Genomic DNA, 465,437 nt, shown 5'->3' on the forward strand with positions numbered 1-465,437 from the left:
AGGGAGGGAGGGAGAAGGAAAGGAAAGGAGGACAAGGAAGGGAAGAAAGAAGGGAGGGAGAAGAAAGAGGAAAGAAGTAAAGAAAGGAAGGAGGGAAGGAAAGAAGCATTTATTAGAAGCCTATCATGTATTACTGTTCCAAGAGTTTTAAGATTTCATCTCATTTAATCCTCATAACAACTCTGAGAAGCAGGTGATATTATTAGCCTGATTTTACATTTGAAGCATATATGTGGCCACATAGCATCCGAAGTTGGATTTGAACTCTTTCCGACTTCGGGTCCAGAGCTCCATCCGCGCTGCCATCTAGCAGTTTATGGGCTAATTACAGCACTAGGCAATCCCCTGATCAGCAATTCACTGTCTGCTTCATTGGTAAGAGGCAGCCTGCTTATTAGGTAGAACAGAATGGTGGTTCCTCAGTCTTGGGTTCAAATCCAGTCTCTGACATTTATGACCTTCTGTACAAACCATTTACCTTCTCAGAGGTTGTTCTTTCAGAGTATAAAGTTACTGAACTATTGATGATCTGCACTGATAGATGTAGTTTTCTTATAGAATTTCCTTCCCCCATGCAAACAGGCATAGACAGCAATAACTATAAGAAAAGGTGGATTGGGGGTGCTTTTCTCACAGAATTATAGAATGATAGCTGGAAGGAACCTTAGAGAGGAAACAGAGACCCAAAAGGGATTGGAAGTTTTACAAGTATGAAGTAGCAGAGTCATATTTCAAATTTAGGCCCTCTGACTCAAATGCAAGTATCTATAGGACCATGACTTCACCACTTCCTGACCTCTGAGGTTACTTAGTTGGCTCAGCTATCTAATATCAGAGGGAGTGATTTTTAACATACTTGAATGAAACTGAAATAACATCACCAAAGACCAAGTTTCATGTACATCATGCTGAGATTGATATAATTCCCCTATGAATACCATGGCATTTATTACAAATATTCATTATGGTTTCCAATTTTACAGCACTCTCTCTTTTTTTTTTTTCCAGCCCAATTTCTCAAAAAAAAAAAAAAAAAAAAAAGTCCTCTAAAGGAGATACTTCAATTTCCTTTTTTCTTAACCCCCTGAAAATTGGCTTCTAACTGAAACTAGGTTCACCAAATGCTTCTTCTAATTGCCATATCTAACAGGCCCTTCTCTCTCCTTATCCTAGACCTCTCTGTTGCATTTGACACTGTACTGCTTATTTCTCCTGGATACTTTTAGAACACTTTTATTTTTTGTTTTTCCTACAACGTGTCTAGTTGTTTTTTCTCAAACTCTTGCTGAATTAGCATCCATGTTATGCCTACTAAGTAAAAGTGTCTCCTAAAGATGTATCCTGGCTTTTTTTCTCTCTATAGGTTCTCTTGGTGACCTGATAGGCTCTCATAGATTCAATTATCATCTGTCTCTATGAATATTCCTGGATCTGTATGTCCTTCCCTAATCTCCCTCCTGAGCTCCAGGTCTGAATCGCCAACTGCCTATTTCACATTTCAGATAGGAGGTTTCATGGGCATCTCAAACTCAACATATCCAAAATCCAACTCATCTTTTTTTTTCCTTGCTTTTTATTTTCCCAATTACGTGCAAGATAGTTTTCAACATTCACCTTTGCAAAACCTTGTATTCCAAATTTTCTCCCTCCTTCTCCCCCTTCCCATAAACAGCAAGCAATCCAATATTGGTTAAATATGTGCAATTCTTCTAAACATGTTTCCATACCAGCATGCTATACAAGAAAGATCAGATCAAAAGGTGAACTAAACAAATGGGAAAAAAAACAAGGAAACAACCAAAAAAGATCTATGCTCTGATCCTCATTTATTCTTCATAGTTCTCTCTGGATGAGGTTGGCTCTTTCTTTTATAAGTCTATTGAAATTGCTTTGAATCACCTCAGTGCTGAAAAGAACCAAGTCCCTCATACTTAATTCATCTTGCTAGCAAAATTTACCTTTCCTTTAAATTTACCTATTCCTGTTAAGGGTACTACCTATCCTAGTAACTCAGGTATGCAATCTCAGTATCACTCTTGGCTTCTCACTCTCCTTTATTCTACATATACAAGCAATTTCTAATATTGCTTCCAGTTCTGCATCATTTCTCAAATATATCCTCTCCTCATTACTCATCTAGCAATCACTCTTATTCAGGACTCCGTGTCTAATTCTTTGCCTTCACAAAAAGAGATACCATAAACATTTTTGTATATAGAGATCCATTTTCTTTTTCTTTGATCATTTCAGGGTGTAGACTTAGTAGAGCTATTTCTGGGTCCAAGGATATATCCAAATTTTTTGATATAGTTCCAAATTTTTCTCCAGAATGTTCACAGTTCCACCAACAATACATTACTGTACCTATTTTCTCACATCGCCAGCATTTGCCATTTTCTTTTTCTGTCCCCTTAGCTAATCTATAAGGTAGTAATTCAGAACTGTTTTAATTTGCATTTCTCTAAATATTACTGATTTAGAGAATTTTTTGATGTGGTTATTGATAGCTTTATTTCTTCTGAAAACTGCCTGTTCATATCCTTTGTTCACTTATCAGTTGGGGGATGGATCTAATTTTTTATAAATTTGACTCAATTCCCTGTCTATTTGAGAAATGACATTTTTTATACAAAAACTTGTTGAAAGTTAGCAAGAAAGCAGTGTAAAGGCAGCAACCCAGCTAAACCCTCCCAACATTCCTCTCTAAAGAACTTTACAATAATACATCAACAATTCTACAACAAATCAAATTCTTTAGCAGCATATTCAACAAAATGGTGGGTATGTGATTGATGGAATACTATTGTGATATAATAAATGATAAGCAGGATAGTTTCAGAAAAACCTAGGAAGATCTATATAAATTGATATATAGTGAAGTAAGCAGAACCAGATCATTATACACATGAATAGCAATATTGTAAGGATAATTAACTATGATTGGTAATAATAGTTCCAATACAATATTTTATAATGTGTGATAGCGATCAGTTTAGCTCCATGGTCCCGCTCTTTGGGGAGGTGGTCCAGTGTGAAATCCAAGTTATGTCAAACTCCTAAGACCCATCCTCTGTAGAAGTCTCCAGCAGCTTCACACTTGCCATGCTCTGTTAGGAATCCCAGCCATGTTCCTGAAGTTAAATTTTCACTATAAAACCTACTTATGGGCCATTCCATGGCTGCTGCCTTCCTTGGGTCAGCTGTCATGGCACGCTGCCTCATGCTCTCTCTCTCTTTACCCCTCTCCCATGCCAAGTGGTATGTCTCCTAACTCCTAACATGCTTCCCAACCCCATTTCTTCTCCTTTTAGCTAACTAACCCCTTTCGGGATTTAGTCTGCCATCTAAGGGCATGCCCCAACCTCATGAGGTACTCCCTTTCTCCTGGGTAATCATGAGTTCCCCTGAGGAATTTTTCTCTCATATGCTCTCCTACTCTATTTCATATTTATCATTCCTGGTGTCTACGGTATTCCTTCATTATATCAGTAACCTATTCTTCTAAATAAATCTACCTTTTTTTGCCAAAAAGAACAATGGACATTCTTGTTTTACCCCTGATCTTTTAAGAAGAGATTCTATTTTTTCTCCATTATAGAGCAAAGAGATTGTTCTAAAATACTTGTATGACTTTCATTTTAGTACTCAATAAACTTCAATGGCCCCTTTAAATAAAATATAAATGACTTTGGCATTTAAAATCCTTTAGGATTTAATTCCATTAGTCAACAAACATTTAAAAAATATCTGCTATGTGTCAGGCTCTGTGCTAAGCACTGGGGACACAAAAAAACAAAAAAAGACAGTTCCAGCCTTCAAGAAGCTTACAATTTTATTGAAAGACCAAAGAAAGCTGAAAGGAAAAGTATCTCAAGTGTGTGTGTGGGGGATGGTGGAAAAGTCAAAGAAGTCTAAAATATACCACAGCTATGGATGTCAAAGAAGATCAAAATTAATTAATTAGGTGGGAAACGAGATATATGTCCTGTGCCCTCTCCTTAAATGGAGGTAGACAAATTCATGGTTCTATCCTTCAATCAGAGGAGCAGAGAGTACCTTCAGCATGATAAGATTTCCCATTTATGAGGTACCTGAATAGATGATGTAGAAGTCAAGTCCAAAATGAGGGCAGCAGAATGGCTCATATTAAACATTCAGAACTCCCTTTTACATATACTGTTAACCCAAAGTAGGCTTTTTATTGTTGCCCACATAAAACATTCCTTTCTTTAATCTCTATGGCTTTCTATTGTCTTTTCCTGTAAAAGACTCTTTCCTGACAAAACTCTCATAATCCCTAGATTCCTCAACAGTTCTAGTTCAATGCTTCTTCTTCTTCTTTTTTTTTTTTTTTGCTGAGGCAATGGGTGACTTGCTGAAGGTCAACACAGTTAGGAAGTGCTGAATGTGGGTCACATTTGAACTCAGGTCAGCCTGACTTCAGGGCTTATCCACTTCACCATCTAGTTGCCCCTCAATACTTCTTTCTAAACAAAGCTCTTCCTGATTCCTGCTTTCACTTCAAATCAACAAATCTATTTTGTATTTACCTGTATAAGTACATATCTCCTCTTGATTTGTCTGGGTTTATTTTGTGTCCTATACTGATGATGTCACGTAAGGATTCTTTCTTTTGTTTTTGTATCCCCTCTCAGTCATCACTTAATAATCACTTGTGGATAGATTGAGTGAACTAAAACTATTGTACTACGCACATTATTCTATGTGCAGAATGTCATGCCTAAAGAGATAGATTAAGTGAAATAGACCCTGTTCATGAAAGGCAATGTGACACAATAGAAAGAATGCTGGGTTTGAGGTCAAAGCACCTTGGTAGGAATTTTGGTTTAGCCACATACTATGTAGGACCAAGGAATATGATTCTTATCCTTTCTGGATTTTCCAGTTTAAAATGAGAGGGTGGACTATTTGATTTCTTCTTCAATGTTAATTCTTGTGGAAGCAATTCATTGCTTTCAGGAGGGAAAGAAAAAATTACATCTGATGAACGTAATGGCAATGGTTAAACTAAGATTGGACAATAATTTGAAGAGGAGAACACTATCACTTTATTAATACAACTCTAAGGTTGTAAGAATTAAACATTAAAAAAATGTATTGTCAGGTGTCATTGAGCAAGAGCACACATAACCCTATAAATTGGTTTTTGCGGTTTAGGCCAGGATAATTTAATATTATTCTACATAAAACGGCATCTTTTTCGAGAAATTAAAATATTCCATCTCTATCATTTACAAACATTTCTATTTCCTTATCAAAGGCCAGGTAAAAAACTGCCTTTCTTATTTAGGCACTCAGTTGTAATCTGTTTTTCCCACGCATTAGTCAACATAGTCCCGACCAATCATCTTTCTCTATCTTGACTTCCTATTGGCTGTTACTCCACCAATCCGAATTGACCCCGCCCTGTACAATCCGAGCAAAAGGCATCACAACATTACTTCATTCTCGGACCCACCCATCTTCCTGCCCCGGGTCCTTCTAGGCCGGCGCGCGCGCCAGTTCTTGGCCAATGAGCTTTGAGCTTGTCGGGCGCCCCGTTGGAATCGGAGGAAAGCTGGTGGCGTGCTCGTGCCCGAGCGCCTTCCCCCGGCCTTCTGCGCGCGCCCCTCGCTCCGCGCGCGGTCGCGTTGCGGCTCCTTTTGCTACTGCCGCTGCTGGAGCCGGAACTGTAGAGCGCCGCGGTGTAGTGCCGCGGCCGCGAGAGAGGCTCCCTGGAATCAGGGGGCGTCCGGGGGGCGGCGGATCGTAGCACCGGCCGGGGCTTCCGACAATCGCCATCCCTTCCCCCGGAGAGGCGGAGGGCCGTTCTCGGATCCGCGCGCGGGGTCGCGCCGCGCCTCGCTGCGGGGCCCGGGGCTCAGAGCGGACCTGCCCCTGCTCAGCCCTTGGCCCACAGTGTCTCTTTCCCTTTCGTTCTCCCTATCCGGAGGACACTCCCCTGGACCCTTCCCCCAGCGGCCGGTGGCCGCCCTGATCTGCCTCGGGGTTGGGGGGGAACGGAGCAGCGACTGAGGCGGCCGGGATCAGGCCGGCCGAGCCTGAGGCCCGGCCCTGGGCTACCGGGACCACAGCCTGCAAAGGAGGGCTCCCGGGGCCCGGGCCGGGGGAGGGTGTTGTGAGCCTGGAGCAGTCCCTGGAGAAGCGGGAAGCACGCCGCTGGACTGTGAGCAGCCGGCCGGAGAGCCCGCGGTGCCAGGCTGCAGCTGCGCTTTGATGCCTAAGGTAAAGGGCTGGTGTGCACCTGGGGCGCCGGGTCGATTACTTTAAGTGGAAGGGGTCGCGAAGGATGAGCATTCGGCGAGTCCGTGGTCGTTTTTCTCACCCTTGGTCGCTGCTGGGTTGCACCCTTGGTCGCTGCTGGGTTGGAAGGATTGTCTTCAGGATCGGGGACGCCCACATGAGCCACCTTAATTCAGAGCAGTCATTCTGTCGTGTAGATGAGAGATTTTCCTGTAGTTAGCAAAATCGGGAGACGGGCTAATCGTAAAAAAGTAAAATAATTAATGTTGGCTAGAGGGCAGATTGGAGGAACGTAAAGATGAGAAGCAAGGTATCCTGTTTCGGGAAGCGTCTTCGGTCCTGGAAGGACGATCAGCCTGGGGAGTTGAGCTATGTTTCGGATGAATTGTGTCCTAGTTGAAGTGGTCTGAGAATCTAAGACTTAACACACAGCATGGGTAGTTGTCTTATTAGTGGTCTTGTAAAATGTAGAAAAGTAGTTTAGGGCTCCCTGCCGGTCCCCCTCCCCCGCAATGTGACAGGTGTTTGACTACTGCTGGTGTTTTTCTTTTTGCTGAAAAAGTGAATTGCACCTGTGTGCACCTTCAGGTATAATGTTGGGTTATCATCTCCCTAGAATGATTCCAATTCTTTTGGAATAGCTTTAAAAATTTTAGACCTGCAGTTTTCTGTACGACTGTATCTTCTGCATACATATTAGCTAGCTTATTCGGTGTTCTGAAAAAGTAGGTGTTCTTGGTTCTGCTCGGTATCTGCATTTACTATGTCTGGGAAATATGTTTTAAGGCTATTTTATTAAGCTTAATGTTTGTGCTGCTGGTCTAACACTTGAGATAAAGCAACCAAGGTCTTTGCCCCCACACTACAAATTTTATACCAAATAAAGCTCTTCCTAAGTTCTATATTTTATTAAAAGGATATTGAATAAGGAAGGAATTGTAATATTGCTCCTTGCTTTTGAATCAATTCTTGTAAAGTATATTTTAGATGTTACTTTTTATATCTGTATTCTTATGTCAAGTTTTTAGCAGTTTTATTTTTGATCCTTCATGTCACTTAACTTTTACCAATTATTTGAGTTAGTGATTTACATCACAGATCAAATATGTGAAAAGTCATTTTTTAATCTACATTTTTTGTATTACACACAATATAGAATATTGGCCCTGTATTGATGCTATGCTCATTTTAGTTTTGTTACTTAAAAAAAAAAACTTTTCCTTTTTTTAATACATTTTTTATCATTTAGATATTCAATAACATTAGTTAGCTCAATTCCAAATAATAGATTGTTATTTTTTCTCCAGTGATTGTGTTCTAGGGCATAGTTCCTGAAGACTTTAAACTTCTACTGATTAGTTTTATTTCATAATACATGGATTAATGTTTTTGTCCATAGATATTTATACAAATTGTTTTTGAGGGAAACTGATTTTTGACCGCAGCCAATTTTTGAGGTGCAAATTTACATTATGGAATTTTTACGTGCAATGGATAAGAAATTATGGCAATGATAATAAAAAAATATTTTTAAAGGAAGAATTTCTGAAATCTGAAAAAACTACCGAACTCATATATAAACGCAGCTACATGGTGCAACAGGCTCTTTTGTTGAAAAAGAAAAAAAAGAAAAACCCTCTAAAAGACCTTTTTTTCTCTTTATTCTGAAATTATCTGGGGATCTTATCTTTGAAGTAACTTCTTTTCTGATTCCAGAAGACAATAATTTACTGGGATTTGGGGGCTTAAATTGTTGTTTGTTTTATTTTTTTTTAATGCAAAAAGGTGACAGCAGCTTTCAGCCTTGGTGTTCTCTTTGCAAAGTAGCCAGCTTGAGGTTGGCTCCTCCTGCACTTGATCTTGGGCCCTCTGCCCCTTTCCTGGGGTGAACTTGTAGCTAGTGGCAGGAGTAGGTGTGCAAAATGTGGTAGTCCTTTCCCTTTTTTTTGGGGGGGGCAGCGTGGGGGGAGGGGGAAGGAGTTGGGAATCTTTGCAGCCTTGGCCAGCCCCAGCCCCAGCCCCAGAGTCAGAGTAGGAGCGAGCTCCACACGCACAGAGAAGCTGCTGCTGCATCTAGGACGATGAACCATTTCCCCCCTGGGTAGGTCGGATCACCTCGGCTCCATGGTGAGGAGAAAGAAGACAGCCCCCGGCCCCGAGGACCCGCAGCATGGGTAGGACAGAGAGGGGGCCCTGCAGCGGCTTCGGGGGCCCCGCAGCTCCCCGGGGTCTCCGCCGTCTGGGGCTGCTGCTGCTCTGGTTTTCTCTCTCTTCGCGAGCGCTTCAGACGCCTGACTTTGGCTGGGCCGTTTCCTTGGCAAATCCGCCGTCCAGTCTCCTTGGAAGGGTCCGGAGCCCTCCGGGTCGATTCTGGGGAGGGCTAGGTGGACTGGGGATCCGTCTCCGGCCCCCTGGCAGACTGGGCCCGGGCTGTTGGGCCGGGACAGGCAAAGGAGCCGAGAGGGGATTTGTAACAAACAACGGCGGCCATGTTGAGAGGGAATTTCTGCAGCTAAACTTCTCCCCTCTCTGGGCCAGGGATTTTCTCTCCTTTGCGGGTCTCATGAGGTTTTTCCTTTTTTCTTTCCTCTTCCCCCTTCCCCTAGGATGACAGTGAAGTTGGGAGACGGCAGCAGCGGGGAGGAAGGGCTCAAAAAGCTGGGCAAGAGATCAGCAGATGAGGAGTCCCTGGAAGGAGAAGGGGCTGGAGGAGGAGAAGCAGCTGAAGAGACCAGCCACAGCACAAAGAAAGAGGAGAAGATTATCAATAATAATAACAATAATAACCCTTCCTCCTCCAGTTTGCAGCAAGCCCAGTCCCCTCTTCAGGCTTCTTCCCAGGACCAGCATCATTTCTTAAGGTCCAGTGTGAGACCTCAGAGCAAGAGATTCAGGAAAGATTCAGCCTGTGCAGTTGGCAGCAACAGCAGCACCAGTGCCAAGGGAAAAGGTATGCTCAGCTCTCCCTAACCCCCCCCTCCCCCCAAATTACATCCACATACACTATGACCCTTCCCCAAATTTTCAGGATCTGCCACTTTATTCTTTTCACTGGAGGGTCCTAGTGGCTAGGGCCTTCTTCTCTTTCCCCTCCCCCAACCTTTACACCTCCATACTAGTTAAATTGCTGTAATGGCCCACTCTTCAGTTTACATTTGCAAAATAGTCACTTTGGAAACTTACTTAGGAGTGTGGGAAAGACACCTATTTTGAAATAACCTGTTGTCTTAAATTTTATCTATTTTGAAACTTCAGCAAATTTATTTTATTTTGACTAGTAAATTGGATTTTAGTAATATGTTTTTTGAGTGATTCTTACTACGCCTCTGTTTTAGACTATAGTTTTGACTATAATAAAATATTTTAGAATTGAGCAGTATCATGAAAATTAAGAAAAGGAAAATATTTAATGTTTCCCCTTTCTAGAAAGGTAGTAATTCCAACAAAGGAACTGGTTTAGTTTGGAGAAAAGAATTACAAATGGCTGCTTCTAACTTGATTTGGTCATAATTTGTATAGCAGGCTTTACCATAAGTCTTCATTAGTGCAAAACTATCAGAGTAATGTTTCTCTTAAATTTTTCAGTTATTTTACTTTAGTGTCTTGGATAAGATCTTACTTCCTTAAGAGTGGTGACTAGTGAAGAGGATGTTCTAATGACCTAATGCTATTATATAGGAACAATAGTTAAGACTTAAAACTTGTCATTTTATTTTGATTTTTTTTAATAGGCATTAGTGATTAATTAAGTATACTCCTCCTATTTAATTTCCCTCAACAAAATGGGGAAAGAGTGCCAGATAAACTACATTTTTGTTAACTTTTTTCTATTGATCAATCAGGATCCTGCCATTGTTTAACTATATAAAGGAATTAGACATTATCTTGTTTATATTCAGATGCTCACATTTTGCAAATTTAGAAATGATTCAGGAAATATTACATCTATATTAGAATTATATGTAAATTAACCCTCTTGAATTTTGTGAGATGATGATTAAAGTTATTTAATAAATAATCGCAGACAGATTTGAAAAGGTGATGAGCAAATCCGTTTTCAGAATTTAATGGTCTTTTCAAATCCTCAACTTAAAATTGGTCAATGGACTCTGGAATTATTGGCACTACTAACATTTAATAAATGCTAATAAATATTAGCTTTAATAAAGCTTTTTGAGGTGGGGCAAAAGTACAAGAGTTAAGTGAGTTTAAGAGTGAGCTCAGATTAAGGTTCAGATCTGACCTATCACTGGGGACACCAGCTGTGTGACTTTAGGCAAGTCACATAACCCCCATTGCTTAGAGAGGGGTATGGGTGGAGTAGGGGTGGAGAAGATATTCAAATGTTAAAATGCTTGGGGCAGGTATTTTCTTTGAAGTATAAAGTTTTGTTCTGATGGGAAGGGGGGAGGGGAGGAATGCAACCTATTTATCAATCTCATTTGTGTAATTACAATTAACTTTTTCTTATGTCTTTGTAACTATATTGTATACAAGTGCCTTGAATGACTTTTGGTTGCAAAAGTTAATGAAAAATGACTTGACAATAAATTCATCATACTTACTTTGTATTAAATATTAGCAATGCCTACAGAATTGGGTTTACTTTTTAGAATTGGGTAGGTTCCAAATAGGATGTGAAGAATGGCCACATGGCATAGTGAAGTGATAGGTTTGAAATGAGAAGACCTGAGTTGACATATTGAATTGTCATCTATCCTATCAGAGTCTCAGTTTCCTTATTTGTAAAATTGGAATAATTTCATTTTTGTAGGAACTGTACATTGCAAACTTTAAAGTCCTGTAGAATTATGAATTATTAAGATCTTTTTCTAGCAGTAGCCATTAGCTTACCACTAAATTATTTCTCTATTAAGTAAAATATGAATTTAGGAGGGACTTGTATTTAAGAAAAAAAATGTGCCCTTTGTGTTTTCCCTGACCTGCCTTGTCTATCTCTTTGTCTCTCTACCTCTCTGCTTCTGTCCCTCCCATTTAGTAGCTTAAAGTAGTGGTAGCTTTTAGTACGATTGAAGAAATAGGTGTGCTTTTTTTATTCTGTAGCTTGCCCATCAGCATCTGGCATTTTAATTCCTAATTTGACGTCTTCTTTGTAATAGTATGATGGTGTGGTGATCAGCCTCAGTCCTTCAGATAGGCTTTTAATGTTTCTGAGAAATTTTTTACTCTGTTTGGAATATAAAAACTATTACATCAACATTGTTAGCCTCAAACAAGAAAAACAGTTGTGCCTTGACAGTTTTTTCAACTTATGAAGTTTTGACTTGGGACTGAACAGTGTAAATGTCAATGAACAAATGAACCACCAGATCATTAAATATAACACTTAGGAAAAAATTTATATTATTTACGTATATATGAAATTAATTTTTTGCCAATTTAGATGTTAAAGTAAAAGAATTTTACTTTGTTATCTTTGTTATAGAATAACATTGATTAATATAAGTAAAGAAACTTAGTGAAGAGACCCAGGAATGTTTCCTTGACTTAATCCTATGTTGTCCTCCACAAGAATATAAGTTGAAGACAATGTGAAAAAAAAATCCATTAGAAAGCTTTGGAATGATAAAAACACTTGGTTGAAGGAAGATGCTGGCAGTTGTCTTAAAAGCGTACCTTAAGACTAAAACCATTTGATTCTCTCCTTTTGTTGATACATATTTTTATTTTATGTACTTTTTACGAGCAGCATTTTAGGAAGCAGTGTGACGATAGTAGAAAATATGGAGGATTGGGAGTCAGATGAGTTATTCTGCATCTGTCACTGATTTATTAGGTTACTGGGAACAAATTGGTTTATGCTTTTTCTGAGTTTTCTCATAAGCTGAAGAGTTTCATCTAAATCAGAGTTCTTAGAAACATATGGTCATGAACATGTAAGAAATACTTTCTTAATGATAATTGTTCTCAATTTAATTGTTTTTTGACATTACTATTTTCAGAACATTTTGAGAAGAAATCTGGCTTTCTCAAAATTTACCATGGACTACAGGTCAAAGACAAAAAGATAATTAAGTACTTCTGTTTTAGATAGTCTCAATAATCCATTTCAATTCTAAAAATCTATAATAACTTGTGATTAATTGAACTTAAAGTAGATCTTATCCTGAGGTCAGATGCTCAGGAGTATGTTACACGTGTGATATGGTAAAATAATAATAATAATCATAATTCTTTTTGAACAGGCCTCCAAAAACTGGATTTTATTTTTAGTGTGATCTTCAGCAAATCACTTTATTTCAATTTCCTCATCTGTGAAATAGAGATAGGTAATTCTTTTACTCTTTATCATGGTATTGTTGTGAAGCACAAGTGAGATATAATTGAAAGTGTCCCAAGAACTATAAAACCCTATGTGAAGGTAGGCTATGATTATTATGAGAATAATAGATTTATTCTCCATTGATGTCTTAGTTGTGTGTCATTCTGCCATGGATTTTTGCAGGTACAAGATCTGATTAGTACTGTCAAGCTGGAAAGGTTTTGAGTGGACCTGATGATAGACTTATTTCAACATATATCTGTGTCTGAGGAATAAGCCTAGCTTCATAATGATACAATTCTTCAGCCATGTAACTCTTCTTTTCAGTTAAGAGTCTGAAAACCTATCCTGCTTCTTCTGGAAACTAATGGAGTTACTAGGAGCAAGATGATTGACTGCACTAGATCTCATTTGTCTACTAAGTTATGAAGTCACACATTGTTGGAAATCATACATCTCAGAAGTGTAACAGTTTTGTTGGACCTTAAAGATCATTTAGACCCTAATATCTATAGTTAACATTTTTCTGATTGGTGGATCACCTGGAAAACAGATATTTGTTGTGGAGCTATTGGTAATTCTGAGCTCCTTCAGACCTTCTCACTGAAGCAAGAGAACAGAAAGATGACAAACTTCTATTCCAAGTAGTTGTCAATGTAGTTATATTCAGATTCTGCCCCTTTTTCCTTAGATAAAAAGCCAGGCTCAGGTGGCATCAAGAGGATGTGGCATTCTGGTTACCAGTGGAGACTCCTTGTAGACAGAAGTCAATTGGATCAGGCATTGTGCCAAGCTTTAGTGAGGCAAAGAAAGGTAAACGCAATCTGTGTCTTCAAGGAGCTCACATTCTTAATGGGGAAGAAAACCATGGAAATAACTAGGCACATACAACATATATGCAGAGTAGTTGGAAGATATTTTCATTGGGGAATGCACTATCAGCTGTGGGACCAGATATGACCACTTGTAGAAGTTAGAATTTGAGTTGAGTTCATGAAGAAAAGCCAGGAAACTTAAGAAAAGGAGGTGAAGAAGGAGAGCATTACAGGCATTGGGAGACATTCAATGCAAAGGTCTGGAGACTAGAGATAGTGTGTCATGTTTGAGCATTAGCAGTTAGACCAGTATGGCCAGATGAATCAAAGCCTTCATGTAGGGGAGAAAAATATTAAGGTGACTGGAAAGCTAGGAAGAAACTATATTGACAAGACCTTTAAATGCCAAAGAGGAGGACTAATAATAGACCCTAATATCTATAGTTAACTATAAAACTGTCTATAGAATAGATATCTATTCTATAAAATAAAATATAAAAAATAATATAAAACTTTCTATCTATAGTTATTTGATCTTGGAGAATATAGGGAGTCACTAGAGATTACTTGCACAGGAACAAGACCTGATCAGATCTGTATTTGAGGAAAATCACATTGGCATCTGAGTAGAGGTTAAAATAAATAGAGAGAGGGCAAAAGTAGAGAGAACAATTAGAAAGCATTTCTTGCCTGGAAAATTAGCACGACAACCCTGAAAGAGGATGTGAGCGGGGAGAAGAGGACATATGTGGGACATTTTGTGAAGGCAGAAAGGAAAATATTTGGCAGGGAATTGGATGTGAAGCGAATGAGGGTGAGGTTGAAGATAAGGATGAGTCTGTTTTGTTAACCTGGGTAACTGGGAATATGGTGATAATGTCAACATTTATGTAAGTTGGGAAGAGGGAGATTTAGAGGGTGTGGTGAATAATCAATTATCTTCTGGACATTTTGAGATTTAGGTGCTATGGGCCATTGACTTTAAGGTGTCCAAAAGGCAATTGTATTATACTTTAAGAGAAAGGAAATTAAGGATGAGTATTTATTTTCTGCATAGAGATAATAATTGAACCCTAGGGAACTCATGAGATCACTAAATGAGATTAAAGAGAACTCAGAAGAGGACTTGGGCCAGAGCCTGGGGATATCCACAATGGGAATGATGAGCATGAAGATCAGTAAAGGAGTTTGAGAAAGAGGTAGAGAAGAAACACAAGAGAGGAAAGGAGTTAGTCTATCCATAATTTCAGAGGCTGCAGGGTGCCAGTGCCAAGTGGGAATGAAGATTGAGTGAATCCATTAGGTTTGACTCTTAAGAGCACCTTGATACCTTTGGAGAGGACGGTTTCAGTTGGATGATGTTAGTTGTTACCATTGGTTTTTTTGTCTTCTCTCATCATCATCACTAAAACTACTCCTATTTTGGGTTCTTCTGTCTGAAGTGCTTCAGAGGCAGAATGAAGATTACATGTAGTATGGAAATAGGACTGGAATGTTTGAAGTTCCCAGAACTTAGAAAAGAGGGAATAGCTGGAAACCACACTAATAGAAACACATGGATCACTCCCTACTTTTTTCAGAGGGAGAGGGTTGGAAATAAAATAAGTTTTAATTCCTGGAAAATGGATGAACAAATTGATATTTGACTATAGTGGAATATTATTGTGCTATAAGGGATCTTGCATGTATAACATTCAGACATGAGAATGAATGAACAAAAAAAATTAAGCACTTACTACTTACTATAGATACTATATCAGATACTCTAAATACTAATAGAAAGAATGAAATTGTTCCTATTCTAAAGGAGCTCACACTGTAATTTGAGATGAAGGGGTGTATGGAAAGATCCAAAAACCATAAGTTTTCAATGATTGGTCAGTGGCAGGATCCAGGACTCCTTAGATTAAATTAGATCAATTAATAGTGCTAGAGTTATGCAGAATGTAGAAGCAGAATAAATAATAAGGTCAGGACAGACATTAGGATGCAGGGCAGGGAAAATGGTTAGGCCTGGAATCCCTCATCTCATTGAAAGGAATAGATTTATTGGCTCTCATTTCATTTGAGTAGTTGAGCAACTAGAATGGGTTCTGGGTGGCTCTGGGCTGCAGAAGAAGATAGAGGGGTAAGATATGGGTAAGGAAAGAATTAAAAGGTTACTATATGTGATGGTTACAATAGTGTTAACAAAAGCAATACTAAAAGGCAACAAAATTCAGCAAGTACAGCAGTGTTGGTACCAAATTATCAAAGTTAAAGTACAAAGCCTTCCTTTTTGTTAACAGATGGTAACTATTAAAGTGGAAAGTGACAAGGTACTAGGAGGTTTTGCTTAACTATTCCCTGAGAATGAGCTCAGTAAAGTTTATTTGGATACTTATTGAGAAGTATCTCTAGTGTCAAAACAAAATGTATCAATAAAACTTTTTAAAAAGTAGTAGTGAGGTCTGGGCAGAGAGGCAGGAAAATTGAATTCTCTGTTTTGTCTCTCCAGAAAAGACATTTAAGTTACATTTCTTCCATCTCAGCAGAGGACTTCATCTCAAACTTCCCTGAAAAAATTCAGTTCATCTTTTGTGAACTACCTCTCTTCAATTTCACATTTCAAATCACCTCACTATTATTACTCTATTTTTTTCCTTTTGCTCCATTTTAAGAAGTGTTCTTATCAATGCCAACCTATCTTCTTGTGTTTTTGCTTCCATTGCCACCTCTCATTTAAAGTTTATTGGCCTTCATTGTTTCTCTTTTCCCAATTTTTAGTTTCTCTGTATACTTTCTCCTTCTTTGCTGCTTATTGACATACCCAGAGACCATCCGCCATTCAAGAGCAAACAAAAAAACTCAAATCTTTAATCTGTTGTCCTCTTCTCTCTTTCATAGCTTAAATCCTAGAAAAATCTGTTTGCATACTTTATGTCTTTGGTTGGTAACTTCTATTATCTCTCAGCCTCTTATTATCTGGCTTCTCTCCCCATTATTTTAATTGAAATTTCTTTGTCTTTAGTATTAGATCCAGTTTCTGAGTTTGACATTTGTTTACCGTTCTTCCTTACTTGTGTTTTCCCAGCACTGCTTTGTTGTGGTTCCTTAGCCATAGCTTTTCCTCCACAGGGTTCTATCCTGTGTCTTCTCTCCTTAGTCTCTTTTTGTAGTCTTACCAGCTTTCATACATTTAACTGTCACTTCTTTGGATAGCTCTTAAAACTACCTAATAAGCCTGAACTCTAATAATGTATCTCAGACTCAATATTTCAAAAACTCATCATCTTTGCTTCAAAACTTACCTTTTCTTCTAAATTCCTGATTTTTGTTGAGGCTATTATTATCCTTCCAATCTCCCAGGTTTATAATCTTGGAGTCATTCTTGACTATTCAGTCCATACCTCTTCTCTTCCTCCTATCCCCTCCTCCCATTCAGTCAGTTCCTAAATCTTGTTAATTCTACTTCATTATCTCATATATATTCCCTTTTCTCTGTTTATGACACATTTTACTTCAGGGTTTCATCACCTTTTGTCCAACTCCTGCAGTACTTTTCCAGTTGGTTTCCTTGAATGCTATCTTTCCTCTGCATAAAGATGTTAATTAAATGCGTGAAAAGGACTTCAGAGAGAATCTTGGGGGATACCCCCTGGTTATGAAAGGCCTGGCATGAAGATCCAGCAAAGGAGAGTGGGAAGAAGTAAGCAGACAACATAAGAAGAAAATGAAGAGAGCATTATCAGAACTCTAAAGAGAAAAGAATGTGAAGAAGAGACTGCAGAGAACTAAAAAAAAACAAAAAATGAGGATTGAGAAAAACAAAACAAAACATTAGATTTGATAATTAAGGAATTACTAGTAAATTTGGAGAGAACAATTTCATTTGAATGATGAGGTTGGAATCTAGATTGCAGTTAAGATGGTGGTAAAAGGGAAAGAAATAGAATCAGCCTTTGCAAGGAGCTTAACCAAGAAAGGAAAAAGAGATATTAAATGAGACTTTTTTGAAGATAGGGGAGACATGGCTATGTTTTGTAGACAGTAGGGAAGCCGCTAGTATATGGAAATTGAAGATAAAAAAAGACTGGGGGATAAGGGGACAATGTGTTGGAAATGAAATGGAATAGAATCATTTGTGCATACATTAGGGTTTGTTTCTTAAATAGCCACTTCTTTACCAGAGGCATAAGTGAAGGAGATCGTTGCAGAAGGCAGAAGTGATGTGAGAAGAGGGAGAGGAAAGAAGGTTTAGAATCCCTAGCTTCCATTAAAGCATAACCTAAGGTCAATCTTCCAGAAACTTTTCCTCATTTACTCAGGTCTTCTGTCAATTATTATTTTTTTATTTACTTGACTGTGAATATGTTCTATACCTCATTAGAATGTATGCTTCTTGATGGCAAGAATTGTGTGTTTTGTATTTGTATCTCCAATGTTTAGCAAAATGCTTGGTACGTTTTAGGTGCTTGTTGAATATTTGTTAATTGACTTAATTTTTTTTTTAAACTCAGACATGGCCAGGGCAGAGATGGAGATAGAAGCAATTAAATAGATATCTGAGAGCACTTGAAAATTTCCAAACTACATGACTAAAGATAATTTATTGCTTTGTAAATTTAACAAACTCAGAATTTTGGTTATTTTGTTTTATTATCAACGAAAGGATTGCATTATTATTCTTAAGATGGGGAGGGGGAAACTTTAGTAACAAATTTAAAACTCATGGTAGTTTTTCCAATTTGTTTTTCTAAAGCGAATTGTGGTTGTATATATAGCAGTTGTCAATATTATAATTTATATTTTTGAATTTTAGTTTTCATGGTACATTTGTATGATATGAAAATAAAGCAGTGATGATATGGGATAACATAGCTATTTAGCACATCTAAACATTAGCAATGTAGGTCATGGTATTTACATATGAATGTTTATGATCTTATTTCTTATTACATGCTCTCTATATTGGAGATAGAATAGATGATATGTTTTCTGACCCTGAGGGGAGTATATGTATAATTGGACTGGGCACTAAAAAACATATGCAACAGCATCAAATAATTAGATGACAGAAAAATTCACTTACTGATGCTTAATATGTACAAAACATTGTGCTGGAGCTATAATGACCTAAAGAATAAGTTTGCTTCATCTTCAAGGAGCTTATGCTATATAGGAATTATAAGTAAGGGAAAGATCATTATGTGCCTATGTGCCTAGAATTGGTCTTAGAAGACTTTGTAGAAAAACAGTGGGAATTGTGTTGGAAATGGATCAACTTGAGATAAATAGAGAAATAAGCAGCATTCTAGATCAAGACATGGGGACAAGGATAAAATATTGTCTTTGGATGATGGTACAGAGCCTCATAGCATGACAGTAGTTGATGAGAGAAACAGTGGTAAACATAAGATGACCTATGGGTCATTTCATTGAGCATACATTGAATAAGTGCATGCTTTGTACAAAATAATGTGCTAGACTCTGGAGGTGACTCAAGGTTTATCTAACACAGGGGCCTTCTCACCCTCCATCCTTTCTGGTAGGAAGATAAGAGACAAATCACTATGCTATGTAGTTTTAAATGTTAAATTTAGGCACTAAAAAGACTTGAGACTGGCAAAAACTTCATGGGATAGATGGCTTTGGAGTTGGACTTTGGTGGAAATTGGCATGAGAAATTGGAGTGAAGAAAGTCAGAAAAGCCAGAGAATTTGTGCCTAGAGAGGAGCTGGAACTATTAATGAACTCAGTCTCATTTTGATTCCATAGTTTAGCAGCAGCATGCCCTATTGGTCTGCATTAAAAGAAGTTCAAGTCATAATAATAATAATAATATTTTGGTCTCATTCAACTCTAGAATAATTGTAAGCTGTACATTCTGCATGTAGCATATTTTACTGGAATTTAGAATAAAAGGGAAACCTGGATAGTGAGAGGATCTCTGGACATGCAAGCTTTAGTTGAAGGATCTGGGGGATAACTTGGATAGTTTTAGCTTATTTAAATATTTGAAGGACAGTCATGTGAAAGAAGGATTAGGCTTGTTCTGATTGGCTGCCTGCTGCAGCTATGGGAGCTATTAGTGAATATGAGCGGCAAATTGAGGCTTGAGGTACATATACTGAAAATTTTTCTTAAAGTAAATTATCTAAAAGTGGAAAGGCTCTCAGAGCAGAGGCCATATAGCCACCTGTTGGTCAAGATGTGGGAGAGATTCTTGGTCAGATATGGTTGAACTAGGTGACTTTACAGATTTTGAGATGCCTTGACTTCTGCTATTTATGGTGGTGGCAGAGCAGCAAATAATCTGTTTTAGCCAGAAGGGAAAGTCTAGAGAGATGAATAATATAAAGCTGGAAAAGTAGAGTGGTGTCAAATTGGGGGTGGCCTTAAATGTCAGGAAAGGGAATTTGTACTTAATTTAATAAACAGTGATTGGAATGTTTTAAATACTAGACTAATAAATTTGGACTTGTTTATTGGGAATGGCATGAAAAAAATCACTGTTTTACAAAGATTAATTGGGCAGCAGAATAAATTGGATGACAGAGGGGCCAGTTAAGTGGCATCTGGTTTTATCTGGACATGAAGTGACAACATTTGCTTTAATAAGCTTTGACTTCTTTCAAGTATTTCCCAGTAAAAGTGATTGATAGGGATGGTGTTCTCAACATTTTTGAATGTCTTAAAACAAACTTATCTGTACCATCTGACACATCATATGTCTCATTAGATGTGAAAGAAACCCTAAATTAAAACCATTTTAAAATAACTTGCTGCTTGTATGAATTATTTCTTGTGAAAGTGACTGTATTGGTACTTGGTTTGCCCTAGAAGGTCACCTATCATTTTGTATTGAAGGCAGTAGGCCATGAATAGTGTTTTCCATTTTGGGGAATTTCATTCAGGCCTGCAAAAGCACTTCTATTTCAGCCTCAACCAACAGACAGTAATATGCTTAGTCACATTTAGGAGTACAGGGAAAAGGTGTAAGGAAGAACTTTTCAAAATTGTTTATAATTTGAGACTTTGACCTCAGAGCTACTTTTCACTACTTTTCTTTGAAGATGAATGGCATTAAGTTAAGTCAGCCTGAAAGGAAAAGACTTTGTCATTGAAATTTTATTTAAAATCTTTAAAAAAAAATTGACTACAATTTCTCAATTGAACCTTGACATCCAAAAGCATTTTTTGGAATATTTAATGCATAATAAAAATAAAGAAAATAAAGCTAACTGTAGAGATGTATGGTGTGACAGTAAAAAATAGAAATCAAGAGGAACCTGAGTTTGAATTTTACCTCTGATACTGTTTTGTAATGATACGGTCAAGTCTCATTTTCTTTATCCAGACTATGCATAAAAATATCTGAAGTTCCTTCTCTCACATTGTAATGCAGATTTAACAAAATAAAATAAAATGTATAGGGCTTTTACCAAGCTTGACAATAAATATCAGCTGTTAATGTAACTACTGTTCAGTAGCTACATCCTACCCTCTTTGCCTCAGGTTTTGATGTTTCAGTATCTTCTCTTTTTTCCCCTTTTCATAATTAAGTAAATTTTGCCAATGCTTCCAGAAAGAGTGTGCCAGTATCTTTCCTGTGGCTTCTTTTCTCAACTCTGAAACCTTCCGAATTAAAATAATCACCAAATTATTCTTATTTTTGTTCTCTCCTTTTAGTAGGACAGTTTTCCAAGAGTTTAGCGTTGCATTTGCTATTTAAGGTTTAGAAATAGCTTTCTTAATTCATTCAGGCCTTCTTTTCTACCTGATAATATCACATTCTTTTCCTAGATCTGGGATTCATAAATTCTTTTTATGTTAAATTTTGTGTTTAATTAAGTATATAGTATTACAAATTTATGTGACACAGCTTCAATAGGGCACTTAGAATACTTGGCAGTTCTTCTATACCTCTCTTATGAATGCACTATTCTACTCACTAGTGGCTCTTCCAAACTTTTCCATTTTTCCTCAAAACTTTCATGGTTTTCTACTCTTCTCAAGCTGAGAATCTTGCCTTATATTTTACTGAAAAAATTGAAATAATTTTCCTATTGGTCATCTCATATCACTCAAATGCCTTCTGTCAATGTCTCAAAGTGAACCTACTCTTTCCCAAGACAAACTCTTATCTGCATTAAGGATCCTATTTCCTGTCATTCCATTTTTTTACTTATTCCAATCTATTCCATTCTAATGGCTCCTTTCTTACTGCTTACAAATATGCCCAGGTTATCCCTCTCCCTCAGAAAATTTTCACTAATGGATCCTTCCATCTTCACTATCGGTCTATATCCCTTCTTCTTTATGTTTAAAGAATTGTAATTCTTTAAGAAGACTGTTCTAAAATAAATGTCTCCATTTCTTCCCATTTTTCTTCTTAATCCCTATAATTCAGCTTCTGACTACAGAACTGCCCTCTCCAAAGTTGTCAGTAATCTCATAATTACAAAACCCAGGAGGCTTTTTGGAAGTCTATTTGACTTCTCTTGTGGGCTTTTACATTTTTGATCCCTCTTTTCTCCTTAATACTTCTTTCTAAGTTTTTGGGACAATATTCTTATCTAGTTCTCCCATTTATCTGAATATTCCTTCTCTGTTTCCTTTGGTGAATCGTCTTCCAGATCATTACATGGCTGTGCCACAGGTCTCCTGAGTCCTCTTCTGTACAGTTTCATTTGGTAATCTCATCATCTCCCATAGATTTGATTATTATCTCTATGCTGGTTATTCTTTTTTTAAGTATATGGTATTTTTTTTTTCAATTGCATGTAGAGATAATTTTCAACATTCATTTTTTATAAAATTTTGAGTTCCAAATTCTTCTTGCAACCAATCTAATATAGGTTATACTTGTGCAGTTATGTTGTGAAAGAAGAAACAGAACAAGAGGGAAAAATCACACACAAAAGAAAAGAAAGTATGCTTCGATCAGACTCTCCCTGGGTCTTTCTCTGGATGTGGATAGCATTTTCCAACATGAGTCTTTTGGAATTATCTTGGATTGTTGCATTGCTGAGAAGAGCTAAGTCAATCATAGTTGATCATTGCACAATGTGTGTATGTACAACATTTCCTAGTTTTGTTCACTTAGCATCAGTTCATGTAAGTCTTTCTGGGTTTTCTTTTTTTTTTTTAAAAATACATCTGTTCATCATTTCTTGTAGAACAGTAATATTCTATTACATTCAGATACCATTGTTTGGCCATTCTCCAACTGATGGACATTCCCTCAGTTTCCAGATTCTTTGCCACCACAAAGAGTATGCTGATAATTGTTAACATGTCTGTGAAACTGATCTCATTATCCTCCAAATACTTCTTTCCAAACTTCCCTTTAATTTTGAGAGTACTACTAGCCTATCAATCCCCCATGATCATAAAGTAGGTGTCATCTTCAGCTTCTTAGTATAATATCCTACCCTCCCAAATCCAATTTATTGCCAAGACTTCTTCATTTCACCTTTGAAACTCAAATACTCCCTCTTTCCTCCTGATCCTGTTAACACCCTAGTGCAGGACCTCATTTCCTCATGACTGATTGATTGCAATAATGTGCTGGTTAGTCTCTCTGCTGCTCGTCCATTCTCTGTTCAGCCTCTAAAGTGATTTCTAAAAGTATAAGTCTGACCATGTTCACCCTACTTAAGTCCAATGACTTCTATCATTTCCAGGATAAAATAATTTGTTTGGTGTTTAAAGTCCTTTATAATCTAGACCTTCCTTCTACCTTTCTGATTTTCTTCAGTTCAGTGACACCAGCCTCCTTGCTGTTCCATAAGCAAGATACTCTTATCTTTTGGCTCTGGACATTTTCTCTGGATGTCTTCTATACCTGAAATGCTCTTCTTCCTCATCTCTTGACTTCTGGCTTCCCTGGTATCCTCTTAATTAGAGTATCCTCTCTCTCTTATTTACTTATTTATGGGTTTTTATATACTTATATACGGTTGTTTTTTTTTCTGTGCAGAGTTTGTACCTATTTTTGCTTGTTATCTGTTTTTAGACTGTGAGCTTCTTGAGGTTGCTTGCACTTTTTCCTTTGGCCTTTCTTGGTATGTCAAGTACTTCGCATCGTACCTGACACATCATTGGAACTTAATAAATGCTTGCTGACTGCTGTAAGAAACTAATTGTGTTGAAATAGTTATTATAAAAGAAGTTCTTTTTTCTAGGTTAAAAACTCCTAACTTAAGCTTCAATTGTTATTGCATGTGGAGCTTTATTAGTAACTCTCATGAACTTTTCATAAATTAGTTAGTTGTGTTTGTTTCATTACAATCTTCATGAGAAGAGTAATTCTCCTAGGTGAACTTTGTATTTTGACTAATAGATAATAAATGTATGAGTTAATATATGGTTAGTTGAAATATCAAGGAGCATGAAATATGGTTAATAAGCAAGACTAACCAAAAGACCTAATACAGGAAAGCAAATTTGACCTCTTGGAGTGATTGAAATTTGATGGTATGAGACTTGTGACTAGAACATGACTCTGAAATGGTAATGCCTTATTCAGAAAAACCTGCAAAGTTAAGAGAGCACTATATATTGAGAAAATAGATTTGTGTGAGAACATCCAGAAATCAGAAGGGTATGAAGGAAACGTGATAGAAAATATTTTTAATTTTTCCTTTGCTTCCACAAATAGTGGAAGTAGAAACAGAAGAAATGTAGTAATCCAAGGGTTATCCAGAACACCTGGACAGAGGGAAAGAAGTTAATAAGGAATGTGGAAACAGGTTACAAAACCTGGCACAGAGAAATATATATTACTGATGTGGGAGCTCAGTTTCTTGAATATCTGCTGAAACATTTTCTTTACCAAAAGCCAAGCAGATAATTATTTCTTGGCATCCTTTGAGAAGGAAAGAAACTTAAAAAAGAAGTATTTTTCTGGTTCTGATATTCACTTAATAGGGAAAATTAGTTGCTAGGGTAGAGGTTAGAATGGCTATATCATCTTAGAATTTGTTATAGATAAGGAAAATAAAATTTGATATCCATGCTAATATTTTGGAAGAGGAGATTCAGATGGTTCTGAAAGTTAGGTGAGTTTCATGGATTGAAATGAATAAGGTAAAATTATACTAGGAGAGAAGGGAAATTGTGAAGAATGAGTTCTTCTATCCTTAAAATGACACATTAATTTTCAATTTCAACATCAAAAAATAAGAGTATTTTCACACACATAACACAAAAATAATATGAAACTTATTAATCTCCATATTGCTTTTGTGTATATTTAAAAAAAAATTAGGCTAAAAGGGTTATTATTTGCCTCATTTGTCAGATTATCACATATATACTCTCCTCAGGGTCAGATTATCCAAAAAAAAAAAAAATTTCTAGTGCATCTAGGGCCAACTTTAGTAGTCCCAATCTATGTCTGGCTACTGGACTAGATAGTTTTGAAGGCGAAAATGAGACAGGTGACCTTGTACAACTCTCTCTCATTTACATACAGTTTGCTTGCATGGCGAGGCTTCATCTTTCTGATATCATGTGTGTATAAAAAGATTCCAAACATTATTTTTAAATGACCCTACTTGTCTGATTGAAAAACAATAAGCAGTTATGTTCCCAGAGCAGAGGGAAACCAAAAACTGGAACCAAAGGTAGTTCAGAGGAGGAGGGAGCTCCAAAATCAAATGGAAACTAGGTAAAACTGGGCAAAACTAGTTAAGTAGTTTTTTAAAAAAGCCTGAAAATAGGACAAAGGTCATATCTTAACTAGATTACATATGTTTAATTGCTTCATAAATATTAACTTTTCCCCAGTAGGATCTAAGGCTCATTATATAATGGTCATGTAATGAATATAGTGGGAGCTGGGACATCCCATGGAGTGGGGTGAATGTTATGGATGGATTGGGAAAGAATGTTAACCTCATCTCCCCAGCCATTGGAGAGATGGGGGAGATTTGCAGTCCGGATCAGGGATATGTTCTTGTTTATGTTCTTGCTTCTGAAAATCGTGTGACCTCATCTCAAGTTTTTGAACCAGCTTTTTGCAGGAATGTAATAAAAATTGATACTATTTTACTTATCCTGAGTTTGTTCATTTACTAAACCCTTATTTTGGATTCAGAATTTTTAACATGTTCTTTCTCCTGAATTTAATAATTTTCTGTTCATTTTAAAAAATTCTTACAAATTTTTTTTTAACTTAACAATTACTTCCCTTCTTTCTTCACCTCTTCCCCACATTAAAAAGAACTGAAAGATAGATAGAAAAATTTTTGTAAGCATGGAAACAAAAATGTATGCATCTTGAATCTATTACTTCTCTCTGTCAAGAGATGGGTAACATGCTTCATCAATAGGTTGTCTGAAGAGTCTTTAGATTGGTCAGTGTTTCCTTGAATCTTTCAAAAGTTGCCTTTCTTTATGTTGTTTTTTTGGTACAAGATCGCAGCTAAGTGGCACAGTGACTAGAGAGCAGTGGTTTTGGAATCAGGAAGACTTTATCTTCATGAGTTTAAATCTGGCCTCAGATACTTATTAGTTGTGTGACCCTGAATGAGTCATTTACTTCTGTTTGCTTCAATGTAAAATGATCTAGAAAAGAAAATGGTAAACCACTTCGGTTATCCTTGCCAGGAAAATCCTAAATGGGGTCAAGAAAAGTTAAGTGTAACTGGAAAAAGACTGAACGACTTAGTCTAAGTCATCCTCTTAGTTCTGTTTACTTCCCTCTGAATCTGTTCATAGTGCATAGAAATTTCCAGAATTGTCTTTGTCTTCATTTCTTTTTTTCTTTTTTTTTTTTTTTTTAATTTTATTTAATAATTACTTTATATTGACAGAATCCATGCCAGGGTAATTTTTTTACAACATTTTCCCTTGCACTCGTTTCTATTCCGATTTTTCCCCTCCCTCCCTCCACCCCCTCCCCTAGATGGCAAGCAGTTTTATATATGTTAGATATGTTGCAGTATATCCTAGATACAAGATATGTTTGCAGAACCGAACAGTTCTCTTGTTGCACAGGGAGAATTGGATTCAGAAGGTAAAAATAACCCGGAAGAAAAACAAAAATGCAGATAGTTCACATTCGTTTCCCAGTGTTCTTTCTTTGGGTGTAGCTGTTTCTGTCCGTCATTTATCAATTGAAACTCAGTTAGGTTTCTTTGTCAAAGAAATCCACTTCCATCAAAACATGTCCTCATACAATATCGTTGTCGAAATATATAATGATCTCCTGGTTCTGCTCATTTCACTTAGCATCAGTTCATGTAAGTCTCGCCAGTCCTCTCTGTATTCATCCTGCTGGTCATTTCTTACAGAACAATAATATTCCATAACATTCATATACCACAGTTTACCCAGCCATTCTCCAATTGATGGGCATCCATTCATTTTCCAATTTCTAGCCACTACAAGGGATACATTTGTATAGCAAAGGATAATGCTGTAAAAAATTACCCTGGCATGCGTTCTATCAATAAAAAGTTATTATAGTACATTAATATTTCATTACATTCTAAAACACAGTTTGCTTAGTCATTTACTAGTTGATGGGCATGTGATAAGATCCTAGTTCTTTACTTTCTTTCCCCCCATTTTATCTTACTTTTAGGGTTAGGAAATTTGTTTTGCTTGCATGTTCTTATCAAAGTACCTATTCTCCCTCATAATCCTTCATCTTTGCTTTTCCCTGTCAAATTTTATATATTTTACACCAAATAAGTTTGTATGCAATCTCCATGTCTAATCCAAATAAGTGTGTTGTTCATCTGATAACTGAATTTTCACTCCCTTCTTCCATAACTCTAAGCTCTTCTCGTGTACCCCAACTAAAAGAAATAACAAAGTCCACTCTCTTTTACATTTGTGTTTTTTTTTCCTTTCACTTTCTTCTCTTAAAACTCTTAGAACAGAACCACTACCTCAGTTTTTAAAATTTAACTCTTAGTATTCTTTAAAAATTCAATTTTATTTTCAGGTCCATATATTTACTTTCAATATACACTGGTGTGTGTGAGTGTGTATTTGATAACATTTTATTTTCAGTATTTATAGTCCTTTATCTGGATGCAGATGGTTCTCTACATCACAAGTGTATTGGAATTGGCCTAAATCACCTCTTTGTTGAAAAGAGCCATGTCCATTACAGTTGATCATTACATAATCTTGTTGTTATGTACAGTGTTCTCTTGGTTCTGCTCATTCACTTAGCATCAGTTCATGTAAGTCTCTCTAAGCCTTTCTGAAATCATCCTGATCATTTTTTACAATTTTTTAAATTTTACTATGATATTTTACTATATATTTGCTATATGTAAAATATTTTACTATATTATTACAGTTTATTTAGCCATTCCCCAAATGTTGGACATCTGCTCAGTTCAGCTCCTTTCCACTACAAAAAAGCCTGCTACAAACATTTTTGCACATGTGGGTTCTTTTATGATCTCTTTGGGATAGGCCCAGCAGAGATATTGCTGAAGCAAAGGGTATTCACAATTTGATAACTCTTTGGGCATAGTTCCAAATTGTTCTCCAGAATGTTTGGAGCAGTTCATACCTCCACCAACAATGTACTAGTCTCAGTTTTCCCATATTTATCATTATCTTTTCCTGTTATCTTAGCCAATCTGAGAAGATACCTCATAGTTGTTTTAATTTGCATTTCTCTAATTTAGAGCAAAAAATTACATTTTTTTCAGTGAATAAAAATCCACTTGCTCCCCTTCTTCCATTTTGAGAATGAAGGAAAAACAAAACCCTTGTTACATACTAAGTTGAGGATTTTGACATATTCAAAAAAAGATTGAATCTCCTCTCTCAGGAGATGAGTGACATGTTTCACCATTGGCTTTATAGAATCATCTTGTACACTTTGTATATTCTAATGTACTCTGAAAAATAAAGGTTTTAAAGGAACACTTTTTTCTTTTCCCTCTATTGAATATCTAACCCTTTATAAATGTTCAGATGAACCGTTCTAGTTTCTCTTAACTCTGGTGTTTGCATTTCAAAATTCCTATTCAACTCTGGTCTTTTCATTAGAAATGCTTGGAAGTCCTATATTCCATTAAAGGCCCTTTTTTTTTTTTTTTTTGCTCCTTTTAGGATAATATTCAGCTCAGCAGTATAAGTGATTTTTAAAAGGATATGTATGTAGTATTTTTTTTGTAATTATATATAAAGACAGTTTTCAACATCCATTTTTTTTATAAGATTTTGAGTTCCAATTTTTTCTTCCCCTTTGTCTCTCCTTTTTAAGATGTTAGGCAGTCTAAAATAGGTTACAATATAAATGATTTGTTCCATAACTATATCTTTTACCTTCTTGAATGTTACATTCCAACATCTCCAGTTTATAGTAGAAGCTTCCAAGTTTTGTATGATCCTGACTATAGATCATTCATATTTGAACTGTTAATTTCTGGATTATCTCTTTGATGCAGGAGTTCTCAGCATTTTGGTTTTGACATTCTTGGAACTTTTCCTTTTGCTCAGAAGATGATCAATGAATTTCTTATTTTTGCCTTCTAGTTCTGTTTTTGTTTTTGTTTTTTCCACCCCCCCCACCCCCCCGAGGCAATTGGGATTAAGTGACTTGCCCATCACCTAGCTGCTGCCCCTTGCCTTCTAGTTCTAAAAGCTCTTGAGCAGTTTTTTTAAAAAATGTATTTAATAATTTTCATGTTGATCAATAATTTTTTTTTTTTTGGCTGAGGCAATTGGGGTTAAGTGACTTGCCCGGGGTCACATAGCTAGGAAGTAAGTGTCTGAGACTAGATTTGAACTCAGGTCCTCCTGACTTGAGGGCTGGTGCTCTATCTACTGTGCCACCTAGCTGCTCTTTGACCAGTAATTTTTACATAAACTTTCCTTGGCCTGTTTTCCAGGTCATTTAAAAAAATTTGCACTTTCTTCTACTTTTACAGTCTTGATTTTATTCTAATATTTCTTGCAATCTCATTGAGTCATTCATTTCTGTTTGGTCCAATCCAGTTTTCAGGAAGTTCATTTTTTGACCACTTTTCTCTTCTAAATTGCTCTTCTAATTCTTAGACCTTTTATTTCATTCTTATTTCTTCCTTCATTTCTTTTAGGTATGTGTTCATGGCTTTATGGAAAGTCTATTTTGTCCTTTGAGTCACTGTTGGTAATTTTTACATAATCACTCATCCTTTTAATGTTTGAGCACATCTCTCTCTAGATGTGGAATAACTTTTGGTAGTATTCATTGTTTTCTGTCTTAACTCCACCATCTTGATTCCATCTCCTCTCTTCTGCTCAATTTACTGAATTAGGGTTTTGTGCTGGTGCCAGGCTTTGCCTTACACTGAATTTTTGTGCGAGATGGCAGATTCTCTTTGGTCTCCTCAGATTCCTGTGCATTTGGAGGGAGGGAAATAGGCCCTCTGAATCCTGTATCTTAAGGGCTTTGTGTCCTCTTTGGTGTTTTGAGGCAGTATGCCAACGCATCTTTGGAACCCTTGGTGGTGTCTCAGGATCACATCTGGGCTACCTGCTCTGCCTGCACTGGATTGCCCAAGATCCCTGCTTTGAGTTTGCAAGCACCCTGCAGTTTTCTTTCAGAGGATTTCTCTCTTGGTGCCTTCAAACACAGAACCTTGAAGGTTATATGTATTTTTGGCATTTTTCTGGTCAGGTTCTAGGCTTTGGGTTTATTTATTTGCTCATACTCAGACTCACTTTGCTAGTGATTGCCTTTCCTATTGCTCATTGGCTTCTGACTAATTTTTGAGTAGTTCTGACTGTGCATACCCTTTGATCCAGCAGTGCTACTACTGCGCTTATACCCCAAAGAGGTACTAAAGAAGGGAAAGGGACCTGTATGTGCCAAAATGTTTGTGGCAGCCCTGTTTGTAGTGGCTAGAAGCTGGAAAATGAAAGGATGCCCATCAATTGGAGAATGGTTGAGTAAATTGTGGTATATGAATGTTATGGAATATTATTCTTCTATAAGGAATGACCAGCAGGATGAATACAGAGAGGACTGGCAAGACTTACATGATGAACTGATGCTAAGTGAAACGAGCAGAACCAGGAGATCATTATATACCTCAACAACGATACTGTTTGAGGATGTATTCTGATGGAAGTGCATCTCTTTGATAAAGAGAGCTTTAATTGATCAAAGATGGACAGAAGCAGCTACACCCAAAGAAAGAACACTGAGAAATGAATATAAACTGCTTGCATTTTTGTTTTTCTTCCTGGGTTATTTATACCTTCTGAATCCAATTCTCCCTATGCAACAAGAAAACTGTTCGGTTCTGCACACATATATTGTATCTAGGATATACTGTAACCTATTCAACATGTAAAGGACTGCTTGCCATCTGGGGGAGGGGGTGGAAGGGAGGGAGGGGAAAAATCGGAACAGAAGTGAATGCAAGGGATAATGCTGTAAAAAATTACCCTGGCATGGGTTCTATCAATAAAAAGTTACTTAAAAAAATTTTTTTGAGTAGTTCTGGATTGAAAAAAGTCATTTACTATAGTTTCTAATTGGACTTTTTAATTTTTTCTGCCTACATTTTAAAATGTACGTTGTTTAACATCATACATACATCCTAAATACATGAACATGTTCTGAATTTAAAATGACACCTATGTATTTAAATATTTCTTAATGTTTATATCTTAAAATAGATCTTTTCTAGTACTTATGCATTTGAATATAAAACCGATTAGGATGATCTAAAATCAGTTTTATTATTAAATTGAATAATTCTAAAAGTGTCAGTTGCTTGGCTTCACAATGCTCAATTATAGCTCTTTTCCCTCTGATTAAGATTAAAATGTTTTAGTACAAATGAATTTGTGCCATTCAAAATAATAATGGAATCAAGAACTTCAAAATATATTACAAATCTAATAAAAAAAAATTTCAGAATAGTTTTGAAAGAAAAATATAAAAAATAAAATTGGTATGTAAAGAAAGTCTTCATTTTATATTATGTCTTCATGATCAATTCTGAATTGCATACTACTAACTTATGACAAATTTGGAACAGGAAAAAATAAAGACAATAAGATTTTTAATATCTCATTACTGAGATCAAAGATAACAAAAAATTTTAATCAAGAATTACCTTGGGTGCAAAATAAATCTAATTTTAGTCTTCACAAGGAGTAGATATTATTAGAACTATTAGGTTTAGACATTTTGAAGGAGAATCCAAAATCAAATTGCAAGCAATATGAAACATTGAAAAGTTTTAAATCAAAAATTTAGTAGCAGGAAAATGGAAAAAAAAAAGTTAAGCTTCAGTCTCACAAATACTAAGTAGAGATCAAAACTTTCTAAACAATCTATATCACAAGCCTCTTTTTTTTTTTTTTTTTTTGCTGAGGCAATTGGGGTTAAGTGACTTGCCCATGGTCACATAGCTAGGAAGTGTTAAGTGTCTGAGGCCAGATGTTTTGAGTGTCTGAGACTAGATTTGAACTCAGGTCCTCCTGATGTCAGGGCTAGTGCTCTACTGCGCCACCTACCTGCCCTTCCCCCCTCAAGCCTTATTACTTATCACATATTTTATTGTCTTCAATAATTCTCATAAACAAAGTAAGTGCAGGAACAGATTTACTGATATCTAAATAGAGGTTTCTAGAAGTCAACATATACTCTTTAGGGGACAATTTATGTATCAGTAGATTATTATCAAAAGGGAGGAATCCACTAAACGTAGAGCTCTTATTACAGAAGCGATTACTTCCACTAATTTATTATTATAGAAGAATCTCAAGAATTCTGACAAGAACAAAATAAACAAGAAGGTCAAAAGTCCTCCTCTAGATTTTCTGAAATCATTTATATGTAGAGTCAAACTAAGAAATACTGTAGTCAGCATAAAAGTATATGTATGTACAACATGCATATCATGGAATAGCAGTTTCAGCAATAGTCAAAAGATTTTAAATGTATAAATTCAAAAGGTGGGTAAAAATTAATAAGAGATCTATGCATGTTTAACTTAATGTCCAGAGCTAAATGTAAAGGTCCAAGAAGGGATACCAGAGTTAGTGCAGAGTCATGTGGGTGTGGATGCTGGCCAAAAAACCACACTGATGCTATAGTTGAAGTCATCCTCAAGGGATGAGAAAAGGTAGCCAGGTTTTGGCACTGATAATAGAGAGAGCTCAACCCTTCTCATTATTTTGTTTTGTTTTGTTTTGTTTTTATTTTAATAGCCTTTTATTTACAGGTTATATGTATGGGTAACTTTACAGCATTGACAATTGCCAAACCTCTTGTTCCAATTTTTCCCCTCCTTTCCCCCACCCCCTTCCCCAGATGGCAGGATGACCAGTAGATGTTAAATATATTAAAATATAAATTAGATATACAATAAGTATATATGACCAAACCGTTATTTTGCTGTACAAAAACAATCGGACTCTGAAATATTGTATGATTAGCCTGTGAAGGAACTCAAAAATGCAAGTGTGCAAAAATATAGGGATTGGGAATTCAATGTAATGGTTCTTAGTCTTCTCCCAGAATTCTTTCCCTGGATGTAGCTGGTTCAGTTCCTTACTGCTCCATTGGAACTGATTTGGTTCATCTCATTGCTGAGGATGGCCAGGTCCATCAGTGGTCATCATATAGTATTGTTGTTGAAGTATATAATGATCTCCTGTCCCTGCTCTTTTTTTTTTTTAATTTTATTTTATAATAACTTTTTATTGACAGAATCCATGCCAGGGTAATTTTTTTACAACATTATCCCTTGTACTCGCTTCTGTTCCGATTTTTCCCTTCCATCCCTCCACCTCCTCCCCTAAATGGCAAGCAGTCCTATATATGTTAAATATGTTCCTGCTCGTTTTTTTGTTTTGTTTTTAATTTTTATTTCATGTGGCACAAATTTTAGGCTTTTGTGTGGTCACCAGTCTGTTGCTATGAGTTAGTGTTTGGTGTTTTTGGTTTTGTTGGGGTTTTTTTTTGTTTTGGGTTTTTTTTTTTTTTTTGTCATTTTATTCATGTTTGTATATTTTTGTATATTTTTCTCGTCAAATTGTTTTTTGTATAAACATTCCATTTTCTACCTCTCTAATTTGAATGGGTGATCCTTGTTTGAAATTCATTCTTGCCTCCCCTTCCACTTCTTAAAATCATTCACTTCACAGTTCATTTGCCACTTCCTTTCTTACCTGTGTCTATGTACTTGTTGTAATCCTTCAGTAGAACATAAGCTCTTTGAGAGCAGGGACTGTTATGCCCAACACAGTGGGCATTTTTCAAAACTAGAAAGGAAATGGAGTCTGCAAACATTAGACTAGTGTTCTTTACTTTAATTCCCTCAAAAATTCTGAATTATAAAGGGATGATTGAAGAGTATCTACAAAAATAGGTAGAGATTGAAAAGAATTAGCACCATTTTATTCTTCAAAGAATAGCTTTATTTCCCTTTTTGATTAGGGAATTGATTACACAGATAGTTTCGTTAGGGAAATGCTGGGGATTTACTTTATCTGGATTTTAGCAAAGTGTTTGATACTTTTATGCTGTTCATGGGAAAAGATGGAAAGAAGTAGACTAGATGACATTGCAATTAGTTGGATTCACAATTGGTTGCCTAATCATTAATGTAGTTCAGTGGTGTGCCCCAAAAATCTGTGCTTAGTTCTGTGCTGTTCACAGTCAGTTTTTAAAAACATCTTGACATAGTAGAATATTGGGCTGAATAGTGATGGTAATGATTATAACCATTAACTTACTGCATCATGATTTGAGGTTTGCAGAATTAAGCAAGGTGCAAAAGGTAGTGCAATGGACACAGAACTGGACCTGAAGGTGGGAAGACCCAAGTTCATATTGAATCTAAGGCATTTATTAGCTGAGTAATGCTGGGACAAATCACTTAGCCTCTGTCTATTTCACTTTACTTATCTGTAAAATGGAAAAATACTTCCCAAGCTTATAGCGAGGATAAAATGAAAATATTTGTAAATTATATTGTAAGCATTAGAACACCATGTAACTTAATATTTACTATTTCACTTGTATAGTAGATTTTTTTTGAACCTAAATTCAAGATGGGGGACATTCAACTAAACAGCAGTGCATTTTAATAGGCTCTAAACTTAATATAATTTAGAAGAATGTGTTATCCAAGAAAGTAATTGGCCAAGGAAGCCAATGAGTTCTTATGCTACCCCTAGGTGTCCCACATGCCTTGTGGTACCATGTTGGATAAATGATAGCAATATTATAAGATAGTTAAAATTTTTAAGGGAAACATTAATAATAATAATTAAGGGAAACATTGGACCTCTCAAATATGCGCATTGTATGTTTCATGTTATGTTCATTTCGATAATGTTCTCAGTGCAATTTTAATTTTTTTTTAACTGGTGCTTTTGGCTGCACAGATAACTTAATGAACTTCCTTGTTTGTGATGTCATGTCTTTGTCGAGCTGAGTTTTCATTGATTACTCTGGTAACCCCCACCACCAATGTGGTAAAAAGCAAGTAATATGTGAAGATCAATGTGGAATAGGAAGTGAAGGTGATGGTGTCTTAATATGATTCCAGAGTTTGAAAAGATATACAGTGCCTGGCAGGCACGCACACATTTCATTAATAAGTAATTGTAATTATTTAAGAAATGAACTAAAAATGTTATTTTTTTCCTTTCGGTTTATGTGTATTTTTTTCAAGTGCACATTTTTCAAATTTTTTCATTCCAAGTTGTTAGGACATAAATATTTAATAAGTTCTTTGGACCTAACTTATTAATAAATGGAACCATTAAGTATTTCTTCTGGTCGAGGGACATTGAGATATAAAATGTACCATGAATTGAGAAAATTTGGAAAATTCAGTACTGCACAAAGAAAGGCATAGCTTTCAGAAATATGGGGGTGCTACATCTTAATGTACTCTGTTCTAGGTGAGGTCACATCTCAAGTATTGTATTCACTTTTGGGCCCCACATTTTAAGGAGAACATTGATAAACCTGCAAAGCATTTAGAGGAGGGCTGCTATATGATGGAAGGCATTCATGTGAGGCAGTGGTTCTCAAACTTTCATTCTCAGTATCTTTAATCAATTAAAAACGACTGAGGATCTGTCCAAAGAGGTTTTGTTTTTGTGGGTTATATTTACAAATCTTTGCCATATTAGAGAGAACATCTCATTTTGAATTTGTAGACCTTCTGAAAGGCTTTCAGAGTTGCACAGGATGCTCTGGACCACAGATTCAGTTCAAATATACCATGTGAGAATCATTTCAGAGAATTTGAGATGTATAACCTGGAGGAGGATGGAAGACATTATAGTTTTTCAGATATCCACTGTCACCTGGCAGAGCAGCAGACACATGATCTTTTTGACAAAAGAACAGTGAATGGAAGTGGCAAAGAGATTCATTTAGGCCTGATAGCAAGAAAAGTTGTTTTGGGTTTTTTTAAACAGTAAGTACTGTCCAGTAGTCTCGGAGATTGGCTTTCCGGTTGCTGAGAGTCTTCAAGCAAAAGATCTTTGAACAGAAAGATGTGGAAAGAGGTGGCCAGTAAGGTTCCTTCTAACTCATTAAGTTTTAGTTATTCCTGACAAGTATATATTTTTTTAAATGCCAGTGCCTTTAGATAATTAATGTTTGAATTGAGTCAGTAGTATAAAACATATATGTGGTTAAGCTTGGTGGTTTGTTGTTGTTGTTTTTAGCATTGACGTTTGAATGTTTTTCTTCCTTACTTATTACTACTGTCTGATCCCTTTGACGGGAGTGTTAAACCAATTATAGCATGAACTAGATTTGCTTTTAATAGGTTCACTATAGTGTTATCTTTTGAGGAAATTTTGTCTTTCACCCTAAAAGTGTGAGTTGATTTGATGACCCTGGCTTGTTAAAGCTAATTCTCTATATTGGCTTATGAAGTGCACAGAAAGAGAAAACTCTTTAATGAATCTGACGTTAAACATATGTGTAGCTTCCCTGTAGAGAGAATGTTTTAGCAGTTGACAAAGAACAAGGCCAGAGATCAAGATACCATTTGTAAAAATTAGGTAGAATACAGAAGAGAGGTCACAGAAGACAAAATACACAATTTGATTAGATCGAAGTAAATATTTGCATCATCAAAATGAATTAAGATAGAACAGTAACAGAAACTATGAGGTATATCTGATATACAGGTTATCTAGGGAATAGATATACACATAATACCAAGGCTCACTCCTTAAGAGGTAAGTGGACAGAGCAAATGAACAAAGTTTTCAAAGGAAAAATTACTCAACTACCTATATGAAAATATCAACCAAGTCTTTAATAGTAGGAGAAATAAAGATTAAAACAACTTTTGAGTTTCACTTTATACTCTGTAAATTGGCAAAGATAACTAAAAATAATAGGTATAGTAAATGGGAGAGGTTATGGTAAATTTATAAATCATTGGTAGAGTTGCAAATTGTTCTGACCTTTATGGGTGTCATGTTTGAACTTTGTGAAGAAAATGACAAAATTTTTCATAACCTATGTCTCCAGAACACTGTTACTCCTAAATCTCATTCTATGTTAAGAACAAGCCCAGAATTAAGTGCTGTCATCTATTTTGTAGATGAAGACTCTCTATCCAAAAGGGGTGAGATTTATAAATGTCTGAGTCAGATTTCAGAAGGAGATTTCTCTGGCTCCACATTCCAGTATTTCTGTAACCACCTGAAGTGGTTTCAGGGGAAAGAAAAGACCCTAATAGTGGGAAGAACAGGAAGCAATGTGGATGCCCACTGATCAGGCAGTAGCTAGAAAAGGTTAGGGTGACAGGAGATATTAACTTCTATGAAGAAATGATGAATATAAGGAATTCAGAAAAACATGAAGATTTGTATAAAGTGATACAGAATGAAATAAGGTGGAACCAAGAAAACCACAAACATGTACAATTATCTATCTAGAGCCAAATACATACATTTCTGAAATCGTTGGCAAGTACCATTTTAAAATAAGATGAAACCTTTTTTTATCATGTTGAAATTTAGGGATTGTGCTATTGGAGAGAATGGGGAAAATTCTGGATTTAGACTACCTAGTTTCAAATCTTGGCTGATACTTATTACCTAATATATGATCTTGGTCAAGTCAAAGTCCATTTTCAGAAGGTGAGATTTGAACCTAGTCGAAGAAAGCTGTGGATATGAAGAGATAGAACATTCCAGATTTGAGGAACAGCACTTTGAGGAATGTAAAGGCAAGGATATGGGATATGGGATGACAGGTTCAGGAAAAAACAAATAAACTTATGTTTCTGGATCAAAGAAAGTTTGGAAAGAAATTAGGCAGGAAAAAGGTAGGAAGGGGAGCAGATCATGAAGGGCTTTCAATATCGTAGGGAAGATTTTCTATTTGATATTGAAGATAGGACGTCACTAGACTTTTCTATTTCTACGTGGTAAGGGGAAGAGGTTATAGTCAGACCTGTCTTTTAGGAAAATGTTTTGTCCTTTGAATGGAGGATAGATTAGAGGCAATAAAACCAATTAGAAGACTATTGGTAGTGGTCCAGGCAAGAAATGAAGAGTGACTGAACTAAGGATGATAGCATTGTTAACTAAAGTGAGAAGTCAAGTATGATACTGAGATTATAAGCCCATGATGATATCCTTAATAATAGGAAAATTATGAAGGGAAGGTTTAGAGAGAAAGATAGTTCTATTGATAGTTCATGTTGAATTTGACATTGAGTTCAAGAGGTGTAAAGAGTAGTAAGTGTTTAATAGATAGTTTTCATTTATTCTTAATATCTTTCTAATATCACTTTAAAAAACTTGAGGATTGAAAAGGTTCTGAATTTGAAAAGTTACATTTCTCTTCCTCAGATGCTGAAATGGAATATTTTGCTTTGAAGGTGAAAAATAGGATCCAGACTATCAGGACTTTGTTTAAGAATAAAATTATTTATTTGTGAATTGTTAATAGAATTTATATAACTTTTCAAACACATTTACTATTTCATTACAAATATGAATTTAAGAATTTGGAAAGATGTTTTAAAACTTAGCAGAGACATGGGAATTCATAGTTTTCATTTTTGATTTCCATAGATATTGGTATTTTAAAAAATCCACTTAGCATTCACAAACTTAAAAAATTTAATGAATTGACACAAATTTATTTTTAAGAATCAGTACACAGTGAACCATTGTTCTTTATATATACCACTTTAGTTTTCATGGTTACGTCCCTTCATTTCCCAGTTGACTCATGTCCAATATGTTTATATCCTGGAACTATGTCCTGGTACTTTTCAAAGTTAAGTAAAAAATATTATATTGGGCTGCTAGCCTCCTCAATGTAGATATCATTCATCATTAAACATCAAACTGTTAGGTTGAGAGTAGAAGCATCAACGTAGATATAGTTCTTTATTTGGATTTTTATTGTTGAAAACGAGGTAAAGATCTATGAATCTAGCTGTTATTGGAATGAAATTCCATTGCTAAGCAAAATCACTAATTTTTTGAATTGTATTATGCTTTCAATAATGATAAAATATTACTAAATGAAGATATGTGAAAAAGGTTAGTAAGTTGGGGTAATGTGAAAATAAATGGGTGATTTAGGGATTAGGGATCAGAGAGGCATAAAAGAATTGACTTTTATATAGGGAAGAAAAAAGCTAGCAATTGGAGACTGGTTTAAAATCGGACAGATTAAAATCTGTACAACTTTTGACTCTCTGGTTAAATTTTGCCTTTTAAGTATGGTGCATGAAAAACTATCATGGGGGGAATCACTCTAAAAATATATGTTCTGTTATTATTTCTATCTTACTGCTACTTGAGTTACTTTACTTAAATATATTTATATCTTCAACCCATCACTGAGAAATATTTTGAAAACAAAATAAATTAATACCATAATTACTACAAATGCTTGGTAGATACTTTTTGTTAGATTATGATCTCATGAGTTCTGTTGAATCCTCCAATGTTTGTTATTACACAGCATAATTTCATTTGTTCAGATTCATGAATTACCATGATGATAGCCTAACCACACTTTCTTTCTTTCCCTTAGGGACAGACAATGGAGGCCCATCTTCTGGTAGTGTATCAGGAATCACTCCCAGTGCACCTTCTGGAACCTCCAAGTCATCTACCCGGAGTCTGGGCTCTTCAAGTGGAGAGAAAGAAGAAGGTAAAAAGGTCCGGCGCCAGTGGGAGTCATGGAGCACTGAGGACAAGAACACTTTCTTCGAGGGACTGTATGAGGTGGGCAGTGAACTGATGATAGAAAATTCAGTGTTAACTTTCCCTCAAATCAATTCTGAAAGTCTGTGTGTCCTCACTTTTTTTTTTCTGTAGCTTATGACACTTTCGCCATGTGCCTATTCTAATGAACAAACTTTTTTACTTAAAATTTTTAAAATAGTATTTTATTTTTCTAAATACATGCAAAAATAGTTTTCAACATTTATCTTTTTTTTCTTTTTTTTCTGCTGAGACAATTGGGGTTAAGTGACTTGTCTAGGGTCATACAGCTAGTCAACATTCATCTTTGCAAAACTTTGTATTTTTCTTCTTGGTGAAAATGGTATGCTTTGATCCACATTCAATTTACATAGTTCTCTTTCTGGATGCAGATGGCACCTCAATCTCTCCTATAATGTACAAAATACCAAACAGCTGTTTCTAAACTTTGTTTTCTTATTTTGCACTGTGTGAGAAGGTGGGCTTTCTCTCTTCTATAATATGCTTTTTTATATATATGGTTATGTTTAATCTAGTAATCATTTGATATTAACTATTATTGATAAAGTATGCCCAAAATATCTCTTTTATTTGTTATATCTTATATTGTTAAATTTCATCTATCCTGGCAGTAATTGAAGCCTAATGGTGACTAGGATGCAGGTTGTGGTCTATCTGGAACTGACCAGTTGCAGTCTTTATAATTCTGAAATTATCTTTCTGTGGTAATAATAAAAAACAAAAGATGTCTTCAGATTTTTTTCTTTTTTTGCTTTTTTAGAAATAACATCTATGTAATATTTTCACTTTTAAAAATAACAATTAAAGTTCTTTTCCCTTTGCTGTAATCTCTGCCTATTTTTGCCTGTGTCTTCTTACCTATTCCTTCTTGTTTACCCTCTGTTTTTTCACTTTCATCAGTGATTTGTCATTTTACGGTTTTCCTTTAACTGTTCAGTATTTTTCCGTTGCTATTCAATTCTTGACTCTTTATTTTCAGATTTCATTGTTGTGTAATATATTTAATTATATTCATCAATCTGTGTTATTACTTTTCTTTCCCCATCTCCCATTCAACCTGAATGTTATCTTTTACTATTTACTTCTCACTTTCTAACATTCAACTGGTAAACACCATACTTCTCCCTCCATTCATCACATTGCTAAGAAGCTCATCTTCACCTCCCTTTGTTTTCCTCCTGTCAAATTTTCTTTTGTGTTTTGTTTGAAATATATTAGCAGCTTGTTTTTGTTCCTAAAATTGTTTAGCAGCTGGTACTTCTCATACAATGTTGGTGAATATGTTGTTTTTTTTTTTTTCTAAAAATGTTTTTAAAAACTTATAGTTATCAGAAGAATTAAAGAAAATAAGGGCACAGATATTAGAAAGGGAATTAAATGTAGAATTGTTCCATTAAGGATTCTCCTAGATTACATATAATTGTTTTACAAAAACACTATTTAATCCCTAATGTTATGATTAAAGCAAAGATGTAGGACACACAATACATACTGCATCTCATTTTTAGAAGGTAGGGTGTTTTTTCTTGGGGATATGAAATACTTATACAGATCTGTTTTTCTGTTAAGATAACAAATATGCATTCCTTTGAGCTTCCTTTTGGGATATCTGACTTTGTGTTCTTAATGGCACTTTTAAACTAGGAAACCATGATAAAAATTTCTATTTCTCTTCCAAAGTTTACTCCTTTGTGCTCATCATTTAGTATATAGTAATTGTCTTTTAATCCTTTTTCACTTTTATTGAAAAGAAAATAAGTATGTGAGCATAATTATAAAGAATAGTTTACATTACTTTAATGTCCTTTGTCCCCCTTTTTCCTGTAAGATAAGTAAGAACTAGAAAAAGTCTGTTTGAGACAGGAAGTAGCATTGTTTTTATGTCTCGCATTTTTAACTTGGCCTTTATCTTTCAGCATGGGAAAGATTTTGAAGCAATTCAGAACAATATTGCGCTGAAGTATAAGAAGAAAGGCAAACCTGCAAGCATGGTGAAAAACAAAGAACAGGTCCGGCATTTTTATTACCGCACTTGGCACAAGATCACCAAATACATCGATTTTGATAATGGTAAGTTTGTGGCCCAGCCAATTTCTGAGGACTTGGGTTAGCAAGGAATCAAGTGAATTTTTGTTTTGGTCCCATATTTGGTAAGGAAATTTTGTCTCTGTCATTGAATGATTCTATTTTCTGTTAAATAGAGAAAATGACTCTAAATCTTTAACTGGAGCTACTCCTTAACTTGAAAAAAGCAAAACAAAATATTGTGTGCATACAGATCGTAAATTGTTTGAATTTTAGAATTTAAAAAACTACAAAATATCTAGTTTTTCTACTGTGTTGTGAGCATATTGAGTCCTACAAGGGGAATTGATTCATTTGGGATCACAAAAATGAGTCAGAAGTATTGTTGTGACTTCTTGTTGTGAACAAACACAGACATAGAGAGAAAGTTCAGGACAGTCTCTGACCATGTGTGCTATGGTGTCTCCTAAGACAAGAACATAAAATCTGAACTGAGAAAGTCCAGGTAGACCTTCTGGGTCATTGACTTAATAGCTTTATAACCTGGAAAAAGTGGTTACATCTCTCTGAAAAGTATTGGACCAGATGATGTTCTTAAGTCCTGAGGTCATAGAATAACAGGATTTCAGAATTGAACAGATCTTAAGAAGGCATTACCAAGTCCAGTATTCACTTGAACCAAAAACTCCTACAGTATAATAGAAAAATGGGCTTCTGGCCTTTTATTATTTTCTTTCATAAGAAAGAGCTTGTCTTCTTGCGTAGTCTGGTTCATTTTTAGATAGCTCTTGTTAGGAAATTTTTCATCATATCAATCCCAATCTGGTTATTTGCAACTCCTAACTACTGCTCCTTGTAATGCCCTTGGATCACAGAGCGAAAAAAGGAGCCCTTTTGTTTTTGTAGTCCTTTGTGGACATTTATATTGTAATTGAATCAGAGAAAGAAAACCAAAAATTGGTTCTTGCCCTCAAGAAGCCCGTTGTCTTAAAACCTAGGTAGAAGAGAATATATAGAAAGAGATGGTAGTTTAACATTGTTAAATACTACTAAGTGAAGAAGAATGAGGATTGAGAAAAAGTCATTCAATTTAGCTATTAAGAGAATTTGTTAATTTTAGACAGGGCAGTTTCTTTTGAATGTTGAGGTTGGAAGCTGTATTATAAAATTACAAGAGAAGAAAGCAGAGGTAATCTTGTGTAGACATCTCCCTCAAGAAAAAGAGGAGAGATAGTAGGTAGTCACCTATATACAGGTACATACAGGTCACCTACATTCAGTTTGAATAAGGGATTTTTTTTTTTAAGGCTGAGGGAAAATGAAAAAGTTTGTAGTGATGGAGTAGGAGTAAGAAGAGAAGAGATTTTAGATTAATGAGGTAGAGTTTGGATGATAATGGCAGTAATTAGCTAGAGAATTTGGACAAGAATAGGATCAGGAGTATATGTAAAAGGGCAGACCTTCAGAAGGAAAAGAGCTACCTCTTCATCCAAGTGGATGAGTGGAGGAGGAGATAATGGGGAAAGATGTTTGAGTGATATGAGAATGAAGCAAAGGGGAAGAGAGAGAGCTCTTGTTGAATTTGCTCAATGTTTTCAGCAAATATTAAAAAAGGTCTTCAGGTAAGAGCCTGAGGGGAATGTGGGCCACGTGAGGTTTGAAGTCAGAAGAAAAGGCTTGAAATAGTCTTTGTGGCAAAGGGTATAGGGAATCATTTAGGGAGGAGTAAAGGAATTTTCTTGTTGCAGTAAAGTCCTGATTGAGATAAAATAGCATAGTTGTAGTGATTTCATGATTTCTTCCAGTTTAATTATATATTTTGGATTGCATGAGGTAACATAGAAAGAGCTTTGCAAAGCATAAAGTGACATATAAATACTAATTATTATTATAATATCTGTCCTTCACCAGAAATATTTAAAAAAGGTTTTTCCCAATTGACCTCTTCCTTTCTTAAAACTTAGCTGTATTAATTTTGTTTATCTGGATTTTTTAAGTTTCATGTAATTGAAATTACCTGTTTTATCTTTTATGATCTCAGTTTTTTGGTTAATAATTCATCTCCTAGTAATAGCTTTAAAATAGCCATAACATATTTATGGTTCATATGATCATTAATCAATACTTATTATTTTTACAAATTTTTAAAAATGCTATTAATTTTATTAAAACATTTGTTTATTTCACTTTTTATGTGTTTACTAGTTTGTTTAATTTTTGTCCAAAAAAATAATCTGTGGATGGGACCCAACTAATAAGCTCATTGAGCCAAAATGTGTTTAATGTTTAACAATGACGAGACACTTTGCTGAATACTTTCCTTCCATAAGTTGCTGAACTTGTTAAAGGGAAAGATTGTTGGGGTTTTCAAATATATTGCATATATATTTTATGTATACCTGTATTTTATATATATATGAATATATATATACATATATTCACATACATATGCACTCTATCATCCGTATGTGTAATAATTTCTTGACCATTTTGATTGCCTTTGATTTTTTTTCCTTTTTCCTTCCTTCCCTTTTTAAAAATTTTTTAATTCTTATTTTTTTCTTCCTTCCCTTTTTTGATAAGCCTAATATGTATACCAAAGTTCCACTCAGTGCTTTATTATGGTGTGGACATAATTCTGGGTTGTCTATGGCCATGACAGTAGATTTTTTAGTAGGTTTTGAGCATGATACCAACAAGAAGTATCTGCTTTATGAGGACCAGCAACATCAAATATAGAGAGGCTTGTCACTAATAGACTGCTTAGTTTTTGGTGAACTCTTTGGTGTTGGCAACTCTCAAAATGTGAAAAATTTAAAAATATTCTGTGGCCTTATACATCCCTCTTTTGCATTGATAGTGGCAGAATATAATGAAAAGAGGTAAGGGTGCTTAGAAAGTAGTAGCTATAGACTTTTAACTTACTGTTGACAATTCAGTGACATGCAATGATGGATGATCTGAATTGTGTCATTCTTGTTATAAATCTATCCAGGAAAAAAGACAGAAATTGGAAATACCCAGAAGTGTATGGCTCATGTTTGGAGGGGCAAATAAAGGAATTGCTTTTATCAGTATACCAAGTGACAGGAAATATGTATTGAAATGTTTTATCATCTCTCATCTTTTGTTGCTATGATAAATCTTTGAAAGAAAACCACTGTGAAAATAGTTGCAGCTTATGCACCAATGTTTGTTGAAGAGAATGAAGTTGTAGAGAATGAAATTATAGCACCTGTAAGTTAAGCCCCACATATATTTTTATATTTAGTGACTTTAGTAACAAAATTAGTACTCGGTAAGTACTAATATGAGGAAATATGGTTTAGTAATAAGGAATGAGAGAGGTCAGTGATTTATAGAGTCCATAGCAGCCTCATGCTTATGTACCACAGACACTTTTAAGAATCAGAAAGTGTTGGATATGGCACCCTCCAAATATTATCACAAAAAGGGAAATTGATTTTTTATTAACAGACAGAAAAATGACTTATTTGCTGATGTAGCAATTATTTCTGAACCAACTTGTATAATAAACACCATTAAATCAACTTTTAGAGCAAAGAATAAAATTGGTACCAATCTAGAAGAAAGCATATTAAGAAAAAAGGTGTGCTAAACAATTAAAATAATAGTTATACTCCATTCAAAGTAATTGATCATTTTAAAAAATGGATTATGGATGGAAGAAATGACAAGCATTTCAGTAATTTAATGTAGAAATTTAGTCCAAAAAAGCTTAAAGCAAACAAGGACATCTAAGGACAACAACAATTTAGAGTATGAACTCTTTTTAGTAAAATCTTAAACAGAAGAATAATGGAAGATTATGAATACTATTATTTTACAAAGTATAGTGAAGTAATAGATTAGAAATTGGTTAAAAAAAGTCATTTTTACCAAGTCATTTTGAGGGCACTTAAGGATCAAAGTAAAAAGAAGACAAAAGAAAAGAAAAATGGAAAACGTATGTAAATATTTTTATAGCAATAATAACTGCTAGTGTTTTTTATTTCATTTCAATGAGTTGATGCGCCTCGTGGTGTAGGACTTTTTGATCCAGAGACACTCTTGATATCCTAGTTGAACCATGAGTTACTATTACTCTGGAACCTCCTCAAAGGTGTCTTTGAGTCTGTGGTCATTCCAAGGATTTAGTTTTATTTTCAGACAGATCCAAAGATTTGTTTCTGAGATTATAATGATCATTTCCTGGAGGGAGCCCAAAATTCTGAGATATGAGAAATCAGTATGGCTGTGGGGGAGACTTTTAGGCAGGGATTAACTGTTGGATAATCCTTCCTGATATGGGAAAGACTAGGTAAGTCCTCTCCCTTCATACTTGCCTTTGTTTCCTCTATTGCTTTGTTCTTCTGTCACAAACCTTTTGCCATCCATCCAGGGGAGGGTAAATTGCATTCCCAGTCTTTAGCAAGATTTCCTTGAACACTCCAGTATGTGACACAGTAAAGTAGGTAGCATGATTGCTACCATCAGTTGCTATTTAGTTTTCTGTTCTGGTGACAAAAGCATTGATTTTACATTAACTATGAAATGATCTAGTGTTAGTTGACATCATGATCTGGTATATTAATACTGTTGTTCCCAGACTTGGTGACAGGAAACTGATTATGGTGACTTTTTTAAGGGTTCTGTCATTCTCTGGCATACCCTTTCTTGTGCCTGCAACAATAGCACTTCAGTTTATCTGAGTGTTGATAGGGGGGAAAGGCACAGAATTCTGAATTAGAAGGAGTATATTTTGAAAAAGAAGGCTTTTCTTCTTCCTTTTTTTTTTTTTTTTAAATAGCCCACTTCAAATTTTCCAGTGTTTTTTAACTTTCATATTATTTTCCTTACTTTTTTCCAATGGAAGCTTTCAGATATTCCCAATATGTTTCCTAGTCTGTTGTCTCATGTTTTCCCAATATTCTCCTGTCTTTCATTTCTTTGCTACTCTTCCTTCATTGTTCTCAGATATAGCAGTACAATGCAAGATTGAATGATTCCTTTGGAGAAAATGGAAAGAAAATAGTTAATGTAAGTGTATTAAAGAGTTAAGGAAGGCAATGTAACACATTTATCTTTCTTGGTGTATAGTGTCATAAAGTAAAGGATTGTCCTGGTTCTTTTTTTCATCTTCCTGCCTTGACTGTAGCTGGATTACTTAGAGGTTCATGTTACATTTGGTAAGAAAACAAGTAAAATAAAGGCCTAAGTTCTTATGGCTAGGACTGTTGCCTGCAATTCCGACAGTATTATTCAAATGCTTCCTAATGAGATCAGGGTTTTTTTTGTTTGTTTTGTTTTGTTTTGTTTTTAATAGGGAATGGAAAGAAAAACTTTATGATAACTGAGATTAATTTTAAATATGCCTTCTGAAGATTCATGCTCAGGAATGGATTTTTTTCTTCAACATCTGTAGTGACATACATGCTAGTTAACCATTTGCTATCTCTACTGAAATTTTTCTTGCTAACCTTCCCCCTCACATGACCTTTTTAACAATTTTCTATTTCATCTTAGCAAAGTTTTATTCTGTTTTTGTTTTTCAGTGTTTTCTCGAGGATTGAAAAAATCATCCCAGGAACTTTATGGATTAATTTGCTATGGAGAGTTGAGGAAGAAAATTGGGGGCTGTGAGTATATTATGTATAACATGAAATTATATGATATTTTAAAAATAATGTGACCTTATGTAAGTGTTAAGTCATTTTTTCTGGTTTTTAAACTTATTTAATATTTTTCCCCAGTTACATTCACAACAATTTTTTTACATTTGATTTTAAGATTTTTGAGTTCTAGGTTTTCTTCCTTATCCCTACCTACAATTGAGAAACTATATGTGAAGTTTTTCTAAACATTTCCATAAAAGTCAAGCTGTGAAAGAAAACATAGATCTTCCACACTAATGAAAATAAAGATGCTCAAGAAAAATTAAAAATAGAGAGATAGAATAATAGAGAATGTTTCGATCCATATTCAGACTTGATCAGTTCCTTCTCTAGGTATGAATAGGATTTTTCATCATAAATTCTTTAGAGTAGTTGTGGATGATTATACTATTGAGAATAAGAAAGTCATTTATAGCTGGTCATCCCAGAACATTGCTTTTACTTTGTATCCAGTATATTTCACTTTGTTCATGAAGGACTTTACATATGGTAGTTTGTTGTTGTTTTTTTTTGTTTCCCCTCCTGAGATCATATTGTTCTTCATTTTCCAAAGAACAATAATATTCCATCAGAGAAATTTGCTTTGAAATTTTTTTTACAATTATTATTGCTAATTGTATTTCTCATCCCCATCCCATTCCCCTCCTCTTTTCCTGCATGGTAAGATAGATTTCTTTATCCCTATTGAGTATATGTTATTTCCTATTTCAGCCAGTTCTGTTGAGAGTAAGGTTCACTCACTCACCTTCTCCATCCTCTCTTCCCCTTTATTGTAAAAGTTTTTTCATGGCTTTTTTTTTTTTAATGGCAGATAATTTGCATCATTGCACTTCTCCCTTTCCCTTTCTCCCAGTACGTTTCTCTCTGACCCTTAATTTCATCATTTTTTAAAAAGATATTATCCCTTCATATTCAGCTTATACTGTTTCCTGTGTTTATTATATATATTCCTTTTAACTGCCATAATAATGAAAATATTCTAATGAGTTGCAAGTATTCTCTCGGAGGGAATATAATCAGATAAACCTTATTTATCTTAATAGATAAATAAAAGATAAAACCTCATTTTATATTAAGTCCCTCATGATAGCACTTTTCTGATTAATTCCTTATGCTTTTCCAGAGCTCTGTATTTAAAAATCAGATTTTCCATTCAGCTCTGGTCTTTTCATTGTGAATGCTTGAAAATCCTGTTTCATTGAATGAACACCTTTTCCTCTGAAGGATTATACTCAGTTTTGCTGGATAGGTGATTTTTGGTAGTAATCCTAGCTCTATGTTCTCTGGAATATTTTATTCCAAGTTTTCCAGTCCTTTAATGTAGAAGCTGCTAAATCTTGTGTACTAAATCTTCTGACTGTGGCTACACTATACTTGAATTGTTTCTTTTTGGATGCTTTCAGAGCAAGTTCTGGAATTTGACTATAATATTCCTGGGAGTTTTTATTTTGAATCTCTTTTAGAATGTGATCAGTGGATTCTTTCGATTTCTATTTTACCCTCTGGTTCTAGAATATCAGGACAGTTTTCCTTGATAATTTTTTGAAAGATGATGTCCAGGCTTTTTTTGATCATTCCTTTCAGGTAGATGAGATATTTTACTTTTTTTTTTTTTTAAGTTTTTATTATCTCTTGATTTCTCATTTCTCATTTGCTTAATTCTGTTTTGTTTTTTTTAAAGGAATTTTCCTCAGTGAGCCTTTGTATCTCCTTTCACATTGACCAATTTTTCTTTTTAAGGCAATTTTTTCATTAGCTTTTTGCATTCCTCTTCTGTGGCCTGAGCCCAATTCTTATTTTTCTTGGAGGCTTTGGATGTAGGAGCTATGAGTTTGTTATCATCTTCTGAGTATATGTTTTGATTTTCTTTGTCATCATAATAACTTTCAGTGATGAGAAACTTTTTTTGTATTCTCATTTTCTTAGCCTATTACTTGACTTTTAACTGTTAAAGTTGGGCTCTCTTTCTAGGGTGTAGGGTACAATATCCCAGGCTTCAGGGTTTTTCTGCAACTGTTTTCAGAGCTCCTTATAGGAACCTAATCACAAGCACGCTTCTTCACTGTAGTTGTTGGGGGGTACTTTCCCCACTGGAGGCATAAGATTTAGTGTGATGGATAGAGCTGCACTGGGACTACATACTGGAATCCCACTCTGTTGCCATAGATTCTCTCCATGACTTTCTGAGGTCTCCCTGGTGTCCCCAATCTGAAAGGTCCAGAAGCCTCCAGCACTGCTGCTGATTCAGTGGTCTAGGACTGTGCCAGTGGGTCTTGCTCTAGGACTCCCATTCTGGTCCCACAGACCTTTTCTATTGAGCTTCTAAATTGCCTTCCACTTCCAAATGTTCTACTCTACCTTTTTGGGTGTTCTGATACTCTAAAATTTGTTTAGAGACATGCTGTAAGGGAATTTGGAGCAGTTTGAGGAAAGGTTGGGCAAGTTCCTGCCTTTACTCTGCCATTTTGGCTCTGCCTCTTCTTTTTTTCTTAATAATAATTTATTATTTTCAAAATATTTCCAAAGATATTTTTCATTATCCATCCTTGCAAAACCTTGTGTTCCAAATTTTTCTCCTTCCCTTTCCTCCATCCCCTTTCCCTAGATAGCAAGTAATCCAATATAGGTTAAACATTTCCTCAAATATCATGCTACTCAAGAGCAGTCACATCAAAAAGGAAAAACAATGAGAAAAAAGAAAAAACAATCAAATAACAAAAAAGGTGAAAATAACGATATTATCCACACTTAGTTCTCACAGTCCTCTCTTTGGGGATAGATGGCTCTCTTAATCACAAGATCATTGGAACTGGTCTAAGTCATCTCAGTGTTGAAAAGAGCCCTGTCCATCACAATTGAGCATCATATAAAATAGTTGTTTCTGTGTTCAATGATTTCTTGGTTGTTCATTTCACTTAGCATCAGTTCATATAAGTCTCTTTAGGCCTCTCTGAAATCATCCTGCTGATTATTGCTTATAGAACAATAATATTCTACCACATTCATATACCATAACTTATTCAGCCATTCTCCAACTGAAGGATAATCACTCAGTTTCCAGTTTCTTGCTACTACAAAAAGGACTGCTACAAACATTCTTGCACATGTGGATCCCTTTCCCTCCTTTAAGATCTCTTTGGAATACAGGCCCAGTAGAAACTGTTGGGTCAAAGGGTATGCACAATTTGATAGCCCTTTGAGCATAGTTCCACATTGCACTCCAGAATGGTTAGATCAATTCACAACTCCCATTATTATGTCTCATGGATTAGTGTATTATTATACTATTATGTATTAGTGTCTCAGTTTTTCCACATCCTCTCTATATTTATCATTATCTTTTCCTGTCATCTTAGCCAATCATCTTAATTTGCATTTCTTTAATCAAGTTGGAGGATTTTTTGTTATGAGTAGGAATGGCTTTAATTTCTTCATCTGAAAATCGTTCAGGTCCTTTGATCATTTATCAATTGGAGAATGGCTTGTAATCTTATAAATTTGCGTCGATTCTCTTTATATTTTAGAATTGAAGCCTTTAGCAGAGCCCTTGGATGTAAATATTTTTTCTCAGTTTTCTGCTTACCTTCTAATCTTGGCTGCATTTGTTTGTTTGCATAAAACTTTTTAATTTGATATAATTAAAATTATCCATTTTGCATTTCATATTATTCTCTATTTCTTTGGCCATAAATTCTTTTCTTCTCCACAGATCTGAGAGGTAGAGTTCCTTGTTCTAATTTGCTTATAGTATCACTATGTCTAAATCATGAATCTATTTTGACCTCATTTAAAAAATAATAATACTTTTTTGTTTTCAAAATACATTCAAAGATAGTTTTCAACATTCACATTCACCTTTGCAAAACCCTGTATTCCAACTTTTTCTCCCTCCCTTCCCAGTCCCCTCCCTTAGACAGCAATTATATATAGATTAAACACATGCAATTCTTCTATACATATTTCCACATTTATCGTGCTGTTCAAGAAACATCAGATCAAAAAAGGAAAAAAATGAGAAAGAAAAATCAAATAAGCAAAAAACAACAACAAAGGTGAAAATATTGTGTGCTGCTATTCACATTTAGTCTCCACAGTCCTCTGTCTGGGTGCAAATAGCTCTTTCCATCACAAGTCTTTTGATATTGGCCTGAATTATTTCATTGTTGAAAAGAGCCATTCAATCTTATCTTGGTATAGGATGTTAGGTGTTGTTCATTGTCTAGTTTCTGTTATATTGTTTTCCAACTTTACCAGCAATTTAGTTTTTGTGTTTATCATCTTTGCACCAAATGGTTTTGATGACCACTGCTTTATGATATAATTTTCTTTTTTTTCTTTTTTTTTTTTTTTTAAATAACTTTTTATTGATAGGACTCATGCCAGGGTAATTTTTTACAACATTATCCCTTGCATTCACTTCTGTTCCGATTTTTCCCCTCCCTCCTTACACCCCCCTCCCCCAGATGGCAAGCAATCCTTTACATGTTGAATAGGTTACAGTATATCCTGGATACAATATACGTGTGCAGAATCGAACAGTTTTCTTGTTGCACAGGGAGAATTGAATTCAGAAGGTATAAATAATCCGGGAAGAAAAACAAAAATGCAAGCAGTTTATATTCATCTCCCAGTGTTCTTTCTTTGGGTGTAGCTGCTTCTGCCCATCTTTGATCAATTGAAACTGAATTAGCTCTCTTTCTCGAAGAGATCCACTTCCATATGATATAATTTTAGGAATGTTACAGCTAGACCACCTTCATTTGTATTTTTTCATTAATTCCCTTGAAATTCTTAGCCTTTTTTTTGTTCTTCCATAAGAATTTTGTTACTATCTTTTCTAGCTCTATAAAGTAATTTATTGGCAGTTTGATTGGCTCGGCACTGAATAAATAGATTAATTTAGGTAGAATTCACATTTTTATTATGTTAGCCTACTTATGAGCACTTGATATTTTTCCAATTGTTTAGATCAAACTTTATTTATGTTTAAAATATTTGTAGTTGTGTTTATATACTTCCTGGCTTTGTCTTGGCAGGTAGACTCCCAAATATTTTATATTTACTATAGTTAATTTAAATGAAATTTCTCTTTCTATCCCTTGCTACTGGACTTTGTTGGTAGCACATAGAAATGCTGTTGATTTATGTGGATTTATTTTGTATCCTGCAACTTTGCTAAAGTTGTTAAAGTGGTCTTAGTTAGATGCTGGTAATCATTTTTAGGAAAACTCCATTTATTTCTGTGTTCTCCACTGTTTTTTATAGGAATAGGTGTTATATTTTGTCAAATGCTTATTCTGTGTATTGATATAAGCATATGATTTGTTAATTTAGTTGTTGATGTAGTCAGTTATGCTAGTAGTTTTCCTAATATTAAACCATCCCTGCATTCTTGATATAAATCCTACTTGGTCATACTATACTATTCTGGTAATTATTTTTTAATAATTTAATTATTTAAGATTTTTGCATCAATATTCATTAGGGAATTGGCTTATAATTTTTTTTTCCACTGTATTGACCCTGCTCAGTCCAGGTATCTGTACCATATCTGTGTCACAAAAGGAATTTGATAGGACTTTTTCTTCTCCTATTTTTCCAAATAGTTTGCTTAGTGTTGGAATAAATTGTTTTTTAAATGTTTGGTAGAATTAACTTGTAAATCCATCTGGCTTTAGAGATTTAATTTATTTCCTCTATTAATCTGGGTAATCTGTATTTTATATGTATTCATCCATTTCATTTATAATATCAGATTTATTGGCATACAGTTGAGCAGAACAGCTCCTACTTATTGCTTTAATTTCTTCATTGGTGGCAAATTTACTCTTTTCATTTTTGATACAGGCAATTTGATTTTCCTTTCCTTTTTCTTATCAAATTAACTAAAGGTTTATCTGCTTTGTTGGTTTTTTCATAAAACCAACCCTTAGTTTTGCTTATTAGTTCAATAGTTTTCTTGCTTTCAAATTTATTAATCTCCCATTTTTGGAATTTCGGATTTGCTATTTTTAATTGAGAGTTTTAAATTTGTTCTTCTAGCTTTTTTTATTCAATTACTATATTTATTTATTTATTTATTTTTCTAATAATAGGTCATATTTCTTGTCTTCAACCAGTCTTGCAGAATATCTTATATCCAGGGTTCTTAATTTAGAATCTATATTTTGAGATCTACTTCATTGTGATTGGTTTCCTTGGCAATCTTGTATATTTTGTTTTGTGTATTTAAAATCATGATTCTAAGAAGGGATTCTTAGGTTTCACTAGAGATGCTAAAATACACAAACAAGTTGAAGAACCTTTCCTTATACTCCAAAAGAATATACTAGCAAGTGGGGATTTAAAAATTTTGAATATGCAAAAATTTGCAATAATTAGAATTTGTAGAAAGGCAGTATAGCATTATGGATGAGAAATATATAGCATTGAGGTCAGGAACCACTTGTCATTCACATTCTATCTCTCATTCATCCTGGCTTTATGATCATAAAGGTTAGCATACCAGGCAGTTCTCTTAGGTTATAAAATGCAAAACAATTGCAAGACTGCAATTTTTGAATTGAGATTCTTTAGTGAAAGTACTTATGCTAATAAAATCACAGGTCCAGACTAAATTGAAGAAGATTATATGAATTTTAGAGAATTGTTTAATTTGTTCATATTAATGACTGTGAACAGCAAGTGTCTCTTATTTTTACCAAGACATAGTACCACTTTTAAGGAAAATATATTTCTAAAATTGAAAATAATAACAAAAAGAGAATAAAAGCCAATTCTCTTTTCCTCATTTTTCTTTCTGAAGGAATAGGGGAATGTGGATTTGTATTTTCACTCTTCCTCCCAGAGTTATTTTTACTACTTTCTGGTTCCATCCTGATAGGCTCCAAGTTATTATTCAAGAGTGGCCCGAAGGCTGTGTACTATGATTTACCTATTTTTGAGATACTGCTTTCAGGTTTGCAAAATGCTATATATGTGTTATCTCATTTGATAATTTATCCTAGAGGGACTTAGAAAGCTTTTCAAATTGTGATAGGAATAAGTTTTACCAGCATTTTATTTTATTTTTTTTCGTTATATACTTCTTTTTTTTTTTAATATTTTATTTTATTTTATAATAACTTTATATTGACAGAATCCATGCCAGGGTAATTTTTTTTACAACATTATCCCTTGCACTCGCTTCTGTTCCGATTTTTCCCCTCCCTCCCTCCACCCCCTCCCCTAGATGGCAAGCAGTCCTATATATGTTAGATATGTTTGCAGAACCGAGCAGTTCTCTTGTTGCACAGGGAGAATTGGATTCAGAAGGTAAAAACAAACATTTTCCTGGTATAAATCCTACTTGGTCAGAGTGTATTATCCTGGGGATGATTTTCTGTAATCTTTTTGCTAATATTTTATTTAAGATTTTAGCATCAATATTCATTAGGGAGATTGGTCTATAATTTTCTTTCTCTGTTTTCAACCTACCTGGTTTAGGTATCATTACCATGTCTGTGTCATAAAAGGAGTTTGGTAGGACTCCTTCAATCCCTATTTTTTCAAATAGTTTATTTAGCATTGGAGTTAATTGTTCTTTAAATGTTTGGTAGAATTCACATGTAAATCCATCTGGTCCTGGGGATTTTTTCTTAGGGAGTTGGTTGATAGTTTGTTCTATTTCTTTTTCTGTGATGGGACTGTTTAGGATATTTACTTCTTCCTCTGTTAGTTTGGGCAAGCTATATTTTTGGAGGTGTTCTTCTATTTCATTTAAGTTGTCAAATGTATTGGCATAAAGTTGGGCAAAGTAACTCCTAATTATTGCTCTAATTTCCTCTTCATTAGTGGCAAGTTCTCCCTTTTCATTTTTAAGACTAACAATTTGATTTTCCTCTTTCCTTTTTTTAATCAGATTTACTAAGGGTTTGTCTATTTTGTTGGTTTTTTCATAGAACCAACTCTTAGTTTTATTAATTAATTCAATAGTTTTTTTACTTTCAATTTTATTGATCTCTCCTTTTATTTTTAGAATTTCAAGTTTAGTATTTGACTGGGGGTTTTAATTTGTTCCTTTTCTAGCATTTTTAGTTGCAAGCCCAATTCATTGACCTTCTCTTTCTCTATTTTATGCAAATAGGCCTCTAGAGATATGAAATTTCCCCTTATTACCTCTTTGGCTGCATCCCATACATTTTGGTATGATGTCTCATTATTATCGTTTTCTTGGGTGAAGTTATTAATTATGTCTATGATTTGCTATTTCACCCAATCATTCTTTAGTATGAGATTATTTAGTTTCCAATTATTTTTTGGTCTACTTCCCCCTGGCTTTTTGTTGAATGTAATTTTCATTGCATCGTGGTCTGAAAAGGATGCATTTACTATTTCTGCCTTACTGCATTTGAATTTGAGGTTTTTATGTCCTAATATATGGTCAGTTTTTGTATAGTTTCCATGAACTGCTGAAAAGAAAGTGTACTCCTTTCTGTCTCCATTACATTTTCTCCAGAGATCTATCATATCTAACTTTTCTAGTATTCTATTTACCTCTTTGACTTCTTTCTTATTTATTTTGTGGTTTGATTTATCTAATTCTGAGAGTGCAAGGTTGAGATCTCCCACTATTATAGTTTTGCTGTCTATTTCTTCTTGCAGCTCTCTTAATTTTTCTTTTAAGAAATTAGATGCTACATCACTTGGCGCATATATGTTTAACAGTGATATTGCTTCATTATCCATGCTACTCTTTATCAAGATATAGTGCCCTTCCTTATCTCTTTTAATTAGATCAATTTTTGCTTTAGCTTGATCTGAGATCAGGATGGCTACCCCTGCTTTTTTGACTTCACCTGAAGCATAGTAGATTTTGCTCCAACCTTTTACCTTTAACCTGCATGTATCTCCCTGCTTCAGGTGTGTTTCCTGTAAACAACATATTGTAGGATTCTGGCTTTTAATCCATTTTGCTAACCGCTTCCTCTTTATGGGGGAGTTTACCCCGTTCACATTTATGGTTAAAATGACCAATTCTGTATTACTTGCCATCTTGTTAACCCCTGTTTATGCTTTTCTCCCTTTTTTCCCCCTTACCCCCCTTCCCAGTATTAAGCTTGTGAGCACCACTTGCTTCTCACACCCCTCCCTTTTTAGTATCTCCCCCCTCCTCCCTCTTAGATTTCCTCCCCCTATCTTACCCCTTTCCCTCCCCGTTTCCGTATTCCCTTCCGCTTAGCTTATTCCTTCCCTTTTCACTTTTCCCTTCTCACTTTTCAATGAGGTAGGAGAAGTTTCACCATAAATTGAATATGTCTAAAATTTTTCTCTTAAAGCCAATTCTGAAGGCAGTAAGATACCCACTATATTCATCCTCCTCCATTCTTTCTCTCAGATATAATAGGTTTCCTTTGCTTCTTCATGAGATGTAGTACCCCCACTTTACCCTTTTTCTGGTACAATGTCCTTTCCACATCTACTTTCTAGAACAATGTATACATGTATTCTTTATACATCTTTATATCAGAAATATAGTTCTCAAGATTAATCTTTACCTTTTTAGATTTCTCTTGAGTTCTATATTTGTAGATCAAACTTTTTGTTAAGTTCTGGATTTTTCATCAAAAATAGGTGAAATTCACTTACTTCGTTGAATGTCCATCTTCTTCCCTGGAAAAAGCTGCTCATTCTAGCTGGGTAAGTTACTTTTGGTTGCATACCAAGTTCTTTAGCCTTCGGAATATCATATTCCAGGCCCTTCGATCCTTTAATGTGGATGCTGCCAGATCCTGGGTGATCCTTATTGTGGCTCCATGATACTTGAATTGGGTTTTTCCAGCTGCTTGCAATATTTTTTCCTTCGTCTGAGGGTTCTGGCATTTGGCCACTATATTCCTTGGTGTTTTGATTTTAGGATCCCTTTCAGTGGGTGATCGATGAATTCTTTCAATGTCTATTTTATCCTCTGTTCCTATGACTTCTGGGCAGTTCTCTTTGATAATTTCCTGGAAAATAGTGTCCAGGCTCTTTTTTCAATCATACTTTTCTGGGAGTCCAATGATTCTCAGATTGTCCCTCCTGGATCTGTTTTCCAGGTCTGTTGTCTTCCCCAGAAGATATTTCATATTCTTTTCCATTGTTTGATTTTTTTGGATTTGCTTGACTGATTCTTCTTGTCTCCTCGAGTCATTCAATTCCAATTGTTCGATTCTGATTTTTAATGAAGTGTTTTCTTCACTCACTCTTTTAAAATTCTAATTTTCTAATTTTCCCATTGAGTTCTTTTGTTCTGTGGAATTATTTTCCATTTTGCCAATTTTGTTTTTTAGAGAGCTATTTTCTGTTTCCAGTTCACTAATCCTGTTTTTCAAGGATTTTATTTCTTTATCCAGTCTCTCTTTAAATGAGTGGGATGACTTCTCCAGACTCTTTTGCCAAGCCTCCCTCTCCTTTTCCCATTTTTCTCCTAGCTCCCTTGTGAGAGCCTTTTTAATTACTTCTATGAGGTTCATCTGTGTTGAGGAACAGATGATCTCCTCCATTGGGGATTCACCTGGAGACTGTCTGTTTTTAGTCTCCTCAGGATTTGGAGTCTGCTCTCTTTCTGTATAAAAGCTGTCAAAGATTAAAGTCCTCTTCAATTTTTTGCTCATTATATCAAAGAATCAAAGACAAACTAGCAAAAAGAAAAAAAGAAATTGGAGTCTGCTTTTTTGGGGGAGGGGCTGGGTGGCGTTACCGAGCTTCCTCTACAGACTGCGAGGGCAGCAGTGAGGCACTAGCCCTACTGTGCTGCGCCTGCGCTGTGAGATCCGAGAGCTTGCTGAGACACTGTGGGGGGGGGGGGGGGAGGATTGGGGAGGGTGGCCAGGTCCCGAGAGACTCTAGCTGTTTGGGGTTGTATTCTTCGTCCCTGGTGTTTTTAGCTTTTCTGCTGGGCTGCTGGCTTGCTGCCAGGGCAAAGTATCCAATCCTGTAGCAAAGCTCTCTCCGCAGAGACCACTGTGATCACACCCCACCCCCTTCTCCAGTCTGCTCGGCTGTGAGCTGCCTGCCTGCAGCCTGCGCCCGATCCAAAACAGTCCCAGCTCTCGCGCAAAAACAGACCTTTCTTGGCGAATCTCAAGGATGGCTTCTCTTGGTAACTATTGCTTGTAATGAAATGGATAGTGAGCTTGCACAGCTGTGTGCCTCCTCGCCGCCATCTTGGCTGGAAGTCCCTTACCAGCATTTTAAAGGGTCTTGGGAAAATGAGTTATTTTATAAATGTTTTTATTTCTGTTGACAATTCTCATTGGTATATGACTTCCCTTCCTACTACCTTCATATTGCAGTGCAAAAGAGCAGAGTGGTAAGGATAGTCAACTAGGAAATTCCATTATGACTCTTGGGGCAAGGATGGGAAAAGCAAACAGAAGTTGGTGACTGAAGTGCCAGGCAGAAAGCATTTATGAAGCAAAAACTAAAGTCTGTAGCAGGGGCTAACCATGAAACCAAATGGATAATAGTGATGTCAGAACAGAAGGTAGCTTAAATTAAGAGCACATTCTAATCTAGGTAGACTAGGAGAAGGGTAAAGTATGGCTTTTAGTGATATTGAGTTAAATGAGGACTAGAGCAGAATGGAAAAGCATTTATCAAATGATTACTTTATGGCAGGCACTGTGCTAAGGCCTAGGAATACAAATAGAGACACAAGATAGTCCCCTTTAATTCAAGGATACAGCATATACATCTGTAGAACTGCAGAATAGATGCAAGGTGTTTATGGTACATACATTGTTGGGAAGAATTTTAATTTGTTGTAATTGAAATTCTTGAAGTCCTCTAAGTTAGAGCAGAGCTTTCACTACTGCTGCCCTTATCCTCGGTAACAACTCTTGTTTCTACATAATGGTTAGGCATTTATTTATAAGAGAAAACTTTTAAATTACATGAAAGTTGTCCTATACTATGAAATTATCCATAAATGAATGCTTCCTGTCACCTCAGTGTATCTAAAACTTAAGTCTTGATTGTTCAAATGTTATCAAAAAGAAAAATTAAAACCTTTTGTCAATGATTTTTATATATAGTTTAAAAACTTAAAGTAATCTAAATGTCTTGTAATTGGGGAGTCATCGAGAAACAGTAGTGAATGTAATGTAAGAATAAGTACAGAGAAATCTGGAAATAATTTGATGAAATTCTTGTTGAAAAAGTTGATAAAGCAGAACTGGAAGGATAATCCTGCTCCTTAGCTACAATCCTCTATTTCTTATCTCTGTGCCCTCGCACTGGATATCCCTCATGCTTGGAATTCTTTCCCTTCTCCTCTCTGTCTCTTTAATTTCCCTGGTTTTCTTTAAGACTCAGCCCAAAAGCAACAAACTGGGAAAACATCTTCATAGTTAAAGGTTCTGATAAAGGCCTCATTTCTAAAATATATAGAGAACTGACTCAAATTTATAAGAAATCAAGCCATTCTCCAATTGATAAATGGTCAAAGGATATGAGCAGATAATTTTCAGAGGATGAAATTGAAACTATTACCACTTATATGAAAGAGTGTTCCAAATCATTATTGATCAGAGAAATTCAAATTAAGACAACTCTGAGATACCACTACACACCTGTCAGATTGGCTAAGATGACAGGAAAAAATAATGATGAATGTTGGAGGGGATGCGGGAAAACTGGGACACTAATGCATTGTTGGTGGAGTTGTGAACGAATCCAACCGTTCTGGAGAGCAATCTGGAATTATGCCCAAAAAATTATCAAATTGTGCATACCCTTTGATCCAGCAGTGTTTCTATTGGGCTTATATCCCAAAGAAATACTAAAGAAGGGAAAGGGACCTGTATGTGCCAAAATGTTTGTAGCAGCCCTATTTGTAGTGGCTAGAAACTGGAAAATGAATGGATGCCCATCAATTGGAGAATGGCTGGGTAAATTGTGGTATATGAATGTTATGGAATATTATTGTTCTGTAAGAAATGACCAGCAGGATGAATACAGAGAGGACTGGCGAGACTTACATGAACTGATGCTAAGTGAAATGAGCAGAACCAGGAGATCATTATACACTTCGACAACGATATTGTATGAGGACATATTTTGATGGAAGTGGATTTCTTTGACAAAGAGACCTAACTAAGTTTCAATTGATAAATGACGGACAAAAGTAGCTACACCCAAAGAACGAACACTGGGAAACGAATGTGAACTATCTGCATTTTTGTCTTTCTTCCCGGGTTATTTATACCTTCTGAATCCAATTCTCCCTATGCAACAAGAGAACTGTTCGGTTCTGCAAACATATATTGTATCTAGGATATACTGCAACATATCCAACATATAAAGGACTGCTTGCCATCTAGGGGAGGGGGTGGAGGGAAGGAGGGGAAAAAAATATCGGAAAAGAAACGAGTGCAAGGGATAATGTTGTCAATATAAAGTAATCATTAAATAAAAATTAAAAAAAAAAAAAAAGACTCAGCCCAAGAGACGAAGTCAAGATGCTGGAGTAAGTAAGGCCACTGTAGCAGACTCATGTCCAAAAACTTTTCCAGACAGACCTAAGAAATGTGCCAGACCAAATCCTAATGGGAAAATCCAAAAGAAAAGTCACAGGGCCATTTGTTTAGCCAAGCTCAGGATGTGGAGATCAATGGGTAAAGTCTGTGAATACTGAAGACAGGTAGGGCCAAGAGCAGCACTGAAAGAAACGCTGTGCACCAGGGCAAGAGGGGGACTTCCTCCTCATATCAGGTTACTCTTAGACTCAGACCAAGTGGAACACACGCCAAACAGTGGTTTTTGTCTCTCACTACCCAGCTCATTGGCAAAATGAGAAGACTTGCAGAAGAAAGTGGTGGACCTTGGCAGGGAGGCTTTGGACAATGTATGGAGAAAGGAGGAAGTTCAGAAGCAAGCTGCAGCAGTAGTTTGGTTCAGATATCAAACTCAGCAGGGTGCCTCAGAATTCTGCAGAGAGTTCAAACTAGGGGGTTAGCAAGATAACTTTGTCCTGCTTCAGAACACTTTAGGAGCACCAAAAGTCCCCAACGTGTTCCTGTAATGCTGGAGTAACAATGTTAAACCTCTCCTCAGAAAAAGGACCAGTTCAGTCCTTCCCTTCATAAGTGTGGCAGAGCCCACCCCAAGGATCAAGTCAGAAGCCAAGAATGAGGTTAGAAAAATGGATAAACAAAAAAGAGTCCTATGAGTTACTATGGTAGTAGAGATGCTCAAGAAATAAAAACAGAACAGGGCAATGATTCTAAAACATTCTATCAATGGCAGAGAAAAACCATATCAAAATTGGCTAGAATTCATGGAAAAAATAAAAAGTTTAAAAATGTTTTTATAAATGGAATGATAGTGCTTGAGGAAAAAATGGAAAATGGATACTAGCCATAGAAGAAAGAATTTGAAGGGGAATTAACTAACACTTTGACATGAGCTCTATTGTCTGAGCAACAAACTCTAAAAATTTGAACAGACCATGTAGAAGCCAGTAACTTCATGAGGTAACAACTAATATTAAAAGTCAGAAAGTTGAAAAAATGGAAGAAAATGTAGAAAATCTCATAGCCAAAAACATGTGATCTGGAAAACATCACAGGAAAAAATTTAGACTCTTGGGTCCTCTAAATATCCTCCCCAAAACAAGAGTCTAGATAATCATATTTCAGGAAGTCTTAAAAGAAAATTGTCCAAATCTTTTAGAACCAGAAGGTAAAAAGTGGAAATGGAAAAAATCTTGAAGAAACCCTCAAATGAAAATCCTCAGGAACACCATAATCACAATTTAGAGTCCATAGAGGAAATCCAATTAGACAAGACTTGGGAATTTGTTTCTGTTATATTTCAATTTTTAGTAAAAGAATGGAATGAGGAGAATGAAAGTTTAAGGGAAATTATCTCACATAATCAGTGTATACAAGTTGACATCTGTACAAATAAGGAGGGAACAGAGCAGCTGACATTTGAACCTCACTCTCTTCTGAATTGATCAAAAGAAGGAAGAATAATACAGACAAAGGTGAGTACAGAGTTAATTTTACTCAACAGATAGATGAGGAAAAGAGAAAAAAGAAGAGGAGAAGTAGACAGTAGATTAAAGGATGGATTAATCCTAAGCAGAGCAAACTCCTAAGGATGTACAAAAATATTTCTAACTCTGTTTGAGGTGTCAAAGAATGATAATCTGAGGGGGTGCTCATAAATTGGGGCATGAATGAACAAGTTATGGTGTATATATAAATGTGTTGGAATACTCTTATGTTCAGCTGTTACCAGCATTGCCCAATAGGGCATTCCAGAGGAGTAAAGGGCAAATAAGAGGAAACCTCCTGATGCAGAAGTGATAGACTTAATATTGTAGAATAAGAAATATCTCTATTTATCTATCTTTGAAACATGGCCAACGTGGAAGTTTGCTTTGATTGAATATGCATATTTATATTAGATTTTATTTTTCTTGGCTTCTTAATTGACACTGGGGGTTGGAGTGGTTGTATGAGAAAGCAGATTGTAAATGATGAAAACAAATTTTTAAAAATTTAAAGGTAGGAACTCAACTCAAATCCTGATTTTTAAAGGAGGCTTTTTTTGATCCCCCATAAATGCTACCTTTATCTTGTATGTTTGTTTGTTGTCTCCCCATTATATGTGAGCTCTTTGAAATCTTGGGATAGTAGTGGGTTTTTTTTGTTTTGTTTTGTTTTGTTTTGTTTTTGTATCCCTGGCATTAATAAGTATTAAATAAATGCTTTTTTACTGGTTCCCCTCAAAGCCTTTATACTCTTCTTCCCTTTTTTGCTTTATGAGATCAATGTTATTCCAGTCTTGAAAGCTCCAAATTAGCTTTGATTCTTTCCCTTCTTTCACCCTTCATATCCAGTCAGCAAGCAAGTCTGATTAATTTTTCCTTTGCATTGATTTCATCTAATTCTTCCTTTCCATTCCCACTGCTACTACAGTGACTTAACTCCATCATTTCAGTCTCATGCTTGCATTTTTGTAAGTCTTTAAATTAGTTGATCTCTGCTTTCCGATCGATCCATCATACACACAATTGCCAGATGAGTCTTCCCGAAATATTAACTTTGTTAATGTCTCCTTTGCTTGTTGCAAACCCTTTTCTGAATTCCAGTAAGAGAATAAAGTTTAAATACCTTAGACATTTGAAATTTTACATAGTATGGGTGCAACCTATTTTTCCAGCTTTATCTCCCTACTGCCATGGAAAAAAACTTTTGCTCTTTCCAGATTGGAAACTTCATTGTCACTTAAACATTTGTCTGTGCTTTTGCTTACACACACTCACCCCTTTTTTCCATTTAGTTAAATACTTCTCATCTATAGAAGTCTGACTTAATTCTGTATTCTCCTATGAAACCACCTTTGTCATTTAATTTATTATGTTAAACATTTCCTTGTCACATTTCAATCTGGTTTGACCTCACTTGGGATTTTTGCATCCTCAAGTGTGCCACCTCTGCTCTAAATCATTCTTCATGACTCAAACTATTTTTGAGTCATTTTTTTTTTTACTTATTCTTAATTAATCTTGTATTACTTTCTGTCATCTCTTATGTTTGCTGTTTTCAATATTACTTGTAAATCATTTAAATTTCTGTGTCTTCTCTGTTAGGCAATGAAGAATCCATATCCTTTATTTCTTTTTGTCTTCTACAATGCTTATCAAATTAGGTGGCTCATAGGCTGCACTTAGTAAGTATTTAATTAGTTAATATATTCAAGAGGTATACTAGAGACAACCTGAGGAGCTGCACTTTTATCAATAGGCAGATCTAGTTGGGGATTGCTAATCAACTCACAAATGTTTATTAAATGCTTATTGTGTTTCAGGCATTGTGCTATCTTTATTCAGGCAGAGTTGGAAACGTGTGATAGTCTCTAGCTGTGTGGTCATAGTTCACTGTAATTCCTGCTTTAATGACATACTTGTTGCCTTCTATAACTATTTCCATAGTGACTATATTTAAGTTACTATGTGTGTACATGTGTTCAAACTTCAATTAAGAAAATAGTTTTTTTTTTTTTACACATCAAGTGTTTTTCCTAATGTAGCCTGCTCCTTTCCCCTTCTCAGAGAACCATAATAAAGAATTTTTTAAAGGAAAATTGGGTTTAGTAAAACTAATCAACATATCAAAAAAGTCTGACATTTTTTGCAATGTTCCACACCCATAGTACCCAACTTCCACAAATAATTAAGGTCAAGGTACTTTCTCATATCTCTTCTTTGGGTCTAAGCTTAGTCTTTATAATTTCGTAACATTCAGTTTTATTACTATTTTATGGTTGTTTCCATGTACATTTTGTAATCATTGCATATATAGATTTTTATGGTTTTGAAATAGTTATTTTTACAGATGGTATTTTTAATGTAAATTGTATATATATTTTTTCAATTATATGTAATGATAGTTTTCAATATCCTAAGTTTTTTTTAAATTCCTAATTTTTCTCTCTCCCTCCCCTGTCTCCTGCCCAAGACAGCAAGCAGTCAGATATAAGTTATACATGTGCAACCCATGTTAAATATATTTCCACATTATTCATGTTGTAGAAGAAGAAACCAAAAAAAGAAGAAAAAGAAGAAGAATGGAAAACCCACAAAAATCAAAACAAAGCAAATAGTGTGAAAATAGTAGCTTTGATCTTCATTCAGTCTCCATCAATTTTTTCTTTGGACATCGATAGCATTTTCTTTATAGATGGTATTGTTATGAAATAATTCTTCCATCAGTTTATTTCATTTTTAGTCTTAGAGCTGGATAGAGGTGTAAGTTCATAAAATGAAATTGCTTGAGTGTATTATTATTAATTTTTTTTTTAATTGCAAGTCTTCCTTTTTTTCAAGAGGTCCTTAGGTTGTTATTCATTTTAATAGTAAAGTTAAATGAGAGATTGTAATTAACCTGGGAACTATGCTGGCATTTTGACTTTTTATCTCTAGTGTTTAGCATGATCATTGCATAGAATACTTAATAATTTTGAACTGACTTTCCATTCTTTCCTTTAAAATAGACCTCTATTGTATTATTCAAATGCCTAATTTCCTGTGCTTGTTATTTAAAAGTGTATTTATCAGTTTATATACAGACTTAAATGATTACATTATATCCTTACAAGTTTTGTGGAAGTCTTCAACAAGACTTGAGCACTTGAATTAAGTCTTGAAGAAAGATGAGGACTGAGATGACCTGGGTGTGAGAGTCATGTCTCCTTTCATATCAGAGCTATCATAGTATAAACTCATGAAAGTGGAATGTTAAATTCAGCAAACAGCTCCTACCACTTGGTTGGGATGTCAGTAGAGTTCTTGAAAGGGAATAATATTGAACTAAGTTTGAAAAGGGCAGGTTGGAGTCAGATCGTGAAGCACCCCATTTCCAGTCTTAAAAGTTTATACTGTCTTAAAGTTAATAGAAAGACATCGGCAACTATAAGAACATGAGAGTGACATAGTCAGACGTGAGAGAAGTCTTTTTGTAGCTATATGGAAAATAGATAGAGGACTAGAGTAGGAATAGAAAAGGTGTGAGTAAGGGTCATGGTTTTGTGAATGTACAGAAAGGGACAGTTTTGAGAGATGTTGAGAGAAAGAGAAGCAACAAGACTTGGCAACTATTCAAGAGGATAATGTCTGTAACGCTGACTCATTAGAGTTTTTTAAAAATCAGATGAAATAAGATATGCAGTTTTGTAAAGAGTACTATATAAACAAGAACTGCTATTTTCCCTTCAGCTTTTATTCAAGTGGACTTTTTAAGTGAAGAATATTGTGGCTTTCTATAGAATTGAAATAATTTATGATTTGGCAATCATCTCATTTCCTTGGTTAAAATAAGTTTCCAATGAAACTTATTATAGGGTTATTGGAACCCTGATAACTTGATAAATTCCTCAAAGATTGATTTTCTAGTACCACTGTGAATAGATTCATTCACTATTTATTATGTATCCATAAGGAATCTAGAGTTATGATAATTGTTTAAGTGTGTAGTATATAATATCTGTGGCCAAAATAGATTTACAGTTTTTATTTTCCTTTATATGATATCCAAAATTAGAAGAATTGTATATTTCTGTATTATTTTGTTATCTTGACAATATATAGTAAAAATCCAAGAAAATAGTGATTTGCTTTGTTTTGGTTTTCTGAGCTCGGGATTTATGTTAAAAACTGTTGTCACTTTCACAGCAACTTCTGAAGGCAGGGGGCTTTGTGATGGGCTTTCTTTTCACTCATTTCGTAATTGAGCTTAAATTCTTATAAAAAGAGTTAAGTTAATGTCCTTTTACACATGCAGACTAAAGACCTATCCAACACTTGGTTTTATAGTTAACTTTGTCCCCTTTTTGTCAAATTGTTATATTGAAAAAACTTCTTTCTTCCTATTTCACTTTAGATTATGTCATTAAGATGAGTTATGCATTATGGCAAGTTACGTCATTAAACGTTTTATCGAGTATTTATGATATACAGGTGTGCAAGGTACTATTCTGGCTCTATGGGGAAACATAAAAGATGTATAAATTGAAAATAATTGTCAGGTAAATGGTAGAGACAAGTGAAATAGGAGATGTTGAGGAGAGGAAAAATTAGTGTAGAAAGAAACCAAGAAAATCTTCACAGGGAATATGGGAATTTGAGGTGAATCTTGAAAAAGAGATAAGTTTGGATGGCTAAAAGAAGGGAGAGTATTTCAGATAAATGGAATTGTGTAAATAGAGGAACAAAAGGTTTGTAGTCCTGTCTTATTGTGAGGATTGTGGATAAAATAGTTTGGTGATAAAAAAGGTTGATAGCAAAATAAGTCAGAAATGAGATTTAAAAAATAAAGTTGGATAGTGGAGTGTTTTAAATGCCAGGCCAAGGAACATAGATTTGATCCTTAGAACAATAATGATTAGAACTTGAACTTTGTGATTTATTTGCATCATATTCTTATTTGAGTATTTTCTTTTTCATTTGAAGGTATGGATGATAAGAATGCCACAAAACTGAATGAACTTATTCAAGTTGGGTAAGTCAGTATTTTATTTTCCATTGTTAATGAACCCTGTTGATTGGATGGAATATGCTGATTCTTTTGGAAGAGTTTCACAGATTGACATAATACTATTATATTATTCTATGTACCTTTTTATTTTCTTTACCCAGTGAAAACAGTTAAATATTGATTTCAAAATAGATCTTATAATATTTGTTAAAGAAAATCATATGTGTTGTTTTCCCCTTCCTCCCCTCCTTAAAAATTCACTCTTAATGAAAGTATAAAAGGCAGTTAATATTACTTAGGAGTATCTGAGCATATCATAAGACTTGATCCAAAGCTTTCTTACATTGTTTTTACTGTACACAGTCCTAACTGTAGTTTCAGTGTTGACTCATTCATTGTACACATATATTTTCATCCCTTTGCCAATATATCTCATGCTGTTATAAAAAAAAAATTGTATTAATCTCAAGTTTTCCTCTTGGATTTAAAGACTGTGAGCTGATGTTAAAGATGCAGAAGAAAATTGTACTTTATGGGTAATGAGTGTGGACCACAACATAGCATTTTCACTTTTTCTGTTGTTTGCTTGCAATTTTGTTTTCCTTCTTAGGTTTTTTCTTTCTTTCTAGAGCCAGTTTTTCTTGTGCAGCAAGATACTGTGATAACTGTATAAATTTGTACACATATATTAGATTTAACATATATTTTAATATATTTAACATTTATTGGACTACCTGCTATCCAGGAGAGGGAGTGTGGGGAAGATGGGAAAAATTTGGAACAGAAGGTTTTGCAAGGGTCAATGTTGAAAAATTTCCCATGTGTGTTTTGTAAATAAAAAGCGAAAATAATTTTTAAAAAAGAAAGAAAATTGTACTTTATAGACTAGTTTCACAATTGTATGATTAGTCATCAGATTTAATATTCTGATAGCCACAGCCAATATAACACATTGTGACTATTGATTAAGTCTTTTTTCTATATAAAGTACTGACATTTATTCTTCCCTTTTCTCCTTTTCCTTTACTCCCTTCTCCCTTTTCTTTCCTTTTTCCCTTTTTGTTTCCTTTCTCTTTTCCTTCTTCCCCTCCCCATCCTTCTTTCCCTACAAAAACGCAGTGCCTTGTCAAATGAATAAATAAACTTACAGTTATTAGCTAGAGATGATAATTATCTCTGTCAGTGGTTTCTAATAAGGATAAATTTACAGCTGGAACTAACAGGTTTGTTATTTGACTTCATAATTTCTACCTTAAATTAATCCTAATTAATTGGCTAAAAGATATTATGGCTGTATATGCATAAGTAGATGGATAGATATTAGTTTAACATCATTTAACAAATTTAATAATTCCATGAATATTAATAGTAAATCAGCTAAATAACTGGTTAACAATATATCCAATACTTATTTGCTCATGATTCTGCTAATTGTTGGATAAGTTACTTATTTCTCATTTTGGGGTTTATTGTTCACATTAATTTGGGCTTCTCTTTTATTACTCTCAGCTAATATACTCACCTCACAATTCACTAAGAAGCTCAAGTGCAGGCTTCACTATCTGTTTCACTTGTTCTTTCAGTGAAATTCTGCATTCATCCTCTCATTCCCTTTAAGTTCAGAAGAAGAAATTTATCTTCTTACTCAGGAAAATCCTCATGTTCTCTGGGTAGTAGGCACTCAGTAACTATTTAGTGAGCAATATAATGTTTTTATACTTCTGCCTTCCAATTCTTTATCCTCAAATTCAGTTTCTCTTAATCTAATATCTTTAGTTTTCCTTCTCTGTTGACTGCACACTTGTTCAACAACTCTTTTATCTTAGAAAAAGCCTTCATTTAAACCTTTTCTCTTTCCTTTTAAAAATAAATTTCAAATTATTGATTTATATTTGTACCTTTTTCTCCTCCTTTAACTGCTTGTAATTTAACAATCCTTCCTAGCCAAATTCAGTGGTATCAATCCTTCTTGTCTTCAATCTTTATACCATATTTAATATTTTTTGTTACTCTTTCCTCATACTCCATCCTTTTTTTATAAAAATAAATCTCTTTTGTTTCCTACTGTTTGATTTTTTTGGGCTTTTCTTCATTTTCCTTTTCCATTTTTTCACCCAGGCTCCCCTTACTTTTCATTTTCAAAACACCATGCTAATCAGTTTCTTAATTTATAAAGTATGACTAAGAACCCTAGTTCATGGGGATCTTCAAGTAAACTATATGGAACTATTTTGAAAATTATAAAGAACTAAATATTAGTTGAAGCTCATATCCTATCTCATATGGGTTTGCTATAAGTAGGTTAACTTTGGATTCCTGTTGTCTCTTCCCTTATCCTTTCCACAGAATGCTAACAAGTTGATGTATTCATAGTAATCCTTTTATCATATCCTTTCTTTGTGTGCTACTCTTCAGTGAAATACTTATTATTTATTGAATCAAATCACATGATCATGGTGTAAGTTAAAAATCTTAGAGGCCATCTAGTCTAGCAACACCAAACCCTGACCCTGTCCCCCCATTTTACAAATGAGAAAATCCAGATCAAAGTATAAACAGCAGATCCAGTGTTCAACTTGATTCTAAATCCAGTATTTTTTCCACTGAATTGTGCTGTCTCCAAATTCCTTAATTTTAAAGTCAGAACCTTTTAAACAATTGATCCCTGCATCTATACAATTTTAACATTTCCTTGTCTCCAAAATACTCATTCTTTTCAGGCTATTTCCTTTCTCATTCTTGCATATACTACTGACTTTGTCTTTCTGCTTTTTCTTTTAATAGTCTCTTTCCTTATTAAGTGCCATAAGTCAGATTTCTCTATTTTTCCCCATCTTCATCTGTGAACTCATTTTTATATGCATCCTTTCTTTAAAAATCTTACTCACATACTTCTCTTTCTCTCAATTCCTCAATTTTCTGTAACATGCTACTATATAATCATATGCTGCCAGAGATTTGTTTTTCAGATTCACTTTTATGTCTAGTCTGCTCAGCCAGAGCTTAAAGTCCTTTAGGACAGGAGCTATTTTGTTTTTGTAGACTTCATACTGTTTATAACAATGCTTTGTGTAGAAGAAGTGTATAGTACGTAATTGTCCAATGATCTACATCATATTTCTGAGCATGGACAGCACAAGCAAGAAATGTCTTGCAAGGACCTTTTAAAACATTTAAAGTAATATAGTTAAGAATAATGATTCAGAAGGGATCTGCAATTCTTAATATTCTTTTTGATTACATAGAAATATATAGTTCTTTGTACAGATGATACTTTTCATTCTTCTTGATTATTGGGTTTAGAGAGTCTATTGAAATTTTTTTGCCTTAAGCAATTGGTGAACATGTTGAAAGCAAGAGAAAGTGCAGGTGAATTGGAAAGTTTTAAAAGTGGGACCAGAACTCTGATTTCTGATCTCAGGCTACCGGGAGTGAGAGAGAGAATGGAACTTAAATCATTAAGCAAGGATCTTTTTATAGGAAGACAGGAGGGTTTTGATGTTTGGAAAGACAAAGTAGTTTCAGGCATTTGCCTGCCCTCACATTTTTCTCTCCTGTGCTTTGTTTTCATTACAATTCCTAAAGTTGAATAATGGTTATCTAGTACTATCTAGAAATAGAGATTAATTCAACATTTATTAAGTGTCTACTATGTTTTGGGGATTGTACTGGTCAGTTGAGATATTGAAACAAAAACAAAGCAGCTTTTGCTCTAAGAGTTGATATTCAACTGGAGAATACTTCTAAAATACAGATAAAGTTTAAAATGAAAAGGAAGAGGAAAGAAGACTATTTAATAATTTATAATCAACTAGAATAGTTTAGTGATACCTACCAAATATAGATATTAGAAATTTTATTCAACGTGTAATAATATAGATTGTTTTTCCTTCCTGGACAAATCAGCTTACATTGCTTTAGGCTTCAAGTGTGCTTTTGTACCTCTGAAATGAAATATTTATTGTGTTTGAATTGGGCAGGGGGGAGACGGGGAAAGGGCAATAGTTATCTCTTCCCAATAAGTACTGATCTCTTGTAATTCCCATTAAAAAGTTAAATGAAACTTATTATAGTCATTGTGATTGTCAAGATGTGAATTTCCACTCTTAGAGTTTAACCTGAGTACAAAGGAAGAGTGATTTGATATCACTCATCTAAAATTGACATAGGCTCTTATATTTAACTTAAATTCTTTTATCTTTTCGTGTTTCCTTATTTATATTATTATAATCATCGTTTGTTATTTTGGTTCTGCTGTTTTTCTTTTAGTCAAGATTTCCCTGAATTTCTCTGAATTCTTCACAATTATCATTCCTTATAGCAAAGTAATGTTGTTACATTTCAATTGCATAATTTGTTGCCCCTATCAATAGGCAAATTATTTCTTTTAAGTTTCTTGTTAAAAGCACTCAATAAATCTGTGAGTATTTTGGCACATATAGAAGCTTTTTTTGTTTATTTTTGTCTTAAGGCTATACCAACAGTAATAGGGTCACTACCACAGGTATATAGGATTTAATAACTTTTTAAAAATAAATCCAAATTGTTTTCTAGAACTTATGACTTCAACAACAGTATGCTTGTTTTCCCATAGCCCCTTAAATTTTGATTTTTCATCTTTTTTACTATTTTTGCTTTTTAAAAAATTATTTTTGCTTTGTTAAGCATTTGGAACTTTTAAAAATGTGATTGTTGTTTTCAGTGACCAATTTATCAAGTAGGAACTAACTCCTATATTACAACTTATTCTCTATAGCTTTTGATGGCGTCTTTTAAACATCTCATATGCAAAATATCTCCATCTGTAATTTTTTATTTGTTTTGCTGAGGCAGTTGGGGTTAAATGACATGCCCACGGTCACATAGCCAGGAAGTATTACGTGTCTGAGGTCAGATTTGAACTCAGATCTTCCTGACTTCAGGGCTGGTGCTCTATCCACTGCATCACCTAGCTGCCCCCATCTATAACTTTTGCTAATTTTTTTTATTCTTTAGTTGCATTGATCTCTTTAATCAAAATTGTTTTGCCTTTTATGGCATCTCTCTCCCTTGTAATTTTTATTAATGATAGTTGTTAAAGATTTGTCCTTGTATCATTGTGTAATTTTTTAAAAATGTGACCTTCTATACTAAGATTTTCATTTATAATTTATAATGATGTGTGGTATATAAAATATTTTTCTAAGCTAATTTCCTTCCAGAGAAATTCTTTATGAATTTTTAAGCATTTCTCACCGAGTAATCAACATTTTTATATTATTAGGTTTATTGAACATTAAGTGGATATACACATTTCTTTCTGCATCTTTCCCCTGCAAGTTTTCTATTTCTAATGCCTCTAGTGAATTCCTCATAGGAGATTCTTAATAAGTGTTATTGATTGATTATACTCATGTAATTTTATATTTTTAACTAATACTAAGTATTGCTTTATAATGTTATTTGGTATTTAGTGGTTAAGGACCCTTTTCATTTGTACCTTTTCCTTTTGTTGTTCCATATTTTTATTAGCTTTATAGGTTACATATTTCATAATTTAATTGGTGTAATGCTAATTCTGTTGTTTGGCTTTAGATCATTTGATCAGTTTTACTTTGGCACAGCACAGCTAGAAACATTTGATTTAACCCTAAAATTTTTAGGTCTTTTTTTAAAATATAAACTTCGTTGTTGTTGAATTTATAGAAATATTTCTGCCTTAATTAACTCTTTATTGTGCTCCCCACAGAGGCTGTTTGAAATTTTGTTTCTTTATGTCTTACACAACTCCTTCCCCTTCCCCTTTCACCAGAGGGTCTAGTTCATTCAACAAAAAAACAGGCCATTGACCAAGATTTCCCCCCTCTGCTCTACCCTGCCCCTTATTGTTCTTTGACATAATCTCTTAACATTCTCCTCATTTTCATTAGTTTATGATGAACTGACTCCTTTCCCCCAATCAAGGCCCCTTATATTCTAGATCCCATTTCTCCTTTGGTATTTCATCAGTTTGTTCCCATAGTCGCTCTCTTTTGTCATTATCTCTTCTTCTCCCTTTCTTCCTTGTTCCACTTTTTCTATCCTTTTTTCTCCCTTCCCCCTTTTTTTTCCTTCTCCCTCTTCCTTTGTCCTAGACCAAGGAGAGAGAAGCCCTTGAAGAATAATTTTTTTTTTTTAAAAGCATACAATTTTATACCAAGGCTGTTTGTCTTTAGTTTTTGAAAAACTGTTTAATTAAAATTTAAGTTCCTTTCTAGTTTAAAAGTCTTTAATTTTCTTGATTATCCTATAGTAAGACTTAAAACATTTGGTGGGGGGATGGAGGGTGGAGAACAAAAGACAGGTTTATTTAGGGGAAGAGATTACAGCAAAAATATTAGGGAAAAAAATAGGCACCAGGAGTGGCAAATATGAAATAAAGTTGGGAGAGCATTTGAAAGGCAAGTTCCCCAGGGAAACTCTTAAGTTTTGTTTCAAATGCTTTGAATTAAGAAATGTAAGCTTTTTAGAAAACATCCTGGAAACTTTGATACCTGGTAGATGAGCAATAGCTCATTCAATAGAATGAAAGGGGGTTACTTTGCATAATTTTCAGATAATGCTTGATTATTGCTTTCAAACAAAACTATTAACTAAAAGAAGAATTTCATTATAATGTGCAGAGGGCTCTTTTGCAAATTGGAAGCAAGTTAACCAATAAAGAAATGCAAGGAAATCAATGTGATAACTTCTCAGACATTCAAAGAACCTTACTTGGGAAGATCAACAGGGTTTTGAGATAAACAAACCTCCAAGAATTTGGAGCCCAGACTTGAAAATTGAGACCAAATGAGAGAAGATGTTTTTTAACATGAAAGTTTATTCAGCACTTGCTATGTTCCAGGAGCTGTGCTAGGCACTGAGGCTACAGCTAAAGAGAACAGAATGATCCCTGTAGGGGAGAAACGTGTGTGTGTGTCTGTGTCTGTGTCTGTGTGTCTTATCTCCAGCCTCTAGCCCTCATAGTATTAATTTCCTGATGATCATTTTTACCTATCATGTGAGTATCTTTTAACTAAATATATCCAAGACAGAATTCATTATATCTATCTCTTACCCATCCATTCCCAAAATTTCTGTGTTTTGTTGGTGATGTCACTCAGCATCACACCCTTGGAGTTATCCTTGACTTTTAAATTCACTGTCATTAACACTTGATACTTTGGTAGCATTTTTTGCATTCATCTCTATTTCACTTTCACAAACTTCAATCTAGTTTAGGCATCATCACTTTTTACTTAGTATATTTCAGTAATCTCCTGCTTGGTCACCCCTTTTCCAGTTTCTTCCCTGATCAATCCAAATTCTATATAGCTTGCAAATTAATGTTCCTAAAGCATAATTTGCCACATCCGTTCCCAAAGATTGCCTAAAATCCGGAATCTTTAAAGGTTCCTAATTGCCATTAAGATAAAACACAAACTCCTTAATAGGGTGTTTCATATCATAAGTATGAAGTTGACATGAAAAAATTTGTTAATTAGAAAGATATTTTTTCTTTTAAAATTAATAATCATTAATAGAGACATAACCAACTAGAACTAGAACAGATCTTTTTCATTCCTTTATTCTGTTGGTGAAAAAATTTAGGTCTAGAGGGAGTTAAGTTATTTGTCCAAGGTCATACAGCTCATAAGCACTGGAGGCAGGATTTGAATATAGTTACACAGTCAGTTAATAAATATTAGTTACACAGTCAATTAATAAATATTGAACCCGGTGAATTACTGGGTGGTGTTCCTAAGTACTGGGGACATAAAAAAGGAGGCAAAAGATAGCTCTCTACTCTAAAGGAGATCATAATCTAAATTGAGGAGACAGCATGCAAACCCAGTATTTCAAGCTTTATATAGGGAAAACAAATAATTAAAGGAGGGAAGTGCTCACTATAAGAAAGCTTCCAGTAAAAGATGGGATTTTTGTTGGGACTCAAGCCAGTGTGGGTTAGTAAATAGGTAGAGATGAAGGGAAGGACAGTGTTCCAGACATGGAGTGATCACAGCCAAGAGATAGAGTGTCTTGTTCATAGAACAGTCAAGAGGTCAGAGTCACTGGCTTGCAAACTGTATTGGAGTTTAAAGGAAGGTCCCTGGAGCCAATGCTTCCTCCACTATATCACTCCAATGAAATGCTGTGTAAATTTATTATATCACCATACATTAAATTCTTAATAATGAATGGCAAAGTTTTAGCAAAAGAAAGGCAAAAAAAAAATCCAGTCCCTGTTGTCATTGTGCTTGCAAGTGTGTACACATATGAGTGTACATGTGTGTATACACACACATACACACTTATTCACTCCACGTATCCCCATGGGTTGGAGATAATCTCAGAGCAAAAGCACACTAAGATTAAGAAAGATTGAAAACAAAGGATGAACAATAACAGCTGTTCCTCATTTGATGGCCCCCTTCTCTTCCCTGCGTGCCCCATCAATTTCCAGTTCTTTGCCACCACATAAAGGGTTGCTATATTTTTATATGTACCAGTCCTTTTTTTTTTTTTTTTAAATCTCTTTGGGGGATAGTTTTAGTAGTTGTATTAAAGCAGCAAAGTTTAGTAAGTTTGGTACATAGTTTTAAATTGTTTTATTTACAGTTCCAACAGTAATGTATTACTGTGCCTATTTTCCCACCATCTTAAAGATGGTCAGTTTCTAAAACTTTGCCATTATAATGATTGAGGTGGATTCTCAGCATTGCTTTAATTTGCATTTTTTAAATTATGATTTATTTTTCAAAAAGAACATAAATCTGAATAATGTCTTAGGAATAAGACTTTTTATCAGATATTTCCTGCAAAGATTTTCATTAACTATTTCCCTTTTAATTATAGCTACATTGGATTTATGTAAAACTTTTTAATTGTATGTAAGTTTCTGTGATTCTTTGTCTTTTGTCATGAACTCTTCCCTATGGATAAATTTAGAAGACAATTTTTTCCTTGCTTATTACAATGTTATTATGTCTCTTCGTATTTAAGCCATATTTTATAGATCTCTTTTATATTTTGGTAAGTTGAGATATTAGTTTAAACTTGATCTCTACCAAGCTTCTTTCCAGTTTTCTAATCTGTTTCACTGATTAATCATTTTGTTTGTTAATCAATACCAACATATTTTAATGAGTACTACTCTATGGAATAGTGTAATATCTAGTACTTCTGGGCCTTCTTTTCTTTTCATTATTTCCCTTATGATTCTTGACTTTTTGTTTGCATGTGGGGGTGGCTGTAGCAAAATCAGTTCTCAACTTTATAGATAATAGAAAGGTAAGCTAAGTTTTCTACGATTATTTGAGACATAGCCTCATATTGGCTGTCATCACTCCAGCCCTTCTTTTCTTAGAAGTAATTGTATAGTAGTGTTGGTCTTCTCTTTTGCTCCTTGGTGTATCTATCATGTTGTGTTCTGGTTCAGCCATAGAAACATCTCTAATTTGGAACCAACTATTTTATACTGTTTCAGCAGATTATCATGCTATAGTGTTGTTGACAGAAAAGGGGAAAAAAAGCTGGTTTTTTTCCTTCACTGAATTACTAAATGTGTTGAGCATTCCTGTGATAACTGCTACTTCCCCCTGCCTTGGAAGGAAATCAGCTAGAGAGGAAACCATTGTGAAAATACATGGCACTAGCAAGATAACTGTATAAATATGTCTACATGTATTGGACTACCTGCCATCTAGGGGAGGGATTGGAGGGAATGAGGGCATAATTTGGAAGGCTTTGTAAGAGTCATTGTTGAGAAATTACCCTTGCATATGTTTTGTAAATAAAAAGCTATAAGAAAATAAAAAGGAAATACATGACACTTGGAACCCAGGCTTCCAGTAAAATATAGAAGGGCAATTGGGGATGATATATCTGTTACTCTTCACTTTTCTGGTGGGATAAGGGGGATGCTTGTGGGGGTAGAGAGTGAGAGAGACGACCCCTTAAAATCTGCAGTTTGGATAGAAGTACAATTTTTTTTTTCAGGACTCAGAGACTTTAATGTTTTTTGCCCCTGATTAGCCCATCACTTCCCTGGGTACAAATTCAGCACAAGTTACTGGTGGTAAGAGATATCTGATTCTCACATATGACAATAATTTCAGAAGTATTCTGAAAAGTCTCAGTCTTAGGAAATTTGCTACTGTCTGGATTCTTGCTTAGTTCCTCTTCCTCAGTTTCTCAGGATCAAGGAGGCCTCCATCTCATCCTCGGAGACTGCACCTTCTGGACTACTGACTTGGCCTCTATAGCAGCTGTATGCCCTCTGCTGAAATTCAGCTCTGACATCAGACTGAAATCCATCAGCCTGTTCTGTCAGCTTGCTCGGACTGTCAGGGATGCCTATCCATATGATGTGATAAGCTAGGAGGTGTTGACTTTTGCCACCTTTTTGGAATATATTTACAATAGAGGACAATGTCTACCCTTCATAGTCTGTTCCTAGTGGGTGTAGGGAAGCATTAAGATGAGACAGTTCAGAGCTCACTATCTAAAGTTAGGAATTTGTGTGTGAAAGAGGTCTTGTGGAATTGCCCCTAAAAGTGCAATGGAGTATTAGATGGGAGATTAGATGGGTGATTATTAGAACCAGGGCATCCTAAATTGAATTCTGTGAGGATAGTGTCTTGCCGCACTATCTATATTTAAGAGAAAATAGCTTTTTTTTAGCCTTGCATTGTGAATAATGGCTATTGGATGCCAGAGGACACAGATTTTATACACAATATGGGGGTCTGGATCTTGGAGTCACTATATAATGTCCTTGTAGTTTAAGTTGTGTCTAACCCCTTTTGCATCTCTCAGTGTTTGTCATGCTTTTTTTCTAAAAGAAAGTGATCAGAAGAATACTCTATTTTAAACTGTCCTATTCCAGAAAGTAGGTGAACTTCAGGCACCTGAAAAGGTTATTTCAGAAAGCTTACCCTCATGGTAGATGAAGATGTCTGAAAAAAGTAATCTTGTTTCAGTGTGGTTGGGCCTAGTGGTGGAAGGATATCAAAGAAAGTTTCAAAATAGCAGTTTATGTTTGGACATGTATACATATATTGTATTTAACTTATACTTTAACATATTTAACATGTATTGGTCAATTGCCATCTGGGGGAAGGGGTGGGGGGAAAGAGGGAAAAAGTTGGAACAAAAGGATTTGCAACTGTCAGTGCTGAAAAATTACCAATGCATATATCTTGTAAATAAAAAGCTATAATAAATAAAACAAAACAAAACAAAAAAAATAGCAGTTTAACAGAAAATGTGATTATCTCAAACACAGGTGTTACAGTAATACAATGATCGTATCTTGTTTTGCCTACTGTTATTTTTGGCATATAAAAATATTGAACCAAAATATTAATTTATTTCTTGTGCATATTACTGTAAGAGGTTATTTGAAAGTAACTCCTTTCAGAATTCCTGCTCTTGCTCAATTTTATTTCTCATTTCTCTTTGGATCTTTTATCATATAGTTTAGTATCAGTAGCAAAGCTACAGTAGCACAGCAAAGATTGCAATAATATCTATGTTTTATGAAGGTGGACCAAGATTAAAATCAAATGCTGGAAATTTCTTAGTAAAAAGTGATACTAATCTCTGTTGTTACTTGAGGGCAGTATGGTATGCAAGAGACCTCAGTTGTTACATCTGATTTTTAGCTGTGACATCATGGGCAAATCATCTGTAAAATGAGGATAATGGTATATATGTTACCAGATTCACAGATTGTTAGGAGGATCATAGGAGATGGATAGGGAATCTAGCTATCTCTCTGTCTATATGTCGTCTTGATGACATAGATTTCTTCTCTTTGAAATCAACCCTATTAAGGAAAAAAAGACAGCCACCACCAATTTTTTTTGACACATGACTATGATATTTTTCTGATTGGTAAGCCTTCCCTTTTAAAAAAAAATCTCTGTTACCTAATATCATTCATGTCAGCTTGTTCTTATTCTTTGTACAAAGTAGGTGGCGCTCATTAATATATGTTGATTGGCAATCCAACTACTAATTGAGTAGTAGTTCTAATATAAAATGGTACTACTAATGGTAGTTTTTATTTCAAGTGATAATTAAATCATATTCATTCAACTTGTTTTTGTTAATACTGTCCCATCCCCGTTTATTTTTTGCCCTACTTATTAACATTCATTGACTGCCCTTAACTTCTGAACTGTCTGACCAGGGCTTGAAACTTCTGGATGAAGGATGAGATGGGAAAGGATATGGAATGATATGAACATAAGTGTCCTCTTATTTCACTCTGGGTCTTTTCTTTGTGAATAACAAAATTGCCACTTTGCACCTGTCCCCATTTTAGTACTCTGATATGTATTTTGGACCCCTTCTTACTCAGGTTCATAGTATCACCCAAGAAGCAGATAGGCTCTGCCTTCTGAGAATTCTGCATCAGGCCTCATCCCCATTGTCTGCAAATTTAGCTATTTCTCTCTGTCAGCCCATATAACTCAGTGTGCCTTTTTTTTTTTTAATTTCCCCATTCAATTTGGTTTGATAAATTCCTGTATTGCTTCTCCATCTTAGCTTCATCATATATTCACTGTGGTTTTATTTTCACATCTCCTAAAATCATAGATACAGCTTTTTGGTAGTTATTTCTTCTTGGTCCATAATCCACTTAATTTTCTTCTTCCCTCTTCCCATTTGAAAGTTTCTCTCAGGCCTATTATTTTTCTCTTCCATAAATCACAATCAGTTATTAAGTCTTTTGTCATGTTTTCTACATTTAACCTGCTCCCTCCTCGCCCCTCCCCCTCCCCCACTCCTGTTACTAGCTGTTTTTTCTTGTAATTTCATCTTATGTCAGGACCATTGTAATAAACTTCTACCTATCTTCAGCCTCTTTTTTTTCATCCCTTATTACCAATAGGAGCACCATCAATTCTAGTCCTTTTAGAAAAGCTTTTCTGAAATGTCACTTTTGTTATTGTTTGCCCTACTAAATATTCAGTACCTCTCCTTAAATTGTTAACTCAAGAATCTAATAGGTTTAGCCTTTTAAACTCTCTCACTACCTGGCTCCATTCTACTTTTATAGCCTGCTCTCCTTTACATGCAACTTGGACCTGTCAAACAAGCTTGCTTTCTGCTATACACATTTCATCTCTGTCTTTATTGTGTCTTTTCCTAATACTTGATATATATTTACTCTTTACCTCTTTCTCAAAATCTTTATCTTTTTCAAAACACAACTGAAGTGCCACCTACTATATAAAACAACCCTTGATAACTCCTAGCACCCTCCTAGCACCTTTCTTCAAATTGACCACCTTGTATCTGTTTCCTGTATACCTGTCTGTTGAGCTCTGTAAAGGAACAACTTCACTTTTCTTTGTTTCTCAGAGTTTAGCACAACTCCTGGGACATAATTAGTACTTAATGAGTACTTGTTGATTTATAAGTGATGCTAAAAATGAATGGTAATGTGGTGAATGGACTGCTGGGCCTAGAATAAGGAAGAGTCCTTTGCTTGAGGTTAAATTTATTCTCACTTAATAGCAGTGTGATCCTGACTAAATCACTTAACCTGAACCTGGTTTGCTTCAGTTTCCTTATCTATAAAATGAGCTAGAGAAGGAAATGACAAACAACTTTGGTATTTTTGGTGAAAGGGGGGGGTGGGGGTGGGGGTGGGGGTACAACTAAAATGATTGAACAACAAAATCTGACTTTTTTTTTCCTTTTAGTTTTTTATTTACAAGACATATAAATAGGTAATTTTTCAGCAATGACCCTTGCAAAACCTTCTGTTTCAACTTTTCCCATCCTTGCCTTCATCCCCTCCCCTTAGATGGCAGGTAAATCAATACCTGTTATATATATTAAATATATTTAGCTGTGAGATCATGGGCAAATCATCTGTAAAATGAGGATAATGGTATATGTGTTACTAGATTCACAGATTGTTAAATGTTAAATATATTAAAGTATATGTTAAATACAATATATGTATATATATTTATACAGTGTTCTTGCTGTACAAGAAAAATTGGATTTAGAAATAAGGTAAAAATAATCTTAGAAGGAAAACAAAAATGCAAGTGAACAATAACAGAGGGACTCTTTTCCCATGGTTCTTTCACTGGGTATAGCTGGTTCTCTTTATAACTGAAAATCTGACTTTTTTTGAAATTGCATTTCTCTCCCTCTCTCTTCAACTTCACTTTAACTTCTTTAAGGACAGAGACTATATGTAGTACTTGATTATATTTAATATCACAATATTTAGATCTGTGCTTTTCATATACATGTTTGGTAATGATCTGTTGGTTAATTTAAATGCTCATTGATTGCTTTGGATTGTGGCTACTATATTTTCCTTCTCAAAACCTCAAAGATTGTTTTTCTGAGCTATATTCCCTACTATGTGCAAGTTATAATGGGAGGTTTCTAGGGGCTTTGCTTCCTGATTTACATTGCAGATGAAGATTTTAGTAATACTCAAATCCTTTCCCTGTCATGAGGGCTTGAACCTTTAGACAAAAACTGGATTAGAATCATGGGCTAGAATTTAAGAGAAGTTCCTCAGCTTTGGGGGAATATAATAATACTACTGCCTTTATGTTTTATATGAATGATATGATATATATCCTTCTGCTTATTTTAGTCCTCCCATTGGGTATTTTAAACCTTAGACTTAATAATAAATGATGAAATAGGGCCTTCATCATAAACTAGCATTTCATTTTGGAAAAAAAGTTCCCTTTTTGAGTACAGAATTTGGGGTAGGAAGGGAGACAGACACTTCCTCTCTTTGGAGGGGCTACTCATGAGCCTGATCCTACTACTAATGGACACAGAAACTTTGATATGCTTTCTTTCCAAACTGAATTAGTTTGCTCCTCCTTGAGCACCTTCTCCCCCATACCCAACTTACTCTGAACATTCAAGAAGCCTAGCCCATTGCAGCTCAGAACTCAAAAAGTTCAAGACCTCTCAGCCTCAGCCCCTTGAGTACTAGGGATTACAAGCTAGTATCACCATGTCATGCTGACTACAAGTTTTGGATAGAATTAGTTTATTATCGGTGAACAGCCATTATCTATATTAAATTGTTCAGAATCTAAGGTTTTGTTCACAGTACAGTGTAGTATGATACACATTTGTTAAGCATATGTTGTGTGCCTTACATTGTGCTTATCTTTGGGGATAAAGAAAAAGAGACAGTTCCTACTCTCAAAGGGTTTTTAACCACCTTGTGGGAGAAGGCAGCACACAAAAGGAAACTGAAAGAGGGAAGATGACTATGATGATAGAGTAGAGCTTAAGGAGTGTGGCTGTGGATAGTGAAGAAATGAGTGGGCTTTGAATCCTCTCTAATAGGGGCTTTGGGAGGAGTTGGTTGCTTCTCTCTCCTCCCCTCTTTCCTCTTCCCCCCAAGCTGGTTACAGGGGCTGAGGAAATGTGAAATGATTAGCATCTCTTCTGCTTGCTCAGTCCCACTTTGAATCTTTTCTTACAAATCATAGTGTGTAAATTGGAAGGAACGTTACAGGTTTCTTATTTTACACATGCACAACAGGTCCAGAAGGATTAAGAGACTGCCCCAAGACCCTTGAGTAGCATATGTCAGAGCCCAGATTATTGTCTAGACCGAACCTTCTTGCCTCCAAAATCTTTAGGCTCTTCTGTTGTAATCAAGGTGACTACCCTGTCTAGTTTATCGAGCGTAACAAGGAATTTATCTCAAACTGTAACTGTTCTTCTTAAAATTTAATTTTCATTTCCAAATATATTCCTTTCCATTCATTCCTCTATCCAAAGACAATGCTTTGTAACAAAGAAAAAAAATTTTTTTTTTCTTCAGAAAGGCTAGCCAATATAGTATCTCCCTCTGAATATATCTGGTGTTCTGTATTGCCTGATCTCTTAAGGAAAGGAGGTTGACATTTTCTTTAGCTCTTCTTTAGCAAACTTTGTTTTTGTTGCTATTTTGATTTACTTTGTTGTAATTGTTAGCTATATTATTTTCCTGATTCTACCTTCTTTATTACACTGTTGTAATTCATAGGAATCCTTCTGTATTGTTCTGTTAGTCATCATTTCTTGCAGTTTGGTAATATTCAATAATGTAAATTATGCCCATGTGCCATAATTCATTATTTGCTACCATAATTGCCATTCTGCAGTCATTGGGCATTTGCTTTATTTTTATTTTTTCATGCAGTTTATTTATCTTGAAATGTTGCTTTTAAAATTTATATACACAGGGCCACAACTGTTCGTTACAAAGGGCGAAATCTTCGAATTAAAGCTCCAATGTGCAGAGCCTTGAAGAAACTCTGTGATCCAGATGGTATGTAAAAGTCTAGGCCAGTCTCTCTTAGTTACTGTATGTACTGTTGTTCACTTCTGCCTCTCATAGGCACAGTTCTATAGTAATTGTATATTCAAAGAGAATTGTGCTTTTGTCATTCTATCATGAGGCTAGTGTGAAAAGTCAGTGGAGAGACCATATTGTGGCTTACCTAGAGATATATGTGTGTGTGTTTGTGTATTTCTCTTGCAGGACTAATGAAATTGCTTTAAATTTGCCCCTATTTTAAATTCTGATCTTGTGACTTAGGAGTTCTTTTTGGCCTTAAAAATCCATCCATTCTTGTTCAGCCTTGCCCAAGAAGGCAGCCAAATTCAATCTCTCGTAATACTGTGATCTAGTCAGTCACCTTCAGTGAAAAGATTCTGACACTAATCCTTTCTGTAAAGTACCCCTAAACTAACCTGTCTTCTTTCCCTATCTCTGACGCTTAAGTCATAATCTCCCTCTGGGGAGTAATATGGCTGTGCCCTTGAGAATATCTGAGCAGCCAAATGAAAGTCAACCCAGATCCTGTTGAGGTACCTTTATTCTTCCTTCCTACCACCTGCATAGTTATGTTGGAGAATTCTTGTCTTTGACCTCATTCACCATTGTATGGTTTGTGTATCAAGGTTTATTTCATTCCAGGATTTTCATGGTCGGTCTTTTCATGTTACATAGGTCTCAGTGATGAGGAAGATCAGAAGCCAGTGCGGCTTCCTCTAAAAGTTCCTGTGGAACTGCAACCTCGAAACAACCATGCTTGGGCCCGGGTTCAAAGTCTTGCCCAGAATCCACGCCTCAGGTAGTTTACATTGATTAAATAGCTCTTCTTTCCAAGAGGTAGGGGACAAGATCATTTCTTTTCCTTTTTGCATTTATCATTATGTGATGCCTCTTAGTTAGAAGATGTGGTCAAAATTATCTTGAAGTAATAATGAGAGAAAAAAGTGGGTGCTGTTTACTGCTACCTACCCTTTTCTGAAAATTGGTACTCTTCTACTCTCTGATCTCACTGAAAGATGATAGTGAACTACTACCAAAAAAATCAACCAGTATTTATTAACCATCTACTAAGATGCAAAAGGTAAGTTAAGGGTGTTTTTTTTTTTTTTTTTTGGTAGGTCTTATTTCAGAGTACTGCTTTTGCATTCACTTGTATAGGGGCAGTGAGAATGTTGGAAGTCCGTAAAGGGACAATCAGCTAGTGAAGTAGGTAGTGAAGTGAAGTATTTAGGAGCTGGATAAGAAATTGAAAGACTTGGTCAACTTGTTTTCACTTTTTAAAAGAATGTTCTTTTTTTCTTTTAATTGTCAGTCATCAAGAAATATATAGCAGAGGATACTATATGAAACTGTACTGTTATCTAGTTTGTTTTTTGAAAACAATATATTAAAATAAATAATAAAATAGTTAATAGAATTTTTTCTATTATTTATTTTCTTAATATTTTATTTTCTTATGAATTTGTTTCTTCTGTGGGTTTTTTTAAAAATGTTTTTATTGATTCCTTTTTCTGTTTTTATCTCTATTCACCCATATACAATCCCTCCCCATAACAAAGTCATTGTTGTTGCTTTTTTCTCCCTTGCACCACAAAATCCCTGGTGTTGTTTTCCAAGGTTTGATGAACCTTGGTTTTGTTTTGTTTTTTTTTTTAACTGTACGTATTACATAATTATACTCTTGTAGATCTCTCTGAGTGACTTAAGTGTTCATTCTCTAGACTTTTAAATGTATAACTTTTTCATTTGTTCCCTTCTAAAACTTAATAATTTATTTATATGTTGCCTTCTGATATGTCTTCTGTCTATACCTTCATAACATTATCTTACTGTAATAGTTATAATCAGTGTGTATTGTGATTCTATTTTGCTTAACTTTTCCATCACTTTTTCTAATTAATCCTTATCTATGTTTCTTTGTTTTCTTAATTGGTTTCTAACATCTGTCCCAATAAGAGATCTTAGCATTTCCACTCTCCTTGGTCACAACAGATAAGAGGATGGTGGATATCCCTTCTGCTGCAGCTCAGGAGTCACTCTCTCCTACCCATGAACTTTTCTTTGTGCTCTTGACCTTTTGCTGTTTAATTTTTCTATAGGATGATTGTAGAATTACATCGAAAAGTTTCTAGCCTCATTGAATTCCTGAAGCAGAAATGGGCATTACACGAAGTGCGAATTGTATCCTTTTTCGGACTAGAAAAGGACCCCCCAGATTTAATGGCACATGCCACTGTGGACAGGTGTTCTGTTTCCTTTTTTTGTGTTCTAAATGCATCCTCATGTTTCATAGCATTGCATGTTTTACAGTTGGGTGAATTTTTTGACTGAGGGAAAGAAAAACTTGGAGCTCATTCAGTGCTACTTTTCATTTCATCATATTTCATCACTCCATTAGACCTTGGAACTTTTGTCAAAAATCTATCTTTTGGGAATTTGTTATATAGTATAGGCAGTATTGCCAAAGTATTCATGTCAGTTTCTTCACTTAAAGAAAGATAATAGGAATCTGACTTTTTAAATTTATGTGAATTGTCTGATCCCAGAACTACTTAAGGTGGTTTGAGTTTGCTGAAAAAGGACAGCGCATTATTGTTTTAAGGTTAGCATCTGTACATTCAGGAAGACTGTGTCCAACAGTAACAAAACATACATTGTAAAGTACAAATAAATCTAAATTCAGTAGATGATGGTAATACAACTAAAAATGACTGTCAGTATTAAAAAATGTCATTTGTATTTGAAAGATAGTATTATTCCTGAGAAGTAGAAAATTTTAGAATTAATCCTGTCTATGCACTGTGGTTGAGAATCATATAGTTTTAGAGATGGAAAAGATCTTTTAGGTCATCCCAGCCTTTGTATTTTAGGGATGAGGACTGCTTTGGGAGACTGGAAAGGCAGTAAGCTATGCACTTCATGCTGAATTCCTTGACATGGTGTCTGTTTAGCGCCAAACACTGGATGCACGGCAGCTCCAGGACTCTAGAGATGGAGAGGCGAGGGCCCAGCTTTCCAGGGAGAAAGCTACCTTGCATCTCTTTCCTGGGGAAAACTGTACACTCACACCCCTACCTGGGGTAGCCCGGGTGGTTCACTCAAAAGCTTTCTGCACAGTGCACTGGCAGGAAAGTGGTAAATGCAAACAGAACACAAAGGACTCTCATTTACTGCCTCCTGCCCAAATCCTAGGCATTCAGAGTGGTCAGGGTACAGCCCGGGGCCAAGTGAAATATCCTCGGGGAGCAACTGACACCAAGACCTATGGAAGGAGTGAGAATATGGCAGAATTGACAAGAATGCCCCATCCTCCTACCGATGCTTCTCAGAGTTCTGGAGAGAGCTCCCCAGAAAGTGGCCCCGGTGAGGGGACAGCCCTGAGCCTTAGCAGCCCAGATGCTCCTGACAAGATGCCTTCTGGACTTCATGATTCAGGAGGAAATCTGGAGAAGATTAATGTGGCAGCTTCTACAGAGGGCAGAGATGCCCCAGTCAGTGACCAAGCTTCTATACCCACGCCTGGAAGTGTTTCATGTGCCTGCAGCCAGATCCCTGACCTGGAAGAGGAGCTCTCTCTCCTAGATCCATTCCCTCGGTACATGAAGTCCTGCCAGGACCTTATCATCCCAGAGAAATGTTTTTGTTCAGACAGATTGTCTAGGCAAGAGCCTGCTCCCCCCAGTGAGTCCACCTCTCCAGAGGCTCTTCCAGCTAGTAATGTAGAAACTGCTGACCTAGCAACAGGTCAAGGACCATCACTCGTCAGCATGCAGTCTAGAGCTGAAACTCAGATTAGCCAAAATCTGGGGTTACAACCAGATGTTTGCACTAAGGAGTTAGCTGATATACCTGCTGAGGACTTCCAGGAGAAGCTGAGCTCCTCCTTTACATCTCCATCTCAGGGACAGCCTGCCACAAAATCTCTGAAGGAGAGCCCAAGCCGGCTTGCCCAGCAGGTCAGAGAGGAGGGGTGGAACCTACAGACCTCCGAAAGCCTTACACTGGCTGAAGTCTACCTCATGATGGGCAAGCCAAACAAGCTGCAGCTGGAATATGACTGGTTGGCTGTCCTGGGGCCAGAGACAGAAACCCCAAACTCAAGGGATCCAGGGCAGGACCCTAGCTCTGGCTCCACATCCGCAGCCTTTCATAAGCAGCGCCTGCTTAGCTGTCTCTTAAAACTAATTTCGACTGAAGTCAACCCTAAACTGGTGAGTGTATATGTTTGTACATAGCTGTCTGCTTCTATAATGTCATTTTCTTAAGATACAACAAGAGTGTGTAAATGATTTCTGTTCCCGTTCAGAACCCTTTCTTTTCCCTGTTTAACTTCTCACATAATTTAGTCTTTATAACTAATGACATTGCCCCTGGTGGGCAGCACTAGACTTCAGTGTTCCATGTGTACTCCATATGAAAGGAGAGCAAGCTGAGACAAGAGGATAAGGATCAGGTATTCAGTAATATATCAGTTTGTCATGGCTGCACCATTATCTTAGTTGTACCTTGGATTTATTAGACACTTTTAAACTTAATCTGCTGTATCCTATGCCCTTTGAAGTAAAAAGCTGAGGGCATTACCAGAGTTAACATGATTTGATGTCCAAAGCTCAAACCAGGGTATGTGGCTCTGCTACTGATTTGCTAGGAGACCTCTCTGAGCCTCAGTTTCCTCTTGCACAGTTGGTAATTTTCCAGTTCAAAATTCACTTTTATACACCTAGAAAAACTGAAAATAGTATCTGTCTTTTGACCAGTTAGTAATGATGCTGTTTGGTCTAGAACTATTGAATCCTGCTCCAGAGTCACTGTTCAACACGTATGCATATTAGTTGGTTTGAAACTATACTTGTTGACAGCTGTTTGTTTTTTTTTGAAATTAGTGAGGATACTGATTTTTATTCTGGGACTGAGCCTCTCAGATTTCTGTCACTATCATTTTAATGTAAATTCAAGCTAGTGAAATTCAAGCTAGTGACAGTAATGACAGTGTTCTTCAGGTAGTCTTGAATGCAAGACTTATGTTTCAGAAAAGTATCTACTATCTTGTATTTAACGTGCTACATAACTGTCATTTAATATGTTAACATTTTTCTTATCCCATTCCTCAATGAAGTGTGCTTCCTTCCCTTTAAAAAGATACTTTCTTCCTTCATTTTAATATTAAGATTCCTATGAATGAAAAGCTATATCTTGTATTTTAGCCAAAATCTGTCACAGAAAATTTAATAATATAGTGTATTAATTAATAAACATTCATAGAAAATGGAAAGAGACTCAGAATTCTCTTTGGTAAGCCAAACGTACTTGTTTACAGTAATTTACAATTTAGGGTTATGGTATTCATAAAAGAAAATTTCTTGGTAAAGTAAAACAAAAATAAATAGTTGATGTTTAGAGTTTTTTAAAATTTAAACAGAACAATAATTAATATTTCTGAAGGTGTACTCTTTGAGCAGATTTTCTTCCAGAAACTCAAGTACCCCTTAATTATTGATTTTAAGGCAGGGATTCCTTACCTTTTGTGTGTTCTTGGCCTCTTTGGCAGACTTGGAGAAACTATGACATCTTTCTCAGAAAAAGTTTTTTTAAATGCATAAAATAAATTGCATAGGATTATATTGGAAATCGATTATATTGAAATATATTTATTAAAAGTGTTCCAAAAGTTCATGGACCCCATATTGAGAATTTCTTACTCCAAGGATTTAATGTTTTCTAAGATGAATAGAGAGCCTTCTCTTAATTTTTCAGGAGACATTTACACTCTTAATTTGGTACTATAAGCAAGGGAACTGCCTCATTTCAGGGAATCAAGATCCTTTTCTGAATTTGTCTTCCATTTAAGGAAGAGTAATTATATCTTTGCTTCAAGTATGACCAAGGACTTTATTTTTTAATACTTTCACATCGCATAGATCCTACTGATATTAGTCACTTACAGTTCTTTCAGTCAAGTTTCCATTCAGGCATTTCTTTCTATTTGCCTTTTGCATATTGAAGAGTAACTCAAGCAACTATAATCTATCACATATAGATAAGGACAGTGATAATATATCTATGTGATAGTCCAGAGAAAATGTTTGTTCATTTTTTCATAAAGGTTACCCTCAGGAAAAAAGTGAAGAGCAGAAAGTCGTTAAGAGTAATTTGCCTTCCTTTACTTGAATACTAAATTTCTAAGATTGGGAATGATCTTGATTTATAAAACAATTCTTTCTCAAATGTCTTTGAAATTGATCCTTATTATTGCTAGAATTTTATGGTACCTCTTCTCAAAATGCCATGTGGCATATATTTATTTTTTTAAGGGTAAATACAAATTAATTTTGTTTTGAGTTTTGGGAAAATTTTGTGACATGATTTGAGATGTTGAAAAAATAATAATCATAAGTGACTTCTTGTCTGCAGAGATATCTTGAATGTTAGAAATTTCTGCTTTAAATAATGTCAGTTCATTCTTACAGCATTTATCAACCTAAAGTGAAGCTGATGACTTTGTACAGCACTCACTTATATATCATGGCATTACCTTCCTGATGCCATGATGGTTTTCAAGAAGGAAGGAGAGACAACAATTGCTTTATTTTCTACTTCTTTCTTTTTCCCTGGTTTTAGACTTTCTAGAGAGCATTAAGAGTACATTCAAGGGATAATAAAAAATAGAGAAAATTTTGAAGTCATAAAAGAAACTTGAGTTTTTAGGGGAAAATTTTAAGAATGTGTACTTAATTTAGAAATGTAAAGATATATATATATATATATATATATATATATATATATATATATATATATATATATATATAGCATTCAACTTGTGTAGTCAAGTAATGATGATGTTTTACAGATAAAAAGGCCTAGAAAAAAAATTTAATATAAAGAAGTTTTTTTTCTCTTATCAATTATTTTTAAACCAGCAAAGGTCCTGAGAAAAAGTAATTTTTTCTTCTCCATCTCCTATTTTTGGTGGGGATTTCTAGACATGAGACTGATATTCTGGAATATATCTACTCAGGCTTCAAAAGTTTACCTTTTAAGGTTGAAGTTATTTATGTGTAATTCTGGAATCATTTCACATTTTCTGACTCCAGGTTTTCCAATGGCTTTGTTAGTGTAAGAAAAAGTTATAATTGTTCTTCAAAATTGGACTTTTGGTTAACATTTAATGTTCCTTTCTTTGGTTTGACGTCTTAAGATAACACATTGCCCTAGATTCATTCTTTGTCACATTTCTTTGTTTAGTAAGCTAAATTGTTATGCTCTATCTAATATGCTATAAAATATGTTAAGCCATGAAATTATATTTGTATGTTCTTTTGTGGGGAGGAAGGCCTCTTATTTTCTTAGCAGTATAGCATACTTACAAGCTTTCTTGTTCGGAGCATCTATGGCACAATGGACAAAGACCCTGAATTTGTAATACTTGAATTCAAATTCCAACTTTGTAACTTAAGCTCATAAACTTAGAATTGAAAGAGTTATAAAGGTTATCTATTTCAGTCTCCTCATTTAAGATTAGGAAATTGAGGCCAGAGATGTTAAGCAGTGTTCCTGAGGTCACATTGTTAAGTGACAGATAAGCAGGATCTGCAGCCACATTTCCTCTTCTTCCAGAGTCAGTGTTCCATCTTCTGTGCCATGTTGCCTATTTACAAAATGTGGTACTAAGGACAAGTCACTTTTATCTCATTGTTTCAATTTCCTTTTCTGGAAAGCTGAGATGCTCCTCTAACTACTTATCTCACAAAATTTTTTTTTTTTTTTTTAAAGACTTTTTTTTTAACCTTAGAGTGCTGTAGAAATATGAATTTTTATTTCTTTTGGCTGTGGTTTGGGATCTTGTAGTCCTGTACTAACCAATCATACTGAAAAAGCATGATCTGGTGATTAAGAATTGAACATCTAATATGAGAATAACTCTTGAACCCTTTGAGTTTAATGTTTTTTTCCTCATTAACCCCAACATTTTTTGTTAAAGGCAGTCTTTGTAATGCCCTTGACTTTGAAGGAATTAAGTTTTCCTGATGTTTGGAGCAAGACTATTTACTTCAAACTAGGTTTAATTGTATTGTGCTGAGTGCATTGAATCATTCAATCTTCCTCCTAGACTCCTGAATCTAATGCTGTCTCGGTGGCTTCAGTGAAGCCCACTCAAGAGGAACAGTTACTAACACCCCCAGGAAAGGTGATAACCATCAGTACTCGGAGTCCCCGATGTGCCCGAAATCAGTCCACCCTTCGAAACAATAAGAACTTCTCTCCTAATTCTTCATCCAGCTCCTCAGGTGAGATGTTAAAGAAACTGGGGAGCCAAGTCAGAGCATTCATTCATCTAATCTCTTAGCCTACCTTTGCCTTACTCTGGTACTTCAGAAGTATCTTAGAAGAGCCATGCCAAAAAGGCATTTCATATTTCATCCAATTTAATAAATTATTAAGTTCCTGCTGCCTTTCAGGGACTATGCCTGACAAAGACTGGGAATACAAACAAAAAATTTACAATCTTAATAGGCGAAAACAACATAAAAAAGGAAGCTTTAAAAAGGAGGTAGTAGGAACAAACACATCAGAGGGTATTAGTCTTATCCCGTGGGGTGAAAAATCAAACAGAGCTTCAAATTCAAAGTATAACTCAGAAGATGTGGCTACCACCAAAGTATTAGAGTTGAGGGATGCTGACATTATAGTGGCAACTATAGTTGTCTCACTGCTTAACTAAGTCTTCTAGAAAAGGAGAAAATAAGTTTCTAGTCTAAGAAATATTTCTCTAAGATAGCTTAGTGATACTCAGAACTTAAAGCATAGATTTAGAACTCTTGAGTACCACCACGCTACCGTAAAGAAATACTTAACACAGATGAACTATGGAAATAAATTGGGTAGATTTTTAAGATATTTTGTTGAACTTGGTATGAAAAAGCATTGTGGTTTTTTTTGCCATCTTTTTCTTAGATGGTAAATTCTACTTGAAGTATTTTTCTTTGCAGGATACTTAGGATAATACTACATGCAAACAGGTTATGAAACAAATGATTTAATGTTAGTCCAGTGTTATTCTTGGATATTGTGTATGTATATTATGTAATCTCCCACCCATCCCCAAAAAATCAGTCTGTTTTTGTTATATTGAAGCATAAAACTAAGCAAGAATAATACTGCAATTAAATTGCGAGAAATATGGTAACTTTTGACTGGATAGATTAAGGGAATAATTCCCCTTGTTTTTGTTGTTTGAAGTTACTTTCCAGTTTTTCCCAGATTATTCAAGCAGCATAAATAAATCATTCACTGCACATTTCCAGTTATTTTTTTCTTCTTTCCAGTTATATGATAAAACTAAAATATATTTTCCTTTATTTACTTTTTTTTTTCCAAGTTCTCAGTTATCCTGAGAGCAAACCATTTACAGAATAGTCTGTGTATTTCAGAGGCTCATTATAATATTTTTCTTTTTTTCACTCACACTTTTTTTTCTCCTTTTCTAAGATGACAGTTATGCAAATATCAAGCATTCTGGTCACTTTTTAATATGTCGTTTCTGTTAACACTATTCATAGAGCTAGTATTTGATAAAATTTACAAATTTGTACTCTTATTCTGTTTCTAATAATCTTCTGAACCATATTTTTAAATTGATGCCACTTCATTTTATGTTCTATTCTGAAAGTGAACCTAAAACAGCTCGATATACCTATCGATAGGTATATATGCCTATGATATACCAGGCATTATGCTAAGCATTTAACAAATATTATCTTGTTTTATAATTCACAGCAATTCTGGGAGGTGGTTATTATGCCCATTGTAAGTATGCCCATTGAAGAAACTGGGGCTTAACAGGTTAAATGATTTACCCAAGTTCACATGGCTAGTGAGTATCTTAAGCTGGATTTGAACTTGAGCCTTTCATATTCTAGATCCAATGTTCTATCTACTATACCGCCTAGCTGTCTCCAGTAGTGTCTTTTTTTTTTTTTTTTTTTTTTTCCCAGTAGTGTCTTAATTCAGGACAGAAACTGAGGGGTGTGTGATCCTGCATAAATCAGTTGACCTCTTTTGCCTTAGTTTCCTAAACTGTAAGGAGGGTATGATAACTACTTTGTAGAGTTGTGATTAGGATCAAATGAGGTGGTATTTATAAAATGTTTAACATAGTAATTGGTATGTAATAGATACTATATAAATGGTTGCTTCCTTACTTCCCTCCCCCCACCTATTAATAAGGATTAACTAGAAATGCATGATTTATGTGTATCAAAATAGAGAAATTCCATGCAAAATGATTCATCCTCATAGTTTGTTATATAATTTTTCCCAAAATTTAATTCTTTATCAGGGAAGACAGTATATAAGAAACAGTAGACTAGGTTAAATGTCAAAGGAGCTGTGATAAGATGCCAACTCTTTCCTTTCCAACCTGTCTGACCTCTGGCATTTCACCTCACTATGATTAGCTTCAGACCAGCTAACCTGAGCTCCCCTCCCCTTATAAATGGATAGTGCTATAATCGAGGTCATTCAATTTTTCTTTCTTTAAAGGTTTGAGAAACCCTCCAAGACCTCTTCTGGTAGCCGCTCCATCCAGTTCAGGAAACAGTGATTCTGATGGGGGGCTTTTTGCAGTCCCAACAACCTTGCCACCCAATAGCCGACATGGAAAGCTGTTTTCACCTAGCAAGGATGCAGAGTTGACTTTTCGACAGCATCTTGACACAATCGGTGTAAGTGCAGAAAGATCTGTCTCCACAGGAGATAAGCTCACACATTACTCCAGAGATACTATAAAAAGATTGTTTCTTATCTAGCTTGATCTCTGAAATCAAGATTCACTTCTATACAGAAAAGGAATAGGTATTTGGTGGATGTTTCTCATTGAGATTAAAGACCTTATCCTTCTTGTCTGATGGTTTCCTTTGCAGATGCAGTCGGATTTCTTCTTGCCAAAGCCAAGGAAGTTACGAAATAGACACTTGCGGAAGCCATTGGTGGTACAGGTCAGAAGAGCTAATTATTGTACCTATTTCTGGTCATTAAAAATTAGTTCTATGATATAGAACAGGTTTTTTTCTTGGCTTTATCAATACTTGAACTAGTATAAAAAAGATCTTCCTATTCTGCTTCAGTTATCCTATGTTTAAAATAGTATTAATATCTGCCCCCTTCTCAACCACCATGTATTACTCCATATATAAAATATACTTATTTCTTAGGAAATATAACTTTTAAAATCCAAGATCCTTCCACAAATAGGAGGGCAACAAGGGGCTGGGCTGGGCGTCTTCCATCTCCCCAAAAGGACTTGACCCTGCAGCAGCACATGTTCTACTGAATGAAGGGGTAAAAAATGTCACATTGTTATCTTTTTCTGAGTTTCTGTCTTGATTTTCCCTGACTTTAGTAGCTTTTAGTGGTCATATGCTTTTTTTGTTGTTTGCTCCTTTTCCTAGCTTATTTCAAGTTGGATTTTGCTCACCTGAGATTGGGGAGTAACTGTGCCAAGCTTCAGCATTTTGAATGCTGTTTTCAATTAGTTCTGGAAATCTGCAAGTTTTTGGTGCTTCCAAGGTGATGTGATGCTGGGAAAAGTGTGATCATTGCTTTTCTTTGTGCTCTGCTATTGACCCAGGAATGGCTCCTTTTTCCCAGCAGCCATAAGCACTAGAGAACTATGATTAGGGCACTTGCTCCTTGTGACCAGCTTTCACTAACTCTTCTCCTCATCCTGGAACTGTGAGCTGAAACTAACTGCATTTGGGCAGTAGAGTTACCAAGCAGTGCCAACTGTACCCAGTGCCTTCAAAGGGTCCACTGTAAAATCTTCCTAACCAGTTATTTTACCCCTTTATTGTTTTTTGAACTGAGAATCCTAAAGCTATTGCTGTGGCAAACATTGCTGTGGTACATGTGGCCTCCAGATAGGCCTTCATCTTGTTGCTGCAGACTTCTTCTGCTGACCTTCTGTTCCCTCACAGTTCTGTTGGTTCTCTCCCTCCAAAATTTGATTTGCAGTCATATTTTTAAAATGTTTGGAGGGGAATATTGAGGAAGTGTAACTGGGTGGCTGCTTCTAATCCATTGTCTTGGTTCAGCCACTTATATTCTTTTTTTTTCTAATGATATTTCTTTTATTTTACTTTTTGAAATATGTTTTTATAGTTTTTTATTTTTACATTGTCTAGATTTTCCCCTGTGTCTCCTCTTTCCCCTTCCAGGGATCAATTTCTTGTGATAAAGAAGAAAAGGATGGATTGGGGGTGGGGGGGGTTTGCAGAGAAAGTTCAACACAATCTGTCTGCCTTATTATATTCCATGCCCTATGCCCATGGATCCCTGGCTCCCTCTGGGGAAGAAGGGGTGGCATTTTATTTTTTTATTTTTATTTTTATTTTTTTTATTTAATGATTACTTTATATTGACAACATTATCCCTTGCACTCGTTTCTTTTCCGATTTTTTTTTTCCCCTCACTCCCTCCACCCCCTCCCCTAGATGGCAAGCAGTCCTTTATATGTTGGATATGTTGCAGTATATCCTAGATACAATATATGTTTGCAGAACCGAACAGTTCTCTTGTTGCATAGGGAGAATTGGATTCAGAAGGTATAAATAACCCGGGAAGAAAGACAAAAATGCAGATAGTTCACATTCGTTTCCCAGTGTTCGTTCTTTGGGTGTAGCTACTTTTGTCCGTCATTTATCAATTGAAACTTAGTTAGGTCTCTTTGTCAAAGAAATCCACTTCCATCAAAATATGTCCTCATACAATATCGTTGTCGAAGTGTATAATGATCTCCTGGTTCTGCTCATTTCACTTAGCATCAGTTCATGTAAGTCTCACCAAACCAAGCCTCTCTGTATTCATCCTGCTGGTCATTTCTTACAGAACAATAATATTCCATAACATTCATATACCACAATTTACCCATCCATTCATTTTCCAGTTTCTAGCCACTACAAATAGGGCTGCTACAAACATTTTGGCACATACAGGTCCCTTTCCCTTCTTTAGTATTTCTTTGGGATATAAGCCCAATAGAAACACTGCTGGATCAAAGGGTATGCACAATTTGATAATTTTTTGGACATAATTCCAGATTGCTCTCCAGAATGGTTGGATTCGTTCACAACTCCACCAACAATGCATTAGTGTCCCAGTTTTCCCGCATCAAGGGGTGGCATTTTATGTGACTGGTTGTGGATCAAGTTTGTTTAAAATTTCTCAACATTCAACTTTGACTGTCTAGTACTTATTGTTCTTTCCATTTCCATTGTTGTAATGTGCACTTTGCAAATTGTTCTCTTTTAATGGGTAAGAAAGCTGAGGCTCAGAGAAATGCAGTAGCTTGGCTATGGTCATGAAGCCTCTAAGTGACAGGTGACAGGAAAAAGATTGGGGATCTTTGAATATCACATTCAGCATCTTCTCCATGCTTATCCCCCTGCTGAGACTACTGTGGCACCTAACTTTGGTTCATCTTTCTGATAGAAGAGCCATTGGGCTCCATGATTACATCTTTGAAAGCAATTTCAGAGTCTTCTCATTCCTTTGTGACTCTTGTTCCTTTCCCTGTATCTTATCAGATATTAGATCCTGCTCTATCAACTTTGCCTTGAAAATCTTTTCTCATTTCCACTCTCTCTCACCGAGAAATTGCTCTCATTACCTTTATTTTATTTATTTATTTATTTTTAACTTTTTATTGACAACCCATGCCTGGGTAATTTTTTACAACATTATCCCTTGCATGCACTTCTGTTCCAACTTTTCCCCTCCCTCCCTCCCTCCACCCCCTCCCTCAGATGGCAAGCAATCCTATACATGTTAAATATGTCACAGTATATCCCAGATACGATATATATGTACAGAACCGAACAGTTCTCTTGTTGCACAGGAAGAATTGGATTCAGAAGGTAAAAGTAACCTGGGAAGAAAAACAAAAATGCATACAGTTTACATTTATTTTCCAGTGTTCTTTCTTTGTGTGTAGCTGCTTCTGTCCATTATTGATCAATTGAAACTGAGTTAGATCTTCTCTTTGTCGAAGAAATCCACTTCCATCAGAATACATCCTCATACAATATCGTTGTTGAAGTATACAATGATCTCCTGGTTCTACTCATTTCACTTAGCATCAGTTCATGTAAGTCTCTCCAAGCCTCTTTGTATTCATCCTGCTGGTCATTTCTTACAGAACAATGATATTCCATAACATATACCACAATTTACCCAACCATTCTCAATTGATGGGCATCCATTCATTTTTCATTTTCTAGTCACTACAAACAGGGCTGCCACAAACATTTTGGCACATACAGGTCCCTTTCCCTTCTTTAATATCTCGTTAGGGTTTGATAATTTTTTGAGTATAGTTCCAAATTGCTCTCCAGAAGGACTGGATGTATTCACAATTCCACCAACAATTATTAGTGTCCCTGTTTTCCCACATCCCCTCTAACATTCATTCTAGCCAATCTGACAGGTGTGTAGGAGTATCTCAGAATTGTCTTAATTTGCATTTTTCTCATCAGTAGTGATTTGGAACACTCATGTGAGTGGAAGTAGTTTCAGTTTCGTCATCTGAAAATTGTCTGTTCATATCCTTTGACCATTTATCAATTGGAGAATGGCTTGATTTCTTATAAATTAAGAGTCAATTCTCTATATATTTTGGAAATGAGGCCTTTATCAGAACCTTTAACTGTGAAAATGTTTTCCCAGTTTGTTACTTCCCTTCTAATCTTGTTTGCATTAGTTTTGTTTGTACAAAAGCTTTTTAACTTGATATAATCAAAATTTTCTATTTTGTGATCAATAATGATCTCTAGTTTGTCTTTGGTCACAAATTTCTTCCTCCTCCACAAGTCTGAGAGGTAAACTATCCTATGTTCTTCTAATTTTTAATTTATAATCTCATTCTTTATGCCTAAATCATGGACCCATTTTGATCCTATCTTGGTATACAGTGTTAAGTGTGGGTCCATGCCTAAGTTCTGCCACACTAATTTCCAGTTTTCCCAGCAGTTTTTGTCAAATAATGAATTCTTATCCCAAAAGTTAGGTTCTTTGGGTTTGTCAAACACTAGATTGCAATGGTTGACTATTTGTCTTGTGAACCTAACCTATTCCACTGATCAACTAATCTATCTTAGTCAATACCAAATAGTTTTGGTGACTGCTGCTTTATAAATATAGTTTTAGATCATGTACAGCTAGGCCGTCTTCATTTGATTTTTTTTTTCATTAATTCCCTTGAGATTCTCAATCTTTTGTTCTTCCATATGAATTCTAGATCATTAAAATATTTTCTTGGGAGTCTGATTGGTATAGCACTAAATAAATAGATTAGTTTAGGGAATACTGTCATCTTTATTATATTCGCTCGCCCTATCCAAGAGCACTTAATATTTTTCCAATTATTTAAATCTGACTTTATTTGTGTGGAAAGTTTTTTGTAATTTTGCTCATATACTTCCTGACTTTCCTTTGTAGATAGATTCCCAAATATTTTATGCTATCGGCAGTTATTTTGAATGGAATTTCTCTTTGTATCTCTTGCTATTGGATTTTGTTGGTGATGTATAAAAGTGCTGAGGATTTATGTGGATTTATTTTGTATCCTGCAACTTTGCTAAAGTTATGAATTATTTCTAATAGCTTTTTAGTAGAATCTCTGGGGTTCTCTAAATATACCGTCATATCATCTGCAAAGAGTGATAGTTTGGTTTCCTCATTACCTACCCTAATTCCTTTAATCTCTTTCTCGACTCTTATTGCTGAGGCTAGCATTTCTAATACAATATTGAATAATAATGATGATAGTGGGCAACCTTGCTTTATTCCTGATCTTACTGGGAAAGGTTCCAGGTTTTCCCCATTGCATATGATGCTTACTGACAGTTTTAAATATATGCTCCTGACTATTTTAAGGAAAAGTCCATTTATTCCTATCCTCTCAAGTGTTTTTATTAGGAATGGATGTTGGATTTTAATCAAATGCTTTTTCTACATCTATTGAGGTGATCATATGGTTTTTGTTAATTTGGTTATTGATATAGTCAGTTATGCTAATAGTTTTCCTAATATTGAACCAGCCCTGCATTCCTGGTATAAATCCTACTTGGTCAGAGTGTATTATCCTGAGGGTGATTTTCTGTAATCTTTTTGCTAATATTTTATTTAAGATTTTAGCATCAATATTCATTAGGGAGATTGGTCTTGTAATTTTCTTTCTCTGTTTTCAACCTACTTGGTTTAGGTATAAAAGGAATTTGGTAGGACTCCTTTATTCCCTATTTTTTCAAATAGCTTATATAGCATTGGGACTAATTGTTTCTCATTACCTTTAGGCTTAACTTCATCTTTTTTTCATTTCTATTGCCAGATTAATTTTTGTAACTCATACTTCTAATCAGGTCTTTCTGATCATAATATGACTTCAGTGGTCTCCTGTTGCATACCTTTTAATAAGATCTATACATAACTCTTAGCCTACCCAACTACTTTATTATATTACTCCATCATTCCTTATCTATTCTTTTCTCATACTTATGCCCTTCTTGTTCCCTATATTATAAAATATTCACTATTTCCTGGATTCATCCTCCAATTTCTAGCCTTTTCCATCTTCTTGGAATTCTACTAATCTTTCCTCTTCCAAAAATTTCTAGGTATTGAAATCTACTTATTGTCAAATTCTAATGTTACCTCCTCTCAAGTAAATCTTCCTCAATTTCCCATCCCTCTTCAGTGCTCTTGTCACTTTCTATACTTGTTTATGTCTATATGTGTACACATAAGCTTGTGTGTCTTAGTGTGTGTGTGTGTGTGTGTGTGTGTGTGTGTGCGCGTGTGCGTGTGTTTATAAACAAAATATTTCTTCAACTAATTTGTAGGTTCTTGAGCGTAGGAATCTGTTATTTATCTTTGTCTAAACATCAGACCTTATACGCTTAGGCCCAGAATAAATGTTTGTTAAATAAATGAATATAGGAACACCCGAGAGACCTTTTAACATTACTCATTTTTCCCATCGCGTATGTAATTGGTGTTTTATCATTTGCTCTTCCTACTACTTCAGTAATTAATAAAACAATCCAGACCCATTTGAAAGAAACTAAATGAGTTGATTCCAACTTAAATATATAATGTTATGGTGCTTATTGTTCATAGTTAGAAACTTTAAGATAAAAGGATCTGAAGCTTTCTTATTCATAGAATTCTTACATAAGGATATCTCATATTTCATAAGTCAACCATGCTTTATTTAGAATGCTTATTTTGAACATGTCTCCTAAGTCTTTTTTAAATGAATTTGACTCCTTATATTTTTGTTCTTTTCTTTCCCCTTAGAGAACGCTGCTTCCTAGACCATCAGGAAATCCATCCCATAATGTGTGTTCTTTCTCCATTATGTCAAATTCCTCTATAACAGGTAAGTTCTTCTGTAGTTCCACTTAAATTTACCTGTGATTTTCCTTAATTTGGGTCATAGGTGTAGTTGGCATGAATGAATTGATATGTTCTTCTGTCATGCATTAAATAACATCCATGTTTGAAATACATTTGGAATACTAACGGAACATTATCATTGGAGAAGGACTTGCAATCTCTTCTGTTGTATATTGCTTCTTGTAGATGATTGCTGTAGTTTACTTCTTTAGTTTCCTTTTGTAAATAATTTATTCTGCTATAATGCCACATGAATTCCCAAAAATCTTTGAAGTATATAAAATTGATCAACAAAAACCAGGGGGCTTAATTTGAAAATAGGATTGAGACACAAAGACAAAATTAATCAATGAATGGCACATTAAAAAAAAAAAAGTAAGATAACAAAAATGTAGCAGTGTTTCATACATGTTAAATAGGTACAAAGTGCATAAATGCTAAAAATAAATAATGGCAATGAGGTTTTGGACTTTGGTTGGCCTGCATCGTAGTTCCTGGTGAGAAGGCAGGGGACCTTGGCCACAGCGGAAAATAGAGAAGGTCAGAGCTCTCCTCTGCCCTTAACTTCTACTGTGCCAAAAGATATACATTAAATTTGAACCTTTGCCTTATTTGAAATTTCCTTGTGGAAGTGGGTATTGAAAGGGGTGCAGTTTCTGAGTTATTGTAAAGTGATCCAGTTTTCTTTGTTCTCTCGTTGCTTCCCCTGGACAAACTAGAGCATAAAAGTAAACACCAAATTCATGTTATGCTCAAATCATTCTCTAATTGTCATTCATATTGAAGTGCATTCTATAAATTGACTTTTGTTCCCATCTTAGGAAGAGGATCATTTAGGCCAATCCAGTCCTCTCTGACCAAAGCTGCTTTGTCTCGACCTATTGTGCCCAAGGTTCTTCCAGCCCAGGCTGCTAATCACCTATCTAGTGAGTATCCATGGCTAAGCATGAAGTGAATTTGCAGCCAGCCCCATGCTTCTGAGTGATACTTTTCTTTTTCCTTCTCAAATACATATCTCCTAAGCCCTTGGAAGGAAAATCTTGTAAGCTATTTACTTCTCACTTAAAAATGAGTTCTTTGAGGTAGATAGGATATTTTTATGATCTCAGCATGGGAATGTTAGTACTCATTTTGGAGAATCATTATAATCCTGTCCTTTTTCCTGTAGGTGCCATTGATTTGGCAGCTAAAAGTGCTGGTATTATCCCTGGGAGCCCACTTCCTGTTCTGGACCCTGAGGGTTTGCCTGGGATAACACAGTTGCCTTCAGAGGAAGTGACAGCCACAGTGACAGGACAAAACTTGGCTAGCTCACATCAGAATGGGGATGCCATATCAGCTATGGGGGTTTGTATCAGGAATATGTATCTTTGTAATTGAATTATGGAAATTATTATTGCTGTTTTTCTATCTTTTACTCTATTTTGCCTTTTTTTTGGGGGGGGGCCACTTAAGAACTAAATTTTATTGCTTAAGAAATTTCTAACACACAAAGCTAGGAGGGATAGCAAATATATTGAGAAGCCATATAGATCTAGTTGGAATTGTCAGCCAAGCATATAGATATTACTTATAAGGAATTATTATCTGTACTTATGTGGGAGGCATATTTTAGACACTTGATTGAAAACTAAATGCTGTACTGTGTTGTGAATGTCAAAAGCCAAAGTGATCTTAGATCCATTAACACAAATGTAATGTCCAAATCAGTGCCGTGAACCAGTGAGGATATTTCAAATATGTGTTAAGTTTGGTTACTCTGGTTTTTTTTAATATAATTTTGATTCATCACAATAAGCTTTTATATCACATTCATTTCTGAATGTTTAGTTTCTTTTTTTTTAATCTGATATATATATATATATATATATATATATTCATTTTATTATTTATTTATTTTTGCTGGGGCAATTGGGGTTAAGTGACTTGCCTAGGGTCACACAGCAAGGAAGTGTTAAGTAAGTCTGAGGTCAGATTTGAACTCAGGTCCTTCTGACTTCAGGGCTGTTACTCTATCCACTGTGCCATCTAGCTGCCCCTGCTGAATGTTTAATTTCTACCTCTTATAACCAGCAAGCCACCTAGTCTAACAAAAACAAAGTTTTAAGGGTTTTTTCCCCCAGCAAAGGGGTAAGCAAAGTATGTGGCCCTCAAGAAATTTTATTTAAAAATGTAAGAACCTTTTTTAAATCAAGGGGCTGACTAGATTTGACTCTCAAGCTGCAGTTTACTCATCCTTTTTTTTTTTTTACGTGATTGCATATGGAATATTATTGTACATTATCATTGTGATGAAAGAGAGGAAAGCATACTTTTCCCGCTCTTCTCCATACCTAATCTTATCCCATAAAAGGAACTATGTCTTAAAACCAAGGACTCATACAAAGTGGTTATGAAAATAAGTTGTAGTTTTTTGTTTTTTAAGCTGTAGTTCCTGTATACATGAGCTGCTATTAAAAATAATTGAATTCCCAGGACCAGATGGATTTACATGTGAATTCTACCAAACATTTAAAGAACAATGAACTCCAATACTATATAAACTATTTGAAAAAATAGGGAACGAAAGATTCCTTTTATGACGCAGACTTGGTACTGATACCTAAACCAGGTAGGATGAAAACAGAGAAAGAAAATTATAAACCAATCCCCCTAATGAATATTGATGCAAAAATCTTAAAAGAGTTTACAGAAAAACATCCCCAGAATAAAACACCACAACTGAGTAGGATTTAAATCAGGAATATAGAGCTGGTTTAATGTTAGGAAAATTACTAGCATAATTGACTATATCAATTAACAATTAACAAAAAATGATTACCTCAATAGATGCAGAAAAAGCATTTGATAAAATCTATCATCAATTCTTATTAAAAACACTAGAGAGCATAGGAATAAATGGATTTTTCCTTTAAAAAGCATCTATTTAAAACCATCCGCAAGCCTCATATGTAATGGTGATAACCTGGAACCATTTTCAACAAGATCAGGGGTGAAACAAAGTTGCCCAGTATCACCAATACTATTCAGTATTGTATTAGAAATGCTAGTTTCAGCAATAAGAGGAGGAAAAGAGATTAAAGGAATTAGAGTAGGCAATGAGGAAACCAAATGCTTACCCTTTGCAAATGATATGGCGGTATTCCTAGAGAACTCTAGAGAATTAACTAAAAAATCATTAGAAATAACTGCAACTTTTGCAAAGTATGCAGGATCCATATAAATCAGCATTTTTATACATCCCTAACAAAGCCCTACAGCAAGAGATACAAAGAGAAATTCCTTTTTTTTTAAATAACTTTTTATTGATAGAACCCATGCCAGGGTAATTTTTTACAGCATTATCCCTTGCATTCACTTCTGTTCCAATCTTTCCTCTCCCTCCCTTTATCCCCTCCCCCAGATAGCAAGCAGTCCTGTACATGTTGAATAGGTTGCAGTATATCCTAGGAGAAATTCCTTTTAAAATAATTGTTGATAGTATAAAATATTTGAGAATCTACCTGCCAAGGGTAAGTTAGGAACTATATGAGAAAAATTATATAACACTTTTCACACAAAGTCAGATCTAAACAATTGGAAAAATATCAAGTGCTCTTGGATAGTTAAAGCAAATATAATAAAGTTGACAATACTGTCTAAACTAATCTATTTATTTAGTGCCATACCAATCAAACTCCCAAGAAATCACTTTACTGACCTAGAAAACAATAACAAAATTCATCTGGAAGAACAAAAGGTCAAGAATTTCAAGGGAATTAATGAAAAGAAAAGCAAATGAAGATGGCCTAGCTGTACTAGATCTAAAACTATATTATAAAGAAGCGGTCATCAAAACCATATGGTACTGGCTAAGAAATAGCCTAGTTGATCAGTGGAATAGGTTAGGTTCAACAGGACAAAATAGTCAATAACTATAGCAATCTAGTGTTTGACAAACCCAATGATCCCAGCTCTTGGGATAAGAATTCACTATTTGACAAAAACTGCTGGGAAAATTGGAAACTAGTATGGCAGAAACTAGGTATTGACCTATACCTAATACCATATACCAAGATAAGGTCGAAATGGATTCATGATCTAGACATAAAGAATGATATTATTAAAAACAAAAAATAGAAGAACATAGTTTACTTCTCAGATCTGTGGAGGAGGAATTTGTGACCAAAAAAAAAGTAGAGATCATTATTGATCACTAAATAGATAATTTTGATTATATTAAGTTAAAAAGGTTTTGTACAAACAAAACTAATGTAGATAATGTCCAATGTGTTGGTGGAACTGTGAATGGATCCAACCATTCTTGAGAGCAATTTGCAACTATGCCCCAAAAGTTAACAAACTGTGCATACTTTTTGACTCAGCAATGTTACTACTGGGCTTATATCCCAAAGAGATCTTAAAGGAGGGAAAGGGACCCACATGAACAAAAATGGTTGTGGCAGCCCTCTGTGTAATGGTAAGAAACTGGAAACTGAAGGGATGCCCATCAATTGGAGAATGGCTGAACAAATTGTGGTATATGGATGTTATGGAACATTATTATTCTGTAAGAAATGATCAGCAGGATGATTTCAGAGAAGCCTGGAGAGACTTACAGGAATTGATGCTAAATGAAATGAGCAGAACCAGGAGATCATTATACATGGCAACAAGATGATCAGTTCTGATGGGACATGGCTCTCTTCAACAGTGAGATGATTCAAACTACTTCCAGTTGTTCAGTGATGAAGAGAGTCATCTACACCCAGAGAGAGAACCGTGGGAACTGAGTGTGGATCACAACATAGCATTTTCACTCTTTCTGTTGATGTTTGCTTGCATTTTATTTTCTTTCTTGGATTTTTTTTTTCCTTCTTGATCCAATTTTGTGTGTGTGTGTGTTTGTGTGTGTGTGTGTGTGTGTGTAGGCAGCAAGATAATTGTATAAATATGTATACATATATTGGATTGTAACATATTTGATATGTATTGGACTACCTGCCATCTTGGGGAGGGGGTGGGGAGGAGAGAAAAAGTTGGACAAAGTTTTACAAGGGTCAGTGTTAAAAAATTATACATGCATATGTTCTATCAATAAAAACCTTTAATAAAAATTAAAAACAATAATAATTGGCAAACTTCTATTATACCTTTTCTATTTCTAGGGCACAAGCGATGGATGCCGTGTTCCTTTCATCAGTATTCCCACAAGGCCTGAACAGGAATCTGTAGCTCAGAGTTTCCAGGTAAGTCCAAGCACTGTGAAGGTTCTAAACAGTGCCATGAACCCAGAATTCATCTCAAGTATATAAGCCCTGCATTCCTTTCTCATCTTCCACATGGTTCCATGACCTTTGTCCTACTTTTATTGTTTCCTGGAGAGCTCTAGAAAGGAGTTCATATAGCCTCTTAGTGTTTGTCTCATTTGAAATTGTCTTCATTGGCCTATCTTTTCTTCTTTAGGCTATTTCCTTCTCTTCTCCAAGTAAAGTTGTAGATTCTACATCTCACCACCATATTAGAACCATCTTTTGCCAATGAAGTTACCTTAACCTTTCTTGTGGATTCTGGTGTAGAAAGCCTAGGATTTGTTGACACTGGAATGCTGGTTTCTGAGACCTTTTTTATTAGCACAGCTTTTTGGGAGCTGAAGTGTTTCAGCTTTACCTTTTGACTTCTTTGCTTTCACTGGTAGCTTCAGCCAAAGCACACACTTTCAGCAGCATTGTGATGCTGTGGAAAGAGCCCTAAGCCCTGAGTTCACACTGCCATTATGAATGTAGGCAAGTCAACCCAGCTTCTCTGAGCCTCAGTTTCTTTGGACAAAATAGATCTTTTACTTCTAATATGGCTCTGAGTTCATTTTAGTGGAGAAAAGCAAGTGAGTCTAGGTTAATTTTACTTTCTGTATTGGTATTCCAATTAATAAATGATCACAACATAGGCTAGAAGTTTTTTCAGGATATTTGATGCACTGTTAGTCTTACCTCAAAATTATGATTTTTTTCTCCATATGTTACAAATTCTGACTTGTTTTTGTGATAATTTTTCTGTTTTTCTTCCCTCAGGGTTCATCTGTTCTATCCTTGTCTGAACTGTCCAAAGCCCCTCTCCAAAATGGTCTCTCTACTCCCCTTCCTACATCTGAGGGATCTAGTACCCGGCTTTCTCCACCCAATGTCTCTGCTCTACTCGACATTTCTCTTCCTGGACCCCCTGAGGATGTATTATCACAGGGAGAACCTTCGACTCAGATTAGTGATTCCATCATTGAGATTGCCATCAGTTCTGGCCAATATAGTAAGTAACAGTTCTGTTCCTTGGAATCAGAAAAACTCTTGTGTTCCATTAAAAAGAAATATATTACTGTTTAATAAAAGTCTCTACCATCTTCCCTGGGTCTTTAGCAAATTTATTGATGAATAGAGCACCAGCCCTGAAGTCAGGAGGACCTGAGTTCAAATCTGGCCTCAGACACTTAACACCTCCTGGCTGGTGATCCTGGGCAAGTCACTTAACCTCAATTGCCTCAGCCAAAAAAGATATTTGTCCTTGAGAAGCTAGTAGTTTAAATGAGAAATAAAAAGTCCTGTTTGATTCCCTTAAGGAAGCATGGTTTCTAGAAAGTAAGATGGCCATAAAGGATTATCAAACTATGCATACCTGTTGATCCAGCAGTCTCTCTACTGGGCTTATATCCCAAAGTGATCATAAAAGAGGGAAAAGGACCCACATGTAGAAAAATATTTGTGGCAGCCCTTTTTGTAGTGGCAAGAAACTGGAAACTGAGTGAATGCCCATAATGACTGGATAAGTTACAGTATATGAATCTTATGGAATATTATTGTATAAGAAATGATCAGAAGGATGATTTCAGAGAGTCCTAAAGAGACTTACTAAACTGATGCTAAATGAAATGAACAGAACCAGGAGAACACTGATATTTTTTTCTTTTGATTGAAATTTTAATGATAAAATATTCTTTTATAGGTGAAGGAGTCTCTCTTTCTCCAGCAAAATTGAATGGTAGTGATAGCTCCAAAAGTCTTCCATCTCCATCCAGCAGCCCTCAACAAAATTGGATTGCATCTCCCACTCATGATCCCCAGTGGTACCCCAATGATTCTACAGATTCTTCTCTTAGCAGCCTGTTTTGTGAGTTTCTCTAATAGAATACAATAAACTTAGATTCTTGATTCCCAGGGGAAAATTCTTCCCCAGGAACAAGCACTTGAGACAGGAACTTACTTCCCTTGTCTTGCATGGGTCATTTAGTTGATTAATGATCATTTGACATTGAAATTGTGAACTGATCGGGATATTTTATATTCTGACCTTTGCTCTAGTCTGTATTTTAAGGCCCCTTCCCCAGAATCTCGTGAACTACTTAGTACTTAATGCTTTATGCTCTTACTCCTTTAAGAACTTGTAAAGCAGTTCCCCAAAGTTCCTTTCCTTTCCAAAGACTTTCCCTTGTAGCCCTAATGATGGCAGTTTTTACGTATAGAGCATGGCTGTTGTCTCCATTTTGTACTCCTTTTTTTTTTCTAAATGATTTGTATATAGTGATTTTTTAAAATGCGTCTTCTAGTTTGTAAGTTCATTTTACTTATATATAGTCTTCTGCATAGCTGGTAATGTTATTTGTCAGCTCTACACAGTTTAGTCATGTTTTAAATATTCTGTAAATCAATAGATCTTGCTCCCCCTATCATAGTCTAACTCGAAGATAGGATGCACACTATTCAAATATACAAGACTAAGAGCAAAAATGAAATTTCCCTGTTCTTCTGCTATGCTTTACTTTGAGTATAAAATAGGACTTAAGTATACAAAATGTGATTATGATGCATAGAAGTCTATAATCAACCCAAGTTCTCAATTCACATCCTGAAATAACCCTAAATTGGTCTCTTGAAGCAGTTAGGTGACACAGTGGAAATAGCACTAGACCTGGAATCTGGAAGACCAAATGACTTATGTTTGTATAACTCTGGCCAAGTCTCTTAACATTTATGTTTGACTCAGTTTCCCGATTCTAAAATGGGACTATTAATTGCCTCTATTTCATAGGTTTATTGTGACACTTAAATGAAAAAATATTTGCAAAACTTTTAGCACAATACTTGGCACATAGTAGGCCCTTAAAAAATGCTTCTTTGTTGATAACTTCCCTACCTTCCCCAGATTAATGATAATTAGCATCATGTGCCTAACAATTCTTAAAAGAAATTTCAAAAATTCTGAATGATGAGTAGGATTTGCAAATATTTGAGATTAATTTGGGATTACACCTACCTTTCTTTTTCTACTGACTATACTAACTCTATTGACCTCTGAAGGTAGGAATGGTTCTGAGTAAGTCATATGCAGACATCAATTAAGTCAGGAATCAATTATACCTATATATTGTTACATCAATACACTCAGCATTGCTTTAGAAAAAAATTAAAAGTTTAGTAATTTTTACTTCTTCTGTCTACTACATAGCAAGTTTCATCTCACCAGAGAAGGGTCGGAAGATGCTTCCAACTCCTGTTGGGACTGCCAGTGGTACTTCCCTTCTAGGCCCTAGCTTGCTGGATGGAAATTCTCGGGACTCATTCGTCTCCCGGTCACTGGCTGATGTTGCAGAGGTATATTTTTTCATGTTGATTTTTTTATTGAGTAGCTTTGCTCTGATCTTGAATACTTTTTTTTTTAAACTTGTTTCACTCCCCTACTCCCCAAATTTGAGTATTTTTAGGTAAAGGGGTATATAATTATCTACCATTTCAAATCCTTTAGTCTCCAAATAGGGACTGATCCCAGGTGTGACTGGAGAGTGGAAGCTAGTTTACTTCCTACCCTCTAGCAACCACACCTACACTTGTCACCCTCCTATCCTACTTGTATCTAATGCTCCTTTTACTCTGCAAGCCCCATCCCTCCTCATTTCTGAAATCATTTGGGAGTAGTAATAACTTTGACAAGCACCTGGACTGGACTATTTGGACTGGGAAAATTCCTTACTCTTGTTTTCTATCATGTATTCTTCTTCCCCCTTCAGTTCTCCTCTTAGCTTCATAGCAAGCTAGTGCCCATTGAGTAAGAGCTTGTCTGTCCCCTTTTTGTTTTGCAAATAACCTAAGGGGTTGCTTAGGATGAAACCCAACCCTTTTCCAAACTTTCTTTTTGTGAAAGTTTTTTTTTTTTTTCATTTATGTGAGTTCTCAAACTTGGTATCATTTCTGATACTTCACTTTCTTCCTCCAGTATAAACTTAGCAAATTTTACTTTCTACTTCCCCATCTCTTGCTTCTTTATTCTCTTCTCTACTTACAGAGTCACACCATAGTTCAAAAATTCACCATCTTTTATGTGGACGATTGCAGTAGTCCCCTTATTAGTTTCCATGATTCAAGTTTTCTCTTTGGACTGTCTTCAAAATGGTGCAGGTCTTAACCACCACTTTCTGACTGGAGTCAGGCTCCAGTGACTCCCTACTGACTATAGTAACAAGTACTATTCCATATGTTTTTGGCATAATTTTTATAGTGTAATTATTAGTAGAACAACAAATGTGTTTAGTGTCATTAAATACACATATTAAGAGTGCACATTCAAGAATTTTTTTGCTGATAGAGTATGTGTTCAAAACATTTTGGAGACATTGCTTTAACACATTTTTTTTTTTCAGTTTGTAGTAAGTTTTATCTATTCTTGAAACTTTTGATGTCTTCCTTTATTGGACAAATCCCATAGTCCAGCAATATGAAGGTTCTTACAAATGAAGCAGGATTGTTAAGAGCCAAAAGAGTCTAGGCTTTAAGAAAAAGCATTGTTTATGCACCTTTGGAATGATTGAGCAGCATTATGGCATAGTGGGGAAAGTCTCTGATATAATATCTGAAGACCTGGATTCACTTACTGGTTTTGCTACTTAAAACGTATGTGAGCGCTTATAAATCAGTTAATCTGGATTTTAGTCTCCTATCTATATAAAATGAAAGAAATGTCTAGATAACTGTCAAGATTTCTTCCAGCTCTAGATGACAATGAGTTCATCTTTTTAAAAAATGCTTCGGTTTTTGCAGAGGTGATATTTTATATTGTCAGGCTATTGTTCTTTACCAGAAAGTTAAATGGGGTTGAAGCAGCTATAAGGATATATAAATGCTGCACAGATGCCCACTTAGTTCTTGCTCTAAGTTCACATTACTAAAATGATTCTAAGTTGGTCTGTTAGAACTCTGGAAGCTTAATGCTCAGTTTTCCAACAAATACTTGTTTGCACTTGTGCTAGGAGTTAGAGCCTTTACAGTAAGATAAAGTCCATTCTCTTCCCCTCAAAAGATTACAACTCAGTTTAAGAAGTAAGACATACACAATAATAACTATAGTCTCCAATGGCAATCCTTTGTAATATAAACAAGAGTGATGACTTCCATTTAGGGTTTTTTTCGTTCTCTATTCTTTCATAGTCTGGGACTATATTCATATCACTTCATATGCCAGTTGCCACATCACTTTCCAGCTAGTACATCCTAAGATTATAAGAAACTGTGTTTGAAGTTTAAAATATTTGCAGTGCCTGGCTGGTACATAATAGGCATCTGTTTGGTAGAACTTTGAGAGAAAGCAAAATATCACTCAAGTCTTTTGACTCCATATATCGGTAACAACCTGGGACTGAGTTCAATTGGGATGCTTAGGACACAATCCTATTTTTCATGTAAGTCATGGAAATATTCGTGTTATTTTCTCCCACCTCCCTAGGCAACAATGTGGCCTATGACTAAATTTGCAAGGAAACCTATGAAAGAAATTTGTATATTCAACAATGCTCTCACTTTCCTATCAAGTCTCCCAGAATTCAAGAAAGCATTCTTTGCTTAGAATTAGAATTACACATTATTTGCTAATCTAACATGCAGTATTTCCCTTCTTTTCTCTATCCTCTAGGTTGTGGATTCCCAACTGGTATGCATGATGAATGAAAACAGCATTGATTACATTTCTCGTTTCAATGACCTTGCCCAGGAATTGTCCATCACTGAGTCAAGTCGTCGAGAGGTCCTTTTTGATGGAGGTGGAGGTGGCCCTCCAGTGGGTGACCTCTCACAGTGATCATGCTTAGTGTGATGAACACAGTAGTGTTCCACAGTTAGGATGGACTGACATTATAAATTGACGTAGTATGGTTGTTCCTCTGATTATGGGGAGGGGGAGGGAATCCCAGTGTCCCACTCTCAATAAAGGCAGCATCTTCTAATATTTGAACAGCTGTGCATCCTAGAATCTATAGTATACCAGGAACTGATCACTGAACAGTATTAAAATTGAATTCCCATTAGAGGAGCTAGAGCTACTGATGTGATTGGAAAGAATCAGAACTAGTTCTCTGGAATGGCATGAGTTAAGACTGTTGGTAAGAGAACCCCCTTCTGAGGCACTTTGTGCCCATTTGTAATATTTTTAGTTCCATGTCAAGATTGGGGTACAGATGAAGATTAGTCTTATGTTAAAGCCTAAATTGGTTGTATTGAACATTCCAGTTATGTTTTTCTTTTTTAAAGGGGATAAGTTGAGAGTGCCTTGGAATAGCCATTAAATCCTGGAGAATTTTACGCCACACTCACTGGTGGGAGAGCCCAAGTCACTGTTGCCTTCCTCCAGTTAATTCTTTAACATTCTATTGCTATGTCTGTAAAGTGATGGGAATTTTATAATCCATAATGCATTCCTTCTTCCCTGGGGAAGACAGCACAGCAGCTCTTGGGCTCTCTGATTGTAATTGCATTCCAGGCAGATGATAGTGTGATAAAGGCCTTACAGTATCTGGGGTAGCAGGTCTTAATAGATGTCAATTTGTTGCAAAGATTTTTCCTATCACCAATTCTACTAAAATATCAATCTTTCCACAGTCCCCGAATTGGAGGTTTTGGTTGACTTGGTTTACAGGACAGGTAAAGAATCATGTCTTATGCAGATAATATTGATTTTTTTAAATTTTTGAGAGAGAAAAAGATCTTATATTTTGTGAATTAGGAACCATTAAAAAGAAAACCCAATTAAGTTATTTCCTTTCCTCTTCCACTTGCCTAGTTTCTTTAAGGGTGGTTGAAGGCATCTATTTGCTTATTTATGGATGAAGACCCTCTGTCTATAAATGCTTACACATTTGATGGAATTTTATTTGACATCTGAAAAGAAATCAAGTGATCCTTAATAATTGGGTAGCTTAGATGAAGTGATTTTTTTCTCTGCTTTTGGTTGGTCTCAGCATATGTTCTTCCCTTATTGTATACATGCTTAGTCCTCGCTTAATCTGTTACCAATGAGCACCTCTCTTCTTGCCCAGCATCTCTTTGTCCTATTCAAGAGAATTCAAGAACAGGGGATTTTGTTTATATAGGGTAGCCCTAGCCCGTTAGTACACAAAAGCCATGTCCTTTGTAGAGACAGGTCTTATAAAGTCCTACAGCTAATTCTTTATGTATCAGGTGAACCCATTTAATCTTATCCACACCTATGTCTTAATAGCCAGCAATAGTTGGCTCTGCTTTCACAATCCATTCAGGCATCCATGTGATGAAGTTCAACCTTGGCTGCAGTGTCATATGTGACTTCATCTCTCTGACATATTTAACTTTAGGTCATTACCCACTTAGCCTCTTGTACAGTGTTTCTATCTATTTTGCCATTAACAGCCACCTTTGTTGAAATTAAGAGCAGCCTTTCTTCCTCTTAGTAATATTTTTAAGTAAGGCTAGTAGTCTTTAAGGCTATTGTTAGTTACTTGTTAGCTTCTCTCCCCAACTATCAGTGACCCAGTCTTTGGATATACACAATTCATATAGTTTGGACTAGACAAGTGCCCAACTTAAGGCACTTAAGAGAACTCAAGGCTTTTTCAGGAGAAATAAAATATATATGCTCTATTCCAAATAGAGAATTGTGGAATCCCACAAATTAAGATTATTTCAGATATTCTAATCCCTAAAACAAGGGAGACATTGAGGGTTATGAAAGGAGAACATCTGGTTTCACGTTGTGGTTTTCGTCCCTTGTCTCTGAAACACTTTCCTGGAGCTCTTATGTGATACCTAAGGTATTAGTACCTTAGGAGTATAGCTTTTCCTAAATCTTAAGTAGCAGCACGTAATTAAAAATAAAGGAATATGGCACAGTTAGATCAATTGATTTGAACAACTGTAGTTGTATAGTCTTTAAACCAACCTCACCATTTTCTGGGTTGATACATAAGTTCTTCAAATTCAAGAGAGTTGAGGAATATTTCTTGTCCTTGATATCTGACTTAGTCATGGGTTAAAACTCTGCCTGCTGAGTTTGTATTGCTATTAGTCTTCATGAACTCTATACTCCAATGCTAAAGCAAAGGAGTTTTCTAGGAATATCGCCAAAATTAATGACCAATTGTGTCATGACCGTGCCAGTTGATGATACTTCTGACCTAGTTATCTAGTAGGAGCTCTGAGATGTTAAGACAAACAAGTGGAAACCAATTAGGCAAAGAGGAAGAAAAATATTATTATAAGCTTATTCAAAGACTTTAAAAATCATAAATTCCCGTGTTTTGAGTATTGGGCAGCTAGAACAGGATGGAAGGAGAAAGTGTCAACTACCTTGTAAGTTTCCTTACCAGTGATAAACATGAATTATTATAAAAGACCTTTGTTTTTCCCTTTGGCAACAAGTCACTTGGATGTTTTTACTTGCCATGATTAAGGGAAATTTCATAGTTTGTGGTGAAAAATGAATCTCCTTGCCTTATAAATATATGTATAAAAATAGAACTTTTTCAGAGAATCAAAAGTAGACCACATATGTCAGAAAGTAGAATTATTTTGTTCCATTCAAATGGACATTTCTTAGCCTTTCCATGTGAACTAAAGGCTTACTTTGTGCATTTGAGCTGAAAGCAGACAATTCCTTAAAAATTTTATAATTAAGATAATATATTTGGAATCTGTTGCAAGTTCTCAATTTCTGAAACTCCTGTTCAAATTCAGGACTGAGTAAGAGCCTCTGGGTCTTTCAAGGTTGATATACTTGGCCCCTCATTCTTTTGTGGAGTATACATGTGATGAGCATCTTGTATATTTCAAAGAATGCAGAAGCAAATAAATGCTTGTGTTTACAATGAGATATGCTAAATGTAGAATTTACTGTTCAAGAAGAGTTAATTGAAAACAATTAGCTTACCTGTATTTGTTCTGTACTCCTACATCTCCAGATCCTCTAAATATAGGAATTACTATTGTTTATGAGGCTACCCTAAGATACAAGTAGATGGATGGCCTTTTAAAAGCTAAATCTTAAAACCAAATCGCATCACTGAGCTCAAACTTGTTTTGCAAAGCAATAGATGTCTTGTATGCTGATGCTGGAAACCCCCCAGGAAGAAATTTAAATACTCGGATGCATTTCTAAGGGAATACTGCACTTTGGTGGTTTTTCTTTTTTGTTGTTTTTTTTTTTAAACAGCATCCCAAACCTTTGTAGCTCTCTTAATTTCACAGTAAGTTAAGTAAATTAAACCTTGGAAGCACTACAGCAACCTGTTATCATGTATTACTGAAACAGGATAACTGGCTTTAGAGCTTATGGTTTGGCAGCAGAACTTATTGCTGTTTCTTTGAAAAATAGTTAAGCCATATCATCTTAAGGTTTTTGGCTTGTTTGAGATGTGAATTTGTTTTATAGATTATAAATATACATATGCAGTGTATGTATAAAGCAGATTGCCTGTCCTTCCTGATTATTTTTTGTACCATATTGTAAATTATATTATTTATTCTTTACCAATTTTGAAAACAAAAAGGTGTTTTGGCTATTTAATATAATAAACAAAAGCTGTTAAACTTCCTATGTTTAAATTTCCAGTTCAACTTGTAAATCTGTTTTTATTATTGTGCATAAATACATACTAATACTTGATCTAATAAGTGTCATTTTCTGTTTGTTTTCCTATTTTGATTTGTGTTTTCTACCTGCATTTGGGAGGGGGAGGGTATAAATAATCTCTACTAGAATTTAGATTTCTGAAATAGCTACCCAGCTGCTAAAGAAAAATTACACCCAAACTTTTCTTAGGGAGATTATGAGGATCAAGTGAAATAATATTTGTAAAGTGCTTGCAAGGCACAGCACCTGACACATAAGCATTTAATAAACCTTCCTTTCATTGTAATGCCGGAGAAACTGAGGCAAGATAGAGATTAGAGAGTATTTAATATTTTATTTGAAAGAGATTTACTGGGACCAAATGAATCCATGGTTTGGTCCCAGGGCTGAATGAGACTATTGTCTCCGAGAATCCAGCAAACAATGTGAGTTCTCCACATGTATACACGTGGCTCAAATACAGGGAGTAGACTGAGGCAGCGGGGGAGTCAGAGTGCTAAGAGCAGTAAAGGGACTCTAACAGGGTGGAGGGGAGGCACCCTGGAGATGGGAGAGGCATCTGATAAAACAGTATTTGATATTCTGATAGATTAGGATGGGGAAAGAGGCATTCTAAAATATAAGATCGTTTATCCTTATCAAATATTCTGATGATTAAGAGGGAGGGGTGGTTTTGTAGGATTGAGCAGAACAATTGAGGCAAGAAAATTTAGGGAAACAGGGAGTTAGGACAATAAAAGAGAACTGTAGCACAACACCATGTATATCCTTATGACATTGCAGTAGTCCTGACTATGTCTTTCCACTAGATTCCAAACTGAAGGAGTATAGCTTCCAGGGTGGCCAGCACAAGGTCCCCCTAACCTTGGAGAAGCTTCTGTCGTAACCTGTCAGTGATTTTAAAGTTTTCTGGCTTTGGAATCTGTGACCCAAGGTCCACCTCTCCCCCAACCTTGGAGTATTATTATTCTGGCAATCTGTCAATGAATAGGAAAGTAATATTTCTTCCCTTAGATTTTAGAGAAGATAAATTAGCGATCCAGAGGTCCTCCGACTTAAGAATGCTATTGTTTTGTCAATGATTCTGAAGTCTTCTGGCCTTAGTCCTCGATTTGCTAGTCAGTGATAACCAAATTCCTGAGACCACTCCTTAGTTCTACCTCTAGGTCATAAAATTAGCATATCAATGACATGAAGAAATGGATACATTTGTCTCTTTGTTTCTGGTCCCTAGCAAAATTCTTCTGGAGCTTAGCCTGCTTACATAGGCAGTATAATTACAATAAACTTTGCCCCTAGACTTGGATATGGGTTCAAACCTGCAAATACTTTTTAGACACCTCAAGATACCCAACCTTTTAGGGTTCCTTCCCAATCTCAACAAAATGACTTAAGAATTTGCACAGTATTTATTGCCTCACTTAAATTCAATTCACTCACCGAGTAGTCATTGAAGAGCAAAGGATAGATGAACTACAATTTTAGTAGTAGCTGTACAGATTGTACTGGTCAGTACAGTTAAGCAATGAAGCCATTTTCTTCTTCCCTGCCTATCTACCTTTCTTCCTCCCTCATCTCTGACCCCAATCCCGGGGAGAAAATATCCTTCCGTGTGGGGATTCTGTTCAAAGAAATGTAAATTTTATTTTGATCACTCTTACCTAGCAAGATATCTTGAGTTTTGGGGAGCTAGATTGTTTTCCTCTACTTATTGTTACCACCCCAACTCCCCAAAATAACTGGGACATTTAAGTCTTTTATGATTTCTTGAAGTATAACTCAGAAAAACCAAGTTTTGTTAAAGCCCATTGGAATTCAAATGGAACTGTTGGGGTGTGAGAAATGAGAGTTGAGAGATTCCATACACACACACACACACACACACACACACACACACAGCAATGGGATCCCACTTGGCAGGTTGCAAGTTTTGCGAATTCTTTGCAAAGCCCAATGAATACAGGCTAGAGGTTTGTGGCAAGAATGGATTTATTTACGCTAAGACGACAGCTTTTTTGGCAGGCAAGATCCTGTCAATGAGAGGGGTGAAACTATGTCCCCTTTAATCTGGAAAATAATCATTCTGCCCCTTTGAGTCCTGGCTTCCAAGAGTCCAGAGAGTCTAAAAGAAGGCATATTTTCCAAGCTGGGTTTTTCTAAGGTAAATCACCACCCCCCACCCCCCAAATTGATAGCCAGTTCCTTATTCAGGAAGCCTTCAAAGTGATTTTCATTCAATTAGGAGATCTGGGTCTGATATTGAGTGGCTGGGGACATTGGCTTTCTTTTCAACTTAGATTTCTATAAAGTACAATTCTAAACTCCATATTTTTGCAGCAGTCCTAAGTGGTATGCTTTGCTTCTTGGCACAGCCGCCTGCCAGGACTCCTGCCCACTGTGAAGAGATCTTCTCAATGAAAACCTATTGTTATATCTCTGCCAGCACCTTGCCACTGAGGAAGTCACTCTTCCTAGCAGAGCTGACTCCTCAGTGCCAACAAAACTTCCTTTTTTGCCAATAATATTTCAGGTTTGTGAATTCTTTTACATTGGACCTGCGCCTCTGATCAAAAAGGGATTCCCATAACTCTGCACTGCCACTAGAACTGCATCACTAAGACTATTGCAAAGATGGGTTTACACTAGGAAAATATCTTCATCAGTGGGCAAAATCCTGTTAGGACTTCTGCAAAGGTTTACACTAAGAAAGATCCAGCAGGCAGTCATCTTTTATTAGCCTTATGAGGTTTGAGGCTGAGGTTAGAGGCTGGGAAAATTAAGAGCTAATTTTCAAGTCAATGGAGGGCCTAGGCCCAAGATCTCCAAATGAATGAGACTATTATCTGGGAGTCTTCATGAATGGATGGGCCCCTCCCAGGAGAGGCCAGGAGAGTTTGAGACCCCCATCGCCCTTCCCCCCAAAAGATTAAAAGGGACACAGTTAACATCAGAACTACTTGACTAAGCCAGGAAGCACAAATCACTCTGGCTTTAACAGACCCACCAGCCTAAGAGTTCCAGGTTTGGATTTTGATGGGCTGAGTGTTTGTAAATATATTGTTCCTAAATAAATTTGTAAATTTACATTTACATTCCAATCAAAAATCCTGAGGATCTTCTAAAAAGTAGGCTATCTTTGGCCTCTATTCTTAACTAAGCCATGATTCACTGGAATGGGTTTCAGATTAACTTGAGACATGAAAAGAAGACCTTAGCTTAAAAAACCAGTCTTCCACTTCATCCAAAGCCATAGGTAGTTGTGTAGACCTGTGTTTTGCCACTGGACTTTAATGACTGACTAAAAGAGAGAGGCTGGTGACATTACACTGCTCTGCCTTTAATTCAATTTGCTTGCAAGTCAAGATAGCGCCTTCCTGATGTCACTGGTCCTCTTCAAGAATGAAGAACCCAATCTTTCTTCCTCCTTTTCTTCTCAAAAATAAGTTAGAGTTATATATAGAGAGATTTTAAACCTAAGATATTTTTATCTCTCTTTGTGTCCCAGACACTTTCACTTCGGTATCCTTATTCAAAGAGTCTTAATACAGGGTTAAAAATGAAGATTTAAAACAAATATACAATTGGAAGTTGCTTCTTGTTAATTACACTTTTCATTTTGTAAATAATGATGTGTCTGGGATAATAATACCTAGTTCAAAATAAACTTGCAACAAATTCACAATGGCCATTCTCTTTGATAAAAGGGTAGATAGATTTAAGGAAAGAGGTTACAGAAAATGAAGGGATGAAATAAGACACCAGGAATGGTAAATAGGAAGTAATGTTGGGAGAGTATATAGTTAACTCATAATTAACCCAGGAGAAAGGAAATACTCCATAAGGTAGAGAAAGCCTTTGTCTGGCAGTTTAGACCAACCAACTAGCTAGAATAAGGAAAATAGCGCCATTAGAAGGAAGACACTGGTTGGGGGAAAAAAAGAGTATCTCATAATGGTTTTAGTCCCAAAGTAAACTTAACAAAGATTTTTATCATAAGCAGATCTTTTATAGGGGAAAAAAGCTTTGGGGGCTTCTCTGAGAAGTAAAAGCAGGAACTCAAAGGGAAGGGTTCGGAGTCTGGTAGAGAGTACCTGGCTAAAGATATTCTAATCAGTATCTCTTACGTTGTTAGAAGATACCCAGAGAGATGGAGAGGTGGACTACAGGAATAAGTAGAGTTTGGGAATTATCTGATAATAATCTGATCTATCTGATAATAGAATTATCTTTTCCCGATGGAGAAAGAAGAGGTTCATCAAATACTAGTATGAATGCTTTCTGATCTCTAATCTCCCAAAAATGTTAATTCATACCAAAAATCTATCTCCCTTTCAAATAAAAGCTGAGAGTGAACAGCATGTCTTCAGTTGCTCAGTAGACAAAAAACAAAGGAAACAACTTAAAAGTGCTATGAGGCTTCAGTGAAATAACTGAGTAATTATTATCTAGGAAAAGCTGATTGAAGATTTTCCTACCTTCTCATTCTCCCTTTCCCTCCCTAGCACTTCCTAACTAAAAATACTCAGATGCTGCTATATCTAGTAAGTGTTTATGTTGGGAAGAGGCACCAAAGAAGATGAGAAATTAGATTAATTCTTGATCTCTGAATGGAAACTTTGTCCAATAATTTGATCCAACAATCATTTATTAAATGCCTATGTAATAATTCCCCCATTTCGGAGAGTTTAGGTTCTGTTAGGAGGTAAAGGCAAAAGTTAAAAATAAGGAGGAGGTGTGTGCAGAGAGAGGAAAAAGTAATGAAATCAAAAATAGAGATGAGCTTTTGAGGAAAAGAAAAAATAAATTCTGGCTAAGGAAAAAAAAAAAAAAAGGCAGCTTCTTCCATGCTATTTGCTTTCAGTCTAGCCACCTCCTATCTGGTTCTAAGACATTTTAAAAACATAAACAAGATTGGTCAAAGAACTTACAGTTCTCAAGAGAAAAGACAAATATTAAATGATAGTATAATTTTTAACAGCTGCCAGAGGATGTACTTTAAGGTTTACAAAACAGATCACATGCTATCCTCACAATCACCCTGAAAGGTAGGTATTAATAGGCCCTTTTAAGATATGGAAAAAGCGAGGGAAACAAAATTAAATGACTTACCAGGGGTTAACAGTTAGGAACTGCTTGAGGCAGGATTTGAACTTCAGTCCTTCAAGTTTCCAGGTCCAGGATTGTTTTTACTACCCAAGCACTTTGCCGTATCAGCAAGTGATTTTGGGGAGATGTTCATATCCTTTGATCAAGTTATCTATCGCGAAATGGCCTTTGATTACTTATTTCTGATATTTATTTAAGATGTAACCTTTAAATGTTTTTTTAATATATAAATCTTTCCAGTTACCGCTTTCCTTCTTATTCTTGTTGTATTAGTTTTGTTTATGCTAAAGAACTTACCTTCCAATTCACAGATATAAGACCCGTATAAGGCGATGCAAGGGAATAATTACGGTGGCACTCCAACTGAGTTTGGAAATTGAAAACCAAGACTTCCAAGAAACGTCGTTGAGGAGGCAATTGTGAAGAAGGCTAGAAGAAGCCTGTACCCGCCTCTTACAAAGCAGACCGTATAGAGCGGCACTCACCTCCTCCAATCCGTCCTGGACTGAATTGGGCTGGGATGGGCCGGGGCGGAGGGGAGATGTTAAAAGATTCCCTCCCTGCAGAGGGAGGTGTCTGCGGGACGAGAGGCGGTCCTCTGAATCAGGAGGGGCTCTGAGGTGCTGATTGGCGGCCGCGGCGCCCAATAGGCGGGCTGCAGGCGCCTCCCCCACACTCCTTGCGGGGGAGTGGTGGGAGCGGGAACAGAGCTGGTCTGCAGTGCGAGAGTAGAGCCGCTGCCGCGACGGCTGCCACAACCACTACCACTGCCACAGCCGCTGCCAACATGTTCCAGGGGCGAGAGAATGAGGGCAGCAAGTCGAGCTCCAGGTACGGCCGGCCGCTAGGTGGACCGCGGGAGAGGCTGAGCCGAGCCGAGGCGCGCCCGGCCAGCCACCCACCCGGCCCGGGCCACGTTGAGGAAGGAAGCGAGGGGGGCGGGGTTGGCTGGCTGGGGGTGTTGGGAATCAAGAACGGAGTGCTCGGGCAGAGGAAAAGCTCTCGTGGGCTGAGGCCAGGGCGGGAAGCGGGGCCAGTGGAGGGACCCTTGGGGGTCCGCAGAGGGAAACTATTGGGGAGGTTGGGGAACAATTGGAGCGAGGGCCGGGGAAGTGGGGGAGGGGATAAGGGGAGGAGACCGAGTTGGGAGCTTCGCTAGGGAGGGAACGGGAGAGAAGGTGGGTACCAGGGGGCGTGGCAGCAGAGGTGTGAGTGACGGGAGTGGGTGCCGCATCCGTGCGGGCAGGGATAGATGGGATTTGGGGTATGTTGAGGGAAGTTAAGTATTCCGGGAAGACTGGGGCGGGGAGAGAGCCGACGGATGCCGAGGGTCTTTTTTATGAGTTACTAACCAGCGAGTGTCTTCTCATTTTCTGCCCTCTTGTAGAATGTAATTTGGGCGGGGGGAAAGTCATGCTTTCTGGAATGATGCCCCGCTCTGGGAACAGGCTGGTGAGCCTTCCTCACTTGGGGGGAGTCCCTGTTTCCACTTCCTGTTTCCCACTTTGTCTTGGGAGCTGGGCTCCTTAAGAGATGATTCGCCTAGGTGCAAAAAACCTTTTCTTTTACACGAGGGTATTCTTAACCCCTTTAATATCGAATACTCTAGCTGTTTGGTGAATGAAGCCTATTGCCTCCTTCTGGCGATATATAATAGTTTAAAATTACAAAGGAAACAAATTATACCGAAATGCTGTTGCAAAAAAAAAATTTTTAAATCACTGACCCATGTTGAAAACATGCTTTTATGTCCTAGTGACGTGTGGATTCTTGGAAATTCTTTAAATTGGGCTTCAGAAGCAGGGAAGCCTTGTGTGGATGGAGTTAACAGGTCAACTTTGGACTATTCATTTTAGAATACAATAATTCTCTTCGGAGCACCTTAGAAGTGATGGCATTTTTAAACTTCTGGGCTTGGGTTTCCTAGTATTTAATTGCATTTCATACTGAAATTAGGTTACAAGGCAATATGATCATTATAATGAATGTAATATGTCTAACATAACACAATAAACTCTAAAATTACTTTCATTGTGCTCTAGCGAAGAGGTGTTTAAAAATTGCCATCTATTAAACGGGTAAGTCCAAAGAAAACATGAGGTAAAAGACTAATAAAATCAGAAAATTTCTCCCAAGCAGAATATGCAGGGTTCTGGAAGTTTAGAGAAGAGTTGTGGTGCCAGGAGTCTAGGAAACAATGACAATGTTTGTATACCAGCAGAGATTAGGTGGCTTATGACTAAGCTCTTATTTCTCTTTTGTAGTTTCTCTCAGTGCATGTGGTGTAAGCATATCTGTAATCATCAGTTTGATTTGCTCTGCACTTAGCAAGATACTATTGAGTGTATAAATTTAATTTGTTAAATTTTCTTTTACCCATTTGCCCTTTTCTTGAATATGTGGAGATCCTCTTTTATCAGATGTCCCAACATTGGAATTTTTTATTCAAAAATTAAAATCTCTAAAACTCTGATAAGATTTAGAGATTAAGGTTGTATTGGTATTGCCTCAAGAAGTCATCTTGCTTAATGCCTGGGCTTGTTATATAAATTTGCAATTATTCAGCTCAATTCTGTATATATTATGTGTCTCCAGTGCACCAAGGTTTTCTTTGCTGTTAGTGTAGTTAAAAGTAATACATTTCATACTTCTAGTGGTTTTATTTCATTTTGTTTTGCCAAAAGAAAATGCCCTCTGTTCAGAGTTTTAGGAAAAAGCAAACTGGGGATTTATCTAGAGATTTATATTTAGGAATAGAAAAGTAGCCCTCCCAAATTATTGATTGTTCTGGCTGAATGTTGTTGTCCAAACTTCTTTAAGGCATTTTTGTAAATATTTAAACATTTCTACCTTTTTGCTTTTAAAGTGACACAGAATTTTATTCTTCCTTTGGGCACTTAATCTCTTAATTTCATTAATACTGCTTGTTGTCCTTTGTTTTTTCTAAAGGATTATGTTGCTTAAAGAGATTCTAAAAAGATGCTATAGCCTCATTATTATTAATCAAATCTTTTTTAAAGCTTTAAAGTGTACATTTTAAAGAATCTGGTTAGGGTCTGGCTTCCTTTGATGCTACTGAGATAAAAGAAACACAATTTGCAATCCATACTCAAGAGTAAAAGTTTTTTTTCCCCCAAATACTGTGAAAGACTTGTGCCATGACAAATACTGATTTTTAAAAGTACACTGCTGTCACTTATTTATCCTTGGGAGAAGTGAGTGTAATAATAGTAATTTTTATATGGCACTTAGCTTTTATATATATTAGCTCATTTACTTCTTAGCAACCCGGTGGAAGCAGGAGGTAATAAGTATAATTAGAAACTGAATTCATACAAGTTAAGTAACTTGTCCAGTCTTTCCGTCAATAAGCATTTATTAAGTGCCTTGTCTTCTCTGTTCCTGGACATTGCTAAACAATAGAGATACAGAGAAAGGCAAGAAGATAGGTCCTGCTCTCACCATCTAAAGTGGCAGAGAAAATATGCAAATTATTATGTACAAATAAGCTATATACTACATAAATAGGAAGTAATCAACAGAGGGAAAGTGAGATATAGTATATGACTAGAAACTTGTCTTCTCCCATCTATTTTAGGAGAAGCATTTCTTCTTTATTCATTTCTTGAATTACTGGAATTTTAATGTTTCTTAGTTATTAAAGGAGAGAGATGACTTCATAGTAAGTGGTGGGTTACTTTTGCAGTCAAGAAGAATTTTGAAAAAGAGCTAAAGGAAACCTAGAAGATTGGGCTAGAGGGAACTCTATATGTAGACGTACACATAAAACTATATAGAGTGTATGTGTATGTACACATGTTAAATCTATATTTCAATATAGATCATGTACCCGTGCAAACATTATCCGATTGCTTTTAAACCAAGGGTCATAAATGTGAAATCACTAGAGTTGATGAACAAGTCAGATGATCCACATAGTAAATAAATATGTAACTCTAATCCCTGATTTTTAGTATTGCTTGAAAAAAAGTGGAGAAAGCTAGAAAAAGATTGCAGTAATTCTGGCATGAGATGGAAGTACCTGGTTACCTGATTTATAGAGATGAACAGAAAGGGTTAGTAGTATAAACCTAATTGTTAATTTTACAAGTGGCCTCAATTAATTTCAAATGCACTGAACCCAAACCTGATATAGTGAAATAGTGTCAAATTCATTTCAACTTGGTGAATTTAAATCCCTTTCCTTTAGTAAGAGAACTGTCTGGGCCTAGGAATGTTAGACTTACTGCAACTAGCCAAGGAAAATACTTAAAAACTCTGGTTAAAACTAGAACTGTAGTGACTTACGTTTGTTGGATTCAAAATAACATATCTGCCAAAGTACTTTGTATCTTGTAAGGCTTGTATATAGCAGAAAACTAAATTAAACTAAGTTTCCCACTCTCTTATCCTCCCTTTCCCTATACAGTGATCATCCTAGTGAATCTTTTTCCAGAAGATAATTTTTGAATTGTAAACTTTAGCTTATGTTCTTGTTTAGCAGTCAGAGATACATTGGCATCATATCAAAAACCCTGGCATTACCAGCTGTTGTACTTGGCTTCTGTAGTGTTTACTGACTGACCTGTGTGTATTGTCAAGTTGTGGTGTATGGCAATTTTATCTCCTCTTTGCAAAGAAATGAGTCTGTCATACCCCTGCTATGTCCTTGTTCTATAGATGATCTCAGAACTTATTTCTTTGAATTACAGTAAATTAGCTTCCTTTCTGCTGTTTTGTAAACAAATAGCAAGGACATTAGAGAAAAAAAGTGTGGGATTTCTCATTTACTTTGTTATCAACCCCTAGCTTGCATGAAAAAAAAACAAACTATGTTGCAATGACCTAGTTCCTTAAAGTTATAATGAATGTGAAACAAGATTTAGATTTTACCCATTTAAAAATATATTGAGTTGTAGAGGGCCGGAACTCTGGAAAAGTATACTTGAAACAAGGATACTTACATACTTACAACAGGGTGTTTACTCAGTATGATTGATGAGATAATGGTTCTCTAGTTCACATATAATTAGTACTTAATGTGGTATGGTGGTGTAATGGTTCTACAGTTGGCACATGCTTAATGTGCTGTAATGATAATAATTGTACTAAGGTATTAAAGGGCTGAGAGGACTGGAAATAAGCAGACTCCAGTGAAACTCGAGTGAAAGTATGCTCGATCTCAGCCTCCAGACTCTATTCCTGACCATCTTCTTGGTGACTATCCTGCTAAGACCAACGCCCATCCAAGGCCTCCAAAAAGCTAGCCCTGACATTACATTGAGTTATTCCAAATATCCTGTGAGAGATTTAAAACCAGAATTGGCGGGTGTAGTAGAAAGAGCACTGGAACTAAGGAACTAAGTTCCAATTCTAACTCTACTTATTAAACCTTCAGTACTTAACTCAACAAGCATATAAAAAAAGCAAAGACCAGTCTCTACCTCAAGAAATGTGATTTCTAATGGAGGAGACCACATGTAAATAACTAGGTAAAGAGAAACATTCACGATGTATACAAAATGGAAGAAGGTATCTGAAAGAAGAAAGCATGGAGGGAAAGGGAAGTTAGGATGGATAGGGAGACTTGAGGGAAGCTAGGGAAACGGGATGAAGGTGTGGATGCAGACCATTCCAAGGATAGGATACAGCTATTACAAAGGCAAAGAAGAGAGGTCCAATGTTGTGTTTGAGAAACTAGATCTAGTAGTTGAATCACTTTTTGGAGGAGTCATGTTTAAAAAGGCTAAAAAAGTTAAGGACCAGATAAAGAGTTTTAAATGGCAAGCAATTTATGTTTTATTCTAGAGGAAGGAACTATTAGAGTTCATTGAACAGGGTCTAGGTGACATGATCAAAACTTTTGTTTTCCAAAAATCATCTTAGCATAGCTTGGGAAGGGAAGAGTCTTCTGGCAGGAAGAATAAGCAGAAAATTATCACTGTAATCCAGGAGAGATGAAGGCTTGTTATTAGTGGAAAAAAGGAAACACATACCAGAAATGCTGAGAAGGTAGAATTGACATCTGATCAATGATATGTGGAGTAAGAAGAAAGAGTAAAGAATAACATCAGTGGTTTTTTTGTAAACCTGGGTGATTGGGAGCATGATGATGGCTCTCAGCAGTAATAGGGAATTTGGAGAAAAGTGATGAGTTCTATCTTCTAAATTCATTTAAGATTCAAAATGACCTATTACTGGTCTTTTACTAAAAGCTTAAATATAACTTATGGTTCTTCTCTGTACACAGGGTAATGAAACCCCCTGGAGGAGATTCAAGCAATGTTTTTGGAACTCCAGAAGAAGTTATTCCTTCAAATAGACCAAATAGAATGGCATCTAATATCTTTGGAGCATCTGAGGAACCCCAGAATACACCCAAAAGGTCAAATCCTCCAGGTAAGGCTTCTTTTTTCATTTCTCATCTTCATTTTACCCCCTGTATCCCTTTTCACTGACATTCCTTGCTAATATTTTCTTTTTTTCCTTTTAAAATTTGGTCTTCTGATATGGGACAGATCTTATTTTTCAGGTTAGTAAGGAAAAAAGGTTTCACTTTCTTTCTTAGACTGAGCCCAGATTTTTCTTTGAGAACATAAAATCAAAGATTGGGTGTACTGAAGGCCATTTTGGAAAATAGAAAAATTTTGAGAAGGAAGTGTTATTTATCTGCCCTGCCTTGCATTCTTAAATAGAGGTCATGTTTTTGTTACTATCCAACATTAAAGCACTCATGAATGTAGAGATTTAGTAGTATCAGGACTGGCCTTACAAACTATTTAGTTAAAAAGATCACAGAATAGTACATTGCATTAAAGACTGAAAGAAAATTTAAGCCACTTCAGCGTGATTGTGCCTATGGAATTATTGTTTGGTGTATCTCCCCAGAGACTGTTCTGAGTTGCTTTGCAAGGTATAGTAGGTAGCAGTCAACAAGATTTGATAAAAGCAAAACTTGTGATACAGAAAGATCTCAATTGCAGTAGGGTTTTGTAAACAGTAGAGTTTCAACTTCACAATATTGAAAAAATGCTTGTAAGAATAGTTGTGCCTAGCAATTGGATTTGTTCATATATAGAAGATGTAGTTAGATCCAGGGATCATCTCTGCAAATTTGTTATTTTTAAAAGTCCCCTTTTGAATTTTTTCTCTATTTTCCTTTGAGTAACTTCTGGCAAATTGCCAAACTTACCTCAAAAAAAGGATGACTTTGGACCGGCAAGGTTTTGAATTTTGAGCTTGGAACTACAATCTTATTTCTTATTCTTGTTCAGTACCCCTTTAATGCATCATCTAGATTTTCACACACAAGGTATATACTTCATAACAGGGTGAAGACTTCCTCTAAGAGTATAAAGGGAGGCACATTATAGGTATAGAGTCTGGTTGGAGGGAACAATATATTTCATGTTTTTGTTCTTTTTACTCTTCATTTCCAGACCAGGTAGACTTGTTCTCTTAGTCTCTGAGGAAATAGGGACCTTTGTGACTAATGGAAAGTACAGCTACCTGGGGTTCAGACTAAATTCCATAACCAGAGAGTTCCTTGTTTTCCTTAGCTATTTGTGTGTCCTCCCTGAATTCCATATCCAGAAATGTTTTGTGGTCTTTTCTGTATTTCTGCCTTTTCCTTCCTCCCAACCTGTTGAATTCTATTTTTGCTTTTGATTCTTTCCCTTTAGGTCAGGATAATAAACCTAGTTAGCATAAATTTACATTTATAAAACTATATTTATATGAGAGTGATCATGTACCTTTTGACTCAGATGATTCTGATAGACATATAGTCAATTGAGGAGTCTCAAACCTCATTCTTTCTCTCTGATTGCTATTTTCTGTTTGCTGTCACAATTACTTCTTGACAGCATCTGATGGCATAATGAAATCATTAGAAGACTACAGGATTTCAATTACTTTTAGAATAAAATACAAACTACTCTGTTTTAACATTTGAAGCCTGGATTCCACTTGTTTACTTTTATCATACATTGCTCCCTTTTGTGGTTTCTATGGTCTGACCAAATAGGCCTTTTTGTTTTTCTTTGTATATAAGACCTCACTTTCCATCTTTGTCCTTTGGCACAGTCTGTTCTTGCTTAGAACATCCTCCCTTTTTACCTTTACCTCTTAGAGTTGAAGTTTGGTATTAAATCTCTTAGAACCATCCTCCCTCCAGTTCAGAATATAGCACCTGTTTGACTGAGACTGCTTCTGAAATGATGTTCAGTTACATAGGACAAAGCCAAATAAATTACATTGATGGTCTAGAAGGGTAGAGGTAGTAATGGAAACAACACAACTAGACCAAGTCAAGAATTTTGGATGTGTCTCAGATTCCAATGCTATTAACTGTGTGACCATGTCCTTTTAAGCTCCAGTTTCCACTTCAGACTATAAACCTCTCCATGATCTTGTTATCTTTAGAATAGGGATAATAGTTTTACTTTCTATCTCAGAAATTGGTTTTGAGTAAAGCAATTTGAATCTATAAAATACCATCTAAACACCAACTGTTCTGATGTGATTAATTCTACAGGAGGCAAAGGAAGTGGTATCTTTGAAGAGCCTACTCCTGTGCAGGCTCGATATCGTTTGAATCCCCCTGGTGGGAAGACCAGTGACATCTTTGGGTCTCCAGTCACCCTTACTGCGCCCTTAGCACACCCAAACAAGCCCAAGGTATGAACTTCTTGTATTCAGATAGCATGGGGCTGGAGCCCCCACCCAAAAAAGTTTCTGACAGCAGATTCATTAAGGAGCTCTCAGACATGGAGGGTTGAGCTACTGGGAAGCAACTAGTTTAATACATCATAATAATAGGATGTATAGTTGGATGCAACTACATCAATTATATAAAGTTGTGCATCTTGTATCATTAGTCATCTGACTAATATCAAAGAATCTTGAAAACAATGAAAGAAGTCTTAGTAGAACCTTAACTTTGACCAGAGAGGGTATGAGCAACTGTATTCAAAATAGTCATAAAGTTAATAGATTAAAAATTGAATTTGCAATAAGAAAAATTATTTCTGAAAACAAAGTTGAAGTAAATTTTACTTTACAACCCCATAGTCTCGGAATTCCTTCTTTCCCTTCTTATGTTACATCTGTTTTTTAAAGAAAGGCCAACTTGAGTTCTAGTTACTTGAAATCGGAAGGTAATACAAGCCATATATTTTTTACAATAATATACTAAACTAACTCCATTCCCCATTAAATTGATGGTAGTGATGTGTCCTTGTACTTTAGTATTTTATACTAAGAGATCATCTTGAAAATGTAGACATTAAAAATGAAAGTGACTTCATTCTTTGAAAATGCTAATTGAATCCATATATGTGGCCTTCCTTTAATGAGAAAGCAAGTCATTGAAGTCAGTGATAGTTTATTGAGTCCCACAGCTTGTGATAAACTGACTTAAAGACTTTCTTTTAGTTCTTTGTTCCAGTTTTTTTGGATTGGGTAAAGGCATCTGAGACAATCCTATAGAAACCTAGAGAAAATCTTTGATGTTAACAAATTATTTTCTTTAAGACATTCCTACATACCTTAACCAGTCAGCAGGGTGAATTCTGAGTGCCTAGAGCACTCACTGCCATTGCCACAGCTGGTTGTTGCCTGGGTAATCTTTTCATCTTTGTGACTTGACAGCCCAAAGATGGCCTGTGATAGAATAGAATGGAACTTACAAGAAGTGAGAAGTAAATTTTAATGATAGAGAGAATTTGAGTTAGCTTAGCTTTAATGGAAAGATCCTTGGTAATATGCTTCACTAGTTCTTCCACTCTGCATAATTGTGTTCAGGGTAAAGGAGATTAGTAGGAATGTGTATGGAATAAGCAGATGCATAATAATTTTTGCTAGGCTTTGAAGAAAAGATTATCTGGGTTTCTGGATGAAATCTTGACATGACTTTCCTTGCTTTATTGCAGGATCATATTGTCTTATGTGAAGGTGAGGACACAAAATTGCAGCTCAGAGGTGAGAAGATAATATCTATTCCCTCTCTGTCTCATAAAAGGTGCATTCTTTACACATTTATACTGTATCTTTTAGTGCTTCAGTTCATTATTTTTATATAATTTTTTGTTGATGTTGTAATTGTTATTATGTTATATTTATGCCTTTTGGCAGCATACCAGGGAAGAAATAATCCTAGCCAAAAGATGCCTAAGGTTGCCATCTGGACTGATGAGCTGGTCTTAACTGTTGAACTTAAAAGCACTCTCCCTCTGCTATAGGTGACTATGGGTATATATCTTGAGCATGAGAAAATTTCCTCTGTTTCTACCAAGTTATTAGATTCAAAGAAGAAGTGGAATTGTTTAGAGTAAAAAGTTGTTACAGGCAAGATTTTATCCATTACCTTCAACTCAAAAATCACTACCCGCCAGGGTTGGCAGTAGTACCTAGGATAACATCTCTTTAAACTGGGTTCCTTAAATAAATTTGCTGGTTTTTCTAGTTCATTTATTCCTTAAAGATGAATAAGATGCCTGGAAAGTTCTTTGAGCAGCTCCATAAAAATAAATACTGGGAAAAACCTGCTGCTATCTTTAGTTATTGTTCTCTCTTATTTTCTCTTCTATTCCAGGCCTCTTAGAAATAAGTTACTTTCACTGCAGTCAAGTTAATTCTTGAATTCTACATATATTAAACTCACTGTGTTAATGACATTTTGACCTTGTTAAACAGCTACAGAAAATATGCAGTCTTCAAGAGAAGAACATGATGAGAAATGTGACAAAGGAAAGGAGGAACGAGCCAAGGAAACAGAGTCTAATCTCAAGATTGACAACCATGAGCCCAGGTTGGGCCCCAGGCCTCGATCACACAACAAAGTCCTCAACCCACCAGGTGGCAAATCCAGCATCTCTTTCTACTAAAGGAAACTAATGCCAGCATCTTCAGACTAGAAACTCTTCTGTTAGGATGTCAAGGTTTATAGTTTCTAATTAGTACAAGTTGGGATGGGGCGGGGAGGGGAGGGGTTGATTTGTATGAAGATTTTTATGTAGCTTGCTGCTTAAACTTGTCTTCTAGAAACAGCTAAGGCTACACAAGACCAAGGCACACATAGCTTTTCAGGGAATAAAGACAACAAATATAGGAGCAATAAGGAATTCCCCAGGTTTGCATCCAAGAATTAGTTCCACATATGATTCGTTGATGGATTGAAAGAAAATGGGGAAAGAGTAGGATCTTCAAAGGTTTTAGTTACATCTATTTTTTCATGGACATGTACATGTAAGGATGGTCCTGCAGCAGTAGCCATTGACAGTGTCACTAAGGGACTAAAAACCCGTATGAATGACATGTTGGAGAATTGCCTGAGGAATGCTCCCCATCTCTGGTCTGGTAGAGGGATGCAACTTGTGATTCAGAATGGTAATAAATCATTTAGCTCACTAAGTCCTTAAATTATAGAGTGATGATATAGGACCTTTCCCTTTCATGGAGGCACTACTGATATCTGAGAAAAGGGGTGTTAAATCTATTTGAGTCCTTTTAAGTTTGCCTCCGTGATGGACTATTCTGCAGACATCTTATGAGGCTTTTTGACTTCCCTCCAAAATCAGGGAAAGACTAAGCTGTGATTTGAAAGGGTATTGACTTCATTTGAGTTCTGCAATTAGTCAAGCTTATTAGTCAAGCCAATTTTCCTTTTCCCTTGTTTGTAGATATATTCTTAATGGCAGAGTTTTGCACCCAGATCTTCCAGGGGCATCTATAACTTCTGTCATCTAGAAGCCCTTGGCCTGATCTTAGATCAGAAGGCCTGCCTTACATAAGAGAGTAAGTTGGATCTCTTGTTAACTGATTTTAAGTGAATGATTTCTCCCTGCTGTTCTCATAAGCCTTAAATGCCTTTGATTGTCTCTGCAGTTTACCATTGGTGAGAACCTACTACTTTCACAAACTACAGTTCTATTCTAAAGGTGGGGAGAATGGAGCCTTCAGCCTTTTTAAAGGCCTTATTAACTTGTCCAATTTATTTCTGGTATTTTGGTTATATTTTTCTAAGACTTTTTTTGAATTATTGTGATCAACTCATGAGAAAGACAATAAATCATTAAGAATCTTTATTTCTTCAAAATAAACATTTTGGACAATATTTAAAGAGCCATTCTTAATGCTGTTCAAATACCAGCTTCACAAACTGCTCTTGACTTTGAACCATTTATGATACCTAATTGTGTAGGCACACTAAAAAGTAAACAGAGTCTCAAAAGTCCATCTTGTGAGCAATTACTCATTTTAGTGATTGTCTGCAATATTTTGCCCATCTGAAAGCAGTACATATACAAATTAGCTAGATTGTTTGCATATTATCAGTGGATAAAATAAGACTTTTTCAAGTTCAGATAATGGACTACAATTTTCTTGAAACTAAATCACATTTAACTATAGAATCATATCTCTTTGATCCCTTTAGGGAAATGTTCCTCAGTCAAACTAAATAACACTGTATTTTATTCTATACCTCTTACATTTGGAACATCTGTTAGTACCTTGCAAGTAGAGCAGATAAGGTTTCATTATGGTGGATTTTGTGACGGGTATCTACAAAGTGAACACCAAATTGTGGAAATACAGTTCTATTTTAGAACAGTATTTAGCAAATTGACACATATTAATATGCACCCATTGTCCACAATATTTAAGTGCCTGTAGGAAATTGCTGCTAAACACTTCTTACTTGGCAGATGTTGTTAACCAAAAATTAAACCTCTTGAGGATTCCCTGATTTTGGAGATTACTTTATAGCCAAGATAAGCTTACTGTTTTCTATAAGTCTGTAAAGTACAAACAATACCCAATTTAACTAATGGGCTGTGTTCTAAGATTTTGAAAGTGCATTGTTTGATACTAGGAAATTATTTTTATGTAGAAACATAGTGATTAAATTCTTAGGCTAGATTACAAAAGTCTTAACCCAGAATGTCTCTGAACTACAGAATCTAATCACCATTTATAAGTGTGTCTATAGGAAAGCACATTTTGGGTGCTAGTTTATGGTGGCAAAAACATACCTCATTAGCCACATCCTCTTTTCCACCTGAATTCCACAGCTCTAAACCACTAGGATGATTCCTCAACAAGACTTCCAGCCAAATGAAATGAGTGACAGGGATGAAATATCCAGGGAGGAGTACAAGTAAATAGGATGTTTTTCTTCCCCTTCTAACTTGTTTCCTTGTATCCTGATATATCTTGTTGCTGTACATTGAAAATTGGGTATAGAGCTATTTTAAAAGTTTGGGGGTGAAAGTATCCCATAAGAATGAGATTGGTTAGTAGGAAGTATTAATGCACCTGTACGCATTTGTATATAAAGGAGATACATATATCTGGTATTTGTTGGAACTGCTTGTATTTGGAATATCCAAAGATGTTTAGCAACCTACTCTGTCTCTTCTAAAATGCATTAAGAAATTCATTGTCCTCATATTCTTTATTATATCTTAAAACTTGTTTTTTAAAATGCAGTTGGTGCCAACATTTTCTCTAGAACTACGTTAAGAAATTTTGTGCTTAGATTTCACAGTATAATTTTGATGGGAGCATTTTCTTACTTTTTCAGGGCAGAAATGGGAATAGCAGTTATATTAAACCTGGCAGTCATGTACTCAAAATCTGTTTCGTGGTTTTCTTGACAGATCCTCCTTCAAAATTCTTGAATTCAACCCTCCCTTTTTTTTTCTGATAAAATGGAGGTTGACATTTTCAACTTACTAGCAGGTGTTTATTTTTCTCTCAAGTGGAATTGTTCATTTTCACTTTTTTCCACAAGCTGTGTTCATTTGTTTAAACACCTTAACTTTGGAGTAGGATGAGCATGCAAATGTATTTCAGCTGGTGTTTTTTATTGTTACAAATGATTTCCCATATATTGTGCTGTTTAACCTTTCAGTTACAGAAACAATTGAATTTGTCCATTATTTTGGAAGTTTTAGTAAGGAATGACATGTTTATGGGATTTATTATGGCACTTAGGGTGACACTCTCTTTCTCTCCTCTTCCCCCTCGCCCCTCCCCCCCACTTGAAAATTTATGGGAAAGGGGCATACTCCTTACTTCTTTGCAGGAAAAAAATAAAGCATTAAGTTAATTCTTAGGGTTACTTGAGATATATAGCTTTTTAGATTAATTTTTTTTTGGCATCTACCTAGTATCACAGCACTGATGAAATAATTATTCTTTGCACACATAAAATTTTTCCTTGGTAATAGCTGGCATTTACATAATTATTTGCAGTTTACAACGTGCTTTCTATTCCTTTTCATTTTATCCTACAAGCCTCCCTCAAGAAGATAGGAAGCACTGGTTCCTTTTTCCATGTGAGGAAACAGGTAGAGAAATTGGAAGAGTTACCCAAAATCACACGGTATAATAAGTGCCAGAAGTTTTAAGCAGTATCTTTAGTGAGTCAAGTCCAGCACAAAACTACATAAAACTAGCAGTATCTAGGTTCAGAGGAATTTACTGAGGCATTAAATAGTACGTAATCAGGTACTAAATAACAAAAAATCAAAGGATGATTACTTGCTCTAATTATTGTGCTTTGTTCAAGTATACAGTGATTCATAGGGTGTGACTGGTTTCTAGTCCTATTATTTTTGTTATAATGCTGAATTAGGCAAAATTTAAATGAAGCACACCTTTTCCTATTTAATCATGTATTTTTTATATTTACCTCATGCTTTTTACTCAGTCCAAGTAGCATTCTTTCCAGTAGACTATTAATGAAGTATAGTTCCTATTTTATGTGTGATATCAAAATGGTACTATGTAAATTCTGCAATTCTGCAAGAAAATGAGAAGGCAGTTACTGGCGCTGAAGTGAACTACGTGTTAAGAAAAAGTATACAGCATTAAAGGTGGGAATTTATATTGGTCCTCACCCTCCTTGGCACTTTCTTAGAACATTTGAACACAAATCACATGTCAAATTGAGCATTTGGTTTCCCTTCAGAAATTAGCTTTCTAAGTTTAATTTTCTGAATTGCTAAATTATATTTTGCAAATGAATTCACTGCAGTATAACTGGCTTTTGAGAATTGTCCTCCGTTCCTTTCAAAACCTCATGGAGACACTGTTTCTACCATCGATCATCAGCTCAAGGGAGTTGTATGTATACAACATGATCTTGCTAATAGTGTTAAGTATTTAAACTTATGTGGTAAACAATTTAGTAACATCTACATTTGAGGAATTGGGTAATAACATTTGATTAAAGTTGAAAATGCCTTTGTATCCTCCCCAGGGGCTATCATCAATCAAGAAGTATTTATTTGCATACATTTCAACATTTGTCATTAAAAAAAAAAAATCAGACCAAAGTGGGGGGGAAACAAGAAAAGGCAAATAAAAAAGGTGAAAATACTATGCTTTGATCCACCTTTAGTCTCCATAGTTCTCCTTTGGATGTGGATGGCACATTCCATCCCAAGTCTTTTGGAATTATCTTGGATCACCAAAATGCTAAGAAACACATCTATAGCTGGTCATCACTTAACTTTGCTATTATTGTATACAGCGTTCTTCTGGTCCTCCTGATTTCACTCGGCATCAGTTCATATCAGTCATTCAGGCTTTTCTGAAATCCTGTTCATTTCTTTTATAGAACAATAATATCCCATTACACATATACCAATATCTTATTCAGCCATTCCCCAGTTAATGGTCATCAACTCAATTTCTAATTCCTTGCCACTACTAAAAGCTGTTACAAAACTTTTTGCAAGTGGGTCCTTTTTAAAAGTAAATCAGGTCTTGATTAGTGGGCTTCTTCCTACCCCATTTCTGAGTTTGATACCATAGCCCCCATCTCCGCTAAAACATTCTCTTCCACTCTTTTATCTCTTTAGTCCTCCATGCAGCAAAGAACGAATTAGGAAATATTAGACTATATTATTCATCAGTAAGTATATACTGTTTTTCAAAATGTGTTGTCAAACCATTCTTACTCCAAATTTTTCTTACTATGAATGAAATTAAATGTATCCTGAGTCAGACATGGTGCTAATCACTGGGGAGAGGGGAATGAGGGTACAAGTAAAAGAAATTCTACTCAAAAGGAGTCAATTTCCAATCCTTTTAGGAAAAGTCAGGAGATTGAGCTGAGATAGTAAAGTAAAAAGAAATTTCAAAAGTCGAATGGCATTTTAGAATTAAATAATCTTCCTTGGCAATTTCATTTACTCCCAGTGTCCATTAACAGTTATTTGAGGGCTTACTATATGTGTCAGGCATTTCGGTAAGTGCTGAAAAAAGAATGGAAACAATCTTTACTCCTAAGGCAGTAATATTTATTGGGGGGAAATATGTATATGTAAAATATACAAAGAATAGTTTTTAGGGCAAGAAAGCATTAGTGGAAGAGTAGGGAAAGCTTTCTGTTTGAATTGTTTTTTGAGAAAGAGATTCTGAGGCAGAGGTAAAGAATTTATTTCAGGTGTGGGAGACAGGTAATATATAGAAAAGTTAATGTATCATGTGTGAAAAGTCAGTTTGGTTGAACTCTAAAATGCAAAAAGGGCAGTAACATGGATAGACTGGAGTCCAATTTGAAAGATTTAAAAACCAAACAAAGAAATATTTTTTTTGCAATAAGATTCTAGTTTGGGTAAGATAGTTTATGTGGTCAGGGAATTGCATAAGTGCTTACTGTGCCCCTGTACTGTGCTAGAGGCATGACATAAAAAGGCAAAAAAAAATGCTCTCTTCTAAGGATAAGAGGCAGCATGCAAATATGTACAGACAAGATATGTGTGTGTAAACAAGTATGCAAATATACAGACAAATGACATGTTAAGTTGGGGATAATAGATGCTAATATAAAGGCATCAGGAAATTTTTCTTGTAGAAGAGACTTGTAGTTTGAAGGGAGGCAAGGAGGACAGATGAGAAAAAATGTTCCAAGCATGGAAAACAGCAGAGAAAATGTCAGGAAGGTCTGGTTCAAGGTATGGTATTGAGAATAGGATCACAAAGTATTATGAAAGGGAGGAGAAAAGGAAATGATGCATAAAATTAGAAGGGTAAGAGGCCACATTATTAAAGCATCTTTACCAGAGTTTTGGTTCTAGAGTCCCTGGAGTTTATTGAATATGGTGACAATATAGATAGACTTAAGCTTTAGGAGAATTAAATTGACAGCTGAATGGAGGATGGACTGAAATAGAGAGGCTTGAGAAAGGAGGACCAATCCAGGGGCTATTGCCATCACAATGAAGTGATGATGGTCTGCACTTAAGATTGCAAGCCTGGGTAACTGCAAGGTTTGTTGATCCTTGAGGAATGAGTTCAGATAAATGAGTAACATCTCTAGAAGTTGACTCTTAAGAGGGAGACTGGGGGATTATGCAGCATGTGAGGCTGGAAAAGAGATTTGGGGATGGAATGAGAAGAAGCACATAGACTCAGATTTTTTTTTTTTTGTTTTGTTTTGTTTTGTTTTCCTGAGGCAATGGGGGTGAAGTGATTTGCCCAGGGTCACACAGCTGGGAAGTGGTAAGTGTGTGAGGTCATGTTTGAACTTGGGTCCTCTTGTCTTCAGGGCTGGTGCTCTATCCACAGTGCCACCTAGCTGCCCCAGACAGATGATTGTTGAAACAGGTTAAAAGTAAATTTCCCTTGTTCCAAATAAAGCCAGGCAGGTGGTAATATGGCAGAATGTGATGTCACTTATTCCCCACAAGCCCAGTCATATGGTCCCCAGGCAGATGACAATCAACCCCTTTTCCCAGAAGAGACTTTCATCATCTGTAATTTGGACTCCATATTAATCACTGAATTGTATTGTGTTAGCTTTATTTAAATGGTTGCTGTTTAGTATATTTTCCTGGTTTTGCTTTCTCCAATTATCAGTTCATTCAAGCCTTCACATTTCTCTAAATTCATATTCCTCAGTTGTTATGATTCAATAATATTCTATTACATTCCTGTGACATATTGTTTAGCCATTGACCAATTGATAGGCAACTACTCCTTTCCAGGTTTTTTGCTATTACAAAAAAACCTTATGATTTATATTATAAATTAAAGGACTTGAAGTTGTACTACTGATAACTCTATCATCTGTACATTATTGTGCCTGTCTTCCCACTTGCTTTTAAGACTATTATAATAATTTTATTTTTGCAAACTTGATGAGTGTGAGGTGAAATCCCAGACTTTTTATTTGCATTTATTACTTCTTTGGAGCATTTTTTTCCTTAAATGATTGGTTTATATTTCTTTTGAAAACGTTTATTTTGTACTTTCTGTGATCTCCTATCTTTGTTTGGTTTTGAAGTGTCTCACCTTAATTACAGATTCGAAAGGTAGCTCCTTCCAGTCTGTCATTTTCTCTTGGTGATCTCATCAGCTTCTATGGGTTTAATTATGACCTCAATTCAGATGACTCCCGAATCTACATGTTTAACCCTAATTTTCTCTACTCTTGATTGCTAATTATCAAACACATTTTAACTATATAATCCTATAGGCATTTCAAACTCAAACTTACCCAAGACAACTATAAATATACATATAAAACATCTAAAAAAATACCAAACAACTATAAAAATTTAGAATGGACACCTCTATCCAATCATCCTGGTTTGAAATCTTGAAATCCTCCTCAACTTTCTTCTCCTTCACCCCATTGAATCAATGATTGCCAAATCTCATTGATTCTGCCTCCCAAACGGTTCTTTATAAACATAAATCTGTCCTCATCTCTTTATTCACATGACCACTATCCTAGTTCACCCATTCATCACCATTTAGCTTGGATTATTGCTTTAGCCTCCGAATTGGACCCTCCCTTGTTTAGCCCCCACCACCACCACCTTTTTTTAAACCAATCTTCAAACAGCATTCCTAAAACTGGTCCGACCCTGTCCGACCCTCTCCAATAAACTCCAGGAACTCCTTACTCTCTCTAGGTTCCAATACATTAGCATAAAAACCCACTACTTGGCTTCAACCTGCTTTTCCTATTCTACATTATACTACATTATAGTCTCTAAACTTTGCACGGCTCTGCACCTTAATTGTTGAATTGTAAACAAGTATCTCGCCCCCTCTTTATTCTATATCTCGCCAGTTCTTATCAGTCCCTTCCTCCTGTCTCCGCCTCTCCTCTCTGCCTCTCTGCCTCTCATCCCCTTTCTGCCCCTCACCCGCCCTGTTTGTCTGCATCTCATGGCTTCTGTGCTCCAGGCAGTCTGATCCAGATTTAGTGAATGAGGATAACGTTTCTAATGAATCCGGGAGTCAGACTTCGGAAACCGCAGAAGGGCTCCCGAAAAGATCTGACTCTGAAGCAGTAGTGCGCACGCTCCTCTTTACCTGACGACTTCGGCTCCCCCTAGCGAGGATGTGTAAGAGGATCATCCGACAGTTGCCTGGGAAACGTTCATTTCCCTTTTTTCAGAGGAGCAGCGGAGACTTCCGGGAGGTGGGGCGGGACTTCCGGCGGGTGAATGACTGGCAGAGCCGCGGAGGTGACAGGCAGAGTAGAGCGGCTGCAGCGGCCTCGGGAAAACGGGGGAGCTAGGAGCAGACATTCGACAAGCAGTACAGCCAGGCCCGGCCGGGAAGGCATTAGGCCGCGCTGGCGGCGGCAGCGGTAGCCACGATGATGGAGATCCAGATGGACGAGGGCGGCGGGGTAGTGGTGTACCAGGATGACTACTGCTCCGGCTCGGTGATGTCGGAGCGAGTGTCGGGCCTGGCCGGCTCCATCTACCGCGAATTCGAGCGGCTCATCAGCTGCTACGACGAGGAGGTGGTGAAGGAGCTGATGCCGCTGGTGGTGAACGTGCTCGAGAACCTGGATTCGGTGCTCAGCGAGAACCAGGAACACGAGGTTGAGCTCGAGCTGCTGCGCGAGGACAACGAGCAGCTGCTCACCCAGTACGAGCGGGAGAAGGCGCTACGCAAGCAGGCCGAGGAGGTAGGCTACGAGTCCCGGGGCCGAGCGCGGGGCTAATCCTGGCCCGAGGGGGGCGCGTGGAATGGGCTCCCGCCCCGCCCCGGAAACCCTGCCTCTGACCCCTGGGCCGCTGGGCCCTGCGGGCCTGCTTTCTATTCCCAGCTGCCGGCCTGGACTACTGCGGGCCTCTCTCTCCCCCTCCTGCCGTCACTCCCTCCCACTATCCCGCCATCCCATATCATTTCCAGGAACTCTACTCACCTCCGCCTCCTTTCCTCGGAACCCCTAATAGCCCCAGGGAGCTTCTGCAGCCTTCTCTTCTTCCCTACGGCCACACCCACCGAGAGAAAGGGAGAAACATCCCCACTTCGGTTGCCCCAGGCCGAAAGACTCCCTCTGACAAGCCTGAGGTCACCCGGAATATCCCCAGCACTTAGCTCAGTCCCACCGGGGATGCCCAAGGTCACATGCATCTTGATGGCAGAAGCCTTTAGGGTCATGATTCCAGAATCCCCATCTTTACAACCTTGCGATTTTTCTCTTCCCAAATCCGATGCTGACTCCAGATCGGGTTTGTTTGTTCAGAATGTTGCCCAAAGCCCTGGTTACTTGCCTCGACCAGCCCCTAAGCGCTGCAGTCGCTCCTAAACATCCTCTTTGCAGCATGGAGCCTTCAGTTGGAAAGGCTTTTTCCCTTGTGTCCTTCTGTCCAGGTTTTTTATGGTTTGGGGCAAAAGAGTCAGCTGGTAATTGCTTCTAACACGTAATGAGAGCCAAAAGCTCAGAAGCTTCTGTCGCATTCATTAGGTAAAATTGCTCTTGGTTTCTGTGTAAGGTTACTGCTGAGTTCATGCTTTGTTGATAGTAACTCTTTTGCCCTTTAAATCTCTACATTTGCCAGGTTGCCCCCATCTATAGAACAACCTGGAAAATTCTAATGTGGGTTTTGATTTGGAAGTATTTTTACTTTGTTACTTAGAAAACAGCATGTGATCCAATTTAAATATTCAGGGATAAGGAAGAAAGTGATGTGTTATATACAGTGCCACTACTCTTACCTTGCTTATATATGTAGGTGTTATGGACAAAAACAAGGTTCTTTATCAAACTTTTTGACTGAAAAATAGGAAGCTTCTAAACTCCTTTGTGAGATGGTACATATTGTTTTCCCTGTTCTTATTTGTCCATATGATGATACTAATTTAAAGCAGAAATAATGGAAAGAACTCGTGAATTTCTTATACCATAGCTAGGATGTATTCTTAGTGATATTTAAGAACGGTTTTGATAAAGGACCCCGCTGAATGAACTTAATGTTTATCATAGTGCCAGACTTTTTCATCTTTTAGTCAAGAAGGTATTTCTTAGTTTCTTGCTTGTCTAAAATTGATGTTGGTGCTCAGACTTTACAGTAGCTGATAAAGGGCTGAACTCCTTTACAAAAAGAGATGCTAAAGAATATATATACATCATAACATGTTAGAACTGAAAGGAACTTTAGATTATCTAATCCATTTCCTTCATTTACAGAGGGGGAAATGCAGGACCTAAAGTTTTTGTACCTGGCCCATGGTTGTTAATAGTGGCTAGTTCAGGACTAGAACTTTTAGTCTTCTGACATCGAGTCCAATGGCTTCTCCTACATCAACTATTCAAGGCAAAAAAAGAGTTGTCTTTGAATACAATAGTAATTTTCTGGTTCTGTATTAGAGGAACTATTGTACCAAAATCTTGTGTTTGTTTCTGATTCCTCTATGCTTTGTAGGTAATTATCACTGCTCTCCATAAACTTGATGCCCTCAGTATTTCACCACTATCCCATACTAAAAATAAATTATTCATTTAAGATATAATTCAAGAAATCTCAACTTTAAGAATTAAGAGAAGAGGAATAAGCAACCTACCATGCTGTATGGTAGCATACTTTGCTCAGCACTTTATAAATGTTATCTCATTTGATCCTCACAATAGCCCTATGTAATAGGGACAATTATCCTCATTTTATGATTGAAGAAACAGTCACACAGCTAGTAAGTATGTGAGGCTGGATTTGAAGTTAGGTCTTCCTGACTCCAAGTCCAATGCTTAACGAAGATGACCTGTATCGTGAATTAACATTTTGTTGTCAAATTTTATAGTAAATGCCTAGGCAGTCTTCCCCAATATTTGTAATTCTTTTCAGGGATACTAGTGAGGGGGGCAGAATCATCACCTTAAAAGATCTTTTCACTAGGTCGCTACTCTTTTATAACTTAAGGAGAGTTGCCTGGAACCCTAAAAGGTCATGTGGCTTGCCCTCGGGTGGAAGAACTTGTTAATGGAACATCTGGGCTTTTGGAGCAAAATAGATATGAGTTCCAATAAAATTTCAGCCACTTAAATGTGATCCTCAATTAGTAACTCATTTAGCTTCTTTCTTTCTCTGATTCTCCATGTATAAAATGAAGAGAGTAATAGTATCTGATGATGTGTCAGAGCCCAGATTTCTGAATCAGACCCTAGCCCTGACTCTATTATACTTAATTATCTCTAATGCAGTTTACATGCAAACTTAGTTCTTTCTGTTTATAACCATTCCTAGATTGCTGCTTATAATAAATGTGGTCTGTGGAAAATGTAAAATTGTATACCATAGGACGATAGCAGAATAATATCAGCATTTATATTGCATCTATTAAAGGAAAAAATAGGCTTTTTTTAAATTTTGGAAGAATATGCTATTGTTCTCTTGTCAGGTAAACTACCCTTCAGAATAACCCAGGAAGGAAATTATTGATCTCATTTTGAAACATAAAAGAGAAGGGTAAAGTTAATATTACTGTTATGTAGCTGAACACCTCAGACTCATAAAATCTCTAAACCAATTCTGTCGATCCCCTCCCCCAATTACAGTGCTCAAGAAGGCTTAGTCAGAGATGGGTAACTTGAGCTTCCTGCATGTTCCTGAACTGAGAAAATCTTAAAGTTTTTCAGTTCTAAGCCTTGAAAAATACAAGCAAATACCTCTATTTTCAACTTTCCACCTTTAGTAGTAAGTACAGCTAAAGGAATTCAGAGATTGATCTACATTTAGGTGGAATTGTTTGTTCTCCAACCATATCTCAGTTTATTTCTCTAAACTGAGAATAGTGACAACTGAAAAGCAGTACAGAGGCTTGCATATGTAATTTTGTAACACTTTATCATTGCTTCTGTGGTAAAAACAATAATTTACAAGTATTTTGGGTGTATGTGTATTTGTGTATACACACACATACATAGATATAGATTATATTTTGTGTGGTGCAATTTCTTCAGCTGCCATTCTTACATTGAGCATTTATTTGGGGATGAAACATATATATATATGTGATGCAATTTCTTCAGCTGCCATTCTTACATTGAGCATTTATTTGGGGATGAAACCATTGTAATGTAGTGACTAGAACTTTTGCTATTTGTCTCTTCAACTTAGTACATCATAGTTGTACCATAATCATCAGGGGTATAGAAAAGTGAATTCCTTCAGAAAACTAAAACAGAAAAGCCTCCAAATCATTTGTGTGTAGAAAAGATATTTTTTCTGAAAATGGGAACAAATTTTATATATGTATGTAGGTAGTCACATGAATTATGGTACTCATTTAGTATCTTACTACCCTTCTACTAAGGAAGCTTGCTTATCATGTGTAATCCTTACTGCTTAAATTTCAGTTCCAATGATGAGATTCCCCATACAAATTATCCAATCTATATGCATTTTTTAAAAATGATATAAACAATGGTAATACACTTAATTTATTTCAGATTATCTGACACATTTTTTAGTATAGCAGCCAATATTAATAGTATATGTAACATTTATTTACATAATCTGCTTCATCTCTAGCAAGAGGCTTAAAAGCTAAGATCTCTGTATATTTTATAATCAGTTATTTGGAACTTGTGTTTTTTCAGAATTCTGTTTTCATACATGGATGTATATTAATTTTCCTTTAGAAACTGTATTAGTTCTATGGTTAAACAGAATATGGCCTTTGAAAAACCCAATTTTTAAAATGTGTTTCTAAATACATACATACATACATACATACATACATGCATACATACTCATGGACACTTTGGTAGTCATTCTGGAATGTTTTTTCTTCATTTAGTATCAGTTCATAAAAATTCCTTCATGTTTCTCTGAATTCTGCATATTGATTTCTTGCTGTGCAATCTTACTGATTAGTTTGTTTAGCTATACCCCAATTGATAGGCACCTACTTTGATTCTAATTGTTTTTATTATAAAAAAAAAATACTGCTATGAATACTTGGGTATTTATGAGACCTTTCTTTCTGCCATTGACCTTCGTTGTCAGGCTTAGGTATGAAATTTTTGGCTCGGTGTGAGAATTTTAGTGATTTTTCTATCGTAATTCCTTAGTTCCTATAGTATTGATTTATAATTTTTATCATCTTTGCCCATTTCCTGGGTATGAAATGAAATCTCAGAGTTGTTTTAATTTGTTTTTCTCTTACTTTTAGTAGTTTTGTTTTTGTTTTTGTTTTTTCCCAATATAGTTATCAAACAAGATTCCTAGAAAGATTGTATGAGTGGAAAGTGTCCATTTTTATTCTTGAATCCAGAGAGGCCAGTTGGCCATTGCTACTATTACTAAGTTGGGAGAAGTCCTTAGGGCCCTAATGGTTAGAAGTTAGAGTGGAAGTAACAAACTATTGAATTTTTTATAGCTTCAAATCAAAAAATGTTTGTCTCTTGAGTCATTATATGTACATAGGCCACTGATGGACATTAGGGGAATATAAAGATGAGAGACTCAAGGAACTTATAGTAGTTGAGAAGATTTTTATGAATGATTATTTATACTGAAGTATCTCTGATATAATTGAGGCAGATACTTCTACTTCAAAAAGAAAAAATTAGAAAGAAAACAAAATGCAAGCAAACAGCAACAAAAAAAGTGAAAATACTTTGTTGTAATCCACTCTCAGTCCCCACAGTCCTCTCAATGGTGTAGATGGCTCTCTCCATTACAAGTCTATTGGATGTGGCCCAAATCACTTCATTATTAAAAAGAGCTATGTCCATCAGAATTGATCATCATATAATCTTATTGTTGCTGTGTACAATGTTCTCTTGGTTTTAATCACTTCACTAAGCATCATTAATTCATGTAAGTCTGTCCAGGACTCTCTGAAATCATCCTCCTGATCAGTAATATTCTATAACATTCATATACCATAACTTATTCAGCCATTCTCCAGTGATGGGCAGCCACTCAGTTTCCAGTTCCTTGCTACACAAAAAGGATTGCCACAAACATTTTTGCACACATGGATCCTTTTTTGTGACCTCGTTGTGGTATAAATCCAGTAGAGACACTGCTGGATCAAAGATAAACTTAAAGATGAATCCTGTTCTCAGTATTTATCCATGTTCTCTCATAAATTCTCAGCAAGAGAGCCATCCCACATGCTAAAGTCTTTTCTTTAGATATGGGGTGGGGAATGTCCAGGTGAGTGAAATCATTTGGTCTGGTGATAACAACTTCCCACTGGTTAAATTCTTTAACTTCATAATTTGTGTGGTATAAGTATCCAAATGACCCTTGGCAGAAAAAAGGTTCCCCACCTCTGGTATAGATCTCTTGATATCACATAAATATCTAATAGTTTCACTACATGAGTGACTAGCGGTTTTTTGGTTTTTTGGTTTTTTTTTTTTTTGGCATCACGTCAATAATGTTATCCTTTACATTGCTTTTCCTGGCCAGTTCTTGATTGTGAATGTATTAAGTCTTCAGAAACTTTATTTTCCTTGACATGCAAGTCTATGTGATTACTGAAGACCATTCATGTTAAAAAAGATGGGATTTTGTTTCAAGGTGAAGCTTAGAATGATTAATAATGGGGGGAGGGGCATTTAGATGGTGCAGTAGATAGAGCACCAGCTCTGACATAAGAAGGACCTGAGTTCAAATATGGCCTCAGATCCTAGCTGTGTGACCCTGGGCAAGTCACTTAACCCCAATTGCCTCAGCAAAAAAAAAAAAAAAAAAGTTATCAATAATAAACAAGATGTGTTTTAAAGTTTATAAAGTACTTTATATACTTGAACATATTTGATCATTGGACAATTAAGCCTATTCATTTCAGGTCTAAGACTAATTTATTGTCCATTTGCAGTGTTGTATATACTATTGGACCAGCCTTATGGAATATCCATTCAGTTTCATATCAGAGTTTACATTGGACATTCTTCATTCACTTGGTCCTTCTTCATTCACTTGGTCCTCCTATGTGGATAGTTTGGCTAAACTTTTGAATGATAATGGATCTAACTTAAAAGAACAGCAGTGTTTCAGTGTTTGTGCCATCAGTGCAGTGTCATCTCAAAGAGGAAATGTAGAGGACCTCACCATCTATAGGAAATAACGCTGTGATGGCAAATATATCTCGCAAATAATTTGTCTACCAAGTTTATGAATTCTTTGTGATCATTAATCAGAGGATATTGTCTTGTATGATTTAGACATGTATGGGAGATAACCTTATCTGAGGAGAATCTTTAAAGTGACAATTTGTTTTGCTGAATCAGATTTTTAATAATAAAAATAAGTACAATGGAATTTTATATTTTTAGTTTGTATGACTGTGAAAATGTATTCAGCTGTAGAATATAATTTGCAAAAACCTGCCTGCTTCTTTTTCATACCTTCATCAAGGAGCCCTTGGTGCATCTGTAGTTTAGGTACATCATAAAGATTTTGTAGAGATGAAAAAGTAGCATATGTGCTGGTATTTTTGGATATTTTTATAATTACTATTTTTAGTGTGTCTTCTGAATTTTTGTCACACTGCTTTCTCTTAGTTCTTTTCCTATGTAATCACTCTTTTTTTTTTTTTTTGACTTGTTCTTTTTTTTTTTTTTTTTTTAATAACTTTTTATTGACAGAACCCATGCCAGGGTAATTTTTGACAACATTATTCCTTGCACTCACTTCTGTTCTGATTTTTCCTCTCCCTTCCTCCTCTTCTCCCCCAGATGGCAAGCAGTCCTTTACATGTTAAATAGGTTACAGTATATCCTAGATACAATATATGTGTGCAGAACCGAACAGTTCTCTTGTTGCACAGGGAGAATTGGATTCAGAAGGTATAAATGACCCGGGAAGGAAAACCAAAATGCAAGCAGTTTATATTCATTTCCCAGTGTTCTTTCTTTGGGTGTAGCTGCTTCTGTCCATCCTTGATCAATTGAAACTGAATTAGCTCTCTTTATTGAAGAGATCCACTTCCATCACAATACATCCTCATATAATATCGTTATCGAGGTATATAATGATCTCCTGGTTCTGTTCATTTCACTTAGCATCAGTTCATGTAAGTCTCGCCAGTCCTCTCTGTATTCATCCTGCTGGTCATTTCTTACAAAACAATAATATTCTATAACATCCATATACCACAGTTTACTCAACCATTCTCCAATTGATGGGCATCCATTTATTTTCCAGCTTCTAGACACTACAAACAGGGCTGCCACAAACATTTTGGGCACTATGTAATCACTTTTGCAATCTCCCCAATTGTGGTTGTATTTAAAGATTTTGTCCTGGACCTTTTTCTCTTCTCTCTGTATTTTTTCTCAGTTATCTCATCATTTCCCATAGATTTAATTATATCTCAGAAATTATTCCCAGATCGATATAACTAGCCATTGTCTCTTTTGTGAACTCTATAATTAGTCTCATATCACTAATCGCTTAGGCATTTTTCATTGTCTGTAGGTATTTCAAGAGCTATTTATCTCCAAAACAATATTCATTATCTTTCTTCCTAAACCTCATCTCTTCCTCTATCTTTGCTATTTTGTCAAGGATACCACCAGTCCTCCTAGTCACCTTAATTTATAAGCATAGTTATCCTTGATTTCTTCATTGTCTGTCCCCTTTTTTTTATTCAGATAGTTAACGCTCTAATTTACTCCTATCATCTCTCACCTTGACTATTGCAATCATCTCTATTTCTTTTCCTGGTTCTTTCTCCCCAAATCCATCCCTCACATCTTCTAAAGTAACATTCCTAAAGTATAGGTCTGATACTGTCACAATAAATTCCAGTAGCTCCTTGTTCATGTATGATACAATTCAAGCTTCTCTGTTTGTTATTTAAACTTTCCACAACCTTTTTAGGTTGAGATTCTACCTATTTAGACTCATTATGCTTTATTCCTATTCACAAACACTGCTTTAGCCAAACTGATCTGTTTATCATTCCCCACTCCAACTCTTGTTTCTGTGTTTTAGGAGAGCACTTTTCTCATCTTCTCATCTCCTCTCAGAATTCCTAATTTTCCTTCAAATCTGTACTCAAATGCCAGGGACTACTTGAGATATTTCCTGATCCCCTCAAATATAGTGTTCTCAGTCCAGAAATTGCCTTTAATGTTCATTTTGTAAGGACTTTTTTTTTTTTTTTTTTTTTGTCCTTCCAGTCTCTCCTAATAGTATGTGAGTGCTTCAATTGAAGAAACTGTTGGATTTTTGTTTTTCCAACCTAGCACTTTGGACTTAGGCAATTAATAAATTTCTGTGGGTTGATTGATAATAATTTTTTGCAAATAATTTCCCCTAGCAGTTCCAAGATGAAGAGAGCACTAACACTTGCAGCTTACAAGGGAACAGAGGCCTTTCCTGGGCAAGGCATAGAAAAAGAGTGACTGTACTACTCCCAGTGTCACAATACCTTGGAAGCACCAAAAATTTACAGACCTTCAGAACTAGCTTTGAAAATAGAAGAATGAAAAAACCTGAAGGCTGACACAGTTACTCCCCAATCCCAGATGAGAAGAACTCAATTTTAATACAGAGTTGAATTTAAAAAAAAAAAAAAAAAGCTAGAAAAAAGAGTAAAGAAAAAAATTTGACAGTAAAAAGCCACTATGGTGGCAGGAAAGACCAGGACACAAACTCAGAAGACAACAATGTGAAAACAGTTAATAAATAAACTCTCCTCATTATTTGAATTATTTCTTTCTAGCTCCTTGCAGTATTTTCTACTTGATCTAATAATTCAGCTATGATATTCCTAGGAATTTTCATTTTCAGGTCTCTTTATGGAGATGATGGGTAGATTCTTTCAATGTCTATCTTATTCTTTGGTTATCTAGGTAACTTAGATATCTTAAGATATTATCTAGGCTTTTTTTTTTTTTCATTATGATTTTCAGGTAGTACAACAAATTCTGGATCTTGTTTTCCATGTCAGCTGTTTTTTCAATGAGATTTTTATATTCTCTTCTATTTTTTCCATTTTTTTAGTTTGGTTTGACTGATTCTTAATGACTCATGGAGTCATTTACTTCCATTTGGTCAGTTCTAATTTTTAGTGAATTATTTTCTTCAGTTAACTCTTTTACCTCCTTTTGCATTTGGTGGCCAATTGAATTTTTAAATGAATTGTTTTGTTAATTGGATTTCCCCCCCCCCCCCTCATTTCCCCGATTTATTTTTTAGGGAGTTGTTCTCTTTTTCCATTTCACCAATTCTGTTTTTCAAGGAGTTTTCTTCAGATAATTTCTGGATTTCTTTTTCTAAACTCCTGTCAAAGCTCTCATTCCACCCCCACCCCCCCCAATTTTCTTCTCTTTTTTAAGATCCTTTTTTATTTCTTCCAAGAGAGCCTTTGACAACTCATATCACTGTTTGAGGCTTCTTCTGGAGACTTTTGCATTTTAGTTGCCTTAGGGTTTAAGGTCTGTTCTTCCCTGATTCCATAATAGCTATGGTCAGTGCTCTTTTTGCTTTTTTGCTCATTTTTAAAGGTTAAGGTTCTGCTCTTAGGGCAAAAGCGGGGGATTGTCCCAGGTTTCCTCTACAGGCTTCACACTGCCCTGGGACTGGAGTTGAGTGTGGACATGGCCAAGTCCCATTGGTTATGCTGGGGATCGGCGGCTCACTATTTGCCTTCTGTAGTGGCATTGGATATCTCACAGCTAGTCTTGACTTCTAAACTAGAACAGAGTATCCAACACTGCTGTATTTTGGCTAAGAGCCTCCTAGTAGTTTCCTAGGCATATGGAAAACTGGGCTGGGCTGCTTCCCCTCCTCCTCCTCTCCCCATCCCAGCCCAATTGAAACTTTCCTGAAGTTCTTTCAAAATATCTTCTGTTTGAAATTTGTTACACTCCAAATAATTGTGGATTCTGTCACGTTCAAAACCCAGCTTAATCTGATATTGATCTGAGGGAAGGTAGGAAGAGCTGAGATAAGGACCTGTTTACTCTCCACCACCTTAATATCCTGCTCATCAAAAAATAAACTTTCAAAGAAAAATGATAATTGAACTCAAGTCCAACAAGAATTCCTGGGAAAGAATTAAAGAAATTGATAAAGAGTGTTAGATGAAAAGTTGGGAAAGAAAATGATGCCAGAAAATTAGGAAAAAGAATTTAACAGCTTGGCAAAAGAGGCTCAGAAAATACTGAAGAAGATAATACCTTTTTTAAAAATTTTGACCTATTGCTGAAAGAGGCACAAGAATTCACTGAAGAAAAGAACTCCTTAAAAAACAGAATGGGGAAAGGGAAAGAGACAGCTAGATCTTGAAGTAGAGAGAGCATTAGCCCTGGAATTAGGAGGACCTATGTACAAATTTGGCTTTAGACACTTAAGAGTTACAAGCTATGTGATGTCAGGTAAGTCACTTAATTCTAATTGCCTTGAAACAAAACAAAAACTAAAAAACCCCAGAATTGGCTGAGTGAAAAATGAGGTACAAAATGTTACTGAAGATAATAATTCTTTAAAAATTAGAATTGGAAAAGGGAACTATGGAAAATAAATGTAAATCGAAGCATGATATTTCAACCTGTTTTTGTTTGCTTTTTTGTTCTTGTTTTTTTTTCCTTTTTTGATCTAATTTTTTCTTGCATGACAAATATGGAAATATTTTTAAATTTATTGTAAATGTAAACCTGTATCAGGTTGTTTGCTGTCTTGGGGAAGAGGGAGGTTAGAGAGAGGGGGAGAAAACATTTGGAAAACAAGATCTTACAAAAATGAACATTGAAAACTATTTTTATATGTATTTTGGAAAAATTAAATACTCTTGAGAAAAGGGGGGAGACTAGAAAAGGGGAAAAAATAAAATTGGTTAACTGGAAGCTGAGTCATCATCCTTGGATCCAACAATATCACTAGTAGGTCTGATCCCAAAGAGATCAAAGAAAAAAAAAAGGATCTCTATGCACAAATATTTCTAATAGTTCTTTTTGTGGTGGCAAAGAATTAGAAATTAAGGTGATGCCCATCATTTGGGGAATAGTTCAACATGATATGGCATGTGATTGTGATGGAATACTATTGAGCTATGGGAAATGATGAGAGGGATGGCTTCAGAAAAACAAAGCAAGACCTATGAACTGATGCAACATTAAATGAGAAGTGGGAGATCGTTGTATAACAGCAATGTTATAATCATGATCAACTGTGAAAGATTTGGCTACTCTAGTCAATACAATGATCTAAGACAGTTCCAAAGGACTCAGGATGAAAAAACGCTAAGCACCTGTGGAGAGAAACCAATGAACTCTGAGTGTAAATTGAAATATAATTTCCTCACTTTATTATTTTTTTGTAATATGGCTTATATGGAAATATATTTTGCATAATCTCACATGTAATTGATATCATATTTGCCTGTCTACTTCAGTGTATGGTAGAATGGGATAGGAAAGAGAGAATTTGCAGCTCAGGATTTAAAAAGAGAAGAATGCAAAATTAAAAAAATATAAAAAATTTTAAAAAGGCAGGCAAATAAATAAATTTTAGGATTTTTTTGAGAAATGTCGACTTTTTTTTTTGTTGTTATTATTCAGTTACATACTTGAATGCCCTTGAGATGAATTGCTGTAGGGTCTCTCCCCAACCTTTAAATAAATTTATGTTTCTTTACCTCTTGCTTCTTGGAGTTTTATGAAATTTATAACTTTTTGCCAAACTCTACTATGAGAGCTTACAAATGAATTTTATGTTAAACCAGTTGTTTCCCATGGCTGCCATCTCCATGCACTAGCAAGCTGAAGTGTTTGCTGTCAAGGTCTAAACTTTTTCAATCTTATAGTGCCAGTTGATTTTCAAATTAAACTTCTTAGGACATGGTAATAATCTGTATTGGTGCTTAGTATTTTATCCATTTCCCAATTTTTAGCACCAACACCTTTTTTATAGATGTCTTTCCTAAGTTATCTTCCCTTAAGCAACAAACTGGGAAAACATCTGCACAGTTAAAGGTTCTGATACAAGCCACAGTTCCAAAATATATAGAGAATTGACTCAAATTTATAAGACATCAAGCCATTCTTCAATTGACAAATGGTCAAAGGATATGAACAGACAATTTTCAGATGATGAAATTAAAACTATTTCCACTCATATGAAAGAGTGTTCCAAATCACTATTGATCAAAGAAATGCAAATTAAGACAACTCTGAGATACCACTACACACCTGTCAGATTGGCTAAGATGACAGGAAAAAATAATGATGAATGTTGGAGAGGATGCGGGAAAACTGGGACACTTGATGCATTGTTGGTGGAGTTGTGAACGAATCCAACCATTCTGGACAGCAATCAGGAATTATGCCCCAAAAGTTATCAAACTGTGCATACCCTTTGATCCAGCGGTGTTTCTACTGGGCTTATACCGCAAAGAGATACTAAAGAAGGGAAAGTGCCAAAATGCTTGTAGCAACTCTGTAGTGGCTAGAAACTGGAAAATGAATGGATGCCCATCAATTGGAGAATGGTTGGGTAAATTCTGGTATATGAATGTTATGGAATATTGTTCTGTAAGAAATGACCAGCAGGAAGAATACAGAGAGGCTTGGCGAGACTTATATGAACTGATGCTAAATGAAATGAGCAGAACCAGGAGATCATTATATACTTCAACAACGATACTGTATGAGGATGTATTCTGATGGAAGTGGATTTCTTTGACAAAGAGATCTAACTCGGTTTCAATTGATCAATGATGGACAGAAGCAGCTACACCCAAAGAAAGAACACTGGGAAATGAATATAAAGTGTTTGCATTTTTGTTTTTCGTCCTGGGTTATTTCTACCTTCTGTATCTAGGATATACTGTGACATATTTAACATGTATAGGACTGCTTGCCATCTAGGGAAGGGGTGGAGAGAGGGAAAAAATCGGAACAAAAGTTAATGCAAGGGATAATGTTGTAAAAAATTACCCTGGAATGGGTTCTGTCAATAAAAAGGTATTTTAAAATAAATAAATAAATTATCTGCCCTTATCTTTCCATTTTAAATTCTCTTATTTGGTGATATTTTCTCCAACAAAAATTTGGTGGCTTCTAATCCCTTAACCACTCAATTCCCTCCCCATCAGTTACTATCTTCTCTTTTCCTCAGGTTGACCTTATTGAACTGATTGAATTCTATGATGTCCTTCTCTCTTGAATATTAAATCCTCTTATGGTTTCACTAATTGCACCCTGCTAAGCTTTAGCCTTGGATCATTCCCACCATTCTCTCTGCCTTTATTACATAATATGAGTTGCTGAACAAAGATGGAGAAAAGCATGTCCTTTTTCTGACTGGATACACCACAAATTTACATTATAAAAACGCAACTAAGTCCTTAGTGCTGCTAGACAATCCTACTGTCCCTTTACTCATTATTTCCACAGCAGTTTTTCCAAACCTTTTCATTTCTCTTTAAACCTCTCATGGTTCCTTTTCCTCTCACCTTCTTAGCTGCAAAAGACTCATATTTTACAGAAAAAAAAAAAAAATTTGAAGCCATTCTCTAAGAGCTTCCTCTTCCCTCTTTCTTATCTTCTCTTATTCATATGCCTTCTGCCACTTTCTTCTCCTTTATCCCTGTCTTCAATTCTTGAAGTGGTCTTTCTCTTTACCAAGGCTAACCCCTCTACTAGCTCAAGAGACTATATTCCATCTCATATTCTCCAGCACCTTCCCCCTCTGTCAATCCCATTCTGTCACTTTTTTCAGTCTCTCCTTATCTGCTGGCTCTTCTATGCTCCCGAACATCTCATTCTGTATCTCTTCTGCTCTTCCTGACTAAACTCTTTGAAAAGGTCATAAAAAAATTAAAACCCTCCACTTTATCCTTTCACCCATCTTACAATCTGGGTTTCCAACTTCATCGTTCCACTGAAAATGCTTTCTTTAAAGTTACCAATGATTTCTTCTTGGTAAATCCAGAATACTTTTCTCAATCTTCATTCTCCTTGATTTCTCTGCAGCTTTTGACACAATTGACCATTCTTTTCTCCTTGGTAATCTCTTCTCTAAGGGTTTTTAAAATCCACTTTTTCCTGGTTTTCCTACCTATCTGCTTTTTCTCTGGATCCTCTGTCCCAGGCCCTCTTCTTTTCCTTCTCAATACTACTTTCACTTGGTCTCATAAGCTACCAAGAGTTTAATTACCATCTTTATGCTTTATGCTAACAATTCTCAGATTTGCCTATCTTGCCCTAACCTTGATTCTCATATCTTTAACTTTCTTTCAGACCTCTTGAACAGGATGTCAAATAAATAGGTTCAAAACAGAACTCTCCCTGAAACTTCACACCTACCTTTACCATCTTTTTAGTCTTTCAGGTTCATAGGCTAGGAGTCATCCTGAATTTTTCACTCTCTCACTCCCCATATCCAAGCTGTTGCTGAAATGCATAGATTTTATCTTTTCAGCATCTCTCCTGTTCTCTTGACATATTGCCATCACCCTAGTGCAGATTCTTGTTACCTCATTCTTGGATCGTTGCAATAGCTTGCTAGTGGGTCTCCCTGTCTTATCTTTTCCCACCATCTATCATTTAGTCATCAAAGTGATTTTCCTAAAATATAGGCCAGACCATTTCATTCATCTACTTAATAAACTTCAGGGACTTCCTATTGCCTCCATAATCAGGTACAAAATTCTTCCCTCTTATCTTTCTAGTCCTCACAGACCTTTTCTTCTCTAACATGTATTCTTAGACCTAGTGACTGACCTTGCCGCAAGACACTGCTCAGCCATAGGCATTTTTTCTGGCTTGCTTGGAATATTCTCCCTTCTTATATTTCCCTGGCTTTCTTTTCAAACTAAAATCTCATCTTGAACGAATCCAGCCATTCTGGAGAGCAATCTGGAATTATGCCCAAAAAGTTATCAAACTGTGCATACCCTTTGATCCAGCAGTGTTTCTATTGGGCTTATACCCCAAAGAGATACTAAAAAAGGGAAAGGGACCTGTATGTGCCAAAATGTTTGTAGCAGCCCTGTTTGTAGTGGCTAGAAACTGGAAAATGAATGGATGCCCATCAATTGGAGAATGGCTGGGTAAATTGTGGTATATGAATGTTATGGAATATTATTGCTCTGTAAGGAATGACCAGCAGGATGAATACAGAGAGGCTTGGAGAGACCTACATGGACTGATGCTAAGTGAGATGAGCAGAACCAGGAGATCATTATACACTTCGACAACGATATTGTATGAGGATGTATTCTGATGGAAGTGGATTTCTATGACAAAGAGACTTAACTGAGTTTCAATGGATAAATGATGGACAGAAACAGCTACACCCAAAGAAGGAACACTGGGAAATGAATGTGAACTATTTGCAGTTTTGGTTTTTTTCCCGAGTTATTTTTACCTTCTGAATCCAATTCTCCCTGTGCATCGGGAGAACTGTTCGGTTCTGCAAATATGTATTGTATCTAGGATATACTGCAACATATTTAACATATATAGGACTGCTTGCCATCTTGGAGGGGGGAGTGGAGGGAGGGAGGGGACAAAACGAAACATAAGCGAGTGCAAGGGATAATGTTGTAAAAAAAATTATCCTGGCATGGATTCTGTCAATACAAAGTTATTATTAAATAAAATAAAATTTAAAAAAAATAAAAGAAAAGAAAAAAAAATCTCATCTTTACAGGAAGTCTTTCCTAAGCCCTCTACTTTTAGAGCCTTCTCTCAATTTACTTTCTATTTATCCTATATATAACTTTTTTGTATATATGAAGTTAATTTCATGATTTTGTATTTATTGTGACCTTATTTATACTGTGGCTATTCATTTATATATATTTAACTTTAAATGTTGTGTGTGTGTGTGTGTGTGTGTGTGTGTGTGTGTGTGTATGATTATTTAACTCATTTAACTGTGGCTTATAACTCATATTAGGTATTCCTGGCATATAATGTAATACTAATTTATTCTATAGTATTTTATTTTATAAGCATTTATTTTCTTGTGCTCCCATTCCTTCCTTTCCCCCATCATTATGCAATTCAAAAAAAAAAAAAAAAAAAGCCCTTGTAACAAATTCCCATATTGGTCATGTCCAAAAATATATATCTTATTTCACCTTTTAAGTCAGTTCTGAGAGGGAGTGGGCAGCATGCTTCATCTTTTGTACTCTGGAATTGCAATTTGTCATTTCACTGATCAGAGTTCTAAAATCTTTCTGAGTTGTTTTTCTTTATAATGTGTTTATTCTGATATTATTTTCCTGCTTATTTCACTTTGCTTCAGTTCACAGGCATTTTCCTAGTCCCCCCTGAAATTGTCTGTTTTGTCCATTTTTTTGCAATAATATGCTATTTATATACCATAATTTGTTTAGCCATTTCCATAGGAATTTGTGATGGAGGCTTAATTAATCTTATTTAAATGATTGACTTAAACATTGTTCTTGATATTTCTGTTTTTCCTACCTAGACATAAAATAAATCTGTTCTTTCCCTTCCTCTCCTTCCTTTTCTTAAAAGCCAATGTGAAAGAAACTTGGGCATTTGGGGGAAAATTTCAAATAGATTCTCAATCACTTGAAGAGGAACCATGGGATTTTGGCTTGATTTACAAACCTAATTCGCAGCCAGATCTCTCCCTTATTTTCAAGCATAAACCCACAAGTAACAGACTTTAATCAATTTCTGTATATGAATTTATTTCACCATAAAAATGTTGTCTTTGATGACTTAAGATTGTGTTCGCTAGCATAAGGGGAAAAGTGATGGACCTAAAGTTAAGAGCACCTAGATTTGAAGACTGGTGTTAATCACTTCAGTACTCCTGAAGTCTGCTATTTTCTTAACTTAAGACTTGATGGATTTCATCTTTCTTAGTGATAGTATCACACACAAAATTTTGAAATTCTATTCCTATTACTTCAGACTCATCAGAGTTATAATTTGTCTTATTTTTAAGCCTAGACAGCTTTTGGAAAGGGGATAAATCAAGTGCTATTATAAGTCAATTATAAAAGAGAGAAAAAGATAACATTGCCTCTGAAATCCTCTTAGATTACTTGTTTAAATTCTGATTGTAGACATATTCAGCATGATTTTATGATTTTCATCTAATAGTCTGAGATCAAAAATAAAGCCTCTACTTGATCAGTAATTTGATTCATAATCCTGACAATTAATTGAACTCTATTGTCAAGTTAAATATCTTATTCATCAGTAGTATGAAAAATATTCACAATTTATAATGCAAAGGTAATTTTTAAATTAATGTTTGGAAGAAGAGCCCAGATAATCCACCGATTTTAAACAAATCTAGAATTTTTGAATATATATCAATTTTCTTCCAATAAAACCAGTGAGGTTTTATTTTTGCCTTATTTAAACCGTAGTTTTAGATCCTCAAAGTAATAAATGTGATCATTGAATTTATTTTACCACATAAATGTCTTTGGAATTCTTTTCTGCATAACTAAAGATTATAGACAGTAATAGCAGTGGAAATAGCATCCAACTGATTTCAGAAAGGCCTGGAGAGACTTATATGAACTGATGCTGAGTGAAATGAGCAGGACCAGGAGATCATTATATACTTCAACAACAGTACTATATGATGATCAATTCTGATGGATGTGGCCCTCTTCAACAATGAGATGAATCAAATCAGTTCCAATAGAGCAGTAATGAATTGAACCAGCTACACCCAGTGAAAGAACTCTGGGAGATGACTATGAACCACTACATAGAATTCCCAATCCCTCTATTTTTGTCTGACTGCATTTTTGATTTTCTTCACAGGCTAATTGTACACTATTTCAAAGTCCGATTCTTTTTGTACAGCAAAATAATTGTTTGGACATATATACTAATATTGTATTTAATTTATACTTTAACATATTTAATATATATTAGTCAACCTGCCATTTGGGGGAGAGGAAAAATTGGAACAAAAGGTTTGGCAATTGTCAATGCTGTAAAATTACCCATCCATATAACTTGTAAATAAAAAGCTATAATAAAAAATATAAATAAATAAATCACCCACCTAATGATTGAAAGTATTTAAAAAAAAAAAAAAAAGGAAATAGCATCCAAGCTATTACAGTCTTTATGACCATTGGGAAGTTATTTAACCTGAGTCTTACTTTTCATACTTATAAAATGAGAAAAATAGTAATATTTTAAGGCCTTTTTCTTAAAGTTGTAAGGATCAAATAAGATGATGTAATATGCTTTACAAATTGTACTTTATAGATCTTTAAGTGATACATAAATTTATTTCACTTAAATTCATGGGCTTAAGAAGTTGAGAGATAGTTAGATGGAGTGGGTACAATGCTAGTTCTGGAGTCAGAAGACTCAATTTCAAATCCAGCCTTAAACACTTAATAGTGTTAACCTAGACAAGTCATTTAATCTCTGCCAGCCTTACTTTTCTTAACTGTAAAATGGGAATGATTATGATAATCTCTACCTTCCAAGGTTGTTGACTCCCTTCTATACTTATATATTTGAGAAATGAGTCCTTTATCAGAGAAACTTACTGTAAATTTTTTTTTATATTGTTTCATTGTCTAGAGTACATTTAGCAAACAAGTTTCCCTGGTTATGTCTTTTAATTTGGTCTGTTTTTGCTTTTCCATTGTCTGAAATCATGATTGCTACACCTGCTTTTTTTTTATTTTTTAAAGTTCAGCTGAAACAGATGCTGTTCCCGCCCTTTATTTTAACTCTGTGTGTCTCTGTTTAAGGTGTGTTTCTTGTAAACAGCATGTTGTTGGATTCTGGTTTGTAATCCATTTTGCTTATCTGCTTCTGTTTTGTGGATGAGCTCATACCATTCACATTCACAGTTATAGTTAGTTTTTCCCTCCATCTCATTTTCCTTTTCTTTTCTCTTAATCCTGTGTCTCAAGTCTGTTTTGCTTCTAACTACTGCTTCCCCTTAGTCTTTCCTCCCTTTTATCATCTACCCACTTTATTCCCCCTTTCCTCCTATATCTGCTTCTCCTCCTATTTCTGTATTGTGGAAATTACATTTCTTTTCTTTTTTTTTAATATTTTCTTTTCTTTTATTAAATAATAACTTTATATTGACAGAATCCATGCCAGGGTAATTTTTTTTAACAACATTATCCCTTGCACTCGTTTCTGTTCCGATTTTTCCCCTCCCTCCCTCCACCCCCTCCCCTAGATGGCAAGCAGTCCTATATATGTTAGATATGCTGCAGTATATCCTAGATACAATATATGTTTGCAGAACCGAACAGTTCTCTTGTTGCACAGGGAGAATTGGATTCAGAAGGTAAAAATAACCTGGGAAGAAAAACAAAGATGCAGATAGTTCACATTCGTTTCCCAGTGCTCTTTCTTTGGGTGTAGCTGCTTCTGTCCATCATTTATCAATTGAAACTCAGTTAGGTCTCTTTGTCAAAGAAATCCACTTCCATCAGAATACTACAATATCATTGTCAAAGTATATAATGATCTCCTGGTTCTGCTCATTTCACTTAGCATCAGTTCATGTAAGTCTCACCAAGCCTCTCTGTATTCATCCTGCTGGTCATTTCTTACAGAACAATAATATTCCATAACATTCATATACCACAATTTACCCAGCCATTCTCCAATTGATGGGCATCCATTCAATTTCCAGTTTCTAGCCACTACAAACAGGGCTGCCACAAACATTTTGGCACATACAGGTCCCTTTCCCTTCTTTAGTATTTCTTTGGGATATAAGCCCAATAGAAACACTGCTGGATCAAAGGGTATGCACAATTTGATAACTTTTGGGGCATAATTCCAAATTGCTCTCCAGAATGGTTGGATTCATTCACAACTCCACCAACAATGCATCAGTGTCCCAGTTTTCCCGCATCCCCTCCAACATTCATCATTATTTTTTCCTGTCATCTTAGCCAATCTGACAGGTGTGTAGTGATATCTCAGAGTTGTCTTAATTTGCATTTCTCTGATCAATAATGATTTGGAACACTTTCATATGAGTGGTAATAGTTTTAATTTCATCATCTGAAAATTGTCTGTTCATATCCTTTGACCATTTATTAATTGGAGAATGGCTTGAAGGAAATTGCATTTCTATAAATAATTGTGTATATATTATTTTCAATTTTTGAATCAATTCTGAAGAATAAGGTTCAAGCATTGCCGACCACTCTTACCCCCATTTCTTCCTTCCATTATTAAAAACCTCTATATTGTATGCCTCTTTTAAGTGATAAATTTTCCCCATTCTATTTCTTTCTTCTTCCAGTGCATCCCTTTTTCTTACTCTACTTTTTTTGGAAGAGTATTCCAACATAATCTACTCACATCCATTTCATCTGTCTTTGTAAGTAAAGTCCTTTTAGCTACCCTAATAATGGTAAAATTATCAGGAGTATCATCTTCTCACAAAGGAATGTAAACAAGTTAACTTTATTGAGATCATCCTTATGGTTACTTTTTCCTGTTTACCTTTTTGTGCTTCCCTTGAGTCTTATGTTTGAAAATCAGGTTTTCTTTTTAACTCTGATATTTTCATCAGGAATGTTGAAAGTCCTCTATTTTATTAAATAACTATTTTTTCTTTGCCAGGTAGTTATTCTTGGTTGTAATCCTCTTTTATTCTCTAGAATATCATACTCCAGTCCCTCTACTCCTTAAATGTAGAAGCCTACGTGTTTATTAGCTGTGAAATATAGAGCAAGTCACCTGTCCTCCCTGGGTATATTTTTAAGTAACTATAGCATGAAAGACTTGGGTTAGGTGGTCTGTAATGTTTCTTACAATTCTAAATTCTATAAAACCTAGTCCTTTCTAGCCTTTAAGTATCAATGATTCTGTTTTCTGTGCATTCTGTTATCTATGCCTACTTACATGTTTTTCTGTTCCTTTCACTTGTAGAAGTTCATTGAATTTGAAGATGCCTTGGAACAAGAAAAGAAAGATCTACAAATCCAAGTTGAACACTATGAGTTCCAGACTCGACAGCTAGAGCTAAAAGCCAAAAACTATGCAGATCAAAGTAAGTTACCTATTATATGTAAGTGTAATAGGAATATAGGGACAGCCTAGATACATTATCCTTTTATCCTTCTATTTTCTCTCTCTTTTGGGAGGGTATCTTTTTTCTATATCTATAATGGCCTGCCTATTTTACTTCTGTTTCATATGGATTTCTAGAATACCTTAACCTTTTGCCCACCAATTCTCCTGTGTACTTAGTTCAGAATAGTGTTGAGAAGTAGACACATTCATAAACTGGTGATAACAGTCTAAAACAATATAACTCCTGCCTTTGTGTGGTATCCCTATTTCTTTTCTCATTCTTTCTTCAATGAATGAAAAAACATTTATTAATCACTCTGTGCCAAGTATCATGCTGAGCATTGTGGAGCATTTCTACATATAGAAAAATGAGACAGTTCTTACTGTCAAGGAGCTCACTTTGTAATAGAAACAACACATAAAGAGGAGGTAGGGGTAAAGCTGTAGTATATATAAAAAAGCCCATTTCTTCTTAGGGTATAATGGGGAGAATGGATGGCAAAGCTCAGATAGGATAGAATGATGATCTCTAGGGCATATGCATGGTTGTAAATTATAAAGCAGTATATAAACCCAAGCAGTTGTCATTATTATAACCATTTTGAATTCCTTAAGGAAAAGCTCAAACTATTACTGTACTCCATATTTTTTTGTTTCTGTTTTTTAAGTAACTAAAGTCAAATGAAATAAAGATCTCTGCTCCCGGAGTCAGAGGTGTCACACTCAGACTGCCAAAGCAGATTAAAATATAATTGGAAAATATTTAACAAAATAAATGAAAATATAATACAACATAGATAATATTTATTTGTGGTTTTCTGAGCCAGTATGTAACCTGCAGGGATCCTTTTCTATTTGAATTCAATCCCTGTCCATCTCTTTTATTTGTTTATGGGAAGGAGTCTGCTAAGGAGCTTAGACTAGTGTATTAACTTCTTTACTAGTTGTTGAATTAAAACTAAGACTGAAATACCCATAACCAAAGTCCTATTAGTAGGATCATCCCTTTAGAGAAAGTTAACTGCCTTCTTCAGACTATTTTTTATTAGAACCCTTTGCTAAGTAATGAGGGTTTCTCAAGGATTCCTTACAAGACAATTTATGTATTTAAGAATTATTTATGATACTTTCAATCTGTGAAAGGGCTTTATTCCATAGGCCTTTCCATTTCCCGTTAAGCCTAAACACTCATACCTGGCATCAGTAGCCCTGTCTCTAGATACCAGCTTTGGAAAGTTATCAAAAGGGAAGAATGCAACAAGTAATAAACAAATTGTGTAATTGACCAACAATGGTTGTGTTGTCTAGTTTCTCGACTGGAGGAGCGTGAATCAGAGATGAAGAAGGAATATAATGCCCTGCACCAGAGACACACAGAGGTATGTGCCTCAGCTTGTTCTATTTTAACAGTTCTCAACTCATGATCTAAGTACTTAAAAATCAATGGTGAATTAAGAGATGAAAGAGAATAAAATCTTCTAAATAAAAATGATCTCCTTTTGTCCATTCCAAATTGCTATGATCTTAATTGCAATTGATCCTTTCCAGGGTTTACCTGAATATCAATTATTTTTGGCCTTAAAAGTTTGTTTACCACAGTTCTGAATTACACTTTACTCTGTTTTCATTGTGTTCCCTTCAGAAGCACTATAGAACACACAATGCTCAGAAATTCAGTTTAGAGGTAGAAATGATAGAGAAACAGGTAAATTTACTGAGGTAAGGTTTTTACTTATGAGTATTTATTTTTCCACAGATGATCCAGACCTATGTAGAACACATTGAACGATCCAAGATGCAACAGGTTGGGGGAAATAGCCAAACAGAGGGCAGTCTACCTGGGAGAAGGTATGATGAGAAGACTGAATACTAGTATAATCTCATCTTTTCTCCCAGTAGGTAACGTAAAGATTTATGAAAATCAGAGAACTATTATAAAAGTTCTGTGTTCTTCCAAATCAAGGAGAATAGAATCTACTTGGATCATGTGGGTGTGGAGAGAGAACAAAAATGGATGTAAAGCTTTCTGAGACTCCCAAGAAATAATGTGTACAGATTTGATTTCTTTGCTTTTACATGTTAGAAATATTTTCCATTTGGGTGTGGCGGACCAGGGAAAAGTTAACATATGAAGAAATAAAATCTGTGCCACCATTATGAATATTAAACTGAAACGCTTGTAAAACCAGAAATGTTCAATAATGACACTTTGATTTCAAAATAGTTTCATATTCCATAGTCCTAGTTTATGACTTCTTAGACTCCTTAGCCTATAGGTGCTGACGTTGCCTGGGTAGAAGCCAGCCATCTTCTTTATTTTACCAGTCTTAGTGAAACTAGAAAATTGACTTCCAAAATAAAAAATTATTCATAGACTACATTTCGGTATTTGCTAACTAAGGGAGTGGGCCTGTGGAAGACCAAATGAAACTTTTAAGAATTTCTTCCTCTAGAATTTCTTGGTTTGACTATCCATAGAACACTTATCTAAAGCTTTAAATAGAAGCCTCTTAAAATTGATTTAGATTGTAGTTCTATGTTTCATACAGATATAACCTTTGTGTTACACTAAATAGTTGAGAGCAGAGTACTTAGATGACTCTGCCTCATTTTTTTTTCTTTTTTCATTATAGTTTTTTTTTTTTTCAAAACATGCAAGGATAATTTTTCTTTTTTTTTTTTTTAAATTTAATTTTATTTAATAATAACTTTGTATTGACAGAATCCATGCCAGGATAATTTTTACACAGCATTATCCCTTGCAATCACTTATGTTTCGTTTTTTCCCCTCCCTCCCTCTTCCCCCCCCCCCCCCCCAAGATGGCAAGCAGTCCTATATATGTTAAATATGTTGCAGTATATGCAAGGATAATTTTTCAACAATGACCCTTGAAAATCCTTGTCTTCCAATTTCCCCTTCCCTTCCCCTTCACCCCCTTTTCTTAGATGGCAAGTAATCCAATATATGTTAAACATAGTAAAAATAGATGCTAAATTCAATATATCTGCTTTACTTTGTATAACTGAAATTAGGTCTTCTCAATTATTTTTAAATTGATATTCTTTTTATTTAGGTGTTTTATTGATGTGTGGGTTTTTTGGGGGCGTTGCCTCATTAACACTTCCAGAGACTCCCCTTCAACCCAATAAAATGCTTCCTTCTAACAAATAAGTGTAGACAAACAGAAAAATCAACACACTATCCAGATCATAGGAATTAGAATTCAGAGAGAACAACTTTAATTTTGGAAAAGGTAAATAAATGATTTGCCCAAGGCATACAGATGACATGTAGCAGAGCTGATATAAATAAATAGCTGGTAAATAAATATCTGCAGGAAAATTCAGGATTGCTATTTATATTTAGATATAAGTTTACTCTTTGCAGAGATTAGGTATGCACAACCATTCTTTATGCTTTTAATTAGTGTAACAGAGCAGAGGATTTTTTGTTAATTGAGTATACAAGATCTTACTAAACAGACACTGAGGAAAAATATGTGTTTCATATTAGATATCTGATTGTTCAGTTTTTGTTTGTAATAAAATTATACAGTTAGTAATCCAGTTAATTGCATTTTAGTCCTAAACAGAAGTAAAAGTCTAAATGTAAATTTTGTGTAGAAAAGCTGAACATGGAGAGTCCAAAATGAGGCTGGTGGTTTTGTTGCCTTCAATGTCTTCTGAGTATGTGCTGGGCTTTTGGCCAGCTTCCTGGTTATGACATTCCATCTCTATCAAACATGTTCTTTCCCTGCCAGTGTTCCCAGGAGGGAAAAAGACCTTTGAGACTGAGAAAAAAAAAAGAGCCAAGTGTTGCCTGAAGCAGATTTTTCCTAATTTAGCTCAAAAGTCAAACAGGGTTGATCTACAACTTCAGGCACTACAGGCAGAGCTGTATGGTATTCAAGTATTTTGAGTTAGTCTCTGCTCCTATCAAAATATCCAGTAATAGTTTATAATGGGAAAAATCAAAATCATAAAATCATAGATTTATAACTATAGAAAGGGCCACAGATGCCATTGAATCCAACCTCCTATTTCCCAAGGTCACATAGATAATTCGTAGAAAAAGTGGTATTTTAATTCTAAATCCATTGATTTTTCCAATTTTTCTATGTTGCCTCTCTAAAAGAATCGTCTTGGATAAAAACCCATTCTCTGAAATGTCACCCATCAATTTCTGTGAACTTTGTCTCTTGAGTCATTCCTCTCTTGAGCCAAAGTGATATTATTTACTGCAGGATTAGGCTTGAGAGGTTGTCCTTGAACCTTGCAGCTGTAGAGATATATAGAAATTGTAATCAGGTCATTTAGGCTAATAGAAGTTAAAGATAATGGAAACCTAAAACAGTGCCAGTTCTTTCTAGTCTAAACTGAAAGCTTTCTGTTTCCAGAGGAAAGCTGGAAACCTGTAAAACAACCAATTCAGAGAATACAATGGAAAGAATGATTAGGGAGACATTGGCGGGGGTTAGATTCAGGGTGATTGGAATTAGGGGACCATAAGTGGTGGGAGAATGTTGTTTGACAGCTAGGGGTTTAGATTCACTAGTATAGGAAGGATATGACAGAGTATAAGGGTAAATGTTAATCATTGAGGAATGAGTTTAGGTAAATTATCATTGTCCATAAGGGTTCAGCCTGTGATAAACTTTTACCAGGACATCAGATAATTGAGTATAACTGGAAAACAATTTGGGGAGACCAAGTCAGCTGCTGTGGAATTGTTAGAGTCCCAAGAAAGTGCCTGTAGCATGATGGAATGGATGCTTAGGGAAGCTGGAAAGTGCCACTCCTTCCTCAGCAGGTGGAGGCAAAGCAACTGCTATGGAGTTTTAGGAGACCAAAAAATGTGCCTGAATGATACTGACAGTTGTGGGGACCAAGAAATTCTTCTTGAAAAAGGCAGCAATGGGGCTGTTTATTGAAGGAAAAGTAAAATTTTCTGAAGTGGAAGAGAGAAAAATGTACATTTCAGATGTGATGGTAATCCAGTGGAAAAGCACAGAGAAGGGAAGTGGATATTTTATATGAGTGTCATATATAGTTTGGCTGAATCACAAGTAATGTCAAATGAAGCTGCAAAGAGATGATAAGATATGTATAATCTATATGTTGTTTTAAAAGCTAAACAGAAGTGGCTTCAACAGCAGCAGTTGCTTTTGAACCTCTCAGTTCAGAGATTTAAGGAGGTCTGACAGCTGGTTAAAAAGAGATTACAAGGGACCTTTTGCTGACAGTGGACATACCTGCCACTAATTGGCAATCCTATTGCCCATATACACTTCGAAGTGGAGAAGAATGTTTGTAGTCAGTCACAAGTGAACAGGCATTCCCAAGGGAGAAAGGAGTATTAGTACTTGTGACTGCAGGTAAGCAAGGGCCATTTCCAGGTAAAGACAAGAACACAGACCAGGAGAACAGTGACATGCCTCTCTCAGGATTCCATCTTGGAAGTACCAAAAACTTGCAGATCCCCAAAATTCCTTTGAAAACATCAGCATGAAAAAATCTGAAGCTTGGAACAATTCCTTCCCAACCCTAGATGAGAATAGCCAATTTTAACATTAAGTTTGAAGTCAGGAAATAGGCTGGCAAAATGAACAACAAGCAACAAAAAGAACTTGACCATAAAAAGCTACTGTAGGTGGTAGGAAAGACTAAGATATGAATCAAGAAAATAACAGTATTGGGAGCAGCAAGGTGGCACAGTGGATAGAGCACTAGCCCTCAAGTCAGGTGGACCTGAATTCAAATGTGGCCTCAGACATTTAACACTTGCCAGCTGTGTTATCCTGGGCAAATCACTTAACCCCAATTGCCTCAGCAAAAAGAAAAAGAAAGAAAACAATGATATGAAATTGGCTACAAACAAAGCCACAAAAAAAAACTTTTTCAAACCCATCACCAGTGAGAATTCCTACAAGAGTCAAAGAAAGCAATGAATTTTAGAGGAAAAAATTGGTTACAACAATGAGAGTGATGCAAGAAAATTATAAAAAGAGAATTAATAGCTTGGCAAAAGAGGCATAAAAAATACTGAAGAAAATATCACCCTAAAAAACCAGAATTGGCCAAATGGCAAAAAAGGTACAAAAATCCACTGGAGAAAACAAATCCTTAAAAAGCAGAATCATCCAAAGGCCTCATTTCCAAAATATATAGAGAATTGACTCTAATTTATAAGAAAGCAAGCCATTCTCCAATTGATAAATGGTCAAAGGATATGAACAATTTTCAGATGATTAAATTGAAACTATTTTTACTTATATGAAAAGGTGTTCCAAGTCATTATTGATCAGAGAAATGCAAATTAAGACAACTCTGAAATAACATTACACATTTGTCAGATTGGCTAAGATAACAGGAAAAGGTAATGACGAATGTTGGAGGGGATGTGGGAAAACTGGGAACACTGATGCATTGTTGGTGGAATTGTGAATGGATCCAACCATTCTGGAGAGCAATTTGGAACTGTGCATACCCTTTGACCCAGCAGTGTTAAAGAAGAGAAAGGGACCCATATATGCAAAAATGTTTGTGGCAGACCTTTTTCGAAGTGGCTAGCAACTGGAAATTGAATGGATTCCCATCAATTTGAGAATGGCTGAGTAAATTGCGGTATATGAATGTTATGGAATATTACTGTTCTGTAAGAAATGACCAGCAGGATGAATACAGAGAGGCCTGGAAAGACTTACATGAACTGATTCCAAGTGAAATGAGCAGAACCAGGAGATGATTATACACTTCAACAACAATACCGTATGAGGATCAGTTCTGATGGAAATGGCTATTTTCGGCAATGAGAGGATGCAAATCAGTTTCAATTGATCAGGGATGAACAGCACCAGTGAAAGAACACTGGGAAATGAGTGTGGACCACACAACATAGCATTTGCACTCTTTCTGTTGTTGTTTGCTTGCATTTTTGTTTTTCTTCCCAGGTTATTTTTATCTTCTTTCTAAATCTGATTTTTCTTGTGCAAAAGATAACTGTATAACTATGTATACTTATATTGTATTTAACATATACTTTAACACGTATGGGACTGCCTGCCATCTAGAGGAAGAGGTGGAAGGAAAGAGGGAGAAAGTTGGAACAGACGTTTTTGTAAGGGTCATTGTTAAAAAATTACCCCTGCATATGTTTTGCCAATAAAAAGCTATAATAATATTTTTTTTAAAGCAGAAAGAGAATCCATTTCATCCAAATGGAAAAGAAATTATAAAAATTCACTGAAGAAAAGAATTCCTTAAAAAGACAGAATTAGTCAAAAAAGAAATAAAAAAAGGTTCGCCTTAAAAATGAGAATTGAGCAAGTGGAAGCTAATGACTCCATGAAAGTTCAAGAAAGTATGTCAAAATAATGAAAAAATGGAACAAAATATGAAATGTCTCATTGGAAAAAAAAAAAAAAGTAACCTGGAAAATGCATCCAAAAGAAAGAATTTAAGAATTATTGGACAACCTGAAAGCTACCAAAAAAAAAAAAAAATAGGCATCATATCTTTTAATTTAAAAAAAATTAATATTTTTTAACAATCATCCTTGCAAAACTTTGTGTTCCAATTTTTTCTCCTTCCCTTTCTCCCACAGCTGTTTCCAAGAAAACAAATAATCCATTATCAGTTAAATGTACAGTTCTTCTTAACATATTTCCACATTTATCATACTGCATAAGAAAAATCAGATCAAAAAGGAAAAAATAAGAAAGATTTTAAAAAGTAAGCAAACAACAGCAAAAGAGGTGAAAATATTATGTTGTGATCCACATTTCGTCCCATAGTCTTTTCTCTAGATGCAGATGGCTCTCTCCATCACAAGTTTATTGGTATTGTCCTGAATCACCTCATTGTTGAGAAAGAGCCACACCCACCAGAGTTGATCATCACATAATCTTCTTATTGCCGTGTACAATGATCTCCTGGTTTTGCTCACTTCACTCAGCATCAGTTCATGTAAGTTTCTCCAGGCTTCTCTGAAATCCTCCTGCTTATCATTTTTTATAGAACAATAATATTTCATAACATTCATATACTGTAACTTACTCGGCCATTCTCCAACTGATGGGCATCCACTCAGTTTCCAGTTTCTATCCACTACAAAAAGAGCTGCCACAAACATTTTTGCACATATGGGTCTCTTTCCCTCCTTAAGATCTCTTTGTGATACAGACCTAATAGAGACACTGCTGAATCAAAGGGTATGCAATTTGACAATTCTTTAGACATGGTTCCAAATTGTGGAACTGGCATTTTCAAACAAAAATCAGTATCACAAATAGAGCACTTTGTAGGAATAATCTCTCTTTCCTTTAACAAGCAAAAACTACCCAGACTGACCAGGGAGGGGAGAATCCAACTATTTTTTTTTTATTATTATTGGAAGTTTTTTATTTTCAAAACATATTCAAAGATAATTTTTCAACATTGACCCTTAAAAAACCTCATGTTCCAATTTTTTCTCCTCTTCCCCCACTCCCTGCCTAGATAGCATGTAATCCAATATAGGAATACATATTTATACAATTATCTTGCTGCACAAGAAAAATCAAATCAAAAAGTAAAAAAAAAAGAAAGTAAAATTCAAGCAAACCACAAAAAGAGTGAAAATACTATATTTTGATCTACCCTCAGTTTCCACAGTCCCCTCTCTGGGTGTAGATGGCTCTCTTCATCACAAGATCCTTGGAACTGGCCTGAATCGTCTCACTGTTGAAAAGAGCCACATCCATTAGAATTGATCATTATATAATATTGTTGTTGTCTTACTCAGTGATCTTCTAGTTTTACTTATTTCACTCAGCATGTAAGTTTCTCCAGGCCTCTCTGAAATCATCCTGCTGATTGTTTCTCATAGAACAGTAATATTCTATAACATTCATATACCATAACTTATTCAGCCATTCTCCAACTGATGGGCATCCATTCAGTTTCCAATTCTAAATGTCATATTTCAAGAAATTATCAAGAAAAACTGTCCCTACATGGAAATCCAAAGGGTAAAATTGAAATTGAACAAATCTAACAGTTATCTCCTGGTAGATATCCCAAAATGAAATCTCCCAGTAATGTTGCAGCCAAATTCCAGAGCTCCCAGATCAAGGAGAGAAAATAATGCATGCAACCAGAAAGAAAGCATGAAACCAATTCAGATATATGGAGCCACAGTCTAGATCACACAAGATTTAGCAGCTTTCTCACTAAAAGAATGAAAGGCTTACAAATATATTTTGGAGGACAAAGAATTTAGAATTACAACCAATATAATAATAGACCTGGTGGGCAGCTAAATGGTAAAATAGATAGCTGAGCCTAGAACTTTAGGCTTCAGAAGATGAAGACTCAACTTCCTGAGTTCATATCTGGCCTCAGGTGCTGCCTAGCTATGTGACCCTGGAAAAATCACTTAAGCTTGTTTGCCTCACTTCCCTGTCTGTAAAATCATCTGGAGAACCAAGAAAACGCCAGTTGGGTTACAAAGTTGGACGCAACTGAAATAACTGAACAAAGAAAGAACACACTTGCACATAAGCTCACTGGAATAGTGATTGAGATTTTAAAAAAAAAATAACAGTTTTTTTTTTCCTTTTTTGTTGGCAGATTTTTCAAAATTATGGAAGTAAACACGTTGGGTCAAGTTTACTGCTAGGAATTGAGAAGGTTGTGGCTAAAATAGAAAAAACTTTTCCTCCCAAATCCTCAATGATCTTTTCTACATATTTTCTCTGGCATTTTGTGTCTTAGAAATTTAAGTGTGTAGTCCTACGTTCTTGCTGTCAGTTCTTCTACCACCTCTATAGGAGGTCATATTCTTTGTAGTGATCTACTGATGAAACTGGACATTTTAATAGGACAATGGCTTTTTAAAAATTTCATATTTTGCTGTCTGACTTGGGAGTTACAGAATAAAAATTCATGTAAATTTTGACAAATCTGTGTTTTGTCAGAAGATTTGTATTTGAAGAATGTTGATTTCCATTTCCTGGTGTGTATTATGTGTGTATGTGTATGTTTGTATATGTTCTAAATTTATGACTATCACTACATATTGTGTGAGCATGTGTTTTGACAAACTGATCATTTACATGAGTACATTTATATATTTTCACCTGCTTTGAGTATTTATGTGAAATGAACATATTTGAAAGCTCACTACATATATTGAGAATGTTTACCATGTCTACATTTGTCTCCCTGAATATGTCTGTCTTATCTTAGCATATATCCATTTATGTAGAGGGTTGTTTGCACAAAGTATGGTATTTGGACTTGGAAACATTGTTGAATAGTTGTTTGTCATTGTGAGCACGTTTAAACGTGTTTGCATGCTTTTTGCTCACTAATGATTGTTTTCTTGTCTTGCTTTCTGTGCTTGCTGCTATATGTTGGCTGTTGTTTTTTGTCACTTCGCTGCAGTCCTCGCCAATCATGGAGGAAAAGGTAAAGCCCATAACAGTGTTTATTTACTATAGTTTTGGGGTATGGAGATGAGAGATTATCTTTCATATTGACTATGGCATGGAGTTCTGATAGATAATCCTTCTTGAATATGATGGACTATTATTCTTTGAATGAACCAGATCATGACAGCAGTTTCTTGATCTATATGGAGCGGGAACACAGTAATTTTCATCTTCTAAAACGTTTATAAAATAGCAGAGTTATTAAGCAGGCCCAAATTATGTTGAACTCTTCATTGCTTTACACCAAGACAGAATTCCTACTTCCTGCTTTCTCAACAGTTGCATTGTTTACAGAATAGAGACTGAACATGAAATAATGGTCCTTAATTTGCAAACAAAATAAGCCAATAGTTTGTCCTTTTTTTAAAAGTCAGAAATCACTGGTGGCTATTGCTGCTCATGAAACATTTTTGCCAACAATGTATACTAGCCTTTAAACTCATTATACATTTATCCACTCACTGTTGATTGAACTTCAATCTCCATTGACCTCTCTTGCTGTTTGTTGCCTGGCTCTCAGTGATCCTGTCAATTAATAATACTGGTTAAATATCCATCTATCAGCCCTAAGTGTAGATTATATAGAGAAATCCAAAAAAAAAAAAATTAAAAACCAATCCTGGTTTTCAAACTGATATCACTCAAATGAAAATGCCTTGGCTCTCTCTGCTACTTGTAGAAATGAACTTTTATCTCTAACCTCTATCTTTCCATCACCACCTCTAATAGCCTTGGAGTTATCTTTGTTTGTGTTCTTAAAACTTGAAATTCCATTATATTAATTTCACATGAGGTTATTGAAGAAAATATTTATAAAATCTCTTATAAGGGTCCCTAGAGAGGTAGTCCATGTACAGGAACTGTGTTCTACACATTCTGCTTAGAACCTAATGGAGAAAGGACCATATGTAATTGAGAGTTGTGCAAGAGAATCCCAGGTGGAACCGACAGGAAATGTCAGGACCATCATCTCTGTTTCTTGGGTAATGCGTCTAACATATTAATGGTTGGTTTTATTTATCTACCAGAATAATTCATTGCTTCTCAAAATTTTGCTGATTTGCAGTGGGGCCCAGTTGTCTCAGTGATAGCTAAATAGGTCTGCCTGACTTTTGTCAGGAATAGTTTATTTGTTCAGTGAGATCTCAGAAACTTTGACGCTCATGACCTTTTTATAATTCTGCAGTTATACCAGTTTGGGACTTTCCCTTTCTTATTATCTATTTCCTTAATCTTGACAAAGGAAAGATTTGAGAGTAAAGAAGTATAGAGAATGAAAAATGTTAATTACTTAAATATAATGAGTTAGTATTTATGTGAAATGCTTTACATACATTATCTCATCTGATTCTCACATCACATATATTAGTAGGAACTGTTCTTTTTCCTTTGTTACTTAAAAAGAAACTGAGGCATAGAAATTTTAAATTATTTTCTGCATGTCACTCAGCTAATAAACATTTGAGGTGATGTTTGAATCCACCTCTTCCTGATTCCAAATCCAGAAAAAAAGTTTACTAAAAAACTTTATGGAATTTTCCATAGAAAATATTATAACATGAATAGAAGAATACACTTGAAAAATCTGCTTGCTGAGAAAACATCAATTCATTCAAAATTTATTATGTCCTTACTATTTGCAACATGTCTTAGGGGCTCAAGATACAAAAATGAAAAATGAAAAAGATGGCATAATCCCTACCCTTGAGAAGCTTACAGTTCAATTTGGGAAATTAAAAGTCTAGTCAAATAACAAGAATATAATTTTAAAATAATAAAAGATTTAATATGATATAAGATTTTTAAAATAAGAAAGGTTAAAGAAGCATAAGGAATTCTGAAGGGAAAGTTGTCTTTAGTTGGAGCTTATCAAGGATGGCCTTAGGGGAAAAGGAAATGCTGAATTAAATCTTGAAGTAAGGGAATGACTTCAATGAGTGGTTTTTATTCAGAAATGAGGAAGGCGCAAGTAAAGGTAAGTAGACCATAGCCTAGAACAGAACTGGGTGGGGACTGGCTTCTAATGTGAAGAAAAGTAGTAGGAAATTAGGCTAATAAGGTTGACTGACATTAGATCATGACAGCTGTAAGCCACAATGCAAATGGATCTATATTTCACCCTGTGGAAGTGCTACTAAGCTACTGAAGATTTGTTTAGCAAAAATTTCATTAAAATTGTTTTGAAAGAACAATGAAAGATGAATTGGGTCAGGGAAAGGTCAAAAATAGAGAGGCTAGTTTGAAGGCTATTACAATGGACCAGTAAAATAAGAGAGAACCAGCAAGAAGGCTTTGGGTTATTTTTGGTGGCTAGAGCACTGAACTTGGAGGCAGGAAAGACCTGACTTTGAATCCTGCTTCTGAAACTTACTTTCTTTGTATCCCTGGACTAGGGATTTAATCTCTGTGGACCTCACCTATAAATGAGAGGATTGTACATTGTACATGTTAGTCTCCAAGATCCTTTGTAGCTTTAAATTTTATCCTGTGATGAAATTAGGAGTGAAACGAAGGATGTGGATGTAGAATTATTATTGAAGTAGAATTGGCAAGGGAAGGGAAAGAGAAAGAGGACAATTTTAAGGTTTTAAACTTCAGTGATGAGGAAAATAGTGATACCGTTAACTGAAACTAGGAAAGTTGGCTGGGTTTGGGGTTGAAAATAAAATTAATTTTGGACAATTTGAGTTTGAGATGTTATTGAAGATGGCCGTCAGGCAGTTAGAAATTTGAGATTGAAACTCAAAAAATAAGAGGAGAAGTATAAGATTTGGAACAATCATTGAAGCTACTGAAGTGGATAAGAAAGTGGAAGAGGAGGGAGAACAGAAGGGGAACAAGAAAAATATTCCTTGTATTTAAGAAGAAATCGCAAAACAGTGAAGATGACCAAGAGGGAGTAACTGAAGAAAGGAAAGAGAATTCAAAAAGAGCTATTTAACAGAAAGAAAAAAAGAAAAAGAAAGTTTCAAAAAGAAGGTTGTTATTCAAATTGAAATATGATAGAAAAATCAGAGTGTGTGGAGTATTACAGTTTGTAGGAAAGAATGTTTGGAAAGAATAGCTTCAGTAAAATGGAAGGAAACACAAGTTGGAATTTCAGGAGTTCATAAAGATATTACAGAGAAAGAAGAGGCATAACATTAATCTTTTGAGAAAAGTGTAGAATCTTTTTAACACTATAAAGAAAAAAAATCAACTTCAGGTTGCTGAATCAAGAGAAGGTTCCTAAGACAAGAAAGACAAGCTTATTTTTTAAAAAATAATATTTCATTTATCCCCCAATTACTTGTAAAAACAATTTTTAATAAACTTTTTTTTTCTTTTTGGCAGTCAGGGTTAAGTGACTTACCCAGAATCACCTAACTAGTTAAGTGTCAAGTGTCTGAGGCTGGATTTGAACTTGGGTACTCCTGACTCCAGGGCCAGTGCTCTTTCCATTGTGCTACCTAACTGCCCAAGTTTTTAACATTCACTGATTTTTTAAAATTTTGAGTTCCAAAGCTCCCTCTCTTCCACCCTTCTATGAGACAGTAAACAAATTCATAAAAGTTACACATGTGCCATCATGCAAAACATGACTTAAGCATGTTTATAAATTATGGGGAAATAGCCAATAAATCTAAAGGTGAAAGAGAATGCAAATCAATGGAACAGAATCCCTAAGGACATGAGGAGAGAGAGGATTAAAGGCATGTTAGAAGAAATACTCTTGGTAAAGAGGAAAGCCCCTTATCCTCAGAGACCAAAGAAAAGGAGAAAATATATTAAGGCATAGACTTGAGGATGGGAGATGAGGTCACTTTTTGGGGATGAGTCCAGAATTGGAAGACTGAGAAGGGAGAAAGGAAAGGGAGGGGAAAGTTTGAAACAGCCTTTGAGGGAATTATTAATAGAAGATGAGTAAAAGGATTGCTGTATACCTATTGGATTCTAGTTGAGATTAGGTCACACACATTTGTAGTGGACCTATTATGACTTCATAACTCTATCTAGTAATACTTGATGCCTTTGAAATAGCTACAGAGAATATAGAATGGTGACTTACCTAGAGGGAATTAGAATGGGAGGGTCAAGGAAGTGAGCTTATCATAAGGTGAAGAAGCAATCATTGAAATGGTTCATCATCATGTTGGAATTTTGGGGAAAGGGAAAATGAAGCTACAAGAAATGTGATGTAGTAGAAGAACAGAAAGAGATGAAGAGATCAGAGGATCTCTAGAAGTAATACATGGGGAAAGGTGAAAGGACAAAGAATTGTGGAGGTATAGAAAAATTAGAGCAGGCTATATTGAGAGTTCCTTTCTTACCATGAAGTGACAATTGGGATGACCCCAGCCATCACAGAATTGTTTCAAGAGAGCACTTTTTCCTTGAAAAAGGATAGAACTGTCCAACCAAATTAGAATTCTTGTGAATAAAGTTTTACATTTTAATCTTCTGGTTCTAAATTATCAATATCTTTTCTGAAACCAATTTTCAACAGTTATATTGTCTTAATATGTAGCTCTTACTCACGTTCATATATACACATACTGACTGTTCTAATCCATTATGGACACCAAAGCCATTATGTATACCTTCCCTCCCTCAGTTTACTTTTTTATTAAAAGCTTCTAAGACAGTCTTTTTTCTTAATCTCCTTTTAGGATCCAGTTAAACTACTTTATTCCTTAGGATTCCTAATTTCTATTATATTTATCAAAATGAAACTTGACCATCTAGGTCACTGGATGAATTCACAGGTCTCCAGTTAAATTTAAAAATATTTAAGACTTTCATTCAGAAGATACTACTTTTATTGTGCTTTTGACTTCCAGTCGGACTTTTTCAATAACTGTCAAGACATTAGAAGGAAATTCACTTCTTTAGTTTTTACACTGTGTTTCTGAAGAACTAGACTTGGCTTTATGTTGTTGAGTCTCATGTACAAAGTTGTTACTAATTCAGTGCCTAAGTAACACCTAACGAATTATTGTCTTGGGGATATTTAAGAATCATCATTGTTTTGGGGAAGCTTCATTTCCCAGGTTGGAGAAATAAGCTAGAGAGATGAGATGGCTTTTGTTCCTCTCAAGACTAGAGCTAGAGCATACACTGAGGGGATCTCATATAGGTCTGTAGCTGCTGTCCTGTGGCTCTGCCCTAATTCACAGGACAGGCTGGTAGGTAAGGATAAAAAGGATTGAGGGAGTTCTGTATGTATTTGGCATCATGTTCCATAGAACAGATTATTTCTTTATTATGCTAGTTGCAGAAATCTAACATTTCTGCAAACTGTACTTCCTGTACCTTCCCACCCCACTGGAGATATAGTTGAATAAAGTTATCCAGTTTCTAATGTTAATACTTCTTGATCAAGAGAGGGAGCATAATGAATAGATGTATGAACAAAAAAGCAATGCCTTTGGTGGAATTTGAAAGAAAGAAATATCACAATAAAAACAATGAGCCAGTAGCATTGATATGCAGGAGGTGAGGAGAGTTGAATTATATAGCTAAATTAAGTATCAAGAAAACCTGGGTTCAAATCCCATTTTGTAACACTCCCTGTGTGATTGCAGCAAGTGATTTATCCTCTTCCTACTACTGTATCTTCATCTGCAAAATGAAATTAACAATATCATCTGACTTCACAGATTTATAATAAGTGGGGTTTAAATGAGATGATGCATATAAAATATTTTGTAATGCTTAAAGTGCTAAATAAATGACAGCTATTATTTTATTAACATTTCATTCATCATTTTTAAATGAATTCATTGTTTAAGAGTTTGTAAATAGAAATAACTTTCCCAGAAGAGAAGTTTAAAACCAGTGAATAACACTTGAAGTTAGATCAATTTGGCAGAATAAAGACATGAAAGATTTTACTAGTCTTTGTAGTCAGTTTCTTACTCCCTTAAGTTAACAGAAGTACTTCTTATTTCTGAATATGGGAGAAACACATTAATCATTAATTAATTAGTCATAGTTGATTTAAGACTTTATGAAGCCTTAAATTTTGTAACCATGTCAGCTATTATTACTATTAGGGGCAACAATGTGTATATCTGTGGAAAAGAAAATTTACCTTTTATGTAAATTATTCTTTAATGCTTTATAAACTAGCAATCTAACCACCAGCTCATTTGTTTTTTTCCTTTTTTTCTCTGTTTCAGCAGGAAGGAGCGCCCTACCTCTCTGAATGTCTTCCCCCTTGCAGATGGAATGGTACGTGGACAGATAGGGGGCAAGATCATCCCCACAGTGGACCACTGGCACCTGAGTGACCTCGGCCAGCTGCAGTCCAACTCCAGCTACAAGGTTTTATACACATGTCGTGGAATAAGGGTCTCCTCTTTCCCACTGTCAGTGGCATCCACATGTTCATAAAGATGGAGACCAAGTTGTGTCCATAACCCTTTGCAGCTTCTCCTTTTTTTAGTATGGATTAGATTCCTGAACTGAATCATAGCAAAAAGGGGAAGAAAAGGACCAGATCGTGAGGATAAGCAAAAGGAGGGAGATGCCATTCTAATCACTGCTTTCCTCTGATTCTATCCTTTTATTTCCTGAAATTGGCCATATTGTAGCTAGTGTTATGATATGAATTTTTGGTACCCAGCATGTGTTTGGTGTTTAGAACAGGACTGGTCTAAGTTCAACTGCCTCCAATCTCCCATACCCCAAATTAATGTTCCAAGAAGTCAGGCTATTGGTGAAGAGAAGGATAAAGTCAATTATATGCTCTGATATAGAGCAGGCCATTGTGTGTTCCAATTTGAACTACAGCTGAGAGAGCATTTTATCTTCTTTCTAACTGATTACAATAGTTGATTTTTTAATCAGATATGCTGCATGCACCTGGGCTTATTGGAAAAATGTTGTCTTCTCTTTCATATTCTATCCTCACAATTCTGTTATACTAACTTTTCATACTATAACTTGGAATCAGCAGACTAGAATCCCCCCAATGTTGACTCCATTTCTGAATGTAGATAAGAATCCATATTCCAGTAAAACCAAACCCTTTATCTTTGGACTATAAAAATGATTAAGTTGTCTTACTGAATAACGCTAGTCATTTAGTGATTGTTAGTCTTGACCTGTAAACTTATTTCATTTATGAGAATTGAGTTGCAAAGCATTCAAGGATGTTACTTTGCAGCAGGCATTGACTTGTAGCAGATGGCATTGAGGCAAAGTTATAGAAATCCTGGTGAAGCCTGTTTCTTAGAAATTATGTCTGGGGCAGCCTATAAAAATCAAGAGTTTATAGATTCTCTTGAATGAGTGTAAAGTGGGAATAGCTTATGATCATCCTTTTATCCTCCTAGTTTTCAGTTTGGTTGTGGAATGTTTTGTACCTTGCAAATTCTTTTGCATTATCTTCTTGTTCCTGCCTTAGGTTAGGTAGTGAGCATGTCTCTGAGATTATTGTAGATTTGATATCACACACACATATATACACAGTAATGTATATAGCACGTTAATGTAACACTGGCATTAGGTAGAAAAGGCAGCAAAATACATAAAGAATTTTGATATCTTAGGTTCAATACTAATTGTGTTGTGGATTTGATTGGTCATTTCAGGCTTTTGTTTTTTGCTTTGTGTACCTCATTATTAGAGTGAGCTTCATGGAAGTGACTCACCTACTAGATAAATGTGTGGTCAATTGAGTTGGAGATCTATTGAAGTAGTGGTCATTGAGGTAGCTAGAGAGCTTTGGGGATTGCATGCTTCCCCTTGCAATGGCAGTAAGGATCCACAACATGTCTCTTAGATACTTCTCATTGCTTTTTTTGTCCTCTGGCATCTTTGTCCTGAATTTTCACCTGAAATAGTCTTCCATTCATTATTTTAATAGTGTGAAGTTTGGCTCCACAGATTTGTTTCATTTAATTTTGATTTTTTTTTTCAATGTTATTATGTTTAAGTTTTATTTGTTCTTTTAATTTCATGCATTAGGTTTAATGTTTTTTTTTTCTTTTTTTAACTCCTTAATGTGTTTTGTTGTTCTTTATGTACTGTATTTTCAGTGTTTTAACCAAACAGTTGTGACTACTCATGGTGAGAAATGACTGCTAAGAATTTTGGTCCTTTGCAATGCATTTTGGAGGCCACTGCTACACACATTGATGTTTAGGAGGTTGAGAGGTTTGACTTTAGGTAAGTGGTGGCCAAGCAGAGTGTCCTTTGGGTAAGTGGTGGCTCTTTAGGATAATAGTGAGATTGAATGGCGTCTGGGAGGTTTCTTTGTAAAAAGAGTCCCCACAGTTTACTAAAATGGTAAGCCATGTTTATCAGAATTCCCTTAATTATCTACAATGTAAATTGGTGGGTTATGAAGAGGTTGTGAACAATGTCGCCTTTGGAGACAAAGCTGGTGAGGATCAGCTAAGAGAAGCCTGACTGAATATGTGTGTTTTCCATCGTGTATGACTTCTCTCACCCTATTCAGTAGAGTTCCTCATTGTCCTACCACCTACATTCTTATCTCCCTCCATATGTCAGCAGCTGTAGCAAGAATGACAGAAGAAATGGGAGGAGAGATGTTTCCATCCCATTATCAGGAATAAAACATGGGATGGCCATGAAATATGAGAATAGATGAGGTTGATGTGAAATTTTAGTCATCCAATAATTGTTTCGATACTTGTGAGTTATTTTTCTTTCCATTTGGAAGAAAGAGTATTTTTCCATATGGTACTAAGATGACAGAAAGCAAATCTAAAATATTAACCCAAAATTACTTCAAAGGAGTAGGTAAGAGTTCAGAATTTTAATTGAGGTCTCCTAAACATAGATCAAAGATACCTGTTAGATAAAGCCTGCAAGTGAAATCTTAAAAAGAACATCTGTGCTCTTTCTCATATATACTACTTGACTTAAGCTCTGGTAGTTTTCAGAAAGCTAGAGGAGAATGCAGAATTATTCACTTTTTAAAAGAAATTAGCTCTACCACTAAAGATCACCTGAAGCTGAAAGTTTATCTCTAAGTTGACTTCTAGTCCATTCAGAACTTTTACTCAAGAAATTCCTAGAGAAGAGAATTTATTCTGTTTTTAAAAACTTCTAAAGGTGACTACCATCTTTTTATCTTTTCCCCCTTTATAAAAAGAAAAATTCTTTTTAATGTCTTATCTCATAAGTGACATCTCCCCTCTCCCTCAGAAATGACAGTAATCTTAGTCCATGCACATAGGTAAGTTATATAATTTACTATCCTGCCCAAGAGACAAGCAACTGCTTTCTTTGTAAACTTAAATTGGAGGACACTTTATAGATTCTGACAATGAAGAATGGAAATTGTGCAGAATCCTAAAAAGTTATCATTGAGTTAATAGTTACTATAAGAATAAAAACATTATATCCAGATTGTACTAGTTAACAGATGGTTGATTTTAAAAAATTGTAGTAATGAGCAAAAATTTGGGCTTTAAGTCTGTATATGATATTAAAGTTTTCCTCTTATCTTGAATTCATTAGGAAGAGAAAGCAATGTGTTTTATCTCTCCATAAGTATTCAAATAAAATAGCATTTAAAAAATAAAATTCTTAGGATAAGTTGCTCGTTACAGTTTTTGTAAAACTACTTTTGTAAATAATATTTTTATAAAAATAGAATTGTACTGTATTTAAATCAGTAATGATTTCTGGTGCCTAATGTTTAGATAGGAATGAGATATTAGAATATAGATATTATTTAGCTTTTTTACATTATGGAATACTTTCTGCCTGTAGTATGGCAAATTATGACCAAGAGACTAAAGTACATTTTGAGATTGTGAGATTATATCATAACCTATGACACTGGCTGAAAATGAAGAGTCTTTTCCTATTGGGAAGTTACAGAAGTCTCTGAAGTATTTATACTTACCCTAATGAAAGAAGTGAAACTTGAACTAGTCTTTATGCAGTAACCTAATCATATTCTTCCTGCTTCAGTGGTTATGGTGCCATGGTAATTTGGTTTCTAGAAAACCCATTTATCTATTCAGGTCGGCCTTTCCTCCCTAATCTCTCAATTTGGTTATTTTTCTCCTGTATCATCCTGTACTACAATTTGATTCTGATAACCTGGCTGCAAAGGGTTGCATTGCCATTTTTCATGCGGTTTTCATCTTCATCACATTCTGAATTGTTTGATTGCATTGTGGAATAGTGACATTGAATGCCAAGTCCCAAACCACTGAAATGTGGGTGGCATACATAACTGAAACTGTTTTGTAATACTTGCATCTTCTCATCTCTGAGAGTCATTAGTGAAGTAAAAGCAGGGACTATTCCTGTTGAACCACTCAAGTGTATTTAGCCCAAACAAGTAAAAATATGTAACATCTTAATACTATATAAAATATAGTCCATAGTGATAATAGGACTGAAGACACCTTTGTGTTCCTTCCCAAGGAGTGTCTCTTCTTACATCAAGTAAAGCTTTTTTATATCATATCAGACCTTGTCCTTGATAATAGAAGAGAAACATGGGGGTGGGACTCTGCATGAAGAGAGCTTGGTAGCTCAGCCAGATTCAGGACCCCACTGCTAGCCATTATGGCTGTCGATTCTGTAGTCTTTAGTTGGTGAGTGAGAAGTCTGATGTTAACTATGATACCAAAAGACAGTGACCAAATCATAGGACTGAGGAGTAAGAGAAACACACAGAAGTACTTCCTGTCTTCTTCCTCTGTCCTCTCTCCTAGTGTCCACATGATGAGATGTCTGAATCGGGCCAGTCTTCTGCTGCTGCCACACCCAGTACCACTGGCACCAAGTCCAATACTCCAACATCCTCAGTGCCCTCTGCTGCTGTCACCCCCCTGAATGAGAGTCTCCAGCCCTTAGGGGACTATGGCCTCGGAGCAAAGAACAGCAAACGCGCAAGAGAGAAACGCAACAGTCGCAACATGGAAGTCCAGGTCACCCAAGAAATGAGGAATGTCAGCATAGGTACTGTAGCCTCCTGCCTTAGCCATGAACAGCCTGACACTTTCTGCCTGAGGACCAAATCTGTTTGCTTTAGAAGCCCAACACTGAAACATTTGTATAGGTTTTGGTTTGTGTAAACTACTCTTATTCAAATAGGCATCTTTCAATGTCATACAAGTTTACAATCTAACTAATAAGCAAAAGGGAAATTGGGGTACTTTCTACTAAAAGTTGACTATAAAATTAATGACACAATTTACTAAAATGCTCAATTAAATCTTTACTGTTTAGGTCTTTTCATCCTATTGAACTTGGAAAAAGATATCTTTCCTGACAATCCCTGTCCCAGAAGTGGTCCAGGACCTTATTTCTTGAAATTTCATAGCAATCTGGTGGTGAAGGGTCTTTCATCTCAGTAGTTAAATATGAATTGAATCACAAATTTTCTTCTTGTCTGTAATAGGGATGGGCAGTAGTGATGAATGGTCTGATATTCAAGACATCATAGATTCTACACCAGAGCTAGACATGTGCCAGGAACCTCGATTGGAACGCACGGGAAATAGGTAGAGTAACTTCCTTCTAGTTCTCCCACTTTTTACAGTCTTAAGTGGGATGGCTTTTTCCTTATACTTTCTCTATAAGAAATTGCATATCCTAATGAATTAAATAGACTGAAAATTGGATACTACTTGGTGAATTCAAGTTAAAACTATTCCTCTCCTATGTCTTAGTCTTTCTTTGCCTAATGAGATAATTAATTTTCAGACCACTGTGTCTCATTATATGCCTATAATATGAAGAGCAATATTTGTCATTTAATGTGTTATAGAAGGCATTTAATAAACCCATAATAATTCCATACTAATAGGGCATACTAATCCAACTCGGGTATGTGTGTGTGTGTGTGTGTGTGTGCGCACGCATGCACATGCATTTTTTCTCCTTACAGCCCAACCCAAGGAATTGTCAACAAGGCTTTTGGCATCAACACTGATTCCTTATATCACGAGCTGTCTACAGCAGGTTCTGAAGTCATTGGGGATGTGGATGAAGGTGCAGACCTATTAGGTAAAAGTTGTTCTGTGTGACTATATGATGCAGTTTTTCATATAAAACAGACCTTTCAACAACCCTATGGTAAGGACATTTTTGGAAGAGTAGACTTGGAATAAAGGTTTTATCCACTCTGTAATTCCCCTTGATATTAGTGAAATGCCTGGTGAGTAAGAAATTATGGATATACTCAGTGTGCTATGCTTCTTATGAGAAAAGTCTTAGAAAAGACATCTCACAGATATTAGAAGACTTTTATTTTCATTTCCGTGTTGCTATGATTTCTAAAATAGACTGGGAGCATTTCTTTAGAAAATTTCTTGTTTAAAGTTTCTTGCTCAGTACTTCTCTTTCCTCCCTTCTGTACTAAAAAAACAAATATCCTCAAAGTATAGAATTTTTTTGCCGTACTTCTAGAGTCATCTACTATTTAAGGCAGATTAACTAGCATTAACTGTAAATGTTATTGTGAGCACTAGAGCAAAAGATTTATATCATCTGTGATGTAATGATCTGTGATCGTAATTATGAGATTATCAGGATTAAGTGACTTGCCCAGAGTCAGACAGGCATCTGAGTAAATGACAGGCATCTGAGGCCAGATTTGAATACTACTCCTGACTCCAGAGCTATTGCTCTATCCATTGTACCATCTAGTTGCCCCTGCATCATTGAATTTAGTTCATACAAGCTTGTGCGTTTTCAGTTGAAACTGTCTTAGAATTGACTTCTCTCTGTGATTCTTTTGGGCAGTAAGATAAGATCTAGGAGTTTCTAGAATTTAGAGTTCTAAAAGGTCTTCCCACTTTTCCATAGCAAGTGCTGTATTGTTAACCTTCAGGGATACAAGTTGATGTTCACTTGGGTAATAATGTAATTTAGTTTCTTTTTACTGACCAGAAGTATTAAAGAAATTGGCTTTTTCCATATACTTGATCTAATTCACATGGTTTATGGCCAAGGAAAACTGTTGCTTCTGGTTTCTCATTTCTCGTTGTGCCCTAAGCAATCATTCTGTGATGAGTCCAGCTAATTAATTTGTAAAGTCAGTCTTTAGTTTGATATCTGTTCCCTGTAATATCTTTGTTTTGCCTCATTTGCTCATGAGTATTTTTTTTCCTAAGCATGAAATGAAATGACCTACCTTCTTATGGTTTCAAGGCAGAATCTCCTGTTGTGAACAGTTCTCATGTAGTATATTTCATGCCATCCCGCCTTACTGTTTTTCAGGGTGTCCTTAAACTTTGTTATGCTTTCATCTTCAATCCTTGCTGTTGTTGGCTATTTCCTTGGGTATGCAGACATTGGTAGTTGTACAAGTCCAGCAGTGAAATGCATATTTCTGATCTTAATTCAGAGAGGCGAATAATGCAATCATCTGTGGTATCCTATTGGTCTTCATAGATACTACCCTAAACAGAAGATCAATTATCCTTCTTGGTTTGGTATTCCATTTTTTTTTCCTAACCTATGTGTCCACCTCAAAGCCTGTTTAAAAGTGAATATATCTGCATTTGGTGACTGGTGAGAATGAATATAAATAAATTTCTATAGTGCTCAGTACCAGAATTACATTCTATTTGGATTATCTGGGCCTGAAATTATAATTGTTTTTCCATCCAGGCAAGTGGGATTTCTTTTTATTTCATATGTTTAAACATTTATTTTTTATTCTCAATAGTATTTAATCTTTTCAATTTCATGTAAAGTTAGTTTTCAAAATTCATTTTTGTAAGATTTTGAATTCCAAATTTTTTCTCCCTCCCACCATTACCTCTCCCCTCCTTAAGACAACCTGAAATCTGATGTAGGTTATACATGTACAGTCGTTTTAAACATATTTCCATATTTGTCATGTTATGAAAGAAAAATCAAAACAAAAGGAAAAAACCACAAGAAAGAGAAAAAAAGCAAAACCCCCAAAAAGGTGAAAATAGTGTGCTTTAATCTTCATTCATTCTCCATAGTTCTCCCTCTGGATGCAGATGGCATTTTCCATTCTAAGTTTTGAAATTGTCTTGGATCACTGTATTCCTAAGAAAAGCTAAGTATATCACAGTTGATCATCACATATTCTTGCATTTATTCTTTTAAAAATCATTTTATCCCTTTTACCCAAATCACTACTGAACCTATTCCAAGGAAAACATAAAGGAGGGAGAAGGACCCATATGTGCAAAACTGTTTGTGATGGCAAAGAATCAGAAAATGAGTAGTGGCCCATCAATTGGGTGAATATGTTATGGTATATGACAGTAATAGAACATTGTTGTTCTATAAAAAAATAATGAGGACTTCCGGTTAAGATGGCGGAGAGAAGGCTCACAGTTGCATAAGCTCCGCGCTTTCTCTCACTATCCACCTCATTACAAGCCTCTGAATCAATGCTTGACTGAAAAAAACCCACAAATAGTTACCAAGAGAAGCCATCCTTAAGATCCGCCAAGAAAGGTCTGTCTTTACTGGAGGGCTGGGGCGGTTTTAGATCGGGCGCAGGCTGAGGGCAGCGGCAGTGAGAGCACGGGAGCAGACTGGAGAGGGGGTGGAGAGTGATCGCAGCCGTCTCTGCGGGGAGAGCTTCGCTACAGGTTTGGAACCTGCAGCAAGTCAGCAGCCCAGCAGAGAAGCTAAAAACACCGGGGCTGAAGAACACAACCGCAAACAGCTGGAGTCTCTCAGGACCTACCCCCCCCCCCCTTTCCCCCCCTCAGTGACTCAGCACGCTTTGGGATCTCAGAGCGCAGGCGCAGCACAGTCCTGCTAGTGCCTCACTACTGCCACCTGCAGTCTGTAGAGGAAGCTCGATAACACACCCAGCCCCCCCCCAAAGAAAGACTCCAGTTTTTTCTGTTTTTCTTTGGTAGTTTATCTCTGATTAATAGACAGAATGAGCAAGAAGCTGAAGAGGACTTTAACCCTTGACAGCTTCTATACAGATAGAGAGCAGACTCTAAATCCTGAGGAGACTAAAAACAGGCAGTCCCCAGGTGATTCCCAAAGGAGGAAATCATCTGTTCCTCAGCACAGATGAACCTCATAGAAGTGATTAAAAAGGCTCTCACAAGGGAGCTAGAAGAAAAATGGGAAAAGAGTCTGGAGAAAGTTAAAGAGAGAGTGGATAAAGAAGTAAAATCCTTGAAAAATAGGATTAGTGAACTGGAAACAGAAAACAGCTCTCTAAAAAACAAAATTGGCGAAATGGAAAAAAATTCCACAGAACAAAAGAACTCAATTGGACAATTAGAGAAAGATTTTAAAAAAGTGAGTGAAGAGAATACTTCACTGAAAATCAGAATTGAACAAGTGGAATTGAATGACTCGAGGAGACAAGAAGAATCAGTCAAGCAAATCCAAAAAAATCAAACAATGGAGAAAAATGTGAAATACCTTCTGGGGAAGACAACAGACCTGGAAAACAGATCCAGGAGAGACAATCTGAGAATCATTGGACTCCCAGAAAAACATGATGAAAAAAAAAGCCTGGACACTGTCTTCCAGGAAATCATCAAAGAGAACTGCCCAGAAGTCATAGGAACAGAGGAAAAAATAAACATTGAAAGGATTCATCGATCACCCACTGAAAGGGATCCTAAAATCAAAACACCAAGGAATATAGTGGCCAAATGCCAGAACCCTCAGGTGAAAGAAAAAATATTGCAAGCGGCTAGAAAAACCCAATTCAAGTATCAAGGAGCCACAATAAGGATCACCCAGGATCTGGCAGCATCCACATTAAAAGATCGAAGGGCCTGGAATATGATATTCCGAAAGGCTAAGGAACTTGGTATGCAACCAAAAATAACTTACCCAGCGAGAATGAGCATCTTTTTCCAGGGAAGAAGATGGACATTCAACGAAGTAAGCGAATTTCATCTATTTCTGATGAAAAAACCAGAACTTAACAAAAAGTTTGATCTACAAATATAGAACTCAAGAGAAATCTAAAAAGGTAAAGATTAATCTTGGGAACTATATTTTGACTATATAGATGTATAAAGAATACATGTATACCTTGTTCTAGAAATTGATGTGGAAAGGACATTGTACCAGAAAAAGGGTAAAGTGGGGGTAGTACATCTCATGAAGAGGCATAGGAAACCTATTATATCTGAGAGAAAGAATGGAGGGGGATGAATATAGTGGGTATCTTACTGCCTTCAGAATTGGCTTTAAGTGAAAAATCTTAAGACATATTCAATCTATGGTGAAACTTCTCCCATCTCATTGAAAAGTGAGAAGGGAAAAGTGGAAAGGGAAGGAATAAGCTAAGCGGAAGGGAATACGGGAACTGGGAGGGAAAGGGGTAAGATAGGGGGAGGAACTCTAAGGCGGGGGGAGGGACACTAAAAAGGGAGGGCTGTGAGAAGCAAGGGGTGCTCACAAGCTTAATACTTGGAAGGGGGGGAAAGGGGAAAGAAGGGAGGAAAGCATAAACCGGGGTTAACAAGATGGCAAGTAATACAGAATTGGTCATTCTAACCATAAACGTGAACGGGGTAAACTCCCCCATAAAGAGGAAGCGGTTAGCAGAATGGATTAAAAGCCAGAATCCTACAATATGTTGTTTACAGGAAACACACCTGAAGCGGGGAGATACATGCAGGTTAAAGGTAAAAGGTTGGAGCAAAATCTACTATGCTTCAGGTGAAGTCAAAAAAGCAGGGGTAGCCATCCTGATCTCAGATCAAGCTAAAGCAAAAATTGACCTAATTAAAAGAGATAAGGAAGGACACTATATCTTGCTAAAGGGTAGCATGGATAATGAAGCACTATCTATATTAAACATATATGCACCAAGTGGGGTAGCATCTAAATTCTTAAAAGAGAAACTAAGAGAGCTGCAAGAAGAAATAGACAGTAAAACTATAATAGTGGGAGATCTTAACCTTGCACTCTCAGAATTAGATAAATCAAACCAGAAAATAAATAAGAAAGAAATCAAAGAGGTAAACAGAATACTAGAAAAGCTAGATATGATAGATCTCTGGAGAAAATGTAATGGAGACAGAAAGGAATACACTTTCTTTTCAGCAGTTCATGGAACCTATACAAAAATTGACCATATATTAGGACATAAAAACCTCAAACTCAAATGTAGTAAGGCAGAAATAGTAAATGCATCCTTTTCAGACCACGATGCAATGAAAATTACATTCAACAAAAAAGCAGGGGGAAGTAGACCAAAAAATAATTGGAAACTAAATAATCTCATACTAAAGAATGATTGGGTAAAACAGCAAATCATAGACATAATTAATAACTTCACCCAAGAAAACGATAATAATGAGACATCATACCAAAATGTATGGGATGCAGCCAAAGCGGTAATAAGGGGAAATTTCATATCTCTAGAGGCCTATTTGTATAAAATAGAGAAAGAGAAGGTCAATGAATTGGGTTTGCAATTAAAAATGCTAGAAAAGGAACAAATTAAAAACCCCCAGTCAAACACTAAACTTGAAATTCTAAAAGTAAAAGGTGAGATCAATAAAATTGAAAGTAAAAAAACTATTGAATTGATTAATAAAACTAAGAGTTGGTTCTATGAAAAAACCAACAAAATAGACAAACCCTTAGTAAATCTGATTAAAAAAAGGAAAGAGGAAAATCAAATTGTTAGTCTTAAAAATGAAAAGGGAGAACTCACCACTAACGAAGAGGAAATTAGAGCAATAATTAGGAGTTACTTTGCCCAACTTTATGCCAATAAATTCGACAACTTAAATGAAATAGAAAAATACCTCCAAAAATACAGCTTGCCCAAACTAACAGAGGAAGAAGTAAATATCCTAAACAGTCCCATCTCAGAAAAAGAAATAGAACAAACTATCAATCAACTCCCTAAGAAAAAATCCCCAGGACCAGATGGATTTACATGTGAATTCTACCAAACATTTAAAGAACAATTAACTCCAATGTTATATAAACTATTTGAAAAAATAGGGATTGAAGGAGTCCTACCAAACTCCTTTTATGACACAGATATGGTACTGATACCTAAACCAGGTAGGCTGAAAACAGAGAAAGAAAATTATAGACCAATCTCCCTAATGAATATTGATGCTAAAATCTTAAATAAAATATTAGCAAAAAGATTACAGAAAATTGTCACCAGGATAATACACTATGACCAAGTAGGATTTATACCAGGAATGCAGGGCTGGTTCAATATTAGGAAAACTATTAACATAATTGACTATATCAATAACCAAACAAACAAAAACCACATGATCATCTCAATAGATGCAGAAAAAGCATTTGATAAAATCCAACATCCATTCCTAATAAAAACACTTGAGAGCATAGGAATAAATGGACTTTTCCTTAAAATAGTCAGGAGCATATATTTAAAACCATCAGTAAGCATCATATGCAATGGGGAAAAACTGGAACCTTTCCCAGTAAGATCTGGAGTGAAGCAAGGTTGCCCACTATCACCATTATTATTTAATATCGTATTAGAAACACTAGCCTCGGCAATAAGAGTCGAGAAAGATATAAAAGGAATTAGAGTAGGCAATGAGGAAACCAAACTATCACTCTTTGCAGATGATATGATGGTATACCTAGAGAACCCCAGAGATTCTACCAAAAAGCTATTGGAAATAATTCATAATTTTAGCAAAGTAGCTGGCTACAAAATAAATCCCCATAAATCCTCAGCATTTTTATACATCACCAACAAAACCCAACAGCAAGAGATACAAAGAGAAATTCCATTCAGAATAACTGTTGATACCATAAAATATTTGGGAATCTATCTACCAAAGGAAAGTCAGGAATTATATGAGCAAAATTATAAAAAAGTCTCCACACAAATAAAGTCAGACTTAAATAATTGGAAAAATATTAAGTGCTCTTGGATCGGCCGAGCGAACATAATAAAGATGACAATACTCCCTAAACTAATCTATTTATTTAGTGCTATACCAATCAGACTTCCAAGAAAATATTTTATTGATCTAGAAAAAATAACAACAAAATTCATATGGAACAATAAAAAGTCGAGAATCTCAAGGGAATTAATGAAAAAAAAATCAAATGAAGGTGGCCTAGCTGTACCTGATCTAAAATTATATTATAAAGCAGCAGTCACCAAAACCATTTGGTATTGGCTAAGAAATAGATTAGTGGATCAGTGGAAAAGGCTAGGCTCACAAGACAGAATAGTCAACTATAGCAATCTAGTGTTTGACAAACCAAAGCCCCTAACTTCTGGGAAAAGAATTCATTATTTGATAAAAACTGCTGGGATAATTGGAAATTAGTATGGCAGAAATTAGGCATGGACCCACACTTAACACCATATACCAAGATAAGATCAAAATGGGTCTATGACCTAGGCATAAAGAACGAGACTATAAATAAATTAGAGGAACATAGAATAGTTTATCTCTCAGACTTGTGGAGGAGAAAGAAATTTGTGACCAAAGATGAACTAGAGACCATTACTGACCACAGAATAGAAAATTTCGATTACATCAAATTAAAAAGCCTTTGTACAAATAAAACTAATGCAAACAAGATTAGAAGGGAAGCAACAAACTGGGAAAACATTTTCACAGTTAAAGGTTCTGATAAAGGCCTCATTTCCAAAATATATAGAGAACTGACTCAAATTTATAAGAAATCAAGCCATTCTCCAATTGATAAATGGTCAAAGGATATGAACAGACAATTTTCAGAGGATGAGATTGAAACTATTACCACTCATATGAAAGAGTGTTCCAAATCATTATTGATCAGAGAAATGCAAATTAAGACAACTCTGAGATACCACTACACACCTGTCAGATTGGCTAAGATGACAGGAAAAAATAATGATGAATGTTGGAGGGGATGCGGGAAAACTGGGACACTAATGCATTGTTGGTGGAGTTATGAACGAATCCAACCATTCTGGAGAGCTATCTGGAATTATGCCCAAAAAATTATCAAAATGTGCATATCCTTTGATCCAGCAGTGTTTCTATTGGGCTTATATCCCAAAGAAATACTAAAGAAGGGAAAGGGACCTGTATGTGCCAAAATGTTTGTAGCAGCCCTGTTTGTAGTGGCTAGAAACTGGAAAATGAATGGATGCCCATCAATTGGAGAATGGCTGGGTAAATTGTGGTATATGAATGTTATGGAATATTATTGTTCTGTAAGAAATGACCAGCAGGATGAATACAGAGAGGCTTGGAGAGACCTACATGAACTGTTGCTAAGTGAAATGAGCAGAACCAGGAGATCATTATACACTTCGACAACGATATTGTATGAGGACATATTTTGATGGAAGTGGATTTCTTTGACAAAGAGACCTGAGTTTCAATTGATAAATGACGGACAAAAGCAGTTACACCCAAAGAAAGAACACTGGGAAACGAATGTGAACTATCTGCATTTTTGTTTCTCTTCCTGGATTATTTATACCTTCTGAATCCAATTCTCCCTACGCAACAAGAGAACTGTTCGGTTCTGCAAACATATATTGTATCTAGGATATACTGCAACATATCCAACATATAAAGGACTGCTTGCCATCTAGGGGAGGGGGTGGAGGGAGGGAGGGGAAAAAAAAATCGGAACAGAAATGAGTGTAAATATAATGTAATTATTAAATAAAAAAATTAAAAAAAAAAAAAAAAAAGAAAAGAAGAAAAAAAAAAAAAAAAAAAATAATGAGCAAGCTGGTTTTAGAAAGGCCTAGAAAGATTTACATGAACTGATATGGAGAGAAACAAACAGAACCAGCAATACATTGTATACAGTAACAGCAAATTGTGCCATGAGACTTGGTTCTTCTCAACAGTTCAATAATCCAAGGCAGTTCCAATAAAATTTGGATAGAAAATACCATCTGCCATGTTCATTTCATTTTCTTCTTATGTGATTTTCCCCTTTTGTTCTGATTTTTCTCTACCAACATGATTCATAAAGAAATGTATGTTGAAAAATTAATATACATGTATAATCAGAAAAAAATAAAACAAATGTTAACAAGTGAACAAAAACATTTTATTATGAACAATTTATATGTAAAGATCCTATTTAATATTAAATTATATTTATGTCATTTCAGATTTCCCTCTCAGTATTTAATTGCTTTATACATTTCTTTTCATTCATGAAACATAACAAATTACAGAACCTATTTTTGTTAGGAGATTTGTCATCTGAGGTCATAGCAATTAGGCTTCATGAAAAAATTGGTCTAATTTTAGGAACAAGATAATAATGATGTCTTAGACTACTTCCAACTAAAGATATTTTATTAAAGTATTTACTGGACTCAGTATATCATTTTGTTGACCCTGAGTTTGCTAAAGGGATACTAGAGTACTATGAGCTCTAGCTCTGTACACTGCCAGAAAGGCTTTTGAGTTGAGGCACAATGGCAGACTGTATATCTATTGTAAAAGGATCTACCTAGCCAAGTTGGAAGACAACTTATCATAATTGATTTGAAGTGATTATTTGGATGCAGAAATTTACAAAAACTTCTACTAAAGCTTAATGACTTTGTCAATAAAGAAAAAACCCAGATTGAAAAAATCTTGGAGTATTGTTCTAATTAAGTTAATTTTTTTGGATAATATTATTATTTTTAAATTCAAAGTTGTTCTTATTTATAATGTTATTATTGAACAATTGTTCTCTTGACTTTGCTCATTCCACTCTGTGTCAGTCCACATAAATTTTTTCCAGGTTGCTCTGAACCCATCCCTTTTACTAGTTCTTTTATTCCCTCACTTAATAGTATTTTATTTTTTTCCAATTACATGTAAAGATAGTTTTCAACATTCACATTTATAAGAATTTGAATTTCAAATTTTTCTCCCTCCTTTACTTTCCTCCCTCCTCACAAGATAGCAAGCAATTTGATATAGGTAAGACAAATAAAAATCATGTTAAACATATTTCCGTATTAGTCAAATTGTAAAAGAAACATCAGAACAATAGGAAAAACCACGAGAAAGGGTGGGATGGGGAAGAGCGAAAATAGTATACTTTTTTCTGCATTCTGACTCAGTAGTTCTTTGTCTGGATGTGGATAATATTTTCCATCATGAGCCTTTTGAAATTGTCTTGGAATCACTGTATTGCTGAGAAGAGCAAAGTCTGTCATAGTTAATCATCGCACAATGTTGTTGTTACTTTGTACAATGTTCTCCAGGTCTGTCTGAGTATTTGTGTAAATCTTTCCAGGTTTTCTGAAATCCACCTGCTTGTCATTTCTTATTGCACAATGGCATTGTATTATATTTATATACCAAAACTTGTCTAGCCATTCCCCAATTAACAGGTATTCCTCGATTTCCAATTAAATACCATCACAAAAAGAGTTGCTATGAATATTTTTATATGTGTAGGTTCTTTCCCCTTTTTAATGATCTCTTTGAGATACAGACCTAGCAGTAGTATTGCTTGATTACAATTTTATTGCTCATTGGATATAATTTTTAGATATTATTATTAAGCACTTTACCTGAACTTTAGTCTTTTGTCTTCCTACCATTTTATACGATTAAGTTAACAAAACTACAAAACCAAACTGCAATGTATCTATTTCTCTGACTTGTCTTGACTCATGATGGAGCCCTTTTGTCCTTTTCTACGTTTCTTGTGTTGTTCTTATCCTCTTTCCTCTTGTTATCAGAGCCATCCACAATATGGAGAGTATCCTCTCTAAGGTACTGGTTGCCGCTTCACTTTATTCTAATAACACTTCCTTAAACCTAAAATAAGCTGAATAGTACTTTGATGCAGGAGAAGGATTTCTTTTGGCAAATTCCCTGAAATGACATGTTTTGTTTATTCCTTGTGTTTTAATTACTGTCTCCTTTTCTTTGTTTTGTTATATGATCAATCTTGAATTCATATCTATAAAACATAGGAAAAAAAAATAAAAAAGAAAAGGCCCTGGGAACCGTAAACAGTGAGTGCTACTTTATTTGAAGTTATCAAAATCTAAAAAAACAAGTGATGTTACTGAATATTTCAGCTAACATAACTATTGTGAGAAAAGCAGCCTTATTTCAATGAAATATAAATGAGAATAACTTGTGGATAGGATTTCCATTATTTTTCATACATCTTTTTAAAAAATTTAATTATTTTTAAAATGACTTTTCATAAGATTAATTCAGACTTTTAAAATAATTGAGTCACCCTAGGATTGTAGGGAATTTTCATAGGGATAGGGAAGGATAAGCATGATAGGAAGCTATCCAGTGAGGAAACATTTTCTACTATTTCAGGTAGATACCTTCTGTGTATAATTTTTAGTTATCAAAACTACCAAAGTTATATGACTTTTCCAGGGCCACACAGGCAGCATGTGTCAGATACCTATATTAGCATGTATCAAAAATGAGATCTGAGGCATTCCTGGCTTTGATACTAGTTCTCTCTCTACTAAGCCGTGCTGTCTCTGTTACAGAGACAGGAAGTAAGGGGAGGGGAAAGTAGATAGATATAAACCTGGAGATTAAATCCTCAGGGATCAGTGCTGGAATCAGTCTTCCTTAGAATTTTTAATTTTTATAAATGGACTGAAACAGAAAATGCTAGGTTTACCTTCAAACCTACAAGTAACATTAGGCTTTTCGGATTAAGTGAAATGTCCTGCTGATGAGGTTCTGGAAAAACGTGTAACCCCTAAGTGAATCCCCTTTCATAGGTAAATATGGATTTGGCATTAAATCTTGACCATCCCATGGTCAAGCCCATGGTAGCCCAAAGCACTAGAAAATATTGGGCTGTGTCTAAATGGTACATTGAGAGCAGAGGCTAAGAGTCACTAGTAGTTTATAGGTAGGTATATTTCAAAAATTTCCAAAAACTCTTGCCTGCCGCTTTCTTGAGCTTTACTTGGCTTACCTTTGTCTTTTTCTCTGTTCTTGTTCCTATTCTGTCCTCATAAGGCCTCAGGATTGATCTTTTTAAACCTTTATTTTAAGGTTCTGAAATACATAGTCTTTAACAAGCTTATACTGTCCCTGTGACAACTGGTTTGCTTTATTCCAATAAAATTCTCCTTCCCTGATCTCTCAGGCTCTGTGAGCTTGTTTGCTGTGCTTCTGGAATAACTATAACTAGAAATGACTGACTTGTTGGAGGCCAGGGTTGTGCCAGTGAAGGAGCATCCCCATTGACCTCAATGTACTCTAAGTGTCTTCTCTTACCTTACATGAATGAGCTTCCTCAAGGAATTGTCTCAGCAGTCTTGACCAATTTCTTGTCCAAATACAGTTACAATTGAAGTTTTGCCATTGACCAAATAAGAGGTGAGGGTCTTAATATCAAAGGTTATCTGGAAGATAATATTCATTATTACATACAGGTCATGCTGGCAGATGTCAAAGCTTTAGTAAATTTTTGAAGCCCTAGCATAGCACAGGACTTCACCAGCAAATTGGTCAAGTACAGAAGAAGCAAGGTGCAATGGTAGAATGTATTAGCATCTTCAGGATGGTAAGGTAAGATGCCCTCACGAACCAATTCAAGGAAGAATTTAAGAACTCTATTCAAGATTTAATATGCAATGGCCTTCTCGGATATCTAATAGAGCTTAGACATAAACATTACTCTCTCTCTTCCCATGCCATGTACCTTGTGTACCTAAGTTACAAGCAGCCTCTAGACAAGATCCAGAAAAGTCAATACAAGATATATTCTCTTAAGTAAATTTTACCACACTGAATTACACCATCCAGGAGACAGAATTGTTGGTCATAAAAATTTATATTCAAGACTTAATTAACACCTGATCATCAGAAACTGGAATATCTCCCAACTGGCTAAAATACCTAAGCTAGTGATAAGCTTCAGCTTTCAATTCAGTTCTCTCCCATGAAATAGTGCATGGCTGTGGAATGTCACTGCTGAAGAGGATCCCTCTTCCTTTTTCCACCATCCATCAAAGGGACTTGGTGGTGATCAGCTTGTTTTAGCTGACAGGAAACATCTGCTAGCAACAGGATGTATCTAGCACCAAATATCCTTGAGGGAATCTCTCTCTTTTGGAAATTTTCTAAATCCATGACCTCCCTGATCACATCATTTGAAATTACTTTGTTTATCTCACGCTTTTGAACCATATTTTCCTGTTTCAATAAACTGGAACTCCTTGAGAGTAGAGACTTTTTTGTTGTTAGTGGTGGTGTGTTAGTTTGGTTTTTTGGTCTTTCTTTGTATCCCTAGTTTTTAACACACTACCTATCATAAAGTAAGTGCTTATTTGATTTGATTGGTTGCTGACTAAATTAAAAGGCCTCAGTACATAGTACACTAATCCTTTAATATGAGATCTTTAGACTATAGGCCTTTAGACTATAGTCTTAGAATATAGACTATAGAAGTGGAATGTGTGTCTCTATAGAGTTCGTAATATCTGGAAACAATCAATTAACAGGTATTTATTAAGTATCTTTTATAGAGTATTCAAGCACAACAAATGAAATAGCCCTCTCCGACAATGAACTTACATTCTAGTGAGAGACAGCAATTACATATAAAAATAAATATATACAATTTAAATAGAAAAAAATACTAAAGTTAAACATATAATGGTATGAAAGGAGATGCTAGTTGGTGGGAGGAACAAGAAAGACTGTATATAAAATATGGTGCCTGAGCTGCATCTGAAAGGAAGAGAAGCATTCTGTGAAATAGAAGTAAGAAGAGGGTTTCTGTAAGAGTACAGTTTAGGTTCATCATTGGGATGAAACACACACACACACACACACACACACACACACACACACACACACACTGGTAGTTAACCAGTTAACAACTGTTAACAAAAGGAAGATTATTTAGCTATAACATAGATGATCAAAAAAGAGTAAATAGCACTTAGCTCACACAGATTGAGTTCTCCCTTGCCTCCTTAAGTAATATGCCTACTCAGTAGGGCAGTGCTTCATATGGCCTCCTTTAAGGCTAAAGGCCATATGCTAGATTCTGCATAGCTAGGATTTTTTAATGCCCTTAGGTGACCAGAAAGACAAGCTTGTCTGGCCAGAAGCTACTAGAAATCTGAGTCAGTAGATAAAAGGCTTAATTAAACCTTTGCCTTCATGAGAAAAACCCTTGTGACTAGGAGAGAATCGTGTCCAACAGTGATTCCATTACATGAGATCTTTAGACTATAGGCCTTTAGACTATAGTCTTAGAATATAGACTATAGAAGTGGAATGTGTATCTCTATAGATTTTGTAATATCTGGAAACAATCAATTAACAGGTATTTATTAAGTATCTTTTATAGTCTATAGGTATTCAAGCACAACAAATGAAATAGCCTTCTCCGACAATGAACTTACATTCTAGTGAGAGACAGCAATTACATATAAAAATAAATATATACAAGATAGACATTGTGGGAAGATGGAGGAAATATACTCTTGAGCATGGGTGACAAGGTCGCCAAGACCTTGGGATCAGGTTGTATGATGCTTTAAAAGCTAAACAAAAAGACATTATGTTTGATCAGAGAGGTCATAGGATTGCATGAATTGGGGAATTATGTAGTCAGATCTGTATTTAAGGAAAATTACACTGATAACAGTGTCTAAAATGGACTGGAATGTTGAAAGATTTGAGATAAGGAGAACAATTAGGAGACTGTTGTGAGATGTGGTGAAGGCCTGAATTGTAGTGGAAGCTATGTGAGTAGAAAGATGGACTTGAATTTGAGAGATGCTATGGAGGCAGTTGGTAACTGATTAGATATGGTATAAGGAGTTTGTAGTCTAGGATAACGCTAAGATTATAAACCTGAGATATTGGAAGGATAATTGTATTTTTGACAAAAATAAGGAAGTTTTTTTAGGTACTTTGACTTTCATGTATTCCTTTAATGATGAAGAAATGAAACACTAACCTAGTCACCCAAGCAGTCCATGTTATTCATGACATTTTTAGTTGCCTGCTCTCCACAGGTGCTATGGGGAGAGAAAAAAGAAAGAGAAGACATGACTTCTACTTCTTATGGGCTTACATCTTGTGTGGAAGATAAAAATATCCACATGAAAGGATTAAGAACTTGTGCAAAGTGTTCTGTCAGTCAGTATACAATATAATATAGTACCAATTGAGTGCATAAGTACTTAGAGTATTCACATGATTAGAGTTGGGGAAAACCTTTGTGAAGAGTCAGTTTTTTAAGGCAGGCTGTATAATGGCTCTACCTTCAATCTGTCATTTTGACACAAAATTTCATTCTATTGTTATTTGAAATTGGCATAGAGTGGTATCTGCTATGGGCACTATATTCTTCAGCAATTATCTCTTCATAATACACACCAAACCTGGATATGATGATTCCTCCTTTACTCTAGGGCTAGCTAGATAAAATAATGAAAGACTTCAAAATTGCTCTCCCAGAGCAACCTGAATATCACAGGGGATGGAAGAGAATAGATTCTGGGAATTAAAGAGAATGAACAAAAACCAAGGCAATCAGATACTGCTGAAACATTTTTATGTATTCCTTAATAAAGCAAAAATAAAAGATTCCTGACCTTTGAGTTTCTTAGACATGCATATATTGCTTTTTCTAGCCTCTTGACTGTCATTTGCCTGTCATTTAGAATATATTGACATTCCTCCAAAGTAAATCTTATCTGATACATTGCTAAGTGAGATAATAAGGACACATACAAAGTATTGTGGGAGCTCAGGAAAAGTCAAAATCACTTGTGACTGAAGGAATTGATAATGCTTCATGGAAAAACTAATTTAATCCTGGCTTTAAAGAAAGAATTGGAATTGAGCAGGCAAAACCAAAGGATGGTGCATTCCAGTGGGAGAGAGATCACTGATCACCTAAGACTTCATTTTAAGGTTTCTGTATTAATCAAAACTTCCCATAGAAGCAATCTTTCCCTCTTCATTGTGGGAAGATGCCAAGAGATCTTAAATTATATTTTTTCATTTCTTTTGAGCCTAATTGTACAAAGAAAAATGTAAGCAGTAACTCCAAACTCCTCTCTCCCATATAGCCATTTTTTTAGCATTACATTGGATATTGGGTCAATCTCTTAAGATTCTTTCCAGTCCTAAAATTCTAGATTTCTTATTCCCCCTCCCAGATTAGTGCTTATATCACATACTACCCTTATCTCCATATCCCTCAACTATTGCTTTCCCTCTCTTCCTTTGCTTAGACCTGGGGGAGGAATGTTAGCGAGTGTGAGGTAGGAATTTCTCTTCTATTTCTTGAATTCTTTGTATTTCAAAATGAAGAAGTGGACTAACAGATATTATTGGTAAGTTACTGATTTTTCATCCTAATAAAGATGATAGATGTGGAGTTTGAAAATGCATTAGCTAGCAATCATCTATTCCAGCCTCATTTTACATATAAGGAAACTGAGGCCCAGAAAGATGAAGGGATTTCCCTCAGATCAGAGAGGTGGCAGAGGTAGCCTTTGGACCCTCCAGTGCTCTTTCCACTGCATTAAGCTGCTTCTCAGCCTTTCAGAAGACCCTAAAAGTATGACAGTACTCCATGAGTGCCTCCCAGCACTTGGCACAGGTCACTGAGAGAACAGATTTAGTTGTCCACAAAACCAGCTTGTAGTACCCTTCATATATGGTTGGATGAAACCAGAAAGAAGTGGGAGAAGGCCTTCTTGGGCAAAATAAAGTGGAGTGAGAAACTGAGCATTTCAGTTCCTCTGGTGGTATTTGAAAACCTTGCTTCTGGGTCACTATTTAGCTCTTGATTTCCCTGTGAGGACTTTACCTTTGTATTTCTGCCCCTGGGTAGTCTTCTGTCACCAAGATAGACTAGACAGTCTTTTTCCTTATTCTTAATTCCCTTTACCATTGAAATGGCTGAGTCATTGTTAATTTTTCTTTAACAAAAACTTTTTATTTTGTTGGTTTCAGTCACCGATTGACCTTTTTGTCACTTCCTTTTCCCCTTGTCTCTCTGTGCTTCGCTGGACATGGCCCATAGGGGAGTTCTCAGGTGTGTATCTCTCTTGTTCAGTGTCCTTGTTTATTTTGGGTTCCTTTTTCCCACTTGTTGAATTTAGATGGAATGATATGGTATACACATGTGATACTCCCCTGCTGTTTCCAAACACCTGTTGGGGCCTTCGTCCCACCTCCTTGCTTTTTGTTCACCTTCAATAGCTTAGTAAGCTTCCTTGGTTTGCTCTCCCAGGCCATTGGTGATATTCCTTAGGTTTAACCTGATCTACTGTGCTAATTATCTCTCCTTTTAAGAGAGAAGTTCCCCATTTAGACTAATAATCTGTTGATAATAGGATATATCTTATTTATATACATTAAACAGCAAAAAAATTTGAAAGTTCACTCAATTTCCTGAACTCCTCACTCAATTTAGATTAGGGAACTCTCTCAGAAGGCAAACGGTAATAAAAGTAGTCAGGCTTTAGGAGGATCATAGGCCCTGCCTGTGGTTTCCTACAATATGGTTACTTAACCCGACTTTTTGGGAGTCCTTCTTCCCTGCTTTTCTGCTCTAGTGCAAATCATTCTTTGCTTTGTTAGCAGGAAGATGCCATCTCCTTGCCTTCCTCCAAAGAAAATTCTGGGCTTCCAAACTCTGTAGCTAAAGAATATTAACAACTAAACTCACCTTTTGCATGTACATCTCTCCCTGGTTCAGAATTATTTCTTTATCTAAAAATGGCCTAAGCAGCCTGGAAATTTTGATATACTATAACCCATTAATTTCATGTCTAATTCACCCTCTGACCTTTCCCTGTTTCACATGTGCCTAGTAGTCTTTGGTATTGTGAAGAAGGGAATAAATGTCTTAAATTCTTGCTAAATCTCAAAAATCAGCACCTTGACATATCAGACAAAAGGATCTAACACTCCCCTCCTCCATCCTGTTTTTCTCCTCTCCTTCCCATCCCCTCCTCTATGATCCTTTTCCAAAATGAAGTAACTCATGAGCATTGTGACTCACTGCTCAGTTTTCTATTTAAGATGGATGTTTAATGGCTGCTTTTTTTTCTTCCTTCCTTTCTTTCCCTTTCTTCCTCCCCATTACCCCAACTTCTTCCTTTGGGATTGGGACGGCTCTCATAGTGCGGGATGATTTTTTTGGTAAGGCAAAGGCCATATTTAAGTGTATGTTTTTTCCAGTTTCTGGCTTTTCCTCTTCACCCAACATCTTGTCATGCTCCATTGGGTTTTGTTGTTTGGGTTTTGCATGGAAACGGTGTAGTAGTGGTGGTGGTGGGGCCTTTGGGGAGATAGTCTGCAGCCTGGGCTCCACGTCTTTGGCATGGGGTTCTTTCCCCATGTGCATGTCTGCTCTGTGTTGTTTTTCTCCTGGGCAGGCCTAGAACAGGCTATCCAGAGCAGCCTCTTCTCCAGACTATCTCTCCCCTTTGCCTTATTTTCATAATGGCTGAGGCAGTCTCTGTAGGCTCCCCACCCTGACTCTCCTTCATATCTCCTGAAGACTCTGTACCAAACTGTTCATTTATCTTTCTGTGAGGCTGGATGGGACAGGGCATTTCAAGTCTCCTGCTAAGAGGAGACCTGATCTAAAGTTCTCTGAACCTTCACTAACTCAGGAAAATGCCCTGTTCTTATAAACACTCACTCAGTACTTTTGGATACTGAGGGCTGGGGCCTGCTCTTTGTTTTGAAAAGACAGAGGCAATGCCATTACTTCTATGGCAGAGGAGGTCAGAATGGAGACACCAGGGACTCTCAAATATAAAGCATTTTTTAAATTCGTATTTTTCCCCCCCTGTTTTGGATGGGGTTGGAGAAGTGGAGGGAAGTGACTAGAAGGACTGAGGCTGAAACAAGGTGTTTTTTCTTTTTCCTATACAGTCTGGATTTGTCTATTCCACTATTTCCTAGAGAATTGATTTTAGTACATTTATTTTGTGCTGCCATCAAATGCTTCCAGGATTAGGAACCCACAGTCTTGTTTTAGTCTCTGGTCCTGAAGAGCTCAAGAGTCTTTCATACTAGTTGGTGGAGAAAACCACAAGCAGTCCCACCTCTAGTCCCCTCCTTTTTCTGGGGACTGTGCAGGAGAGATCTCACCCTCCTCCCTTCCTGCCATCCCCTTCTTTTATTAGACTCTTGTCTAAAAGGCTATAGTCCCTGCACTGTTGTAGGATTGTGTCTTCCCCTTTTCCTCTGGTCTGGGGGTGAGGTGAGCACACACTCTGCAGTGTCAAGGCAATCTGTTGAAATTCAGTAGCACTTTTTCTTCATTTTTTTCCCTCATAGCTTGGGCTGCTTCTAGCCAGTCTGGAGAGCTGCATTGGCCATCCCTTGTCCATCCCATCTCCTGGGGAAGGGTTCTTTGTTAAGTGCTGTGTTGTCCTCTCTATTCTCTTGTTATCATAGCACCAACTTCCATACTCTTGGGGAACTGGGGACATTTTTGTGCTTGTTCATTAAAAATTTTAATTTTAAAAAAGCTTCTATATGGGATAATGCCTATGAAACATGGGGTTGGGGCAGAGGCAAAGATTTAATTCAAGTTCAGTACTTGATCCCATCCAGCAGTCTCTGTTCTAATCCAAACTGATGGATGCTACTCAGCTAGGATCCCATCTCCAGTGGAATTTTTCCTTACTTCCCAGTGCTCTTTGGCATCCTCCCCTTCAAGGTCTCCTTCCTCAGTACTTAGTATTTTATTTGAATTCTTTCAGTTATAATTTTAAAGTTGGAACCTCTTTTCAGACGTTTAAGCTTTCTGATCAGAGGATCAATGGAGGACATGACTAAAAGGGATTACTCATTCTTCAGGGGTTCTAGTATACATAGCCCTTATTAGAGATTCAAATTCTGAGTCCCTAGGAAAATCTGTGGAAGGAATATTCAAAAAATTGAGTCGTTAGCTCTACAGAGCCACAATATCTAGTCCCTAAAACAGTTCCCGGGGGGAGGGGGGGGCAGGGGGGGTGAAGAGAGGGGAGGCGGAGGCTTCAAAAGGATACCCAGGAGGAAGAAATCCTAGTTACTGTTTCTCTATTGAAGTTTGCTCCAAGTATCCTTCCTTACCAGTGAGTGATAAATTTGAATCTTTCTTTGAAGGACATTCTGAAAACAGCCAAACAGTGGCTGTCCCCTGGGAATGGGATTTACAAGTAAATACTCTTTTTTTTCTAATGAAGTAGTTATGACTAAGCATGATTGAAATTTCCTTACTTTTTGTTACAGGAATGGGCAAAGAAGTAGGAAATCTCTTACTGGAGAATTCACAACTCCTGGAGACCAAGTAAGAGAACAGTGCACCTTTTTAAATCTCTTTTTGCTGTTCTAGACTATTTCAGTAATTCTCTTCCCAGGACCTGGGATTCCTCCCCAGTCCTTCCCCATCTTAAAAACAACCAGCTGCTGATCCTGGGAGTGGGTGACAGTTTATTTATTCTGGTTCTGCATAGTTTGTGACCCATTTTAAAATTTTAGATTCAGCTAACCTTTTAGCTGTTGTTGTTGTTTTTTGTCTTTGTTTAAGGAGTTTAGATATGAGCTTCATATATTGTTTCTTTAGCTTGACACCACTGATTCTGATTCATCCAGTTGATATCTGGGGCTCCTTTAGCTCTTTTAGCTGCAAAAGTAACTGGCCTTTCTATGAAGCTTTTAGGTACTCTAGAAATTTCTGTAGTCCCACATATTTTTTAATATTGTTGCTTTCTTTTGTTTGTTTGTTTGTTTGGAAATAACATGTAAAATTTATTTCCTACTTTTTTTTTTTAACAAGCTGTGTGAAATGGAAACACAATTTCATACAGAATTATTTTTCTTTTCTGCTGCGTTTATTAAAATGTTCTTTTTTAAACTATCTTAACACTATCTTAATGCTCATAAGTCGTGTCATCTGTATTATCCCATTGTTTTTTATTTTGAATAGGAGCAAAAATGACATCGAACGTCTGTGAAAATATTTTGTGGGAACATAAAATCTGTAAAAGTAAAACATTGGGATCTTTAGGAATGAATTTGAGAACAAAAAGAACTTTTGTGAATTTTTAACCTGAGAAACTTAAACCATAATTAAGAGCCAATGCTTTTGGATTTATAAGACTTCATTCAGATTGATACATCAAGTTATGGAAGAGTAGATAGCCTATTCCTTTCCTCCACACATATCTCCCAATAATTTTCAAAAACCAACATTTTTGCATTTATTTTTAGGTTTAAATTTTTTTTATAACTTTTTATTTTCAAAATATATATAAAGATAGTTTTCAACCTTCACCCTTGCAAAACCTTGTGTTTCAAATTTTTCTCCCTCCCTTCCCTAGATAACAAATAATCTAGTATAGGTTAAACAAGTGCAATTCTTCTAAACACAATTTTGTTGCTTTTTTAAAAAGAAATGCTTTGAATGTGGTGAAGAATGACCTGATTGCCAAGGTGGACCAGTTGTCTGGGGAACAGGAGGTGCTGAAGGGAGAATTGGAAGCCACAAAGCAGGCCAAAGCCAAAATGGAAACCAGAGTCAAGGAACTAGAAGAGGAGCTCAAACGGTAAGGGATGGCAGGGGTTAGCTAGTTGGGAGGAAATGTTTAAAGAGTCATCTGACAGATACAGAAAGTACTTAGAGCCTTTGTCCATCTTGACTTCTAATAAAACTATTTTATTACTTTGTTTAAAGAGAAAACCTTTCCACTTCCCAGGGCCTTTACTTCTCTTGCTCCTTATACCTCAACTCTCTCGCCATGTCATGGTACCCTCTTGAACAGCTCATAGCATGGGGGGGCTGAGCACATGTAGCAAGTGCTCAGGGAGTTCTTGTTGACTCGACTGTGCCTGCCTTCTTTCATGCCTTTTTCCATATACCTTAGAATCTCTTGCTTTCATCATGTGTCACTTTCTTGTTTTCAAGTCTGAGGAGAGGCTTGTACTTCTAAAGCTATTGGTGTGAGCTGACTTAGGGCCTAGCTGAAGAATTCTCTTCCCAAGCTCATAATTCCTTGATTCTGTTTTTTTCCCCTTTTTTCTAAATATATTTTTCAGTTCTTTCTGCTCTATTCCTCTTTTTTAGATGAGAGAGGATAAAAAGGGATCTCTAAGAATACACTGTATTGTTGATCTGTGGTGCCTTTTTCTCTCCTAGGATTAAGGACACTGTGTAGCATTGTGGGTGGTATACTAGTCTTTGATTGTGACTTGCTCCCAAGCATTTCTATAGCAGCAACATCCCTTTGTGTCTCTCTTTTCTAAATTGAGTTTCATTCCTATTCACCTCCCCTGAAAGTGTACCACAGTAGACCTTATACAATGATTAATTAGAAATGGAACTAACAATAATTCTTAGACCCATTTTCTCTACTAAGCCTTCAAAATTGGTGTTCCAAACTTATCTACCATCTCTATGTGACTTTTCTCGCTCCAGAGTGAAGTCTGAGGCCATCATTGCACGACGTGAACCCAAAGAAGAGGTGGAGGATGTAAGCAGCTATCTCTGTACAGAATTGGTATATTTCATTATTAAAATGCTGGGGAATGGGTGGTAATGGCTATGTTTGTTTTCTCCATACATTTGTCTTTTCATTAACTCTCTCCATCTCCCCACCTGCTTCCTCTTCTAATGTCTATATCGAACCCTCAATCTATAGTGTTTCTTGCCAAATGCCACAATGACTTTCTGACTAAACCTAAAACCTTGGTTTGGATTATTTTCTTGCATTTCAAAAACTGGCAAATTTAAGGAACTATATATTTCCCCCTTTAGCTGCTGTGCCAGATCATACTGACAGGTGATGTAGTTTTCAGTGTAATTTTATATCGCACCAGTAAGTAAGCAAGAATATTGATGTGGTCCACACTCTTCATGAGATTTGGGCCCAGTAGTGTGTTTGCTGAAACACTAGCAGTTTTCTCCTCTGCTACCCTAGAAGCTTCACTTTTCTTTCATTCCTAGCTAAGAAATTTGTTCTCAATATTAGAGCAACTTTAGTTCCCTAGGGGTTAGGGTCTTCATTACTCCCTATGAAAAGGCTCAGAAACTATGGCCCTTCCATGAGACAATTCTTAAGACCTCAAATCTGTCAGTAGATGTTTAGGCTTGAAAGACTATGACTTAAAAAGCAATATCATCTCATTTTCCAGATTGAATATTAATTGGCCTCATCAAAGACTTTCCCTTTTAGATACCTTCTCTTTCACAAGGTGAAATTGCTGAACTGACAAAAATAGTAATTATCTGGGAGAAAACGAGGTGTGCACGGCCTAACTGGGCCTGAGGATTGAAAGGCGGATGAGTCTCTTTTGTTATATGCAAAAATTAATTTTTTAATATTTTAAAATAATTTAATATTTTATCCCAATTACATTTAAAACAAATTTTTATATGTTTTTTAAATTTTCGAGTCCCAGATTCTCTACCTTATTCTCAGCCCCAGCCCTGACTAAGAAACCACATGTGAAGTTCCTGTGTAATTTCTTTTTTGCTACACTTTAGTAGTTTGAAAATGAAAAGGGGAAATTAAGGTTCACTAAAGCTCATTGCCAGATGTAGTTTCTTTTGATTAAATGGAATATTCTTAGCCCTGAGACTTTTGGGACTTTGCCATTTATTGATCTTCATTTGTAGGCTTCATTTTCCTTTTCTAGTTCTGTGAAAAGGCATATGTGAGAAGGAGTAAGCCTAGTTGTAATGTCCGGGCTAGCTTTCTAATCTGAGATCGAGCTCGAGCACACTCACTCAAGTCTGCTTATTTCAAATCCTCTCAGCCCTTATATACTTTAGTACAATTACATCACTACAGCACACTGAGCATGTGTTAACTGTAGAACCATACCATACAATACCATACTAAGTACTAAATACTAAACTAATAGTGTGTGCTGTAAACTAGAGAACCATCATCTCATCAATCACACTGAATAAACACCCTGTTGTAAATATCCTTGTATCAAGTATACTTTTCCAGAGTTCTGACTCTCTACACCTAGTTATTGGGTAAAGATTTCCTCTTAGGGAAATCAAACCAGTAATTGCAAATCCTTTGGTAGAAGTAACCATCCTAGGTAGATGGCAGAATTACTGGAGAAATCCAGTGCAGCAACAAAATCGGACATTGTTAAGTGCCTGCATAACACTTGGGCTGCTGAAAGCATAACTAAAATGCCGTGTTGGGCAGTTTATCTGTTTTCATTGATAATCACTTTTTTTTCTTTCCTAGCCAATGTCTTATTAGAATTTGAGGTGCCTGGGTTAGAATGCAGCATATATAGTTCCTTGTCCACATTAATGAGTACTATTGTTTTCTTTATTACCTTAATCTTACCTAAATACTACAATGAATCCCTACAGGACCTAAATCTACAACTTTTCCTAAAGTGCCTTTGTATTTTCTAACATCTCCTAACTAAATTTCCTGCTTGGAACTTTTTTGGATCTGAGCTTTTCACAACAGTTTGGAGAAAAAGATACCCATTTTGTATGATAGAATTTAAAATGGAAGGGACCTTAAAGTTCATCTATTCTGACTCATAATTGAGTAGGAATGCCCTCTATGATATCTACAGTAAGTAGTCACCCAGCCTCTGTTCAAAGACTTAATTGGTCTCCCTTTTCCGTTCCCTAGGGACCAAAGCTTGATAATGAAAAAATGAACTTGCTTCTTAGAATTCCTATCCCTTTCCATTTTCTGGTATTCTCATTTTTAATTCCCTCCTCCTGTCCAATGAATTAGCTCATTGTGTTTGAGATCTGCAGGATATCTGCCTTGGGTCTAAGCTGTTCCCCGACAATCTTAACTCCTTGCCTTGTGCACTGTGGCCAATGGTATGGTGGCTAGAGAAGCTGTAGCACTATCAAAGGTAGAGCACAAACCAGGAAGAAACTAACAATTATTTATGAATTCTTATGTTTCTATACTAACTTCAACCCCTTCCCTCTCTCATTGGCTGAACAGCAGTGCTCCTCCCCTCTGCAGGACAACATTCCCATTGCCCAGCGTCGCCGCTTCACCCGTGTAGAGATGGCCCGTGTCCTTATGGAACGGAATCAGTATAAGGAAAGGCTGATGGAGCTTCAGGAAGCTGTAAGGTGGACAGAGATGATCAGGTAAGTCATTGAACCTAAGACATTGCTAAAAAATAGGATATTCTGTCCAGAAATGAACAAAGACTATCGACTCTTCATTTATCTTTTCACAGCTCTCCATCTTCCTCCTTCCTTCCCATCCACATTTCTTTGTTCAGTTTGATCGTAAGGTGCTTATAATGATAGAACTTGGGTACTTAGAATTTGTTTACTCTCTCCATATTGTGTCATATGGATTTTTCAGACGCTGAAACTGTGTCCTGTTTTTATTACCACTATCATTTAGTACCTAGTGAAATACTTTGGCTTTAGGAAGCCTTTACTAATGAGTGATAGAATTGGATCATAAAGTTAGTTTAATTCGTGCCTTTTGCTTTTCCTTTCCTTACATGCTGTACTTGAAGATAGGTTACATTGATTGGGAACCTAGAAAGATCATGGTTGTGGCTTTGTGTTGGACCCAAAGTCCTTAGCAGTCTTAGAAAGAGTTGATTTTCTATCTTCATTTCTCTTTTGATGTTGGGCTTTGGGCTGGATGTACATAAAGAATCTTCCTTACTTTGAGCACTTCAATAAAAGAGAAAATTCCTTTCCTTGAGAGTGGCTGATCCAAAAGCTCTGATATGTTGTGATAAGATCTTTAATTTTGCTTTCTTACTTGGTCTAAGGTCAAATCACTGTAGCAGTGGACAAAAGAAAGGAAAAACTGAATAAACCATTCCAGAGGCAGTTTGGGGAAGGCCTTAGTATTTGCATGAAATAAATTGAGTGGCGAGACCTCTCTTATATAGATGGAGAAAGATCCCAGATCTTACCTGGAAACCATACCCTAGAATTTTTCCCTCGTGAGTGAGTTTGCTAAAGCTGCTGCTTTGTGTATGTGTATAGGGGAATAATTGGGGGGGGGGGGGGGGGGGCGGTGCAGTTGTAGTTAAGTGATCTTGCCCCAGGATCACACAGCTGGTATGTCTGAATCTGGATTTGAATTCAGAAGATGAGTCTTCCTGGCTCCAGGCTTAGCACTTTATCCACCATATCACCAGCTGCCTCTCTCTAGAGATGTATAGAATTTTTTTTATCATGGATCCTTTGAAACTGTTGTGCAACATTGAATTGATCAAAGTAGCTAAGTGTTTCATGGTTGATTATCATATATAGCATTGCTATTACTATGTACAATCTTCTACTTCTGCTCACTTCCCATCATCAATGAGATAAATCTTCCCTGGATTCTTGGTGATGCTAAGAGTTTGAAATTTGATGTCCTACTTATTTGTCTACTGCTCTACAGAGCTGCCTCAGAGGAAGCAACACAGTGAAGAACATTAGTATGAAATCAGGAAACCTAAAATGTAGTCTTTGATCTGCTATTAATCAGTCTATAAACATTAATGCTTTAATGAAGTTTTCTATAGTTGCTATGGCTATTTCAAAGTTTCCTCTTCAGTACCTGGAATCCATTGTGTCATTGATTGGGAAGCAGGCTGAATTACAATCCATAGAAGCTCTTCTGTCTACATTACCTTATTCCCAAGGCTTTCCCACTTCCTGAATTATTACTAAATTAAATTCTGAAATAGGAACAAGCAGGGGATAGAAAATAAAGAGTGAAGGAATAACTCCTACTCAGCAGAAGTTTATAGGCTTCACTGAAATATACTTTTACCTCATCCTGCTGTGGCTTTTTGTAGTCAGAGGTGAAGTTAGTAAAAGAAATAGAATTATCTTTTAATTTTGATAAATGCTAAATATGAATTGTTCTGGCTTCTCTTTATAGAGCATCCCGAGAACACCCATCTGTTCAGGAAAAGAAGAAATCAACCATCTGGCAATTGTGAGTCCTTGGGGGCACAAACCAATGCAGTATAAATGAAATGAGCTTTCATGGCAGCCAGAAAACCTAGGTTCCTGACTAATGTTGCATTACTACTTTGGGCAGCTCACTTTCCTTCACCCAACTTTAGTTTCATTTGTAAAAAGGAGCTCAACTTCCAAGTTATTCTAGCTCGAAAATTTTAAGACTTTTATTGGATTACTTGCTGTCTAGGGAAAGGGGTGGTGGGAGGAAGGGAGGGAGGAAAAAAAATTTGAAACACAAGGTTTTGCAAGGGTGAATATTGAAAACCAACTATACATGTGTTTTGAAAATAAAAGTTTTATAAAAAATAAAAATATGTGTATTTTTAAAAAAACTATGGGAAAAGGGCTACTGAATGGGAAATAGGTAATATGAATTTTGATACTAACATTTTCCCCTATTCCTGTTTTACCTGCCCCATAATTCTATTTGTAGCTTCAGCCGCCTCTTTAGCTCTTCCTCCAGCCCACCTCCTGCAAAGAGGTCCTATCCATCAGTAAATATCCACTACAAGTCACCCACCACAGCTGGATTCAGCCAGCGCCGCAGCCATACCATGTGCCAGATCTCAGCTGGCAGCCGTACCTTGGAATTTTTCCCTGATGAGTGAGTTACTTTTTGACAACTTTCCATCATTCTCTTTTAGACAGCTAAGAAGAGAGGGAATATTCCACTACCCCTTTCTTTCTCTTTGATACCAAGAAGTTGAGATTGGTATCTTAAATATTCGTCCACCTCTTTATGGAACTGTCTTGGGGAAAGCTGCACAATCTAAATTCTGGAGAGTTGAGTTCTTATCCTGATTCTCTAGCAATCAGTTGATCAATCTTAAATACCTACTATATGGCAGGCACTATTAGATGCCAGGAAATACAAAGGCAAAGGTGAGTTAGTTTCTGTGCTTGGGGACAACAAATACACATCTAACTACACATGTATACAAAGTCTATACAAAATTATGAGGTAATTGAGTAAGTAAGAGTATCCAGCTAGAGCAGGATAGCTATATTGTTTTGTTGTTTGTCTAGACTTAAGAAAGTGATGGAGAAAATGTTAATGTATTATGCCTATATTTTCCCATTGAAAGCCAATTGTTAAACATACCCCCTTGTGGGCCCAACTTTTAGGAGAGTTTTAAACTTGGTGACCTTAACATTGAGTGTGACCTGCAGAATGACCTATTTTGTGTATTGAGCCAGATATCAGAAGGCTTTCAGAAAGTAGAACACTTGAATTTTAATACTTGATTAGGAACCAGAGCAGGGGCTCTGGACTGTAGGTTTCAACTCCACCTCTGACATGAGATTTCTGCAAACTCTCATCTCAATAAACCTCAGTCCATCCTCCTCCATTCAGAAGAGTGAGCCCTTCCAGAGCAGTACTGAGAATTTTTAGGGCATGCTTTTACACAAGACAGAATACCATGTTAATAACAAAATATCAAGCCATTCCTTCCTCTGTTTGCCCACTCTCAAATTACTCCCAGTTCAGTAATCTGCGCTTATCTCCACACTGGCTAATTTTATCTGGCCAATTCGTTCCTTTCCTTCAGACCTACTTCCCAACCCTCTGCCTCTATTTCTAACAATAGATTGAGAAATAAAATTGTTGTCACTTTTCTTCTCAGTGACTGCACATCCTCAGCCCGAAGAGAACAGAAGCGTGAACAGTACCGACAAGTCCGAGAACACGTACGCAATGATGATGGGCGACTGCAGGCCTGTGGCTGGAGCCTTCCTGCCAAGTATAAGCAGGTAATCCTCATCCCCTTTCACCCATTACATATACCTTCTCCCAGATACCAACCTATATTCACTACAGACAATCACACCTACCCACCCACAATCTGCTCTAGAAACAGGCAATTCTGGCTCGAGGGAGAGAAATGTCAGAAGCAGAACTCCTTCAAGTCCAAAATAACTTTATTATTTGACTGGCTCTAGACTGGATTGAACATACAAAAGAAGCAGTACTACTACTAGACTGGATTGAACATACAAAAGAAACAATTAACTACTACTTTTATCTGTTCTGCTTTGGAGATAACGAAAAATCAAAAAAAGCCTTATATTGGGGAGAATTCTTGAAAGATGGCTGAGTGGGTCAGAAAATTCCAGGCTCTCTAGATTTCTCCCACAAACAAAACAAAATTTTTTCTTAGAGGGAACATAGGCTGATGCTAAGCAAGTAAGATTCAGGAATCTTTCTGGAACAGGGGAGAAGACTCAAAGAAAAACCATAGAATGAAAGTTTAATAACTACCTCCGGGCTAGCTTCTTTGTAACAGTAAATTGGGAGCCCTGGAACTAGCTGGATTTGAAGGTAGCCTCAACCCCAAAGAGAGGAACTTTTACATCCCAGGCAACATCAGGGCTCTGAGTCCCAGAAGATTGAAGGAACTTCATTAAATAAAGAATGCTAGGCTTAGCTGTGCTGCTGAAATGGGGATCTTGGGCAGGAAGGTAACAGTTGAAGCAGTGGGGCAGGGATGTTGTTATCTGAAGGCAATTGCAGAAGGGTGGAGTTCTTGGTTTGGGGTTTCAGGCCAGAAGGGAGAACTGAAGGAAGACCAAAAGCCAGAGGCAGCATTTTCCTACCCCAGGACTAAAGATCATTACACTAACAAGCTCTTATTGGGGGGGGGGGGGGGGGAGGGACTGAGCAGGCAAAGAAGAAAGAACCCAACTATAAAAAGTTACTATGAGAATAGAAAAGATTGGGGTTCATCTTCAGAGAGGACTTTCCTGCCTCAAAGGATAACTGTCCAGAAAGAATTTATAGAACTCAAAAAAGACTTCAATAATTCAATGAGAGAGATTGAAGAAAAATTTGGGGCGGGGTGGGGGGAAGAGGGGAGAACCAGGTAAGAAAAATAAGAACATTATGAAACGAAAGTCAACCACTAGAAAAGGAGATCCAGAATCTTAAAGAAGAAAAACCTAAAAGAATGATTAATCTTTGAAAATTAGAATTGCACAAGGGTAAGCCAGTGAAGCTATAAGAAATAAAACAAAATGTAAAGAATGAAAACATAGAAAAGAATGTGAAACATCTTATAAGAAAAACAAAGACCTGGAAAACAGACCAAGAAGAAAAAACAAGAATAATTAGACTACCTGGAAGCAGTGACCTAAAAAAGAACCTTGACATAATATTACAAGAAATAATGAAAGAAAATGGTCCTGAGTTATAAAATAAGAGGGGAAAGTAGAAATAAAAATATTCCACTGATTACCATCTCAAAGAGATCCTATAAGGAAAACATATAAAAATATTCTTGCTAAATTTTGAAACTCCCATGTCAAAGAGAAAATTTTAAATTTAAAAAAATTCAAATATAACAAAGCTACATTTAGAATTGGATAGATTTATCAACAGCTACAATAAAAATAAAAAAATAAAAACCCTACAGATCCTAGAGTATTGTATATCAACAATCAAAAGAACTAGGCATGAAGCCAAAAATATTATATTCAGCAAAATTACATATTTTATTGAACAACAAAAAAAAATGGACATTCAGTGAACTCTCAGATTTTCAGGATTTTGTCTTAAATCTGAATTCAATAAAAATTATTATTTTACCTTTTTTGGCAAGACAGTTGGGATTAAGTGACTTGCTTAGGATCAAACAACTTAAGTGTTTGAGGCTGGATTTAAACTCAGGTTCTTCTGACTCAAGGGTCAATGTTCTTATTGATTGTGCTACCCAGCTGCTCTCTCAATAGAAAATTTGACGTATAACAATTAACATCAAAGACTAATCTCGAGGAACTTAATACATGAACAAACTGCTTGCATAAGATTGACATCAGTCAGTATTTGTGTAATTTTTTTTAAAAAAATTGGAGCAGAGCTGAGCATGGTGTGACTAAAAAACAAAACTACCTGGAAAACAGTTAAAAAAGTAAAAATGCTTATACAAATGAGGTACGGAAGAAGAACCAATCCAGAGGTTTAGATAGGAGAGGAGGGTTGGTAGTTCTGAAAACCTACCACATTAGGAATTAAAGTAGAAGAGTTAGCAGACAAAGGAAATTGGAGGCATATATACAAATACAATAATAAGAATCAGTAGTAGAATTTGTTAGGGAAAAAAAAAGCATGGCTAGTAAACATTGATCTATTAGACAAGTTAAACTTAAAAATTCAATTGGGAGAAATCTACATTATTTGTCAATTTATATTAATATTGTTTTAAGTTCGTGTCTGTGATTGTTGTGTCCTGCTTTCTAGAGCCCCCAAGTTGGGGTAACAAAACATACTGTTGCTTTCTAGAGCCCCTGTGCTGGGATGATTAAAATAGATCTTCCTATTGGAGAAGTGATGAGGCAGGACTCCTGAGGATGGTGGAAAAAATGGAGTCCATTTATTTCAAGGACTTTCCCCTTTTTATATCCTCATATCCTTATGTAACAAAAACTGGGCATGCGCCCGGTATATACTGCACTCATGGGACCACATGAACAACTTGTTATTGTGTGTGGATTACCACCTGGTATCCCTCTTCCACCTGGTATCACTCTGCTTCAATCTCAACACAGGTTGTCACCACCCCCTGACTTCTCAGGAAAGCTGAGAGCCCTTAGGGGAGATGGGGAGCCAAAACAGACTTTGTCAGCAGGTTCCCTTTGGGCTGAAGGGCTTTATATCTCACCCAGAGTTTTCCCACTGTCTGTGACCCTCTACATGTGATATTATATATGTGTATATGTTGTTTTTCCCTGCTTAACTGTAACCTTAACTTTAAGGGTATGAGGGGGGGAAGAGGGAGAACAAAGTAAAAAGTTGCACAGCAGAGAACAAAAGAATAATCTACAAGGAAACAAAAGATGAAGAGTCATGAATATAATGTCTTCTATTATATATGCTTTCTTGAAATGGAAATTTATTATTATACATTTTGAATCCTCCCTGTTGTTCTGCTAGGCATGACAGTAATTTTTTTCTTTTTCTTTCTTTTTCTATTTTGTTACTTCTTATTTTGTATTTAAGTTTTAAAGTAATTAAAAGAAAAAAAAGAAAGAAAGCCCATATTATAAATTGAAGTTGTTCAAGGCTAACCCTGGTCTGGATGCTCAGTAATGTCCTTCCTTTTCTTTCCAATGTCTAGACTTTGAATCCTGTATAACTCTACTTAACATCATCAGTTTGAAGCCTAATGGTACCCACATGATAATTTGATCTACACTTTCTCTGGGAGATGGTCATGATAATAATAGCTTGTATTTATTTTACAGTCAGATTATTTTAAATGGTTAAAATCTACTCAGATTCTGAGTCTCTCAGGAAATAAAGTTTGAGAGAAGGGAATTGTTGCCTAGGACTGGAAACTAAAAGAGTAGAGAAAACGCAAAGTATAAAGAAAACACTGAAAGCCAGTAGGGAACCTCATTCTCAGGCCTGGTCCTTGTTGTAGGCCAGATCCATTTGTATATCTGTTTCCAAAATTGAGTTCAGTTGCATGCATGTTTCTGAATATCTTAAGAGAAAGGGAGCAGATACATTGTTCTAAGATTTGAGTTAACCCCGCCCTCAGGTAAGAGGTTTCATACTTCCCTAATTCCCTCCGTTTTTTTGTTGTTGTTGTTGTTGTTTTTTATAGCTGAGTCCCAATGGAGGTCAAGAAGATACCAGAATGAAGAATGTTCCTGTGCCTGTGTATTGCCGCCCACTAGTAGAAAAAGATCCTACCATGAAAGTAAGTGGCCTGGTTCACTCAGGAAGGGTATAGGACTATAAGAGAGCACTTTTCTTGAAACCACTTTTTCTCTTTCCTAAGGTGCTTAGCACTAAAAATCAAAATCACAAAATTTGAGAGTTGGAAAAGTCCAGTCTGCATTGGACCTGTACAAAAATACCCTTTGCAACATATCTGGAAGAGAGTCATTAGTCTTTGCTTAAAGATTTTCTGTAAGGAAGAACACACCATTTTTTTTTTAAAGTTTTTTATTTTCAAAACATGCATGGATAATCTTTCAACATTGAGCCTTGCATAGCTTTGTGTTTCCAATTTTTCTCTCCTTCCCCTCCATCCTCTCCCCTAGATGGCAAGCAATCCAATATATGTTATACATGTTAAAATATATGTTAAATCCAATATGTGTAAACATATTTATATAATTCTCTTGCTGCACAAGAAAATTCAGATCAAAAGGGAAGGTAAATGAGTAAGAAAACAAAATGTAATGACTGGAGATTGGTGTTCCCATTCCATTCATTTCCTGAGAAGGGAAGGGAAAGAAATGAAAGGCAGGGAGAAAATTTAGGAGATTGAAAAGACTTTGAGGTTCATTGCCCAGACAAGGTCAAGAAAAATGAAAAAGAATCAGTTAAGGGGTCCCATCAACTGTATTAGCCCATTTATTCAATTTCTAGATATTTATGAAACTAATAAGTAAAACTCTTCTGTCAAAAAAAGAAAAACAAAACGTAAGGGAACAACAACAAAAATGAGAATGTCATGTCGTGATCCACACTCAGTTCCCACAGTCATCTCTCTGGGTGTAGATGGCTCTCTTTATCGCTGAATAATTGGAACTGGTTGGAAAGAGTCACATATGTCAGAATTGATCATCATATAATCTTGTTTTTACTGTATATAATATTTTCTTGGTTCTATACTCACTTCACTTAGCATCAGTTCATGCAAGTCTCTCCAGGCCTCTCTGAAATCATCCTGCTGATGATTATATCATTATATTCCATAACATCCATATACCATCATTTATTCAGCCATTCCCCAACTAATGGGCATCCAACTCAGTTTCCAGTTTCTTGACTGTACAAAAAGGGCTGCCACAAACAGTTTTGCACATGTGGGTCACTTTTCCTCTTTAGATCTCGTTGGGATGTAATCGCAATAGAAACACTGCTGGATCAAAGGGTATGCACAGTTTGATAACTTTTTGATCATAGTTCCAAATCACTCTCCAGAATGTCCGGATCCATTCATAATTCCACCAACAATAATATATCATCTAAAGGAAGTACATTCCATAGCTAGATAGCTCTGTGAAGAAGTCTGTCTTTCAAGCCTTAATTTGCATTTTCTTCACATTGGCCCTAGTTCTACACTCTGGGGGTCTAATAGAATATTTTTTCAATATTAAAGCTCATCAAATATTTTAAAATAAGCTATTGTGTTGAATCCTCAGTCGTCTTTCCAGGATTTACATCCCTAAATCATTTCATTGGTCATCATAATTTGATGTGATTATGAAGACATTTGCCATTATGAGGGGCCCTCTGAATGTTCCCATTTTATCATTCCTGAAATGTGATAGACCATAACGCCTCATCTTGTACTTGTGAGTCTGGCTTTTGGAAGTTAAATATAAGACTTAATTATTCTCCCTGTTAAATTTCACTGTAGTAAATTTGACCTAACATTAGAGCCTATTTGTATCTTTGGGGATCCCCACTCTGTTATCCAAAGTCCAAGTTCTCCCTTCCAGTGTTATGTTATCTGCAAATTTGAAGAGGATTCCAACTGTACCTCTGACCATGTTGTAATTACAACCGTTAAATGTCACAGGGCCTGGCAACCTAGTTATCGAACCAACTCTGAATTCATCTTTAAGATTATTATCCAGCCAGCCTACAACTCCATAATTTCTTTTTCTTTTTCTTTTTCCTTTCTTTTTTTTTTTTTTTTTTTTTTTTTTTTTTTTTTTTTTTTTTTTTTTTGCTGAGGCAATTGGGGTTAAGTGACTTGCCCAGAGTCATACTGCTAGGAAGTGTTGTGTCTCAGGCCAGATTTGAACTCAGGTCCTCTTGACTTTAGGGCTGGTGCTTTATCCACTGAGCCATCTGGCTGCCCCCAGCTCTACAATTTCTATAGAAATAGTGTGAGAAACTTTGCTAAATGCTTTGCACAAATCTAAGTAACTAACACCGGTCACCTTCAGCCATTCATTCACTGGATCTTTGCACAAATATGGGTGTTCGCTCCAGTGATGCCATTCTCAATCTCTCAGCACCCATTTAGTCTTTGTGACTTGTCTAAAGCCTCCTAAAATTCCTCCACAAAGAGTCTCCTCATCTTGCCTTAGAACTTATCTGTAGGAGTCTTTCCACTGTATGGGTGCCTACCATGAGCACTGGGTAGACCTTGAAATATCAGGACCTTGCTTCTTAACTTTTCTAAGAAGTCAGATATTTCTTTGATACCTTCTCTACTCTGCTTTTTGGATACAATTCTTTGTTAGCAGTGTGTGCTACTTTTTCACACAGTATACTTCTTCCCTGTGAGTAACATATAGCTCTATTATTTCGCTATTTCTGGACTTTATGTAATCAGCAGGATACCATTCAAAAACAGGAACAACCAAGTATTCCATTTACAATGCTTCCCTTCATTTGAATTGTGCACTGAACATTCTCCCTGACAGTGATGAACACCTTCAGAAAATAGGTTCTCTGTTTTGTGCTTTGCTTCACAATCATTAGGTCATCTTCAAAGGAATCTTTTTGACATAGGTATGAACTTTGTTGGAGGAGAGCCTTTAAAGTGATATCAAATTAAATATTCTTTTATAATCAAGCAAACACCTTTCAGTCAACTAGGTGATTGTAAGTATATGGTCTCCTGTAGAATATCATTTGCAAAAATCTGTGTTTCCTTCTCATACTTTTATCAAGTATGTTCTTAATGCATGTGTAGATTGGTTTCAGTAAAATTTTCTAGAGACAGGAAAATAGGCAAAGATCGACATTTATTCTGAAGTATTGGCAGGTGTCCTTTTTATATACTCTCATACACACACACAAAATAACAAAATTACATATGAATGCATTGAATTACATAAACTATTTCATACCACCTGCTTTTTAAAAAAATGATTAATAAATTCCACACATTTCTTTCAAAACTGCCCTACTTGTGCTTCCTTTGAATTTCCTTCTCTTTTCCATTATACATTTTTTAAAATGCTTTATTGATCCCGCCCCTCTTTTTTTTGTCTATTACTAAGTCACTAAATCACTCTATCTTAATGCTTCCAAAAACAGAAGGAAAACAACCCTTGTAACAGATAAGCATAGTTAATCAAAACAAATCCCCATCTTGTCCATGTCTAAAAACTTTTATCTTTTTATGCAACTTGAGTACATCACCTCTCTTATCCAGGAGGCAGGTAATATATGTCGTTATAGGTCCTTTGGAGACATGATTGGTCATGGCTTTGATCAGAGTTCTTAGTTTTTCACAGTTGTTTTTCTTCATGCTGTCTTTTTAATTTTGCTTCCTTGATTCTTCATCAGGTTCCTACTTTTCAGGAATCTCATTATTTCTTCAATCATTTCTTGCAACCAAATAATGTATAATGTTTGTATGATACAATGTTTTTCAACATGCCAATTAATAGGCACCCCTTCTATTATACTTTTCCTCTTATCCTCCACTTCATGATCAAGAAATTTGTTTTACTTACAGTTAGTTATTCTGTTAAGGACCATGCCTAAGTGTGAAGGAGCAGGTCGATTCTCCGAGAGCCCCACAACTGTGAATCATAACACCCCTGAAGTAATTGCAAATCAGCCTTTACTGACACAGATGTTGCTTGTGGATTGGGAATGAAATAAATCGAAGGGAAAAGGAGAGAGGTCAGAGAATGCAGCTGCCTCTCAATCTCCTTGTACCATTATCCTCTTCTCACATGAAGGGATCTATTCTGCTGGTCAGAATTGGATCCCCAACAGCCACTAGCAGGTAGTTTCTGTAACATTATTCCATCCCCAGTTATCAAATTTCATACACTTAAAACTTGCAAAGTGCAAATTTAAACATGTGATCATTTCACAAGATTTAACATTCACACTAATTGAGACATATGCATGCTTCAGTTAGAAACAAAATAACAACAGTGGTGATTGTGATGATAACAATAGCAGCTAACAGTTGGGTAGTGTTTGCTTCAAGTGTCAAAGACTTTGTAACTATTGTTTCATTGGATCCTCATAGTGACCCTGGAGATAGACACTCTTAGCTACATTTTACAAATGACAAAAATGAAGCTGGACAGGTGTGTCTTCTGTAAGGTCAAGGGTCTGAGGTCATATTTGAACTTGGGTCTTCCTGACTCCAAACTTGGCACTCTATTCACTGCACCACCTAAGTAATGGAGAATAAATCCAAATATGTGACAGTCTTTTAGTAATAGTGACAAGAATGCTGGAGCTCAAGATAAACTGAAGATGGTAAGGAATGCTCAGAACAACAAACCAGGTTTTTGAGGGAGAAAAAAGGATCATAGAAAAGGACCTGCATTTGGGATGTATTTAGTTATGGTTATGGTAAGAGATGAAAAGGTAGAAGAAATGATTAATTCTTATTTTGCTTGTTTTTTACTCTAAAGAAAATAAATAATCTTTATATTGGAAAGGACAAAGAAAATGGATAATCACAAGAAGTTGATATCTAATATAAGTAGGAAAATAGTAAGAGTGTATCTTCAAGTGCCTTTAAGATATTCAAGTCAAGGTCCAGATGGGAAGACTCCTCAAGCAGGGGGAAGTCTTTCTTCACTTTTCCCTTTGGTTCTTACCAATCTGAATAATTTTCAGTTATGATATCTTGCAATTTAATCATGATTTTCAGAAAGTTAATGACTCTTAAGTTACTTATCCTTGCCTTATTTTACAGGTTAGTTGTTTTTGATAATATCTAATATTTTCTTCAATTTTTTATTTAGTATTTTTATTTTGTTCTAATATTTCTTATCCCATTGAGTCATTAATTTCTGTTTGGCCTATTCTGTTTTTTAAGAATTCCATTATTTGGACCAGATTTGCCACTTTCCAATCTTAAGTCATTCGTTCTCTTTCCAGTTCTTTGCTACAACATTTTTATTTTATTTGTTGTATGTTGCCTCATTTCTTTTGAGTATTCTTATAATACTTCTAGAAAATTCATTATTCCTGTAAGTCTGTGCTTACAATTATTATGGAATTTATTCTCTCCCTACTTGGGTTTTTTGGGGCATATTCGGGTTTACCAAAATTCTTTATTGAGGTTTGGTTTTCCCATCTTCTCCAGCTTTAGTTCTTGACTTGGGGCATGGCTTTAGCACAAAAACCTATCTATCTCCTATTTTGCCTTAAAGGTAATTGTTGCTTGGGCAGATCTGAGTGATCTGTATATCTGCACCCACCTACACTTCCTGGAATTAGGCTTTCTTGGATCTTCAGAGTCCTCTCAAACGTTCCAAAATCAAGTGCTAAAGACCTTGGAGTCATGAGGTGGCATAATCTGAGAGCCATCAAGCCATCCCTGGCCCCTACAACTCCCACTTCCTTCCTAAGTCCTTCCTACAGGACTCCACCCATTCCTGGGTTTTCTGACAGAATCATCTGTTTTGCTGCCTTCATAAAGGGTCCAGGTGTGTTTGGTCATCTCTAGACAAGCTGTGAGTTTGCTGGTATGCTAGCAGGTTTGCTTTCATTGGCATTGACTTTGTTGGCAGCTTTTTTTTCCTACTGCCTGTAGGCTTCTGGCTGACCTTGTGTGCAGTTCTGGATGTATGAGAAGTCACTAGTTACTTACTGGATTTTTAAAATCAGTTTTTGATCTTAATGGTGTGGATGTTTTAGGCCTTTACTAAAGATGGGTCTGATCTGCCTACCTGTATTCAGGCAGCCATCTTATCTGGAAGTCTCTAAAATCTTTGTTCTGCAGATTTACAATACCTCTCAAGGTGTTTCTGGCTTTTCCTTCCCTGGCACAAATTCTTAGATGGAATGGTCACTTCTCTACATGTTCCTAGTTATCTTGGCCAATAAGATATTTAGTCTAGAAAAGCACTTCCCCTTAATTAGTTCCAATTCGACCTCAGACACTTAGTAGCTAGTATGACCCTGAACAAATCACTTAATCCTAAATGCTTCAAAAAACATTTTTAAAAATTCATTACATTTTAATGCCATCACTCTTGTCTTACAGGCTAAAAACAAATGTACATGAACACTGTACATGTACAGTGATAAGGAAATGAGTAGACAGATGATGATATATGTGGATACAAAGGATTATTTTGCTACAAACATTACCAATTATAAAAATTGAGAACTACATGGAAAGATCTAAATGCAGTAATGCTGAGTAAGGAAAGTAGAACCAAAAGAAAAGTATGTAATTACTACAGTAAAAGGCAATAAAATTTGGGTCAAATAATATATCCTTCCTATTAATAATAAGTGACAATTAGGAAGTGAAATATATCAGCTGCAGGGAAGAATATACTGTCACATCATATTTTAATCCCAGTTAAAAAAGCTAGGTGTTGGAATGAGTAAAACCTGAGATCAGCTCCTGTCTCAAACAGTTAGCAATTGTGAGATCCAGAGCAGGCTTTTTTAGCGGGCCTTATTTAGTTCCCTCATCTGTAAAATGGATATAATAATAATACCTCATAAAGTAGTTGTAAGAGTCAAATGAGGTGGAAGCACTTCACAAACCTTAAAAGTATAATATGTAGTTTAGATCCTGAACATGTCAAGACTGGTAATTTCAGTTAACATTTATTAAGTGCCTGCTATGTGTAAGGCACTATGCTAGATGATGAATGCAGTCACTGAACCTCCAAGTTCTGAGGAGAATAAGATAGCCACACATCCAATCTGTTTGTATCTCCAGTATTTAGCACAGTGCTTGATGCATAGTAAGCACTTGACATACTTTTTCATTCATGACCACCACTGACCACCTTTTTACCTAATCTGTTATTTTTGAATAGGGCACTCTTCTAGAACCATATTCTAATTTTGGACCTATTCCATCAAGTCTCAGAGATATGTGTGTTATCAAATTTGTTTCCTTATATTAGGTTCTCCATTTTACCCTGCTGGTTATCTATGCTTTGCACATATGTGTATAGATAGCTGAAAGCATGGGTATCATTTCACTTTGACCATATCCCTTACTTTATTTTGGCCAAAAGACAAACATCACATACTCCCTGCAAGTCACTACCAAAAATTGTCCCTGTTCTCCATACTTCTTGGAAACAAGATCCCTAGGCCTTTGTCCATGATAATAACTTGTGTGGCAAATTTCCCAGAAAACTATTTATCCCAAGGTATTCTCATCTCAGACAGCATGGACAGTATTTTGTACTTTTATGGGAAAGTAAGATTCTTCATATTGGGGACCTACTCCAAGAATTATCTTTAAATTCTTCTTTTATGCTAACCATACAGCTCTATTTCAGAATATCTTGGATTACTTCTTTCCTTTCTGGTTTGTGTATACCTCATTATAAAGAGTTTATCTCTAGGAAATGAGCACGTTCTCTGTCCTCTATCAGTCTTCAGAACTGTCATAAAATAGAAGTAAATCTCTTTTTTCCTAAGGCTGTAGGCAAGAGTTTGGATAGGGACCCAGATGTTCCAGTTTTATCTAGATATCAAGGTCAGTAAATAGCTAGTGCTCCAATCCAACTGGAAGGAACTGGTTACCCTGAATTAATTACCTATTAATCTCACTTGAGGTCAGGGCAAATGAGTAATCCTTAGAAAAGATCGAGACTATGCAACAAATATCTACAAGACTGTGGAAATGAGAGGACCCAGTAAACTCATTTTATCTCCTACTACGGTAAACTAATGCCCACTAAATATCCCTTATCCCTGTGATTGAATATATACTAAGGTGAAAATCCTCTCCTTCTGCTACTTTTCCCCATATTCTTATTCTGGTCCATCATAGTGCTATCTCTTTTCAGTTTACTTCTTTTTTCTATCTTATTCCATTGTGCCCTCCAGAACTTCCTTTTGTCATATTATTTCCATTTTTAAGTAGAGCTCCTTTCTTCTCTGCTGGTAATCCCTTTGTGTGTTCCTTCATCCTCACCTTTATTCTGGTTTCTGGGGAAGTTATATAGTTCCTTCTCCTTGTTAAGAAAAATGATCCCATGTGATTGATCCCATCCTTTCCTATTCTGTCTCATCCTACCCTCTCTTCCAGAAGCTTGCCCTGCCCCTAACCATTCTCATTCATTCTCTCTCTCTCTCTCTCTCTCTCTCTCTCTCTCTCTCTCTCTCTCTCTTTCTCTTTCTCTTTTCCTCCCTTCTTCTTCCCTCTTCCAAGGTTACCAACTGTTTTTAAATATGAAATATAACAATATTGTTTTATATATATATATATATATATATATAACAGTTTGATCTTTCTTGTCTTTGTAGCTTTTGACATTCTCATTCTTCCTTCTTCCTAGGTATTCTTTTCTCTCTTTACTTCTCTGTTTTTGGTCTATATTTGTATGCTTTTCTCCTCAAAGAATTAACTTGCCCAATAAAAGATCCCTGGACAATCCTGACTTGCTCTCATTTTATGCCCTGATAAATACCAAATACTGAGGGTCTTCCCCATCCAGTTTGAATTTTTTTAACTAAGTAAAAAAGGTCATTCCTTACCTCATTTCTTTCTGAATTTTTACCTTTAATCACTAAAGGGATGCTTTTCTTTGGTCATATTTAAGCCATATTAAAGCCCTTAGCTTCAAAAGGCCAAGCTCTCCCATTGCATCCAGAGCCATCTAGTTATCCTAATCTATATCTTGCTACTGGACCCAAATGGTTCCCGAGGAGAAAGTAAGGCAGGTGTCCTTGTGCAGCCCTTCCTCATTTTGATCTAATTTACTTCCATGTCATGGTATGACTTCATAGCCTTCTTTGAGAACAAAAAACAAGAATAACAACCACCAGCCCAGAATTCTAGAACATAATTAAAGAAATGGTTGATGAACAGAAACTATTTGATGTGTTCAGTTTTGAGTGATGAATTTTAGGAAGAATCTCAATAAGCTGGAAGCATTCAGCAAATGTCAGTTAAACTGTTGAAGAACTTTTGAGTTCAAGAATGTGGAGAGATTAGCTTGAAGAAAAGACTCAAAGTGGGAGAATGATATCCTTCTTTTAAGTATCTGAAGGATCCTCACATGGAAGAGGGGTCAGATTTGTTAGAAGAAATGTCTGTAACACAAAGGCATATTGAGACTTGATGTCAGGAAGAGCTCTCTAATGACTAGGGGCTTTCCTCAGGTGGGAGTGGGATGCCTTGGAACCTAATTCCTCTTACTGGATCAAGGTTTGGATTGCCATGTTTATTTATCTTCTCCTTTTCTATTTATTTTTCTTCCAGCTGTGGTGTGCAGCTGGGGTCAATCTGAGTGGTTGGAAGCCAAGTGAAGAAGACTCTGGGAATGGAACCAAGCCATCTTTGGGCCGTGACCCTCTGACCTGTGACCGTGAGGTAGAAGGAGAGAACAAGAGTAATCACACATCTCCAGAAAAGAAAAAGGTCAGGACAACAGAGCTTGCCTTCCTTCCTACTTCTGTACATTAACCAGTTAGTTTACATGCCTCCCATTAGTCAGGTAGTCAGCTGACCTCTGATTTCTTAGCTGAGTGCCAGAGAGCTAAAAGTCTACTTTGGGAGGACTTTAAATTCTTTATCTGGGGGGCCTCCAGATTTCTAGCCATCAAAGCTGATTCTTTCATCCTGCTTTTTGGAGGGAAGGCAAATGTATAAAGGGATGGAGTAGGTGGCAATAGAAAGACTGAGCCAGAGTCTCTGTAGGCAGATTTGTGGTTCGGATGGATCCTATGATGGCTGCATGTAACTTCTCTTTCTAGATAACAAGATGAGACCAAGGGCTTTGTTCTTTTTTCCTTAGAAAGCATTGATGTGTGAAGCTCGTAGACAGCTCTGGGTATCTTTGTGGAGTTATTCTTGTCTGGTTTTTATCTAATGACTCTATCTTGCTGCTGGTGCTTCCTATTTTGCCTGGAGTGGCATCTGGAGCTATGAATAACTCCTGTATGTGCTCTGCAGGGGAAGGAGCTACATGAAATGGATGCCACCTCAAGTCGAGTCTGGATTCTCACCAGTACCCTGACCACAAGTAAAGTGGTAATCATTGATGCCAACCAGCCAGGCACAGTGGTAGACCAGTTTACTGTTTGCAATGCCCATGTTCTCTGCATTTCTAGCATTCCTGGTAGGTACAGAAGTTCCTGGGATAAAAGTCTGGGTGAGAATCAGTCCCTCATATTTGCAGATTTACTCTCATCTCCCACCCACTAACCCCTAACTCAAAGCTCAGCCAAACAGCACTTTTCTTCTCTTCTTCAAATGGCTTGTCACCTTTATCCTCTGTTCTTGAGAACAAGAAACCAGTCTTAGTAAGACCTTGGGTTACAGTCCAAAAGCAAAGTCAGTCCCTTATATAGACTTAGGCCTCCCATCACTTCTCCCTCCTATTGAGAAACTTATGTCTCATAACTTTCTTGGGAGCTTAATGGAAACAATTTAGGTGGTTACATCTTACATGTCTGGAGGGAGAAAGGTGGCAAAGGCCAGGGTTCAACTTAACCTTCTGAAAGAACACAGGCTTTTCAGTCTTGGACCATGGAATATGATTCAAAGCATTTGTCTGATTATTAACTTAGGAAACTGAATCCCTACTAGGGGGGATCTACCTGAGCAAGGGCAATAGGGAGTTGTTTGGGATGGGGCCTGAAGGTGGGAAGTAGGGATATAACTTTAGAGTATATATGATAGGATATGAGATTTGCCCCAGGAATCTGACAAAAGGCTAAGTTGCTATTGGCAATTTCCCCCTCTTGTAGCGGCCAGTGACACTGACTATCCTCCTGGAGAGATCTTCCTGGAGGGTGATCTGAATCCCGAGGATTCAGGGGCTGATGGGGTCCTAGCTGGGATCACATTGGTGGGTTGTGCCACACGATGTAATGTGCCACGGAGCAACTGTTCCTCTCGTGGAGATACTCCTGTGCTGGACAAAGGGCAAGGTGAGTCACAGGGTCTGGATTTATTGTGTATGCTCAAACTGTTGGCTTTTCATTATAGAACTTTCGGGTTCCTAGCTATGGAGACCAGCCAAAGCAGCTGGGTTCTCTTCAGCTTTTCTTGTAGCTCAAGATCAACTGGAATCCTCCAGGCTTCACAGACTAAGACTTTGATCTTGTCATGGTTCTTCCTTCCTTTTCCCCTGAGGCACTCTGACCCTTATTCCTTATTTGTCTCCTTTTCTCAGAAAGTGTTCCATTTCTAATGACTGTTCCTCTATCTTCCCTAGCATTTCTGATTGTTTTCTTCAGGTGAGGTAGCCACTGTCAACAATGGGAAAATCAATCAGTCTCAGTCCACAGAGGAAGCAACAGAAGCCACTGAGGTGCCAGAACCAGGACCCAGTGAAGTTGAGGTGGCCTCTGTTCGGCCTGGACCCCTCACTGAGCACGTCTTCACTGATCCAGCCCCAACTCCGACCGTCAGTAGCCAGCCAGACAGGTGGGGCTCCTACTGGTTTGCTAAAGCATGGTAGCAGCCCCAGAGGAAAGCTAGATTCCCTTCTCTGCTAAGAGTGTGTGACTCTTAACAAGTCCAGGGAAATTACACACTGAACGGATCCTGGCTAGGGAGATGTGTTGACTGTGGGTTCTGTCCTGGTGGAATTAGTCTTATCTCCTAGGGAATGACATATCTAATACTTGAAGAGAACGAGGACTTAAGAGGGCTCTGTAACATAGCATTAGTGAGGGATCAGCATATCATGATGAGGCTCTACCTGATACACTAACCTAGCCCAGCTTCAAGGACCTGGTCCCTTTTCCTAACAGTTCAAAAATAAAACATCTACTCTACCAACTCCATTGTCTTTTCAGTGAGAATGGCCCAAAGGTGGACCCTAGCACCACGCAGCAAGAACAGGAAGCCACAGGGGACTCTACTGCCGCAGGCACCAGTGCCGCTCCCACCATGTGGCTGGGAGCACAGAACGGTTGGTATGTCCTCTTGGTGGGGTATGGGGTGGAACAAAGTCAGCGACATACCTGGAGAAAAAACTGCCACTGAGGTAGATTGAAGCTGGAGACAACTTGAGGAGCTTGAGCCTGACCTCGTTTACTCAGGCCCTCTCCTGGCCACCTTTTCCCCCTCCCAGGCTCTATGTGCACTCGGCTGTGGCCAACTGGAAGAAGTGTCTGCATTCCATCAAGTTGAAAGACTCTGTTCTGAGCTTGGTGTAAGTATATTCCAAAGAGGCAGAGGCAGCAGGTTGGCGAGGGGGTGGGGGTGGGGGGACATCTTCATTGAAGCCCAGGTATCCAAAGTCCCTATTCACTCTGTCCTGAGCCAGGCCAGACCCTCCTTAAGGAGCAGTGGAAAGCAGGGAGAAGCAGGACTTCACTCCACATCCCTGTGTCAGGTCAGAATTGGGACTGCCTGAGTTTGGCCAAGTCCTGGTCTTGATTAAGATTTCTTTTGCAGACATGTAAAAGGCCGGGTGCTGGTAGCATTAGCAGATGGGACGCTGGCCATCTTTCACCGTGGGGAAGGTGAGGCCAGGGATGGGAATGAGGTTATTGGTCCTGGACTAAAAGGGCCAAAGGGGCCCTGACCCTCTGGCCCTGCCTCTATTGGAGGTGATGGTTCAAGACCCTGGGGAAGTCACCAAATATTTGCCCTGGAATCTCTTTCCCACCTTCAGTCATAACCTGTTGTAAGCATGGTGGTTTGGGGAGGGTGATGGAAACTTTGTGCTATGTGTTATGAGCTGGTCCAGCCCATCCTCTCAAACTGTATGTAATGAGAGTGGTTGCTGGGCATTTTGTCCTTAAGGGTCTCTGAGTTCTGGGATTTCTCTCCAGATGGCCAGTGGGACCTTAGCAACTACCATCTCATGGACCTGGGTCACCCTCACCACTCGATCCGCTGCATGGCCGTCGTCTATGACCGGGTCTGGTGTGGCTATAAGAACAAGGTCCATGTCATCCAGCCAAAAACCATGCAGATAGAGGTGAGCAGCCAGTCCTGGCATCTGTGGGGTTTGGCCTAGGCTGTCAGAAAGCCCAGTAGGAACTCTCTCTAGCTGATCTTGAGAAGAGTTAGAAAAGTGAATTTATAAGAGCTCCTTAGTTCCCTCAATTCATACTACTAAAGATTAGTCTGACCACAGCTCAAAGTGGATTTCTCAAAAAGACCTCCATATCAAGTAGAAACCGAGGGAGGAGGAAGAAGTGTCAGTCAGGCTTATTTCCTAGTGGATCCCTGCCCTCAGCCTTGCCTGCAATAAAGTGTATAAGCTTAGCCACGACAGCTTCAGCACATTTCCCAGAAGACCCACTTCTTTTTTTCTCTACTCATTGGCTGTCTTGGTCCTGCAGAAGTCATTCGATGCCCATCCACGACGGGAGAGTCAGGTGCGACAGCTGGCATGGATCGGTGATGGGGTGTGGGTGTCCATCCGCCTGGATTCTACCTTGCGGCTCTACCATGCCCATACCCATCAGCACCTGCAGGATGTTGACATTGAACCTTATGTCAGCAAGATGCTGGGTGAGAAGCTGGGGCTGGAGCGAAGGAGGGGTGCTGTATTTTCAAAATGAGTCCCTCACTTCACTGATTATGCCTTTCTCTCTGACCCCCAGGCACTGGCAAGTTAGGCTTCTCCTTCGTGCGCATCACAGCTCTTCTTATTGCAGGCAACCGTCTCTGGGTGGGCACCGGCAATGGGGTTGTCATCTCCATCCCACTGACTGAAAGTAAGTGGGCCTGGGCCTGAGGCCCACTGACTCCAGGGGGCAGGGCCTTTCTCTGCAGAGAGTTGATACCATATTGGTAGCTACAACTGTCTGGTGGCCCCGGGACCTCCCCTACTGTCCTGTGCTAAACCTAAGGTCTCTGTGATGCTCCAGGGGGAAGGGTCTTCAAGTCCCCAGGAACCCTGTCCACACTACTCCTGGTTTCTCTTTCCCCCAGGGTGGCTGGCAACCTGTAGTTTATGTCTGGGGGGGTTTGATTTTTTTTGCTTCCCATCACACTTCTCTCTTCTTTTTATGCAGCGGTTGTTCTGCATCGTGGCCAGCTCCTTGGGCTCCGTGGTAAGTTCAGCCCCAGAGAAGGTGCCAATAGTCAAAGGCTTCTGTTCAGAAAGCAGGGTGAAGAGCAGCTTTCGTCAGTGAATGGAGTAGTTGTGCCTGGTAGAGCATTTCCCAGCCCAAATATCCTTTTCTTTTTCACTCATCTGGTTCTGGGAATGGTCCAGCCTGGGACACAGGCCTGAAGTGTGGGTGGAACATGCCATGGACAATCTGTGCTAGCTGCCGCACTAGCCACTCCGGGTGTCTGGGTCACACTGAACCTCTACATAAACCCCGGGGTCTTGTGTCCCTAGAAGATAATGACTTATCCAATCTTCTGTCTCTTTCTTCAGCCAACAAGACGTCCCCCACATCAGGGGAGGGACCCCGACCGGGTGGCATCATCCACGTGTATGGGGATGATAGCAGTGACCGGTCAGCCAGCAGCTTCATCCCATATTGCTCCATGGCACAGGCCCAACTCTGCTTCCATGGTCACCGGGATGCTGTCAAGTTTTTTGTCTCTGTGCCAGGTGAGACCACACACCTCTCATACGTGTACATGACCCCAATCTAGGTTTCTCTCCCTGGTCTGTCCCAAGAGCCTTCTTAGCTGAATCACTACTACATCTGCAGAACTCTGAGTGTTCCCCTAAAGCCAACTCTGCTCTCACAGGGAATGTTCTAGCGACCCTCAATGGCAGTGTGCTGGACAGCCCTTCAGAGAATCCTGGCCCTACAGCCTCGGACCCAGAGGGCCAAAAGTTGAAGAACGTGCTTGTGTTAAGTGGTGGTGAAGGCTACATTGACTTCCGGATCGGTGAGTAGCTCACTCTGTTGGGGGGAAAGGGAGGATGGGGTACTCTCCTTAAGCTGTTTTCATCCTCTGCTTTTGCCCCAGCTGGGACCCCTTCCTTTGGGGCAGAATCAGCCCAATGGCTTTTCTTAATACATTGGGGGGGGGGGGGTTATTTTTTATTTTTTTAAAAATACATTAACAAATTACCAGCTCAAGAAAGTGTATATATATTAGAATCTGTTTTCATGAGTATCTTTTTACTTCTTTGTAAATTGTTTTGTTTTCTGCTGTGTACCTTTTTTTTCTTTCCACTTTCATCCCTTCCACTCCCCCCCCCCAAAAAAAAGGAGTCTATAGTTAAGAAAAGATATATTTGTGTACATATATAGACATATACATACACATACATACACACATCACCACCCCCTCATCCCACTTACACACACACACACACACACACACACACACACACACACACACACAGCTTTTCTATCCCTGTTGACTTTTTTTTTTTTGGGGGGGGGGGGGAGGGACAGAAAGGAATATAGCTTTATTCAGTAATCTATGACAGTTACACAAAGATTCACAATTTAAGGAATAAATCCCTCAAAATCAAATGTAGAAAGGCAGAAATATTAAGGTGTATTTTCAGATCACAATGCAATTAAAATTACATTCAACAAATGACAGTGGAAAGACATTAAAATGAGAAACCAAATAATTTAATGCTAAAGAATAAGTGGATCAATGAAGAAATCAAATAAATAATTTCTTTAAACAAAATGAAAAAATAAGACAATATAAAATTTAAGGAAAACAAATATCAATAATAATGAGAAAACATATTTCTCCAAATTCTTCTGCTAATAAAATAGAAAAAGAAACAGATAAATGAATTACATGTGCAACTAAAAAAACTAGTAAAAAGCACAAATTAAATATCCCCAATTAAATATAAAATGGGAAATTTTGAAAATCAAAGGTGAGATTAATGAGATTAAAAGTTTAAAAAAAAGAGAGATAATACATTAATCTAGGAATAGTTTTATTTTTTAAAATAGATAAACTAGTGGCTAATTTGATTTTTAAAAAAAGAAAGGAAAAAATCCAGATATCCAGCATTATATTTTCTTTTCATTAATTCTCTTGACATTCTTTAAATTTTGTCTTTTCAGATAAATTTTGTAATTATTATTTTATATCTATCAAATAATTTTTGGTAATTCTGATTGCACTGAATAAATAAATTAGGCAGAATTGTCATTTTTGTTGTATTGGCTCAGACTATCCATGAGTAATTGATTTTTTTTCCCAATTATTTAGATCTGGCTTTATTTGTATGGGTTTTTTTTTCCAATAATTATAACTTTTTATTGACAGAATCCATGCCTGGGTAATTTTTTACAACATTATCCCTTGCACTCACTTCTGTCCCGACTTTTCCCCTCCCTCCCTACTCTCCCTCCCCCAGATGGCAAGCAGTCCTGTACATGTTAAATATGTCCCTGTTGACTCTTTAATTATGTTCTTTAACTTGCCTTGCTATTACTTAATTTCCTCCCACCAAGTGCTCTTCTTTATGGACTTTCCTGCTCTTTCTGCAGGTGATGGAGAAGATGATGAATCAGAAGAGAATGCAGGGGAGGTGAATCAGGTGAAACCCATGTTGTCCAAGGCTGAGAGGAGCCACATCATTGTATGGCAGGTCTCCTACATTCCTGAGTGAGACCCTGCCACCTGCCGGCCACCCCATCCCTCCTGCCTGAACGCCAAGGTGTATATAGAGAACTCCTGCCCTCCTCCCACTGCCAGGGATGCAGCCAGCCCCTCCAGGTGGCCGAAGCACCTGCCTGCCCTTTTTCTAACCTCTCAATTTGCAGCTTTCACCATAGGACTGGAGGCTTCTCAAGCTGGTGGGAAGGATGTGGCAGACTTGGCAGAAAGAAAGGGGGAGTGGAGAAAGCCAGAGCAAGATGGGGAAGTGTAGATGATTGGATGGGGGCAGTAGGATCCCAGAGGCCAAGCTGAGCCAGAGAAGGAGATGGAAGCCTGTGGTGGATTGTCTTGCATAAATGGGGTGCTGGGTTCTAGGCTGAATAGCAGAAGACCCAGGGGATTTACTGGAGTACATGTGTGTCTGGACTTCGGCTCACCAAGCCACACTTGCAGGCTGTGGGGAAGGTTGTTAACACCAATGAATTCCCCTATTTTAAGCTTTCCTCTCCTCCTCTGTTTCCCTTGATGCCAAGAGTCATAAAGGAGAGAGCTCTGCTCCACCCCTATTCCATTTAGAATTTCTGTGCATGTTAGGGGCCTAGAATTCTGGCCCTTGCTAAGAGAAATAGCCTAGGAGAGGGTCAATACTGCCTTAAGGGGCATTGGGGGGTCACACTGACCTGCTAATCCTAAGGCTTAAGAGACATCTTCCTTCACATAGAGGTGATGTGCTTTGGGTTCTGGCCTTAGAGTGTTTGGCCAGACCCACCTGAGCCATCACTATACATGTTCAATTGGAAACCTAACAGTGTAAGCCCAGGTCTCTTATCCCCTCCCACAGGCCACTGAGCATGAGGTGACCTGCACTGTGCGGCCACAAGTTGTACAAGCCCCTCCTCCCTCCTGCCCTAACTGGCCACACTTCGGCTTTACCGCACTCTAGCCCAGGCTCGGTGCTTAAACTGTACCTGCCACCCTGCTTCCTTCAGGTTCCTCAGTTCTCCTAGGGTTTCAGAAGGTGTAAAGTAGCCACCAGTCCTGGACTGTCTCTCTCAGGGGTCAGCCTCTTGCCTTGAATCTCTGAAGGCAATAAAAGCATAGTGTGCCCAGGTGCTGTGTCAAGATGTCCTCCAAGAGCAGGAATGCCTATAGAGCCCAAGCTCCCTGGCCACATTATTAAGTGCCTAGGGTTGGCCTGGGAAGTTTGCTGTCCTGGAGCAGAAGCCTGCTCCTGGGAGAAAGGGAAAGGAGCCATCTTGGGCCAGGCCCCTGATGGTGAGGGAAAAGAAGATGGTTCCAAGGAAGCAGCTCAGCTGGGATAAGGTTTGGTTCCCAATGGGTTCTTCAGAAAGACATTGATGGCATTGGCCCACAGCCCTATGGCCTGCTGAATTAATTAGTTGTTCCACAGATTGTGCTTCAGTGGCCACCAGCCCTGGGGGATGATCAGAGTTGTATAGGCCTTACCTATGTCTTCCCACCTCCCCTCCCTTTCCCTCCCCAGATCGGAGTTGCTATTTAGGCCCTGTGGATAAAAGGATTAAGTTTTTATGAGACTCCCAGCTGCCTATCTTATCCTTCCTAAAGCTACACAGGGCAGCCTAAGCATCCCCCATCTGGCTCCACTGTCCTCTTAAGAGAAGCACACTGTTGAGGGCAACCCCAGGTCTAGAGCCCATCCCCTCCCCCTCAGTTGTGTGGCAAAAGATTTTGAAAGCTGACTGGCTTCTCCACTTCTCCCTGCCATCTTTCCACTGTGATGTATGTAAAGTTCATTCTATGTTACAAAAGGATTTAAGTGTCTTTGAAGGCCTGAACGCTGCACAGTTAGCACTGAGACTGGTGTCCTTGTAAAGAGAGGGCAGTAGAAATAATCTCCCCAGGCTTTGGCCCTGCAACTGAACCATGTACCTGTTCTGTATGTAATAAATGTGTTAAATCATCTCTGAAACCTTCTTTAACCACAACTGCCTGACAGGTTACTTTGGCATACCCCCTCACAGCCTTTTATCTTATTTCAGCTGATCTCCACAATACCCAACCCCAAAATAAGGAGAAAAAAAACACGTTTTTTTTTTTTGTAAAAGCTGTTGCATTTAGTTTGTGCTAATACACATACTTCCAAGGGAAGGGAGAAAAGGGGGCTACAACTCAATCATTTCAGGTCCTAACCTGTCACCAGAACTGGATGACTGTCCATCCCAATTACCCAGGATGACTGTTATCACTGAGCTTTCTCAGCCTCACCAATTCAGTTTGATTTCCAATATCTCTAGCCAGATTCAGGGAATGGTGCTGGTCTCCAAAGGCATTTGTGGGGTGGGGGAAGGACTTGACAGCAAATCTAGGTTTCCTCACCACTAAATGCCCAGAGCAAGGTGCACTGACGTTTTCTGCTCAAAAAAATCTGCCAAGTCAAATTGGGCTACACTTTCACTGGCCTCAGTACCTCAAATCGTCTTGAGTTCAGCTCACAGATAAATATCCCCGCCAACCCCTCACACCCTACCCTTGGGTGATTTTTGAGAGGCAGAGCAATCCAGGGACCAGCCTGGGGAAAATTTTCCTACAGAACATTTTACTCCCTCAGGCCTGTTTGCAAACCAAGAGTTTAAGCCAAGGGATGGGTCTGATCTTAGACCCGGAGGAAGTTTTTGGTGCATAAAGCAAAATCCCTTTCTCAGTCATACCCGGAGGATACTTTAGCTGGGCCAAACTACTCGTACAACCATCGATCTACACTGTCTTCCCAGCAGAGCAGCTCATCTGCGTGGAACCAAAGGGCAATCTCCCGGCGGGCGCTCTCCACTGAGTCACTGCCATGAATAACGTTTCTGCCGAGACAAATGAGAAACGGGAGTGCAAAAGAGGTCATGCAAGAGCGCTAAACTGTCTGATGGGCCTTAGCAAGCTACGTGCCCCCTATTTAGGGATGGGGGAGACCACAGAGGATCCGCGACACGCAGCAACAACACGGGGGTTTTCTTACTTGCCCACTTCGATACAGAAATCTCCTCGGATGGTGCCCGGCGAGGACTCCGCAGGATTGGTTGCTCCGATGAGGGCTCGAGAAGAGCGCACTACGTCCAGCCCCTGCCACACCTTCCAGAAAGAAGCCAGAGGGGGAGTTGAGTTACAGCCGTCCCTAGGGGCCACCAAGCAAAACCGCCTATATGACAGCGGCCGCCGGCGCCGACGCCACGTGTTCGGCCCTACCCAGGTGCGGCCATCCTCACCATGGCAACCACGGGGCCCGAGCTCATGTACTTGACCAAGCGGCTGTAGAAGGGCCGGTCCCGCAAAGCCGAGTAGTGCTCCCTCAGGAGGTCCTCCGAGGCCTGCAGACAAAGGCGGGCTCAGCCCCGGGCCGATCAGCTTGCCCTGGGGCCGGCTCCTCCCTCCCTCTCCCCCCACCCTGTCAGATCCCAGGACCTCCCTGGTCTGGCCGTGAGGAGGAGGGGCAGAGGCACGCCCCGCCTAACTGCGCGGGGACTTGCGGGGAAGCCCGGCCCGGCTCACCTGCACCAGCTTCAGCCCCACCAGCTTGAAGCCCTTCTTCTCGAAGCGCTCAATGATCTCTCCCACTAGGCGTCGCTGGAATCCGTCAGGCTTGATGGCCAGGAAGGTCCGTTCATTCAGACCGGTCCAGGCTGCGGAAAGGAGGGAACAGGGAGAGAAGCGGGAAGAATTGGCATCAGGGACCCCCGGGGCCGCTTCAACTACAGCCTCGATCTCGCCGCAGCCCTTTCGTCCCTCCCCGCCTCCACTTGCCTGAGGGGAAGATGTTGGCGAAGATGGTCAGCACTAGGCAGATCATGATGGCGGCAGCGGATGCAGAGGCTGCAGAGGCTGCAGAGGCAGAGGCGGCGGCGGACGCGAGCGCAAGCGCAGGCGCGAGCACGCCCGGGAGAGGGGAGGGCCCCTCAAAAAGGCCGCGCCCCACTGCACTAGGCGCTCGCGAGCTCCTGTGGGACCACGGTCAGGGTGGAATCAGCCAAGAGAGCGGCTGAGCAGAGCTTCTAGTATTCAAGGACGCGTTCCTGGTCCGGCTCTTTAGGGACTCGGCATGGGGAATCTCGGGGAGGCGGGGGTGGGGGAGAAACCAGATCTTCTGCCCTCCCCCTGAGCCATACCCACATAAACGGGCCTGGCTTTCTGTCCAGCCTCAGGTGCCTTGGTCAGTCTTTGTTTATTTGAGCCGCCTCCACCCAAGAAACGCTCACAAACCGAGCGCGGCCGGAGGTGGCCTGTGGTGCGACAAAGTGGGAGCGGAGCATTTGGTCCGAATTGAAATCCCGCCTTCCCCACGAGTCATCCGCTTTTTATCCCGTCTACCCCAGACTGTCCCCTAGCTTTCGTCTGGTCTCAGAAATCGGACGCTGTCCCTCACCGTCCCCCACCCACCCCTGCACGTCTGGGGCACAGTAGGCAGTTAAATGCTTGCTGACTGACCAATCACTTTCTTTCTTAACTTGTTCTCTTTAGTGACAATGACTGGTGACCACCAGACTCTTCCGAGGACTAAGGTGCAGACGTCAGCTGTGCTCGAGTACTACGTGATTGTGAGCAAAGCACACTTCTCCTATCTAGGTGTTTTCCACCTTTTTCAAACTAACGGATTTGAACAAAATTACTTCTCTGGTTCCTAACAAACAGCTCTAAATCCAAGAATTCGTTAGTTCCCTTTATAAACATATTTAATACCTGCTCTTCAGCCCCTCAGCTGCCCTCCTTTTCTAACCCTCGTGCCCGGTGATAAAGTATACGGGGCTGCCCACGGTCCCATGGCACTGTTCATCCTCTCCTCCGGAATACTTAATCTATTCGTATATTCCCAACAGGACTTTCTTAGCGCATGTTACAGATGAGGAAACAAGGCAAACAAGGTCAATTGACCTGCCCAGGACTACACGGCTAGGAAGTGTCTGAAGTGTCCAGATTTGAACTCTGAAGATGTCTTTCTGACTAGGGGACAGTTACAGATAGATGGGATAAAAGGTGGTTGACCCGGAGGAAATCAGGGTTTCAGCCAGGCCACACCTGCACTCTATCCACTTAGCTGCTCATCTCTTTTGCTGGCTTATCATTTTCGTCATATACCCCGACTGTAAATGTTACCAAAGTTCTATTTAAGACTCTGTTCTCTCATCCCAGTTTCTCATCCTCATCCTCCTTCAGTCCTTCCCCTTCCAATGTCTCACTCTAGTTCTATTCACTCCTAGTACTGTAGCCTCAGAAAACTCCCCTCAATTTTAGACCTTTTCTTTCATCTCAGAGATTTAGCTTCCTTCATATCATATCACTACTTCCCTAGGTGGACTCTACAACATTGGCTCCTCCCCCACCACCCTCATTCCTACAAAACATTCCTTGTTCTTCTCTGCCAGTTCTAGACTCTTTCTGTCTCACCATCAATCAGCAACTTCTCCTTTGAAGTTCATTCTATTCAAGTTTCTCAATTCAGATCCTTTAAGATATTATATACACCCCCACCTCTCCTCACCCACCAGGTCATTATTTTCCCAAGCAGTTGAGAAGTTGGTTATATTCTTCTTTGCTTTTAACTCGAGCCTTTTTTTTAAAGAGTATTTTACTTTTTTCAAATACAAGCAAAGATAGTTTTTAACATGTATTCACCTTTGCAAAATCCTGTGTTCCAAATTTTTCTTTTTCTCCTTTACGCCTTCCCAGGACAGCAAGCAATCCAATATAGGTTGAACATGTACAACTCTTCTAAACATATTTCCATATTCATCATGCTGTGCAAAAAAAAAAAAAAAAAAAATCAGATCAAAGGGGGAAAAAAAGAGAAAGGAAAAAGAGAAGCAAACACAGCAATAACAAAAGATGAAAATACTATGTCAAGCCTTTCTACTTTTTGTTTTGTTTTGTATGTTGCTGAGGCAATTGGGATTAAGTGACTTGCCCAGGGTCAACACAGCTAGGCAGTGTTAAGTGTCTGAGGTCAGATTTGAACTCAGATCCTCCTGACTTTAGGGCTGATGCTCTATCCACTGTGCCATGTAGCTGCCCCATTTGATTTTAAAGGACTTCAAAATACTTGTTGATGTTCCTTCAAATTTCCTAACCTCCCAGTTCCTCATTCTCAAATGCCATGTATGACATGTTCCTCCAGAACACTTTAGCCACAAAAAGACCACACATTTATTCTCTCTAGCACTCAGATATGTTTTACTTCCATGTTCAAAAATCCTGAAATTCCTTTAGGTGATTATAATGTGTATTCTAAATCTATTCTTGATCTTTCATTAGGACATAGCTAATTAGCGGAATAGAGAGGACATAGGCCTGTAGTCATGAAGTCCTGAGTCTCAGCCCTTTGATGGCTAGGTAAATAACTTAACCTGTCTGCCTCAGTTTCCTCATCTGTAAAATGGGTACAAAATAGCAACTATCTCCCAGAGTGGTTATGAGGATCAAATGAGATAGCACCTGACACATAGTAAAATTTATTTAATTTCAACTGGGCATTTACTGTGGAATGGCAAAATTGTTAATTCTCCCTAATTGAATTTCCATTCCACAACAGCTATTCCAACCTTTCTATTTTTAAATCTTCTACATCTTCTCTTCCCATCCCCTCATTCCTAAGGCTAAGGACTTTGCTGGTACAACTCCCTCTTCATTTGTACCAGATCCCTCCCCTCCTCTCTTCTCCAGAAGACTGCAATTGAAATCATACACTCTCATCCTCAACCTCTCCCCGTCAGCTAGTCCCTATCCTATGTCTTTGAAACATCCTCATGAAAGTGGCCTAGCTGTACTAGACCTAAAACTATATTATAATGCAGTGTCATCAAAACCATTTGGCTAAGAAAGAGAGAAGTTGATCAGTGGAATAGGTTAGGTTCATAGGACAAAATAGTCAATGAATATAGTAATCTAGTGTTTGACAAACCCAAAGACCCCAGCTTTGGGAAAAGAACTCACTATTTGACAAAAATTGCTGGGAAAATTGAAAATTAGTATGACAGAAACTAGGCATTGACCCACACCTAATACCCTATACCAAGATCAAGTCAAAATGGGTTCATTATTTAGACATAAAAAGGATGCAAAATAGATAATTTTGATTATATAAAGTTATAAAGGTTTTGTGTAAACAAAATCAATGCAGACAAGATTAGAAGAGAAGCTTAGGGAAATTTTTTATATTCAAGAGTTCTGATAAAGACCTCATTTCTAAAATATATAGAGAACTGACTCAAATTTATAAGAATTAAAGCCATTCTCTAACTGACAAATGTTTCAAAGGAAATGTTTCAAAGGAAAAGATAATTTTTAGACTAAAAAAATTGAAACCATTTTTAATCATATGAAAAGGTGCTCTAACTCACTATGCTCTAAATGCAAAGTTAGACAACTCTGAGATACCACTATACATCTCTGAGATTGGTTAAGATGACAGGAAAAGATAATGACATATGTTGGAGGGGATGTGGGAAAAACTGGGACACTGATGCATTGTTGGTGGAATTGTGAACACCTCCAGCCATTTTGGAGAGCAATTTGGAACTATGTTCAAAGGAGTATCAAAATGTGCATACCCTTTGATCCAACAGTGTCTCTATTAGGTCTGTATCACAAAGAGATCTTAAAGGTGGGAAAGGGACCCACGTGTACAAAAATGTTTGTGGCAGCCCTTTTTGTAGTGGCTAGAAACTGGAAACTGAGTAGATGCCCATCAATTTGAAAATGGCTGAATAAAATATGGCATATGAATGTTATGGAATATTATTGTTCTGTAACAAATGATCTGTAACAAAAGGATGATTTTAGAGAGGCCTGGAGAGACATGAACTGATGCTGAGTGAAATGAACAGAACCAAGAGATCATTATACACAGCAACAAGAAGACTGTATGATGATCAATTCTGATGGAAGTGGCTCTTTTCGACAATGATATGATTTAGGCCAGTTCCAATGGTCTTGAATGGCAAGGAAAATTATAAATGAACCAGATGATGGGATTAGGTTTCTATTTTCCCCTGCCTTTTCTCACTGGCAAATAATTCCTAGGATATGGGAAGGTATAGAACAGGCTGATTCATTCCTAATCTACCCAGCCCATATGTTGGAAGCACATGTCTCAGGGTCAGTAAAAGGAATAAGGAATGTCTTGGTTTAAATTTGAATTTATGTGTTGCTTCCCCATTTCCTGTAATTTTCATGCTTAGAATGCAGGATCACATTCTCAATCAATGATGATAGAGGGAGATTGGGGCGGGGGGGTTGGTGTCAGGGGGAAGGAGGAAAAGAGAGGGAGGGGGAGTTAATGTTGCATCAGAGAACATCATATATGCTACCCCTGCCTTTATGTTTGGGGCCTCACTTTTTTTTTTAACTTTTTATTTTTTTATTTTTAATTTTATCTTATTTGATTATAACTTTATATTGACAGAATCCATGCCAGGGTAATTTTTTTACAACATTATTCCTTGCACTCGCTTCTGTTCCGATTTTTCCCCTCCCTCCCTCCACCCCCTCCCCTAGATGGCAAGCAGTCCTATATATGTTAGATATGTTGCAGTATATCCTAGATACAATATATGTTTGCAGAATCAAACAGTTCTCTTGTTGCACAGGGAGAATTGGATGCAGAAGGTAAAAATAACACAGGAAGAAAAACAAAAATGCAAATAGTTCACATTCGTTTCCCAGTGTTCTTTCTTTGGGTATAGCTGCTTCTGTCCATCATTTATCAATTGAAACTCAGTTAGGTCTCTTTGTCAAAGAAATCCACTTCTATCAGAATACATCCTCATACAATATCGTTGCTGAAGTGTATAATGATCTCCTGATTCTGCTCATTTCACTTAGCATCAGTTCATGTAAGTCTTGCCAGTCCTCTCTGTATTCATCCTGCTGGTCATTTCTTACAGAACAATAATATTCCATAACATTCATATACCACAATTTACCCAGCCATTCTCCAATTGATGGGCATCCATTCAATTTCCAGTTTCTAGCCACTACAAACAGGGCTGTGGGGCCTCACTTTCACCCCTCATATGGTAGGAGTGATCCACCCTTCTCATTAAAAACGAATAAACCTTTCTCTTTGTACCTTGAAAGATCGCTGAGATTTATTGGTTGAGCTGCATACCACACAGTTTGAGGGCTTGTCCGGGATTACATGGCCACTGGGGGGTCACCAGGGTCTCAGAACTTGACAAAAGGCACCCTGCCTAATTTCTGCAGTTTGCCATTGTTTGAGAGTCCTTGTTCTCCCTTCAAGCAAAAGTGACCCCAAGCAGAGAGACGCGGTGTAAAGTGAAAGTAGATAGGCAGTTGAAAATCTGAACAGTGAAGGAAGCTGGACCCTGGAATCTGAGAGCACTAGATTCCTGGAAGGGTCAGAAGAGTTTTTGTGACTGTAAAGGGGAGCTGGGAGCAAACCTCCGAAATGGGACTTGGATCTAAGCATATCTGATCCTGGAATTCTTATCAAATGGGAATTTCTCAGTCTAAAGTTTCTCTCCAGCAAAGTAAATTGAAGTACCAATAAATGGTTTCTTGGGAAATAAATTAAGCAATTGGGATAAACTACCAAAATGTAAGGATAGAAACAAAAAGAAAATGATTAAGTACTGTTGTTTTGTATGGGAAAATAAGAATAGAGAGGATGGAACCATTTGGCCCCTTTATGATTTCACTGTAGATTGGATATGTCAAAAATCGAATTTATTAATGGAAAGGAGTCTGTGAACCCAGAAGAGCTTATATATGCTAGCTTGTGATTTCCTGGGGAAAAGATATTTTTGAATCAGGAAGAAGCAGTGAAAAATGAGGAATGGGATCCCTTTCTCTCTCTCCCTCCCCTTTGTCTCAACTCTTCTTCTGTTTCTGCTCCTGCTGTTTGTTATTGTTCCCTCTACTCTTACTCTGATGGGGTCCACATAATTCTCTGAAGAAAGAAATCAGACAGTTGCAACAGGATGTTGAAAACTTCCCTTTAGGATCACTAGATTCTAAGATACCAGAAGCTAAACTGTACCCCAGAGCAGAGATCATGGGGTATGTAAATACTCTACTTAGCATGCATGAGATTAGGAATTTTAAGAAGGAAATTAAATCCCTAATAGAGGACCCCATTAGGCTGGCAGAACAATTCAATCAGTTTCTGGGCCTAAGAATGGGCCTGGGGTGAATTAATGTCAATTTTAAATACTTTATTTACACAGGAAGAATGAGGAATGTTGAGACAGGTGGCTCTGAAAAGAATGGGATCATAGACATTCCCCAACAGTGGGAATAATTCCCCTGATTGACCTCCAGTGGGATCACCATAACTCAGCTCACAGGGGACACTTGCAGGATTTGAGAGAATTTTTACAAGGGTCAGAAATGCAGTATCCAGAACACAGAATCTTGAGAGAGCCTTTTCAGTGATGACACAAGGAAAAGAGAAATCTCCTGCAGAATATTTGAATAAACTAAAAGAAAGAGAAATATTCTGGTCTGGATTCAGATGATGATCCAGAAACTGAAGCAACTTTGAAATTACACTTTGCAACAAATGCATGGGTGGACATTAGCAGAAAGTAGCAGAAGTTAGAGGAACAAGAAGTCACTTAATACTTTTCTAGAGAAAGCAACTAAAGTTTATACCCGAAGGGATGAGGAGAAACAGAAACAGAAGGCTAGGATTCTAATGCAAGTTGTAAGAGATGTATATGGTAGATATAGATAAAGAGAAAGGTGGACAAAGGGAGAGGTCCTGACCAATGAGCCGTGGCCCAGGCTCCACTGATAAAGGCCCCTTAAGGGGAAGAACTTTCAGGGATGGGAGGGAGGAAAGCAGAGTTCCAATCAAATGTTGGCAATGTCAGGCAGAAAGGCACATCCTGCAAGAGTGTTCACAAAGAAGGAGGAAACAAGTATACTCCCTTATAGAACTAGGTGGAGATTAGGGAAGTCAAGGGTTCTTCAGCAGCTCCCTGGAACCCTTATTATTAAATTTATTTAATATTATTAAATTTAATAATATTAATTATTGAATGTGTATAAAATTAATAATAATTAATAAATTTAAGGGTAGGACCAAAAGAGGAGGAACAATGTTTTCCTCATAATCACAGGAGCTGCTCAAACCTCAATGATATAGCTCTCTCCTGGTGTTGAATTATCTAAAGAAACATTGATTATCTCAAAAGTAAAAAGAGAAAATTTTCTAGTCTCCATAATCAAAAGATGTAAAACTAGAATGGAGGATCATGAAATATTCTGTAAATTACTTCTGATTCCTAAAACTGGAACGAATTTATTGGGAAGGGATTTAATTACTTGACTAGGAATAGCCTTGATAATATGTCCCAGCAAAATGGTAAAGCACAAAGAGGTGGAATTTATAGAAATCTTCCCAGACATCTGGGCAAGATTTGATAACCCAGATAGAGTTGACATTACCCCCTATAAAAATTACCCTGTGAGACCCAAAGGAGGTGGTAAGAATGAGGCAATATCCTATTTCTAATGATGGTAGAGTAGGGTTGAAACCTGTCATACAGGGGCTCCTGAAGAATAAACTGATTAAGCCCTATATTTCACCTTTCAACACCCCCATCCTGCCGGTCTGAAAGATGGCAAATTCAGATTAGTACAAGATCTAAGAAAAATCAATAAAATAAGTCTTATCTTCCCATCCTACTGTACCAGACCTATATCCTATTCTAGGAAGGATTCCTAGTTCCAATGAATGGTTTAGTGTGCTGGATTTTAAAGATGTATTCTGGTCTAATGCCAGAGAAACTGAGGCAAGATAGAGATTAGAGAGATTTTTAATATTTAATTTAGAGGGAGAGATTGGGCTGGGGGCAAAACAGGATCCATGTTATCCTCAGTGGCTAAATTGGACTCATATCTCAAAGCATCCAGCAGGGAGCTGAGAGATTTGAGGGATTCTCATAGAGCTCTAGCTATCAGGGGAAGAAAGCAGGGTGAGTTAGAGCTCTGGTGAGCGAGAACTTCCAGGAATGAAGCATAATTTGGTTCTGACAGGTTGGGGGTAAGAAAGGATCATAAATCCTCATAAGTTGGGAAGTCCAGGAGCCACTGAGTCTTGAATTAGGAGATATGCCCCCCTATCTTGAAATAAACCATCTGCATTTTTTGGCTCTATGGAATGCTAACGTGTTAAGGGACAGGTCAATTCTCCGAGAGCCTCCACAGCTGTGGACCACAGCATCTGAAGGAGTTGCAGGGCAGTCTTTGCTGACACAGGTGTGTGGACTTGGAATGAGATAAATTGGAGGCAGAGGGAAGAGGAGAGAGGTCAGACATCGCAAGGGCCTTTCAGTCAGAGAGGTTGGAGAGCAGCAACTGCTCCTCAGTCTCTTGTATAGTCCTCTCACATGAGGAGATCCATTCTGGGTTGGATCTCCAGCAACCACTATCAGATGGTTCCTGTATGGCAACACTAATGGTCAGGATTCCCAGCCCTAATTTTATCAGTTCTTATGGTCAGGAAGGAGGGTTGCCATCAGGAAGATTGAGGCAAAACAATTCAGGGAAACTGAAGTGGAACAATTAAAGGAAACTGTGGCATCACATTGGAGCTGCCCTTTAGAGGAGGACAGCAGAAAGATTTTTGCATTTGAATGGGAGGACTCATATACCTGTAGAAAGGGGCAGTTTCAATGGTGGATACTCCCCCAAGGCTACACAGAATCCCCAAAATTGTTTGGCCAGATATTGGAAAAATTCCTAGAAAGTAGGAACTAGAGTATTGTAATATGTAGATGATCTGTTGATTAGTGGGGATAAGATGGAAAATACCAGTAAAAATACTATTAATTTGCTGAACTTCCTAGGAGAATCAGGATTCAGAATTTCAAAGGAAAAACTTCAATTTGTGGAGAAGGAGGTTAAATACTTAGGACATCTAATCAGTAAAAAGAGCAAGAAATTGGATCCAATACTATAAAATACTTAACATGTATAAGACTGCCTGCCATCTAGGGGAGGAGGTGGAGGGAAGGAAGGGAAAAATTGGAACAGAAGCGAGTGCAAGGATAATGTTGTAAAAAATTACCTAGGCATCATCAATTGGAGAATGGCTGGGTAAATCGTGGTATATGAATGTTACGGAATATTATTGTTTTGTAAGAAATGACCAGCAGGATGAATACAGAGAGGCTTGGAGAGACTTACATGAACTGATGCTAAGTGAAATGAGCAGAACCAGGAGATCATTATACACTTTAACAACGATACTGTATGAGGATGTATTTTGATGGAAGTGCATCTCTTCTATAAAGAGAGCTAATTCAGTTTCAATTGATCAAGGATGGACAGAAGCAGCTTCATCCAAAGAAAGAACACTGGGAAATGAATGTAAACTATTTGCATTTTTGTTTTTCTTCCCGGGTTATTTTTACCTTCTGAATTCAATTCTTCCTGTGCAACAAGAGAACTGTTCGGTTTTGCAAATATATATTGTATCTAGGATATACTGCAACATATTTAATATATATAGGACTGCTTGCCATCTGGAGGAGGGGGTGAAGGGAGGGAGGGGAAAAATCGGAACAGAAGCGAGTGCAAGGAATAATGTTGTAAAAAAAAATTACCCTGGCATGGGTTCTGTCAATAAAAAGTTATTATAAAAAAATAAAAAAGAAAAATTACCCAGGAATTTGTTTTGTCAATAAAAAGTTATAATAAAAAAAAAAAAAGAAAGAAATTGGATCCAGCTAGAATCAAGGGTATTATACATATTCCATTACCAAAAACTAAAAAGGAGCTGAGGAAGTTTCTGGGCTTAGGAGGATATTGTAGAGCCTGGATTGACTCCTATGCCTCCATCAGCAAGCCTCTATATCAATATTTGTTGGAACAAAGTCCCAGTTTTATTGTTTGGGACTCTTGAGGAGGGGCAAAGTTTTGAACAATTGAGACAAATGCTTGTCATTCCAAGTTGTAACCCTCCTGACATTAAAAAAACCTCTTTATCTTTTTGTGAATGTGGCTGATGTTCAGATTGCATTAGGGGTTCTGGCCCAGATAAGAGGAGGTCAAAGAGACCTCCACCAAAGCTTGTGGCTTTTCTGTCTAAAGTACTAGATCCTGTAGCAAGGGGTTGGCCCACATGTGTACAGGCAGTTGCAGCCACAACTGTTCTAGTAAAAGAGAGTAGAAAACTCATTTTTGGAGGAAGTCTCATTGTTAGGGTTCCTCAAGTTAGGACTGTACTAAATCAAAAGCCTGCCTGGCAGGTGGCTGACTGATTCCAGGCTTCTGAAATATGAGGCTATATTATTTTTAAAAGATGATTTGGTGATATCCCAAGATCATAATTTAAATTCAGCATCATTCTTGACCTCAAACCCAAATTATAGCCTAAATGGATAACACTGATGTATGGAATTAGTAGAATGCCAAAATAAGGTGAGGGCAGATCTGCAAGAGTCCCCATTACCAAGAGGGCTTAATTGGTTCATTGATAGGTTATCTTGAGTAGTAAATGGGAAGAGAAAGAATGGATTTGCAATTATTGATGGGGATATGACTTCTATTGTGAGATCTGGAGAGTTACCAGCCATCTGGTATTCTCTACACCTAGGAGGAGCTATAACATCTATAGCACTGATTCCATACTTCCCCCTAGTCTGCCCTCTCCTACCTTCCCAGAGTAAGAAACTGAAAAAGTTATGTCTCTTGGAGTGGATGTACAGATGGATGTTGGTTCCTACCAGATGGCAGAGGGATACTGACCAAAGCAGGCATAAGACAGGTCCTACAGTATTTACACCAAGGGAGTCACTGGGATGTTCAGAACCTGTGCAATGCCATACTAAGTATATAACTCCTGGGTTATATGCCTTAGCCCATCAAATAGTGGATAGCTGTCTGGTTTGTCGAAGGACAAACAAGGTTACTCAGCGCCATGCACCCCAAGGTGGCCGGCTGCCTGGTATGAGACCTTTTCAGAGCATACAGGTGGATTTTACTGAACTTCCTCCTAGAGGGCGTCTCAAATTTTTGCTGGTATAGTGACTTCCTTGGGTAGAGGCCTTCCTCTTGTCCAAAACAACTGCCAAGACTTTATTACAGCAAATCATCCCTAAATATGGAATAATGGAGAGTCTAGACAGACCAAGGAAGTCATCTCACAGCCAAGATTCAGAGAGACTTAGCCAAAACACTAGAAATCACTTGGGATTTTCATATCCCCTGACACCCTCCGGCCTCTGGCAAGGTTGAAGGGGATGAATCAGGAAAGCAAAAGAAATTAACAAAATTGGCAATGGAAACCCACTTAACATGGACTAAATGTCTGCCTCTGGCTTTAAAAAAAAATCAGAACCAAATTCTATGAACTATTCTACAGCTTCACCCTCTTCACCCCTCCTCCCTCTCCCACAACAAACTTGGGATCCTATATTTGATACCTAAGATTTATTCCTAAGAAGGTATTTGAAGACTTAATAGTACACCTTTAAGAACTACAGCAGAAAGGGTTGATTGCCTAACTCCCCTTTTGGGTTTTCCCATACATAAATTTCAAGTTGGAGATTGAGTATAGAGAAAAATATGAAAAGAAGAAAAATTAACCCCGGGCTGGGATGGTCCCTTTCAGATTTTATTGATTTCAGATACAGCCATCCGCACCCAGGAACATGGTTGGACACTCCTATAAAAGGACTAGCTCCTCCCCTGAAGCCCAAATGGACATCTGAGGCCCAATGGGGTGACCAGAAATTACACCTTTGCCAAAGACATCCTACTGATCCAGCCTCCTGACTCATGAGGGCTTGGAAATTCCCGGGAAGGGGGGTTCAGTCCTTGTGGTCCTCACGTTGCTGATTTTATTTGTGCTTAGTCTCTCTATTTGTGAAGAGGCCGTATCCTTTTCTGAAGGATCCCTCCTGTTTTTCCTCCAGAAGTGTAATTCCAGTACTACATCATGAGGGTTTCCTTAGCCTTTTTACTTCTCTTTACACTTTTGTCTGGCTAGTCCCTATCCCTTTGTTGTCCCAACAGAATAGCTCAGACCTCTTCAACCTTTCTAACTGTTAGATTTATAGAGGGTCTCAACAGCTGAATCAGTGGCCTTGAGTGCCAATTCCTCTGAGTCCAACCTGGCTCCTCAGTTATAGATCTGTAGTATATAATGGAACTGGATTCTGGTCCAAGCAAGAGGAACATTCTTGGCTAATAGCAATTCAGCAGAAAGGAGTCTACTGTCTGAATCAGACTGGACGACGTATAGAACTAGGAGTAAGTGAATGTGAGTGGACTTTTATTCGGAGATCCCACTGTGAAGAGAAAGGACTCCCTAACTGTGCTATTGATTGTACCAAATATGTTGGAAGGTGAAGTTCAGAGGGAATTGTGTATCAGAATGGTCAAAAGATATCTTGTACACATATAGGATTCTATTGACCACACACTGACCAAAGTCTCAGGTTTAAGGCTAACCAACATTCTCAGTTAATGAGGATGAATCTGTAGGGGAAATTATAATGTTGTGCCAGGAAACATACATATTACCTCTGCCCTTATGTTTGGGACCTCACTTTCCACTATTTCTCATGAGAAACAAATAAACCTTTCTCTTTGCACCTTGAGAGATCCCTGAGATTTATTGGGTGGGTTGCATACTATACAGTCTTGTGAGGGAGAGAGCCATCTGCATCCAGAGAGAGGACTGTGGGAGAATTGAGTGTGGATCACAACATAGCATTTTTACCTTTGTTTTTGTTTGCTTGCATTTTATTTTCTGTCTCATTTTTTCCTTTTTTGATCTGATTTTTCTTGTGCAGTGTGATAATTGTGGAAATATTTATATTAGAATTGCACATATTTAACATATATTGGATTACTTGCCATCTAGGAGAAGAGGGGGGAGGAGGGGAAAAGAAGGGAAAAAAATTTGGGACACAAGGTTTTGCAAGGATGAATGTTGAAAATGATCTATGCATATGTTCTGAAAATAATAACCTTTAATAAATAAAAAAAAAAGAAACATTTCCAAGAATCTCCCCCAAATCCCAAATTACCATACCTCACCATCCCCTTAAGCTATGGCCTTTTATCTCCTTTTACCAGTCAAATTCCTTGAAAAAACTATGCATACTTACTGTCTTCTCACCCCTCAACTCAACTCAACAATCTAGTTTAAAACCTTATCTCAAATGAAATTTCTCTCTTCAAAAGGTCTCCTAATCTCTTAATTGTCCAATCTAAAGGTCTTCTTCACCCCACCCCCATCACCACCCCCTTCTAGACTTGTCTGTGGCATTTCACATGGTTAACTACCCTTTCCTCCTAGATATTCACTCCTCTCTGAATTTTCATAATAGGGTTTTTTTCCTGTTTCTCTGCTGGCTGCTCTTCCATTTCTTTTGCCGGCCTAGCATTCACACCTACACCCTTACAATGCATTTTTTCCAAGATTTTATCCAAGGCCCTCTTTTTTTCTCCCTCTACACTCTCCTGGTAACCGCAGCAGTGCTCATGTATTTAAATGTCACCTCTGTATAGAGAGGGAAAAAAATTTGTGTATAATATATGTATAATATATAATTTCTTCATTTTTAGTCACTCTTCCTGAAATTCAGTCCCGAAGCATTATTCATTGGATAGTTCAAACTATATATTCTGAAGACATCTCTAAATCATCATAGCCAAAATAAGATTCATTATCTTTCCCCCAAAACTCTCCCTCTTCTAAACTTCCATATTTCTGCCAAAGCTACCATCATCCATTCAGTCTCCCTGGTTCATAACCTTGGCATTATCCTGGACTCTTCACCCTCACCTCACATATCCAATTAGTTGTCACATCTTGACATTTCAACTTTCATTACATCTCTTGCATCTAAATCCCCTCTTTCCACTCATACAGCTAACAGCTTAATTTAGGCCTTCATCCATCTCTTATCTAGATTATTGCTGACAGCTTCCTAATTGGCTTTCCATCTTCAAAAGTCTCATCACTCCCCTGTTACATCTGTTGCCAAAGTAATCATATTTATGGCAGATGTAACTATTCTAAACTGTTATTCCAGTCAGTGATAACAATGTGACCTTTTTCTACTCCAAGACCACTCTCTTTCCATTTAACATTTATTCCATCTCTTTCTGTTCCAACAGATCTCTGCCAGAATCTTTCTCTCCAATCTTCAATTTTTCCTATCTTCTACAAATATGTCTAGACCTCTCCCATCTTCAAAATACTTAAACTTCGTAAAAAAAGAAAAGTGCATACTCATTGTCTTGATCACTTTTCAACCTTTTACACTATAACTTCACAATCAAATGAAATTGTCCTCTCTAAAGTTACAAGTGATCTTTTTTCCCTCAATAGTAATTTATTTTTCAATAAATTTCTAATTTAATTTTCTGATTCCAATTTTTCCAATTAAATTTCCAATTTCCAATTTATTTTTCAACATTCATTTTTATAAGATGTTGTGTTCCAAATTCTGTCTCTCTCCCTCCCTTATCTCCCCCTCCCCAAAGACAGCAAGCAATCTGATATAGGTTATACATGAACAATCATTTTATTTTTTTTAATTATAGTTTTTTATTTACAAAACATATGCATGGGTAATCCTTCAACGTTGGCCCTTGCAAAAACTTCTGTTTCAAATTTTCCCCTCCTTCCCCTCACCCCTCCCCTAGATAGCAGGTAGTCCAATACATGTTAAAATATATGATGAACAATCATTCTAAATGTTTTCATGGGGCAGTTAGATGGCACAGTAGGTAGAGCACCAGCCCTGAAGTCAGGAGGACCTAAGTTCAAATCTGGCCTCAGACACTTAACATTTCCTAGCTCTGTGACCCTGGGCAAGTAACTTACCCCCAAAAGTCTCAGCAAAAAACAACAAAAAAACCCAACCTATTTTCATATTTGTCATGTTGTACCAAAAAAAAAAAAAAAAAAAAATCTGACCCAAAGGGAAAAAAAACCAAGAGAAAGAAAAAGCAAATGAACAAAAAAAGATTAAAATATTATACCTTGATCTACACTCAGTCTCCACAACTTTCCCTCTGGATACAGATGGCATCTTCTATTCCAAGTCCAGTGGAATTGTCTGGAATCACTGCATTGCAAGAAGAACCAAGTCCACCAGGGATCTCTTAGGTGACAGACCTCACTAGGTTTTCCTCAAAAGCTCATACTACTTGACTTCTACACTCCGTCTGATATTGTTGACCAAGGCAATCTCTCTTTCTTCTCTAGGTTTTTATGACAATGTTTCCCTCTTGGTTCTCCTGATTACTTTTTAGTCTCCTTTGTTGGTTTGAAATCCAAATCTTACCTTTTCCAGTAACTCTACATGAACCTTAAGGTTCTGTCTTTGGTCCTCTTCTCTCTACTTTCTCTGGTGACCTCATCAACTTCCATGGGTTTTTCTTCTCTATACAAGTAACTCCCAGATAACCCTACTGAACATCACTAGGCTTTTTCTTTATAGAAACATTTATCATTATTCAAATCATCACTTTTTACCTGGACTAGGGCAAACCTCCTTCTGTCTCCCTGCCTCCAGCCTCTCCCCTATGTAATCCATCCTCCACAGTTTCCAAAGTCATGCTCCTAATAATCTGATCAAGTCATTTCTCAACAAATTCCATGGATTCCCTATTTTTTTGAGGATGAAATGTAAATGCTTGTTTAATTTTTAAAATCCCTTTACAACCCAATGCCAAAATCTTTCCAGCCTCATACAGTGTTCTCCTCCCTACATTGCAGCATACATTGCATATGCTGGCCTTGCTGTTTCTTTGAATGCCTTGGCACTAGCTGTACCCCACACCCAGAACTCACTTCCTCCTCGCCTCCACTTAGAAATTCATTCTTCCCCCCAAGATTCAGTTCATTCAAACTTTGTACTTGGAACTTTTTTCTGATCCTTCCAGTTACTGATATTTTCCTTCTCAAAATTACCTTGTATTTATTTGTAGGCAGCTAAGTGGCACAGGAGCTAAAAACACTTGATCTGCAGTTAGGAAGACCTGAATTTAAATCTTGCTTCAGACACTTACTAGCTATGGTCCTGGTCCAATTTGCTCATCTGTAAAGCGGAGATAATAGTACCTACACCCCAGGACCAAATGAGATAATATTTAAAGCAAAAATATCATATAAATGCTAACTACGACTATGTATTCATAATATTCACCCCCCCATAATATTGTCTCCCTCAACAGAATATAAGCTTTTTGAGAGGAGAGACTATTTCATTCTTTGTTCCCCAGTGTTTAAAGGCTTTATAACTGGTATATAGATGGTGTTTAATAAAATACTTGTTAGGAAAAGATGACAAAATGTTGGGAGGGGATGTGGGAAAACTGGGACATTAATACATTGTTGGTGGAGTTGTGACCTGGTCCAACCATTCTGGAGAGCAGTTTGGAACTATGCTCAAAAAGTTATCAAACTGTACATACCCTTTGATCCAGCAGTGTTTCTACTGGGCTTATACCCCAAAAGGATCATAAAGGAGGGAAAAGGACCCACGTGTGCAAAAATGTTTGTGGCAGCCCTTTTTTTTTTTTTTTTTTTTTTTAAATTATAGCTTTTTATTTACAAGATATATGCATGGGTAATTTTTCAGCATTGACAATTGCAAAACCTTTTGTTCCAATTTTTCCCCTTCTTCCCCCCATCTACTCTCCCAGATGGCAGATAGACCAATACATGTTAAATACAATATATGTATACATGTCCATACAGTTATTTTGCTGCACAAGAAGAATCAGACTTTGAAATAGTATAAAATTAACCTGTGAAGAAAATCAAAAAATGCAGGCAGACAAAAATAGAGAGATTGGGAATTCTATGTAGTAGTTCATAATCATCTCCCAGAGTTCTTTCGCTGGGTGTAGCTGGCAGTACTCATTATTGAACAAATGGAACCGACTTGGTTCATCTCATTGTTGAAGAGGGCCACATCCATCACAATTGATCATCATATACTATTGTTGTTGAAGTAAATAATGATCTCCTGGTCCTGCTCATTTCACTCAGCATCAGTTCATATAAGTCTCTCCAGGCCTTTCTGAAATCATCCTGCGGCTCATTTTTTACAGAACAATAATATCCATAATATTCATATACCACAATTTATTCAGCCATTCTCCAATTGATGGGCATCCACTCAGTTTCCAGTTTCTGGCCATTACAAGGAGGGCGTGGCAGCCCTTTTTGTAGTGGTAAGGAACTGGACACTTTTTATAGTATTGAATGTTATGGAATATTATTGTTCTATAAGAAACGACCAGCAGGAGGATTTCAGAGAGGCCTGGAGAGACTTACATGAACTGATGCTGAGTGAAATGAGCAGAACCAGGAGATCATTATACACAACAGCAGGAAGATTATATGATGATCAATTCTGATGGATGTGGCTCTTTTCAACACTGATGATTCAGGCCAATTCCAATGATCTTGTGATGAAGAAAGCCATCTACACCCAAGAGAGCAGTCTATGGGAACTGAGTGTGGATCACAATATAGCATTTTTAACTCTTTTGTTGTTTGCTTGAATTTTATTTTTTCTCATTTTTTCCCCTTTTTGATCCAATTTTTCTTGTGTAGCAAGATAATTGTATATATACATATACATAGCTATATTGGATTTAGCATATATTTTTGCCATGTTTAACACCTATTAGACTACTTGCCATCTAGGAGAGGGGTGGAAGGAAGGGAAGGGAATTGGAACACAAGGTTTTGCAAGGATTTTGAAAATATAAAGCTTCAATTAAAAAAAAAAAACATATATATAATAAATACTATACATTGTGTTCAGAAAAAAAAAGTCCTTCCCTCAAGAAGCTTATATCCATTCAATCCATTTAAAATCTGATCTGTATGAGTTCAACTTCATGTAACAGTTGCCCTATCCAGGATAAAGTCATCAATTCTAAACTTCCCACCATGCTGCTAATTTAAGCCTTGACAATCACCAGTTTACCTCAGCCTCCTCTCCTTTGATTAGAGGGCTAGAGGGCAAAAATTGGACTTTCAGCTCACTCCACTTTGTATCAACTGCTCTGCCTTGTTTCTAACTGCATGTACCCCTCTGTCTACTAGTACCAACTACACCAAATCTTCTCCATCTTGACTCCTTTTGTGACATCTTCCCCTTTTGATTATGAAATCTTTGAAGGGAGAAATTTTGTGGTTATTCAGTCATGTCCAACTCTTCATGATCCTATTTGGGGGTTTTCTTAGTAAAATGTATTGGAGTGGTTTGCCATTTCCTTCTCTACATCATTTTACAGATGAGGAAAATGAACCAAAAAGGTTTAAGTGACCCAGTAAGAGTCACCTAGCTAATATCTTGAGGTTGGATTTAAACTGGGTCTTCCTGACTCCAAACCTAGGGGTCTATCCGCTGTACTACCTAGCTGCCCAGGACAGGAACTATCTTTTTTACTAATTTTATCTCCATTGCTGAGCATATGTCCTAACACGTAGTAAGTGCTTTAATAAATGTTTACTGGATTGGATTTTAAAGATTATAAAGCAATATACAAATAGGTATGAGGGGCAGCTAGGTGGTGTAGTGGATAGAGTACCAGCCCTAAAGTCAAGAGGACCTGAATTCAAATCTGGCCTCAAACACTTAACATTTCCTAGCTGTGTGACCCTGGGCAAGTCATTTAACCCCAACTATCTCAGCAAAAAAAAAAGAAAAAACAAAACTAGAAATAGCCTATGATTACTATTACTGTAGTAATTTTTATGACTTTCTTTGACTTCCTATATACAACCTGCCATAACATCCTGTACTTTATAACCTATCATCCTATACTCTCATTCTAGCATTTGTGAAAGTCATCTACCCAAGTAAGCTAATGGACCTCACTTCCCCAAGGCTCAGCATTCAGCTAAAAAGCTCAAGCTTTTTAAAAAGGCTCAAGGCCTTTCCCTCTCAACAGTCACAAGTGAAAACTCAGCTTATCCATGTTTAGATCTTAATGATTTATGAACCAGACAATCCAGACAGCAAGACTTTGCCTTTATTTGTACTTGTACAGAGCCAGGCTCTGACTCCCAGCGAAAAGTAAAATGAAACATAGTAAAGGAGATCCTTGGGTAGGTCCATCAGCTTCATGCCTCTATCTGGACTTCTCCTAGGAGAGTCAGATATTCAGGTTTGAGATACAAACACAATGTACTATTGAGCACTTGAGACATCTCCATCTTGATGATCTCTCCCAAAGACACCTCTGACCTTTTTAAAGGAAGAATAAGAGGCCCAAATGAGCTGAGCACTCAGTCATAGTACAATGATAAAAAGGGCACTGACTTTACAAAATGCTATATTTTCACCACCTCTATTGCTGAATTTCATGGGCATAGATTAGTCAGTGCATTACCAGAAACAGCATAAAATTGGTTTGCAGGACAAATTCTTCATTAAAAAAGGTGTTCTACATGTAATTTCATACTGCTCATAATCAAGCAGTTCAAGGCCTTTATACTGGAGTTCCTTCAGCTTGGTTGTTGGCATTTTGCTTTTGAAAAGAGATTTTTTTCTCCAAATCTATCATGGGCTCCTCAATGCTGAAGTTGCCCTGCTTCTGTCGTTCTGCAAAAATCATTGCCCGAAGCAAAGGAGGGTAAGGCACATATCGGATAGTTTCTTCCGACTTAGGGATGAAGTTCTTAAAGGCTTCTTCCTCATGCTTGGGCACCAGCCTCCAATCGTGGTACATGACCTGGTCAATCTCCTTTTCTTCACTCTCTGTCTTACCTGGGGAAAAGTTGAAGCACAGGGGTATCTATTGCTGGCACAGTCAGTCTAACCACCATTAAAGATATGGCAGTCTCTCCCCTCCCATAAACAAAGAGAAACACCAAAGAGCAATCGATCTCAAAAGTCTCCCTCCCCCACTTTCCTTACCTCGGAAAGTCAGGATCCCCCAGGCCTTTCCATGATCCAAATTCTAGAAAGCAATGACAAAAACTTGGATGAGGTCAATCCAGTGATACAAGGACTTTTCTCCAAATATTTTCCACCTTCAGCCAAGGCGGAGTGGAGAGACGTGATCATAATTATCAAAAAAGGAATCATAGAATCTCAGATGGAAGGGACGTCAGAGAACACCTAACCTGACACTGAATTGCCAGGAATTCCTGATATGTGTCTAACTTTAAGGTTATCCAGCCTGTGTTTTAAGACCTCCTGTGATGGATTTCATTCACTTCCTCCAGAGGCTATCCGTTCCTATTCTGAGCAGCTAATTATTAGGAAAAGTGTTGTCTAGAGCAAGTCAAAACCTGTTTTTCTCTGCTTCTACTCTAGACCATAGAAAAGGTAAGTCTATCAAATATAAATTAGAATGAGACAAATTGGGAGGAAAATAACTAGCCTATGACAAGTACAGCAGAGATTAAAAATCAAGTGCGACCCTCGGACGCCCTCGATTAAGCCTGGGATATTGAGTCTGCTTAAATCAGGAGAGGCAGAGGCCACGTCCTGCACCCGGCTTTCATGGCCTTGATGGCTCACAGGGTGACCTTGAGGGAAAGCCCCTTGGTCCCGTCCCCCAACGACAAGGAGGCTTTTCCAGCGGGGGTGTGGGGGGTGGGGGACGATCGGGTAAAGAAAAAGGGGAGTCGTGCCGGCGGGTGGCGGCGAGGGCAGGAACGGGGCAGTCACGCACCGGTGCAGTGTAATCGGCGCGGACGCGGGTGAGCTGCCAGTAGCAGGGCTCGTCGTGCTGCCACAGCCAGGACTTGCGCGTGACGAGGCGGCCCAACCCGAAGCACGGCAGGCGATTAAGCAGCTGCAGGAGGCGGCTCTCGCGCCGCACGTCGGCCCAGGCTTTCTCGGGGAGGCGGCGGCCGCTGCGCGTACGAGTCATAGTTTCGTAGTCCAGGGCGAAGCGCTCCGAGTCCCGCGGCCGTGCCTTCAGTTCCCGGTAGGCGCGCACCTTGCGGGCCAGCTCCGCGATCAGCCTCGGCCGTACTTTCTTGCGCCCCATCTCACTAGCCCTGACTTCCCGCCTCTGCACCAACCTGAAGCTCGGAGAGCGGAGATCTCAGCTCTCCGCCGGAGCCGTAGCACCGCCCACCACGGCCCAGAGCCGGAAAGACCTGGTGTCTCCGGCATCCGGGGCCGGATGGCGCACGCCGGAAGGAAAATAACTCGAGGACGTTTGGGAAAGCGAGGTGGCCTTAAAGGGAAGCAGAGCCATGATTGTGATGGCTCGGGGCCACTATCTGAAGAGCTGAGGAGGTTAAAAGAAGGCGGAGAAGATTCAAAGGGAGCTGGAGTGGAGGAGACCGGCTAACGGAACTTGGGAGGAGAGGGACGGGGGGACGATACTGAGAGACGGACCACGGATCTGTAGATACAGAGGGCGGGGGCGGGGTGGGGCTTAAATGGCGAAATCCAAGGGGTGTAGCAGACGGGAGGCGGGGCATTTGGGCCAAATCTGAAGGACTTCCGGATGGCTCGGAAGACCCGCGGCATCCTTCCTTTTCCCGGTTGTTTTTAATCACTGGGCAGCACGTGGAGCCTGTCACTGGTATTCGAAGCCTCCCCATGGGAAAACTTGTCTGGGCTGCGCAAAAACAAAAATAATGTGTGAGATTATATCCCATCAGGGAAACCAAATACCCTTGTACATACAAGGTATTTTCGGGATACGAAGAAGGCACTGTAAGGTAGGGGGCGGGGCCGTGTGGAAGGAAGTGATGCTTGATTCTAGAAGACAAAAATGGAGAAGCAACTGGTTCCAAGCGTGGAACAGAGGCCCACGCGTGGAATGTCATCCGTGAGGAAAGCCACGGAGGCCGGTTTGGTCAGACTGGAAAGAGTTCTGGGAAGGGAAATGTGGCAATTAAGTCTATAAGGGTGAGCTGGAGCCAAAGAGTTTTCCATCTTAGAAATGGAAGGGAGCCGCTGGAGCTTTTGGAACGTTTTAGACTTATGCTTTTAGGAATATCATATTGGCAGCTGTGAATGTTAGATTGCAAATAAAAGTTACTGCAGGAAGGAGAACCACGTAAGAGCCTATGTAATGTGATAGACTAGCCTGAAGTGACAAAGGACTTAACTAGATTGGTGAAGAGAAAGGAGGAATACAAGAGATGTAGAACTAGAACAAAGACTTGACATCTGACATCTGACTGAATGGGTAGGGGTGAGGAGAAGACAGTTATGGATGATTCTGAGGTGGACTGAAAGATGGTGGCACCTGCAATCAAAATGGGAACGTTTGGAAGCAGAGTGGGCTCGGAGAAAACCATAATGAGTTTTTTGTGTACATGCTGAATGTGGAAATGCCTATAACACATTCGGGTAAAAATGTTTTAGGCAGTCAGAGTTAGGTAGGGCATACAGATGGAGGGATCCTCTGCATAGAGAAAACTGAATTCATGGAAATGCAAATCAAGACAACTCTGATGTACTATTACACATCTCTCAGATCGGCTAAGATGACAAGAAAAGATAATGCTGAATATTGGAGGGCATGTAGGAAAACAACTACTGATGCATTGTTGATGGAGTTGTGAACTAGTTGTTGCTCTGAACAGTACGGAATTATGCCCAAAGGGCTATCAAACTCTGCATGCCTTTTGACCCAGCAGTGTTTCTACTGACCTTATATCCCAAAGAGATCTTAAAAGAGGGAAAGGGATCTACATGTGCAATAATGTTTGTGGCAGCCCTTGTTGTAGTGACAAAGAATAGGAAAGTGAGTGGGTGCCTATCAGTTGGAGAATGGCTGAATGAGTCATGGTATATTAATGTTATAGAATATTATTGTTCTATAAGAAATGATCAGCATTGATCAAGAGGCCTGAAGAGACTTACATGAATTGATACTGAGTGAACTGAGTAGAACCAGCAGATCATTGTATCTGGCAACAAGAAGATTATGCAATGATCAGTTCTGATGGATGTGGCTCTTCAGGCCAGTTTCAATAGTGTTGTAATGGACAGAGCCATCTGCATCCAAAAAGAGGACTATGTGGATTGAATGTGAATCACAACAAAGTATTTTCACCTTTTTTCTTGTTGTTTGCTTCCTTTTTGTTTTTGTTCTTGTTTTTTTCTTTTTTGATCAGATTTTTCTTGTGCAGCATACTTGTGGAAATATATATAGAAGAACTGCACATAAGTTTAATATATTGGATTACTTGCAATCTAAGGGAGAGTGGGGGGTAAGGGAAGGAGAAAAAAATTTGGAACACAAAATTTTATAAGGGTGAATGCTGAAAACTATGCATATATTTTGAAAATAAAAAGCTAAAAAAAAAAATCAAACTGAACTCATGGATACAAAGTTTAAGACAGTCTAGAAGGAGTCAGGAAATGGATGAGCAAAGGAGAATGGGAATGGCATCACCAAAACCCAGGTGGCAGAAGGGTATTTAGGATGTTAGTAAGTAAAGTCCAACTACTGCAGATCGGACCAATAAAGCACATTGGATTTGTCAAGTAAAAAAATGTTTAAAAATAACAATTTTACTTGAATGATATAGTCAAAAGCTATATTGAAGAGCTGAATGAGAGGAGATGAAAGCAGACAGTAAAGGAGTATATATGTAATTTTAGGAGTTTGATTCTAAAAGGCAAGGAGATGGGTTGATACTTGAAAAATTAACTAGAGGTTTTTTAAAAAGGATGGGGGAAAAACAAAAATATCCTGAATAAGGAGAGAGAACAAAGAGGGTATAGAAGCACTCTGTCCAGGAAAACAGAGGTGATGAAGGCCATTCTTCATCAATATAAAATCAATGTTTTAGAACCTATAGTGTAAATAAAAGAGGAAAGAATGCCTCCATTTTGTCATGGGACTTTGAAATGTAGAGTAGGGGAAAGGAAAGAGCTCATGGTAAATGACACGTTTTCTCAAAGTCTCAGTCCAAGACCTCTACAAATAAGGATAAGAGATGGTCTGGAAGGCCTGAGGAAATATGAAGTTTAAATGAGATGATATCAGCAGGGCATTTCCAATAGACTTAGGATGGAGAGAGCCATCTGCTCTCTGGAGATGAGAAGGGAGAAGATGAAGAGAGAAGACTATGGAGACTAAATGTGAATCACTACATAGTTTTTTCACCTTTGTTGTTTGCTTGTTTTTTTTTCCTTCATTTTTTCCTTTTTGATTTGATTTTTCTTGTGCAGCATAAATGTGGAAATATGTTTAGAAGAATTGCACGTGCTTAACATATTGGATTACTTGCCATCTAGGGGAGGGGGAAGAGGGAAGGAAAAGAAAAAATATGGAACACAAGGTTTTTCAAGTATGAATGTTGAAAACTATCTTTGCATATATTTTGAAAAATGAAATGTTACTATTATTTAAAAAGAAAAAAAAGATGAGGTTTAAAACATCACCTTGGAGAATTGATAGCCCTTTAGGGAAGACAATCCAGTGCCTTGCCACTATGCTACCCTGTCATTCCAAAGGTCATCTGCATCTCTGTAGCTTCATTTTAGATCCGTATTATTCAGACTTGTACCATGGGTTCTAAAGCATTCAGATTCTACACTGACTACCTTCAAATAGGAAAGAATGGCATGCAAGAAGGATCTCTTTTTTGACATTAACAACCTTTAAAGTAAAAATTTTTACAGAATGGTCAAAATTTTTATCAAAACCAGGTGACTGGTCATAGATAAGATTCCTTCCCCATTTCCCTGCTCACTTCTTCCATCAGCTTTCATCAGGGAGGTGGTATTGAGTGGGAGTAGAGGAGAAAAGAGTGACTGGCCCACTGAACTACAGGCAGCCGCTGAGGCTTCTGGTCAACTCAAGAGTGCTCTTTTCTCCCTGATTTCCCCAACTCCAGCTATTCTAGAATCCAGCTTTTTTTTTTTTTAATTTTTTTTTGTTTTTAAAGTATTAAAAATTTAAATAGAAAATAGAAAAAGAAAAAAGAAAACGCAAAAACATTGTCATGTGCATAGTTATGAAAATTCAAAATATGTAACAACACTTTCCATTTTAAGAAAGCATATATAATAGAAGACATTATATTCAAAACTGCCCATCTTTTCTGTTTCTAAGTAGTTTTCTTGTTTTCTGCTATGTATTTTTTATTCTCTCCCCCACCCCCTACATCCCCCCAAGCAGGCTAGAGTTAAACATGGATATATTTATGAATAAGTTTTATACACATACATTTAAAACTATTAATATGGCTGACTCATAGATTTTTCTTTCGATTAAATTTTTTTTAACTGAGATTAATGATTACCATCCCTACTTTTTTTTCCTAATTCCACTCTTGTCATTGTTACTATTTGTGTATATCTCATTTCCTACTCTTGTTAACTCTTCTATTTTACTTCTACTCTCTAGCTTGCCTTGCTATTTATTACTTAACCTCCTGCCCATCTGAGGATCTCTCTTATCCTCTCTCCCCACCTTTTTATCTTTTACATTAGTTTGGATACCTTATTCTACTCCAGTACTCTATACAACTTCTGTACATCTCATTCCCTTCCCTAATTTTTAAAAATAGATCTGTGTTGTACCTTTCTAGGTATATATAATATATTGTTACCTTTTTAAATTATCCCTTATGTGAGTAGGATTTCAGAACTACCAGTCCCCCTCCCCCATCTAATTCCTTTTTGTTGATTCCTGTTCTTATATCTCATTCATATAGTATAATTATTCTTTGCCTTTTTCTACATTTTTGCTTTTTAGAGTCACATCATACTCATCTCCAGTCCAGTCTTTTTTTTTTTTTTGAATACCTAATTGCTAATAGACAATCTTAGATATGATTTATCTTTCCATATATAAAACATAAAAAAGTTTGTCTTCATTGAGCCCCTTGAAATTAATCTTTGATGTTGGCTCTTACATATGATTTATACTTAATTTTGCTGGAAATATTTTCGGCACAACCCTAGCTCTTTTGATTACTGACCAAAATTCCAGGACTTGTGTTCTTTTATTGTAGCCATTGCTAAAATCTGTGTAATCCTTATTGTAGTTCCAATTGTTGGATTATCTGTTGGTTTTGCTTATAAAACTTCTGGGGGTGGTGGTGGTTGAAATTTAGCAGTGATCCCCTCTTGTTCTAGCACATCAGGATAATTTTCTCTTATTTCATGTATTATTATATCAAGATTCTTTTTTTTTGTCATAGCTTTTCCAGTTCTTTATTTTCTCTTCTTGATTTGTATTTCTTTTGAGATGTCTCACATGTCTCATTCTTTTCTATTTTTCATTCTGTGTATTTTATTACTTCTAGGTCTCCTTAACTTCACTGAATTTCTTGTCCAATTTTAATTTTCAAAGAATCATTTTCTTCTTTTAGACGGCATCTCCTTTTCCTAGTTTTCTTTTCATAAACTTGCTTTTTTTGAATTGTTATTTTCTTAGATTTTTTTCTCAATCTCATTTGATTTTTAAAATCTTTTTTGAGTTCTTCTGTAAATTCTTTCTGGGCAGATAAATATTTAACATTACTCTTTGGAATAGTGGTTTTTTATGTCAACATCCTAAGATGAACCTTGGTCTTCCCTATTGCGTATTACCACTTTTTATAGTTATTTTTTTAAGAGCCCTTTTAATGGAGTAGGGATGGGGTCCTTCAGTTCTCCCCTCTGGCCTGGAGCCCCAAACCAAGAATTCCACCTTCCTCTAAGTGGTCACAGCCAGCATTCTCTGCCCCACTGGGAATGTGCTGGTTCCATCATCTCAGCAGCACGATTTGGCATCTTCTGGGACTCAGACTCACAGTACTCATGCTGTCTGGGAGATTTAAGTTTCTCTTCAGCCAGCCCCAGGGATCTCCCCTTGCTGTTTCAGCAGAGTTAGCCTGAAGGTGTAAACACTTCACTCTGGCCAAACCTCTGTCCTGGCATTTTCAGATCTTCTCCAATTATCCTGGGAGGATCACCATTCTGCCCCAACTCTTGTTTTTCACTGGTTTCTTTTACAATTTTGTTTTGTCTGGTGGAGAAATCTAGAGAGCTTGGAATTTTCTGATCTGTCCTCTCTCCAGAATCCCCTTCCAAACCCTGCTTCTTAAAACTCTTGTTCACAACTTGTTAACAATGTGAGGGTCATGATTTTTAAATCAGTAAATGCTTGATTTGTATACCTATATGCCTAAGAATATGAGATAAGTTCTCAGTTGAAGAGGGGTGGTAAGTGGAAAATTTAAGCAGCCCTGTGTTAGAAAATGCTAGTTCCAGTGTCCTCAGGGAGGCTTTGGGATCCCTAGATTGTGAGCGTGTCATAGAGCCCCAGCTGCAGTCTCACCTAGAAGAGATGTGTGCACAGTGCTTTTCCTATACCTCAGAACCCCAAAGCAGGAGATGCCCCGTCTCCTCCCTCAGCAACACTCCTGTTTGTACCATGCCGTCTGTCCCAAGTGTGGTCTAGTTCTAGCAGTACTTCCAGGCAATTTCAGCTCTTCTGGAAGTTGCTGGCTCGGATAGCCTAATGACAGCTCTAGAGTCAGTCCTATTGACAACCTGAGGTTGTGGGCTTTGGTCTGACCATACAGTAGTATTGTCTTCACTGACTCTGCTACTGCATAGTTGGTTGCAAAAGCTCAGGAAGTCCTTGATAATTCCGAAATCAGCTTTTCAAAAGCCTCATCTCACTGGCACAGATGCCAGAGAGGAGGAAGTCAGGGCTACTTCCTGGCAGTCTTTATTCCGAATACTAAATTGTTTCCCAACCATGTCCTGTTCTTCCTCCCCTCCTTCCCCGCCCATACATCTAAAGTTGAAAAGTCAGAACCAGATCAGACTGAAAAAGAAAGGGATTAGACTATCTAATGTCCAAGTCTCTCCAGCTATACACTGGTGGTTTTTACCCATTCACCCTCTGTTGCTCAGCAATCTCTTTTTAACTGAATTATCTCCTACTACTGTCATTCTGGCACCTAATCCTCCTTTGGGGAATAACTACTCTTTTTTTCTGGAGCAAAGAAGGAAGTCTCAGGCTAGAATGAAAAAAAGGGAGAGGGGCTGGACCTGCAATACAATTTTAGCAGCAAGGCAAGTCTGGAGAGCAGACATTAAACTGGACAGGATCCTGAAGAGTTGGAGAAAGGAATTATTGGCATCATATTCTAGGAGCTTTGGGGTGAAAAGGAGAGGTGGGTGGTGTAAGCCTTATGCATGCCACATTACTTTATGAGTAAGAAAAGAGTTCTCAAGTTCATCAACAAACACTACTGACTTTATTGAAGGCAAAGTTTGAAGAAAAAATAAGACTCGACACAAAGCAAGACCCCAGTTTCCTCATTGCCCTTTCTCATGAGGGTTCTACCACACTAGCTCCTTTCTTTTGGCGGCAGGGTCATTTCACTGCTGACTGTTCCTTGGATTGTACCTGAGAATGCTGCTGGTTACTCACTACCACCTGGATTATCAGTGGTAGTTCCTTGCTTTGCTCTGTTCCAGGGGCCTTAAGGGATGCAAAGAAAAGCCATCATTCAACAGTGTGCTTAGTGAGATGGGACTTTCCTCAAGTCTCCTTCAGTGTTAGCCATCCCAGACTACCCAAGGCCACAAAGGAAACTACACCAAGATAGCAGTTTTCTGTGGGTGAGGAGAGGAAAAATGAATGAACCAAAAAGACAAAAGTTTTTGCTCAGGCTCTTCCAATCTGATGCCAAGGGAGTTCAGCAGGAGTCAGATGGAGTAATATCCAGCTCAAAGGTGGCAGAGATGAACACCCTGCTACTAAAGACTAGGGAGGTTGATTTCTGGCCCTAAGCAGCTTTGAGGGCCTTTTTTCTGAGGAACTGCCCTAGTGCTGGGGCAGGAAGGGCACAAGAGATGCTGAACATTACTATTTGCAATTGCAATCATCTGTGATCCTTTAAGTTGCTTTCTAAATCATGTTAGATTAGTAGGGTACTGCCTCCTTCTAAACTGTACTTTTTGTCCCTTTATCTCCTCCTCCTTCACAAACCTTGGTGCTATTACAACTGCACTCACAGCAGGAGCTAAGCCAGCATGTGTGTGCAATTACAAAGGCCATTGCCCATGGTCAGTACAAGTGCTTCAAGCCCTGGCCAAGGTAGGCTTAGGAGAGATCACTGCCAATCTTTTAGAATAACAGTTGTACTAGCACACATTTAATCAGAAATTTTGTATTCTAAGCATTCAGTTCTCAGTTCCAGCCTTGATTTCATTACTCACTGTCTAGCCGAGGAAACTTCTATTCATGTATACTTTCATCTATACAATGAGTAGTAAAGATTCCAATCTCATCTATAAAATGACAATTCATAACAAACGGATCTCCAAAGTGTGTCCCTTCTGGCTTGACATCCACAACCCTATGAGTCAGATCATCTTAAAAATACAAGATTCGGTGTTCTGTGCTTCCCCCTTGGGGATGTAAGTTCTCCAACATCATCCCTTGGTCTGCCTTACTAAATGGGCTGCCTCTTTTTAGGAGCAATGACAATGCCAATTCAAATCGAGGCCTATCAGGCTCTCTACTAGGAGCCAGGCCAGAGGAAGTAAGTCAAGGTAAACTTAAGTAGAATGGAAACCAGGAGCAAGGATGCACAGGCTTGCTGAGCAGGGCACTCAAGGAAAGACAGTGGTCACAGAAACATGGGCTGCTGATCAAGTCTTCTAACACAGACAGGACTAAGACTTTTTGCAATCCCCTACCTACAAGTAATCAGGGCCAAACACTTTATCATCTGGCTCAGTTGTCATACTAGCCCTTTAGCTTTCACCCTGTTCAGCTTCCACAACCCTGTGAGTCAGATCATCTTACATCCCCTCCCCTTATACCCTCCAACCCCAGACCAAGAGGGTTCAAAAGCTGTTATCAGATTACTGGATAAGGGGGAAGGACAGGAGGTGTGGGAATTACCAACTTGTACACGATCATCGGGCACCCTTAGGCATATGCACCTCGCACAACAGAGCAGGAAGGCCTGTCTCTGCTCAGTGACACTGCAGTAAAGAAAGATGATCTGATTCAGGTCTGAAGAGTCATCCCAGATTTATCTCTTTGAGTTTCCCATTTTGTGGAATCTTCACTTTTTGTGTGAATTGATTTATGGCAAAACCCATAAAGGTTAAAAAAAAAAATCCTCTCCCTCCATTTCCCAGCTTTTCAGGAGTGTTTGTTAGTACAGCAATTGCCTTTTTCTGGATGCTTTCCTGCCCAGGCAGAATAACAAAGACATGGGAAATGAGGGTAAGATTTTTTGCAGCAGAAATTATGGGTGGCCAGAAACATGGAATGGGGCAACAAAGCAAGAGATGTAATTAAGGAACAAAGTGGGAAATATCAGAAAGCTGAATAAGGCGAGAGCTAAAGGGCTAGTATGACAACTGAGCCAGATGATATAAATTGATGGCTATTCTGTTGAGCCAAGATTTTTTTTTCTTCTTCAATGAAGAGGTTCACTAAAGTTTAGAATTTTACCATTCCAGCCTAGATAGGATGCAGTTACAATTTTAATAAGCAGGGGATTAGAGTGCCTGGCAACTCACATCATCTTAGCAAGATTCTATGAACCTTAAGGCCCCTTAGCTCTCCAGAGGCACAAGGCCAAAATTCTGCTATTGATTCTGCCACCAAAAATCACTTCCTTCAAGACTTAAGTTTTCTGATTAGTAAAAAAGGGCTAATTCCCTACCCCAAGTGCATCACAACAGTACTCAGACCACCCCTCACATATCACATATCCACCCAACTCCTAAATATGGGCCCATTTACTTTTATGGCATCTGTAATTCAATATAAACTATTTTGACTTTATTACAGTGATTTGATACAGTCTCTGATACAGGAGCAGAAAAGAAGCTGACAACATGCAAAAGCAGGTGTTTTTTTTTTTTGTTTTTTTTTTTTAAATTCTAGATCCTAGTTCTGAAGCCCCAAGGGGTGAGGAGGGAACACAATATTTATTAATCAGGCTTTTCTCCTTGCCCCTCTCAGCTGGACATTTGAGAATAACTGAGGCTAGGCTGCAGCATTATCCTCCCCCTCCCCTGAGGCAGGAGTGATTGGAGTGATCATATGCTGTCCCCTGATGGAGGCAGTAGCACTGCAATCTCCACCACCCTACAGAGGACCTGGAGTGACCCTTGGGCTAAGTCCAGAATAAGGGCTCAGGGAGCCTTACTGTTATCATCTGTTTCCAAGCTGATGCTCTTGGGTTCACGGCACAGTCTTCCAGTCCAGGTGAGGAGCAGGTGCTGTGTCCTTAAACTAGTTCCTGAATGAGGGGAGTATCTTGGCAAATTCAAACCAGTGGAGCTGTCCCCAAGGAAGGGGATGGGCAACCTCCCCTCCCAACCTTCCCTCTTGTCCCAAAAGTGTGTGGAGGAAAGGGAAAAGAAAGAGAAGCCACCCCAAGCCCAACAAGGCAGTTTTCATTGGAAAATAAGTTAAGTCCGTCGACACCTCTTCCTTTGACATGGCTTGGCCTCTGGGCTCCCCGAGCATGCTGCCGTCTTGGGCGACTGTGACGGTAGGGGGCTACAGTTCATGCTCAGGACCCAGCCCAGTTTGTTGTGCAGCACCTGCTTGAGGCCAGGAGGTAAAGGCAATCCTTCCAGTGTGTCTCCAGAATCAGGCAACAGTTGACGAAGACGGTAGCAACACAGATACTGCAGGGAAGTGAGGCTGGCACAAGAACGAATCACCTTCATGCTGCTCTTGGCGGCAGTGGAGCAAACCATGGGGTAGAATTTCTTGTTCTGCAGTTTGGTGGCGGCAACTCCTGGCAGGAGACATGAGGTGAGTGAAAGGGAAATCACTGGCCTCTCTCCTCTATTTGGGGGGCACAGCCCAGGGTACCTAGACCTAATCTACGCTGCCCGGGACAAGACAGACCAGGATCCGAGCGTCTGAGAGGATGGAGACCAAAGACTGGGAGAGTCACTTACAAAGGGCCTCCCCTTTCTTTCCCTAGGGAAGAACTACCCAAAGCAAGCACAGATCCACGGATTCTGGACTCCTCTGATTTAGTCATGCTCTTTCTAAGGGCTCCAGAGGCAACAGCATGTTCTCCCTAGATGCCTTGAAGTCATCCACATGTAAAAGACATTCCATGTTGTAACTTGAAGCTTCAGCTCCCACCCTTACCTATGCATTTCCTGTTTTTGAAGAAGGTCAGTGTCCCATGCCAAGTGTCTAGGTGAACCCCGATGATGGAACCCTGGCCAAACCGTGAGGAGAAGCTCATCTTGTCACCCTTGTGATGGAGAAGTCCTGAAACGGCAGTCCCAAAGGGAAAACTAGATTTGGTGGATCTCATTTCTAATTCCAGGGCTCCATTTCTAGTCTAATTCCCCTTTCCTAGTCCTACCTTTTGAATGCTACAGAGATACAGCATGATCTTTCCTACAATTTTTGATCCTTTCTCCCCACACCCTATCCCAATCTGCCCACCCAGAGCTTTCAGTCACCTGTAGGCATAAACCCTCCCAACCCATCTTCTAATAAGATTTTCACCTCCCCGAGTCTTAGCAACAAGCACCTTTTTCTTTTGTTCTCATCAGTCCTCATATGCTCACCTGTGTAGGAGAGGCCCCAGCTGTCTTCATCCTTGCCCAGCAAGCTGCAGAATGTATGGCGGTACTTATCCAGATTTACATCTGATGTCCCAATACCAACCATCTACCAGAAACAGTGGGGAGAAGGGAAGGAGAACACTAAGCCATGGGAGAGGTGTCCTGTAGTCAGCACCCGTGTTCTACAGCAGTATCCCCCACATTCCCCTAATATACCATATCGGTGCCGTAGACTGGGGAAGTCATCTTAATTTCCCAAAAATGCTGGCCTTCACATAGTTCCTTGTTCCCTCGTATGGCTGCTGTGCCACAGCTATATTCCATGTGGAAATTGACTTTGCGGTTGTCACAACTTAGCAGAGTGGCCGTCGATTTGTTCAGATCATCCCATACCCAATCAAAATCTGTATTGGAGGAAAAAGAGTCTATCTTGGGGACAAGCAAGAGGAACTGACCCTACAACATACCCAAGGCCAAATCTAACATCTTTCTTTATTGACACCATCTGCTGATGTGACTGATGCTAACAGGGTAAGAAAAAGGCCCAGTAAAACAGCAAAACAGGATCACGTTCATTGCTGAATGAGAGAACCACTTGGGAGGTCCAATCCAGAGACATTCACCGCCCCCTCCCCCCCTCCCCCAAGTTTCTTTGACCTCAACTAGCTACATACAGCAGATCCTGGTCAGGTAAAGAGATACATCCTGCTTTGCTACTGATGTATCCTCACAACTACTCTTCATTTTCTAGACTTATTCTCAATCCGGGAAAAAAAATAAAGGACAAACTATGGCCACAAAAATTCTTAACCTCAGTTCCATGTTCTCTTTTGGGTACTGAACCCCAAGGGTATACTTACTCTGCTCTCCATTAAGAGGCAGTTGTTATAATTTCCTTTCATAAAGCAAACTGCCCCCGCATTTTCTTACAGCTGTCCAACGAGGGGAAAAAAACAAGTGAAAGACTACTACAGGATCAGCCAGTTCCCAAATTCCATTGGCCTGGGAACCAAATGCAGGCAATATTAAGCCAACTACCACCTGAGTCCAGGCAGGCTGGCTCTGACGCCCTTAGAAACAGCCAAGAGCCCCAAGAAAATCATTGCTAACAGCTAATTAGCTTTGGCTATTGGCTATTGTGGGTCCCCGTAGGAAATCCGGAGGCCCCTTACAGTCATCTTCCTCGCCACACTGGCAGTCCCTGGTTCGATGGCTGGTATGGAGGCTGGCACAGTACGGAGTTTCACTTTGGCTCTCACAGTCGCAGTAGGATTCCCCAGTCACAGGCACAGCACTCGGGATGGAGGGTGGCAGGGAAGGGAACTCTGCCTCTGAGTCTGAGTCACTGTGCTGTCAAACAGAAAGCCAAGGGCAGGTCAGGGTATCAGCCTGTCCAAAACTTAGGCATAGTGGTGGCCCACGGGCTAAGGCATAGGAAAAGGCGCAGAAAAGACAACAAAGCCATGACCAGGGTTCCTTCCTACCCTTCTAACTGGTTAAGAGGTCTCTGTGGTAGAGTAGATAGCTTGGGGAACATGCTCCCAGCACCATCTTCTGTGCTAAGTTAGGAGAGCAGAGAACATCATACTTCCTCTCTCCTGGAGAAGAATCTTGGAATACCTGGCCTAAGACTGTCCCACATAGGTAACATACACCACTTGGAAAAAAACAAGTTACCTGCTTCACTCTCCTGAGTGCCTATGCTTTTCAATGTACAGAGATTCCCTGTCGGTTTGCCCTATCTTTAACGTCCACCTCCTAAGAGTTTATTTGAAAAGGTGAGTTATTATATCATCATAAATATTACTAAACAAGCTCTATGACATTACATTTTCACACAGGCTTTAAGTTGCTGAATTACCCTCCAAACCAAGCAACTTCCAGCTTTTACTTTATGGAAATTTGACTGGGACGAGTGCAAAGTAAGCAACACGTTTTTAATAAAGAACTTCCCTGGGACTGAGGATCCTCAAGAAATCAGAGGTTTACACTAGGGCTTTCACAATCCATGGATAGCTTCTGAACATTCAGAAACATAGTACTTATTGCAAAGATGCCATAAGGAATTTCAGGCAGCATTTATTAAGTAATCATTACCGATAGCATGAGCTACCTGTCCACTTCTGGAAAATGCTGAGGATTCCTCTCGTCACAAGTGTATTATTATCAATGGTTGCAGAATCAAGAGTGTCTGATGATCAAAAATTCCATGGCTAGAAATCCTAGGAGTCAATCCCATGACTCATCAAAACTGAGTTACTACCTGCTTATCCTTCAACGTCAAGGCCAATGCAAGTGAATAGTTCTTATAAGTGAGCAAAGCCATACCGTTCCAGCCACAGCATCAACTTCTTGCTGGTAGTCCAATGTAAGTCCCTATATTTAAGGATCAGGATGTTAATTTGAGGGAGGAGAGTTACAAGGGGAAATCTAGGTCTTATAGAACATAGAGGGTGTGCTAAGGAGATAGGAAACCTACAGCTGAACCACTAGCCACAAATGATGAACATCAGGAATACACACTAACCACATAGAGCCATGTTGAACCTAATGGTGGAGTAAAAGTTAATAGTCAAAAGCAAGCGACCAAGTCTGGAAATTATTATCAGGACTAATCACAGCAGTCTGGTAGTCAGAGTTCTTGTGAGAGCCTCACAAGTCTTTATCTGATTCTAAGTCACTGAAACCTATCCCATCAGATTTAACTAGCTGTCACATCCTACAAAGCTAAAGGTTTTATAGAGAATTATCCTTTGCAAACCCAACCTATCAAAGTGTGGAAAGACTCAGCTTCAGGATTAAGGGAACAAAGTGATATATATGTTTAATCATAGCTATTCATAAAGCCACAGTATAGATGGTAGTATAGTCTGCATCACTGTAGTACAGTGAAGATTTAGAGATTTGGGATTACTAGTCTGTGAAAGGCCACAGAAGAGTAAGAACTTCCCTCAGCCAGAATTTCCTTATCTCCAGCACTCACCTAACCGATCAACATTTATTTTTCTCCTTTAGAAAGCTCTATTCTAAACTTAGCCCTTGGAGTTCTAATGGCTCTATCATCCAGATGCCTTACAGAGATTTATTATCTAATCTTGGCACTTGACCACCTGCATAGAAAGGAGGTGGCTGTAGACTCTGAAAGGCCACCCTGATGGAGCTCTCAAAATCCACGAAAGTGGAAATAATCCAGACAACATGTGACTCTGGCCAACAAATTTATCTCACCCCGTTTTGTTACAAATAAGGAAAGAAGCTGCTTATCAAGAGGTAAATTTAATGCAAAATTAGTCCCTTTTCCCAAAAGTGCCATCAGAAAAATATGCTCAGATATTTTATTCAAATGTCTTCCTATGGTTTTCTTCCTGATATTTACAGCTCATATTTATGTTATATGAGGACAAAAAAGAGATTGTCTCCACCTTAAAGGATGGAGAAAGTGAGGCTCTTAAAGACTGAATGTTAAAAGTTGTGCTTAAGTCGTTCACATGGCTAGTAAATGAGGAGCCACAATTCTTCTCTATCCTAATATAGGCCAGTTGAAGCTGATGTCTGTGTTCGTCTCTATTATTATAAAAGAATGAGCACCACAATTGTGATTTGGTAGTTTTTCAAAATCTTATGAATGCCTGTTTTTTTCTGTCACACTAACCCAAATAAGCCCTGACACACCCACTAAGAACTTCTACACTTGTCATTCCTTCTGACAAAAAATGTGAGACAAAAATTGAATTCATCAAATATAATCAACCCCTCAAATTGTACTTGACAACATGCAATAGTGACAATATCTAAAGGGGCCTGGTTAGAGATCTAGGGATACCTACCTAGGAGAACAGACTTAGTAGAGAAATGATGGCTCTATTTTAAAGGGCTAGTATATGAAAGAAGGAATTGACTAGACCTGAAGGCATAATAACAAAGGGCAATTTTAAGTTGTAAATCAACAGGCCTTTATAAAGTGCCTACTCTTTGCCAGGAACTGGGGATTCAAAGATGGGAATAGGAGATGGAATAGGAGAAAATAGGCAAATAATTAGGGAATACACAAGCCAGAAGATAAAACAGAGTTAATCTTTGAGAGAAGGCCCTAGGTGGTATAGCAGAAAGAGCCCTGGATCTATTTTCAAGAGCTAAATTTAAAGACATTTACTTACAAGCTGTGGGATCCTAGGAAAGTAATTTAACCTGCCTTGGTTTCTGTCAATGTAAAACAGAAATAAGCTCCCAAGAGATCAAATAATATAATAGTTGAAAGATGCTTCAGACATCTTATTTTTTATCCAACTGAATTCATTTTGGAATCCTTTCTTTACACCACCACATCCCAACATCCAGATACTAGTGTGACTAAAATCAGCCTCAAAGATATACAGACCTACTCTTTCCCTAGAACCTAGAGGTCCACTGCCTTTGCAAGGATTTCTGTTCTTGACTATTTAGAACAAGGCCCTCAATCTCTTTTTTGCAGCGATGGGGTCTATACATATGTAGGGAACACTGTGTGTATACAGGCACTGTTAAGACAACTTAATGTGATTAGATTTCCTGAATTGTGGGTTTATTTATTTGTTTTTTAAAGGGGATGACTCACTGGAATAGAAACTAGGTATTTAAACTTCCTTACTGGAGAGAAATTAAAGATCTTTAAAAGAGGTCTTTTAGGCCTGTGCCAACTGTTTAAATGTATTTAGGTTTCTAAAATACTGGAGAGAGGCATTTTCAGAGTCACCCAGTCCAATTCTAACATCTAGTAAAATAATGTGCTAATCTGCAATTTATCAAGATCCCCCACAAGGGCTGAATCCTAAAGAGAAGGGCTAGGTCCTAGACGAGCATATTCAGACTAGGTTCTTGGAGATTCTCCAAGATAGAAGGGAGGGACCCTATGTTTTGCATAAGGTACTGAAGGCAAGGTGCAAAAGGAATGTAAACCATTAGATGACAGGTAAAAACAGCATGGTAAATGTATGTGCTAACAACTGCAACAAATATTATAAATTTCTAAGCCAAACACTGTCAACAAATATAACCCGCACTCCCCTGATGCAACACTAGATAATGAGTCTCATTTCCTATGATGAAACATACAGGAATGAATTCTCAAGGTCACTAGCTAATCTAAGATGGAAGACATACAGCAATGTAGGCCAGGCCATAGAATGGTCAAAATAAATAAAAGATCAATCAACAATAATTACAAAAAGGTTAAAAAAAGATAAAAACAAGGCAAGTGGAAAATTATTGAAAACTCCAAGAATAGAAGGCACCCATTACTCCTATGCCTGAAGCTCATTTCCTTAGATACCTTCTGAAAATGCTCAATGAATTGTACCTTTTTGTTTACATTATCTGATATATTCAGCATATAAGATGTTTTTGCATGATTGCTATTGTCACAAGGGAAGGTTCATGCTGGTGTGTGGGTTTTATTTCCCCCTACTATCCCCAGAAAGTAACAATAAAAAGATATCAGCATGAAATTTTTTTAAAGAATTGGAAAGAAACCAAACTTGAGGAAGAAAACCTGCTTGGATTCACTGTTGCTATGATTCAGAAAGAAAAAAAAAAGTTATGGGATGGTCTTACCCGCTACCTCAGCAACACAAAATAACATTTCCTATTGTAACCAGCTCCTTTAGGGTACACACCTCAAAGTTGCAGCACTTTCAGTATCTGTCATAATCTTAAGAGTTCCTTCCCCACAAACCTTAGTGACTATCAAGCAAGCCTCCCCATCCCATCATTTCAGTTCCATCTGTTGTGTTCATATCATCTCAGATGAAGAAAGCAACTCTCTCTATTCTTTGCTTCAGCTATGTTTTATATATCACAAATGGGGTTTTCCATTTCCCACTCCCTTCTATAAGAGTCAACTCTAAAACTGGGTACAGAACTCTGACCATGTTCTCATCAGTGACATGAGAGCAAGGACAATGGTCTACTGACCTAAACATAACATTCAAAATGTAGGTGTCTAATTTGCCACCACGCTGCAGCACTATAGACTCACATTCAGCTACATAGCAGAAAGTAAAACAGTTCTTTGCTATTTGAATAAAAACCTAACAGCTCAGCTATATTCCTGGTAAGGAAATATATGCCCTTAATCTCTCCTACTGCCTACAAAGTACTGCCTACTCTCCCTTATTCCGCTCTTCTTTTGGCCCCTCTAGGAAAACCTCATAAGATTTGCTTCTCTCTGCCCTCAGAAGTGTCCTAGGTATATCTTTTTAGACCTACAGAGGTGGCCCCTAAACTACTATGAATAGAAACATGAAGCAACAAGCACTGCAGACATACCCAATATAGTACCACCAACTATGAGTCCTACCCAAAGAGAAAGCATGCTATTACAGAAATCTAACAATACTTAGCAAGGGTTATAGGTTAAAAAAAAAAAAAAAAAAAATCAAACCAAAAAGGCAAGACCACTGATTATAGCCCCAAAGCTCTTTCTCATCCCTCATTTCCCCCACAATGGCATTTTCTCTCTGAAATAGCATTTTGAGCTTGTTTAACAGATTAACAGGGTTAGAGCCAATCTGCTCTTTTCATACTTCTTGGAACTAAGTTTTTTTTTTTTTTTTGCATTTTAAAACAAAACACTTTTTACCAACTCCTGGTGTAGACTAATTAATGATAGATAAGAGAATTTGGTCCTGTGGTTTTTCTCATATCCATTCCTCTTATGCCTGAAGCTCATTTCCTTAGATAACTTCTGAAAATGCTCAAGCCTGAACTAAAAATAACTAATAACTCTTCCTGTGAAGACAGCAGAGACCCACCTGTCCATCAGAATCATAGCCCCAGTTGGTGGTGCCAGAGGCCAAAGCCACAGCTCGGGCATCTGCCTCCCGGCGGGCCCCGCTCAGAACAAAATGCCAGGCCCGGCTGCTGCGGGTGCGTCGGGCCATGGTGGAGAAGATCTGGAACAAAAAAGAGAAACAAGCCACGGGTAAGAGGAAGTCTGTGATGTGGGAAGCTTCTTCAGAACTCAATCTCCAGGAGGAATTAAAACTTCCCCACGATTGTCCCATGAGTTCTTCAATAGGGACAGTAGTAGTTCATAGCCTGATTACCCAAAAACATGATTTTGATAAAAACTATGTAGTTCTTGGGACTCCGCAATAGGCTGTTAGAAACACAGAGCTATCTTCTTAAGTATCTAACTATTCTACCATCATCTAGAAATGATGAAGGATCATAGCCAAAGCCAGCACCCCTCCCGTATTCATTCCTTCTAGGACTTGGGAAGCCAGCAGCTGCACATTCTTCCTTTTTAGCTTGAGTACCGCACCCTAATGCACACCTTCAGCCACAGGATCACTAGGGATTTTCCCACTCCCAGTCCTGCCCAATGAGCTTGTCAGCCACAGTTACTGCCCAACACCCGTAATTCTCTACCTCCTGGAATTACCTCCTGTATCATCGAGACTGTAATTTAAAAGGCTACTGAATTTAGAGTCATAAGAACAACGTTCAAATCCCAGTCTGTCACTTATTATGACTGGAAGCTCAGGTTATTTCCTCTTAGCCTCAGTGTCATCACAGATGATTTCTAATGTCTCTATCAAGTATGGAAAACAATACAAATCAATGCAAGGTATTTTCATATTTGCGAGAATTTTAGATCTTGACTAATTGAAGCTGAAAATTAGAGATGATAGACAGGGGAGAAAAAACTTTTCCAGCTAGGGAGAACGTTCCTATGATCTTTGGTGGCCACCCTCATTTGTAGCAGCCCATGGAGCCAGTGTACTATAATCTGAATGCTGACCATCTCTTCCCGTTTCCCACCTCTTGGGTAACTGCCAGCTAAGAAGTAGAGCATTTAAGCTGGCTTTGGAGAAAACTCTGGCTTCTGATCCTAGCTCTATGGACTTCAGTTTACCCATCTGTAAAATGGGGATAAAAATTCCTACAGTACACAGTTCAAAGGTACCAGGGAAGTTACATGTTAAGGTGGAGGAAGTAATATGGATGCATAAGACTTGGGTTTGAACTACATAATCAAAATTTAGTAGTCATGTGACCATGTAACTTCTCTGAAATAGGAAACAGACCCAATTTCCTCATTTGTAAGGTGGAAGGACCCTAACTCTCTACCTCAGAGGGTGGTTATGAGACTGAAATGAAATGATACAAAGTTTCATTAACCTTCAAGATATTATAGTTCTTGAAGACATCTCAGAGCTTTGCACAGCTTTTAAGACTATATTTAATCAATTACCTTTATTAATATACTTTCTACCCTACATTAGGGCAAGAACCATATTTAATAATCTTTTGCAACTCATCCAATTTCTAGTACTGTACTACACAAGGCAGGCAATTTTAGAGGGGGTCTTAACTCTTTCTTCTGCTAATTTCTACCTGAGACCAGAGGCAAAGAGATTTCTTAGCATCCAGCAGGGATTAAAGGAAAACTCAAATGTCCTCCCAACTTCCCTATTAAAGTCCAGTTCTTTTCACCCACTACTTCCAAGCTTTCCTAAAACCAACATGATAATGACAATATTTCCAACCTATTACCCAACAGCTGATGCCCCCCCCAATTCCTCAGCCCTCAACCAAAGGCACCCCACCCAACCAAGACCCCACTCTGAATTGCGAAATCTCCTTTAAGTCTCCCTGATACAGATGGAGTGGGAAGGTTTCTAGAGGCTACAGAACATGCTTGACCCATAAACAACAAGCATGTAGTCTGTAGCAACAAAAAGAACGGTTGCTTCACTGACCCAGAAATCACTTCTAAGAATACAGTTTCCATCTACCAACAATAGAGCTGAGCTCTATTCCCTACAAAATGGGTTTACAAAGGAAAAGGAAGATAAAACAGCTAGTATTTACATAGCTTGTAAAGGAAGGAAAACAGAAAGCATTATCATTTTCTTTTCAGTCCCAAGCTGGCATAAAGCTACCACATAAATAAACAAGGTAAATAATTTGACCACAGCCCCATAAGCTACAAATTCTAACTGAGATTGTTATGTCAGCTATTAATTGTTGAATCCTACTATCAAAGATAGGGACCATGGAGATCATTACAAATCTGAGTACTGTGAAAACTGGGATAGGGGAAGTATAGGTTCCTCCCTACTTCACAGTTAAAAAGAAGTCAGGTGAGACTTATATTCAAATCCAGACTTTAATCACTAAGACCAAAACCAAGAGTCAAGAGCACATCAACAGAATTGAGACATCAGGTAATGCATAGAATCCCTGCTCTGACCTTCCACCACCTTTACACTGCAATGATGACATAATACCCAGAACTTGTAGTAGTCCTCACCTTAAATCTATCCATTTCAAAGCCACAGCATTTCAGGCTAAACACTTTTAAAAGTCACTAATCCTTAAGGCAGCAAAAAAGAACATACAAATGATTTGTTTAGTTTACACATCCAGAAATAGAATAAGTAGCCAGAACTTCAACCCCACTGGGTTCAATCCATAGGGCAGCTTGAAACCAACACACTTTATTTTTTTTTAAATAAGTTTTTATTGATAGAATCCATGCCAGGGTAATTTTTACAGCATTATCCCTTGCACTCACTTCTGTTCCAATTTTTCCCCTCCCTCCCTCCACCCCCTCCCCCAAATGGCAAGCAGTCCTCTTTACATGTTGAATAAGTTACAGTATATCCTAGATACAATAAATGTGTGCAGAACCAAACAGTTTTCTTGTTGCACAGGGAGAATTGGATTCAGAAGGTATAAATAATCTGGGAAGAAAAACAAAAATGCAAGCAGTTTATATTCATTTCCCAGTGTTCTTTCTTTGGGTGTAGCTGATCAATTGAAACTGAATGGAAGAGATCCACTTCCATCAGAATACATCCTCAAACAGTATCATTGTTGAGGTATATAATGATCTCCTGGTCCTGCTCATTTCACTTAGCATCAGTTCATGTAAGTCTCGCCAGTCCTCTCTGTATTCATCTTGCTGGTCATTCCTTACAGAATAATAATATTCCATAATGTTCATATACCACAATTTACTCAACCATTCTCCAATTGATGGACATCCATTCATTTTCCAGCTTCTAGCCACTACAAACAGGGCTGCCATAAACATTTTGGCACATACAGGTCCCTTTCCCTTCTTTAGTATCTCTTTGGGGTATAAGCCCAGTAGAAACACTGATGGATCAAAGGGTATGCACAGTTTGATAACTTTTTGAGCATAGTTCCAAATTGCTCTCCAGAATGGCTGGATGTGTTCACAATTCCACCAACAATGTATCAGTGTCCTTGTTTTCCCACATCCCCTCCAACATTCCACATTATCTTTCCCTGTCATTCTAGCCAATCTGACAGGTGTGTAGTGCTATCTCAGAGTTGTCTTAATTTGCATTTCTGATTAATAATGATTTGGAGCATATTTTCATATGTCTATAAATAGTTTCAATTTCTTTGTCTGTTCATATCCTTTGATCATTTATCAATTGGAGAATGGTTTGATTTCTTATAAATTAAGAGTCAATTCTATGAAACCAACACACTTTAAAGGACACAGAAGAATCCTAATCACAAACACTTCTGGCTGTCAGAACCAACATTAAAACCATCACATATCTAAGATAGTACCTCGAAGACTGTGACGGGGGAAGTGAAAGTGCTTCCTACTCCATTTTGTTAGAAAAAGTCAGGTGAGACCTATATTCATATTTTGGCTTTAATCATTTAAGTTTCATGACTATTTTGTCATGACTGTCACTTGGAAAGAAGGCCAGATGTGGAATCAGAAGACATAGATTAAAAATCCTAGGTTTGACATTTATTAGCTGTTATCGACAAGGTACTCAACATTTCAGACTCCACTCCATGGACTCCCTATTACCTGCAGTTTCAAATATATAATTCTCTCGGTAAATTTGTCAGTTCATTAGGCTACTATGTTCCAGATACTGCTAATAAGGCTTCCTCCTGCCTTTCCCATTTCTTCAAATACTTCTTTTCTACAAACACCAATTCAGTAAAATTCTTTCTTGAATTCAAATCCCAATTTAAAATCTCATCTTCTGCAAGAAGCCTTTCCCAATCCCCTTTTAATATCAATGCCATCCCACTAAGATTATCTCCAATAATCTCTTCACAGGAAGAGCTATTCCCACAAGGAGAGCCCCTAAGAGGCAGGGTAAGGACTGAAAAGGGAGGGGCAGTAGGAAGGATGAGAGTCCACCTTTTTCAGTAATTCAACGCTTGCTTAGTATGCATATAAAAGGTAGATTAGCTGAATTTTACAATCTAAATCTGGAGAAAAATCTAAGAAACTGATGAAAGATAAACTCTGGTCAAAGTTCATCATAGGGTATGACAGCTTTTAATGGCTGATAAGGAAACTGACTCTCAGAATATCCAGCATGACTACAGTCAATTCTTTATACATAACATCCCTAACATGTGGGTTCATACAATTCAACTATGTTTAACTATCACTTAAGACTTTATAAACAAACTTCCTCTAGGTAGGCAGTATTCTAACTTTCAAATTGGTCTCATAAGACCCCAACTACTAGGAGGTGTGAAGCCAAGTAGGACAAGAGTAGCAGCCAGCAATTACATAGTGCTTCAACGCAAAAGCACTTTATAAATGTTGATTCTCAACAAACCTTGGGAGGTAGGTGCTATTAATAAGAAATAGAACTGACAGTCACATAACTTCTAAGTTTCTGATTTCAAATCCAGCCCTCTTCAAATAAGTGTCCCAGCTGCCTTAAGAAATATAAGATTTGTTGGTTGGTGGTTGTCTTCTTGAAGAGAACCAAAAATGACATCACGTTAGCATCAAGGTACAGTGTAATGTGTCCAATCATGGCAGATAAGAATAGACACTGTACCACAGATCAGACAAAAATAATTCTTATGAACGCAAGATAGTATGAAGGCAAAGCAAAGAAAACAGAGCCAGAAAAAAATTTCAGCTTGATCTCAATAATATTATCTCCTAAAATGTAACCATGCTTTTTTTCCTTGACTGGGTGGGTCTTTCAGGCTACTGGTCACTCACCACTGTAACTTCTACCTGCTCTATTCTAACCAACCGAGGGGAAGGGATGGGGATGCTGTTAAGTGTTCACTACATTGGTGCAAGACTTAGGGGGAACATCTCCAGAAGAAAATTTAGTTTCAAGGGTTTAATAGATGTTTTGACCCTGGAACAAGTCCCTTACTGGTCAGTCACAACAGGGAACTAGGGCATTCTATAAAGGGTGTTTTGACCAAACTATTCTAGTTCCAAAGAAATGATTAACACCTCAAACTTGTCCACCAATGTTTTAAAACCTTTACCAAGTGCATCTCTGGATTTTGTAAAAGCCCCATTTTAATGAGACAAGGTTGAGGGGCGGGGTAGGCACAAAGCCTAACTTCAAATTGTAGCACTTTTAATGTCAACATTTATATGGTGGCTTTTTGATGTGTATTTCCTTATTTGATGCTAACAAAGTTGGGGTTAGGGGCAAGTATCTCCATTATCATCTTCACTTGGGGAAGAATCTGAGGCTAAAAAACTGACTTGTCCAGGGAGTAAAATAGTAAAAGTTGGAGGTAGAATCTGACTTCAGATTTCCTGATTCTAAGTCTAGTGCTTCTCCCACAGCATCAGACTATTTCCCAGCAGCTCCCTCAAAATTACAGAAAACTACCGTAGGTTGGGAGTCAAAGGAGACATTCAAAGAAACAGATGGCAAGAAGATTCAGAATCCATCCATACGAAGGAATGAGTTTACATTAAGCGACTCTCCAATGTAAGCAACACTTAGGGCTAAAGGGGGGGGGGGGGGGGGGGGGAGAGAGGGAGGAGAGGGGCGTGACTACGCAGGCAGCTAAACTGTAAGAAGCCAGACCTCCTGACTCGGACCCTTCACCCAACTCTCTGACGCCTCAGAGTTTAGTGTCACTCCTCCCAGGCCAAGTTCCGTTTCATGGACCTTCCCCATCTGGGGCTGCACTCCTCCATGTTTCTTTCACACTTTTTCCTCCTCTGCATATGCCAAGATAATAATGCCCCTTTCCACGCCAGTTCGCAGTTAGTTGATGCTTTCAATGCCTCCCCTGCTGCACCTGTAGAATTGCTAATCCCCTTTAAAGCACGACACAACGCCCCTGGAAAGCGCCGGCCTGGCCTGCGGGTACCCCGTTAGCACTCTAGGGCTCACAGAAATCATTGAGCACATAGGGCTCCCGTTCACCGCAGTCGGAGGCCGGGCCAGCCCCTTGACCTTTCTTCTCCATCGGCCACTTAGGGGGCTGAGCAGCACTCCGGACTTGCGCGAGGCCGGGATGGATCCCGGAACCACACCCACAGGAGCCACCCGAGAAACAAGTCCGGGGGAGGCCGAGGTCAGTGAAGCCCGCGGCCTCTGTCCCCCGCCCAGGGGCCGCCGAAGTGGGAACAAAGACAGGACTTTCAGGGCCGGTACCCGCCAGCCGACCACAGGGAAGGACGCAGCACAAGAAAAGGCTGGGCCGACCTCGGCCGATCTAGGGACCCCGGGCCTGACACGCGCACATGAGGAGGGCAAGCCTGCGGCCCCGCCTCCTCCGGCCGGCCCCGGAGCTTTTTCCCTCCAAGTCCCCAGGCCTCCGACCAAACGATAAGGGCCGACGACGAGGCTCCGTGTCCTCGCCGGGAACCCCTCCACATAAGAGTGGGTCCGACTGTCTCCTGCCGCTTTCTCCGGTCGCTCCAACTACCCGCGGGATGCCCACTGAGCCTCAGGGAAGTCGGGGCTACCAGGACCCGGCCTCCGCCCCGCCCCGCTACCCTGGGTCCTCCCGCACCAACCGCTGGCACCCCCTCCCATTGGGCGGTGCAAGCCGTTCGGTCCGCTCCAGAAGGGGAGCGCCGCAAGCTGAGCGAAGAAGATCCGTAAGGAGAGGCCTGAGGGGCGGAGGGAGCGGGAAGCGCAAGCGGAACCCGTGCTGGGGACTGAAGAGACTGAAGGGACCGGGGGACGCGCGGGGACCACGGAGCCATCAAGGGCCCCACCCCAGGAGGCGCCGATCTTACCTCAGGCGCCGCCACCGCCGCGCTCCGCTTCAGCCCCGCGCTCTGACCTACTTTCCCCTCCCGAGCTAGACGTAAACAATCTCCTCCCCCGAGTCCCGCCCCCATCCTCCCATTGGTCCCTCGCCTGGGGGAAGGCGAGTCAGACCTGGTTCGCCATCTCCGTTGGATAAGCCACCCTGAGAGGAATGGGAGAGGGGAGGGGTTCACGGAGCCAATGGCTAAAAATTCTGTCAATCATCAATCCGCGTCTCCATAGGAGAAACAGAAGCAACTCAGAGCCAAGTCTACCACGCACATTGGCCCAAAGACCAATAATTGAGAGGGTAGTCAATTTTTCGGATTTAGAAGAAAGCCCACCTCCATTTCCCAGGAGTCGCGGGGCCGGGTAGCAGACACGCCTTCAGAGATTTGATTGGTTAATAAGAGAAGACAAGGACAAAGGGGAGGGAGAAGGGAAGAGATGTTGCTTCGGATTGGAGGAAACGCCCCTCACTCTAGGCGGGAGAAGAGAAGGGGGTGTGTGTACGCAGATGGAGGCGGAAGTTGTGACGTGAGATAGCGCCCGGCAGAATGGAGGCCGCACAGGGTGAGTGAGTTCAGGAGGAGCTCTTCCGAGAGCCTCTCCCGAGAGATTCGCTATCCCAAATCTCTTACCTTGAAAGATGTAAATCACTTGCACAGTTCAGAGTTGGGGCGGGCCCGCGGAAGCCAGGTGGACTAGGCGTTCCCCCCTGGAAGTCGGCGGCTCGTTCTGCTCGAGGGCCTGAGCATGCGCGAGGAGTTCCCTTCCCCCCACCCCTGCGGGAGGGGAAAGCTCTTCCCCTCGCCGCCCAGGGGTGGAGTCAGGGCCGTGCCTGAATTGAGAGCCTTTGGTGAGCTAGGGCGGTGGGGGCGTGAGTCTCTGAATTTAGCGCCAGTGTGACCGGGACCAGTGGAGGCGGCACAACCTCAGTTCCCTGTTCTCTGCAAAGCCAGGCCAGCTTCCCCACGTGACCCCGCGCCGTCGGTCCTACTACACCCACCATCCGGTGTCCGCGGGACTTTATTTTGCAGTAGTGGATCCTCCTCCATCCTTCCTCCCTATGGTCTTGCGTTCCAAGTGCCCCTCCCTCCCCCAGTCAGTCTTTTAATAGCTATGAAGTTTCTCTTGCGTGCCAGGTACGAGGCTGAGCAATGAGAAAAGCCTCTGCTTTCTAGGAGTTTACTAACCGATGGTCCCTGAAGGTCCCCGTGGCAGGCCGAAGTCACACAAACACTCCAGCTGTTGGTGACTTCCGCCTCTTCTGTTCCTCTCCTCCTCTGCCTCACCTGCCCTTCAGGGTGAATGTACAAGTCTGGTTCTCACCCCACAGCCCAGTTCCCCAAGAATAACATTCCCCCTCTAATCTGGTCTTCTCCAGTGGCCCCCCATTCTAGATTGCTGGGTTCCCCTATCCTATCCCTGTCAATCCAGGCCTTTCTCTTTCCCTTCTCTCCCTCAGTCTGGCTTGGGGACGAGAAGGGGGAGATCCCCACTGTATTTCAATCCTCTGGGGATGATAAAGGTTGCTGGCTCACATTGGTCAGGAGGTTTCCTTAAACATGATTACTTCCAAAATATTGTTTCTTATCTTTCCAGAGAATAAGATTTTGTTTCCTGTTAACTTTTTTCCTTTGATTCTTGATCCAAATCTTCATTTTCATTCTCTCATCTGAAGCAATTTCAGTGTGTTAGAAATAATATAGAGATCCATCTCGTTATATATCAGAATAAATTCCGTGAGAATTGAGAATTTTTAGTGTCCTTATTAAATTACTTCCCAAATCAGCACAAATTCCAATAGTCTTGGGGAAGGAAAGTGCCCTCCTAATCCAGAGAGAAAACTTTGGAGACTGAATATAGATCAGAGCATAGTATTTTCACCTGTTTTTGTTGTTTTTGCTTCCTTGTTTGTTTTTCTTAGAAAGGGAGGAAAAGAGAAAAAATCGAAACACAAAGTTTTGCAAAGATGAATGTTGAAAACTATCTTTGTATGTATTTGGAAAAATAAAATACTGTTGAAAATAAACCAGCACTGAATAAAAGTATACTGTAATCTGTTTACTCAAGAGAAAATCAGATACACTATCACTGCTGTCATTTTTTGTGTATGTATATTTATGTGTAAATATAGATTTAGATGGAGAGATATTTTTTCTTTTCTCCAAAGTTAATAGACCCAGAGTAACAAAAAAGCTTTCACAAATCAGTTTTGTTCTTATGAAGAAAGGATGATTAAATTGTTACTTAGGAAAGAATGTGTCCTTGTTAGCATAGCCTTTTATACTACACTTAAGAAAATTTGTAGTATCCACTTTATTAGACAATCCAAATTTAATCACTTGTTACTACTGCATTCATTATTGGATAGGATAAAGAGGCACTAATGGGGATTCTTTGAATTTTCTTTTGTATTGAAGGAGAGACATTTTGCTGTTAGACAGACTAAATGGAGTTAGTTGTGTCAATTCTTAACTTTTAGGTGTTACAAAGATCTGCCACAAGCTAGATCTTGGAGATCGATTTCAGCTCTTAAAAACATGTTCCTTTAATAGTTTCAAATGAGTGTGTGACAGGTATACAAAGTTACATAAAAAATTGGAGGCACAAGAAAAGAAATACCTTTTCCAAGTATGGAGAAGAGACAAGTTTATAATCAAACAAGATAGAGATCATAGCTAACAGATAATTCTGATTACATAAAATTAAAGAGGTATTTTTGTTTTCGCACAAATACAATTAAGTTAACCTTAGAAGAAAAGCCCTTCACGGGGAAAAAATCTTTTTAGCAAGCTTTTTCAATAAAAGTCTCATCCAATAAATAAAAGGAGTCATTTCAGATATGAAATATTTAAATGATCAAACCATTCCCCAATGAATAAGTGCTCAAAGGATATGAACAAGAGGTACTCAATGAAAGAAATGGAAAGACTGTGCAGCATTATGCTTCAAATCACTGATTAATTAAATGAACTACTTTGGCATCTATCTTGGCAAAGATGATAAAAAAGAGAAATGATGGTTTTGGAAAGCTTCTAAGAACACGATGTGGAAGCATATTAATAAACCTTTTCCAGAATTTTCTCTTTAGGAAAATGTATAAGTAGTCAAGAACAAAAGCTAAACTTAGTAGAAGTATCCCTTATCTTTCTAAGATTATTGATTTTTCCCTTTAGCCTAGGGTGACTGAACTAGGACCTATCCTTTATTTAAAAGGATTAAGTTGTTGGTTGTTTCTTTAGGGGAGGGGAGTGGTCCTGGAAGAAATTTAGGAATTCTAGTAGAAGATTAAGTCATTTTTCTGAAATGTTAACTCAAAACCTTTCTATATTCAATATTCCTATAAATGTTGCTTTAAATTTGGGGGGAGTAGAGAAATGCTTGAAGGCACTGTGGGGATTATGTTAATTAGAACAATTTTCTAAGCTAGAAATTTTTGGATTTAGTGTAATATTAAATCAATTAAAAATTATTTCTGAAAGTTTTTTTAATCTAAAACAAAGTACAATGTTAATTTTCTTCTTTGACAACAGGCACACTGATGTACATTGGTGAAGCTGTGAATTAGTACAGCCTTTCTGGAAAGCAGTAATGGAGCTATGAACATGTTTTTAAACTGTGCCCCACTATGCTTATGCCCCAAAGGGTCTAAAGAAAAAGAAAATAACATATATGTACAGAAATGTTTATAACAGCTCTTTTTGTTTAGCAAATAACCGGAAACTATCATTTAGGGAATAGCTAAAGAAACTATAGTGTATATACACTTATGTATATATAATGGAATATTTTAAGAAATTTTTATAAAAGGAATGGTATCTAAGAGACTTAGGCAAAATTTTTATGAAGTGATGCAAAGTGAAATGAACAGAACCACAATTTATATCATAACAACAATCTCATAATAGCCAAATTTGAAAGACTTAAGAATCAGATTAGATATACTCCAGAGTACTGAGGAGGGTCTGTGGTCTTCTTACAAGAGAAGTGATAATCTCAGGGCAGAATAAGAGAGTTTTTGTTATGGCAAATAATAATTTTGCCTGACTGTATATTTGTTATAATGATTTTGTTTTTATTTTCTTTTGGGAAGAGGGAATAGAAAGAGGGAAGTTGTCCATAGGACTCAATTAAAAAGTAAAAGAGGTGGGGGAAGAGTTTTTATGCTTTTTTTTTTTTCCGGAGGCAATTGGGTTTATAAATGACTTGCTCAAGGTCACATAGCTAGGAAGTGTTAAGTATCTGCGGTCATATTTGAATTCAGGTCCTCCTGACTTCAGGGCTGGTGCTCTAAACACTATGCTACCTACTGCCCCCTTTTATGCTTTAGGAAAAAAAAATTCTATATACCAAAGCTGTGAGTTGAGGAATAAAGTGTCTTTAATTAAGATAATATGGTAGCAATCCTGCCACTCTGTGGAATGTCCCATGAATTCAAAGGATAATGGATTTCCCAACCAAGAGACCCATGAAAAGTTATTTTATTTTTAGGAAGGGAGAGGAAAGGATTACTATGAAGATTTGTCATATGATCCTAGCCACTCCAGCAAGGAATACCTCTTCTTTCTGGCTGTTTTGCCCTTTTTGCTATGAATTTCTATGGAAAGAGATAAGGACTTTAGTGACCAAGGTCCAGTTTAAATTAAGTTCCTTTAGGAGGTAAAATCTTGGTGGGGAGAGGGAAGACTTATTATGTGGTTCTCAATCTAATCAAGAGTAAATATTTTAAGGATAGGAATGTAGAGACCTAAAAGAAAACAGGAGGAAACACAGGTAAGCAGGATAGCTTTGAAAGTTAGATGTTGAATCTGTTGTGTATGTAGATATATGGATTTTAAGGAAGCTAAGCCTAATAGATGATTTCTATTTTAGATAGAATGCTTTTTCTGTTCTACTTTACATACGGGAATGGTCATTTTATTTCATGTTTAAGTTCAGAATTTAAAAAAATAAATAAATTGACTTTGAGCTGGGCCAAAGGAATTCTAAGTAGAGGAAATGCTATGATTGAAGAAAATCATGAAAATGGGAAAGGACAAAGCATGTTTCAGAGAATGGTAATATAAGAAATAAAATATAAGATATGAGTAGGGCTTTAATGTGAGAAAAGACAGCAGAGATTGACCACACTTTGTGAATGGTCTTGAATGGTAGACTAATCACTTTCTTTGACCTTATGTAGTAAGCAGAAGAAAGTCATTGAAGGTATTTGAACTAGGGAATGGATTGATTAGATCTAGGTGCCAGGAAGACTAATCTGTAGTGGTATTTGAAGGCTAAAATTAAAGAGGGTACTGAGTAGATACAGGGAGACTTGTTAAAAGATAGATAACACTGAATCTATCATGTTTAACCTTGACCCCAAAGAAAAGATAAGGATACGTATTCCTCCTTTTGTAAAAATGGGGGATTGTAAATGTAGAACCTTTAATTTCTGACTTGTTTGGTATATTGATTAGTGGCAATAATGGGGGGGGGAGGATTAAGTTATTTAAAATATTTTTTAAATCTTTTTTATTATTTGTTATAAAAAGTAGCTCCCTAAAAAAAAAAGTAGCTTCCTAGAAGGGATTATACAGCAGGATATATTAGGAAATGTAGGTGATACTACAAAGATACACATAAATGTTTTTTATGAGGCTACAGTGGTAGAAATATGTTAAAGACTAAACTAAGTGCATATAAATTTTCGTCCTCATTTCACTCACAGACATTATATTGCTTTATTTCCTTAAGAGACAGGAAATCTTACTGGCATCAGGCAGATCATCTTGGTCCTTTCAGGAAAAGGAGGGGTGGGGAAAAGTACCATTTCTACAGAGCTGGCCCTGGCCCTTCGGCATTCAGGCAAGAAGGTGAGTACTGCCATTCTCTCCTCTGCTGAGTTTGTTTCCTTTCATTTGCAACAATTGGAACTTTTCATTAGGTAAAATTAGTGTTGCTAGATCTTTTCTCATAGTAGCTAATATGCTTGATTGAAGTCCTAAGGCACTGAATATCAGTCTTTCTTTGACCAGTGGCGTGGCTGCATGGAACTTTCTGAACCCCTACTCCTGCTACCACCCTGTGGGACATTCTTCATCTTGCCTGGGCAAGACAGCTCTACACTGTCTTTAGACTTCAAATCAACACGAATTCTCAAATCTCATGGCTGACTTCTCCAGTGATGTGGCAGTAGATCTGAATTTGACCTTAACTTTATTTTTTTGTTAGTTTGTTTATTTGTTTGTACTAACCACTAAAAGAAACTTTGCTCTATGAGATCTTTCAAACACTGCCTCACTAGCCTGAACTGGGTTCTGTCTTATCACAGGTTGGGATTCTGGATGTGGATCTCTGCGGTCCCAGCATTCCCCGAATGCTAAAAGTACAAAACAAGGCCGTGCACCAGTGTGACAATGGCTGGGTGCCTGTGTTTGTGGACCAAGAGCAAACCATCTCCCTCATGTCTGTGGGTTTCCTACTGGAGAAGCCAGATGAGGCTGTGGTGTGGAGAGGACCCAAAAAAAATGGTATGGCTGTGTTTGGGCTGTAGTAATAGCTCGGGCTGCTCACTGTTAGCTGGCTGGGTGTTTTGCAGGACTCCACGCTAAATCCTTCCCAAGGAGAATCCAGAGCTACAAAGTATCTTTGAATGCATCTGATCCATCCAATCTCCCTCCTGGAGCTGCTAAGTTCCTTATCTCTTAAGTTATAGGTGTCTAGTCTTTGGGTATTTGAGAGAGAAAAATTGGAAAGAATGAATGTTCTGGACTATTTAGAATATAAACATGCAGTTTTGTTTTATCCCTCATTTAAAAGCTTACCTTTACTTTTCTACTCTTAAAAGGCCAAGTATGTCTATTTCTTGATTTCTGTTACTTTTACTATTTAAGAGCCTGGTAATCTCAAAGCCAGAAAATTCAAAGTTTTGACCCAGCTCATATGAATTAAAATTGAGCCCTAATTGCTTTGACTAAAGGGATTGGGGAGATCATAGGGATGATAGAAGCTGATGATTGGCTTTGATCCCTGTCTCCTAGGCCTAGTAGACAAGATAGAAGCTCCCTCCTCTGTGGCAGTACTACAGATCTCCAAGGAGCAGGACCACTGTCACAAGTAGGTAGCTGCTCACTGGCCCTCTGAATATGAGATTCAGTGCTTGCTATTCCATTTGAGAAAATTGTTGTTTTGGGCCTTGAAGGATCAGGTTACCATACAAATACTGCTGTCAGTGCTCACTTCTTAAGCTCCCATCAGCTAGGATCCTTGTATACATTCCTTCAGAGCAGTCTTGCAAGATTGCAATAGTAGAGGACTGGAGAAAAGTTGAACAGGGCAAATGTCACAGTTCTGTCCAAAGCTAGTCCTGGAATCTGAGACTCTTTGAGTGTAACATTAAGAATTCCAATACGGTTTTCAGGCTTCTTATTCGAAAGCAAAAACTCTTACATTGTGCTGACAGAACATTCAGCAGGCTTGGTACTTCTGGGTTTTGGCTGTCTTTTATAAAATGTCTTTCCTCATGTAAGAGTTTTAGGACAGCTTTTAGAGCAGTTTTAGGATAGTTCCTTAAGAGAATGCCACTTAATCTTATTTATCCAAATCCAGGTAAAGTTGTAGTTTCCAACCTTTTTGAGAATGAGGAAGTCTTTTTATTCCCTAGACCTGCAGGTAGTGGCTTCTTGTATTACTAGTTTCCATTGATGGAAAAAAAAAACACATTAGGAAAGAAAATAGTAATACTTTTAAAATGGATTTTTTTTTTAAGTAATCACATCAGGATCTTCAAATATTTGAAAATATAGTAATGTAAAAAGAAGTACTTTTCAGTCTAAAGAATCTGTGTTTATTTATGGGTGTATAGACCCCTAGCAAAAACTCCTTGGTGCCTGAAGCTTTGGTGGCAACCACTGAACTAATTGGAAGATTATTAGTAGTGGAGAGAATCTGAAAGAGACCTATGACTCTGCCTTCTTTTGCTTTGGCAGCATTGATAAAACAGTTTGTCTCTGATGTGGCCTGGGGTAACTTGGACTATCTCATTGTGGATACACCGCCTGGGACTTCTGATGAGCACATTTCTGCTGTGGAAGCTCTTCGCCCTTATAAGCCCCTGGGAGCTATTTTGGTTACTACACCCCAGGTATGCTATGTTACCATGAGTCTCTTTGCCTGGATCTTTGAAACATCTGAGCAGCTAAGTGACATGCTGGGTATAACACCAGATCTGGAGTCGGGAAGACCTGAGTTGAAATCCAGCTTTAGAAACTAGCTGGGTGACCCTAGGCAAGTGACTTAACCCTGTTTGCCTCAGTTTCCTCATGGCAAATCATTTAAGTATCCTTGCCAAGAAAACCCTAAATAGTGTTAAAAGAGTCACATGATTGATAACTGAGCAACAAGAAGCCTCTCTTTCCAGGTTTCTTAAACATTTTTGTATTATGAACCCTTTTTGATCTCTGATAAAACCTCTGGATCCCTTTTCAGAATAATGCTTTTAAATGCATAAAATAAAACACTTAAATTGCAAGGGAAACCAATTATATTAAAATTGTTATCAAAACATTAACAAAAATAGCTCTTGCTGAATATGGATCAAATCATAGTATTTTCACTTTTTTTTTTCTTTTGGTCTGATTTTTCTTGTACACCATGGTAAATATGGATATATATTTAAAAGGAGTATACATGTTTTGCTTGTTATCTTAGTACAGGGGGGAGGTAGAAAAGAGAGGAAGAAAATTTTGAAACACAAAATCTTAGAAAAATGAATGTTAAAATGTATTTGGAAAACTAAAATAACTTTTGAGGGGGGAAAAAAAATAAGATCTTGGACTCCAGTTTAAGCAAATGCTTCTTTCAATATCCAGTCCAGAAGAACGAACTGCCCCATTTGCTTTGGTGCTAAATGGAAAGTCACTTCAACCAAATGGCTTTATGTTGTACTTGCTGATTTGTTTTCTTCTTCTTACTCTGATTTTAACAAAATATTTAATCCTTTGAGAAAATGTCTCTATGGGAATAAGAAACTAAAAGACAGTATCCTCTTTGTTTTATAACCTGCTGTAAACATGCCAATCCACTTATGATAGACTTTTTTTTGTTTTTTTTTCTGTATCTACAGGCAATTTCTGTGGGTGATGTCCGGAGAGAGCTCACCTTTTGCAAGAAGACAGGGTTGCGAGTGCTTGGAATTGTGGAGAATATGAGTGGTTTTGTCTGTCCACATTGTTCGGTGAGCTGTGGGATAGTTTTTTTTTTAAGGTTTTTACCATTCTGTCACCAGGCAGTTCATTAATCTAGCAGAGTAAATGATTCAGTGTAACTGAAAAGTAGCTATGTCTTGTTCCATCTTCATTTTCTCATGCACTAGTATAATGCATTGCATATAATAGGTGTGTAACAACCTTTTTTGAATAAAAATATCATTCCTTCTTATCTATTTAGCGCAGAAAAGTTTGCCCTGGAGGTAATCAGGACTAGGCCAACAACCTCAAAAGAAATGAATATAGGTACATGAAATGGAACTGAACCTATTCCAGATGATAGATGCCATATGGTATATGGCTCTCAGTGCCTATCTTCTATTAGTATTTCTTCCTTTTGCACTAGCTTCTGCAATGAACTGTTTTCACCTAAATCTGTGACCAACAAACTGACTTGGCAATCAGAGGTCAAATCCAGTCTTCTTCCTATTTTCAGCTTAGCAGCTTATTTATTTTTATATATATATTTTTTATAATTTGGATAAGTTTTTAAAAATTATTTTAAAATGTAAAAAACATTCGTATTTCATACAGACAAAACCAAATGACAGATGAGGCCTCTACCCTCGTTTACTAACCCATGATCTGTACTTTAAGGTCCCTTATCTTATTATTCTGCCCTTATTACTCTCTAATCAGAAGAATGTCATCTGAGAGAAAATTTAAGTAGGCCTCTGATCCTAGTCAACTTTTTTTTTCTCTGATTATAGGAGTGCACTAATCTTTTCTCTAAGGGAGGTGGGGAAGAATTGGCCAGACATGCAAAAGTTCCCTTCTTAGGTAAGTAGTAGATGAAACTTAAAAACTTTTATGGGGTGACTTTGATTTTCTGAGTCCTTGGAAAATATCTTCTCTGTAATCATCATAGTATGATTAGAGATACCGAACTGAAGGGTAATTCCTTTTCATTATCCACTTAGATTATTTGCATATCTTCTCCCAACAGATTACAATCTAAGTGACATAATGACTGCATCCTAGGGAGTTACTTGAGCCATGTAGAGCTTAATTGCCCAGAATCAAACTACTGGTGAGAGTCAGAGATGGAGTTAGAGCCAGTTGAGTCCAAGTTCATCAAGCTGTTCACAATGCCATGCTGCCTCAGTTTAGGTCCTGGATTGAATATCAGGTGCATTCTTTGTACCTCATTCTCAATCATAAATTGAATATGAAGAGAATTAAAACTGGGGTAAGTTTTCTACACCATCACAGATTTTTGTAATTGTCTCTTGTGTCCTGCCTAAAGTCATTGGGCAATTTAAAGAGTAGAATTAAGAATTAATAGTGACACAAATTCCCCAGTTCTAAGCATAGTTTTAATTTAATGACATGAAACAAAAGAACACAAACTGGCAGGTATTTATAAAAGATAAGAGAGTTGCTACTTACTCTACTTCATGATATTGAATGGGAAAAATAATAGAGCTGTGGGGTTTGAGGAGACCTCACAGATTATCTAGTTTAATCTTTCCTACTCTTATTTTACATATGAGGAAACTGAGGTCTAGATGAACTGATTTTCCTGAGGTTACATGGGTAGTAACCATCACAGATGGTATTTGAATCCAGTTTATTTTAAATTTCCACCGTGTGCCATGCACTGTGGTATAAACACTGAGATTATAAAGAACCAAGACCCTTCCAGCTAAACCATGCATTCATGTCCTGTTCATATTGATTTTCTATGGAGTCATTTCTTATGGACTTGTGGTTTCATGAGCAGTAATCTAAATTTGTAGGAAAGATCTGTGTTATGATCACAAATTTAGAAGTGTCAGAAAGTGAAAGTGACTTACTCTGTGTGAATCTTGCTGGTGCCATATGCTTTCTTTCCCTTTCCTGTTATGTGTAGGCTTTCTGTCAGGCAAGCATCCCCTTCTGACTTCCTCTTTTTCTTCCCTTATAGGCTGTGTGCCCCTGGATCCTCAGCTTACAAAGAGTTTGGAGGAAGGCCAAGACTTCATCCAGGAATTCCCTAAAAGTCCTGCTTTTCCTGCATTCATTTCCATCACACAGCAAATCTTGAATGGGACATCGGCTCAAACCTCCTAAGAAGACATCTCAGGCTCATGCCGACTATGATTCCTTTTTTGCTGCTTTTGGAGACAGACCTTTAAAAGAGTTGTAACCAGAAGAACATCACAGTGAAAAGGCCTCTAAAGAAACTTCCTGGATCATCCACAAGCCCTTAGTGCAGAGGAGCCAGTGTCATTTCTGCAGTCTCACTGCTATTAAAATAGGCTCCCTAAAGACCAGTAGCTGTTAAGTCTGGGGCATTGGCTTGTTTGTTTTGCCACAATCCCTAGCAGTATGTCAAGCCTTGGCATCCTTCTGCTCAGAGTGTGGATCCACAGTGGTTAATGGTACTAAGTTTTAGCTGCTCTTTACAAGACAGGACCATGGAAGGCATGCTGACTTTAGCCACGATGTAGCTAACTGTAGAGACATCCCAACATAAATGACATTGTCATTTCTCTCTCTACCTCTGGTACTAAAACTGTTATTGCATATACCATGGACAACTTTTCCTTGGCTCTGGATGCAGTGCTACTAAGTGCTTCTAAGTATTTGGAGTAGTTCCCTTTTAAGATGTGTAAATACAATATGGCTATTAAATCCATATGATAATTTGGAAACATATTTAGTTTAAAGGAATATATCTCTGGTCCCATCATATGATTTCTTCGTTGTTAAACATGCCTCAGGAATGCTTTGGAACTTTAAAAGAGCTCTCAATTAAAGAAATTCATAGCTCTCCTTTGATCTCTTTTTTTTTAAGTGTTTTTGTGAGTTCTCCTTCCTTGCCTTTTACTCTTTTTAATCAGTTGTCTTGCTCTTAGTTTCCCCTATTTAACTCTTGGTAACAAGTGAGATCTGCATCTGGACAGACAGCTCCATTTCAGTAGGTTGAAGAGTCCACATAGTGAAAGTAAATTTGAATCTGGGTTAGCTTGAGTACAGAAAAGTTATAAGATAACTAGCAGAACATGATTGTGATTGCTTAAAGTAACTACTTAACATTGTAAATAAGGCCTTCAAAGTCTAGTAAACCAGGACATCTTCCTAAAATGTGTCTTGGGTGAGAGGAATTTGTTTACAATCTGATAAGTGTCTTTTTTTTTTTTTTTTAAGTAACTTCAGCCTTCCATAATTTTTTGTTCGAGCTGAAAGAACCAGTATGTATACACTTCCTCTTTCCTTTGGGGTTTTACTTTTTCCTTTGTAGAAGTTCACTTCCAGTTTGCTGCTGAGAAATGATGTTAGAAAACAATGGACTGAGAAGATTTAAGTGATAAAAACAGCACCACAGGTTAGAATATCCATACCTTAGCAGTATTTTTCTACATCTCTGTGTACATGTGGGTTGGAGGGGAGGACATGGATTCTGCTCCTGTTTCACATCAGTCTTGTAGAACTAGAACAGGAAGTATTATGAAAAGATGGAGGCAAGAGATGTCAGGAAAGCAGTTGAAATGGGACACAAAAAGAAAAACCCACTTTTTGGTATAATCCTTTATATGTTCACTTGATCCTACAACACATAGTATTCTTAGGTATTGTTCCATAACCATCTTGCCCATCGTGCTGCTGGGGAGAGGGTTTGAGATTCTAGGAGCCCCTGATTACTGATTTCAGAAGGAAATTCTGCTGGAACTTTTGTGCCTGAGATCATAACTCAATCTATTAATATATCAATTAGAAAATCACCCAGTTCAGTGAAATCTATCTATTTAGCTAGATTTCCCCACACAGTTTTTCCAGCAATAGCTTCAATTTCCCTATTTACCACGTAACCTTTATAACATTTTTCTTTTTGGCAGAGATGATAGATTTGGCAAATTCTCAAACCCATTGAGCTTGGTTAAGAAAGTAGTATAAGTCTGAGTGCACTGTGACCTCTAGAGTCTTTAGCTTTCTTAAATTAGGTAAATTTAGGGTGCTGTTTGAAGCATTCTTAGAATCATGTGGATTTGAAGTACCAAGACAACCAGATTTACTCGTGTGTATATGTGTGTATGTGTGTGTGTGTAGAGAAAGTGACAAAAAATTCTTTAAATTTGGTCTGATGCAAGCTTGCCTTTACTCAAGAATTGTGCTTGATTCTTATAAAGTTAAAGAATTAGAATGATAGAATCTAGAAAAGAAAAACTCAAATGATTTCACTACCAGTCAACAAATACATGAAGGAATCCTAGCAGAAAAATGTTGACCCGTTCTAATCTACTGCCTTCTAAAAGAAAAGCATAAAGACATTTGAAACAGCCAAAAAAGAAGAGGTGAGGTATGAAAAATGAGAATTTGAATGTCAAGATTCCAAAGTAGTATATAAATTCTGGAAAAGTTTTTAGAAAAATCAGAAATGCTGATTGGTGCTTGGTTACTGAAGGTATGGGAAATTGGATGGCCTTTGTGTGTTCCCTTCTACTTGAGGATTCTAAGATCGGTCAAGACTAATGAGAAGCAACTCTTTCTGATCTGGGCTAACTCACTTTTTATCGTCTTCATTTGATTCGAGGAGGAGAACATGTTATGCTTTTTTTTTGTGAAATTGCTTTTAATCGATAATGAGCATCTTACTGGATAGGAGTAGAAACTGCTTCATCTGCCCCCCTTCCCCCTTTGTGATTTGCTATTCTTTGTGGTCACAGACCTTTTGGGGACTGGGCCAGTGACCATCTGTTCCAAACCCACAGAAGACCAAGTTGAATGGCAAAGTCCAAAGAACTTGTTTGTACCTTGGCCAACCAAAGGCCAAGGCAACCCTACTAGAGTTGAAACACTATGGAAGTATGGGGGAAAAAAAGAAGTTGAACTATGAAGTCATCCCTTTGTCTGCTCTGGTCTCCCGTGGAGGCCAGAGGAGCACCACACAGTTCTCTGAGATGTTCAGATACTATTTGCTTGACTACCAGGGGACTGGCTCATCTTTTTTTCTTGGCTGGTATAGTAAGGGTCACCCCTAAGGAGTAAGTGGGATTGATTCCACAGCATAACCATCACAGACTCCTGGTTCCACTCAGGGAAAGTTGGGTACGGGGTTAACAGTGAGCAAAATGGTCTTCTCCCACATCACGCAGGTCAAGGCCAGCCACCTCGAGGGGGCTCTGACAGGTGAGGTTATTATAGGTGTACACGGGAGTCTGGCAGTCGTCCCGCTCTTGGATGGCTCGGACAAAGCGAGGCACCACACTGGGCTTCTTCAGGGAAAAATCCCTCAGCCCCTTTAGGGAACAGCTGCAGTTCCATCTGTTTCCTTCCAACCACAGCTGTTCCAGCGCTGGGAGCTGCGTGGAGAAGGTCCTAAGAGAGTTGTTCTTGAGGCTGAGATACCTGAGATTCCCCAAAGGGGCAAACAGGCCGTCAGCTATGGTTTCTATGTGGTTGTGGGAGAGGTCAAGCCAGAACAGACGCTGGAGGGAGCTGAAGGTATCTGGGGAGAGATGGGCCAGCTGGTTGTGGGAAAGAAGCAGGTACTCCAGGTTCTGGAGCCCCTGGAAGAGCTGACGAGAGAGGAGCGCCAGCATGTTGGCCGTGAGGTCCAGCTCCAAAAGTTCATGCAGCTCCGTCAGGCTCTGGTCCTCGATCTCGGAGATGCTGTTATGCTTCAAGAAGAGTCTCCGCAAGCCAGGGAGGCCCGAGAACGTGTGCCGCTGGACCCGGCTGAGGCAGCTGCCCTCGAGGTGGAGGCTGTGCAGTTTGCCGAGCCCCTTGAAGACCTGCTCAGGGAGGCTTTTGATGCAGTTGCTGGACAGATTCATCACAGCCACGTTGAAGAGGCCAGGAAACGCCCCAACCTTGATGTCCTGGATCTGATTGTGGTTCAGGGTGAGGACTTCCAGTTGGCCCAGACCCTCGAATGTCCTCTCCCCAAGACTCCTGATCTTGTTGTGCCCGAGCTGCAGCTCCTCCAGGATCTGTAGGTCTTTGAAGGTCCTGGGCCGGAGACCACTGATGGCATTGTTGGAGAGGCGCAGGACGTGCAGGCTGAGGAGGCCCAGGAAGGTCTCCTCGAAGAGGACGCCGATGCGGTTGTGAGACAGGTCCAGCCAGCGCAAGGACCTGAGGCCCAGGAAAGCCCGGGGGGCCACGGTGCTGATGAGGTTGTGGCTCAGGTAGAGCTTCTGCAGCTTCTGCAGCTTGATGAAGACGTTGGCCTTGATGCTCCTCAGAGCGTTCCCGCTCAGATCCAGTTCCCGCAGCTCAGTGAGGCTGCAGAAGAGCTGGGGCTGCAAGTAAGCCAGCTTGTTCCCGGCCACGACAAGCTCACGCAGGTTGGGCAGGTCGTGGAACAGCGTGTCTGGGAGAACCACCAGCGAGTTCCAGCCAAGGTTCAGGTCCCAGAGGTTGGACAGCCCCGCAAAGAGCCCCTCTTCCACCTTGCTGAAGTGGTTGTTGTTGAGGCTCAGGGACACCAGGTTCTGGGTGTGCAGGAAAGTGTTGGGGGCCAGGGACTTCAGCCGGTTTCGCTCCAGGTGGAGGTGATAGAGGGCCCTGAGTCCATGGAAAGCGTGCGGCTCGAGGCTGCTCACCTGGCTGCTCTGCAGGTTGAGGAAATCCAGGCTGGAGAGGTTTTTGAAGGCCCCCGTAGGCAGCGTGGTGAAGTTGTTGCCGTCCAGCCACAGAGCCTTGGTGGGCCCAGGCAGGTCACTGGGGAGCTGCGTGAGGTTCTTGGAGCTGCAGTAGACGTTGAGCTCTTCGCTGTAGTCATCGTAGCTGCAGGCGCAGACACCCGGGCACTTCAGGAGCTCGGGATCGCCGGCCTCCGCTCCTTCCAGGCCCAAGGAGCTCCTTGCTCCGGGGCCCACCATTGCCCAGGGGAGCAGCAGCAGCCGCACTGCCAGGGGGATGGCTCCTGCGGGGCAGGGACAAAGCCTGAGTTAGGGATGGTGCCGGGACCAACAACTATTGTTCCCCCATTCAAATTAATACAGGTAAAACAGCCATCTTCTCTGTGGAAGGAAGCACGGCTTTGGGGAGTCAGTCAATCTCTCTCCTCACTCCCACTCACTCAGTATGATGCCTGACGGTTCTTTCGGGGTCTCTGTTTTCTAAAACCTCTAAAATGAAAGAGTTGGTTCTCTTAAAAATCCCCAAAACATTTCCAGTTCTTTTTTCTGTGGTGCTGTGATCCCTGAAACCTTTCCCTTGTGAATATTATGCCTTCCCCTCCCGTCGTTTTACTGGGGGAAAACAAACTCATCCATTGTCACGCAGGCCCCAAGCACGGCTTGTTTTGATGGGCATGGATTTGTCCTTCTGTGCAGGAGTCCTCCTCCAGAGCCAGAGCTCTACCTCAGAACCACCTGCCCTGGCATCTCCATCCCGGTCAGCCCTCTTCGACCTCTCACCTTGGAGAGACAAAGAGTGCACCCTTCTGTCTGTGGGGCGCCCTGTCGCACCCTCGATCTTCAGACCAGGACTCTCTCCTCCCCCTGTAACACCGGGGGCCCCAAGTTTCAGGATAAGTGGACTGAGAAGTTCTATAAAAATACCCCATCTCAGCTTTTGAGCCTGGGACTTGGAGACCTGAACCTTCATGGATGGAGACTCAGAGTGGGAGAGAAAGCCCGAAGGCAGGATGCTGGAGTCCACAGTGGGAAGGGATGCTGCACTTTTATATATTTTGACCTCTCCACGTTAGAACATGAGCTTGCTTCCCTGCATTTTGTTCCCGGATCTTACTTCTTTTCCGTCCTAGTGAATGGCCAAATTTTAATTACCAATTTCCTCTCTTGTGTACCTAGGACATAGTGCTTAATAAACAGTGATGAAATCCACAGAGTCAGAATTTAGAACTGAGACAGACCTCAAAGACTAGAAATCTAGTCTTAAAGTCATTTTACACAGAAGGCAACAGGGGCCCAGTGGGGGAAGGAACCTGTCCAAACTCAAGCAAGCGCTGGACAGATTTATCATAGGCATGGAAGTGGCCATACTGAATAGGAAGTAAGGAAAGGACTGGAATTTGAACTCTGATCTGGTTTTGAATCTAACTCGTTCCACTCCCCCAAAGGGCATTGTTTGTGGGGGCTCCTAATTCATTCCAGTCACAAGGGAGTGTTGGACACCCACTGACCCTAAGGACTTTGGCCAGGGGGCTAGGTGGGTGCTTTAGGGGCAATGGGGTTGGCAATGGGATCATTTCATGGCGGAAGGCGGTGAAGGCAAGATAATTCTTAGGCCTTTCACTGATCCCAACAACCCATTCATGGAAGGCTTTAAATGGGGAAACCGAGGTTCACAGAGGCTCAGGGGTATGTCAGCTAAGTAGCTAAGTATGTGCTGTGGACCAGAAGGGGTCCTTATCCCCTGAGGCCCGAGGCTGGTGCTGAGGGAATCTGGGTTTCCAGCTGCCAGTCCTGCTGGAGGAAGGCTGGCCAAGGAGGACTGGAGCCCCTTACGGGAGCCCTGGACTGCCCCAGCAGATGCAAGGGTCCTCAGTCACACTTTAGCACGTCCACTGACGCCGCCTGGAGCTGGGGGAGTTCTTGCCCCCTCCTTTAGCTTGCTCTTGTTCCGAGGGCTCAGAGCGGCCGGGAGAAGGACCTCCTTAAAGCACTGGCCAAGGGGCTGATTGACAGGGAGAGGAAAACTCCTGCTTTTCTTCAAATAGGAATTTAATCCTTTTGAGATGTTGGCAAAGACCTCAGCCTACCCTGTGCTCCTGAATAAACCCCTATTGCTTCAAACTCACTTCTGCTCCTTTAAGACCATGTGTATATGAGGTGGGGGAGGGAAGGGAGAACCCAGTAGCAGCCCAGAGACCCTCCAGGGCCCTCCCCACCAGACACCAATTCCCTTGTCCCCCCACAGCCACATTCCTGGCTCCACACAAACTGCCACCTCTCCAGCTGAGGGGCTGAACCTGACCACCTGGGAGACTTGCTGTCCTTCCCCTGCTCTGGGGGGCTTGTTGCCTGAATACTAGCATCTTCCCCCTCCCCACTCCAGCCATGGGAATCTAGCTAGCTCCGAGCTGGAGGCTGCACCCGGGCACCTGGATAGACCATTCATGGTGTGGGGTCCCTGGAAAGATGGAGTTGGATACAGAGAGCCCTTGTTCCCCAGAAAGGGGAGAAAACCTGGAGACCCAAGCCATGCTCCTGCTTCCAACTTTGGAGTAAAGAAGTCGGGGGTGGGGGAAGGTGTCTCTCTCTGCAGGAGGTTCCCATAGGAACCTGCTCAGTCTCCAGGGCATGGGGTACCCCTCTCCACCGTCCCACCCCCTGCCTTACCTTTCCTCTGGGTCATCCTAGTGGAGTGGCCAGGCTAGGCAGCAGGGTCCCGTCTAGCAATGCTGCTCCTGCTGTCTGGATTTCCCCACTGCTAGTAGTGCAGCAACCACCCTGACACCCAGCCAGCACAGCCCAGCTTGGCCCAGGTTCCTTTAACCCTCCAGGTGCCAGGTGGAAGTGGAGGGAGGCTGTGTGTCTGGGCGGGTGCGGGGCACCTAGCAGAGGGGCTGCTCCAAGTTCCTTCTCTCATCCCTAATTCTTTCCCGCTGAGTCAGAGGTGCTTGGAGCAGCATCTCTAACTGGAAACAGATGCCCAGAGCCGTTCAGCAGAGCCGGGGATGGGCTGGGGGGCTTCTGGGCTGGGGGCAGTATAAGGATCAAATCCGCCGCCTCAGGGAGGCTCACACAGATACCTGGCAGGTGTGGGGAGTTCAGCTTGAAAAGCTAGTTCTGTGGGCCCCCGAGAAGCATTCGGCCCTCTTGGGCTACTCTTCCAGGAACTAGACTGCCTACTTTGGAAAATTACCCCCTCCCTTTATTAATATAAACTCCCAAGGATCCCACACCCCGAACCCCCAGAAACCCAAGTACAACCTGTGACTCGGGGGCAGCTAAGAGTCATTCCTGCTCTCAACTTGGCTCAGAGGAGATGCTGGGCCTTGGACAAACGGCCCCTCGAGGGGATTTGGGGGCAGTTGGGGAAAAGAGGGATCGCTGGGCTCCCTCAGAGGTCCCTCCTCCCAACTCTGAATGGGCAGGGTATGCCAGGGGTCAAGAAGCTGCCATCGTATTTCACCATGAGTCTGGCTTTCTGGTCTGGATCAATGGAACAACCTGCCCTCAGACTGAAGTTTCCTAAGAGCTCTGCTGGTGTCAGCTGCCTTGGGCTTTCAAGGATCCCTGGGGGAGGTGAGAGAAGGGAGCTGTCTGACTGACAGTGCCCTGCTCTCAGGCTCACCCCTGCCTCTTGCGGGGACCCCGCTGTAGCCCCAGGATCTCAGTCTCCTCCCCTCCTGGCTGGGATGCAATGGCTGCCCAGGCTCTGGCCCCCGTGCCACAAGCAGCCCCCTCTTCTAGGAAAGCTTGGCAGGGTTATTCACTAATCTATGTTTGCTTTCCCCAGTGGCTCTTCTCCCCCATTGGGGGGGCTGAGCCGTCAGAGAGGAGGCAACCGAGGTGATTCTTTTTCCCCACGAGCAGCCCAGGCAGACGGTCATTTCCTGAGCCACCTCAGGTGCCCTCACTCTAGAACTCACCGGAGCTGGTTTTCTCCAGGCCTGGCCACCTGTCCGAGCATAAAAACAGGGCTTTGGGGGGGGGGGGTGGAGGAGAAGGGGGGAAGCTTCTGGCAGAGCCTTCTGACCTCTTTCCGTGTCTCCAGGAATTCTCGAGCCCCTGGCTCACAGATCCAGGACTTCTGGTCTGCTGAAGGCTCTTTCTTGAGCTCTGCAAACATTTGTGAACACTAATGAGGGTGGGCCAGACAACTATCGCTGCTTCTATTAGGGAAGGAAGGAAGGGAATGAAAATAGTGCAGAAAAGAATGAATCCTCATGCTTTTGTGTTGTATTAGCTCTGGGGAATTTCTTTAACCTTTCTGAGCCTCATCTGTAAAATGGGGATAATACCTATAGTCTCTAACTCACAGGAGCTTTCTAAGTGCTTCACAAGCTTCCAGAAGCACAAGTCTGTTCTCCATAGCGATCCCTCTATCAGTGTACACTGTGTTTCTGTCTAATTCAGGAGAATATAGACTTTCTCTCAGGGCTATTCAGACTTTGCCTGCTAGGCCTCTGGCTTGGCTCTCTCCGCACTGGGACTCATTCAGAGGGAGAGGGGAGAGCAGAGGGCTCAGGGACTGTGGGCTCCACAAGTTACAGCCGGGCCCTGGATCCTGAAAAACCTGACCTTCCCTCTCTGGCCAGGTTCTGGCTTCCAGTCTGATCCACGTAAAGAAGGACAAAGAGGCAGCTAAGTCCATCCATCCATCTGCCTCTTTTTGTATCCCCAGTGCTTAGTATAGCATTCATAGTTTAATGAATGTTTATCGATTGATTAAAAAGATTAAATGACTTGCTCAAAGCCATAAATTTAATAAAACATCCTGTGTGAGTCTTTCTGATTTTAAAATCTGTTCTTTCCAGCAGACTTCTGTACTAGTCATTAAAATAATACATTTTAGAACTCTTATATTTGCATAAGAGATTTATATACAAGATGTCCCAAAAGATATAGTCTAGGTGATAAGAGTATCACCATGGAGTCAGACAGATCTGAATTCCAATCAGGCCTCAGATAAAAGCTAAGATGACTTTTGATCATGTGACTTAATCAGTTTGCTTTAAATTTTCTTGATCTATAAAATGGGGATAACAATGGCACTACCTTCCAGGGTAGAAGCCACTACTGTCCAGAGGAACAAATGAGATGACTGTAAAATTCTTGCTCTATGTCTGGCATATGGTTAGAACTTTATAAATTTTGAAATTAGTATTATTATTTCATTTGATCCTCCCAACAGCTCAGAGCTGTAAATTCATTTACCTCAATTATAGAGAAGTAAAGGGATCTTCCTAAGGTCATCTTGCAGGGTGGCAACATTAGATAAGATTGGAGATCTGGGTTCTTTCCATTTTATAGCTCTCCCTTTGTTCTAGCATGATTTGTTTGGTTAATTTATTATCTTTATCTAATACTTATGTGTCTTTTTCTAGGAGTGACACTGGGCTAAAACAACTCATCACCTTTGTTGCTCAAACTCCTTCTGTCTCCTCTGGCACTCCTTCTGCGCTTCTGATTATACATGCTCATTTTAACTTTGGGTTCTCTCCCCAAGATTACCAACTCCACTTCAAGGGCCTGGGTCATGTCTGTCATCGGGATCTCATAGTCATCGCTCTCCAAGTCCCCTTCCCACCTTAGTGTCCCTGCCCTCAAAATGAATCAATCACTCTTCTCATTTGCTTATCCTAAGTTTGACAGCAGTTGGTCAAAACCTTTGGATCCGGGGAAACCATGAGTGTGTTTGTGGCAAGTGAACACTCAAATTCCCTTATATTTTTTGAATTATGGATGCTGAAGGGGCTAGGAAAAGAGAGCTCCAAGGAACCCCAAGATTTTTTTTTTTCCGAAGGCTATTGAGATTGATGGATCCAGAGCATACAACTAGGAAGTGTTAAGTGTCTGAGGCCATATTTGAATTCAAGTCCTCCTGACTCCAGGGCTGACACTCTATCCACTGTACCATCTATCTGCCTATAACCCCAACATTTTTAGAATCTCTTTGTGCAATTAATATAAAAGATTGCAAACATGGAGTGTAAATCTGAAGGGATGAGGTGAATATAATGTAATATAATTATAATGAATATAATGGGTGTAGTAAAGGGACAGTGTGGGGATATATATCCCCTGGCTTGGCTTCTTACTTCACTCAGAATAGGACTAGGACTCATAAAGCAGACCCCTGGTTGGGGCTCAGGGGCTTTGATCAGTCCAACCAAGCCATTTAGAACTTTGGGGACTGGTTGCTGATTCCTTTCTGGATCTCGGCCTTTTCTCCATTAGACTTGTCCAAGTGAGGTGGAGAACATGGCCAGGTTTCCAGGAAAAGGACCCAGCCTAACCCTGTTGGCCTTCCTGATCCTGTGTCCTCCCTCCCCCCAGCCCATGCAGCTTTGTTCCTCCCCATCAGTCCCTTGAACTCAGCAAGACAGGGACAACCCTCCAGATCTGGGAAAGTCTCCTAGATCTCCCATTATTTCACCCTCCTTAAGATTTGAGGCTTCTTTCTTTCTGACATCCCACACCAAAATCCCAGGCCTTGTCCCCTGCTCTCCCACCTACACATTGCTCAGTGGCAATCAACTTTATCTCTTTTCCCTTTATTGAGCTTTGATTCTTTTCCAGATCATTTCTCAGCTTCTATTCTGAGAAATTATAGATCCACAGGGAGAAAGTCCACACCCAGAAAGGCCTGAGGACAAGTTTACACAGTAGAAAGTGCAGATTCAGCAGGGATTCTGGGGCCAGGAATACTGGAACTAGGGACTTCTCAGGATTCAGAAACTCAGCTCGAGAAAGTTCTTCAATCATAACCTTTTTCCTCTAGTTTAAAGCCTGAAAAGGCAGAGGTCAGTCTCTCAGGGAACACGAAAGCCGAGGGTCCCTTTCCTCCCCCCCCCCAACAATCAACAAAAGAAACCCCCATTATTTTCCCCCTAGGCCTTTAGATTAACCCAATTCTGGGTCACTATTAGCCAAGGAGCCCTTATCACTAACTTCAGGACAATGTCATGAGCTCCTCAGGCCATTCATCACGTGTGGGTGGAATGGGGCCGGAGTAAAGAAAAAATCCCCCTAGGTTTTTTGGAGGAAGGCGGGAGGAAAGGAGCTTGTGCCCCCATCTGCGCCGGCACTCTGAGACAATGACCTCACTATCTAGAGATGGATAGTATGTCTCATTCTTCATGAGTCTGCTGGAATCGTGGTGGCCAGCATGTTGCCCAGAGTCCCAGTTCTTTGTGCTCTTGTTATATCGTGTTCTCCCGTGCCTCTCGCTGTCACTTTGTATCCATCGGGGCAGATTTCCCAGGTTTCTCCCAAACCGTGCCCTTCGTTATACTTTCTCATACAATAGCATTCCGTCACATTTCTGAGGGGCCAGATGGACCTTGACAGAGAAAGCCTGAATCTCTGCAAACAATCTGGGAGCCCAGCTACTCCCGGAGGCCGGCTGGAGGAGCACTGATAGGATTATATGGACACTTTTCACTTTGTTTAGACCTTTTGTGCTTATCTAGGCTTTTGTTCAACTGGACTTTCAATTATAGTCCCCCCTCCAGGTGGAGGTCTCCAAAACCTCATCTATTGTAGCTAATCGGAGCCAAATTATGTCAAACCCCGGAGATTATATTCCCCTTGTAAAAGATTGGCTCATATTGTAGATCTTTTTAAGTTCTTTTTTAGGGCTAGCTTGCCAGTCAATGGCGTATCCTTATTATAGCTAACTTTTCTATATGAGTTCAGCTCACCAGTCAGTGGCGTACTTCTGTGAGGTGGTAGTCTCATCCAGCCTTGGGACAAGATCCATCTGGTCTCAGTATCTCTCTCCATTTAATAAACTATTGAATCGGTCTCTAACCTCTGTTTTGTTCAGTTTCTTTGGCATTACAAGTTCCATAAAGAATTATTACGATAATATACATACATTAATATGCTATTGGTAAAGTTGTGAACTGATCCAACCATTCTGGAGAGCAATTTGTAACTATGCCAAAGGGATATAAAACTATCTATAATCTTCGCTCCAGCAGTGCAACTATTGGGTCTTTATCCCAAAGAGCTTTTTTTTTTTTTTTTTTTCCTCAGCCAATTGGGGTTAAGTGATTTTCCTGGAGTCACACGGGCAGAAAGTGTTAAGTGACTGAGGGCAGACTTAAACTAGGTCCTCCTGACTTCGGGGCTGATACTCTAGCTACTATACCAAGTAGCCGCCCCCCACAGACATCTTAAAAGAGGGGAAAGGACCCACATGTGAAAAAATGTTTGTAGTAGCTCTTTTTATAGTGGCAAGGAATTGGAAATTGAGGGTGTAAAGGACATGCTGGACCTTAATCCTGAGCCCCAAACTAGCAAAATCGCTAAAATTATGTCTAGACTTGCTGGGCTCATAGAAGGAACATTTGCCTTGTAAACTGTTCCTTGAACCCACGTAACCAAGTTGAATGTTAATATGTTTATAGAGCTGCTAAGCCCCCAGAAGGAATACTTACCCTGTACATTTTTCCTTGAATCCAGGTAACAAGTTCCTGTTTTGACTAACTCTGTTTTTAACAGATCCTGCGGTTAAGCTACAGTCTGAAAAAGATTCTGTTTTTAGCAGCCTTAGTATTCCTAACATGGCTTAGAGCCAAAATTATAGTGCAGAAGCTTCCTCCCCCTTTTCCCCCCACCCTAATTGCCTATTAATCACCCATACTATTTGGCCTGCCTACTTTGTGGAAAGACTTCAAGAGAATTCTGTTTGAGTGTTCTCAACTGTGACTCCAAGCCAAATGCTCTCCCGCAGTAAGGGGATGTTCATCAGTTGGGGAATGGCTGAATAAGTTGTAGTATATGAATGTAATGGAATATTATTGTTCTACAAGAAACGATGAACATATTTCAGAAAAACCTGGACTTAACACAAATTGATGCTGAGTGAAATGAGCAGAATCGAGAAAACATACAGCAACACTGTGTGATGATCAACTATGATGGACTTAACTCTTCAGCAAAATGGTGATCCAAGATCCTTTCCAATAGCCATTCATATTTAAAGAAAGAATCTATAGAAACTGAATGTGGATCGAAGCAAACCATTTTTACTTGTTTTTACCTTTCTTGTGGTTTATCCCTTTTGTTCTGATTTTTCTTTCACAACATAACATGGAAATAAGGATTCTACATGTATACCCTATATCAGATTGTTTGTGATCTTGAGGAAGGAGGAGGTAAGGGAGGGAGAAAAAAATTGGGGAGCTCAAAACTTGACAAAAATGTTGAAAATTATCTTTACATATAATTGGAAAAAAAATAAAATATTGCAAGTGGGAAAGAGAAAAAGTATACTTGTTGGGGCAGCGAGGTGGCGCAGTGGATAGAGCACCAGCTCTGAAATCAGGAAGACCTGAGTTCAAATTTGACTTCAGACACAACACTTCTTAGATGTGTGACCCTGGGCAAGTCACTTAACCCCAAGTGCCTCAGCAAAAACAAAAGAAAAATTTGTTTTCCCATAGTCCCTCCATCATGTTATTTTCCTTTTTTGTTATCTTTGTTAATTTCATGAGTGTGAAATACTTCAGAGCTGTTTTAATTCATATTTCTCTAATAATTGGCTAGGTGGTACCATGAATAGTATTGGGCCTGGAGACAGAAACACCTAAGTTCTAATGTGGCCTCTTATACTTTTAGCAAGGCAAGTATATATTTGCCTTAACCTCTGTCCACCTCAATTTCTTAACTGTAATATGGCAATAATAATAGCACCTACCTCCCAGTATTATGAGGATCAAATGAAATAATGTTTGTAAAGAACACGATGGGATCATAGTAAGCATTTAATATATAGATTTTTAATGTAGAGCAACTTGGATATTTTTAATATGGAACATATAGGTAGCACAATAGATAGAGTACTAGGCCTGGAGTCAGGGAGATCTCATCTTCCAGAGTTCAAATCTGCCCTGAGATACTAGCTGTGTGACCCTGGGCAAGTCACTGTTTGCCTCAGCTCCTCATCAGTAAAATGGGAGAAAAAAAATCACAAATTACTCTATTATTTGTTAAATGACACTAATTTCTGCTATTTTGGTAGGAAAAGACCAATCTTAAAACTGAATTCACTTTAAAGGAACTGAGTTGTTTTTTTTTTTAATTTTTTATTATAGGTTTTTACTTACAAGATATATGCATGGGTAATTTTTCATCATTGACAATTGCCAAACCTTTTGTTCCAACTTTTCCCCTCCTCCCCCCCACCCCTTTCCCCAGATGGCAGATTGAGCAATACATGTTAAATATGTTAAAAGTATAAGTTAAATACAAAATAAGTATACATGTCCAAACTGTTATTTTGCTGTACAAAAAGAATCGGACTTTGAAATATTGTACAATTAGCCTGTGAAGAAAATCAAAAATGCAGGTGGACAAAAATAGAAGGATTGGGAATTCTATGTAATGGTTCATGTTCATCTCCCTGAGTTCTTTCACTGGGCGTAGCTGGTTCAATTCATTACTATTTTATTGGAGCTGATTTGTTTCATCTCATTGTTAGAGAGCCATATCCATCAGAATTGATCATCATATAGTATTGTTGTTGAAGTATATAATGATCTCCTAGCCCTGCTCATTTCACTCAGCCTCAGTTCATGTGAGTCTCTCCAGGCCTTTCTGAAATCATCCTGCTGGTCATTTCTTACAGAACAATAATATTCCATAACATTCATATACCACAATTTACCCAGCCATTCTCCAATTGATGGGCATCCACTTAGTTTCCAGGTTCTGGCCCCTACAAAGAGGGCTGCCCACAAACATTCGTGCACATACAGATCCTTTTCCCTTCTTTATGATTCTTTGGGATATAAGCCCAGTAGTAACATTGCTGGGTCAAAGGGTATGCACAATTTGATAGCTTTTTGAGCAAAAGGAACTGATTTTTTAAAAAATCAATCTCAAGTTCCTCCTGCCAGCAAAACTCTTCCACCAGGTCCCAAAGAATAGGATACTACTGAAAAAAAGTGAAGAACTGAGTGACTTTTTAATTAAATGTGGTCATTTTTCTTATGCTGGCTTGACAGCATTAACACACAGTTACTATTTCTCCAGTTATTTAGATGTCTTTGTGTGGAGAATGTTTTACTGTATTCATGTCATTTCTGTGTGTGTCTTGGCAGGTAAACTCTTCAGCGTTTTATACTATCTGTAGTTATTTTAAATGGAATTTCAATTTTTTCTTGCTGGATTTTTGGTAATAGAAATGTTGATGATTTGAATGGATTTATTTTCTATTTTGCAACTTTAGTAAAGCTGTTGTCTTAATTAAGTTTTTTTAAACAATGCTAGGATTTCCTAGTAATATAAATCACCTGCAAAAAGTGATAATTTTGCTAGTTTTTTTTTTTTTTGCCAGTCCTTATTCCTTCACTTTTCTTTCTTCTTACTATAGCACAGTATCATTTATAGCATGGTATTTAATTGTAACAATTATTATGAATGTCCTTGCTTTACCTTTGATCTTAGGAAAGGCCTCTGACTTATTCCCATTATAGATAACTGACTGTTGGTCGATAGGTACAACTTATCATTTTAAGTAATATTCCATTTATTTTTATGTTTTCTAGTGTTTTACATAGGAATAGGTGTCACAGCTTATTAAAACCTTTTTATGTACTTATTGATATAGAATTTTTGTTGTTTTTGTTATTTATATGATCAGTTATATAAAACAAATTTTCAAAAAATTAGATCAGCCCTTCATTCCTGGTACCAAATCCTGCCATCTTTTTGATGAGAATTTTCTTAGCAGAAATATGGGACATGTTCTCTTCTCTGAAAGTCTATCCACAGGAAGGCAACAACCTAGGTACAGAACCCCAACCCCCCAACATGTGGTGCAGTTAAAGAGAATAGTTGACGGGAACTCAGGACACTTGGGTTCTCAGAGAGGGATACTGAATCTTCCAGGAATCCCAATTCTACCATTAACTCACTGTGTGACATTGGAAAATTACTTTCTCTCTTGATCTTAGTTTTCTCCTTTAAAATGAGTGAGATGATCCAGAAGTCCCTCCCTACTGATAATCTATGATTTTTGGATTCTAAAAGAGTTGAAGTAACCATTTTCACGGAGCTCAGAGGTTGCAGAGCATTATCCACATCCCTAATTGTGTTGCCTACTGGCAGGTTATAGGGCAAGAGAGGGAAGTAATCTGGTTCCTGCAGGAATGCCCAGTCAAATAACCAGGAATGTTCTAACCTCAAAAAGCCCAAATAGCCAGTTTTACTGAGGCTTGAGAAAGCCAGCAGTGCCTTGGATGCTAATTTAGGGGCCCAAAATGTGGAGACCTGAATCATAAATATAGCAAGACTATCCAACAAGTCATACTCCTGAACTATCAAGAGTATTTCAACTGTGGATGATAAATCATATTAAGAGTTCTTGGATGATTTTTTTTTGATGACACTATTAAAATTATTCTGCTGATGATTTCTTACTCTAGCATGCAAATATTGTATGCATTTTAGGTAGCTTGTGTCCAGTGATGTTAGCCAGGGTCAGAACTGGAGGGTTTAAGGGTCCTAAATCCTTGAATGCGTTAGTGTCATGAAAGTATTACATGGGATAATCCTTGAGGTCTCCCCAACTCTGGCAATCTATAATGCTAAATGAGGCATGTAGGAGGTTTTCTATCATAAATAGAAAGGAGCTTCAGGAAACTTAGTAAATTCAGGGCATCATGCTTAAGCCCATATGTCTGTTGGCTAAGGCGATATGATTTCCATTCTAGAGGAAGATGTAGGGAGTAGCATAGTTCCTAGAGGGCCCTTCAGTTTATTAAGTTGCATGTATTAATTGGCCGAGTAAAGGAGCAAGGATTAATCTGGGGGGCCATGAAAACCATCTAACCTATAAAGAAGATTCTTTTCTCAGATTTCCAAAGGAGAGCGGGGGTTGGTTTGCAATCAAATGATAACATTTCCAATTCTAGACAGCAAAGTAAGAGAAACTAATAGATCCAATGCAACAATCTTCTGTTTTCAACAGTGAAAGGTTTATTAGTGAAACCATTACACGCTATGTCTATTCAACACTTATCACAAAAGATAAAATTTAATTCAGAAACAAGAATAATACTCCACAGTGCTTCTCTTTGAGGAGCTCAAAGTGCAGAACAGACACAGGTTCCATCTTCCCCTCCAACAGGGAACAGCAGGAATTCTTCCCCTCCCACAGGAGAATGGATACACATCCCTCACAGGCTCATTGATTCACAGCTGCCCCTGGGCTTACACACCGGCTTCATCACCTTGCATAGCACAAAAGGGGCAAGCCAATGGCTGCCTATTTTTCACAAAATTAAACTCAAACTTATTAAAAAAAAAAAAAAAAGATTTGCCATCCCCACTGCCTTCCAAATGCAGAAATGAATCTTTGTAACTAGAAAGTCTGTGAGCTGGGGATGAAGGGGGAGGGGGGGGAGGGAAGCAGCTAGAGTGCTGGAAGCTCTCTTCTCGCCAATCACTTGACAGGCAGTTATAGAACAGGGACCACCTCATCCCCCTACCTCGACACCTCCTAAAAAGTCCAGGGTGAAGTTACCCAGCTTCCCAGGGATCCTGATCTGTTTTCTGAATAAGATCTAAGCAACCCTGCAGACTGATCTGCGCTTGGGGAACAGGTCAGTGCTTGGGTGGTCTTAAGCCCCAGCTCCTACTGCAGGGTAACAATGGCCACGCTGGAGAACGGCTGAGGGAAGAAATGAGCTGGCAGCCAGTTACAGCTAATCATGTTCCGTTTCTATCTTGGGCACGAAAGGACTACGGCGAGGATTCAGAAAGGCAAGAATTTTCTCAAAGCTGGGTGACACTGAAGAGCCCTCCCATTGGATGATGGCAGGGGACAAAAAGAGAAAAAAGCCCCTTCTCTGAGTCATAAGGCTTAGCAACTCTAACGGTTTTCCCATGATTCTAGACCCCCAATCGAGACCTGGTGTCTTCTCTGGAAGCCTTCTCTAGCTTTAGGACAGTCTTCCTCACTTCTTCCTTCTGGCTTCTGCCGAGGGAGCTGCCAAGGCCCTCGTACTTGCTCTGTTCAGTCACCACCAATCTAGGAGTCAGATTTTTGTGGAGGTCGAGGAGACAAAAAGGGACCGGGGCAGGCTTATGTCCTCACTCATAGGCAAGGCAAAGAGAGGAAAAAAGTGATCACGCCAACCTAACTCTCTCTGGGCCCCCAATCACTTTCTCATTAAAAACAAACCCAAAACACAGCCCACTAACTGCCACCAAAAAAAAGTCGCTCGAACAGCCATCAAATAAGCGCCCACTGTTTTGGTTTCTTCGTCCCTGGAGGAGAACTCACTCAGCAGTCGTGTGGTCTGAAGCAGAGCTCTCAGGGTTCCACTGTGAGCCCGGCTTCTGAGCCAAAATGCAGGTGTGGCCATATAGAAATACAACAGATTTCTATGGTAACTTAGGGAAATTAAGTCTCATTACTTGATGATCGTGTTGTGTTTGAAGGCCCTGACCTACCCCCTTTCCCTCCCACTAAGAAACATAGAAAAAAAATTAAATGTTAATGAAATCCTGCCAACACTGAACTCACAACTTATTCTCTGAATTAACGTGCCCAAAAGGAATCTTGCTAACCTAATGTTTTGGGTCAATATTATTAAGAGAGACATTGGAACTTTAGGGCTTAAATGCAATTAGCAAAGTTGGAGAAGGCTTACTCTGAGCATCCATTGCATATGGCAACTACATCTCTATGGCAAAGAAATTTCAAGTTCCCTTTGATAAAAACTTTTCCAGGAAAACCTGTGAATGTGTTTTTGAAGACATTTGACAAGATGAATCACTATAGCTGGAAAAACATCATAAAATACTGCTTATTTCACAACTGGAGAAAAACAGTTATGGAGACCAGTTTCAGTCATGATGGAGCCATGAAGGAGCAAACAGGAGTTACGTGGACTGGTTAAGAATGGAATTTTCAAAGAATTCCTTGCCACTGCTGGTTAACCATTTCTCATCTTTCCAGACACATTTCTGTTCAAATAGGGGAACAGACATGGCATTATCTTTGTCAAATGCTATATCAAAAGGACTCCAGGTTGCCATGGGTCTTCAGTCTATCACTGAAGCGAGAGGTGAGGCCACTTAATGTTTAAAATGATAACACAATCTTGGACAGACTGAAACTACTTGTAGGCATCTGCCTAGATAGAGGCTAAATAGGCAATTCATATCAAGTCAACAGACAGAGCAAACTGCAAAGCATATGTCCAGGTTGTTTGGCTCTGGTGGAGTTAAAAGTCCTTAATATTTGAAAATTGAATTTCTATATACAGAAATGTTAAATGTTTTCAAACTTTTGAATTTTTAAATCTCTCAGACCAAGATAACTCTCTCAAAGATCCTTTTTCACCTCCTCTAAGTCCTAGTCAGGTTGGGGTGGGGCCAACCTCACAGAAGACTGACCTCGACAATTTTGTTACTATTCAAATAAGCCATGGCAAAGAATGGCATATAATTCAGCAAAACATTAACTCCAAATACCAGCTGGCCTTAGAAGTTATCTTGATTGTAAAGAAGGGTCTCAGTGAAAAACTGGTAAAGAAGGACCCATTTTAAATGCTGGGTTAACTTGAAGCAATGAGAAAGACTTCTTTTGCAAAGAAGCAATGAAGGAAGAGAGGCTAAACTGGAATATGGACCAGACCCTTCTTTTCCCTCCCTCTGGAAGCAGACCCAAGTGTCTTCCTGGGATTTGGCCAGACTTGTTCAGAAAAATATGAACTTAAGAGTTGAAAAGATCTCAAAAAGCAAGCTGAGCCATAGCCAAAGCCTGGGGCCTTTCGTTGGGGTCAGTTTCCAGGATAAGGGTATTTCACAAAAGCATAGGATTGACCACATTATAGTTATCTCCTCTCCCCTTAAGCACTTAAGGAAAGCGTGCTTGCAGAATCACAACTGATCATTTACAGAATCTGAAAGCAAAAATTTTATGAATAAATATTCTTTAAATTTTTTATCTCATAAATATGCCACAGAATGTCTGGCAAAAGAAACAAAGGGCTTTTAAAGACAATTTTAAAATAAAACACAAACCACAAAGAAGAATGATTCTCCCACAATAACAGAAATTAATTACCTAAAACATCAGAATACCCATGTTACTGTAAAAAGGACTAGCAGGAGAAATTTGCATTGTGATCATTTCTGCGGGGAACTTCAGTCTTTGGGCACCTTGAAATTATCCTTTTCCTTTCGAATGGCCCTCATGGTCGTCACAGGGTCAGTCTCCCCAGCATGCTGCTGTACTGTCTTCTCCCTGCCAAGACCAAAGCAAGAGACACAGAGTGCAGTATATGGCAACGGGCACATAAACTGTCTTCGGTACTGCCCTCATCCCAAGTCCAAAGGAAAGGGGCCAGAAAGCAGCCAGACATGCCAAGGAAGAGCAGCAGGCTTGTGGAAGCCCTCTCCCCTTAGAGCACACTCTCTCTCCAACCAGGCTGATGAAGGAGGTACAGATGAAGAAAAATATTCCACTTGGAATCTGCTGATATTCTTGAAGATGAAATCATGTTATTCAGTGGTTAGTTTTGTTTTCCTTTATTGCAAAATAGAGTAAAGTGAGATGGATAAACGGGGCCAACTCAATTTTGGTCAGCCTAGTAACCTTGCCAATTCTTTTATCAACATTCCAAACACAAGTAAGTGAAGATACTATATCAGTAGCATGTTTTTAGACTAAATTTCAAACACCTGAAAACTGATTTCTATATTCTTCCATGATGCAGTCTGAGGGTTAGCATTTTGAGCATCCTTTTTCTCCCCATAAGCACTGTTACAAAAACCTAAAGTACAACACATTTCTGTCATCACCTTTCACTCCCGGGTTCTGAAGTTGCAGGACCTAACTAGCAATTTTGTCAAGTGAAAAAAAAAGGGTAGGAAACGAGTCCCAGGTCTGGTCACTTCTCAAGTATTGTGATTTTATTAAAGGTCTACTGGTTGCTGCCTCAACTCCTAAGTCCTCTGGGGAAGAGAGGATGTGTGTACGTGCACTTGTGTGTGTCCATGTGTACACACACAGGTATACCTTGGTCTCCTTAGGGAGCTAAATATTCAGGGAGAGGCCACTACAAAATCTAGAAGAGCTCTACAAGTTCGCAAAAACTCAAGAAAAAAAGATTTCTGCAACTTAAAGGAAAACTGCCAAACCTTTTTTGGCTGGGCAAATCTTGCTAATTCCAAGTCAATGTATTGATAGGCAAGTGGTCACATCACATCTCTTTCAGGCACAGAATCACTAAGAATGTATCTTTCTTTTTATTCCCATAAAAAATGTTCCTGTTTTCAGGGATATTGGGAATGAAACAAGCAAACAAGAATATGAAATGGCCAGAGTACAGACCCATACAGATCAAAAAAGCTTCATGAAGCCATATCCTAAGAGCTCCTTCTTCTTAAGCCATATAAATGGCTTAAACAAATGAAATTTTCCCATGGTCAGACTCCTTCAATTCCTCCCTTTGAATCTGAGATCCTTTTTTTTTTTTTTTTTTTCCAACTTTGAATTGCCTTCATCATGTCTCCTTAAGGCACATACAGAAAAGTCCATGTTCTCACACTTACCTCACTCGCATGAATGGGTTGTATGTAAACTCCTCAGCAAGAGTAGATGGTACAGCTGGTTCTCCGACAGCACATTTTGTCTTCAAAGAAATATATCACAATTCAAAAGAATTTTGTATTTTGAATATTTCAAAAGAAATATTTCATAATGGGTAGTTGTTTTTTTAAAGACTGGACTTAAAAAACTTTGTTGCTGAACTTAAATGTAATATAATTAAAGGAGGGCAATGGGTTTAGAAATAAGCACTGAAAAAGTTTATAAAAGATATCACAGAGCTAATTGAGAGTCCCCCTTTTTTAGGAGGAGTTTCATTAGAAAAGGGATCCTGCCTTCTTAAATCTCCATCAGAGGCATAGAGAATAGGTACCACATCTGGAATAATAGGCTTTTCATCCCAAGGCCCCTATTCTGTCCCTCCTGACCCTTTCTCCTCTACACCTCAGTTAGGACCCTTGTCTATAAAATGAAGGAGTCGGGTCAGATGACCTCAGTGGTCTCTGTCAGCTCTAAGTCTAGGATCTTCTTAATACCTCTCAAGTTCCAGAAAGGACGTCTTCCTCCTTCCTCTTATTCCCCATTACTTTAATGCTAGCTATTACCTAAAAAGTATTAATATCATCTGTTAGAATGAAGAATTTTCTAAGAATTCTTCAGCAGTAGCATAAACCACTGAGTGAGATTGTGTAACATTAACTAGTCTGTTTTATATCCATCATGCTTTAAAATTCACAAAGTGGATATCTGAAAACAATTCCCTACTTCTGTGACTTGCCTATGATAATTACAGATTTGAGATGCAATTCTAAATCAAGTGTCTTTGACATTAAGTCCAAAATGCTTTCCACTTACAGGAACATCACAGGATACCACTGACATGGGGTGGATGACTCGACCGCAGGACCTCTGTGATCTACTCCAACCCCGTGATTCTGTGCTTTGACCATTTCACTGCATGATGTATCTGATCCTTTTAGTGCTTAGGGAAGCCTCAGTTTATATTGGGGACTACCTCAACAATCAGTGAATATAAGACACTATGAGTTAGAAAAGGTTCCTCAGGAAATGTTATTCTGAAATACTCAGAAGGTATAAGCTCACCTCCTTTACTAGGTCTTAGCCTCCCAATCCATCATCACCAATGGTCCCTGCCCTCATTCCCTAGTCAGGATTCATCACTTGCCTGAATATTTAACCATAAAGTGAGCAAAGAAAAATGGTCAACCTAGATAGACAATTTGGCTGATAGTTACTGTCAAAAGTCTGAAAGGGAATAAAAATAAAAATGAATGCATTTTTAGGACCATCTATGAGCCCACTCCAAGTAGTTTTAGAACAAATGAGAAGAACATAGACTCCTGTTGGGTAACAGTCTAAGTCATTTCTATACAGACAACAATGACATTTACACAACTGGCAAATATTTCTGTTTGGTGGAGATAATTCTCTTGTAGCTTGATGGACTTTTTAAAAATACATGCTTTTGAGGGAAGGTTTGCACAGAAGTCAGGTCTTATAGCAACAATTTTGCCTTGCTTCTATTCCTCTGTCTTTTTCCCCAATTAAAATGTTAATTCCTTGAGATTAGGGACTGTTTTAATCTTGTACTTTTATTCCTAAAATCTAGCACAGTGTCTAGAACATTAATATAGAAAATACTTAATGTACCATGCCATAAGTACTTAAATGCTTGTTGTTTGACACAATCCAGGATACTACATGATGGAGCTCTAGTTACTGAACACTACACACCTTAATCAAGTATATTTGAAAGTAATAGTACCAGTGAGAACACAGAAATATCTAGACCAGGGCCATTCCTCAAATTGTCCCCCTCACATAATATTCAACAATTTCGAGAGAACATTATTCCTCTCCTAAACTCATCTTACTCACCTTAGCCCAGGCCAATTTTTCTTGAATAGCAACGTTGTTTGGTTCAACATGACGTGCAAACTTGAGGTTATTGATGGTGTACTCATGACCACAGTATACCTTCTGGAGAAAGAACAAAGTATGCCATCTTTAAGAACAGGTTTTGTGCAAAGGGATGAATTAATTTCTCTTTCTAAACTTTCTTAAATGAAAATACTCAACATTCTCCACTAATTTACTCTTTCTCCTATGTAAGGTGATATCCTGCCTGACTTCATCTCTAGGCCTTACAGAAATACAGCAGTAGCTGGCTTACATGTAGAAATGCTTTCAAGAAATGCTTACAGGTGGTTAGATCTACTTCTGCCTCTCCCTGGGTGGCCACCTCTGGCGCATGGCATGCGTATGTCTAGGAACAAAATGGTTCCAGTAGAAAATAAAGAGAATAGGATAAAGAGGGAATAGCTAGAATCTAAAAGAAGAGAACCAAGGTGGAATGATGAAGAAAGGGATGTGCTTGTAAGAATTTGCAAAGGGATTTCTCCTTATTCTAGAGGTCTCAGGCAAGAGTAACTAAGCTCTTTCCCACAGAGCCTACAGGCGACCATTCCAACTTGCTTTATGACATATTAGCACAACTAACATACTTAAGAAAAGAATGTGTAACATACTGTTTCCGGGGGAAGACGACCCAAAACTTCAAGCAGGGCTTTGTACATTTCATCTGCTGTTCCTTCATAAAACTTCCCACAACCAGCTACAAATAGGGTATCACCTGGAAGAAAAAATCTTGTACGGTGAGACCAAAGACCAAAGTTCAGTGAGACCTAAGACACATGAATGACCCAGCAGCCAAGGACCCTGGGGGCTACTGCACAATTCATTGTTATTGTCTATTTTAATGCTTTTTAAATTAGAATGTTGATACTTTTTGCTTTTATTCCGCAGTCATATTTATACATGCTGTCCCCCACTCATTCACCCAGTAGAGGGAGGGCTCATGATTTTATTGGTATAGGAAATTCCCAAATGAAGATACTGATTGGCACTTTCTCAAATGAAATTTTTAGCCTCAAAAGGCTGCCTAGAACATTGAGATAGTAGGTGATTTCCCAGAGTTATATAGCCAGTATGTATGACCCAGACATGAGATTTGAACCCAGGATTTTCTAGCTTCAAGGCCAGTTCTCATCTACTGAGAAATTACTACTACTGCATTACTACTGAGTAATACTGCTTTTCATCCTGATAGCAAAAAACAAACAAACAAACAAACAAACAAAAACAGTCATATGAAATGTAGAAAGCAAAACAATGTTCTATTCCACCAGTCGTTATTGTTCCAAGGAAAGAAAAGAGATCCATTAGCTCATCTCTCAGGACAAACTTGGTCTTTATAATTATATACACTGCCTATGATTTATTCAGAGCAAATGCTATGTATAAAAACCAAAACTATCTGCCGACAGGTGAAAATGACACAATTGAACTGCTTTTGAATAGTTTTTCTTCTAGTGGGTGTAAAGCTAGAATTTGATTAGACCAAACACAATCTGCCAGTCCTTGCTTCAGAATATACATGGGGTTGGAATGAGTTAGGGGTCAATGAATAAGTGAAGTCTGTCACCTCCATGAGACTAGACTCATGACCTCAGCTTCATTACCACATTCCTTTAATCTAACCAAAGAGATCAGGTCACAAGAAGCATACAGATCAGATGTCCAAATTTCAGGGCACAAGGTCCTATCACAAGAAAATCTGTTCCTTTCCATAAAATCAGTAATTGGAGATAGGCATTACTTTTTCTCTTTCATAGAAAGTCAAGAGTCACAATTGTGATAGTAACATAATTTCTGCTCCTAAAGGAGAAAAGTGGGAGTAACAGAGGCTTGAATGCCCATGGACCCTCCATGGCTACCATCCTGATTGGGAAGAACCATATTAATTGGGGAGCAAATATGGTAACCAAAGAAGACATCCAGGATTGACTCCTCCCACCATCATTTGATTATGAAAAAGCTTTGGCCAAAACCTCCTCCTGAGGGAGAAAAAGATAAAACACAAAATAGTGGGGACAGTTTCTCAGGGCGTGTAGATGTTTCTTCAAGAGAGATTTCTGCACTTTTCTCTTCCTTTTATACTATTTGTCTGAGGAAATAGAGAATACAAATGAGTCCCTCAGAAAAGGCCAAAGTCTAATCGTGAAGGCAAACCAAAGGAAGCTGAAGACTCAGAGAAATTCATTTTACTAATGATCCCCCACTGACAAAAACCCAGAGGAGGCCTAGCTCTAGGACAGCCCCTTGCTTCCTGAGGCCACCACCTTTTATTTTGGTTTGCTAAATTGTGGAACTTAAAAGAATAGACTCCTTAGTGTCTGGGCAAGTCACTTCATTTCTGTCCACCTCAGTTTCTTCAACTGTAAAATGGAGTTAATAACAACATCTTCCATGTAAGGTTGTTGTAAGGATTAAATGAGTTATTTCTAAAGCGCTCAGCCCAGTGCTAGGCACATCCTTGGTGCCATATATGCCTTTCCTTTTCCTGTTGTATCATTCAGTAAAGAAACCTCATCAAACCACTAAACTCCCCTGCAAAGTTGTCTCTTAAAATAGCCTGGCTCCTTACTTGGATATTGTTTCTGTCTCTGATTATTATCCAAAATATCAAGACCAAGTGAAACTTGATTTCTGTTCCACAGGAACATAGCCACTAATCACATAATTTTCTTTCCTTGGTCTTCTGACCCTAGGTAATGTGAGAGCTATTCTCTCCCAACATTTCTGCCATGTGGCTCCTACAGGTCCTGGTGCTGGCCTGTTCTCTCATCTGAAAGCACTTAGGTTAGAAACTCCTACATTTGGAGCGTAGGGTCTGGATGAGAATCCTGGATCTGTTTATTACCTACGTGACTTTGTGCACAGCTTCAGATTCTTTCTCAATAGAATGAAAGATTTGTATCTTAAGAGATCTTTTCCAACTCTAATCCTAGGTCATCCTAGGATAACCTCTCATGTTAGGTAAGAAAAAGAGACAGGTATGATCCCAAAGACACCCTAATATTCCCTAAGATGTAGCATATTTTCCTTTTCCTGTTTTCCCCAGGGAAAGCTGCTAAACACTGACAGAAGTAAAGAAGTTAGAGAATTTCCTTTCCTAAAATCTAGGTACCCACTGATTTGCAGATAATCTTTAGTGTTATGAGACTTACAGATTATGCATTCTTAACTGTGTGAAGTATTGCTTTCTAACCTAGTATGATATTAGATAGGAAAAATAAGTCTGTTTTCTAAATTTGCTTGTTTTGTTGTTTTGTTTTGGTTTTTTCGTTTGTTCAGTAATTGACAAAACCCAGCTTGGGCATTTCCTGAACAGCTGGAAATCTTCAAATGTGCACATATGCCTGGGGGTTAGCAGCTGGCACACACATATCATTGTACTTACCTGTAAAAACAGCAGGTGGCTCTGAACTATTGGGCTTACTCACAAAATAACAGATGTGTCCAGAAGTGTGACATGGTGTTGCCAGGCATTTGATAGTGAGGGATCCCACCTTGAACAAAGCAAGCAAAAGTGGGCTCCCAACATTAGTCCAAGAAACACATAAAGCCTAACCCCTCATATAAATTTCTCTTGGTCCATGTGGACCTTTGCTTAAATATTCTGACATGCTCCACCACCACATGTAGACTATATGAGGAAGGACAAACGGACAGGGGTTGCCAACCCTAAGTTGTTTATCCCAGACTCCTCGTTTTCAAGTAATCATAGAAATTAGTCATAAACTTTGCTCTTACAGTAGCAGACTGTTCTAACACAGACAGTAACCTGCTCTCAAATAAAAGTACCAATTCTGTTCTTTTATTGCTAAATTATATCTAGGCTAAACCAGTCATGCAGAGATAAAGAGTGATTATGCAGAGATAATTGATACCCACTCCAATTCAGGACCTTTTTTATTATTCTGAACTCTGGCCAACTTAAGTTTGAAACGAACCAAATGAAAACCAATTGATCTCCAATACCTCTGATCAATCAGAGAAAGAAAATTGCAGTCCCAGGGACAGGAATGAAAAATTTAGTCAAATATGGTCAGATTTAGGCAGATGTGACTTAAATACAGCCCAGGTACAACTTCTCTGGTTGTTAACCTGTTCCAGGCCAGAGGAGGCAATTAATTCCAAAGTCCTTAGTCTCAAACTTCAGCATGGGAGCCCTCTAACAGCCTTCCATCTTCAAACATACAGAAGGGCACTTCCCTGTCATGTGTTGGGCCTATTCCTAGGGAAAATTTCTCCTGATGGGATAAGTATGAGAAAAGCCAGGGGCTCATTGTGCCAGGTCTGGCTTCTTGGGCATTTTACCTGGGCTATTTCTGGTCTCCTCACAATACACTGATCTACATTCAAAGTAAAACCACATTTCAAAACCTTTTCCATATGTTTCTTTTTACCTGAAGCATAGTAAGATGTGACACTTTTTGAGTAAGGGCCCCAACTCGATCATCTCCCCCATATACTTTCAACCCACGTTCCATCTTTACGAGCTTCTCATTGCCTCCAGCGTGGTCCCTAGAAGGTAAAAATAGGAGATCCATAGCCATCTGCTGCTTACTAAGGGAAAGCTATTTGCTTTTTAAATTTGATTTAAATCTTGTTTGCATTTAACTTAAGGATCACTTTGTCTTGGAAAAAACAATGTGAGTATGCATTCCAAATGCAGAACACAATATATTCCTTATCCACTTGTTCCTCAGCACAATTGGGAAGAATTCCCTTGTTGGAACTGTGCTGAACCAGTCATCCAGAGAGGATGAGTTTGATCTCCACTCCTCTTTTCACAACCTTTTTGTTGATCTGATCAATGGTAATGGATGCCTAACCTCCAGTAGGCCCTCACTTGGTAAGCATGACCCATACCTTCAGGTGTTCCCTCTAAGTAGCTGAACAAAGCCAATGAAAAATCTCTACAATTTTCTAGTGCATGTTAACAAAGTTTCACCATAAGTTTTAGATTTAGTCTAGGTTCCATTTCAGAGAAGGTGAAAGATTAGCAAAAATGGCTTTAGGGACTTGCCTAAAACATAAAACAATATGAAATGGAAGTATGTGATTCTAAGCCCTATGCCTGGACTATCTCTAGTCCACTCATACCTAAAAAATAAGTCTCAGTGATGAATTTTAAAATTTCAAATGATGGGGGAAATCTTTCCTCTTGTTCTTGGAAGTCTTGCCTTTAACTTCTCTTTAGCTCATTTACAGGGACAAGCTAGGCAGCACCTTTCTTGAAAAACAAAACAAAACTCCCTCAAGAGGAAACTGTAGCACAGAGCACTATTCTTGCCATAAATTCAGAAAGACACAGCTAGAAATTAAAAGACTTCACTGTGAGCTAGTTTAATGCAATGTATTGTTGTTTGTCCTTCATTCCCTTTCTTTCTTTTTCTTTTTTTTTTTGCTGAGGCAATTGGGATTAAGTGACTTCCCCAGGGTCACACAGCTAGGAAGCATTAAGTGTCTCAGGGCAGATTTGAACTCAGGTCCTCCTGACTTCAGGGTTGGTGCTCTATCCATTATACCACCTAGCTGCCCCCTGTCCTTCATTCTGGAACAGAACCAAGACATCAGGGAGGAGATACCATGACATGAAAGTGAATTGGGTTAAAATGAGGGAGGGCTGTGAAAGGTCACTTATCTCAGTTTCTCCTCCAGAGCCATCTGGGTCTAGTGGCAAGATATATGTTAATACAGTATATACTTGGGGGGAGGGGGGGAAGAGAGGGGAAGCTCACTTCAGAGAAATGAGGTGGAGAATTATAACTAAGAACCAGGAGGTCACAGTAATTACTTAAAATACTGATTTGATCCTGGCATATGTGACATACAAAAGTAACTATGTTTGGTCAGCTGCTAAATGGAGTCCAGTTTTGTGAAAAAAGATTCCGAGAACACCGAGATGCACTTAAAGGTTAAAAAATAGGGCCTAGGAAGTAAAGGTAATTTAATATGGAATAGGGAAGGCTGGAGAAAGGAACAATTCTTTTCACATATATAAAAGATTGCTAACAGAAACAATGTGACCTAAGAGGAATTTCATGAGAAGAAATGAATTTAAATTAAACAAGAAAGCCTTGTGTTTGACAAAGGGAAAATCTTTTTGACAGAAAAAGCTGCTAAACACTGGGGCAGGTAAAGAAATGATATAATTTCTTTCTTTAGGAGGTATCTATCTGCTCAGGTCCCTTGCCCCAAGTCCTTCCCTATTTTTCAGCTCCCTTTTCTGTGTTCTCTCTCTCCCATTAGTAATCTCTTAGAAAGGAGGGGATAGTTTTGTTGTTGTTGCTGTTTGCTTGTATGTTTATCTCCAACATTTAGCACAAACACCCACACATAGAAAAAGCTTAAGAAATACTTGTTCCTTTGTTCTGCCTGACTTTGCTAAACACTTTATGAATAATTTGTCTTAGATAGTCTAGGAGATTAAAAGCAGGGGATAGGCCTAGATGGTTTTAAATTTATGGTTCAGTTACAGGTTTCTTTAAATCAATCATTAGGCTTATCATTTTACAAATATTAGCTAATCCTTATCATATTCCCATAAAGCAAGGATTTCAGTTCCTATTTTAATGAAAAGAAAAAGAAGCCAAAAGAATGAAATTTCTGGTACAAGGACAATGGAGTCCAATTGAGGCCATGTTACAGCAGTATGATCTCTCAGTGACAAGGTTCAAGGACACTTTTTCAAATGAACAAGAAGGTAGTTGTACTAAGGCTCAATAAGTGGAAAAGAAAATCTAGGTAGTTTGTTTCAAAGTTGGCAATCTGCTAAGAAGTCAAAGAAATAAGATTAAAACCAAGAAGAAAGGTTTAAGTACCCCTAAAGTTTTTTTTTTTAAATAAAAATTAAGAAAAAAGACCTTTTGCAGACAATTACCATAAAAACATTCAGTTATGTTCAGATCTCTTCGCTTTTTGCTGATCAAAGGAAGATCTCCAAACACTGCTCGGTCATTGACATTAGTTTTTTTTTTTTTTTTTTTTTTTTTTTTTTTTTTTTTAATGCTTAAAAAAGTTTAATTTATTTCTTTATGGAATTTAAGGCAAAAATTCCATTATGTAAGTTAATGATGATTTGGGAAGAGTCTATCAACGACTGCCAACATAAGAAAAAAAAAGAATCAAACTAATAAAGAAGTATTTTCTCCATATCTTTTGTCTCACTTCAAATTGGCTTGCTTGCTGAACCTATCTTCCTCCCCTCCCTCTGCACTAGACAACAACTCTCCTAAGACACATCACTGGAAGCTTTCCATGTTCATGTCAGGCTCATCACCCCACACTCATTTATATATGGAATTAAACAGGACTGAAAAATTGGGGACCTCCTGCAGGAGTATACTTCAGGGGACAGAAAATTTGTATTTGCAATCACTAACTAAGCCTATGGCTGAAACTAGAGTGTTATCAAATTCTTATGATTTTAGATAAGTCATTTTACTCTCTCATATGTCAAATAAAGATAATACCAACTATTTTTTTTTGGGGGGGTGTCATTTGCCCTCATTGAGAGTTACTTTAGAGGGCCTTTGCTTCCTCTGTCCTGACCACCAGTCCCCACATTGCCAATCTCATACCTGCACACAGCTAGCTAGCTAGAGGTTACATTAACAACTAAAAATTAAAATATCCAAAACAAAACTCATTCTCTTTCTTCCTAAATGTATCCCTCCTTCAAATTTCCCTATTTTTGTTTTAGGGCATCAATATCTTTCCAGTCACCTTGGCTAGATTTAAAATCTCCATCATTCCAGACTCTTCCCACTCTCATCTTTCATAAGCATTTAGTTACCTGGTCTTGTCAATTTTGTCTCTACAACTCTTACATCTATTGCCTTGTTTTCATTTGCAAAGTTACCACCTCATTCCAGAGCTTAAATTAGCTTTCATCTGAACTACTGCAATAGCTCTCTAATTGAACTTTGGGCTCACAGTCCCTTCTCACCCAAATCTATCCCCTATACAACTGCCAAGATAATCTTCCTAATACAAAGATCTGACCATGGCATTATTTTGCTGAAAAAAATACAAACTCAGCTTGGCACTTAAGGACTTCCACAACTTTGCTCCTACATGCTTTTCCAGAATTCTTTCCTATTCCTCTCCCTCACATACTCTTCATTCCAACCAAACCAACAGCAGTCCTGAACTTACCACTTCAGCTCTCTTCTCATGCCTCCATCCAGGCCTGCAATGGGCTCTGTTCTCATTTCTGGGGCTTAGAACTCTTGGCTCGTGTCAAGGTTGACCAGAGCTGCTATATACTTTCTGAAAGCTTTCCTGATTTTTCCTAATTCTTAATGCTTTCTCTCTCTTCCCCCAAATTATCTTGTATTTATTTATCTGTTTACATTTTTTTCTACATTTCCTCTCTTTGAAGTCCAGTACTATTTCCTATCACTCTGTCTTGCACATAGCACATGCTTAATAAATGCTTGTTGAATTAGATTGAAAGGTATATATTCAGATATGATTAAATTCTTTCTTGATGCCTTCCTCAGGACCCTTCAAAGAATTTATGCTTTCCTAGTTAAAGATGTGCTCAACATCTCATAGGAGTATCAAAATGAATATTGACTGAGTTTCATCTTTTCCCAAGACTCACAAGTCTCTGTTTATAAAGGCAAAAACCAATTTTTATGGAAATGCTTGCTTAAATATTGTCAATGTTGGTAGGATTGCAGAAAACTGGCATGTTGATAGAGCTTGAATTAAAAAAACTGTTTTGGAAAAAATTGGGGATTATATAAAGCGACTAAAAGGTCCAAATTCTATGATCTAGTAGAAATTCTACTGGGCATATACCCCAAGGGTATAATTTGATAAAAAAAAAAAAAGAAAATCCTCACATGCACCAAAATATTTAGAGCAGCACTATTTGTGATAGCAAAGAACTAGAAACCATAGATGTCCATCAACTGGAGAATTGCCAAATAAATGTGGTCAATAAACATAGTGGAATATTATTGTTCTGTAAGAAATGATAAATATAATGAATACAGAGAAGCAAAGAATTAAAATGAACTAATGCAGAATACGATAAGCAAAACCCCAAAACCAACATAATACAATGATGACAACAATGTAAATGAAAAGAACCACCACCATAAATAATGGAAAATAAATGTTGCAGAATTACAGAGAATAAGGTTGGTCCTAAAGAAGAGATTTGAGAAGACAATTTCCCACTCTCCTTTGCAAAGATGGAAGGTCCACAGATGTGGTCACTGTAGATATACTGTCAGATTTTTTCAATATATTGATCCAATCTACTGATATTTTCATTTCTTTCCCTCTTTTTCATTTAGGAAAATGTCTTTGTTGTATGGGATAACTGTCTAGGAAGAGAATAGGGGAAAGGATGCAGGGGGAAATTTAGATGCTGTAAAAAAAGTAATAGCAATAAAAATTTGTTTAAAAAAAAGAATGAAAAAAGCTTGCTTACCAATGGTGATGGGTAGTAAGAACAGTGGTCAGTTTCACTCCATGTTTTTTCACTGTTTCCATAACCTATAACCAAACACAGGGAAGAACAAAAAGATCACAACCCCAATTATACCCCAGCTCTAGAACTATAAGTCTGGAGATGGATGACACTAATTAAGCAAGAAGAAGTATAAAACATATTTTTCATCTTCTTTTTTGGTCACTTACCCAGCTATGAAATCTGATTTAATAATCTTTTTTTTTCATAAAACTAATTTAATAATAAATAATAATTTAACTTAATAATACTAATAAAACTTTTCCACAAAAATCTAAGATTCATTCTCATTTATTTTAATCACATGCACAAAAATTACTGGTCACAAAACTATTTTCATGTCAACTACGTGGGGAAACTGGATGTGATGAAGGAATAACAAAAGGGAGGTATCATGATTAAATTCTGCATGTATCTGGAGTTCTGCATCCAGTGAGGTTATATACAATAAGTTACATAGGACCCAACACCGAAGCTGCCTCTCTAGAAGACTTCCTGAGGAACTTCACACAAGGATCATTCAAATTACCTTCTGAGGTTGAACTGGGTCCACAATGGCTGCTTCCTTTGTATCTTCATCAATGATCAGGTACATGTAGTTATCAGTTAGGGCTGGCAATAACTCAACCTTCATGTTGTTCTGTTCAATTATCTGACACTTTCTGATGTTAGTATGTTGACAAACAGCTCCCAGAACGGCTGACCCTTGGGGATGTAAATAATACAAATGCAGGTCAATGGCAGAACTTTATTATGATTGAACTGAGTAGAAGATCAAAGACAAATCGTTCAAGCCCCAGTATAAAGCCTCATTAATCTTAAAGAAGAGAGTAAGGAAGATGCTCCTTGGCCGACACATTCAACATCTATCTGTTTTTCTGGGATTTTGTAAAAAAAAAAAAAGCATCTTCATTTGACCCAAATTTATTGCCAAATCATTGAAGAAATGAAAAACAACCCATCCAAATGTGAATCAAATTAGATGAAATATTGCCATTTGATGTCATTTACTAAATAATTAAAATGCACAAACAAACCTGAAGTTTAAAAGGGAAAAGTAAAACATCAAATGTGAAGAACAAATGTGAAACAATTCAAAAAAATTTCCAAATGTGGTTACTGCTAGTTCTAGAGGAGAGCAGAAACTCACAATCCAGAAAGTATCTCCAAGGTTCATTTAAGCCATTTATTTAATCTCTTACCACTATACCATTATAGTTTAGATATAGAGAGTAAGAATCATAAAAACTAAAATAAAGATTTTCAAAATTCTTTTGGGAACAAGTATTTTTAAAATGCAAAATATGTCAAGTCAAGTCCCATGATATATGGTCAGTCCTACAGTTAAAGCTGACTGATAGGGCTGGTGCTTCATAGGGAAACTTTCATTATGAATGCTGGCTGGCAAGCAAGAGAGTGATATCTGTGAAAGAAGCTGCAAGGCAGGCACCATAGATTTGACTATCTTCACAGACCTTACAAAAAATTGGACTTTGATGTAATTCTCTTTTTCTTTGCCTCAGCTCAGCACAATATCCCCCCACCCCACCCTCACTTCCAACACAATTGGGTTTAAGTGAGTTGCCCAGGGTCACACAGTCAGGAAGTGTTAACCATCTGAGACCCCGATTTGAACTACTATTCTCCTAACCAGCCTCAGGGCTGGTGCTTTCTCTACTACACCAACTAGCTGCCCCTAAAATGTATATTTTTAAAATTATAAGCTCATGTTAAAATGTTCTACCTAAACCTCAATAGTAACCTTAATTTAAAACTCTTTGTAAAGTTAGTATGTTGACAAATACTGACATGACAAAGCAAAGCTGCATAGCTCAGTTAGACCTGGGAAAGTGCTTTATTCCCAGGGAAAGAACAGAATAAGAAGGTTTAATAAGTGCTAACTAGGATTCCTTAGACTAAAACTATCTTTGAAAGATTTCTAGGTTCTCTTCTCCATTTAAATTTCATTTACTCATACTACACAAATAACTTGTTCCCCTTGACTATTTCCTCTCTCAGTCCAAATCTTCAATCCTCAGTGGGTTAGAACTAAGATTATTCTTTGGGAATGCAGTATTTCTGACAACCAGATCTAGAGAGATCTTTTCTATTTAACCTAAAATGAACCTTTTAAAGAAAGTCATCCATTTCAAAGAAAGCAATTTATCTATCTATATCTGTCTAGCTCAATCAAAAACTTTCCTTCATTTTTCTACATAAAGAATCACTGCTCAACATTGTTTGAGAAAGACCATTGTCAGAGGTCATATGAATACTAATGCCCTGGTTTTGATAAGCATCCATGAGGAAGAGGAGGAAGAAGTATAGTCTTTAGGAAACCTTTGCAATGAGGATGTTTTTCCCACTTCAGACCTCAGGCCTCACTTATCTAGCCTGAAAAATGTAAATCTCTAGAGAAGGAAGGCAATGTCTGCTGCATGTCCTACTAAAAACTTTTAGATACTGTAGCCAAATATGAAAGGAGAGAGTCAGTGCTGGAAAATGTAGCAATTGGGCCCCCACCTGAAATTCAAGCTCTAGCCTTTCCCTCTAATTCCTTACAAAGCATACAAAGAGAAAAGGGCAATTTCAAAACAGCAGATAGCCCAACACATATATCAGTGGGGCAAGACTGTGACATAGGATGAATCTCTTGCCTATGAGAAAAAAAAAACCCAAAATATAAAGTATTTGAGATTTATACATAGCAATTCCACTGGGCAGAGTAGGCACATACATCATAAAAACATAAATGGTCACCAAAAAGCTTAAAGTTCCAAATATATCAATAGTACACTCACTGCCTTCTTCAACATGTATAGGATCAAAGACTTAAAGCTGAAAGAAAACCCGGAGGCCATTAAGTCTGATCCTTGATTTTAGAGATGAGAAACTGCAGCCCAGGCCCAGATTCACTCTACCAAGAAGTGTTTAAGGTAGGATTTGAAACCACAGTCTTCCTTTTTCCAAGTTCTGGCTTTATCCACTTATCACACAATCTCTTTAGTCACTTAGAATGTTATACAGTTAATCAAAAATCTTAGTGCAACTTTAAGCTTTATTATTACACATGCAAGAGAGACCCTCACAGAAGCAGGAACAGAAAGAAAAAACAGCTAGTCTGGATCACAAAGAAAAAATATCGGAAATCTCAGCTACTATACTAGTGCAAATGGAAATAAAGAGGTCCTGAAATGGGACTTGAAATACCAGAATACTTTTCAGCTTTTTGGTAATAAACATTTTTTCCTGATCAAATCCAAGCCCTTCAGAACTCCTCTCCCTAATGGTCAAGCTACTTTCAGTCCTTTTTTTATCTTGTATTCTGGATCCCAATGGGATTACCAATGATGAGGCACTTGTCATTAATTCAAAAAAAAAAAGTATTGACTTCAAGTTACTTCTTTTTCTCACACTATCATCTTTCTGTTTCACGCAGTTTTATTAATTCCAAATTATTATTATACTCCTTCAGATAAGAGCTTGTGCTGGTATGATACTTAGAAAATCTTGTGTAAGAGCAGTGGCATCTGTCATAATTACTCCCTTGCAGGGAGACCGAAGTTTTAAGCATTACTTTTAGACAAGACTATCTCATTTTTAAGCATTCGGACTTTGAGCAGCTTGCAAGAACGCCAATAGGAGCTAGCTTCTCTGTACTTTGATACTATTACATTAATAGCTGTGGTGTCAGGGAGTTTGCATAACTCTCCAGAATCAATCCTCCATGGCTGGAAATGCTAGGGTGGCTTTTGCAAAGCAAAGGCTGGGCTGCATTGGAGTGACCCAGGACCTTTACTTTCTACCTCGGCACCCGAGCCCCAGCCTTTTACTTCTCACCAGTACCTTACTTGGGGGGAGTGAGCACAGGTTCGGCCACTCTATTTGTGTCCTTGTCCCCTCCCCCAGCTGCAACATTGAAAGGATCATTAGATTACGTAACCGAGTCCGAACGCGAAGCTGGGGATGTCTTCTTAGCCACCGACTCATAGGTGGATGGAGACATTTTATTTGAACTCCCTAGCTGGACAACCGAGGACAGCAGAGGAGGCCTGGCACTTTCGGGATGCTGCCCGGGACTCCCCGGCCCGCCATCCCGGGAAGCGAGCGCCGCACACTGGGCTCGCCAGCCTGGGTCGCGGCCCCCGGGATGCCTGGAAGGGCTGGCCAGCCCTCTTCTAGCCGGTCCCGGGCCGGGAGAACGCAGACGTGACATCCACGGGGCCTCCCCCGGCCGGGCCAAGGGCGTGCGTGGCAAGGATCTGGGAGACGAAGACGATCCCGGCCCCGCACGCTCGTCCCACCGGTTCGCCGTCGCGGAGTTGCGGGGAGCCGGCCGGCAGCACCTGTCAAGCAAGCCGGGGCCGAGGGCTAGCCCCGGAAGCTTTCTGGCTTCTCCTCTCCGGGCCGGGCTGTCTCCGTTCACCTACCCACAACACGCCTGGCCCAGGTGGCTCCCAGGACAGCGAGGCTCCGGCGGCCCAGGTGCCCAAAGCCCCAGACCATGTTCCGGAGGGAAGAGGAGCGGGACGCTCTGAGAGGCCAAGCCCTGACATCGCGTTCTCGTCATCGACGCGCCTCAGCCAATCCCAGCTGACCTCCTCGCCACGCGCCCGCCGCTCCCTCCGCCCCGACCCGCGACCGAAGCCAATCAGAGCGCGGCTGCCGGGCTCCGGCCCCCAGCTCCCCCTCCGCTCGCCCCTCCCCCCAATACCGGCCGCCGAGAAGTGTCGTTGTAGTTGCGGGGTCGCAGGGGACCCCTGGGAACCGTCGGCTGGGGGGACAATGAATTAGAGGCCGGCGTGGGGCTGCGTCCTCCTCCCTCCAGAGCAGCAGGCCCTGCCAGGAAGGGCAGCACCGCTGCGACCTTCCCAGACTGCGGTCACCTGGAGCAGGGTTCAGCGACTCCCAGCCCCCAGCTGAGGGGGGAGGAAAGTCGAGAGCAGTTTACGGTGTCTCCTTTCGTCGATGGAACGGAGAGTTCCGAGAAAGTTTGGCTCCGTTGGGTAGCCGTAGGCGTCAGGTGACTGCCCTTGGGCAGAGTCCACGTGATACGTTGACACTTGGGTTGGCTCGCTCCGGACTTCTAGACATGGCTGCATCTCGTCAGTTGCCCCGATTTTGGGAATGGGGCAAAAACATCGTTTGCGTGGGGAGGAACTACGCGGATCACGTTAAGGAGATGAAGAGCGCGGTCCTCAGCGAGCCAGTGATCTTCCTGAAGCCTTCCACTGCTTATGCTCCAGAGGGTACCCCGATCCTTATGCCCCCTTACAGCCGCAACCTGCACCACGAATTGGAGCTGGCGGTGGTGATGGGCAAGCGGACCTGCGCCGTGTCCGAGGCGGAGGCCTTGGGCTTCGTGGCTGGCTACGCCCTGTGCCTGGACATGACTGCCAGGGACGTGCAGGACGAGTGCAAGAAGAAGGGGCTGCCCTGGACCCTGGCCAAGAGCTTCACTTCCTCGTGCCCAGTCAGCAAGTTCGTGCCCAAGGAGAAGATCCCGGACCCTCATAAGCTTAAGCTCTGGCTCAAGGTCAACGGCCAGCTGAGACAGGAGGGAGAAACGTCCGACATGATCTTCTCCATCCCCTTCATAATCAGCTATGTCTCCAAGATAATGACACTGGAAGAAGGGGACATTATTTTGACTGGGACTCCGAAAGGAGTTGGGCCTGTCCAAGAAAATGATGAGATACAGGCTGGAATAGATGGCATCGTCAGTATGAGCTTTAAAGTGGAAAAATCAAAACACTGAAAGGTTCTGCCTATTGCTTTAGTTCCCAAGCTGCCAAATCTTGATGAACGGATTCACTTTTTTAATGAATTTCGATGAGTGAGGAGTAGATAGGAGGAGACTGATGAAATAGAGTAATTTGATTGGTTGTGAGTAGCTTCTAAAGACAAACGCTGTCAGCTAGGGATCTGTGTTTTTCTGCAAGCTGAGTTACTGTTTCTGAATAAGATCCCTCCCTCCTCTCTCCCCTCCACCCCCATCATTCTGTAATATCTGCCTTATGTAGGGATTGAAATATAAAAGATTTTGAGAATCATACTTCAAATTGTCAGAATTGTATGTAGTCATTGATGATTTGTAGAGTTGTGAAGGAATCTAAAGAATCATCCAACCAACCATTTATCTCCTACCTTCTTATTCTTATCTTGACTTAGTGTGTTGAAGTGCCCTTTGAGATTGAAATGTTTTTTGTGAGGGCAGTATTGATATAGACACCATAAAAGTAATTGTGCCCTGTGGAGCCAACCATACTTCCTTCTTGCAGTGACCTTGTGACTAACTGCATGAATTTGGGGTTGCAACAGAACTTTTATAGTATTGACTTTTTGTTACTAGCTTCCTTAGTACTATATTTTTAACACTTAGTGGGCCACTTGTCATAGTATCTTCCCTTTCCCAACAGCAAGAGAGAAGATCTGAAGAGAAGCTGCACTTACAAGAGCTACTTTGGCTGTTTACTGTTCCATTCTCTGAATGCATGTAGGGAGATGTACATCAGGGGAGATGTACATATGGCTGGGTTTTAATTGGTAGAATTTTAATGTATTAGGCTCTAAACTGAATAACTGGAGCAGCACCAAGCAAGTATAGAGATAGGTTTTTAAAAATCAAGTTGTGGTTTAATTAATCACTTTCAAGTGAAGAATGCAGTTTGCAAACTGGAAGCTCTCCTGGACAGTGGCCTTGTCTGTTGCAATAAATGCAAAGATTTTATACACAGGTCACAAGGGAGGTGGATCGTGGATTACAATACAGTCATTTTCAGGGCCTATGTGGTTTTCCAGAGCAAGCCTATGAGTGTAGGACAATATGTGTGTTCTCCAGTCCTGTAGAAATAGTTCTTAAGTGATTGTTTCAAATCTCTGGGGTGGGTGGTTGGTGTGGTAAAGGATCCCGAATTCTGTGATGGGAACAACATTGTCAAGAACTGATAATTTCAAGCTGCCTTATCCAAGTCGGAATCTGCTGATAGTTCTGAAAAATCTAAATTATTAGTATATTCATTGAATATAGCTTGTTGATAATTATGAAAATCATTTTTTCACATCTCTCATGAGTTTTCAGACTTTCCCAGTTAATAAGAAAAAAAAATGTTTTCATGTGTAAGCAGTTAAAGCTTCTGTAAGATGACAAATCAAAAGATATTTATTGACTGAATGAAAAAGGTAGAACTCTGACTTGTAAGTAGCTGACTGGTTAAAAATCTTTTAGAATTCTTGCGATACTTATTAATACTTCTGATATTGGAAATGATTTTAGAGAAGTGCCATATATAAATGTTACATTAAAATATATTTTATTTCAGATGCTCAACTCTTCCTTAACAAGAGCCCCATATTTTATTCACATGAATATACCACCATACATTTTAGTGTGTTTTGAGATATGTGGTCAGGTTTCTCCATTCCCACCCCTGCAATATATTTCTATTTATTTCATTAAGTATTTCTCAGTTATATTCAAAAAATATTTTTACATTTTTTAAAGTTTTGAGTTTAAAATTCTCTCCCTTCCCTTTCCCCAACTTGAGAAAGCAAGCTATTTGATATAGATCATACATATGAAATCATGTAAAACATTTCCATATTAGCCATGTTGGGCCCCCCCCCCAAAAAAAAAGCACACTAAAACAAAAGAAACAACAACAAAAAAAATGCTTCAATCTTCTTTCAAACTCTTATCAGTTCTTTCTAGGTCATGAGTCTTTTGGAGTTGTTAGATCATTGTTTTGCTGAGCATAACTAAATTATTCACAGTTGATCATCATACAATATTGCTGTTATTATGTATAATGTTCTTCTAGTTTTGCTTTCTTTGCTTTGCATCAGTTTATATATGTTTTTCCAATTTTTTCTGGACATTCTGCTTATCACTTCTTTTCGCATAACAATTTTCCATCACAATTATGTATCATATTTTGTTTAGCAACTCTTTAAATGATGGATAACCCCTCAATTTCCAATTCTTTGCCACAACAATAAGAATTACTATAAATATTTTTGTTCATATACTTGTTTTTCCTTTTCCTTTGATCCTTTTAGGATACAAATCTAGTAGTGCTATTGTTTGGTCAAAGGGTATGCACAGTTTTATATAACTCCTTGGATATAATTCCAAATTGCTCTCCAGAATGATTGGTCAGTTCACAATTTTACCAACAATGCATTGGTGTCCCAATTTTTCTTCATTTACTTCAACATTTGTCATTTCCTTTTTCAGTCATAGTCATTATTTGCCTCAAAATTATTTTAATTTGCACTTTTCTGTGATTTAGAACATGTTTTTCATATGATTCTAATTATCTTTGATTGTTTTTTTTTTCAGAAAACTGCCTGGTCATATTCTTAGACCATTTACTAACTGAGGATACAGGTCAGGTTTATATCTATTTTAATAAATTAATATAAAATATAAATTTTATTAAATTCATTATATTTTTTTTCAAAAAAACAAAACCCTCCTTTCCTCTTAAGAAACAAGATAAAAAAAACTCTAGTTACAAATGTATAATCAAACAAAACAAATTTCTGCGTTGGCCACAACAAAGAGAAGATAGATATCTTATTCTGCATTTCTGTGTCTTTCACTTTTCTATCAGGAAGTGGGTAATATGTTTTATCATTAGTCTTCTGGAATCGTGATTAATCATCACATTGAACAGAGCTCCTAAACCTTTTAGCTTTTGTTTATGGTTGTATAAATTATTCTCCTGATTCTTTTCACTTCATTCTATATCAGTTCATACAAGTCTTCCCAGATTTCTCTGAAACTATTCCCTTATCATTTCTTATAGCACAATAGGATTCTCTCACATTTCTACACTGTAACTTGTTCAGCTATTCTCTACTTGATGGAAAATACTTCTTCAGATTCTAATTCTTTTCCACTTCAAAAGAACTAAGTATTTTTGTACATTCTTAATTTTGTTTTGCTAATCTAATTATTCTTAGTGTGCTTCCTTCCTCCTCTTTCTTGTTTCTCTTAGTCAAATGTATTTCTGTATCTAGATGTGAATATGCATAATTTTTCCCTCTGACCAATTCAGATGAAAAATTCAAATGTCAGCCACTACTGCTACCCCTTTTTTCTCATTTTTATAATCTTTTATTTGTACCCCCGATTATATGAGATAATTTTCTTTATGTAAGATAATTTTCTCATTGTTGTTCAGCCTCTCCTTTATAATAAGGGAGCTCAAGCAAATCAAGGTAACTAGTAAACTCATTATTCATTCTGTTTTCACAGTCTGTATCTTTGCCTTCTGAAATAACATATTCTGAGCTCTCCTCCTCTTCATAATGGTGGCAGCTAAATCATATGTGGTTCTGACTTACTCTTCAGTAATTGGATTTCTTTCTGGTTGCTTGAGCTATTTTTCTTTTGACCTGAAAGCTCTGAATTTGGACAATGTTCCTGGGAGATTTTATTTTGGGATTTCTTTCAAAAATTAATCAGTGAATTCTTTATATTTGTATTTTTCCCTCTTGTTCTAAGAGATCTAAGCAGATTTGTGATTTCTTGAAAAATAGTGTCTAGACTTTTTTTGCTCATGGTTTTCAGGATTCTAATTTTTTTTTCTTCTTGATCCTTTTTCCAGGTCAGCTATTTTTGTTGTGAGAAACCTTTTATTTTCTTTTTAAAAAAAAAATCTGTTGAAATCCTTACAAAGTGTTAACTATTAGAGTTAATAGAGACAATAATTATCTAATTTAGCATGGTTCAGTATGATTGATCTGATCCTACAAGGAGATGTTATGGGCCAGAACTTGAAAAAGGTACTAAGTGGAATTGAGGAGACAATGTTTAAATCTAGTTTAGCATTGATTTAATCATACAACAAATAATGGTTTCCCAGTGATATAATGATTGGTGTGTACTCAGTGAAGAGCATATAAGCAAGAAACTCTCAGGAACAAAGAGCACTCTGGGAGATACAGAAGCCCACAAGCCCATTCTCGGAGGTGGAGTCAGATTCATTCTGTCTTCCACCTTTGTGCTGGCTGGAGGTTGAAGAAAGCAGAGGCAGAAGCAAAGCATAAGCTGCAAGAGCTCTTGGAATCAAGGAAGGAGAAAATAAATGTTTGGATTTTATCAGCTGACTGTATTTGCGGTGATTATTACTTGGAACTGAAACTAAGACTGCCTCCAGAAAACCTCCCCAAGAAATCTGCTCCCAGAGAACCATCATATATTATAAAAAAGAAGAATACCACCACAAAAATCTTTTGATTATGTTTTAATATTCTTATTGTCTCATGGAGTCACTGGTTTTCATTTGGTCTGTTCAAATTTTCAGGCAGCTTTTAGCTTGGGCAAGGTTTTTTATCTCTTGTGTTAAATTACTAATTCCCTTTCTTTTTTTCCCTTCATTTCCTCCATTTTTTTCTTCTAGCATATTCACTTTATTTTTTTTTAAATAAAATTAACTTTTAAAAAAACTGCTTCATTTCTTCCAGAAATTCTAGTTGAATTTTTCTCCAGGCTGTGTTTTTATCTGAGTATTTACTTGTAGATATTTTGGAGTAATTCTCTTCTTTTGGTTTGTGTCTTGAACATCCCTACAACTATATTAACTTCTTATGATAGAATTCTTTTGTTTGTTTTGTTTGTTTGCTCATTATTTCACATAACTTTTTGACATCAGGCTTGATGTTAAGGCCAAGTTCTCTGCATTTCTGGAGGGAAGATAAGGGCCAGTCCTGCTCTTTCTTTTCCTGGAATATTGAATATTATGTTATTCCAGTCTCTCAGAAACATTCATGAAGGGGAATTGCAAACTTTCAGTGCTTCCAAATAGTCTGACCATGAAAGTCTGGTCACTGCTCTCAAACCACTACCTGCGATTTTTTGACCTGGGATGCTTCTGAGCAATAGTAAACTCCTGCTGGACCCTAATACTCTCAGCCTGTCCTTATTTCTCTACATGCTTCAGAAACTGGAACTCAGACCCTACTCTGCTCTCAGGGTCGAGGTCACACACCACTGCTACATGATTCTGAATTAGCTTTTTGATTCATGCACAGGATAAGACTGTTTCTTACCCTGATGAGCCACTCCTGGGTGTGGGCCTATTCTCAGTCCTCCTTGCATCTGGGACTTCTTGTCAGAATAAGTCTGGAATCTCCTCCTGCTCTGGTGTACAGTCTCTTCCCGTGCTGGGGTGAGCTAACCTTGGTGCTCCTGGCCACACTCTGACCCCAGTGCTGTACACCCCTCTGCTTGTCACTTAATACTGTGCTGGACTAGAAAAATGATTGACTTTTTTTTTCCCTTGGATTTCCCCATCAATATTTAATCATGGACCGTATCCCACCACTGATTATCAAGGGGAGCTTTGACCTGCTCCATTTCTGAACTGAACTAATTTGTTTCTCCTTAGGCAGTTTGATAGCTTTTCTGCTTCTGTGGTTACTATATTAGTGCCAGACAGTGCAGAGACCAGGTTGATTTAGCACACTGCATCTTGGCATTCCTGAGCTCAAACAATTCACTGACCTCTGTTTCCCTAAAGATGAATTCTTAAATGTTTAGAAGAATTGCACACATATAATCTATATTGGATTGCTTGCTGTTTATGTGGGAGGGAGGAAGGAGAATTGTTTGGTTTTGAAAAGGTGAATGTTGAAAACTGTCTTTGTATGTATTTGGAAAAATAAAAAGCTATTAAAATGAATTCTTTTTTGTCTTAATTTATAAAATATTTTTCCCAGTTATATTTAAAAGTTTTAACATTTGTTTTTAAAAAGATGAATTCTTAAATTACAAGTCTTGCCATATCATAACACTAAGGAGCTTCAATGCTTTTCAATTGCCTCTGGAATAAATTACAAACTACTTGGATATTTAAGACCTTTTACAATCTGGCTGCTTACATGATGGATGTTAGAGACCTGTCACCCACTAAAGATTTATAATGTGAGAAATATGACACGTTAAAAAAAAGATTATTCTAATAATGAAACAAAGAATAGGTTGAAAGAGAGCAAGAGTGAGGAAGGAAATACCTGTTAGCTAGATAAAGATATATTAAAGTATTTATTGAACCTAATATGGTCACAAGGCATCAAACTGGAATACTTAGTAAAAAACAATTAAAGGAAGATTATCTTGAAAAATTTGGACAGTGGAAAAGTACTGCTAGAAGGTTAAACAAAGTTCAAAAGTCAACCTGTTTTATCTCAAGAAGTATAAAAAGAACAATAAATGATATGAGACTGGGACAGCAATACAGAAATTCTAGAGACATGAAGACACAAGAGAAGGCTTAGAAGCAAAAGCAACAAACCCCAAAATTAATAAAGACAATAAAAAAATTATCATTTCCATAGTAGTTTTAGTATGGACTCTAACCATAGCCTATGGCATGAAAAACCATTGTATTGTCTGTTCTGGGAATGAATTTATACCTGAGTTTTAGGTATCCATTTACAATTAATTTATTAACAAAATTGCAGTATTGTAAAAGATCACTACCATATACCAGAAGTTCATTTTGGAATTGTGTCTAGACTTAGTAGCACTAATTCTTCTTATATCATAGTTATATATCATAGCTTCCAATACAAAGACCTTTGTCTCTTCATTGAAAGGGTTATAATGTTTTCAATCTTAAATGCAAATCTCTAGCATCGTACAGAAGAAGGGTTCTGGATGTGTAGTAGGAGAACCTGGCTTTTAATCATGGCTCGACCTTTTGAACCTGTTAAATTTGGGCCTTTCTAATGTAGCTAAGGGCTCTTTGAATTCCTTCATTTGGCAGAAAAGTTTTTTCCAAATGAGTGATTATGTGATAATGCAATGTACAAACTGGGGAAAGGGCAAAAGAAAAATTTCATATGTAAGCTATGTCCAAAAGAAATTTATCAAAAGGGATTCTGTACAGTCACCTGCGGTTTAAGGCAGATTGGAGATTAGAATAAAATAGTGCAGTCCTGCAAATCTGTGTCAAAACTGAAGTGATAGTATAGCAGGTGAAAAAATGGAGCTTCTTCAGCTTTCATGTCTCTCTCCTCTCCTAACCACCCCTGCTTTTTCTTTTAATAGAAAAAGTTCCATCTCTGCCATGTGTAAGAGATGCTTCATGGGTTCCAGGATAGTGAATAATAATCTCTGCTTCTAGACCTGTACTTTGGGATTTTTGACTGAAGTAATTGGTTAAAAGGGATAAGAGTAGAGGACTGAAATGTTTCCCATTTACTCATTTGGTTAACAAGGGTGAATGTGAAGTCATTTCCCAGTTGATAAATGATAAAAAGATATGAACAGTCAGTTTTCAGATGAAATAATCAGGGCTTTCTATAGCCATATGAAAAAATGTTCTACATCACTATTGATTGGAGAAATGCAAATTAAAACAGTTCTAAGATACTACATCACACGTATTAGATAGCTAATAGGATAGAAAAGGAAAATGATAAATGTTTGTGGCAGCCCTTTTTGTAATGGCTACAAACTAGAAAGTGGATGCTCATCAGTTGGAGAATGACTGAATAAGTCATGGTATATGAATGTTATGGAATATTATTGTTCTATAAGAAATCATCAGGAGGATGATTTTAGAGGGGCCTGGAGAGACTTACACGAACTGATACTAAGTGAAATGAGCAGAACCAGGAGATCATTATACACAGCAACAAGACTATATGAGAGATCAATTCTGATGGATGTGGCTCTTTTCAACAATGAGGTAATTCAAACCAATTCCAATTGTTCAGTGATGAAGAGAGTCATCTACACCCAGAGAGGAGAGGTCAGTGGGAACTGAGTATGGTTCACAACATAGCATTTTCACTCTTTTCGTTGTTGCTTTCTTCTTCTTTGCTTTCTTCTTCTTCTTCTTCTTCTTCTTCTTCTTCTTCTTCCTTCTTCTTCTTCTTCTTCTTCTTCTTCTCTTCTTCTTCTTCTTTTTCTTCTTCTTCTTCTTCCTTCTTCTTCTTCTTCTTCTTCTTCTTCTTCTTCCTTCTTCTTCTTCTTCTTCCTTCTTCTTCTTCTTCTTCTTCTTCCTTCTTCTTTTAAAACTAGTTTGATTTGATTTTTCTTGTACAGCACAATAATTGTATAAATATGTATGCATATATTGAATTTAACATATATTTTTACCATGTTTAATATATATTGGATTATATGCCATCTAGGGAAGGGAATGGGGGGAAAATTAGAACACAAGGTTTTTAAGGGTCAGTGTTGAAAAATTATCCAGGCATATGTTTTGAAAATAAAAGTCTTCAATAAAAAGTATAAGACAAATTTAAAAAAGAAAATGAATGTTGAAAACTATGTGTGTGTATTTGGAAAAATAAAATATTTTTGAGGAAAAAATAAGCAGGATTCTCTCAAAAAACCTGGAAGGACTTAATATAACCTGATGCAAAGTGAAATGAGTTGAATCAGGAGAATATTGTACATAAGAACAGCAATATTATATAAAAGATCAGCTGTGAATGACGTAGCTATTCTCAGCAATACAATGATTCAAGATAACTTTGGAGGACTTAGGAAAAATATGATCCCCCAGAGACAGAACTGATGATATATGAATACAAATTGAAGCATATTTTAAAAATTTTATTTTTCATGAAGTTTTTTGGGGGAATGTATGTTTTTCTTTTGTGATATAACTAATATGAGAATTATGTTTTCTGTGACTATGCATGTATAACCTATATCTAATTACTTGCCTTCTCAAAGAGAAGGAAAAGAATTTGGGACTCAAAATTTTAAAAACAAATATTAAAAATTGTATTTATTACAATGTAATTGGGGGAAAATAAAATACTAAACAAATAATTTTTAAAAACCCAAGATGTAAAACATATTATCTAAACTGGAAAGGAAAGAATCCCATGGAGCATGAGTGAAGGTGAGCTTCCCTGGTCACTTCTGGAGATGGCATGAAGCTCAGTGATGAAGAATTTTTGCTTTGGAATGGCAAAATCACTATTTTATTAGTCCCTATTACCTAGAATCTCAATTGTTTTAGGGCTGCTTGGGTCAAGATGGGTCTTTCCAAGGAATTCTGCTTCTTAAATTGCCTGGGTTGTGTCAGAAGACTGCCACTGGATTTCTCAAGTAAAGATCAAAGCCTGTGTGGAGGTATTTATGTTTTTTCCCCCCATAAGAACAGGAGTTTAATTCAGATTCTATAAGGGAAGGAGAATGAATTTCCAATATCCACAATCTCTATTATTAATATGGCTTTCTATAAATATGAGTATACAAGAGTATATTTTCTCATAATAATAAAAAATTCATCTATATTTCCCAAAGTAAAAAAGACTTAAGACTTCAATTTCAAAATTCTAAGCAAACATATCCCTTTAAAAACAGGAAGAAGAATCATAGAAACCACACTATGAAGTGAATCACCATAGTTATAGTTTGAGGACCTACAATACCTGGATTACCTTGGGCCTCAGTTTCCTGTTCTGTGAAATGATGGGACTGGACTAGATGACAACTATCTAAGGGCATTCTTTACTATATTGATGTACTTTCAAGAGGATATAAGCTTAACAACAATAACTCATACCTTATATAGAACTTTAAGATTTATAAACCATTTTCTAATAACTACCCTATGGAGTAGTTAATTCAGATATTCCTATATTAATTTTAAAGATGAAGAAATCACAATAGTTTAAGAACTAAACTATGGTTCCTTATGTAAGTAAATGGCAGAGATTCAAAAGGCCTTGAATCCACATCTTTTGACCCCAAATCCACTGTTCTTTCCATTGTGCCATACTGAAAGGATAATTTCCTAACATGGATTTGAATGTAGTCATATCTCCCAAAATATGACATACAACTAAAGTATGATAAAGCATGGTTTTCCTGATAAATTGAGTACAAGTTCTGTCTACTAACAATAGGATTATAAAAGATTTTTACTTACTTTATACTTTTGAGCCTTGATGTTGAAGTGATCCCTTTTGAATTACTGACCACCAAATGTTGACATAATTCCTGCAGACTGTAGGACAATGTTGATTATAGTAGTTGATCTTTCAAGTTTGAATTCAATACAGTGGGACAAAAGAGCTATTTGTTGCTGTCTTTAACTGATCAACTTCTTTGGTGTAGATATGAGAAAAACTGAGTTAAGAGAGGCTCATAATTTAATATCCCTGGGAATTTCCAAACCTTTAAAGTTCCTGAGACTACAATGCTTCTCTAAAGTAGTAAAACTTTTGAAGCCAATCTCCTCCCAGGTGACTCAGAAGCTTAGATGTAAATCTGCAAGTCATTAAACCTTCAGTAAAATGTGAATAATGCTGTTTTGTCATCATAGAATGTATATTCTCCCCGCCCCACCTCCCCCAAGATACTGACAGACTAGTTGTACCACACTGTCACTGGACTACTTCAACTTTCATTCTGATACTGACAATTTTCTTTCCATGTCACAGATATTATTTTTCTACTTTAGAGAGCCACATCCACTCCACTCTGAAATAAGATTTTGAGCTTTAAGATTTTTCTTCTGGAAAGATAAAAGGATTGAGGGTTGTGGGGGGAGGATATAGGAAGCACAAAATGGCTAGGTAAAGAACTCACACATTCCTGTAGAAAGGCCAATAAGGTTTATTAGTCTTGACGAATCATGTTCCAATTTAGTGAAAAAAAATTTTTTGCCAAAAAAAAAAATTGTACTAATCCAGTAATTAGAGTCTTAGAAAATGTGAGCTCAGTGGCTATTTTCCTTCAACTCTCTGTCCAACCCTATAAAGATTGATCTTAAATAGTTGTTTAATCTACAAGGAGAAAATATTATAAGAATTTAATGCAACAACAAGATACAATATTTGAATAAAGTACCATTTAAATATTTTCACTTTTTAAAAAACATATTCTTTTTTCAAAGTACTTGAAACTTCTAGTGGCTTTTCAGATTTTCAAATTTATTACTATTTCCAGATAATATTCTACTGGCTTCAACAGGATCAGCGAGCTTGCATGAAAGCACATTAATTTTCAATCCACTTCTTGCTTTGGGTGATAATACAAACTGTATGGGAGGAAAAAAAAAATACTTTAATACCTTGTATTTGAAGAATTGTATGTTAAACTTTATAAAAACTAACCTATGTTCTCAAACCAATGCAAGTATAGATCTAATGGACATCAGGATCTCAATATTAAATCTAAAACTGATTACAATTTTACATAGTCACTGATGAAAGAAATAATTATAATGAATAATTTTGACCCCAAAAAAGAGATGAGGAAACGTATCTCTTCCCTTTAGTTGAAGATTTGGGGGACTGTTTAGATAGAATGTTATATATCTTGCCATAGGGTTGATGTGTGAGTTCTGTTAAACTATTTCCTTTCTTTACTAAGAATAGCCTCAATGAGTAAGCCTTAGGGGTTAAGAGTAGAAGTAAAATGGGAAAATACTGATATAAAAACAAAAGGCATCAATAAAACTTTTAAAAACAGGTTGAAACAACATAATTTTTGAGGGGAGAGGGGGCTAATGCAGGGTTAAATGACTTGCCCAGGGTCACATAGCTAGCAAGGTTATTTGAACGCAGGTCTTCCTGACTCCTGGGCCAGAATTTTATCCATTGTGCCACCTAGCTGCCTAAAACAACATAATTCTTATAAAAATATGAACTAGATGAATATTGAGCTTTATCCATGTTACTAACATGTGCTTTGAAAGTATTTAAATTTACATCCCTTTTAAAAGTACTACAGAGCACAAAAATTCAATTCAATAAACATTTTTCAAGCGTTCTGACTATACAAAGACAAAATTAAATGTCCTTTCCAAAAAGGAGCTCATATTCCACTTGTAAGAATTAGCATTTACATAGAAAAATATATATAATGAATTTGGAAAAGACCTCCAAGAAATAGGCTGAAGAAAGCTAAGAATTCTAAGGGGTGGAAATAAGAAGGTTTTGCCTTCCAAGTTTAGGAGATATAGAATGAAAAATGTAGGAAACAATAAGTACACCAGTTTGGCAAGAGAAGAATAATAATGGGAAATAATTCTAGAAAGATAAGCTGGAACCATGCTATGAAAGGTTGTAAACGTTAAGCTGAGAAGTTTGTACTTTGTCCTGGTGGAAACAGAAGGTAAGGAGACTAGGAACCTTTTTCAAAGGTACAGTTAAGAAGTGAGGAAGATCTGAATTAGAGTGCTGGTTGCATGGGTAGAGAAAAGAGAATGGTTGCAAAACACCCTGTAAAGAAAATTGATAAGACTTGGCAACTGATTGGATATGGTGATGAGAAAAAATGAGGAGCTGAAGATGATTCTAGATTTGTGAAGATGGGGATTGTGGTTCATTCAACAGAAATTGGGAAATTTGGAGAAGAGGAGGATGTAGGAAGATATTTAATTTTAAACGTTGAATTTGAGATGCTTGTGAGAAAATTAAATGTAAATGGAAGTTGATGTGGTATAGAAACTCAAGAGAAAAATTAGTGCACAAGTGAAGATTGTTTAAGAATAGGAAAATACCCAAAAAAGGGGCAATAGGGAAGAAGCTGAGAGACACACAGAGACACACACACAGAAACAGAGAGAGACAGAGACAGAGAGACAGAGGAGAGAGAGTGAGAGGGAGAGACAGGCAGGCAGAGACAGAGATAAACAGAAAAAAAACACAAAGAGACAGGGAGAGACAGAGAGACACACACACAGAGTATATCAAAAGCACAAGTTCCTAGAGTCAGTCAATAAACATTAAATACTATTTGCCAGGCTAAAAATGCTTTATCCAAAATTGTTTTTTGGGGAGAGTGTTTTGGGAATTGCCTTGCTTTAGAAACAGGGACCATTTAGTTTAATTCAACATTTATTAAGCTCTATATGCAGAACTCTTTGTTAGAATGCAAAAACAAAAATGAAACAACCCCTGTATCAAGGAATTTATATCAGTATTCTTTTTTAAGAATATGATAGGAAGACAAAATATACTGACGTTTTAAAATGGATTTATCCTGCTGTTATCAGTTCTTTGTATATGACAGTGAAATAGCATGGGTTTTCTCCTATACAATTTCCTGTATCTTTTGGGAATCATACTATGACAGAAAATGTAGAACTGAGAATTGAATTTTAGTACTTTTAATATAAAGGTGAATACTGAAGTTCATATAATGTCATGCTACTGTGGAGCATTTAAAACAAAATTGATCTTTTACACCTTAAGGGAAGCACAGTATAAACACACCAGAGAAAGATGTGTGATTTTTGTTGATAGTTGATAGTGTTGATAGTGTGAATTTACTAGATGATTACTTGATTAGTTAGAGAACATAGCATGACCAAAAATTCATTTAATAATACACACCAGTGATCTAAGGGTCACTCCTTGTTTAAGAATAGGGAGGAGCTAGGATCTAGCTATGTTGTTGGTTGTTGATGTCTGTCTTATAACAGATTTCTAAATGACAATTAGTTGCTCATATAAAATAAAACAAAAAGTGTTATTATAAGAGCTAGAGATGAAGAATTTTAGCATGACTGATTCCAACATGTATATGCTAATTATTTACTTTACTAAGGGTTAATATACTTGGGCACATAGTTTTGTCATTGTTGTTGTTGATCTGTTTTCTTCAGAGTAGTGGAAAATGCTCATCTTTCCATTTGTGTTTTAGCACATACATAGATCTGTATATCAGGTTTCATTAAACTAATCAATTTCCTGATTTATTGTGTTCATATATAAAGATTACACAAAGTCGGTTCCTCCAAGAGGGATGAATTTGTGTCTTACTAGAACTTGTTTGGATTTATAACAAAAAATATTGTCACAAAATTCACCAACTTTTAAATAAATTTTGCTTCTTTCCAAGAGAAATTGCCATTTTATTGTTGTTTTCTGTTCTTCTGTTAGTGCAAGAAATTCATGTACCTAATTTAAAAAAATAAAACATATTAAATACAGAAAGATAGAAACTGTAAGATGAAGTTAATATGAAACTTAAAATTACTAACTGGAAATGGAATTTTATTTGCACTGATCTTTAACCAGTTTTTCTGAGATAAGTGATAAGGAAAGGAAGGCAAAGAAGGTCATGAACCTAAATAAGAAATGATTCATTGGCAGCCAATTAGCTTGCTTAATATTGAAATGTTCCCCTTTCATATAGAAGAAACAACATTTGAGACAAAGATGTGTTGAAAAATATCTAGGAACTTTTTACATTAAGAAACTAATACCCTGTCCAAGTGCCACTTGTTAATTAAACTCAAATATTTGTTAATTATGTTATATATTTCTACATAGAAAACATTTTCTTCTTTTTTTAATAGCTTTTTATTTGCAAAATATGTGCAAAGATAGTTTTCAACATTCACCCTTGCAAAATATTTTCTTTCTCTTCTTCCACCTCCTCTCTAGACAATCCCTAATCCAATATTTGTTAAACATGTACACTTCCTCTATACATATTTCCACACTTATCTTGTTGCACAAGAAAAATCAGATCAAAAAGAAAAAAAAATGAGAAAGAAAACAAAAAGCAAGCTAACAACAAAAAAAGATGAAAAAACTATGCTGTGATCTACATTTAGTCCTGACAGCATAGAAAACATTTTCAACAAATGTAATATCAATACTTTAAACTACCTTATGATTAATGGAATTCTCCCAAGCTCATAATTTATCCACTATTATTTAAAAATTATCTTTAAGCATAATTTTCTTCTTTGATCAAAGGCCTCAGTCACTGTGATCAAAATAATCATTATATATATATCCTAGTGTGACTTTAAAAAGAATTTGTTTAAAATAGGCCAGCCCATGCATAAATGTATTCGTCTTATGTGTTAAAATAACCTGATACAATATAATAACGTAAAAAACAATTTTCTTAAAATTAAGAAAAGTGGGTCAGTGTGAAAATATTTATAAACTTTAAAAAAATATTTACCGTGAATCCCAGAGTTTCCTCAGCAACAGTTCCTGTAAGGTTACAGGATTGGAGAGTGCCTGTATGATCAGTGAGATCAATCAGCAAATCAAAGCTGAGAAATACAGATTTATGTCCTGAAGAATTTTTGTTGCAGAATGGAGATATACAAATGTTAGATGCTTCACTAACAAAATAACCACAGCCTGAACTGTAAAAGACAGAAAAATAGAAATAATATATAGGAGCTCCTGGATAAGGAAACTTTCTCTCTTAATGTAGGTTGGCACCTCCTCTGAAGTTATAATCTTAGAGACTCTCCTGTAATACAAAGACTATTAAGTTCTTTCCATGGTCACACAGCTAGGTATGGCCAGCAGGATTTCCTAATTTGTAGACTATATAAATAAAAACCTATGTATTTGATCCAGAGTTTCCATTACAGGCATTAAATACAAAGATGTTACTGACAGCAAGAAAAAACACATACAAAAATATTCATACATAGCAACATTATCTGTGAGAAACAAAACATTTGGGCATTAATTGAGCAAACCTGTGATAAATGAATATTACTGTGTCTTAAGGACTGACAAATAAATTTTATTGAAAATATATTTTGTTCTAAATGGAAATCTCTTATTCAAATCAAATCAAAAAACTTCTCCAATATGATGGGAGGATCAAAAAGTTTTACACAGATTTTCCAGATCACAGTATGCCTCTAAGTCCCAAGATTTGAAAGGGATAACTATAATACTTAAATTAACACATCTGGGAACTAGATGGCACAGTGGATAGAGTACCAGCCCTGGAGTCAGGAGAACCTAAATTCAAATCCGACCTCAGACACTTAACATTTACCAGTGTGACCCTGGGTAAATCACTTAACCCTAATTGCCTCAACAACAACAACAACAACAACAAAAGCCCACCAAAAAACTCAAACAAACAAATACTTAAAATATCAACCCCACAGGCTGGTGTATGGCTTAAATGATTTTATATATATATAATTTAGCAAAAGCTTTAAACTTTCTCTTTTTGTTTCTCTCATAGACATATAGACACAATCCCTGCCTTTAGATAGCAACTCTATTTTCCCATTTTTTATTTCAATAAAAATTCAAAAAATTTCTTTGTATAGGTCTGAAATTTACTATGGTTTTAATCCATGGGCAAATTGCTGAATAACATTTCCCTCTCTAAGACCTAGCATTTCTTGGAACCAAGATATAAAATCTTAGAGATTAAGGTTTATGAAAATAGTTTATGAAATAAAGGTTGGGAGATTATCATTATTTTTCATTAAGTTTTTGTAAATGTCACAAAATTGACCATATACTAAATTTTTAAACAGTATATCACTCCAAATAAAACATGTCAATACTTATTTATTTTTGATTTATTAAAATTATAGGATTTTTAAACTACATGACCAATGTTTGAATTTAATTAGTTAGCCATTATAAATATAGTATTTTCTGAATGATTATTTGAAATATGTAATGATCTCTATTTGTATTTCCAGAGCTTAGCAGTGCTTTGCACATAACAAACATTTATTTTATGAATGCTTTTTTTATATTCATTCACTTATTTACTCCAATGTTAAAGAATTTATTTCTCTTTCCTAAAACTCCCATTATATTTTTAACAATACTTCTTTTTTTCAGACAAAAATAAATTTATTAAAAATAACCTGGTTGCTTACCATCTGTTTCGTGCTACTTTCACAATTTCATTATCAATGTTCAGTGTAGAAATGTAAGCATAAAGAATTCCATAAAAGGGGTAAGTTTTTCCCTCATTCTTCAAGGCTACTGCCTTTAATTGTTCTACTGTATAAACATCAACTATTGTCTGTACTAAAAGTAAAAAGACATATATCATTCCATCATTTCTAACAACAAAATTAAAAACAAAATAAATTTTAATATAGCATATATAAAATGAAAAGGAAATAAAATTATGAAATAATGAAAAGGAAAATAAAAGGAAAATGTTAACATTTACTAATTGTTATGAAATTTATTATATTTTTATTTCAAATATTCACTACATTTTGATATTTGGTACTCATTAAAAATGCAATAAGGTACTTTCAGATGCACATTAACTTTATCTTCTTTCTAGAATATTACTTTATCAATTACTGCTATCCTAAAACATTCACAATTTTGTTGTTTATTGATGTTTTTTAAACTATATCAAAATATTCTGATATATTTAACATTACTTTTCACACTCAAATAAAACCTTGCTATGCCAATCATTCCTTGTAGATAATAAGATAGCTGCTAAATATTGATCAATTAGTAATTGCGAGGTCCAACAGCAAAAGGAGTTGGCACAGAACATGTTACAATATACAAAGAAAAATCAGTAACAAAATCTATTTTTGGCATAGGTGAACTATTAGTTTCATTTCTAAGTCAATTCAATCATTGGTCTTCTGAGATGAAAAGATGTCTCAATTAGTGTTCCTTAAAATGATAAGACTTTTGATCTATTAAATTTTGTTAGGAAGTTTCATTCCGAAGCAAAGTGAAACCTGTCTCTTTTCCCCAATCAGTTTTGCATAAATGAGAGATAAGACTAAATAGAGTACTTAAGTTATACTACAGATAATAAAAAAATAAAAGATTTTAGTAGCATCACCTATTTTAGGGAAGATAGTATAATTATAAAATAAAAATATGATTTCCTTTGCTATAATTAAAAGTTCCATTACATCAAACCAAGCTGCAAAGATTAAGATTTTGGCCTGTCCAAAAATTCAAGGAACATTTAAAGAATTACTTACAATTTATAGATTCTTTTAATTGAGCCTCAATCTCATCATCTAGAGCTGTTGCTTCTGCATTTTCTCTTGCAAAATTTGATAGGATATTAGCTTCTGGTGTGTCTTAAAAAAGAAAAATAACACATAAACGCTGCCCACTAAATAGAAATAATAGCTAGTGTCTATATAGCACTTTAAGATTTACAAATCACTTTACAAATATCATCTCATCTTATCTTCACAACAACCCTAGAAAGTAGGTACTGTTATAGATAAGGAAACTGAAGCAGGTAAAAATTTGCCCAGTCACACAGCTAATTGTCTAAAGGATTTGAATTCAGAACTTCCTAACTTCAGATCCAACAATCTATTCACTATACTATTTAGTTGCCTAGACTTTTTGCTTCTTGAGTCATCCTGGATAGTAAAAACATGAAGTCATTCAAAATCATAAGCTAAATTAACAAGAGTCAACTAGAAAACTTGCCTAGGATATCCAGGACTTTACCTTTCCCATATAGCTTTTCTCTAATCCAAAAAAATATGATGTAAGCTCATTAACTGCAGAAATTAGAATGAGGATAAAGTGCTTTAAGAACTAAAATGTTCACTCATAAAAGAAAGTAATGATAAACTTTTAGAAATTGTAGCTACAAAATTTTGATTATGAAACTTTGTAGGATATATATTTTGATAACTTTTTATTTTAAAAATACATGCAGATGTAGTTTTCAACATTCACCCTTTCCAAATCTTGTGTCTCAATTTTTTCACCATCTCTTCCCCCTACTTCCTTCCATAAACAGTGAGAAATCCAATATAAGTTAAATACCTGCAATTCTTCTAAACATATTTCCACATTTATCTTGCTGCATAAGAAAAATCAGATCAAAAAGGAAAAAAAAAATGAGAAAGAAAAAAAAACAAGCAAACAACAATAAGAAGAAAGGTGAAACTACTATGTTGTGATCACATTCAGTCCCCATGGTCCTCTTTCTGGATGCAGATGGTTCTCTCCATATATTTTAAGTTGTTAATAACTAAACATTATTACTTGCTTTCTCTGTAGGCACTTGTTATTTATAGTTTGCTGTTTATTACATAAAATTGAATTCTGTGATAACTATCTACATTATAATAAGTTATTACTATGGAATGATCTTTCAAAAACATAATTATTTATATTACAATTGATTTTTATTTGAAACAAACATTATTCAGTATAGAATGAATGAGTACCATGACAGGACTTTCACAAACTAATCAACAGCCAGATGTGGTGCTCAATACTTGAAATGTCTTCTGCTGAGGGGGCTGAATAAATCTGGATCTCACTAAGTCTAAGCTACAGTGTGCTAAGATGATCTGGTTATCATACTAAGTTTTGCATCAATATGGGGAATCTTGGAATCAGGGGGCTACTAGAATGACTAAGAAGGGACAAACTGGCTCAGAAATAGGATAGGTCAAAGCTCCCCAGCACATCAGTCGTGGGATCCTGACTGTGAATAGCTGTTAAGTTTCCTTACTGGGCAGGATAGGGAGATATAATCTCAAAATAAATGAAATAAAATCAATGATTAATCATTTATTAATGGATTACTATATGCTAGAGACTATTTTAAATTCTGAGGATAGAAAGACAAAAATAGTCCAAAAACTCCAGAAACTTGCATTCTAATGGGGGAAACAAAATGCATACATGCAAATATATACAGAATATATGTAAAATGAATTCAAGATATTTGAGAAAGGAAATTGGAGGAAGGTAGGAGAGAACCAGAAAAGACTTCATGAAGAATATGACATGAGCTCAATTTTTGTTTTGTTTTATTGTACTTCATGGATATTGCATTTTTTACAAATTGAAATTTTATGGCAACTCTGCATTGAACAAGTCTATTGGCATCAATTTTTCCATCAGGATGAGCTTACATAATGTCTTTTTGTCACATTTTGGTAATTCTTACAATATTTGAAACTTTTATTATAATATATAGTATATATAATATAGATATTATAATATCTTTTATGGAAAGCAGTGATAAGGGATCTTTTTTCCTTTCATTTATTTATTTTATTGATTGTGGGTTTTTTGTTATATATGTATATTAACTTTTAAAATAAACATTTCTTTATGAATCATGTTGGAAGAGAAAAATCAGAACAACAGGGAAAAAAGCAGAAAGAGAAGGAAAAAACAGGAAAAAAAAAGTGAACATAGCATGTGTTGATTTACATTCAGTCTCCATAGTTCTCTTTCTGGATGCAGGTGGTGTTTTCTATCCAAAGTCTATTGGGATTGCCTTAGATCACTGAACTGCTGAGAAGAACTGTCTTTCATAGTTGATCATTGCACAATCTTGCTGTTACTGTGTACAATGTATTTCTGGTTCTGCTTGTTTCAATCAGCAACAGTTTGTGTAAACCTTTCCAGGCCTTTCTAAAAATTAGCTTGTTCATCATTTTTTATCAAACAATATTTCATTAGTTTTATATACTATAACTTATTCAACCATTCCCCAGTTGATGGGCATCTATTCATTTTCCAATTCTTTGCCACCACAAAAAGAGTTGTTTAACTCAATCTTTAAGAAAACCAGGAATTTTAAAAGATGGAGGTGAGAGTCATAAAGAAATGTGTGTATACCTCTGAGATTGGTTAAGATGATAGGAAATTATCTAATTTATAATAATCATAATAATAGATAATAATCATTATTTAATGACGAATGTTGGAGGGAATATGGGAAAACTGGGACACTGATACATTGTTGGTGGAACTGTGAACAGATCCAACTATGCTGGAGAGCAATTTTGGAACTATGCTCAAAAAGTTATCAAACTGTGCATACCCTTTGACCCAGCAGTGTTTCTACTGGGCTGATATTCCAAAGAGATTTTAAAGGAGGGAAAGGGACCCACATGTGCAAAAATATTTATGGCAGCCCTTTTTGTAGTGGCAAGAAATTGGAAACTGAGTGGATACCCATCAATTGGAGAATGGCTGAATAAATTATTGTATATGAATGTTATGGAATATTATTGTTCTATAAGAAATGACCAGCAGGATGATTTTAGAGAGGACTGGAAAGACTTACACGAACAGATGTTAAGTGAAATGAGCAGAACTAGGAGATCATTATACACAGCGACAAGATTAAACAATGATCAATTCTGATGGACGTGGCTCTTTTCAACAATGAGATGATTCAAACCAATTCCAATTGTTCAATGATGAAGAGAGCCATATACATCCAGGGAGAAACCTTTGGGAACAGAGTGTGGAAGACAGCATAGCATTTTCACTCTTTTCGTTGTTGCTTGTTTGCATTTTATTCTGCTGTTGCTACTTCTTTTTTTTTTTTTTAAACTGGTTTGATTTGATTTTTCTTGTACAGCACATATATTGTGCTTTTGTTGAATATATATTGGACTACTTGCCATCTGGGGGAGGGTGAGAGAAGGGAGGGAAAATTGGAACACAAAGTTTTGCAAGGGCTAATATTAAAGAATTGTCCACACATATGTTTTGAAAAATAAAAAGCTTTAATAAAAAAAGAAATGTTTATATAAAAATTATTATACATGTATAATCAGAAAAATAAAGAAAACAATACAGAGTTTTTAAAAAGATGGAGGTGAGGAGGGGATATTCTCTACTCATGAAGAACATCTACAGTCATGTGGGTCAATAAGGCTGACTTGCAGAATTTGAGTAAAGTGGAAGAAATCTGTAAAGATAGGAAGAGGCCAAGATGTCAGAGGAATAGGGAATCAATCACTAGAGTTTGCTAAGTAGGAAACAACATGACCAGATCTGTGCTGTGGGGAAAAAATAATGAGATCTGTTTTGGATGTGGAGTTTGAAATGTCTAGGGGATATTCTGTTTGAAATGTTCAATAGCTAGGGGGTGATATGGAATTGACAATCAGAACAAAAATTAGGACTAGATGAGTAGATCCAATTGATAGTTGAACCTATGTGAATTGATGATGTCACCTATAATGAATCTCAGTGCATCAACTCAAGCCTCAGCGGCTGAGGCTTGAGTTGATGCACTGAGATCCCAAGCACATTACAGTGACCAAGAGAACCTTGGGTTATATCTACAATTAGTGAATATAGCACGGATCAGCAAAATCAGCAAAGGATTCTGAGAAGCATTAATAAGATAAGTAGGAGGAGAACCAGGAGAAAGAAGTGTCCAGAAAACTCAAATATGAAAAATTAGTGAATAACTAGGAGTATAGATGATTAACAATGTCAAATTTAATCAAAGGTCATTCTCAGTAATATTCATGGACACACACGTGTGTGTGTGTGTGTTTGTGTGTGTGTATGTAATTGTACTTTAACATTCATTTTAAAAAATTTCGAGTTCCAAATTCTCTTTCCTTCTAGGTCTTCTACCATCCATTGAGAAAATAAATGATATTATAACAATGATACCTGTGAAGTCATGCAAAACATATTCCTATATTAGTCATGTTGCCCCTCTTTCCCCTAAAACCCACTAAGAAAAAAAAAGTGAAAAAAGTATGCTTCAATTTACATTATGAGTTTAATCAGTTTTCTCTCTGGATGTAGACAACATTTTTCATTGTACGTCCTTTAGGAATTATTTTTAATCATTGTAATTGATTAGAATTGTATAGACTATACATTTAAAATTTTTATTTCTGTTCTAGTATTTATCTCACTCTCTTCCACTTCCCTCTACCCCTACCCTACTGAACAATAAAAAAGAAAACCCTCATAACTAATATACATAATTCAGGAAAATAAAATCCCACTGTGGCTATATGCAAAAATGTATGTCTCATTCTGTATTCTAAGTTCATCACCTCTCTGGCAAAAGATGAGTAACTGTTTCATCTTCAATTCTCTGAGTTTATCATTGCATTAATCAGAATTTTAAAATCTTTCAAAGTTATTTTTCTTTATGATGTCATTGTATACATTTTCTTCCTACTTCATTCATTATACTATAAATATGTTCATAGAGGTCTTTTCAGTTTCCTGTGAAACTGTCCATTTTGTCACTTCTTATGGTACAATGATATTCTATTACATTCATATGCCATTAAGTTTAGTCATTCCCTCATAAATGAGTTTTTAGTTTTTAGATTTTTAAATTTTTTTAGTTTTTAGCTACTATGAAGAGACTTGCTATAAATATTTTTTCTATATATGGGTCCTTTTTCTCTTTATCTTATCTTATTAGGATATGGGCCTAGAATTGTTATTTTTGGGTCAAAAGGTTACATATTTAAATTTATTAAAATAATTATATTGGCTTGAATACAGGCCACACTTTCAATTCAAAATCAGGTTGGTATAAAATCTCAGGGTGACCTAAAATTAAAGTTATTTTTTAAAATATGTAACTATACAAATATATTTTCCTTCCAAGGAGATTATTTTTAGGGATAAAACATATATTTGAGGAGAGTGCATTTAGACTGGTATAATACATTTTAATTGACAGCTTTTGTTTTCATATTATTTACATTTCCCAATATATCTCTCTCCCATCTTTCTTCCAGGAAGTAATCCCTTATAACAAAGAATACAAAGAAGAAAAAAAAACACTCTGAAAGGACATTAGGCTACTGCAACATAACTTTGTATGATATCAACCATTATAAAAGGTCAAGGAATATATCTAAGATATGAGTCAGACATGAAGTATGGCAAATTTGATTATTTTTAAACACTTTTTAGTAAAAATTAATGCAAGAATAATAAACTATAGCTTTGAAAGTTTTTTTAAACAGGAAATGTAAGGATAGCTAAGTGGCATAGTGTTGGAATCCTTACTAACTGCTAACTAATTAGAGTTGATCTAATCTTACAAGAAGATGTTTTGGGCAGAACCTGAAACAAGGTACTAAGTAGAACTAATTAATACAAGGCTTGTGTTCACATCTTTACTCATTGGAGTTCAATGAGTTCACATCTCCCTTGAAGCTCTTTGGGCCAGAGAGCACTATGGGAGAAAACCCATAATCCCTCTCTCTCGTATCCCACAATTCCTCCCTCTTGGATAAAAGAAACAGACAGAGGCTCTCGGTCAGATTTCACCGAGTGAAGAGTGGAGCTGGCTGGAGGCTGAAGAAAGCAGAGGCAGAGGCTGAAGGACCAGACCTTTGGATTTGGTGACATGCGGAGAGAGCTCTTGGAACCAAGCAGAGAGATAGGCCTCTAAGCTAACCGGGCTATATTGGAGATAATAAAAGATCTGAACTTTTATCACTTGGCTGTGTTTTGAGAAGAAAAAGCTCACCACAGCATAGACTTCCTTCCCCTGACTCTGGCCAACGGCTGGCTAGCTCATCCCACATTCCCCCAGAAATAGAATTCTGTTTTCCTCCAATCAGCTCACAGAGCATTTTTAGATCTTTCAGTTAAGTGATACAGAAGATAATGAAGTTAGAGCTGGAGTCAAAGGGATTTTAGTTCAAATTCTCAGAAATTTACTAGCAATGTGACCCTGGACAAAAAAGGAGATATTCTACCTCCCAGGATGGTCATAGAGACAAAACGAGATAAAATTTGTAAAGCATTTTGGTTTTGTCTCAAGACAGTGATGTCAATGATATCTCAAAGTCTAAATGAGGCTAAAGAACAGCAAACTCAGTTAGGGCTTTAGATAGCTTGAGCATTCTGTTTCCTACAATTTTCTTCTAGTAGTTACAGAACACTCCTTCAAGTCTACCAGATTTTAGTCAACTCTCTCAACTGATTTATCCTGAAGCAGTTGTTCTTACCAACTGAATCTCCTTCACTTCAAGGTACCACTCATTTCTCAACTCTCAGATTGATGACAGGAAAAGATAATGATAAATATCGAAGGGGATATGAAACATCAATGCATTGTTGGTGAAGTTGTGAAATGATCCAACCATCTGGAGAACATTTTGGAGCTATGCCCAAAGGGCTATCAACTGGGAATACTCTGATCCAGCAATGTGTCTATTGTATCTGTATTCCAAAGAGATCATAAAAAAAGGGGAAAAGAATCCACATGTGCAAAAATGTTTGTAGTGATTTTTTTTTGTGGAAAGTGAGTGGATGCCCATCAATTGGGCAAGTCTTTACCACTATCACTTTTTCTTTCCTGGTAGGCGGTATGACTTCTCATTCTTCTAATCTCTAACTTCTCATTTTTTCATCTCCTGTCACTTACATTTTCTAATTTAATGCTCAAATCAGTGCCAATTAGTGCATTAATGATACATCTCTAACTTGGATTAAAGTTTACCCTAAGTCCTTGTTCAATCAGGTTTAATACTACCTGGCATATACTAGTACTGGTAGTTCAAAACTCATTTGCATAAGCTCTTCTCATTTATGCAGACTGATTACTTAAAGCCCTCCCCATGCCTTTACAAGGTGAGAAAGCTGGTGAGAGCTTGAGAGAGAAAAGATCCTGTTCTGGCTTATAGCCTCAAGAAAGAAGACAAATCATTCCAGACTCTTCAGGTCCAGAAAAGAAAGACTTTAAGAAAACCAGAAAAGACTTTAGTGAATTTGCTTTTGGATGAGATCTGAAACTCTATTGGTTTAAGCTAAGTTATTCACTCTGTGTATATTTTTTGGTATATATTCTTCATAGAGACTTTCTCTGATCTCTATTTTGAATTTGATTTGAATAAATGGGTTTATTCACTACATGTGTTCATTCTACAATTGGTATTTGGGAAGGGAGTCAAGCCTTTGGAAGGGGGCATCCTTTCTCTCTTTTAAAAATATTTTAATAGTATTTTATTTTTCCAAATACATGCAAAAATAGTTTTTAACACTCCACCTTTGCAAAACCTTTTGTTCCAAATTTTTCTCCCTCTTTTCTTTCCCTTGCCCTTGCCTCTTCACAAGGCAGGAAGCAATCTGATTAAACATGTGCAATTCTTCTAAACATATTTCCATATTCATCATGCTGTGCAAGAAAAATCAGATCAAAAGGGAAAAAAAGAGAAAGAAAAAACACAAGCAAGCAAACAAATAACAACAACAACAAAAATAATGTGAAAATACTATGTTTTGGTCCATGTTCAATCTCAATAGTTCTCTCTCTGAATGCGGATGGCACTTTTCATCACAAGTCTATTAGAATTGCTTTGAATCACCTCATTGTTGAAAAGAGCCAAGTCTATCATAATTGATCATTACACAATCTTGTTATAGTATATAATGTTCTCTTCTGTTTTTTTTAATATCTTTTTTTTTATTTAATAATTACTTTATATTGACAGAATCCATGCCAGGGTATTTTTTTTTTTTTACAACATTATCCTTTGCACTCATTTCTGTTCCAATTTTTTTCCCCTCCCTCCTTCCACCCCCTCCCCTAGATGGCAAGCAGTCCTATATATGTTGGATATGTTGCAGTATATCCTAGATATAATATATGCTTTCTTGCTTCTGTTTACTTTATTTAGCATTGGTTTATGTAAGTCTTTCTAGGCTTTTCTGAAATCAGCCTCCTCATAATTTCTTGTAGAATAATACTATTCTATTCCATTCATATTGCATAATTTATTCAGCCATTCCCCAACTGATGGGCATCCACTCAATTTTCAATTCCTTGTCACTACAAAAGGAGCTACTACAAATATTTTTGCACATGTGAGTCCTTTTCCCTCTTGTATGATCTCTTTGGGATATAGACACAGTAGAGACACTGCTGGCTCAAAGAAATGCACAATTTGATAGCCCTTTGGACATAGTTCCAAATTGCTCTCCAGATAACTGGATCATTTCATAACTCCACTAACAATGCATTAGTGTCCCAGTTTTCTTATATCCCCTCCACCATTTATCATTATCTTTTCTTGTCATCTTAGCCAATCTGAGAGGTGAGAGGTTATCTTAATTGTACTTCTCTAATTAATAGTGATTTGGAGCATTTTAAAATATGATTATAGATGGCTTTAATTTCTTCATCTGAAAATTGTCTGCTCATATTCTTTGACCATTTATCAATTGGTATCCCTTCTCTTTTAAGGGATAATGATCACAACTCGATGGAGAACAACTTGAATCTAAAAATTATTTCCCCTAGACTCACAATATTTAAGAGAGCAGGTAGATATAATTATAGCTTGGTACTCCCTCTATCTGAGGAGAACAGAGTGACCAATTTCTGGTCCCAACCTTCTCCTTTCCCTTATGACAAGAATCAAAGTCTTCCTTGGGGAAAGGATGGGGTAGGAGACTTTAGAGATATCTATACTCCCATAAGACCACATTTAGATACCTCCATGCAGAATATATGGGGACATTCTCTGCATATAATTTTCCCATAGACTCCAAAAAGTTTGATTTATAGTTTTTCAGCTCTATTCTACAAATCTCTGAAAACAATCATGAAAACAGTTATGAAATCATAAATGAACCAATAGGAAACAATATTTGTAGCCATTCCTTCATCTTCAATCAGTACTTGTATTCTTATACTACTTTCAAATAGGTGCTCCTCTCAATCTTCTCTCAAGTCCTCAGTACTGTCTCAAGATGCTTTTATATATATATACATACATACATACATACACAAGGTTGGTAATTCAGCAGAAAAGATTACTGGGCTTCGAATCAGAAAAACTCATTTTTTAAGTAAAAATCTGGCCTCAGACACTTACTAGCTGTGTGATCCTGAGCAAGTCACTTATCCTGTTTGCCTCAGTATTCTCATTTCCAAGGAAGGAAAATGACAAGGAAGGAAATGACAAATCACTCCCAGTATCTTTTCTAAGAAAATCCCAAATGAGGTCATCAAGAGTTGGACATGGCTGAAATGATTCAACAACAGAATCTTGCATAAAACTGGACTAATAATGTTAAACCACACTAATTTCTACTGTTTGGAAGAAAAGGCCAATCTTAATGCTACTTTCACTTTAAAATAAGGGAACTGAGTTGATTTAAAAATCAGAGTTGTCAAGCTCTTTTAGTCAGCAGAACACTGAACTGCTGCAAGAATTAAAATGTAATTGGAAAATGTTTAACAAGTACAATACAAATTAAATAATTTAATTTATGGTTTTCTAAGCCAATGGCAGTCCATAAAGATAATTTCTATTTCACTTTGATAGGACTGGTTTAAATAATAATTCAGATTGGCCTTCTCTCTCAAATAGTCTTATATGCTTATTTAAATGGATCCCAATGATAGTTTGTCATTGACAAATAGTCAATTAATATAGTTTGAGCTATTATTCTAGTTTTTTTTAAAGCAAATATATATATATGATTGTATGTGTGTTTATATATGTGTATGTGCACACATATATTTATGTACATGTGTATAATGTACATATATATGTGTACAAATATATACATATATACACATATAAATATATATTCCCCAATAGTTCCTTGAGAGTTGGGATTGACTTTCTTTGTCTTTTTATTCACAGTGCTGAGCACAGTACCTAAAACATAGTATATCCTTAAGAAATGATTATGAACTGATCAATTTAAAACATTCTAGGCTTCTGCTGTTGTTGGTTGTGTCCAATTCTTCATGACCCCATTTGGGATTTTCTCATCTAAGATACTAGAGAGGTTTGCCATTTTCTTCTCCAGTTCATTTTATTAGATGTGAGGAATTGAGACAATCAGGATTAAATGACTTGCCCAGTGTCATACACTAATAAATGTTTGAGACCATATTTTAACTCAGGATGATGAGTTTTCTTCACTTCAGGTCTATCCACTGTGCCACCTAGCTGCTTCTTGTATTCTAGTATTAGACCTTATGGAAATGTTAAAATAATCAAAATGATCACATGTCTTTGACTCATTTTAAATGAAACTTCATTTATATCACTAGATCCTGCAAAAGGTGATTTTCAGAAAGGGATTTTAAAGATTATTACCTGGATTAGCTGTAATAATGGTTTTTGAGATGACAGTTGCAATCATAGAGTTTCGAAATTTATCAAAATTTATTCTTAAGTCTGCAGCAAATATTACTGTGTGTGGGAAAAAAAAGGTATTTTCTTATTATTTGTGTTTAGCTGATGGATTAAAACAACATAAAAATATTAAGTATAACTATTGAGTATTATACCTGTTTCTCGTGGTATCCAATTCTGTACAAGTAGAATAGATTCATTATCCCAACTAAAAAAAAAAGGAAATTAATAAAAGCATGAATATATTAGGAAAAACTAATAAAAACACTGTTTACAGCTTTGGAGAATGTCAATTCTGCTGAACTGCTTTTCTTGTTAGTATAATTGTTAAAAGCTAATGTAGTTTTACTGATACTAATATTTGCAGAATTATTCCTTATATTAATATTTTGTTGTTATTATTACTCATTTTAGTCAAGTCTGACTCCTCATGACCCCTTTTGATGTTTTCTTGGTAAAGATATTGTAATGTTTTGCCATTTCCTTCTCAGCTCATTTTATAAATAAGAAAACTGAAGCAAACAGGCTTTGGTTGATTGCTCAAGGTCATTTAGCTAGTAAGTGTTTGAAGTTAAATTTGAACTTAAGTGCTCCTGATTCTAGGGTCAGCACTCTCTCCACTGCATCACATTAGTATTTAGTCTAAAATATATTAAAGTTAAAAAAAAAAAAACCACTTTCTCTACCCCCACAAATAACATGTGTAAAGGAAATTGCTTCACACTAAATTCATTCCCATTCTAATTTATTTTTTATAATAAACTACTGAATGTTCAAATTATACCTAGCCTAATATCTTATGATTTTCTCACATATTTTGGGCAACTCATTTATCTATTGTATAAAATATTTAAGTCATAAATTAGAAATCTATCTATCTATGTATCTATTTATCTATTTATTTATTCTAAAACCATGTCTTCTTTTGGCATTTTGTTTTAATTAATTGCCACTCTTCTAACTTGTCATTCCCTGAGTTAATGATGGGCAATTATTAACTCTTTCAGGCCATTAGACTCAAATGCCACTGTGAATTAAATGGCAGACTAGAGCCTGGTAAGAGTTAATGAACCTCCTCTGTACATGTCATGAGACTGGAGCCTACTACTACAGAATCTCTTAGCTCTTAATAATACTTTATACAGCTTCTGAATCGAATTTCTGATGGCTAATATTTGACATTATCTTTCTATGAACTTAGCATAACTTATTCTCAGAGAATGACAAGTTCTAAAGAAAATTGTATACCCTGTTAAAACACTTCACTAAACACTATTTTGTATAAACTTTAATTCACTCTAAATGATAGTTTAAAATAATAAGCAAAGTGCTTATTATTATTATTGTGTTTCAGCAGAAAGAATGGCCTTAGAGGCAGAGAGTCTGGTTCAAATTCTGACTTTGTTACTTCCTACTTATGTGATCTATGGTAAATCAACTAATCTCGTTGAGTTTCAGTTTCCTCATCTATAAAATGAGTTTGGACTAAATGAGCTCTAAGATTCTTTCTACTTGTTGACTAGAACTTCAATATGAAACAGTTCCACAGAATGGACTCAAAGAAAAGTGTTATGGTACATATTTAAAGTAATAGTAAACATATGAGGATGTGAATGCTTTCAAGTTTGAAGGCATTATTTCACTTTCCTATGCTAACAATTTAAAAAAAAAGCTTTTATTATTATATTTTATTTTTCTCTTGATGAGTTTAAGTACTTCTTAATAATATATAGTATTAGAATAACAAAATAGATTTTATTTTTTTTATTTTATGTTTTCATGCATGGTTCAAAACAGGAAAAGGAATGTACCATAGCATTGCAAAAGAAGACTCTGTTTCATCATATAGCTTTACTTCACACCTTTGACCCTTTCTTCTGTCAGAGGTTGTAAAATATTTTGGCTCTCCGATCTTAACAAAATAAAGAAAACCATTACACTTCATCCATAATCAAAATAGATACTTAAACACTTGTTGATTGACTGAAATATAAAAGGGTTATGTATTAAAATACCAAAATGAAAACATTAAAACTAATAAATAGTATTTTGTAATGATAAGCTTTTGATTAAAAATAGTTGGCATGATAAAATAATTAAAATTTTGTATACTTTATACAGTACTTGCACAAACATTATCTTATTTGATTCTTACAACAAACTAACTGTGATATAAAGCAGACATTATTGTCTTCATAATGCAGATGAAGTTAAGTCAGAGAGATTGATTTGCCCAGGGGACTCAAAGATAGATCTTCTAACTCCAAGTCCAGTGCTCTTTCTATTATATTACCTACAAGGTTCTGTTTTGGGCCTCCTCAATTCTTTCTCCTTTCTATCCCTTAGTGATTGTAACACTACTTTGCCATCATTTATCACCTCTATGTAAATGACTCCCAAACTTTTACAGGTAGCTCCAACCTCTTCCCAGATCCCTCATTTTATACCAGCTTATTGCTAGACATCTCCAACTGGATAGCTTGCTAACATATCCAGCTTAACATATCTACACCTCATCTATCCACTAAAACTTACTCCTATTCAAACTGAGACCTATTGAAGCTCTTAGCTTAAAAAGTCCAAGGTCTTCCATTACATTCAGGGCCATCTCTAGTCATCCCAATCTCTATCTGGCCTTGGACCTAGATGGCTCTGGAGGGGAAAGTGAGGTAGGTGACCTTACACAGCCCTTCCTCACTGCAGTCCAATTCACTTGCATATCATGGTGTCACCTTCTTAATGTCATGGTCCTCTTCAAGAATGAAGGACAAACAACAACAACTCCTATTTCCATTTTGCACATACAGATTGCTCTGGAAGAATATATGTGAATTGAGAGGTTAATATCAGACAGATGCTAAAGCAGTGAATGAACCAGATGAAGGATATCTACAGATTACAGCATCATTCAGTTCATAAAGATAGTCTCAATAAGAATAAGGGACAAGGGAAACAAAGCCTCAAAGAATACATCAGATAGTAAGAACAGAAAGAAAGAAACATAGCAAGGAAACATATGTCAGCAAGCCAACAATTTCAATGGACACAAATTCAGAAACTTTTCCCTTGCTGCTATTAGATGGAATAATAGGGAACCAAATGCATCAATCTATCTTTATATATTCACAAGTACTGTGGATTAGGTCCAGGAGGGATGGTAGAGACAGCATTAGGTAAGAAAGCTTGACGCCCTCTGAAAAAGGGAGAATTTTCCTGACAAGCAATGGCATTTTGTAGGAGATCATTCTTCATTTTTTTTATCTGATTAAATCAACTTAAACTTTTTAGTGTGAAAAGTCAGCTATTTGTATTGAGTTAGTTTGGGTGACTCCATTTTAAAACCTTATTTAAAACTTTGAGTACTTAGTGGCTAGCCTGAATAAAGGCTGAGAAACGCTCACTAATCCCATCTCCTGTGATATTGTAATAAGGGAGGTGGCTCTAAACCGGTTTCTCATATTTATATGAACGAATCAAAATACTTTTGCCCTTATATGGAAGTTGCTTATTGCTGTCTATAAAAATGTGCAGCTTGAATGAAGGCTGGCCCACTTACTGCTTGGCATGCTAAATAAAATCATTTAAGCTTTCTTTACCTGAGTTTGTCCTTTTAATCAGAGCAAGGCCTGAAGCAGGATTTCTTTTAACATTGGTCTCAGGACTCCTTTACACTCTTAAAAATAATTGAAGACTCAAGACTTTTTGGTTACATAGGTTATATCTATTTACCATAAAAGACAATTTAAATATCTTAGTGTAAAAATAGTTTTCACCTCATAGACCTGCCCCTTCCCAAAGGATTCCCCAGGAATACCTGGACCACACTTTAAGAATTCTCGGATTAAATAAAAACTTTAATAGAATTGATGTCTTATTAGCCTGCATGTTTGCAGGAGAACTTAAGCTCACATTTAGGAGAGAAAAATAAGTAACATATTAATGTTCCCAGGTTTAATTGGATGTGAATATGAGTCATAGAGATTTTGTGTCATAGCCTAGCCAGAGAGTCTTTGTTGAAAACATAAACTAAGAGACTGGCACAAAATGGCAATTCTCTCCCACAACTGTTCTAACAAGGATCAAGGAAAAATGCCAGACCAAGTAGCACTTAAGGAAATCAAAGAGAAATCACAGTGGACTGTTTTTGCAATCCAGATTAGTATAAGGATATAACTACTGTGGTTACTGGAGATTAGTTCTAACCAGAAATGTCCATTCAGACCTTCTAGAATGCAGATGGGAACTAGGGCCTATGCCTATGCACTGGACCTGTGAGTATGGAGAAAGGCTAAGCTGGCAGCTTTGCTATTCTGATTTAGGAGCAGGGCCCCAGATCTAATGAATGAAGACTGGGGCATGTTGCTATATACTAAGAGAGAGAGAAAGAAGAGAGATTCTTCAATTATGTTGCTCTGATTCTGTAGCAAGTTTTCAAAACTTTCAGCACAGATCAAAGATGAGGGCTATATCTACAGTTGTGTACCTGGATAGGAAGTGCAAAGCAAGACAATATATAGCTTTGTCTCTCTGATCCCAAAGCAGAGTCAAAGAACAGAGGCTAGGCCTGCCCCTGTGTATGGGGCAGGAAGCATGGATCAAGGATGAATCTGCGGTTCTATCATTCTGAACCTGAAGAGCTTTTCAGTTAATGGATAGAGGTTGAAGATGCTTGAGCAGCTATTTACTGGAACTTCAACAAAAGGCAAGTCTACAGTGGTATTGCCAGATCCAAACCTGTGTCAGAAGCCTGAAAAGATTAGACTGGAAGGAACGTCATTATGCCATTCCCTAGATTATATTGGTTAGGCAATGCCAAAAGTTTGCAGCTCGGCTGGCTCCAGTCATCCCTAAGATCACTGAAGAACATAGCATTTAATAATCAAAGAAAGTAGCATTACAATCTCTAGATTACACAAATCAGGACTAGACAAGGCCCCAACATTCCCTATAAAAGTAAGCAGAACTTGATTGAGACACAAAGCATCAATTCAGGAAGTAAGGTTAAAGAAAATATAAATAAGTATAAATAAAGTATAAATAAAAAGATAAAGAGTCACCTCTAACAGCTCAGCAATTACCCACAAAAGCCATTGAGGGGAGATGTAGCTCATCTAGTTTTAAATGAGAGACAGGGATATATTACAAAAATATAAAAGATTGCATTATAAATAAATTAGAGGAGCAAAAAAGAAAATTCCTATCAGAATTATGGATGGGAGAAAGTTCATGTAAAAAAGGGAGAGAGAGAGAGAATTACAGAAGGAAAAAAATAATTTTGTGTACACAGAATTCTAAATTTTTTTTGTATAAACAAAAAATGAAGTTAAATAGTTAAAATTAAAAGGGAACTCATTAATGGGGGAAATTTTTTTGCAGGAAGTTTCTGATAAAGGTCTCATATCTCAAATATAAAAGAAACTGATTTAAATTTACAAAAACAAGAGCCATTCTCAACAGATAAATGATCAAGTATTATGAAGTTTTCAAAAGAAGAAATCTAAGGTATCAACAACCATATAAAATGCTCCAAAATATTGCTAATTAGAAAAATGATAATTAGAGCAACCCTAAGTTGCTTTACCAACTAACCTAAAGTTACTAACCCATCTTTTTGGCAAAGATGACCCAAAAATGGTAGTGACAAATACTGAAGAACTCATGAGAAAATAGACATATTCATGCACTGTTGGTAGAGCTATGAATTGATCCAGTTAAATGATCTAATTTTTATTCAGGAAAACAGTTTGGAATTATGCCCCTAAAATCACTAAACTGTCAATACCCTTTGTCTCAGTGATTTATTAGGCCTATACTTTAAAGATATCAAATAAAGAGGTCAAGGACCTACACATACAAAATTATGTTTGAAGTTCAAAGAACTGAAAAGATTCATCTTTACCTGAAAACTGAAAAATACAATGGGTCTGGCATTGATTTATTGCTTTATAGATTAACTAAACTTAAGAAAGTGATGGAGAAAATGTTGAAAATACAGATTAAACTTAAAAGTTTTTTTGGCTAGCAGAAATTTTTCCAAGTGGTTCAGAGCCACAACCAAAGCTTGGACTGGGGGGGGGGGGGGGGGGGGGGGGGAGGAAAGAGGAATTTGCATTTGCAGTTGACTGCCATCTGGTGGTCAATAGGATAACTTTTTAGGGAAACTCCCTTTCATGAACTAGAGAGAAACTGAGGATGTCACTGTATTGGTGATGGACTAGAACACTAGAGGACAACATGGGTATCATACTCTCTTGCCATAAAATAAAATGATTGCTGTCTTGCAATAGACTTAAGGAATCATTTTAGGGAAGCCAATTACTTCTGATGAATTAGGGCAACTCATACAAGTATTTCACTAAAAAAACTGTTCTCAGATACTCATATGAAGGCAGAATGTACTCATACTAGGTAAGAAAGATAAAAATTTCCCCGAGTTGTGTGATTGATCATTGCATTGATTAAAGTTTTAAAGTATTTCAAATTTGAGATTTTCTTCCCCTAGTCAATTGTTTTTCATCTAATTATAACTGTCCTGATATTGTGTGTACCAAAGCTTTCAACTTTATGTACTCAAATTTAGTATGTTAGTTTCAAAGTTATATTGCTTGTTTGTCCCCTGAACATCCTGTTCTCTTCTATGCTTAAAAAAAAATGCTACAATTATCTTCTTTTTTGGGGGGGGCACTAGCATCACTAGTTCCCTTCTTCCTCCCAAATCTCTCCCTACCAAATTAAAAACAAGTATCCCTTGTAACAAATAAGCAGTTCAGGAAAACAAATCTGTACATTGACTATATTTGAAAATGTATTTCTTAGTCTGCCCCACAGGTACCATCTCTCCTTTATAAGGAGTAAGTAGCAAACTTTTATACTAAGATATTGAATGTACTATATTATTTTAAAATTTGTTTTATACAACAGAGATTCATAGTTTCATGTACACTGTTCTTTTTCTATTTTTCTATTTATCTGGAAATACTCATGTTTGCTAATGATTGTCAAGTTCAGAATTTTTAAAAAATTAAAATTTTAAGTAAAAAATAAAAAAATCTTCATAAGTATAGGATTTTATATTTAACCCTATCAAATTAGAGGAACTGGAAAGGAGATAGTTTTCACAGTTATGAAATGAGGAACAGTTTTTGATCAAATTAGGTCTGAACATTACAAGCTCACAGCAGATGAAATAGACAATTCTGAGTATATAGAATTTAAAAGATTTTTCTGTGAGCATAATCAATGCAGTTAAAAATAGAAGAGAAAGTTAACTCAGAAAAATCTTTGCAGCAAACTTCATTGGCAAAAGTCTGATATCCAAGATATATAAGAAATTGGTCCAAATATATAATGAGAATAAAAGTCATTTCCCAATAGATAAGTGGTCAAAAGATGTGAATAAGCAATCCTCAAAAGAAGAAATATAAGCTATTAACAACCATTTGAAAAGATGCTCCAAATCATCAATAAGAGAAGTGCAAATTAAAACAACTTTATACTAGCAAATCAGCATCTGTTAGTGACAACTAGGTGCTATCTTATCTTTTCATTTATCCTGAGTTTCATCTCCCTGCTAACCATTCGATCACTCTATCCTTGTTTGAGAATTATTATTAGAAAAGAATATGGAAGCAAAATAAGGTGAACAGTTCTGCCTTCTCAGTGTTATCTTTTACTATATCAAGAAATAGTCTTATTTTTATCTTGATCCTCCTTTTGTGACAACAGAGACTTTAAAGAATTCCTTTTTTCTTGTGTTTTCTTGCCAGTCTTGGCTCATTCTAAATTTTAGAGTTTTTGACGCTGTTTTGCAACTCATTTATAGTCTTCCTCTATTACTTGCATCTGCAAATATCTTTTAAAAATCTAAGTTGATCAGTGTGCTCCCTATGTATCCAAAGTAGTTTCTTAGAAGGAATCCTTTTTATTACTCATTGGAATTATTTATTTTTATTTTTTTTGACTGTCAAACCATAAGGTCTTCAAAAGGTAGGATTTTATAGCATAGTAACCTAATATAATAAACTATTTAATGTGTTTGATGATTTACATTGTTTCTTGCATATAAGTAATTCCAACTTTATATAGAGCAATTCACAGCAGAAATTACTATCAGGTTATCATTTTCAATAAGAACAAAATATCTATGTGCAATAGGTAGAGTAAAGTTTCTTTGTACACATGTCACTAGGTAGAGCTTCCTAAATTGGAGTCATTCACTGGGAATTGTGAGAGAGCACTAGAATAGAAAACAGCAGACTTGGATTCTAATACTGCTCTGCTACTTATTAGCAATGTGACTTTGGGCAACTCTTAATGTCTCTGAACCTCAATTTGCTTTTCTGTAAAAAAGAGATGCTGATAATTGTCCTATACTTTAAAATAATCATTAAGTCATTCTCATTCTTATTTCTTTAACTCTTCTTTATGGGTTTGGTTTTATGAAATTTCTCCATTTTTTTGGCCTTCTCTAAATATAATTTGTTTTTTATAGAAATCATAATTTTCTTTTCCTCCTTGTAAATATAGTTTTAAATTTCTTCATGACAGTCTTAAGTTGTGATTATCAGAATGTAATACAAGTTCTAGTAAAAGACTGACTAGTTCTGATATACTGTAGGAAAGGATCACATTTGGAGGATTATACATTTCTATAATGTTTTTTATAATACTTTGAGGTTGGCCAAAATGAAACAACACTGAGTTGTTAGCCCACTGTAAGCCAATTAGCAGTATTATTACCATTCTACCATGTATCTCAGAGTGACTCTGGAAATAAATGTATCATGGCATGTTACCAATTTCCTTTGTTTATTAGCTTATATTTTTTTAAAGGATAAACCTGTTATTTAAGTGCCTGTGACTGTTTGGATTCATGTTCAAATGAAACATATAAAAAGTTCCTACATATGAGCACATAATGAGAATTTTTCCCTTTACCTAAATCAATTCAAGTGATTATAGATGAAAGTATAAAATAAGACTGAGAACAGACATAATTGACATGTATTAGAAAAATAAATCGAGTCATCAAGATTCCAGATTAAATAGCTTTACCTGCCATGGTTCTTGGAACTTACCGATCTTACTATTGCAAGCACATTAATAATTTTTCCATCAAGGTTCTGACCATTTGCAACAATATCACCTAGTGAATAGTAATCCTGAGGATTTCTTATTGGTAAATGCAACAGGGAAAGCAACTTAATGTCCACTTGATAGCTGGAGCAAACTCTGACCACAGAATGATTCTCACTGAGCAATAGTTTATAGGAGCTAGATTGCAAAAATACAAACACATAAATATACACATATCAAATGTTTTGCATATAATTGCAAGTTGTTTTGCATATAAATATTTTGAAGCTAGTTTAATATTTCATAATTTAATTAGCTTTGAGGGATTTACATTTATGACATATTAATACATACTTGACCTTTAAATTTTTAAATTTTAAATAATAGTTTTTTATTTTCAAAAGGTATACAGATAGTTTTCAACATTGACCCTTGCAAAACCTTGTGTTCCAAATTTTTTTTTCTCTCTCTCCCTTTGCCCCACCCTTTCTTCTAAATAGCAAGTAATCCAATACATGTTAATAAACAGGTACAATTTTTCTATACATATTTCCACATTTCCCCATGCTGTACAAGAAAAATCAGATAAAAAAGAATAAAATGAGAAAGAAAGAAAAAAACAGCAAACAACAACAAAAAAGGTGAAAATACTATGTTGTGATCCATATTCAGTCCCCCTAGTCCTTTTGCTGGATGTGGATAGTTCTCTCTATTACAAGTCCATTGGAATTGGCCTGAATCACCTCATTATTGAAAAGAGCCAAGTCCATTCGAAGTGATTACCACATAATCTTGTTGTTGTGTACAATGTTCTCTTGTTTCTACTTACTTCACTTAAGCATCAGTTCATTTAAGTCTCTCCAGGACTTTCTGAAATCATCCTGATAATTTTTTATTGAATAATAATATTCCACAACATTCATATATCATAACTTATTTAGTGTTTCCCCAACTGATATGCATCCACTCCATACTTGACCTTAAAAAAAAAAATCTTGAAAACATGAATACAAGTTCTATTTAATTTTTGGCTCAGCCATAGAACAGTAGGGCTCACACCCCATACCAAATTAAGGTTAAAATGGGTACATGATTTAGGTGTAAAAGATGATACCATAAGCAAACTAAGAGAGCAAGGGATAGTTTATCTAGCAAATTTTTGGAGAAGGAAGGAATTATGACCAAAAAAGAGCTAGAGAACATTATATAATGCAAAATGGACAACTTTGATTACATTAAATTAAAAAGGGTTTGAACAAACAAACATAAACTAGATTAAAAGGAAAGCACAATGCTGGGAAAATATTCTTACAGCCAGTGCTTCTAATAAAAGTCTCATTTCTAAAATATATAAAGAACTGTGTCAAACTTATAAGAATACAAATCATTCCCCAGTTGATAAATGGTCAAGGATATGAACAGACAATTTTCAGATGAAGAAACTGAAGCCAACTACAGTAACATGAAAAAATGCTTTAAATCACTATTGATTAGAAAAATACAAATTAAGACAAATCTGCAGTAGCACCATACGACTCTTAAGATTGTTTAAGATGATAGGAAAAGATGATAAATATTGGAGAGGATATGAGAAAACTGGGACACTAATGCATTGCTGTGGAGTTGTGAAATGATCCAACAATTTTGGAGAGTAATTTGGAACTATGCCAAAAGGGCTGTCAAAGTATGCAGCCCCTTTGATCCAGCAGTGTCACTACTGGGTCTATATCCCAAGGAAATCATAAAAGAGAGGAAAAGACCCGCATGTGCAAAAATGTTTGTAGCAGCCCTTATTGTGGTGACAAAGAATTAGAAAATGAGTAAATGCTCATCAGTTGGAGAATGGCTGAATAAGTTAATGGTATATGAAAGTAATGGAATATTATTGTTTTATAAAAAATGATGAACAAGCTGATTTTCGAAAAGCCTAGAAAAATTTACATGCACTGATGTTAAGCAAAACAAGCAGAATCAGGAATACATTGTATACAGTATAACAGCAAAATTTTGTGATGATCATTTATAAAAGATATAGATTTCTTAGAGTTTTAGGGATCCAAAGCAATCTCAATAAACTTTGTCTGGAAAATGCCAACTGCATCCAGAGAGAGAACTATGAACACTGAATGTAAATCAACATGCTCTGTTCACTTTTTTTCTTTTTCTTCAGTTTTTTTCTCTTGTGGTTTTTCCCTTTTGTTCTGAATTTTCTTTCACAACATGACTCATAAGGACATTTTTTTTTAATCAATGTACACGTATAACTCCCAAAAAAATTAAAAAAAATTTATCCACATATCAAAACATAAAATATTCAGTGAGTGCATACTATCTGCTCAACTCAGTGCTAAGAATTATCAGGAATCTTTTTTTTTTTTTTAAGTCTAATACACTAAGACAATTCCAAAAGACACATGGAAAATGCTACATGTATTTAGAGAAAGAACTGATGAAAATCTATTTTTTCTTAAAATAACTTTTTATTGATTGAACCCATGTTAGGGTAATTTTTTACAGCATTATTCCTTGCACTCACTTCTGTTCCGATTTTTTCCCCTCCCTCTCTCCACCCCCTCCCTCAGATGGCAAGCAGTCCTTTACATGTTAAATAGATTACAGTATATCCTAGATACAATATATGTGTGCAGAACCGAACAGTTCTCTTGTTGCACAGGGAGATTTGGATTCAGAAGGTCATTTATACCTTCTGAAGGGAAGAAAAACAAAAATGCAAGCAGTTTATATTCATTTCCCAGTGTTCTTTCTTTGGGTGTAGCTGCTTCTGTCCATTCTTGATCAATTGAAACTGAATTAGCTCTCTTTATCGAAGAGATCCACTTCCAACTGATGAAAGTCTAAATGCAGATAGAAGCATACTAACTTTTTTTTTTTAGAGGGGAAGGTTGCCTGTCTTTTCCCCTTTTTGTCTGTTTCTTCTTTCATCACATGACTAATATGGAAATATATTTTACATGACTGCACATATGTAACCTATATCAGATTGCCTGACATCTTTGGAAGGGGAAATAGGAAAGGAGGGATGGAGAAAAGACTGGAACTCAAAATCTTTCAAAAAATGAAAGTTGAAAACTGTATTTATATGTAATTGGAAAAAATAAAATACTATTAATTTTTTGAAAATAAAAAAGTATAATAAAAGAGCAAAGTTTATATTTAAGGAGATATATAAAAATAAGATGTTAAAGATGATACATGACAGTTAAGTCAAAAGGCAGCATATAATTAAATGTCAAATGAATGGTACAGAAAATTAATGGTATAGAAATTTAGAAGGAGAGAGCCATATGAATTTTTAATGAAGGAAGTAGTAATCGAATTTTACCTTGAAACTAGATGGATAAAATAGAGGTTAAAGAATTCTATCTGGGAGAAATGATGTGAAAAAAAGGGAGAATATGTGTAGATATTTGTGGTTCAAGTCAATAAGTAAACCCTTTAAGCTAGAATGCTGGGGACAAAATTGTAAAGGAAAGTTGGAAGAAGATTATAAAAGACTTTGAGTCCCTGGTCTTCTTGTCACACACAAAAATCACATTTATCATTCACAATCCGTCATAAATTCATAGTTAGAACTGGAGGGGCTTAAAAAGTCCAGACCCTTTATTAATAAGGAAACTGAGGACCAAAAAAGTAAAATTACTTAAGAGTACATAACACACTGACACCAAATCCAATATACTATTCTATTACACTGTCTTGGTCATTATATTTGCCCCTACCATTTCCTGGTTGCTGTATTTATACTTTTTGAATCTTTACCTTTATTTTTATTCTTATGAAACTGAGCATCTCCTGTTGCTTTTTGTCAAGGTGCAGTTTGCATGGAAGTAAAAAATATATAACTCAATGGCCCACATACACACAGGAATAAGCTAAACAGAGTAAATGATTTGAATGAAGTCCTTATGTTGTGCATATTATTCATCCTCTATATCTTTGCTTGCATAATTCTCTTCATTTTCATTTATTGAACTTCTCCTACCCATCCTTTAAATCACAACTTAAACATCACCTTCTCCAAGAAGCTTTCTATAGCAAGATAGGATCAAAGAAATTAGAACTGGAAAGGACCTTAAAAATAGTCTAGTAAATGTCCTTAAAAAACTGAGTCCAAAGAGAAAGAGGTTAAGTGACCTTGATTTTACCCATTATATTGGTAATAAAAGGAAGAACTAGAACATAGATTCAGATCCTTTGGCCCCAAAGCTAGTGTTCTTTCCACTATGCTATTCTGCCATTCATCAATCCCCATAGTAACATTCTTCCTTACTTGGTCAGTCAGTCTATCAGTAAACATTTACTAAGCATTTATTGTAAGCCAGGCACTATGCTAAAGACTGGAAATACAAAGAAAGGCAAAAGATAATAAGTGTCCTATAGAAGTTCACAGTCTATTGGGGAAGGCAACATGCAGACAGCTATATATATGAGCCAAATATAGGATAAATAAGAAATAAACACAAGGAAGGTATTAGAATTAAGAGGGATGAGGAAAGGTTTCCAGTAAAAACTTATTTGGGACTTTGAAGGAAGCCCAGAAAACTTGGAGATAGAGATGAAGATGGAGAGCATTTCAGGCATGTGAGACAGCCAGAAAAATTTCAAGAGTTAGGAGATGAGGAACAATTAGGAGGAAGTGTCACTGGATTTCAGAGTATTTGGATTAGTGTAGATGAAAGAAGCCTGAAAAGGTGAGAGGGATGGGAGGAGAAATAGGTTATGAAAAGTTCTGAATACTAAATAGCATTTTAATTTGATTCTCAGTTGATAGTATAAAGGCAATATTTATAAAAGGAAATGATAAGTATAGGTAATTATTTGAGATTATAAGAAACAGCACACAATATCTATCCTCTGAGGTCCAAGTAATTTAAAAACAAAAGGTTATACTAGAACTATCCTAACTTAAGTACAATGGTTGGAAGTATTAATGGGGATTCATGTCTCAGCCCTTACAATTGGATTATTGCTCTTGAAATAAGATTTTCTCTTCTTCCTTCAAAAATTTTTCTTAATACTGACTTCTCCAAAAAAGGTAAAGGAGTATTGCAACTTCATACTGAAGCAGTGAGAAGACAAATTTTTTAAGTGTTATTTTTCCTACATATTACTGTCATTAACAAAATATGAAAAACTAAGAATCAGAATCATCTCTCAGAATAAAAGCTACATTTTTTCTTCATAATGCAATATCTGTCATTGCATATTTACATAAACACTGAGAAATTACATGGTGTAGAATTAATCTTAGAGTTTTCAAATGAAGTGTACCACTTTGTAGCAATCTGTTTAATTTGATACTTAGATATCAACCTAATTGTACCAAAAAGATTCTAGGTCTCTGTTCTAAATTTACCTTGGAGTTGTAGGATTGAATTTTTCTTCTTTTTCTATTTCCTTTGTCTGCACTAATGGATTTTCAATTATCACTAAAACAGAAAGGTATAATATAATTCATAATGATAATAGCCATAGTAAAAATAAATAAAAAACAAGAAATGATTCTTAATGAAAAAGAATGGACACATATAGCAGTGAGTTTAAAATATTATTTTCCCCAAATTGTATAAACATGTTTTCATATTTGAAACTTTTGTAATTAAGTACAACATGAAGGTTATAATTTTTTTTTTTTACAAAATTGTCATATTTCTACAGTACAGATATAATCTTATAGCAAATACCATTAAAAAGTGTGGGCGTCTCTACAATAATAACAGAACTAGTATTCTGAGAGGCTGGGTTCATGTCCTGATATCTGATACATATTGGATGTATAATTGTGGACTAGTCTCAACCTCTCAGTGCCTCACACAGTTGTTGAGCTGCATTGGTGGAAGGAGTTTGTACAGGAGTTTCCCATACTGATTAAATCACAGATAAAGATGAACAACAAAAAAGTACTTTATATGTTCATAGTGTTTTTATACTATTTATAGAGTAATGGCACAGATGTTAAATTATTTGATTGTCATAACAACTTTGTGAGAGAAGACCTGTGTTCCATTCTAGTTGTCACTACCTAGTTAACTTTCAACCTTAAGTTTCCGCATCAGTAAAATAGAGGTAATACTCCACTATCTAGCTTATGGAGCTATCTGTTGTAAAGATTAAGTAAGACAACATATAAAAGGCTTTGTAAACCCTAAGATACTATCATTGTTGTTGTCAGCAGGGTAGAAACTATTATTCTTATTTCAAAGATCAGCACATTAAGGCTAACAAAGATTAAAGTTACATGATGGGAAGTCTGACTATATTAAAATTTCAGAGCTTCTGAAGATAACATAATGGATGATAACCATTGTTCTCTTAAAAAAAATTACTTGGAGTTACTGTCACAGACAGAGCAGTAGGCTGTTGGAAACAATGATTTCAGCCATATAGCATTTTTTTATGTTCATACCTAAACTGAGGAGGACCAACAGAAATATTACTTCAAGAATTGAATATCAGATTCCCTATAACAATCTTGTATAACTTCAAATACTTTCTTTGGTTCTCATTCAATTAACAATCATCCATAACAACTCTTATCATATATATATATATATATATATATATATATATATATATATATATATATATATATATATATATATATATATATATATTTATAGTATAATTGGGGAAAGAATGAAGAAAGCTGAACTGAGCCTGAGCTGAAATCTATATTCAACATTTATTAAATACTTATTATATGCAGAAAATTGTGCTAAAAGCTAGGTGAGTAGAAAATTTAGATAAGGCACAGTCCTTGGGTTCATAGTTTACTGATTAAAAGATAAAATAAACCTTTAAGATCCAAAAGACAGAGTACAAGGTAGTAATCGATGTCTTGATATTAGCAGTTATTTACAAGAAGCACACACTGCCTCCTAGGCCCAGGGGGCTATCTGGGATTCAATAGTTCAACTCCATTGATTTTTACCTTAGCTTTTAAGGGCTAAATTACATGGAGTTCTGGTAGAACCCATTGAAGATTGGGCTAGAATAGAGATGGCTTCTCCCTGGAACTAGTTAGTTTTGTCATTTGATTTTCATTTAAGTCAGTACCTGGATGAAATAGGCCTATGTCACTTTGGATAAAATCACTTTAACCTCTCTGAGAAACTTAACCTCATCTGTTAAATGAGGAAGTTATACTAAATCCATGAGCCTATGAGCTCTAGGATCAAGAACATTCACAACTCAATAACTATTATTAAGGCATGGATTTGGGCAAGAAATAGAACAGCAAGAACTGGTGAGAACATTTGTGGGATGGCTAGGTGGTACAATAAATAGAGTGCTACTCAGGAAAATCTGCCTCAGGGGCTTTTTAGCTATAATTTCCTAAGCAAATCACTTAATTTCTTTGGAACTATATCTATAAAATGAAGAGATTGGACTTGACCTCTAAAGTAACTTCTAATTCTAAATCTATTATCCTATGCTTTTCTTCAGAACCAAGAGCTCCCAGATAAAAGATGTATGTATATACTCCTACTGGCTTTTTGAAAGCCATGGAAAGATAAGCACCTGATGGAAGAGGACAGCAATGGCCAGTTCTCTTCCAAAAGAGGGAGTGGCTAAAGATGATTCTAAGCTTTTCTCCTTTGTTATTCCATCAAACTCTGCCTTACTCCAAAGTGCAACAAATTTACCTCTCACTCCTTCAATTCCTTTCAACTGCTCCTTAAGAAAACTACCATGTCTGTAAATTTTATGGCACTTTTCACTCCTTGTTTTTGTGTAGTAGTGTATACATCATATGTGTTATTGTTCAGTTGTTTCCATTATGTCTGACTCTTTGTGACCCCACTTAGGTGGGTTTTTTGTTTGTTTGTTTTTGGCAAAGATAGGGGAGTGTTTTGTCATTTTTCTTGGTAATTTTATAAATGAGGAAATTGAGGCAAACAGGGTTAAGTGACTTGCCCAAGATAACATAGCTAGTAAGTGTCTGAGGCCAAATTTGAACTCAAGTCTTCTTGATTCTAGACCTGGCGCTTTATCCACCTAACTACCTGTATATAGTTTTCCAATCTGGACTTACATTTTTAAGGTCTTCTTTTTTTGAATCCATTGGCATTTCCTTTTGCTTTAGATGGGAAATCATCTTTATTTAAAAAGCTGACATAGAAAAAGTAGATTCATATAGTTCTCCAGGAGCACATCCCCGTATAAGTCCCTTTGAGCCAAGTCCAGTTGTCTCCCTTCCTTCTAGGTAAAGATCATGCTCACATTCTTGGTTTTTGATTATTGGCTCTCAGGGACTCAGGTATCATTGAATCATCCTTAGTATTCTCCTCTTGGGAAAAGTTGAGCTGAACTGGGAGAAAAAACTTTTCAAGCATTTAGGACAGATTGTCTATCAGGTTTATCACTTTCTCACTATTCTTTGAATGTTGAAACTTCACCCAAATCTTAACCATTCTGGATAGGATGATCAAGAATTGCTCTAGCACCAGTAACTCTAGAATTTGTTCCTTTAGATAAATCTAATTTTAGATGAAGCTGTAACCTCCTTTGGCTCATTCACTTCTGGGTACTAAAACAATCTGAAGTTCTGTTAAGAGACCTTAAGATTAAATGTGTCTTTTCCTAGGATGATTATCTTTTCTCTGTGGATTCACTTCCTGTTTCTTCCTAATTTATCTGGAAATGGAATTGGATAGGTATCCAAGATAATCTAACTTTGGGACATTTTTTTTTCTAGATGGGGATCTTATCCCAGAATAAAAATCGAAATGTAACCTCCTCAAAGCCCATTGTTTTAGAACTCTCCTCATTGTTGGAGTTGAATGCCCTGCTTTGTGTGAAAATGAGAGACTGGGTAGAATTGGTGATGTGAGACAGCTCAGCCTTTATCAGTACCCCTTGGTGTTCTCCAAAGACCAGTAATATTCTTCTAAACTCCTCAAACTTCAGGACTGTTCAAATAGCAAGATATTCTAGGTTCTTCTGGCTTCTAGCTTCAAGAAAGAAAATAGAAGTGGTTAATCCTGCTTCATGTTGCTGAAGGAAAAAGATTCTGGGAAGACACATGAAAAGCTAAAAGTCTCCGTCATGTTCCTATCTAGCTTGCTACTCTACAGATTTTGGGGAGTTTCCCCCTAAAAAAAATCAGGAATTTAAGTCTTTAGTTTTACTTATTCCTTCCTATGCTGTAGAATTTAAATAAATGTAAGTAGAAAATAAATAGAAACAGAAAAAAGCTGAAATTTATATATTTAAAATTTCACATTTTGTGTATGCCATCTTTTGGTCATCCACAAAAATTTGACAGTGTGTATTCCTAATGGTTGAGCTGACTTATTTTGTTCCCAATGGGAGAACTTTTTCATTCTATATTTCTATTATATATTCTCTTATGCATATTATCTCTGATTTCTGTTTTACTAAGATATGGATGAATGAGTTTTTTGCTATTTGCTATGTGTGTATATTATGGAACTGGTATTTTGTGGGAAAGGGGTCAGGTCTTGGATATAGAGCTTGAGGTCTCCCTTCTTCTAATAACAAAAATATCAAGGAGATCAGAAGTTAGAGGAAACCTGACCGATTGCCCAGATGAACAATATTTAAGGGAGCAGATAGATCTAATTCTAACCTTTCTCTCATTCCCCACTCTAAGGAGAACAGAGCAGTCTCTAACCCCAACCTCCTGCTTCACCTCCTGGAAAAGATGAATTTCTTCCCTGGAGAAGGGTGGGGGAAGAAGAGGCTAGAAATATCTATTCTGTCTGCCTTCCTGGCACATAATAACAAGCCCTTATCATAGGTGGCCTTCACTACACTAGTAATACACAAACTCATTACCTGTATGTTCACTAAGGGGCCAGGCCAGTCCTTTTCAAAGTCAGGCTATAGTCCCACCAAGGAATCCTAAGCATAAGCTCTCCATATCCGATGAATGATAAGCACAAAGGGTTGGGGGGGGGGGGGGAAGGGGGAAGGGAAATAGATATTTCTAAATAGTACCAGGAGGCTATGTGTGCACATTCTTAGGCCCATACATTAAACCTCCACAGCCGGAACTGCCAAACTACAATTCCCAGAATCCTGCAGGCTGTTTTCCGTTTCCAGGAGGATCTAAGAATTCTAGTCTCCCATATGTTCTGCTTTCTAAACTCCCAAATTTCCTTTCTGCTATTCTCTGAAGATCTGTTTGTTACTTTCCTATAGCTTTACCTCACATTTCCCTACCTACCTTAAAAAATCCTAATTTGCCAATCCAGCCAGAAATTCCACTGGCCTAAAGCAAATCATGTTAAAAAGGAAGAAAAATGTTAAAAGTTTTAAAATTCGTGGGTGCAAGCTATACCAGAGGGGGTAAGTTGTGGCTGGAGGGGGAAACATTTGTGAATATTCATAATATTCTGTATTTGAGTTAAAAAAAAATACTTTTTGATTTTAGCTTCAGTTTGTAGCACTGAAGAATCAACATGGCCACAATAGAGGTTTCTGTAAATATGAAATTTAAGTAAGAAGTGTGTCAAATAAAGTAATGCTATAATTAATTACTGTGATAGTAAAGTGGATGTCATATAAAGTTCAGTGGATTTTAGGGACGAGGGACTAGGGAGGGAATAGTTGAAGAGGGAAAAATTGTGTGGAAGTGGGATTAGAATTGTTCTGCAAATCCAGAGAGGATTGTACTTAAAGGATGGAAATTCCAGGGAAACAGATTTTACCTGGAAAAAAAAAACCTCTTTATAATAATAGCTAGTTTTTATGTAGTGCTTAAGCCTGATAGCATTTGATTCTGGAAACAGCAATGGAATGTAGGCATTATTTTCATTTTGCAGAGGAGAAAACTGAGGCTGAGAGGGGTTTTAATAACTTAGAATCACTTTAAGGTACAATGTGCTATCTTATATAGATAGTGAGTTTCTTGTTCTGGAAATTGTTTACCTAGAGGCTAGATGACCATCTGCCAGACAGTTAGGGATGTGGTAGTGTGGATACATATTTCAGGTAAAGGTCAAACTTGGACAATTTCTGAAATTCCTTACAATCCTGAGATCCTACGATAAAGAATGCTAATTTGCAGTTTATATATTTTATTTTAATTATTTGACTTAGATTATGTAGATAACTAATAAACCTGGATTAAAATAGTTCAATTTATGTCTTTAGAAGAAAAGCTGGTTTATGTAGACTGCAAACATTAATATCCTAGGAAAGAATTGTCATAACAATAAATGAAAAATAAGTAACTTACCACTGTCACCTACTCTAAAGCTTCTGGAAAGTGATTTGATATAATTTTCCTTTCCCCAGGATGTTACATTTATAAAATAAGTTGGTGAATCTCGAATGGTGAAGTTAAAAGTGTACCTTTCTGATCCAATATCTAAAGAAAAAAAAAGATAAAAGCTTTCAGTTTTTAAATGTAAAAGTTTGGTTCCATTAATTCTTATTATTATGTGAATTAATCCAGATGCCAAGTAAACAGTACCCAATTAATATATACCAATTACAAATTCTTTATACTCTTATGGATTTCATTTGTGTGAATTTCCTACACTAATACAGATCCCAATTTATACCTACCTTCTCATCCTGTGAAATTATATGTTGTAATTTATTGACTTGTAAAACAAATTGGAGAATTGAGCCAACTCTGAATTCATGGCAAACCTCTTCCTCCTCTTCCCTTTCCTCAATTTTCTGTCCATTATGGATGTGTGTGTGTGTGTGTGTGTGTGTGTGTTTTTAACTTGAATGATTCAAAAAGTTACTTCAGTTTTCTCTTTCACTTTGTGCAGTCTTAATTCCAAAGTATTGAATCAGAACAAAGGGTTTGTGCTTTTGAGTGATGGCTTGATGAATACCACAAGGGGTCAGTAAATATTTTAATGACTTCTGGTTCCTGTAGCAGTAGGATTGCCTTGAAGCACTTAGGAATCAGTCTGGATTCCTTATGTTGTTCTAATAATTCTTTTGTCTTTATACTTATAAGTGAAATTTGGGGATCTGATTTATAGTATAAATCATGTATATTTTTGAATGTAGCTGTATTAGTGCTGTTGATTTGTTTAAAAAATTCTTCATTACATGTCTTTAAAATGAATGGGAGAAAAAACTGAAAATAAAAAATAAAGGTTGCATCAATATCGTAGGATTGATTACATAAATTAGATTAATATGTCACAATTACCAAAATGAGTAAAATAAAAGTAGAATTTTTTCTGCCAAAATCCTTGACAAATTTAAGTCTTTAGCTTTACTTATTCCTTCCTTTGCTATAGAATTTAAATAAATGAAAGTAGAAAATAGAAACAGAAAAAAGCTGAAATTTATATATTTAAAATTTCACATTTTGTGTAGGTCATCTTTTGGTCATCCACAAAAATTTGATAGTGTATATATTCAAACGTCCAATTCCAGTTTAACAATGTTTCTATAAAAGCAAAATGCAAATTTAGTTTAGTCAGCATGATGAAAAAAACTCAAAAGAAGGCATAACATTTAAAAAAAACATTGTTTTTAATGGAATTTGGAGGTCTTATTTAGTATGCAAAAACAAAACATGTAACTGACAGACAACTCCATTTAAAGAAGCTATTTGAAATCATATAGACATAGTTATATAGAATTTACATCACTAAGAGAAGATGGTATAAATCACTAAAGATGCAAGGGATATGAGAAAATAAATTGAATTTCTTGAAATTTGTATAGTATATTTAGAAGTTACTATATATTCATGCATGTTCTGAGAATAATTATTAAAGTTAAAAATAATACAGGATATAGTAGAAATAGTTAAAAGGCGAAAAATGTAGTCAAATGAATTTTTTCCAAACTCAATCTTAAATAACTCAATCCTAAAGAACTTTTTTTTCACTTAATTAACTAGTTCACTGATTAAACTGACCAAATCAGCTAGTTGTTTTGGTATTATATTATAACCATAACCTTGAATAATTATTCTCTAGAAACATCAAATAACTTTTATCATCAAATAACATTTCTTGAGTATTTTCACATACATGACTCTTAATTAGGCACTTTATCAAACAGAGAAACATGGTTTTTGCCCTTTAGGAGTTTAACATGCATGACAAATTCAATCATTTAAATATCCTTGGATCTAATCATACAAACTTAAGTTACAGCTTATGAAAAATAAAGAGTTAAATATAACTCTACTTTTTCTGTCTGGAAAGCCTTTGACATCTGTTTTCCCAATAACCATACCGATTATACTCTGAAAAACAAAAAGGTTATAGAACCAATATTAAACACAGATGTACATGGTAAATTTGATTTCATGGACTTGTTATATTTTACTGGTTATAACAAACATATTTTTGACTAGTAATAATTTAAAAGCATTTATTCTAGGGTGGCATGTAAATGAACAATATAAACATTAAATAGCATAAGTACTAATACAAAGTAGTTGGATAGCTAACTGCCTTACAAATATAATATAGCACTAACCATGTTTCTACTTTATTTTTAATCACTAGGTGGAGCACAGTAACTATCCTATGCTTTAGATACTTAACTGAATTCATTCAAAGCACATGTATAATGCAATTTAATTTCCTAAGGCCTTCAAAGCTTTCTTTTATATAGGATTTTTTTTTTGACAATTCACATAAAATTGCTTCGTTCCTTAATCTAAACGTGCTGGATAGTAACATAAATTAGATTGTAACAAAACCTGTATATTGCAGCTGATAAATCAAAGTTATAAGCTCTAGTTCTTAAAATCTAGGTAGGTCATTAAATATCTTCTTTAAAACTTTATTGTTTATTTTAGTGTCTACCAAAAAAAAAAAAATTAAAACACTTAAAAAAAGCCAAGATTACTAGCTTTTCTTACAAAGGATAAACCCATGCTTATATTAATAGTTCTAGCAGCTGTTGTTCATGTGGCAATAATTTGTTGCACTCAAACTTTAAAGAATTCCACATCCTAACCGAACTGCTGGCTACCCCTTTGCATTTTTGACTAATGTTACTATTTCTTTAACTCTATATGAATACAGGGAACCCCTCTGAACTTTACTGGGGAAACTCAGCTTGCTGAAATATTGGAAAAAAATTTTGACTTCTGAATCAGGCAACTAAGAATCAATTTATAACTAAGATTAAACTTTGAAATTCAAATGATGGAAGTTATTTATAGGCACTTCTTCCATTAAGAAAACTAGACAATCAAAGTTAGAAAACAAGCAAATAGGGGTGTGTCATTATTTGCTTTATAAAAAGAGATTCTTCATTATACAAATGTATTCATTCCAGATTTTTTTTGTTAATTCCTCTTGTGCATTTAAGTTTCTTCAATTTACACCCATATACACACATTTAATTGACATATAAATTTCAGGAAACCATAAATCCATCTAATTTATCTATGAGGGTATGCATTTGTCTATGTGTGTATGCATGTGCACACATGAGCACAAGTTCTAAATTAAATACAGCTCAAGAACTTGGGGAGAGAATAAAAAAATTAATACCAATGCAAAACAAAATTAAATCAGTAAGATTAGCTTTGAGAAGAAACTGACTCCAAGAAATTATTTGTAAATATGTTCCTGATAAGATTATGGGGATTCCCCAGTCCTAGCAAGTGCTTCTTAAATCTCACAAAGCAGATGAAATTATATTTAATGTAAGAAAAGTTGTGATCTAATTAATTGTAAAATATTTGAGTTGATGTCATCACAAAAGAAGGATAGAGATTTTCATGGAGTCTAGAAAAAAAAAGAATCAAAGAGTTAGATTTTTGTATTTCTTGAGCACTATCCAGGAGAGAAAGTGATCTGATGGTAATGACCACTACTAACAATTATCTAGACAGAAATATCCCTAGAGTAGAGAAAGGTAATTCATCAGGCTTGACAGAAATATCACTTAAGAATAACTGCCTTTGCTCTAATTCTATTGTCACCAATTAGCCTTCAGATCTATAACTTTAGTCTCCTGAGTGGATCTACCCACTAGAAGGGAATGCCTTGTGCAAATAACCAGTACTAGTAATCCCGCCTGATATATCACCCATTATAAATTAATAAAGTGGCATTCTGGTTTATAAATCCTTCTCTAGTGAGTTTAGTCAGCATGAATTGATTCCTTAGAGCTTTGTCACCACTGGGTGAACTAATAAAATCAAGATTCAAAACCTGCAAAGCTAAGGACCAGGCCCTGGGATCACAATGTAGACATGCTGTGAGCTCAGCCTAACAAGCTAGACAGCTTTCTTTTCTCACCCCCTTCTTTCTCTTCCACCATTTATATCCTCTGTGAAAATTGAGAATTCCTGTAGTGTGAAATTAATTTATGTTTCAATCCAACAATTCAATTCAACATGCTTCTTGTGAAAGAATACTTGAGATATTTCCTTAAATCCATCATAATAACATAATCTAAATCTGTAATTGTAGTCACCTGGAGATCATACTGTACAAAAAAATCTTTTCGCTTTATAATGCTGAGTTTGACTAAATCTCTCAATTCAACATTCAACTAAAATGATATAAGGAAGTTTCTAATAATTTCAAAAATTAATTACCAATTATATTGTATTAATCAATACAATCACATAGACTCCCCTATAAATAACAGAAGCATTCGTTTTCATTTTTGTAGGATATATACAAAGAAGCTGGGGTACTTTATATCAGACAATTATACTAATTCATTGGATATCTATATACATGTGAATTACATAATTTTGAAATAATGTAATCTCATAATATAAAATTTCATTAGAAAATAAGAAGTATGTCAATGAAACTTACAGGACGGGCTAGATTTGGTCGCAGATCTGAAAGTGTAATAAAGTTCTGTGCTAAAAAGCAGTTTGCCATTCTTTTATCTGTAATTTTAGAAAAATAATTTGGATATGTAAATATATACTTAAATACATCAAGAAAGTTTATGGTTAAAAAGTTAAAATTTTTCCTTTAAAAAATTACTTAATATTAATAATGTTATTTATATGATTACATAACCTATTCTCTGGGAAAAAATTAAACAATCACAAATATAACCATGAAGAAAATAATGAAAAAATTCTTTTGCATTTTTTACATGGAATAATTACATTTTAAAGTTGATCTTTTATTATTCAAAAATGATTTGGCAAGGTAAGGGACAATTCAGTGATCCATTTGCTAAGAAAAATGTTTCATGAACTTTAAAGCAATATGAAAATTTAGTATAATTTAAATAACATAAAAACTTTTTAAAATATAGCAAAATCACATTTATAACACCCTCATTCTTTGCATTGTTATACCATGAGCCAAATTACATGTCAGATACACATAGAAATGGATAGTACCCTAAATGTGGCATTTAAAAAGAATTTATATATTTCTTATTAGATTGTAAACTTCATGAAGATAATTACATTTTATACATCTTTGTATCACCCACACAGTACCTGCTACATAGTATGTATTCAATAAACATTTTTTTGAGAACAATATGATAAAGATATTTTTGGTTACCTTTTATATTCATCATATTTTATATAGTCATTATACTGCAGTTCACTGCAGTGAAAATATTAGCTTTCTCAAACTAACATGTGTGGTTACTTTTTCACTTTCTAAACCACAGATTTTTTCAAGGAAGACCATATATTTATTGTCAAGTCATTATGAATAAGCCCTCTGAGAACCCCATTATTGTAGGCTTTTAAAAAAATTTCTAACCAGAGTATTCCCTATGGCATGAGTACCATTTAAATGGTGTTGTGATTTTCAGTATATGCTCTCTGATGCTAGAGAAAAATGACTGGCTAGTAGATGTTTCTAAGTATTTTGTCCTGTGTGAAATCTTTCTGGGAAGAAGATCAGGCTTGGTCTGATAATGACTTCATTGTATTTTTTCACTCTGAAATCCCTGGCACTTTTCAAACCTATCATTTCATAAGGTCATAGAACTGGAAGTAGATTTGTGAATCTGTTGCTAGATTTTTTGGAGTGGAACTACTAGATGCATGTGTACTCTATGTGTATTTTTTAAAAAAATCCAACACTGACCATCAGTCTTGTGAGGCTTAGTAGTTAATCTTCTTGAAGGTCTAAAATTCACAAAGTCCCTTCCAGATTTATGATTCTGTGATTCAGTGAACATAAACTTATTTGAACATAGTTATATGCTTGTGTTATTTAATAGATATCAAAAAATGAAATGGTTTGTTCCTGTAAATATTTTAGAAATAGAGAAACAGGTTAATCAAAGAATATTGATTCAGTTTTATAATGTAATGACTATGAAATATTTGAAATGTTCTAAAGTAAATTTTTAATTTGAGATTAACACAAGATTGATGACATCAATTACTTAACTAAATAATATTTAAGCATACAACTAATTTCATTTTTGTGTTTGTTTTATTTGAATAACTTGCATCTCCTGTCTCTTAACATGGATAATTCCCAAAGAACTCAGGGAACATATCAGTCTTTTCACCTTTATTTTTCAATGAAGCACCTGACTAAAATCTAGTGGAAGACCTCTCTTTCACAGGGATCTCCATAACTGAAGGAAAGCAATGTGACAGTAGAGGGATAAGTATTGGTTATGAAGCCAGAAGCCCTTGGTACAAAATCTAGTTCTGTCACTTAATTTGTAAAGCCCTCAGAAATTTCCAAGATTCATGTTCATATGTCTGTAAAATTTACCTTTGGTGTTTTTCGCAGAAAGTCACAGACTCTTAGAATTAGAAGGAACTTCAGAGACCATTTAGTCCAACTTGAAGCTGAACAAAAATTCCCTCTATAATAACAGATAACTGATCATTTAGCTTTTGCTTAAATTGGGGGGGGTCTACTACCTCTTTAGACACCCCTACTACATTTGGATAACAATTTTTTAAAAATAACTTTTTATTGACAGAACCCATGCTAGGGTAATTTTTTACAACATTATCCCTTTTACTCTCTTCTGTTCCGATTTTTCCCTTCCCTCCCTTCACCCCCTCCTTCAGATGGCAAGCAGTCCTATACATGTTAAATAGGTTACAGTATATCCTAGATACAATATATGTGTGCAGAACCGAACAGTTCTCTTGTTGCACAGGGAGAATTGGATTCAGAAGGTATAAATAATCCCGGAAGAAAAACAAAAATGCAAGCAGTTTATATTCATTTCTCAGTGTCCTTTCTTTGGGTGTAGCTGCTTCTGTCCATCCTTGACCAATTGAAACTGAGTTAGATCTCTTTGTCAAAGAAATCCACTTCCATCAGAATACATCCTCATACAGTATCGTTGTTGAGGTATATAATGATCTCCTGCTTCTGCTCATTTCACTTAGCATCAGTTCATGTAAGTCTCGCCAGTCCTCTCTGTATTCATCCTGCTGGTCATTTCTTACAGAACAATAATATTCCATAACATTCATATACCACAATTTACTCAACCATTCTCCAATTGATGGGCATCCATTCATTTTCCAGTTTCTAGCCACTACAAACAGGGCTGCCACAAACATTTTGGCACATACAGGTCCCTTTCCCTTCTTTAGTATCTCTTTGGGGTATAAGCCCAGTAGAAACACTGCTGGGTCAAAAGGTATGCACAAATTTGATAACTTTTTGAGCCTAGTTCATTTGGAAAACAAATCGCTGGAATATTTTTCCTCATAGCAAATCTAAATTTGCCTCTTTGCATCTCCCATCTATCACTTCTGGTTCTGTCTTCCAGGACATAGCAGATAAAGTGTAATCCTTCTTCTGTAAGATAGCCCTTTAAAAATTTGAAGTCAGCTATCATTTTCCACAAACAGTTTCTTCTCCAGGATAAACATCCTGAATTCTTTCAGCCAATCTTCTTATTACATGAGAGGCAATTCACCATGCTGGCTTCCTTTCTCTGGATCAAAGGTTCTTAACTATTTTTGTGTCAAACATCTGATGAAATCTAAACTAGAATAATGTTTTTGAAAGCATAAAACACATGGGATTACAAAAGAAATCAATTAGATTGATAATTATCAAAATCTCTTTTTTAAAAAGTTCATCACCCTTAGGGTAAGAACCTTTGTTCTAGTTGTCCTACAGTTTATCAATGTAATTTCTAAAATGTGACTCCTACAACTAACTACCCAGTTTCACCAGGGTAGGGTGCAGTGGTACTGTCACTTCCCTTGTTCTGGACAACACTTTTAAAAATACAGCCTAAGGTCATATTAGCTTTTTTTTTTTTTTTTTTAATTGCCACACCACACTATTGACTCATTGACTTTATAATCTACTAAAAAAGCAACCACTAAAAACTTCTAGATCTTGGCAACCGTGGACTAATTATAGCTTCCCTGCCTTGTAGTTGTAAAGCTGAATTTTCTAAGATTTAAGATTTATGCTTATTTCTATTAAAGTTCATCTTTTTAATAAGCAGTGTGCTGCCAAGGAAAGATCATCTATTCTGAAGTAAGAAGCCCTGAGTTCTAAACTTCACCTCAATTCTTACTATGTGTGTTAACTTGGGCAAGTTACTTCCATGAGCTTCAGTTTCTTTGATGATGTCTCATGTCCCTTCTTGCTCTAAATCTGTGGCACTACAAAAATTAATCCAATGGTTTAGCCTATCAAAATCTTTTAAAACATTCAGTTAGCTATCACTTTAATTTTGTGTCATCTGTATACATATTTATCATGGCTTTATCCAAATCATTGATAAAAACGTAAACTAGTGGAGCACCAAGCATAGCTCCTGAGTGCTTTCCATTAGAGATTGACTTCTAGGGGGGGAAAAAGAGAGATTGACCTCCAAGTAGATATTGTTATTAATCATTACTCTTTGAGTTTACTCTCTCTACTAATTCTGAATTAATTTGTGATTTATAAAGTTTTCTTATATATTCATTTAATATTTTAATATTAAAAACCTATCTCAGAAAAGACTTATCATTTAAAATGCATGTGAAATATGCTTTGAATAGGATTGTATAATTTTTCTCTGTACAGCTTGTTCAATGTAAAGATATTGATAAAAGATATAAAAGATTTAACTTTGCTGCTCATAATGACTCCTCCCCTTTCAACATATTTTTATTTGCTTGATAAATAATAAAATGAGAAATCTCATAGGAATATTTATTTCCATGTCAGCTGTTTTTAATTTTTTTGTATGTGTCAGACTCCTTTAGCAATACGGTAAAGCCTTTGTTCTCCTCAGAATATGCATTTTAGATGCATAAAATACATAGTATAACAAAGGAAAGCAATAAAGAAAAAATTTTTTTTCCTATTCAAGATCAAGGATTTCCTGAAATCTGGACCTCAGGAGAGAATGGAAGAATCTTGGTATGATAAATCAAAATAAGTAAACTCAGAGTAGGCAAGTTTAAATGGTTTAACTAAGGCTATAGAGCTAACCTAATTATTTGAACCCAGGTCCTCTTACTTTTAGACTTGTTGAAGCATGCTTTTCATGGAGCATATTAGTCAACAGTTATACAACCTGACAGTCCTCCTTTATTAGGACACCTCCTTATTAGCAGTTTTATTCAGTTTGGAGAAAGGTAAAAGTGGGGGACATTTGGGCCCGAAGTCTCAAACTTTTCTTAGACGTTATTTTAACTTGTTATTTAACTAAGAAGGAGCCTAAGGCCCTGAGAGAGGAGGCCATTTTTTGTTGGAGAGGAATTCTAACCCAGGGTTCCAGATTTGGAAACTCTTGCTTTCTCCCTATTGTGTCCCAGAGTTCTACTTCCCCATTCCCACGCACAACACCCCCACACGGGGCCTATTTTTCCCTTCTCTTTAAACTCAGTTACCTTTAGTCGGTGTATTGTGTTTAATACTGAGGGTGAGGGCCCAAATCTTATTTATTATTTTCTCCTCGGGCAAAGCTGGCATAGAGCATGCGTAGTAGGCATTTAACAAATGTTATCTGTCAATGTCTTGCCTTGCAGGTTAATTGGATTTAAATAGGGGAGGGCTGTGCAAAGTCACAGTCACTTTCTTCTCAGAAAGAGATCAAGACGACTGGAGATGGCGGAATGCAATTTAACAAATTAAAGGCATGAACAGAAACTTATAGATTCCTACATAACCAGCCAGGTTCCATAAGCTGACTCCACACTCATATTTCTTTGACGAATTTAAATGAATAAATGCCTGCTGTTAATAAGCCAGTCGTGCTCAGTTGAAACACTGTGGGCAAAGACTGGGCTGCTCCTCTCACCATCTTCTGACAGAAAAAAGCCTTCTCTAAGGAGGAGACCCCTGAGCTGAGAACCCCGCTGTCGCCCGTCCCCTCCCCCGTAAATTCGGCTTCTTCGAGAGGGAGTCGCACCCACCCTTGCCAGTTCTGGCTTCCAGTTCTGAGTAGGGGTCGGTTTGGAGAAGGGCCGGAATCGGTATGGAGAAGCCCCGGCAGCTGCAGCGATCGCTTCCCGCCTTCTCCGAGGCTCGCGCCTAGTGTTCGCCCGCGTGCCACTTCCCGCGTCGTCAGCCTCGCGAGACTTTGAGCGCTCTCTCCCTTCTTCCCTTTACTGCGTCCCGCGCGCATGTGTGTTGGCGCTTGGCGCGCCTCAGTATGCTTCTCTAGGGTGTTTAGGGGTCTTGGTTCCCCGAGCTAGGAATTTCTCTGCTGCCTACTTTCCCCTTTTCCATTTTTGGAGAGATCAGACTGGGAGTATTAGGCCACCTGTTTAATTTATTTCTGTGAGAAGGAAGCCCCAAGGAATCAGGGTAAATGAAAGTTGTTTTTTTTTTTTTTTAAATCAAAAGTTCTCTCTTTTTTTAATGAAAAATTTTTCAATATTTTATTTTTTCCAAATATATAAAGATAATTTTCAACATTTATTTTTGTAAGACTTTGTGTTCCAAATTTTTCTCCCTCCCGTACTCCTCCCTCCTCCTTAAAACAGCAAGCAATCTAAATTAAATATGTGCAATTCCTTTAAACATATTTCCATATTTGTCATGTTGTGCAAGAAAAATCAGACCAAATTGGGGAAGGGGGGGGAACCCAGAATGAAAAAAAGCAAACAAAAACAGGTGAAAATACCATACTTTGATGCACATAGATTGGGGAGTCTTAAAGACCAAAGATGTGCACTCTAACCCATGACTCACTTCTGCATAGTCTGAAGAGGGATTTTCCCTCAGAAAGTGCAAGTCCAGAAGGAATCTGAGGTAGCAAGAAGGGAAGGATTGGGATTGCTCCCTCCTCTTATTCCTAATGGGGTGACAATCTCAGACCTACCTAGGGAGAAGATGAAAAGCTTTTAGATTTAACTCTTGAGTTGGTCAAAACTTTCAAGCTACTTTAAAAAATTAAAAAGAAAGTAGACGCATAAACAAACTTAGGTGGGTAGATAGCACACCCAAGAGCTGCTGGGACAAATAGGATCCACTTTAAAAGTTTTAGACCCAGGAAATATTTGTACTTTGTATCACAAAGGATTTTATTCTAAGCCTTGTATCCATATGATGCAGAAGACCTTTTATAAGATACAATGGCTAGAGCTAGGTGATCCTCTCAGTCTCAGTTTCTTCAATAAAATAGGATTATGATAAAGCTCATAAAGTTGATATGAAAATCAAATGAGATAATCTTAAAATACTATATCCATACTAGCTATTGTGTTTAGTCAATACAAATATTTGTCAATTATAAGATACAATGGCTAGAGCTAGGTGATCCTCTCAGTTTCAGTTTCTTCAATAAAATAGGATTATGATAAAGCTCATAAAGTTGATATGAAAATCAAATGAGATAATCTTAAAATACTATATCCATACTAGCTATTGTGTTTAGTCAATACAAATATTTGTCAATTCATTATTATAAAGTCTACTAAATGTATCTCAGACTTACATGAACTGATGCTGAGAGAAGGGAGCAGAACTAGGAGAACATTGTACACACAACAATATTGTGTGATGATCAGCTATGATAGACTTAGCACTTCTCAGCAATATGGCGATCCAAGAAAATTCCAATAGACTTGGGATGGAATTGTCATCTGCATCCAGAGAGAGAACTATGGAGACCAAATGTGAATGAAAGTATATCATTTTCACCTTTTTCTTTCTTTCTTTCTTTCTTTCTTTCTTTCTTTCTTTCTTTCTTTCTTTCTTTCTTTCTTTCTTTCTTTCTTTCTTTCTTTCTTTCTTTCTTTCTTTCTTTCTTTCTTGTTTTTTTTTCTGATTTTTCTTACACAATATGATAAATATGAAATATGTTTAAAAGGATTGTATAGTCTGCGTTGCTTGCTATCTTAGGGAGTGGAGAGGTGAGGGAGGAAGAAAAAATCTGGAACACAAAGTCTTCCAAAAATAAATATTAAAAACTATCTTTACATATATTTCAAAAAATGTGTCGAGAGGATCACTGATTGTTCTATGGTGCTCTCAAATGCAGATATTGGTTATGATTATTTAGGTCATTCCCCTTCTAACTACATGAAGACAATATAAATTAGGTGTATATAGTGGGAAATAAATTCAAGCTTTGATTGTGTTTCAGTAGAGGCTTTTAGCTCAACTTTCAATTAAACCTATCAATAAGCATTTAACAATGTGCTTTATCTGTCTTCTAGGCCCTAGAGCAAAAAAAAAAAAAAAAAAAAACAAAAAAAAAAAACAAACCACAATAATTCTTGTTATCAGAGAGTTTACCTTCCAACAACCAGAAATTTAATATGTGTGTATTTTAATGTATTTAACATGATTTTAAATCATATAAAATTGAAAAAAATTGCTATCATTGTCTTTAATGATACCTTTTGACAATATTTATTTCAATATTTTAGCTATGTTATATTAAAACATATTTTAATAATATATTAATAATCAGGACTCAGAAAAGTTATGTTCTTTTACAAGCCAGATCTACTAAATTTGTCACCAACAATATTGAGAGTGACCTCAGACAGTAGCTATGTGATCTTGGGCAAGTCATTTGTCCCTGTATGCTTTAGTTCCTCATCTGTGAAATGTGCTAGGAAAAAAAATGTTAAACTACTCTACTATTTTTGCCAAGAAAATCCCAAATGGGGTCATAAAGAGTTAGACACAACTGAAACAATGAATAGCAATTTAATACATGTGAAACTAGTTTATAATTATTGATAGTACCTTAAAAAAATGAGCCCTGATGTCATAAAACTAAACTTTGATCCAATATTACAAGAGATTTGCCAGTTAAGTTTTGTTTAATATTATCAGAATATAGGCTTTAAAATATCAGTTATTAATCTTTTACAATGGGATAAATTAAGTTTATTGTTTAAAATGGCATTTTTGAAGGATTAAAATGTTTCTCTTACTTTATTTGTAAATTAATGAAAAGCAGATTTTAAAAAGGAATGACAGTCAAATATTTGTTTTATTATTTTTCATACTCATTGCAGTAAATTAATTTTCACTGAAAACTACTTCTGAAATTAAACAGGCATAATCAGTTTTACCAGCTCACATCAGGCTTTTTATAAAAATCATTATGCTTCAATGAACATTGTGTTTGATTCCTATAAATAGCTTAAAAGAATTGAATTATTTTAATAATGAATTAGTATCCTTTGATGTGTAAAGAACTCATTTCCTTTTTTTTTTTTGTAACAATACTATGAAATTGTTTTTGTTCTCAACAGTAGAATTGACTTATCAATATAGTTTGCTTGTACATGAACAGAAATAAGGAGGAGAAATGTCTAGCTCTTGTGACTTGATAAAGAAGTCAAGGGTGACTGAACAAAGGTCAGGGCTGAAATAGCTTCCATGTATGGCTAAAGAAATGGTATCAGGCTATATCTGTCACTTCTTTGAAACATGCCAGCTGCCAAATAATCAACACAAGAGCATGTGCATATCCAATCATAAAGGCAATATGGAAAAATCTATGGAAATACACTATGTATGTACTGCTAATAATGGATATATATGTATACATATACGTGTGTGTGTGTGTGTGTGTGTGTGCAGAAAACTAGAGGAACTATAATGAATTATGGCATTATTTTCTGTGTTTAAAATTATAAACATCTCTTTTCTAAAATTCTAATTCTACAGTTATGTCTCTTCTCTATATCCCCAATGTCAAGATATTTTACATCAATTCCTACTTATAACTTTAGCTCCTGAGCGCACAAGTATATTAAGTACTATATCATTTGATGAAAATAATAAAAATTTAACTGTGGCTAATGTTTATGCAAAAGGTTCTGTTAAAAAAAATGCAGTGTAATTGAGATGTGTGTGAAATGTGTATATGGAAGTAACTTCCCAAGTAGAGTGTAAGGATCTTAGATGGGAAGTTGAAAGGTCTTTATTTAAGGGAATTATTTAAGGGAATAAAGTGAAACCATTTAGGAAAAAGAAAAAGCTATAAAGGAAAAAAGGCTATTTTAGAGTAAATGAATTTAGAAAATATGGGAAAGTATAAAACAGAAGAAAACAAATGACTTTAAAACATAAGTAGGAAAAATGGAAAACAGGAGCAAATTTAGGTGCCTAGCAGGAGCATGTATCCTCAAAAAAAGATAAATTTTGTGAAGAAATTCTAGGAAAATAATTGTCAGTATTTGGATAAATAGAAGAAAAACGCATTCAACACAAAGCATAGGAGAGTTCTGCCATCTAGACAATAAGATTTTGCTTTCTTAGTGATCAAAGAAAGAGAAGAAAATAATTGGTATTGGACTGAGAATAGAAGTGTGGACAAACTAAATGGCACAAGGGATAGAGCTCTGGATCTGGGGTCAGAAAGATCTGAGTTCAAATCCAGACTTAGACAATAGCTGTATGATTTGGGCTAGTCATTTACCCTCTACTTGCTTCAGTTTTTTCAATTGTAAAACAGGGTAATAATAGCGTCTACCTTCCAAGGTTGTTATGTAGATCAAATGAGGTAATATTTGTAAAATGCTTACCACAGTGTCTAACATATAATAATTACTTGATAAATGTGTTTCTCTCCTTCCAAGATAGTGAAGATAACAGAAGCTTGTTTATATGTTAACTTATGACAATTTAAAATATGTAATGAAACCATACTTGAAATTTCTTACTTATATGCAGATGTAGTGAAAATAAAGTAATTTTATGTTCAAAATATCTGACTATGGATATATTAAACTTATTAGTTTTATTTTCAAAATACATGCAAAGATAGTTTTCAACATCCACTTTGCAAAACCATGTATTTCAAATTTTTCTCCCTTCCTTCCCCTCGACAGTAAATAATCCAATATATGTTAAACCTATGCAGTTCTTCTATACACAGTGCACACATGTTATATGAAAACAAACAAACAAAAAAAGATACTGTGGGAGAAAGATACTTTAGAAGTGAACCCAAGTGCGTGGTGTTTGGAGGGAACTTTTTCTCTTATTTTCTTGAATAATGATAGTAAAATTAGGCAGGGACTACTGTTTGTTTAGGGACTGTCTTTGATAGCATTCATCATACTTTCTTTTTTTTTTTTAAATAAGCTTTTTATTTTTCAAAATACATGCAAAATTAGTTTTTGACATTATTCTTATAAAACCTTGCATCTAATTTCTGTTAGAGATGTAATGGATATTCTCTGGATGCCTTCATCTCTCTTTCCCTTTTGGAGAAATCAATATTGCCACTATTAGTCAGATTATTTAACAGCTTCACTAAAAGTTTGTCTTTCTAGAACCCCTCCAATATACTCCCTGTTTCCATTTTTTTATCTGCTAATTTGTAGGGTATGAAGTAAAACCTTAGAGATGTTTTAATTTATTTTACTGTTAGTTATTTGAAACCTATTTTCAAATATCTATTGATTTATCTCTTTATTAACTTCAAGTATTCAAAAATAACCTAACAATTATGTTTTGAATCATACTTAGAAATCACCAAAAAGTGAAAAATTCTCTCTTTGGTTCTGATTTCTTAAACCTCTGAATTCATAAGACCAGAAATCCATTGTTAATGATCATGTAATTCATTATCAATATCAAATAGCATAGAAAAATGTAAATAGACATTTTAAAAATGCCTAGCTGGGCTATCCGCCCTGTACTAGCCACTCCTTCTTTCCCTGTCTTGACCCTTTGGTGAACTATGTCAACTCTATATTGTCTTCTTTTGAGTTTCTTTCCTTCTTATATCATCTCTTATGTCCTGGTAAGCCTTAGGCTTGTATAACTCCCAATATCCTTTGTCTTTGCTCCTACACATAAGCTGATGAATGAAGGTGGATAAAATCATGCAACTATTCTGACTGGGTCCCACTATGAATTTATTTATATAGCCACAGTTGAGCCCCCACTGCTAACTAGCAACTCCTACACCTTCCTTATCAACTCACTATTCCTCTTCCAAACCTTTTCATCCCTCCTCAAACTTCCTATGGCACCTCCTCCCCTGATCCTCTCAGTTGAGAAACTTACCTCATACTGAAAAAATTGAGAACATTCACTAAGAACTCCCCTTTCTCCCCTTCTTATCTCATATCACTCAGATGCCTTCTTTCATATTGCTTCCTTCTCTCCTGTATCACTCAATAATCCTATTTCTTGTCAAGGTAAACCCCCTCTACCTGCACATTCCATCCTACTTCTTTCAGCAGATTGTCCCCTCTATTATCTCCACTCTATCACTTATCTTCAATCTCTTTCTCTATACTGGTGCTTTTTTCCTATTGCCTACAAATCTTAAGTTTTTCCCAACCTCAAAAAAATCCTCATTTGATCTTTCCATATCTGCGAAATTTCAGCCAGTATTTCTTTTGCCTGTTGATTTGCAACATCCCACAAATACTCCATCTTTCCTTTGATACTGTTACCATTCTGGTATAGGACCTCATCACCTCCCTCCTGAACTACTGCAATAACCTTCTGGTTAGTCTGCCTGTCACAAGGCTCCCACCACTTTAATCCATCATCTATTCAGCTCCCAAAGTGATTTCCTAAAGTACAGACTCCTAATCAGGTCTTTCTCTTTCTCTCTTTCTTTGTTTCTCTGTCTCTTTCTCTCTTTCTTTGTTTTTCTGTCTCTTTCTTTGTTTCTCTGTCTCTCTCTCTCTTTTTTTAAAAAATTTTTATTTAATAATTACTTTATATTGACAGAATCTATGCCAGGGTAATTTTTTTTTACAACATTATCCCTTGCACTCGTTTCTGTTCCGATTTTTTTTCCCTCCCTCCCTCCACCCCCTCCCCTAAATGGCAAGCAGTCCTTTATATGTTGGATATGTTGCAGTATATCCTAGATACAATATATGTTTGCAGAACCGAACAGTTCTCTTGTTGCATAGGGAGAATTGGATTCAGAAGGTATAAATAACCCGGGAAGAAAAACAAAAATGCAGATAGTTCACATTCGTTTCCCAGTGTTCTTTCTTTGGGTGTAGCTGCTTTTGTCCGTCATTTATCAACTGAAACTCAGTTAGGTCTCTGTGTCAAAGAAATCCACTTCCATCAAAATATGTCCTCATACAATATCATTGTCGAAGTGTATAATGATCTCCTGGTTCTGCTCATTTCACTTAGCATCAGTTCATGTACGTCTCGCCAGTCCTCTCTGTATTCATCCTGCTGGTCATTTCTTACAGAACAATAATATTCCATAACATTCATATACCACAATTTACCCAGCCATTCTCCAATTGATGGGCATCCATTCATTTTCCAGTTTCTAGCCACTACAAATAGGGCTGCTACGAACATTTTGGCACATACAGGTCCCTTTCCCTTCTGTAGTATCTCTTTGGGATATAAGGCCAATAGAAACACTGCTGGATCAAAGGGTATGCACAATTTGATAATTTTTTGGGCATAATTCCAGATTGCTCTCCAGAATGGTTGGATTCATTCACAACTCCACCAACAATGCATTAGTGTCCCAGTTTTCCCGCATCCCCTCCAACATTCATCATTATTTTTTCCTGTCATCTTAGCCAATCTGACAGGTGTGTAGTGGTATCTCAGAGTTGTCTTAATTTGCATTTCTCTGATCAATAATGATTTGGAACACTCTTTCATATGAGTGGTAATAGTTTCAATTTCATCTTCTGAAAATTGTCTGTTCATATCCTTTGACCATTTATCAATTGGAGAATGGCTTGATTTCTTATAAATTTGAGTCAGTTCTCTATATATTTTGGAAATGAGGCCTTTATCAGAACCTTTAACTGTGAAGATGTTTTCCCAGTTTGTTGCTTCCCTTCTAATCTTGTTTGCATTAGTTTTATTTGTACAATGGCTTTTTAATTTGATGTAATCAAAATTTTCTATTTTGTGATCAGTAATGGTTCTGTCTCTCTCTTTTTCTCTGTCTCTGTCTCTCTCTTTCTCTCATACACACACATTCAAACATACACAAACACTATCCCTCCTTTCACTCCTTCTCTCCCCATTCAGTAAATTGTTCTTATTGTTCAGTTGTTCAAATCTTGTCTGATTCATTGGAACTCCAAGAACTATAATATGCCAGGCCCTTCTATGTTCTAAGTCCTGGAATGTTATGGTCCATGAAATCACAGAGAATCTTGCTTATTATCCCTAGGATCAAATGCAAAAATCAAGGCCCTTCATTCATAATCTGTTATCCTCCCCTCCACTTCACCTTTCTAGCCTTTTTATACATTATGTCTCCCTTTCACACCTACTCTTCTAGGTCCAATAACACTGGTCTCCTTACAGTTTCTTAAATAAAACAACCTGTCTCTTCTGTATGCACATTTTCTCAGGATTGTCCCTCATGCCTGGAATGTTCTTTCTCATCTCATCTGCTGGCTTCCCTGGCTTCTTTCAATTCCAAGCTAAAATCCCACCTTTTACAGAAAGCTTTTTTTTTTTTAATTATTCCTTTTAATTCTGGTCTCTTCTCTCTCTTGGTTATTTCCCATTTATACTACATAAAGTTTGTTTGTATATATTTGTATGCATATGCTATCTATTTCATTAGACTGTGTGACCCCTGAATGCAGAGACTGACTTTTGCCTTTCTTCATATACCTAGCATTTAGCATAGTGCTTGGAATAGAGTAGACATTTAATAAATGTTTATTGATTGACTAATATTTTTTCATGATCTCAAAAAAGAAAAACACATCTGTATAAAGAGACAAACTTTTTCCTGGAATGGCAATTAAGCAGAAATTTATCTTATGACTCTTTGCAAAACAGAGAACAAGGAATAACCTTGACCTATTTTCAGTTATATAAAAGATTTTTACAAATGATGGTATTTAAATGGACAAGTGTGGGACAAATCTTTATAAAGACAAAGATATCTATGTCTTTGGATTATAATTGAAGCTAGTATTCTCTGTGTTTTTCAGATTCAGTATATCATGTGAGAAAATTCTCACATGAACTGACACACTAGGTAAAGATTCTAAATTTGACAAAGCTATGAATCATCTTTGCAACTTGTAATCATTTATTAATTTGCATCTGGAACATCAAGCTCTGCTTATGCAACTATCTTCTCACTTCTTAAATCCAGGTGCTAAGCCACATCAAAAAAGCAGAATGGAATGTCAATGAACTTAAAAATGTTTTTATTATAAACTTAATAACCATCAGTAAAGACAAAACCAAATAAATGTATAAAAGAAGGAGCAACATTTTATATAAAACCGTTGTATTTAACAGAGTTGAACCAAATGAATTAACACAGAAAAGAAACAAAAATGTGTTTTACCTGTATTCAATCCAAGTCTGCCTGGGATTTTGCTACCTTTGGCTTTGTTTTCTTTAAAAAAATTTCTTTTAGATGTTATGTATGTATTTCTGGTTCTTAGAATTTCACTTTCCATTTCTTAATATAATTTTTTAGCATACTTATTTGTGTTACTGAAGAGCATGGAATATACTCAGAGCTTCCCTGCCTGTATTTTGGCCACATATATTAGCTTAGCACTTGGGTGCTTTGGGGATGATGAGACTTCTTTTGGCTGGCTGTGTATGATTCAGGGATGAAGGACCTAGGTACTTAGAAGATGACAAAACAATCCTCTTATTTGGCTCTTGAACAAGAAGAGCTAATTACTAAGTAGGCAATAAGGGGATTGTCTTGGCTTGGATCTTTCCTTTGCAGAAGCCATGAGTATTAGGTCTCCTCAGTGTTCTCTCTTTCTCTCTCTTTCTTTCTCCCTCTTTTCTCTCCTCCCTTCTTCTCTCTCCCTCTTCCTTTTTCTCTCTTTCTCTCCTTCCCTCCTTCTCTCTCTATCTGTCTCTCTCTCTCTATCTCTGTGTGTGTCTTTGTCTCTCTATCTGCCTCTGTCTGTCATCTGTCTGTTTTTGTCTTTCTGTTTCTGTGTCTCTTTCTCCCCCTCCCCCTTTTTTTCTGCCCCCTCTCTGCCATCTCCTTAATGAGAGATGTTTCTCTTCCCTTCTTCCTCTCTTCTCTACTTTTTAGAAGAGTTACACACTTTATCAATAAAAATTCACATTTATATAGTGTTTGAGATTTGCAAAGCCTTTTCCTCATAGAAACCCTGTAAAGCAGGTAGTGCAAATTTTATTATCCCTGTTTTATAGTTGAGCAAATGAAGGCTCTGAGAAGTTGTGATTTGCCCAGGATCACAGTTCTAGAAAGTTAGTAACTGAGTGAAATTTGGACTCAGATCTCCAGATTTGATGTCTAGAGATCTATTTACTAGGATTTTATTATTGATGAGGGCTTTATATGTTATTTGGTTCCTCTGTCTTTTATTAATAACCCTATAGGCTTCTTTGGTTTGGACTTTCCTTTTTTCAAGATAGGAGGCTCACTTTGAGATTATCTTATTCAGAGATCTTTTTCTTGTTTCCATTGACTTTTGCGGAGTTTTATTTGTGATGGTACTTATAGCTTTCCCTCTCTTGAAATAAGAAATGAGAATTTTTCTCTCTAATTCTTTCACTTTTAGGCCTAAGGACATTCATATCAGTAGGATTCTCTTAATTTTTGTTGGTTCCACAGGGCCTTTCCTTTTTAGCAGGAGAAGCTGCCATTACTCCATCAGATTAATCTGATGTGTCCTCTGAAACCTTAAGGTTTTCCTCACTTTAATACCCATCTTCCCTTACCTATTTTGGGGGTTATCTGAAGAAGAAAAATTATATTTATTATTCCGGGTAGACATTTTCCTTATAGAGGTGATTTGTAATTTGACCTCTTGTTTTAGAAGAACTTTGCACTTCTCAAAGTCCCAGATTCTGTGGGTGCCAGACTCATTATCTACTTTGTGGATGAATCCTCACTCTCTGTCTCTGTGAAATGGGTTGCCATCTTGAAGCCTCATTGTTGATAGTCATGATTCTCTTTGACTAGCTGTGTCTGCAAGTAGATCACATAGAATCACTCTTTTGACTCTCTATCCTACAAAATAGAGACCTTGCTCCTCTTCAACACTTACCTTTCTTAGAGGAAGTGTCATGTCTAGGAAACATTTTCTAGGCCTCTGAAAATATCATAGGGTCCATCATATTGTAAAAGAGGAAGTTGCTGTTGAGGAGAAGGGATAGAAGGAAGGAGGAAAAAGAAATCATTCTTTATCTGAGCCCTGAAGAGAGATGAATTAATGAACCAACAAATTTTTATAAGCACTTATTATGTGCCTATCATTATGATTGGCACCGAGAATACAAATATAAAAATGAAGTAGTCTTTGTCCTTAAGGAACTTGGAAGGGTTGTCTCTACTTTGGCCTATTGTGTGCTCACCAATTTAGGATTAGTTCCTAGGAGATTAGCCAGCTCCAATGACCTTGTCCAGTTGTTACTGTGCTGAGAGCCTGGTCCTTATCAATGACTTAGGCCTCTTTGCTAATAAGATAATAGATTTAAACATTAAAAGAACTTAAAAGATTACATGCACATATATATAATTAAAAGATTATAGTCTAAACCCTTCATTTTAAAGATGAGGAAACAGGTCCATAGAGATTAAGTGAATTGCCCAAAGTCATAGTGATAATAAGTGTCAGAATTTAGATTTCATTTCGGATTCTCAGTAAAGTCCATTTAATTGCCAGTGACAGGCAAACAACTTTTCGAAGTAGTTCGATCCACAGAATTTGCAAGTTGGAAAGATATCAGTAGACATATAGTCTAATCCATGTACAAGATGCATTTCTGTTATACTTATTCATCAAGTGATTATCCAGCTTGAAAACCTCCAAGGAGAAAAAAAACATCACTTCTCTAGTCAGTTCATTTCACTTTTCCATAGCTCTAATTGTTAGGAAGTTTTCCCTGACACCAAAACTAAATTTGCATATTAATGACTCCTAGGTAGACCAGGCAATAAAATAAAAACAATTTACTTATTCAATGTCATACCAATCAACCTACCAAAGAATTATTTTATAGAACTAGGGGAAAAAAATACATGTGGGAAGAAAAAAATATCAAGGGAAGCAGTAGAAAAAAAATAAAGAAATGGAGCTAAATAGTAATAACTATACTATAAAGAGGTGATCATCAAAACAATATGGCACTAATAAGAAATAGAGCAATTGATCAATGGAATAGATTAGGTACACAATTTATAGAAATAAACAATCACTTTAATTTAGTACTTAATAAGTTCAAAGATCTAAGCTATTGGGACAAGAACTTACTATTTGACAAAAACTTCTGGGAAAACTAGAAAACAGTCTAGAAAACAGATATTAGACATAAATCAACATCTTATACATTTACAAGATAATATCAAAATAAGCACTTGATTTAGACATAAAAGGGGAATATCATAAACAAATCAGGAACATGGAAACAAGTTACCTGTCACACCCATGGATAAAAAAAGAGTTTATGACTAAAAGATGGAAAGGATCATAAAAGACAAAATGAATAATTTTGATTATATGAAATTAAAAAGATTTAACACAAAAACAGTGTAGTCAATATTAAAACGAAACTGGGAAAACTTTTATAGCAAATTTCTCTGATAAAGGTATCATTTCTCAAACATATAGGGAACTGATACAAATTTATAAAAATATAAGCCATTTTCCAATTGATAATTGACTGAAGGATATGAACAGGCAGCTTTTAGAAGAAGAAATCAAAGCTATAAATAGTTAGGTAAAATGCTCTAAATCCTTAATAATTAGAGAAATGAACATTAAAATAACTTGAATATCATGTCACACCCATAAGATTGCCTACATGACAAAAATGACATGCCTACACTACAAGATATAGTGACTGGAGGGGTTGTAGGAAAATAGGCACACTGATGCACTGTTGATAGAGTTGTAAACTGGTCCAACTATTCTAGAAAACAATTTAGATTATGCCCAAAGGACTATAAAATGTGCATGTTCATTAACTCAGAAATATTACTACTTGGTTTATTTCTCAAAGAGATCACAGATAATGAACCTATATGTACAAAAATATTTGTAGCAGATATTTTTGTGGTGGCAAAAAATTGGAAATTCAGGGGATACCTATCAAAGAATGACTGAACAAGTTGCAATATATGATTGTGATGTTGTGTTATAAGAAATGATGAAGCAGATATTTCAGAAAACTTGTTAAAATATGAACTGATACAAAGTGAAATAAACAGAACCAGAACATCGTAGACAGTAAAATAACAATAATATAATGATAATCAACTATGAAAGACTTAGCTATTCTGATTAATATAATGATCCATGATAATTCTAAAGTACTCATGCTAAAAATCTATTCATCTCTAGAGGGAGAACTGATGAACTGCATAATTTTTTCATTTTCTTTAATTTTCTCTCCCTTCCCCCCAACATAGCTAATATGGAAATGTTTTGTATTATCTCACATACATAATGGCTATTGTATGGCTTGCTTTCTGCAATGGGAAGGGAAGCAGATGGTGAGAGAGAAAAATTTTGGAACTGAAAGGGAAAAAAATAATTTTTAAAAGAGGGGGGAAAAGCTAAACTAAATCTGCTTTTTTTTTTTTTTTTTGTATATCACACATATATCACACAGTGTATATTTACACTGTATATATCTCCAAAATGTAATTTCTTATGGTGTAGTAATATTTGTTTGGATAGATCCAAATAAAACACATTTCATCCCTCTATGTGACTTCTTCAAATCCATAAAGATTGCTAGCATTTCCCTTTTAAGTTTTCTATTCTCCAGGCTAAGGATGTTCAGTTTCCTTTAACAGTCCTTATAGGAAATGGATTCAAGGACTTTCACCAGTGGTAAAATATATATATAAGGGGCCACCTATCCATACATAAGAATTCCTATGGGCTACATATTGTCTTTGTAAACTACATATTAATATTACTTCTATTTTATTTATTTTGTTAAATGTTTTCCAATTACATTTTAATGAGATTCCTTCAATGAAACCCACAATGTGTTTGACACCTCTGCCCTTCCCAATCCAAATATGGTTCTTTGGACACTGCCCAGCTTATCAATATCCTTTTAAAACTGGGGCTTTCAGAACTGAACACCATACTCCAAATGAGGTCTGACAAGGTCAGAGTACAGTGGGACTATCATTTCCCTGTTCCTGGAAGTTATACCCCTGTTGCAATCCAAGACCATATTAACTTTTTAAATTGCCATGATAGACTCCTGACTCATAGTGAGCTTGTAGTCCGCTAAAATCTCCAAATCTTTTTCAGAAAAACTATTGTTTATCCATGCCTTCCCAATCTTATGCTTTTTCATTTCATTTTATTTTTTGTCTGCTAAATAAAGAACTTTTAAATATATAATAGCAACTGAAAGAGATATACATACAACAAGAGATACACAAAATATAATACAACTGAAAGTTGTATGTGAAACCATAAATCTCTACCATGTAGAGCTTACTTTTCTTTTACAATACATAATACAAGACCAGTTAGATGGTGCAGTGGATAAACCATGGAGTCAAGAGCTCCCAAGTTCAAATTTGACTTCAGACACTTAACACTTCATAGTTCTCTCTTTCTAGCTCTGTGACCCTGAGCAAATCACTTAACTCCAATTGCCTTGCAAAAAAAAAAAAAAGTATATGATATATACATTTGCAAAAGTGTAGCAGCTCTTTTTGTGGTGTCAATGAATTGGAAATTAAAATTGAAATTCCCCATCAGTTGGGGAATGGCTGAATAAGTGGTATATAAGTGTAATGGGACACTATTGTTTTATAAGAAACTGATGAGCAGGCTGATTTTAAAAAAGCCTAGAAAGACTTACATGAACTGATGTTGAATGAAATGAACAGAATCAGGAGAATATTGTACAGTAGCAGCAAGATTATGTGAAGATCAACTGTGATAGACTTAGCTCTTTTCAGAAATACAATGATCCAAACACAATTCCAATCAATTTAGGATGAAAAATGCCATCTTTATCCAAAGAATGAACTATGGAGATTGAATGTGAACTTAAGCTTACATTCTTCCTTATGGTTTTTCCCTTTTGTTTTGATTTTTCTTTCACATATGATTAATATGTAAATATGTTTTAAATGATTGTATATATATATATCAGATTGCTTGTTGTCTTAAGAAGGTGGAGTAGGAAGGGAAGGAGGGAGAAAAACATTGGAAATAAAAATCTTACAAAAATGAATGATGAAACTGATTTTTACATGTAATTGAAAAAATACTGTGAAAAAATAAAAAAGAATATGACAAATTCAATGTACAACTTTCTAAGCTATCCTCCTTATCTTTTATTCCTTCTGGCCTTCTGTTCTCTTCTAATGTGGAAAGGAAAAAAATTTTATCTCTAGTCCTATCTCTCTTATCTACTCATTCCACTGAAATTTTAAAAATACAACCTTTACAACAAATATGCTCTGTTGAGCAAAGCAAATTCCAACATTTGTCTGGGCCCAAAATGTATATCTAATTCAACATATTGAGTCCAAAATCATTCTGTCAGAAGGTGCATAACATGCTTCATTATTTCTACTCTGGATTCATGGCCATTGCCTTGATCTAAGTTCTTATGTCTTTTTTCAAAGTTATTTCTTTTTCTTTTTTTTTTTAAGTTCTCTATATATTTTATTTTATTTTTTAAAATAACCTTTTATTGACAGTACATACGTATGATTAACTTTTTAAATAACTTTTTATTGACAGCAAAGTTATTTCCTTTTATAATGTTGTTATTGTATAAATTCTTCTCCTGTTCTGTTCATTTTATTTCATGTTTTACACTGTATATATCTCCAAAATGTAATTTCTTATGGTGTAGTAATATTCCATTACATTCATAGGCTGTACCATCATTAATCCAGCTAATTCCCAGTTGATACTCTCTTCATCCCCAATCTATATTTGGGAAGTTTATTTTTTTGTACCATGGTGCAATTCTTTCATTTTTAAATATTAGATTTGTCCCCAAGCCCTAGTTTATCAAGATCCTTTTGTAGTGTCACTCTCATCCTTCATGTATTTTCTATCCCTCCTCGCTTTCTATCACATGTAAATTTGATGAGCTTACCATCTATGCTTTTATTGAAATCATTGACAAAAATGTTAAATAGCACAGAGCCAAGTGCAGATCCCATGGGTCCTCTATTAGAGATATCTTGGCATACTGACATTGAATCATTGACAGCTATTCTTTGAGTATGGTCAAGCAGTCAGTTCCAATTTTATCTGATTCTATTATTACCTAATTCATACTTCTCAATATTCTTCTAAAGAATAGTAGATCATAAAATTTTAAAAATCATTTATTTAAAAATTCTTTTCTTTTTAAATTTTGAGTTCCATATTGTCTCCCTTTCTCTTAGTTCTCTCCTACTAACTGAGAAGGCAAACAATCTGATATCACTTATACATGTGAAATCATGTAACCTATTTCCATATTAGCCATATTTCAAAAAAAATCAAGAAAAATAAAATAAGAAAATTATACTTCAATTTATACTCAAAATTTATCAGTTCTTTCTCCCTGGAAGTGGACAGCATTTTTTTCATCTTGAGTCTTTTGGAGTTGTCTTACATCATTGTATTGTTGAGAATAGCTAAGTCATTCACAGTTGATCACAGTACAATACTGCTGTTACTGTATACAGTGTTTTTCTAGTTCTCCTCACTTTACTCAGCATCAGTTCATATAAGTCTTTTCAGATTTTTTTTTGAAAATATCCTTTGCTACACATCAATTCCTATAGCACAATAGTATTCCATCCCTATCATATATCACCCTTTGTTCAATTATTTTCCAGTTGATGAGCATCCCCTACTATATACCAGGTCCATTTTTAGTGGCAAAAAAATTAGAAATTGAGGGGATACCTATTGATTGGGAAATAACTAAACATTGTTATGGCATATGATTGTGATAGAGTTCTATTGTGCTATAAGAAATGATGTGTAGGATGCTTTCAGAAAAACCTAAAAAGCTTTATTTGAACAAATGCAAAGTGGAGTGAGCAAAACCAGGAGAAAATTGTACACAGTGATAGCAAAATTATACTATGATCAACTGTGAATAGGACTTAGATATTCTCAGCAAGGCAATGATCTAAGACAAGGAGTCACAATGAAAAATGCTATCTCTCTACAGAGAAAGAACTGATGGAGTTTGAATGCAGATCAAAGCATACTTTTAAAAACTTTATTTTTCTTGTTAGATTTTTATTAATGTATTTGCTTTCACCATATGATCAATATGAAATATGCTTTGATGACTGCACATGTATTATTCAGTAATTTCAATAACAATTAACTCTTCATAACCACATTTAGGGTTTTCTTGGCAAAGATACTGAGTAGTTTAACTATTTCCTTTTCTAGCTCATTTTACAAATTAGGAATGGAGGCTAAGGGACTTGTTCAGAGTCACACAATTAGTAAGTGTCTGAGACCAGATTTGAACTCAGGAATATGAGTCTTTCTGACTCCAGCCCCAGCACTCTATTCTCTGTACTATCTAGCTTCCCTTGTATTTCACCTATATCAAATTGTTTGCCTTCTCAATGAGTGGAGAGGGAAAGAAGGGAGAGAATTTGGATTTCAAATTTTTAAAAAGAATGTTTAAGACAATTCTCAGATGAAAAAATTGAAACTATTTCTAGCCATATGAAAAGATGCTCCAAGTCATTATTAATCAGAGAAAGGCAAATTAAGACAACTCTGAGATACCACTACATACCTATCAGATTGGCTAGAATGATAGGGAAATGCAGAATGTTGGAGGGAATGTGGGAAAACTGGGACACTGATACATGGTTGGTGGAATTGTGAATACATCCAGCCATTCTGGAGAACGATTTGGAACTATGCTCAAAAAGTTACCAAACTGTGCATACTCTTTGATCCAGAAGTGTTTCTACTGGGCTTAGTATTCTAAAGAGATACTAAAGAAGGGAAAGGACGTGTATGTGCAAGAATGTTTGTGGCAGCCCTCTTTGTGGTGGCCAGAAACTGGAAACAGAGTGGATGCCCATCAGTTGGAGGATGGCTGAATAAATTGTGGTATATGAATGTCATGGAATATTATTGCTCTGTAAGAAATGACCAACAGGATGATTTCAGAAAAGCCTGGAGAGACTTACATGAACTGATGCTGAGTGAAATGAGCAGGACCAGGAGATCATTATATACTTCAACAACGATATTGTATGATGATCAATTGTAATGGATGTGGACCTCTTCAACAATGAGATGAACCAAATCAATTCCAATAGAGCAGTAATAAATTGAACCAGCTACACCCACAAAAGAACTCTGGGAAATGAGTGTGAACCACTACATAGAATTCCCAATCCCTCTATTTTTGTCCACCTGCATTTTTGATTTCCTTCACAGGTTAATTTTACACTATTTCAAAGTCCGATTCTTTTTGTACAGCAAAATAACTGTATGGACATGTATACTTATATTGTATTTAACATATACTTTAACATATTTAACATGTATTGGTCAACCTGCCATCTGGAGGAGGGGGGTGGGGGGGAAGGAGGGGAAAAATTAGAACAAAAGGTTTTGCAATTGTCAATGCTGAAAAATTAAGCATGCATAAATCTTGTAAATAAAAAGCTATAATAAAAAATAATGTTTAAAAATGTTATATGTAATTGGAAAAAATATTTAAAGTAATGTAAAAGTAACTATAAATGTTTTTGTATAAATAGATACTTTTCCTTTTTTCTCTGATCTCTTTGGTATACAGACCTAATAGTGATATTGCTAGGTCAAAAGGTATGCAGTTTTATAACCCTTTGGCATTGTTCCAAATAAATTTCAAAATGGTTGGACCAATTTACTACTCCACTAGCAGTTCATTAGTATGTCTATTTTCCCCTCCAGCCTAATCTCTTCCAGAATTTGTCATTTCTGATAGGTTAAAGTGATGCCACAGAGTTGCTTTAATTTGCATTTAATTTGCACTATTGTGATAGTGATTTAGAATATTTATTTTCATCTGCTTTGATTTCTTCATCTGAAAATTGCCTGTTCATATCCTTTGGCCATTTATTAATTGGGGAATAATTCAAAATTTTTTTTTATTAATTTGCTTTAGTTCTCAATTTATTTAAAAAACGAGGCTTTGATTAAAAGAACTTACTATAAGAGTGCGATTCAGTTATTGCCTGCTACAATACCCCCTTGCTACATTCCCTTCCATTGTAAGTGAAAATTTTCCTCATTCCACTTTTCTCTTCCCTCTTCTCTTTGGGTATTCCTCTTTCTTGCCCCTTTGTTTTTTTTTTTAATTTTTTGGAGATTGTTCCAACATAATTGACCCACACCCATAGCCTCTCTCTATGTAAACTTTTTAAAACCTTTTTCTAATAATGATAAAGTTTTGGGGAGTTACATATGTCATCTTCCCATATAGGAATGTAAACAGTTTAGCTTTATTGAGATCCTTATGATTACTTTTTCATGGTGATTTTTTTATGCTTCTCTTGAGTCTTGTGTTTGAATGTCAAATTTTTGATTCACCTTGGTCTTTTTATTAGGAATGCTTGAAAGTCCTCTATTTCATTAAATATCCACCTCTCTTCCCCTTTCCTTACCCTCCACAGTATTATACTCAGTTTAATTGAGTAAGGTTTTTCTTGGTTGATAATCCTAACTCCTTTGCTTTCTGATTCCACTATATTTGAATTGATTCTTTCTGGCTCCTTGAAATATTTTCCTTTTGATCTGAAAGTTCTGGCTATGATATTCCTAAGGGTTTTCATTTTGGGATCTCTTTTAGATGTGATTGATGTATTCTTTCTATATTTCTATTTTACTTTCTAGATTTAAGATGTCAGGAAAGTTTTTCCTGATAATTACTTGAATATAATATGTAGGTTCTTTCTTTCATCATTGGCTTTCAGGTAGTGCAATAAATTTTAAATTATCTTTTCTCAACCTATTTTATATATCAGTTATTTTTGTGATGAGATATTTCACATTTTCCATTTTTTCATTCTTTTTTACTTTTATTGTTTCTTGATGTGTCATGAAGTCATTAGATTCCTCTTAATTCTTATTTTTAAGGAATCATTTTCCTCAGTGAATTTTTGTATCTCTTTTTCCATTTGGCCAATTCTACTTTTTAAGAAGTTCTTTTTTTCAGTGAAATTTTGTTTATTTTACCATTAGACCAGCTCTGTTTTTTAAGATGTTATTTTCTTCACTATCTATTATGGCTTTTTTTTAACCGAAGTTTTAATTTTGTTTTCATAATTTTCTTCTTAATTTCTTTTCTTTTTTGAGGAAATCCCAAGGTCAAGATTTGAACTCAGATCCTCCTGACTCCAAAGTTGGTGCTCTATTCACTGCATCACCTAGCTACTAACTACTCCTCATTTCTTTTCACATTTTTTCCCTCTATCACTCTTATCTCTTTCTTTAACTCTTCTAAGAATTCTTGTTGGGCTTGGGTCCAATAAACAGTTTTCTTTAAGGCTTTTTTGGTAGCTGTTTTCATATTGTTGCCTTCTTCTGAATTTATGTTTTAGTCTTCCCTGACATGTAGTAACTTTCTTATGTTCAAATTTATATGTTATTGGTTATTTTCCCAATACTTTCTTGATCTTGAATCTGGTACTAAAGTTGAGCTCTGCTCAATTGAGGTTGGGGAGGCACCACCCCAAATTTCAAGCTTTTTTGTGCTGCTATTTTCAGAGCTAGTTCTGGGGGTCTGCAAAGTTTCTATGCTTTCAAGGAGGTGTGATCCTGGGAGAATCATATCTAGTGCCAGCAAAGGCACTGTAATCACCTTCTGACCAATTGCCTTACTGCCTTATCATCTCTGGGCTGAAACCTTTTAAAACTGCTGCTGTTGCTACCACTGAAGCAGCTGTTACCATGGCTATATGTGTGGGCTCTGGACAGGCCTCTACCCCTGTGTCACAGACTTCTGCTGACTTCTTAAATTTTCTTAGACCATAAAAATGTCTCACTCTGACCTTTTGTTGCCTCTCCCATTTCAAAATTTGATTTGAGGTGTTATTTTCCAGTTTTTTTGGAGGGAAATGTTAAGAGTGTTCAAGTGGATAGTTGCTTCTAATCCACCATCTATGAAACTTTTATCAAAAGCTTTGATAAAATCTAAGTAAACTCTACCCACAGCATTTCTTTCATCTGTTCTTTTAGTTAATCTGTCCAAAAAGTATATGAAATTGGCCTGACATGAACTGTGAAGTCATGCTGACTTTTTATAATTACTTTTTCCTTTTCTGAATATTCACCAACTATTTCTTTAAGGATCTCTTCTAGTATTTTTCTATAAATCAAAGTTAAATTTATGGGCCTATAGTTTATTTTTTATTTTTTAATTTTTTTTAATAGTTTATTTTTTAAAGCTTTTTCTTTTCTTTTTTTCTTTTTTAAAAAATTTTTATTTTATTTTATAATAACTTTTTATTGACAGAATCCATGCCAGGGTAATTTTTTTTTTACAATATTATCCCTTGTACTCGCTTCTGTTCCGATTTTTTCCCCTCCCTCCCTCCACCCCCTCCCCTAGATGGCATAAGCTTTTTATTTTCAAATATACATGCATAGATAGCTTTCAACATTGAACCCTACAAAATCCTGTGCTCCAAATTTTTTTCCCTCCCTTCTTCCCCAACCCCTCCCTTAGACAGCAAGCAATCCAATATATGTCAAACATGTGCAATTCCTCTACACATACCTCCATAATTATCATGCTGCACAAGGAAAATTAGATCAAAAAGGAAAAAAAAAATGAGAAAAAAGCAAGCAAATAACAACAAAAAGGTAAAAATACTATCACAAGACCTTTGGAACTGGCCTGAATCTTCTCACTGTTGAAAAGAGTCACATCCATCAGAATTGATCATCTTAAAATCTTGTTGTTGCTGTGTACAATGTTCTCTTGGTTCTACTCACTTCACTTAGCATCATCAGTTCATGTAAGTCTCTTCAGGTCTCTCTGAAATCATTCACTTCTTACAGAACAATAGTATTCCATAACATTCATACACCATAACTTATTCAGCCATTCCCTATTTTATGGTTATTCATTCAGTTTCCAGTTCCTTGTCACTACTAAAAGGGCTTGCCACTACAGACATTTTTGCACATGTAGATCCTTTTCCTTTTTTTTAATGCTCTCTTTGGGAAACAGAGCTTATAGTTTATAGACTTTTCTCTTTTCTTTCTTTTTTTTTTTAAATAAGGATATTTGTCCTTTTCTAATCATATGCTATATTTTCTATAATCTTTTAATATCATTAACAGTGGCTAAACAGTCTTATCTTCTGGTTCTTGGATGCAGTTCATTTGGGACAAGGCATTTGAATTTGCCAAGGGCATCTAAATGCTCTCTTATTCATTTTTTAAAAATCTTATTTATCTTTGGAATCAATTTCCTGTTATTTATTTTTGTGCTATCATTTCTGTTGTAAAAGTTATTCTCTTTTGGAGAATTAGTATTAGTATAAGAGACAAAATAAAAATTAAGAAGATCTGCTTTATCTCTTTTGACATTTAAAATTAACCCATTCAATCCAAGCAAAGATACCATCTTTGATCTTCCTTTTTTCCCCCAGTATAATCTAAAAATACCTCTTTTTGTTGTCTTTCAGTTATTTTACCAGCTTCATTCTGAGCTTTTGCATATCTGACTGACTCTATTTTTACAGGATTTTGTCATATTCACATTCATTTTCTAGCTTTGTTTTTGCCTTCTGCACATATATTTTAAAATCTGAATTGTTTGATGAGTTGCTTGTGCATACACATTTATCTCTTCAAATAAATTATATATTTTTTCTCCATTGGAATATTTTCCCTTTAAGAATTTCATTATTATAGCATTTTATTGTTCTGTTAAAAACGATCAGCAGGATGATTTCAGAGAGGCCTGGAGAGATTTACATGAACTTATGTTAAGTAAAGTGAGTAGAACCAAGAAAATATTCTACACAGAAACAAAATTATGTGATCATCAACTCTGCTGGACTTGGCTCTTTTCAATAATGAGATGATTCAGGCCAGTTCCAATAGATGTGTGATGGAGTCATCTACATTCAGAAAGAGGACCGTAGGGACTGAATATGGATCACAACATAGTATTTTCACCTTTTTTTGTTGTTGACTTGTTTTTTTTTCCTTTCTCATTTTCTCCCCTTTTGATCTGATTTTTCATGTGTAGCATGATAAATGTGAAAATATATGTAGAAACACCTGTCAGATTGGCTAGAATGACAGGGAAAGATAATGGGAATGTTGGAGGGGATGTGGGAAAACAGGATACATTGTTGGTGGAATTGTGAACACATCCAGCCATTCTGGAGAGCAATTTGGAACTATGCTCAAAAAGTTATCAAACTGTGCATACCCTTTGATCCAGCAGTGTTTCTACTGGGCTTATACCCCAAAGAGATACTAAAGAAAGGAAAGGGACCTGTATGTGCCAAAACGTTTGTGGCAGCCCTGTTTGTAGTGGCTAGAAGCTGGAAAATGAAAGGATGTCCATCAATTGGAGAATGGTTGAGTAAATTGTGGTATATGAATGTTATGGAATATTATTGTTCTGTAAGGAATGACTAGCAGGATGAATACAGAGAGGACTGGCGAGACTTACATGAACTGATGCTGAGTGAAATGAGCAGAAGCAGGAGATCATTATATACCTCAACAACAATACTGTTTGAGGATGTATTCTGATGGAAGTGGATCTCTTTGATAAAGAGAGCCTTAATTGATCAAAGATGGACAGAAGCAGCTACATCCAGAGAAAGAACACTGGGAAATGAATATAACTACTTGCATGTTATTTATACCTTCTGAATTCAATTCTCCCTGTGCAACAAGAAAACTGTTTGGTTCTGCACACATATATTGTATCTAGGATATACTGCAACCCATTCAACATGTAGAGGACTGATTGCCATCTGGGGGAAGGGATGGAGGGAGGGAGGGGAAAAATCGGAACAGAAGTGAGTGCAAGGGATAATGCTGTAAAAAAATTACCCTGGCATGCGTTCTATCAATAAAAACTTATTTAAAAAAAAAAAAGAAAGAAAGACAAGTTGGACTCTATGTCTTTCCTTTCTCTGAACCCATACAATTGTGTACTAGTATATATATGGAAAAATATATATATCTGTCTTCTAGAAAAAAAAGAAAATATATGTAGAAGAATTGTATGTTAAACTTATCTTGGATTATACTTGTGGGGGGTAGAAAGGAAGGAGAAAAATTTGGAGCACAAGGTTTTGTAAGGGTGAATATTGACAACTCTCTTTGTGTATATTTTTTAAAAAGAATATCCTTCTTAATTCATTCTTCATTCACTTCTGTAAGGTTAATTTTCTTTGACATATTTTATTCCATGGGATCCTACTTGCCTTTCCTTTCTAGTCTTTGAATATACCTTCACCCAAAAACATTGTCATGTTTCCCTTTTCTAGTTTCTGATTTTTTCCATATAAGTGTAACTTTTTAATGTATGTCCTACCCCATACCCTTATATTTACCTGTATGGGCATATTATATGTATGACTGACCAATCACACCTGAACATTGCCTCCTGAGTGCCCTGAACAACAAAGCAAAGTTTGCAAAGATTGGAAAAAAATAGACTACAAAAGACTTTACCAAAATGGCTCTTCCCAAACATATATTTCCCAAAGCTGTTCTTTACAAAACCACATCGTCATGCTTTATTCCTCAAACCTGTTCTTTGTTTCTTTTGCTACCCAATGAACCCACATAATCTCCTCAGTAACTGGATTCCCATTTAAGTCTCCATGTCTGATATCTAGTACTCTCCTTGAGAGTATATGCTCACCATATGTCTAGCTGCCTCAAATGCTGCTGTTGGGACACTGAGGGTGACAGGAATTGTATGATCCCCAAAGCTGTAAGTCTAATAAAGTTATTACTTGCTCTGATTCCAAGTAGTATCAATGTCAGTTTTTCCACACCTTCTCCAGCTCTTTTCCATCTGTCCTATCTATCTAGAACCATAGTTTGATCTTGAGTTTCATTCTCCTAAGTATTAGTATGATATTTATGTCCCCTTGAATTAAAACCACTAGTTCCAATCTAACTTTGGGCATTTGTATAATAGATACTTGAGGCCATGTCTTTTACTATTAACTCCTTCCTTGGATTTCTAGTCAGGGAAAAGTATGCAAGTAGCCAGAGTTAATAAGACTTATCTAATCATAAATCTGCATGGCTTCCTTTGCCTAGAGAATTAAGTGTTGACTCCTCAGTCTGGTTTACAATATATAATCCTATCTGTACTTTACAATTTTATCTCTTACTACTCCCCTAACTCTTACTTAAGTTTCAGCTAAAATGGGCTATTTATTATTCTCTGAAAAATTCTAGAGCTTTTCTACCTCTTTTTTGTTTGTCTTGTTTCCTCAACTTGGAGTGTTCTTCCTTCTCAATTTTACCAGCCAAAATCCTATTTTTCAAAGTTCTATCTCCTTTGTGAAGTTTTTTCTGACCCCCTTAGATGTGATCTCTCTCTAACTTGATCCATTATAAAAATGCTATTCTTTTCTTTGGTAACTTATCATATACTGTTTTTGCATTATAGTTTTTTGGTATACTTGTCTTTTCCCCTCCCTCCACTAGAGCATAAGTTCAGAGCCTCAGTTTCCTTATCTGTAAAAAGAGAGGGCTGAATTTTATCTCTAAAGATTTTTTCAGCTCTATCATTTGATAGTTCTAATTCCACGGGTGAAAATAAAAAATATCTTGATATTTGATATTTTGATACCTCTGTAATCCCATTGGCATGGGTACTTCCTCCAACAGTGCAGATTACAGCCTGTTTACCCTTTTCATCCTGTGTAACACTTCCACATCCTATAAATCTTCTACAGGGTATTCACCCAATATACTGTAAACCCTCCTCTAACCTCTTGACATCACATGGAAACCAGTGGAGCATATGGAATGTCCATTTATCTTTTGCTCTTCCCATATGATTGCTCTTTACTTGTGATCATGCATATTTGATAATATATTTTGCAATTCTCTTAAATGGCTTTTCATTATACTATTCTCACTTATACTATATACTTCTCCATGTCTTTTTAGGAAAGCTATACGTTTGAGAAAAACTGGAGTACATGTTTACTTAAATAAACTCATTGCCTTTGGATTAAATCTCCTTTTTGTTATATTTCTGAAGAGCTAAAGAAAGAAAGAAAGAAACAAACAAAAAAGAATACTTAATTCAAAGGCAGTGGACAAATTTAAATTTAAAATGGAATCACAATTTTTCTCAGGAATCCAGTAATAAACTATGACCTATACAATTCTGGACTTTCCAGGTTAGGAAAATCCAAAATATAGCTGTGGTGGGAACAGTTAAGAAATTTCCATAGTCAAAATTGCCATCTTTAAAGCTCTGGTTTGGTGAGGAGAAAACACAAGGTATCCTTGAAGCCAATTAGCTGTGTTTAAATGCAAGTTTATCAAGCTTGAGTTACTGTGAAAGAAATACAGCAACAAAAGGTTTCTTTGATACAGAGAACTTCATTAATTGTTGCTACCGCTAAATAAAGGAAGAGGAAAAATGACAGGCTAGAAATGATCAAGTTCTTATTCAGCTGTTTGAGTTAAAGTGCCAGCATAGGTTATGATGTTTTAAAAGGTCATAGAAATTTGTACAGCTGCTTTCATGTTTATGTTTAAATCAAGTGTTATACTGACACATTTCAGACCTTAAAAAAAAAAAAAAAAGAAAATTTATGTCTGCAGCATGGTACTACAGAGTTGTTTTTTTTTTTTTTTTTTTTTTTTTAAATCCTAGTCCTTTTTTTTCCTTGTAAGTTTTTACTGTCTGGATGTTCAGATTAACTTGGTCATAGAATAAAATTGCATAACTCTTTACATTCTTCAGTCCTCTCATGAAATAAATGTCTACCACATTTCATAACTGAATTATACCTTACAATTTTAGACATTATTTGTATTGATTTGAAGATAGAATTGGTGGGTTTCAGATGAGACATCAGTAGAAAGCAGGTCATTCTCTCCATTTGTGTTACAGCTAAAAATAAAAGAAATCAATAATATTCACTTCTATATCATAAAAATTTTTCCTCTTGATCAGTAATTTTGTGACCCTAAGGTCATGGCTATTGAAAATTTTAGTGTGGCTTGACAAATTCTCTGTGTCAACTCCACATTACAGGATCTTTCATTTCTTCAATTAAACAACTGAAAATGGATACCACCTGTGCTCTCATATTTATTATGTCAATAAAGTCCATTATAATTATACTGTGCTGGTGACAAATGGCATGCCTGGGAACTGACAGTACTTTTTTTTTTTAGGTCACCATTTTATACAATACAAACCACTAATCTAAGTCTGTTTCAAAGGCTTTGGGATCCTGATTAATAGAAAGGGAGACTTAGCTGTGGCTATTATTTTCATTAGTGTTTTGCCCCACTGTTCAAATAGCAAAAGATATTTATTGTTTCAAGACATTTTATTTACCTAAGTATGAAAAATGTGTAAAAAATTTGAAAACGCACATACTTTGGGCCATAATTATAAAGGAAAGGTGTTAGAGGATTATGATTCTATATAAACCAATAGTGATTGATGTTTGAAAAGATTCTATTACAGTAGATTCTGTCTTACATTTACCATATTTTAATGCACATTTGATTTGGCTTGTTTTTTCATCAAAGAAAGATAGTAAAGTCAAAAAAAGGGAAGAAACAGAGCTTACTTGCTGGTGAATTTATCACAAATTATTGGACAAATTCTGTATTAAATTAATAAAAGTATAATTTATTAATATTTAGACAAGGAAGTGGCAATCACTATGGGCCTGAAAATATCTATTAAGGACAAACTATGTCAGACTAACATCTTTTCCTTTTTCGACAGGGTTACTAAACTGATAGACATGAAAAATACTAAAGATATTATTTATCTGGGGTTTAGTAAGATATGTGAGTCTTTTACAATATCTTCATTCAAAAGGTATCGTAAAATATCTTCTCTAGAAAACTAGAGACATAGGTTAGATGGCTATTGTGGAACCATAAGGGAGCATAGGAGTACCTACTCCAACCCCATTATTTTACTTAAGATTCAGAGGAGTTAAGGCACTTGCCACATGACTGTAATTGAAATTGGTCAAATGACCAGACCAGACCCAAAGATTAATAATTCATTGACAGCCTGGATGAATGTTTCTTCTCACCCTCTTTTTTTTTTCTTTTTCAAATAATAATAGCTTTTTATTTTTCAAAATACATGCAAAGATAGTTTTCAATCTTGATCTTTTGCAGAACCTTGTATTCCAAAATTTTCTCCCTCCCTCTCCTGCTGTCCTCCCTCCCATGTGGATCCTTTTCCTTTTTGTATGATATCTTTGGGATACAGGCCCAGTGGAGACACTGCTGAATCATAGGGTATGCACAGTTTTATAACCCTTTAAGTATAGTTCCAAATTGCTCTCCAGAATGGTTGGATTATTTCACAACTCCGTCAACAATGCAATCAGTTTCAAAAATTCAAAAATGGCATTATCCAGAATTGAGAAGTTATAGTTACAAAGCAATTGATGTGAAAAAGAGTCTTCAGCTACAAGGTCATTGTGAATCAACATGCGGTAACCAAATAATTCATTATGGTTTTAGACCATATTAAGAATTACTGAATAACAGTAATAGATTTGTAAGGTGTGAATGATAAAATCAAATTAATGGCTGCATATGAATATACATATGCATATGCAGAGTAATTTATAAACCTTAAAGCTCTGTATACATATTAGCTATTATTATAATTTTCTACATGGAATCTACCCAATATGCCTCAAACTTTCCTCTTGATCTTTTGATTTCACATGGTTATCAGTTGAGCCCATAGACTCTTCACTGACTATTCCTTCCTCTTGCTACATGATCAACCCCCATTCTTTTTCTGTGATGTCCCTTATGCCACTTTTCTTGTGCAACAAATCACTAGAAATGTGTTATACTTACTCATAATCACCATGTAACTTCTGATTACTCTTTAGGAAACCTTCACTTTTAATTCTTTAAAGGCTGTGATATGCTAGTACTTGCAGGCATATAGCATCACAGAAGAATTCTATTGTTAAAAACTTAGGCTATTGCCTCACTAAAAGTAAACTAAAAGTACTATGTAATTTCCAAAAGGCAATTCAAACTGCTCACCCTGTTCAGTTCTGATTCCAACACATTGTCATTTGTAGCATCCATTGGAGAAAAAAGACAATAATGATCCAATTCTATGGAGCATCCATTTTATAAATAATGAAGTGTTTACAGATTATAATCTGGACTACAGGCATTCTGGTCTGCTTGATTTTTCCTATAGTTAGATCAAATTCTTGAGTATGAATGGGATGAATGGAGTGTTGCAAATAGTGACCTATTTAACTCAAAATTAAGAAAAAACTCCTAAAAATAGATCTGACTAGAAATAAAAAGGGTTATATTACAACAGGAGTTCCATGTTCCTTGAAAAGTTCACAAAGGGGCTGAATGAACATTTGTGGAGAATGTAATAATGCATGTTTCAGATAGCGACTGAACTAGGTACTCCCTGATGTCTCTTGAAACTCTTAAGATTTTCTGATTCTATACTAGGACTAAATTGAAGAAGTCAGACTAAAGTTAGTTATAGTTACAGTTCTACCACTGACTAACCATTAACCATGCGCAAGATTCATGAGACTAAATATTAACAAAATATGACGTGTCTCAGGAGGTAATGAATTTCCTCTCACTAGAATTCTTTAAGCAAAAGTTGGATAGTCATTTGTTCAGATGTGTTGTAAAGACGATACTTGTTCAGGCATAGGTTGGATTAGTTTAGATAACTCTAAACTCCCTTATAAATCCTAGATTCTGTGAATGGGCTGCCTCAGTAGTTACTGAGCTCCCTATTACCAGAAGTCTTCAAACAGAGGCTGGATGACCATTTGTGGGAGATGTTGTAAAAAGAATTCATGCTCAGGTATCTTTTGGAATAGATGATCTCTGATGTCCTTTCTGAACCCGAAATGTTATAATTCTGAGATCAGGAAATCTCTTAAACAATCATCAAAACACCACCAATGTAGCAGAATTCAAAGACTACTTTCCTATATGTCATGTTTGCTTGATGTGAGATGGCACTCAACCCTAGTCTCTGCTGGTTTCTGGTTGATTGACACTGCATGCTGAATCTACAGTGTAATTCAAATTCTGTGTGTGCTTCCAGGAGTCTGTCATCAGCACATCCTAGTTAAAATATGGTATATGAAAGATGTTGAGGTAGAAAAATTTCCCAGATGAGCAAAAATTTATATTGAATCTCAAGAGCCAAATTCCATTTTTTTTTCAGTCTTACAGATTACAGCATTAAAAAGATTAGTACTGGACTGATGATGTGAACTTATTTTAAGTAGGGAGGGATTTGACAAGGGATTATCAGACACAAAACTTGATTAACTAGTCAGAGAATAGATGAACATCTCTGAACATATAAACTTGCACTCTATTCTCCAGGTTTCTGATCTATTGATGGTGCCAAAAGTTTTTGTCAGGTTAATAAAACTGATGTGGAGATTTTGATGCTAGTCTTTGCATTTTTCCCATTTTCAGTATGCTGCTGACTATGCTTCATAGTGGCATAAAACTAAATGTATTTAATTCCAAGAGCGTGAGATTTGTGATCTTATGGCATCTACAATTCAATAGGTGTCTTGCTATCCTCTTACCTGCCATGTTAAGTAACAAGATTACCTGAAAATTAAACAAGTAGCATGATTGAATATGTATATCAAATCACTCTCTGTCTCAGGGATGGAAGGAGGGAGGGAGAAAGATTTTGGAACTGAAAAAATTTTAAATGAATATTAAAATTGTTTTTACATATAATTGAGAAAAATAAAATATTATGAAGAAAAAGAAAATTAGCCAAGTAGAATTTTCTCTGTGCAAACTAAGTGAGAAAGAAAAGTTAATATTTTGTAGGCATCAAAATTACTGTTCCTAGTAATTTTTTGAAATTCTTTCTTCATCAAAAACTTATAGCTCAGTTCATTGGGGGGCACTCTGGATACAGAAATATATTGAAATCAGAAGAAAATAAATTTGCTTTACAACATTGATGGTACCTATCTATAATATAAAGTGAAGGATACCTATATTTGTGTGGCTTAGATGGCTGGCAGTGGGAGTACTTTGTTATAGAAACAAATTAGTGGCTTATAAGACTGGAAACTACTTGAGAAGGGAATTGATATAACTGAAATTCTGGAATAGTTGGTTTTCTTCTCCTTGTTAATTATAACCCTGTGGTGCTAGCAAAACTATAGTTAAAATACTCCTGTGCTCTAGCCAAAATTGACAAAGAGACCAGGGTTTTGTTACCCTTTTTTTTTTTTGGCATGATGATTCTAGAAATAAAAGACTTATCTCAATTGCAATTTGCTCAGCAAAAATACTTATGGTACTTTTTTTTTTTAACCAAATATCCCATGGTGAGAAGTTAATAATATAGAGAAAAAAGGTAAATATTTATAGGTAATAAATTCCTAGATTTTCATAGCATTTCCTTTCTTTAATGTGCATGTAACCCTGATAGCAGAGAATCTCTCCTAAAACAAGTAAAATATATTAAGGAAAATACTGGAAGCATGTCATAAAATGTTTTTTGCTTAGGTTTTGCCCCCAATCTAGGAGTAATTTTTTTTTAAAAAGTATAAAGCATAGCTTTTTTTTTTTTTTTTTTTTAAGAATTTAAACTAAACAAAAGAATCAAACCATTTTCACTATTTGGGTCATCTTAAATGACCAAGCTGAATTTGTTAAGACAAAAAAATTAAAATTTAGAAATTTAGAAAAATCCATAGATCTTTTTTGTATTGATATAATAATCATTATGTAATTATCAGAAAAATTTGTTTTACTGAAAACATAATGAAATGATTGTATGTGTGTATAAAAAACTTTGGATTTCCCATAATTTCTTTTTCTATTCCATCTACCTCTCAAAAAAGAAAAATACATATACATATATTATTTTCTATATGTGTGTCCCTCCTGTAATATAGGATTTTACCATTCTTGCTCATCTGAGGATGATAAGGGTGTCTTAATTGTAATTTTGCTGTTACCACAGGATTACAAGCCTGTATAGAAAGGACTTTTAACTGAGCTTGTAGGTGGTCAAGAAATCTCTTTTACCTTTCTCTACAGTTTAAGAATTGCCTCACCTTCCAATCAAGTAAAAAATTTGATCCCACTAGACAGTCAACCTCCAGGCTCAACTCAGATCTATATAGTCCATGTCACTAACAATGCTAGCAAAAGGCAAGGTCTGGGGAGATGCACTTCTCTATGTTGCAAGTTTGTATTTCATTGCTCCTCAGAGTGGTTCCTCTCTGTCTCTCTGTCTTTGTCTTTTTGTCTCTATTTCTGTCTGTTTCTCTTTCTGTCTCTGTCTGTCTCTTTTTCTCTTTTCCCCCACCCCTTTCTCTCTTCCACACTTAAATTACAGTACTGCTATATCTCAGCAAAGTAGTGTATTTGTTTGAATGTTAATCAGGGATAACATGTAGACTTTCGACCACTTGACACATTTTTAGTTTTTTCAGGCAGCCCTCTGAGCTATTGAACACATTTCTTCTCACTTAGAACCTATAGCTGACTGAGTACACAAAATCCCCTATGTTCAAATCTGAAAACATGTTTTTATTCTGGTCTTTTGGACAACCAGGTTATATAAGTATTTCCCCCCCTCTTCTTCAGCACCCAGAAACTCCTTTAGCACTTCCCCCTTAAGTTTTTTGAGGAGACTAGGAAAAAAAAAACACTTTCCATTCCCATTTTCCCCCCTCTATTTCATCTTCCCCTTGAAAGAGAAAAAGAAACTGAGACCAGACCATACACATTACTCTAAGACTTAAAGAAGTCTGGTGAAAACATTAGAAATATCAATGGGCTAGGAAACACAGATGGGGACTGCTGGGGGTAACTCAGCTACAATAGCAAAGATTCACATCCCCATCACACATGATCTGAATTTTCAGCCTAGAGCAGAAATAGGACAATAGGAAAAGCTTAGTGGACTGTCCATAATCTTTCTCTCACAAGGGGAGAAAACTTATAACAAATGCTTAGCACTGCCAGATTTCTGGCTCTGTGCTGAACATCTGCTAAAAGTTCCCACTTCTTGGCCCTTTTCTGGCTTTAATTGCCTGTTTGCACTCAGACCTAAATGTTAGGTGTAACTTGAAGCTTACTTCATTTCTTCCCACACCTTTAGGGCAACAAGTGATTGTTTAGTTAAAAGGCCAGTAAAACAAGGGAACTGTTGTAGGACTTATCGGTGACACTGCAGCTGGACTGGAATGTTTAATAACTTGGTAACCAAGACCATCAATTCTTAGCCTTTGTGTCCTTTCCTCTTCCTTCTCCTGTTTGGACTAACTAAAGTATCTGGTTTTTAAAAGCACTTAGAGCTATTTTCCTATTATTTCAAGTTTCACAAAGAATGGCTTTTGAATTTTTGGAACTCTAGGAATAGAATGAGTGATTCTAAATCACAATGGCAGGCATGTTGATGAAAAAGAATTGAAATATAGGGAACTGATTTAACATTAGCCTTTAAAGGTGACTCTATTTCCAAACTATTGAAAATAGGAGAAAGTCTCACAACATGTTCTTGTAACTTACATCGTTATTAAAGCTAGTTTCTCATGTTTGAAATCTTAATTTAACAGGCATAATTTAAAACTAGAAGAGATTTTAGAGATCATGCAATTCAGAGGTTCCAGACCTGGGGTATATGTTTATAAAAGGAAATGTTAGAAATTTTTGGTAAAAATGATATTATTCTACTGAAATATTACAAAATGAGTAGTGTTAGTGGGGGGAAAAAGCTATGTGCTGGATTAAATTTTCTTTATGAAAAATTAATTGGCCTCTTTAATTATTTTCTCCTTGTGCATATGCATGGTAACCTCTAGGATCTCTTTGGGAAGTTGAATTAGGAAAACTTTAATGAAAACCAAGACCAAAAAAAGTTGGGAGTCTTTGATTTAAATTCAACCTTCTCATTTTACAACATTCTCATTTCTCATTTGGGAAGACTGAGGCTCAGAGAGGTGAAGCTACTTATTCAAAAGTCCTGGCCAAAATTTGACTCCTAATTCCAAATCCAAGGCTCTTTCCAAGAAATCTCATTTTGACTCTTCCTTTTTTTCATCTTTTTTATGCACTTGGTTATGCAGTCCTATAGATTTTATTCCTCAATATCTCTAATATGCATTCCTTTCTTCAGATTTCCATTGTCACCATCCTAGACAAGCTCTCGCTTCTACTCACCTGAACTATTGTTAAGGGTCTCCTAACAGGTCTCCTTTGGACATCAGTCTTGCCACATTAATTCATACTTTACACTACTGCTGAATTTACTTTCCTCATGCATAGATCTGGAGTTGTCATTCCCTTGCTCAAAACCTGTCCCTGGCTTCTTATTGCTGCGAGTAAAGAACTCAATGGCTCAATTATAATATTGCAATAAGAACGTACCCATCTATGACCCATTGAATTCCCATGGGTAGAGTTCTTTTGGAGGTCACATTTATTATATTAGGTCCAGCTATTGTTTCAGAACCAGCCATTGATAACTCTTCATGCTGATGCTCTGGCACTAATGTCCTGTTCATAACCAATCTGACCTCTCAATACTCTAGTACTACCATCACCTCCTCTACAGCTTGCTCTAATCATTTTATGCTTAGCAATCTCCTCAGCCCCCACTCCCACCAAAACATTCCTGGAAGACCTTATGGCCTGTCTCCCTAAAGACAGACTCAGCACTCTTTTTGCCCCCGAAGGAGAGCCTAATTGCTGTCTTTCTCCCCAAGGCTCACTCAGTCTCAGTGGAGAGCCGCTGCTTCCTGACAACTAATCTATTCACTCTTTCTTTTGCTATCCAGAGCTCTAGCTCAGCTTTCTCTTACCTCTAAGACTCTGCTTTTCTCTTCCCTTCTGAAAATCTTAATTATCAGCCACCCAGGAGCTTAGTCTCTGCAATCTCTCCCTCCCTACCAGGTTTCCTCCCTGTGCAAGCCTGATTGCATTATTTAAAAAAACAAAAAAGCAACTCAACCAATGTAACAGCTGCCCTTGAAAGTGTTCACAACAGGCAAACACTGGTCTCTTCACTTGAATCATAAGGATTTAAGCAGATTCTCAGAAGTTATTTTTAACAGAATCAAAGTTAACAGAGCTTGTAAATACAAAATTATTTAAAGGACATAGCAGAAAGTGGATTTAACTTCTTTTTCCTGTATTAATTAATAAAAAAGACTTTATTGATACCCCTGTCCTAAGCACTTGATGGTAGTTAATGGGCCTAATAGGTTTTTAGGAATCAATTCAAATTTTGCTAGTACATCTATAGTGAGTGGTTTCCGGTAGCATCTCATAATCACACAGTAATTTGTTAAAGATTAATACAATTTTCTTATGAGAGCTCATCTGGTTTTCATCTCTACCATAAGCAACTTAGACATAGATTTAATTTATTTATTAGATTTTTCTGTCCCTTAGTAAAAATTGTTGTGATCCTAGAATATATCACTAGTTTGCTAGGCAAAAATTTAATCTTTGAGTTTGATCAGTCACCATGCTCTATAGTGCTTGATTCCAAATTACTAAAAATACAGAAAGTCCTAAAATATGTTTATTTAACTCACTTATCATTCCTACCAATTTTTTTTTCTGTAAGACCATCATCTTACCAAGCTTCCCAAGTATAAAAGCTTGATGTTAGAGGATCATAGTCTTTAAAGTTGGAAGAGATCTTAGAGATCATCTAATTCAACCCTCTTATTTTACATTTAACTTTTACATTTAAATTTTATAGAGAGGGGAGAGATCTCGTACTGCACTCTGTTACTGAATGAAATAATGTAATATTTATACACACTTCCATGTAGAATACTATATAAAGGGAAATGAACAGACCTGTAATTTAATGTAATTGGCCAGCTGAGACATTAAAAATAGAAATTTTTAAAGGTATTCATTGTTCTTTGACTTCATTTGATACCTGTTCTTGTTGAGAATCAGAAGTGTTGATTGAATAATAATGGCATTTTAAATAGCATTGATACAGGTGTTGATGCAATGAAACAGATGCTGGGTACACTGGGCGATATTTAATCTAAATCTTCTCCCTATTGCTTCAGTAAGTAATTGTTAAACTTCACAAATTTTCTGGTTTAGAATGCTGATAGAATGCATGCAGCTTAGCTACAGGCATGCCAAAATGTTTATTTTAAAAACTCAAACTTATACTTGGTAAGAAAAATAAAGTCTGGTTAATGACCCAGAGAACTTAGAGAGTTGAACAACATTTCCTGTCCAGCAATGTACTTTCTGACATCTACCATGGAGAACAGGTGAATGGTAAAGATTTAAAGGAAGGTCTTTGGAGAGAGGAAAGAAAAATTTGTGATGAGCCGTTGATTAGATAGATTTACTATGTTCAAAATATGTATTATTTTGATTACATTAAAGACAGACTTGAAAGATTAGATTATAGACATTATCCATGTGTGACATAAGGGGATGCATTGTACCAGAAAGCCAAATATCACTTTAAAAAAGAAAGTTATTTCAAACTTTCAAAAAGTTATATTCAAAAATATTTCAGAAAATTTGGGTATATAACAAATTGTAATTGTGATGAGTCCAATCATAACTGAGTACAAAGGGAGAATTCAAATGAATGATCAGAGAAGTTGATAAGGAGGACAGCTTTAAGTTACTTTCCTAAGAGTACTTTTTTTCCTTCTCTTTGTCTTCTCAATTTTTCAACATTGACCCTTGCAAAACCTTCTGTTCCAACTATTCCCTTCCTTCTCCCCACCCCATTCCCTCGATGGCAAGTAATCCAATACATGTTAAATATGTTAAAATATGTTAAATCCAATCTATATATACATATTTATACAGTTATCTTGCTACACAAGAAAAATCGGATCTAGAAAGAAAGAAAAAAAAGACCTGAGAAGGAAAACAAAAATGCAAGCACACAATAACAGAAAGAGTGGAAATACTATGTTGTAATCCACACTCATTTCCCATAGTTCTCTCTCTGGGTGTAACTGACTCTCTTCATTACTGAACAATTGGAACTGGTTTGAATCATCTTATTGTTGAAAAGAGACACATTCATCAGAGTTGATCATTGTATAATCTTGTCATTGCCGTGTATGTTCTCCTGGTTCTGCTTATTTCACTTAGCATCAGTTCATGTAAGTCTCTTCAAGGCTCTAAGAGTACTTTTCAAAGGAATGAATTTTAAAGAGATGAAGAACTATGTTTTCCTCCTCTTGGTAGAGACATGAGAGAAGAAGATATGGAATGTTGCCAGATGGAATCACTTGGTCATTTTGCTTAACTGTTTTGTTTTGTTACAAGGGAAGATGTATGTTTGGAAGGGTGGTACATGTCAGGAAATATTGTGAGGAAAAAAATCAAAAGAACTAAATAAAACTTTTAAAAAAGAAAATTAATATATAGCACTGGAAGGAAGGCACCAATTCATAGAGTAAATCTCTGAGATAAGGCTGTACCAAGTTTAAGGGACTCTGTATTCTTATCCACAGCAGAACTATAACTTATCAATGTATTTACACTCCTTACTGGTCAGAGAAGCAACTAGTTCAAAACAGAAGTATTCAGTGAAATAGATGGGGATAGGGATTGGACTGTGATAAAAAGAACTTCCAGGTAAGAAAATTTCTAATGATATAAATTATTACCTTCTCTATTCCAGGGGAGAACCTAAAAATTAAATGATTTGTCTAGGATCACACAGGCAAGATCAGACAGAAACAGGAACTGAACCAAAGTTTTTCTGGCTTCAAAGTCATCTGCCCCATGCTTCCTTTCAATAAAGTCAAATAGCAATGATATATTTGACATTTAGCATCAAATGATGAGGTTGATGTTCAGACACCAAACGATGACATTGAGGAGAACAATTGGCACCAAATATTGGGATTCGATCATGTGAAGAATTCACAATGGCCATTCTCTTTGGCAAAAAGTAGGTTTATTTAGGAGAAAAGGTTATAGACAAAATGAGGAGATATGGTAGACACCAGGAATGGTAAATATCCCCAAATCTCCCCAAATCTCCCAAATCTATTTGGGAGAATAAAAAAAGGAGTTTGGAAGAATCCATTAAAGGAAAGTACCATGAAGTGGGAGTACTCCATTAACTGCCGACTAAAGCCATAGAAGGATACAGCACCCTGAAAGAGTTAAACTATAGAAAGGAGAAAGACACCATGAAACATGGTGGGAGGATGAGAGCAAAGACACCATGAGATATGGGGGAGGAGAGAGGAGAAAGTTATCATGAGGCAGAATGCCACCATAGTGGTCTAACCCAAAAGGGATTCAGCAAAGATGGCATTGAAGGGATGTGAGAACTTAGGGTAAGAGATCCCTTCTGGTTGATGTTGTAGGTTCTTTGTGAAAGAATTGGAAAACCCAAAGCCTATGGCCAAAAAGGGATTTATTTACTCTAAGAAGACAGATTGCTAAGTGGGCAAAGAACCTGGCAGGATAGTTTTTCTAAGAAGACAACTTTCTTAGTGGTCAAGGTCTTCTCAGGACTATACCAAAGATGGGTTTGCACTGAGAAGAAAATATCTTCACCAATGGGCAAAATCCTGTTAGGAATTTTGCAGAGATGTCTGGGCATACAGCTCTAGCTGCTTTGATCTTTGGCCCCAAACCGGGGGCCTATCGTGGAATGAATCTAGGAGACTTTTAAAATTCAATTCTCTTCGAAATTGAATGAAATTACTTATCTTGGGAATTTCCCTTATGGACAGAAGGGTGTGTCCCTCCTAGAGGAGAGTTTGAGACCCCAATTATCTTTCCCCCACAGATTAAAAGGGGACACAGTTCACATCAGGGCCTCTCAAACCCTTACCCCCAAAGGTCTCAGTTTATATCAGCATGAGCGATGGACTGATATATAGAGGAAATTTAACTCCAGAGTTTGATATAAATTGGATTTCTGATTGGGCACTGCAAGGAGGGCTACCTGTGACCTCCATAGAGGGTGGAACTGAGCTTCTTCAGTGCCCTTCCTTGCTTGCCTCAGGGAATAATTTTATCAGTACTTCAGGCTTTCTCAGTCAACCCACCTACTGATCCAGGACCTTATCAGTAATAGAAATTACAATAAAAATATTTTTCTCAGAAATATGCAAAGCACTTTTATATAAATATATACCATCAACTGAAACCTTGGTTCACATTTCCCTCAGCCTCCTCTCCCTTCTGACTGGAGGATCAAAAGGTCCTTGTTTCAATTCTGCAGAACAAGATGCTCCCATTTCAGGTATTCCTTAATCTCTCCCACCATTTTCCTCTCCCATTTTGTGTGTTGTCTCCCTCTTACTCCTCCTCCCTCCCCATTAGATTGTAAACTCCTTTAGGGCAGGGGCTTTCTTTTTATTAATTGTCCCATGCTTAGCACAGTATTTTGATACATAGTAGATGATTAACATTTATTTTTTAGATTAGATCAGATTCTTCCAGCAAACTGCTAAGGACTTTGGGGTTTTGAGTCTCCATGTTTTTCAATTCCCAAACTTTTCTTTTTTTCCTGTTGCATGAAAATGATTAGGAAGAGGGGGGAAAAAAGGGATTAAAACAAAATTAAGTTCTGGAAACAAGGTCATTATCTTCCCACCTCAGCCACATTCTTGCTTTTATTATGTATATGTTTTAGCAAAGCCTTGTAAGTCTTTGTGCCCACCCTTACAAATGTGTCAATGTATCTTAGAAAATAATGGTCCTATATTTTCAGCCATCCTAAGAAGAATACCTTTTTTAGCCTGACCATTTTTCTAAATCATATGATCCATGTAATCCATTCTACCCAACACCACCAGATTAAATATTATTATGCATAGATCTGGTCTCATCACTGTTGTGATTAAAATTCTTCAGGAGCTTTCTAATGTCCATGAAATAGTTTGGCCCTCCACAACCTACTGCCATTCTATTCAGTCCTATCTCATACTCTTTTGTTGTTGTTGTTGTTGTTTTTGAAGCTTATTTTATTGACATGTATTTTTTAACATTCTATTTTTAAAAAGTCTCAAGTTCCAAATTCTATTTTATCTGCTCTCCTCACTCCATGAAACAGTAAGCAATCTGATATAGGTTATAGATATGAAATCATGTAAAATATTTCTGTATTAGTAATTTTGTGCAAGAAAACAAAAAAAAAAAAAAGGAAAGAAAGTCAATAGTGAAGAATAGTATACTTTGGTTATATTCAGACAACATCAGTTCTTTCTCTGGAAGTAGATAGCATTTTTTTTTTTATCATGAGTCTTTGGGAATTGATTTAGATCATTATATTGCTGAGAACAACTAAGTCATTCACAGCTGTTCATCAATATTGCCTTTACTGTGTACAATGTTCTCTTCTAGTTCTGCTCACTTCACTCTGGATCAATTCATATAAGTCTTTCCAGATTTCTTTGAAGTTATCTTGCTCATCACAGTAATATTCCATTGCAATTATATACTACAACTTGTTCAGCCATTCCCCAATTGATGGATATCCCTGCAATTTCCAGTTCTTAGTAACCACAAAAAGAGCTGCTACAAATATTTTTGTACAAATAGATTCTTTTTCCGTTTTTAAAAATCTCTTTGGGTTATACAGCTAGTAGTGGTATTGTTGGATCAAAGGGTATGCATAGTTTGATAGTTTTTTTGGGCACACCCCTCACTTTTATCCTTAGCCAGTGTGATTATATACTATTTCTCATACATACTCTAGTCTTTGCTCAGATTTTTCTTTGTATCTAGAGCATTCTTTCTCCCCCTTTCACCTAACTTTAAAAAGTAGAAAATAAATGCCAATAGTCAGTAATGGTTTTTCCAGCTTTAAATATCACATATGTTTGTACCTCTCTAGCATGGGTGGTCATGTCTAATTTTATATGATAATTATATTTATGGTTTTTTTTTATCTCCCTTGAAGGGAGAAATTTTCATTTAAATTTTGCAATTTCTATAGTACGTAGCAGTAACATACACTAGGCACTTGATAAATATTCAGTTGAACTGTATTGAAATTCAGGGGTCCCCAGACTCCAACTGTATTTTTAGGCTTCCTGAAAGGGACTATCCAGCCACAGAAGAGAAGTAAGTAGGCTTCACCAATTTGCACTACTACCCTTAACCTTCCTAGGAATTGTCCTGCAGTTACAATTTTGCTCCTAAGTTGCAAGATGTTGCAAATGTAAGCAACTCTCTTAGCCCATCACATCAACAAATGTTGCTACTGCCTCAATGTGAGTATGAATGAAGCTGAAATAGGAATAAAGATTCTAGAGTAATCCCTGCACTGAGTATCTTAGTGTCTTTTCTCAGTTTGGCAAATCCAAGCCCCTTTGGGAAAACTCTGTTTAGCACTCCCTTTTTTGACTGCCTTTCTCCAAACCTTCTTCTCCATCTTCTTCATAATTTGCTCCAGTGCTTTCCAGTCTTTATATCTGGGCTCAGATTTATAGCCTGTATCTGGTATGCCCTATCTCCCCTTCTTTTGCCTGCTGAACTCCTATCTGGTTCTGTAAGTTTACCTTAAATGCCACCTCCTCCAGGAAGCTTTTCCAGTTGATAATAGATCTCAGACCTCACAAAAATGTTTTTAATGAGTTTAGTACATATTATTTTGTACTATAGTTATGTGTGTACATATCTTCTATTAGACCACAGGATCAACAAAGACAGAGGCAGTGTCTTATAGACAGTGGTACTTCCCTTCATATGTAGCATGGTGCTTTGTAATGGGCTGAGGCTCGAGTTAATGCACTGAGGGCCCAAGCACGTGAGGCTAAATAGTAATTGGACCATACTCTATTAATATATAAGCTTGGAGAAAGAATGGCCCCCGCCCGTCTTTGTGCAAGTCCTGATGTATTGTATAGGAAATGACAATTTTGGTGGGTGGAGGCAGGGGCGTGGAAAAGGGAAGTGGAAAGAGAGACTGCTGGCTGGGTCTTGTCACAGCTGCTTGCATTGCTATTGCGACCCCCCCTTCATCTCAGATCCCCCTTTCACCTGCAATCCCCCTTCACCCCTGCTGGCTGGCTTCCTGTTGCAGCTACCCATATTGCTATTGCAATCCCCCTTCACCTCAAAAAGAATAAAGATTGAAGATTTTTCCCTTAACCTGAATTCCTGACTCTGGCTGATTTTAAATAAACGGTCATCACAGTGCTTCACACACAATTGGAGTTTAAGTGTTTGTTGAAATGAAGTATTTTTTTAGTCTAATGGGATCAAAAATATTTCTGCTCAAAATGAGTAGCTTCACTTCTTCCATTCACATACCTGTACAATCTCCTTTTATTTTTCTGAGAGATCAGGGCTTATGCCACATTGTAGGAATTCATGTGTCAGACATATCCTTCAAAACCATCTTTAGTTGCTGGCTTTAAGGTTTTACATAAAATTGAACTAAGTTTTTTCTGGCTATATTCTCCTTTAATAGATGACTTTGAAACAGCCTTGCTGCCCAAGAGAAAAACAAACAAAAACCCTTGAATGTACACTAAGAAGATAGAATTCTATCTACTTCAGTTGGTGACAATGAAACAATCAGGTTGCCATCACACCAGTACAGAACATCTGGGGATATTTGCCCATTTGGATCCCTAGTTCTAAATGAAAAGCCCTCTCACCAATTATATACATTGATTTCTGGGACCTCATTAACACAGAATGCCTGAATATTAAACCTGATGCAACTTTTCCTGTCAGAAACTTCAAAGGCCCAACCAGCAACCATTTATTTATTAAGCACCCAATTTGTGATAAATATTGTCCTAGGCACTAAGGATAAAGATAAAATAAAATCTTGAACTACTGTTAAGGAGCTTATATTCTATTGGGAACAGGCAACATATACATATGTAGTATGAGGCATGCCACTTATTCCTCTGCACTTCCCTACATCCAATTTCTTTCTCTTTGGACCAGAATTAATTTATTATCTGTACCTATTCCAATAGGTCAAGGTATTTCCCCAGAAATGGTGGTCATACCATCTTACAACTCACTATGGATTCTGGAGGTAACTCTCTTGTGAATGAGATGTCTACTATTCACACTTCTAGCCTTTGAACCCCAACTAGTTTATTTCATATTTAAATAAATCAGTTAAAGTGATACCATTGACTCAGTCATGAAGCAGTTACCAAGCCAGAAGGCAAAACCAAGAATAAACATGTCAACCAATAAACATGGATCACACTTTATTACCTATCAACATGGAGATCCATGGTGGGGATAGTGGTCACAAACTTGCTCCTATCTCTTAACAGAAACACAATAAAGGAAATCCATGTGAATGGGGAAACTCAAAATTCTGGACTGTGAGTTTTGATGCTGTTGATATTTTTTTATTTTATTTTATTTAATAATAACTTTATATTGACAGAATCCATGCCAGGGTAATTTTTTACAACATTATCCCTTGCACACTGTTGATATTTTTAAGGAATAGTGTGTATCACTGTACTACTTGCTGGGTTGAGCCACTTCTCAGTGATTCCTGATGTGAAGTCACTGTCTTTTACCTAAAGGTGAAAACCCCATATCCACATTTCTGTCATAAACACAAGAAATCCTTATCCCATAGTTGCCAAATATTGTAAGTATTTAGGGTTACTTAGCTTTTACCATTAAAGTTTATACAATAGTTATATATAAATGTGCTGCTGGGAAACAAGACACTTTAGCCATCTTTGCCTTCAATAGATCTCTTCTCTGAGCTGGTTGCTTTCTTTCAGATTCTCTCAGAATGGTCTGTTGTTTCTGCCCAAGTAGTGAGGGATTGCTTTTCTCAGTGTTCTCACACAAATGTCTGCTTTCCTGCTCTTTTCAACAAATAAAAAACATGCAATTAAGAAAAGGGTATTCCTTATACATATATAAATATATACAGAATAAATATAAAATAAATAGAATATTTACTAAACTCAAAACTAAAATTAAACTTGATGATTTAGTTCCTTCTCAATTCATATTATGTGGAATGTGAGTTTTATTTACTGGGTAGTGGATTTATGTTGATAATTTCTGGAATGTATTAGGTTCTATTGCTTTCTTAAAATTAAATTATGTTCTAATTACTTTTTCTTAGACACCCAAAGCCTTCAGGCATGAATATATTAGAAGGTAGATATGTAGACATTATTGGCAATATCCTGTTGTACAAAGGGTACACTGGCAATGACTTTCTTAAATTAAAAATAAACTTTCAAAAATTCTATCTTTAAACAACATAGAAATCACTAGGATATATGCATTTCTAAAATTCTTTTTAAGGAATTCTTCCTCTCTTGTACCATGAATGAATTATACTATGTATAATACTAATGGGTATCTCCAGACTTATCTCAAGAGTTAGAGTGAGAAAAGTGGCCTCATTATCTGATGTATTCATAACTGACTAGACTGGTTTCCAAGATGAAATTCCCAAGGACCACATTCAGATGTATGAACCAAAAGAGTCTCTATATATTTGCATAGAATTTATCTTTAATCCACACATTGCAAAATCTAGTCTCAATTGGCAAGCTAACTTTTTTGGGGTTGGGTTTTTTTTTTTTTTTTTTTTTTGGTTCTCAAAGATCTTGGTTTTGGGGAAGGATTTTTCTTTAACCTTTAATTTCTCACTGATTCTTGCTTTCTAGTTCTTTAATACCAGACATATAAAGCAGAAATAGGAACAGAAACACAGCAGGAGAAAAAAGGCTGAGTAAAGATCAATGATGAAAGCCAAAGAACACATTGGCAGGTAGGACTGGATGTCATCCCCACACCCTCTAAATACAAAGTGGTGTTTATTTGTCTGTGAGACTATATACCAATTTGCTCTTTCCAAATCACAAAGTAATAGCAGTATATGAGTATTGAGTGCTTGGCAATGTGAGAGTTTATATAATTTATCTTGAAGAAATTGGACAAATCTGTTGTAAGACCACAGTTTGGAGTGTGCTAGTCTAGAAGAATAGTACTGATTGTTCTGGAAGAATTTGTTTACTCTCCCTTCAATTCAATCCTACAAACATTTATTGAATTATTTGGATGACCTCCCTGGTCTGGACCAGGAATCAACAGATAATTAGATTACTTTTTGTTTGGATCTAACTGTAGTAAGTTTATTCTCTGGCTCTTTTTTCCAGAGCTAAACAGGTCACATCTGCCCCTCAAGGATCTAGGGTACCCTGAGGAATTGGAATGTCCCTTCTCTACTACTATCATTTTGAGGCTCTATCAACTGGGTTCTTCCATAGTTAGGTACCAATGACTAGTTATTTCAGTTTCTTTTAACTCCTTAACATTAATTAACCTTTACTAAGGAATATTTATTTTAAACATATAGCAAAAATAAATACAAATATTTCTCCCCAACTACTTGGGGGCATATTTTCTCCTATACCTCCTCAGGCTCTGGGGAGAGTAGATTCACTTTTAGCACCATTCCTATATAACATTGGTTTCTCCAAATTCATATCCACATGCATCATGACTGCCAGGTGAGTCTCAGCTATTGTGGAGAGGCCCTGAAGACCCCTCCTGAAGATCACTCCTTGCTCTTTGGAACATCAGTACTAGACTGCTCTAGACAAAAATTGGCCTAGAATATAATTTCCAGATTCCCATGGCTTGTTCTTCTGACCTCTAGATTAATTTCCCTCACCTACAAAGAAAAAGAAAAAGTATAGAGTCCAAGGATTGAGGACTTTTCATATAGCCTCAGTGGGGAGAAGGTCTCAAAGCCTTTTCTCTTGCAACATTGTCTGTCACCAAAGACCATGAATGAAGGAGCTACCTACTTCTCCAAAGAGCAGTTAAAGGGAATGAGGCAAAGAGATTAGGCTGAGGCTGACTCAGCCTTTTAGAAGATGCTCTGAGATTTGGTTACATAGCCAATTAAAAAAGGTTCTTCCTGACCACATGATTAACAGACTCAAACTGGTTTTAGAACGTCTGTACATGCTCAAGTCTCTTAAATGCACTTCCATTGCACATCATTATGAATGTCTTAGGATCAGATTCTTTAGCGTCTCCATGTGGGGAATTCCCATCAACCAAGCACACTGATGGTCTCTGGACATGTCCCAATCTCTGAAAGAAATCCTGTTGAATCTTATTAGAAGTATCTTTCTTATTAAAACTGTGTCCTGGTAGGGTTTAATTTCTGGAAAAAACCAAACAAACAAACATAAAACAGTGAGTTCTGTGTCTCCAGAGAGAAAGAAGGGGCTTTAATAAACTTTAACATAGGTTTGTAGTTAAGTCTAGAGCTATTTATCCAGTAGTCCCCCTTTGTTCTCCTCCCTTCCCTCACCATAATGTGGTTCACTCATTTATAGCAAACCCTTGATCAGAATGCAATGAAAATTAGCTTATTTGGAGACAGACCCATTATAAAAGAAGACAGCTAATAAAGAAGATTTAAAGGCAGTGATGGTAGTTCACCAGGCAACAATGAGTCATGGGAGAGGAAGACATATAGAAGGGGACAAATTAACCCTGTTCAAATATAACAGAAAATTCTGTCCAAGGAGATCATTCCTTAAGTAGAGTGAGCTAAACAAGTTTCCAAGTGCTAATGATCATATTTAGTTTGGGGTAGCTGCAAACATCTCTTGTGCTCTAACACACAACTAGGAGCCAAAGTTCTTGGGATTTCTCCAATCCTAATAGGCTTCTGCTTTCGTGGTCCTTCAGTTTCTTTTTTCAGCTGGGAAAGTTATACTTCCCATCACCATTACTTCCTCTCAGATCTTGATAGAGACAATCTAGACTGTGAACTCTAGACCCTTGGAAATAGTGACACCCTCAAAATAACAGATTGGCTTCTAGCCCAGACTCAAGAGAATCATTGTGGAAAGGGAACCCACCTCTTTATCACCACTGTCAATCATTGTTGATCAACAGTCAACTAGATACAAAAGCCCAGGGATTGACAGCATCTCCCAGACTGCTGCTCCCGCTTCTAGTGCAACCCTCATAGTCACCATCCATGGCGAAAGGGTCAGCCATCCCTACCAATTATCAATCATATACAAGGCATGAAGGAGCTAGGTATCTTGAGGAAGAGAAAGAGAAGGGAAATAGCATGTGTCAGGAGAGACTGATTGGACTATTACCACTTTGATCACCTTCTTCTCTCAGATCTTGACAGAGATGGCCCAGAATCCTGAACCCAAGAATCTTCAGAAAGCAATATTTCTAGTTCTTAGCTATCACCTTGGGAATCAATCCTTGTAGAGATACAACTTGTTAACTGTTCCTGTAGGATCTATACTCACAGCTTACTGAAGATCCAGAAAAGAAAGTTCTTGTCACTAAAATCCTTGGCATTGTCAAATGTTTTGACATATGAAATAGATATTTTATCAGTGGAAAATGACATTAAAGAACAGTCATTAACATTTGTTTTACTGAAGCCTGGAAAGACTTACATGAACTGATGCTAAATGAAATGAGTAGAACCAAGAGAACATTGTACACAGGAACAAAATTATGTGATTATCAGTTGTGAGGGATGTGGCTTGTTTCAACAATGAGGTGATTCAACATAATTCCAATAGACTTGGAATGGAAAGAGCCATCTGCATTCATTCACATTCTCTATGGAGACTGAATATGAATCAAAGAATAATATTTTCACCTTTTTGTTGTCGTTTGCTTGTTTTTTTACTCGTGGCTTTTTTCTTTTACCTTTTGATCTGATTTTTTCTGTGCAGCATGAGGAATATGATAATATGTTTAGAAGAATTGCACATGTTTAACCTGTATTTTTATTTTTCTGGTCATCATTTCTTCAATGGAGTCCTAAGACAAAAGTTTAGTCATCTCCATTTCTTTCCTATGTGTTCGCATCCACATTCCTGTCTTAGTTAGAAGCTTCAAGAGGTTAGGGAAGTTTTCTTAAAGTATACTTACTGCTAGAAGAATAAAGTGACAACAAAATGGACAGGAAAAACTCTGAAATGCAAAATACTAACAATCTTCCTTTTTTAAATAGTATTTTATTTTTCCAAATATATGTAAAGATAATTTTCAACATTCACTTTTGCAAAACCTTGGTATTTCAAAATTTTCTCCCTTTCTCCCCTTTCCATCTCCCCAAGATGGCAAGCAATCTAATACAAGTTAAAGATGTACAATTCTTCTGTTTCCATATTTGTCATGCAAAAAACATCAGATCAAAAGGGAAAAAAAACATGAAAAAGAAAAAATTAAGTAAACAAACAAACAACAACAACAACAAAAAGGTAAAAATATTATGTTTTGATCCACATTCAATTTCCATCGTTCTCTCTCTGGATATGGTTAGCACTTTCCATCCCAAGTCTATTGGAATCACCTTGAATTACCTCATTGTTGAAAAGAGTCATGGTTGATTATTGCATAATTTTGTTCCTGTGTACAATGTTCTCTTAATTCTACTTATTTCACTTAGCATCAGTTCATGAAAGTCTTTCTAAGCTTTTCTGAAATCATTCTGTTCATCATTTCTTATAGAACAATAATGTTCCATTATAATCATATAGCATAACTTATTCAACCATTCCCCAACTACTGGGCATTCACTCAATTTCTAGGTCCTTATCACTATAAAAAAAGGCCGCTACAAATATTTGCACATATGGATCCTTTCCCCTTTTTTATGATCTCTTTGGGATACAGACCCAGTAGAGACAATGCTGGCTCTCAAAGAAATGCACAGTTTGATAGACCTTTGGACATAGTTCCAAATTGCTTTTCAGAATGGTTGGATTATTTCACAACTCCATTAACAATGCATTAGTGTTCCATTTTTTCCACATCTCCTCCAACATTTATCATTTGTGATGACCGCGTATTTAAAATCAGCTGGAGTCAGGAATTCAGGTTAAGGGAAAAATCTTCAATCTTTATTCTCAGTAGAAGTGAGGGGGGATTGCAATAGCAATATGGGCAAGAAGGATTGCGATAGCAATATGGGCAGCTGAGACAGGAAGCCAGCTAGTAGAGGGGGATCGGAGGTGAAGGGCTGTCATGATAGCAATGCAAGCAGCTGTGTCAAGACACCAGCCAGCAGTCTCTCCTTCCACTTCCCTTTCCCCTCCCTTGCCTCCACCCGCCAAAAACGTCATTTCCTATACAACACATCAGGACTTGCACAAAGAGTGGGTGGGGGCCATTCTTTCTCCAAGCATATATATTAATAGAGTATGGTCCAATTACTATTTAGCCTTACGTGCTTGGGACCTCAGTGCATCAACTCGAGCTTCAGCTCATTACACCTCCTGCTTTCTTTTGTTTTAGAACACAGGTGGTCATGCCATCCCTGACTCTTCAGGGAGGTCAGAGCCCCCAAGGAGAGGTGATCACATCCTTTCCTGAGAAGTCAGGGAGGGGCTGAGGCTGGGTACTTAGGTGGAACCAATAGGCTGCTGTCCAGCTGCAGAGTAGCTAAATAAGGTGCGAGGTGGTGGCAGCAGACATGTGCATAAAGTCTGAGTCTGAAATGATTGTCTCTGTCCTCGCTGCTCCAGGGTTGGGGCTGAAATGATGGGCCCACAATTATTACCTTTTCTTGTCATCTTAGCCAATCTGAGAAGTGTGAGGTGATACCTCAGAGTTGTTTTAATTTGCATTTCTTTAAGCAATAGTGATTTAGAGCATTTTTTTTCATATGTCTAGAAATGGTTTAAATTTCTTCATCTGAAAATTGTCTGTTCATATCCTTTGATCATTTATCAATTGGGTAACATATCATCAATCTTCAAAAGAATGAATGTATTTGAAAATATGTATAACACCACTATTGACAGTAGCAAGGAACTGGAAGGAAAATGGCCAGACAAGCCTCCTTCATGAGCCATCCATTTGACTTGCATCTTGGAATCTGGATCTGATGATCTCATGATTCTGCTTCTAGGTCCACTTCTATAGCTAATGCCATGATTCTTCAGATATCTGTGCTTCCCTTCTCCAGAATCCTTTAAGATAGATAGGGCTATCTTGTCAATCAAAGTGCACCCTCCTTAGTCCATCAGTCACAAGGTCAGGGAAACTCCGCAGGTATTAGAGGAGGATGCGGGGATGATTTCTATTTAATCAGTGGCCATTTGCTGACAGTGTCTTTATCTTCTAGGCAAATGCTAAATATTATGCTAATGCTAAACTACACATAGGTTTAGATGATGAAGCTTTCCTTCTGTCTCTTAGCTGAGAGGTGGTGAACTTTATTTGTGAAATGTGGCACATATTTTCAGACACAGTCAATGGGTTGGTTTGTTTTACTGGATAAAATTTGTTATATCAGTCAGTCAATAAACATTCACTAAGTGTGCCAAATGTTATGTTAAGTACTGGGAATACAATGAAAGGTAAAACAAAGTCCCTGCATTCAAAGACCACACAATCTAATGGGATATACAACATACAAACAACTACAGATAAGTAAGCTCTGGGAAGTATAAATTGGGAGTAGCCTCAGTTGAAAGTACTAGAATTAAAGGGGATTAAGAAAAACTTCCTGTAAAAGATGGGATTTTCACTGGAACTTAGAGGAAGTCAGGAGACAGAAATAATGAGGGAGACTATTCCAGATATGGGAGACAGATAATAAAAATGTCTAGAGTGAATAGTTGGAATGTTTTGTCAAAGTTACAGCCTCATAGTGTCACCCACCGAAATCCAAGAATAAAGGAGGAGGCGAATGTAAAATGTAGGAAAACTGGAAAGGGAAATGGGGATCAATATTTGAAGGTTTTGAATGCCAAAAAGAGATTTTTATCCTTAATTCTGGAAGTGATAGGGAGCCACTGGAGTTTACTGCATAAAGGGAGAGGGGTAACGTGGTCAAAATTGCCATTTAGGAAAATTACTTTGGTGACTAAGTACAGGCGGCACTGGAATGAGGAGAGACTTGTGACAGGGAGAATAATCCTTGGAAAATCTTGTGTTCCAAAATTTTTTCCCTGTCTCCCCCCTCTCTCTTCCTCCATCCCCTAGACAGTAAGTAATCCAATATAGGTTAAACATATGTCAAGGAGAATAATCAATAGGCTATTGCTGTATTCCAGTCATGAGGTGTTGAGGAGCCTGTACCAGGATAGTGACAATGTCATAAGAGAAAAGAAGGAGTATGGGAGATATATTGTGAAGTTAAATCGACAGGCTTTAACAACAAATTAGATATGGAGGGGGTGAGAGAATGTGAAGATGAAACTGGGTTGCAAACCTGGGTGATTGGGAGGATGTTGGTACCCTCAACAGTAATGGGGAATTTTGGGAATGAGATGATTTTAGAGGAAAGAGAATGAATTTAGTTTTTAATATCATGAGTTTAAATTTATGTGGGAACTCTAGTTGGAAATGTCCAATATGCAATTGGAGATGCAAGACTGGAAATCATCAGAGAGGTTAGGACTAAATAAGTATAGATTTGAGAATCATTAACTTAGAGATGGTGATTGAAATTTGGGGAGCTGATAGGAACAATGAGTGAAATAGCATAGCTGGAGAAGAAAAAAGGAATTTGCGCAAACCTCTGTGGGACAACCATGGTTATTGAGCATAATCTAGATGAAATTGCAAAGAGACTGAGAAAGAGTGGTCAGATAGGAAGGAAGAAAACTAGGGAAGAATCAAGAAGACAGTGATTAACAGCACCAAAGGCTACACAGAGGTCAAGGATAATGAGGATCGAGGGGAAAGCCATTAGATTTGGCAATTAGAAGATTATAGTTACAGAAAGTTCTAATGATTCAAAGGAATCTTTGTGAAGAGATAGTGATATTAAAATGAAAAGAAAAACCTATTAATTAATTAAAATCTGGCCTCAGACACTTACAAGCTATGTTACTTAACCCTTTTTGCCTCAGTTTCCTCATTTGTCAAATGAGCTGGAGGAGGAAATGGCAAACCACTCCAGTATCTTTGCCAAGAAAACTTCAAATGGGGTCACAAAAAGTTAACCATGACTGAAAAAAAAAAAACAAACAAACTGAACAACACAATAATTATTTGAATATCTATTACTATATCAGATTTTAAGACCAACTGAAAAGTTACCTTTCTTTTGAATACAGAAATTCAAGTAAATTTTTGATGAAATTCAATATAGTCTATTCTATGATCTTACACTTTTGCAAAGGAATAATAAGTAAAATTTTTTGACGCTTCTTCTTGGTTGGTCCTCAAAACAGAAAAACAATAAAGCTGAATAGGTCTGCACCTCTCATGGAAGATTAGCTAAGCTGTCCTAAAGAAAGATCAAGCTTATTTCTTTTATTTGGCACTTAATTGTAGGGAATAATGTGATATCTGGGAGCTATCAGCAGGTTATTCCTACCCTGCTCTTAATTTACCTTTTTCTATTACATGCTGTTAGGTCTTCATTTGCAAGAATCATTTTTTAAAAAAGAATACTTTTTTATGCTTCATGTTTAAAATACTGTTTTCTCTTAAGAGAAACTTACATTTTAAAATTTTTTGACTTTTTTTTCTTCCTCCTTCCTCCTCTCCAGTCTCTACTGAAAAAGAAAAACTCTTGTAACATATCAAGCACTTCAAGCAAAACAAATTTACCTATTGGCCATATCCAAAAATATGTCTTATTCTGTATTTTAACTTTTTCAGGAGATAAGTAGCATGCTTCATAAACAGTGTTTTGGAATTATGGTTGCTTACTGCATCAATCAGAGTTCTTAAATCCTTTTTTACAATGTTGTTGTTTTTGTATAAATTGTTCTGCTTCTGCTTCTTTTCACCTACAGCAATTCACACAGGTCTTTAGGAAACTTTCTTTTGTTATTTCTCAATAATATTTTATTACATTTATATACCATAATTTTCTCAGTTATTTTGTCATTGTTGGGCATTCCTTTATTTCTAATTCTTAATCACTACAAAAAGAACAGTTATAAATACTTTTGTAGATATGGGTCTTTTTCTACTTTCTTTGATTTCCTTGGGGGGTATAGGTTGAGCTGTGATATCTCTGAATCAAAAGGTATGCAAAATTTAGTGACTTTGGGGATATAGTTCCAAAATATTTTCCAGATTCATAGGATCAATTCAACACCATATCAACACTGTACTAATGTTCCTTTTTCTTCCCATATCTCCTCTAAGAATTGTCATTTTCTCTTTTTGTTTACCAATCCAATAGGTACTAAATGGATACTTAAAGTTGCTTAAATTTTTATTTCTCTAATTATTTAGTGATTTAGAGCATTTTTTTCAGATGGTTGCTGATAGCTTCAAAACAAAAGGAATTCTTAGAGCATATTTCTTTAAGATACATTAATGATAACAGTTTACAACTTGGTCTTTTCTAGCGTGTCTTATTTCTTAGAAAATGAACACCAGAGATCAATCTTATAGCCATTTGTGGAAATGAACAATTCTGAATGATAAATTATGAACTGATTTTCAGTTTATACTGATTGGCCCGGTTCCTCTTTCCCTTTACACACAGGCTCCTGTTAAAATTAATAGTGCTTAAATGTGTGTGGGGAATAGTGAATTGGGCAGTATATCTTATTAATGAAAATGTGTTAGTGGTAATGGCCCTATAACCTGTACTTGGCCCAGTCAGTTAGGTCACTTGGATAAAGTACAATGCTAATGACGCCAAGCCGGTGAATTCAATTCCATTTCACAAAGAGAAAAATTCTGTCTGATCTAGTGACCACAGACTACCACTCTAACTGTGATTATTCATTTATTTAACAAACGTTTACTGAATAGTTACTTTCTGCTAGACTCTCCATTGATGTATTCATTCAAAGATAAGTAAGTTTATGGATCCCTGTCCCTGGCTGTTATTATCTAACAAATCTTATTATCTAGGCTAGGATTAGGGCCGTGAGAAATGGAGAAACAAAATAGCAAAGTGAAAGAGAGAAACATCACAGTTAGTCTGGAACTGGAGGAGATCTTGGGAGACTTTTGGTGGATGTAAGTATTTGAGCTGGGCCCTGAAAAATGGGTAGGTAGATTGTGATAGATAGAGATGAAGTGAATTCTAGTAAGAGAAGAACCACATGTACAAAAATATTAAGAATGGGAAAATGGAATAAAATGGTCGAAAGACCCAGAGATGATTCCCAGATTTCCAGTCCTGATCCCTAGAACGATTGTCACAGCAAACCCAGGATAAGCCATTTATATGCCATAAGCAAGGTTTAAAATTGTGTATGTTGTGCACCAAAAACTTTGAATCCTTAGTGTAACACATGTGACTTGACTTATCACAAAATAAATAACTATGTTATGAAGAATGGAATTTTTGGCACTAAAGATATGCACATTTATGAGAAGTAATATTAAAAAATACTTTTTATACATATATATTGGATAGGCACTGCAAATGAATAATGAGTTAGACCCAGAATTGCTTAGGAAGGAGAGAATAAGCTTGGTTATGTTTGGTGAAATTGCATAGAGGTTTTCAATAATTGCAAATTTCCTTCAGTCACAAACACCCATATTAATAGCATTTCTCCTGGTGATGCTATCTAGTGATTTCTAGACACAAATCATAAAACACTATGATCTCAGAACTATCACAATTGCAAGTGACTAAAAGAATAATGGAAAAAAAAAACCATAGTATGTCTAAATAGACTATTTATAAATACAGATATATGTATGTATAAAAATATATGTAAACACATACATATCTTCATAAGTATACAGTGTCTTTATACAGACACATACACATACAGACACACAGAGAGACATATATATAAAATGTACATATATGTTTTGTTGATGCCTTTTTTATTTCATACTATTTTGCAGATATACCACTCTATCTTGTATTAAATCTTTCCTCTTAACAAGGAAAAACAGTTAAACAATATTGATTGACACAATGACTAACAGTAGATGCAACATTCTGTCTCCAGAGTTCCCTGCTTTTCTACCAAAAGAAGGGAGGAATGTTTAATTTTCTATTCTTCAGGTCCAAGATTGATCATTGTAACTACTCAGATTTTGGCTTTCTTTTAATTTACATTATTTTGTTCACTATGTACAGAAGTACTTTTCTTGCCACATGTACAAAGAAATCTATTGCTAGAGGAGATATTTGAAAATGGAGAATATAAACACAGCAGAGGCTCCAGTTTGAAGTAGACAAAGTGAAGACTTTTGATGGAATTCTGGAAAATTTCTCATAGGATGGAAAAAGGAGAAACCTATCTGTATCAGGGGAGTCTCCTAGCTTAGTCGCAGGCCAGGATAAGATCCTAAGATTTTCAGGAGAAGGAGCCTAAGGAGATATGGAGAATAAAAAATTAAAGAAAATTATCTAGTTTGATCTGGAAAAATATTTTGTGGAAACTATAATAATGAGACTGGGACAAAGGCAAAATCCTCTAAACAGAAAGAGAAAGCTTAGCTCCCATTTTCCTTGTCAGGATAGGTGATTTTCCCCAGAGTTTAGGTGCTAATTCAAAGGATAGAGAATGAAAATATCTTGTAATCTTTTTCTTAAATAAAGTGCTTTCTTTACAACAGTCCTTCTAGGGTAGTATAATCTGGGACTCAAGCCTGGGTATTTGCATTCACAAATGACAGGGGTCCCTGAATGGAGAAAAAGACTAAGAAAAAGCTGATATGTAGAGGATCCAACACCTCAAAAATGTCCTTATTTACAGGTTGTTGAATTGGGGGAAATTTCTTCTTGGTTGAGCTGAGATGTCTTAGTCCCAACAGGAGGACTCATTCAATCTGTATATAACCTGATACATTTTAATCTGTATGATGTTTCTAATCTGTATAACTTCTTTTTCTTGCTACCAATTTAGATAAATGAGTTTATCTAGTATTCACTCTTGTGATGATCCTTGTTTAACTGCATTTGGTGGGAAGATAGTCAAGCTTTTGGATAAAAATCTCTTTCCCCAAGAGATAGTGACCATGAAAAATGGTGTGGACTTCAAAACACATTTCTCTTATACTAATAGCCTTTTGGGGGAGGGGGCAGAGAGATTTAATTTTAGTCTTCTGTCCTCTCTCTGAGAAGAGCAGAGCAGCCAGCATTGTGACCTTAATCTGGGCTCTCTTCTTGGTAGGAAACAGTGTCTCCCTTGAAGAGGAGTGGGTGAAATTTCAGAAATATCTATTCACATCTGTCACATCCATGTGGATAAACATACAATCTACATGGTCAATAGTCTAGAGAGGGAAACTGGAATGCCTTATTCAAGGAATAGCAAGGTGGTTGCTATCGTTGGATCACAGAGTATATGGAGGATAGTAAGATTAAGAAGAATGAAAACATTGACAGGGATCAAAATTTTTTTTCAATTTAAATTTTATCTTTTTAGGTTATACTTGTACATTCATTTTTCACCTATTTCTTTGTAAGTCATGTTGGGAGAGAAAAATCAGAACAAAAGGGAAAAACCATGAGAAAGAAAAAAACAGAAGAAAAAAGGTGAAAACAGTATATTTCAATCTCTAGTCAACCTCTATGGATGCAGATGGTATTTTTCATCCAAAGTTTATTGGAATTGTCGTAGATCACTGAATTGCAAAGAAGAGATAAATCTTTCATAATTGATCATCACACAATCTTGCTGTTGGTCTGTACAATGTTTTCCTCATCCTGATTGCTTTACTCAGCATCAGTTCATGTCTTTCCAAAATCATCCTGTTCATTATTTTCTATTTTTTAGAAAAAATTTTATTTTTCCCAGTTACATGTGGAAACAACATTTTTTGAAGATTATACATATTTCCTTATGAATCATGTTGGGAGAGAAAAATGAGAACAAAAGGGAAAAACCACAAGAGAAAAAAAAGAAGAAAAAGAAAAAAAGTGAACATCGCATATGTTGATTTATATTTAATTTTCATAGTTTTTTATTTTTGAATGACATTTTCCACCCAAAGTTTATTAGAATTGCTTTGGATCACTGAATGGTTGAGTAGAAGCAAGTCTGTCATAGTTGATCATTGCACAATCTTGCTATTGGTGTGTACAATGTTTTTCCTAGTTCATCATTACAGATGAATGGCTACAAAGTTTGGGTGCTACCATTTTCCTAGTGTTTCACTCAGCGTTAGTTCATGTAAATCTTTCTAGGCCTTTCTGAAACCAGTCCGTTGATCTTTTTTTAATAGAACAATAATATTCCATTATAATCACATATCATAACTTATTCAACCATTCCCCAACTGCTGGGCAGTCACTCAATTTCCATGTCCTTATTACTACAAAAAAGACTGCTACAAACATTTTTGCACATGTGGATCTTTTTCCTTTTTTTATGATCCCTTTGGGATAAAGGCTCAGTAGAGACACTACTGGATCAAAGGGTATGCACAGTTTGATAGCCCTTTGGGCAGAGTTACAAATGGCTCTCCAGAATGGTTGAATCATTTCACAACTCCACCAATAGTGCATTAGTGTCCTAGTTTTCCCATATCCCCTCCAACCATCGTTTCTTTTTTTATTATTATAGCTTTTTATTTACAAGATATATGCATGGGTAATTTTTCAGCATTGACAGTTGCCAAACCTTTTGTTCCAACTTTTCTCCTCCTTCCTCCCACCCCTTCCCCAAGATGGCAGGTTGACCAATACATGTTAAATATGTTAAAGTATATGTTAAATACAATATATGTATACATGCCCATCAACCATCATTTCTTATCAAACAATAATATTCCATTATTTTTATATAATTCAGCTTATTTAAGATGTCTAGCCAAATGGAGATGTCCAAGAGTTAGTTGCAAATGGGAGACTGGAGATCTGGAGAAAGGTGAAGGTTAGACAGCTAAATTTGAGAGTCATCTCCAGAGATGATAATTTCAACAATGGAAGCTAATGAAAACGAGTAAAATAGTATTAGGGAGAAGAGAAGAGGGCAAAGTAAACATTGGCCACTAGAGGTATTCTAAATATCATTATCTCCATTTTACAGATGAGGAAATGGAAATTTAGAGAAGAGGAATACCTTGCTCAGGATGACATAGTGATAGAAGTTGGTTCTGAATCAGGTCTCTGATGATTCTAAAGCAGTACACAATACCACGCTTCCTAGATCAACTCTCCTCAGTCAGTGAAAGCCCCACACCATGTTTTACAGATGAATGGCTACAAAGTTTGGGTGCTACCATTCGTTCCCCTATTTTCAGCAGCTCTTTTCCATCCTTGTACATCGTTTGCATCCTATTCTCTTTTACCCACCTCAGTTTTGTTCTCCTGATCCACTTCACTAAATGACTCCTCATTTCCCTTCCTTAATTAAAATCTAACATAAAAATATCAATTTATATAGGGCTTTAAGGTTTTACAAAGCACTTTTCTCACAACAAGCACTGCATAAATTGCTGTATAAGTTCTCAGTGGCATTAACAATGACAATAATAACATGCTATCGTGTAATTATTTAATGAACATAAAATATACTGATGATTACTGTGCAGAACAATAGTAACCAATTATTCACTATTTTACAGTTCATAGCTTTTAATACAGAATACCCCATGGAATGCTTTAAAAACCTGTCTTTAACATGTGTGTATAGAAGGATAAATCTTAAGGGAAAGCATTTCCTTTAGAAATCAAAACCTATCATCACCCCCTGCTCATTGGTTAAATGAAAGCAGCTCCATAAAGAGTCACAGGACCAGGGCTAGACCTGGGATTTGTGAACTAGGAAAGATCTTGCCTGAACTCATGCTGTTGGAAGTCTGGATTTGACAACTCCAACATTATAGAATCATGAACTCTCAGAATTAGGAGAGACCTCAGAGTTCCTTTAGGTCAATCCAAATTTGAAGAAGAATAATCTCTACAACATACCTAACAAGTGATTATTCCAGAAATAACTATTTTGTAAAAATAAAAGGCATCAATAAAACCTTTAAAATTATATCTCTAAAGTTAAAAGCTAACATCTGCAGTGGAAAAAATATTGTAAGCTTTTCCAACAAATACAGGGATAAAGCAAAAATGCTTTAGTTGTTACTTTTAGTTCTGAAAAGGCTAGCATTAAGACAAGAAAAAGATAATTAAAGGCATAAACATCAGCAAATAAAATACAAAATTATCCCTTTTTGCATCATAATTTACTTAGAAAACTCAGGAGAATTAGTGAAGAAACTAATCAAGATGATTTATAGCTTCAGTAAAGTAACAGGATACAAAATTAAGTCCACAAAAATCATCCACATTTCTACAGAGAAATAATACAAACCAGGAGGAAATGATAGTAAGAAAAATTCTACTTAAAATAATTTGTTTTAATATGTCTAAAAGTGCATAAAATATTTGAGGGCCAACCCTCTGAGGCACTTAGGCTATAAATACAATTTATAAAACACTTTTTACTTTATATCTTTAAGATAACATTTTTCCTTTATGAAGGAAGAAAAATAAAAAAAGTGGTTGGTCCATATCAATGTAATTAAAAATGGTGACGTTATCCTAAATTAATTTGAAGATATAATGCTATACTCTTCTTTCTAAAAAATAAAATGAATTGTTCATCCTCTCTCCTAATCTGATGGAGAGTAGAGAGTAGAGAGAATGAATCTGATATTCATTCTTTGAACCTTTTTATCTTATCTTCTAGGAAGGTGCCTGTCCTTTCTTGTAGATAAAGTTCAACTTAGAAATTTGTGATCTCAAAGATTCAACTTTGAGATGTATTCTCACTTTGAAAAGCACTAGCCAGAATACTACACTTCAAAATTTGAATGACAGATCTTTTAGAAATAGCTAAGTGGTACACTGGATAGAGTGCTGGCTGTAGTCAGGAAGAACTGAGTTCAGATTTGACCCTAGATATTTTTAGTATTTGTGTGATCCTATTCAAGTCACTTAATTGTCTTAGTGTCCTCAACTATAAAATAAGGATAATAATAGCACCTATCTCACAGAGTTGTTATGAGGATCAAATGAGATAATATTTTTAGTGTTTAGTATAGTGCTTTCTTCCTTCTTCCCTCTCTCCCTCCCTTCTTTCTTTTCTCCCTCTCTCTCTTCTTCCCTCCTTCCCTCCCCTCCTTCCTTCTTTCCCTCCCTTCCTCTTTCTCTTCTTTCTTCTTTCCTTCCCTTTCTTCCTCCCTCCCTTTTTTCTTCTTGCCTTCCCTTTCTTCCTTCTTCCTTTTTTTCTTTCTTCCTTCCCTCCCTTCCTCCCTCCCTTCCTTCCTTCCTTTTTTCCTTCCTCCTTTCCTTCCTTCCTCCTTTCTTTTTTCCTTTCTTCTTGTTAAGAGAACACATGGAACTTCTCCAGTTGTTGCCATGGACTGGGGTTGCCTCTGCAAGCTCCTGAGAACCAAGGAAAATACACTCTTGTGGAAGAAACACTCTTGTGGAAGAAATTATAATTTTTTCAAGATCAAAAAAAGTGAGATGTGTGTTCCCCTGTTTCCACCTTATTTTTTCTTTCCCATTATTGTTTTCTTTCCCTTAGATTTCTAGAACTAAGTGCTGCAAGAAGAGGCAAGAGATTTCACTTTTCCCTGTCTCCTACCCCCACTAATAGAAAATGGTTACCAGTAAGAAAAATATATGAGAAGTTTCCTGTGCTTACCCAGATTCTGAAAAGTGAGGTCACAGGCCTTGAGTGCCTATGTTCTGCCTTTATGTTTTTGTTTTTGTTTTTTCTGAACACAGATCATAAATTAGTCATCCTGAGGATGGATATTTCTACCCTTGTAGTTTACTTGATAGACAACCCCTAAGCTCAAGAGAACTCCCAATAGATTAAAATTTCTTGAGTTCTAGAATTCCTGAGAAACTGAGAATTCTTTAGTTTCTAAATTCCTAATGGAGTTGGGGTTGTATCCCATGCAACATTCATGGGGATGGGTTCATCCCTTGAGTGTTTTGGGGAGCTTTCCTGACAATTTCTGGGGATGAGATGTGATTCAACACCATGAGAATTTGCTACTTTGAGATAACAAAACAACCCCCTTATTGGTCACCTCACAGGAAAAGCCACTGACTCAACCTTTCAAGGGAAATGACCCTGCACTCTATGTCTCTCTCTTTAAATCAGGAAAATTCGAGACTTTCTCTGAAGGAATAGGGAAAGAAACTGGTGTTCTTCCCCTTTCCCAGAAACAGAGTTCCTGCAAGCAAATTGCAGCCAAGACACATCCTGTCTAGATGAGCTTGAATTGAGTTTTTCTGGCTGCCTCAGCTTATTTTGTTTTATTTTCCTGAGTATGGGTGAATGAATAATAATTTTGAGATGGACATTTCTAGCATTGGACCCAACTTTTTAACTTTAAGAGTTTCTGGCTCCTTTAGTTTCTTGGAGAAGATCATTTTCTCAATACCAGAAAGGAAGGATATCATGTAGAATTGTGTATATCAACCCAGTGAAGTCTTCAATATTTTTATAATCTTCTTCTCTAGATTGAATAGGAGCAGGCAGTAGAGGAGGGGAGATAGGAGCTTGAGTCTGGAAGCTGGTTCTGATGCATATTAGTAGGAAGAAGAGGGAGTAAAACTCCTGGGGAATTGCTAGCTACTTGATATTCAGCAGGGAAAGGGCTTTTGGCTATTACTGCTGGACTTACTTTGACAGAGTGACATAGAGATTTCGAGATTCCCTTGGATTTCTTCATTTAGCAGTATGAGGAGACTTAATTTTTTTTTTTTTTGGTTTTATTTAGGTAATTGGGGTTAAGTGACTTGCCCAAGGTCACACAGCTAGCAAGTGAGGAGACTATTGACATCCTGACAATGATCATTGACAAGAGGATAACCCCAACTCCTGTCCTTACTTGCCAAAAGATATAGTAGATCTATGGGATATTTGCTGGACTGAAAATGTAAGACATCTATTCAACAACCTCACAGACTGCTTCATGTTCTTATTTAAGTCTCTACCTCTTTGGAGAGTATATTATTTGTGTGATAATTGATTTTTGTTTTTAGTTTGTTTAAGTTTAGCACAAACTGCTTCATATTCTTATGTTTAAATCTCTATCTTTTTGGAGAGTATAATATTATTTGTATGATAATTAATTTTTGTTTTTAGTTTTTTGTCATTGTGAGTTTTTGAATCTCATATGTTATCTGTTTCTTTTTATTTTTAGAGGACATAAATAACTCTCCTATATCTGATTCATTGTCCCTTGAATACCTTTTCTGCTCCCCACTTTGGGGAAGAAATGATCCAAACCTAAACTTTAAAGGCTTTCAGCTATGGGTTCGAATAGCCAGAAAGTTAGAGAAAAAGCCTAACATTTCTTTAGACGGCTTAACCACCTTCCGGACTGACTCCAGTCTGCACATTTGTGGGTCTGGAACTGAGAGGAAGAGGTTAAGTTCCCAACCCCCCCGGGCCCAACAGCACTCCAAGAAGTATTGGAGTTTTTATGGTTACACTAAGTTTGAGAGTCCGGTACTGGATTCTTAGAGGGAGATTGCATTAATAGCTCCATTCTTGGAAAAAGAAGAGCATCCTCAGTGGAACAATCATCCCACAGCTGAAGAATAGAAGCCACGACAGGGAAGCACAAGAGATCTGGACCTTATTAATTTTGCTATTGTTCAGTATAGATTTGATGTGAAGGGGAACAGTTTGTTCATCAAATCTCCAAAATATCTTTACCTTGCAGGAGGAGTCTGATGGGTTTCGTGTATTTGTAGGTGCTTTATGTTTCTGCATTTAATCATGGGCTCCTGTGAGTCTTTTTTATCTTACACTTTTCCAAGGTGGGTAAAATTAGGGTTTTCTGAAGCACAATAACCACATTGTACACTGGAAACCTATGTGGGAGTTGTGGACCCCATTACCCACTCTCAGAGAAATCTAAACATGAGCTATGCCTAAACTTTATTCAAAAGATTTCCCCAGAGTTTCCTGGATGGGGGCAAGAGCCAAAGAGAGACACTGACTCTTTTGATTCAGGTCCCCAAGTTTGAACATAATACGTGTGAACCCAGGATCCTTGGTGAGGCCCTGGGCCATAGGTAACACTTGCTTGTGTCAGAAAAACAAGCATTACTCACTCTACTGTTGATTGTTGTCCTTCAGTTGTGTTCAACTCTCAGTGACCCCATGTGGGGTTTTGGGGGCAAAGATACTGGAATGATTTGCCATGTCCTCTAGTTCATTTTACAGCTAAGGAAACTGAGGCAAATGGGGGAAGGGGCTTGCCAAAGGTCACACAGCTAATAAGTGTCTGAGACCAGATTTAAACTCAGGAAGATGAGTTTTCTTACTTCAGACTTAGCACTCCAGCCACTGTGCCATCAAGCTGCTTCTTTATTGGAGGTTACTGAAAATCTTCTGACTCCATAATTCTTGAAAGTGAGCTCCTCATTCCTTGGTCCTTCTTCCCATTAGTTCTGGAGGTAGTCCTCTGGGACACTACCATGACTAAAGGCCTGTTAAGATCTTCAATTCCGGAGCTATTGCTCTCCTCACTAGGTTAACACCTCAAGAATCACTTTTGTGTTAATAATTTCCTTCCTCACTTTCTCCTCCATTTCCCTGTCATTCTCCTTTTAAGTGCCCTTCCTCTTATAATCCATCACCTTTTCTTCCTTTTAGCTTGGGTCTGTCTTTAGTTTCTTCACTTTAAGTCTTTCTTCTTCTCCTCCAGTTTTTCTCTTCCTCCAACTTTTTACAAGTCCTCACAAATTTCCTCTCCCTAACTTTCAACTTCTGGACGTTCTCACAATTTTAACACTCTCCAAGTTTCCTTTATGATTTTTTTCTCCTTTTCCTCCCTCTGAATGTGGAAAGTTAAAAAAAAAATTCAAGATGGGTTTTGCTTTGTGGGGGGATAATCTCCTCTAGGGAGATCCAAGGAAATTCAGGTAAAAGGAGGAAAATACAGTTGTTCTTTCTTAATGCAATGTTTTTCCTAAGAACTTAGTAAAAGCAGAACTCCATCTGGTACACATTCAGGAGAGAGTTTTGCTGAGTACTAAGAGGAAATGATCCAGCAAGAATGAAAATGGAACAGACTGCACCTGCCTTCATGGGTAAAATATGTCTTTAAAATCCTGCAAAATAGACTCTAAAAAAACACTTTCAGGGAATGATCCTTTGACACTAAAGAAAGCCTAGATGTTGGACTCAAACCGGGAAGACTCAAATCTCAGAAACTCTCAATCTTTTGGAAGCTCTCTTGAACTTGGGGGTTACCTGTTAAGAAGCCCACAAAGCTGGAACAAACCCAGATTCTATTGCTTTCAAGGGAATAGCTCGAAGATTGATCCTAGTGTTGGTTTCAATAGTGGGGGGAGGAGAGGGGCATCAGGGAGGAATGATTTGATGATTCACAGGAAACCTTGTACTTACTAGGAAAATATTTTTGATCCTGCTATTTCCCCCACTTAATGTTTAAACGGATAGGCATCCGTTCAAGCTAAATTATAGTGACACTCTTCTTTAACCCTATCTTATGTTTCCAATCCAATTATATAGTTTTTTTTTTTTTTTTGGTTGTTTGAAGACATACCAAAAAAAAAAAAAAAAAAAAAAAGGATTAAAAAGCAGCATTTTGCTACAGCTTTTGAAAACTAGGTGGAGGAGGTAGCTCCATCCTTGCAGGCATTCATGCTTCATGCCACTCCAACTCCATAAAACTGCCTAAGGCACCATTTAAACCTTTCCATTTCCTTTTATTTACATGACTGTCCTTCAAATCTTTCAAACCACTGGCCACCAAGGGTTTGTTTTGATCTTGGTTCAAACCAAAGGATTTTCTAGACCCTCAAAAACTGAGGCTTGAAAACACCTCCTTTTAAATGCTTGTATCGCTGGAGTTTTTTGTTATTGTTGTTGTTTTTGTTTTTGTCTTTTTTTTTTTTTTGACTATTAATTTCTGGCAATGACCACATGTAAAAAAGCAAGGTAAAGTGAGGCTTTGTGCTTTGAAAGCGTGCTTTCATCTGAAGGTCTTTTCAAAGACCCTTAGTAACCAGAATAATTTTTTCCATTTTGCATATGGAGGTACAGAAATATAAACACTTGCTAAATATCCAGAATGAGCTTGTCACCGGCCATAGGGAAAAATAATGCAGACTTAGGGGAATTACATCATTTTAAGATTGGAAGAGAACTTAGCATTTAGAAGGTTATCCTTACATTGCCCAGCATTAATAGGGGGAAAAAAAAGGTTCTCCCTTGGAGCCTTTTTTATATACTTCAGTCAAAAGGCCCCTTTTCACCAATAACTGGACCAGAAACAATCAGAGAATATCTGTAATATTCTTAAGTGGAGAAATGGGTCCTTCCATCACAGGAAGCAGACTGACCCAGTCTTTATGTGGGGCACTGCATCAGACCAGACACATAACAAATGCTTTTTTTATTTTTTATTTTTTTATAGTCAGTCAAATTTTTTTTTGACAATTGCAAAACCTTTTATTCCAACTTTTCCTCTATTTCCCCCCCATCTCTCCCCCAGATGGCAGGTAGACCAATACATGTTAAATATGTTAATGTATATGTTAAATAACAATATATGTATACATGTCCAAACAGTTATTTTGCTGTATAAAAAGAGTCGGACTTTGAAAAAGTGTACAATTAACCTGTGAAGGAAATCAAAAATGCAGGCGGACAAAAATAGAGGGATTGGAAATGCTATGTAGACAAATGCTTTTAAGGATTGGAATCTCACTTACATTTAACCAAAATCTTCTATAACTTGCATCCGTTGGTCTGAGTTTTGCCCTCTAAGGCCAAGAAGAATAAATCAAATATCTCTCAATATGACAGTCCTTCAAATATTTGAGTAAAGTTATCATGTACCGTCCTCTCTTCCCCAAACCTACAAAATCTTCCCTAAATACTTTCATTTCCTTCAATGAATAATTATATAGTTTCAAGTCCCTTTACCTGCCTCTTCACTCTGCTCTAGACCTGCCTCAGCTTGCCAATGTCCCTCCTGTTGTTTTAAAACTAAAACTAAAAACATTACTTTAGAATGTTTGACTCATACTCGAAGGGAGATATATGGGGGGAGAAGGGGGTAGACAAAATGATGACTTTGCAAAAATAATCAATAATTAATATATTCAATTTGGCCAATGGAGGAATTCTACCTGGGTTTTTCCCTATCCCCTATTCCCATTGCCTTCTGGCTGATCGGCCAGAGCTTACCACTGGGAGTTCCCTCAGGTAAGTGGGTAGCATGGCCCCCCCCAAAAGGAATGTCTTTGGGTGAGAACTGAACTGGGATAAGTGCAAATGAATTATTCACAACTCTAGAAAGAACGAGTTGGGTGATGTCACAGCCTGTAAGGAAACTATCAGAACTCAGCTCCCAAGTGGCCATAGTAAGCCACTGAGCCTTACTCAGTACCTCCAGAAACAGGGAGACTGGATTCCAAAACGGTTCTGTAAAAATTTGAAGGAGATGGAAAGGAGGAAAGGTGAGAGAAGGAGAGGGAAGGGAAGAGGGAGATGCTCTAGAAACCTCAGTTTCTTCCTCTTTAAATAGGAATAATAATATTTGCAGTTACCTCACAGAGGCGTAATGAGGAAAGTATATAGACATAAATTATTATAATTCTTATTCAAGTCTTTCCACTTGCACGTTAGACTCTCTCCCACACAGCTACTGTTCAAGCTGGCTTCTTCCTGATACCTCACCAAAGTGGAAGGTAAATCCCTCTTGGCAGATCAATGTTTACCACTTTAGACCCACAAGGAACATTAGACTATCATCTCACATTCTCGGACTTTGTTCCTTTGTTCCTTTGGCCCAGTTAATAGAGCTTCTGAGCTCTTAATATCCAGGGAGCACCAGCTCTACCCATTTACCAGCCTTCATTGCACTTGCCCATCTGGTATTTCCTAAATTACCCAAAGGCCACTGTTAATATATGGAAGATATAATGATATCTGATATAATGGAAGATTTAGCTAATGAGGAATCAGTCCTTGGGGGATGATGGGGATTTTCCTTTCCTGAGAATGTGCAATATTTCCTGTCTCGTTTTAATCCAATTCATGGAAGCTTGGTGAGACTTCTTCCAGCTACAAGTGCCTGAAGGGCTAGTACTTTGGGGATGATGAATTTTCTGGTTGGCTGAGAACTGAGAGTGCACACACAAAGTTTTGAGTGAAATAACTCTTATTCTCTTTCATGGCAATTTTTGATTGAAGAAGAAGACTACTGCAAACTGCGGGCATGGGAAGGACAGCAGCAGCCTTTATCTCCCTTCCTGGCTGCCACGTGTCTGTGAAAGCAAGGTGACTAATTTTTTTTTTTTCTGTTTATTCTTCTCTGATCTTAGGTGAATGGATATCCAGAGCTGGAAATGATGAGGTTATGACCTTGTGAGCTTTGACAGGTCAAAGGGTCTTCAGAGGTCCTATCAACAACAGGGGTCAGTAGCAGAGACCAGCAGCAGAAGGGTGAACAACCTGCTTGACCCAGCCTAGCCCGGACTGACCCGTCAGCAGAGCCAGTCCAATCCACCAAAACAATTTGTCCATTGTGATGTCGCATGGAGTGAGTTTGTTGGAGGTTCTGCAAAGTGAGAAAAGCATTCCAGGGCCTGGAGGCAGGACAGCGGGGCTTCACGTTATCCATGTATATTGCCTCATAAGCCAGTGATCCTCTCCCTAATCCAGTCTGGCTACTGACTCCCTGGTTTCCCTTAAATCCTAAATAAAATCCCACCTTCTACAGGAAGCTCTCCTAAGCCTTCTAAATTCGTGTCTTTCTATTATTTCCTATTTATCCTGTATACAGCTTATTTTGTATATATTTATTTGTATATTGCTTCCCCATTAGATTATAAGATCTTTGAGGGTAGGGAATCTTTTGTCTCTTTTTGTAGTCTTGGCCTTTAACACAGGGCCTGACACTTAATATTGATTTTTTTATTGATTTATTGATCATGATTTTATTGATTTACTATTGATTGAGCCCTCATTTCCCAGGGGACCTTGTGTTTGTGAGGATTTGGTGGATGTTTCTGTAATTGCTCCTTTCTATTCTTTCTTAATATCATTTTGAAAAATGAATTTATATCAACCGTTTCAATGATATTAGTGGGAACATGCTGAACAGGAACTTGGAAGCAACAGTATTAGAAAGTACAACCCTCAGAGTTACCCCTAGGATCCTACAGGGAAGAGTAGTTTTTGTCCTTTGGGACCTCAATTTGCCTAGTCCAGTGTGAGCTAGAAGAGTGAGCTCAGAGTGAGTTCTTTACAAAAAACTTACTTTTAAGATTTCCAACAGAACCAGACCCAAATTATTCATATTTTTTTGTTTGTTCTTTATTTAATGTTATTGCAAATACTGTTTCACTGTCATCTTTCTGACTTAGAATTTTTATCTTTATTTACAAAAATATATTTCTAGAATTGCACATGTTTAACATATTGGATGACTTGTAGTCTAGGGGAAGGTGTGGGGAGGGGAGGGAGAACAATTTGGAACGCCAGGTTTTGCAAGGGTGAATGTTTAAAACTATGCATATGTTTTGAAAATAAGAATAAATAAGAAAAAAATACACTTCTATTGGGTAGATAATATATGTAGATAACTGATGGCACATGAATAGAAAAAAACAATGGATCCCAGCAACTTGAGAAAGAACTTTCATCTCATTAATTTGTAATTGGAAAATACCAACACAGACATTCCAGTTCTTAACATCCTTATATAAATATACCTCAGAGATACTGTGGGTTTGGATACAGAGCACCACAATAAAGTAAATATTACAATGAAGTGAGTCATGAGAATTTTCTGTTTCCAAATACACAAAAAAGTTGTGCTTATACTATGTGTAGTCTATTAAGTGCACAATAGTAGTATATCTGAAAAAAGAATGTGCATAACTTAATTAAAGATTTTGTTGCTAAATATAAAAAGATTATTATTTGAGACTTCAGCAAGTCAAAATCTTTTTGCTGGTAGAGGATCTTGTCTTCATGTTGATGGCTGCTGATTGATCAAGTTGATGGTTGCTGAAAGGTAGAGTAGCTGGGCAATTTCTTAAAATAAGACAACAATAAAGTTTGCCACATTGACTTTTATTTTCACAGGAAGCATTCAGTGCTATTTGATAGCATTTTACTCATAATTAAAAAGAATTTTTTAAAATTAGAGTCAATTCTCTCAAACCCTACTGCAGCTTTAGCAACTAAGTTTATGAAATGTTCTTCTATATTGCAGGGAATAAGGAGGCCCTAAGATTGGGAGAGAAATGAGGAAATGGCTGGTTGGTGGAACAATTAAAACATAGGCAACATTTATTGATTCTATTTGTTGTCTTATATGTGCACAATTCATGACTCCTCAAAATAACTGCAATAGTAATATTAAAGATCACTGATCACAGATCACCATGACAGATATAATCATAATGAAAAAGCTTGAAATATTGCAAGAATGACCAAAACGTAACAGAGATACCATGTGAGCACATGCTGTTGGAAAAATGGCACCCACAAATAGACTGGCTCAATGGCACAAACCTTCAATTTGTAAAAAATAAAAAAACAAAAAAGTCTTCAAAGTACAATAAAGTGAAGTGAAATAAAACGAATATGCTTCTTCTTGTTGTTTGTCCTTCATTTTTTAAGAGGACCAATGACTTTCAATTCAACGAACATTTATTAAGCACTTACAGAGTGTAAAGCAGTATATATGGCATTGAGGATGTAAAGACAGAAAAAAGGCAGTCATTGAGGATCTCATATTTTACTGGATACAATATATAAACAAATAAATAAATATACAGTAACCTGAGACCAGACAGAGGTTTCAGCATAGGTGAAGACTTCTTGTAGTAGTAACCACTGAATAGATGCTTGCCATAAGCTAAAGAGCCTAAGTGAGGTGAGAAGGAAGGCCACATTCCCAAAGCCTATGCAAAGATGAAATGCTAATTCTGGGGAATGGGGAGTAGGACTGGTGGCTTGGAATGTTCAGCGCCCGAAGCAGATTCAGGTAAAATAAAGGTAAAATCTGGATAGATTGCCTGAAGTTAAATTGTGAAAGTTTGAGGCTGAGAAGTTTTCACTTACTCTAGAGGCAACAAAAAATCCCTGAAGATATTTGAGCAAGGAGGTGACAAAATTAAATCTGTGCATTAGGAAGATTATTTTGGCACTTGCCTGGAGAATGGATTAGAGAAGGGAAAGTTTAGAAGTGGGGAGACCAATTGAGAAACTCTTGCATTAACTCAGATGACTAGCCCCAGGCGATGCGAGACTGGAAAAGGGTAGTAACCAAATGGAGAAGGGAACTCAGGAGATGTTGTAGAGATAGAGGCATCTAGGTGGCACGGTGGGTAGAGTATTGGCCCTGGAGTCAGGAGGCTTTGAGTTCAAATTTTATTTCAGACAGTTACAAGCTGTGATCCTGGAGAAATCCCTTAACCCCAACTATCTTATCCCCCCTCCCCCCCAAAAAAGGGATGTTCGGGGTCATCTAGTCTTACAAAAGAAAAAATGGACAAAAAAAGAAAAAACCCTTTGTCTTACAAAAGAAAAAATGGACTGAGAGAGATGAAGTACCTTGACCGATGTCATACAAAGTAGGAAGCAGTTGTGATTTGGATCTACTTCCTCTGATTCTAAATCTTACCTTCTGCAGGCTTCTTAACAAAATGTTAAGTTTGAGATAACAATAGGGCACCCAGGTAGAAGATGTCCAGTATGTAGCTGGTGATGCAAGTTTCAGGAGAGATATTAGGGATGGTACATAAAGATCTTGGCGTCTTATGCAGAGATAATAATTTAACCCATGGGAGTTGATGAGTTCATTAAAAGAGGGAAGTAGATACATAAGAAAAGAAGGCTTAGATTGGAGCAAATGCTCAGAAAAGACCTATTGAATGTGTTATTCTGAGCCAAGGGATCATGGCTAAATAAATGGTCCTGCTGTGTGTGGCCAGAAAGAATGAGCTATAACATTAACTTAGCTCCGATTGCTTTCTGTCTTGGGGAGGAGGGAGGAAAGGAAGGGAGGGAGAAAATATTAGGAACACAAAGTCTTACAAAAATGAATGGTGAAAACTATCTT

The 465,437-nt window shown here is 36.8% G+C and overlaps 11 protein-coding genes and 3 long non-coding RNA genes across 46 annotated transcripts; 6 read left to right on the forward strand and 8 right to left on the reverse strand.

Moving 5' to 3' along the window:
• The first annotated feature begins 3,890 nt into the window (after positions 1-3,890).
• Positions 3,891-115,976, forward strand: CRAMP1 (cramped chromatin regulator homolog 1). 2 transcript variants are annotated; one of them, XM_051969455.1, is made up of 21 exons: positions 3,891-6,246; positions 8,871-9,214; positions 39,371-39,564; positions 41,481-41,634; positions 47,145-47,228; positions 67,246-67,294; positions 83,509-83,594; positions 84,279-84,402; positions 85,703-85,784; positions 86,555-87,814; positions 91,711-91,888; positions 94,143-94,324; positions 94,523-94,597; positions 100,953-101,034; positions 101,873-101,977; positions 102,220-102,398; positions 106,199-106,279; positions 107,102-107,333; positions 108,024-108,188; positions 109,524-109,669; positions 111,978-115,976. In XM_051969455.1, the coding sequence occupies exons 2-21, from the start codon at positions 8,872-8,874 to the stop codon at positions 112,140-112,142; spliced, it is 3,966 nt and encodes a 1,321-aa protein (XP_051825415.1). In that variant the 5' UTR covers positions 3,891-6,246; position 8,871; the 3' UTR covers positions 112,143-115,976. The 2 variants fall into 2 exon arrangements, with proteins under 2 accessions (XP_051825415.1, XP_051825414.1); XM_051969454.1 differs by lacking the exon at positions 3,891-6,246 and adding an exon at positions 7,552-8,438.
• On the reverse strand, positions 113,180-121,436 carry LOC127543397 (uncharacterized). Its single transcript, XR_007949223.1, has 2 exons — positions 121,347-121,436; positions 113,180-113,388 (listed from the first exon to the last, which is right to left on the reverse strand). It is a non-coding gene; the product is annotated as an uncharacterized LOC127543397 (long non-coding RNA).
• Positions 121,437-121,734: 298 nt separating this feature from the next.
• On the forward strand, positions 121,735-134,686 carry JPT2 (Jupiter microtubule associated homolog 2). The gene is made up of 5 exons (XM_051969464.1): positions 121,735-121,880; positions 127,300-127,448; positions 129,586-129,728; positions 130,982-131,030; positions 131,745-134,686. The coding sequence occupies exons 1-5, from the start codon at positions 121,837-121,839 to the stop codon at positions 131,933-131,935; spliced, it is 576 nt and encodes a 191-aa protein (XP_051825424.1). The 5' UTR covers positions 121,735-121,836; the 3' UTR covers positions 131,936-134,686.
• Positions 134,687-136,301: 1,615 nt separating this feature from the next.
• On the reverse strand, positions 136,302-140,488 carry LOC127543399 (uncharacterized). Its single transcript, XR_007949224.1, has 2 exons — positions 140,391-140,488; positions 136,302-139,425 (listed from the first exon to the last, which is right to left on the reverse strand). It is a non-coding gene; the product is annotated as an uncharacterized LOC127543399 (long non-coding RNA).
• A 41-nt stretch (positions 140,489-140,529) lies between these two features.
• Positions 140,530-235,952, forward strand: MAPK8IP3 (mitogen-activated protein kinase 8 interacting protein 3). 25 transcript variants are annotated; one of them, XM_051969429.1, is made up of 33 exons: positions 140,530-140,997; positions 162,160-162,280; positions 163,612-163,682; positions 164,060-164,151; positions 172,729-172,752; positions 178,940-179,081; positions 183,464-183,710; positions 184,153-184,255; positions 184,642-184,760; positions 201,702-201,713; positions 202,808-202,825; positions 204,914-204,971; positions 206,077-206,229; positions 207,099-207,180; positions 209,626-209,777; positions 211,534-211,590; positions 212,050-212,220; positions 213,242-213,368; positions 217,220-217,315; positions 226,754-226,912; positions 227,447-227,612; positions 228,244-228,426; positions 228,736-228,925; positions 229,300-229,419; positions 229,578-229,658; positions 229,904-229,971; positions 230,284-230,432; positions 230,800-230,971; positions 231,064-231,177; positions 231,478-231,516; positions 231,849-232,028; positions 232,172-232,315; positions 233,899-235,952. In XM_051969429.1, the coding sequence occupies exons 1-33, from the start codon at positions 140,680-140,682 to the stop codon at positions 234,018-234,020; spliced, it is 4,050 nt and encodes a 1,349-aa protein (XP_051825389.1). In that variant the 5' UTR covers positions 140,530-140,679; the 3' UTR covers positions 234,021-235,952. The 25 variants fall into 25 exon arrangements, with proteins under 25 accessions (XP_051825389.1, XP_051825387.1, XP_051825391.1 ...); XM_051969427.1 differs by having other exon boundaries at positions 140,531-140,997; positions 178,937-179,081; XM_051969431.1 differs by having other exon boundaries at positions 140,531-140,997; positions 178,937-179,081; positions 209,647-209,777.
• A 98-nt stretch (positions 235,953-236,050) lies between these two features.
• NME3 (NME/NM23 nucleoside diphosphate kinase 3) lies at positions 236,051-238,418 on the reverse strand. Its single transcript, XM_051969465.1, has 5 exons — positions 237,782-238,418; positions 237,530-237,660; positions 237,247-237,348; positions 237,000-237,112; positions 236,051-236,844 (listed from the first exon to the last, which is right to left on the reverse strand). Exons 1-5 carry the CDS (start codon positions 237,825-237,827, stop codon positions 236,727-236,729), a joined length of 510 nt encoding a protein of 169 aa, XP_051825425.1. The 5' UTR covers positions 237,828-238,418; the 3' UTR covers positions 236,051-236,726.
• Positions 238,419-256,999: 18,581 nt separating this feature from the next.
• MRPS34 (mitochondrial ribosomal protein S34) lies at positions 257,000-277,295 on the reverse strand. Its single transcript, XM_051969463.1, has 4 exons — positions 277,278-277,295; positions 258,668-259,570; positions 257,905-257,947; positions 257,000-257,754 (listed from the first exon to the last, which is right to left on the reverse strand). Exons 2-4 carry the CDS (start codon positions 258,986-258,988, stop codon positions 257,477-257,479), a joined length of 642 nt encoding a protein of 213 aa, XP_051825423.1. The 5' UTR covers positions 258,989-259,570; positions 277,278-277,295; the 3' UTR covers positions 257,000-257,476.
• Positions 266,152-285,266, reverse strand: SPSB3 (splA/ryanodine receptor domain and SOCS box containing 3). 2 transcript variants are annotated; one of them, XM_051969459.1, is made up of 7 exons: positions 285,164-285,266; positions 277,278-277,418; positions 271,662-271,839; positions 270,706-270,893; positions 270,493-270,595; positions 270,062-270,187; positions 266,152-269,696 (listed from the first exon to the last, which is right to left on the reverse strand). In XM_051969459.1, exons 2-7 carry the CDS (start codon positions 277,404-277,406, stop codon positions 269,362-269,364), a joined length of 1,059 nt encoding a protein of 352 aa, XP_051825419.1. In that variant the 5' UTR covers positions 277,407-277,418; positions 285,164-285,266; the 3' UTR covers positions 266,152-269,361. The 2 variants fall into 2 exon arrangements, with proteins under 2 accessions (XP_051825419.1, XP_051825417.1); XM_051969457.1 differs by lacking the exon at positions 285,164-285,266 and adding an exon at positions 284,510-284,609.
• NUBP2 (NUBP iron-sulfur cluster assembly factor 2, cytosolic) lies at positions 284,680-296,533 on the forward strand. Of its 3 annotated transcripts, XM_051969460.1 has the most exons (7): positions 284,680-285,095; positions 290,265-290,383; positions 290,842-291,040; positions 292,499-292,653; positions 293,635-293,745; positions 294,487-294,556; positions 295,683-296,533. In XM_051969460.1, exons 1-7 carry the CDS (start codon positions 285,080-285,082, stop codon positions 295,826-295,828), a joined length of 816 nt encoding a protein of 271 aa, XP_051825420.1. In that variant the 5' UTR covers positions 284,680-285,079; the 3' UTR covers positions 295,829-296,533. The 3 variants fall into 3 exon arrangements, with proteins under 3 accessions (XP_051825420.1, XP_051825421.1, XP_051825422.1); XM_051969461.1 differs by lacking the exon at positions 284,680-285,095 and having other exon boundaries at positions 286,065-290,736; XM_051969462.1 differs by lacking the exon at positions 284,680-285,095 and having other exon boundaries at positions 286,065-290,383; positions 290,546-291,040.
• Positions 296,534-297,274: 741 nt separating this feature from the next.
• On the reverse strand, positions 297,275-300,636 carry IGFALS (insulin like growth factor binding protein acid labile subunit). Its single transcript, XM_051969456.1, has one exon. The coding sequence runs from the start codon at positions 300,583-300,585 to the stop codon at positions 298,816-298,818; it is 1,770 nt and encodes a 589-aa protein (XP_051825416.1). The 5' UTR covers positions 300,586-300,636; the 3' UTR covers positions 297,275-298,815.
• Positions 300,637-313,309: 12,673 nt separating this feature from the next.
• On the reverse strand, positions 313,310-334,315 carry HAGH (hydroxyacylglutathione hydrolase). 3 transcript variants are annotated; one of them, XM_051969468.1, is made up of 9 exons: positions 334,223-334,315; positions 329,866-330,041; positions 329,298-329,362; positions 324,250-324,367; positions 323,241-323,349; positions 320,467-320,570; positions 319,817-319,918; positions 317,923-318,002; positions 313,310-316,612 (listed from the first exon to the last, which is right to left on the reverse strand). In XM_051969468.1, the coding sequence occupies exons 2-9, from the start codon at positions 329,968-329,970 to the stop codon at positions 316,513-316,515; spliced, it is 783 nt and encodes a 260-aa protein (XP_051825428.1). In that variant the 5' UTR covers positions 329,971-330,041; positions 334,223-334,315; the 3' UTR covers positions 313,310-316,512. The 3 variants fall into 3 exon arrangements, with proteins under 3 accessions (XP_051825428.1, XP_051825427.1, XP_051825426.1); XM_051969467.1 differs by lacking the exon at positions 334,223-334,315 and adding an exon at positions 334,051-334,212; XM_051969466.1 differs by lacking the exon at positions 334,223-334,315 and adding an exon at positions 333,767-334,007.
• Positions 334,126-341,026, forward strand: FAHD1 (fumarylacetoacetate hydrolase domain containing 1). Its single transcript, XM_051969470.1, has one exon. It carries the CDS (start codon positions 334,429-334,431, stop codon positions 335,092-335,094), a length of 666 nt encoding a protein of 221 aa, XP_051825430.1. The 5' UTR covers positions 334,126-334,428; the 3' UTR covers positions 335,095-341,026.
• Positions 341,027-345,939: 4,913 nt separating this feature from the next.
• MEIOB (meiosis specific with OB-fold) lies at positions 345,940-388,856 on the reverse strand. 2 transcript variants are annotated; one of them, XM_051969472.1, is made up of 13 exons: positions 388,780-388,856; positions 386,174-386,231; positions 384,240-384,371; positions 378,390-378,462; positions 373,015-373,210; positions 365,749-365,849; positions 364,093-364,145; positions 363,899-363,994; positions 353,036-353,137; positions 351,944-352,097; positions 350,251-350,440; positions 349,143-349,229; positions 345,940-346,360 (listed from the first exon to the last, which is right to left on the reverse strand). In XM_051969472.1, exons 1-13 carry the CDS (start codon positions 388,846-388,848, stop codon positions 346,229-346,231), a joined length of 1,443 nt encoding a protein of 480 aa, XP_051825432.1. In that variant the 5' UTR covers positions 388,849-388,856; the 3' UTR covers positions 345,940-346,228. The 2 variants fall into 2 exon arrangements, with proteins under 2 accessions (XP_051825432.1, XP_051825431.1); XM_051969471.1 differs by lacking the exon at positions 349,143-349,229 and having other exon boundaries at positions 388,780-388,848.
• LOC127543403 (uncharacterized) lies at positions 383,118-462,106 on the forward strand. Of its 2 annotated transcripts, none has more exons than XR_007949225.1 (2): positions 383,118-383,347; positions 461,686-462,106. It is a non-coding gene; the product is annotated as an uncharacterized LOC127543403 (long non-coding RNA). The 2 variants fall into 2 exon arrangements; XR_007949226.1 differs by lacking the exon at positions 383,118-383,347 and adding an exon at positions 455,866-456,251.
• The last annotated feature ends 3,331 nt before the right edge of the window (positions 462,107-465,437 follow it).

The sequence above is a fragment of the Antechinus flavipes genome, chromosome 1 (assembly GCF_016432865.1).
Source record: "Antechinus flavipes isolate AdamAnt ecotype Samford, QLD, Australia chromosome 1, AdamAnt_v2, whole genome shotgun sequence".
Classification (NCBI taxonomy): Eukaryota; Metazoa; Chordata; class Mammalia; order Dasyuromorphia; family Dasyuridae; genus Antechinus; species Antechinus flavipes.

Excerpts from the sequence above, each read along its gene's own strand:
- CRAMP1 (XM_051969454.1), top strand. The coding sequence starts at position 8,389 with ATGGTGAGGAGAAAGAAGACAGCCCCCGGCCCCGAGGACCCGCAGCAT. Across the intron at positions 91,889-94,142 it reads TTCTTCATCCAGCTCCTCAG|GTTTGAGAAACCCTCCAAGA; the intron begins GTGAGATGTTAA and ends CTTTCTTTAAAG. Across the intron at positions 94,598-100,952 it reads GGAAGCCATTGGTGGTACAG|AGAACGCTGCTTCCTAGACC; the intron begins GTCAGAAGAGCT and ends CTTTCCCCTTAG.
- JPT2 (XM_051969464.1), top strand. The coding sequence starts at position 121,837 with ATGTTCCAGGGGCGAGAGAATGAGGGCAGCAAGTCGAGCTCCAG. Across the intron at positions 129,729-130,981 it reads CACACCCAAACAAGCCCAAG|GATCATATTGTCTTATGTGA; the intron begins GTATGAACTTCT and ends GCTTTATTGCAG. Across the intron at positions 131,031-131,744 it reads CACAAAATTGCAGCTCAGAG|CTACAGAAAATATGCAGTCT; the intron begins GTGAGAAGATAA and ends CTTGTTAAACAG.
- MAPK8IP3 (XM_051969427.1), top strand. The coding sequence starts at position 140,680 with ATGATGGAGATCCAGATGGACGAGGGCGGCGGGGTAGTGGTGTACCAG. Across the intron at positions 211,591-212,049 it reads AAATCAACCATCTGGCAATT|CTTCAGCCGCCTCTTTAGCT; the intron begins GTGAGTCCTTGG and ends TTCTATTTGTAG. Across the intron at positions 212,221-213,241 it reads TTGGAATTTTTCCCTGATGA|TGACTGCACATCCTCAGCCC; the intron begins GTGAGTTACTTT and ends TTTTCTTCTCAG.
- NME3 (XM_051969465.1), bottom strand. The coding sequence starts at position 237,827 with ATGATCTGCCTAGTGCTGACCATCTTCGCCAACATCTTCCCCTCAG. Across the intron at positions 237,661-237,781 it reads CGCCAACATCTTCCCCTCAG|CCTGGACCGGTCTGAATGAA; the intron begins GCAAGTGGAGGC and ends TCCTTTCCGCAG. Across the intron at positions 237,349-237,529 it reads TGGGGCTGAAGCTGGTGCAG|GCCTCGGAGGACCTCCTGAG; the intron begins GTGAGCCGGGCC and ends CTTTGTCTGCAG.
- MRPS34 (XM_051969463.1), bottom strand. The coding sequence starts at position 258,988 with ATGGGGCGCAAGAAAGTACGGCCGAGGCTGATCGCGGAGCTGGCCCGC. Across the intron at positions 257,948-258,667 it reads GCGCCGATTACACTGCACCG|AATTTGGATCATGGAAAGGC; the intron begins GTGCGTGACTGC and ends ATTGCTTTCTAG. Across the intron at positions 257,755-257,904 it reads GGGGATCCTGACTTTCCGAG|GTAAGACAGAGAGTGAAGAA; the intron begins GTAAGGAAAGTG and ends ACTTTTCCCCAG.
- SPSB3 (XM_051969459.1), bottom strand. The coding sequence starts at position 277,406 with ATGGCCCGACGCACCCGCAGCAGCCGGGCCTGGCATTTTGTTCTGAGC. Across the intron at positions 270,188-270,492 it reads CTGGGGCCTCTCCTACACAG|GACTTCTCCATCACAAGGGT; the intron begins GTGAGCATATGA and ends CTGCCGTTTCAG. Across the intron at positions 269,697-270,061 it reads CAAAAACAGGAAATGCATAG|GAGTTGCCGCCACCAAACTG; the intron begins GTAAGGGTGGGA and ends GTCTCCTGCCAG.
- NUBP2 (XM_051969460.1), top strand. Across the intron at positions 290,384-290,841 it reads TTCGGCATTCAGGCAAGAAG|GTTGGGATTCTGGATGTGGA; the intron begins GTGAGTACTGCC and ends GTCTTATCACAG. Across the intron at positions 291,041-292,498 it reads GAGAGGACCCAAAAAAAATG|CATTGATAAAACAGTTTGTC; the intron begins GTATGGCTGTGT and ends TTGCTTTGGCAG.
- IGFALS (XM_051969456.1), bottom strand. The coding sequence starts at position 300,585 with ATGGTGGGCCCCGGAGCAAGGAGCTCCTTGGGCCTGGAAGGAGCGGAG.
- HAGH (XM_051969466.1), bottom strand. The coding sequence starts at position 333,842 with ATGGTCTGGGGCTTTGGGCACCTGGGCCGCCGGAGCCTCGCTGTCCTG. Across the intron at positions 330,042-333,766 it reads CTGGGCCAGGCGTGTTGTGG|GGTCAGCCGTTCTGGGAGCT; the intron begins GTAGGTGAACGG and ends TACATCCCCAAG. Across the intron at positions 316,613-317,922 it reads AACCCATTCATGCGAGTGAG|GGAGAAGACAGTACAGCAGC; the intron begins GTAAGTGTGAGA and ends TGGTCTTGGCAG.
- FAHD1 (XM_051969470.1), top strand. The coding sequence starts at position 334,429 with ATGGCTGCATCTCGTCAGTTGCCCCGATTTTGGGAATGGGGCAAAAAC.
- MEIOB (XM_051969472.1), bottom strand. The coding sequence starts at position 388,848 with ATGGCAAACTGCTTTTTAGCACAGAACTTTATTACACTTTCAGATCTG. Across the intron at positions 378,463-384,239 it reads CTTTAGAGTAGGTGACAGTG|TGATAATTGAAAATCCATTA; the intron begins GTAAGTTACTTA and ends TTTCTGTTTTAG. Across the intron at positions 364,146-365,748 it reads TCTTCTTTTGCAATGCTATG|TTGGGATAATGAATCTATTC; the intron begins GTACATTCCTTT and ends TTTTTTTTTTAG.